Raw genomic sequence first — 522,603 nt, 5'->3', positions numbered from 1 at the left:
TCGCTCTCTCTCTCTCTCTCTTTGCCCTCCCCAATCACCTTTGCATGTACCACAACTCCTACATCTGCCAATACACCTCTGCCTAGCTCTGTAAATGACAGGCCATGCCATACCTGCTAACAAACCCTAGCTTACCTCTGTGATGTACAGCCAGTGCATACCTTCAAACAATTCCTGGCTCACCTTTTTTGCACAACCAACTCATACCTCATACTGGCTTATGGACCCCAGCTCACAGTACCACTATCACAGAACTGCTAATACTTTAAATGGGCAGAAACATTCACTATCACCAGCCCGGTACCTACAAAGCAGGCCCGCCTCGGCTCTGTGATGCACCAACAGCCTTACTCCGACAAACAAACCGAGCTACTTCTGTGAAATACACTAGCCCCTTGCCCACCAACCACCTTGGGGCTGTCACATGATGTGATTTTCTCAGCAGCCCACAGCTAAGAGTTTATTTTATGTGCATGTAGGGAGTAAAGTGTATTAATTTAACCAAAATAGTTCTTTGAGTTAGTGCTTTGTTGTCAGATAGTACAGCTCAAAAACAGTGAGCAAGGTTTGCCTCTTTCTACTTCTGAGTTGTGCTGTCTGAACATAAAGCACTCACTCTGACAAATATGCAGTAATATTAATACACTCATAAAGCAAGTGCTTGGCTCTGCCTTGCCCCAGAAAAGTCCAATATGAAATGGCACCAGGTCACTTCTGTGAGATGGACCAGTTGTATACTTGCCAACAAACCCCCAACTGAACTATGCAATACATTTTTCGTCATACCTATCAACAAACTTCAGGTCACCTCTCTGAATTGGCCAGCTCCAGATCCAGAAAAAGTTGTACATTCACCTATGGATTCAATGGACTGCTTGACTTTACATACCAAAATGCAAATAATATATTGTTGTTAAAATTTTATTTAAACTTATGGCCTGATTTAGAACTCGGCGGGTGGTTTACTCTGTCACAACGGTGAAGGATATCCCGTCCTCCGAAACCTAAATCCCATTCTATCCCATGGGATTTAGATTTCTGCAGACAGGATATCCGTCACTATTTTGACAGATTAAACCGTCCGTTGAGTTCTAAATCTGGCAATAGGTTTTATATAAGTGAATTATAAAGAGTTGTCCTTCATACTATAATACATGGGTACTCACAAATATTTCCCTAGTGGCTAAAAAGTATGGTCTCTGGAGTTAATGAGGGCTGCACTCATAACAGAAGGGTGGTGGATGTTCAGTACACGTAGGGGAAGTAAGTCATGTACATGGTGTGGACAGTGAGTTGTGGAGGTTTTATGAGGGTTTCACTCTATAATGCCCTCTAAATGAGGCCCCGAAACTCTAGAACACTCATAGATTTAAGAATACAGTGTTATGTTATATCTGAATCACTCTACCACACCCTGGTTTAAGTATTGTTCGCTTGCTAGTGTTACCTTAGATGAGTCAAGTGTACACAGGAAGTAACTTTAATATTTAACTGGAATAGAACAGAATCACAGGCCTCACAATTTCCTTATGCATTTAGTGTCTTATCTGTAAATATTAGGAGTGCTTAGAAACAGCCTCTCGTAACTTATCACCCCATTGCTGCAGTTCACTAGGGGACACATGCAAAGGTCAGGGGGTAACGGGTTGCAAGAAGACTCCGGGTGGTAATTTGAGCATCCCTGGTATAATATAACATTGCCATAAAGTTGGTGTTACACATACCTTTGTTATGTCCCATCAACCCATACCTGACAAAATACTGGTGGTTGCACCTGTAATATAGACCGGTCCCATTCCTGACACCACTCTCCAGCTCTGATGTATGGTACAACCCCATGCCTGCCAGCAGTCCTCGTCTCAGCTCTTCGGTGTGCCAACAGCTTAACACCTGCCATCAAACCAAGCTGACCTCTGTGACATATCACCTTCTATTCCCGGTCAGTTTCCAGCTCTCTGCTGTAATAAACCCCCGCCGCATACCTGCCAGCAGACACCTCTTTTATGTACTGCCAGCCTCTGCCCTGTGACCAAATCCCAGCTCACCTCTGTGATGATCAATCACCACAAATCTGCTAACAAACTCTTGCTCATCTCTGTGATATTCCACCACCCCATACCTGCTAGCAGACTTCAGCTCAGGTCTTTTTTATGTATTGCCACCTAAGGCCTGTCTACAAACCTGGCTCACCTTTGTAATGTGCCATGACAACCATGACTGCTGGAAGGCTCCTGTTCACCTCTGTGTATACCCACTGACTCGTGCCTGCCAATGAACCCCAGCTCACCTCTTCTATATACCACCAGATGTATCCCTCCTGGCATGAGCCAGTTCACCTCCACAATGTACCACCAGATCTGCACCTTCTGGCAGTCCTCTTTGAGATACCACCAGAGTGATCCATGAAGACAGACCCCAGTTCACCTCTGTCGTGTACACTAGATTGAAACCTGCTGGAAGACCCCAGCGCACCTCTCTTAGATACCACCAGGCTGATCACTGCCGACTGACCCCAGTTAACCTCTGCAATGTAACACCAGACGTATCCCTGCCAACAACCCCCAGTTCACCTCTTTGATATGCTACCAGACCCGTCCCTGTTACCATGCTCCTGTACACCATTTGATGTACCGCTAACTATACGTCCCAACAAATCACAGATCACCTCTGTGATACACTACCGGCCCTATGATCTATATCTGCCATAAAACCCTGCATCACTTCTGTAATATACCACCAGACTTCACACAGCCAGCATGCTCCTGTTTGCATCGCTGATATTCCGGTAGATCTAGTCCAGCCATTAAACCCAAGTTCACCTCTATGGTATACCACCTGATCTATCCCTGCCAGCATGCTGCAGTTCACATTGCTGATGTACCATTAGATCTATCCCAGCCATTAAACCCACGTTTACCTTTATTGTATTCCACCAGATCTATCCCTGCCGGCATGCTCAGTTCACTTCTGCGATGTACCATCAGATCTAGACCTCCGTGGTATACCACCAGACCTATCCCTGCCGGTATCCTCAGTTCACTTCTGCGATGTACCTTCAGATCTAGACCTCTGTGGTATACCACCAGACCTATCCCTGCCGGTATCCTCAGTTCACTTCTGCGATGTACCATCAGATCTAGACCTCCGTGGTATACCACCAGACCTATCCCTGCCGGTATCCTCAGTTCACTTCTGCGATGTACCATCAGATCTAGACCTCTGTGGTATACCACCAGACCTATCCCTGCCGGTATCCTCTTGTTCATCTCTGTGATTTACCACCAAACCTATCCCTGCTATCAGACTCCTGCTCACTAGAACACACATAAGAAAAGCTTTATGATGCTGGACTATGAACCAGAGAAACATATGCGCTGGTCCATATACACAACATCTCAGGTGATAAAATTTAGGCAGCAGGGAAAACACATAAAGCCATTATTTGAAGATATGTTGGCTGTAGCACTAGGTCTGAAAAGGATGCTCTTTGCCCAGCTTCAGTAACACCATTAACCTTGTTTAAATATTCAGAAGGAGAAGGACATCACCGTATGAGTGCTGACTACAAAAACTGTATTTGTGGACATATTCTAAGAAAGCTGTTATCAATCAAAGTGAAGCTGTCTCTGGTCTTTCTGTCCCCTTTCTATAACAAACTATCCATATCTCATCAGTGATTTATGTTTCAAAATAAATACCCTTATTTAGGCTTAATAATGTGTATGATTTTGAAGTTCAATTATTCATGAGGGAAGCAAAGATTGGACTGATATAGGTAGAAGGTGTTTGGGGTAATGTCCTCTTACCCAGAGTCTAGTGTTGGTTTGCAAAGTCCAATAAACAACATAGAGGACAGACAGAGGGTTGGCTGGGAGGAGCAAAGGCAGAAAACAAAAGTATAGAGTAGTGGTTCTTAACCTATCAACTTCTGTAGACCTCCCCCCCTTGAATCATTACTGGAATTTGGGGACCCCTTCCCTAGTGAGTCATTACTGGAAGGAGGGGACCCTCGGTCTAAGCAATTTCAATGACTTGAGCCTCAACACATAAAAATACAAAAACAAGTATATACCTAACAAATATCAGACGCTGAAATGTTTGTTTAATTGACAAACATATTTTTTAAGTTTTCAGTTATTAATTTTAATAATATTTAAATTTGTAAAAAAGTTGCAGACCCCCTGAGTAGGCCTCACAGAACCCCTGGGATTTCCGGACCCCAGACTAAGAAGCACTGGTATATAACATAAAAGCCATAACACATAAGATAACTCTACACAGAAAAAAAGGTGTCATGAGATAAGACAAACAGAGAACAGCAGAAAAGTGCAACAGGAGAATCTAAAGTGACAGAAAACAAACTTGCAGAATCAGACACGTAAAGGAGTTTTCACTAAAACTAGAAAAAAGAGCTCTGCGGTCTAGGGAGTTCCTGCTATTAAATCTGCAGAGCTATTTTATATAAAGTGTGCCTTTCTGATACATTTTTCCTAACCACAAATGTAGAACAAATGCACTGCTAATTATCCCACATATAAAATCACTTATAACATGATCTGTGACATCACTGATCACATCACTGCAATATTTGAAATGACATCACCGACGACATGACTGTGCATGGTAGGGGTGCAAGTTATAATTACCTTAGGGCATGAGTTACAGTTACTTGACATAACCATAACTGGTGAATTTAAGTGGTTTGTGTGTTTAAAATGGTAGGTTTTAACTGGCATTTTCACCTAACTTAAGCTCTGTTTTTTTAAGTGGCTCTCTAATTTTTTTTAACATAAAGTAAGATATAATTACAATTCCTACCTACAACATCTATTTAACCTTTGTTTTTTCTGTGAAAACATATATATATTTATTCACAAAAAAACAAAGGTTAAACGTAAGTTATAGTTAGGCAAACGTTATTTACGTTTAGTATACAAACCCAACTTAAACTACACAAACATTAGAAATTGTACAGTTATAGTTATATCTTAAATTGACCATTTAAGCACCACTTTCACACTAATATAAGTAATACTTATAACTCACATTTCATCTTAGGCACCACCTTAAAATACACATCAACTGTGCACCTCTGTACACAGTCCTCTCACCTCACTCGCCACACTACGTTACCGATAACCAACCACCGTACCATGTGCAGGCAAATCATGTCATTTCACATGTCATAACTGTTGTTATTATTGCACTGATTTCACATGCTCTAACTTCCGTAATACGCAAGGTTATTGGTAGCGGATGGAGAAGGGGCGAGTTATAGTTAATATAGTGTGGCGAGTGAAGTGAGAGGCCTATGTACAGCCGAGTGGCATCCAGTGAAGGGTGCTAGAGTGGAGTGGTACAAACTGGAATAGTGTAAGCTGGAGTAGGGTACAGGGGAGCGCCACATAGTGGAGTGGCATTCAGTTGAGTGGTGTACAGTGGGCTTGCATAAGGTGAATGGTGATATACTGCAGTGTTGGAAAGTACAATTATGTATGGTGTCATAAATTGCAGTGCCATACAGTGCAGCAGTGTAGAGTGGAATAGCGCACACCTCAGTGGGGTACAGTGTAATACGGTACAGTGCAATGGCACGTACTGGAGTATCATAAAGAGTAGTGCCGTACGGTGGGGTGCATACAGTTCAGTAGTGTTTAGTGTAATAAGATTGATTTTACTAGTGGTAAGTCTTGAGACACACATTGCAATGCCATACAGCGGAGTAGCGTAGAGTCGAGTGTGGCAGAATGAAATAAGGTTAATTAAAAAAACATAGAACCTAGTAACATACACTATAGTGTCATTTAATAGAGTGGTGCAGAATGTAGTTTTTTTAACTGAAATAGCATAGAGTATATTGTGGCACACTGGAGTGGCATATACTGCATATTGGTAGAATTGAGTGGCATAGAGTGGAGTAGCATACGTTGGAATAAGTTACACTCCAGTACAATACCATAAAATGGGGCATACTGGAATAGCATTTAGTGAAATAGTGTAAAGTGGAGTTGTGCGTAGTGTAATAGCTTACAGTTGTGAGCTGTATAGTGCAGGGGCGTTGAGTAAAGTGCCAAACATGAAAGTGTAATATAATACAGTATGGACAGTATAATAGCATAGAGCAGTGGTTCCTAACCTTTGGTCTGGGGACACCTGGGGTTCTGCAAAGCCTTCTAAGAGGGTCAGCGACTGCTTAGAAAATGAAATAATATTAACAGATTAGGTCTCCAGCTTTCAGTAACGACTCAGTGGGGGGGGGGGCAGATTCGAATTATGATTCAGTGGGGTCCCCAGGTTTCAGTTATGATAAAGTGGGGGTCCTCAGACGTCAAAAGGTTGGAAACCACTGGCGTATAATGGTATACACTGGAGTGGCGAACAGTGTAGCTGGGCGGAGTACAACAGAGTAACATAAAATGGTTCAGCATACAATTTAGTGGAGTATAGTGGAGTCTCGTAAAGCGGCCCAGCATACTGTAAATAGTGTAACATGCAGTGGCATAAAGTCAACTCTTACAGACCGGAGTGGTGGAAAGTGGAGTGTGTAAATTAAATAAAAGGTATTATAAAAATATAGGAAAACATCTCAATGTTATATCTCCAAAATATAAATTATAATATATAAATGTTAATTTTGTGGCTGTTTGTATAAATAGTGTATCATGATACATGGGAAACTGGTGATGTGTTTACAAAAAGGTATCAATCAGCCATGTGCATATATAAATATATTAAAAAATCAAAAAAACATTTTTGCACACTATATTAAGAAAATATAGAGGCAGATTTACATGAAACAGGCGCAGAGGGGCGCTGTGCCAAAATTGGCAGTGCCACACTGCGTCAGTTCTGGAACGCAGTGTTGCACCCTTTTTACAAAAATATGGTACATGCCTGTGTTTCCCCTAACCCTGGAACTAAATTTAGTTGCCAACGCAGGGATCCTTGCACCATAGTGTACAGGGTCATTTATTTTTGTTTTTTTCAAAAACAAACCTCCAGTTTGGAAGTTTGTGCCTAGAAAACAAAACTGTCTGATGAGTGGTAGCCTGAAACACTGCCACCACTCACAAAACGTACAGTGCCATCAGAGGAGCTGCTATGATGGTGACTCTGCCAAAGGAGCAGAGATTGCAGCAAGGCTGGCAGAGTTCCTTAATATGGCGGGCAGTAGGTCAGCCAAGGTTCTGGAGGAAAGAAAGCATAAATCAGACCCTAATTCTCCGCGCACCTGAAATCTCCATTTGCTTAATCAGGGTGGCACTCCACTTTGAGGAAAGAGATTTTAGAGTGAGAGGTCAGCCAACTTGGTTTTTCAGTGTGTGCCTAGGGACAGAAATCATCGAAACAGAGGGCCTATCATAGCATCCTCAGTCCACGTAGTTTATTTATTTAACACCTCTATCCCAATAATTGAGAATGTTTACAAACACTGTATTAGTGGTGACTGTGAACTTGGGCATTACTGATACCTGAGTTCATAAATACTGCCTTATAAGACAACATTGGGTTCTACAGGTGCAGTGTTATTTTAAAAACAAGTGGCTAGCAGGTGAATGTTTTAAACCATTTGGGGTTGTATTTCTACCCCAGAAAATGTTAGCAACTTTTGGTTTTCAAAGTGTATAGCAGTTTTAACTCTTCCTTTTGGTACAAGTTAATAAAGGGCCCTATAATTATTTGAACTTATATCACTGAGTGGAAAGTGAGTTCTTGAGTGTGATATACTGCGTAGTGCTGTATCCAAGATTCCACCCCTACTAACTCTTACAGCAGTGCTTCTCAACCTTATGACTTCTGTGGACCCCCACTTTATCAATATTGGAATCTGGGGACCCCCGCTGAATCTTTACTAAAAGCTGGGGGCCATGGCCTAAACACTGTTGATGATTTGAGCTGCAAAATAATACTAAAAAAATACAGAAACAAGCATTCCATCAAACACATATGCAAATAACAAATTGTATTTAATTGGCAAATATAAATAAAAAATAAACATTTTAATTGTAATTGGGAAGTTGGAGCTTTTCTGAATTCAATTGAAGCTACACATCGTTCATACTATAACCTGTTTGATGCACCTGTACTGCACCTAGTAATCAATCTGAGAATACTAATTTAATTTTTAGCCTTCAATTTCAAATTCCTTGATATTAACAGTACTTTTCAAAATTTTAAATTCTACACTTATCCATTTTATTTAAATACACTTTATTAATGCGTTAATATTATTTAATTTTCTAATCAGTCAGAGACTCCCTGAGGTGGCTTTGCCGACCCCCAGGTGTCCCTCGGCCACAGGTTGGGAACCACTGTCTTAGAGTTTGTCTTCACTGCTTGAGTTCACTAGCCATGGAGAGACATTTGTCCAAAGGGAGCAAATTGCTTAGACAAATGAAGTGCAATAGCATTAGTAGCATTATGTAATAACGGTAAATGACCATAACCACTGGCTGCATCAGGGACTGAAGATAAGGCCTCCAATAAAGTCCAGATTGATGAGGAATCAGTGCACAAGTTAGTGGAATTGATATAGTTCCAGGTCAAGAAAAATGATGGTTTATGTAAGCCTGGCAGGACAGTAAGAACAGGCTACCAGGCAAGAGAGAACTTTCCTGATGGTAAAGAATTTGTGGTCTGTGGGGTGGCCACCTCCCTCCAAGTAATTGGGGGTTGGTACAAGGCCTGGCACAGCTGCAATACCTCTAGCACCAAGCTAATAACATTTGTATAAATCCCCCCCCCCCAGTGCCACATGATTTATCACCCCAATGTCAGATTTTAAATATATTTTGGAAATTCAGCTGTTTTCTTTTATCTAAATAGCAGCTTATGAGTTCTGAAAACAAATACATTTTCGTTTGCAATATACACTGTCAGTTCTGGTATACCTATGTTAATTCAACCAAGGACAAGCTTTTAATTAAGTAGACTGGGCTGCCCACAAGAGAGCTTCTTGTATGTAGCTGGAAAGCTATGAGTAGCTCACGAGCTACTCGCTGAAGAAGTCTGATAGCAACACTTTTTTAGTCGTAATTTATGAAATTTTATAGAATTTTGCAAAATTTTGAAAAAAAAATAGACTTCACACAGTTCAAAAACTTGCATTGGGTACGTCAGGTGCCTTTGCTATGCAGGCCTGGTGCAAAAGGGGTTTGTTTTGCACATCACACCTGTTTCAATGTCGAGCGACTACCACAGGTCAGGCAGTTGGAAGCAATGTGGCACTGAACAGGGGCCAGAGGAAGAGAGGAATTCAGGGGAATATTTACCAAAAAATGGAGCATCATAGATGTTTCGCCACTTTCCTTTCATCCCCCTACTGGCACCTAACAACACCATGCTAGCGGTGTATTTATGATACAGCGCACCATGGCGGGCGTCAGAATTTTTTACGCTAGTGCAGCAAAGTGCAAGGAGCAGGCATTAAAAATGACACCAAAAATGGCACATTGAATCTTGTAAATTTGACTGCGCCATTTTTGCGGGCCTCCTAGCGCCAGAACGCTACATTATGCCGGGCGCAGGTATAATGTGGTGCAAGCATGCATTGCGCCACTTTGTTAATATGGCGTGGCAAAAATGCTACCGTAACGCCACATTAACGTAAAAAAATTAAGCTAATGTGGCGCAAGGAGGCGCTAGGGGTGCCCCTCAGATTCTTAAACATGCATTTACTTCTCTTTTCTGTAAGACAAGCAGGAAAGATTCAGACACATTAAATAGATCATATTTAGCATCAGTTTGTGCCATACTTGCACACAATTAGCCACGCTCCAGCCGCATCGGTAACAATGAAACTTCGGTGCTCTTTTACACCCTTGAGCTGAAATGGGGCGCTGAAATTGGAAGAAGCTGCTGCATGAGTTCTGAAATTTATTGCTCCTTAAATTACAATCTTTTCCCAAAACGTTTTAGTTTTTCTTATTAGGCTTTGTCCAAACGAGCAGCGCACTCTGTTAGTGCACATCACCATTGGCAATAATGACGCAAACTAAAGTATGATACCAAAAATGGGGAACAACGCGAGCACAATTTTTACGCCTTTTTGTTGTTATTACTGCATTTTTTTCTGTTTCGCGTCCTGTGCTGCGTCAAAAAGTTGTTGCTAACTGCGAGGGCAAAAAATGAGTGAAATTTGTCCTGAGCCCAAAACTGAAAATAGTGAAAAACTGGATGCATGTGGCAGACCTACACGAGGCAAAGAGGCACTCGCCCGGGTAGGGCCTCCCGGAAGTTACCAGCAGTTTTTAAGAGATCAAACTAAACACTGTAGCTGCATATAAGGGTGCAGAATGGAGCACGACGTGTCTGGCCTGTATCCCGCCTCGGAATTGGTCCGCTCTGATTCCGTGCAGAGTTGTAGACCTTGATGAGAACTATTTTTAAGTTCTGTTGCACCACCTACTGGTGTATTTGAGAATTATCGGTGTTCGATACGGTGGTGTCAGGACAATAACAGCAGGCAGGCAGGCACACCAAACCTGACAAAGACAGCATTTCTGCATTTCGGCCGGAGCCCCTCCTGATGCATGGCTTGTGAGTAGAGGAATCACGTCTCCAAAGGAATAAGAGGATCTTTATACCGCAGATAACTTTTGTTTTATTTGCGATGGCTTTTCTCACCAGAGAAAAGTGCCTCCAGAAGGAAAATGAGACAGTCAACATGATAGTAATTCAATTTCGAAAACGGAGTAACAGCTCAGTAACTGTAATTATATTTGTGTTGCGCTTCATACTCCATTGTGATTCAACTCTGGGCTCTGTTTCTAAATCCTATGAATCTTTCCTTTCTCTGTTCCAAGGAGTGAGGAGACATACGTTAAAATAAATTCTGCGAATCACACTGTAGCAGACAGCCACACATTAAATCTCGTAAGCAAAATAAAGTTCAAAGGTTTTTATTCAGACTCAAAGTCAATCTTACATATAGGAGTCTTAATATCATAGTATAAATGTACAGAATCACCAAAGGAGAATCAAAACTTCCCACAATATGAAATTTAATTAGCATATAGAATATCGCCAATTCAATAGCGATAATGCAGAAAATAAGGAAAAGGTTTGATGTATTAAATTCAAATCCAATTTTTTCTGCCTAACCATTTGCTCTAAAATCCTAACTACGCTAATATCTATGAGGTTCAGAAAGAAAAGTGGTCAGCGCAACAGAACTTCTGTAGAAGTTTCCATTAAGAGAGGTATGGCGGTATAAAGGCATATAAGAATTAGTCTATAGGATGTATCTCAGTAAGGGCCACACTCAGCAAACGACAGAGAGAATCTGAATCTTACCACTAACTAAGCCACACTTAAATATTGATTCTTCTAGGGCTGATCTCACAGGCAAATACCTTTCCCAGTTCAAAAACATAATCACAAGTTGCTAATTGACATTTTTCGACTTCTGAAATCTTCAGCATTTGACCTTGGTACACCCTCGCGCTTTGGAATTTCACAAAAATGACAGCTGCCAACCCAGGATATTCCTCCCGTCCTTGATAAGTGTTCTTCCGGGCTTTTCTTATTTTCCTGCACAATGAACTCCCTATTACCTCAGTCCCAGATCCTGACACCTACAGCTTTAGGAAGACATGCAAACAACAAACTTTACATTGGAGGTTAGAACACAAGTAAAAATATGGGCCTTCACTCCAGCCAAGCTAATTAAACACAAATACACTTTTCAGGTTAAATGAATTCTGTGTCTCATATATTGAAATATAGAATGATTATAAAGAATAATGTTTCTAAAATACTATCACATAAGCACTTTCAAAATCATGATAAAATATGGTATGCATGAAACATTAAATTCATCTGTGCACTTTACTCATATTTATTGCAGTGTATCACGTTAAATGAAAGCGTCTCCACACATTATATAGGAAAATAACCACCATTCATTTTCGTATTTTAAGAGATGTAATGGCACAGACAAGTTACGCTATCTCAACTGCAAGGAGTCGAAGCACATTGTCAGGCAGGTAGCACGCTACACTGTTGAGGAATGGTGTCGTACTTGTGAGGAGGCCCAGGTGGCAGGTGTTTAGGTGTACTGTATGAGTGACTAGAGTGATTCCCATAGCTTAACTTGAGTCCCAGCACTTAACAATGCTGTAGAGCAGTAGTTGGCCCTTGAGAGAAGAGTCAAGGACTGGAGGTCTTTTGACCCTATTAAGATGGTAACCAACTAATGGGAGGAGGTGGGACAAGACATGGCTGCAAATAGGAAAGAGAAGCTCACTGAGAGATCTAGGAATGCATGGGTACGTGTTAGCCTTCGTAGCCCCAGGAGTTAGTTGACTGCTATTGTTACTCAGTAGATCCAATATGGACCTTTGTTTACTGGAAAACCTTTGATGGTTGCAGCAATTAGGGCAGCCTCCCTGTAAATCTTGTAGGGTCTGTGGAATAAAGAAAGGACAGACACTCCTCTGGATGGTCTTCGTTAGAGTCATCACTTAAACAAGCGGTTGTTCTACAGAAATTTTTATAATGCTTTCGAGCAGTCTCCTCCAACAAGGAGCTTGAGAGCTACTGCTAGTGCTCCACCTACCCACGGTTATCTCTCCTGTGTGTAAACCAGCCTAATAAATTAGAAGCTTTATCTTGGGTGACTTAATATATGTATAGCAAACTTCAGAGTGTATATTTGAGAGGAAAATGTGTATGTGCTCAGAACTCATTACTGCTGGCAATCCTGCCTGAGGTACTGAGGCGATCACTGCTAGTAATCTTGAATATTGTGAATACTAATGTAATCTTGTCTGGTGTGGTCACTATTACAACACTAATAATGCTAGTACCTCGGATGATTTTCATTGACCATAAGTAGTTCTTTCTACAGAAAATGGTAGAAAACCCCATTTTAGAGTGTTCAACCTAGAAACTAGTGAAGAATGAGAATGGGCCCTGTGGTATGGACTATGTTACTGTAATTCAAGGTGCAGCCGTTATATGGCAGATCTGTTTCCGCATTCAGGAGATGTCCTCATTGGTATTGCAAGGCTTCTTTTAGGCTGGTCGATAGTGTCTGCCTGAAATATGATTGTAGTCCAGTTTGTTCTGATCAGAGTCAGCTTGGACAGAATGATATTTCAGGACCTCTGATAAGTGTAGGAGTGGTCTACATGGCCTGTACCGATTATGGCCATGCATGGTAATGACCAATTGTGGCTACTGCTGTGAGTTTGTGAAGTAGTTTTGGGCAAAATAGTTATTTTCTTTCCTCAAATATTGGTTCTGCATCTTTATTTCAGTAAAAGCCAGGGCGTTACGTCCTCTTTAACTTCTGATGGTCTTACAAACTGTGGGCCTTTCTCTTGAAAGACTTTGTGGATGAGTTAAAGTGCAGTAAAGGCTGAACATCTTGCTATCTGTTATCAGTGTATCACATAAAGCACTGGAGTCATGAGCTCTCTGTAATCAGCCCTCCATATCATGAGAGTGAGAATGGCCCCTACTTTCCAAGGGTACCACAGGCAAGGGGGGATGAGGGATACATGCTGCTGTCTCTGCATTTTGTAGAATGACTTCTTTGTGTCTTCATTAACAAGCGGGATCAGGAATAATGAGTACATGGTCATGCTGAGATTTCTTACTTCTCTTGATGTTGCTGGTAAAGTCTCTAAGGTAGTCTGAAAGAATTTCAAGTTTGAAATATCTTGCTGCAAAAATATTTTAGAATACTGAAGATAAGTTAAGTATATATTGTTAAGTCCAGATCCATTAATATGCATCTTCATTATACATAAATATATGTTTTACAGAGTGGTGGTAGCAACTTTGTAGTTATATTTAGGGTTACCAGAAATAGGATTTCCTTGGATTTTTGACCATTAAAATCTTTGCACCCGTTTGACTTATCTCCAAGAAACTTTGCAAACCTATTCTTCCTTCTACATTGGTGGATGATGTAAAGTTTCATGGTGTCTGATCAAGAGGGTTGTCCCAAAACAGGTTTTGACACCAATACATTATCCATAGACCTTTTGTTTTGGACGTAGCGCAAAACCGGCTGAACAGATTTCAAGGTAATTAACCCGGAATATACATTACAGTATGTAGATGGTCCAAGCTGGGATTTTAAGTGAAATGATTTAGTGGTTATTAAGTTATAAGGCACAAAAACGTAATGATATATGTTGTCATGGTTGCACCTCTGTACTACCGCAGTACATGGTGATGACAAGTCATTATCTGATTGAATAATTACTGCGTTTCAAAAATTCAAGAAAGACGTGTTGCTTTAAGGTTTCTTTGTCTGTGTTCTGGCGTAGGCACTTAAATATACATAAGTATTAGGTTTTATGTATTCCCTACCTATTACCACTGAATGTAAGTGGCAATAGATAAGGAAAAAGATTTGTAGGTTTCTATATACTTAATATAATTTCACAGAGTGCCACTGTACTACCTAGGTAGTATTGCAGTAATTAAAAAAATAATTAAAAAAAGTAAAACAATTGAAAAAAATATGTAATATATTATATTTGACAAATATAGCTTACTACAGTGTGTTTACAATTTTTTACATATTTAGTTATGTCCAAAAAAGTCTATGCAGTACCACGTAAATACTGAAAAAAATGCTGCACAAATACTGCACAGCAAAAAAAGGAAAAAAGGGCACATTTACAAATAAAACAATACTTACTAGGTACTACTGCAGTACTCTGTAAACTTATTTAAAAATATGTAAAAAAATATTAATAACATTCTCTAACTACTACCACTTTAAAAAACTGGTAAGAGGTAGGGAAGAACAATAAAACCTACTACTAACCTATATGTACGGCTTTAATAGAGAACACAGACAAAGTGTAGTAAATACAATATGGCTGCCTTTTAATTTTGTTAAAACAATTATATACTGGCTTGTCATCGCCATGTACTTTGGTATCTCGCGAAGTTACTGTAGTATACCGTGGCAGAAAATATAACTAAGGACTAGCTCTATTATTGTATTGTGGGACCCTTGTGTCACACATGGTGTCAAATGGGCAACACAATATGTAAGTCAGATTTACAAAGCAACTCCACTGTACACCACTACATTGTACACCACTCCAATGTGTGCCACTCCATTATACGCTAATTAACTGTACACTATTCCACTCTACCCCACTGTACACCACTCCACTCTATGATATTCCACTTTATGCCACTCCACAGTACCTCACTGTTCACCATTCCAATGGATGTCCTCCACTATGTGCTGATTCACTTTACACTACTCCAGTGTATGGCACTCCACTCTACACCACTTTTTTTCTAATCCATTGGACACTACTTCTCTGTATGCCACTCCACTGTATGCTATTCCACTCTTACCCAGTCCTCTGTATGCCACTCCACTGCACGCTACTCCGCCATATGCTTTTAAAGACTATACCACTCCACTGCATGCCACTCCACTCTATGCCACTCCACTCTATGCTATTAGACACAATGCAACTCCACTCTATGCCACTCCACTGCACACAACTCCTATGTATGTTACTCTAATATATGCTATCCCACTCTTTGCCATTCCATTCTACGCCACTCTACTATACACTATTTTATTGTACTGCACACCACTGTATGACACTCCACTGTATAATATTACGCTCTATCCCAGCCCACTGTAAGTAACTCTAATCTACACCACTCAAGTGCACACCACTCCACTGTATGATATTACACTCTACCCCAGTCCACTGTAGTGTACACCGCTCCACTGTACGCCACTTCACTGCACTCTACTCCACTATACGCTATTCCACTCTGTGCCATTCCACTCAACACCACTCCACTATACACTATTTGATTGTATGCCACTCAACTGTACGACACACCAATGTATGCTAGTCCACTGTATGCCACTCCACTGTACACCACTCCAGTGTAAGACCCTCCAGTCTACATCCCTCAATCTATACCACTCCACTGTACACCACTCCACTGTATGCTACTCCACTCTAGGCTATTCATCTATATTCCTCTCTAATTTACAACACTCCACTGTATACTATTCCACTGTATGCCATTTCACTGTACACAAATTTTTTCTAAGCTACTCCAGTGTATGGCACTCCACTCTACACCACTTTGTTCAATGGTATTCCATTGGCCACCACTCCACTGTATTGCACTACACCTCACTCCACAGTACGCCACTCCATTGTATACTACTCAACTGTACGCCACTTCACTGCACTCTACTCCACTATACACTATTCCACTCTATTCCACTTCACAGTACACCACTCTAGGCTATGCTACTCTACTGTATACCACTCAAATCTACAGAGCTCCACTGTGTGATCTTTCACTGTATGGCACTACACTGTATGCTACTGCACTTTATGCCACTCCAGTCTACGTGACTTCATTGGATGCCACTCAACTGTATGGTACTCCACTGTATGTTATTACACATTCCCCCCTCCACTGTACGACACTTGTCTACATCATTTAACAGTGCGCTACTCCACTACACGTTATTGCAGTCTATAACACTCCATTCATGCCACTCCACTCTATGCCACTCCAGACTACGCTATTATGCAGTATGCACCTCCACTCTTCGCCACTCAACTCTACGCTATTATACTGCATGCAACATCATTCTATACCATTACATTCTACACCACTCCACAAGCCAGATGTACAAAGGCATTTTCCATTTATTAACAGACCGAATCACAATTTCAGCCCATTAAGAAATGCAAAACAGCCTTTTCTTTTGTACAAAGGACCCTTAGGGAATCGCAAGATGCGATTTCTATCCTCCCAAGACCAATCTCAGCCCCTGGGACACCATCCCCGGGGCCCGGCCTAAATATATATTTTTTTATTTAGGAGAGAAGTGCCACGCGCCCCTCTCCCAAGGCAGATCTCGTCCACAAGGACCCCATCCCCTGGGACCTGGCCTAATTCCTTTTTTTATTTTGGGGGTATAGAGGAGGCCGTGTGGCCCCCGTCACCAGGGCCAATCTCGCCCCTAGGGACCCCATTCCCTGGGCCCTGGTCATATGACCTGGGTGCCCCCCAGGGCACTCAGTCACAATGTTGGGGATCGTGGGGTGAGCCTGAAGGCTTCCACAGTCCCAGCTGGCTCCCCACCTCCTGTAGAGGCCAGCATTGTGCACCCCCGCATAGAATTAGATTCAAGCCCCCAGGAGGTGGTGTTCCCGGGGCTGAGGCCCCTGCATTACTTTTGTTTTTAGCCCCCGGGAGATGGCAGTCCCCGGGGCTGGTGGGATGGGTGGACCCCCCCTTTCTAATCATGATACCCCCAGGGAGTGGTGGTCCCTGGGGCTCCAGGGCGCAGGGTGGCCCCTTTGCATTATATTAGCAATGCCCCCGGAACTTGGCCCGCCCAGGGGCTTCAGAATTACAAAGTGCTTTGTATTTTTTGGGGGGTTATTTTTCACCAGATCCGTAGATCCGCTGAGACTTCTGGCGTAAATGCTTTTTAGCCCTGAAGCGTCCCTTTGAAACTCCAGCTACAGTGGTAAAGGGTCAGGATGTCCGGACCCTGGCCCCTTATATATATATTTTTTTTTGTGGTAATCTGCTGAAGTCGAGTTCCAACATGAATGCCAAAACTTCCTTTTTCAAGTGTTAGCAGCCAATCAGATCTCAGCACAAGATCAGCTGTTTGTTTTCACTAGGCGGGAGTTGTGACAGCTTGCCAAGCAACTAACTCCGCTCCCAACAAGTGGGAGCTGTCAAACTGCTCCCTCTTGCTGGAAGTGGACTTTTCATCTCTTTCCCTACCCGCTGTAATGCAGACAGGAAAACAGATGAAAGATTGCTCCTGCGTGTGGGGAGCTACGTGTTTAGCAGTTCCCTATGTGCGGGAGCAATGCCGTCAGTATAAGCACGTTTCTCGCTGATTTTGAAGGAACATTCTTGATGCAGATGAATATGACCACATTGCTACCAAACAAAGAAGCACTTACTTCTGTAAAGTACAAATCACCTTAACTTCTTGCGCATGGTCAAAGCAAAGTGTGTTTTCTCTGCAGTTGCACCTTGAAAAGTTATATGTAATCCTCAATGGAGGTGTTTGCATCCTTGCTCTTTAGAGCGCAATATGTTATGTATTGATATTACAAGCATGTAAAATGGCATAGAAGCCCTGCCTGTTTGGCCTAGCCCCATATATTTTAGTGGTATGCAACGTCTTCCTGCCCTTTTCCCAGGGTGATGGACAGCTTACTAAAAAGCTCCCCGAGCACGTTTCTCACCAATTTTGGAAAAGCGTCCTTGATGCAGAGGAATATGATCACATCTCCACCAAACAAAGAAGCACTTACTTCTGTAATGTACGAATAATTCAAACTCAGCCCAGGGAGGGGGGGGCGTGCACCCAGTTTAAAATGTGTATCTGGCCCCCAGAAGGTGGTGGTCCCTGGGCTGGTTATAGGGGCGAGGCCCTGTGGCCAAAGGCTGTGCATTGCACAGGTTTGGGTGGTTATAGGGTGTAGGTTTCAGGGCCTGGCTTTCAGCCAGGCCCTTCGGCTAATTCCTGCAGCACATGGCCAAAGGCAGCACGTGGCAGGAGGTTGAGTGCTTATATGGGGTAGGCTGCAGGTCAGGCCCTGTGGCCAACCCCTGCTGTGCACGTCCAAAGGACATGTGTGAGGCAGGGTTTGATGCTAATAGGAGGTTAGCCGCACGGTTTTATTTGGTTGCATTTACGTAAAGTATTTAAAATGACTTAATGTTAAAAAAATCATAGAAATTCACTGAGAAAAAGTTCCACGGATGGTATAGTTAGGAAATGGAATTAAAAAACATAGACATTCACTTAAAAAACCAAAGGTTACAGGTACATTATAGTTAACTGTTAGAAATGGGGTCTCTGGTTGGCAGTCAGTTTGCACTCTGTCCAAGGGACCCTCCCTTTAGACAGGGTAATGGAGAAACACACCTAGGGTAATCTCTGCTCACTCCATTGGTAGCTTGACACAAGCAGTCAGGCTTATCTCAAAGGCAATGTGTAAAGTATTTGTACAAACACACATCCTAACACAGTGAAAACACCACAAAAGTACTCAACACGTGTTTAGAAAAATAGCCAATATCATTCTGAGTAAAACAAGACCAAAATAAAAAAAATCCAACATACAAAAGCAAAGTTAGTCTTTTTTTTTTATAACCAATTTTATTTCTTTTGAGAATAAGATAAGATAGTGAGCACATAGCAGTTCAATCAGTTGAAACAGATCAATACAGTTGACGACAACTCCCCTTTTTCCCACAAAAACAAGATCATTCCACTCAGAGGGGCAACCGATGATAAGCCCGCCATTTCCCCCAGATTTTCTCATATTTCCGAGGGCAACCACCTGCTTCATATATCGGCTTTTCTAGTTGAGAGCACCAGTCAACCCCAGCTTGCCATTTAGACACCAATGGTGCCACATGGCTTCTCCATATTTGTGCAATGTCTCTTTTGCCCATCAGGCATGCAACCCCCAACAAAGGTTTGATCAGCTCTTGGCCCCCCAAGTCCTACAGAAGCCCCAGCAACCCCACCTTAACAGTCAGCTCGATCGGCCACCCAAGAACCTCAAAATTCTCCTGCTTCACTGCCTCCCAAAAGGGACGACCCCGACATTCCCAGGCTATGTGCAGGCTGTGCGCCTCCAGATTACCACATCTCAGACAGCCAGGAGCCGTCACCAGACATATGCGTTGTAGGCGCAATGGGGACAAGTATGTCACATGGAAGTAATTGATCTGTACCATTCATAGGTGTGCAGATATGGGCAGTTCTCTAGGTGCAAGGTACGCTTCCCTCCAGTCTTCCTCACCCAACTCCCCCACCTAGGCCATCCAGCTGTCTCACAGCCTGGTGGGGCCATGAGAGGCATTAGTAAGCAACAAACAGTAAATTTTGGTAAAGGCTCCCTTCCCCAGGTGGCCCATAAGAAGTTTCGCCTTAAGAAGGCTATGATCTGGAAGGGACAGGCCAGACGGCAGGTGGGCCCGCAGTGTGTGGGGCAGTTGGAGGAAGCAAAAGAACTGGGTATTAGCCAGGGCATAGTGGTCCTTAAACTGCTGGAAAGATATCAGATGGTCACCATCATAGATGTCCCCCAGGTAGGTAATCCCAATGTCGTCCCAGTGCCTAAAGCCCCCAGTTGGGACACCTGTCACAACCACGTGCCCTGCCATAGGGGCATCAGCTTAGTAAGGCACTGGTCCCACCCCGTTAGTCGTAGGGGCGTCCTCCAGCATCTCACCATCACCAACGTGCAATCAGGAGTGGCCTGCGGAATGGGACCTCCGTACAGCAAGTGTAATAGGCCATTTAATCCCAGGTGGTAGAGCTCCAGGCGATAAGCCAGGTCATCACAACCACCAGTGAACCATTCATTGATCGGTACTAATTGGGTAGCCAGATAATATATGTAGATGTCTGGTATCCCTAGTCCACCTTCATAAGGAGACTTCCTTGCAGAGCAAAAAGCCACTCTATGTCACCCTCGCGTCCATATAAAGGGGGTGAGTTTGGAGGTGGGAGACGGGAACCAGGTACGAGGCACTGAACATGGGAAGCTTGTCAGGACATACAGATAGTGAGAGAGATAGATCATCTTGAAGAGGGCATTACGGCCTAATGGGTTCAGCGGCAGGCGACGCCAGTGGGCCAGGTCCCAACAAAGTTATGAATGTTTTAACATTAAACATGAATATAGCGCGTAGAAACACAAATGCTGTAATTTGGTGTTTTCACAGCGTCGTGACGGAGTCGTTCCCAACAATGTGACATCAATGGCGCAGGTCACGGAGTCACACAGACCCCCAGGTACAGAACCTTGTGAAAGTGAGGAAACAAGCCAGTGCACCGAGTCGGAGAGTGAGGCATCGCCTGTCCTGGTGCTGCGGGGCAGAGGAGCGGTGGCATCGGTGTAAGGCATCAGATCCTTGATGAGGTGGCGTCCGTGCGAAGCGTCAGTTCCTTACACTTCCGGCAGGGTCAATGCCCGGCGGGTCAAGACATGGTGGGGCAACCTCACGGGTTTGCAGTCACGCCACAGGGCTGCAGGTGCCACGGCAGAGTCGGGTGTCATGAACATCGGTGGCACTGCACTCCCGACTCACAAAGTCACGGGTTGTTAGCGGCTGCTGCGGCGTCAGGCCTGTGATGTCGATTGGGGTCGTCACACTCCAGCGGGGACCACACCTTCTGTTGCATGAGGCGTCAAAAGGTCAGGCAGCGGCGTCGATCCAGGCATCATCCAAAGTGAGAGCACTTGTTTTTTCTTGGTTTTTACCCAGATTTCACTCCCAAGGGCCCAGAAACTGGAATAAGCACCACCTGGCAAGTTAGAGTCCACAGGAGGTCAGTCCAGAGGCTGGTGGTTGCAGTCCCTGAGACTTCTTAACAGGTGTCAAGCTCAGTTCAAGCCCTTGGAGAAACTTGACAAGCAGGATACCCAGCAAAGTTCAGTCTTTGCCCTCTCTAGGGCAGAAGCAGCAACTGCAGACCAACCCAGCAAAACAAACACAGCAAAGGGGCAGTATTCCTCCTCCAGCTCTTCAGCTCTTCTCTATAGCAGAGCTTCCTCTTGATCCAGAATTGTTTTAAAAGTCTGGGGTTTTGGGTGCACTACTTATACCCCCTTTCTGTCTTTGAAGTAGGCAAACTTCAAAGGAAAGTCTCTGTTGTTGACAAGATCCTGCCTTGCCCAGGCCTGGCTCCAGACACACTCCAGGGGGTTGGAGGCTGCATTGTGTGAGGACAGGCACAGCCCTTTCAGGTGCAGGTGTCGGCTCCTCCCTCCCACTCTAGCCCAGGAAGACCCATCAGGATATGCAGAACACACTTCAGCTCCCTTTGCGTCATTGTCTAGATGGAATTCACAAGCAGCCCAACTGCCAGTCTGACCCAGATGTGCATTCCACAGACAGGCAGAAGCACAGAGTGGTTAAGCAAGAAAATGTCCACTTTCTAAAAGTGGTGTTTTACCAAAAGATGTATTTTTAAATTGTGAGTTAAGAGATCCCAAACTCCATATCTCTATCTTCTCCCAATGTGAAACTGCACTTAAAAGATATTTAAAGGTAATCCCTGTGTTAGCCTATGGGAGAGATAGGCCTTGCAATACTGAAAACTGAATTTGGCATTATATCATTATCAGGGCATGAAGAACACAACAGTACATGTTTTAAATAAACTGCACCCTACCCATGGGGCTACTGAGTGCCTACCTTATGGATGACTTACATGTAGTATAAGGGAAGATTTGGGCCTGGCAAATGGGTACACTGGCCAGGTCGAATTGGCAGTGCAAAAATGCTCACACAGACACTGCAGTGGCAGGTCTGAGACATGTTTACAGGGCTACTCGTGTGGGTGGCACAATCAGTGCTGCAGGCCCGGTAGTAGCATTTGATTTACAGGCCCTGGGCAACTCTAGTGCACTCTACTAGGGACTTACTAGTGAATCAAATATGCCAATCAGGGATAACCAATCATAATCACAATTTACACAGGCAGCACTTGCACTTTAGCACTGATCAGCTGTGGTAAAGTGCCCAGAGTACCAAAAACCAGCAAAAACTAAGTCCAGCACACAGTCAAAAATACAGGAAGCAGAGGCAAAAAGACCAATAGTCGTCAAATTCCTGACTGTAAAACGGACGTCCATTATCGGTGCAGAGCTCACTCAACAGCTCGCGCCTTGCGTCGGGCAGGTTCCTTGATGTGGGTAGAGGCCTCCGCACCAGTGGCAGACCTTGGAATCAGTTGTGGAGTTAGGACGAGCTTTCTTTTTGTCTGCACCAGTTCCAGTTGTTGCCACTGAGTCAAATGATTCAGCTTTCACTGGTCTTTATAAAGCTGCCTCCATGTGTGCAGTACGTGCTTTGCAAAGTGCTTTAGATTGGCCCAACATGGGTGTGTTGGCCATGGTCATTCCCGAAACTTGGAGAATGCTCTCCCTTAGTTTAGCAGAAGAGCAACCCTCAATAAATTGGGCTCTTATCTCGACTTCCACCTCTAGCAGCAAGCACGCTCTGGCCAAATCTTTTAGACAAGCATAAGAAGACTCCACTGATTCTTCAGATTGGTGCATGGCCTGTCATAGGAGGAACTGCTGGTAGTCAGGATTTGGGAGCGGCTCGAAATGAGTTGTTAATGTTTGTTTCAGGGTAGTGTATGTTGAAGAGTGGTCCAGCTTCCACCACTGACATCGCAATTTTGTGGATGGCATCAGTGTCCAATGCCACTGTGACAAAAAAAGTTTCCAACGATCAACCAACTCCTTCTACTGAGCCACCTGCGAGGATGGAGGTCCATCTCACAAAAAAGCCTCAAGGGAAGGGACAGATACCAGGGGGCCCTCCACCTGTTTCGCACCTGTGTTAGAGTTCAGTCAAATGATCCACAGCCCAGCAGTGAGTGCAACTTTCCTTCATTACAGATGTCTGTCAGGATGAAGTGGGCACATAGGCAGCAAAGGCATGTGCAGGCCACAGGTCACACAGAGACACCCCACAGGGGCAAATTATACATGGGCCAAGACACAAAGTCCAAACAAATGTCTGACCCAATGCAAGAGTCCACCCAGGGGAAAAAGTATCCCACCTCAGTTGGAGTTTAGGAAGCAAAGACACACTTTCTCCTTGTTGGTTTGCATGGATTGTGGACCGATGGGCAGTGTCCTTGTGCAGCTGCAAATGGGTGAGGCATATATTTCCCACGGGGCCCAGAGCGTCGTTATGACATTAGGAGGACACCAGCATTGAGGTGAGGCAGGAGGCAACAAGGCTGCGACCATGCCAGGAGCGATGGGAAGCACTCTGTAGCAGTGGTCCTAAAGACGTCACACAGGTAAGCCTTTTGGTGGCCGGCGGGAATCGGAAGCGGCTAGATAAAGAGTCCCGCTGCAGCAGGCTGCCAACAGAAGCAACACAGGTGAGACTGTAGCAGTAAAGAGCAGGAAGCCGCAAGCGGAAGAGTGAAGGGGAGGCCACGGTCAGCAGTGCTCCCCCCTCGTCTCCAATTGTTGCGTGTCAAGGCCTGTATGGGGATCAGTTAGTGAGCAGGCCTCAATTATTAGTGCCCCCGCCACCAGCTGTAATAGAAGAGTCTCAGGCACTTTGCTGCATTACACTGACCACGAGGGCCGAACTATGGGCCTCTATTAATTACATCCTGGCACATATGGGCCGCAATCATATGTTGCAAACATGAGAATTTTTCCCAACAAAAAACCCTCCCTCATTTCACATGTTGGGATCATCCATATCCCAACATAACAACCACAACCACTTCCACAAACCTTAGTAATGCTTAAGTCCGAGTCTCATATTTTCAGAAACACTTTTCATTCTTATTTCCAACAAGCTCCTTGCTGTTAATCATGTAACTGCTGCTGCCAGCAAGCACGGCAAAGCCAATAGGTTAGGATTGTTTTGGATGCATGCCAGTTACTGTGTGATTTATATGGATGTAATAAATACAAAACTAACACGGGATGCACAGGGTTCTAATTTACATGTTTAAATCATACTCTTAATTGTGCACCCAACGCCTCCTGGAAAAGATCCCTAGTTAAGCTTCTTAACCCGCGCTCCTTTTAGAGATCCCCAACTGCGTGTTTTTCATGCCACTAAAAGTCACGGTCGAGATGAAAAAAAGAAACGAATGCGCTTAATTACAGTTATAGTGGCAGTGTGAGGGCCTCTGCTCCTTTCCAAGATGGCCGCCAGGAGCGACACTGGGCGGGGCTAAGTGACTGACAGGCCGGGATCGAAGCAGGACCTGTAGGTGCTTCCGGGACTATCCGCTGCGGGAGTTACTTGCCGCCGATCTGTGGGACGATGCCGGAGCCGCCCGCGGACGCGCCGCCGCTGCTCCGCTCCATAGACAGCCGGCATCCGGTGCAGGTCACTTTTTGCAACCGCTCACCGCGTCTGGTCGTGCCCGTCTGGATTAATTTCAACGGAGGGCGGACGGACTACAGGGTGATCCCTGCCGGGAGGGGACTGCGCATGGACACCTACCTGCGTGAGTCCGGAGGGAAGAGAGGGGTGCAGGGATCTCAGACTGCAGGGATCTCAGCTTGTAGCACAACAGTCGCGGGTTGGTTCTTCAGTTTCGGTGTTGTTTACATTCTGGGACTTACTGCTTAGAGTTTCAGTGGTAAAGCAACACTGTAGATATTAAGCGTGCAGATAAAACGCTCAATAATTATACCACCCAAGGGGTAACGCCTACATGCACTGGATAATTATTAATCTAAACATTTTATTTAGAGTTTTTATGGATATCTTTACACTTTTTTTTAAAGAACGAAAGGATCGATTGATGTTATTCGACTACCAGATCAACACTCAGATCCTAAAAATAAATTGTCTGCCAACTAAGCATTAATAAGTCAAGTCAGGTTTTAGTGCTATGACATGAAAGGAAATAGGAAAAATAATTCTCTCTACTTGACTGAGAAGAATAGTTGTTAAGTGTAACATTAAACTGCTTCACGCTGGCAATTGAAGTCATTGCCATACAAGTCTGGAGCAAAACATGCAGCGACACCACGGATAATATCAATAATAGCAACATAGGCGTTGAATTCATCTTGCTCTGACGTCAACACATCTGCAACGTGCAATGTCCATCAGGTTAACATTTTATCTCCCGTGGGCCTTTGACTATAGGATTATTTGCCTTGGAAGGGAAGAATGTGTGTTGGAATGGGAATGTTCTAAGGATGATGTATAGTCGTGTTCGCCTGCACTCAGTTCACTGCATGTATGTGGTATCCTGGCTTTTGATTTATTTTGGCTCTAATCGAGCGTGTGCACAGCCTGTCCATCGACATGAGTAAGGTCTTGGACTTGTTCTGTGACATGGAGGGTCACTAAGTACATCTCCATTGACTGACAATGAACTGCTGTCCCTATCATAGGTTTTATATGTAGGAGAAGTGATGGCAGTTTGCCATGTTTTGTAAATCCATAGTTGTGACCACACCTTACTATTTTTATATCACTGGAATGGAAGCCTGTTGACCCATTTGTATAACGTTCTACTTCTATTTGCTTTCCCAGTTCCTAATGCTGACATCCTGCGTATATTTGTGTGTGTACCCTGTGTGGGATATGCATAGTATTTGTAAGTGAGCCTTAGTAATGGAGACCTGCAGGATCCGTTTTGGCTACCCAAGGCCTAGCCTTTGCATAAGCTGGTGGTGAGGCTATTTTCCCAGACAGTGGAAGAGTATTGCTGATGTTCATGGAGGGAGTTTACCCAGGCATTGAAGTCAGAAGAGTGACGTTAGGGCTCCTTTTAGAAATCAGATTTGACGTTTTGCTTGGCAAGGTGCTGCTGATTAGTCTTCCTGAATCCTATTGGATGGTCTGGGTGGAGTGTAGATTCTATTTTGCAAGGTGAAGGAAACTTTTAGGCGAGGCCTGTCCTTTTGCCTTTCCTTAATTAACTCTTTCTTTTCTGTGATGACATCCGAGCTACAGAAACTTCACACCTTTTTGCTCTTCTGGTGTGGGTGGTCCTGGCGGAGATTATCCTGCTGCAAGAAGCATCACTGTGCACAAAGGCTGCGTGTGGCGAGCATCCTGAACAAGACATTTGAAAGGAGAACCACCTCATACGGGTTCTGAAGCTACAGGCTTTCAATTTCCAAATCCTACATGGCCAGGGGATGGCTCAGAGGACAGCTTTGCAACCAGGGCTTGTGTCTGCCTGACCGTTGGCTTTTTACAGGTGAGGGGGATATCTCCATGGAAGTGCTGTGTACCTGTCCTGAAGAGCATGGACACCTACCTTCCTGCTTAGAGAGGAAAGGAGCATGTCAACCCCGCAGGAGAAGTGTCTGTCCCAAAAGAACAAAGTGCAGTCGCTCTATGTTGGTTCCTGGTAGGAACTGCGACGATCGTAACCGCGATTGCTGAGGCCCAGTCAAAGCTATGATTGTGTGTCATAAGTAATAGGCTTGTGCTTGACTGCGTCTGCCTAATGTAACTGGCCTATGTGTGACTGCTTCTGCCTAGTGTAACTGGCCTGTGCGTGGCCACATCTGCCTGTAAGCAAATGGCCTATCTGTGGCCGCATCTGCCCAAAAATAACTGGTCTGTACATAGCTGCATTTGCCAAAAAGATACAGGCCTGTGTGTGGCTGCATCTGTAAAGAATAACTGGTCTGTACATGGTGGCAACCGTCAGCCCATGCTCAGCTACATCAACCTGCGTCGTGAACAGCCAGAAGATGCTGAACCCATGACTGTCGCTGAGGCCCCAGACTGCTGCAAAATCCATAGGAGGACCGATTGGGACCGTGATGACCCAGGAATGCCAACTCTGCAAGTTGCGGACGCACTGCTAGAGTGCAAGCCCAGCGGACACAGCAAGGTCAATGAGTGAAGCTGGCATGCCACCTCTCTAGAAGAAAGGTGCAAGCTTGTGAGACAGAGAGCTGGGTAGCTGCATCGATTCATTGAGGACTCATCCAACACGTGTGGTAAGATCGAAAAGGCTGACACTGTGCAGTAAAGACTGAGAGCAATAACTTCAGGTGTGATATATGTACATGAGCCATAAACATGCTAATATTTCAGTCATCAACAAATGCTGACCACCTAGACTCGAAGGAAACTAAGCCTGGATAAAAGAACAGGGTTGGGAGAGATAGCAGAGGTACAGCACTGCCTGTTGGAGCACAAGGGCTCTCCATCTCATTTTGACTTAATATGTAATGTTTGGTTTTAGAATACATTAAAATACTTCTACTTTTTTTTAAAAATAGCACTTGGGTGGACTTTTATTTATTGTGTTGTGTGATAGTTGAGTTGTGAGCTTGAGCAGAGGACCCGGTGGCATAGCTACCATTGAGAGTCAAGTGCTGAGGGGTTTGCATTTGACTTAGTTTGCAGATCCATGGTATGAAGGGCTCCAAGACAACTAAGGCAAAAACCTCATCCCCCAGTTTTGAGGCCCACTAACCCCTGCCTGGTCCACGGACCCACAAATGGGGTTTGACAATGCAAGTTAGGGGGAAGGGGGGCCAAGGACAATGCTTAGTCGGCATCTTTTCCTCTCAATGTTATTGGCTCTGACATTTACCTTTTCCCAGAGCCACTGATGACCCAGTCCACAGTTAGACTCTTGTTGGTCCCCAAACTGGGGACGGGACTACTGGAACCCAGCTGTGGTTGTTGAGGTAATTTGCCACTGGTGTCTGTCTCTAATGGCTTTACAGACTAAGCCAAGAACACTCTTTACACATTTGACTCACGTTAGACATGGCAAGCCATCAGAGGCTGCTGCTCATGGAGGTACTGTTTCGGACAATAGCTCAGAACTCAACAGAAAAATAATGTATTGTCCAGCCCAGTGCATATCTTTGATTTAAAAGAAGGTACTTTCATCATGCAGCATAACAACATAGTAATACAGAGCACAATTATGCAAATCTGAGATGGCTGTAATCCCGTTTGGGATCTTCCATGAGACACTACATCCTTTGTTTCTGTTCTCCTGCTGACTGAGTTTCCATGCATCTATAATCCCTCTCATATAATGCGGGACAAGGCACTAACTAGGCCCTTAAGGCCATTCGTCCAACAGTTCAGTTCGAGTTCATCTCGTGGAGATAACTCAGTTTTTATCTCGCTCTTTAGACTTCTGTCTGCGGCTCAGTATCTCATTTGGTCATCGTTCTCAATCCCTGCGGTTACCGTGTGCTGTGTTTGCAGTGCAGATAGCACCAGGTGGTGCAGCAGTCCTGTTCTTGTGGCAGTGCTTGAGCTGTTAGGGCAACAGTGTATCTTAGAACTTGGTGTTCTCATTGCTGTATTTCTTGGTTCAGCTCTTGTCTTTGGCACTTGTGGCTTCTTTAGGCTGGGTGCAGACGAGAAACAGGTGCACCCACTGAGCCCATCTGAATGTTTGGAGTTCTATGGCAGTTGCGGTCTCCAGACCAGTTATGCCTTCCACCTCAGTGCTGGCTGAGCTTTATGACTACAGTGACAGCATCATAAGTCTCTCTACCCTAGAGCAAGTCTCTCCACCAGGGTGGATTGCTAATCTTACACGATTCTTGATATTTGCAGAAGTCTTGTTACAGGTCATGACTGAAACCATTCAGGGAGTCAGCAACCACAGCCTGGAGATAGCCCTCCTGGCAGCCACCGATGACATCCGATCACTCCTAGACCACGGCCACACCTCAGTGCTCATACTCCTCAACCTCTCAGCAGCCTTCGACACGGTCTCCCACAGCACTCTACGCACCAGACTCCACAACATAGGAATCCACGAAAGAGCCCTGGAATGGATCCACTCCTTCCTCTCCGTGAGAACTCAGAAGGTCAGACTCCCACCCTACACATCCAGACCCACAGGAGTCAACTACAGAGTCCCCCAAGGATCCTCACTGAGTTCCACACTGTTTAATGTATATGTGGCCCCTCTTGCAGCCATCGTCCGAAGCCACGGAATGAACATCGTTTCACTCGCCAATGACACACAACTCATCATTTCCCTCACCGAAGACCCGGACACGGCCAAAAGGAACTTCCACTCAGGAATGGAAGCCACTGTCATCTGGATGAGTGAAAGCTGCCTCAAGCTCAACTCCATCAAGACTGAGCCCATCATATTCGTAACGCTACCTCAGCTTGGGACGACTCCTGGTGGCCCACATCCCTCAGTTCCCCCCCACCCCCCCCGCACCCACTGAGCATGCCCGCAACCTAGGCATCATCCTCAACTCCCCCTACCCATGACCTGCCAGATAAACTCAGTCGCCGCCTCCTGCTGGCACACACTCTTCATACTTTGTAAAATCTTCAGATGTATCCTAGCAGACTGCCGCAGGACAGTCACCCACGCCTTAGTCACAAGCAAACTCGACTACGGCAACTTCCTATACACCAGCACCTTGACTAGAAACATAAAAAACTAAAACTCATCCAGAAAGCTGGCGCTGCCGCCAGACTCATCCTGGACCTCCCACACTGAGACCATACCTCCCAACACCTGAGGACCTGCCACTGGCTCCCTGTCGAGACACAAATCACCTTCAAGCTACTCACCCACCCATACAAGGCCATACACAATGCAGCCTACATGAACCACCAAGTTTCCTCCACACCCCCGCCAGATCCCTTCGCTCCGCCCATCTGGCCCTGGCCTTCATCCCTTGTATTCGCAAAACACCCCCGGAAGACAGTCCTTCACCTACATAGCAGCAAAGAGCTGGACCAACCTCCCCCTGCACCTCAGACAAAACCCATCGCTCACCATATTCAAGAAGAACCTCAAGATGTGGCTCTTCGGAAGAGGCAAACCCTTGCCTCCCCCACCCCTGCACCCCCTGAACACCCACCCACAGCGCCTTGAGTAGCCACGCTTTACAAAAACTGATTTATTGATTGATTGACTTCCACACATGTGACCCCCTCACTCCATCAGCAGAGTGTAGACATCAGGTGATATCTCCTTGCTTCTCAGAGAGTGGCTGCCGGTCAGACACCAGGCCCTAGTCACACAACAGTCCTTTGAGTACCCTGTGGAGCACTACCATCCTTGGTCATACAAAATTTGGAACTGGAACAGTTGGGTGACCTTTTTCTAACAAAGACCCTGTCTTCATCTTCCCTCAGTTCAAGGTCTCTGTCTCCTACCCTCCAGCATCAGGAATACGTTCAATAGACTTCCACTGTCTTGGCCATGTTGCCATCCAGGGGACATCCAAAATTGATCCACTTGGGCCCAGCACTCCGACCACACATTGTCCTACTACCATACATGTGCTACACACACTAGACACAGTATGTCAGTGCTAGTGTCTGGGTTCACTCAACAGCATAACTTACTTAAGAGGAGTCATCAAAGTGCCCTCTCGCTTACATAGTGAAAAAGGGTATAGTTGCGTTGATCGGTAGCTACCACCACTGCTTTGTGATTCACCCAGGTCATAACCAGTACCCCTACATCTGATACAGGGCCACACTCGGTGCGTCTCCTCTCGATTATAGACCTGGTTCGGTACCTCGTTCCACCAGGGACAAGGACAGGGCTAGGCCTCTGCACACATGCTATATCAGTGTGATGGTAGGTCCAAAAATAGTCAGTATACCACCAGTAAACCAGTATACTTTAACAAGCAGTCAGGCACTCTGGGCAGGTGTAACTGCCCATACACCACGCAGGCGACATTCTTGTTCCAACACTTTAACTCTGCAATATTGACTCTATAGATCAGTGGTTCCCAACCTTTTGACTTCTGCGGACCCCCCACCTTATCATTACTGGAACCTAGGGAACCCCGCTGAATCATTATTGGAATCCAGGGACCCCCCACTGAGTCATTACTTGGAGATGAGGACCTAATCTGTTAATATTATTGAATTTTCTAAGCAGTCGCGGACCCCCTGAGGAGGCTTTGCAGACCCCACAGTGGTCCCTGGACCACAGGTTGGGAACCACTGCTACAGACTGTCAGAGTTTCCTAGCTCTTTAGTCAACATCCACTCTAAGGTAAGTTCGTTTTTATGTTCCCTCGAGCCTCCTGTGGATTGTGATGATTTTCAGGCAACATTTGTTACTAATTTTCTTATCTTTCAGTGAGGGTTCATACTTTTTGCATTCTAGAGTATTGCAGACACACAGAGTTGAAATTGGATTAGCGTTCAAAGTAGACTCACAGTTGTTAGTCCTGTATTGATTTTTGCTGCAGGAGGATGGAGGGCCTGCATTCTCACTGGATTTTAAGCTGTCCTCATGTTCTGAGCGAGAGACCCTGACCTCGGATTTGGGACTTGAAGATACGAGTTGTCTAAAGATGATTTTGAAGAGCTGCCCACAACACTTACCATCCACTCCTTAGCTGCTCCTGTTCGTGCCAGTATAGATTTGTTTCCTACTAAACAGGGCTCTTTATTGCAAGGATTTAAGGACAAGAGAAGAACTGATGGGCACGGGTGCAGGAGAGCTAAGCTTAGCTAATACTGGCTCCAGGCAAAACACCTTGGGGGCTGAGTTCCTTGACAAATGCACAGATAGACTCATTTATGAGTCAGTGTGGCTACTTCAATGTAATTTTGTATGTCTTGGGCTGGTTATGATTTTTTTTTTTTTTCTTTAAAAAAAACCTTTAAAAATGTAAACATATGTATAGCTATATAAACACATATGTATAGAGGGCCTTTCAGTCTTCCCGTATTCATCCTCTGGTCGGTTGTGGTGTCATTCACATTTTGCTTTGGCCTTTTGCATACATTATAGGGCAGCGAGTCCATCCACTTCAGCCATTGAGTCTATTCACTATAAGTTGACAGTATTTTGCCCTTTTACCTGTGTCGCCTTGCCAAAAGGGGCAGCAGTAAGAGGCAAATGAGTCCGCTTTGGTATAGTTTTTACATTCATCCTGATGCTCGAGCTGATGAATGAGATGGTGAACATTGTACAACCACTCTTTTCAGACTCAAATGTCATTCAGAGAAAAAATCTAGGTAAAAGCCCTAGGCCAAACCCAACTCAAAAATGGCAGGTTTTGAACACGGGGAAAAGACGGCAGTTCTATGTGTATGGTGCAGAGAAGAGAGCCTTAGGCAGGGTCACTGGTATTATCTGTCAGGGGAGGACAAAATTATGTGGGAGGGTTGATTAAGGGATGCGTCGAGAAAAGCCAAATTATGTAGCCTTAAGCAGCACATTTTGTGTAGTATTACTTCATTATTTTATCATATTAACCTGGGTTACCACTGTCTGGGAAATGATTTCGCCTCATTAATTCCAGTTTAACACCTGTATTTAGCAATAACCAACAGAAAGTGGAACAGTCAACCTTTGCAAAGGGCATTCCACTGCTTGGCAACATGTGTTGCTGCGTTTGGAGTAACTTTTGATCAGTTTGAACTAAAAACAAAACTACATAATTCCTGTTGTGGTCCTGGCATTAGGTGATAGTACAGGCTTCCCTGTCATCCTGAGTGATGGGAGAAAGGAACTGAACAAACAATAACAGCATGTCTTCCTGGAACATTTTTTTCATCCTTGCAACCCTGTGCCTAAGAACAGTTCCCCCTCACAACGTCAGACTTTGTCATCACATTGAGTCCCCTGCCAAGCACATTCATTGAGCCCATCCAATCACAAATGGCCAACCTCCGCCTTCATCAATTCCTATGAAATCACTGCTCCCTCACTGATATCCTCTATCGCATGAATATACTTTGTAGGTGCTTTGCCCAGTAAGCTGATACGAATCTATTTCTAATGGTAATATGAGTACAGGATTCATTCTCTTTAAAAAAATCTGCTACTTTCATGAGCCCTCCAAAAGAAAGTGGAGCTTAGGATGAACACTATAGCTAAGGTCAACTAACATTACACGCTTGTCTGAGAGTACAGAATTCTCACACTTCGACACAGAGCACCCGACCGTATAAAATATATTTCTAGTGTAAATTTGTTTTCAGATGCTAATTTTGCCTGGGTAGGAAGTTGTCTACAGCCTTGAGTAGGCAGCCAAATTACTTCGAAGTAAGGTATCAACTTATCTACATGTCTCAGTTCAAACTGTTTATTGAAGGTGTTTGTGCTTCTGTCATTTCAGGGCATCTTTGGCTCTTCAGAGATGCAAACACAGAAGATGGTCTGCTTGCTAATAAGAAAGAGTGGTTTTTGCTGTTTCAGGCTGAGGGGCAGCAGCAGCCGATTCGCGTAGACATCACTCTTCCTGGTAAGTAGTGCCCTCCATAGGACTACCTTTGAGTTTGCAGTGCTCTTGCCCTTATTAAGCACATATTTAGTACTTCTGAGTTCCTGCAATTAGACTTCATAACTTGTAACAACCTTCAGCATTCATATGTCATTCTTCTCCTTCCCATTCTGGCCAGAACCTCGTCTAGCACAGTAGCTCTGGCACTGTGCAGGTTTTATGTTATAATGTCGATGGTAGTCTTATTAGCCAGTAAACTAAGGGTAGGCATTGTAGCCAACATTGCTTTAAATTACTTGCAACAACCAAAATCCAGTGTTGCATAATTGTGGTTTAAAAAACAAGAAAGTGATTTTCACAATATGTGGTACAGACATTTTCTTGCTAAGGAGTCAATCAGTTTCTCACAAAAATATAATTCTTCCCTCTTCTAGTGACTTTGATATCGGCCATGTAGGAGCTCTTGAAGACTTCCAGAACATGCACAGAAAAAGGTGCCTGACTAGACAGGCTTAGTATATGTTCTAAGTTAGGGTTCTCATTTTGTTTTGTTCTGTTGAGCGCACAAAGTTATGAAAGAGAGGGATAAACCTTTTTTTGGAGGATCTTTGCTGAAAGAGAAGATTGGGCGGAATAGCACTCTTGTGGAGGTACGTTTTAATCCATATGAAAGGTAGATAAAAATACTTAGTACTGTTGGTGTATGCAGTGGCACTCAACATTGGAACTGTTTGTGCTCAAAACTCAGAAATCTCTCAAATTTTAAGCTATGTGTATTTGTAAAGTGCACTATCACTTGCGAGGGTATCCAGGTGCTGAAAATCTGATAACGTGAAAGAAAAAGTTAGACAAGCCTCTTCACTGAGGCGTTGACACCCCTTCAGGAAAACCATTGGAGTCCAGTTCACCTCCTTTGATTAAGGACAAGTTTCATTGAGGGCTGTCGGACCTTTGTTTGGGGCAAAAGTAGAACTTAGAGCAAGGGAGTGATCACTGTTTTTATAAAGAAATCTTCACTCACCTGGTAAGGGGTTGGCTGCAGCAAAAACTCTCCACAGTAGTTCAGCACTTTGTTTTTTTATCACAAGTCAGTAACCCTAAATAAGCAGCTAAATAAAAATGTTAATGGTGCAGGACAGAAAAAGGTCCAGTGTTGAATATGGATTAATTTCCTATTATTATTATTTTTTTAAGTATAATCACCTAGTATGTAAACGCTTTTGCATTCTTTATATGTTCATTTAATTTATGTTGATATCCTAAACATCTGGTATTGATCCAGTTCTCCTGACCCTACGTTGGTCATCCCTGAACTGATAATATTGACTGAGCTGTTGACTGTTCCATCACTCAGTTTTTGTACCGGTAAAAAGTGTATTGCCTTTCGTGAGAGTTGCAGTTGAAACTTTGTAGCGTTAATTGTGGATCACTTTTTGAGGAATTTGGTTGTTCTCAATACTCCACTAAGTGTTGAGGACAGTATTGTTGATTTTCTCTGAAATTTTTATATTCTCTCTCAATTCAGTGGAAGCAATCTCTTGATTTCGTGTTCACTTTCTTCTTGCATTTCTTGCAATACATATTTAAATAAAAAATAAAAGACCATACGTTATTGTCAACATTTTGGTGCAGATGAACTCTGAGCACACAAAACATCTAAAGAAAAATCTTCAGTAAGAAGCATTTATGTTTGTAAATGTGGTTTGTCTGTTTTTCTTATGTATAACCTTCCAAGATAGGTGCATTGAGTGGGTGCAGTTTTTAGTCTTTGAGATGAGACCAGTGCAGGTGTTGTCTAAGTGCAATATTGAACAGGTCAGTTTTGGTGTGTCAGTAATAGACACTAGGGTTGGTTTGCAAACTGTGCTTTTCATTGGCAGTCACTCAGCTTGACAGCAACAAAACTGTACATTGGTTTCCTCCTTTTCGGGGCGAGAGCACAATCGCTTAGACCTGTTGTTACTATTGTGCGCTTTTAACCACGCCAATCTCACACCCATCACTTTCAATCATTCCTTGGCTTGCCTTGATGTCATTGGTAAATGCTTTACATTTGTCCCGCCTTGAGGCTATTTATTTCTTGCCTTGTGGACTGCCCCTGTTACATGGATTATTGCACGATTGACAATATACTTCAGCGTGGGCTAAATTTATTTTCTTTTGTCTTTCCCCTTCATTCTGCATGGCGGCCATGGCACTCAGCTTGAACAGCGTGAACTCAATCAGTGGTATTAGAGCGCTGGTCACATTGTTCAGAGTTACCTAATCCGGGTAATTTATTGTGGCTCTCCCCTTATAACACTTGAACTTGATAAATGCTTTACACAAAACAGAAATCCTCAAAGCGAAAGCGGCTCTCCCGGCACAGCGGGAGAGCCGATACTACAATATTCACTGCACTCGGGAAACTCGCCCCATAATGCTTTCAGGGCTTTACTTTCATAAAACATTTTTGCTCATAACTAAGCCGGTGGTGGTCCTAGCACAGCGGGGCCACCACCAAAACATTTAGCACAACGTGTCTGGGCTTCCACGCTAGGTTAGTGGGGACCCCAAAATAATAACACTTCCCACCATTCGGTGTGTTTTTAAGCACTGTCATGGCTGGAACTTTTGTCTTATAGCTAGGAATAGCTTATGTTTTAAGGGCCTTTTTTTGTATATCATTGCTATGGGCCTGCTACCCCTGAAAACATGTAATGCACTACGCCCTGTAAGGGGTAAATACATGGTTACCCTGCATTATTTATTGCCATTTTATTTTTGTGTGGTAATGCTCTCTAGGGGCTAACTATGTAGTTACATGGCAATGTTTCTTACAAATACTATTTTCATTGTGCTGTCGTCTAGGGGCTGTTCTAAGCAGTACTTGTCATATCAACATACTAAAATATTTGTGGCACGGAAACTTGCCCCATAATGCTTTGCAGGGCATTTTCTTTACAAAGAAAATATTGCTCATAGCTCAGCCTGTTGTGGTCCAAGGACAATGGGACCACCTTCAAAACGCCCCTTCTGTCTACATAAACTAATAACCCCTCCCACTATTCAGTGTCTTTTCAGCTTTCTCATGGCTAGAACTTTTGTTTTACAGCTGGGAGAAGTTTTGTTTTAAAGGCCTTGTTTGTAATATCATTGCAGTAGGCCTGCTAGCCCTAAAACACCCTCTAAGGGCTAAGTATATTTGTACACTGCATTTTGGCCTGTTTCTTTTTCACTGGGCTATGCCCTCCAGGGGCTAACAATATGGTTACATGATCATGTTTGTTACAAATTATATTTCTGTTATGGTGCCCTCTACGGGCTGTGTTGAGCATTACAGTCTAATGCCAAAAGTTGATTTCTGATCAAGGTTTATATGATAATTGTATGTTTTTAACATCTCTCCTTATTACGATTATGACAATGATTCAGGCCAACTTAACATCGTTATTACACTATGACTGTTTGAACACCCTTGATATGTTTGGGTGAGCCTTCTAGTTTATTTCTCCTCTGTGGCTGTCTTGTGTCTTTTTGGGAGCCAGCAAGCAAACTCTGATGGTGGGGTGGTGAAAGTGGTGGTCTATTGGAATTAGCATGGCAGATTTAAATATGAATGCTAAATGGCAACATTTTCATTTTTTGCTGCAGATAGGAGGTCAATGGAAATGCTTTAGTTATATGGAATTATATGTCAGGAAAAGATGAAACTATGAGGCAGGGGTGGCCAATATATGTGGCAAGAAAAGTCCAGTTCTGAATTTACATTGCCAATAGCTCTAACTCAAGCACATGCAAGATCTATTCCATTGCAAATGCCTGTTTGTTACAGTTTGTGAGTGAGCATGGCTCACACTTCCCAATATCATTTTATTTCACTTTGTTTCTGCAGGAAAGAGAGGAAAGATGTGTCAGTCACCCCTAAACTGCAGCCCATCACCTGATCTCTTTCCCCTATCATCTTATAATACACTTGACTGCAATAAAGACAATTAAGGCATGTCTCTCTTGCTCTGCTCCAGCTGGGACTGAGCCTTCACCTGCTCTTAAGCTTAAGTGAACTGATAGACTGTGGTTATGTTCCTCATAGGCTGCATTGCTTCACCGCCCTGTTTACTTAGTAGTAGGTTATTGCACATTGTTATAACACGTATGAATAACAACTGTGTTTTGCAACAGCAGCAAGGTGATTGATGGGATGCATGAATTAATCTTAGCCACTGACAGTCGCTCGTGCCGCATCCCAATCCTTCGTTTTTCGCCCACCATGCCACCTCAGTTTGGACCCGACCATATGCAAATCAGCCTTGACCCTGTTCCAGTCATAAAAGTCCAGCCCGAACAGCCAGACCAGGTCCTCCCTTGAATATGAAACAAGCAACCTATAGGACGTTTCCGCTTGCATCTCGCCTCCCTTGCCTTAAAGAAGTTGATTTGACTTCAGCCCAGCTAAAGACAGTAGAATGTCACTGAGAAAACCCAGGGAGGGTAGCAGCCTTCTATTTCTTGGTGGTGGTACAGCTAGCCAGTAAGAAAGCCAGGTCTAAAAATCTATTCACAACTTTACCGGAATTGGGGCGTTTGTAAAGTCCTGCACACAACAATCCAGACTATAGAGTGCTTGGCGGTCTGTAGCGGCCTTCAGCAGTGCACTGATGTCCCTCCAGAAGGTGGCTACAAACCGCCATTCCCAAAACGTATGCTTGATATCCGCATCAAAGGATGAACCCTGGGGACATTAAGTACATGCAGGTGCATAAATTCTGCTCCACTTTGCCAGTGTTTCGTTGGCACACTGTAGAATGTTATGTAGTATATATTGACATTTAGAATTCCTAGAAATCTTACAGGGATGAGATAATAATTTATCCCAATTTTTATGATTAAATGTACAACCTATGCAAGTTTTCTATTTTACTCGCACTTTAGCTGGTGGATCTTCAAGCTGTATGGGAACAGACCTGAAAAGCCAATATATTAACCCACCCAGAGCCTGCACTATACAGTTTCCGAGCTAGTGGATGTGTGGATGGTTCAGTGTTGCTTACACCCCAAATGGAGGTGTTAATATGTGCTGCTTGTGTAGTACAAATTGTCATAGTGGACAACTTCCCAGGTTTTAGTTGCAGTAAGAGAGACGCTGTTTCTAGAACATCAAATGCTGGGCTGTCCGTTTATGGGTCTGGTTTTTGGCCCCTCTCCTTAACATCCACAAGACATCTTTGCATTGTGTGCTGTATCACCATGGCACCATAGTCCTCCTTGCTCATACTCCATCAAAACTATCCACTGTGTTGCTGCTTCTGAATGGTTGGAGTACTGAAATGCTCCAGCTCAACAGACACTCCTGTGATTACAGTTTCGGCAGTCATGGGAAAGGTGCAATCACTGCTGTCAAGCTTAAGTGTATGGTCGGCTTGTCCTGTTTCTTGTTGCTCTCCTTATGCCACTGAGAGCCTCCGCAAGTGACCATAGACAAGGAGGATTCTCCTCTATCTGCCTTGAAACCCACTGCATGAGCTATAATGAAAACATGCTTACTTTAGTTAATTTGTAAATCATTCTGGCTTCCAGATGTCTGCCTTAGTGTCATAAAGAAGGGAAGTGCAGATCAGGCAGCGCATAAATGTAAACCATTGATAGGCTTCATGACTGACGAACAAGGTGGAACAAATAGGTCTTCATGTTCCACTTAACCTTTACCTCAGTGTATAGATGCAGCGTTCGAAAGATTCAGGGGAAATCATGAGGATCTGCTGCCAAAACAAATGAATTTGGCGGGCAGATGGCCAGTGGGTTTTGGTGGCCAACGTAAGCTTTCTGGTCAGTTAGTAGAACAAGAGGACTCTGATGAGGTAGCAAGGCACTGGCATGAAGGTACTTTCTATGTGCTATGCAGGTTGTATGGTGTTTTAGCTGGGTGTCCTGTGCAGTGGCCATTGGTTAAACCAGACATCTATGAATACTAGTACCAGTGTGAGCCTGTGGAACATCTGTAGGCTTAGGAAGGTACCTGGTAGGAGCCTAAAATAGTACAAGGCACACCTAGTTGTAGCATTCACAAAGAAATGGATAGCATCAAGTATTTAAGTATGAACTGCTGCATCTCACTTTTCTTATCATGCATAATGTACAACACAACTCCCCAGATACTTAGTTGTTTCTTCAAGTTTAACTACCCTTCTACCCTATGACACCATGCAGTACAGATCAGTCAATTATTGCCTGTTGCTTGTCAGCATACAGTATTGGCAAGAGGTGTGCTGCTATGTCAAGTAACCTATAAGGCTATGGTTGTAGATCCCGTAACCAATGTTTGTGCATCCTGTCACCTGTTGCTCATAGCAGACCTTATTTTCTTTGTGCTACAGGTGTCCCTGATAAAACCACCATCCCTACAGATCCCTGTAAGATGATCAAAAATATACCTGGGTCTTTCCATTCCAATAGAAGGTATTTTTCTGGCCCCGTGTCTTAGGATGACAATATGCGTAGGTGGAGCAATTTACCTAAATACAATCTGCATTACTGTTTTTGCAGTAAAATAACTAACAGCTGTGTGTTTTTTCAGTGTACACTCTGAAGGAAAGGTGCCTGCAAGTCGTGCGAAGACTTGTCAAACCTGAAGACTACAGCAGGTTGGAGATTGCCCGGTCATTGTGTGTGGACCTGGCGGACCATCCAAGTGTTATGAAAGACCTCAAACGCCTTGCTCGAGATTACAGGAACGAGATTACAGAAGAAAATCCCTCTTGATGATGGCGATCATTTGATCCCTAGCATCAGTGCTGCCATGTTATTTTCTACTGATATCTGGGAGAGTCATTATTCTAAAACAACTCTTTGATCTGAGAAATCGGGAGGAAGGAGGCATGCGCGGAACTGTGGGGACAACCAAGGAGAAAAGACTTTATATTCATAGATGAATCAAAAACTGATGACCTTTTCTATAGATACTCTTTAAAACATTTATGAGTGCAATGCATTTCTACAAATCTATTTTCATCATACACTTACAATGTGTGTTTACTTTTTTTGGGTCTACAATGAATTATATCACAGCGGTTGCACTACACCAGGAACTGTTGTAGCTGCATCAGAGGGTAACTTTCTATCTACAGTATAGTACACATTCCCATGACACGGTGGTATGAAATAAAGCTATTTTTAAAATGTTTTAATTGAGAGAGATTAATAGGACGTCATGCATGGTCTGCTCTGGAAATCATAGCACTGTGTTTAAGAATAAAGGGCTTACTGTATAGATGCATTTTGAGTTTGCAAAAGGTCCGATTTACAAAATTGGGCCATGTGTGATCACAAAAAGGCCTTTTAGTATGTACCTAGTCCAAATAGTGATCAAGTAGCACATTACCGATTCAGAGTGGAATGTATCAGTGTTTAGTGACTGAAATCCGTTTGCAAAACATGAATACTGTACTGAATACACAAAAATAGTGGTGGGACTCCTTCCCCTTTTGGAATGGTGGCATTTTTTAAGAGTAGGCGGTAGTCCCATGGACCGCTGCCTAGACTTAAAAATGCTTGTTAAACTTTTTTTTTTTTTTTTTTTAACCTGAATCCCGTTTTCCTTTAAGGAAAATGGGCTGTATAAAAAAATATCTTGTTTTATTTAAAAGAAACCACAAACATGGTGGTCTGCTGACCTCCGCAGTACACCACACTGTGATGGTGCGAATCATAGTGGGTTGCAATTTGCGACCAACCTCGTTAATATTCATGAGATAGTTCGAATTGCTACACACTACAGTTTGGTATTTTGCGACCTGACCTATTGCAACATAGGTCAATTTGCAATAATGCACTTGTCTCAAAAATGCTGGTTGCAAATAGTGACTTTTATTTTGCGACCAGTGCTTTCAAAATCTGGCCTAAAGTACCCTTATTGCTATATACGTGAAGAGCATGAATTTGGCAACTTTGGATTACAGCATGAGTCAAGAGCCTTCCGTTTGACTTGCAGTATACTTATTATGCAGATTCTGGAATATTTCATAGGTCTGTATGTGAGCTTGCAGTATTTTTTTATTCAAAGATACACTAGTTGGTGAATGTGTTTATTTACAATTGTCTTGACCTGTGAAAAGAAGCATTTCCAGTTCCAGAAAAAATTTAGAACTACATTTGGATTTGGTGTCTGTTCAACTTGTTCGATATCAAATGACACTCCTTTCTGCTTAAAAATTGACAATTTTGCTTGTTTTTTTGTAGTAGATTTTTAAGCACGTTGAAGTTTTCAAAAACTTGCCCAAAATCCTCCAGGGTGGTCCCTGATCGTCACTTTATCACCCATAGCCCTAAGGATATATCATATGACCACAAAAGTATATGCGCCTTCTGTTTGTGGTTGAACCCACGGGTATTTTTTTGATATGACTCTTGAGAGAGTCTCGTGTCGGAGTAGGAAAAAGTTAAGCTTGACCTAAGAAAGAAAGTAAATGAGAAGACGATAATTTAAAGCGAGATCAACACTTATCACAAAGAATTGTACTAGAACAAAAGACAAACATGCAGAGCCCGTAAATTGATACAATATACTGCAACCTTTGTCTCTTTTACAATTTGAGAACTCAAAACTATATTTCTAGTTTTTTTAAGCTGTGTGCCAGAAACTTTAAAATGCACTAGGTGGAAGATGCTGTGGGAATCCTTTGTAGGCCACTAGTAAGGATTTAATATTTTCAGTGTATGCATTTTCCTGATCCTACAAATGTTTGAGCTTATTGTCTGCCAAATGCTTTGCTGAATATTCCACGCCGAGCGTCTGTTTTAAAGAGGGAGGAGAGCTTGCGACTACGCTTTTGAGAATCAGTTGTTTCTGCCTTTAAGAGTTGGCATTCTGAACGATCACTGGCGTTTTCTAATGATCACTTGCTGTGTTAGTTATCATCTTACTGTCCTTCATTTGTTGGCCTTCAGTTCGCTCAGTGCTTTGATGTCAGAGCAGTAAATAACTGTGGTTCCATACCTGTTTTAGCGCTTTGCATCCCACTGAAGTTATACGTAGTAATATATGCTTGGTTTTTTGACGAGGTTTGTCAAGGTGGTAAAACCTTTTAATGCTGTATTTTCTATGTTTATGTATGTCTCAACTAAGAATTGAGGGCTGTATTGTTTTGTATACATTTGGGACATTTACTTGTAACCTCAATGACTTATACAGTTGCTTGTAGCAGATGACTGATTGTGGCTTGATGGCGTGCCACGTTTTCAATGAATTTCCCATTCTTTCCGCAGCAACTTACCATCATGCTTATTGTGATGTTTTGTTGAAGATATTAACACATTTTTGTCTTCATGAAATGTTTACTTTTGATGGTGGTGCATTGATTTGTAGAAATATGCCTACTAAGCCTCTGGCTTTAAAGCCAGGAAAGACTGATTTCCTTCAGGGATACCCCTCTGGAGACCTCCTTTTAAGACTGACTGTGTTTTCCCCCCAAACTGAAGAATGTGGCACAAGTCAGCATCTAGGACACTGGTGAGCAGACGACGCCTGGTGTTGCAGAATGGTCAATATTTATAGGCAGCAGAGGGGATTCTCTAAGATTCCAGACTTCTTCATATACCCGGTGTACCATGAGATGTTGGTAGGCGTGTGTTCCCAAATCCCGAAAGGGATGCGTAGTGATTCTAAACAATTAATTTGTCTTATGCTGATTGAAAAGTGCTTTAAGAAGACTTTGCCTCCTGGAGGACAAGTGAATTCCCTGAGTCTGTAGCTTGTGGCACAAGCTACTATGGCCATGCTTGGGATATCTGCCACTTTGTGTTGAAACGAACAGAATACAGCCAAATCGGCTGTGCCCCCCCCCCCCCCCCCCCCGAGGCAAATTATCGGTAGCAGCGAAGCCATGCACTTGTGACTCCTGTTAATGCCTGATGCCACATATGTTGACTTAAGCATTAATTGTGAAAAATATGAGGATTCTATTAACAAAAGTCCTTACCGCCATGATGATGTAGGTACAATGGAATTCAGGAACAAAATGGCTCTCAAATTCTTGTTGGACATGAGTCCTACATCATATGCACACTATAAGACCAAACCCAACAGAAAGCTATCATGTGGAAATGTTTCCTACGACATCAAGCATTGGCAAAGCTAGCAGGTCTCGCCTATGTGGGAGCTATTGGCTTTGCCAGTGTCTTTTATTTATGTTGTAAAGCAGCATGGTTGAAATTTATTTTAATGAAAAGAAGCGCTGTGACGTGGGAAACAAAAGAAACGCTATGACAGCTGTTTCATAATGCCTTTTTTTTTTTTAACCCCTTAAGGTGGGGGCAGGACGGGGAGAGAAGCGACGTAAACACTAGAGGAGTGGGGGAAGAAGCAACACAGGCAAGAGGGGTGTGGAGGATGGGACAACTGCACTAGCTTGAAAGAAAAATAGTACCGAGCAACAGAAGAACCCTAATAAAGATGAAGCAATCAGTGCTTAGCCCATGCTCCAGATGGAAGAAGAGGAAGTGAAGCCATAAAATGCTGTCCAAATAGGAGACAGCAAATGAGAATGACAGGGAGGCCCTCGAATGGTAAGCAAAGAGCGGGTTTCAAGCCCCATCTAGTAAACAATATCTCTCGCATGTGAAAGCGCATGCAATGTCACAGGTGAGACCTCAGCAGGCTTAGGGCATCTACGCATCTAAGTTATAAAGGTAAAGCTAAAAGGAAAGGGTAAAGCCAGAGACCATGTAAAGTCAGCGTGGTAATGCACATGTGTAAATGTGCAGGATGGTGGCCGTTAACAATAGCTGCCAAATAATACCAAGTCATGTGACCATCTTCAGCATTTATTGCCTTTAACTGAATCTACTTTGGGGCTTGGAGGAGCAAATGGACAGGACAACATATATGCTAATAAACGGGGCACCTGAGTAAATTAAATTCGCTTTTGACACAAAAAGTGGCACTACAAGTCCCATAATGCAAAGTGCTATTAACTGAAAACACAAGATGTCACAGCTTAGGGGTAGTAATGTCGTTCCTAATCCTAGGTGTGCATGTTATCTGAAGCTCTAATTGCAGGGCCTGAAAGGGCTGACTTGAGAGAACCAATTGTCAGGCAGCACTGGTGTGAACTCATAAGAGTGACTTTCAGGGTTGAAGCCACCAGCTGTGGATCTATAATCGCAGCAAGAAAAGCAAAACTACAGGTCCCAGCATGCATAGCACTGTTTCCGTCTGTTTTAATGAACGTGTGGCCTAATTTCATCCTTCACCCTGTTTCGTACCAAAGACAGTCTTGTTCGGCCCACGTTCTAAAATTCACACATGTTGTCATTACACAAACACAACCCTAAATCTGGTAGTAAAAAAAAAAAAAAACTCCAGGCATAGTGAGACAAAGTTGTTTCATAATTACTGCATGTCTTTCAACAGACATTACAAAACACACTTCAAAGGGTGGTTTTATGCCACATTCTTCTTTTGGTCTATTCTGTACCATCAGAGGGCGCCGCCACCCCTTCCCCCGTCATCCTCTGTACTGCCAGAGCCACAGGGATTCGGGGTGCACATCTGAATTGTTTTATTTTTTTATTCTCTTTGAGGAATTTACTTCTCTAAAGGCTTGGCAGGCCATTGTTGTACCCTAAGCGCACTTGTTTTCTACACTAGTCAAAACTTCTAGGTTCTAATTTTCTGTTGCTAAGTACTATTTTTCTCTCACCACTGTGAATGTTGAAAAGAGGAGTGTACCCCAGAATGGGTTCACATGCAAGGGAAATAAGCAACTGAGGTCTGCAACAGGAGGACAAACCGCAGAGGATTTTGGAAAAGACATACCATGTTAAACAGCAGTACGTATTGGCTAGCAGGAGCGCTTTAAATGTAGTAAGCACTACTTTGGGATCTTTGTAGCCTGAAAAAAGTAAGTAAAAACGTAATTGATTGATTAATTAAAATCATTTCAATATAGAAATACAGCAAAATAGAGAAAGAGGAACTTTACCCTTGTCCTGGCTGAGAACCGGAAATCATAAGGGGGGGTTTCCTGACTAACAAAGGGCTTTCTCTAAGGCCTTATCGACTCCCTGTAGATATTTTACCATTCGGGAGACCGCATGAGGGTCCTCGGAGTTTAAGCATGCTGTTATTGCTTGCCTGCAGGCGTGCACACCTGCCTGGATCCAAAATGTCCAGAGCCAGCAGTGCCGGAGATTTATGGTTGAACTTCATATGTAGAAAACATGGGTTGCGTCTTCTTTTGAGTGGCTGCATAGCCTAAAGGGGATTTCTCCCACTACCCTTAATCAAAGTGCTGCATGAGCATTGATGGGGAGAACTCCAAGGCTGTATTTGAGAAAGGTACCCTTGGTCCTGCAGTTTAAGGCTACGTCCAAGTAGGTTTGTGGTTTTAGCTGTGTGTAGCTATTGAGGATCATCCATGCATGGTTCTCCAGAGAAGCCTTGTCCTCTATTGATGAGATTAGTCATGACATTTTGCCATTTGTCTTTCTAAGCAACTCAAGGGTGGGCATTGCGGACCATAGCGGGGCCAGCCCGAGCAGGTCAATCGAGCCTTTGAGATATTTTCCAGCTGCTGAGTAGGGTTTATTGATTTCCAGCCAGACGCTGTAGTTTAAGGTGTTCTGTTGTTACTGACTGGAATCTGTAGCACATGATGACAAATGCTGCGCTTATGGCTATCGTTTGTGTGGTGAGACCAAATTCAAGCCTAATCTGGGCTGCTGAGGTGTGTCTTGGTAGATGGTATGTTTCCCTGTAGATTTTATTTTACGTCATTGTCCAGAGTGGTTGAAGCCCTCCCTAAAAGGGCTTCACTTCCATTTGCCAAGGTAGGGACTATCTTTGCCCAAGCTGTTTCCAGACTGATGCTACAAGAATGACCATTCAGGTTCCTAAAGAGAACCCTGAACCCTGCAGCCAGGGCAAGACTTTTTCTCGTCATTTCATCCCTGCGTGGTATAAAGTTGCCTTTGTTGTCAAATGTGAGGCCCAGGTATTTGTAGTTGGTGACTTCTTCAATCTCTGTGGTGTCTAGGAACCAGCTGATTTTTTTAACCATTTGTTCTTCTGCAGCAGTTCATGATTTTAGTTTTCTTTGTGTTAATCGCCAGGCCGTTCCTTAGCGAGTAGTCATGAATGGCATTCAGTAAGCGTTGCATTGGTGCTTGGTGTGACTGATCATGGGTGTACAGCAAATTTGACTGTGAAATGGTCACAAGTGTAGGAGGCTGGCCCTCTATGTAGCGTGCACAGCAAGGCACACTGTGCAAGGGGTCCAAGCAACCACACGTTGGTTTACAGAGGTAAAAACTAGACCACCTAATCCTCAAATTTTTACGGTAGCTTGGTCAAGCAGTTAGGCTAATTTTAGAGAAGTGCAAACCATTTGTTGTACTCACAGTATCAACAAATGAGACAACACACACAAAAGAATAACTCGAGGCCAATTTACAAAAATACTTCTGATTTTGATAAAAATTGTAAGACCAAGATCATCAAAATCGGGTAAATACTTTATAAGTTATGAATTTTATGAAGTTTTAATTAAAATAGTCTTTTGTGCTTAATTTCGCACCAAAGAAATCAATGAAGAAAATACTTTGAAAATGCATATAAAATCAGCTAATGCGTTTGCCAATGTCTCCTTTTTCAGGTATGTCGAGGTAGTCGGTGGGCATTATGGACCAGCTGCAGATGTTTTGGTAGCTCCCGGTAACAGCAGGAGCAGCTGCAGAAAGTCGTTGGAGCCAGTGCCAGCCCACTTGGAGTGTTGAGATCGCAAGGGGTGAGGGAGCCTTAGGGCACAGCTGGATCTTCACACAGGGCAGCCGGGTGCAGAGCCAAACTGTGATCCAGGAGCTGTGCGCAAAGGTGCCCTTGGAAGCAGGAGGTAGGTCTCTTTGAGGGTTGCTTGGAGGTCAGCAGGGACACACTGGTGGGAAGTCTGGGTGGTTCCTGAAGTCCCTCGGCCAGGGTATCCTCATGGTCCTTTTTCAGTTGGGAATGGACTGTCCTTCTGGGTGTCCGACGTGAGTTGACCAATACCTAGGGCTATTGCTCGGTCTGGCCACTGGAGGGCGCAGTGCTACCAAACTTGGCACACTGGCAGGGTTTGTCCTCAAGGTCCGACTGGTGAAGTTTGGTCTGGGTGCGGCATCCAGTTCCTTGGTCAGCAGCCGGTCAGTGAAGTGGCCATCACTGGATCTTGTGTTCCTTGTGGTTGTAGAGTGATGCCTTCACTCTGGAGGGAGATGTTTTGCGATTTTTGAAGAGTAGAGGTCCTCTAGGGGTTTGTAGAGTCTGTCCAACATCCGAGCAACCCCTCAGCAGCAATTGTTGAGTCCTGGGTGCAGCAGGCAGGCTATGGCACCTTTTCTTGGTGCAGCAGGACTTCAGTTCTTGAGCCATGGTCTTCTTTGTTGCTGGTCTTCTTTTGTCCTCGGAATCTGATTTATTGTTTTAGGGATGCCCACTAAATACTGTATTTAGTGGGCGTTTTAGGGAGTACCTAGTAGTGACCAATGGGTCAACTACCTTAGGGGGGCTACACCCACTAAGTGACCATTTCCTGTGGGCAGACGTCACGTCCCTGCACCTGTTTTGCTATTTTACTTCCGTGCAAGATGGAGGAAAATGAAATGGAGGGGTCACCCTGCATGCATCACCTTGGGGGTGGTGCAGTCCAGGGATGACCACTCCTCCTGTCCTTTGACTGGTTCCCACTGTTGCTCCCACCAAACGTGGGGGTTTGCAACAAGGGCGGCCATCTGCTGCTAGCAGCAGGCCTCTGGGTCGCATTTCAAGGGCGGTATGCCTTTTGAAGCTCACTAGCTGGGCAGTGCACATTCCTGAGGGAAGAATATTGGCACCTGCACCCAGGAAAGGCCTTGTTCTGAGCCCAGGGAGCCAAATCTCTCACCCCACGGGCTCAGAACCTTGTCTGGTGGTGGCAGGCTGGTTGTGACCGGCCAGCCACCATGCCACGGTAGTTAACCTTTGCAGGGGGCACCTCTAAAGTCATCTCTGGGTACATTTTATAATGAATCCAATACTGGTACCCGTTTGGATTTATCATTCTGAGTTGTTTGATGCCAAACAACCCAGCGTTCAGGGTAGCCACCATCTAGCTGTGAAACTTGTACTGACCATTATCCACCTCATGCATTCAAAATGGCTGCCCTGTTCACTTACTAAGTCCCAGGTTTGGCAAGAACACGGTAGTAACATATTGCTCATGCACCTATGCCCACACCACATGCAGTATAGTGCACCCTGCCTTAGGACTGGAAGGCCTGCCAGAGGGGTGACTTAGCTATAGTGCATGCAGTGTGTAGTGGACAGGTCACACAAGGTGTGTGACATGTCGAATTTGTTTACTAGGATTGCCTCAGAATACTCAGCCTTCAATGGCAGTGCTGGTGCTTCTGGATGCATGTTCCTAGAGGGGGTCACAATCTGAGGAGACCCTCAGGGGCCTATCTTTAGTACCCTATGCCCTGGGTACTATATCCTATTTACTAGGGACTTATGGCGGCTGCTAAAGGTGTTGCCAATTGTGCCAGTGCAGTTTTAGGGAAAGAGATTTGGCCCAAGGACCTGTTTAGCAGGGGCCCTGGGCACCAACAACTTTGAGACTACATCAAATACCAGGCAGAAAGTGGGGGCTAACCATAACAAAAGAGGCCTCTTAACACACCAAGCTTCGGAGCATGAGAAATTACCGCAGCCAAGGATGAAGAAAGGTCTGCAAGGAATAGATGTAAGAACATCGGGGCTAGAGCGCACCCATTCTGTAGCCCTCGACATGTTGGAATGGCCCTGGAGAGGATGGCCTCGTTGGCCAGCTTTATTCTTACCCAAGTGTCCATATATACATTTTCAATTGCTTTTAACAGCATTGGCGGTGCGTCCAAGTACTTTAGCTTGTTCCATAACCGTTTTCCAAGGACGCTGTCAAAAGCCGCTTTGCAGTTTATAAAACAGAGGTACAATGGTTGTTTGGTTGATTTTGAGGTTTCAAGTAACAAGGACAGTGCCATGATGTTTATGGCGTCCCAGTTTTTTTTGTGAAGCCCGTCTGATTAATTGACATGATTGATCTGGTATCAGCTCAATTGAGTAGCTGTTACAGTAGGATGCCAGCATAGTACTTTGCCTCGTTATCGATTAAGGCGATCAATGTATAATTTTCAGGTTTTTACTTAACGCCACCATTAAAGATTGGTGAAATGATAAACCCTTTCCAAGAAGCTGGAATTGAGATGCTTAGCGGAGTACTGGTGAATAAAGGGGCCAGATACCATGCCCATTTTGGCTTGGGAAATTCCATTCGGTCACCTGTGAGTCTACCTTTATTGATCTGCCTTTTTACCGTTTTCTCTTTTAGGATTCGTTTCTCCTGTAAAATGTTGGGCAGTGGATCAGAGTGCCATTGCGCATCTCTCGAGCCCACACCTGCGTTGCCTTGTATATCAGCTACCTTTGTGGGATTGCTGTTAAAGTGAGCAGTAACAGACAATACAAACCAGACTCTTCAAAGGGTGATTTTATGGCACATTCTTCTTTTGGTCTTTTTCCATACCATCAGAGGGCACAGTAACCCCCTTCCCTAAACTCCCCCAACACCCCACCTCTCACCCTCCCTACTGCCAGTGCCACTAGGATTTGGGGTGCACATCTGAATTTTTTCTTTAGGTTGAGCATAGCAGCGCACAAGCCCTGCTTTTCCAACGTGTTGGTATATATCTGGGCTTTTAACCACGCCCACCTCACGCCCATCACTACCACTCCTTCGTGGGCTTGCCCTTCAAAAATCCTTTGATGTCATTGGTAAATGGCTTACATTTGTCCCTCCTTGGGGCAGTTTTGTTACCGCCTTGGCCATAGCCCCTGTTACACAGCTAATTTCACTTTAGCTGATACGTTTGACTGCGAGCAAACTTTTTTCCCCCCTTTTGTGTCTCTTCACGCTGATGCTCATGGCGGCTGTCGGCTCGCTTATGTGAAACTATGTTACTTTTAATTTTCAATATATGTGGCAAGAAAAGTCCGCTTAGGAGTTTACAACACTAATAACTACTCGAGCAAATGCGAGACCCGTTGCATTGTAAATGCTTGTTTTTTTTTTACTTTCGTTGAGGAATGTACTCATCACCAGAGGTTTGACAGGCCATTTTTGTAACCTGAGCGCACTTGTTTTCTACAATAGTCAAAACTTCACTGGAGAAATACTAACAGCACCGTTGTTACCAACTCCTCCTCCTCCTCTCACCACTGTGAATGTTGAAAGAAGGAGTCTGTCCCAGAATGGGTTCACGTGTAAGGGTATAAGCATCAACACTGAGGCCTGCAACAGGCCAACCGCAAAGCATTTTGAAGAAGATATGCCACGTTAAACACTAGTAAGTATTAGGAGCGCTTTAAATATGTTAAGGCACTATGTTTGGATCTTTGTGTCCTGAAAAAAGGAATTGTTTTTTGGGAGGGTGTGGGCAGTGTAGGAACCTGATTGTTTTGGCACAAATTGAACCCTGTGTACTGGAAAGAGAGGGCGGCTCACTACATATCACTAGGGCACTGTTGCCCGTACTTGCTTTTATTTAACAACAGGATTCTGGGATTTGTAGTCCAGGTTGAGATCAACTGACCTGCCTAAAAACAATGGTTTCTGAAAGGAAAGTGGCGTCCTGGTGACAGTCCCTTGGAAAGGGTGAGAGCTGGTTAATGCAGCATATATGGCTCCAGAAGACGGCGGGTGGGGGTGTACTTTCCACAGCAGGAAGTGGGGTTAGTGGTCAACAGTTAGTTTAGTTTAACAAATTTATAAAGCGCATGGCTACCCGAAGGCCTCCCAGCGCCTGAAAAGGAAGTGATAACTGAGACGCAGGAAACAAAAAAAGAACTATGTTGAATATGAGAAAGTTAAGTCAAATAAAGGAGGGTCTTTAATTTTTTTCGGAACGGTAGTTCCAAGGGTTCTTACCGAAGTTTCAGCGGTAGGGAATTCCAAAGGCTAGCTGCCTTAACTGAGAAGGAGTTACCTCCCATGACGATCTCTTGATCCGTGATATATGAACTAGCTGGGTGGTTGAAGATCTCAGGGTTCTTATAGGAATATAAGGTGAGATGCCTTGTCTAAGAAAGTAGGGACCTCTTGTTATGCAGAGCTTTATGTATCATGCATAGGGCCTTAAAGCGAATCCGCTGTTTTATTGGTAGCCAATGAAGGGAGGCTAAAGCTGATTTGGCTGATTGATGTCTGGGTATATATGCATAAGAAGTCTTGCGGCCACATTTTGTACAACCTGAAGTTTCTTTACTACATAATCAGGAGAGCTGAGAAAAAGGGAGTTGCCATAATCCAGACAAGAGAGTATCATGGCCTGGATAAGAATTCTTCTGGCCAGAGGGGGGTAAAAGGTTAAAGATTTTCCTTAAAGTTCTAAGGAGGCCAAAACAGGATGAAGAAATCTTTTTAGATTGCTGCTCCACTGTGAGGCGACAATCTAGCCAGAAGCCTAAGCTCTTTATGTGATCCGTGGGGGGTGGAAGGTTACTGAAAACCTCTTGGTATAGTGCCGAAAGGTTAGAAGGAGCACCATTGCCTACAATCATTACTTCTGACTTTCCGTCATTGAGTTTCAATTTGGACATATTCATCCATTTGGCAATCTCAGCCAGGCAGAGAGAGAGATTCGTCAAGGAAGAATCCTTGGCATTGGAAAGAGATACTACTAATTGAGTATCATCAGTTCATAAGTGGGCCAATGAGAGGGGTTCCTCTTACCGAAGAGAACGCCAGCCTCTTCTCCAGGGACTTGTGGATTATCTGGGCAAAGCCAATGGTAAGCAATCGGTGGAATGCATTCCAAGGTCAGCCTTCTCAAGAACCCAATATGTCTTTAGCAACCAGCAGCTGGATTGCCTCTTTTTGCAGCCACTGAAGTGTAACTGTTGAGTGTGTCAGAACATGGTTTCTCTTCCTAAGTGCATGGAGGACAAAATTGATTGGCTCAATAAACGTACCAGACAAACAAGGTGCCCTGTGGTTGTAGCCCTTTCCGGTTGTTTACATTTTGTTATGTGTAGCTCAGATTTCATATGGTCAACAGGATATAGCCAGCAAAGCTTTACATTTGTGAAGAGCAAGTGAATACCCACCCAGCTGTGACTTAGTGAAGACTACACACACAACAGATCACTTTGTAGACAAATTTGCAGTTGCTAGCATGTCAAATTGCTCATAAATATATTGTGCCAAAAAGACACATTTTAACTTGTGTAAAAAGTATCGGCTCTATTGAAAGAAGACCGCAATTGCAATGCAGCAGTGATGTGCCTGTTTTGTTCACAACTTTGCTTGTTTCTTTTTACCAAAACATGAGGGTGTAGTCATTTCAAATCGTGTCTGTGTTTTGGGACTATGAGGGTTCAAAAAGCTCTACACCCTCCTCAGGATAAGTGCTACTAGCAGCTCTTAGCAGGCAAAAGACTCTAAGAAGAGAGATTTAGAATTATGACTTGGTACTGTAGTCAAAAACAATTATTTTTATGAAAGTCTTTCTTTCTGTAGGATTGTCTTGTGATGTGATTTGAGCTTAAAGACGTAGGGGGCTCAGTAGGTTTATGCTTAGGCATTAAACACCAGATCTGCTGCCTTTCATTGAGACCAAAAACGGGTGTAGCTTTGTCAGTAAGTCTGGGGGGGTGTAAGCTTCAGATTTCCAACAATCACACTGGCATCTCTTGTTAAAATACATTATGAGAAGCAGGTCATGAGGGGGGCATAAGAGGCGTTGGAAAGAGAGTGCGGATTGTTAGAGATACTTAAAATAAATATTTTTCAAACTAACCCAAGTTTTCAGGCAGAGATGAGAGTGACTGTGTGTGTGTGGGGGGGGGGGGTTTGACAGTGTGGGCATGTACAAATCAAGAGTGAAATCCGGCAGACACCTCACCTTACCCATCTGAAAGCACCTGTACCCAGCTATTTACTACAGAATACATTTTTTAGAGGAGGTGTAAAACCCCAAACACCCGCCCTGAAGCTATGCCCTGGAAAAAAACTCTAAACCTCATCTATCTGAAATTTCGAGTGTATCTCTAAAGTTTCCTAAATTGTATATTTTGTCAGCAAGAGTTTTTCGTTGATAGTCGTGAATACCAAAAAGTCCCACCCATGTAAAGGATCTCAGAGGGCTTTAACCAAAAGATATGGCTTTTGTAATAACACACATTTTTGTATAAATATGAAAATCTACCTTTGTATAGGCTACATCAACTGAATTATGTTGTTTTTCTGCATTGAATCAGATATCAATTTTCTTGAGTTGAAAATGTAATTGAACCTTTAAGACAAGGAGGCAGTCATTGTCAGTCAAAATGTGCTCGAGTGCACCATTAAACCACAGTACAGCCTTGGTATTTGAATAAAGGATGTGTAAAGCCCACTGATGAATGATTTCCTAGAAAAGGAGCTCATGCCTCCTATGGCACAGGGACAAACCTATAGTGCCAGGCCACCAAACAAAGCTCCAGACACAGTTATGTGTTGGAGTTGTCAAACCAGTTTTTCATTAGGTGACTGTAGCCTTGCATAGACCAATCACTGCACCTAGTCGAACTAATGGGCACCAAGAGGTAAGCACCTTTTATTCTCTGAAAAAACTTCGAAGCTCCACAGGAATGCCCACATCAACTTCTGTCAAGCAGAAGGAAGGTGACCTTCACGACTCGATTAGGAAGAATGAGCTCCAATATTCCATAAGTTCCTCCCAAAAAAATATATAAACTTTAAAATCTGACATAATATGCTCCTTTGCGGCCTTAGAACACTGCTTCCCCAAACTTTCAGAACCATGACGGACTTTGTAGTACAACAAACGTTCGTCACCCACCGACCTTTAACGGACACGAGGCAGGCATTTGTTTTAATGTAACTAAAGCATTGTGAGACAGTGCACTGTCATTTACAGACAGCACATTTTCCTTTGAAATGGTCACTATATTTGCAGAGACATACAGTTTTACTGATAAAACTGTATTGCACACAAATTATGTGTGAAAAATGAATTCCAGTGAATATTTATTATTTTTGCATCATTAAGTGTTTTGACTTGTTCTGATCCTATTGAAATCTTTGTTTCCATCGCACTTCAGCATTACAAAAAGTTTCATTTTTGCTTTTCTAACTGCTGAATGTATATAGTCCACTTTCAGGTATTTACATTTTGTTGTGTGTTACGAAAACAATTACACCCTACGAACTTTCCTTTCACACTTAATGTACTCTAGCAAGAGTGTCACATAATTCACTTTATTTTTCCTTCTCTGAATGTGATGTGAGAGGACCTTTGTAAACACCAGTCCTCATGTTAAAAAGAATAAGCAGCAGAAGACTTAGGCTGACATTTGACCTCTGTCTTTGAAGCACAGCATATGTGACAAGATAAATAAAACATGTATGGGTATCTGTATTTATTGCTTGTACTTTTGCAAATCACTAAAATGGGCTATGGGTAAGAAATCATGAAACTCGCTACCTGAATCCGCCCTCGCACAGATAGCTCAATAAAGACATGCATCACATTGGGTATCACTGGCAGTCAGGCACAGACACAAAAAATGATAGTCTTCTGAATGCTAGATAGGGATTACACTTAAGCCGAATCTGTAATGAGAATGAAGAGAGCTAAGTACAGGCAATTAATAACCAATCACAAGGTCAACAATCATAGACAATCGCTCGAAAGAAGATGTTGCTCTCAATAATATATCCTGGGTCTTGTGAAAAAACAAGATTCACTTCCTCATGTTTTAAAAATGCTTTTTTAATTTGTTTTTTTTTCCCCAAACATAATTAAAAAAACCTAACTAGTTGACATTTGGGCAGGAGTGCCATACAGGTATATAGTTTATTTAAGACAACACTCGCATATGTCTTTAACCCCTTCACTGCGGACGCCCACACTACCTCCCTGGTGCGGGTCACGACCAGTGGCCGACACCAGGGAGGGGGTTATTTATTTATTTTTTAGGTCCCAGGGAGACACGGAAGCTTCCGTGTCTCCCCTCCCACCCCCCACCCACCCCTTTGTGACGTAACAAAGTTGATTTCCCCATCGGAGCAGGAAGCAGCCTTGCGGCCGCTTCCTGCTCCAATGGGGAAAACGGCCTTCCCAATGTTCGGGAAGGCCTCGTAAGAAAGGGGAGAGTCTCCCCTTTCTTACGAGGCCTTCCTGAAAGTGTTTCCTGACCCCCGATCACAGCTGTGATGGCCGCCGCCCCCACCCCCCCGGCAACATTTTTTTCAAAATAAATAAATAAAAATAAATGGACAGGGGGTCACCCATGGGGGCAATATTTTTTTAGTTGTAGGGTTTCCCTGGGGGCCATTTTGGCCCCCAAGAAAACCATACAACAACTAAAATATATATATATATCTTTGTAGATATATCTATGTACATGGATAGATCTATAGATATATATATAGATATATGTGTATATATATATATATATATATATAGATCTAGATCTATCTATAGATATATCTATGTAGATAGATATATATATATATATACAGAGATAGATCTATATATATATATCACTTTTGTCAATATGTGTGTGGTTTCCCTGGGGGCCCCCAGGAAAACCAGACCCACATATAAAAGTGATATATATATTTGCCGCCAGTTGTCTTGCAGTTGCAGCTTGCGTCTTCAAAGCAATGCACATACTTCAACTGACGCTTTTCAACTGTAGCTTTTAGGCAGCAATAAAAAAGTCAAGTAAGTATTGTGACTATGTTTCTGCTACAAAAGGGTCAGACTTGTCTAGTGGCAGTTTTAGTGCCATAAAGAAGCGCAGAAGGTTTATATGCCTACTGCAAAGGGCAAATCTGTATTTTATGTAAATAGCTGAGTACATTAGTAAAGTCAGCCATTACCTGCGCTATATACAAATGAAATGTATGTGCGGGGTGGAGGGCGGCTATGGAGAGATGAAGGGCACTTTTGCTGGGTGGTAATGAGGGAATCCGAGGAGGAGGGAGTGGGAGCACCAATAATGATTGTTGGACTGGGCGCAGGAGGTGCCAAAGACTGTGACGAATGGTATGTGACAAGGTGTTTTTTGAGTGTCTTGAAAGAACGTGCTGATTGAGGGAAGAAGCACAGGTAAGGTGGCCTCTACTGTTGCACGTATCTCACACACACCATCGATTTTGTGACTGTCTACGTAGGCTAGTGTTTTAGAGCAACAGTTTAGCCAATAGCAGAGATGGCATCTTGATGGTGTCGCGTGGGCTCTCATTATTCTAAATGAGACTATTGGATTTCTAGGTAGCAGGATCTATAACGGTGTGGGGGACTGAGTCCGACCCACGTGTAAAGAACTCTGTCACCCTAAATCCGGTTTTTGCTCCGGCTAACTAGCAGTGCCTCATTTCTCCCATGTGGAAGGAATGATTTGGCAGCCGAGCGCATGACATCTTTGGAACTTCTCAGGGAAGTCGTGGTTACTCAGATCCAAACCAACTCTCTTATTTCCAATATGATCTCATATACAAATGACAAAGACAGTATAAGTTTTATATAATGTTTTAATAAAACGACTGTATTTTAGATATTAAGGCGTGAGCCGCAATAACCAGAACGATACAACACAGTAGGATTGAAATAGTCACCAGGAGAGTAAAACATAAAAACAAAGCTATCATATTGTCTAACAGTTTCTACTCTCCCTCTGCTTGTTCTATTTAGAGCACAGCATGTTAAGCTTCTAGCTTGCCTATTAGAATCACTGTGGAGACATCAGCCCTCATACTTGAGCAAAGACCTGTGATCTTGGTTCAGCATCTGCAACGAGGCAGACAGCGTCTAGTTGTGGTTCCCTGGTCGGAATCTCCCTCTTGCGTGTATTGGGACAAGGAAGTGATTTTATAACTAACATGTCATTGTGATCACAAAATGTCCCTACACAGGAATGCCAAGTCTAAACTCTTACCACGTCTATCAGCAATGTACCAGACTGTATCCTTGACTGAAGCACAGAGTAAATATGTTATGGAGAACTCCAGTGCTGAAGTAGGCAAAACAGTGTGATATGAATAAAAAAACAACACCGTAGAACTGGCTATTTGAAAAATAACAGTACGAAGCCTAATAAAAAGCATGTAGAGCAAAGTGCACAGAGGCTCCAAGCTGTCAGCAAAGGAATAAAATATATTCCCGGCAAAGTGCACAAAGGCCTAAAGCCTGAAGCTAAAGCGGAATGAATACGTAAAACTAACCACACTACACCCTCCCCTTGTCGGTAGCAAGTGGTTCCAATAATATAAAAGGATGCCCCAAATATAAACAATACCTAAAACAATTATTTCGACAAAGAGAGAAGACAACAAAGTCATAAATTTAGGTAACACGTGACCATAAAGCCAAATTCAATATAGTGTAAATTTCGTAAAAATCCAATCGTCAGATAGAAGCAATAGAACGCAGGAGTTCCTCCACTTCGATATATGTCAATATCGGAAGATCCACGCCACAAAGCACCATGGAGCAGGTGTGATCCAAAGCCCCAAAACCATACAGGGCGGCACCCCGTGCAGGGCCTATGAAAGAGACAATACCATCTTCCTCCTGGAAGGGAATCTCATAAACTGCCTCACGAAGCAAGCGCATCCGTAGTGCACAAGTCTGGGATTGAGCCCTAATCGGGAACATCAACAGAGCAGTATCGACCATTGGAGGGCGCTGCAATGAGAGACAGAGAGCCAGTGCATGTTCAAACGAGCACCAAAGGCACCGAAACACGGGTTGCACACAATCCAAAACCGGTCTGAATGACAGAGACCAGTCACACTCCAGATGTCCCAGGACTGTCGCTCCAAAATGCTGCATCATGCGTTCACGACACAGCTGTGCTGACGGGAGCAGCAATACACGATCTCGTTGTGACGGGACAGCCATTGCGAAAAAATAGCAACAACAGCAAGACTCCAGCCAATAAAGCCAAAGTAATCGGGAAACCCCCAAAAATGCTTCCGAAAATAGAATGTATAGCCGAAGGTATCAAACCGAATATGGAAGAGAAGGTGTGAGCGAAACCAACACCAACGACTTTGAAAAAATGTGCAATACCAGCAGTGCTGGATGCATTAAATATACGTCCCACAAGTTCACCGAAGTGATTCGGAAAGTTAGTATTCAAAAGGGACTGTATCTCCGCCGATGACCTTGCCACCTGAAGTGCGTAGGTCTCGCTAGCAGATGTAAGGGCCACATGCTTTTGAAACAATAAAGCTTTTAGCCGACTCAATTTGTCAAAATCAACCTTGGAAGTAGCAATATGAGGCCAGATGTCCGCTACCTCCCTAATTTGAGTGGGGGGAAACAACACATTCCCGCAGCACGTAACGGCCTTGTTGACAACGACGATGTAAACTATTCCGGCACGCATGCCACAGCAGCGTTCGCTGTTAAGGACAATGTAACTGCCGTTAGAAAGCACCTGGAAAGTGTTTTTAATAACCGGGACTGGAACTCCCTTCAGATAACAAGCTAAGTTAGCAATGGAAGCGTTACACGCCCCGTGCAAGGACAGCTGTTTACAAACCATTAAATGGCTGACAGAAGCTTTGCATTCGCTGCCGCTAAGAAAAACCTCCTTCAAACCATTAACACATCTGTACTGAAAGGGAAGGTCCCACACCTCGTGTATGTAACTGTCTCCCAATAGTTCATATCTTCCCACCGGAATGTGTTTCAAACACGAAGTAAATTGCAAAGTAGAGATAGGCAAATTAATAACCCCATGAATCAACCATTCAGCTGACGGAATCTCAGCTACCGTGAAAGGCAGTTTCTCTAATTTCTCAATATTTAACATAACATATGTCGCTTCCTTTTTAGCCATCAGTTGTTGTTGACGAGTCAAATTAAAAGAGATAAAGATCTCTCTGGCACGAACGTGCTGCCATGGAACGCGACCCGCCTTCAAGGTCTGAAGAGTCCAACCCAGCTGCATGATGGACCGCGTCTGACTCTGCCCATGATATAAAGAAGACATGTCCGATTTAATAATGTCAATGGCAGAGGAAACAATGCTGTCAATCGTGTAAACACGGTCAGAAAGGGTATGCATGACATTATCAACAACAGACAAAGTCTGCATCAGATTTTCTTGATCAACCTGCCTCAACCGGGCTGCAGCCTCCTGTTGTGAAAGCTTCCAAATCTCATTATAAACCTCGTATAAGAACCTTTTCTTTCGTGGTACTTTGGGACCTGACAAAAAATCTTGTAAATCAGTATCATTAGACAGTAACGTGAGATGTGACTTAACTGCATCCAGCGTGGATGACTTCAACCATTGCTGACAAAGCTTCCCCACACTGTATGTAGTTATAATATCAGCATGTTCTGGTGAAACGTAACGAGGGTCTGCCCTACTAGTCGTGAACCCCCCTGAAGAGGTGACAAAACGTTGATGACACATATTAGTGTCCACAGGCCATAATAACCACCCGCCTGGATGTAACGATGAAGTGTTAAGCGTACCATTCTGGACCCAATGTGTAAAGTCACTAAAAGTAGCATTCACATAGTGCTGCCAATTTGTTAATTTAGAAGGGACAGGTATACTAGGCAAAGTCAACTCCCTAATTGTCGCTAAGCCCAAACAGCTAGTCTGTTGTACTGTGTCATTGAGGAAAATCATCTGCACAGGGATAATGCATGCTCTAAATAGCGTGTCCCTGCCTTGCATGTGCCAATTTTTCGAACCCCAAACACTTTTCAAGTCAACAGTTTTAAACCAGTATTCATATCCCTCGACCGAAAGTTTAGATACAAACAAATTGGAATACAGTAATTTAATATTGGTCAATAACATTTGCTTATTAGAATACGGTGCAACTTTAAAATAGTAGGACTTAGCATTTCGTTGATCATGCCCAGAAAAATATGCAAATTTATCATAATACGTTTTCGAACTCCCTTGTGGAGGAGTCGAGCAATGTTCCCATTGCACATAATTAAACATGGGCTTAGGGCTACTAGCTTTATGAATAAAGTGGTGTCCATAATAGTTGTAACAAAACATGTCACCATGATTATCTCTAAACTGGTAAGCATCTTCATCGTCATAGACAGTATAATATTGCAAATCCGTTAGCATAGAATCTACTGTCTTCACATCCCAATCATCAGAAACAATGCCAGGTATAACAATATCATTCATTGATAACTTGAGGACATACGGTATTTGAATCAATTCAGTGGGACCATATATATCAAACATTACTTTTTCCCACACAATTCCATCCGGAACTGGTAAAGCAGAAATGTTTACTGTGGACAAGTCTCTTCGAACCATATGAGACGAAAAATGCGGTTTTAACACAGTCTCCACGTGTTCAATGTCAGATCGATCAGGAAGAAAATGACCATGTATGATCAGAAAAAAAGTAACCACAAATCCCAACCATAATAAAATAGTCATCACGGCCAAAAACAGCCAAAAATAGTTCCAAGGAAACACAAAATATGTGCGTTTAAGCCAACCCAGCAGCTGTCGTGGACCGTGGACAGAAGACATCGAGGACGAGGAGCCGGACCCATCATTATCAGCGTCGTTGAAGCAGCCAGAAGCAGTTCTAGCAAAAGGTGCAACTGTGAACGAAGAAGCAGATGGAGGCTCTCGCCGTGGCACGCTATAAACCACATGTTCAGAAACGTCAGTAGAACGTACAGCAATTTGATCACAAGATTCCATATTAATCGCCGTCGGTGGAACAATCGCAAGATCATCATCCACCCTCCCCAAGCTCAGAGAGGAAACAGTGTCGGTGAAAATCACCTACAGCGGGACTTCCTCCCCAGTAGTGAGAGGGATTCCGGAACTACTGGGTGTCCCTCTTGGTCTGCTGTGCAGAATCGGCCACATGTTGTAACTTGACATTATCAATGGAAACAAATCGATTTCCTTTGGCCCCTCGCAGCGGCGGTAAAATCACAGTTCTCGTGCCGCTCACCCCAAACACAGGGACAGGTTCTCGATAAGAAGGACCAAATTCTTTTTTAACTGCGACCTTTTCACGCACTAGATCCCCAATCCTGGGTATCCAACCAGTAGGTGTTACTGGCTCATCCTTAATTCCTGAGGAGGCAGCACTGGCAGAAGAGTTATCTTCACGGAATTGTTGTAAATCCTGTAAAACAGTGACACGATCATTTATGTCAAAGGTCGTATCAGCCGCCTCCACACCAGGACCATCTAGATCAGGAACATACATTCGTGTTCCAAACAGGCACTCATATGAAGTACGACCCCCCCAGTGACCTTCTAGGCAAGTTATTAAGTGCTCTCTGTACTCCATATAGGTGGGCTAGCCAACCACGACCCGTACCTATAACTCTGGCCGTTAAGGACTGCTTTAAATCACGATTTAAACGCTCCACGACAGAATTTCCCTCGGGATGAAATGGAGACGAGAATTGGAGTTGGACCCCCAACGAAGCCATGGTGTCCCTGAATGCCTTAGAGGCAAAAGCAGGGCCCTGGTCCGAATGAAAAGCCGCAACTGCAAATATATCGACAAAGATGCGCAAATCTTTAATAACAGTTCGAGCGTCAGCCGAGCGTTGTGGCCATACCCATACAAATCTGGAGCACGAATCTACAGCAACCAATATATATTTGTATGCACTATCTGGTGTCAGCGGACCACAATGATCCAAGTACACACACTGTAATGGTTTATTTGAAATCAGAAGGGGCGTCTGCTGCGGGCGTCTAGCCAACGATGCTTTAATTTGTTGACAAACGTCACAACAAAGGACATATTGCTTTGTCTCTTTATAGAGACCAGGCCACCAGTAACAAGCCTGTAAAAGTGAAATCGTGGCAGCCACCCCAACATGTGCAGAAGCCACCCTCTCATGTGCTGCAGAAATCAATCGAGGTCTCTCAATTTTATTGGGAATTTCACGTACACCAATGCCTGGAATTGTAACAGTAGCATTCAGCGCACCATTCAAGCAGTAACTATATTTTGAAGGAAATCCTTTAGGAAAGGGCGTGCCAGCAGCCGTAGCCTTTATGGCAGCCGAAATTTCTGTGTCTGGTTTGGAACTCGAACGAGTCACTGCGGCCACAGTGGCAACAGCCACTGCCGATTTCGCGGCTTCATCAGCCAAAGTATTCCCAGCAACGTGTATTCCAATGCGCTGGTGTCCAAGTGTATGCACAACATGGACTTTAGGAAGCGTTTCCTTCAGATTCGCAACCTTACCCCACAACATTTTATGTTTAATGGTGTTGCCTTTAGAATCTCTGAACCCATTCATCTTCCAATAGTGTAGATATTCGTTGAAAGACTGCACACAGTAGTAGGAGTCACAGACCAGCAAGGTTAAAAGCGCCGGATCCGCGTGCTCCAACGCTAACAATAGAGCTTTGAGCTCAGCCAGCTGTGCCGTGCAATCTCCCAAGGTTTTAGTATAAGTATGTCGGGGGCAGAACACTTCCCCCTCCATAGTGCCGCTCACCACCGCACATGCAGCAGAATACTGTTGTTTAGTTCCAACCGCTGGTTGCGCAGAGCCATCAGTATACATGACCACTTGATATTGGTCAATAGGCAACGTACCAGCAGGAACAGGGTATTCCATTTCATATTGAAGAAATTCTCGAGTCTGCAGTTTAGGGTCAAATACATAATCTACATCAGTGGCTGTCAAAGACGTAGCCCATTGTATCCATCGCGGGTGTAAAGCTTTCGAATTAGGAACACTTGCTTTTGTAACAGCCTCTAAGGCCGGAATCGGGGAAATGACAACGATGCGTTGACCCTGGGCCAGCGGTCTTTCTTTAATAACAGCCATCTGTACTGCAGTGAGAATTTTCTCAGTTTGTGCAAAACGTTGCTCTGCAGCAGAATACAAGTGAGACTTGTATGCAATCGGGACTGTCTCCCCTTCATTAAAGGTGACATAAGTAAACCCAACAGCCCCAGGTATCACCCTGATGACTAAATGTGTCTTATTGTCCCGTGTGTGTAAGTGTTTAACTGCTAAGAGATCACTCTGTAACTCTCGCAGTATGTGTGTGTGTTCTTGATAAGATAGAGGTATTTCTAAATAAGCGTAAGCCCTGTATTGTCCAGGGACATTCGCAACACTGTATTCGTGAAAAGTATTTGTTCCCCCATCCACTGCTGGAAATCCGACCCAATAATAAAATAGTTCCGTTCTATAGGCTGCATGGGCGTCCACCACAAAAGTGACTGGACCCCCCTGGACTGTCAGTCCATGTGTCAACAGATGTCCCGTGAGCGGGTGACGCATATAAATTGCTATATTCACTACATTAGGATTCGCCATTGTATAAAAAACGGCTTCAGGTCAGAGAAGGCACACCAATATCAGGGTTTTTCCTTTTCAAAGTTCAAGCTTGAACAACCAACCACTAAGCAACAGGAAGCACCTATGCCGTGGCGGCGGAAACCCTCAGCCCCACGGACGTCTCCGTAAACGGAACCGAGGAGTCAAAATATATATGAGACCAAGAGTCAGTCGGACCTAATCATTAGAGCCAGACCAAACGTTGGCGGCGCCATGTCGCGGGGGCTCTCATTATTCTAAATGAGACTACTGGATTTCTAGGTAGCAGGATCTATAACGGTGTGGGGGACTGAGTCCGACCCACGTGTAAAGAACTCTGTCACCCTAAATCCGTTTTTTGCTCCGGCTAACTAGCAGTGCCTCATTTCTCCCATGTGGAAGGAATGATTTGGCAGCCGAGCGCATGAAATCTTTGGAACTTCTCAGGGAAGTCGTGGTTACTCAGATCCAAACCAACTCTCTTATTTCCAATATGATCTCATATACAAATGACAAAGACAGTAGAAGTTTTATATAATGTTTTAATAAAACGACTGTATTTTAGATATTAAGGCGTGAGCCGCAATAACCAGAACGATACAACACAGTACGATTGAAATAGTCACCAGGAGAGTAAAACATAAAAACAAAGCTATCTTATTGTCTAACAGTTTCTACTCTCCCTCTGCTTGTTCTATTTAGAGCACAGCATGTTAAGCTTCTAGCTTGCCTATTAGAATCACTGTGGAGACATCAGCCCTCATACCTGAGCAAAGACCTGTGATCTTGGTTCAGCATCTGCAACGAGGCAGTCAGCGTCTAGTTGTGGTTCCCTGGTTGGAATCTCCCTCTTGCGTGTATTGGGACAAGGAAGTGATTTTATAACTAACATGTCATTGTGATCACAAAATGTCCCTACGCAGGAATGCCAAGTCTAAACTCTTACCACGTCTATCAGCAATGTACCAGACTGTATCCTTGACTGAAGCACAGAGTAAATATGTTATGGAGAACTCCAGTGCTGAAGTAGGCAAAACAGTGTGATATGAATAAAAAAACAACACCGTAGAACTGGCTATTTGAAAAATAACAGTACGAAGCCTAATAAAAAGCATGTAGAGCAAAGTGCACAGAGGCTCCAAGCTGTCAGCAAAGGAATAAAATATATTCAGGGCAAAGTGCACAAAGGCCTAAAGCCTGAAGCTAAAGCGCAATGAATACGTAAAACTAACCACACTACAATGGATGACTGCTGCCGGCACTCGGGTTATAGAGGACAGCTCTTACATAGGATCAGAGACTGAGACATCAGATACTGAGACAGCATCTGATGGATAGGACAATGGCGCAGACTCTGGGAGTGATTTTTCAGTCGGAGGAGTCCCATTCGATAACTCCTCTTCCAGTACATTATGAGGGAGGTGATGAGGACAGTCCTGTCCATTCGCAAGCAGTTTGTGCAACGGGGTAATAGTGGGTTAGCCCAACCCAGAGAGCAGGTGAATGCGGCGGCAAGCAGAGAGAGAGAGAGTGCTCTCTTGGGAGCTCCCCAATTTAGTTCAGCCCCAAATTCCGCCACCCAAATCGTATTGTGGAGACATCAAAATAATCTATGGCAAAACAAACTGGTTTTGTAAGGCAGGCACTTGTGTTTTTGGTCCTGGGTTCGGCGGCCATATAGAGAAACACACTAAACCCAAACATTTCTGGAAACTAGACATTCAGGGGAGTCCACAGAGGTGTGACTTGTGTGGATTCCCCAGAGTTTTCTTACCCAGAATACCCTGCAAAGCTGAAATGTTGAATAAAAACTAAATTTTTCTCGCATTTCTGTCACACAAACTACAGGAATATGCTGGGATCCACAAAATTCCTACCACCCAGTGACTCCTCACCTGTCCTGATAAAAACACTACCCACTTGAGTGCCTACTCCTAGTGCCTGCGTGAGGAATGGATCACCCCAGGGTCAACAGCTGCCTCATGTAAGGACCAACATTGACCGTTGTGTGATCTATTCCTGTCGCGGGCACCAGGCCTACCCACACAAGTGAGGTACCGTTTTTATCGGGAGACTTGGGGGAATGCTGGGTGGAAGGAAATTTGTGGCTCTTCTCAGATTCCAGAACTTTCTGTCACCGAAATGAGAGGAAAAAGTGTTTTTTTGGCCAAATTTTGATGTTTGCAAAGGATTCTGGGTAACAGAACCTGGTCAGAGCCCCACAAGTCACCCCATCTTGTATTCCCCTGGGTTTCTAGTTTTCAAAAATGTGCTGGTTTGCCAGGTTTCCCCAGGTGCCGGCTGAGCTAGAGGCCAAAATCCACAGGTAGGCACTGTTTTCTATGAAACAATGTGATGTGTCCACGTTGTGTTTTGGGGCATTTCCTGTCGCGGGCACCAGGCGTACCCACACAAGTGAGGTACCGTTTTTATCGGGAGACTTGGGGGAATGCTGGGTGGAAGGAAATTTGTGGCTCCTCTCAGATTCCAGAACTTTCTGTCACCGAAATGTGAGGAAAACGTGTTATTTTAGCCACATTTTGAGGTTTGCAAAGGATTCTGGGTAACAGAACCTGGTCAGAGCCCCACAAGTCACCCCATCTTAGATTCCCCTAGGTCTCTAGTTTTAAAAAATGCACAGGTTTGATAGGTTTCCCTAGGTGCCGGTTAAGCTAGAGGCCAAAATCTACAGGTAGGCACTTTGCAAAAAACAGCTGCTTTCTGTCAAAAAAATGGGATGTGTCCACGTTGTGTTTTGGGTCATTTCCTGTTGCGGCGCTAGGCCTACCCACACAAGTGAGGTATTATTTTTATCGGGAGACTTGGAGGAACATAGAATAGCAAAACAACTGTTATTGCCCCTTATCTTTCTCTACATTTTTTCCTTCCAAATATAAGAGAGTGTGTAAAAAAGACGTCTATTTGAGAAATGCCCTGCAATTCACATGCTAGTATGGGCACCCCGGAATTCAGAGATGTGCAAATAACCACTGCTCCTCAAAACCTTATCTTGAGCCCATTTTGGAAATGCAAAGGTTTTCTTGATACCTATTTTTCACTATTCATATTTCAGCAAATGAATTGCTGTATACCCAGTATAGAATGAAAACCAACTGCAGGGTGCAGCTCATTTATTTACTCTGGGTACCTAGGGTTCTTGATGAACCTACAAGCCCTTTATATCCCTGCAACCAGAAGAGTCCAGCAGACATAACGGTATATTGCTTTAAAAAATCTGACATCGCAGGAAAAAGTTACAGAGTAAAACATAAAGAAAAATGGCTGTTGTTTTCAGCTCAATTTCAATATTTTTTTTATTTCAGCTGTTATTTTCTGTAGGAAAACCTTGTAGGATCTACACAAATGACCCCTTGCTGAATTTAGAATTTTGTCTAGTTTTCAGAAATGTTTAGCTTTCCGGGATCCAGCATTGGTTTCACACCCATTCCTGTCACTAACTGGAAGGAGGCTGAAAGCACCAAAAATAGAAAAAATGGGGTATGTCCCAGTAAAATGCCAAATTTGTGTTGAAAAATGTGGTTTTCTGATTCAAGTCTGCCCGTTCCTGAAAGGTGGGAAGATGGTGATTTCAGCACCAGAAACCCTTTGTTGATGGCATTTTCAGGGAAAAAAAACACAAGCCTTCTTTGCCAGCCCTTTTTTCCCATTTGTTTGGAAAAAAATAAATTTTCACTGTATTTTGGCTAATTTCTTGGTCTCCTCCAGGGGAAACCACAAACTCTGGGTACCATTAAAATCCCTAGGAAGTTGGAAAAAAAGGACGCAAATTTGGCGTGGATAGCTTATGTGGACAAAAAGTTATGAAGGCCTAAGCGCGAACTTCCCCAAATAGCCAAAAAAGGGCTCAGCACTGGAGGGGGAAAAGGCCCAGCAGCTAAGAGGTTAACAGGTGGCGTACAACAATCAGAGCCTAGTTTCCCTTCCACATTGCCTACCACATATAGAAACTGCCCTGTCCAGAGACAGCTCACGATTCAGATGCACTTCCTCAAATTTGAGAACAGAAAACTCCTACTAAGAGACATCTAGCTTCCGGATCGATGGCTTTACACGTCTTAAGGAAGAGAGTAAGATTTGCATATTGCAGGGGGAAATCCCAGAGCTGACAGCAACGGCTGCTGAATACTTGTGAGGGCAGTAGAGGCACACAAACACTTACACAAACTTTGCAACGTTTGTAAACCCATACGTCAGAACAATAACACATTATTGCATTGCACATAGCTAGTACTTCTTTGTGCAAGCTGCAAAACCCTGGAAGGACACGAGCCACTGACAAGCACCTGCAATTCAGGAGGATGGTAAAGACATGGCTTTTTCATTAGGCAAGGCCTCAAGTAATTGTCAGACAGACCTAATGCTATACTAAAGAGAGAAAACGATAATGCTTCCTTTATACAGTAATGATCTGATGGTGTCAATAATTGCTTTTTGAATTTCCACGTTACACAACTTAAAGCAGGCATTCCCTCCGTGAACTTGACGAAACTACTCCCACCATCCACCGACCCCACAAGTACCCCACACACACTTAGGGGCATATTTATACTCCGTTTGCGCCGAATTTGCGTCAAAAATCTTGACGCACATTCAGCGCAAACGTTGCCCCATATTTAAACCCTGACGCCCGAGCCGGCGCACAAGGGAAATGGCGCTATCTGCGTCAGTTTCTGGAAGCGGCACCCCGCCCTGCGTTAATGACATGCAGGGTAGGCGTTCCCGTCCAAAAACAGACGCACACAGCGGTGCGTCGTATTTATGCTTCCGTGCAAAACTGTCTCCCGCGCGGCAGGCGGCGCAAAAAAATGACGCAAAGCACGAATATCGTGAAATTTTAACGCCTGGGTCAGGGCAGGCGTTAAAATGGGGCAAACACACCTGTACTTAATCAGAACACACAGAACAAACAACAGAGCAGCAGAGCAGCAACAGGGAGACATGGAGGTGCTTTTCCTTCAGCGTGCACGTAGACGCAGAGCCCTGCAGCAACAACAGCAGCCACAACAACAACAGCAGGGACCCCAAAGACAGCGCAGAAGGCAGGAGAGGATATTCCGCCCAAGAACAACCCTGCATGGCCTCAGGGAACGAGACATCATCCAGAGGTACCGGTTGAACTGGCAGGCCATTCAGCAGCTGCTGACAAATATTGAACAGCAGTTGGCCCCCACTTTAGTGACTCCCCGCACTATCCCAACCGAAACAAAGCTGCTTGCCGTACTTCACCTGCTGGCAAGTGGCTCGTTTCAGACAACTGGTGCCCTGGTTGGTGGAATATCACAACCATCTTTCTCCGCATTCCTGCCTAAAGTCCTGGATGCCATCATTCGCCTGACACCCCGCCACATCTGCTTCCCTAACACACTGCAGATGCAGCAGGAAACTAAACAGGGGTTCTACGCCATCAGTGGCTTCCCGCACGTCCTTGGTGCAATCGACTGCACACACGTACGCCTTGTGCCACCTGCTGCGAGTGAACACCTCTACCGCAACAGGAAGCACACACATTCAATCAACGTGCAGGCCATAGTCGATCACCAAGGACTGATCAGCAACATTGTGGCTAAATATCCTGGGAGTGTACATGACGCTTTCATCTTCCGTCACTCCACCATCAACCAACACTTCCAGGATGGACGGTATGGCAATGGACTACTTGCTGGTAAGGACAAAAAACAAAGTCATATACACACTGCTCAGAAACCCTCTAGGATAAACAACACATACACCACAATAGCAACACTTAGCCAGGAACACACTGAGGTACTCACATCACTAGCCATGTATCACAAGTCACCATTGAACCTCTCACACTTTGGAATTCACTCTACAGTTTAGTGTGAACACATTAATGACTGTGGTTGCCTAAATGTCACCTTGCAAATTGGAAGTCTCACAATAACCTGTACACTAATACAATGCATAAGTTTAAAGGTATGGGATGGCCTGGGTATGTTCATATGAACGTTTCTAATACACTTTCATGTTTCAACTCTACATGGAACTATCATCACACCCCCAGTGAGGACACACGGACACCTGTATCACAAGTCACAATGCAAGGGAGGGCACACTGTACTGGAGAAACCAATACATCCTGCTGACAAACAGTTAGCCAACAAACACTTGCTCAGCCAAGGAAAAAAAATCTATGCAAAAGTTTTCACCAACAACCATAGGTTGTCACATTAGTACACAAAATAGTCACAGACAACACAACTACTGCCATCAAAGATACGTACAACAGTGCCTCCTACATCAAATTGATACCATTCTGTGTTTCTCTTTCAGCTGATCAGGGGTATGGCATCCAGCCTTGGATAATGACACCATATGGGAACTCAAATACTGCTGCTGAGCGGGCATACAATGACGCCCACAAGAGGACACGCAGCATTGTGGAGCGGACCTTTGGGATCCTAAAGTCAAGGTTCCGCTGCCTTGACATAACTGGCGGTGCTCTACTCTATTCCCCAGACATGGTCTGTAAGATCATACTCACTTGTGCCATATTACACAATATTTGTGTTAAAAGGAATATTCCCCTTCTTAACCTGGACCCAGACATGCCTGAGGATGACGAAGAGGAGGATGCTGGCCTGCAACAGGAGGGGGAACAACCTAACACGGCAGCAGGAGTGCGTAGGCACCAACAGCTCGTCAATAATTTTTTTTCTTAATTTAATATAATAACTTGTATTACACACTTGTAAATAAACACAGATAACCAACACCACATCATGCCTTTGCCTATGCATTTCTGACCACCTTTAGTTTGAAATTGCTGAAGAAGAATGTCGTCTCATTGAGCAAGAATGCTATAACAGTCATCACACCAAAAATTAACATCACAAATGTATGCACAGAGGGTAGGATGTGACATGATACATTACCATACACAGAGCCCAACAGGAGTACAAATGTGGCAATTACACATGCCGGATCCAAACACCTGAAACAGTCTCTCATCCAGGCCAAAATTGGAGATCATTTGTAAGTCACATCACACGTGTTCAGAGACAGGGTGGGACCATCCATGTGTACGTGACCATGTCATCAATGGCTTCTCTCAAGTGTGTGATATGAGCAATACACAATTGGAACAACATCAGCTGCCACTAACTCAGGAGGAGACCTTGAAGTCACAGTGACAACATACACCCAGACAGGTGATAGTGGATCCACATTCCAACACACATGTACACATATGTCATACAATCAACCTAATATTTGAAAGTAGACCATCACAGTTGTGTCCCAGTTTGAACCTAGCAGGAAGAATGTAACATGCCACTTGTAGGAGGCTGGACTGGCTTGTAGTGAGTACCAAGGGGTACTTGCACCTTGCACCAGGCCCAGTTATCCCTTATTAGTGTATAGGGTGTCTAGCAGCTTAGGCTGATAGATAATGGTAGCTTAGCAGAGCAGCTTAGGCTGAACTAGGAGACGTGTGAAGCTACTACAGTACCACTTAGTGTCATATGCACAATATCATAAGAAAACACAATACACAGTTATACTAAAAATAAAGGTACTTTATTTTTATGACAATATGCCAAAGTATCTCAGAGTGTACCCTCAGTGAGAGGATAGGAAATATACACAAGATATATATACACAATACCCGAAATATGCAGTATAGTCTTAGAAAACAGTGCAAACAATGTATAGTTACAATAGGATGCAATGGGGAAACATAGGGATAGGGGCAACACAAACCATATACTCCAAAAGTGGAATGCGAACCACGAATGGACCCCAAACCTATGTGACCTTGTAGAGGGTCGCTGGGACTATTAGAAAATAGTGAGGGTTAGAAAAATAGCCCACCCCAAGACCCTGAAAAGTGAGTGCAAAGTAAACTAAAGTTCCCCAAAGGACAAAGAAGTCGTGATAGAGGAATAAGGCAGGAAAGACACAAACCAACAATGCAACAACGATGGATTTCCAATCTGGGGTACCTGTGGAACAAGGGGACCAAGTCCAATAGTCACAAGCAAGTCGGAGATGGGCAGATGCCCAGGAAATGGCAGCTGCGGGTGCAAAGAAGCTTCTACTGGACAGAAGAAGCTGCGGTTTCTGCAGGAACGCAAAGGGTTAGAGACTTCCCCTTTGGAGGACGGATCCCTCTCGCCTTGTAGAGTCGTGCAGAAGTGTTTTCCCGCCGAAAGAACGCCAACAAGCCTTGCTAGCTGCAAATCGTGCGGTTAGCGTTTTTGGACGCTGCTGTGGCCCAGGAGGGACCAGGAGGTCGCAAATTGGACCAGGAGGTAGAGGGGACGTCGAGCAAGACAAGGAACCCTCTTAGCAGCAGGTAGCACCCGGAGAAGTGCCAGAAACAGGCACTAAGAGGATGCGTGAAACGGTGCTCACCCAAAGTCGCACAAAGGAGTCCCACGTCGCCGGAGACCAACTTAGAAAGTTGTGCAATACAGGTTAGAGTGCCGTGGACCCAGGCTTGGCTGTGCACAAAGGATTTCCGCCGGAAGTGCACAGAGGCCGGAGTAGCTGCAAAAGTCGTGGTTCCCAGCAATGCAGTCTAGCGAGGTGAGGCAAGGACTTACCTCCACCAAACCTGGACTGAAGAGTCACTGGACTGTGGGAGTCACTTGGACAGAGTTGCTGGATTCGAGGGACCTCGCTCGTCGTGCTGAGAGGAGACCCAAGGGACCGGTAATGCAGCTTTTTGGTGCCTGCGGTTGCAGGAGGACGATTCCGTCGACCCACGGGAGATTTCTTCGGAGCTTCTAGTGCAGAGAGGAGGCAGACTACCCCCACAGCATGCACCACCAGGAAAACAGTCGAGAAGGCGGCAGGATCAGCGTTACAGAGTTGCAGTAGTCGTCTTTGCTACTATGTTGCATTTTTGCTGGCTTCCTGCGCGGTCAGCAGTCGATTCCTTGGCAGAAGGTGAAGAGAGAGATGCAGAGGAACTCGGATGAGCTCTTGCATTCGTTATCTAAAGAATCCCAAGAGACAGAGACCCTAAATAGCCAGAAAAGAGGGTTTGGCTACCTAGGAGAGAGGATAGGCTACCAACACCTGAAGGAGTCTATCACGAGGAGTCTCTGACGTCACCTGGTGGCACTGGCCACTCAGAGCAGTCCAGTGTGCCAGCAGCACCTCTGTTTCCAAGATGGCAGAGGTCTGGAGCACACTGGAGGAGCTCTGGGCACCTCCCAGGGGAGGTACAGGTCAGGGGAGTGGTCACTCCCCTTTCCTTTGTCCAGTTTTGCGCCAGAGCAGGGCTAAGGGGTCCCTGAACCGGTGTAGACTGGCTTATGCAGAAATGGGCACCAAATGTGCCCATGAAAGCATTTCCAGAGGCTAGGGGAGGCTACTCCTCCCCTGCCTTCACACCATTTTCCAAAGGGAGAGGGTGTAACACCCTCTCTCAGAGGAAGTCCTTTGTTCTGCCATCCTGGGCCAGGCCTGGCTGGACCCCAGGAGGGCAGATGCCTGTCTGAGGGGTTGGCAGCAGCAGCAGCTGCAGTGAAACCCCGGGAAAGGCAGTTTGGCAGTACCAGGGTCTGTGCTACAGACCACTGGGATCATGGGATTGTGCCAACTATGCCAGGATGGTATAGAGGGGGCAATTCCATGATCATAGACATATTACATGGCCATATTCGGAGTTACCATTGTGAAGCTACATATAGGTAGTGACCTATATGTAGTGCACGCGTGTAATGATGTCCCCGCACTCACAAAGTCCGGGGAATTGGCCCTGAACAATGTGGGGGCACCTTGGCTAGTGCCAGGGTGCCCACACACTAAGTAACTTAGCACACAACCTTTACCAGGTAACGGTTAGACATATAGGTGACTTATAAGTCACTTAAGTGCAGTGTAAAATGGCTGTGAAATAACGTGGACGTTATTTCACTCAGGCTGCAGTGTAAGAATTGTCAGAGCTCCCTATGGGTGGCAAAAGAAATGCTGCAGCCCATAGGGATCTCCTGGAACCCCAATACCCTGGGTACCTCAGTACCATATACTATGGAATTATAAGGGTGTTCCAGTAAGCCAATGTAAATTGGTAAAATTAGTCACTAGCCTGTTATTGACACTTTGAAAGAAATGAGAGAGCATAACCACTGAGGTTCTGATTAGCAGAGCCTCAGTGAGACAGTTAGGCATCACACAGGGAACACATACCTATAGGTAACAAACTTATGAGCACTGTGGTCCTGACTAGCAGGGTCCCAGTGACACATAACAAACATACAGAAAACATAGGGTTTTCACTATGAGCACTGGGCCCTGGCAAGCAGGATACCAGTGAGACAGTGAAAACACCCTGACATACACTCACAAACAGGCCCAAAGTGGGGTAACAAGGCTAGAAAGAGGCTACTTTCTCACACCACAAAACCAGTTTATGCAGAAAGGGACACAGACAACAACAAAATTATTCTCATTATCACATCGGGAACGCTGAGAGTCTTGCAAACATAGTCATTGGAAAATGGTATGCAAGTTTGCTCCAATTCATCATTCCAGCAAACGTCAAATGGGCTAATGAGATGAATGAATGGTCAACAGTCATTCATACCATATGGCCTTACTGTAGCCTGCTGCTGCAGGTTTGCCATGATATAATCAATATACTCCATGGATACAGTAGCTATTCTGGATGGTCAAATCCTAGGGTGCTGGGGGCGTAAGTCCACCTCTACGGCCCCGAAAACATACAAGAATCTTGTACTTGTGAACTAAACATATGCATAAGGCACATGTGTGGGCTACATGTCGAAAGTCCAACACAAATCTGAAACACAAAATCATAATGGGACATGGTTACCCCCATAAAAACTGTAAGTGACTATTGCACTCCCTGTTAGGACTACAGATAAAAGCATCACCATCATAATTGTGGACACATTTTGGAGAAGGAATACATCGTGGTATCCCATCCATCATTTCAAAATAGCCATCAGCAATTACCCCAAATATGTTGACAAATATGGTCAATACATTAGTTCACGTATCCAAAACATGACAGTGTGAATGCCTTCTATACATACAACAACGGACATGTGTCATATACAAACACAAATGTGTATCACATAGCATCGTTTGACCATGACAAATCACCTTTCCAAAGTTTAAAACATGAAGACATAAGGATACATTTTCTCCAAATTCTACGCATACAGCATGGGCGTCATAATTTGTTCACGTACATGAGTGCACAGAATGCAGAGTCAAATAGAAATGTATCCAAAAGTGTCACATATTTAGCCATCAAAGTATAATTTACATCATAATTTTTTTTGACTCAGCATCATGTGCACTACTGTACGTGGAAAAAAATGACGCCCATGATGTATGCGTGGTAAAATTGATGCCACATGGACAATATGTTGGTCATCTCATGTACATTCAAAATTATTAATATTCATATCATATTTTTTGACTCAGCATCATGTGCACTACTGTACGTGGAAAAAAATGACGCCCATGATGTATGCGTGGTAAAATTGACGCTACATGGACAATATGTTGGTCATCTCATGTACATTAAAAATTATTAATATTCATATCATATTTTTTGACTCAGCATCATGTGCACTACTGTACGTGGAAAAAAATGACGCCCATGATGTATGCTTGGTAAAATTGACGCTACATGGACAATATGTTGGTCATCTCATGTACATTAAAAATTATTAATATTCATATCATATTTTTTGACTCAGCATCATGTGCACTACTGTACGTGGAAAAAAATGACGCCCATGATGTATGCGTGGTAAAATTGACGCTACATAGACAATATGTTGGTCATCTCATGTACATTAAAAATTATTAATATTCATATCATAATTTTTGACTCGGCATCATGTGCAATGTAATGCGTAAAAAAAAAGACGCACAATTGTGTATGCGTGAAAATATGACGCAAAACGGGAAAATAAAAACGGCGGCCATTTTATGCAGGAAGTGATGTAATAGGATATCCTGTTTACAAAATCTGTGCTGGGAGTTAACTTTCACTTTCACTTTGTAGTCTCAGATTTATCTAGACTGTGTGGTTGTGTGAAGGTGTTGTCCTGTGTTTTACTGCTTTAGTGTCCTGTGTCCCTTGTATTTTGTTTTTTTGTCAATCTATTCTTGTTGTATAACATTGTCTCAGTCTGTTTAGTCTTGTTTTGTCTATTCCTGTGATTGTTTGTATTGTCTGTGGGAGTCTGTTGTGGGTAGCATAGTTTGGGGGGTTAGTTGGGCTATTTTTCTCCTTTTTCATTTTCTTTCACACCTCTACCTTTCCCCATTTCCCACTTTTACTTTCTTATTTCATTTGTCCATTTTTCTAGCTGTCAATATGTCAGGTAGGCCTCGCCTGTCAAGAATGGGTGAAGATGAATTGGGGGGGTTCATATGGCTAGTTAGCCATTTCCTCCCACTGATGCTGGAGGCTGGGGGCCGTGTGATACAGGGGTATCACACTGAGGCTAGGAAAATCCGGTGGGAGAAGGTGCGCCATCACCTGGTCCGGGTCTACGGGAGCATGCGAAATGTCCATCAATTGAAGCACCGCTGGGCAGATCTGATCGCCAGGGAACAGGACCTGCTGGACCACCTGGGACTCAGGATTGGTGGCCATGTTGGTGAGTACAAATCATTTACATGGGAATAATTGAAATCTGTGTGGGAACATGTGATGATTGTTAGCCAATCTGCTAAATAAGTAGCTGACTGTGTGTAATGCTAGGGAAACCTAGGCCCATGTTTATACACATATATCCCCATTTTTGCAACACATTTTCACCCAATAACAGCAGCAAATTGCAACATCTATCTGTATTTTGCTAATTAGCCCCCTCTCTGCATCACAAAATGATGCAAATGATGCGCTACAAAGGTATCCATATGTGCCCTAATGTGTATTTGTTGCAGAATGTGTAGGAAGACCAATGCTACCAGTCCGATGGCTCATTTTTGCAACACATACCAGATGGCTATAGCTGTATGTAATGTAGTGTTGCATTTGTGTCAGACAAGCAACACGTGAACGGCTCTATTTGTACTCTAGTGGTCATAATGGCCAGTGAGTAAGTCATGTAGAAACAACATACCTACATATGTAGACGCCATTGCTAGACAGAAAATTATAAACACATGATGATGCTATACATGTGTGTTGCCTTCACGTCACATGAAGTTAGTTATGTTGTCCACACATATGTCACATGTGTGTGTGGTTGCTGTGTGTTGAACATGTCCACCTAGCCTGTTTGATTGTGAGTGGTCATGCAGTCCTCATGGAACCAGTTTTGGAATGTCTCTCTGGGATGCACATGCTGAGATGTATGGATAACATTATTGTTGGGGCATACTAATGGAGGGTTAACTTGGAGGACACATGACTGTCCTAGCCACTGCATGTGTGTAGTAGGGTGTGTCACTGTAGCAGGAGACTCATCCAATGATAATGTTGAATACAGAGTCATCCATGCAGTATGAGCATGTGGGAAAGTCTATCATCACCATGTCATATTCACACAGTGTCATTGTAACTGAAATTATTTGTCAGTTCACCCAGTCTGAGTATATTCTTCCTTTCATGCTTTACAGGTGGACCAGCCCCGTACACCGTGGGAGAGGTGGCACATTTTGACGACCCCGATACCTACAGTGAGTGTCGCCTGAGTGCTATTTTCATTGTTTGGTAATGAAGCATGATGGATTACTGTGTGTTCAAGAGAATTCATGATTTGATGGGCTCGCCTTTCATTGGCATTGTTGTTTTAGTGTGATATCAAATAGGACTTATGTTTCTGTAAAGCAATACCTAGCCATCTCTCAGATTGAGGGGCTGTAGGTCATTCCAGTTGTGCGGCAATGGGGAATGGGATGACTCATTTGGAATACACTGGTCAATGTTAGACTTGGTCAGGGACTTGCCATGAACTGAGTCTGCATATCAGACTGACAGTCTCCCAGATAGCTTAGGCACATGGCTCTGATGACAAGTGCTTCTTCCTAGTTGAGGATGTACTGTGTACACTGTAGGTCGGATATTCTGGGGGCATGTACTTCCACAAGGTGAACTAGAAGTGTGTGTGACTTGAGTGCAATGGCCTAGGTGTTCTGTTGAATCATGAGAATGGGTGTTCTACCTCCTCTGTGTGTGTTGTAAAACATGCCTCACTGATAGTATGTCATGTTGGCCTAAGTCATATCATTTTGACATGTGTAGACCTGGGATGTGACAATGTTTGGCTGACTACAACGTGTTGCTAGCCCTTCATAGGTGTTGTGTGTGAAGGCACATACTCGTTGAACTTTCTATACACTCCTGGGTGTGCATTGAACATGGGATTGTTGGTTGTTCTTCCCACACCACCCACAAAGACTGGGATGTTACTGTGAGACAGGGTACCTAGGACTGTAGCAACCATTATGTTACACATACTTGACACCTTTTGTGACTTGAGTTAGTACCTAGGGCCAGATGTAGCGTGTGTACACATTGCAAATGGCATAAATTTCTGTTTGTGAGTTGCAAACGTCTGTTTCCTATTCCGAAATGTATTTGGTGGTCATGAACATATTAGCTAAATGCTTTTCAAAATGCAAAATATAAAGGGGTTTTCCAGACCTACTTGCAACTCACAGTGGTAGGCAATCCCATTTGCAACCGAGTACGTGATTGCAAAGTGAGTCGCAGTTATCATCCACTTGAAGTGGATGGTAACCCACTTGCTAACTGGAAGGGGTCCCCATTGTAACCCTTCACCTTTGTGAGTGGACCGAAATAATCCTGTACAAAACAGCCAGTGGTCTAAGGGACCACTAATTACCGTGAAATTTTCCAAGATTGAAGTTGTTGTGATTTTTTACTCATTGCAGCTCATTTTCCTTTCAGGTAAACGGCCTACACTTGGGGATAAATAACCTGCTTTATTTAAAAGCAGTCACGTCCATGGAGGTCGGCTGTTCCCAGCAGGCCTCCATCCCCGTGAGTGCCCATAGTCGCTAAGGTGGCTCAACTTGGAACCCACATCATTGATGTTCATGAGGTGGGTCTTAACGACCCCATAGCAACTCGCAGATGGTGTCAGAGACACCGTTCTGCATTGCAAATTGCTAGTTGCATTTTCCAAATTCCGACATCTGGCCCCTAGTGTGGACATTTGAATCTGGCCCATGGGTTCAATCTTAGCACACAACTAATTCCAAATGCCATTGAGTGAGGAGTGTGATTGTTATCACATAGAATGACATATGTAGTGAAGTCAGTATGCAGAAGAGGTGCTGCCATGATGTCAAATGCCTTAGGTATGATTTGGATGAGTAGTTTAGGGTGATGCCATCCATCATGTAGAGACATGGATGTGCTAGGTGTGATATGCCCTTATGTATGCATGTTTCACATGTACTTCCTCTGAGCCTTTCCGTGAACTATGTTGTGACAATTGCTGCAACCAGTACATTTCTAGTAATGGACAAATGACCCATTGTGGTATTCCACCCAATGCAAATCCAAAGCTAAATATTGGCCTCTTCTCTTCACAGCTGCAAACCTGAGTGCTGCAGATCGCAACCATTTTGAGCGCCGTGCGATGAGATAGAGGCACATCCTGCAGGTGCAGTGTGAGTATCGGAGGATGGCCCGCAAGTACCATTCAGATCGGGCCTCCGGGGCGTGGTGGGCAACACCACAGGCTCCCCCTACAGTGCCACCAACAACCACCGACACCACATCCACCAGGTCTGCCCAAGTGGACCCAGCAACGGACCAAGCATCTTCCTCCAGACCTGGACCCAGCCGTGTGGTGGTAGCAGGACTGTCCCGTGGCCACACAACTCCTGCCACAACATCCACCTCCGCCGGCCCGCAAGCCAGCACAGACCCTCCTGTCGACCCAGCTGCCTTCCTGGCATTGTCCCGAAAATTGGACAAGTTGGTTAAAAAGGTGGACAACCTGAGGGAGGACATGACTTATGTGAAAAAGAAGGTCCACTCCATCAGGCGCACACTACGGAGGGCAAATCTGTAGTACTTTTGCCCTCCTGAACTTTTACCCCTCCCCTCTCACCTCTTTCCTATTTTATACTGTTAGTTGGGTTTTGGGGGTTAGTTATAGGATAAGTATAGGTAATTAGCTTAGTTAGTGTTAGGGAAGAGGGTGGGGGGTCCTTATTCTTTCTATCTTATATTTTTGTGTGGGTGGGTGGGTGGGGGGCAATGTTGGGATTCCTGTTTAAAAAAAAAAAAAAAATATTAAAAAAATATTACCAAAAAAATATATGTTTGTTTAGGATAGTATAGTATGTGTGTAGGTTAGTAAGTGTTGTCCTGCATGTGTCTTGTCTCATAATGGTGGGTGGGGGGTTGATGTTTAGATCGTTTTGTTACATGTGTAGAGTAAGTTTAGCTTAGGTTAGTTAGGGACAGTTGTGGGTTAGTAGTAGTCAGGTTAGATTAGTGTAGGTTTACCTTTCCCTTAGTTGCCTCTTTTATTACTTCTTTGAAATAAAAATGTTGTTAACCCTTTACATGATGCGTTAGGTGCTACATAATCATGGCCTTGACATCAGTGTAGAAGAATGTTTTAGTATGACATTTGTGTCCTATGCTCGCTATCCCCAGGATATTGAGGTTTAACATGCCAGCTACCCGTGTGCTAACTTGGTAAGTATCCACCATGTGGGAGACCCACCATTGGTAGTGTGCATTGATCATCAAGGTTTTGGGTTGGCATGTATCCTACTTCACAAAGAGTGCTTCCAGACTTGTTATTGTGGGTAAATAGATAGGTCGGACAGCAGTGTGAAGTTCAGGGAGATCTTTGTAGATGAGGAATTGTTCACACTCTTGTCTTGTTGCTGTCATTGCTGACCTACATCATGTGTGTACTTATTCAGCATGACTTTCCTTCATGGAAGTATACTCCGTAAGGGTGATTGATGCAGTGTAATTTGTTAATGATTCCTTACATTTTACAGCATTATTTCTTATTTAAGTATTGCATGGTGCTTACATTTCTCAGCCACCATTGGTTGTCTAGAATAGCTATAGATGGTGCATCATTCTGTCCAACACAGCATGATTGTGTGTGCTTAGTCCCTTCATCAGTTATTTTCCTCAGTATAGTAAGGCTATGATGCATTCCTGGCCACTGCACAGATGTTTCTGTATACATGAAATCAGGACAGTAGTATAGAGAATCGACATGGTTGCCACACAGCCAATTTGGAGTTATGTACTGCACAGTTGGAGTGTGAAATAACACAGAGACACAATAGGTGTGCAAGTGATATTTATTTATAGGTGCTGTAGTGCAAAATGTCCATTCACAATGTTAGCTGAGTCCGTGCAGGTGCATTCTTACATGGTGATCCTACAGACGGGGTGTGGATGATGCTCCTGACATGCTGGGGTGATGTCACAGACAGTGCAGAGGAACAGGAATTGCCAAATAGTAGGAGAGAGATATTCACTGGCAATGGGGACAAGTCATACAGTGGATTGCCAAACAGTCATTGAGTGTAGTTGTAGTGAGACTGGCATTTGTCAAAACGTAGGACGTTGGTCAGAGTAGGCCATGGTGCAGGGACTAGGGCTTCCGGGTACTCTTGCGTGTGAATGTTATCTGTTCCATGTCTTCTTCTTCTGATGTGTGTGTTGCCTGGTGTGTCCTTGTTGTTGTTGGTTGTGAAGGGGCAACACACACCTCAGTGTTAGAAGACATGGAGGCAGACATCCCGGGGGCTGCTCCCTGTTGAGTTATGAAGGGCAGTACTGCAGCAAGGAGGGCCTGCTGGTTTTTCAGAATGGCAGCCACATCACGATGGTAGGCAGCCAGGTCGGCCCTGAGGGGTTCTATGTTGCATTCGTGCACACGTTGACTGGGTTGCAGTTGGAGTTGTTGTGCCAACTGGATGACAGCTGTGCAGATTTCCTTCTGTGTTTTTAAAAGTTCCTCCAAGAGCGATGTTCGGGCTTGCATTGCAGCTGCCTGATCAGCAGTTGACAACATGCACGAACGCACCCCCTCAAGGCTGGCTGCCATAGTTTGCATCCCCACCCGCACCTCCTTGGCCAGCTCCCGCTGGACCCCAACGACTGTTCTTTCAAAGCTGGTGCCAGTGTCGTCAGAGTCCTCAGCTGCGTTGGAGCTGGCAGGTCTTACAATTGGGGTGGCGGGTGGTTCTCCGGTGGTGGCTGCTTCTTCTGTGCTCCTCCTTGTGACTGAAGGTGGGGTTTGGAGGCTTTCAAGGACCATTTGAATGGTCTCTTGTGTGAGGTTTATGGGCTCGTCATCCATGTCATCAGGGAACTCCTGGACAGGCATATCGGCAGGAGATCCGTGTTCCTCTGCAATGAAACAGGGTACAATTAGTGTGTCTGTGTTGTGACCATTTTGCACTAAGATACAAGCCTTGGTATGCCTTAACTTTGTGCTCTGTGTTTGTCTTGGTATCTGCTGTCCGTCATAGGGCATTGTTGTAGGCCTATGGCCCACCTGTGTGTCACATGTATGATATGGAGCTATCAGACATGTCTGCCAGATCGCCTCTAGGTGTTGCTTTGTAATTATTTAGGAATAGGTGTCTTTTGGTCCTACTCCTCCCTCGGTGTTTAACTATTGTTATGGAGGGACATTTTGTTGGGTGGGCTCTCATTATCCTACATGTGATTACTGGCTTTCTAGGCAGCAGGATAGCTAATGGTGTGGGGGACTAAGTCTGACCCACTTGTAAATAACTCTGTCACCCTGATATTTAATTTTGCTCAGACTAACTAGCAGTGCCTCTGGTCTCCCACATCAAAGGAATGTTTAGACATCCGAGCGCATGACATCTTTGGAACTTCTCAGGCAAGTCGTGGTCACTCAGATCCTACACTATTATGTCTTTTCCGGTATGTTACCATACACAAATGACAAAGACAGTATTTGTTTAATATGAGGTTTCATTGTACAACTGACTTGTAGAAATTTAGGTGTGAGCCACAATAACCCAAACAATACACACTGTTAGAATTGAAATAGTCCGCAGGAGAGTAATACATCAGTACACAGCTATCATGGTGCCTAACAGTTTCTACTCTCCCTCTGCTTGTTCTATGTATAGCACAGCATGTTAATTTTGGAGCTTGCCTGTCTGAATCACAGGGGAGACATCATCCCTCATATCAGAGGAATGGGCTGTGATCTGGTTGTGCATCAGCAGCAAGGCAGGCAGCATCTAGTTGTGTTTCTCTGTTTGGAAACTCCCACTTGCATATCTTGGGACAAGGAAGTGATTTTATAAGTCATATGTCATCGTGATGACAAAGTTTCCCTACGCGGGAATGCCAAACCTTAACCCCTACCACATCTATCAGCAACATACCAGACTGTATCCTTGACTGGGGCACAGAGTGAATATGTTCTGGCAAACTCCAGTGCAGAAGTAGGCAAAACAGTGTGATTTGACTAATTGACAACACCTTAGGACTGGCTATTTGCTAAATTAACTGATAGGAAGGGCAATGAGAATCATTTAGTGCAAAGTGCTCTGAGGCTCTTAGATGTGAGCAAATGAGTATAAGTACATTCAGGGTGAGATGCACAAAGGCCTCCAGCCTGAGGCTAATGCGCAAAGTATACGTTACACTTGCCACAATACACTTTGACTGACTGTGGGTGTTGTGACTGCCCTGCCAGCACACTTGCCTCTCAGGCCCTGCCCCATACACCTTTTATTCACATTGCATGAACTGTACATGTTACGTGGCTTTACCTATGCATGTCAATGTTAGGATGTGGTATGGATGTAAACATTGTTGATGTTTGCAGATGATGTTGGGTCATGTGTGTCTTACTGGATTGGCCTGTTTATCGTATGAATGTCCTATTTGTTTGTCAGACTTTGCAGGTGTGTTTCAGTGACCAGTTGCCTGTGTCCCCTCCTCAATGTTGTGGTCTGAGCAGTATGACATTAGTGATGTAGCCTTGTTAGCCAGGCACGCGAGGGACCGTGACGTATGCAGCATGTGTGTGTTGTTAGTGCTGTGTGGCTCCTATTGCTGTTTACTTAGGCTTATGTATGTGTCAGGTATGGACATTCGGCATTTGAGTGTACTAGTGCCTTTGTCTTATTTCTCTGAATAGTTGCGGATGTCATCCTCACCCCCTAATTTAGGTATGTATGTTCCATGGGGAGGTTTCTGCCATTTGGTACTATAGCTGCACAGAGATGAGAGGTGTTATTGTCAACTGTTGTGGCAGTTACATTGCAGTTGTTGTTGTTTTTGATACTGCATTACTGATAGGGACCTAGTTGATGTAGGATAGATTTTGCAATACAAGTGCCTGGCTGTGGATTTGAGGTAGTGGCCTTCCCACCTGTCGCTGCTTTACCTTGGCTCTATTGTTGTCATTACAGGATGTCCCCATGGGACTGTTGTTGTTGCTGTATTTTGTCGTGCCCCAGCTTCGGTCTGTGCTGAGCATGCCCCCCTGCCGTGCCCCTTTACCCATGCCACTTCATATATGTGCTGACTTACATGCATTGTGTAGTAGGTATCCCCCCCCTGCTTACAGTCCCCATTATTGCATTTGAATTCCCCATGCGACTTACCCTGCATGTGCGTTGTGTCGTGGTAGTCTGCGCTGTCCAGTCCTTGAATCCCTGTGACGATCTCCTCCGGGATGACGGCTGCGACCATCTCCTCCATGTGGTCCAGGGCCTCCTGTTGTGCTGGACTCCCCCCTCCAGTCTGCATTGCTGCCTTCCTGTTCCTGGCCATTTTCTCTTTTGTCCTACGTTTGCAGTCATGCCAGCGTTTCTTACACTCAGTGACTGCGGCGTTCTTCAGCCACACTGTTAACCTTGTCCACTATTTGTTTCCATATGGCCTCTCTCCTACTGAGTGGCAATTTAGAGGAGATGAAAAGTTGGTGCTGGTGTTCCGTCACCTCTTTCACCAGGATTTCCTGCTCCTCTTCACTGAAGCGACACTTTCTTTTTTTTTTTTAAATGTCCTGGTTCCTGTATGGATCCTCCTGGCTGGTTCCTGGTCTGCTCTCATCCTCCTGGGGTCTGTTGTGGCATCTGGGATCCATTTTGGGTCTCCTCTGCTGACAGGGCAGTTTTCGCGCAAAAATTTAACGCAATTGCGTGAAGAAAAGCAGCGCTTTCCGGATTGCGCTGTCGTAAATCGACCCACATTGATGTGCGTCGCCTTTACGTTGGTTTCCTTTACGACAGACCGACGCTGTGTGCGTCACGAAATAATGACTCCCACCTGTTGGTTGCGCCGCCGTACGTCAAAGTATAAATTTGACGCCCGCACGGCGCTTCAAAATGGCGTTAGACGGCGCAAATTTTTTTGACGCAAAACTGCGTTGCCGCAGTTTTGCGTCAAAAAGTATAAATATGGCCCTTAGTGATCAATATGGGCAGACTACATCATACGTTCCCCCCCATCCCAATGACCAATAATGTCTAGCCCTCCTTAACATATACTTCTCATTGTCCAACAGGGCCAGGGCTCGATGTCTATTTGGGCAGGTCCAGCCTCTATTATCATCGTTGTTCATGTCCGTCAGAACAGGATGCCACATTCTGTTAAACTTATGGACCACCTCTTTCAGACTATATACTATCTTTTCGAGGATAAACAATTGCCAGAGGCTCTGGAGCATAGATCTACAGTTGGAGTCTGCACGCTTCCCCAGTGACCCAAGATGGTTTGTTCAACCTCAAGTAGTAAGTGCACGACCTGTTTCCCACTCATTCAATGTAGTGAGTACGTTTTGGCTGGTGGGAACACTAAAATTATTGATTCCAGGTTTCAGTCTACATCTCATCCTTCAATTCGGGATATACTTTTTAGCACGTTCTGCCAGAATTTTCTAAGTCTCGGGCATGTCTATAGCATATGTGTAACGGTTCTGATCTCCAGCGGGTCATATCCTATCTATTGTTGCGTATAGCCGTGAGGGGGTGTTCAACTGCCATGATGGATGCTATAGTGTTTCTGTTACTTCAGAATTATTGTTACTCGTGTGTGAGGCCTTGTGTGGCCGTATCACATGTGAACTCCAAAGCACTAGATACCACTTGTATGACCTCGTGAGTATCGGCCATGCCTTCTTTAGAATATACAACGGGATAATGTGGGAAAAGCTTGCATTATGGCGTATGACAATTGGCTACAAGGAATGCATTTTGTAACAACTGCTCGACAAAGTGCATGGTTGATTGCAAATGGCACTGCGCATGTTTGATAAGTGACATGTCAAACTGCAATTTCTTATGCATGGCGAATTTTATAAAGTTAGGAACAGCCAACGTAGTGTGCTACCGATTCGCAACTCGCTTCAGCGCTCGTCTACCATATCCTAATGCGGGCTATTACATATCTTTACAGTCAATTGTTTCCCCCAAAATACGCAGGCTCAACACTAGGTGGTGCTCGTGTTATCTTGGAAAACCGAAGTGCTAATGCGGATGAATTCATTGTTTTCTAAAGGACCCAGTTCACTTACAAAAATATAGGCGATGTCCTGCTCTCCCTGAACGTACTTTTATAATTTTTTTGAAAATTCATAAAGTAGGTTTAATACTACACATTGAAAGCCAAGTCAGGCGCAGAGTCCCAAGCATAGGTATTAATTACTTCTGAACATGGCATGTGAAGTTTTAAAGGCTGACTGTTCCCACTGTGGGAAGCAATTTCTATCCAGCAGGGGTGTCAGTGTTTCCTGTACTGATACAGATTCGCCCTCCTCACACGCTACGAGCCCCTTATTACCACCGCGACAGAAACTGTCCGACTCCCCCAGCCAATACAGGGAAGTGGAACTTTGCAGACTTCCTCTCGCACTGCCCTGGGAGGATGTGACCCTGCAGAGAATTTTTTTAACAGATATCGGAGATAAAAATCAACTTAAACATCGCTTGGTCTAGGACAGTGTTTCCCAACCTTTTGACTTATGTGGACCCCCACTTTATCATTACTGGAGCCCGGGGACCCCCCACTGAATCTTTATTGGAATGCAGGGATCCCACCAGAGTCATTACTGAAAGCTGGGGACCTAATCTGTTAATATTATCTAATTTTCTAAGCAGCCGCGGACCCCCTGAGGAGGCTTTGCGGACTCCCAGGGGTCCCCAGACCACAGGTTGGTAACCACTGCTCTAGGACAAAATTGTTTTCCTTAGTATCTGGCCTCCCATTGAGACATTCGAAACGGACAACTCTAGAGTTTTTGACTTCTGTCCGCCAAGACTGAAAAGATAAGATGCCAGTAGTCTCTATGTTCAAGACTCGAGTCTTCGGATACTCGCCCCTCCTCAAGCAGAGAGTGGAGGAAGATTTCTAAAAGTTGTGGACAGGCCTTAAGACACGCTTCCCTCACTTACCATAGGGCCAGGCTGCATCTTTCCGGTCCATAATGCCTTCGTTACCATACCGTCCAAGTTCGTATGGGTCCACATGAACACTTGCAAGCCTTTAATTTGATAGGCCTGGTTTAGAGTTTGGCGGATGGGTTAATCCATCACAAACGTGATGGATATCCTGTCTGCCGTATTACAATCTCATTACATCCTATGGGAATCGTAGTACAGAGGACAAATTCTAAATCAGGCACTACGTCTAAGACTGGTCTTTATTTCTTGGACTCCTATCATTAAAGCTTCTCCACCTTATCACCTGGAACATGAACCTCCCAGTCTGGGACTCTTGCAAGTGGCAGAACCAAACTAGCAAGCAGAAGCAGTTCTGCAAACTTGGACAACACCAGCCACATGCTATGCCTATCCAGAACACATAGCAAGCAGGCACGCCCAACTGAAGTTTGAGCACAGCTGCCAAGTTTCCCAGTTCCACGCATGACGAATTAGGCCAGTCCTGTTTTTTTCTTAGAATTCTTTAACCTGTAGATTAATTTAACTCGCTAGTAGTATATAGTTTTATTTCACCTAAAACCAAGGACATATCACAGAACAACAAATACATAATCATGCAATATAAAACGGTTAAACCATCAATACCATTTCAGTGAATCCCTAATGTATATCTATTATATTAAAATAATTAATCATCAGGTGTAAAGTGCAAACAGCCTTTTGGCACAGTCCTTATCCATCACCACTTGTCTTCCCAAGACAACAATGAAGGTTAGGGATCCACCCTGCAGGCCCTCAGGTGCCTCTCCCAGGTCAAATTACAGGCAAATCATTTATCACCCATGCACAGATCACCACAATAGGCAGGTTAGTCAGCTACTTGCAATAGTTTATAAAGCACAACAACGAAGGTTAGGGATCCACCCTGCAGACCCTCAGGTGCATCTCCCAGGTCAAAATACATGCAAGTAATTTATCACCCATGCACAGATCACCACAATAGGCAGGTTAGTCACCTACTTGCAAAAAAGTGGCTATTTAACTCACTATAAAACCAAGACTATAAGTCCCAGAATTCGAAAAAAAAGGACTGGACTAACTAGTCACACATGGACCTTGCCAACTGCTTGAAGTGAGCTGATATAAAGAGGGAGTGGGGCTGGTAGACACATCTACAGTTTTAAAGTGTATTTTTCCAAATGTATTTCTTAAAACACCCTTTATATTTGGAGTAGTTATAAAGTACAGTTCATGTAAAATATAATACTTGGGGTGGCTCAACAAGAGGATACATAAGCCGACTGCATGATGGACTGCTCTGCTTTCAAGGAGACTCTATCGACTACGGTGAACATTCCTTATAGTAAGGAATATAATGGCTCGGTGGCTGACTTTTGCACTTCTGCCTGGCATGATTGGTCAAAGTAAAAGCCAATTCAATCATATTCAATGTTATTCTCTGCTCATTATTGTATTTCAGGCTGATTCTGCAACCAGATTATCTTTTTTGGAACGGCTGTGTAGTTTCTCACCTGTAAACATCTGAAATAAAGCCGTATATTAGCAAATTTCTAAGTGGTGCTCTTTGTTACTATTCATTTGAATGGTTGCATTTTCTAATTATAACCTTTTCTTGGAATTAAAGTTTTAAATAGGAAATAGCACCAACAAAAGCACAAAGAACCAATGATAGTCAATGGTCGGGGTAGAGCAGGACCTAGGCGCAATTTGAGACTGACCACTAAGAAGCACAGGTTAGATACACAATCCAGGTTTGTCCTGGTCAAAAGGATTATTTTCTGGCTTTGGGCCTGATTATGACCTTGGCGGAGGGGATTACTCCATCCCAAATGTGACGGATATCCCGTCCGTCATCTTACAAGTTTCATTAAATCCTATGGAACTTGTAAGACGGCAGGCGGGATATCTGTCACATTTCAGACAGATTAATCCCCTCCGTCAAGGTCGTTATCAGTCCCTTAGCCTTTTAAGTACCAAACCAACCACAGAAGCACACTAGGCGTCAGTGGAGGCATTTAGGGGCATATTTATACTCCGTTTGCGCCGAATTTGCGTCGTTTTTTTCGATGCAAATTCGACGCAAAACTAACTCCATATTTATACTTTGGCGTTAGACGCGTCTAGCGCCAAAGTATGAGGAATGAGCGTCATTTTTTTGCGTGAACGCCTTCCTTGCGTTAATGAGATGCAAGGTAGGCGTTCCCGTCTAAAAAAATTACTGCGACGCAAATGCGTCGTATTTATACTCCCGGGCAAAAATCACGCCCGGGAGTGGGCGGGGCAAAAAACCCCGCATTTGCGCCTCTTTTTAACGCCTGGGTCAGGGCAGGCGTTAAGGGACCTGTGGGCTCAAAATGAGCCCACAGCTGCCCTCCCATGCCCCCAGGGACCCCCCCTGCCACCCTTGCCCACCCCAGGAGGACACCCAAGGATGGAGGGACCCATCCCAGGGAAGAAAAGGTAAGTTCAGGTAAGTATAATTGTATTTTTTTTTAAAAAAAAATTTGGCATGGGGGGCCTGATTTGTGCCCCCCTACATGCCACAATGCCCAATGACCATGCCCAGGGGACATAAGTCCCCTGGGCATGGCCATTGGGCAAGGGGGCATGACTCCTGTCTTTACTAAGACAGGAGTCATGTAAATGGCGTCTGGGCGTCGTTAAAAATGGCGCAAATCGGGTGGAGGCGATTTTTTTGCCTCTACCTGACTTGCCCCATTTTAAGACGCCCTAACGCCATTTTCCCCAACGCCGGCGCTGCCTGGTGTACGTGGTTTTTTTCCACGCACACCAGGCAGCGCCGGTCTGCTAGCGCCGGCTAACGCCATTCAATAAATACGGCGCCCGGATGGCGCTTCAGAATGGCGTTAGCCGGCGCTAATTGTTTTGGCTCAAAACTGCGATAGCGCAGTTTTGCGTCAAAAAGTATAAATATGGCCCTTAGAGACTCACAGGAGGATGTCAGGCAGAGGCCAACATCTGGGACCAATCCAGGACCAGTTGACACTGGTCAGCTGGGTACTTCCAGGAAAAGGCCTTGAGCAGCTTGTTGTCTCCCTATAGCCACACAGGATGACAGCCAACCGGCCCTTGGAGTCTACGTCTTTGCCCTGGGTACAAGAGGGAGCATGTCCATTCCTTCAGGGCTACTCTCAGGTCACAGACAGCAGGTCTCACCCTCTTCTGATCTTCCACAGGTTCAGAAAGTGTTCTGAATGGGTGCCTGGAGGTATTAGTACTTAATATCGCTTCCCAGTGCTTCTGTATGAGCCAGTCTTCATTCATTTTTGCTGATAGTCACTATAAGGATATTAACATTGAATTTCTACATATCATACTTTGAAATACCATGCACCCTAACTGGGCTACAAGGCTTCCAAAGGGCTGACTTTCTAAGTTTTAAAAGGAAGGTTTTTATCACTCAAAGATGGTGATTTTAAAAGGTCTTCCTGCAGGCTTCAGCAGTCAGGCTACACAAAGTAGACCTGAAGCCATGTTTGCACTGCCATAGCAGTCTATTGCACAATAGGTGCTGCAGTCCACAAGTGGCATTTTAACTTCCAGGACCTGAGTGCATTTTCTACACCATATACTGGGAACATACTGGCAAGTTAAAAGTTACAATTGGGAATACGCCAATTTAATCACATTTGAAAGGGGGCACAAGCACTTAACTAATGAGTAGTAAGGGTAAACAGCACAGAGTTCAATAACAAGCACAAATTGATGGTTCAGCAAAAGGCAATAACTCCAGGGTGACCGTGCAGAAAAGGAGCATTTCCAAAAGAGACACTTACAAAAACCGACTGTCTACTACCTACAAGAGACGTTGGTACGAAAGTGCAACACAGAGCTGCCCACCATGGGAAAAGAGCCAAGCAAGATAAATGTGCATGCGATTCCAAGTGACACTTGTTTACCTTCTCACTACTTACCCTAAAGTAATTCTTGGGCTTTCCTGGCCTATTCTGGACACCCTGGCTGAATTGTGCCTGAGATGCAGTTAATTATCAAAGGATGCAGTGGGGCGCTGGCATGGTGCCCGTTTACACAATAAGCTAAAAATGGCTTCTAGGGTCTGAGAGGTCTGTTGACTAGTAAAAAAAGGGCTGCACTCAAAATTGTTCCTTGAACTTAAAAGCTCACATATTTAAACATACGAAATAAGAGGTTTCTTGTGGCATTGGAGGGAAGACCTGGCTTGGGGCAATTTCCAGGGAGTGCCCTTGCAGATAGCTGAGCTGAAAGGAGTTAATACAACAATGCCTTTGATGGGACTATGGTTTCCTCTCTTGCAGGTGGATCTACAGATAACCCTACTAAGGATCTATATGGGAAAGGGGGTGTCTGTGACCTCCTAGTGTGGCTGTGATTGGAAGGAGGAGGGTGAAGAGTGATATGCTTTGGCACCAGATGTGTAGTTCTGATGTCCACCCATCATCCTGGCATGGTAATAAAGACCTGGGGCTCACGTAGCACCTCCCAGACTGCCTTGAATTACCCTACACCTAGAAGCAAGACACAAAGGCCAAGGGTGAGATATTTTCTCCCTCGGTCACATGCTCATTGTAAAGGAGATGTCCTACACGGGGTATCTCCAGGGTGCTCCACCTGACTGAACTGCATTGTCTAGGATAAATTTGCGAGGTTTGCTCTTGGGTGGGTGGGTCATTCTGCTATTGTTTACCTCCGATTGCCGTGGGTTACTGCCTGGTCACGTATAGAGTTAATGGATTGGATTCTTATAGTCTCAAGGGAAAGTGCCTTCCACAAAACTTAAGGTGAACACAGGTTGTGGATGGTATTTACATAACATTTGGCATTTTCCCAAACAAGACCATGAGTTAAAGTATTAAATTACAGGTTTGTTTGGCACAGAGGCAGAGACTGTCTCTGTATTGCACAGGCAGTTCTGGAGGTTCTACATTAATGCAGATAAAGGACCCCCAAAATGGTTATTTCAGATCCGAGATTCCAGCAGCTGTTATTGAGCCGGATCCAGACCGGCCCCAAGAAAATATGCTGATTTTTTTTCCTGGTACCACTTGGACGCATTCAGCAGTGTCACCACTTGATATTCTTTGCAGCCGCTGGATGACAGAGGCCACTTACTTAAGTTTCTATCTCAGCCCAACACAAATCCTTCACTTAAAGAAAGGATTTGCATCACTTTAGTCAATAGCATAACGAAACTTGAGGGGGGGCACCCCTACAAAGCATATGGATTGGGGCCCCACGCTCCGAACCCAGTCAGGGGCTCCTAGTCTAGAGGCCCACCACCCTTGCACAGAGCAGGAGGGCCCCACCTGCACCATTGGGGCTGTGTAGACTATTGTTACACCACTGACTAAAGTCTCTCGCTCAGTGAGAGCTAGATGGTGCCAACCACCTTGATGCCAAAAAACAAAGACAACCAGCCTTTTACTTCACAGCTTCTCATGAGTTAAACTACAATCTGGAGACATTTATTTTTGTATCCAAAAACCTTACATATAGGAATTATGCATGCACTGCAAGGACGTCAGATACACCCAAATTCAGGTTAGCAACTTGTGACTTCCATGGAGGCCCACTGGAAATATGCACAGAGGAGGGCCAAATTATGTAGCAGAGTTGACTAAATTATGCAACATTTTTACGCAGGTTAACTCTGTCCGGGCAAAGCTTTCACCTCATTAGTACCAGTCTAACATCCAAACACAGAAATAAGCAAGAGAAAGCCGATCAGCCTACCTTTTCCAAGGCCTTCCACTGTGTGGCAACACATGTTACTCTGCACCAGTGAGGCATTACGTGGGTGGAGCTAGGTGTTCCCAGGCACCCACCTATATATTTTGGCACTTTTCCAGATTTATCATTAGTGGTAGACCTGGGAATGCGTCTCCAGGAGGGGAGTACTGAGAAAAAATATGTTGGGTTTTCCTTGGTTTTCCCCTTTCTACACGTGCCTCATTTTGCACCACGCACAGAAAGAAAATGCCTTTCAGGATTGTTTTTGTGCAGGAAGGTTTTCCTGCATCAAAACAATCCTGAATGGAACACAGGCACCCTTGCTCCATCGCATGGGTGCCAGTGTCGGCGCTAGGCAGCTAACTGTGTGCCAGTGCAGAGGACAGGAATGTGCCATATCTTGTTAGATATATTCAACTCCTGCCCCCCTTTCACGCAGCACAGCAAGATATGTCTTGCTGCATTGTGCAGTGTGAAAGGTTCATAAATGTGGCCCAAGGAGTTTTTTTAAAATCTACAGATTATGCAAATGATGGATTATAAAGCAAATGCAGCATGGCAAATCCGTAATTTTACAGAAAAAGTCACAGCAGCTCTGCCCACAAGTCACTTCATGGATTTTTCAACAGAAGTAGTGTGCTATGTACATAAAACACAAATTTGTGACAGGCATGTTCCACAATGCACCTGCTGCAAGCACATCAACCCTCTACTGTATTTATAATGAGTCACAGTTGTAAACAGTCAGCATACAGGTCTCTCCAGCAAATCAATTGACCACCAGAGCTATGTTTCCTGCTATCATATCACAGCTTATAACAGTGCTCAGGAAGAACTCATCACCTCTCCTTGTTAAGAAGGTTCATATAATTGTTTTTAATTAGACCTTTCTACATCCTTCTCACTTTATTGTTTGGGTCTCCAGCTTCCAGATACAGGGATACTGGCAATGCACATCAATTGTACGAAAGCTATCCTCACCTTCATCTTGTGCCATGGCACAACCAGGAGCATCCACACTTGATCACACTTTGTAGTTAATCATGTGAGTGAAACTTTTAGAGTGACCATCAAAAGACATCTGCTTCAGCATCCGCAGAATCTCCTTTTTGGTGTTTGCATTACTTACACCATACACACCATCAAGTTGCTTTGATCATGATGTTACTGCTGTCTTTTGAGCCTCTCGATAAACCACTTGATATTTCCCTGAGTATGTGTGCAGTCATTGCTTTACGGTTCCAGGCTCTGAACTGATAAGCTGGTCCTGCTAAAGTGGTGGTGTTGTGGTAACATTTCTGGGGCTAGATTGTTCACCGGATTGTAGTGCTTATCAAAAGTACCTAATACAGCAATTCAGGTACACATAATATTGTTTCTTTCTAATGTTTTGAATCCTAAGATTGCATGCATTCTGGGAAAAGCCTCTTCTGTATTCCTATGAAAATGTATCTTCACTTAAAACTTCCAATTGATGTCTTAGCTTTTTAAATTCAAATTAACCTTTCCGTAATAGACATGCTCTGCACGCATTCTCTCTTGAACAGCCACTCTAAGTTGCATGCATGTTCGTCCTAATCCATAAAATGGTTAGAGCGGCAGACCCTGAAGCAGAGATCTGGCTCAAGACCAGGGTTCAAGTCCCGCTTCGGCAGGTCTTGGGCTCAATTCCCCTTGACCAGATAATTCTCGCCTCGGTGCCTAATCTAATTCATGGGTCCCACTCTGCAACTCTGGGCAATAGCTTGCTTAATCTCCACAACGGCCCCAACAGCGCTTGGATGCCTGGCTTCACCCTGGGGGTGCTCAGGAGTGGGCGCCTCACAGGGAAAAAGCCAGGAGGGGTTCCATAGCGGTATGAGTACAGCGCCTTGAGACCCTAACGGGTGAGTAGTGCGCTATACAAGTGCTAATTTACATTTTACATTTTATTTGTGAAAATTGCCCACACCTCATTTCACAACTCACAACTTCTTTAAAAGTCATTCCAATACAATCTAACTATACCTAATCAACAATACCTACTATCCTATAGCTCATCTATTAATACATTAATACCACGAATCATATGCAATGAATTCACATACCTCCTCTCACTAAAGATAACACCTAACGCTGATTAATTTAATGTACCACATGGAAACTGTAGTAAAAGCATGGGATGCCTTCCTAAAGAGAACAAGACTAATCCAAATATCTAACAATAACCATTGTACCTTGAGTGCCAGAGTGTCATGCTGCCTGACATAAAGCAATTCAGTGCCTTGTCATGGGTAGTAAGTACTATATAAATGCAATAACACAATACAATATAAAAGACTCCTGGCCCATAGTCATATTAATACCATAACATGCAGTGGTTGGGCAATCAACTATAGTTCATACAGACTGGTTAGCACTTCCCTTATACTGCTTGACACCCTCATGCTTATATAGGATGAAACTACTACAGGTTATGTCCATTACCCAGTACTGTAGCAAACCACAGAAATAAACTAACAATCACTAACTGAACAGGCGTGGGATAACGGAAGAGATCTGCCACATGCAGCTAGCCAACGGAGGACTTTAATTTACTCCACCACTGCAGATCTCAACAAGCTATATACTATTATGGTTTCCTGACATCTCACAATGACAGTCAGATACGGGATGATATTAACAAAGTCCATCCCAAAGGCCTCTCCTCCATGTCTCCCTTCGACCGATGCCTGCTCAGGACTAAAGCATTTAAGCACAACATCTCAGAATGAACAACACAGTGCTGTAACCAGCTAAGCAGACTACTATCATAAAAAAATACAATAAAAAGGCCTGTAGAGCTTCTTAAAGCTGCCAGCGTAGTGAGACCCATCAACTCTCACACCTCTTCATCCACCACACTGCTGTGCACTGTCCCATAACACGGTAACCGCGCATAGGTGGTCACCGTGCGCAACACGGAAACACTTCCCACACAGCACCAAACACAAAGACAACACGCTTCCAACCACACGCCCTACACAGTGTAACGTGCTACCCATGTAGTAAAGCGCCTTAGCACCCCACATAGGGTAGTAAGCGCTATATAAATGCTGCAAGACAATACAGTAATTCAATCAGTCACAGCTTCCAGGAGTATTATTACGCTAGAGCAATCACCACACAGAATATTGGCTGTCCTGTAAAAGCAATGAATACACAGCAGACACGACTTGAGCTACGGAATGAAAAACGCATTAAAACGAATACACTGTCATTTGTAGCGCAATTCCTCAAATCAGTTTGCATAGAGCATTTTCTTTATAACTACTAATTCCCAATCTAAATTTCAGGTGCAACACAGCGCTTAGTAATGAATGCTCAACTCACTGAGCTATCCTCCTTGTATCATGTCACTTCGCAGACTACAAGCAATTGAGTTAATAAATCGTACAGGTAAACTCAAACTCTTGTGCTTGTATCGGTTATTTTGATCAGACTTCTATTAAATCATAATAGCACAGATATAACAGGGTTATCAGTTTTTTTACTTGAAAAAAGCTATTCTAGCTAGCGATTTGTCGTTTTTAGAAATCAATATCTTATTGAAGCAAAATACTCTATTTTGGTTCCAGCTGCTTTGTGCGGGAAGTTTCATTCTGCAAAGGCGCTGCAATGTTGTTGGGGGAACAAAGGTCAGCTTTGAAACAAGGTTTTCGTTTTGTAGTTTAAGAGTGAGGGGAGTGTCACTTTTTTGAGTTGTTTACAATATTGCTTAGTTTTCATGGGCTGCAAGACAAGGTCGTGGATGGTTTATGGTTCGTCTGTTGGTAAATCATTATAGGCGATGTAACTGATACGATGCCTCTTTAGCTCTCAACAAACACACAGACTCACTCCAGCCGCCTTCCGGAAGTAAATCAAACACCACTCAAACCGAAGGTCATCGGTGATCCTCGGATTTTAACTAGTGACAGCAGACATGCGCGATTGGTTATTTTTATCAGCGGTACAGACAATCAATAATACAATGTAAATTGAGGTGACAGTGGTATACAAACATATTAAGATTGTGTAACCTTTTTTTAGTGTCCCTTTTCCGAAAAAGTTTTCATAACTACACAAACTACAGGCCGTCATTGTAATAGATTCCCTAAATAAAAATTATCCAAGAATCTCCGTAACATCTTGTAAGTTAGGTGGATTTCTGCAACTCGTTTTTGTAAATAGTAAATATCTAATAATTCCAATCAGTGTTTCCTTAATCATTTCACAAAACAGCTCTTGGTGTTGACATGCCTCAACTATCCCAATCATTGGAAGAGCAGTAATTGACACAGGCATTGTGAGGGTACATTTCTGAATTTTAGTTTTTCAGTTTAATTTTTCTTTTCAGCTTTATATAGCGCAAACTTGACCCTAAGTTACTGGAGTGCTTTACGCAAGCAGCAGTCATTTACACATTCACACATTCATGCATTTTTTTTTTTTTTAATGGTTTTCAGGGACGGGGAGAGTAACTGATTTGCCCAGAATCACACGATGTTGAGCCAACGCCAAGCCTCGAACCTGGTTCACCAGTTCCAAACTCACCCATATTTGCGCGGGATTCCATGATATGTGCACTGGGAGCTACATATAAATCAAACAGTCTTGTAATGCTACAGCTAGTATCTTACAATGGACGTTATGGTATTGCCCATTATAATATAATTATAATTTAAACAGTCCTCATTAACACAAGATCCCACCCATCTGCACCACTTGTCCTTCCATCATGGAAAATGACCTACAATAACTTTAAGAAAGACATCAACTTTATAGACATCTGTAAAGACATGCTTCAGTTTGCAGTCAAACTATTGCAGCCATGTTGGGAAGAGCTAAGGCCGTTCTATAGAAGATTACGCAGCCTTGCTGAGAAGTGTTGCTCTTCATGAAAGGTATAGCGCTCTGCTAATGCTGTCCCATAAAAAAACGTACATCCTCTGTGGATACTGTTAATAAAATGTATGGTAGTCCTGGCCATAAGAGTTTATGCTCTTCATAAAAGGTAGAGCAGCCCTCCAGGGAAATGTTAGTTCTGTTCATAAAAGGCAGAGCAGACTTGCTGAGAAAAGGTAATCCCATTCCATAAAAAATTACAATCACTGCTGATAATGACCATAAAATGTATAGTAGCCCTGGTGATAAGAGTATGCGCTGTTAATGAATGGTACAGCCGCCATGATGAGTGTAAGAACGTACCCTCTTTTTGGCATGGTTACCCCACTTTTTGCCTGCTGTCAGTGTGTTTTGACTGTGTTCACTGGGATCCTGCTAACCAGCACCCCAGTGACTTTGCTCTCTCCCTCTAAATTTGGTTGTTCCTGACTTTGTACACCACACAATTGGTGTTCTGGTGCCCCCATGTATGTCCCTAGTATATGGTACCTAGGTACCCAGGGCATTGGGGCACCAGGGATTCCCCATGGGCTGCAGCAGTTATTATGCCAACCATGGGAGCCCATGCAAAATGTGTCTCGGGCCTGCTATTGCAGCCTGCTTGAAAATGTGCATGCACCCTTTCACTACAGGTTACTGCACCAGTCACTGTAAGTCACCCGTATGGCAGGCCCTTCTAGCCCAGAGGGCAGGATGCTATTACCTGTGTGCGAGGGCACCCCTGCATGAGCAGAGCTGCCCCTACAAACTCCATCTCCATTTTCCTGGACTTTGTGAGTGCGGGGACACCATTTTATGCCTGTACTGGTCATAGGTCACCACCTATGTCAGGCTACATAATGGTAACTCCGAACCTGGGCATGTTTGGTATCAAACATGTCAGAATCATACCCCAATACTGTTGCCAGTATTGGTTGTATGATTCCATGCACTCTGGGGGCTCCTTAGAGGACCGCAAGCTTTGCTCCTACCAGTTTGTAGGGTTTTCCCGGGCAGCCCACACTGCTGCTATCCTACAATCAGGTTTCTACCCTCCTGCTGCTTGACCAGCTCAAGCCTAGGAAGGCAGAACAAAGGATTTCCTTTGGGAGTGGGAGGCAACACCCTCTCCCTTTGGAAATAGGTGTCACGTAGGTTTGGGAGGGGTAGCCTCCCCACACAACAGGTATGCTTTGAATGGCACATTTGGTGCCCTCCTTGCATAAACCTGTTACGACTCAGTCGTCCCATTTCCAGGGGGCGCTGTAAGGGGACTGTCAGAAGCCTGGGAATCACCTTGAACACCTATCTAGAGTCCCTTGCTGACTCCTGTTTGTTTCTCTTTTCTCCATGGTACACTTGTGTAGGACTACATTTGCTTCTTGGGACTGCAAATCCCATAATGCACAGGTTGGTAGTCAGGAAAACCCTGATTCTGTTTCCAATTGTTTTCAATGGGAGAAGTCCAGTTGCTCCTTTTCACTGGATCCTCTCCTCCAGGACTTGCAAGTGACCGAAACCACACACACCTGAAACCTCTCCTGTGCAGCCCAGCTTGGAACTGCTTATAAGCAGCCATTTCCTCAAGCTCGCCGTCGTGCATCGGACTTCAATTCCTTTGTGTTACAGACCCCTTGTCGGATGGTGTTCCAGTTTTGTTCCTGTTCTGTTCCAGCCTAATCCTGTTTCCTGTTTCTCTGCCCTGCTCCTGATTGTTCCAGCCAGAGTCTGCTCCCTACTTCTTAGCCTTGTACCTGTTTGTTTCTTCCAAAGCCTGCTCCCTGTTTCTCTGCCCTGCTCCTGTCTTGTTTCAGCCTGAACCTTCTCTCTGTTTCCCAGTCCTGTTTACTGCTCATTTCCTACTCCCTGTATTCCAGTCCTGTCCTTGCCTGTTCCAGCCAGAGCCTGTTCTCAGTTTCCCAGTCCTGTCTCTGTCTGTCCCAGCCAGAAGTTTGCACCCTGTTTTCAAGTCCTAGACCCGCCTTTGCTTCAGCCTGAGCCTGTTCCTAGTTCTTGCCACTGCCTCTTTGTTTGTTCCCTTCTGTTTCTGTTTCTTCTTGGTTCTTTGTGTCTGGTAAGTGTTCTATCAGTCTTCACCAGTGTATACGTGTCCTCCTGTGTACTGGGGTTGGCTCCTGGTTTCCAGGAGGCAATTCCAGCCCCCATCCTTGTCCAGTGTTATACGTTGTATTTCGTGCCTAACAGTGACAGTGTGCTATTGCTGTTTTCTCAGGAATCGCCACTGTGTTTCGAGCTGGACCCACAAGAGCGTGTCCTGTGTATGTAAGTACTATCCTTGTTTGTGCTCTAGGGTCCAGAGACAGAATCACTTCTGCTGCCTCCTTTCTATGGGGCTGGCAGGGTGACTATCTGTAAGAGCAAACTGCACAGAGGCGTTGAGATTCCCTGTCACTGTGGGAGGTTCTGCGCCTTACTCTGTGTACAACCCCAGCGTGTTTGTCCACTGGTAATCCGTTTCCTGTTTGTTCACACAAGGGTTGCTCTGCTTTTACTTTCCTGTTTCCTGTGCCTATCCATAGTTGTCCTTTCCGTGTATGCCTTTAGCTGCTCCTCTGCCCCAGTGTACTACCTCTTTAGGATATTCAGTGACCTCAAGGGGTGTCCCAACCAAAGTCCTGATCAGACCCGCCCGAAACCGTGACAAAACCAGTTTGCACCAGTCCAGGGACCCCCAGTTCCTGCTCTGGCGCGAAACTGGACAATGGAAAGGGGAGTGACCACTCACCTGTCCATCACCACCCCAGGGATGGTGTCCAGAGTTCCTGCAGGTGGCCACTTGATTCAGTCATCTTGAATCCAAGGTGGGCAGAGGCCCCCGGGAGCATATGAGTGGCTAGGTCAGGCAGGTGACGACACAGCCCCCTCCTGATAGGTGGTCACCCTGCTAGTGGGCCAAGCCCCCTTCCTGGGCTATTTAGTGTCTCCCTCTTGGGTGGGTCCTCAGATTCGAGATGCAAGATTCCAGCAGGACTCCTCAGAATCGTTTAACTTAATTTTCTGGCCACCGGGACTGCAACTGGACCCTCCAGGAACCGACAATCTGCAACTCCAGTGATAACTCCACTTTGCAACATTGTTTCTCTGGCTCCTTCCAGCAACTGCAGCATTTCCCTCGCTGTGCATCCTCTGAGGGTGACAAGTCTTCAGCCTTCACAAGAAGCAAGAAGGAATCTCCCTTAGATGGAAGCAGTCACTCCCATGCATCCACAGGCACCAACTGCAATGACGACCAGCTGCATGAATACTGCATCACAGGTGGTGTTCTGGAGTGGTCCTCTCTACCAGCTACCCAACTTGGGAGACGGTAAGCCATTGCCTCTCCTTGCAGGACAGTGCCCCTGTGCATAGTGACTCTTGCAACTACCAAGGCTTGTTGGCTCTTCTTCCAAGGGATCTTCAGGCTCTGTGTAGCCCTGGCCTCCAGCACTCTTCCCTGGAAAGCACAGTCTCCTGCCTGCTGCTCCAGCGACGTGGGACTTCTCTCCAAGTGTGCTGAGTGGGCCTCACTGCAACTCCTGTGCCTGCTGCCTGTGAGTTGCCTGTGGGGGCTGCATCCTTGACTCCTGGCTCTCCTTACTGCTGAGGGTTGCCAGGGACTCCCCTCCTTGGGTTGAGTCCTCCCGGACCTTCCTGGTCCCCAGCAGCTCTGCAACTCTTCTTCTGCAACTCTTGCCTTTGCCAAGGCTTGTTGATGGTTTTTCCACACCACTGACTGACTGCAACAATTCTTCCAACATGGGAAATCGACTGCATCATTCCTGGAACTCTTCTCCCGCTTCTGTGCTGCATAGCTGAATCCTGGTCTTCACCGTCGACCTGGTCCTGCATCTCCAGAAGGGTGGGTAGTGGCTTCTGCCCCAACCAGACACTCCAACTGGAACTGGACTTGGTCCCCTTCATTTGCAAGTCATCTTCTGTCAGGATCCATCTTCTGTTCCCTCTAGTCTTGCTTGGGTTTTGCACAGTCCTTTTACAAACTTTACCTGGAGGTTTGGGGAAAACCAGGTACTTACCTCTTCTCTCCTGGTCGCTGGGGGCACTCTGGTACTTACCTTTTGGGGCTCCTAGCTCTTCCAGCTCCCCTCTACAAATTCCACTTCCATGGGTGAGGGACTGGCTTTTGCATTCCACTTACTTAGTATATGGTCTGGCCTCCCCAGGGTCTTCAGTATTTTCTGTTATTTCACTATTTTCTATTGCTTTTTATGCCAATTCCTGACTTCTAATGTAAATATAATAGTGTGGTTACTCACCTGTTAGTGGAGTATTGCCTATACAGTATTTTAGTATTTGTGTTACTTTAATAAAGTACCTTTTATTTTTGTAACAATGTGTGGTTCTTTCATGTGTGTAAGTGCTGTGTGACTGTAGTGGTTTTGCATAAGCTTTGCATGTCTCCTAGATAAGTATTGTCTGCTCATCCACAGCTACCTCTAGAGAGCCCTGGCTTTCTAGGCACTGACTAAATCTCACTAATAGGGGATACCTGGACCTGGTATAAGGTGATAACACCATAGGTGCTCACCACACACCAGGCCAGCTTCCTACAATGAGAAGAATTGCTGCTGTTCACATAAGGTATAGCAGTCCTGCTGAGAAATGCCTTTCCCAGTCTTTTGGGTACCTGGGTCAATGTGATGTCCCTGGGGAACTCCAACCCAGACAATGGATGGTAGCCATCACTAAGATACAAGACCAAGGTATTGCGACTTGTGTTTCACTATCTTTGATCTTTTCCAGACCTCACTCCCTTCAAGGCCCATAAAGAGGTAAACAGCATTGTCTGGGAAAGACATACTTCTTGTCACTGTTAAGTTAAGTGCAGCACCACTTTTCTTGCGCCCCTTAGCGCCCCCCTAACACCACCATGCATGCGCCCTATTTAAAATACGGCGCACCATGGCAGTAGTCAGGGGTACTAGTGTCATACTTTTTTTACGCTAGTCCGGAGCTTTGCAGGATTAGCATCAAAATGTTTTACGCTAATCCTGCAAAGCACCCAGAGGTCCATTGAAGACAATGGGGGCCTCCCTTTAACGCCTGCTCTTAGCAGGCGTTAAAAATCCAGGAAAAAATGACGCAAAGAAATCCTTTAGATTTCTTTGCGTCATTTTTTCAGCCTCCTCCCCCCCAGCGCTGGAACACCCCCTTGCATACATTATGCCTGGCGCAGGCATAATGTGGCGCAAGGGGTTACAAAGTGACACGATGCATGCATAGAGCCACTTTGTAAATATGACGCAGCGTTTGTGGCCTTCCAGTGCCACATTAGCGTAAAAAAATGATGCTAATGTGGCGTTGGAATGGCGCTAGGCCCTCTTAAAACTGGGCCAAAGTTTAGTAGTATTCCCAGTAGCCACTACAAGGCATTTTCAGAATTTGAAAATAAAATCATGTTCTAAACATAAAAGGCTCAATTAAATAGAGCTTTTTGGCAAAGTTTTACTTTATGTACACATCTTTGGCTCCGTGTTGGTGTCTCAGGCTGATAGGTGTCTCTCCTCTCCTGCCACTTCCCCTTCACCTCTGCCGAGGAGTTTGTGATGTTATTGACATTGAGTGAGACTTCCATGTAGCAGGTCCTTGTTTGCTCTTACTTGGGCCAGATTTTGAGGAAGTATATCTATGGGGCCCAGGTATCACTGTTGACATAGTCGGTCTTGTTCTGCTTTCGAGTTCTGCCTGTGTTACCCTTTTATGACCTTTAGCAAATGATCATTGATCTTGTATTTGGTCATTAATTCTCAGTGTGTATTGTTTTTACAAGTGAGCAATCATTACGCTTCTTGTAGTTCCTCATTAATAGTTTGAGGCACTTCATGTTTATGATGTGTGTGGCATGGGGTCACGGGCGCTATATTTCATCATTAGTTGCTTGTGCTTTTCATTTTGTTGGGTTTCCCCTGGGTTGTAGTGTGTTTTCTTTCAATAGCAGACTTTAGTATTGTTTCCTGTTCCTTTGAGTTGGATGTGGCTTTCCTTTTCTTGTACAGTGAGAAAATTCTCTTCCACTACCGAGAGGTTTATTGTTCTAGTTTCTAAAACTGGTGTGGCTCTCAAGTGGAAGCATTTGTTTTCAGTAATCTCTAGGTATCACCTAAATGTTGTAACCCAGTGGTTCCCAACCTTTTGACTCCTGAGGACCCCCAATGAATCATTACTGGAAGCCAGGGACCCCAGCAATTTGTACGATTTAATTTTCAAACATTAAAACAGTAATTCGCAAAAAATATAACAAGTACACACCAAACAAATACTCAAATTACTAAAGATAAAATTATTTTATATTGAAAAAATGTGCAAAAATTTTAACATTTTATTGGGAAGATTGGCCCTGTATCTCGGCAACTACCTTTTCAATGTTTGGTTTTATTTAGGAAAAGTGAATCCTCAGGTCAGATTCTACATTTCGGAGCGATTTCTGTTTTAGTTTTTTAGGTATGCAAGATCTGAGAAAGCTTTTTCACATAAATAAGTGTAGGGGAAAGGAATAAACCATAAGGGCCTCTCACCTCTCCCTAACCTCTGCCACATGTACTTCATGTGTTTTATAGCACCCCTCTTACCACTGTAGGGTGTCAGGGCACTTTACAGGGGACTACAAGGTGTAGGATTCACATGTCATCCACACTGGTAGGCATTTTCTAAGAGTGCTTTGTCCGGAGAAACACAAACTTAGGATTCAGAACACAGCACAGTGATTAGTGATGAGGTTAGCAATAAGAATGTATTTTTACACAAGCAAAATATTTTTAGCAGCATAAGGAAAATGAAAGACTATGAAAAAAACATTCTAATTTGTGCCATGCGGTTTGCATGCAGCTCTTTAATGGCAGTTCACAGCTCACTGTGCTAAATTACCATTATGAACTGCACACTAACAAAAGAATCTATGTGACAAAAGCAGTAACCCACTGTGCCATGCACATAAAATACTGTTCTTCGCATGATACACGTTCCTTGCAGCAGGCATATTAACCATCTGTGCTACCTTTGAGTCAAAACTGACACTGCACGAAACTCACATCTCTCTCCAGCAGGTACATTAATCACTTAAGTTAGCTTGACGCTTTTATTTTCGTAGTACAAGGAGCTTTGCAGTGTGTTTAAAACTGCTCAACAAAGGAAGTAATAAAATGAAAACACGCACGGAAGTGTTTGTCAGAGGCCCCAGCTGGAGAAGTGCATTTCTCCAAGCCCAGGCCTGGGGACCCCCTGGGAATGTATCACGGACCCCCGGGGGTCCGCGGATCACAGGTTGGGAATCACTGTTGTAGCCTATTTTTGTATGTTGAGTAAAATTGGGTGTCGACTTATTTCTGCTGACCAGGCGTTGTGGGAGTGTTCCAATGGGATTTCAATGCTTGCGGAATACAAGCTGGATCTCATGTGAGGTGGATCAGTGGCCTAACATGCCTACCACAGAGATCTGTGTCTACCCAGGTTCCAATCCTAGTGCGATAACTCCCTTCTGGCAACGAGCTGACAGTGTGAGCTTTGTCTCATAAAATTCTTATGGTTAAAAAGAAGAGACCTAAACAATTCACACACAAGATCATCTCTGATTCTGACCACCCTACACTCCAAGACTACCTTACATGCAGGACGCCTTCTCTTTTGTTACCGTATGGTTGCTTAGCTGTGTTCTTGGCTTCACTCTGACCACCCTATTTTCAAAGCCTACCTTACAATCAGGGTGCCCTCCTATATGATGCATAAAGGTTCCTTAGCTGTGTTCTAGGTTCCACTCTGATCATCACCCTATGCTCCAAGCCCACCTTACAGTCACAGTCCACCTCTCTATGTTACCTAATGGTTCCTTAGCTCTGTTCTAGGCTGCATCAGCACTCTGTCAGTAAATCATCCTGGTCTGGCCTCTTGCTGGTCCTCTGGCCTCTGACTGGTGAGGAGTTGAAATATTCGTGGTAGGTTGAATGTGAGGCAGTGAAGGCTGCTTTTGGGGAACCTGGGGGAAACACACTACTGTTCATCTCCCACCTCTTCTGCCCATCACCTAAACACAAAGCAAAGATGTAATGATAACCATCACAACTCTTGACTCTTCCCTATATCTTTCTGCTTACGGCCCAGCAAGCGAAACTGCAACACAACAACCTAGTCTACAGACAATGTTGTCTCTCACCTTCCCGCACTCTGCTTTATTACTGTCCCCAAGTCTTGGATAAACGCAAATGACACAGCAATGGAAGCAGCCTTTCATGCCAAAGTCCCTAGAGGAGCAGGCCTCTTTCTCTCAACAAACTGACTGAAAATCACACCCACCTTTATTTTAGCCTTTGATCCATCATCCCTCGAGAACCACTTACTATCATTGAGCCATTACGTGCCCAAATTGTAGCCGTCTGCTGCTACCTCGAAACAGTGGCTCCTGCTTTGCGAACCTTGTAGATGAGTCAGAATTCTTAACAGCCTATAGTCCACTTAATATTCCTAGCACCCTCAGACCTTGGCAGCCACCACCAACACCAGATCCTAATCAACATAATTCTCTCTGACCACTTGCTAGAAAATCCTAATAACGTCCCAACACTCACAAGGCAAACCACTGGATTTCAATCTGTGGTCCAAGAGTCACTCATTCCCATCACACCATCAGTCCATCTCACTCTGACTATATCATCAAAAACGTCTACCACCACCCACGCCAGCCCTTCAACTCAAGACCCAAATAACCAAGCCGAAACACTCTCCACCAGCCCTGCAGTCTTCCTAAATGAAACTCACACCCCTACACTCATACAAATCCCAAGTATTTTTAACAAGACCACACTATCCTAAAAACAACCCTTGACATACACTATGCCTTGTTAACTTCAGCCCTATTGCCACTAGTCCAGAGCTTGGATTATTCACTGTACCTGAGCATTAAAAATTCTCAATGCATGCAATCCTTTGTAAATGGAAGAGAAACATTACAGCTCAATATGAATCCAATAAAACAAGACCTGAAGACTAGAGTATCACCTCAGTTTGTTGCAAACTCCATCCATTTTGAAGGAGTAACCTCAATCCACTTCATTGTCCTGCCCACACCAATAATACTTTTCTCTTCCCAAGTCTCACTCATTCTTTTATCTCCACTGAATATTTTACTTCTTACGACTCGTCCAAGATCACAAATATTACAACCAAACAAACATTAGAACTAACTTGCCAAAACTACTCTTAAGCCCACCATTCTCCTTCAATATTTTTCCTAGTCCTACCAGATATTTCTGTCAAGCCCTCTAAGTGTGCTTCCATTTCAAAGGCATTTTTTTATTTGTCTCGAACTTTTAACCCTGTTCAAGGATGCCAACAAAAATAGGCAATCTACTTAATCAGTCAAATTTCAGAATGCCATGTTCCGTGAAGATTTGTCCACGGGGCAAAGCACAATATCACAGACTGTGACTGTAATAAAACATAAGGACAGTAACTTAATCGGAGTCAGCACACCTCCACACCTCAGACACACCCTCAGAAACACACTCAGGGGCACACTTAAGAACCAGAGCATGTCGCTGTAGCTCACTCATAACTCATAGCCTTCTCAATATGTTTTTCTCATACTGATGCAAATACGTCAGCGAACTCAGAGTTCTCCTCCGACCTCAAACCACTGATAAAAATCCTACCAAGTGTACTCAAAAGCTTATTACTGACTATTTCAGCTGCATGTAGCACTTTTTAGGTCGCGCGTGCAAGCGCTTGGAAGTGTTGGAAGATTTGTGGGCTTTTAACCATGCTTATCTCACTCCCATCACTTTCAGTCATTCCTGGGCTTGCCTTTCAAAAATCACTTGATGTCATTGGTAAACGCTTTACGTTTGTCCCGCCTTGAGGCTGTTTTTGTCACTCCTTGGAGACTGCCCCGTTACATGGATTATTGCACGTTTGCCAATATACTTTGGCGCAGGCAAACTACTTTTTCTTTTGTCCCTCCCCTTTGTGCTGCATGGCAGCCATGGCATTCACAGCAATTTGTCCCATAATGCTTGACAGGGCATTACTTTTACAAAACATTTTTGCTCATAATTCAGCCTAAGACAATGGGACCACCACCAATACATTCAGTTTGGCACACTCTTTCTGTTTAGGTCATCTCTGGGTCCCCACACTAGGTTAGAGGAGACCCCAAAATAATAACCCCTCCCACCATTCAATGCATTTTTAAGCACTCTCATGGTTAGAACTCTTGTTTTACAGCTAGGTATAGCTTGTGGTTTAAGGGCCTTGTTTGTAATGTGATTGCTATAGGCCTGCCAACTCTCAAAATGTGTAATGCACTATGCCCTGGTATATATATATATGGTTACACTGCATTATTTATAGTCATTTGTTGTGTGGGTATGCTCTCTAGGGAATAACTATATAGTTACATGACCATGTTTCTTACAAATGCTATTTTTCATTGTGGTATCCTCTAGGGGCTGTTCTAAGCATTACAGTCATATCAACATACTAAAATATTTGTGGAACGGAAACGTGCCCCAAATGCTTTGCAAGTCATTACTTTTACAAAACATGTTTGCTCATAACTCAGCCTGTGGTGGCCCTAGGACAATGGGACCACCTTTAAAACCGCTCTCTCCACGTCAACTCTTTCTGTCTAGGTCATCTCTGGGTCCCCAAACTAGATTAGTGGGGACCCCAAAATAATAACCCCTCCCACCATTCAGTGTCTTTTAAGCTTTCTCATGGCTACAACTTTTGTTTTACAGCCTGGCGAAGTTTTGTTTTAAAAGCCTTGTTTGGAATGTCATTGCAGTAGTCCTGCTACTCCTAAAAACGTTCTCTAGGGGCTAAGTATATAGCTGCACCGCATTACTTTCTTCTGTGTTTTTTTTCATGGATTTGTGTCCTCTAGGGGCTAACAATATGGTTCCATGACCATGTTTCTTACAAATGATATTTTTCTTATGGCGCCCTCTAGGGCTGTTTTGAGCATCACAGTCTAATGTCAAAATTTTATTTCTGATAAAGATTTATATGATAATTGTATATGTTTTTATAATCTCTCCTTATTTCAATTAAGGCCACGATTCAGGCCAATTTAGCATCCTTATTACACCATGACTGTTTGAACACTCTTGATATGTTTGGGTGACCCTTCTAGTTTATTTCTCCTCTGTGGCTGTCTTGGGTCTGTTTTTGGGGGAATTGTGTTAGCCAGCCAGAAACTCTGAGGGTGGGGTAGTGAAAGTGGAATTCTATCTGTATTAGCATGGCAGATTTAAATTAGGATGCTAAATGGCAACATTTTCATTTTTTGCTGCAGATAGAGAAAGAAGTTAAATGAAAGTGCTTTAGTTATATGCAGAGGCACTGTAATTATATGGCAGAAAAAGACGAAATTATGAGGCAGGGTTGACCAATTTATGTGGCAAGAAAAGTGCAGTTATGAATTTACAACGCCAATAGCTCTAACCCAAGCAAATGCGAGACCTATTGCATTGCAAATGCTTATTAATGTTTAGTTATGCAGAAACAACCATCCAGTACAAATGTCTAATATTTATTTGGGTTTTGTGCAGCATTTTGCTCTTTTAAGCACTTCGCATTTTAAAAGATTTTTTAAGGGTTTCAATTTTAACTTTTGGGGTTCCCGCCGTGCACTTTGACTTAGAAAAAAGAATCTTCTTTTGTCAGTAGGGTCATGTTTTTTGTTTATAACAGGTAGTCTTCTATCTACGCCGTTGCTTGTGGTGATTTTCACTCAAAATCTGTGATGGTTTTTATTAACTAACCAACAAAAATATATCAATATCATAGCTCACTCAGGCCCATATTTATACTTTTTTAGCACTGCATTTGCATCATTGTTTTACGCAAAAACAGCGCAAACTTGCGAAATACAATTGTATTTTGTAAGTTGGCGCCGTTTTTGCATCAAAAAGTGGCGCAAATGCGGCGCTAAAGAAGTATAAATATATGCCTCAGTGTCATTCAAGTGGAGGCAAAGGCACTATGGTGGTGTGCCAAGGATATGTTGGCACACCACCACTGTCCTAGACATACTGGCAGACTCAGGGACAGAATATGCACACTGTCACAGACTGGTTCAGACCAATGGATGTAAAGGCAATATGACACAGTCAGGATCACATTGTCATTGCGTGCGTGTTTTGCGGGGGTGTGTGTGGGGCCTAGGGCGGTGGGCCACCAGGAGTCGTCCCATGTGGTTTTGTTGGGGCCGAAGATGATGATCTCGGTTTTGTTGGAGTTAAGCTTGAGGAGGTTAGTAGTCATCCAGTTGGCGGTGTCGAGGAGAGCAACGTGTAGGTTGGTTTTGGCGGTGGTGGGGTTGCTGGTGAGGGAGAGGATGAGTTGGGTGTCATCTGCGTAGGAGAGGATAGTGATTCCGTGTGCTCGGGGGATGTTTTCTAGGGGGATCATGTAGATGCTGAAGAATGTGGGGCTGAGGGAGGACCCTTGGGGCACTCTGCAGATAATCTTGGTAGTGGTGGAGTGGAAGGTGGAAGGCGGACTCTCTGGGTCTGGTCGGTGAGGAAGGAGTTGAGCCAGTCTAAGGCTTTGTGGTGAATTCCTACATTGTGGAGGCCTGTGCTGAGTGTGTGGTGGCAGACGGTGTCAAAGGCTGCGGAGAGTGAGTAAAGTTGAAGTTCAAAGGGCTTGTGATGTCACTTCCGCTACCCCTGGCATTTTGGTGAATTGACTTTCATGGGAGTTCCCCCTTGATCCCTATCAGAAGAGGCCTGGCTAGTGTTAACGGGGAGAAATCCTAGCTAAACTCTTAGTCACCTAGGACTGAAAAGTGTCTTTCACACACACTAGGTCGATGAACCAAATCTTTTTTAAGAAAATGTAATTGGAAATACGTCATAAACATTACATATAACAGATGATAATCAATTCAACCACAATAACCATACCAGTTTATTAAGAAGTTAATAATTTATTTCCCTATATTAACAACGCTAAAGTCATGCAAATAATTCTCAAACACAAATGATACATATGGAGAAACAATAAAGGCTGATTTGAACGCTGTATATATCTGAGTTTAATCAACGCAAAAAGACAAATTATCTCAATGGTTATAACACAAAACCATAGCAATAGAATGTGAGCAAGAGAAATTGAATACATCTGAATAAAGATAAGACAAAGAAATATCAAAACAAATCATGAGCATGTGAGTAACGCCTCACTAACCACTAATTAGCTTTGACATGTTGGGCTTCATAGAAACGTTTTAGAAACACAAATTTAGAAAACATCTAGCTAAGGTGCTATCAACCATAAGCAGCAGTAAATAAGCAGATTGCAGCTGGTAGCTGAAAAACAAAGGACAAATAACAATTCATGATTATACATTACCAAAATACTATAGCAATCAGCAACAACGTCTACTTTGTCAGTGGGACAGCAACATCAGGCACCAACATCACAATAGGAACAGGAATAAGGACATGGGTAATGGTTTCGAATTTTGGAATATAAGATACACTAAAGCATCTAAGATTAAGTTCTTCATAAACAATAGAATCTCTAGGTCTCACGATACACGAGAATACCAAAAAAGAATGACCCACAAACAATGGTGACTGAACATAAAATTAAACTTGTTAAGTGAAAATGATTGGATAAAGCATGAGATGAGAAAGCTATGACCAATCAGAACATTAACTGATATCAAAATTATACAATTTACTCCAAGCTCTTCTATTTGCTGTTATTCCAGTGACAAAATCTAAACTAATACATTTTATATTCTAGACTTCCTCTTCTTCCGCCTCATCTGTGGATCCTTTGTTTCCACTCCACCGAAATACGAAGTCATAGGAAGAACGATTACAAAATATGTTACTTCACCATTTCCTTACCCTGGAGGAAAAACATACATGTTAAAAACATCTTCAAACAATGAAGTCAATCAACCTACAGGAAACACATTAGAAACATTTTATACAGTTTGCATTATAAAATGACCTTGCATCTGCTTCTACTTCAGTCCTGGGAAGGCCACTAAATGCACCTTTATTTCTACCATTTATTTTAGTTAAGGAACACACTCTCTTGTAAAGACAGAATAATTTCACCAGCTTAAGTTAGCATGGACAAAATATAGGCATTACATAAGATGGTAGCCATTCAATTAGTCACATTTTCGTAAACATAATATTATTATCTAATTAATTCACACATTAATCTGGAAGTATAATTGCATAAAGACTCAACATTTTATCAGTAAAATCTCTGCTTTCACAATCCCTCCTCTGATGACTATATATGTCATCACACAAACACTCAAAATACATTTATTTATTTCATTTCAAAATTTACAATCTTGATTCTTTCACCCTTTTGTAAATTTTATTTCTCCTTGAATTTCTCCATAAAATCTTTCCATTTGAACATCTACCCTCTGATTCTTTTCAAATCTTCTTCTTTTAATTATTCGAAATATTTTATATATTCCCCAAATTCCAATTAGGCAAAACACAACAAATCCATTTGACTAATTTTAATATGATACCTTCTCCCAAGTTGCCAAGCCAATTTCCCACTGAAGCAATTCCTTTGCCAGCTTTTTCCCAGACAGTAGTTTCAGTTAATTCTTTTAGTTGTCTTATAAGTTTTGTTAAATTGTTAATCAAACCTCTAACTAACTTAGTATTGTCCAGTGTGTATGAACAACAGTGACGTGGACCAAGTCATTTGTAAACTCTGCCCTCTTTTGCTAAAGAATGTCTAACGCAAGGTGGTTCTGAAGAGCCATAGCTCTTGTAGCAACCATTTCAGTATCTAGGAGGAGAATAGCTCCTGAATAATCCATTAACATGTTTTCCACAACCGTAGACAAATTCTGTATTTTTATTGAATCCAGAACAACTCCCACTGCAGGAATTATTGCTCCAAATATGACTCCCACAATGCCAGAAACTGATTCTCACTTGTGTCTCATTTGAATTTCAGTAAATTTGGGAAACTTACTTAAGTCTTCCAGCTGGTACATTTTCGTAAAGACTATTCCCAAATAACATGTGCCATACCATCCTCTAGGAAGACGATAATAAGCAATCTTTCCGCAAATATAGTACACACCAGGCACTGGAGGAGCCGGACCATTCAGCATAAAATTCTGTTTTACTCTGAAAGAAAAACATATGTCTACATTCACTCGTACCTACATATATTCTATCAAAGTAGCTTTGCGGCCTATATATACAAAGCTTCCCTACATGTTGTACATCTAATGCTAACTTCCCTTGTTTAGTGATGTCAGTGTAAGCATGATCAATCCCAGGTCTACGGTGAACTATTCCCTTATCTATCTTAGCTTTGATTGCTCTTCTCCTGTCTTCTGTGTTATCTAAAAACCTATTTTCTACCGGTGAAAGTAAACAGGTGAGATTGTTCCTGTGAGCAAAGGCTGTCCCAAAGGTTAATGTAGGTTCAAAGAAACCCTTTACTAAAACTATATCATTTTCCTTAGCTATTCTATCTAAATATCTATTTGTAGGCACATAGGAAAACACTACATCATAATTTGAAAATAAATATTGAATACATTCCTGGTCATAGAATTGTGTTAGTAAAAGACTGCAACTTATAGCATAAGTAAGCGGTAAACTATGATAAGCAATTCCCTCCTCAACAGAGGCTGGAATCTGTGTACAGACATAATAATATTTTGCATCCATTACATCAACATACTCAAGCAATAAGCAAGAGAAGACATTAGAAGAAAGTTCTTTCTCTTCGTGTAAGTATTTATCATCTATTTTAAACCTATCTGTTGCTGAAAAAGTAGTAGTTGACTCTAAAGGACTAATAGTTGTGAGTGTTTCTACAGTACGGTTGGCTCCATTTGTCTCAAACACAATCAATAACAAACATACAATTACAAAAACAATTGCCAAACCAATACTTATACATTTACAACGGTTGGTCGCTAAAGTTTCCCATGGTCTGTACAGAACCAAAAAAGTATAAGTAAACAAAATATGGCTATGCAGCAAAAATCAAAGTGAAACAAAAACAAAAGACAAAAATTTCAAAAAATTTCAACTTTAATCTTCAATCTTGAATCCCTCCTAATTATTAGTTTTTTTTAAAAAATTCATTCACACCATCAGGATTCTCCTTTGACAATATTCTGCAAAAAATTATCAAATCAGTTCAGCAGCTTGTCAAGTCAGGTTATCAAAGCCTCTTTAGGTACGATTTTATCAATGTCTTTCCATTTAATTTATCAAAAACTCAGCATCAGTTTTTCCCTTTTCTCTTCACGTACTAAAATATAAACTCGGAATGTCTCTATAAAAACAAAAATTCAAAAACTCTTCTTGCCAGTCATTGGTAGTTACATATGCCCATTCTGGACCAGAATATTTCCGATTTGCAACTCTTTCTTCTCACTTTTTGACTACTTCCAGCTTCTTCCTCACTGAGATCTTCTCCTCCATTCAACTCGTTTTCTTCCTGAATTGGTGGAACCACGTTTATCTTCCCTGCTTCTGAGCTCTTCTCTTGCCAGTGGTCACCTTTCAATGGCCTTCTTGTTAACACTCTTTTCAGAATTGAACTCAAACTCTTCTCCTTTGACGTTCCCGCAACTGGTTCAGGAGGAGTCAAACCCTTTTGGCTTGGATCTGTCTCAACTCCTTTTCCATTGGGGTCAGTCACTTGTTCATTCTGGTTCATCAGACCACCTGCTTCTGAGAACACCCTCCTCTGAGCAGTGTTTCTCTCGACCGGTATTCTCTTTTGTTCTCCTTGGACCGGTTCTTTTATCACTCCATTCATGGATGATTCACCCTCCTCTTCCAGGATATTCTCCACTTCATCTGATACATGAGTAGGTAAATCAATTGGAACGCTTCCAGGTACAACTTCCAGCTCTTCTCTTTCTCTTTCTTGTCCTGGAATACGTTTAGCTGCAGGTAATCTCAACAGCTCTTCTTCTTGCTTTGTTGGATTGTTCACCTTCCGAGTGTGGCTTGCATGCATCCAGTTCGCAAGTCCTCCACACTTCACAGCTGTTGTCGTTATTAATAACACCTGATAGGATCCTTTCCACCTTGGCTCCAAGCACGACTTCCTCACATGCTTACGAATGACAACCCAGTCACCAGCTTTTAGGTTGTGTCCTTGGCCTTGAGATTGTTGAAGTGTGGTTTCTTCCACCTGATGAGAAAAAGATCAAACCACATCAGCTATGCCTTTGCAATAGTCTAACACCATGGCATCTGTAATATTTATAAGAGCATTCGCAGGTAATGCTGGTAGTCTCATAGCTCTACCCATGAGGATTTCTGGGGGCGACAATCCTGGTTTCTTGTCAGGAGTACTTCTCATTGACATTAGAACCAACGGCAAAGCATCTGACCATTTCAAGTTTAGGGATGCAAACATCTTTGCCAGTCTGGACTTAAGAGTTCCATTCATCTGCTCTATGAGTACTGAAGTGTCTGGACGATAATTACAATGGAGTTTCTGCTCAATGGCTAAAGCTGAACATAGCAAAATGTATCACTTCATTGTTGAAGTAGCTTCCTCTATCTGATTCCAAAGAGACCGGGAAACCAAAACGTGGAATTTGCTCTCTAAGCAGTAATTCAGCTACAGTGAGACTATGGGGGTCATTACAACCCTGGCAGACAGTGTTAAAGCTGCGGTAATACCGCAAACAGGCCGGCGGAAAAAAAAAGGGAATTATGACCGTGGCGGAAACTGCCAACATAGACAGCCACTTTAACACTCCGACCGCCACGGCAGTACAGACAAGCAGCGCGGCGGTCACCGCCAACAGACCGGCGGAAGACAAAGTACCGCCCACAGTATTACAACCCACCAATCCGCCACCTTTTCAGGGGCGGATTCACCGTGGATAAAAACACGGCGGAAACAGCTTTTGCAATGGGAAAACGCTCACCTTAACACACTCCATGAGGAAGGAGTGCACCATGGACAAACACCAGCAACGGCGGCGCCGAAGACAGCGGTGAGTACTGCACCTACGACATAGGGGAGGGGGGAGGCAAAAGTCAGGGACACACACACGCAATACCCCCACCCTCAACCCGACCCTAGCACACTACAACACACACACCAATGCATTTCCAAACATCACAGTAACAACCCCCAACCCCCCGGAAGAATGCAAAGATAAAACCAAATTACTTGAACCATTGTAATGTATCCAAATACAGTAAGCTCATATATACAGAAATATATACACATTCCAAATATATACATCACGATTAGTAGTGCAGGTATGCACATTTCAATGTCCGTGGACCACTGGGCCCACAATGCATGGGCGAGGTCCACACTAGATACCTGTCCACAAACAGAGAGAACACTGCAGGGGCATCAGATAGAAATACAACAGGCACCTCAGGGGGAAGGAAAGTGGGGCACCTCAGCCGGATGAGTGTACCACGCCAGATCCACGACGGGGCTCCATGCCCATTGATGTATCCTGGGGAGTGCAAAGCCACAGTCTCTCAAGTCTCTACAGTGGGTGGCTTGCCCACTGTACCACCCTGGGGAGTGCAAAGCCACAGTTTCTCAAGTCTCTACAGTGGGTGGTTTGCCCACTGTACCATCCTGGGGAGTGCAAAGCCACAGTCACTCAAGTCTCTACAGTGGGTGGTTTGCCCACTGTACCATCCTGGGGAGTGCAAAGCCACAGTCTCTCAAGTGGATAACAGTCTCCACAGGTTCTGGAGAGGGACTGGTGCCCAGAGTGCTTCATCCTGTGAAGGATTCAGGTAGTGGATGTAGTTCTCCACTGGTTCTGGAGGGGGACTGGTGCCCAGAGTGCTTCATCCTGTGAAGGATTCAGGTAGTGGATGCAGTTCTCCACTGGTTCTGGTGCCCAGAGTGCATCACACTCCCGTGAAGGTCCCAGTTCTGTCACTGTCCCAGCTGCACATGGTCTAACGATGCTTGAGTTGGCGGTCTTTGCCCTGTTCAGCGGTGCTTAGCCATGGCGGTCATTGCCCTGTTCAGCGGTGCTTGACTTTGCAGTTTCTGACCTGTTCAGCGGTGTGGCGGGGTCTTTTTTCCCGAGTCGAGGGGATATTGGAAGAAGGTGACAGACGCGGCACTTAAGGGTGTAGTATGTTTATTTTCTTGCTCGTTTGGGATTATAGCACTAACTTTTCCGCCAAACTGTTATATTCCAAGTCCAAAACTAATATAAAATCCCTTTTCTTTTCAGGGTTCCTTGGTGTTCCCGGGACGGCCTGGTCCGGTTCGGAGGGAGAGGTCTTGTTCACCCGGTACTCATGGCCCAGGATTTCCCAAAAACAAAGAAGGAGAAAGGAACAGGTAAGTGGGGAAAATTATTTATACACGGTTAATTGGGGTTAGTAAGGAGTGGGAGGGGAAGGGGGGTTCTGTGGAGGTGGAGGAATGTGGGGTTACTTTTTCTCTTGTGACTTCCTTTCGTTGTGCCCTTTCTGTGACCCCCTTACACTTTTGATCACTGGTCTGGGTACGGAGGGTGTGGTTATTCTTTATTTAACGGTGTTCCTGTTCAAATGGGCTCCCCTTCTTTACACGACCTCAGCCCTCCCTTCTTAGCCCCCTTAAACCCAGCCAACCACCCAGAACCCCAGCCCCAGCCCCGGTACGCTCGTACCTGACTTGGCCACGCCCCTCCAGGGACGTGGCCGGCTTGTAGGGGATCTCCCGACTTCGCCTCGGCAGGGGCGGGAGGCGCCCAAGGGTTTTCGCTCTCCGTCCGTTGTTCCTCGTCCACGGCGGGGTTTCCTTTCTCTCTTGGCGGTCCGTGGCGTTCGTCTCTCCGGCTCTCCTTGACGTCGGCGTCTCTTTCTGGGTCGCGCAGCACTTTTTCTTCGTCGGCCGTCCTTCTTGTTCTTGTCTGACGGATGACGTTGGACGTCATCACGTCAGGAATCCCTCGGGTGCCCCCGGGGTATCCGCCGGCGGTCGTTCGCTCCGACGGGGAACCGGCGTCCGGAGGCGCCCGGTTACACATCCCCTCACATGAATGGGGCTGATCGAGCCCCACCAGATCCGGAAACCGGGACAAATAGTCAGCCTGACCCATAAGGTCACCAGGGAGGTGGCAAACCTGGAAGGAGAAAGGTTGGAGTTCTATGAACCATCTCAATATACGATTGTTGGTATTCTTGTATCTTGAGAGCCACGTAAGGGGTGCATGGTCCGTATACAGTAGGAAAGGTCTGCCCAAAAGATAGTATTGGAGACTTTCGATAGCCCACTTAATGGCAAGACATTCCCGCTCTATAATGGGGTATCTTTGCTCCCTGGGAAATAGCTTACGGCTAATAAAGACGACGGGATGGTTCACTCCGTCTTCATCCTTTTGAAAAAGAACGGCCCCTACCCCCACATCGGAGGCATCCGTTTGGAGATGAAAGGGTTTGTCAAACTCAGGACATTTCAATATCGGTTGAGTGGTGAGACACCTTTGCAAGGTATGATAACTATGAAGTTGAGTCGGGTGTAGTTGTGGGATGTTGTTGGGCTGTCCTTTTCTTAAAAGATTGGTTAGGGGGGCAGCCAAACTGGAATAGTGGGGAATGAACCTTCGATAGTACCCCACTAGACCTAAAAAGGAACGAATTCCCTTCTTCGTGGTGGGAGCATTGGTGTGTAGGATGGCTTCGATTTTATTCTTTTGGGGTCGAAGTATACCGTTGCTAATGTGATAACCCAGGTAGGAGATCTCACTAAAAGCCAGTCGGCTCTTGGCGGGGTTGGCTGTCAGTCCAGCCTTCCCTAAAGCCGAGAAGATGTGGTCTATGTGGGCCACATGGTCTTCCCAGGTCTCACTGAAAATAAAGATGTCATCCGGATAGGCCGCCGCGTATCTGGTATGAGGTCGTAATATGGTGTCCATGAGACGTTGGAAGGTGGCGGGGGCGCCATGTAACCCGAAAGGGAGAACCTTAAAGTGATACAATCCGGAGGGAGTAGCGAAAGCCGTCTTTTCCTTGTCTTCGGGACCCAACGGGATCTGCCAATATCCCTTGGTCAAGTCAAGGGTAGACATGTATTTCGCTTTCCCCAATCTTTCTAAGAGCTCATCTATCCTTGGAAGGGGATAGGTGTCAAATTGTGATATGGAATTGACCTGTCTAAAGTCAATACAGAAATGTATAGACCCATCAGGTTTGGGCACCAATACCACGGGCGAACACCAGGGGCTGTGGGAAGGTTCTATGATGTCTAGATCTAACATCTTCTCGATTTCGTTTTCTACGAGGGTTTTCCTAGCTTCAGGGATACGATAAGGTTTTAGTCGCACGGTCTTCCCAGGTGGTGTGAGGATTTGATGATGTACCAATCGTGTCCTACCGGGTATCGAGGAGAACACCCGAACGTGTTTATCGAAGAGATTCTTCAACTGTCTATTTTGTTGAATCGAGATCTCTGTATTAATGAGAGGAACCTCCCTCTCGCCAGGGGGATCAGTGGGGCACCACCCTATCTCTAGTTCCTTAACGGTATTAATTAGGCAGCCGTGCCTTGGGTCGTTCGGAGGTTCTTCCCATCTTTTTAATAAGTTAACATGGAAGATCTGTGACCTAGGGGGAGTATCGTTAAGCTGAATTTTATAAGTTACGGGAGTTACTAGTCCTGTTACGGTGTAGGGTCCCTGCCACTTGGCCAACAATTTGTTATCGGAACTGGGAAGAAGAACTAGCACTTTATCTCCTAGGGAAAAGGACCTCAATTGGGTATTTCGATCATAATTCCTTTTCTGCTTGTCTTGGGCCCTCTCCATGTGTTCCCTTACGCTTTCCCATACTGTATGCAGGTGGGTTTTTAACTCACGTGCGTATTTTAGAATGTTTTTTTCCCCGTCTTCTTCTTCCCACATCTCAGCGGCCATATCTAGTAGGGTCCGTGGTTGTCGCCCAAACAACAGTTCAAACGGACTATGGCCCGTAGAGGCTTGTTCGTGTGTCCTGATTGCGTATAATACTAAGGGGAGTTTCCTATCCCAGTCCTTACCTGTCTCCGAGATAGCTTTCTTTAGTAGTGTTTTGAGGGTACGGTTGTATCTCTCCACTAAACCATCGGTTTGTGGATGATAGACCGACGTCCGTAACTGTTTAATCCCCAATAGCTGACATATTTGTGTCATCAGGTTGGACATAAATTGGGTCCCTTGGTCCGTTAGGATTTCTCGAGGAAACCCAATTCGGGAAAAGAACCCTATCATGGCGTGTGCAACACTCTTGGTGTTAATACTAGAGAGGGGAATAGCCTCAGGGTATCTTGTGGCGTAATCCACTAATACCAATATATAACGATAGCCTCTCGACGAGGGCAGAAGAGGGCCAACGAGGTCCATCCCTATTCTGGAGAAGGGGACATCAATGATGGGGAGGGGTTGTAAAGGGGCTTTTCTCCGTGAGCCTGGGTCAATCAATTGGCATTTTGGACATTGTTGACAGAACTTCCTAATCTGGGAAAATACCCCTGGCCAGTAAAATTTCCTCAACAAATACTCCTCGGTTTTCTCCCTCCCATAGTGTCCACCCCCTGGCTGGCTGTGTGCTAAGTGTAGAACTTGTTGTCTATAAGGTTCTGGAACTATCAACTGTTTCTTTTCGTCTTGGTCTTTGTATGTGACTCGGTATAATAGGTCCTTAACTACGGTGAACGAGGGACCCTTATCCTGGGGTTTCCGTGGCCGTGCACTTTTCCATGCATGAATTAAACTGGGGTCTTCTCTTTGAGAAGTCCGGAAGCTGGGAAGAGCAGTGAGGGCGAGGACCTTTGTAATTACCCGGGGCGTGCTGGAGAGGTCTTGAGTATAGGCTTTCTTAATTATTCTTTTCTCCTTCCGGGAGAGTTTAGGTCGTACCCTCGGAGGTGATAGAGGCATATTGGAGAAAGGAGCGTCTTTCCACCAGTTGTTAGTTTCTTCGAGCTGTCTGAGGCTGTCTAGGAGTTGTGGGAATTCCGAAAAGTCAGTTCCTATAATAGCTTCTTCAACCAGTTGCTCTACTAAACCCACTCTTATGGGTATTTCTTTTCCTCCCCAGGTGAGGGTTGTCCAGATTAGGGGATATTCTCTGGTTTCTCCATGGATACAACAGATTGATACCGTGAGTCCCGAAGTGTAGTAATGTGCGTCGAACAACCCGGCCCTGACCACAGATTGGCTACATCCTGAATCGATGAGGGCCACTGTGCTTTTCCCATTGATAATCAGTCTCTTTTTATAAGGGGTGTCTCTTCTCCCTGTATAAAAGACTCTTCCCCTAGTGACCCCTATTTCCATGGGTTCCGGTTTTTCTGTTTTCAGGGGGCAACCTCGAGCTATGTGACCCCATTCCCCGCAACTGAAACACTGAGGTTGTTGTATATAGGGCCTATCCAGTCCCCGGGTTTTCCCTATGTCCTCATTGATTCTTCGTCCCCCTGTCGAGGATGTTCCCGAACCCAGACGCAGGGGACTAGGTGTTGACCGAGGGGGGGTTACTTTGAACTCAAGGGAGCGATGAAAGGCGCAGGCCAACTCGATGGTAGCATTGGTATCTGGGTTTGGATTTTGTTTGATCCAGTTGCGTGTAGACGGAGGCAGCGTGTCCAGGTATTGCTCTAAGAGCACGATCTCAATAATGTCTTCCCGATTTGTCCCTATGGGACCCAACCATTTGAGACCCAGATCTTTGATCCTAAAATATAGGGCCCGGGGATTTTCATTGGGCCCCCACTTAGCTTTTCTAAACCGGACGCGATAATGTTCAGAATCAAAACCCACCCGTTCTAAGATGCTCTTTTTAATATCCTTATAGGGGGTTATTCCACCGGGGTTTACCGCTTGATAGGCGGCTTGGAGAGTCCCCGTCAATAAGGGGGCGATATATTGGCCCCATCGCTCCTGAGGCCAAGTAGCGGAAGTAGCAACTCGTTCAAAATTGGTGAAAAAGGCATCGGGGTCTTCACCTTCTTGATATCGTTGTAAGACCGAACTGGGCACATTCGGGTGTACGCGGGTAGCAGCGATGGTATCTGTGAGATTCTTAATGGCGGTTTCATGAACCAACTGGTTGTTGGCCATTATGGTGGCCTGACTCTTAAGGGCATTTTGTAGTGCCTCTCTTTCCAATTTGGCCTCTTTTTGTTGCTCTTCCCACACTAATTGCAGGTGTCTTTGTCCGGAGGCCAACTGTTGCATCATATCGGATATGGTACACTTCTCCTCCATGGTTGGGAAGTCTCTGTCGCCTATTCCAATATCCCACTTCTGACACCACTGTGGCGGGGTCTTTTTTCCCGAGTCGAGGGGATATTGGAAGAAGGTGACAGACGCGGCACTTAAGGGTGTAGTATGTTTATTTTCTTGCTCGTTTGGGATTATAGCACTAACTTTTCCGCCAAACTGTTATATTCCAAGTCCAAAACTAATATAAAATCCCTTTTCTTTTCAGGGTTCCTTGGTGTTCCCGGGACGGCCTGGTCCGGTTCGGAGGGAGAGGTCTTGTTCACCCGGTACTCATGGCCCAGGATTTCCCAAAAACAAAGAAGGAGAAAGGAACAGGTAAGTGGGGAAAATTATTTATACACGGTTAATTGGGGTTAGTAAGGAGTGGGAGGGGAAGGGGGGGTTCTGTGGAGGTGGAGGAATGTGGGGTTACTTTTTCTCTTGTGACTTCCTTTCGTTGTGCCCTTTCTGTGACCCCCTTACACTTTTGATCACTGGTCTGGGTACGGAGGGTGTGGTTATTCTTTATTTAACGGTGTTCCTGTTCAAATGGGCTCCCCTTCTTTACACAACCTCAGCCCTCCCTTCTTAGCCCCCTTAAACCCAGCCAACCACCCAGAACCCCAGCCCCAGCCCCGGTACGCTCGTACCTGACTTGGCCACGCCCCTCCAGGGACGTGGCCGGCTTGTAGGGGATCTCCCGACTTCGCCTCGGCAGGGGCGGGAGGCGCCCAAGGGTTTTCGCTCTCCGTCCGTTGTTCCTCGTCCACGGCGGGGTTTCCTTTCTCTCTTGGCGGTCCGTGGCGTTCGTCTCTCCGGCTCTCCTTGACGTCGGCGTCTCTTTCTGGGTCGCGCGGCACTTTTTCTTCGTCGGCCGTCCTTCTTGTTCTTGTCTGACGGATGACGTTGGACGTCATCACGTCAGGAATCCCTCGTGTGCCCCCGGGGTATCCGCCGGCGGTCGTTCGCTCCGACGGGGAACCGGCGTCCGGAGGCGCCCGGTTACAAGCGGTGCTTGCCATGGCGGTCTTTTCCCTTTTCAGCGGTGCTTAGCCATGGCGGTCCTTGCCCTGTTCAGCGGTGCTTAGCCATGGTGGTCTTTGCCCTGTTCAGCGGTGCTTGTCTTTGCAGTTTCTGACCTGTTCAGCGGTGCTTTGCCATGGCGGTCTTTGCCCTGTTCAGCGGTGCTTGACATTGCAGTTTCTGACCTGTTCAGCGGTGCTTGCCATGGCGGACTTTGCCCTGTTCAGCGGTGCTTAGCCATGGCGGTCTTTGCCCTGTTCAGCGGTGCTTGACTTTGCAGTTTCTGACCTGTTCAGCGGCGCTTGCCATGGCGGACTTTGCCCTGTTCAGCGGTGCTTTGGCGTGGTGGTCTTTGCCCTGTTCAGCGGTGCTTAGCAATGGCCGTCTTTGCCCTGTTCGGCGGTGCTTGACTTTGCTGTCTCTGACCTGTGCAGCGGTGTGTGGCATGACGGTCCCTCAGTGCCCAGCGGGGCTGTGGCTGCTGGGGCCCTCCAGGGCACTGACGCTGGTGGTGGTTCCCGGACCAGTGACGATAGTGCTGCCCTCCTGGGCACTGACTCTGGCAGTGGTCTCCGGACCAGTGACGATTGTGCTGCCCTCCTGGGCACTGATTCTGGCGGTGGTCTCCGGACCAGTGACGATTGTGCTGCCCTCCTGGGCACTGACTCTGGTGGTGGTCTCCGGACCAGTGACGATAGGGCTGCCCTCCTGGGCACTGACTCTGTCGGTGGTCTCCGGACCAGTGACGATAGTGCTGCCCTCCTGGGCACTGACTCTGGCGGTGGTCTCTGGACCAGTGGCGATGGGGCTGGCGGTGGCATCCTGGCCAGCAGGGAGGATGGCGGCCTTCTCCGCCGTGCTGCTCTTACCAGACTTTGGAGACTTCTTCTGCCCCTTCACCACCTTGGGAGGAGTCACAGCTGACTCGGCACTCCCCCCGGGACCCTTGTGAGCTGCTTTGCCGGCAGGAGTCTTCACCCTCTCCCTTCGGGCACTGTCCAACTTCTGGTGCTTTACAGGGGGTGGACTGGCAGTGCTTTGGCTCCGTGTCACACTGGCTGGCCTGGTGCCCGGTGCACTCCATATACCTCTAACACGCACCACTGGAACCGGACTTTTTTTGGCTGAGGTGCTAGTACGGGACCTATGAATTGGAGGGGGGGTGGTGGGAAAGAGGTCAAGGTTGCTCAGGAAAAGTTTCTGACGAACACTGGGACGGGTAGCTGGAGGGGGTCTGGGAGTGGAGGAAGAGGAGGTGGTTGTAGGAGGTGTAACTTTAGATGATTTGGGTGCAGGTGCATGTTCTGGAAGCTGTTGTGAGGTGGATGGATGTTGGGTGTGTGGGTGCCTGCGTTTGTGTACTTTGGGAGGGGGCGTCACAGACACACTGGGAGAGGACACAGGGGACGTGTAAATGGTAGTGGGGGTGGTGAGTGCAGGTGAGCGGGGTGTGGTGCTGGGTGTTCTGGTGCGAGTCCTAGTGGCTGTAGATGTAGTGCATGCAGGTGAGAGTGTAGACGACACTGGGAGGGAGGAGGGAGACGACGAGGACGGGGACACAGTGGAGGCAGTGGATGTTGCTGTGTCTGTATGTGGGTGATGCTTGTGTGAGTGCCTGTGGGATGTGTGGTGCCTATGTTTGCCAGAGCCACATTTGTGTGTTGAGGTGTGTGCATGCTGGTCTGATGGTGTGCTTGGGATAGGCTGGGGTACAGGGGATTGGGTCTGGGTGGAGGAAGTTGGAGGGGGGAGGCTAGACACAGGGACAATGGCTGCCATCAGTGCTGAGGCCAGAGATTGCAGGGTTCGATGAAGGGCAGCCTGACCAGAATGAATGCCCTGCAGGAATGCATTACTGTGTTGCAACTCCCTTTCTACACCCTGGATGGCATTCACAATGGTAGACTGCCCAACAGTGAGTGACCTGAGGAGGTCAGTGGCATCCTCACTGAGGGCAGCAGGGGTGACAGGGGCAGGGGCTGAGGTGCCTGGGGCGAAGGTGATGCCCACCCTACTGAGTGAGCGGGCACGGAGCGAAGGCGAAGGGGCTGCTGGGAGGGCGGTGCTGGTAGGGGGGGTGGCGGCTGTACCTGTAGAAGTGGGGGGCACAGATGGTGCCACCACCACAAGGGAGCTCCCATCGGAGGACGAGTCCGTGTCGCTGTTTGCTGATCCTCCATCCCACTGGTGTATTCCGAGTCCATGGTATGGCCCTCCATGGCAATGTGGGATGCAGCTCCCTCGTGCTCCGGTGCAACTGTACCTCCGCCTGATGATGCTGATGCCCAAAAGAACAGGGAGAGCACAAAAAGAGGTGGGGAAACAGAAGAAAGACAGGTTGAGTGCATGGCTTACCGCTACTGTTGGCGGACAATACAGACACAGCAGCCCCCTGCACTACGCCGTGCTCTTGGCCTCTACAGATGCAGTTCCTGGGATATGGCCTACATGGCTATGAGTGTCATCTGTCCACATAGATGACACGGGCATGTATACCTGTACTTGGCACTCTACAGAGGTGGAGTGGAGTGGAGTGGCACATGGCCTGCATTCTGGAGGGGCTTAGCCTACGGAACTTGCCCTGGCCTAGGGAAACCCACAGCCCTCCTTCCCCACCCAGACCCCTCCACTGTGCGCAAAGTCATCAGAATTATAGTGTACTCACCTCCTTGTGTCTGCTGTGATGCCCTCAAGCGCCCATCCAACTCAGGGTAGGCCACCGCCAGGATCCGGAACATCAGGGGGGTCATGGTGCGAAGGGCACCCCTCCCACGTTGGGAGGCCATCCCCAGCTGAGCCTCCGCCGTCTTCTTGCTCCAGCAGCGAATGTCCTCCCATCTTTTACGGCAGTGGGTGCTCCGTCTCTGGTGGACCCCCAGGGTCCGGACTTCCTTGGCGATGGCACACCAAATATCCTTCTTCTGGTGGGCGCTGACCTACATGACATGTACAGGGGAAGAAGAGAAGTCATTAGCAACAGCACCGTCGAAGTGAGTGGCCCACATCCCTGCCCTTGCCATGTGGCGCATGCATTCACACTCCTTCATGCTCCCATAACTCTACCCCCTTCCTACTTACATCCAGTCCTCTCCACCCAGGCATAGGCCATACAACTTGCACCCTATGTACTCACCTGTTGGTCTGGAGGACCGTAGAGTAGCGTGTACTGGTGGAGGACCCTGTCCACGAGCTTCTCCAACTCCTGTACAGTGAAGGCAGGGGCCCTTTCCCCAGACGCACATGCCATTGTCTCTTCCAGACCGAGGTCACAGCAGCACTTACAGTGTAGGTCCTCTCCTGTCGAAGATCAGGTATCGAGTGATTGAACAGATAGAAAATGGCGGTCACATCCGCGGTGGTGCGTATCATCACCGCCGGCGCACTTCGTCATTGACTCCTGGGACCCATAGGGTCCAATGTTAACCAATGCAGCATTGCGCCGCGGTCTTCGACCGCCTACCGCGACGGTGTACAACGCCAGCGCAGTTACCTCACATCCAATTGTCCTACTTTAGAGGTCAGGCAGCCGCCATTTCAGGGGCCCACATGGCTTCATTTACAACTGGTCACACATACCTAGGCCTGGACTCAACACACTTACAGACAACTTTTTGGATTATGTTTCGTGAACTGTGGGTACATACCTCTGAGTTGCTTGACTCTGTGGTCGCTGTTGTCCTTCCTAGGCACCGTCAGCTGGGACATGTGAGAAGATGGCGGAATCCTCCGGTGTACAGACCGCTGGTGGACCTGTTGACAATGGAGGAGCGACATTTAATCATCACCTACAGGTTTGACCGTGCCACAATCCAGAAACTGTATACCGAGTTGGAGCCAGATCTGATATCACCAATCCGCCATCCCACAGGAATCCCCCCTCAAGTGCAGGTGCTGTCAGTACTCCATTTCCTTGCAAGTGGGTCATTTCAAACAACAGTGGCCATGGCATCAGGGATGTCCCAGCCTATGTTTTCCAACGTGTTGTCCAGAGTGTTGTCTGCCCTTCTGAAACACGTGAGGAGCTACATCGTTTTCCCTCAGGTGGAGGATTTGGCTACAGTTAAAGGTGACTTCTATGCCCTGGGACATATCCCTAACATCATAGGTGCCATTGATGGGACCCATGTGGCTTTGGTCCCCCCCCACAGGAGTGAACAGGTGTACAGGAACCGGAAGAGTTATCATTCAATGAATGTACAGATGGTATGTTTGGCAGACCAGTACATCTCCCAGGTAAATGCTATGTTCCCTGGCTCAGTGCATGACGCCTACATCCTGCGGAATAGCAGCATCCCGTATGTGATGGGTCAACTCCAGAGGCACCGTGTGTGGCTATTAGGGGACTCTGGTTAACCTGTCATGGCTATTGACCCCAGTGAGGAATCCCAGGACCAGGGCAGAGGAACGCTACAATGAGGCCCAGGGGCGGACTAGGAGGGTGATCAAACGCATCTTCGGCCTCCTGAAGGCCAGGTTCAGGTGCCTCCATATGACAGGTGGTTCCCTATTCTACTCACCAAAGAAGGTGTGCCAGATCATCATCGCCTGCTCTATGCTTCACAATCTTGCTTTGCGACGGCAGGTGCCTTTTCTGCAGGAGGATGGTCCAGATGACGGTGTTGTGCCATCTGTGGAGCCTGTGGACAGTGATGAGGAGGAAGCAGAGGAAGAAGACATTGATAACAGGGACTCTGTCATACAGCAATATTTCCAGTGACACACAGGTGAGAACAAATATTTTTACTATTACATTTACTTTCACACTTCTACCTCTATCCTGTCTGTCAATTTGAAGCAGTATATGCTAACTGAGTGGTACATTTCCATTACAGTTTCACAGGTGTGGTTACCAACATGTGTCATCTGCTTGCATCCTTCATGGGCTTGTGATGTGGGACATAGGTATGTTGACATTACATTTTCGAACGGATTTTGTCATTGTCATAGATAATACACATTTTCATAATCACAGACTGACTCCAGATTGTTTTGTGGTTCAAGGGTGTTTATTGAAGTGCTAATTATTGGAGGTGGTGGCAAAATAGTGATGGGTGATGGTGGAGGAATGTCCATGGCAGAGTCCAGTCTATTAGTCTCACAGGTGCACTGCCCATATGGGCATAGGAAGTGGAGCTGGAACAGTTCCAATCTGGACAGGGTCACAAAGTGGGACAGTGGGATGACAATCAGGGTGGTCTTATTTCCTGGGGGGGGTCTTGCCATCTTGCTCTGTCCTGTTCCTGGATCTCAGGGACCGCTTGCGGGGTGGTTCTCCATCTGCAGGGGGTGGGGTGCTGGTGTGGTGGTCCTGTGGCGGGGCGTCCTGTCCACTAGCGCCGGCAGAGGTGGCGGGCAGTTCATCGTCCAGGCTAGTGTCAGGGGCCCCTTGGAGTGCCACAGTGTCCCTCATGGTCTTCTGTATATCCTTCAGCACCCCTACTATGGTGCCCAGGAAGGAGCTGATGGTTCTGAGCTCCTCCCTGAACCCCAAATACAGTTCGTCCTGCATGCGCTGGGTCTCCTGAAACTTGGCCAGGACCGTCGCCATCGTTTCCTGGGAGTGGTGGTATGCTCCCATGATGGAGGAGAGGGCCTCGTGGATAGTGGGTTCCCTAGGCTTGTCCGCCCCCTGTCGCACAACAGCCCTCCTAGTTCCCCTGTGTTCCTGGCCCTCCGTCCCCTGGACCGTGTGCCCACTGCCACTGCCCCCAGGTCCCTGTTGTTGTTGGGGTGGTGGGTTATCCAGGGTTCCCTGTAGTGGTGGACACACAGCTGGTTGACGTGTCCTTGGAACAGAGGTATGGGCCCGCTGGGTGGGTGCTGTGTTGGTGTTACCAGAGGGTGGAAGGTCAATGTTGGGCTGTGCCTGTGCGAGGGGAACCGACTGTCCCGAGGCCCACGATGGTCCGGGCTGGTCATCTTGATCCAGTTGGCCAGAGCTGCTGTCATCACTGTTGGCCTCTTCTGTGGGTGGGGTAGAGATATCTGGACCTTCCTGTCTGGTGACGTTAGGTAGTGGTCCTGCAGGGGTATAAAAGCATGATTATTGCATCTGTGTGTGTCATGGTGTGCAATGGGTGGGTGAGCGTGTACCCCAGTGCTAGCTTTCCTGTGTGGGGGCTTGTGTGATGATGGTTAGGGGTTGTTATGGGTATGTGCAGTGGGCATGCTTTAGTGATGGGTGTCCATGCTTTGTTGTGTCATGCAGGGCTTGGTGTTGGGATGGGTGGTTTGTGTTATTAGTACATTAGTGAGGAGTTTGAGTGATAGGGGAGGGGGTGAGGGTGGGGTTGTGTGATAGCATGCCTGTAGGGTGGGGGATATGATAGTTAAGATTTGACTTACCAGTGTCCATTCCTCTACCGACTCCTCCGAGGCCCTCTGGATGCATAATGGTCAAGACCTGCTCCTCCCATGTTGTTAGTTGTGGGGGAGGAGGTGGGGGTCCGCCGCCAGTCCGCTGAATCGCAACGCACCTTCCCCCATAGGTCGTTCCACCTCTTCCTGATGTCGTCCCAATTTCTTGGGTGCTGTCCCACTGCGTTGACCCTGTCGACGATTCTTCGCCATAGCTCCATCTTCCTAGCTATATAGGTGTGCTGCACCTGTGAGCCAAATAGCTGTGGCTCTACCTGTACGATTTCCTCCACCATAACCCTGAGCTCCTCCTCCGAAAACCTGGGGTGTCTTTGGCGTGCCATGGGGTGGTGTAGGTGATGTGTGGGGTGGTGTATGTGGTGATGAGTGTGGTGATGTGTAGTGGTGTGTGGTGTTTTATGCGTGGATGTTGTTTGAGTGATGGTGTTGTGTGCCTCTGTGTGGTGGGGTTGTCTATTGCTGTGCTCTCTCTGTCGCCTTCGTCTCTATTTTTGGGTCGTAGGGGTTTGTGGGTGATGTGGGTGTGTGTTTTATATTGTGTTGGGTGTGTGGGAGTGGTGTTTGTATGTGTATCAGGTGTGTGTATTTAGAATTGTCCAATGTGGCGGTGTTTTGGAGATGTGTGTTTATTTTGAGCGCGGCGGTGTGTACCGCCAATGGAATACCGTGGTTGAAAGGCCGCCACGTGGATTCGTGGGTCGTAATAGCATGGGCGTGTTTCTGTTGGCGTGACGGTGGAGGATTTGTTTTCGCCAGTTTATCACTGACCTTTGGTGTGGCGGAGTTGTGTGGGTGTCTGAATTTCGGCGGATTCCGAGATGTGGGTCATAATAGCTGTGGCGGAATTCCGCAGCCGCAGCGGTGTATTGGCGGTCTTCTGCACGGCGGTAAGCGGCTTTTACCGCCGATGTTGTAATGACTCCCTACAAGTTCTCCTTGTAGGGTAAGCCTCAATCCAGTGACTGAAAATGCACACACTCACCATACTTCAAACTAGCACATGCAGGCATCTCAATGAAATCCATTTGCATTCTGCTAAATGAACGTCCTGTAATGCCAATGTGTCCCATATTAACCACTGTTCCTTTGCCAACATTCATCTGCTGGCAGATGATGCATCTATGACAAACTGCTTTGGCAACTTGCCTACATTTCGGATTAAAGCAATGCTGCTTAAAACTTCGAACCATTGCATCTCTCCCTATGTGTGCTTGACCATGATAGTATCTAGCCATTTGAGTCAGTAGGCTGTTTGGTAAAACTACCTTCCCCTCTGCTGTCACCCAGACATCGTCTTCCCTCTGGACACATTTAAGTTTGATCCAATCTCTGCACTCTTCTTTAGAAACATTGTCTTGTAGAGCCGTCAGCTCTTCCAAAGTATCAATAATTTGCATCGAAATAATTCGTATACACTTCATCATTATCAGGTAACAATTCCCAATTCCCTTTTAAAGATATACCATTCAGGGAAAAGAATTTTGCAACCTGATCTGCATATGTATTTCCCAACGACATAATCCTGTGACCCCTGATGTGCACTGCATTTCACCACAGCAATTTTCTCTGGCTTTTGAACAGCTTGTAACAACTCATGAATTTTCTCACCATTCATTACTTGTGAACCAGAAGAGTTTAGGAAACCTCTCTATGATCATATCTGGCCAAAGTCATGAACAATGCCGAATCCATATTGAATATCTGTGTAGATCGTCACTTTCATCTGACTCAAAATTTGCCATGCTCTAGTAAGAGCCACCAATTCTGCTACTTATGCAGAAAACACCCCTCTAAGCCATGAAGCTTCCTGTATGCCAGTGATAGTACATACTGCATATCCTGCTCTCAAAGTGCTCACAATATCTCTTAAGCAGGAACCATCAACAAAGATAATTTGATCATTGTCTTCCAGGCAGGTGTCTCTAATATCTGCTCTGGGTTTTGTGCATAACTCTGTAATTTCCAAAAAATCATGTTCAGTATCATCCAATTAATCTGAACCAACATACTCAACCGGAAGTAAAGTTGCTGGGTTAAGCACTGTACATCTCTTGATCATCACATTAGGAGACCCTAGGATTGCAGTCTCATATCTGGCCAGCACTGGTCAGATACTGTGTCTTTGATCGAGTCACCAGAATTTCTATTGAATGGGGAATCATCACAGTAAGAGTGTATCCCATAACAATATTCTCACTTTGGGCAATACTCTGCTCTACTGCTGCAACGGACTGCAAGCATCCTGGTAAAGCTGCTGCGACTGGATCCAAAGTAGCTGAAAAATATGCTACTGGACGATTGACACTACCATGTGTCTGAGTCAAAACAGACAAAGAACATGCATCACGTTCATGACAAAACATCAGAAAACTCTTGCTGTAATCAGGCACACCTAAAGCTGGAGCTTGACACAAACTCTCTTTCAGATCAGTGAACGCTTTCATACACTCTGCATCCATTATTATTGGATCAGAAACATCTTTATGAGTCAGTCTCTGTAAAGGCCTTGAAATAACTGAGAAATTTTGAATCCACTGGCAACAATAACCAACCATTCTCAAAAACATCCTCACATTTTTTTTGTACATAGTACTTTCATCTGCAAACCTGTTGCAACTCTCTCTCTCGAAATTCTCCTAGTTCCTTTCTCAATCAGATGACCCAAATATTTCACCTCTCTCTGACAATACTGCAACTTAGTAAGGGACATTTTATTACCATTGTCTCCCAGGAAATTCAACAATGCAATTGTATCATATTTACATCCTTTTTTTGTCTTTGATGCAATTATCAAATCATCTATGTATTCCACCAATGTTGATTGGTAAGGCAGCACCAATGACTCTAGAATCTTTTTCAAGATCTGGTTGAAAATAGATGGTGACTCTGAAAACCCCTGTGGAATTCTATGCCAACAGTAGACTTTGCCCAAGAATTTAAAACAAAAGAGATATCTACTGTCCTCATGAAGAGGCACTGGGAAAAATGCTTAACACAGATCTAACACAGTAAACCACTCAGCATCACATGGGATCTGAAACATAATCACAGCTGGATTTGGCACAATGGACAACACTTAATCACAATGTCATTTATTTTCCCAAGATCCTGTACAAGACGAATTTTCCCACATGGTTTTCTCAAACCCATTATTGCATGGGCTACTCAAAACCTCTCTCAAGATTTCTTTCTCCGCAAACTGTTTTATTAAAGGTCCTACACTCTTGATTGCCTCAATTGTCATTGGATATTGTGGAGACTGAAAGAAAACCACATTTGTCTTCACTGCTATCCTGACTGGTTCTACTCCTTTGATCAACCCAATATCCTTTCCTGAAAGATCCCAAACTGTAGACTTAACATTCTTCTGCAAATCAACTGGAAGATCCTTAATTTCAAAAACTGGAAATAAGTAAATCAAAGGTGCTTCTTCAACCTCTGGCTCATCAAAACTAATCAAGGGAAATTCCTCAGACACCAACTCATTGTTGACAGTAAGTGTTGAGTCTTCATCACTGTTTGTCTGAATCTCAATTCCCTCATATGTACAAGTAATTGAACATCTCGTTTTACACAGCAGATCTCTACCCAGGAGTGACTCTAGACTTGAGTCACAAACCACAAACTTATGCAAACCCTTAAAATTACCAAATTTAACAATAACTGGTTCTGTAATGGGATTTGTCAAATGTTTGCTAGCAACTCCCACAATCTGAACTGTCCTCCCTGGCAGGGGTAAATCTGGAACCTCTACAGATCTCACTGTTGAGCACGTAGCTCAGTATCCACCAGGAAAGAAACTTCGTGACCATTCACACACTCCTCCTCATCTGAACTATCCGTCAGCCATACATCGTTTATTTCATTCTCACTATGTAAAGGAAATTGGTTTACTATTTTGTCACTCTGGTTTGATTTCTGATTAGTGACCACCTGAGAAAGCATCACCTGTTGCTGATCCATAGGACTCTGCGGCACTTGTAATTGTATAGTTATTTGTATTTGTTGTGCAGGCACGATCTGCACTTGTGGCTGTAACTGCTGTACCTGGGGCATTTGTACTTTTTGTACCTGCGGTTGTATATTTTGCACATGCTGCATTGGCTGTAAGGGTTGGAAACCCTGCATCAGATTAACATCATTCTGGAAATTTTGAATTTGACCTCTCATTCTTGGTCCTCTCATGCTCTGAAAAGTACTGATACCGTTTGTCTGTTGAACAATACCCCCTTGTGTCAGCATTGGGCACTTCCGTTTCCAATGTACAATTGCCCCGCAAACATGACAAGGTAAAAAAAAAGTTCCCTGCTGCTCTCCTTGCATCATCACAGAATTCAAATCCAAACTTCGATTAACAATTAGACGTGTCATTCCACCACGTCCTCTACCTCTGCCTTGATTCTCAAACATACCATTTCCCTGCAGCTGCTGTTGAAAATTTCCTTGAATCCCTGTCTGTGCAGCTTTAATCTGCATCACCATTGCTTTTTCTTTCAACTTCCTATGCTTCAATTCAATCTCATCATTACAGTATTTCGCATACTGTAACACCTCATCAATCGGTTTTGCTTGCCAACAAATGAAATAACTCTTAACTGGCCAACTTCCGGTCTCAATCCTTCAACAAACCTGAACACAAAATGAATCATGTCTTTCGGCTCAATTGTTTCTGTACCACTGTAATGTTTAAACGCTTTTAACAACCTTTCATAGTACGCATTCTGCCCCTTCCTGAGCTGTTCTATCTATGCATTGCAAATCAATGTTTTTCAGTGACATTCTCATCTTCAGGAGCTCAATGACCTTATAGTAATATTTCATTTCTTCAGGAGATGGTGCACCTGTTTTCTAATCTCTCTACGGTTCACTTGTAGGCCAATTTACACTCCTTTTAAACTCAGTCCACAAATCTGCTGCAACAACAATCTCAAAGAGTGTATTCAAGTCCTCCCACAGGCATTTCGCAGGTTTCACAAACCTACCTGTCTGCTGATACCATTCCACTGGTTTCTCTCTCAACCTGGGGAAATCATTTATAAAACTCAAAATATCACTCCTGCTCCAAGGTACATGTACAACACTCCCTCCTGGAGTTTCTCTCATCGGCTACATTTTCACTGGTTCTCTTGTTTGCGTTATATCTACAAGAGGAGAATCTGCATCTTTCTTCGGCTTTTCTCTTTTCTTGACCCATCTGTCTTCCCATTTTTCCAATGCTCTCCAAATTTTTACTCTCTCAAGTATTTGTCTAAGGTGTGTTTTCATCCCTGCAGACCTCATGTGCTCGAAATCTTCAGTATCAAAATTTAATCTATAACTTCTCTTGAGGTTCTTCTTTTTTTTGTAAGATGTATTTCATATTTGTCAGCTAATTACTGTAATTGCTGATGTACTTCAGCTGCTCCCTCTGTAATTAATCTACACAAGTAACTCAACTGGGCTTCATTGCATGATTCAAGTCTATTTACTCCCATTGGTCCTCCAAGAAGTTCACCTGTTTCCATTGATAATGTTGTTTTATTTATAACTTCATCTCCCTTATTTTGATTCTCTGGGACTTTTGAAACACTCAAATCTTCTAACCATTTTGTTATTTCCTCTGCAGTCAGACTCTTCAATGAAACATTATCAGGCTGGACACTCGGTACTTGCTTCTACATTGAACTCACACATTGGGGAGCCAATAATCTCCTCTCCTGGCCACTGCATGATCCAAATATTTCAGAATTTCTAACAGGAGACAGATCTATTAAAGACCTTGACTTGTTTAGGGTCTGTCCGTAGATGACATCAACCCAATGTTTCCATTCTGATTTTAAACTCCTTGATTTTCTACACCCCTGTTGCCCGAGACATATAAAAGTATAGGTGGACCAAATGTAATTGGCACTAAAATCGCACCTGGACTTCTGGTTTCTACATTCTGAGGCTGCATTATTCCCATACTATGCGTCTGTGGTAACAATATCGGAGTAGGTTCTTTCTAAATCAATCTCAGCTCTTGTGGATTCTGACTCGAAGATAACACTAAATTAGTAGTTGTCTTCACAATCGGAACATCTGGATAAATCTCAGGAACATTAAACTCTGGTAGCTGTCTATTGACTGTCGACTGATTAAAGATTATCTCCATCAGTATTTGCCCAAAAGGACTAGTCTGTCCTGAGCTCTGTCCTAGTGAACTCTGGTTCATGTTAGGATTAGCCTGTACAGAACTCTCAGTTGCTTTATGATCACTCTAAACTGAACTCTGTGATACTACAGCTGGTATTGGTGCAGTAGGACTTATACCTTTAGTACCAGACCCTTCTTGAGCCACATATGATGGTGGATGATTTCTCAAAATCTGTGTAATAAATTCATCATCGTCTGATTCATCATCATTGAACAAAACCCTTCTAGGCTCTTTGGTATCTGCTCTTTCACTGCAGAAGAACTCTTTTTAGTTTTCTTTGAAACCGTCTTTGTCTCATTTTCATTGTTTTTTTTTGCCATTGCTTGAAACACTTTGTAAAGTATCAAGTCTCCACTGTCTCTGCTCACTGTCCCATCTAGCCTCCGTTAGTGACTTCTCGGCCCTTATCATTCTTCTCTCAAATTTCAAAGACTGTTCCTGTCTAGCTACTAGCTCCCAGATTTCTAAAGCTTCAAACTGAGCTGATGTCGTTAGAGGTCTCAGACCATACATCTTCTGTCTCAAATTTTCCAAAATACTCAAATTAAATGTACCATTTTCAGGAAAAGCTAAACAACCTTCCTTTTTCGTGATCCTAATCCAGTGTTTTAACCAAAGACATGCTCCGGTACCGTTCTCCTCAATTACAATATATGCCAGAGTACCTTCTGGCTGACAAATTTCTCATTCCCTTGCCGGAGTATACTCATCTCCTCTAAGAACACTTTTTAAAGCTTTGAAAAACATAATTTTCCACAAAACCTATTAAAAAAAACAATAATCAGGAAGTGACTACAATCCCACAATCCTCTCCGACGCCCTTGTTGTCCAATCGCACTACACGATTGTCCACCAATCCATGCGCGATCCTTCTCACGAACCAACCTATCCCAGCGTGGCACAAAACAGATATCACACTCACACACAGCAGCTGACACTCAAAACACTCAAACTAAATGCAAAAATTAATCGCAAGCACTTCTTCAAAAAACCAAAAGAAAACAAATTTACCTATTTACTAAAGGTAAGGGTAACACAATAGCTTCAGGAACCTCCCAAATTTCACTGTCGGCTTTCACTCTTGAAGCTATTCTTTTTCACAGTTCCTCAGATTTGCAAGCAAAATTTGACCTGCAAATTTCACCCTCAACTGATCAACAGAGACAGTCCTGGTGCACATAGAACTCGCCAAATCTCAGTCGAACATTTCAAACACTCAATTTAACTTGCAAACTCGACTTGCCAACCATGCCCGATTGGTCTTCTAAATAGACAAATTACAACATAAACCAAGTGTCTCACTACACTTTTCAATATACTTTGGAGTCTTAGACCTCTTTCATCAGGTCCGTCTTATCAACAACACATGGACAATTTTCTGAGCACCAAGCGCCACACACATGTGAAGTTCGCCGACTTCCCTACTCACATACTTCAGAGTAAGCCAACTCTCTTTTTAACACTATTTTCTTCTCTGGAGTACGCCAACTCCCATAATAACTCATAAACAACTCAATCAACTGCAAATTAGCTAAAGCTGTGCAAGCGCATATTCCACTCACTCAATCTGACAACAGAACGCTAAAAACATTCCCTACCAACCCAGGGAACCTCCAAGGACTGGGGAAAGTCACTTTAGGCATCTAGTAACTCAGTTTATCAAATTTGAACAACATCTTCAAAAATTAATAATCAGAACACACAAATTAACTGTCATAATTTATGACGCAAGCAATGACATCATCAAAAAGATATGTAACCGAACTCTGCTACCAAAACTGTTAATGTGAGAAATCCTAGCTATATTCTTAGTCACCTAGAACTGAATAATGGATTTCACACACACTAGGTCGATGAACCGAACCAAATCTGTTTTGAGAAAATGTCATTCAAAATACGTCATAAACATCACATATAACAGATGATAATTGATTCAACCACAATAACCATACCAGTTTATTAAGAAGTTAATAATTTATTTTCCTATAATAACAATGCTAAAGTCAAAAAAATAATGGTCAAACACAAATTAAACATATAGAGAAGCAATTAAGTTTGATTTGAACACTGTATATATCTGAGTGTAATCAACGCAAAAAGATAAATTATCTCAATGGTTATAACAAAGCAATAGAATCTGAGCAAGAGAAATTGAATACATCTGAATAAAGATAAGAGAAAGAAATATCAAAACAAATCATGAGCATGTGAGTAACGCCTCACTAACCACTAATTACCTTTGACATGTTGGGCTTCATGTAAAAGTTTTAGAAACACAAATTTAGAAAACATCTAGCTAATGCACTATCAAATATAAGCAGCAGTAAATAGGTAAATTGCAGCTGGCACCTGAAAAACAAAGGACAAATAACAATTCACAACTATACATTACCAAAATACTATAGTAATCAGCAACAAAGTCTACTTCGTCAGTGGGGCAGCAACATCAGAAACCAACATCAGGATAGGAACAGGAATAAGGACAGGGGTAATGGTATAGAATTTGGACTATAAGATACACTAAACCATCTAAGCATAAGTTCTTCATAAACAATAGAATCTCTAGGTCTCAGGATACACGAGAATCCCAAAGAAGAATGATCCACAAACAATGGTGATTGAACATTAAATTAAACATGTTAAATGAAAATGATTGGCTAAAGCATGAGGTGAGAAAGTTATGACCAATCAGAACTTTAACTGATATCAAAATTATACATTTAGTTTACTCGAAGCTCTTCTATTTGCTGTTATTCCATTGACAAAATCTAAACTAATACATTTTATATTCTAGACTTCCTCTTCTTCGCCTCATCTGTGGATTCTTTGTTTCCACTCCACCGAAAAACGAAGTCACAGGAAGAACGACTACAAAATATGTTACTTCGCCATTTCTTTACCCTCGAGGAAAGACATACAAGTTAGAAACACATCTTCAAACAAAGAAGTCAGTCAAGCTACGTAAAACATTAGAAACATTTTATACAGTTTGCATTATACAATGACCTTGCATCTGCTTCTACTTCAGTCCAGCAGAGGCCACTAAATACACATTTATTTCTACCATTTATTTCAGTTAAGAACCACACTCTCTTGTAAAGACAGAATAATTTCATGAGCTTAAGGTAGCATGGACAAAATATAGGCCTTACATAATATGATGGCCATTCAATTAGTCACATTTACGTAAACATCATATTATTATCTAATTAATTCACACATTAATCTGTAAGTATGATTACATAATCAGTAAAATCTCTGCTCCCATACTAGCTACAATTCAGGACAAATACTACTTCCCAACAACTTTCAAAGATCATGTCACTGCCCTAATGTAGGTGGTGTTTAGAATGGACATTTGTCTAATAGTAACTATACAGTCATTGCACATTCGCAATGCAAATTATTGTGATATCTTTAGGTTTAAGGTCATGTGACACCACTTCCTGTGCGATATTCAGGGTCAATGGTCATATAATGTTACTTCTGGTGGTTTTCATTAAGGTCATAGTATGTGTGATGTCAGAACCCCTACCTCTGGCATTTTGGTGAATGGACATCTATGCATGTGGTCAGAGTTTGGATCTCAATTAATAACAAATAGGATTACAGTGAAGCATCAAGTGGAAAAGAATTATTGGCAGACAAGAAAGGACAAGAACACTTGCTTTAAAACATTACCTACAGTCACACATCACTTACACACATGAAAGATCCACACAGTGTTACAAAAATAAAGGTACTTTATTATGGTAACACAAATTCTGATATACTGAATAGGCAATACTCCACTAGGAGGTGAGTAAACACACTATTGTGTACACATTAGAAGTCAGTGATTAGCATAGGAAGCAATAGCAAATAGTAAAAACAATAGAAAATAGTGAAAGCTCTAGGGGGAGATCAATCCATATACTAAGTAAGTGAAATGTGAAAGGCAGTCTCCCTCCCAAGGAAGTGCAATCAGTGGAAGGGAGCTGGAGGAACTAGGAACCCCAAAAGGTAAGTACCAGGGTGCCCCCCAGCGACCAGGAGAGAAGAGGTAAGTATCTGGTTCTTCCCCAAATCCACAGGAGAACTTTGGAAAAGGACTGTGCAAGACCCAGGCAAGACTGGAAGAAACTAAAGGTGCATCCCCACAGAAGAGGACCTGCAAAAGAAGGGGACCAAGTCCAGTTCGAGTTGGAGTGTCTGGCTGTGGCAGGAGCCACTACCCAACCTTCTGTGGATTCAGGACCAGGTCGATACGATGGTGGATGAGGAAAGTCAGCAGTGCAGCACAGGAGCAGAAGAGGAGTTCCAGAAGTGATGCAAATGATGTCCCATGTGGGCGATTGTGATGCAGTAAGTTTAGTGGTGCTGAAAACCCACCATCAAGCCTTGCCAAATCAAGAGTCAGATAAGAAGGTTTTGCACGGCTGAAGAGGACCAGCAAGCCCTAGGGTACTCGACCCAAGGAAGGGAGTCTGAGATGACCCTCAGCAGCTGGGAGAGTTACAAGAAGAGGAGGCAGTCCCCCACAGGTGGTCCACAGGCAGCAGGCATAGGAGTTGCAGTGAGGTCCACTCAGCACACCTGAAGAGGAATCCCACGTCGCTGGAGCAGCAGGCAGGAGACTGTGCTTTGCAGGGAAGAGTGCTGAAGGCCGGGGCTACACGGAGCCTGAAGACCCCTTGGAGGAGGAACAAAAAAGCCCTGGTAACTAGAGTTGCGGTGCATAGGGGTACTATCCTGCAAGGAGAGACAAGGGTTTACCATCTCCAAATTTGGATAGCTGGTAGGAAGGACCAAGGAGACCACTCCATACCACCACCTGTGATGCAGGATCCACGCAGTTCTAGGGGAGAGAGGATCCACGCAGCTGGTCATCATTGCAGTTGGTACCTGCAGATGTAGGGGAGTGACTCCTTGACTCCAAGGGAGATTCCTTCTTACTTCTTGTGCAGGCTGAAGACTTGTCGCCCTCAGAGGATGCACAGCCAGGGAAATGTTGCAGTTGCTGGAAGGAGCCGGAGAAACAATGTTGCAGTGCTGAGTCATCGCTGGAGTTGCAGATTGTCGGTTTCTGGAGGGTCTAATTGCACTCCCGGTGGCCAGAAGATGAAGTAAATGATGCAGAAGAAACCTGCTGGAATCTTGCATGTCGAATCTGAGGACCCACCCACGAGGGAGACCCTAAATAGCCCAGGAAGGGGGATTGGTCACCTAGCAGGGTGACCACCTATCAGGAGGGGGATGTGACATCACCTGCCTGACGTGGCCACTCAGATGTTCCCAGGGGCCTCTGTCCACCTGGGATTCAAGATGGCAGAACCTAGTGGTCTCATGGAGGAGCTCTGGCCACCACCCCTGGGGTGGTGATGGGCAGGAGAGTGATCACTCCCCTTTTTATTGTCCAGTTTCATGCCAGAGCAGTGACCAGGGGTCCCTGGACTGGTGCAAACCAGTTCATGCAAGAAGGGCACCAAATGTGCCCAACAAAGCATACCGGTGGCTTAGGGAGGCTACCCCTCCCAAGCCATGTAACACCTATTTTCAAGGGAGAGGGTTTTACCTCCCTCTAGCACAGGAAATCCTTTGTTCTGCCTTCCCCTGCCTGAGCTGTTCAAGCAGCAGGAGGGCAGAAACCTGTGTGAGGGGTGGCAGCAGCGCAGGCTGCCCTTAAAACCCCAGAAGACTAGTGAGAGCAATGCTGGGGGGGGTCCACTAAGGAGCCCCCCAGAGTGCATGGAATCATGCAACCAATACTGGCAACAGTATCGGAGTATGATTGCTACATGTTTGATACCAAACATGCCCAGGTTCAGAGTTACTATTTTGTAGTTGGACAGTGACCTGTGTCCAGTACACAGGTAAAATGGCTTCCCCACACTTACGAAGTCCAGTGAAATGGAGCTGGAGTTCACAGGGGCACCTCTGCTCATGCAGGGGTGCCCTCACACACAGGTATCTGCACTTAGCCCTCTGTGCTAGGAGGCCCTATCATAGGGGTGACTTACAGTGACCTGTGGTGAAAGGGTGCATGCACCTTTTCATGCAGGCTACAATGGCAGGCATGCACACACATTTTGCATGGGTGCACAATACATGTTGTAGCCCATTGGGAATCCCTGGTGCCCCAATGCCCTGGTTACCTAAGTACCATATACTATACTCTTATATTGGGCCACCAGTATGCCAATTGTGGGGAGTGCTAAGTCCCAAGCAACCAAATTTAGAGGGAGAGAGCACAGTCACTGGGGTCCTGGTTAGCAGGATCCCAGTGAACACAAGGACCCCAGTGAACACAGTCAAAACACACTGACCGCAGGCAAAAAGTGGGGGTAACCATGCCAAAAAGAGAGTACTTTCCTACAGAGGACAACCACTTCAAACATTTTGCTTAAGGGGGCTCAAAGCAAAATAGTTTGAAGATCTCTGCCATATACCCACAGCCTATACAAAAAGGTGATAGGCAGACTGTGTGACTTAATCTCCGCCACTAGTAATTACCTGGGACGCCCTGCACGCCATCCTTTTTCCCATTGCGCCGCTCCAGAGACAAGCATCTGTGTATTACGTTTCGTCCTGCTTGAAGATAGGAGCCATCTAAGTAACTGCCAGGCCATGTTCCCTAAAAACAGGGAAACAAACAACCGCAAAGTGGTTTCAAATTATTGGGCATTCTGAGGTGCAACTCTATTCCTAAATCACAGCGATCACGCGACCCACACCCGCTCATAACCGCTGCACTGAGGAAAATAAAAAAGTTATAAGTAGAAGGCTTGAATCAATCTCAGTTACTAGTAAATGTAAATAGTTTATTGTGTTATGACTTAAAATCTTTACAATATGGTGCAAATTAATGAATAAAAAAGAGTTACAAAGCCACCAATTGTAAAAAAAAGACTACATCTACAAGCTGGTTTGCTAACTTACTCTCGGTAGTAGGACTCAATATTCTGTTCGTAAGGTTAGACTGCCAAACCTTATAGGTTTCTGCAGCTGCAGACTCCGTTGTCGTCCCTTGGACTAACAAATGATCATTGTCGCTGCCAGCCTTCGTTGTTATGCAGCTACTTGCATGTGTGACATCTGTAGCCAATTCTGGCTTTCGAGTCAACAGCACTTTGCAAGGTGAGATGTTTGCAGAGTTAAAATGTTAAAAGCTATACTACACTTTCCAGAAAGCAAAATCTGAGTGCATAGAACGGCCACCGCTAGCTGGAACACCACGCACTCCATGATGCCACTTGACTGCAATGAGGACTGGAAATAATCAAGAGATTGGTGACTGAGAAAAGATCCCAGTCACAGAGCTAAATTTGTAACCCTTTGGATATACAATAATCACACGGGCGAATAGTGAAACGTACGCGATATGTGGAAGCGCGTAAGATCTGCTGTTTAATGCTAACATTAAACAAATCTGCAACGGAGAGAGGATTAAAGAGAGCGCAGTTTGAGATAGCAGTGCTTGCTGCCATGAAACAGGTGCTAACTTACCAGTGGGGAAGCCGGAGACGGAAACCCTAAAACCATCTTCATGAGGCCAGAGCAATCCAAGGCTGGAGAGACAACAATGGAACTCAACATGCAAAGCTCGTGACCCTGAGATCAGCAACTCAGACTTAGGCAAAGCGAAAGAGGCCTTCATTTATTGGACAAACTATAGAACAAATACTTCAAAAACAGAACTCAGATCTTTGCTCACTTTGGTTATATTGCACTGATACCACGCAGTGCAGACACAGGAGCGAGTGAAAACACGAGCACTCGTGTAGAGTGCTCAGTAACAAAGAAAAAAGTAGCTCCTACAACAGGAGCAGTGGATGGACACAAGTACTTGGTCTATGTTCTGGGGAGGGCTAAACACAAGAAGAGGCATGATGCATGCATGCCACGGACAAATGGGGACAAAGGATATGAGAGCGAAGATGGAGCGAGCAAATGCTAAGCCAATGGCGGGCTTAAAACTACAGATTGGACATAATACAACTCTTTAAGTAGCCAAGACCTAAAAGGAAACAATCATCAACAAAGCATCAAAAGCAAACACATAGTGCACAAAAAAAGAGTAAACACATCATCATGCACAAACATTTCAAATTAATTAATTGTATAGTTCACAAATAGATATGAACACCTAAGAAACACTGTTGTATTTACAGAAATATACAACAATAATGGCAGAATAAAGAGGAAAGACATTGATAATTAGAGAAAAAGAAAATTATCTTAATTTTAAAAAGAAAATAGAACATTAAGCACAAGCTATAGGACAAGAGTTGAAGTAAAAAACAAGAACCGACAATCCATGATGTCATCAGTGATTTCAGTGGTGATAAGTAATGTTATTAAAGATGTCAGTTGTGATGGCAGCAATGATGCCATGTGGGACGTCTTATGCAGCACAAGGAGGTGGCGAGAGTTATGGTTCAAGAATTGATGTCAATGGTGGTGTCATAAGTGATGTCATACAAAATGCCTCTGCACGCCTGATCCTCTACGTACCCCGCCACAGCCACATCACTCCCCGCCTGAGACCTACACTGACTTCCCTTCAACAAAAGGATAACCTTCAAGCTCCTCACCCATGCACACAAGGCACTCCACAACACCGGTCCAGCCTACCTCAACAGACTCACCTTCTACACCCCATACCGCCAGCTCCGCTCAGCTGACCTCGCCCTCGCCTCCGTCCCTCGCATCCGAAGAGCGACCACCGGAGGCAGATCCCTCTCCCACCTCGCCGCCAAGACCTGGAACACCCTTCCATTGCTCCAACGACAGACCAAAGACCTGCTGACATTTAGGAGACTTCTCAAAACTTGGCTGTTCAAGCAGTAGCAGCACCCTACCCCCTAAGCGCCTTGAGATTCTCATGGGTGTGTAGCGCGCTCTACAAGTGTACCAGTGCTTAATTTGTGCTTGTTGTTTGCGGTGCGGAGCACTGGCACTTATGTTTGCGGGCGGCGCTTATTTGTCTGCCTCATGCATTTACTGCGAGCAAAAGACACAAATGGGAAAGACGGAGGAAGAAAATACCGAAAAAGCGTCACAAGGGGAGAAAGCTTTCTGCTTTAAGTGACAGAGAGTGCCTTTAAATGGATTGAAGAGGCCCGAGGTGGCTTCAGAATTACTCTGCCTCAGTATTTACTGTTCGCACATTTAATTGCAGCAGCCGCGTTTTTAAGAGGAGGGCTTTGAGCACCGGCACCTTTTTATTTACAAATTAAGCACTGAAGTGTACTGATTGATGGATCAACGCACAATCACTTATAATGTCATCAATACCATCATGTGTGGTCAAACGCAGCACATATGGGAGTCGTGAGTTTACACTAAGAACCTAACTAAACATTTTTAGATTGTTTTGTGTTTGAGCCAGAACCGTAACAGAGGGTGTAATTGTGTTTTTTTCCATGGACTAATGCATATAGATGAATGTAGTTGGGAGTAACAGCTTTGAAAGTGTAACCAATCTATGGCTTGGAACCCTGCACTGGTGTCACAAGTCTAACCACTTCACTTCTTACCAAACTTTAACATGTACCTTGTTTTTCTTTGAAGAGTGCCCATGGCTGCCAAACTAATGCACTTTCTTACAAAAGCTATATTTCTGTCCTTGTTTGTCCCAGTTACTGATACTAAATAATGACATTCAGTTATTATAGCCTCTTTCTAACTATGCTGCTGTGAGCAGTGATTTGTTCATTGTGGAAGGTGTTTAATTCTTAACTCAGAGTATGAAGACTATCTTGTCGACCTTAGCTTGTGTTAGTTGTGCAAATTATGACAGTTTGCTCCCAAAAGTTCAGGATAATCAAAGTTAGATGTTTTGTTTTGGTTTAGGTTCTGGGTCACTCAATTGGTTCTTTTGAATTTCCCTAGGTCAGTTGTAACGAGTCATATGTTATAAGGCCTGTTTTATATTTAAGATACATTACCGTCCTAATGGTTAGCATCTTATTCAAAGAAGTATTTATTTACTCAATATTTATTCTATAAGTTACATATTATCAGACATTATGCTGGCATACTATGATCAAATCCATTGAACATAATAAACTGTACTACCATAAACAATGAAAAGGTATTATGGATATATGACTGAAAAATAACCAAAATGTAAATCATGAAAACAATCTTAGCTGACAAACTTCAGTACTGCTGCCTACGTACTTGACAGAACTATAAAAGAAACGTACTTTTAACCTAAGCCAAATTCATATTTTTAAGAAACCTGGTACCAAATGTGCAACATTCAAATCATTATATTGTTGTGAGATGCAGCTTAATTTGTCATGGAAGGCGGGACCATATCTTCACCTTCATCTGTTAACATTTTGTCTAACACATTATGAGCAGCCTGAATGAGCTAAAGGCATCTTGGGAGAATAACCTAACCAGAGAATTAAATGAAGGGGAGTAGGACAAAACTTTTAAATATATATACATACACACGGCCACTAGAAATCCCAGACTTTAATATACCCAATTTAACTATCTTTATAGAACTTATACAGCACCCAAAAGAATCAATAGAATAATTAGATGTACACAATGTCCTGCCTTAGTTGTAATTATCCTGACCTCTTCCACATTTAATGGCAATACACTGAAATACACCAATTCTGGAAGGAGGTTACGGAACATTTAGAGGGAGCACTGTACTCAGAAGGGATTATACTTTCCCAAGAGTTGTTTATTAGGTCGTTTTCTCCGCCTGAGGAGGAAAAAAGCTGGTAACGGATTGTGTGACTTGCCATTATTTTTTATTAGTGAAGAGAGCTCTAACAATGAAGTGGAGATCAATGTAGTCACACCCAGTAGTAGATGGAACAAGCATTGGCTTAGCCAATAGGTGTCACCTTTGGGGCCTTATAAGTATTTAGCCATGCAGCACATTAAACCTTTATCAGAAATAAACTGTAATGGTCAGAACATCCACTAGAGAGCACCACAATAAAAATAGCATTTGGAAGAAACATGGTCATATAACCATATAGTCAGCCCCTAAGGGGAATAACCACACAAAAAGAAAAAGGGAGAGAGCATTGCAGTATAGCCATGTATTCAGCCCCTAGAGGGCACAGTGCATTACACATTTTCAGGCCTGCTACAATATTATTACAAACAAGGCCCTTACAACACAAACTACTGTCAGCTGTAAAGCTAAAGTTCCAGCCATGAGAGAGCTTAAAAACACACTGAATGGTGGGAGAGGATGATAATTTGGGCCCCCCAACCTAGTGTGGTGACCCAGAAGATGAGCCGGACAGAAAGAGCACATCGTGCTGGACATTTTAGTGGTGGGCCCATCATCCTAGGACCACCACAGGCTGAGTTAGGCCAAAAATGTGTTGTAAAAGGAATGTCCCGCAAAGCATTATGGGGCAAGTTTCACAAGTGCAGTGAATATTGTAGCATGGCTCTCCGCTGTGGGGGAGAGCTGTGTTGAGGGTTTCCCCTGTGTTTCTTTCTATTTAAAAGGTGCCAGTTTGTATATTTTTAACTGCTAAACTTGGGAAGAATTTAGGAATGGGGCTGCAAATTTACCCGGTGCTCATATAAAGCATATTAACCTTTCACTTGTGCTCCAAACCACCAAGCAAGCTGTATTTCTTGGTGCACATGATATATAACACCCAAAGACTGGGCCAGTCCTCTGTGCTTTGCATGCAGTCCTTGGTGGAACCTGAAAGATAGTGCTACGGCCTTCCCACTTAGCGCATTCCACGAGAGGTGCCCCCGGCATGCCCGGTAGCCTCCCAAGGGTTGTTTGCTACCAGCCCAGCCTGTGAGGGTTTTAAGCGCCTGCTAGCAGGACGACTCCTCCCCCACTCCAGCTACCCATCAGGGGGCCGTTCAATGGAAGACTGCTCTCCTATTCATGAGACCACTCGCCAGTGGGTGCGGCTTAAAGAGGTCTGGTGGCTTTGGAACGAGACTGACTGATATAAATCCCAGCTTCACCAGATCAGTGGTGTGTAATCACAGGCAAATCTGTTTGTCCATCCACAGGTGAACAAGTTCCTGTACATAGAAGCACACAAATATGTAGCGTTTTGTTATGAAAACATGATCGCTCTGTTGAGTTTCAATGCGCCTGGAAACAAACCGCTTTGTGGTGTTGATATTTTCAAGTCTGTGGGCTAAGTTACTGTGAAATTCGACATCTGTAAAAAGCGTTTTTTAGCAACAACCTGTCTAAAAACTTAGAGCACGAACAGTACGATATAATTAGTCATGAGCAAAAAATTATATTCCCAACACCTACTTTTTGAATTGTCTGAACTGTGTGCTCTTGCCCAGCTATCTGGTTTTATTAACTTTTCCGTTCGTACATTTTTTCTATGATGCCTTCAACATTTTTGTTTTTTCATGTACTTTGTTCGGGTGTTCAGGAGCCCTGAAGCTGCCTTCAGCAAAACGCAGTGCTTTATAGACATTATTACAGGCAACTAGTTAAAGGTTTTATCGGGACATACATACGTGACACTCTTGTTGGTGTAAAAGGTCATTTATTTAGAACAGGATTTAAACACAACATTAATTCAAACATTTAACTGTATATCTTTTAAAGCAGACTTTAACTTTTACAACTCCCTTGCCTTCATTTTCTCCTCAAATATCTCCCTTCAATTTTTCTGCCCAATATGCTCCCCTATTCTGCCCATGCCTTCCCTGCCTGTAGCCTACCCCTCCCCGCTCTGATCCTTCACCTCCTTGTTTTTCCCCCTGGAAGGGTGGACAAGCCCGCACCTGGCTCTCCACCCTCCCCCATCTCCTGCTACCTCTCTCAACTCACCTGTCCTAAATGACTGTTAACCACCCCTACCTGCCCCTACTGCCCTGCCTAACTAAACCCCTCCTCCCCCTGCCTTCCTAAGCTGGGTGGGTGGGAGGTCACTTCAAAAGAACCAACCCTCCCTCACTTAAGTCGGCGCAAAGAAGGGCCGACCCCACCCTCCACCCCCCTTATAAACCCTATCCTAATCCCCGCCTTGCGCGCCACTTCCCCCATCCCGAATCCACCCGCGGAGAGACTAGACTGCGTCTCTCTCTCCGCGGGTCCCTTCAGAAATCAAAGTGTGAGAGACGAGTGTCAGTTGAGAGAGGCGGATCTCCGAGCAGACTTTGTAACAAATACTCTTAAACCATGTGCTGCTGTTTGGTTTAGCGCCAACATTTTGCCTTTCAGACAATTCAGAGCGCTTATAGATTCCAGAGGAGAGCAGAGCGTACTCCCTTGTTTGCCAGCAGGATATACATGAATTTAATTTTAGTCTATTGATTGTTATCAGTTATTGGCATTCTGCATAGCACCAACACGTTGCCCTCAAGGCATTTCAGTGCGCTTTAATAGCCTGCAGCGATTGACGAGAAGCTAGGTACACTGCCTGTATTGTTTTCGAACTAGACACATGTATTTATTTTGAATGCATTTCTTGGTATTTTGTGTAGCGCCATGTAGCGTCCATGCGCTTTAGAGACAGCAGGGCTCACGCTGTCCTTAAAGGAAAAGAGACGGGTTTGTTTATTTTGTGTTCTTTTGTGTTTAGTGTAGCTCCTTTACACCACTTAGGGACACTGGAGTGGGGATAGAGCAGGGCGCATCCTATCATTTGCATACAAGAAATGTACATTTTATTTTGCTTTACATTGCAGCATGGATGGTCTTTCCGGATTTGCATAGCGCCTGCATTTTGCCTTTATGACAACAAAGTGCGTGCCACTTTCCAGAAGTCATATTTGTGAATAGTGCATTGTTTTTTAGCCGGACACACATTTATGATTTATCAGTTCTTTGCATATTGACAATATGTCACATTTCAGACATCTTAGAGCACCTCACGATCCTTCAGCGAGTACCGGAAGAGCTGGATTGTTTTCCAGATGGACACAGGTTTTATTATCAGTTCTTTGCACAGCGCGCTTAGAAGCCCGGCTGTGAAGGAGAAGGGAGGGGTGCGGCTGTGGAGGGTGGTGGAACACACGGAGTAGGAGAGGGGGACGCTTCGCCTACATGGGGTCTACCCTGGAGAGCTTCCCTAAATACACACACATTTACCGGTGCCACGTTGTAAGTTCTTACATGCTCCCATGGAGGGGCCCGCGGACAGAGAGACTCGGTCTAGTCTCTCCGCGGGTACGTTCGGGACGGAGGAAGTGGCGCGGAGGCGCCCCATTGGAGGACAGGTAAGTGGGGGAGGGTTTAGCTAGGGGTTTATAAGGGGGGTGGAGGGTGGGGTCGGCCTCTTCTCCGCGCCGACTAGGTAGTTTAGGGAGCGTTTTTTATTGAGGAGAGGGCGCTTTCTGGGCCTGGAGGTAAGGAGCTCAGGCAGGCTGGGCCTTGTTAGGCAAGGGGGGCGGGGGAGCAGTTTACCTTCGGCAAGCCGGCATCCCTTATCGGGAGCCGGGGGCTGCACGCACTCACCAGCGGGGGGCTGCATTTTTGAAATATTACGTCGGCGAGGAAGTTCAGCGCGCGGCGCCACACAGTTCAAGTGCCCCGAGCTCAACACCGGCTCGGGCGCGCCACACCCCCGCGGGGGGACTCGGGGAGCGCTAAAACGGTGGGGGGGGGGCCTTGGGCACCATATAATTGTATAAAAAAATTAAAAAAAGGTTTTTAGGTCCGTGGGCCCAAAAAAAAAGAAATATAATAAGCAGGAGGCTAGGCCAAGGGGCAGGCAAGAAGGGGTTTCCCATTAAAGGGAGCCCCAACAGGCCACTCCCGGCCGGAGAAGTAGGCCATTGTTTCCCTGGTTCTTTGTTAGGACACGTTAGGGGGGGCACACAAAAAAATAATAATAATAATAATAAATAAATATAAAAAAATAAATTAAAAAAAACTGAGAGCATGGCAGCTAGCCATGACGCAGATGCAGTGAGGGCCGCGCTCCGCGTGTTAGGCGGGGCAGGCCGGGCGGACCTACTCAGACCAGGAGTACTAGAGCAGGCCTGGGTGGGGATGTCACGCCCAACTAGGGCTGCATCTGGGCGGGTCGCAGCGGCAATCGCGGCATGTGAGTCTCAGACGGGGACAGGGATGAAGGGTAGGGCACTCAGACGCAGCAGGAGTTTCCCAGTGCACATAGCCCGCTGATGTTTAGCGGGGAAGCACAAGGCGCACAGGACGCGGGACCGGGAGCGGCAGGTGCAGACAGCGCAACACCAGGGGCCGACCCCGCAAGCACGGTGGTACATCCGTCCGGGCGGGAGGGCCTACATTGCAAGATGGGGCGAGCGAGCGGTCTCTACCCGGGCCCAGCGGGGAAGTTGCCACCCTGGATTTGTCATACCACGGGGAGAGGGACAAGGCCCCGGGGGTTGGGGGGCGCCGGTAAAGAAAAAAGGCAAGTACGCGGGCAAACCCAGAGGGGGGTCGGGGAGAGCTAAGGCTGCGCTCCGCCAGGCCAGGGGTGGGAAAACCAAGGTGGTGCACGAATCAGGGCTTTTGGAGGCGCAGACCCCACACGCGCAAGGGAATTGGGACCAGGCAGAGACCTGGGACTTGGAGGCCAGAATACGGGAACAGCGCAGGGTGGTCCTGGAGACGGAGGCCAGGTGGGCACAGTTGTGTAAGGACAGGGAGGAGGCGAACGCTCGCAGCGAAGTGACAAAAAGGGCCAGAGAGGCCAGGGAGAGCATAGGAGCGCAGCAGCAGGGTCCGGGAAGCGGAACCTGGGTATGGGTCCCACAGACAGGAGGGGATCAGAGACAAGAGGCTGGTGCGGCCGAAGGGTTAGTAGGCGCGGGGAAACCCGGTGACGCACACGGTCACGGGGGTAGAAATAAGCCAATGCCAACGGCGGAGGTCGGCAAGAGACGGGCTACGCCAACTGGGCGCAACACGGCCCAAACGCGTTGGTACGAAGCATTGGAGGGGTCTGCGGCGGCCTTCTCCACCCCTGGGGAGCACGGGTACCGTCCCCATGGTGTGCGTCATACGGGTACGGATGCGGTTGAGATTACATCAACCAAGGCAAGAAGTGTTGCCCAACACAGGGGCTAATGGGAAGGAGAGGATGAGTTGGAGCTGGACTATGAGGAGGAAGGGGATGAATGGGAAGATGGTGAAATTTGTGATGTGGAGGTGACCGCTGTCAAAAAAGGGGGGGGTCGAGGGCGCAAGAGCGGCGCAACCTCTTCTTCGTTTTCTGTATTACAGGACATGATTTCAACGGAAGGGCCCACAGGGGGACGGCAAGCCATGCCGCGTGGTAGAAGCCTGAAGAGAGTGCCAAGGAGCTTGGGTGATAATGTTGGAGGTAAGAGATGGTGGTCAGTATGGGGCGAATGGGGAGAGGGTCTCTATCACAATGGATAACTGGACGTCGGCTTTTTTGATATTTGCTAGTATATACTGCGAGAAATACCCGGACAGGGCCATTGCATTGTTTAAATACATGGACATCATTAGAAAGGCACAAATGCAATTCGGGGGGTCCGCATGGCTCAGTTTTGACGAGGAATTCAGGGCTCGGGTGAGTGTTAACCCGGAGAAACCTTGGGGGGACGTAGATCCAGAGCTATGGATGCAATGGATGGCATCGGCGCAGGCAGCGGCGTCCACTCATACAGCGAGTGGACTGCCAGTGATATATAAGCCCTTTCAGGCCCGGCCCGCCCTGAGAGGGGCGGGCGCTGCCACAAAAAACACGGTGGCAACTTCGGGGGCCTGCTGGAACTTTAATAAAGGCTTTTGTTCCAGAGCACAATGCAAGTTTAAACATGATTGCTCCAAGTGCGGGGGCCGTCACCCTGTCATTCAATGTTTCTTGCTGTCCAGCCCAGCAGAACAGTGGAGAGCTTCAAGAGGGAGGGGAGTGCATGGCGCTCCTGCACCAAAGGGGTCCTACACCAGTTAGACTGGAATTTCTGTTGCCTTGGTTGCGCATTTACCCGGATATGGACAAAACGCGTTTACTGGAATGGGGCTTTCGAGAAGGTTTTAGAATAGGTTACCAAGGTCCCCGGGAAAGGAGATGGGCTGACAATTTGCGGTCAGCCAAAGAAAGGCCTCAGATAGTGCGCGACAAATTAGCAAAGGAGGTGGGCCTAGGCAAAATAGCAGGCCCTTTTCCTGAGTGGCCAAGCAATTCTCTGATGATATCCCCTTTGGGAGTGGTACCTAAAAAGGCGCAGGGAGAGTTTCGTTTGATTCACCACTTGTCATGGCCCGAAGGTGCGTCAGTTAATGATTTCATTGCCCAGGAATGACTCCAAGGTAATTTACGCGTCGGTCGAGGATGCGATTAAGTTAGTCCTAAGGTGCGGGAGGATGGCGGAAATGGCTAAACGCGATATTCAATCAGCTTTTAGATTGCTTCCCATTCATCCAGCAGATTTTGACCTTTTGGGCATGCAGCTGGACGGTAAAATTTACGTGGACAGGTTTCTGCCCATGGGCTGCGCGATAATAGGCGCGCTTTTCGAGACTTTCAGCACTTTCTTGCAGTGGGTTTTTGTGAGATCTAGCGGACATAAGTGGGTGACTCATTACCTGGATGACTGCTTATTTGTAGGAACAGCTGCATCCGGGGAGTGTGGGCGGGCTCTGGACACTTTCAGAGGCTAGCGCAACAGGCAGGAATACCTCTGGCCCCGCAGAAAACAGAAGGGCCAATGCCGATCTTGACCTTTTTGGGTATCGAGCTGGATGCACGAGAATTGGTCGCCAGATTGCCAGCGGCGAAGGTGGGGGAGATACTGGATTTCTTAGCAGTAGTGCGCACTTTGCGAAAAATGGATCTGCGGACGGCGCAAAAGCTTTTAGGTTTCCTCAATTTCGCGTGTAGGGTAGTAAGGGGAGGCTGGACTTTCTGTAGGCGGCTGGGTCTGTCCATGTCAGGTGCAGTACTTCCTCACCATAGGATACGAGTTTCCTTGACATTAAGAGAGGACATTAGAATATGGGAGATCTTTTTGAAAAATTTCAATGGGGTACCGATGTCTTTTGGTGAGTCGGACACTGTGTGGCAGCTCCAAATTTTTTGGGATGCGGCGGGAGCGTCGGGTTTTGGCTTATACTGGGATGGGAGGTGGTGTGCGGTAACATGGCCTGCATCTTGGTTGCAGCAGGGGAGAAGCATCGCATTTCTGGAGTTTTTTCCCCTATTAGTGGCGCTGGCAGTATGGGGACGGGAGTTAGCCAACAGGACATTGATCTTTCAAGTAGACAACATGGCGGTGGGAGAGTTGGTCAACAGACAGAGAGCAAGGGACCTCAGAGTTTTGCGCTTGTTGCGGCAGTTCATGCTGTTATGTTTATCTTTTAATGTTATTTTTAAAGTTGCACATATACCGGGGGTTCACAACGAGATTGCAGACTCCCTATCTCATTCACAGTGGCGGCGTTTTCGCGAATTGGCACCTGGAGCGGAACAGAACAAGACTGTGGTCCCAGCAGACATTTGGGAATGGGGGGCATGATGATCACAGGGCTGGTGGAGATGTCATTAGCGGTATCCACGCGGCGAAATTACAGACTTGCATGGTTGGAGCTTCAATCTTTTGAGCTGTTTGGGGGCAACTTTTGGGCGTAGGGCCTGCGAACGATTGAAGCACGGACCAGACGTTTCGTGCTTTTTCTGATCAGAGAGGGTTTATCTCCAGCTACAATTGGGGGAAAATTGGCAGGCGTTTCTTTCTACGGGAAACTCTTTTTCGGTTATGGCCCAGCAAACAATGATTTATTGGGTAAAATGTCGAAGGGCTGGAGCAGGGTCAGGGCCAGTGGAGATAAACCAGCAAGAGAACCCATTACGTTTGACATACTGTTGGAGATTGTGCAGGTGTTACCGGTTTGTTGTACAGATGAGCACGAGGTGTGTTTATTCTGTTTGTGTATGCTGTGGATGTTCTTTGGAGCTTTTCGAGTGTATGAGCTGTTGGGGGTGGGGAAATAAATGGGAGTGAGGAGGAAGGAGGTGTGTATGCATAGGGACAGGTTGGGGATATGGCTCAGAAGGTCAAAGACGGATCAGCTGGGCAAGGGCAAGTGGATATGGCTGGAAAAAGGGGGTGTGGAAGTGGCTTGCCCGGTAGCAGAATGGATCAGTTTTAAGGCCAGGTGGCGGGGGCAGGTGAATCAGGGGTCTTTATGCATGCATCAGGGAGAAAGCTGACTAGTTATCAGCTGTTACAAGTTATGAGAATGGCGCTTGGACGGATAGGTCGGCGTGCAGGAGATTATGGTACACATTCATTCAGGATTGGCGCAGCGACCGCGGCAGCCCATTTGAGATGGGACTGGGCTAAGATCAAGTCCATAGGGAGATGGAAATCTAGGTGCTGCGAGCGGTATGTCAGGCCTTGAGGAGAACAGACCAGGTGGGGGGGGGGGTGTTAGCTCACCAATACAGCTTTTACAGTGTTTTTCTTTGCAGGATGTGTGGCTGGGCCGCAGAAAGACAAGATGACGACATGGTTGGTCGGCCATTCGATCGTTCATTGGTCGGCGAAATTTGCAGAGAAGCAAATTTACGGCAGATCATTGGGACTGCCCAGCAGACACCATGAAGTGCGTTGGTGGGGCAAGAGTGGTATGAGGTGTGGGAGCCTGCTCCCATTTATCACGGGTAACTTGCCGCAGTGGGGATGTCCAGACCTTTTATTGATTCATCTTGGGGAAAATGATTTAGTGAAGCTATCGGGGCTCACTTTGATACAACTTATGCAGCGAGATTTGGAACTTTTGAAACAGAAACTATGCGGGGCATGCCTGGTATGGACGGAATTCGTGCCAAGAAGGGCATGGAGAGGGGCACTCAATCAAGGAGCCATTGCGCGGGCTCGGGAAAAAGTTGAACAGAGCCATGAGAGTTTTCTGCTGGGCCCAAGGAATTAAGTTTTTAAGGCACGGGACATAAAAGAGCAGGAGAAGGCTTTGTTTCGAGATGACGGGGTCCATTTATCGCAGATAGGAAATGCGTACTATCTAACAGAGTTAAGGTTGATGTTAGAAAGTGTATGGGGAGTGAATTTGTGGTTTAAAAAAAACAAAAAAAAAAGGGGAAGGGGAAGAAGAAAATTAGACAGGGGCATATACAGAAGCGGAAAAAGGTTTGTTTTTCCTTGGGGTGGGGCAGCTAAACGCCTCATGGGTTTCGCTTGATGGCAGGAGATGGGGGAGGGTGGAGAGCCAGATGCGGGCTTGTCCACCCTTCCAGGGGGAAAAACAAGGAGGTGAAGGATCAGAGGCGGGGGTAGGCTACAAGCAAGGAAGGCATGGGAGGAATAGGGGAGCGTATACGGTAGGAGAATTGAAGGGAGCTATTTGAGGAGAGAATGAAGGCAAAGGAATTTGTAAAAGTTAAGGTCTGGTTTAAAAGGACGATATGCAGTTAAATGTTAAATGATGTTTGTGTTTAAAACCTGTCCTAAAATAAATGACCTTTTACACCAAAAAGAGTGTCACGTATGTATGTCCCGATGCCCACCGAGTGCCAGGGCGCTCTCTGCCAGGTGCACACCGCAAAGAAACAGTGAGATGCCAGAGGAAGAAATACCATACCGCCACGAGCGTGAAGCGGAAAGGCAAAAGAAAAAAGTAGTGCACCGACACTAAGTTATATAGCCGATCGTACAATAATCCACGTTACAGTGTCAGTCTCCAAGGTGGTAACAAAACAACCTCTAGGCGGTACAAACCTAAAGCATTTCACTAACATATCAAAGGAATTTTGAAAGGCAAGCCAAGGAACAAATGAAGGTGATGGGCGTGGTAAAAGCCCACTGAAGTAGATTAAAGCATTGTCGAGAGACAGCATATCCGCGCTGCCTAGGCTCGACCTAAAGGATGCGTAGAAGTGGGCCAAAAGTAATAGCGTTGCTCGCCCCATGGAAGAGAAATTGGGAGTGCACAGGCATCAGACAGCACATCTTTGTCGGATTACGTTTTAGTGGCTTTTTGAAACGTTCCAAGTGTGAAGGGCGTGTACAAGGCCAGGGTATTAGTCCAAAAAGGCCAGTGAACCATTCCTGATGATGATAGAATATTATTTTGCAATCAGAAATGAATACTTTAGGTTATGGACCATATGAGAACCTCGCCAGTGTGTAGAATCCCAAATCATAACTCTTGCAACCTCAATTTACAGACAAGCCAGTCTGAATGTGAAAGCAGACTGATTAGAATATAAAATGTGTGAAACATACTTAAAATCTGTTTGTACTATGGTCATATATTCTTCTGAAGTGCCATGCTAGCAACCACATATATAGTTATGAATGTATCAAAAATAAATCAAAAGTTGATGTTGCCTTCTATTTGCTTGACGTTTCCTGTGACATTGAAAGCCTTGCAAACTTTTCAAGGCCTTAGCAGGCCGGAAGCCATAGTGCTTAGTGTTGTATTTTACACATTTTCTCCGAGTGTAGACTGGTTCTCAAATCAGGCAGGGAAGCTGGATTTTGAGAGACTAATAGATCTAGTATTTTATAATATCATCTTTACCTTCAAGGCCATTCTGCACTTTAAGGAGGTCAAAATTCTGACACCAGGACATTAGATAGGTTTTCGCTGAAAGTAGCAAAGTTTGGCAGGGGATCATACTGCACTGACCTGCCTTAAGAGACATTGTATATATACAAGGTTAATTTTACATGAATTTTAGCTCTTAGCTCCAACTAACCGTTTTCTAGTTAGAGCCCTGGTCAGTTGAAATGACAATTGTCTTTGCTCTTTTCCTTTCTGCTTGTTATTTTGCATGAAACTCTCATTGGACTTTGGGCCTCCGGACGTGTTGCTGTACTTTCAACAGATGGAACATAGGCCATACCAGATTAATGGTTTACGTTTGGGTTAATATGGACACAAGAGCAAAACTCGTGATGGGACCATTTACACTTTCGTATTTTCTCACTGCGGGCCTGGTTCCATAATGTTACTATGCGGGTAAACACATGCTAAGTGTTTCCCCTCTCTTGGCAATATTGTAACGTAAAACTACTAAATAGATTGAAAAAAGTGGGCATCGTCTTTACCAGTGGAAGGTGTTGGAGAATCTTCAGTGGCAGATCCAAGACCTTAGGTCCCCTGGGCTGGCGGCATGTCACCCTTTTCCAAAGTTGTAGCTCAGTTCGCAGAACATTCCAAGTGGAAAGTGTGGTGCAATAAGGGACAACTAGCTGTAGCAGGTAAAGGACACAGTAAGATTATAAAAAATCATGCCTCCTGACGGTGAGGTATTTCACACTCCTCCCATCAGCTGGCAGTTTTAAATTAAAAGTGTGTAGGGTCTTTTCAAATGGGTGGTGTAAGCACATCTTCTGTGCTGATTCCTAGTCCATAAGTCGCCCAGTTTCCCAGGGCACCTTAGCAGTGCTTAATTTGTAAATAAAAATGTGTTGGTGCCCAAAGCTCTCCTCTGAAACATGCAGCTGCTGCAATGTGCAAACACAGAACATCGAGGCAGCGTAATTCTAAAGCCATCTCAGGCCTCTTTAATCCATTTACAGCCACTCCCTGCCCCTTCAGCTCACTCTTGCAGCTCTCTGCTTTCTCCCTTTGTGACGCTTTTTCGTTTTTCTCTTCCTCTGCCTTTCCCATATGTCTCTTTTGCTCGCAGTAAATGCCTGATGTAGAAAACTAAGGGGGTCATTCTAACCCTGGCAGTCGACGACCGCCAGGGCTAAAATGACGGGAGCACCGCCAACAGGCTGGCGGTGCTCCAATGGGCATTCTGACCGCGGCGGTACAGCCGCGGTCAGAAACGGGAAACCGGCGGTGTCCCGCCGGTTTCCCGCTGCCCTGGGGAATCCTCCATGGCGGCGCTGCAGGCAGCGCCGCCATGGGGATTCCGACCCCCTTACCGCCAGCCTGGTTCTGGCGGTTTTGACCGCCAGAACCTGGCTGGCGGTAACGGGTGTCGTGGGGCCCCCTAACAGGGCCCCACTAAGATTTTCGGTGTCTGCATAGCAGACACTGAAAATCGCGACGGGTGCAACTGCACCCGTCGCACCCTTCCCACTCCGCCGGCTCCATTCGGAGCCGGCATCCTCGTGGGAAGGGGTTTCCCGCTGGGCGGGCGGGCGGCCTTCTGGCGGTCGCTCGCCCGCCCAGCGGGAAACTCAAAATAACCGCGGCGGTCTTATGACCGCGCAGCGGTATTCTGGCGGTTCCCGTTTGGCTGGCGGCACCCGCCGCCAGCCAAACTTGGAATCACCCCCTAAGTGTCGGCCCTCCAAAATAAGTACTGGTGCCCCGCACCGGAAACCACCGGATCAAATTAAGCACAGCATCTTAGCATTAAACCCACAGCTGAGCTCAGCACCAACATCACATCAAGTTCAAAGTGTAGTGTGGCATAAGGGACAACAAGCTGAGGTGGGTAAGATCATAAAAAGATAAAATACAAGGGGTTAGGGATTTTTCTTTTATATTTATTTATTTATTTCCATTGTTCTTTCCATTTTCTTAAGATATTTCCTTCTGTATTTCCATCCGTCTTGTCTTCTTTCTTTCCACGCTTCTAGCCTTTGTTAATTTTCTATTTTGCTTTAGTTTTCCTACCTTCTTTAGTATCCATTCCCCTTTTTGTCTTTCTACTCTTCTTTTTCTGTAATTCTTTTGTTTCGATCCCTTACTCTACTTCGTTTATTTCATTGCTCTTATGGTCCCCGATATATACTTTGTTCTGTCTTTTTCTGATTCTGTCTTTATGGATCTTCTTCTCTTTCTCCACACATTTTCTTAATTTTCCCTTCTGTTTTCTTTCCAATTTTAATGAGTTATCCTACTTGGTCAGTGTGTGTGTCTTCTTTAAAAGTTCCCCTGCCCCTTGAGCCTGTCACGCTATCAGGTATTAATTTTAGAGCTTGTGTCAGAAATTGTCCCAGACAAGGATGCCATAGCAAGATTAACTAAATTACTGAATTTAATAATCTGACTTTCAAATCATTTTGACTAGAGGCCCTTTGAAAGGTGGGGCCCCTACAAAAATGCCCACTTTACCCATGCCCTGGCTCTGAGCAGCAGTGAGTCAGCACTGAAAAGGCAGTATATGTTTGGGCATGTTAGGGTCCCATAAACCCCACCTTACCCAAAAAGCCTTTTTCTACTTTCTAAGGCTCTTCATACTGGCACACTGTGTTGCATTCATTCACAATTGTTTTCTGTTGTTTATGTAACTAGGTTGTTCTTACACCTCTGTGTGACATGAGATCAGAAGGGGCGAAGCAATATTCATGTAGTCGGTTAGTTACAAGATGCCTGGGTTATGTTATGTTTAAAGAATTTAAAACATGGTTTACTATAATAATGTTCCCACATCATGCAGTTTCCATGATTTCCTATGCTGAAAATAGCTATATAAACCCTTGAATTTGAAGGAGAGCCAGATCTTTTGAGTATCTGCTGGGAAAGCTACATAATTTTCTATTGATTTATCACATATTTGATACTTAGGCCCATATTTATACTTTTTTTGCGCCGCATTTGCACCTTTTTATGGCGCAAAAGCGGCGCAAAGTTAGAAAATACAATTCTATTTTGTAAGTTTGCACCACTTTTGCATAAAAAAATGACGCAAATGCCACACACAAAAAGTATAAATTTGGGCCTTAGTCTATTTTCCTGGTTTTGCTTATTATTTCATTATTCCCATTACGGATAGCCTTCTTGGCAAATGACTCCTCTGTATTAAAATTAGGTAACTGCTGCATTTCTATTTTTCTTAATTTCTGTATTGCACTTTAAAATTGTAATAAACCTTCATGGTTTTCTCTGAACTTCTGAATTCAAACTCCCTTTTCGAGTGAGTCCTTTATTGGCTTTAAATTTAAATTTTTGTTTGAATCTTGTCTCTCAGGGCACATTAGGCTTTAAAGTTAACACCGCCCCCCGCGTACTGGGTGTGCCCCTGCCATGCAGATTATCTGAGAGATTGCGCGCCCACACAACTTTCGCTTAGTCCTGCATCTACTTTTTTGCCACTTCATATCTCCTGCCTCGGCCACATTTCCTCAACTGCTCCTCAACTTACACCCCTCTGGAAATGATTACTTCTTTTCCCCCGTTCATATCACTTCCAAATCACCCTTTTCACCTCCTTGCTGTGCTTGTCTCCTGCCTCCTGCAATCCACAAGACCATCAGAGTGACAGGGAAACAGCACAAACTGCACATCTGATGAGTCAGCGCTCCATGCGTGGCGGGCAGACAGGCAGTTTCTCTTTTTGAAGCGCTGATGCATTGCATCCTGTTAGAGAGGTACGGCCCAAAATAACAGCACAGAGAAGAACACAGCACATCAGCAGTTTAAACCAAATGGCAAGCTCTGTGTCAGAATAGCAATTGACCAAATAGGATTTGTGGCCCAGCCAATGATCTTGCACCTCACAAGCATAGTCCCTGGCTGTATTAAAGGCCCGGTGCTGTCAAGCACCCTATGAGCGAGACTCTGAGCCTGTCATGCTGTGGGAGGTGGAGCCGGAAGTCTCAAAGTAGAGCAAAGGCATTGTGAGTTGGATGCATCACAACTGACCATCACAAGAGAAGTATAAATACAAATCATTCTAAAATGGGGGCGGTGCTGCGGCGGGGACGTGTGTGTATATGTGTGTATACACCAGTGGCGTAGCGTGTGGGGTGCAGGGGGGGCCGGCCGCACCGGGCGCAACATCTTGGAAGAGACTAAATCCACGGGTTAGGGGGCGCAAATTACTTGCCTTGCCCCGGGTTAGGGGGTGCAAATTACTTGCCTTGCCCCGGGTGCTGACAACCCACGCTACGCCACTGGTATACACACACATTTGGGTCCAAGGGCTCAATGGTGTCAAGCTTCAACTTAGTGCTAGAAAAAGTGTTGGGCATGTAATAATGGTGGTCATTTTTGGGACTTACCAGTATCAATTGAGTGTGCATGCCCGCCCAAGCTAAAACACTGGCCCTGCAATGATAGTGGTAATTTTTGACACATTTCAGCACCCATGGCATACAAAATCACAACCTAGGCATAATGCTTATCGTTGCATAATGCTGGCAATACTTGTCATGGGGAAATATCACTTACAACGCGGTAAATGCAACAACATGCATTTACCACAATTTCTTTACAACGCCGATGCGTTTACCACGCATGCCTTTACAAAGAATTTCGTTGTAAAGATATGAATAGTAAAGGTGTATGCATGGTAAAGGTTTTAAAGGTAAGTACCAGTAGGTATTAAGTGGGTTGAGTGATATATATATATACATATATATATATAGTGTTTAGGGTGGGTAACGGTTATTTGTTGTAAATGCATTGTTAAGCTTTAGGGTGGGTATGGGATTTGGGGTGGTGAAGGCATTTTTAGGATTTAGGGTGGGTATGGCTTTTTGGGTGGTAAGGGCATTTTTAGGTTTTAGGGTGGGTATGGGATTTGGGGTGGTAAGGGGTGTTTAGGTTTTAGGGTGGGTATGGGATTTGGGGTGGTGAAGGCATTTTTAGGATTTAGGGTGGGTATGGCTTTTTGGGTGGTAAGGGCATTTTTAGGTTTTAGTGTGGGTATGTGTTTTGGGGTGGTAAGCACAGTTTTATGGTTTTAGGATGGGTATGGGTTTTGGGGGGTAAGGGTATTTTTAGGTTTTAGGGTGGGTATGGTTTTTGGGGTGGTAAGGGTATTTTTAGGTTTTAGGGTGGGTATGGGTTTGGGGTGGTAAGGGCATTTTTAGGTTTTAGGGTGGTTATGGTTTTGGGGTGGTAAGGGGTGTTTAGGTTTTAGGGTAGGTATGGGATTTGGGGTAGTAAGGGCATTTTTAGGTTTTAGTGTGGGTATGTGTTTTGGGGTGGTAAGCACATTTTTATGGTTTTAGGATGGGTATGGGTTTTGGGTGGTAAGGGCATTTTTAGGTTTTAGGGTGTATATGGGTTTTGGGGGTAAGGGTTTTTTTAGGTTTTAGGGTGGGTATGGTTTTTGGGGTGGTAAGGGTATTTTTAGGTTTTAGGGTGGGTATGGGTTTGGGGTGGTAAGGGCATTTTTAGGTTTTAGGGTGGTTATGGTTTTGGGGTGGTAAGGGGTGTTTAGGTTTTAGGGTGGGTATGGGCTTTGGGGTGGTAAGGTAATTTTTAGGGTAGGTAGGGTTTTTGGGTGGAAAGGTGTGTTTGTGTGTGTATATATATATATATATTTATATATAAAATGTATGTTATACTTACCTCTACTTTTTACCATGCATATGCCTGTACCAATTATGCCTTTACTATGAAATGTTTGTGGTAAAGACATGCGTGGTAAAAGCTTATGCGTGGTAAAAACATTTTGTGGTAAGTGCATGCGTGGTAATGACCTTGCATTGTACTTACCATATTGTAAAGGCATGTATTGTAACTGCATGCATTGTTCCATCATACATCCGACTTCATGTTGTGGATATATAAGACACAAAAGCCTCCAAACTTAGTACAATGATGGCTCTGGCATAATGGTTGTGATTCTTGGCTAACCTATGGGCATCTAGGGTCAGATGTACAAACATCTGGAATACCGATTTCCTAATTGGGATTCTCTCTGAATCGCAATGAGGAATTTGGTATTCCTAATGTAAGAAACTTTTGAGTTTCATTAGCGATTCTTAGTGGGGTGCAAATAGACTTGCCTCATGCATATTAATGAGGTAGGTTGCAACATATTAGGAATCTAAGCCATCACAGGGATGGTGGCCTTCTGAGGTCAGCAAACTACAATGTCTGTGATTGCTTTTTAATAAAGCAATCTTTTTCTTTTTAATGCAGACTATTTTCCTCATAGGAAAACAGGATGTGTTTAAAAAGAAAGAAAAAAAAGGACCACTGCCTACTCTTAAAAAATATTATTACTAACATTCTCAAAGAGGTCCCTTAGCGACCACTTACCCTTTGAAAATAAATGGGTTACCACCACTTTTAAACTGGTGATAAAGTACTACAGTTCTGCGACCGGAATTTGATTCCAAAACAGTAATAAATACGTGATTCTGAACACACCCTAAACATGTGCCTTCCAAACATTAAACCAAATGCAAAATGCGATTCAGTAACAAATTACGGAATCACATTTTGCATTTTGTACATTAGAAAAAGCATTTTTCTGGTTGCAAACTGGTTTGCGACGGGAAAAATGCTTTGTACATCTGGCCCCTAGTGCTTCATGATGCTCATTCTTGGTCAGTGGCGGGCGGCAGCTTTAGGAGGGAGGGGGGCGGGCGGGAAACACACACACTCATGCTTTCACACACACACGCACACACATCCATTAACAACACTCATAACATTCAAACATCCACGCACGCACCAAACATTCATTTTAAAAGATCACTCACACACTCATTCTTTCACACACACACGCATGCACGCATGCAAATCCATTAACAACACTCATAACATTCAAACATGCACGCACGCACCAAACATTCATTTTAAAAGACCACTCACACACTCATTCTTTCACACGCACGCGCGCACATCCATTAACAACACTCATAACATTCAAACATGCGCGCACCAAACATTCATTTTAAAAGATCACACACACACATGCACACACACTTACCTTCAGCCTCGGAGGTCCCAGGAGGGTTGGGACTGCTGCCTTCCCTCATTGGCTGAGGGAAGGCAGCAGTCCCAGCCTTGTCACAGAGTGGGATGGGGGTCAGTGAGACTGCTGACCCCACCCCACTCTGTAACGAAGTGTCACTGATTGACACTCGCCCTGGGTGCTTCAGGGCTTAAACCTGAAGCACCCAGGTCAAAGTCAATGGGTGATGCTTTCCTCGTCCTTGAGGCACCTCCTATAGGAGCTGTGACCTCCTCAGCCCAGCAAAGTTCAGCTCAGGCAGCCAGGAGTCTGCGCATGTCTGCTCCTGGCTGCCTGACCTGAACATGAAGAGTGTCTGTCAGGCTGACCTTTGTTCAGCCTGACAGACACTCTTTATGAGGGGCAAAAGGTGGGAGGGCATGGCCCCTCCGCCCTAAAGGACTGGCCGTGCCTGTTCTTGGTATGATGCTGGACCTGCCGTTATGATTGTAATTCTTGCCATATGATGGCACCCAGATTTAGCATAATGCTGACTAGCATAATAGTGGCAATTTGTAGTACATTGTGGGCGTCATAGACTTGATGGCACTCGCTCATTGTACAATGCTTCACTTAGCATAATGGTGGCAATTCCTGGTACACTGTTGGCATGGGTGACAAGAGATGGTGATGTAGAGGCATGCACATCAGTGGTGGCTGGTGACTGAAAGCAGTGGTGGGGCACAAATACAAGACGGAATTGCACCTTGCAAGTGAGCCTCACTACCCACGTACTTCCATTCACCTACTCACCCACTGCCTTTGGTCACCTACCCATTTACTCATCCACATTGTCATCCACTGCCATTCACACAACTCTTATACACAGACACCCACATTTTCTCAGCCACTCAGTCAAGCCCTGCAAACACTTATTCAAACAAACACATATTGCCTCACCCATCCAGTATCCAGTAGTTTCAGTGATAAACGCTACACGTTTATTTGAGCTGCAGATTACACGTTTAATATGACATATCACGTCATTAGTCTGCAGAAGAAATAAAACAAGCATAACTAGCCATGATAAATTACTGGAACCATTACTGCCTTTGAGAGAGGAAATCACCTACAGAGGCAGTGAAGGGAAGGGAGAGGAGAGCTGAGAGAACAGATTTTTTTCTTATTGTCTGTAAAAAAAGATAGAGCTCCAACTTACTTGTGTGCAGGGTTGTCTTTGGCATATTCATGACTTGAGGTCTTCAGGTCACACCTGTCTCCCAGAGAGCCCTGGATGGAGTTATTTACTGTATTTATTCAATTTCTCTGCCACAGACTGCTTGTAATGCAGGAAAGGGGATTTTCTTTGCACAATGCCTCATTCTTTTAATAAAATGTGACCTCTGGTACGTAGACCCTTCTGATCACACCCCACCATTTGAGAATATAGGAAAGGATGGATATGAGTGGCATGAAGTTTTCAGAAACCCGAGCTGAACAAAAAACGCTCCAGGCTGTTTACTATCAGGGCTTCTGGTGGAGGAGGAGATAAGCCAGGGACGTACTGCGTTCTGAGAAAACGTAAGGGCTTTGCGTGGGCAAGCCCTGTCAGTCCTACTGTGCAGCTTTCAGCCACATACTCATGAAGGCGCAGTGGGGCTTTTGAAAGTGCACAACTTTCACTCGGAAAATGTTGTGCAGAAAATGTTTTACTTTCATCATGTAATTAAGTATATGCTTCACTAGAGAGGCCAAAAAAGGCTAGGGACGCAGCCCCTTAGCCCTTGAACACCAGCCGCCCCTGATGCACAACACCATCTATACATGTGTTCAGTAGCAAATTTGAAGAAAATGACAACCTGGTGGTTAATGGACAAGCACGTATTTGCTCCATAATAAGATTTATTCTGAGGACCTTCGCAGATCACCAGCCGCCACTCTATGTCAAGAGAGGGGACAGTGAGGGGGGCTTGCACTGCTGCTGCCACGTTGTACCTGAAATGTGGGAGTTAGTTAAGCTTGGTTCAACCGTTTAGTATACAAAAGCCAAAACAACTGGCTTTGTCCATGCATACTCCTCTGACAGACAGTAATATTCAGCAGCCATCTTTGTTATGGACAGAACTGCAGTCATTCTAATGTTTGTTGTGGCGCCTATTTTTGTGTCCTTTCCATATGATACATTTTACTGTATTTAACTTCACCAGAAGCCCCCCTAGTTTGTTTGCATGGGCATGAAGAGGGGTGAGCAATGGAGGGAGGGAGCTGGTTTCTTATGTTAATTTTTTTCTTTCTTATGATCTACATCAGTGGTTCCCAACCTTTTGACTTCTGTGGACCCCCACTTTTTCAATACTGGAACCCCGGGGAACCCCACTGAATCATTATTGGAATCTGGGGACTGAGTCATTACTGAAAGCTGGGGACCTATTTTGTTAGTAATATTTAATCTTCTCTGCAGTCACGACCCCCCTAAGGAAGCTTTGAGGATTCCTAGGGGTCCTCGGACCACAGATTGGGAACCACTGATCTACATGATAGGGTACACTAGCCTCCGGGTTGCACCCGATCCATTAGTATATTTATTTTGTTACCCACTTTTTTCTATTTTACTGTTTGAAAACTCAATAACAGAATTGATCCACAAAAAAAGCAACAGCAAATCCAATCTCTTTCAGGCTGAAACCTGTTGGCTATGCCAATGTTTGTTAAAGTTAGGGACAAATAACAGTCGAAAGGAGAGCTGTGCATAAAGACCTTCATGGCTTTAGAGAAGGAATTTTTCTGTTAAGAAGGAAGGCCCTTTCCTTGCTACGCCTGACATGAGTTACAAAGAACTATAAATGTTATTGTTTCTCCTAATGGAAGTCAGTACAATGCATGTGTTGCTGGTAAGTAACCGAGTTCTACCAATCGTGAACTGGAGTCCCTGTAATCTTTGGCTCAGGTGTGCTGAGGCACCCAGGTTTGCACTACTTTTGGAGCCCATCCGTGATGAGACACCTGCTAGCACCGCTTGTGCTCTGTGAGGGAAAGTCAGAGGCATGGAAATCCTCCTAATAATTTTGAGGTGGATAAAACTGGAATTAACCTCTTTGAAAGCCTGTGGTACTCATGTCAGTTGGTGTGCCCAACTGTGACCATCTTTTCGACTTTCTGCACAGGAATGGGATCAGGGCCCAGTTGGGTCAGCCAGATGAACACCTCTGAAAGGCCTTCAATCTTCATCCCCCACCACTATGGCTGTGTGACGTCTTTAGATAACAAAGACTCGCCTGCTGGTCAGTCACTGGTAGGCACATCATTTTAGTCTTGAATGCTTCTACAAACGATGCATTTCATCAGCGTAGGTGTATAACTGGATCCCAAAAGGGCACATTTGTCAAGTAGTATGGTATAAATACAAAAGAAAAGGGTCAATAATCCTGACCCCTTGAAAATTCGACACATCAAGTTTTGGAATGTTGATAATAATGACTGGAGGTAGACGATATGGGTTCTTTTTGTCATAGAAAGCCAACAAAGTCCAAGCCTCGCTATTAATGCAGAGAACCAAAAGTCTCCTCATGAGGATATTATTGTCAATGGTGTGCAGAGCAGCCGGTGAGCCCATATTGAGCAATGCACCAACACCACCACCTTATATCTCTATTTGTAAATTTGTATGTACCCACAACGGTTTGTTAACCTGCATGCAAATACAAAATCCCCTTTATTACATGCTTTTACTCCAAACTGTAATCTGACACTATGCACAGTCTTCCTGGTGCAATATAGAGCTTCTTTGTTGGAATGCCTTTGTTCATCACAATAAATAAATAATACCGGTGTTGTCTCTGACTATTCTTCAGGCACAGTGAAAGGAAACTGGTGTACACCCGTCAGCAAACAAGCCGTAACACCTTATTCCATAAGTTTGTCTGGAAAGGGCAAACTAGAGATTGGCCTAAAGTTGACCAAATGTTTGGATCTGCTTGAGGTATTTTCAGAAAGATCAAAAACAGGTTTCTTTGGACGAGTAGGGACTACAGTGTAGCCAGTGGGGAACATGGCATTTACTGGATAGCTAAAGCAACATTTTAGTTGTCCTTAATGGGGTGAAAATGACCTAGTGGAAATGAACAAATATATAGCTGTGCCAAGTGCCACGCAAAATGGGTTGGTCTAACGCATTTTACTGCTGGTATCTGCATCACTGCAGAACAAGTCTATGCCACTAATACTGACTGAGGCCGTCCAAGTCAAGAACAAGTCACTGCACACGTTTTGCTGTTACAGAAGCTTTGCTGCAAGCAGTAAGTGCACTTCTGGGCCCAGGTTGAGAATAAGTAGTTGCTATGGATCCAGGTCTCAGACTCGACCTGGGCCCACCTGCTTGTCTTTAAAACCTGGGACTGTATATTGTTACATAGTAACACAGTTGAGGAGGAGGCTGCTTTATGGGCCATCATCTCCAGCTCTTACGGGTCAGGTGGCATCCATCCATGGTTGATATTGCTGCAGCTTTTGGTTGAGGTGCAGTGGCAGAGCTCAATTGCGGTGCTCTGGTCTGTAACATGTGGGCCTGGCTGGCTTTGTCGCTGATTGCACCCTGTGCAATAGTCTTTTCTTGGGCCCCCCATGATCTTCTTCTCCACAAATCCCCTGACTACCACCCTCCAGCAGTGGTCCTCATCTCTCTATAGCCCCTCTGTGACAAACATTTCACTCACACTCAGTTCTGTGACCTGCATGATACTCGCTCTTTGCAGCAGGCACTTTAACCCTCTGTGCTACTATGATGAGCTAAAACTGCCACTAGACAAAATTCCGATATCTCACCAACAGGAACATTAAACACCAGAGTTATCTTGACATTTTTATTGCTGCCTGAAAACTGCTGGGTTCAGTTCACTTGCTTTTAAACCCAGAAGTTATTTGAAACACAGCGCCTGCACCAAAATTACCTCCAGGTCGACTGAACCAGTCGCACAGCGTTAAGGCCGGCATTGCATGTGGGGTGCTGCAGGAACGGGAGCGTTGTTTTGAACTTCATGGGGTTATCAGTCCGTGAATAGAAGAAGTGCTTTAGTTCTTACTAAGGTGCATTGTGCGCATTCAAAGTTGAGCATTAAGGTAGTGAAAGTTTCTCACAGTGGCTGTAGGAAGTTCAGAATTGTGTTTTGACCACAAACTCATCCAAGTATTGGCCTCTGTACCTAGCACACAGCACGATGACATACCTTTCCCTAAAGATAATCCAGATCAGCAATGTAGTGCCTGTCAATCTCCCGGTGAAAATACCGGTATGCTGGTTTAAAGACCTTATGTACTCCTTAGGGAGCTGGTCTGGGACGGGGGTTGCCAGAGGACGTCCCTGTCCACTCTCCGCCGCCCTGCTTTGGAGGCCAGACTAGGGGTGCCAGACTTTGAATTACACTACTTGGTGGCTCAACTTCAGTGGATCGCAAAGTGGTTAGTGGGCAGGAATCTCTCCGAGATGGACCCGATGGTCAGAGAGACCGGCAGGGGCTTACTACTGGCTAAACTACCCACCCCGACCCCCCCAGCCTAGTAGCAGCTCTAGAAGGCGCATGAAGATGCTCTTATGGACTTATGGAGCTATGGATCGCAGCATCCCTCCCATGCCAACCAACGCCCTCCCATCATAACATGCTATACATGCCCTTGACACGACTAGACCCACAGGTGCTTTGTTCAGAGTTTAGTTAGTGCACAATGGTTTTATGGTAACCAAGATGATTGGCACACACTTCTCCATCCACAGATATTTTCGTGCATGTACACTGGGTAAGCAGCCCAGAACAACTCTGGTAATGCTACTTAGCTAATGTGGGCCCATCATCACCGCCGACAATACAATAAAATGGGAACTACTATCAGAATGTAGAATGGATATAAACCTGCCTAGAAAGATCTGTACACTGTGTTATATTTTTAAATGCCAATAAATAAAGTTAAAAAAGCGAACCAGCGCCTGTATACATTTCACATTATATTTCATATTGCCTAAGAACATATACATTTTTCAGATGTATTTCTGTGTTTTTAATGCAAGCTGAACATCCTGTTTAGTGCATGCTGTTGACCTGAGACATCTCCAGATGCCTCCGTGAGTTCAAGTTGTGGTTGACTGATCATGCTGGTACACCACTGTTAACTGTGCGGCAGAGGCTGAAGCCAGTGCAGGTTTCTGACCCTGCCTGCCAATGAATCAATCCGCAGCCCCTCTGCAGAGTGCACAGACCAATTGTCACATTGGTGCCACTTGTAATTAGCATTTTATGTGAGGGGTTGTTGAAGAGGTATGCAGTTGTAAAAATACTGACAGCACAAAACTAATAAAAAGATAAGGCTCCATTTACAGGTGAGTAGAGTGTTGTATGTGTGTGTGTGTGTGTGTGTGTGTGAGACAGCTTTGTAAAAATGTGACACAAGCACATAGTGCAGGCACAATACAGTGAAAAGAGCAGTGAGGATGTGTGCAGTAATGGAGATTGATATTTCAGAAAAATGTGAGGGGAAAAGGGGTAAATATCTAACAGAGTGGGGAATTGCAGTGGAAAGTAATGTTGAGAGAACAGTAGATATTGAGACACTCCAAATACCAAAACCCTTTCCTTTTGACCGACCTAGAATTGTTCAAAACACAGACTAACATTTTCATAATTGAAACATTTTTCAATTCTTATTATTAACAAAATCGTTGCTGCTACTCATTGATCTGATTTTGCGTATAAGCACTGGCAACGCCAATAGGTCGGTTTTGTTTTAGGCGTATGTGTATTGCTGTGTGACATGTCTGGATACATTAAGTGAAAACTCTGAGAGTGGTATTCAACCACGGATTGTTGCTTTGATCTACTCGCGAGAAAGTGTCACTCGCAGTGTCACATATTTGACAGCAGAATGTCATTTATGGGCAGACTGAAACCATAGAAATGTCATACATAAGCAATCTGTAAACTTGGTAGCTATGATTGTAGGGCTGTGGTGAAGTGAGTTGTAGAGAGAACATTTCCTCTCTGACCTCTGCACCATGATCACTCCGGGCTCTGATAGTTTGACGCTGAATGTTTGAATTTGTGATTCTAGGACACAGAGAGCCAAAGCAGCAGTGCTTCTGCCACACCTGGTAGAAATGGATGCAATATTTTAGTTTCAAGTAGATGGCCAAGAGCAGTCCTGCCCCTCTGCCATCACTGACATTCTAAAATGGCAGCTTGAGTCGCAGCCATAAGGAATTGATGGCTCAAGCCTGGTATCTAGAAACCTTTGCCAGATCAGGTGTGGACGAATTCTATCATCCTTCATTATTGGAGGGCCTAATAGTCCCCCGGACCAATGCCCAAAGGATAGAGGTTTGACAGTTGATGTTGGTGAAGTACGCACAATTTTGGTGTTTCAAACCAGGGGCGCCGGGAGGGTCTGCAGTAAAATCCACATCTACTGCCCTATTGAACAACTTTCAGCTTTGCCTGGAGGGCAATGAAGGAGAAGCCAGTAATGACACAGCTTGAGTTGATATAGAGTTTGGCAAAAAAAAAAGGTTCATTATCTATTACATCTTTATTCAAAGATGTATTTGCAAGGCTTAATATCTTTTAAGGGTAGTGAACTTTAGGCAGATTGGTATACGTGAGTCAGGGAAAAGTTGTAATTTACTGGCTTTGGTTTCAGACCCACATCCAGCTGAAGAGGACCACCAGGCTATCATCAGTAAGAAAATAAAAAATTCCAAGGAGAGCGAAGGCACTGTGGTGGTAACATTATAAGACACCTGGACACCTAACCTCGCACCTGCTTGTGGTTTCCAGTTCCTCCTTGTTCCAGACTGATCCAGTGACACCATAGCTGCCTGGGTTCTCCCGCTGGGGTTTTCCTGACTGGATTTTCCTACTCATCGTTCTTCCCGTTAACAGATGCCCCACCCACCCCAGGACCTTAATGCAGGCAGCAGCATGACCACACAATGGACGCATGGCAAGGCAAACATGTCTGTGCCTGGACCGTGCCCAGCTCCACGACCCCTAGTCCTCCCTCCCCCCCCAAAGATACACCATCACCGAGCTCTACACCCTCTAACCCAGTTGCTGCAACAAACACTGGCCCCATGCTGACCCACGCTCCACGTTAGGACCTTTCACCTGCACCCACTGCGACTTCACCTGCCACAGCACACAACCAGCCCACCGAACAGACCCACCCCAAAAACACCACAGACACCACCGGAACAAAAACACCAACTTGAATGTGCCCTTCTCAACACATGCTCACCATGCAAGCATTCCACCGAATTATGGGACCTCACTGCCACCCTCACAACCTACATTGCCTTCCTCACCAAGACCTGGCTCCACCCCACATTCGCCCCAGACATTGCCACAGCGATCCCCAACAGATATAAAATCACTCACCAGAACTGCACCAACAAGCCAGGAGAAGGAACAGCCATCATCTACAAAGAAACCCTACATTGCACCACCACCACCGAAAACATCACCACCTACATGTAACATCTCAACTTCATGCTCTACACGGATGCCAAAACAGCATCAGAGGCACCCTAGCATACCGTACCCCGGGCCTACCCTCCAGCTTCTGCAACACCATCGCTGACTTTATTGCTCCCCTAGCCTTAGACTCCAAGGACTACATCTTCCTCTGTGACTTAAATTTTCACATCAACAACACTAACGACAATAGCACTGCACACCTTCTCGACAGTATGAGCAGCCTTGGACTGACTCAGATCCAACACATACCACAGGACACAAGCTGGGCCCCATTTTCACCTTCAGCAACTACGTCAAATACAGCCATGTCACAGAACTCACATGGATGATCACTCCATCGTCAATTTCTGCATCTCCAGCCCCCACACCTCCACCCTTAAGATGACTAGCGCCTCCCACCAGATGTGGAACAAAATCTCTGAGACAAGCTAGGCGGATGCCCTCAATACCTTCAACCCCGCTACTGCCTCCAGCCTCGAACAGGGAGTGAAAAACATCAACGCCTGGATCACCGATTTCGCCAGCAGCATCATCTCCATCAAGAGCAACCTCCAGACAAAAATCCTCCAAAAAGGCCAGCTGGTACACCCAAGAACTCAGAAGAGCGAAACGAGACAGCCAATAGTTGAAGAGGAGATGGTGCTCCAGCAAGGACACCTCTGACAAAGCAGCCTTCAAGACCTCCCTCAAACAACCTCTATCACCGTCTGCTGAAGGCAACAAAGAAGACAGCCCTTGCTGCACGCATCAAAACCTGTGCCAATGAAACCAAGGACATTTTCAACATCGTTAAGGATTTCTCCAATCCGGCTGCCAATGAAAACAACACCATACCCTCACAGAAGCTGTATAACAACCTCGCCCACTAATTCCATGACAAGTTCACAACCATATACTGAAGTTTTGAACCCAAACTAATACCTAAAGACTTCCTCAACAGATATGCCACCACTGTAACCGACACGAACCACAAACTGACCACTTGGAACATCCTCTCCACCCAAGACATCACCTCCACTATAAAATCCATCCACTCGGGAGCTCCCACAGGCCCATGCCCGCACCACATCGTCAACTTTGGAAACCAGAGGATCGGCCAGGAACTCACCACCCTGCTCAACTCCTCTTTCACCACTGCAACATTTCCAGACACCTGGAAACACACCAGTCAGACCACTACTCAAAAAACCCTCTGCCGACCCCAGTGAAGCCATAAGCTACCAGCCAATCTCCCTGCTCCCATTCCCAGTGAAGGTACTGAAAAAGAACATCAACAAGCATGCCATGACATACCTGGAGCAGAACCAGCTACTCAACGCCTCCCAATCTGGCTTCCACAGCAATCACGGCACCAAAATTGCCCTGATTGCAGCCACCGATGACATTCGAAAACAGCATCTTTGATCCTCCTCAAATCTCGGCAGCCTTTGACACCATATTCCACCACATGCTGATTAAAAGATGACACTACATCGCATCCAAGTGGGTGCACTCAGATGGATCACCTCTTTCCTCACCAGAAGAACCCAGAGGATCCATCTCCCACCTTTCACATCCGAACACAAGGAGATCACCTGAAGTGTCTCCCAGAACTCAACCCTCAGCCCCATGCTCTTCAAAGCATATGTGACCCCGCTGGCAAACATCATCAGATCCCACAGCCTCAACATAATTTCCTATGCAGACAACACCCAACTCATCCTCTTATTCACCGACAATCCCTTCATCACCAGAACCAGCTTCCGCAGATGCATGACAAGCATCGGTGACTAGATGAAGATCAACTGCCTGCAGCTGAACACAGACAAGATGGAAGTACTGATCTTTGGCAACAGCAGCAACACATGGAACAACTCTTGGTGGCCATCAGACCTAGGACCCACACACACACTCCTGAATCATCACTGACAACACACTCACCATGAAATCACGGATCAACGCCATCTCCTCCACCTGCTTCCTCACTTTGTGCATGCTCTGAAAGTTCTCTCGGCCTTCCCCAACAAACTCACATCACACCCCACCTCAGACAACTCCATTGGCTCCCTTACAGAAGAGATACCAATACAAGCTGCTGATCCACGCATACAAGGCGCTACACAACCAAGGGCCAGCGTACATTAACCACCGCCTGAACTTCCACCATCCACTGAAAAGACTACACCCTGCCTCCCTTGCACTTGCCCATATTCCCCGCATCTACCGAAGCAGAAGTGGAGTACGCCTTTTCTGGAACAGCATTGACACACACCTCCAGACCATCACCTCACTTCCAGAATTCTGAATGGCCCTCAAGACCTGGGTGTTCCAATAAGCCTCCAGGATCTGCAAGCGCCTGGACACCCTATCGGGTGATTAGCAGCAGTTTATAAACCCTGATTGATTGATTGACAAGACGAAGTACCCCAACAGTTGGTACTGCGAGTTGCATCTGAGAGAAGAGATACTGTATATATAGGTCAAGGGGTCCTGTGTACCTTATGTTTGCTCTGTAACATGGGACAAAACTAGGGTAATGCTTGGCAGGACTAAGTACTTTGTTAATCAGCATATTTCACCTCGACCAAGTAAAAGGTTGCTATATGTGGTAGGACCTCTGTGTTTTCCAGATGTAGCCTCAATATATATAGAATATCTTCGGATCTGGGGGCCTTCTGCTGATGTAGCCTGATGGTCCATATACGGTGTGTAAATGCCTCACTGACATGTTTATATTCTTTCATCCTGTCAAAGGCCCAATGACTGTATTCAATCTGTTACTAAAAGTACCATTGAAGTTCACATCATACATTGATCTGAGTGTGGTTCCTAAGATTAATGGCAACCTTTTTGAATCTGTGTTTCTTAAAGGGTGTCCCCAATTTCCATTTGATGCAGACCATTTTTTCCTTCTGTTCTGAAAGTCATTAAATATCCCAGAAAAATAGTATTGTTGATTCCTTCCTTGAAATCTAATAAATTGATAATTCATCAAATATGTTTTTTTTGGGTTAAAAAACATAAAAAAATAAAACATTCCAAACACATCAAATGTGGTTTATAAGATTCCATGGGAGAATTTACAAATCATGTGTAAAGCCACAACTGTCGTTCATTCCATTTAGAATAACATCAGGATTACATTATGGTACATTTCTTATGAATTCCACTTTTGAATCATAATACTTAGGTATAAAAAATTGAATACGCTTGGTTCCTCGCTATATTCACCTCATAATTTGATTTTTAAAACCATTGCTTCAAAGTACCATGTGAAACAATATACTTAAGTACAACATTAGCTTTCCATGTCCACAATAAAACAGATAGCGATCAACTTCGTTAAGTGAACTTTATCAGGAAAACATCAACAAATGCACCCAATTCATGATGCATCTAAGAAAGGAATGGTTTCTTACCTGTAACTCCAGTTCTCTTGTAGGGGTATTTCCATGATAGTCATAAGCACTGAATAGTTCAGCGCGCCTGCGGGGACCCCGGAGCACTGATGTGAAGTATATTCTTAAGTGCAAATACCAGCCCTTTGAAAAAGGTCTGTCAAAACCCACTTAAGAATAACACTGTGCAGCCTATGTGAACAGCTACACAGGCCAAATTGTTGAAAGAAAACAGCTGTAGTGTAAATTCACGTTCAAATACCTATTTATTCTAGAAATGTAATAAAAAATACATTCTCCTACTTTATTTACACCTCTCATGAGAATAAAACAATGCAGGACAGTGTAGCCCATAGGCTGACATTATACAGAATGTAAATAGAGCTGTGCCTTTAAGAAAGTAAAGTCTTCCTGTATCCCATCATGCACCTCAAAAGGCAGTTGCCTCAGTTCTTTTTGAAGGCTTGTAACCTGACATGAAGGAACAAAACATTTGTTGCAGTACCAACATCGATACTATTATGTCAACCTTTCTTATGTCAACTCCACCGGGGAGGAGGGAGGGTTGCTTATGACTATCATGGAAATACCCCTACGAGAGAACTGGAGTTACAGGTAAGAAACCATTCCTTCTCTCGTAGGGGATTTCCATGTATAGTCATAAGCACTGAATAGACTAGCAAGCCCATCCCCATAACCGCGGTGGAGTAGACAGAATAATACTGACCAAAAAACATGAGTCATGCAAATAAATTCTTAAGCAAGGCCCGTCCAACCTGCGCATCTGCCCTAGCGTCTGTATCAAGGCAGTAATGCTGTGTAAAGGTATGGACCGATTTCCAAGTGGCTGCCTTGCATATCTCTGCCAAAGGGATATTTCTCATTAAGGCCGCAGTAGCTGCCTTCCCTCTAGTAGAATGGGCTTTTGGCCTGCCACCAAGAGATTTGTTTGCTAACTGATAACATAACAGTGTACATGAAACAATCCACCTGGATAATGGTTGCTTAGACGTGCCCAACCCTGTTCTAACTGGGCCATAGTTAACAAAGAGCTGCTGCGATTTACGTAAGCATTTTGTCCTGTCCAAGTAAAACTTCAAAACCATCTTTACATCCAGAGAATGCAGAGTTCTCTCGACAGGGGTAGTTGGATTTTGAAAGAAAGTTGGTAATGAAATGGTTTGGTTCACATGAAAGTCGGAAACGACTTTTGGTAAAAATTTTGGATGAGTCCTCATCACTACCTTCGCAGAATGAAAGACCGTGTAGGGTTCTTGGGCGCAGAGGGCCTGGATTTCGCTGACCCTACGCGCTGATGTGATTGCAACCAGAAAGGCAGTTTTCCTCGTGAGATGTTGAAGTGATGCTTTATGTATTGGCTCGAACGGAGGTAGCATCAGACGTGATAGGACAACATTCAGTTCCCATGGAGGAGATGGTCTCCTAATGGGAGGAAAGACCTTTTTTAAACCCTCCAGGAAGTCCTTGATAATTGGGATCCTAAAAAAGGAGGTCTGAGAGGGACTCTTTCTATATGCTGTTAGAGCCGCCAAGTGCACTTTTATTGATGACAATTGTAAACCCGATTTTGCCAAACTTAGCAAGTATGGCAGGATAGTTTCCTCTCCACAGGATACCGGATCAACGTTGTTATCCAAACACCACACACAGAATCTTTTCCACTTGCATGCATAAGCCGATCGTGTGGAAGGGCGCTTTGCTTCTCTTAGGATTTCCATACAGTCCTGAGGAAGGTTCAAATGTCCATATTGCACTAGCTCAGGAGCCATGCTGCCAAACTCAACGATGAGAGGTTGGGATGAGATATTTGCCCTCTGAACTTCGTGAGCAGGTCCGGACGATGAGGCAGTCTGATGTGTGGCTTGAGTGACCGGTGAAGAAGGTCCGGAAACCCCCATAGGCGTGGCCATTCTGGAGCAATTAGAATTATTTTGGACTGGGCATTGGATAGCTTCTGGAGGACTGCTGGTATCAGGGGAAGCGGTGGAAAGGCATAAAGAAATGCTCCTGACCAGCTTATCCACAGGGCATTCCCCAGTGTCCCTGGATGGTAATATCTGGAGGCAAAGCTTTGGCATTTTTTGTTTTCTGGGGTTGCGAATCGGTCTATAGAGGGGGTACCCCACAGTGCGAAAATGGAACGAGCAACGTCGTCGTGTAATACCCATTCGTGGTTCTCGTCCATTACGCGGCTGAGAGCATCCGCTTGAACATTCTGGCTGCCCGGCAGGTGAGTTGCCACTAGCAACAGGTTCCTGGCTAGAAGCCAATGCCAGATTGTCTGAGCCTCTCTGGATAATATCCTGGACCTGGTGCCTCCTTGTTTGTTTATGTAATACATGGTGGCCACGTTGTCCGTCTGGAGGAGGAGAATTTCAGTTTTCAGAGAAGGTAGGAAGGCCTTGAGCGCAAGATGGACTGCGCGAAACTCCAGCAGGTTGATATGATAGAGACCCTCTCTCTGTGACCACTTGCCTTGGACTCGAAGATGATCCATGTGCGCTCCCCATCCGAGCAATGATGCGTCCATTACGATGGTTTGAGCTGGAGGCTGCTGCTGGAAAGGTATCCCCACCAAGAGATTGTTGGGTGAACACCACCACTTGAGGGACTGTAAGGCGTGGGGAGAAAGAAGGACTCTGCTCTCCCAATCGTCTATCAATTGACACCACTGATCCTCCAGGCATTCCTGTAAGGGTCTCATATGGAGGCGAGCATTGGGAACGAGGTGGATACAAGACGCCATCGAGCCCAGTAGAGAGGCTATTACTCTTGCAGTGGTCTGTGGAGTTCTCTCTAGTTGTTTGCACTTTTGGAGAATCGATAATCGTCGTTCCTCTGAAGGAAACACCTTTCCTTGATTGGTATCTATAATGGCCCCTAAGTAATGCAGCCTCTGAACAGGCGCTGCTGTGGACTTCAGAAGATTGACTTGAAGACCGAGATTCTGTAGCAGCTGTTGCGCCCATTTGAAATGTTGTTGTGCCTCCAGATAGTTGGAGGCCTTTATGAGCCAATCGTCTAGATAGGGGTAGACAAATATTCAATGCTTCCTCAGATGGGCGGCTACCACCGCCATGCATTTGGAAAAAGTTCTCGGCTCTGATTTGAGGCCGAAGGGTAGAACCGCAAATTGGTAATGACTTTTGCCGACGGTGAACCTTAGGAATTTTCGATGTTTCTTGCTCACCGGAATGTGAAAATAAGCGTTGCAAAGGTCTATCGCGCAGAGCCAATCGCCCTGACGAAGATGTGGGTAAATTTGGTGCAAGGATAGCATCCTGAATTTCTCTTTGCGAATCCACTTGTTTGCTATCCTTAGGTCTAGAATGGGACAAAACTCTTGTTTGTCTTTCTTTGGCACTAGAAAGTACCTCGAATAAATCCCTTTCCCGCGTTGATTGATCGGGACGGGTTCTATAGCTCTTTTTTGTAATAGAATAGTGACTTCTAACTGAAGAGCCTCGAGGTGGTGGCTGACTGGTTTGGGTGGAACAGATGGAGGAGGACTGGTGAATCTGAGAGCGTAACCATTTCGCACAATATTCAATACCCAGGCGTCTGATGTGATGCGTAGCCACTCGTCCAGATGATTTGAGATACTTCCCCCTACCGGAGTGGATAACGGAGGGGGGGGAAGCGAAGATTCAGGGCTTAGACGCGGGAGCCTGGCGAGTTGCCGGAGCTTGCGGTGTGGAACGACCCCTTGTCGACTTTCGCTGTGTCGAGAAGGCCCTTTGATGTTGCTGTTGCTGCTGGGGACATGAGGACATCCAGTGTGTTGTCTGATATCTGTGGGTGAAAAGCCTTCGCTGGTAGGGACGGAATACTTTTCGCTGTTCTTTTGGGCGTTCGATGCCTACCGCTTTTAAAGTGTCTAGCTCAGACTTCATTCTTGACATCTCGTCATCGGCATGAGAGCCGAACAAAGTGGAGTCTGAGAATGGTAAATTCTGAATTCTCTGCTGTGCCTCTGGTTTGAGAGATGTCAATCGCAACCATGCGTGTCGTCTTAACGCTACTCCATGAGCGTAGTTATGTGCCGAAAGCACAGAAGAATCAGCAGCGGCGCTTATTACCTGGTTGGAAACCATGGCTCCCTCACCCACAACCTCCAAGAAATCTTCCCTTTTGTCCTTGGGTAGGTGCTCCGCAAACTGCAGCATAGAGTCCCAAAGGGCCCGATCATATCTTCCTAATAAAGCAGTGGCACTGGCTGCTTTCATTGTGATGGCTGCGGTAGAGCATACTTTTCGACCTGCAGAATCGATGTTTTTGCTCTCTTTGTCTGGAGGTGAGGAGGAAGACGGTGATGTAGAGTGTAGATTCTTTGCCGCCACTATAACCACCGAGTCCGGCACCGGGTCCTACCTTAGAAATAGAGGATCTTGCTCCGGTGGGCAATACTTTTTAATAAGTCTGGAAGGAGCAGATTTCGTTGTGGCCGGTGTCAGAAAAATATCCATTGCCGGTTCAATAAGACCCGGGACCAGAGGGAGTAAAGGTCTTGAAGATGTCCTCTGGTGTAAAGTCTCGAAAATCACTGAGGTCGATGGGGTGGGTACCGCCAGCAGGATATTTAGTTTGGTCGCCCCGCACACTAGGACCTCTTGGAATGTATTCACGTCATCTATGGGGGACACTCTCGGGGACGGTGAGTCCGATAGGGTTGGAGAGTAGTCCCGTGTAGACGAAGAAGAATGCCTATGACGCAAATGTGGAGATCTCTGAAGTGACTCATGACGATGGTGCCGAGAAGAAGACGAACGTCTAGAGCAGAGGTCTTCAAACTTTTTGATGCCGGGACCCCCTCTTAAAAACTTTTAGGTGTAAGGACCCCCTTCTGATAAAAATTTCTAGAAGCAGGGGCACCTCATCATCAACAATAATAAACGTCCCCATTTCCCACAGCAAATAATTTTTACTGTGAGGAAATAATATTAAACAGTGTTTAGCAAACCAAAGGTCAGTGAGTGTGGGGGTGTGGTCAAGGGTGTGGCTAAAAACAAAGGTACTCATTTATGAGGATTTGGCATAGGAGAGTGCCACAAGTCTTCTTGCTACACTGCCCCACGCCAATGCAAAAGGGCAGGAATGCACCGTATTTATGAAATACAGTGCATTCCTGTCCTTTCCCCTGCGCTGGAGCAGAATTGTTGCCTAGCGCCAATATAGGCAGGATTGTATTTGTACAGGAAGGGGCACCTTCCGGCGCAAAAACAATCCAGAGAGGCATTGTACCTCTTTCTATATGTGCGGCAGACAGCAACACACATGGAAAGAGGAAAAAACAATGAGAAATGAAAACATTTCTCCTCATTATGCCTCTCTGGGGAGGCGTAAGGTTTTGGCACTGCTCCAGTTTACGTGATTTTGTAAATCTGGGGCAGCGTCAAAATCCATGCGTGTTGCATGGGAACACCCACCACTACTCCCATGGAACGCCTCCTCGACGCAAAGTAAGGCAATGCAGCAGTTTGCGCTGCTTTGCCTTTCTCCATATCTACAACGCCATTCAAAGCCACTCAGGTAGGCTTTGCGTCACCTCATAGGTATGATTGAGAGGCCTGTGCCGCTGGAGCATCAAAAAAGGTGATGCTCCAGCAGCGCAAGCCTCTCATAAATAAACTCAAAATATTCTCTACGTTTTTTTTAGGTCTTTCACTGTCAGATAGCTACATATAAAATAACAGCCAGCTTAAATGAAAAATAAATAAAATAAAGTTGTTACTTATTGGTAAATGCACTGTAGTGCATTATGAAACCTCTATTAGTTAATGCACTGCAGAGGTCTGCGTGTAACCAGAGAGCGACAGAATGAAATCTTGGTTAGTGCAGTTGAGAATAGTGACTTGTGTATTTTTAGTGCCATGAGGTCACAGACAGTGACAGAAAGCACTGTGAATATGTGAGGCATTATTTTATACTTGCATTACACACAGTATAACATAGGCCACTACAAAACGGTTTAAGACAAAACTGTGGTTCCAAAATGTAGATTTAAGTAATACCAGAGCATATGCAATACCTTTTTTTTTTTAATAATAGCTGTCCCTTCAACACCTCCAGGTGAAGTAAGCACTGTGGAAATACAATTACAATTAAAAGCAGGCACTTCACAGCCCAGTTGTTAACTCTTTGCACTACCCTCAAAAAGAATAAAGATTTTTTGTCCCAAAGCTTTGAGTGATTCCATCATTTAAAGCTGCTCCAAAGCACCCTTTACATTTGCAGATGAGCTCATAGAGCACATTTGCATTTCATTCAGGAAGCAGACCCCTGGGAAGGCCTCAGCTGTCTGTGCGGCTTTCACAGCAAAGGAGATTCAAAGTTCAGCTGAGGCATTTCCAGGACTCCACGCCCCCCCTGGGGGTCCCGACCCCCAGATTGAAGACCTCTGGTCTAGAGGAATGTCTGGAATGTCTTATGGATTCCGCTGGAGTCCTCGGAACAGACTCTGAAGGAGGAGCCGGAAGAGGAGCCGTAGGTGTTACTGGTGTCTGCGGCAACGGCGGCTGTTGAGGAGAGAGCTGCGGCGAAGCTGGAAGTAGGATGAGTGAGGCCGAGGATTCTGAAGTGGTATAAACCCTTCTAGGTCTCTTTGACTGCCGCCTCGACGTCGACACACTCCTCGAGGTCGAAGTACGGTGACGGCGGGTGCCTCCTGACGTCGATTCCCCTCGTCGCTGAGATCCTCTCGACGACGACCTTCCTCGCCGTCGATGCGATGACGGCGACCGTCTCCAACGGCGAGCACTCTCTCTCGACGCCGATCGTCCTCGCCGCGTGGACGGCGAACCGGACCCAGATCTTCTCGACGTCGACCGTCCTCGTCACGTCGACGGTGACCCAGACCCAGATCTTCTCGACGGCGAACGTCTGCGCCGTCTCGACGGTGAAACGGCTGCCGACGTCGAACGATGTTTCTTTCTCACCGGTGAACCGGTCCTCGATGGCGAGCATGTTGGCGCTGTTCCTGGCCTCGAGATCGATGCCCTCGACGTCGTCGGAGACCTATGCCGTTTCTGAGCAGGTCTGGCAGAAGTTGCAGAGGAAACAAAGTGAGCCCTGGTAGAAGACTGACCTTCTCCTCGCTCTGTGGCAGATTGGCCACTTCTTCTCCTGTCCTCTCTTGCCTGGAGTCGAATTTTCTCCCTATCACGAAGAGTCCTTCTGGAGAAAGTTCTACAGATGTCACAGGAATCAGGTTTGTGGCTGGATGGAAGGCAAATTATACAGACCCGATGTGGATCTGTTTTAGCCTTTTTTCTGCCACAAGAAGGACATTTGTCAAAAAGTGAAGGCATTTCTAAATAGAAAAACCTTAAATTTCTGTCAGAATTTGACAGAAAAGATTAGCAAATGTTCACTCAATACTAAGAACGTCGAGTGAAATTGAAATTCAAAAGATTTTGATTGAATTTCTGTCAAAAAAACGCTTTGTGAGGTAGAGCTCAATGCTTCAGGGTCCTGTCAGAAGGAGCCGGAAAAAAGAAATGAGGCAACTGCCTTTTGCTGTGCATGATGGGATACAGGAAGACTTTACTTTCTTAAAGGCACAGCTCTATTTACATTCTGTATAATGGCAGCCTATGGGCTACACTGTCCTGCATTGTTTTATTCTCATGAGAGGTGTAAATAAAGTAGGAGAATGTATTTTTTATTACATTTCTAGAATAAATAGGTATTTGAACGTGAATTTACACTACCGCTGTTTTCTTTCAACAATTTGGCCTGTGTAGCTGTTCACATAGGCTGCACAGTGTTATTCTTAAGTGGGTTTTGACAGACCTTTTTCAAAGGGCTGGTATTTGCACTTAAGAATATACTTCACATCAGTGCTCCGGGGTCCCCGCAGGCGCGCGGAACTATTCAGTGCTTATGACTATACATGGAAATCCCCTACGAGAGAATATAACTTGTAACATATAGAGTAACATTACTACATTACTATGATTGTTTCTCTTCCACAAGGTCCATTATTTCAGTCAACTATCTTCCGTCTAGAGACCCTTCTGACTCTTCATTGTTTTACTACATGTTCCCCAACAATGTTTCAGATACTGCCAGAATAACTATAAAACAAGAGGGGTAGGTGCTATTTTCAGGCACCTCACAGCCTCTCTATAATACACTATTCCTGCAGACCTAAAACTGATACTAGTCAGTTTCTACACTAAACCAAATAGGCAGGCCAAAATAAGAAAAAGTGAAGGGTAGTTATGGTCTCAGTATTGCAAAAATAATTTGAATCCTCATTGATATACCTGTCTTTAAATGTACGAGTAGTATTAGTGATTGGTAAAATTTCCTAACGGAATTTCAGGAAAAGCTATTTTTTCATGTATGAGTTATTGAACAAAAGTTAGACTGCCCAATTTGTTTCAGTAAGAGCTATTGTGTAATCAACAAACTTGCTCAAGGGTTCACAGCACCTGGCCCATAAACCACCAAAGATATTGGTCTTTAAGGACAGAGATCATATTAATGTTTAGAGGAGAGCGATCTAACCAAAGACCTCGCATACCAATATTGGACAACTTTGTTCTCAAAATAATAAGTCTATGGTGGGGAAAGGCTTCCTGGATTTTCTAAATAGGTTTTATGAGCTGTGGAATTTCAAAGTCTCACCTAACAGGCCAAGGATTTAACACCTTTTTTATATAAAAAAAAAGAGTCATGTCCTAGGTCCATATCAATAAGGGGAAAGGTTTGTCTCACATTACTATAAGACAAACCAACCTTTTCTTCATGACGGATCAGTGTACAAGACTGTGAGAACATAGCTACTGACTTATTTTTTAATACCGAAGTAAATGGTATTAAGTTTGTTCTCGCTTGAGTTCTATAACTCTTGAGATGGTAAGGGATTTATTGTAGTAGAGTTTATTCAGAGCATAGCTGATTGTAGATGGCCCAGGATTATTTACGTGAAGGAACAGCCATACTGATTCTATTGGCTAAAAAGAGAAACTTTTGGCCACCTTAAACAGCTGTGGTTGAACCCAAACTATTTTTAGGGGATTTTAGTTAATCTCCATTCCATTCCAGCTTTTGTTTCACATTTTTGTATTCTCGACCACTGAGAACTTGAAACAGTTTTTTGTTTTGAAACTGCATTTATGATGTGTAGGAAGCTAGCCTGGTGTGTAGTGAACACCTATGGTGTTGGTACCTTATACAAGGTTCAGGCAACCCCTATTAGTGAATGTAGGCAGTGTCTATGAAGCCAGGGTTCTCCAGCGGTAGCTGTGGATGAGCAGCACGGATGTATCTAAGAGACATGCAAAGCTTATGCAGTACCACAATAGTCATACAGTAACTTATCACACATGAAAGGAACCACACACTGTTACAAAAATCAAGGTACTTTATTGTAGTAACCCCACACTAGATTACTTATAGGCAGTACCCCAACTGGAGGTAAGTACACACTACATATATATATATATATATACACACAGTAGTAATTAGGAATTAGCACAAGAAACAACAAGCACTGGTAGGAATTAGTAAAAAATAGTTAGGGACCCCAAGAGGTGAGTGACTGAGTGACCTCCAGCGACCAGGACAACAGAGCTAAGTACCTGGTCTTCCCCAGGACTAACAAGAGGACTTGGAAAATGGATTGTGCAAAAACAGGACCAGATCAGAGGAAACCAAAGGTGGATTCTGGAAGAAGTGGACCTGCAGAAGAAGGGGACAGTGTCCAGTCCATGATGGAGTGTCCAGTTGGGGCATGAGCCACTACCCACCCTCCTGTGGATGGAGATCCGGGTCAATGGAGGAAGAATAAAACCAGCTGTGGAGCCCAGTAGCTAAAGAGAAGTCCTTGGAGCAGTGCAGACGATGTCCCACGTCGGCCGTCAGGTCACAGATGGTAAGTGGTTTAGGAGAACCACCAACAAGCCTTGGCAAATGCAAGAAGATGCAAAAGAAGAGTTGCAAGGCAGAAGAGGACCTGCAAGGTCCAGGGGACTTTACCCTTAGAGGGGAGTCCAGGCTGACCTTCAGCAGTCGGGAGAGCCAACAGAGCATTCACAGCCCCCACAGGCAACCCACTGGCAGCAGGCACAGTAAGTTGCAGTGAGGCTGTGTCAGCACACCTGGATAGGAGTCCCACATTGGTGGAGCAGCAGAGAGGAGACTGTCCTTGACAGGATGAAGTGCTGGAGGCTGGGACTACTCAGAGCCTGAAGATCCCTTGGAGCAGGAGTCAACAAGCCTTGGCTGCGGCAAGAGTTGCGGTGCACAGGGGTGCTGTCCTGCAAGGAGAGTCAAGAGCTCACCATCTCCCAAATTGGACAACGGGTAGAAAGGACCAACGGGACCACTTCAGACCACCACCTGTGATGCAGGATCCATGTGGTTCCAGAGAAGAGCAGATCCACGCAGCCAGTCGTCGTTGCTGTAGGTGCCTGCAGATGCAGGGGAGTGATTCCTTCACTCCAAGGGAGATTCCTTCTGGTTAGCTAGTGTAGCTGAAGTCTTGCCAACCCCAGAGGATGCACAGCCGGGGAAATGTTGCAGTTGCTGGAAGGAGCCGGAGAAACAATTTTTCAAGGCGAGGTCGTCTCGTGAGTTGCAGTCTTGTCAGTTCCTGAAGTGTCCAGTTGCGGTTCCTTTGTCCAGTTTCACATCAGAGCAGGCACCGGGGGTCCCTGGACTAGTGCAAACTGGTTTATGCAAGTAAGGTACCAAATGTGCCCTTCAAAGCAAACCTGTGGATTGGGGAGGCTACCCTTTCCAAGCCTTGAAACACCTAGTTCCAAGGGAGAGGGTTTTGTCTTCCTCTCCCACAGGAAATCCTTTGTTCTGCCTTCCTCTGCTTGAGCTGGTCAAGCAGCAGGAGGGCAGAAACCTGTCTGAGGGGTGGCAGCAGTGAGGACCGTCCTGAAAACCCTAGAAGACTGGTAGGGGCAATACTGTGGGATCGTCTAAGGAGCCCCCAGAGTGCATGGAATCATGCAACCAATACTGACAACAGTATTGGGGTATGATTCCAACGTTTGATACCAAACATGCCCAGGTTCAGAGTTACCATTATGTAGCTGGACACAGGTAGTCCAGTACACGGGTAAAATGTCTTCCTGGCACATATAAAGTCCAGTGCAAGGGACCTACACCCTGCCCTTTGGGCTTGAAGGCCCTACCATAGGGGTGACTTACAACGACCTGGTATAGTGACCTGTGGTGAAAGGGTGCATGCATCTTTTCACGCAGGCTGCAATGGCAGGCCTGCAGACACATTTTGCATGGAATCCCATGGGTGGCATAATACATGCTGCAGCCCATGGGAGACCCCTGGTGTCCAAGTGCCCAGGGTACCTAAGCACCATGTACTGGGGACTTCCAAGGGGACACCAATATGCCGATTGTGGAGTGCAGAAAAGTACTAGGCAACCAAATTTGGAGGGAGAGAGCACAATCACTGGGGTCCTGGTTAGTAGTATCCCAGTGAAAACAGTCTAAGCACACTCATAGCAGGCAAAAAGTGGAGGTAACCATGCCAAAAAAGAGGGTGCGTTCCTACACAATGTACTTGTTCATTATACCAAGATGTATAGTTCTTCTTGTCTGCACAAGCCAAAGCTTTGTTTTCACCTTGGCACTCCTAAGCAAGATTGTCAGGCCTCTGATGCATCTCTTTTCCTCAAGGTTCTTTCAACCGTTTTCTCATAGGAACCACAAGCACCTTCCTTAGCTCGTGTTATCTGTAGTTTTGTTATAAACCATGTGACTTCTCCACCTGTGAGAAGAAAATGCATAAAAAGTAATGGCATTTCTAGAAATGTTAGCATTTTATGCTGAGTAACTTATCATATTATTTTCACAATTACTAAATCCTTTTATGTTAACAAACATGTTCCAAGCTTACAGTAGGCTTACAGCGTGATTTTATATAACAGTACCGTTTTAAATTGTTCCATCAACTGTTTGCGACCCAAACACAAAAGTTGCATCTCCTAAAAGACAGGTAAATGTATCAACTACACAAAAGCCACGCATATGTTATCACACGCTGATGATGGCTAAATTTCAACAAATTGGTCATCTTTTGGATGACTTGAGTTATGTTGTGATGTATCTATTTCTACCTGGTTGATCCTGCCAGTAGCATGTGCTTGTCTCAGAGACTGAGCTATGCACGTTTAAGAACACAAGGCCGGTACAGTGAAACTGCAAATGGCTCATTAAATCAGTTGTGGTTCCTTTGATCGCTTCATCTGTTACTTGGATAACTGTGGTAATTCTAGAGCTAATACATTTCAATGAGCACTGACCACCAGGGATGCAGGCATTTATCAGATCAATATCAATCCAGACTCACCCGGCCGCTTTGGTGACTCTAGGTAAGTATGGGACGACTGCATGTCCCTGTGACGGCGACAATACATTCGGATCTCTGCCCTTTCATCTTTCGATGGTACTTTCTGTGTCTACTATGGTGACCACGGTTAAGAGGGAATTAGGGTTCGATTCTAGAGAGGGAGCTTGAGAAACGGCTACCACATCCTAGGAAGGCAGCGGGGGTGCAAATTACCCACTCCCGACTCAGGGAGGGAGTAACAAAACATAGCAACACAGGAATCTTTCGGAGGTATCAGATATCCACTTGACGTGGTCAGGGGTGGCTGGAAGTGAAATCAACTCCCGTGAAACAGGATCTTCAAGATCCAAAACCAAGGAAGAAGGAGGTATTATGCTGGTATGGACATTTGGTGGTGGCCGCAGAAGAAAACATTAGATCCCGGCTTCTGCTCTGGGAAGAATACTTGCCAAACGCTGAGCTGCAAGTTATGACAAGTCTTTATAAGCATGCTTCACACTGTAGTTAAATCTGACGCCTTAAGAAGAAATCATCTTTTTACTTTACACAGAGCTTACTGGACCCCAGCAAAATTGGCTGAGATGAGAGAAGCTGGGTATAGCAAGTGTTAGCGGTGCAGAGCTCAAGATGCGGATGATTTCCATATGTTTGTTAACTGCCACATGTTGGAATGTTTCTGCAGAAATGTGGTTAAGATGATCTCTGACATTCTGGGCTTCACAGTGGCGGTAAGACTCCCTCTTATTATGTTTGGTTTAATTCATCATACTCAAGTTTTAGGGCCCCTACAAAACTTTAAGGCATGTTGATTTTTTCCTTGATCCTCCTGGATAGGAGAGAGATATGCAAAGTATGGTGTCAACCCTCTTCCCCAACGTAGCGGGATTGGTGGAACTCAGTGAGATACTTTAGAGAACTGAATGACAAGTTAAATTGGAATTGGAGTAATGCAGATTCTGGGTCATTTTGGAACCTGTTGTAAGGCCATGACGTCCGATGATTATACCTCTTGATCAGATGTTATTCATTCAAGGAGATGGGCAATTCCTTGTTTTGGAACACTGAATGATAATGGCCTGATGTAAGCATGAGGGGTAGATGGATCAGGAGGGTGCTTATGTTTATGTTTGAGGTGATAAGAGGACAAAAAAAACTATGGGGGTCATTCCAACCTTGGCGTTAAAAGGCGCATACCGCTGTCAGAAGACCGCCAACATACCGCCGCGGCCGCGGTAAACCGCCACGGTCATTCTGACCCACAACACGCAAACCGCCAAAATACAGACATCCACAAAAGTCCGCCACACCAAAGGCCAGCGAGAAACTGGCGATGACCAAACCTCCACCGTCACGCCAACAGAAATACGCCCACACTATCACGACACACTAATCCACGCGGCGGTCTTTCAACCATGGTATTCTATTGGCGGTACACACTGCCGCGCTCAAAATACACACACACTTACAAAACACAGCCACATTGGACAATTCAAAATACACACACCTGATACACATACACACACCACTCCCACACACCCAATTAAATATAAAATACACCCCCACATCACCAACAAACCTCCACTCCTAGAGAAGCGGTACCACGCACAGAGAAATAGATATCCGAGCACCCAGACGCGCATATTACCATCACCCAGCAATATTACCAGGCACTTCACACAACACACCAATACACATCACCACACAATCCACCCCACACATCACCCACACCACCCCATGGCACCGCAAAGACACCCCAGGTTTTCTGAGGATGAACTCAGGGTCATGGTGGAGGAAATCGTACGGGTAGAGCCACAGCTCTTCGGAACACAGGTGCAGCACACCTCCATTGCCAGGAAGATGGAGCTATGGAGCAGAATAGTCGACAGGGTCAACGCTGTGGGACAGCACCCAAGAAATAGGGATGACATCAGGAAGCGGTGGAACGACCTACGGGGGAAGGTGCGTTCAATGGTATCCAGGCACAACATCGCGGTTCAGCGGACTGGCGGCGGACCACCACCTCCTCCCTCAGAATTTACAACATGGGAGGAGCAGGTCTTGGCGATCCTGCATCCTGAGGGCCTCGCAGGAGTATCTGAAGGAATGGACTCTGGTAAGTCTCATCTTCACTACTTCATCCTCCCCACCCCACCAGCATGCCAACTCATACCCCCACCCTCACCCCCATCACACCTACTCCTTGCAAATGTCTCACCATCACAACCCACCCATCCCAACCCCAAGCCCTGCATGCGACCACAAAGCATGGACACCCATCACCAAAGCATGCCCACTGCACATCCCCACCCCAACCCCCCAACCACCGTCACAAAATCCCCCACACAGGAATGCAAGCACTGGGGTACACGGGCACCCACCCATTGCACACTATGGCACACACAGATGCAATAACCATCCTTTTATACCCCTGCAGGACCCGAACGCCACGTTACCGCGCAGAAGGGTCCACAAATGTCCACTCCACCCCCAGAAGAGACCCACAGTGATGACAGCACCTCTGTCGACCTGGATCTAGATGACCAGCCCGGCCCATCGGGGACCTCGGGACAGTCGGTTCCCCTCAGACAGCCACAGGCCACAGCAGACCTTCCCCCCTCTGGGAACACCAGCACAGCACCCACCCAGCGGGCCCATCCCTCTGTCCCCAGGACTCGTCAATCAGCGGTGTGTCCACCACTACAGGGCACCCAGGTTAACCCACCACCCCAACAACAACAGGGACCTGGGGGCAGTGGTAGTGGGCACATGGTCCAGGGGACAGAGGCCCAGGGAAACAGGGGAACTGGGAGGGCTGCTGTGCGACGGGGGGAGAGGCCCAGGGAACCCACTCTCCACGAGGCCCTCTCCTCCATCATGGGAGCCTACCATCATTCCCAGGAGACGATGGCGACGGTACTGGCCAGGTTTCAGGAGATCCAGCTCCTGCAGGAGGAACAGTATTTGGGGTTCAGGGAGGAACTACGAACCATCAGTTCTGCCCTGGGCACCATTGTAGGGGCTCTGAATCTGGTAGTCACCACATTGCAGGACACTGTGGCACCACAAAGGGCCCCTGACACTAGCATGGACCAAGAACTGCCTACCACCTCTGCCGGCGCTAGTGGACAGGAGGCCCAGCCACAGGACCAACAGGTCACCAGCACCCCACCCCCTGCAGAAGGAGAACCACCCCGCAAGCGGTCCCTGAGATCCAGGAAGAAGACAGAGTAAGATGCCAAGACCCCCGCCAGGAAAGGATACCTCCCTGATTGTCATCCCACTGTCCCACATTGTCACCCTGTCCATCCTTAAACTGCCCCTGCTCCACTTTCCACAGGCATTTGGACAATGCACCTGTGATACCAATAGTCTGGACTCTGCCATGGACAATCCTCCACCATCACCCCTCATCGATTTGCAACCACCCACCAATATAGAGCACTGTAATAAACACAGTTATTGCACAAAACAATCAGGAGTCTGGCTGTGATTTTGAACAAATGTATTAGACATTACCGTGCCAAAATGCTTATTTACATTGTGATGCCAACATACCAATGTCACACAGCTGTAGTCCATGGGGAAACAAAGCAGATGTCACACAGTGGGGCCCACATCTCTGAAATCGGAAGGGAAAGTCACAACTCAGTTACCATACACTGGAGGAAAAGGACAGACAGTAGAGAGGTAGTAGTGTTTAAGTATATGTAATATGCCGGTGTGTATTCTTACCTGTGTGTCATTGGAAATACTGCTGTATTACTGTGTTCCTGTTGTCTATGTCGTCTTCTTCGGCTTCCTCGTCTTCACTCTCCACAGGCTCCAAAGCTGCTACAACAGCACCATCTGGACTATCCTCCTGCAGAAAAGGCACCTGTAGTCGCAAAGCCAGGTTGTGAAGCATACAGCAGGCCACGATAATCTGGCACGCCTTCTTTGGTGAGTAGAATAGGGATCCACTGGTCATATGGAGGCAGTGGAACCTGGCGTTCAGGAGGCCGAAGGTCCGCTCGATCACCCTCCTAGTTCGCCCATGGGCCTCATTGTACCGTTCCTCTGCCCTTGTCCTGGCATTCCTCACTGGGGTCAGTAGCCATGACAGGTTGGGGTAACCAGAGTCACCAATTAGCCACACACGTTGCCTCTGGAGTTGACCCATCACGTAAGGGATGCTGCTATACCGCATGATGTACGCGTCATGCACTGAGCCAGGGAACTTGGCATTAACATGGGAGATGCACTGGTCTGCCAAACACACCATCTGCACATTCATGGAATGATAACTCTTCCTGTTTCTGTACACCTGTTCACTCCTGTGGGGGGGAACCAAAGCCACATGGGTCCCATCAATGGCACCTATGATGTTGGGGATATGTCCAAGGGCATAGAAATCACCCTTCACTGTAGGCAAATCCCCCACCTCAGGGAAAACGATGTCGCTGCGCATGTGTTTCAGCAGGGCAGACAACACTCTGGACAACACCTTGGAAAACATAGGCTGGGACATCCCTGATGATATGGCCACTGTTGTTTGAAATGACCCACTTGCAAGGAAATGGAGCACTGACAGCACCTGCACTAGAGGGGGGATCCCTGTGGGTTGGCGGATTGGTGACATCAGGTCTGGCTCCAGCTGGGCACACAGTTCATGAATAGTGGCTCGGTCAAGCCTATATGTCAGTATGACATGTCTTTCCTCCATTGTCGACAGGTCCACCAGCGGTCTGTACACCGGAGGATTCCTCCATCTCCTCGCATGTCCCAGCGGACGGTGCCTATGAAGGACAACAGCGAGCACAGAGTCAATCAACCCACAGGTACGTAACCACAGCTTGCACATAACACGATTCGCAATCCATTGAATGGTTTGTATGAGTGTTGATGCAAGGCCTAGGTATGTGTGACGCAGTAAAAAGTAAGCCATGTGGGCCCCTGAAATGGCGGCTGCCTGACCTGTGAAGTGCGACAATGGGATGTGAGGTAAATGCACTGGCGTGGCACACCGTGGCGGTCGAAGACCGTGGCGCAAAGCAGCATTGGTTAACATTGAACCCTATGGGTCTCAGGAGCCAATGATGATGTGCGCCGGCGGTTGCGGTACGCACCGCCGCGGTACGCACCGCCGCGGGCGTGACCGCCATTTTCTATCTGCTTAATCACTCGATACCTGATCTTCGACAGGAGAGGACCTACACTGCAAGTGCTGCTGTGACCTCGGTCTGGAAGAGACAATGGCTCATGCGACTGGGGAAAGGGCCCCTGCCTTCACTGCTCAGGAGTTGGATAAACTTGTGGATGGGGTCCTCCCCCAGTACGCGCTACTGTACGGTCCTCCAGACAATCAGGTAAATACACTGGGAGCATGCTTTATGGGCTATGCCTGTGTTGAGTGGGGTGGATGAAAGATGGTGGGGAGGGGAGCGATTGAGGCATGCATCAAACGACGGTGAGAGCATGTGCCACATGGCAAGGGTAGGGATGGAGGGCCACTCACATTGAGCATGCAGAAGGTGATGACTATTCTTCTCCCCCTGTACATTTCACATAGGTCAGCGCCCACCAGAAGATCGATATTTGGCGTGCCATCGCCAAGGACGTCCGGACCCTGGGGGTCCACCACAGACGGGGCACCCACTGCCGGAAGAGATGGGAGGACATCCGCCGCTGGAGCAGGAAGACGGCGGAGGCTCAGCTGGGGATGGCCTCCCAATGTGGGAGGGGTGCCAGTCGGACTTTGACCCCCCGATCTCCCGGATCCTGGCGGTGGCCTACCCCGATTTGGATGGGCGCGTGAGGACATCACAGCAGGCACAAGGGGGTGAGTACACTCTCATTCTGCTGACTTTGCGCGCAGTGGAGGTGTCTGGGTGGGGGAGGTGGGCTGTGGGTATCCCTAGGCCAGGGCGATTTCTGTAGGCTAGGCCCCTCCGTAAGGCATGGCTCTGTGCCCCCGCCCCCCACCTCTGTAGGGTGCCAAGTACAGCTATTCATGGCCCTGTGTCATCTATGTGTGCAGATGTCGTCCATAGGCTTGTAGGCCATGTCCCACGGATTGAGTAGTCGACCCCAAGTGCCCGACGTAGTGCAGGGGGCTTCTGTGTCTGTCCTGTCCTCCAACGGTGTCACCAATGCATGCACTCAACATGTCTTTATTTCCCCCCCCCCACCTTTTTTGTGGTCTTCCTGTTCATGTGTGCATTAGCATCATCAGGCGGAGGAGAAGTGGCATCGGAGCAAGAGGGAGCTGCATCCCACATGGCCATGGAGGGCCATGCAACGGACTCCGAATTCACCAGTGGGATAGAGGACGAGGGGAGCTCCACAGCGGGGACTCGGGCAGACATCAGTGACACCGACTCGTCCTCTGAAGGGAGCTCCCTTGTGGTGGCGGCAACATCTGTGCCCCCCGCAACAACAGGTACAGCTGCCACCCACCGCACCAGCACCGCCCTCCCAGCAGCCCCTCAGTGTTTGCCCCGTGCCCGCTCACCCAGGAAGGTGGGCATCTCCTTCGCCCCAGGCACCTCAGGCCCTGCCCCAGTCACCCCTGCTGCCCTCAGTGAGGAGGTCATTGACCTCCTGAGGATGCTCACTGTTGGGCAGTCTACCATTTTGAATGCCATCCAGGGTGTAGAAAGGGAGGTGCACCAGAGTAATGCATACCTGGAGTGCATTAATTCTGGTCAGGCTGCCCTTCAGCGATCGTTCCAGACTCTGGCCTCAGAGCCATGGCAGCCATTGTCCCTGTCTCTAGCCTCCCCCCTCCAACTTCCTCCACCCATACCCTATCACCTGTACCTCTGCCTATCCCAGACACACCATCAGACCAGCCTGCACACACCTCAACACCCAAGGGAAGCTCAGCCAGACATAAGCACCACACATCACACAGGCATTCACACAAGCAACATCCACATACAGACATACCAACACCCACTGCCTCCACTGTGTCCCCCTCCTCCTCGTCTCCCTCCTCCCTCCCTGTCATGTCTCCACTCACACCTGCATGCACAACATCTTCAGCCACTACGTCCCTCAGCAGCACACACACCAGAACCCCCGCACACGTGCAGTCACCACCCCCACTGCCATGTACACATCCCCTGTGTCCTCTCCCAGTGTGTCTGTGACCCCCTCTTCCAAGATACACAAACGCAGGCAGCCACCCACCCAACAGCCATCCACCTCACGACAGCCTCCAGCCCAAGCACCTGCACCCAAAGACACCAGACTTACAACTCCTACAACCACAACCTCTTCCTCCACTCCCATACCCACTACACCTACCCGTCCCACTGCTCCTAAAAAGCTTTTCCTGTCCAAACTCAACCTCTTTCCACCAACTCCCCCACCCCGTCCATGTCATAGGACTACAGTCAGCACCTCAGCTACGACAAAACCGGCCCCTGTCATCACAGTCTGCTATGGACTGTGGAGTGCCCCACCCTCCAGGGCAGCCAGTTCGGTAAAAAGCCAAGGCACGGGCAGCCCACCCCTGGAGAAACATCCCAAGATAGGCAGTGGCCGGCGCGAGAGGGTGAAAACACCAGGGACAAAAACCCCTACCATGGCTCCGGCAGGAAGTGTGGAGACAGCTGGCACACCGCCCAAGGTGGGGAAGGGCCACAGGCAATCAGGGAAGGCTGGGAAGGGCAGCACGCCTGACAACACCGCCATCAGCCCAGCTGGCCAGGAGGGCCCCGCCAGCCCCATCCCAGGTGGGCAGGAGGCCACCAACAGGCCCGGCACAGCTGCCCAGGAGGGCCTCGCCAGCCACAGGACAGATGGGCAGGAGGGCCCCGCCAGCCACAGGACAGGTGGCAAATGACCTCCCCGCCATGGCCGGAACCGCTGAACTGGGCCCTTTATCTCAAGAACCGCTGCACTGGGCACCGCCATCTCAAGCACCGCTGAACTGGGCCCTTCATCTCGAGCACCGCTGCACTGGGCCCTTCATCTCAAGCACTGCTGCACTGGGCACCGCCGTCTCAAGCACCGCTGAACTGGGCCCTTCATCTCAAGCACCGCTGCACTGGGCACCGCCGTCTCAAGCACCGCTGGCCCATGGGCAGCAGGGGCTGGCCCGCATCTGTGTCGGGCAGGGCTGCACGAGGCACTCTGGGCACCAGGCCCCCTCCAGAACCAGTGGAGACTGTTATCCACTTGTGAGACTGTGGCTTTGCACTCCCCAGGATGTAACAGTGGGCAGCCCACCCACTGTCTGGACTTGTGAGACTGTGGCTTTGCACTCCCCAGGATGTAACAGTGGGCAGCCCACCCACTGTCTGGACTTGTGAGACTGTGGCTTTGCACTCCCCAGGATTGAACAGTGGCCATGGAGGCCCATCGTGGCGTTGTGCACTCATCTGGATGAGGTGCCCCCCCCCTTCCCTTCCCACTGAGGTGCCTGTAGTTTTGCTATCTGATGCCCCTGCAGTGTTCTCTCCGTTGGAGTCAGGTATCCTGTGTGGGCTTTGCCCATGTGATTTTGGCCCAGTGGTCCACGAACAATGCCTGCTACAATGCTCGGACTTGTACATTTATGTATATAAGAGTTTTTGATGTGTATATATATTTTTTTGGCAGTAATACAATATATTCCAATGTTTGGAATCATTTCCTTTTGTATTTGCATTCTTCCAGGGGGTTTGGGGTGGTGTCACTCTCATGTGTTGCTATGCATTGATGTGTGTGTTGTAGTGGGTGAGGGTGAGGGTGGGTGTGTCGCGTATGTGTGTACCTGTAATATTTTCCCCTCCCCCCTCCCCTGTGTCGTAGGTGCAGTACTCACCGTTGTCTTCTGCGCCGGCGTTCGTGCTCCTGGTAGAGGAGCAGGAAGACTATCGCTGGGAGTATGTGGAGTTCGGGTTCCATGCTGTCCTGATTCCTCGTGGGGTGTATGGAGGTGAGCGTTTTCCCTTCGAAATGGCTGTTTCCGACGTGTTTTTATCGGCGGGGCTACCGCCCCGGAAAAGGTGGCGGATTGGTAGGTTGTGATACAGTGGGCGGTACATTGTCGGGAAAAAAAATGGAATTCCGACCCTGGCGGAAACCGCCAACAGCGACCGCCACATCAACACACCGCCCGCCACGGTGGTACAAACAAACAGCGCAGCGGTCACCACCAACAAACAGGCGGGAGACAATGTACCGCCCACTGTATCACAACCTACCAATCCGCCACCTTTTCCGGGGCGGTAAACCCGCCGATAAAAACACGGCTGAAACAGCCATTTCGAAGGGGAAACGCTCACCTCCATACACCCCACGAGGAATCAGGACAGCATGGAACCCGAACTCCACATACTCCCAGCGATAGTGTTCCTGCTCCTCTACCAGGAGCACGAACACCGGCGCAGAAGACAACGGTGAGTACTGCACCTACGACACAGGGGAGGGGGAAATATTACGGGTACACACATACGCGACACACCCACCCTCACCCTCACCCACTACAACACACACATCAATGCATAGCAACACATCAGAGTGACACCCCCCAACCCCCCCAGAAGAATGAAAATACAAAAGGAAATGATTCTAAACATTGGAATATATTGTATTACTGCCAAAAAAATATATATACACATCAAAAACTCTTATTTACATAAATGTAGAAGTCCGAGCATTGTAGCAGGCATTGTTCGTGGACCACTTGGCCCAAATCACATAGGCAAAGCCCACACAGGATACCTGACTCCAACGGAGAGAACACTGCAGGGGCATCAGACAGCAAAACTACAGGCACCTCAGGGGGAAGGGAAGGGGGGGCACCTCAGCCAGATGAGTGCACGACACCAGATCCACGAGGGGCATCCATGGCCACTGTTCAATCCTGGGGAGTGCAAAGCCACAGTCTCACAAGTCCAGACAGTGGGTGGGCTGCCCACTGCACAATCCTGGGGAGTGCAAAGCCACAGTCTCACAAGTCCAGACAGTGGGTGGGCTGCCCACTGTTACATCCTGGGGAGTGCAAAGCCACAGTCTCACAAGTCCAGACAGTGGGTGGGTGGGCTGCCCACTGTTACATCCTGGGGAGTGCAAAGCCACAGTCTCACAAGTCCAGACAGTGGGTGGGCTGCCCACTGTTACATCCTGGGGAGTGCAAAGCCACAGTCTCACAAGTGGATAACAGTCTCCACTGGTTCTGGAGGGGGCCTGGTGCCCAGAGTGCCTCGTGCAGCCCTGACTGACACAGATGCGGGCCAGCCCCTGCCGCTCATGGGCCAGCGGTACTTGAGATGAAGGGCCCAGTGCAGCGGTGCTTGAGACGGCGGTGCCCAGTTCAGCGGTGCTTGAGATGAAGGGCCCAGTGCAGCGGTGCTTGAGACGGCGGTGCCCAGTTCAGCGGTACTTGAGATGAAGGGCCCAGTGCAGCGGTGCTTGAGACGGCGGTGCCCAGTTCAGCGGTACTTGAGATGAAGGGCCCAGTGCAGCGGTGCTTGAGACGGCGGTGCCCAGTTCAGCGGACCTTGAGATGAAGGGCCCAGTGCAGCGGTGCTTGAGACGGCGGTGCCCAGTTCAGCGGTACTTGAGATGAAGGGCCCAGTGCAGCGGTGCTTGAGACGGCGGTGACCAGTGCAGCGGTGCTTGAGACGGTAGTGCCCAGTTCAGCGGACCTTGAGATGAAGGGCCCAGTGCAGCGGTGCTTGAGACGGCGGTGCCCAGTTCAGCGGTGCTTGAGATGAAGGGCCCAGTGCAGCGGTGCTTGAGACGGCGGTGCCCAGTTCAGAGGTGCTTGAGATGAAGGGCCCAGTGCAGCGGTGCTTGAGACGGCGGTGCCCAGTTCAGCAGTACTTGAGATGAAGGGCCCAGTGCAGCAGTGCTTGAGACGGCGGTGCCCAGTTCAGCGGACCTTGAGATGAAGGGCCCAGTGCAGCTGTGCTTGAGACGGCGGTGCCCAGTTCAGCGGTACTTGAGATGAAGGGCCCAGTGCAGCGGTGCCTGAGACGGCGGTGCCCAGTTCAGCGGTACTTGAGATGAAGGGCCCAGTGCAGCGGTGCTTGAGACGGCGGTGCGCAGTTCAGCGGTACTTGAGATGAAGGGCCCAGTGCAGTGGTGCTTGAGACGGCGGTGCCCAGTTCAGCGGACCTTGAGATGAAGGGCCCAGTGCAGCGGTGCTTGAGATGAAGGGCCCAGTGCAGCGGTGCTTGAGATGAAGGGCCCAGTGCAGCGGTGCTTGAGATGAAGGGCCCAGTTCAGCGGTACTTGAGACGGCGGTGCCCAGTGCAGCGGTGCTTAAGATAAAGTTCAGCGGATCCGGCCATGGCGGGGAGGTCATTTGCCACCTGTCCTGTGGCTGGCGGGGCCCTCCTGCCCATCTGTCCTGTGGCTGGCGGGGCCCCCCTGGGCAGCTGTGCCGGGCCTGTTGGTGGCCTCCTGCCCACGTGGGATGGGGCTGGCGGGGCCCTCCTGGCAAGCTGGGCTGATGGCGGTGTTGTCGGGCGTGCTGCCCTCCCCAGCCTTCCCTGATCGCCTGTGGCCCTTCCCCACCTTAGGCGGTGTGCCAGCTGTCTCAACACTTCCTGCCGGAGCCATGGTAGGGGTTTTAGCCCCTGGTGTTTTCACCCTCTCGCGCAGGCCACTGCCTATCTTGGGATGTTTCTCCGGGGGTGGGCTGCCCGTGCCTTGGCTTCGTACCAAACTGGCTGCGTACCAAACTGGCTGCCCTGGAGGGTGGGGCACTCCACAGTCCATGGCAGACTGTGATGACAGGGGCCGGTTTTGTTGTGGCTGAGGTGCTGACTGTAGTCCTATGACATGGACGGGGTGGGGGAGTTGGTGGAAAGAGGTTGAGTTTTGACAGGAAAAGCTTTTTAGGAGCAGTGGGACGGGTAGGTGTAGTGGGCATGGGAGTGGAGGAGGAGGTTGTGGTTGTAGGAGTTGTAAGTCTGGTGACTTTGAGTGCAGGTGCTTGGGCTGGAGGCTGTCGTGAGGTGGATGGCTGTTGGGTGGGTGGCTGCCTGCGTTTGTGTATCTTGGAAGAGGGGGTCACAGACACACTGGGAGAGGACACAGGGGACGTGTAAATGGCAGTGGGGGTGGTGACTGCACGTGTGCGGGGGGTTCTGGTGTGTGTGCTGCTGAGGGACGTAGTGGCTGAAGATGTTGTGCATGCAGGTGTGAGTGGAGACGTGACAGGGAGGGAGGAGGGAGACGAGGAGGAGGGGGACACAGTGGAGGCAGTGGGTGTTGGTATGTCTGTATGTGGATGTTGCTTGTGTGAATGCCTGTGTGATGTGTGGTGCTTATGTCTGGCTGAGCTTCCCTTGGGTGTTGAGGTGTGTGCAGGCTGGTCTGATGGTGTGTCTGGGATAGGCAGAGGTACAGGTGATAGGGTATGGGTGGAGGAAGTTGGAGGGGGGAGGCTAGAGACAGGGGCAATGGCTGCCATCAGTGCTGAGGCCAGAGTCTGGAACGATCGCTGAAGGGCAGCCTGACCAGAATGAATGCCCTCCAGGTATGCATTACTCTGGTGCACCTCCCTTTCTACACCCTGGATGGCATTCAAAATGGTAGACTGCCCAACAGTGAGCGTCCTCAGGAGGTCAATGACCTCCTCACTGAGGGCAGCAGGGGTGACTGGGACAGGGCCTGAGGTGCCTGGGGCGAAGGAGACGCCCACCTTCCTGGGTGAGCGGGCACAGGGCAAACGCTAAGGGGCTGCTGGGAGGGCGGTGCTGGTGCGGTGGGTGGCGGCTGTACCTGTTGTTGCGGGGGGCACAGATGTTGCCGCCACCACAAGGGAGCTCCCTTCAGAGGACGAGTCGGTGTCACTGATGTCTGCCCGAGTCCCCGCTGTGGAGCTCCCCTCGCCCTCTGTCCCACTGGTGAATTTGGAGTCTGTTGCATGGCCCTCCATGGCCATGTGGGATGCATCTCCCCCGTGCTCCGATGCCACTTCTCCTCCGCCTGATGATGCTAATGCACACATGAACATGAAGACCACAAAAAAGGTGGGGAGGGGGGAAATAAAGACATGTTGAGTGCATGCATTGGCGACACCGTTGGCGGACAGGACAGACACAGAAGCCCCCTGCACTACGCCGCGCACTTGGGGTCGACTACTCAATCCGTGGGACATGGCCTACAAGCCTATGGACGACATCTGCACACATAGATGACACAGGGCCATGAATAGCTGTACTTGGCACCCTACAGAGGTGGGGGGTGGGAGCACAGGGCCATGCCTTACGGAGGGGCCTAGCCTACATAAATCGCCCTGGCCTAGGGATACCCACAGCCCTCCTCCCCCACCCAGACACCTCCACTGCGCGCAAAGTCAGCAGAATGAGAGTGTACTCACCCCCTTGTGTCTGCTGTGATGTCCTCACGCGCCCATCCAAATCGGGGTAGGCCACCGCCAGGATCCGGGACATCAGGGGGGTCAAAGTCCGACTGGCACCCCTCCCACGTTGGGAGGCCATCCCCAACTGAGCCTCCGCCGTCTTCCTGCTCCAGCGGCGGATGTCCTCCCATCTCTTCCGGCAGTGGGTGCCCCGTCTGTGGTGGACCCCCAGGGTCCGGACGTCCTTGGCGATGGCACGCCAAATATCGATCTTCTGGTGGGCGCTGACCTATGTGAAATGTACAGGGGGAGAAGAATAGTCATCACCTTCTGCATGCTCAATGTGAGGGGCCCCCCATCCCTACCCTTGCCATGTGGCACATGCTCTCACTGTCGTTTGAGGCATGCCTCAATCGCTCCCCTCCTCACCATCTTTCATTCACCCTACTCAACACAGGCATAGCCCATAAAGCATGCTCCCAGTGTATTTACCTGTTTGTCTGGAGGACCGTAGAGTAGCGCGTACTGGGGGAGGACCCCATCCACAAGTTTCTCCAACTCCTGATCAGTGAAGGCAGGGGCCCTTTCCCCAGTCGCATGAGCCATTGTCTCTTCCAGACCGAGGTCACAGCAGCACTTGCAGTGTAGGTCCTCTCCTGTCGAAGATCAGGTATCGAGTGATTAAGCAGATAGAAAATGGCGGTCACGCCCGCGGCGGTGCGTACCGCCGGCGCACATCGTCATTGGCTCCTGAGACCCATAGGGTTCAATGTTAACCAATGCTGCTTTGCGCCGCGGTCTTCGACCGCCACGGTGTGCCACGCCAGCGCATTTACCTCACATCCCATTGTCGCACTTCACAGGTCAGGCAGCTGCCATTTCAGGGGCCCACATGGCTTACTTTTTACTGCGTCACACATACCTAGGCCTTGCATCAACACTCATACAAACCATTCAATGGATTGAGAATCGTGTTATGTGCAAGCTGTGGTTACGTACCTGTGGGTTGATTGACTCTGTGGTCGCTGTTGTCCTTCATAGGCACCGTCCACTGGGACATGCGAGGAGATGGAGGAATCCTCCGGTGTACAGACCGCTGGTGGACCTGTCGACAATGGAGGAAAGACATGTCATACTGACATACAGGCTTGACCGAGCCACTATTCATGAACTGTGTGCCCAGCTGGAGCCAGACCTGATGTCACCAATCCGCCAACCCACAGGGATCCCCCCTCTAGTGCAGGTGCTGTCAGTGCTCCATTTCCTTGCAAGTGGGTCATTTCAAACAACAGTGGCCATATCATCAGGGATGTCCCAGCCTATGTTTTCCAAGGTGTTGTCCAGAGTGTTGTCTGCCCTGCTGAAACACATGCGCAGCTACATCGTTTTCCCTGAGGTGGGGGATTTGCCTACAGTGAAGGGTGATTTCTATGCCCTTGGACATATCCCCAACATCATAGGTGCCATTGATGGGACCCATGTGGCTTTGGTTCCCCCCCACAGGAGTGAACAGGTGTACAGAAACAGGAAGAGTTATCATTCCATGAATGTGCAGATGGTGTGTTTGGCAGACCAGTACATCTCCCATGTTAATGCCAAGTTGCCTGGCTCAGTGCATGACGCGTACATCATGCGGAATAGCAGCATCCCTTACGTGATGGGTCAACTCCAGAGGCAACGTGTGTGGCTAATTGGTGACTCTGGTTACCCCAACCTGTCATGGCTACTGACCCCAGTGAGGAATCCCAGGACAAAGGCAGAGGAACAGTACAATGAGGTCCATGGGCGAACTAGGAGGGTGATTGAGTGGACCTTCGGCTTCCTGAAGGCCAGGTTCCGCTGCCTCCATATGACAGGTGGATCCCTATTCTACTCACCAAAGAAGGTGTGCCAGATCATCGTGGCCTGCTGTATGCTTCACAACCTGGCTTTGTGACGACAGGTGCCTTTTCTGCAGGAGGATGGTCCAGATGGTGGTGTTGTAGCAGCTCTGGAGCCTGTGGAGAGTGAAGACGAGGAAGCCGAAGAAGACGACATAGACAACAGGAACACAGTAATACAGCAGTATTTCCAATGACACACAGGTAAGAATACACACCAGCATATTACATATACTTAAACACTACTACCTCTCTACTGTCTGTCCTTTTCCCCCAGTGTATGGTATCTGAGTTGTGACTTTCCCTTCCGATTTCAGAGATGTGGGCCCCACTGCGTGACATCTGCTTTGTTTCCCCATGGACTACAGCTGCGTGACATTGGTATGTTGGCATCACAATGTAAATAAGCATTTTGGCACGGTAATGTCTAATACATTTGTTCAAAATCACAGCCAGACTCCTGATTGTTTTGTGCAATAACTGTGTTTATTACAGTGCTCTATATTGGTGGGTGGTTGCAAATCGGTGAGGGGTGATGGTGGAGGATTGTCCATGGCAGAGTCCAGACTATTTGTATCACAGGTGCATTGTCCAAATGCCTGTGGAAAGTGGAGCAGGGGCAGTTTAAGGATGGACAGGGTGACAATGTTGGACAGTGGGATGACAATCAGGGAGGTATCCTTTCCTGGCGGGGGTCTTGGCTTCTTACTCTGTCTTCTTCCTGAATCTCAGGGACTGCTTGCGGGGTGGTTCTCCTTCTGCAGGGGGTGGGGTGCTGGTGGCCTGTTGGTCCTGTGGTGGGGCCTCCTGTCCACTAGCGCCGGCATAGGTGGTAGGCAGTTCTTGGTCCATGCTAGTGTCAGGGGCCCTTTGTGGTGCCACAGTGTCCCGCAATGTGGTGACTACCAGATTCAGAGCCCCTACAATGGTGCCCAGGGCGGAACTGATGGTTCGTAGTTCCTCCCTGAACCCCAAATATTGTTCCTCCTGCAGGAGCTGGATCTCCTGAAACCTGGCCAGTACCGTCGCCATCGTCTCCTGGGAATGATGGTAGGCTCCCATGATGGAGGAGAGGGCCTCGTGGAGAGTGGGTTCCTGGGCCTGTCCCCCCCCTGTCGCACAGCAGCCCTCCCAGTTCCCCTGTTTCCCTGGGCCTCTGTCCCCTGGACCGTGTGCCCACTACCACTGCCCCCAGGTCCCTGTTGTTGTTGGGGTGGTGGGTTAACCTGGGTGCCTTGTAGTGGTGGACACACCGCTGATTGACGTGTCCTGGGGACAGAGGGATGGGCCCGCTGGGTGGGTGCTGTGCTGGTGTTCCCAGAGGGGGGAAGGTCTGCTGTGGCCTGTGGCTGTCTGAGGGGAACCGACTGTCCCGAGGTCCCCGATGGGCCGGGCTGGTCATCTAGATCCAGGTCGACAAAGGTGCTGTCATCACTGTGGGCCTCTTCTGGGGGTGGAGTGGACATTTGTGGACCCTCCTGCGCGGTGACGTGGCGTTCGGGTCCTGCAGGGGTATAAAAGGATGGTTATTGCATCTGTGTGTGCCATAGTGTGCAATGGGTGGGTGCCCGTGTACCCCAGTGCTTGCATTCCTGTGTGGGGGCTTTTGTGATGGTGGTTTTGTGGGGGGGATGGGGATGTGCAGTGGGCATGCTTTGGTGATGGGTGTCCATGCTTTGTGGTCGCATGCAGGGCTTGGGGTTGGGATGGGTGGGTTGTGATGGTGAGACATTTGCAAGGAGTAGGTGTGATGGGGGTGAGGGTGAGGGTGGGGGTATGAGTTGGCATGCGGGTGGGGTGGGGGGGATGAAGTAGTGAAGATGAGACTTACCAGAGTCCATTCCTCCAGATACTCCTGCGAGGCCCTCAGGATGCAGGATCGCCAAGACCTGCTCCTCCCATGTTGTCAATTCTGGGGGAGGAGGTGGTGGTCCGCCGCCAGTCCGCTGAACCGCGATGTTGTGCCTCGATACCATTGAACGCACCTTCCCCCGTAGGTCGTTCCACCACTTCCTGATGTCATCCCTATTTCTTGGGTGCTGTCCCACAGCGTTGACCCTGTCGACTATTCTGCTCCATAGCTCCATCTTCCTGGCAATGGAGGTGTGCTGCACCTGTGTTCCGAAGAGCTGTGGCTCTACCCGTACGATTTCCTCCACCATGACCCTGAGTTCATCCTCAGAAAACCTGGGGTGTCTTTGCGGTGCCATGGGGTGGTGTGGGTGATGTGTGGGGTGGATTGTGTGGTGTTAAGTGTGGTGATGTGTATTGGTGTTGTGTGAAGTGCGTGGTAATATTGCTGGGTGATGGTAATATGCGCGTCTGGGTGCTCGGATATCTATCTCTCTGTGCGTGGTACCGATTCTCTAGGAGTGGAGGTTTGTGGGTGATGTGGGTGTGTGTTTTATATTTAATTGGGTGTGTGGGAGTGGTGTGTGTATGTGTATCAGGTGTGTGTATTTTGAATTGTCCAATGTGGCTGTGTTTTGTAAGTGTGTGTGTATTTTGAGCGCGGCGGTGAATAGAATACCGCGGTTGAAAGACCGCAGCGTGGATTCGTGTGTCGTGATAGTGTGGGCGTAATTCTGTTGGCGTGACGGTCGAGGTTTGGTCATCGCCAGTTTCTCGCTGGCCTTTGGTGTGGCGGACTTTTGTGGATGTCTGTATTTTGGCGGTTTGCGTGTTGTGGGTCAGAATGACCGTGGCGGTTTACTGCGGCCGCGGCGGTATGTTGGCGGTCTTCTGACAGAGGTATGCGCCTTTTAACGCCAAGGTTGGAATGACCCTCTTTATGTTGCCAGCCTTGGTGTATGCTCTGAAAGGTCCACCCAGAAGCAGCATTAGTTTACATTGCTTTTGATTCAGCTGTATATCGTTAGTGGGGGTTTATTTCTGACCTCTAATGCACGGAGGTTATACTGAACTTTGTCCCCGGTCCCATGCATATGAACCTTTCTGTTCTCAACTGTCCGGCTTCCACTGATGTCTAGTCAGTTGTCCCGAGCTCTTGAACCTCCCCTACACTGAGCCTGATCCTATACAGAGAATCCTGACTGGTTTACCTCCCAATCTGTAGGTGTATTGAAAAGGGACAACGATTGGCATAGCCAAAAGGTCTGTGTTTTATATGCTAATATATGTAGTTCCAGGCATGCACCGATACTGCTTAGCACATTCAAGCTAGACCTATTGAATTTGCAAATAGTGCGGGAAAAAGTAGCAATAAATGGACTGTTTAATGCAGAGAACACACACATAGGGGGAAATGGGATGATTCAGTGTTCTTTTAGATGTGGAACAGTCCCTCGTGCATTCTAATAGCAGCACTCCCTAAAAGGCGGAATGATACACCAAACAGCCAATAGCATGAGGTAAGAGCTTAATGCTACTCTAGAGACGAGACTGAAAGAAATGACAACAAGTCACATGCAACTATACTTTCAAGCCAGCCTTAAAGAGTACGCGGAAATATTCAGTTCACTGCAATAGAATCAACTGATGTTTTTCACAGACCGTGCAACAGCAGAGTGCTTGTTTCAGAAAACGTCAAAGTTATGAGACAGACCAGGGCCTTAAGTGACATCCTTGCTCTTGTGCCAGTGAACGCTTTCAGGCAGCATTTCATCACCACTAGAACATGTGACGCTAGATGTTTAGTCATTTCAGGAAAGAAACGTGCCGGCAAGATCCGTGTAAAAGTTATCAACAAAAAAACTGTGGTGAGTAACAGCAATGGGGAATCCCCTTCCACTGCGACAAGCAGGAAACGCTCTCACTGGCCCCTGTCGGCTCACAAAGCACATCTAGATCGACGTCTCCTTTCCAGGAATCACATCCTTTTACCCGACGCCGCAGGAGAGGTGCCAGTGGTGGTGAACTTTCTGCCCGAGTACGTCAGCGATATGCTGACTCCGTATTTTTTTCACTTTCTACGTCATCATCAGCGCATCGTACAATCAAAATACCCCAGGCTTTTGGAAATCAGTTTCACAAAAGAGGTGTTCGATTTGAAAACAACCACTGGCAAAGCCAACAGGTCGCACCTTTTGGAACTACCGATTTTGTGAAAGAAAAGCATTTTTGCCATTGCCAGAACGGAAAAAGGGGCAAATATATCGAAGACGTGTGCTTGCGTCATCACGCATGTGCACACCTAGGATAAGACGTGGGTGTAATTTTTCCCTTTCATTACCAATGCAAGATGGATCCTAAATAAGAAGTTGCAAAAATATTCACTAACGCAAAAGTGCTTTTGGAAGGCGAGGGGCATGCAGCAATTTGCAATTTGCAATCCACAATTAAATAAAAAAGCCATTGGGTGTGAGGAGTAGAAACAGAGAAGAGGGCGAGCAGGTGAGGGTAAGAAACGGAGTAGGAGGGCAACAAACAGCACACAAGGGAGAAAGTAACACATAGGATGGGGGAAAAGCACGTGGGGAAAAGCAGAGGCAGGGCAGTCTGGTCGATGGAAAAGCATATGAGGATAGAGCATCATGGCGAGCAGGGGAGTTTGGTAGGGGAGAAGTACGTGATAGTGAGCAACACATGAAGAGAGCAACAGGGATCACTGTGCGGGTATTTGGTAATGGGTCAGGCCCAGAAGGATGAGAGCTGAAGAATACAAGCTTTCTCATGGAGTTCTTCACCAAAAGAAAAAAGTTGTTCTAAAAAATTCAGCAGTGGAAGGATAAAGGTCAGCCAATCAAAAGGATGGTGGCAAGATTATGCTTCAGGGGGAAGATAAACACATGGTTAAGGCAATCCATTGAATAAGAAGAAAGCAAATCAGAGTGACAGTAAAGCCAACCAATGGAGAGCAATAGGCTGGCTGTAAACCTACTATAAGTCTTCGGTATGCCAACAAATGTCTTTCCAGCCACACAGCTTGGTAGATGAGACCTAAAAGTACCACAGTAGTTCAATACGAGCTTGTAAGTAACATGTTCAAGTCACAGCATAACACTGAAGCCTTTTTATCCTGACAGTGTTGGAGTGACTACCGCTGAACAAGTTAGTTACCCTCTGCAATGCGGTTTCTGGTGGACACTCTAACTGCAGATTCCTCATCTTCAGACTATCCATAGGCACCAGACTGGACATAAACATGTAACAGCATTGCTCCCAAGCATGGTATGGGGTACTTTGCGGCACCAAATTGACTTTGTCTGCCTCAGAAGTGATGATGGACCCTCAGATAAGCGACATCCTTTCTTGACTGTGTTCACACCCTCGGACACAGAGCCCAATCATACTCCGAGGTATCAGTGTTTTAGATCAAAAAAAGAGAGCATGCCACAGAACAAGGAAGAGGTAGGATGGAGAGAAATCTGCAGTTAGATGGTGTATCCACCAGAAAAAACATTACCAAAGATAAATAGCTGGTTCTTCTGATGGTTACTTCTAACTGCAGAACTTCACCTTTATAATAGATACCAAAGCTGTACCTCCCAAGATGGTGCATGTGTGAAATGGCTATTATAAAAAAATCCTGCAGAAACAAATGGGCAATTGCGCTTATCGTTAGACCTGGTTGTTAAAGCATTCGTGTTTTGTGAACATGTGTTCGGATGTCCATCTCGCCACTTGCATATGCCAGTGCAGTCTTGGCCCTGGTGGAATAGGCCATCAATCCCTCCTCAAGTTGTTTCATGGCCAGGGTGTAGCAAATCTTGATGAAGAGGTATATCCACTTTGACAAAGTCCTTTTCTGCACTGCCTAGCTTTTCTTTCCCCCCACAGAACCACACTAATCATCAACTGCATCTTTATGTGATCAATATAACCGTTTAAAGCCCTTCTGGGTTCCAGCAATGGAGTTTCTGCTTCTCGTTAGAGGGGTTAGGCAGAGCAAAGAATATTGGGAGAGTGATGGATTGCCCAATGTGAAAAGCAACCTTGACTAGCAAAAAGGCCACCATGGTCCTCAGCACTACTTTCTCTGTGGGGAAAAGTGGATTAATGTGGCAGCAGCGAGAGAGCTTGGAGATCACTCACCCGATGAACCAAAGTTATTGCGACTAGAACCACAGTCTTCAGATGGAGAAGTAGTAGTAGACAGCTGTAAAATTCAAATAGTGTGCATATGAAGAAAGTGAGGATCAAATTAAGATCACACTGTGGCATTACAAAGTGTTTAGGAGAAAACAAGGAAGTCAAACCTTTTAGAAACCTCGTTGGAACAAATGATTTGAACAAGTATGGGTGGTCAGGTAGATTTAAAAAAGGCTGAAGGGCTGACAATTAACCTTTAACAGTTCCAACTGCAAGCCCTTGCTGGGCCAGAGATAAATAACAAGACATCCAACAGTTTGGCCTGTAGCAGTCAGTATTGCAGGTGCCATACCAGGCTAACATCTTGTGCCAAAACTTGTCCCAGCGCCTAGCATAGATAGACTGTGTAGATGGACGCCTGGCAGCAATGATCTCATCCACAAATTCAGAAGGAAGATCAAAGGCAGTAAACTGTTGCCCCTCAATCTCCACATAAGGAGGTGCAGATTTCGCAGGTTCAAGTGCAAGCTGGGAGGTTTTTCAAAGCAGTAACCTGCATACAACATGCATTTAAATGCATTTTTATTTACCTCCGCTACCAGAGAGGGACATATTCCAGCTCACTGTACTTCATTATTTATTACACTAATAGTAAACAATATATTGTTATTCACTATTAGTGGGTTGAAAGAATTGACAATAGACAAGGAGGTGGGAGCCCCAATTGATGTCCATAAGGATGGGCTGCCCCCAAGTTTGCTACCTTTGAGGCCAGGGGTTGTAAATGCAGTGCCAGGTTACATAAGGAGCAAGCCGGGCGTCGCAGCTGCGACCCCTGAATTACTTCCATGGGCCCTTTGTGTACTCCCCAATGTATCCCCCAATGTACCAATGTTCCCTTTTTATAATAGTATAAGACTGACAAGATCTTTTCATGTAGAGCACAAAATGGAGCCCGGCAAAAGAGGCTTAGCTATCAGAAGTACAGGAAATGCATGGCATCAGCCCCAGGAATGAGAGGGCCTATTGCACACGAATTAAAAGCTGTTTTTTTTCTATCGAACTAAGGGGCATATTTATTCTTGTTTTGCGCCCAATTTGCATCAATGTTTTACGCAAATTCAGTGCAAAACTAACTCCGTATTTATACTTTGGTGCTAGACCCATCTAGCGCCAAAATTATGGAGTTAAAGTCATTTTTTGGACGTGGAAACCTACCATGTGTTGATGAGATGCAGGTAGGCGTTCCCATGCAAAAACTGACTCTATGGCCTTAGCGCCATATTTATCCCCCATGCTAAAATCACGCACAGGGTAGGGGAGCAGGGGGTCAATTTTTTTTTTTTTTCTGGGTATATACACTCGGGTGTCATGGCTCACATATTGCTCCTTGCCTTTACTATTTTATTATGAGTTTCTCTCTGCTTGAACTACCATGTAACAGCATGCCAATTTTGGATTTTGCCCTTTTAACTAGTATCTCTAGAAGTGGCTTCATGTTTAATCATAATTTTAAGCTCCTTTTTTTCTATAGATTTTTTGAATTTCTCATCAATTGTCACACATAAAATAAGTTTGGCACTAAAGTCACATGGGTTTGGAATTTTAGATCTCCTTTATTAAGGAGTATTTTACAATTCTGACTATAATTATGGTCATAACTTGAATTTTTACAGCCCTGATGAATCTCTGAGAGTAAATCCTCTCACAGGACGAAACACGTGTTGGCTGTTGCTGTAAAGGACACTGCATTTCAAGAATAAATTGACAATTATTTCTCATATTATCCTGGTCGGACTTATGCTTAATGATTGTGAACAAGACACCAAAACAAGGACACAAGGACAACTGAGTTTGTGATTCACGAGTGCCTTGACATTTGTTTTTTGCTAAATTGTTTCTTCACAGAAACCTAGGAGGTGCGGGCGATCCTCCTGTCAGGAGCACCGTGTGTATATATTTATGTTTCCCACTACCTTATCGTGATTGACTGTGAGCGCTGATTCCTATAACTATCCTCCTTTGCGTTGTCCTTTCTTAAGGTCTCTAAGCAACATTTCGTGCCCTGGAGAGTAAAAAATGTAAGGGGTGTGTGAAAAATGTTTTTCCCCCACTTTAGCTCTCATAGGGAAATTTGTGCACTCCTACAGCCAACTGAATTGATTTACACTAAACTTGGCATATAGAACTTTAAACTGAAAGAGTGCTTTTGTTGGTTTGTTGTGAATTCATAGGCTTTTAGGTATTAGCATTTGGAAAAGGTGCGGATGGACTTGAAACTGTTAACACTTTTGCATATCTTGCTAGTTGAAAAGCCATTTGTTGATTTGCCCATAATTTTGGTACTGTTTGATAAATATGCAAGGAATTGGGCAGACGCTTGGTATGTTGAGATTGTTCTTGGTATATTCAAATTCATGCAGATCCATCAAGGGGGAACCCAGGTTAAAATAAAAGGTGAGGCAAAAAAGTGTTTATTTGATTATACTTTTGGTACACTTTATTTAACTCACGCCACCAGCCATGTTTTGCTTTTCATAGAAATCCTTTTTTAGGTCGAGTGCGCAAGTGCTTTGACCTGTTGTAGGTATTGTGGGTTTTTAACCACGCCCATGTCACGTCCATCATTTTCACTCGTGCATGGGCTTGCCTTTCAAAAATCACTTGATGTCATTGGTGAATGCTTAACATTTGTCCCGCCTTGAGGCTGTTTTTGTCATGCCTTGCAGACTGCTGCTGTTACATGGATTATTGCATGATTGCCGAAATACTTCAACGTGGGCGAACTACTTCCTTTGTTCCTCCCCTTTGTGCTGCATGGCGGCCATGCCACTCACATCGCAAACAGGCACAATAGCATGAACTCAATCAGCAGAATTGAAATGCTGGTCACATTGATCACAATTACCTAATCAGAGTAATTTGTTGCAGCGCTCCCCTTCAAACACTTGAAATTTGTGAGTGCTTTACATAAAACAGAAATCCTCAAAGCTAAAGCGTCTCTCCCGGCACAGCGGGAGAGCCAATACTACAATATTCACTACATTCTGGAAAACTCGACCCATAATGCTTTTGCAAGGCATCACTTGTACCAAACATTTTTACTCATAACCCTGTGGTAGCCCTAGGACAATGGGACCACAACCAAAACATTCATGGCAACATGTTCTTTCTGTTTACATCATCTGTGGGTCTCCACATTAGGTAAGTGGGGACCCTAAAATAATAACCCTTCCCACCATCAGTGTCTCTTTAAGCTTTCTCGGCTGGAACTTTTGTGGGGATATCTTGTGTTTTAAGGGTCTTGTTTGTAATATCATTGTTATAGGCCTGTTATCCCTGAATTTCTATAATGCACTATGCATTTCAGGGGTAAATAAATGATTACACCACATTGTTTATTGCTTTTTTCTTTTTGTGTGGTTATGCCTTCTAGGAACTAACTATATAGTTACAGGACAATGCTGTTTTCATTGTGGTGTTCTCTACCAGCTGTTCTAAGCATTACAGTCATATCAAATATTAAAATATTAATGGCATGGAAACTTGTCCCATAAAGCATTGCAGGACATTACTTTTACAAAACATTTTTGCTCATAACTCAGCCTGTGGTGGTACTGGGACAATGGGATCACCTCCAAAACATTGACCACAATGTGCTCTGTCTACATAATCTCTGGGTCCCCACACTATGTTAGTGGGGACTCCAAAATAATAACCCTTTCCACCATTCATTATCTTTTAAAGCTTTCTCATGGCTTGAACTTTTGTTTTACAGCTGGGAGAAGTTATATTTCACAAGCCTTGTTTGTAATACCATTGCAACAGTCCTGCTAGCCTTGAAAATGTGTAATGTACTATTTGCCTTATGGGCTAAATATATGGTTGCATTGCATTATTTTCTCCCATTCTGTTTTAAATGTAGTTATGCTCTCCAAGGGCTGACTGTATAGTTACATGACCATGTTTTTTTCAAATGCTATTTTTATTGTGGTGTTCTCTAGGGTCTTTTTTGAGCATTACAGTCACCATACTATAATATTCGCAGCACAAAAACTGGCCCCATAATGGTTTGCAGAGCGTTACTTATACAAAACGTTGCTGCTCATAACTCAGCCGGTGGTGGAACTAGGGCAATAGAACCAACTTCAAAACACTCTGTCTACATCATCTCTGGGTCCCCACACTGGGTTAGTGGGGACCCCAAAATAATAACTCCTCCCACCATTCAGTGTATTTTAAGCTTTCTCATGGATACAACTTTTGTTTTACAGCTGGGAGAAGTTTTTTTTAAAGGCCTTGTTTGTAATATCATTGCAGTAGGCCTGCTAGACCTAAAAATGCCCTCTAGGGGCTAAGTATATGGTTACACTGCATTACTTTCTCCTGTTTTTTTCATGGGGCTATCCCCTCTAGTGGCTAACAATATGGTTACATGACCATCTTTCTTACAAATTATATTTTTGCAATGGTGCCCTCTGGAGGCTGTTTTGAGCATTACAGTCCAATGCCAAAGGTTTATTTCGGAAAAATGTATATGATAATTGTATATATATCACTCCTTATTACAATTATGACCATAATTCAGGCCAATTTAACATCCTTATTACACTATGACTGTTTGAACACTCTTGATATCTTTGGGTGACCCTTTTAGTTTATTTCTCCTCTGTAGCTGTTTTGTGTCTTTTTGGGGGGAATCGTATTAACCAGCAGCAACTCTGATGGTGGGGTGGTGAAAGTGGTGAAATTCTAATGGAATTAGCATGGCAGATTTAAAAAAGGATGCTAAATGCAGCAACATTTTCATTTGTTGCTGCAGATAGAGGAAGAAGGTAAATGGAAGTGCTTTTGTTATATGCAGGGCCACTGGAATTATATGGCAGGAAAAGACGAAATTATGAGGCAAGGTTGACCAATTTATGTGGCAAGAAAAGTCCAGTTATGAATTTACAATGCCAATAGCTCTAACACAAGCAAATGTGAGACCTATTGCATTGCAAATGCTTGTTTAGTACATGCCATCAGCTGGGGATGTAACGAGCATGGTTGGATTGTGACCTACTGTGTGTACTGTAGACCATAACTGGTGAATTTCATGGCTTTTCGGTTTTGAGTTCCAGAACCACAACTGACCTTCAACTGTTTTTTTTGTTGTTGCAATGAACATATAGAAATATGTATATATGTCCAGGAGTTCCCCTTCATTCTACAATGTTAACTAAAGAAAAGATAAATATGATTCATCTGAAATAAATAAGGAACTGATATCTTAATTAGGCTAACAAATTAATTTTTCTGTATGCGCTCATGGAGAATTTCACTTCTTCAGGTAGTTCCCAAATAAGGCTTCAAAAGAAACAAGTACAATTAGCGTGTAGTTGTGGTTCGGCCACATTTCCCATTGAAAAAACAATTTTGTTTTCCCTACAACTTTGGATGCTGTTGACTGGATCTGCACCCACTTTGGCACTTTCTTACTGTTGGCAGCAAAAGCACAGCATACCAGATCTCATGGAAAAAGTTAAGGGGGTAAAAAGAGATGTGTTTCCCATTTTGCTCCCCAAAAACATTTTGCTCACACATACATGCTGAAGGAAGTAGCCCACATCGTGGCATGAAAATAGAACTTTACTCTGAAAGTATTCCTTTGTTGGTTTGGTGTGCATCCATTCTGTAGTTTTATGTGTTTGAAAAAGGTACCAGGAAAGCTTCAAAGGGTTAACACTTTTCTACATCTTGACGTTTAAAATCAGGATTTCCAAAATAATTATTTCTGTGGATTACACCTGATTTAGTGCAAAAGTACGGGTTTTGCACTGTAGAAAAAGCAATTTCCACGCCAAAGGAATGGGGAGCAGTATGACAGATGCCCCCACGGAAGTATTGGGGGGAGGCACTCAGAGGCATGAAAAATAGGGACAGAAAAATAGAAAACAATATGTTGGCTACAGTAAATTCACGAATTTCATGAAAATTGTGATTACACAACTGCCATTTTCTATCTTTAAAAAAAGCACAAAAAGTAAAAAAAAAATCTTTATGTTTGATACAAAAAAAAGAGGCTATGGTTGAGAGAAGACCTTGGCAGGATTCACAGGTAGGTGCAGCTAGTCCACTGCAGGCCATGCACATTGCTAAATGAATACATTGCAAGTTAATGAAATCCATCATAAAAAAACATAGCAATTCACTGAAAAAATGCACCTAAAGTTAAGTTATGGTTCTAGGAATGAAATCCAAGAAAACGCTTGAAAATTGCCATGTATGGTACACCATGCACACCTTTGACTACTGTAAGCTGCCAACCACCACTGCGCACAGCCTACAGCCTGCACAATAGCATCATTATAAAATAAATAGTAATTGTACAACTCTGGTGTGTGGGCATCCTATTTAGGTCGCGCACGCAAGCGCCCTGATGTGTTGTAATCTATCTGTGGGCTTTTAACCACGGCCACCGCACTCCCATCACTATCACTCGTTCATGGGCTTGCCTTTCAAAAATCCTTTGTTATCATTGGAAATAGCTTTACGTTTGTCCCTCCTACGGGCAGTTTTGTTACCGCCTTGGCCGTCGACCCTGATACACGAATAATTGCACGTTTACCAATACGTTTGACTGCGAGCGAACTTCTTTTTCCGTTTGCGTCTCTCCTTCGCGCTCAGGGTGGCTGTGGCGCTTTGAATTGGCTTGCTTATGTCAACTGTTTTACTTTTAATTTTCAATTTATGTGGCAAGAAAAGTCCGGTTAGGAATTTACAACGCTAATAGCTCTAACTGGAGCAAACGCGAGACCCATTGCATTGCAAATGCTTGTTTGAGGTTTTGTGACTCCAACGTAGTTACAACACCCCCGTCGGTCAGGGGCACAGCAGTGGCTAGCAACAGAAGTTTTTAAGAGAAAATTAAACATTACTACTGTCCGCGCTGTGGAAGGGGTAAGGTCTTCAGAGTGTCTCAATCACTCCAATTCTCCTCTTCACACCATTTTCATCTGCAATCTTTTTATTTGACATTTAGCTCTTTTTCGTCAGATATCTTTCTGAAACACTTTCATGTAGTGTCCTGACTGGTGTTATGCAAGGAGCCCCTCTGCTGTGCAGTATTCTGAGTTACATTGAGCTAGCATGAGCAGGAGTTTGAGGTTATGTGGCCTAGACTGCAGGCTTAGGATGGAAGCACGTTGCAGGTTTATGGATGGGCACATGCACTGCAGCCAGTGGCCTTTCAATGGCATCAGAGGAGGCAAAGGCTGCATAGGCCTTTCAGTCCAGCGAACATTCCCCCAGTTCATGGAGCCCTTGGAGGCCAGTTTTGAGTGCCCATGGCCATTCCTGGTGTCTGTCTCACTTTCATCAATTCCACAAAGCTAACTGCATCAGACCTGAGGGGGGGTGAGGGGAGAGAGAGAAGAGAGAGAGATAGAGACAGAGAGAGAGAGAGAGAGAGAGAGAGAGAGAGAGAGAGAGAGAGAGAGAGAGAGAGAGAGAGAGAGAGAGAGAGAGAGAGAGAGAGAGAGAGAGAGAGAGAGAGAGAAGAGAGAGAGAGAGAAAGAGGAAGAGAGAGAGCGAAAGACAGAGAATGGATGTAAGAAAAGAGAAATTGTGAGAGGAAACAAAGGAAGCAGGGCTGGTTTGAGCATTTTTTACAGCACTGCTTTGGTTCCCCAGTCGAGTCCTGGAGAAGGCCAATACGGTCCTTATCAGACCTGCTGCTTATGTTTCCAAGTGTGACTGGAGAAAGTGTTTGGGGGACTAGTACTCCTCCTCTGTGGTGTCCATTCTGATATCCTGTTTTATGCTCCTCTGCTTTGCAAAGCCTTTGAGTTACATAGAACAGGTAGCAGGGGTAGCATACGAGATGAGTCCTGGGATGGCGACAGGTTTCACGTTTGTGGGTAGGCTTTTGCAGGAACCTGAAGCTCCTTGTTGCTCATACCTACTGTTTCCAGGACTTGCTTCTGCATCTATGAGCAGATAAAAAGTGAATGCAGTACGCCTAAGCAGTACAACAAACTGCTCTGAAGTTCCCTGCATGCCCATTGTAGGACGCTGGCTCTGTATATACTATATCTAAATGAGATATAGTGTGCACAGAGCCCAGTGGTTCCTCAGAGGCTTAACTGAGGCTAAAGTAGATAATACTAATGCTCCCTTTTGTGGTAATGTGGTCGAGCAGTTAGGCTTATCAGAGGGTACTGCAAAGCATTTCTTGTACACATACAAGCAATAGAAGAGGCACACACTCAATGACTTAAATCCAGACCAATGGTTTTTATAAAGCAAAAATATATTTTCTTAATTTCTTTCTAGAATCACAAGATTCAAGTTGCAGGTAAGTACTTCAATTGATTCGTACTTCACACATATATCAACAGTACTTTGTTTGAAATCTATGTTATACAGTTTTGGAAATATTGGCAATTATCTGTTGTAAACGTTTACACTGCAGTTTTCAGAAACAGTTCCTGTGGGGAAGAAAAGTTAATATGATTTACAGGTAACTTGACTTACCAGTCTCTGGGGGTTAGGAAGTCCACAGGTAGGGGTTCAAGTTAACCCCAAACACCCACCACCAGCAATACGGGGCCGACGGGTGCAGAGGTCAAAGATGAGCCAAATTTAACATAGGCTCCTATGGAGACTGGGGCACTTGGAATCAGGCCTGCCTGCAGGTAAGTACCTGTGACTTCAGGAGACAGACCTGGGGGGTTTAGAGGAGCACTGGGGGTGGGGGGCCACATATAGGCACCACACATACACCCTCAGCGGCACTGGGGCGGCCGGGTGCAGGGTGCAAACAAGGTGTTGGGAATCCAATGCTGGTCTATGAGGGGACCCTGGGGGTCACTCAGAGGCTGCTAGCGAGGTCCAGGGGATCGACTTGGACAAACCACAGGCTGGACAGGGAGGAGGGCTGCCTGCTGAACGTAGCTGCACCAGATGTCGGGTTCTCCAAGGCCTGGGGGCTGCAGGTGCAGTGGTCTTTTAGGCGTTGGATATCTTTGTCCAGAGCTTTTGCAGTCGGGGGTCCTTGGGATTCCCTCTGCAGGCGTCATCATGGAGGGGTGGAGATGTCAACCCAGGGTGGGCATTTGCTCACAATCGTCTGGGGGCTCTCTCTAGCTGGTTGGGCAACCTGGCCACCGGCAAAAGGCGTTGGGTGCAGAGTGATCAGGAATCATGGATCCAGGAAGGCTCTTGAGTCCCTTGGTGTAGTTTCTTTGTGGACAGGGCCACTGTCCACGGGAGTTCTTGGTCCTTTGGGGATCAGGGCAGTCCTCTGGAGCTTGGCAGTGGTCGTTGGTCCTGCTGGATGCATTGCTTTTTTTGTTGCAGGTTCTTTGAAGCAGGAGACAGGCCAGTAGGGCTGGGAGCCAAGTCAGTTTGCGTCTTCCTTCTTCTCTGCTGGGGGTTCAGCTTAGAAGTCCCTCTTCTTTCTTGTTAGGCCGCCAGGATTCTGGTGAGCTGGGTTCAGGAAGGCCCTTACATCCTGGATTATGGGGCGTTTCAGGGGTCAGAGGGCAGAAGCCAATGGCTACTGTCCCTGAGGGTGGCTATACCCTTATTGTGTCCACTCCCTTTGGGGAGGGGGACACAAACCTAACCCTAATGGTCCCTATCCTCCAAACCAAGATGGAGGATTCTGCAGGGAGGGGGTCACCTCAGCTCTGGACACCTTAGGGGTGGTCCTAGCTGGGGTGGTCACTCCTCCCTGTTTTCCCTACTTTTGCCAACGGACTTGCCACCAAAAGTGGGGCTTTGTCCAGTGGGCGGGCAACTCCACTAGCTGGGGCACTGTAACCCAAGGCTTGAACCTTTGAGGCTCACTGCCAGGTGTTACAGTTCCTCCAGGGGGAAGTGTGAAGCACCTGCAGCCAGGACAGGCTTTGTTTCTGGCCACAGAGTGCACAAAGGCTCTCACCCCATGTGGTCAGGAACTCGTCTGGAAGTGGCAGGCTGGCACAGACTGGTCAGTACTGCACTAGCAGTTTGGCTAACATACAGGGGGCATCTCTAAGATGCCCTCTGGGTGCATTTTTCAATAAATCCCACACTGGCATCAGTTTGGGGTTTATTGTGCTGAGACATTTGAAACCAAACATCCCAGTATTCAGTGAAGCCATTATGGAGCTGTGGCGCTCGTAATGACAAACTCCCAGACCATATCCTCAATATGGCTACATTGCACTTACAATGTCTAAGAATGGACTTAGACACTGTAGGGGCATATTGCTTGTGCAGCTATGCCCTCGCCTGTGGTATAGTGCACCCTACCTTAGGGCTGCTAGAGGGGTGACTTACCTATGCCACAGGCAGAGGTTTGTGGGCATGTCACCCTGAGAGGGGTGCCATGTCACTTTACCTTTTGCTCCCCACCAGCACACACAAGCTGCAAAGACAGTGTGCATGTGCTTGGTGAGGGGTCCCCCAGTGTGTCATAATATATACTGCAGCCCTTGGGAACCTTCCCTGGCCACAGGGCCCTTGGTACCTTGGGTACTTTTTACAAGGGACTTAACTTTGTGCCATGGGTGTGCCCATTTTGAAAACAACGGTACAGATTTTCTGAAAAAACACTGGTGCTGGGGCCTGGTTAGCAGGATTTCACCACACTTTCAATCAGAGTTGGTATCGAAATCAGGCAAAAAGTGTGTGTGTGTGTGGGGTGGGGGGTAACCATGCCAACAGTGAGACTTTCCTCCACCCATTCAATCAAAGACAGTTCTTGCAACTTTGCCGAACAGGGACAGCTCAATTCTGACTGGCTGCCAATCAGAAACATATAACCACAGAGACCAATCAGAGTGGTTGAAGTTTGCCAGACATCGCCCATTTGCTATTGCAAGTTGGATTTTATCAGGACAAGCTATAGTTAAGGTCTACTGGATCATTTTGGCCATAGTGCTCGAGCTAGCAAAGAAAACCTGTCCTCTTCATTACAGAAGTGAATAAGCAGTAAGATGACTTTAAAATTTGTTTTCATTTTGTTACATTTGCTGTGCCTTCAGAGACAGAGGTCGAATGGCAGCGTATGCCTTCTTACAAATTGCTGCTTATTTTGTCTTAGAAATTTGTGTTTACTTTTCTTTCTATGACTGCATAGTTAGAGGAGCTTGTAAAGTGAACTATCTGACAATCGTGAAAGGAAAGGCTCTTAGGTTTTTTTCTAATACACAGTATTTAAATAGCTTGCAAATGAACAGTACAAACATTTCAAAATATATCAACAACCAGGAAAGCACATTTTTAGTAATTCAGAATTGCGATGGAAACAAAGATTGCAATGGGGTCACAATAAATCAGAACAGTTTACTTGGTGATGTACGAATTATCAATATTTGCAGAAAGCTTATTCATGCCTCCGCCTCCGAAGAAAAATCTGTTAGTGGACTAAGATGCCAGTCATGAGTCATGTACCCTATAGGTGGGCTAGATTCATATTACATATGGAGCATAAGTTTAAGTGATCTATACAGCAGACATGCTGAACTCACATATTTGAAGGTGCACTCATAGGTGAAAATAAAGAAAAAAGCAGCTCAGTGAAATAAAATATTTGCCCAGGAACATCTGTTTATGGGTCAAGAGCATTACAGTTAGGTGGAGTAAATTGTTCAAGTCACTATGCCTGGTAACATTTTTATTATTCTTGAGGCCTGAAAAAGCCTGGCATTCCACTATGTTCAGTTCCACTACAGACGGTGGCCCTTACAGTAAGATCCTTTCCATATACACCCAGATGTGTCCTCTATCCCTATCTCTTACACAGACACGCTCACCCTGGTGGAGAACTATACAGAGGGCAGCCCTGTGCCCACTTACACCTCTGGTTCCATGGGTGTACCCTTGGATTCTGGGTCCCCTGCTTCTAGGCCACATTTTCTGTCAGTACAATGCAATATTGCTTTGTTGGCATGAATAAATCACAAGTGGTGCCAAAAAGCCTTCACATTTCAGATACCACTCATATATTATCAGTTAAAAAAAGAAAAAGAAACAAAGAAAGTGCTTTTTCCATCTGCGTCACTTGCCTATTGTGTTAGGCAGCGCTTAATTTTTGCCAGTGATTGCAGGTGGCAGGCACAAACACTCATTTTTGGGGAATAATATTTATTTTTCATCATCAAACTTTGACTCAGAGCAAGAGACAAGCATTGGCAAATTCAATAGGTCTTGCCTACCCAAGATCAACTGGCTTTGTCAAAAAAAAAATGTTTGTTTCTTTAGCCGTGCTGTACAGCAGCGCTATGGTGAAGTAAATCCTGGCCGTGTTGCAGGTTTTTTTTCTACTTTCAACCATGCTGTACAATCCTGCTGTACAACACGGCTAATAAACCATTGACAAAGCCAAATAGCTCTTGAGTATGCTTTGTCAATTTTATTTGTGTGGCGGGACGGGAGTGGCAAGCAATGCAGGATGTACGAATGGGGGCAAACAGTGATGTGGAACAGGATAAAAGGGGGGCAATCAACAAAGCGGCAGGGCATTGGAATTTAAATAACATTTAAAAATGAGGTTAGAAAAAAATTACGTTCAGAAAAAAGCGCTATGAACTTGCCAATGCTGCTGTACAACATGGCTAAAAACACACTGACAAAGTCAATAGATCTCGCACAGAGGAGACCTAATGGTTTTGCCAGTGGTTGCTGTCTTGTGTCACCCTCCAGTTCCTAGTTCTCACTCATGGTGATGGTGTTAACAACCAATGAGTCGGGCTGAATGGAAGGGCTGTGAACAGGATGCAGTGCAGCCGGATTGCTCTTGATGTTTTCTCAGATTCTACCTTTTGTTTAGGATTCAGTTGGACTGAGATTTTCTGAAGTTTCTCGGACCCTAAGAGCTCTTGTGCACACTCTAGTTTGTTGACCTTCCCAATCAAAATACCATTAGAGTTCTGTCAAGGCTTAGACTTCAGTCAGTTAATTTGCTTGCAGTTCACTTTTAGGTATGACTTTAGCCAAGCCCTTTCAATTCCACTAAAATATGTATAATATACCTACATATGGGGGCTTTCAGTCACCTCTCTTCTTCTATTGGTGTATTGCTGTGTCATTCACATATTGATTCTGCACACCACAACATATAGAATGGGGCTGTGTACTGCATTTTGCTCTTGGCTCTCTCACAAGGAGCACATCCACACATACGTTAGTTCCCTTCCGTGCCAGTTGCTTTATAGGTACTATAGTGTTGGATTTGTGTTTACAGCCTGATGTGATAGCAGGACACTTCTGATGCCACCTTTGTCAGATCCCATCTTCAGCCACTGCTGTTGTAAAAAAAATTAGGAGTGTTTTTGATTTCTGACTGCTGCTATTCCACAACATACCTTATTGTATCCATTTGAAACTAATAAATTATGCTCTTGCTACTTTGTTCTTTCTCGCTTTTCTTTCCTTCTTTTTCCCAGTTTCTTCAGTTCCTCCTTTTTCTTTCCTTGTTTCTTTTTCATTCTCATGCCTTCATGTTCTTTCTTTTGCCTTAATTAATTATTTCTTTCTCGCTTTCCTCCTTTCATTCTTTCATTTATTTTTTTCCTTCTTTCTTTCTTTTCCTGCTTTCTGTCTACGTCTTTCCTCCTTTCTTTCCTTCTTTGTATTCCTTTTCTGCCTTCTTTTCTCTATTTCCTCCTTTTTCATTCTCTTTCCTTTTTTCCTTTCTTTCCTATTTCCTTATTTCTCCTATCTCTTTTCACTTTCTTTTACTTTTTCCGTTCTCTCACTTGCCTTTTTTCTTTCACTTCCCGTTTTTTATTTCTTATTGCCATTATTTTTCAAAGGACTGCACCAATGCCAGACTGATTGAGTTTTTAAGCAGTTCCCTTCTGTGCCAGGAGTCCTATGGTAATGTGTGTGCTTTTTCGACCAAAAAACATTTTTCCTCTGTTTATCATTAAACACAGCTGCATGGTTTAAGAAAAAAATGCATTTATGTACATATGGCATGCCTACTTCTGTACACTGCAAAGACGTACTCTAATGAACATGCTTCGCATTCCACTAAAATGGTGTTTGTGGCTACCCTATGCAATGTTTGTTCCATATTCCTCTTTCCATAAGCTTGCGGTTCACAGCCGGGGCAATGAAAAGTGAGCACGCTGAATAGCATGGCTGTGCATGGGTATCTGCGGGGGAGGGGAGTTCGGGGGTTTACGTACAGCCTGGTGTGGAGGCTCACAGTGCAGTGTAACACTACCGCCACTCTAATGTTTTGCTGACTCCACTAGTATGGATGGATGACGTTAAAATTATGAACCTGAAACAATTTCTGCGGACGCCTATGTGGCTGTATGGGGCTTAATGCACTCCAGGCCTCTTTAATCCACTGCCAGGCACTCCTTCCGCCTTTAGCTCACTCATACAAGTCCTTGCTTTCTCCCTTTGTGCCGCTTTTCGATCTTTATCTTTATCTTTCTTTCCCGTTCATGTGTATTTTCCTTCTTTTGTTCTGGGGAAATGTCCAAGCAGGAAAAATAAGTTCTGGGGCTCAAAAATATGTGCAGAGGGCCCCCACTGGCAACCACTGGCTCAAATTAAGCACTGGAAGGAGGAGGACAGGGCAAGCAAAGAGCTGTGGGAGTGGGCTAAGAACATGGGAGAAGCAAGAAAATGCGGGTGGTGAGTGGAAGGGAGGTAGCAACAACTCCAACGTTAGAAGGGGCAGGACAAGCATCAACAATGACAGCAAGCAATGGCAAAAAATAAAGTACAGACAAAAGCCTGAGCAATGGAAGGACACACAACAGTAAAACAAGGAAGCAGTAAGTGGGTCAAGCTTCAGAGGAGGGGCAAACACAGGAAGAGGAAGTGAAGCTGGCACCCTCTGACCAAAGAGAAGCAAGCAAATGAGAGTGACGATGAAACCAAATAATGGTAAGCAATAGTGGGTTCTAAGTACCCGGTAAGCTAACAAAATGTCTTGCAACTGACAGTCCGTGCGCTGCATCAGACGAGACCTAAAAAGGAAAGATAGGAAGAAAGGAGCAGGAGGAAAAGATAGGAAAACACTGACATAACGAGAATGCTAAGATGAAAAAGACGCTGTGAGAATGAGATTAAAAGAGAGGCGGTGGAAGAAAGAAGTTGAGAAAAATCAAGACTTGGCCGGCTGCAGAGACAGTGGTCTTTAAGTCCCTGCACGTTTATTTATTTTTTTTACAAAACCTGCCAACGGTCTTATATTTGCCGCAGTCCCCTTAAGGGAAAGACAAGGCGCGATGACTACAGACAGTAAACGCTGTTATGACAATCATGTTTATTTATGTGCCTAGCTTCTTGTCCCTGGAGAGCAGGTGGGAACCGAAGGGCATTTGTAGCACCTGGCCCTGAAAGCCCAGGATACCCCTAAATAGTTTACTTTTAATCTAGAATTTCTAACCATTGCTCCTCGTTTAATCTAAAAAAAAGGTTTAATTTCATTTTCAGAAGTTGCAATATTATTTCCTTCTTACTTTGTATATTGTAAAGTGGCTAAAAACTTATATTTTCATATTGCACTATGTGACGATTCTCTTTGCTTAGAATGCCTCGGTCTCCCTCTACTTCCAGCCTTTTACCACTTAGCCTGCCCGCATGTGTGTTTTTTGCTTATCAACTTCTCTTTTAAGGTTTCATCGTGCATTGTACATTGCTTTGTTCTGTTTTTCGTCAATGGGTTATATACAGTTGCTCACGGCAGACCCACTGCGTCCTGCATACATTAAACACTATCACCTGTCCTGGATAGCGCTGAACTCCAAAGCGCTTTAAAGTTCGGCTGCTTCGGAGTTCTCGTGTCGTCAGCCGCCGGGGCGGAGCCTGAGAGGGAAGCTGGGCCGAGGGGAGTTCACTTTTTTGGGAGACATACACAGGACGGGAAACAGGGTGGAGTGGCGAACAGGACGTCTAAGACACAGGTTACAACGCAGAACCGAGGGAGACAAGGTAACAGGCAGGTGCCGGAAGGAGACAGAGACTGTAAACCGACAAAGTGTGGGGCAGGACAGGGGGAACTAGCAGACCGCAAAGCAAAGTTTAGCAGGCAGGGATTGGGGAAGACGGAGAAGCGAGCTGAAGACCGCTGGTTGCCGTGTGCATCACACGGCTCGGCCCCGAGCACCCGGGGAGTGAGACCAGAGCCGAGGAGCACCCACCAGGGCGGAGGGAGGCGCTGTGCCCGGAGAAGAGAGGATGGCAGCGCCTGCCGCGGGGGTCCCGAGACCCACACCCCAGCTGCTACTGGACCTCCCTGCCTGGGTGCTGGAACAGTTCTGCCGGATAATGGACTGTCTGTCGGACAACAGCTGGATGCTCTTTGGTAAGACCCCCATCCTGTGTCCCCTCTACCTGGTTAGCCACATCTCCCTACACGTTACCACCCACTACGCCTCTTAAATCCCCTCCGCCCCGTCTCTTACTAACTTTGTGCATCACGGTAACTAGGACTTTAATGTTTTCTAGGTCCATGTCTGAGTAGCTTATCCAGGCTTTGGGTTCTATGCATTCTGGGACTTGTAGTCCTGGCCATCCCATTACACTTAAAGGAAATACCTGCACTGACAGGATGCACTAAGCATGCATGGGAAACACCAAAACCCACAATTTATAGGCTCCTAATGCCATGCGAATGCAAACCCTGGCAGTAGTGCTGGGACAATGTTTAGAATGGGGATGCTTTCATCAATGTTACCTCACTGAAGTCACAGGGACTGTGAATAATCCAAGCTTTACACAAAGAACAAGTATAGCAAATGAGCAACGCCCATTCAGCAGTAGAGTGGTAAGGGTGTGGTATGTAGCCGAAGGTGCACTTTGGAGGATAAAGTAGCAAATAGACTACCAAAACATCTTGCAATAGCACACTGTCATTTACGGGCAGCACGTTTTCAATAAACACTAATCCCGATGTTAAAAGAATAAGCATCACTTTGCCAAAAGACGTGCTCTGACATTTGACCTTTGTCTTAGAACACACAACAAATGTGACAAGATAAAGGCAAAATGTAAAGCCATCTGTATTCTTCATTCACCTTCTGAACTCCAGCATGGTTATTTGATGCTCGAGCCACCCCGCTTACTTCCAGCGTGTATAAGCCAGTGCTTTATTTGTATATAAAAATAATATTAATAAATACATAACTTCCAGGACCCTTGTCAAGGGGCCACTGCAGCTTGCATCACCTATTACCCCTTCTAGCTCTGCCAGTGCCAGTATCAACACAACTACTAACCATCACACTCCTGTAAGTGTGACAATTCAGATTATTCCATGTACCCAAAGCTATAAGAATGTCTTGTGCAGCAGTTATTAGTTATTTTTAATGCAAGTTGAACTGTTGTGCTCATCTCTGAATTAGTAAAACAGTGGCACCATATGGCAGGCTGTCATGAATGCCGGTGTTGACAATTAAGTGCCAGTGCTGAGTGTGTGTGTGTTATATATATATATATCTCTACCCTATGCAAAAAGCATCAGTGTGCTGTGCCAGGTGGAAGGCAGGACAAATAGCGGGTCTCTAAAAGAGAAAGTGGACTGTCATTGTATCGTGATGTTTATTAAGAAGGGATGTCTTCAGGCCCTTCCTAAATTGAAACATGATTAGGGCAGACCCGATGGATTTGGAAATGTCGTTCCAGATTCTTGTGTACATGGATGGAAAAGGCTTGTTGCTTTGATTGTTCTTCTTTGCCTGCCATATGATGGTGTCCTGACTGCAGGTGTGCCAAGAGCCATCTCAGATGGTGAGTTTGTCAGCTAGCAAGGCAGGTAAGCAGGTCATAATGTAGATTGTTCAACTATGTTTGAAGATTGTGTTGACTGACAGCGGCAACCAGTTGAGTTCCATCAGAGTGGGGTGATGTAGTGATATTTTTTCAGGCCCTTTATGAGGAGTGCTGCAATTATGTATGTATGCTAACCTTAAGGAGGTCATTGTGGATTCCTGGAAGCTGTGGAGCATAGTATTTCCACTATCCAGATGTGACTTTGCAAGGGCGTGGACAGTAGGTTTTTGGAAGAAACTATTTAACTTCATTAGCAGCATGAGTTGGTAGAAGGCCATCCTGATTTTCTTGATGTGTTCCTTGAGGGTCAGGTCTGTGTCCTGGGTGAGTCAGAGTGACTCGTCACTGGGTGAGAGAATGGGGTTCACGCCTGCTTATGTTCATGCCTTTGAGACATGTTTGGACTAGATGTTTCTTGATTTGCTTGGGGAATAGCAAGTATACTGTCTTGGTGCATTACGTTTCAACTTGGTGCTGGACATCCAGGCCTGGATGAAATGTAGACAGTGTTTGATGTGTTTAGATGTCTGGAGCAGAGGAAACTTTGAAATACAGTGGTGTGTCATCAGTGTATTTGTGAATTTTCATATTGTTATCTGTGATTAGAGCCCTAAATGGCTCCACATAGAGGTTGAAGGTGATTGAGGACATTATAGAACACTTAGGAACTCTGTACAATAAATTGATCGTTATTTAGACCTGCAGGTGCCCATGTAAATGAACTTGTGTTGCTTTGATAGCTATGAAGAGAACCAGTAAAGGACGTTTCCAGTGAATACCTTTCAAAGCTTCAGAGAGTGGATGAAGGTGTGTGGCCAATAATAATGAAAGTAGCTAGGAGGTCGAATACTTTCAGGAGGCAGTCCTGTCCATGCAGTAGCATGATGTGATAGTCATGCAGAGGACGGCTGGTGGTGATGTGAACCTGAAGTTGTGCATTTACTGCATTTTTTAATGATCTTGGCAATGAAGGATAGATTAGTAAAGGGCTGGTAGTTTGTGAGGTAATCAGGGTCTAGCTTGAGAGCTCCAGGGAAGTGTTTTGCTTTCACTAATGACCAAGCTGACAAAAATCTCTGGAATGCACTTCTCAGTTCAAAGAAGACATTTATTATTATTTCACCATGAGGTTCCTAAAAAGGAGATTAGTAGGTCGAAAGCACACGTTTAAAAATAGTCACAGCAATGAAAGAAGAATATATCAAAATGATTCTCAACTGCAATGTACACAACAAATATATGTGATTATATTATAGCATTATTTCAAAGAAAGAATAAAGTAAAAATTCATCACCGTAAGGCCTGCCAAGCTCTTAATCTTTCTCATGCCAGCAAGAAGATGACCCTGTTCAACTGCGAGAAAGAGATATCCACCCTCACAGGACAAATGTCAGGCATTTGACGTCCAATCCTGACCGAGCTCTGGGAAATTCCGTCGCTACTGAGCAGGGCCACCTTTTTATATCTTAAAGAACCGAAAGAGTGTCATAGGAGACACAGTATTGGTGATGTTGGAGCTTCTGCTTTTTTAATTGCAGAATGGTGACCGCATTGCACTTGTTTGTGGTGTGTGGGATAGGAGGGTTTGTCAGGGGGTTAATGCAGTGCTTGATTATTTTGGAGAATGTTCTGCTTCTCAAACTGGCTGGGGAATGGGTAGTCGTGGTGGTATATTCATCACACCTCCTTAATGGACCAGTTATAGGGTCCTGTATAGGTAGTGGTGTTTACTTGGTATCCACTACTCTACTACCGCTGGGTGTGTGCCTGACAATAAACCTGAGTCTGTAATATAATAAAGAAATACAAAAAGATCCTGAAGCACTCTTATAGTAGTCCACAGTATAAAATCCACAAAGTAGGATATGTATAAAAATCAATGCAATGGTATTTATTACAAGCAAAGTTCATAGTAGACTAAGTATTAGAATTACCTAAATTCTATCGTTTGTCATCAATGTATGAGTTCATCACGATGCATTTCGATGTAGTAGTGCTTCAGAAGAACATATAAATCTCCAAGAACATAGATATTGAGGGCGCAGTATAATTATATCGTCCCCACATACCTTACAAAATGACAAAGGACAGAATTTGGGCACTTATTAGTGGCAACAAAATATTATTTGCCTTGAAAAAGTCACTGTTGTAATGACAGACCTGTCAGCTGTTTTGATTTTGAAGTACATGAATCATTGGATCTGCTATGAACTTTGCTTTGAATGAATACCATTGGATTGATTTGTCTACATATCCGACTTTGTGGATTTTATATTGTGGCCTACTATAAGAGTGTTCTGCTTCTGTTGGCAGCTTCTTTACAGTGTTGGTTTATTACTAGGCCTTGGCTGCTATGATGAGAAAACTGCTCATCACATGGAGGGACTTCAGTAACATGAAGTTCCTGAGACTAGGGAATCTCCTAGACTGGGAGAGGGCGTCATTGAGGGTGTAACCTCTCACACAGGAATGGTAGTTGAAATCATAACCCCAGGATCGAGCCCATAAAATTGTGTAGTTTTACAGTTTGCTGTGTTATTAAATCACTTCCTTTTTTACTAAGAAAAGCAATGGGATGAAGATAACATTATTGTGTTTTGTTCATGGATTGTTGAGTACTGAGCTCTTGCCACTCCAGTCTTCCTTCCTGAGAAGCTTTTGACTGCTCACCTTCACTACCCTGGAAGTCAAGTATGGAAAGGATGTATTTAGCCCAAACCACAGTGGAATTGTAGAACAGACCCCAGGACACCAGTGGCAAACAACCTTAACCAATATGGTTGGCACCCAGTAGACATTCTGTACCCTGTGGCTCTGAACAAGGTACAATAGGCTGGAATTTGAAGGGAGGGGGTCAATGACGGACCGTAGGGCAATATCTGTAAATATCAGGATAGGATGACAATGTGAGTTCTTGCTATCGGGATACATGCACATGTAACTAATCACTGTAGTCTGGGAAGTTGCAGCCTTAATTTGCTTCAGGTGAACTATTAGACCAATTAAAATTTCTGGAAACTGGGCCAAAAGTCACTAGGACCTACACCCACAAGGTTTGTACACTACTCTGATCCACCTGAGGGTTTTTGGAATGGGTCACTGGTCTTCAAATGTGTAAATGTTCCCGCTTTTGATATTTCATACCTAGATACAGTGCCTGGAGGATACATCATGTTGCTGTCTGAGGAAACACCCCACTATATGTGGACACCTTCTACCACCACAGCAGTGATCCGCTGTATTGTTATTGGGGCTTCCAGTGTTTTTTTACATGTCCGCCTGTACTTAGCCATGTTTACATTTTGGTCAGTGAAAAAAAAACTGATATTGCAACTAGTATATTTCCGCATTTCACTGATAGATACACTCACTCTTTGATGCCTGTTAAGGCTATAATGTGCAAAGTATTTACTCGTGTATAATAAAACAATGTACTCGCGTGTAAACCATAGCATAATAGTACTAGTGAGCATACAGATCTGCAACTAAGGTGCAGTAGGTAGTCATCTTCCTTTTTTAACCTTCTAAGTTGTCAATATGCTCAGCTATTGGACTGCCATCACGACTGACAACATGGAGAAGAAAGAAGATCACATTTCTCAATTTTTCCATTTTATAGAGATGACACAGGCTACTTTCTCCTGTGTGAAATAATTAAGAATAGGAAATGTGAGTCCTAATTGGAAAACCTTCATTTTCATTTTGAAAAAATACTGATAGCTGATGTCCCATGACCATTAACTGCTGATGTGGAGAAATCCCAGAATTACTAATCAGTAATCATTACTCCAATTCTCTCTTTCACATCGCAGCCTTTACATTTTCAAATATGTCCACCCCCAGGCTCCAAGGTGCCTGACAGTATTTCTAAGAGGCCTGGTTTGACAATTTCCTAAGAGTCACTCGCGTGCTTGGCCTTGTCCATAATGTAGGGCGCCACCCAACCAACAATCTGTAGCAACATTATAGCTTCTCTTGAAGAGAGGCGGAGGTATATCTAGTCAGGAGTGAGTGATGCTAAACACTGATTTAGAATGAAGTCTAGGTCCTTGGATTATTTGCCAATCCCCATTCTTTGCCTCCCTCCTATTGTTTCTAGATCATGCCTTCTCTGGCACACCTAGACTCAATCCTTTGTGCCAAACTAAAAAGGCAATGCTTCAAAGGAAAACCAAGAAATTTAATTGACTGTACACACATATGAAAACGAAGAAAATGTATGAAATGTGAAGTGGCGGGATGAGAACTGAATACCAAACATCATTGTGTTTCACTCACGCACTTCTAAGCAGACACAGTTATTGTACAAGGAGTCACCCATCAAAATAAGCAAGCTAGCAAGATATAACAAGAGCCCAGCCAGATCTCGAAGAGCCAAAGCACAAGACGAGAAGGTGAACTATTGAGCTTGCATATCGTGCAACACATTTCATGAAAAATATGATAAACCCTCTTCAGAATTCAAATACTTTTTTATTCTTTAACACTTCTGTTTCAGTTTAATGAGCCAAATTACAACATTGGAATTTCGAGGGCCACTGAGTACAATGAAGTGGCTCAGGGCTGATAATGGCTGAAATAAGTCTTCTGCTCCAACATTACAATGCTTGACTTTCCGTTTCTCCCGTTTTAACTTAGAACATTCTAACCTCAGTGGACCTGCGGCTCTGGCCTTTAACTCGGGTTCAGGACATAGTAAATTAATTTTCCTAAGATTGCACAATTTCGTCAAATTGACAAGCCGGGATTTCAAGCCAGATTTTCTACATCATCCAAATCAGCCAACATGATGGGCATCTTCTCCTCTCTGTGGCTAAACCCCAAATAACAATGCTTTGTGTCAAGCTACTTTTCAGCACTGATATATGTGCTAAACAAATAAGGAGCAAATTTAGTGCAGTGTTCATTAGCGCCATCTTGCAAAATAAAGGTATCCTATGTTAATTTAGTCAGACACTACAAAAGTTGTCTTTCCAGAAAAGGATTAACATTTGGAAACAAACAATGCAATACCACAAAAGAGAAACACTAAAGCAATCTAGCAGACTGCATGGATTAAACATGCATCTGATATTTTCTCCACAGTACCAAGTTATGTTTAATCAAGGCAGGACACACAATTTCATGTTAACAGAGCTTGCGTCCTGGCCATAATCTGAGGACGTCGTATTGAAGTATACAAAATCGTGATGGGTAGAATCCTTAAATTAATATCTTCCACTGATAATTTCTCGAGCTGCATCCTAGTCCATCAGTCTATTGATATTTGCATGCCACGCCACCTCAGTTTGGACTCAGTCATATACACATCAGTCCTCACCCTGCTCCAGTATATACAGCACAGCAAGAACTGCCAGGCCTTGTCCTCCCTGGACTGGAACACAAGCCACCCAAGACCGGATTGTGCCTCCTCAGACAGATGTAGCTTGGTTCCAGAAGCACAGTGAGCACAGGACCAACATCTTGGCATACCCATCACACTTAGGGAGTCATACTAAAGTATCCAAAAAAGTGATGGGTGTAATGCTTGAATGAATCTCAGAAACTGGTAATTACTCAGGGTTGCATCCTAATCCATCTTTATTTTGCACGCCATACCACCTCAATTTGAGCCCAGCCATTTGGCAATCAATCTTGACCTTGTTCTATTTAGAACAGTCTAGCCCGAACTGCCATGGGAGGTCCTTCCTGAGCTGGAGCACAAGCAACCTAAGACCAGCTTCTCTCTGATTGGGGCTTTTTAGTAGGGTGTTGCTTGTTGGGTCTTGCCTGAGAGAGCACCCCACTGCTTGGCTCCATCTTCACTCTTGTTTCATTGCATCTCTTTGGTTGGCGCAATCTGGTTTCACTTCTTCTTTGTGTGTTTGACCCTCCCTTGGAGCATGGCCCAAGTACTTGTGTCTTTCCATCACTCGCACCTTCGGAGCTACTATTTCCTTTTATTTGAAGCACCCCCTAAGAGAGCATGTCTTTGCAGGCAGTCAGGCTTTCTCCCTATTGTGCTTCTACTCCCATCCTGCTTTGTGTTTTGCTTGTGCCTTTCCACCCTTCCATCCCTGTCCACGTTGTCGCTTGTCTGCTCCCACCCTCCTGTCCCTCACCATGTTTTTGCTTGACCCTACCTGTCCTGCTCCTTGTTGTTGAATGTCCTCTCCAAACCTCACATCCTGCTGTGTTGTTGTTTGACCTCTCCCATCCTGTCCCACATTGTTGTGTATCCTATCCCAAGTTCTTGAAATAGGATACACAACAATGACCTGACTTGACATGACCAGCGTGGCCGCATCATAGCCCGTTTATTGTTTTTAAACTTTCAGCTATGCTTCACAGCAGCCGCACTGCTTTGCCACAAGGCTAAAAACATGGACAAAGCCAATAACTTGCATGAACGACACCTATTGGCTTTGCCAATTATTGTGTTTTTCAGGGAGTGGCATATCACTCCAAAGGAGGCAGTCAAATAGATTATTACAACAAAAATGCTATGAAAATCCCCTAGAGTGTGCTCTCTGGTTGCAAGCCTTCAAAGCGCAAAGTGCAGCTCCCCTGCAAACAGACATAATTACATGTTCTGCATTTTAAATTCAAGTTTCAGAGGAAAAGGTTCACGTTTTCGGGTGTTCCCACATACCATAATTTCCAATTGTAGTTTCATTCTCACTTTTTTTCCCTCCAAAAACGGCATCAGGTAGTGAAAGGGAAATGCCTGGTATTTTGATCTTCGCTATAGTATGGCTCTTCAGTACCATGGATTAAGGGCTGTGCCTAGGGCCTTAAGTGAGTCATGTCCCTCAGAGTCTCAGACCTCCCTCCGAGAGCTGAGGCCAGCTAGTAATTAACAAGCATTTGCAATGCAATGGGTCTCGCGTTTGCTCGAGTAAGAGCTATTTGCCTTGTAAATTCCTAACTGGACATTTCTTGCCACATAAATTGAAAATAAAAAAGTAAGACAGAAGTTTACTTGCAGTCAAACGTATTATCGACAATAATGCAATTATCTATGTAACAGGATTGATGTGATGCAAATCGCTCGACTACTGCCCAGCGAGTTCGCGCTACATAGGAAATAAATAGAAAAAAGTAGTCCAGAAACCATACGGAAAACACTGAGTCTTGTATGTTTTCAGTAGTTGGCCAGTGCGCTCGAGGAGGGCTAAACACCGGAAAAGGCATGATGTATGCATGCCTTACACTAATGAAAGCAAGCGAATTTTAAAAGGCAAGCCCACAAACCAACCAAACTCATTGGCGTGCGGTGGGCATGGTTGCAAGCCCATAGAGAGATTACGCCAGGGACAGAGCGCTTTGTGCTCGACCCTAAAAACAGACTTTGAAGCAAGCACCTACCTATCAGGCCCTATATTCATATCTGTACCTTTACTACAAATAACATTGGTCAGATTTGTGATCAATTAGAGTAAAAAAATACTTTTAAGGTAATCTATATCAGTTACTTTTTATAGTTCACGTTTTAACTAATCTTGTACCAAAATACTGGACGGATGGCATATTATAGGGCTCGCAGAAATGTAATTTATTTGTTTAAGCCACGCCTCTGATTACATAGGCCATGTCCTCCTCAATTTTAGCATCCCTCTTAAAGCCCGAGCTGGGCCTCAGCCAGACATTCAGTTTGAGTACTGGTTGGAGGGATGCTCCATCTATACTGGTTTATCCAACATCTGTCGTTGATCTGCCCCGGATAGTCCTAGCCAGTGACAACTCTGCCCCCTCATAACCAGCTGTGCCAGTTTCTGAAAGGGGCCATCCACTGAAGATTAAAAAAGATACCCACCCTGCATCATTAACAATCAACCACAATAGGCGTTCTAGAACTTTCCCTTATTTCATGATGTTTCCTTGGGATTTGACATCTAAGGTGACATCATTCACCAGATGTGCCCTTTAAATCATGGCGAGGAAAAGGAAGACTTACAGCCTGCTCTGAAAACGGTACCATGATACCGTAGGAACACCTACGCAGGGAGTTTGCAATGTGGCTTCCCCTTGACCGTATTCCCCGCCTCCCTCCACCAGCCAGCACAACTCCACACATTATTCTTAAGCATCTCCTAAAGCTCCAGCTGCAATAAAATAGTATTTCTTGCTATTCGTTGGGCTTTGATCAAAATCCGCACTAAAATAAAAGAAATGCAGACACCGAGGCTGTAATGCCGATGATTCTAGTTCTGTCGTGCTCATTTTGAGCGGCCTTGGTGTGTACAGTCACTCGACTGCAATGTTTGTGCGGTGTCGTAAGGGTTACTCCACACGGAGTGAAATCACAGCATCAAAGGAGCGCACAGGCATAAGCGGCCCAACAAATCAGTGTTGCCTGGAGTCTGATGAGTGATGCACCCAGTCACGTGACTGGAGGGAAGCGTGCAGGGCGAAGAAACAGGAAATAACAAACCGAGCTTGGTCTGTATTGGGTAATCGTCGGATTCCGTTTGTGCTTTAAGATGTGGTAAACTTTAAATTATACTTCCAGCACCCATACATGCAAACACACTGGATTTAGACGGGGGCACCCGATTTTTTTTAAATCCAAAAGTGCCTTGTCTTAGCTGTCTCCCACCTAACATCCCCGCTGTTTCTATAAAAGTCAGTGAGGGAAAATCTCCCGATTTCACACGTTGTTGTTTTAAATGTTGTCATGTATGCCACCGGTGCTTTAGATTGAACTAACCAAGTGCAGGTACTCGCTATTTAAAGTATTCTGGTTGCTCCTGAGAAGTGAAGTTAAACTCCCATTAAATGTATTGCACTAGTGTTGAGGAGTGCAGGTACTCGTCCTTTCAAATGATAAAAGTGCAGGTACTAAGTACCGGGCAATACCTGCACATTTAAAGCACCGCTGAACACGATGGCCCTCATTACGATTGTGGTGGTTACGCACCCCCAACCACACGCATACATCCAGACACCCCCACTCGCTCACACACAAACTGACATGTACCCCAACTCATCAACACACGATAAACGCACCCCCACTCATCAACACACCTACATACACGCACCCCCACTCATCAACACACCTACATACACGCTCCCCCACTCAACAACACACTCCCTGACATACACCCCCACTCGCTCGCACACATACAAACACCCTTACTCGCATGCATCAAATACACACACCTACTTATTCGCACCTGACACCCCTTACCCTCCCCTCACCTTCCATTCAGACACACACACGCTCCACGCATACATACACACACAGACACCCCCATTCCACCTTCCGAATACAAACACACATGCACACACCGCACACATGCACACAACAGCCCTCCATCCCCCCCTTTCGGATGGTCCACCTACCGGTCTTGGTGAGGTGATCATCCGGGAGGGGATTGGTTTTAGCATTTTCCACCACCAGCACTGCACCGCCGTTCAGGAAACCGCTGCGCTGTATTACATATTGTAATATGGCGGGCGGAGTCCTTTTGGCGTGGCGGTGGAAGACGCCTCTCTTCCACCGTCAGCCAGGCTGACTGTGTCAGATTTCCACCCATAAACAGGCGGAAATCCAACTGAAGTCATAATATGGTGGTCTTCGGACTGCCAGTAATGGCGGTCTTCTGGCGCCCGTGACTTTGGCGGTCTGTTGAAAAGACCGCCGAAGTCGTAGTGAGGGCCTCTATGTGTATTTAGGGTTGCCTACTAACCAGTACTCCACCAGCCTGGTCGGTATAAAGCCAAGAAGGATAAAGTAAGGAAAATCGTAAAAATCTCTTTGAACTCTAAACTGAAAACAAAGAATCCAAGATGACCAAGCGCCAGAAGAACTTGGTTGCTGTCTAAACTATTCCTAAATAATTATTAAAACAAATGGCGACGAAACTGCTGTGTTAAGAAAGAATGCAGGGGGCTTTACACAAACTATTGTTCCAATGGCGGATCCTGGCTTTTCTAGAACCTCAACTCACATATAAATGGCTAGTATTTTTCTCTAAGAAACGTGTCAGTTCTGTATTTTAAACCCACCAAGTATGCATGTTTACCACGGACAAAACTACAGGTGTACGAATTTGCCAAGATCTTTTTACATCGTGGTAACTTTTTTTTAAATCACGATCATCTTCCTGCAGTTCAACGTTTTTTTTTTTTTTTAAACAAAAAGGGCTGCAGAACCTTGCAAAGAAGTAGTTTTTAACTGTATTGTAATATCTATGTACTGCTACATATCCCGTCAAGTGACACTGAAGAGCATTTTCGGACGGGTGGCATGCTATGCTTGTTGGAATCCTATGTGGGAAGTGTTTGGCATTGTCCAAGAATGAGCGGAGAGATGCTCCTCTGTTGCCTTGAGGCACAGAGCCTAGCAGTGTGTTGGAAGAGGAAGTGTGAGAAATACTCACGTAAAACAGAATTGGAATTAGCAGCTCGTGATTGCAATTTACTTTGCAGGTCCCATGTTATCTTTCATGGTTTCTGTTATGCTAGAGGCAGAAGGAGGCAGGGATTTACTTGGGTGACTTGCGTTATAGGTAGCAGTTTGGGGGTGGCTGAGCAGAGGGGCTTTAAACATATAGATAGCACACAGCACCAACCTATCCAGTGGAGAGGCGGGGTGCTGTATGTGCGTGCATGTCTGTTTAGACCCAACAAAAGGGCGGTAATCAGAAAGGTCTCAGCTAGAAATGGCACCTAGAAAAACATATTTAACAGGATCATTATGTCAGTTTAAAAGATTGTGTGGATATATTCTTGCATAAAATATTTGAGGAGGTATTTTTACAAGCAGGTGCGTTTTTTGTGATGAAGAAAAATGTTGAATCTTTGGAGAACAGCAAAGTTTGTCAGCTTTGTTCACACACCACTGGGCAGAACTTTTCTTTATGAAGTCAGGCAAAGAATATAGATCAACTCTTCGGTATCGCATATGAGCTGTGATCATACTGTGTGCTTTGAATCTCTCCTTTAAACAAAAGACCGAGGAGTCCTAAGAGCTATAGTACTTTGCAGAACCCTTTCACTCCAGATGTGCATTCAACTAAAATTCACACAACAATAAGCCCAATATAACATTAAATGAATGCACCCTCTTTTGTCTCCTACTAAAGTAATGATTTTTGGGTAATATAATAATTAAACATGATTTTACCTCCAGAAGTGAGCCTCTTTTACTTAATTGGTACATATGTTGAATATATACCTGTAAACAAGGGGGAATAAGCGAAAGTGACTTGTGGTTTTGTGTGCAGATTTGTTATTGTAGGTGAACGGGCGAATGCAAGAATGAGTCAATGGGTGGATGGATAAGTTGCCTGCATGATGAGTTATTGCATGACTAAACTCCCTAATAAATTATGAGGCACTTTCATGTATAAGCCACGCAATTAAAGATATACCCGAGAACACACCAATGGGCAACAACAGTAATGCAATGCAGTAGGTCTCACATTCGCTTGAGCTAGCGCTATTGCATTGTAAATTCATAACTAGACTTTTCTTGCCACATAAATTGGTCAACTCTACCTCATAATGTTGTCATTTCCTAGTATATAATTCTAGTGGCCTGCATATAACTAAAGCACTTCAATTTACCTTCTTCCTTTATTTGCAGCAAGAAAAGAAAATGTTGCCATTTAGCATCCTAATATAAATTTGCCATGCTAATTCCATTAGAATACTACTTTCACCACCCCGCCATTAGAGTTGCTGGCTGGCTAACACAATTCCCCCCAAAAACACACAAGACAACCACAGAGGAGAAATAAACTAGAAGGGTCACCTAAACATATCAAGGGTGCACAAACAGTCATAGTATAATAAGGATGTTGAGTTGGACTGGATTATGGTCATAATTGTTGTAAGGAAAAATTATTAAAACATATACACTTATCATATAAAACTTTATCAGAAATAAACTTTTTAGATTAGACTGTAATGCTCAAAACATCCCTTAGAGGGCACCATAACAAAAATATAATTTGTAAGAAACATGGTCATGTAACCGTATTGTTAGCCACTAGACGGCAAAACCCCATGAAAAAAAAAAAACAGGCGAAAGTAATTCAGTGTAACCATATACTTAGCTCCCAGGGGACTTTTTTAGGCCTAGCAGGCTTACTTTCAATGATATTACAAACAAGGCCTTTAAAACAAACCTTCTCCCAGCTGTAAAAAAAAAAAAAAAAAAAAAATGTTCTAGCCATGAGAAAGCCTAAAAGACATTGAATGGTGGGAGGGGTTATTAATTTGGGGTCCCCACTAACGTAATTTGGGAACCCAGAGATGACGTAGACAGAGCGTTTGGAAGGTGCTCCCATTGTCCTACGACCACCACAGGCTGAGTTATGAACAAAAATGTTTTGTAAATATACTGCCCTTCAAAGCATTATGTGGCGAGTTTTTGTGCCGCAAATATTATAGTATGTTGACTGCAATGCTCAGAACAGCCATTAGAGGACACCACAATAAAAATAGCATTTGGAAGAAACTTAGTCATGTAACCATACAGTCAGCCCTTAGAAAGCATAACCACATGAAAAAAGAATGGGAGAAAGTAATGCAGTGTAACCATATATTTTTACCCCCCTAGAGGACATACTGCAGTACACATTTTCAAGGCTAGCACGTCTATTGCAACTATATTACAAACGAAGCCCATTTAACATAATTTCTCTCATCTGTAAAACAAAAGTTCCAGCCATGAGAGAGCTTAAAAAGATAATGGTAGAATGGGGTTATTATTTAGGCGACTCAACTAACCTAGTGTGTTTTAAAGGTGGTCCCATTTTCCTAGGACCACCACAGGCTGAGTTATGAGGAAACATGTTTTGTAAAAGTAATGTGCTGCAAAGCATTATGTGGCAAGTTTCTGTGCCACTAATATTTTAGTATGTTGAAATGACTGTAATGTTTAGAACAGCCCCTAGAGGACACCACAATGAAAATAGCATTTATAAGAAACATGGTCATGTAACTATATAGTTAGCCCCTAGAGGGCATGGCCACACAAAAAATGGTATTAAATAATGCAGTGTAACGATATATTTAGCCCCTAGAGCACATTACACGATTTAGGGGTAGCAGGCCTATAGCAATGATATTACAAACTAGGCCCTTAAAACACAAGCTAGTCCCAGCCGTAAAACAAAAGTTCCCGCCATGAGAACACTAAAAAAGACACTGAATAGTGGGAGGGGTTATTATTTAGGGGTCCCTACCAACCTGGGGGGGGGGGCACCAAAAGATGATGTAGACAGAAAAGAGCATGTTGTGCTGAATGTTTTGTAGGTGGTCCCATTGTCCTAGGACCACCACAGACTGAGTTATGAGCAAAAATGTTTTGTGAAAGTAATGTCCTGCAAAGCATTATGGGCCGAGTATCCGGAGTGCAGTGGATATTGTAGTATCGTTCTCCCGCTATGCTGGGAGAGCCACTTTCGCTTTGAGGATTTATATTTTACGTAAAGCACTTACAAATTTCAAGCGTTTTGAGGGGAGAGCCACAAGAAATGACTCTGATTAGGTAACTATGAACAGTGTGACTGACGCTCCAATATCACAGATCGTGTTCACACTATTGTGCCTGTTAGTGCTGCATGGCAGCCATTGCGCTCACAGTGCAAGGGAAAAGACCAAAGAAAAAAATTGTTTGCCCACTCTGCAGTATATCGGCAATCGTCCAATAATCCATGTAACAGGGGCAGTCTGCAAGGAGTGACAAAAGCAGCCTCAAAGCGGGACAAATGTAAAGCATTTACCAATGACATCAAGGGATGTTTGAAAGGCAAGCCTATTTCTGGACCAGATCTGGAATCCGGCCAACCCTGTGAAATAAGTTTAATTAGTCCTGCTATCATTTTCCAACACATGGACATAATTCAGCAGCGCCTGCATTCGGTGCAATAACTTGCAGTTGGTGAAGGGGATATGTTTTTTTTGGCGGGGAGGTGAGGGGTGGGGTTGGGGTTCACTTCCAGCAAAGGCCAAAAGAAAGGCCTGAATTAATGGGGCATCAGCCTTTTTAATTTTTTATTTTGTTCAAGTATCACCAGGATGCGAGCCATCTGAAGCCTAACACCTAGATGGCAATGTAATGGAAGAAAACAAAGGCACATAGCTTATCACTTCACAAGTACTTTAGAGGAACTGACTCGAAGGAAGGTTGTTGATTTTGTTCAGCCATAGTATGTAACAAATGTGCATGCACTGTAAGAATACAAGATTTATCTGTGTGTATGAGTAATTACACAAATAATGATTTAAATGGCACTTATTTATATTTTTAAAATTCTATTACAGCGCTGGTCACTCCAGTGCAGAGTGCCAGAGTGCTTTATATCACACACAGAGACACAGGATAAAAACATTCTGCTGATTTACTGAGAGGAGAACTCAAATATTTGCACTGCATTATGGGATTACTAGTGTAGAGAAGGTTACCACTGGAATGCATGTGCAAAAAAAGTGGCTCATGGCATGCATCACAGTGCCTATGTGATGCAGCCATTTTCTAAGGCCGATTTTATCACTGTCCTAGGGCCATCTCCCTCTTGATTAATGTGGGGGATTCATGCCTTGGGCTGCAGAAACGCAATACACACGTTTGTTAGCGCCTAGAGATGTCCAGGTGGACAAGAACTTTATAAATCGTTGATAACATAATAGACCCGCATGAACAAACCTATTTTTTATATTCCTCATAGCTTGAACACTTAATAGTTTTCTAAAGGTTTTCAGTTAGAATTTAGAGTTCTTTTATAATTCAAAAGGGCATGCCTATTTTATATTTGTATTCTGCTTTTTATCTTGGCCCTTAGGCGCCAGTTAAATCACTAGCATAGTTTGATAGAACAGCTCTTATTTCTATCTTTTTAATAATCTAGCTTAAAAATCACACTCAAATACATTTCACTTCAGTAGGAACATTCAATGTAAACATCCACTTTTTTTTTTACAACATCCTTAACAACAACAATCCCTAAAACTCCACCTATTCTACAACTTACCCCTCATATACAAACACAGAGTACCTTTAACTGCTAACAACTCCCTCCATCAACCATGTAACTTTTCCAAACGAAAACAATCACACAACCTATCACCAACAATTCACTAACCAAAACCCAAATAACCTACAAACACAATGTTACGTGCCAGAAAGAAACTAAACATCAAGGAAAGGCGCGAAAGTATGATCATAAGGTTCCTTGGCCATATCTTCCCATCACAACCCCTCACACGCAACACAAATCACCAGACAATGCAGAAGTTACAACAGCGTGACCACCACAAAAAGACCACACACAACTTATCAAGACCAGATTTCTCTAAGCAAACAACCTGTCTTCCACCTCCAACTGCCACAACCACAGTTCACCCCCAAACCAGCAACATCAAAATACCCTATCCCCCTCTGCCTCCACCATTATTAAAGGACATGAAGAAGAAAGAAACGCAATAACTAAAAAGGCTACTCTTCAATGCAAGATCTATGAACACAAATTGCATCTTTGCTCTACTTTCAGAAACAACACCAGACGTCAACTTCATTACAGTAACATGACTCAGCAAAGATTGACATGCCATGAAGCCACCACTCCTGCTTTTCATATCATTAAAAATCATATTGGTTAATTTGGAGGAGGCCTAACTGTCATCCATAGAAAAACACTACAAATAACAAGCATTGAAAAACTCTCTGGGGACGGCTGTGAATCTTGATGATAATACATGTGAATCTTGATGATAATACATCACCCAACCATTACCTATTCCTTCCTCTTAATACACAGACCACCATGTAGCAATGGCAACTTTAAAATATCGTACTTGATACATTACACAACATCCACCTGGATTACCCAAACCTATACAATTTAGGAAACTTCAACATATGGTTTGACTATAACAACAACCACAGCTATGACAATCAACCTTGAAGCCCTCAAACTACAACAATAGTTTTTGGCCAAACTCACTGTGCAAGACACACTTTAGAAGTTGTATTTGTGCCTCTAGGACACGCCACAGTTTGAGACAACTCCCCTGTAAGCTGGAGTGACCACAACATCAAGATCCACACAACTATTAATAAAAGTACTTCAAAGACAACATAAAGCACCAACAACAAACACTTGTACAGACAATGGAAAACACGTGACATCCAGCAGCTTAACACCCACCTTGGGGGAAAAAAAAAACAACAAACATGTTGCCGAAAGACATACACACCTTCTACAACTGACTCTCCACCCCTGTGGATAAACAGATACCTACAAAAACCACATCCATCGTTAACCATAAAAATAACGCAGCATGGATTAGTTACAGCATCAAAAGAATGAAAACACAATTCAACATACATCAACTCAAATGGAGAAAATCGGGAGATGAAACAGACAAAAGCAAGGTATGGAACCATAACAGAGCCAATAAAAGAGCCATCAGAACCACAAAAAGACACAACTACTCCACACACACACACAACTGAAGCAGACTATGTTAGTGGACAACCTGCAACATGGCTTCATCTCAGGATGAGATACCACAGCATATATCAATACTGCTGTCTCTGTCCTTGATGTAGTAGAAACAATGGGTGAGTCTGCAGGGTTGATCTGACTTAATTCCAAAAAGGCTTTTGACTGGGTGGCCTGGGGCTTTCTCTGGGAGATTTTGTTTAAAACGGGCCTGGGACCAAAGTTTATTGGGGAGGTTAAGACTCTTTACACCTTGTTATCTGCCAGAATTGTAATCATGGGGTAAATATCGGAGAGCATTGCGCTCCACCAGGGTACCTGACAGGGCATGCCTCCTGTCACTGCTGCTGTTTGCACTATATTTGAAGCCCTATATTCAGAGATCCAATTCTCAGAAACTATACCTCCTTTGCATCTAAATCAGTTTACCACCACCGTCATCTCCTGCTCAGGCTTTAACTGGTATTGAGGCTGCGGTGGCTGAGTTCGGCACAGCATCCGGTTATGAACTGAATATTACCAAAGCTCAAATTGTAACCAGCTCTGCTGTGGTCCAGTACGACCCTCATAATGTAAAGGAAGCCATCTACCTGGGGGTGTGCGTTTACAAATTCACAGAGTGTGTGATTGGGTGTAATTATGTGTGGTTATACTATGAATCACTGACATTATTTCGGAAATGGGACAAAGTTTGGCTAGGCCTGATTGACCGCTGCAATCTTTTTAAAATGACTCCTCTTCTACTGTTTTTATAATTTTTTTGGTCCATAAGTTACATCTTCCTAAAAAGTACTTTAAAATGGTGGAGATCAGTTGGCAGGGATTCATTTGGGGGCATACGAAACCGTGTTTTGCTATATGTGATATGGACAGTGTGACTCTTCCTTCCCTATAGTTGTACTTTATCTCTTCTTTTGGACTTCCTCTCTGGGTTGTCATTGGGAGGACTGAAAAGCTGCTGTCCTATCTATTTCCAGAATACTGGGTTTTCGGTAACGTACTACTGCAGGCGACAGGTTTGTTTGTTACTTCAGACGCACAAGGTTTAGGACACTGTAGGTGTTTCACCAAGTGCGGGATGCAATTAAAAAATACCGGAATCTCTGCCTTTAATATGTTCACCTCCCTTGAGCGCAATCCCAATTTACCTGCAGTATTGCAAGACGGGAATCCACATTTTTGGCACCAGATCAACATTAAGCAACTTGGTCAGCTGTTTACTAACCGTGTGCTTCGTCGCTTTGAGTAAATTCACAGTGAGCATGGGGCAAGTCGACAGGGCTGTTTAATATGGTTTTAATGTGCCCCAATCCATTTCTAGAGCATTTTAATGCCTGCCTACAGAACGGGCAATTGGCGCTTTGTACAATGCTTTTCTCCCTTTTGGTCCCAGCTCACAGCATTTACAACAGCTGGCAGATAAGTGGACCAATAATTTAGGCTCGCTGGTGACCGAATGGAATATCCATCTTGGCGTTCAACTGGCCCAAGGCATCCTCACTGTATCTCGGCTGAAGGCCCATTTTTTTTAAAGACACTGTCTGATATCTATTATACCCCCCACAGATTGTTCTAAATGGGCCTTCGGCCATGCTCTGACTGCTTCAGGTGTTTAATGCCAGGGGCTGATGCTACTCACATTTTTACCACATGCCCCTCTCTGAGGCCATGCTGGATTTGGGTTTCTATAGACTAAACAGTTTCCTACAAGGTAACACTGTTTACGATCCAAGGCTAATTGTGCTGGGCCACTCGACCTTTATTCGCTATTATCTGGTGACGATCTATTTCTGTGCAATCATCGTGGCCAGACTGGGTATTGCTAGGGCATGGTTGCAGCTCAAAGCACCTGATGCCAGGGCTTGCTGGCATGCGTTTATTTTTTTCCTGTGGGCACAAACTCACAATTATTCACTCTAGCCCGAAGAGACATAAATTGGGGACATTGTGAATCCCAGTTGGAGAAGGCTTTGCTCTTGGTATGGCCGACTGCCTCTCCGGGATACTAAATAATTCAGCAACTGTATGAATTTTGCAGGTTTTGTCTGCATGACATTGCATTTTACTATTATTTATCCAAGGCCTGGGGATATATTTAAATGTGTTCTTCTGTGTTAACCGTATTCTGTCCGTTTCATGCTTTTCCAATTAAAAAAAAATGAAGCAGACTGCCCTTCCAAAGAACTCCATGAAATTCAGACAGAATTTCACAATCTAGAGTGCCTAAACAAAGAAACACCATGATCACAAGACTTGTGTTTCGGAATCACCTGTGACGTGATCTAAAAAATTACTAAGATTGAAAATTACTTGAAGGAGAACACCACCACAGAAAGACACACCAATAACCACCAATCAAGCCATACCTTCAATACCCTGTGACAAAAAGATTTTCTAAACATTATCATTACAGCCAAGCCACCAGAATCGTTATGGGACCTAGCATTGCCTACCCATTTTCACACCACTTCTTTACACGCCACACTGTGACGTTCCTCAGGGGTCCATCATATCCCCTATATTATTCAACATCTAACTAACCCCCTTACAAAATCTGATTAAACCGCCTTTTACAACTATGCATTTGAAACCCATGTCATTTTTAAAATGGATAGCCTCAAAGATATCTACAAGTCAAAACTGGATGACTGCCTTCGTGCCATAAATACATGGATGATGAATAACCATCTAAAGCTCAATACTGCAAAGATAGAGATCATGGCATTTGGACAACGGCAAAACTACCCACCTACTCCCATGTGGCCTAAGGAACTTGATGTCCCTTTGACAACATTGAGAAGTAAGACACCTCGAAGCAACCCTGGATTTAAGCTTATTCTTGATACCTCATGCTAACAATAGCAGATAGAGTGCCTTCTACATAATGAAAACATGATGTTGCTTCTTCCCATACCTGGCCAACATTATACTGCCTTTGGGATATCATGAGTGTCCTATGCGGATGACACCCAGTTGGTGTTCTCCCTTATCCTAGACGGCCAACTTGCTGCACCCTTTCTCAAGCCTTGCCTCGAGAGGGTAGCCAGCTGGATAGACAAGTCCTATCTCAAGCTCAATGGAAACAAAAATAAGCTTATAATATTGGGGAACAATGTAAACCCTTATAAGCTCCTTGGCTGGTCTGACTGTCTAGGTCTCCCACCCCACCTTCACCCCACCCCAAAATGGCAGTCAAACGTTTGGGTGCATGGTTTGACTCATCCCTGTCTATGGAGACCCAACCAACTAAACTTTCAGCCTGCTGCTTCAGAATTCTTAGAATGCTGCAGAACATTCTGCACCTGATTCCCTCCCCCCCCCCCTCCTTCTAGGAGGCTAGTAGTCCAGGCGTTGATTCTTTCCCACCTGGACTACAGAAACTCCCTTAACTTGAGAGCACATAAAGCCGCAATTGATAAGCTTCAGGTGGTGCAGAACGCGGCGGCAAGGACCCTTTTAAATATTCCCAGATATCTTTTGGCACGCCAGGCCCTGGTCAACCTGCATTGGTTCCCGGTCGCACAGAGGATTCATTTCAAGGCACTGTGCATTTCACACAGAGCTCTTCGAGATCAAGGCCTCTCCATTTCCTGACAGCTGATTGCTCTGTACAAACCTGGCAGAGCTCTCAGATCATCCAATACCCTACGAGCAATAGTCCAGCCTGTGGAGAGGGCTACAAAGGGAGGAAGACCCTTTAGGTACAATGCAGCCAAACTTTGGTAAACTCTGCCTCTTCCCTGCGGACCACTGACAATGGAACGATCTTTAGAAAACAGCTCAAACCCAATCTATTTGTGAACTAACACCATGGAACTGCGCATCCAGTTTGTGTTGCCCAGTGAGCACTGGGATGCCTTTGGATCGCCATGCGCTTAACAAATGTGCCTAACATAACCCATGAATTTCGAACCACTCACCCAGAAAACTGCTTTTGTTATGCAGGTACACAATAAAGGGCTGATCTGTGATTCGTGGTGACATTATATAGTTATGTACTTCCATATATAACTCTTGTGGCCCACAATAATACTAAAACCATAATATGTAGTGGTCAGCAACACATTCCAAAGTATACCTATTAAATTCCCATATTACTAATCTGCTATGAGACTTGTACATCTCCAGCACTGTACAGCCCAAAAAACTAATCATCAACAAATGAACAGGCACAGAATAGCTGAAGAGACCTGTAAAATTACTTGATCATTTTGGAGGACTTTCATATAGTACATTCACTGCAAGTCCCAAACATCTGTACAATCTGACCGCTTCTTTACATTTCACATAGACAAAATACAGGTTAATAATAAACATAATCATCCCTACAGATCTCTCCACTTCTTTCTCCTGCCAACCATGCCAGCTCAGGACCATAACTATACACAGAATCTCACACTGGGCAACCCAGTGCAGTTACCATCTAGAAACTATATTATAGGAAATACTATAAAGGAACCGACAGAGCTGTTCAAAGCTAACCACATACTGAAAACTATAAAACTGTGTCTCTGTCTCTTACACTTTATCATCCAACACACTGCTGTGCGCTGCCCCCCATAGCCCGATAACTGCATCTCGGTGGTCACACGCAACTTTGAAAACACTTCCCACATATGATCAAAACAAAATAACATCCTTTCATCTACACACCCAACATGATGTTGCATACTACTCCATGTAGGTAAGCGTTTCAGCTCCCCACACGGGTGGTAAGCGCTATATAAATGCTGCAATATAATACAATACAATAAATCATACATGTTTAAATAAATGCACAGGAAATGGTACATAAGATAATGACTGTTATATGATGTGAGAATCACAAATTGCTCATACTTGTAGACATTATAATCCCCTCAAACGGACTGGGAACACAAAGTTCTCAGCAGCAGGTGTCTTAACCCTGTAAGATATTTTGAGATGCAACCTCTTGGTGACTAAGTAAGCTAAAGCAAACTTACTGTCACATTTGTCCTTGTTGCCAATTTCTGTAAAGACGTTTTTCAATAATTGTGTAAGCTGACTGACAAACTCCACCCCTCATGACGCCACCTCTGTTTTTCTGCCACACCTTGACCCCCAGTTTATGGTTTCCCAGAGTGACTTTTTACCAATTCCAGCACTGCTTCATGGACTGAATTTTTTTTTTACAAATAAAACACTGATGTAGAACACAGGTTGAGGATGCCGCCAGGAGTAGAGTCATGACTACAGGGCATGTTGTTACTGTTCTGCAGCACAAAGGGGAGAAACCATCATGGCTTCTGCCACGGTGGTGAAAGGGACTATTTATTCAATGCTGAAACACACCACAGAACCTTCTCCTTCTTGCTTGGCTCATGGAGTCCCCAGTGATTCCTCATCCATAGGATTGTCGGGGATTCTATGTATCTGGGGAGGAAGGACACTATAGCCCCTGGCCCCTTGGCCCGCAGGCGTAACCACAACTTCATTGGTATACTTCCACCCCGCAAGGCGATGTCAAAATTGGGCAGTGAATATCAATACTCGGTTCCTATGTGGAGGTTTTGGCAGACCACTGACAGTGTCTAAGACAACGATACTACCATCTGGTTGATGGTAGACCAGCCGCAACCATCTCCCTCGCCAAGGTCGTTGGAGATTGTATAAAGGAAAAGTATTTGCCTGTGCAGGTCAGAGATGTCAATCAAGGCTAGTGCATGGAGCTTTGTAATTTTGTTTAAAACCGAAAACTGTCAATTTCAAATGTTTATAATCTATTATCTCTTTCAACCAATATTGCTACACAACACAAATTAATAAAAAATACTAATTTTAATTTTTGATTAAGTGGACTGGTGTATTAAAAAGTTTGTCCACTCTGTGTTCTGGGATATGTGTTGATACAAAAGAACCTTAGTTTTTTTTTTAATTTGTTACTTACTTTTCATATCCCACTTAAAAAAACAACTTCATATGTAGTCCTCCACACATGATGCGAACTCATTTATTTTCTACTTATTGCATACAAATTTTTCAATTAGATCACCTTGTGCACTGATGTTTTTATTTCAGTAGTGAAGGGCTTGGGTAGGGATGTGAAGAAAAAGAAAGGCAGTGTAAGCCTATTCAGGAAACGATTTACATGATTTTAAATACCAAGAGAAAATGCTAGAAATCGGACCACTCTGTTCATATGGCTAAGTTGAAGCGATATCGCGAGCATGTTTCGCGTTTTTGTCACACAACTGTGTTTTATATGGGCTTAGTCTGTATTGTTGGTGTAACCCATATTCTGCCCAAACCTGTAAGGGGGCTGTAACTTGAGTGGTAGCCACTAGTTTGTGACCCTGTAATGCTCTTTCTGGATTTGTTGTCTATAGTCTGAAATTGTACAACTTGTTGTTTTTTGTATTTCTTTGTAGGACAGTATGGAACAATGGAAGGAAGGGCAATTTTGGAGTGTAGAAAGAGAATAGGAAAAATGATAGGCAATATGAAACTGCGTTATCTGAGCTCCCTGTAGCTCTTTTTAAATTCATTTTTAGGAATATTGTGCTTAATAATGCACCATTTTGCCACCATGTTCTTAAACGTGTACTGGGCCATTGCAGAGTCTATAATCTCTCCCAGAAGAGAGGGATTTTACACACTCCACCACAATGTTGTGATTTCCTTCCCAGATTTTTTACGCTTCACTTTTTCCCATAAGATTTCTGGTCATCTGTTCGGGAAACCCAACAATTGAAAATTTCAAATGGAACAATAGGATTCCCTGTTGTGTCATCTATTGGTGAGCCTCTGAACACGTCCCCTTCCCACCAACCGTTTTAGAGGCTTCTGAACACCCTAGTTTTGAGTGTGTTATAGGAGTGTCAGGGTTCCATAGGAACAAGGAGAAGGCTTCTTTAATCTGGGAGAATAGAACCCACACACGGGACATTAGCCGAGCTGCACTGTAGAAACTGGGCAGAACTGTGAGAGCTTTCATGACATTGTTGCTAAAGAATGGTGAACATGCAAAGAAAACATATTGTTTTGATTGGGGATCCAAAAAGTCTTGCATCAGAGCAGCGTTAACAGTTATTGACACATGAGATAGAGCCAGCCAGACACATGGGCTGAGCTTGTTGTGCCCAGACATATCACCACGGTTCTTGGGAGTAGCTCACATGACGGCCAGTTATTGAAGGCTGATTTTTTTATGTACCCGTGTACAGAATCCTGTGAGGCACTGTGCGGACAAGCCGCTGTGTGGTTCAAAAGCTGGTAAGCTCTGTTAACATGGAGGTGACCCTGGCATCACACCCGGCCCGATTCTCCCCCCCTCCCCGATTCTCCCCCCCCCACCCACTCTCTTATTCAACATGGTACTGTGGTGACTCGCTGCAGCATATTATTTGAAGACGTGCTGCGCTTGACAGTGCATATTTCCTGAGTTAGCGGCTCGGGACACTAGTTCTCCAAGTGGAAATTGACCCATTGAGAGCTCCATTTGCTGTCTGCTTGATGTGGTAATGATGTGAGCTCGGAAAGTTGAAGGGTGTACTGATGTTGGTCCAGACTTGGGCTAGGAGTCCTTTTCATGCCTTCCTGAGATATTTTTCGACATACAAGGCCACCCTTGGCCTAGATCTTTCATAACCCGAGAGTAGGGAATAGGGCAAGGTATTGGTTTTCCAGATTAGTGTTGGAAAACAGTGATTCTACTTTCATTCAATCTTTTCCAAAGTCCCCGGCCGGGGAATCTACTGCCTTGTTGTTGCCTTAATGTGCAGAAGCTCCTGAATGCATACTCCATGGGTATCATTCATTCTCTATAACTGTACTTTAATTCATTAAATAATTATGTATATTGGGTGGTGAGATGTGCAGGGGAGAAAACATGTTCGCCCTGATGGTGTGAGGAAACAAATTGTGAACTGTGAATGAGGGTCAATAAAGAATGCTCTTAATCAAGGCCCAGGTCAGGGAGCAGTGCTCATGACCTAAAATGGACCACATGGTAGAGAATATTGTGAGAGATAATGTTGTTGGTGCCTAAGGATTACAAGACCAAGTTGTCACTGTTGGAAATGGCCTTTTTGCAGGGTTATCCCCAAACCTTTTGTCTTCTTCTTCCTATTTTGTTCTGATCTGTTTTTGCTGCTTAATTGTCTCTACGCACTTTACTGCTGCTGATCAGTGCTAAAGTGCAAGTGCTCCCTATGTAAATTGTATTGGTGATTGGATTATCCATGATTGGTATAGTTGATTTATTAGTAAGTCCCTAGTAAAGTGCACTAGTGTGCCCAGGGCCTGTAAATCAAATGCTGCTAGTGGGCCTGCAGCACTGGTTGTGCCAGCCACAGGAGTAGCCCTGTGAACATGTCTCAGACCTGCCACTGCCACTGTGTGTGCAGTTTTAAACTGCCAATTCGACCTGGCAGGTGTACCCACTTGCCAGGCCTAAACCTTCCCTTTTACTACATGTAAGGCATCCCTTAGGTAGGCCCTAGGTAGCCCCAAGGGCAGAGTGCAGTGTATGTTAAAGGTGAGACATGTACTTACATGTCCTAACAGTGAAATACTGCCAGATTTGTTTTTTGCTGCTGCAAGGCCTATATCTTGCATGGGTTAACATGGGGGCTGCTTTAATTATCCTTAACGTGTAATTTCCCTTTGAGAGCAGATAGAGATGTGAAGTTTGGGGTCTCTGAACTCACAATTTAAAAATACATCTTTTGGTAAAGTTGGTTTTTAAATTGTTTGTTTGAAAATGCCACTTATAGAAAGTGGGCATTTTCTTGCTTAAGCCATTCTGTGCTTCTGCCTGCTTGTGTATTCCACAACTGGGTCAGACTGACAGTTGGGCTGTTGTGAATTCCCTCTAGACAGTGGCACAAAGGGAGCTGAGGTGTAGCCTCCATATCCTGATGGGCCATCTGGGCTAGAGTGGAGGGAGTAGTGGTCACTTACACCTGAAAGAGCTGTGTCTGCTCTCACACAGTGCAGTCTTCGACCCCCTGGAGTGTGTCTGGGGCCAGGCCTGGACAAGGCAGGATCTTGTGAGTAAAGGAGACTTTCATTTTAAGTTTGCCCACTTCAAAGGCAGAAAGGGGTATGAGTAGTGGACCCAAAACCCCAGACTTAAGATCACTTCTGGAACCAAGAGGAACCTCTGCCAAGGAGAAGAGCTAGAGGAGGAGTACTGCCCCTTTTGCTGTGTGTGCTTTGCTGGGTTGGCCTGCAGTTGCTGCTTCTGCCTTAAAAGAGAGCAAAGGGTGAACTTTGCTGTGTATCCTGCTTGGAGTACAGCTTGCCTCCTGTTGGAAGTCTCAGAAAAACCACTGTGATGCCACCAACGACGCCGCTGGCCTGCACCGTGACCTGCTGACGCGCACGGAACCGCCCCGCTTCACATCGCAACTCTGGTCTCACTGACGCCGCCTTCTGACGCTGCCACCGGGCCGCTGCTTGCATCGTGACCTGTGAGCCGCACACTCCAGCATCGCCTTGCTCACACGGGAGCCTGGGCATCCCCGACGACGATGCTCCTGCTGACACCGGTGCACCATCCTATCCCACGCCCCGGTCCACCAACTCCAGCACCACTGATTACTCCAGTGTCGTCACCAGGCATCCCTGTCTGCACCACGATCCATGGATGCCGCATGGAGCCTGTCGCACACCGCCGACTTGGACCTACTGACGAAAGCGCTTCAGCAACGACGACCGCTGCCTGCACCGTGACCTGGTGACACCGCATGCCGCACCACCCTGCTCCACACAGCAACCCTGGTCTCACCAACACCGCTGGATGCTGTCACCAAGCCGTTGCCTGCACTGTGACCTGTAGGCACCCCACCTCGCATGGTCCTGCTTCGCACCACAGCCCGATGCCATCCACGCCAGTGCTCCTGACTTCATCAGCCCAGAGTTCAATCCACAACACGTGTGACTTCAAGGGCACGATGACCCCCGCACCGACCTCCAGAACTGACCCCAGCAACGTCGCTCTCCAGATCTCATCGCGAAGATCACAATGCCCTACAATTCCAAGGTACTGTTTGCGGGTCTTCCCGACACTGTAGCTGGCCTGCGATGCCGTGGGTGGCCTTAACGGTTGGATTTGTTGTTCACGATGCCGTGACGGAGATATCGACTTAAAAAAACTGTATTTTTAAGTTAAGTCTTGCAAAATTCATATCTTGATTACTGTATGTTGGATTTTTCTCGTTTAGGTCTTGTTTTATATAGATAACTATTGGCTATTTTTCTAAAACCGGTGTGGTGTCCTTTTGTAGTCTTTTCACTTATTACTGTACGTTATGTGCAAATGCTTTACTCATTGCTTCTGCGATCAGCCTGACTGCTTGTGCCAAGCTACCAAGGGGGTGAGCAGGGGTTATCTGAGCAGGTACCTCCCTTATCCTGACTAGGGTAAGAGTCCCTACTTGGACAGGGAGCAAACCGACTGCCAACTAGAGACCCTATTTCTAACCGTCACACTGATTACTGTATTTGAAGAATTTGCTACAGGAACCAGAGAGATTTGTGACTTTACAGGTGGACAACACTACTCAGCCGCTCCAAGTTTCCCAGATCCATGTGTGATGTGACACTCCTGTCCAGGTTTTTTTTCTTTGAATTATAGGGATTGTAGTCTTGCGTAGTCCACTATAAAAGAGGACTACAAGTCTCAGGATTCAAAGGAAAAAACATGGACTAGACCAGCACACCACCCATGGACCTGGGCAACTTGGCAGCTCTGACTGCTCAGTGGGTTACCATGAAGTGTGAGTGCTTAGTCACTACAAGCTCTGTGTTGGAGTTCCTGAAGCACTACTTGCAGGTTACAGTTTAGGTCCGCAGATATGCATGCGTTCCTAGAATGTTTGACTGTTACTCATCACGTGCCCTATATTCTCCTTCAGTTAACAAGATGGTGAAAGGTTATGTGCAGAGTGTCTTCTAGCAAAGGGACCGATTAAACGGTGTGTTATATGTGACTTTGTGGGCTCCAAAATTTAATCCTAATTATGCAACAGGAATTTCGGCCTTTCCTGATGGGGCCAAAGGTAGATTATGTGGCTGACGTGTTGTGAGAAAAGCAAGTGTGTACAAAGGGATTTGATTTTGAGAACGTGGTGTTATCTCAGAGAAAGAATGAAAGATGATTAACATCAGTCATAAAGTAAAATAGGTTATCTGGTGTGTAGGAGATATGGCGTATGTGAATGATACCCAGGTTGGTGCACAGGGGGAGGTTTGGGACATTTTCATATTGTTGAGGTCAGAAGGAAAGTGCTTGTGGTTGACTCTGTAGATGCCTCGTGTATGACGAGGCTTGTACAATCGGATGCTAAAGAGTATCAGATGAAAAAAGCGGAAATCACAGACGCAAGACTTTTAGGTTCTTCGATGGAGGGCAATACAGCCAAGCCCTCCATGGACTGCCTTGAGTCCTTTTGTAAATTTTAGTGACTGGATGATCTTGCTTGCCTTTTGACCCTAGGGAGGCGTATTTTGCTTCACTACTATTTAGGATGAGATTTCGTGGTACTGTCCTATAATAAGCAAGCATTGGCAAAACCAGTAAGTCTGGCTTTTGGAAGCATTGCTTATTATTTTATTTTTTGACCTGCAATATGCAAAAGAAGATTACCGCCGGCCGCTCAGAGAGTCGCTGTTGGTGCAGCTTCCAGGACAATAGGATATCTATGTTCTGGCGGCCTACCTGTAAACCACTTGGTGCCCTGGCAAAGTACATGGCTTGCACTGGGGAGAAAGCTGAGAGTTTGAATGAAAATAGTACCTGGACATTTTAATACCCTTTTTTGGAACTTCCGCAGATCAGTTGAGAATTTTAAGACTCTTATGCTCAGAATTACAATTTATGAAAAGTCGTTTCTGTAAGTTCGAATTCTATGTAGGTATTCCCATTAACAAAGTACTGCTGCATTATTCCGGGTCACCTTTGCTTGAATTAGTACAGAATCAAAACAGAAATGCGCGCAACAAGCAAATTCCATTTCAACTCTATTAAGGGCTGCAGATTCGCATTACAGGATGTGCTATTTTAACAAAGCCTCGGGAAACCTTGCACTACTAAATGCAACTGAACTCAAAATGAGGCGGATTTTCAACAATTGCAAAGAATAAATTCACCAAGGGCCAGATGTAGGAAACGTTTAGCGAGTCGCAAACGGCAAAAATTGCCGTTTGCGACTCGCTAAACGCGTTTCCCAATGCAGAAATGCATATTGCGAGTCGGTACCGACTCGCAATATGCATTTCAGACTCGCAAATAGGAAGGGGTGTTCCCTTCCTATTTGCGAGTCTGAGTGGTATGCAATACCATCCACTTCAAGTGGATGGTAACCCACTCGCAAATTGGAAGGGGTCCCCATGGGACCCCTTCCACTTTGTGAATGGACCCAAAAATATTTTTTCAGGGCAGGGAGTGGTCCAAGGGACCACTCCCTGCCCTGAAAAAATACCGAAACTAAAGGTTTCGTTTTTTTTTTTTAAGTGCAGCTCGTTTTCCTTTAAGGAAAACGGGCTACACTTAAAAAAAAAAAAAAAAAAACTGCTTTATTTAAAGCAGTCACGAACATGGAGGTCTGCTGACGACAGCAGGCCTCCATGTTTGCGAGTGCCTATACTCGCTATGGGGCCGCAATTTGCGACCCACCTCATGAATATTGATGAGGTGGGTCATTGCGACCCCATAGCGAGTCGCAGTCGGTGTCTGAGACACCATACTGCATTGTAAATTGCGACTTGCAATTTGCGAGTCGGATGGACTCGCAAATTGCAAGTCGCAATTTGCAATATTGCTACATCTGGCCCCAAATAACTTTATTAGTATTCTGGACTCTAAAATAGTAATTTCAGCTCAAACACACCCACATTAGCGAAGTCCTAATGCGACAGGATTTAACCTTGCCTGACATATTTTGTTATCTGTTAATCTAGAACCACCAAACATTACTCGCTTAAAGCAAGATGTGATGCTGAATTATATTTCTGATCTCTCCCCTCTCTATTCCTCCGAGAAGAGAAACTACCGTTACTGGGTCGTCAACCAGTGAAATGCAGACTGCAGAACTGCTCTTGCCTTATGGTGCATCGTGAGTTTAACATTACATATAACGGAGGAAACAGTGGGCGATGAGATCATGTGTCAACCATTCACGCACAAATCCTTAAATCATGGTTACCATGCAATGTCAAAAGGAAAGCTTCGTACAAGCGACATTAGCGAAATCTAACAAGTGATCTTTACCTACTCAAACCTAACCTAATTAGCAATTACATCTACGGTTCCATTAATATCTGTGGCAACGGGCAAGTAGTAATGGAAAACCAGAATGCCACTTGGAAGAGACTAATGGATTAGAAGGGATGAATAAAAGCCACCATATGTGAAATTACCATTTTCATCATGAGCGGCTTGCAGGGCGTGGAAGAGGGGGGGTGGCATGCAGGGGGAGGAATAAACATTCAAATAAATAAAAAATGTGAAAAACCACTTACCTCGCTCCTCGCCGTGCTGCACCTCTCCTCAGTCTTGCTGCAGGCACAGCAGGCTCCCAGCCTGCCTTGCGGCCAATCCAGCATCATGATTGGCTGTGAGACTGTGCAGGCTCTGTCCAGCCCGGCAACTGTGTTGCCGAGCTGGAGAGAACACACTGCGCATGTATGTTCGGCCTGCTCGTCACCCCGTGGCCCCGCCCCTTTGAAAGAAAAGGATAATAAACAAAGGTTTGGGGGGGGGGGGCCAACGTACCTCCGCCCTAATGGAGGAGCAGATATGCAACGGCTGGAGTTAGTAGTTTAACCTGTCCTACTTTTTGGCAAGTATGTTTAGCTTGATTTGTAAATATTTACAATTTTATTAGGTTGAAATGCAGGTAGGTAGATACCTTTTGCATGTTTTTATTACTGTAGTCTGCATTTCGAGATTTATCTTTCTACTTTTTTGTTTTTCTGAAGTTTGCATTTTGACATGGAGCTGTATGCTAGCTGTGGCCATATTGCACTTGTCAATGAGTGTTTCCTCTTTTGAATATGTGGTGCTGTTGCGTGACCTAATATGGCAAAGGAGGAAAAGAGGCAAAAATATTTCTCTTTTCAACTGAAAAAGGGGAAAGTCGTTGGATGAAAAGGTTAATGGGAAAAAAATGTAAAAAAGCATAGACCAGCAACTCACCACGCAGCCCTGACACTGAAGTGCACATCTTTTCAGGTGGCCATGCACATACGCGGATGCCTAGTGGCATTGTTCACAATGCTTGACAGGCTACAGATGAAATGGGTGACCCACGTCCCTATGCTGGATTGCAGCAGAGCCTTCAACTGAACAATGGCTTAAGAGCCCTCAACAGAAACTCTCACATGAGTACTTATGTAGTTTTATTAAACATGTTTTTGGAAAACATGAGGCAGGGAGACCACTGATTTCTAACAAGACTGTGACCCTGCTAGCAGGAAATCACATTGTCACACGGCAGGAATCTATAAGGCCCAAGTCATTAGGCCATGCTCAGATTCCCTCTTCTCAGATCAAGTGGCTTGGGTTCTGCGGAAACATCTTCATGCTCAGGTGGTCCGGACTATTGTAAACTACTTTACTTAGAAATTCCTGAGACCTCATTGAAAGCTCTGCAGTGAATTCACAACTTCGCAGTTAGAGTTGTATCAGGTGGTTGAAGAATGAACCTGTACCTCAAACTAGAATCAATCCACAATGGATTCCTCTTGGGCAAAGGGTCGCGTTTAAATCTTTGTGCTTGATGTACAGGATTTTTTATGGCACAGTGAAATCCCCACCTGTCTCTTGGCTCCAGCGCTTTCCTCCTCTCTGAAGCCTGGACTCCAAATCCCAATAGCTATTTGCATTATCTATTGTGAAGAAGACAAAGGTGCCTTGTCCTAGCTGGGACCTCAAGTTTGGAGTAATCTCCCTGTGGGATTAGATTGGCTCGTACACGTCTTTGAGAAAGGTGTTAATTACATTTTTATTTGCATTGTCCAGCAGATTTTAGGATCATTGCTGCTAATAGTCTATTCATCTTTAGTGTCAAGATACATATGTTTTGCTTTTAGCAAATTCCACCACCCACAGGACCCAACAAGTATTTCTCGGATTGTCCTGTGGTGAGTCACTTGGTCCTTGCTAGGGTCCGATGTATTACATGTACGACCTGCTCCTTTCACTAACCTCGTCTGTTCACCTGCTATAGGCTAGTATTGAAAACTTTATTTATTATTTAGCATTTTTAAGTAAACCAACATATTGCACAGCTCTCAAAAAGACATAACACTCCAATCATGTAAATGGGAAGACCCACAGGTATAAAAGATTGTGATAAAATGGACCACAGGTAGCCAGTTAGTTAATGACTTATACATCATAGAACATTGAATATAGAAGTTGCCTTCTGGCAATCAGCGAGGATGATTGTAGGCTTAGGGGCAACAGGATCGGACGAGTTCACAGGAGCTTAATTGCCATGCGGCCATCTTGGTCGCTGGTGTGGCTATGCCTCCAGCTATAGGAAGAGTAGATTTAAGTCCAGGTTAAAGATAGCCCACAGGAAGCCTTGGATTCGCACTGGACAAAGTGGCCACCTGAATGGAGGATTCTGAGTTGCTGGTGAGTGTATCTAAGAAGCTTGCCCATGTAATGCAACTGATCAGGACTGGCATTTTCTATCCGGAAACATCTGGCGCTTCATGTCCATTCTTGTACATTCGTTACTGAGAATTATGGGGACGCGATTTTGTATAGAAGCAGGTTATGGTAGTGCCATATGTGCAGAGCTTTTCTTGTTTCTTCCGAGGCTACCGCAAGTAATTCAGAAGGCTGCACTCCAGGAACTGAGATACCCCTCTTGTCAAGCAACTGAAGCTCTTTCTACACAAGTTGCATTGGTGACTGGTGTTTTTCTCTGGATAGTTGCACTTCATTCAACACACTCGAATAGTACAAAGGGAAAATAGCTGCAACCTCGTATAATCTGAATCTATGTATCTGATTATTATTCTAAGAGGGTTACACAGTTCCTTCGGAGGGTGTGAAGTTTCAAGTGCAGTGCACAAGTTCAGACATGCATTTTATCCATCGTGCTGTTTCCCACTTTTTTGGTCTTGCTACAATACCTGTTTTTCACTTGGCTTAACCCTCTGAAATGTTAACACCATGCCATCATGAATGCCTATAGGATTTACTGTAAAGCATGCTTGTTTTATATTGCTTGGGAGTGGCTTACTAATACAAAATGAAGAATGACAGCTGTGATGACGTTCTGTGGAAAGCCCCTGCTCAATAATGAGGCAGGCCTCTTCAGGTGGTGACACTAGAAAATACATCGCAGACCACACTTGTGAGTCACGAATACTAGGACAAAAGGATATTGTCATGTCTTTGTATGTGCTGCTATGCAAAGTGAGGGCACTTCAAGAGGATCACTTAGGATGCAACATAGCTACACTCCTCAAGGCAACTCTTCCTTTGTTGTACATCACCTACCTGACATTGTGATTGAGTGGCGTGTTATTTAGTTATTGTGGAAGTCCTTCCATCTGAACTCAATTACTAGTACAGGGTGTGTCCCTATCTGGACTAAAAAGTGCCGTTTTGTGCCTGTCCTGCACAGTGTATAATTTATTATGTGTCTATTATGTCTTGTTTGTTTAGACTGAGCTATGTGGCATAGCCTGTGTGCTTGTAGAACACATAATTAGATTAAGGTTACCAAGTATTTTCCATTTACCTTTTTATGTCAATTTGTATGGCGCATCTTATCACCGATGACGGTACCCAGACACTGGAGCACAAATTCTACTAAAACCCCTAAAACTTAAACTAGTAAATATCTTGGTGCACACCTGTAGTGAAATATGTGTTTTTGACCACTGACTTTGTGTGCCACCACTTTGCACCTGGATTAGCTGTCTAGTGTTCAACAATTGCAGACTACATTTTTGTATTCAGTTTAGCTGCCTATTGACATTATTATAGCGTTAGACACTGTCATATTAAATGTGCCTGTGTTTTTCCACATTGTAAACTGGGCTTATTTTCGTGTTCTTTCTCATAAGATAAGAATGTACTCCGATGGCAGGGAACAGATTTGTTCTGATTTAGCATCTTGGGACTGTGGCCAAATCTCAATGAGTTATTTTCAAAGCAGATCTAAACTAGCCAGCATGTTTTGAATTGCTAAATTAGTTTTTTTTCTCCAGAAAACCCTTCTCTGATTCTTTTTTTTTTTTTTTTTTTTAAATCTGTTTATTAAACTTAACTTGCAAACAGCAGTACATTTCTCTTGGATTGGTAAGAGAATGAACAGTTTCTCTTTGCATATATAATTACACATATTTGTAATTTCAATGCAATAGGGTTACATTTTAGTGTACTGACACACAACTTAACTTGGTACGATTTATAACAATAGGCATATCTTTAGGTTTACTTAAATATATTGTGTGGTGTTTTAAGTAAAAATGGCAACTTTCGGTTATGGAGGTACAAAAGATGTTTGTGCTTTACTTGCGTGTTATGCGAGTAGTGGTAAAGCGTGGACATCACTGACCAGTTGGTAGCAGTCACTACCGATTTCCATGTTCACCCCTGGGTGGAACTGCGTTTTTTGCCTACCTTTCTATTTTGGTTTAACGCGGAAGAGTCAGCAAATGTATTATAACAAGTATGATGTGGCCCTTATCATGATTGCTAGGTGTTCAATCGGGGGGCTTTTTGTTTGTGCCTCGCGGTTCAAAGGGGATACATATCATCCCTAGACTCTATTTTTACCACAAAGTGGTCCCAGTGTTCAGTCCCTTCTTGTGACTGGCCTCTGTGTTGCAGCTGTCTGAGTGTGTGGGCTTCTGCTAATGTGGAGCTGTGTAGATCTGTAAGCCAAGCAGAGTAGGGTGGGGCGTTAAGGGCCTTCCAGTGTGTGGCGATCAAGCGCTTGTAGGTTACAAACGCAAGGTCTATGAACCTGTGAGTATGTTTTTCATTCTTGTTCCTGTGGTGTATACCCAGCAAACAGGATTCAGGTGTAGGTGCGAGCGTTTAGTCTAGTATGTCTGTCTCGGTAATGCAGCACCAGCCGTTGCTTATTGTGTGGCAGTCCCACACCATATGGTAGAAATTAGCGGCAGGGGTAGCGCATCTAGGGCATTCTGGTTTAGTATTTGGGTATATTTTATTAATACGGGCCGGGGACAGGTATGCTTGGTGGATGTAGTTAAATTGTGTGTATCTCGGACGCATGTTGCGGGATACAGATTTAATCGTGATGAGGGCAGCCTCCCAGGATTTCTGGGTGATTGGCGTGGGAAGAACGGCATCCCAGCGGCTTTTGACCTGTGTCAGAGCGGGACAGGTATGTGCTAGGAGTATTTTATATAGTTTAGTGACGATGCCCTTTGTATTTCCTATAGTGAGTAATGAGGTAAGTAAAGGGGATTCGACAGGCTCGGTGAGGTTGCACCTCCATAGGTTTTGTAAAAGTATTCTAATGGCGTTGCATGTTAAGAAGGCCCCGGGTTGCATGATACCTGCAGACACATGTTCTGCAAAAGTGTTTGCCTTAGAACTCGAGAACAGATCGCCCGTGTTCAATGTTTTAGTTACTCGTATATCATGGTGAAAGGAGAGAGCTTGGACACCTGGTACCTGAGCCATTGGTATTAATGGTGAGTAAGGGGGGATTGGGGTTCTCCCCTGGACATATCTCCGCCAACAGTATCTGGCTGTGTCCAAGAGAGGTGTTTTATTAGGGGGGTCCGGACATAAGAGATGTCAGTATTGTTTGTAGTGTCGTTTAGGCTGTTAACGCTATGCCCTCTGGTGTGAGCGGTTCATTAAACCACGTGGTTACCCATTGAAGCTGGGCTGCCGCGTAGTACAATTCAAGATTTGGCATGCCGAGCCCGCCCTCTTCTTGTGGGTATTGTGTAATAGCTAGCACTACCCTGCGTCTGTCCCTGCCCCATAGCAGATCAGTTAGAAGGGAATGCAGTTTTCGAAAAAACGAGCGTGGCAGAGACAGCGGGAACGCTGTGAAGTAGTATAAAAATCTCAGTAATATTAACATTTTGGCTATGGCCATGCGGCCCATGGGTGATAATGGAAGTGAGCTCCAAAATGTCATGGACCCGCGAGTGGAGCGCAGCAGCCTGTCTAAGTTGCCCTCACGTAGGTCCGTCATGGAGTGGTATACCTGAACCCCTAAATATTTAAAAGTCTGAAATGCCCATTTCTCTGATTCTTTAAGATATAAAAAGATGGCCCTGCTCAGTAGCAGTGAAATTTCTGAGACCTCGGTCAGGATTAGACGTCAAATGCCTGACACCTGTCCTGTGAGGGTGGAGATCTTTCTTGCAGTTGAACGGGGTTATCTTCTTGCTGGCATGAGAAAGATGAAGCATCTGACCGGCCCTACGTGATGAATTTTTACTTCATTATTTGCTTTGCATTATCATAACTATATACATTTGCTGTGTACATTGCAGTTGAGAATTGTTTTTGGATATATTTTCCTTTCATTGCTGTGACTATTTTTAAACGTGTGCTTTTAACATGCTAACCTCCTTTTTAGGAACCTCATGGTGAAATAATAATAAATGTCTTCTTTGAACTGAGAGGTGCATTCCAGAGATTTTTGTCAGCTCGGTCATTAGTGAAAGCAAAGCAACACCTTGAGGGGCAGAGGTCCTAGTTGAACTTGAGGGGGTGACAACATTCTTGAGAACAAAGTAGGCCAGGCAGAGCTTCTAGTTGAACAGCCAGGTCTTAAGTTTCTTGTAGAACTTTAGAAGTGGAGTGGCAGTCCTGATGTTTTGAGGAAGTCTGTTCCAGTTCTTGGCAGCGATGGAGGAGAATGTGCGCCCTCCTGCCTTGCTTCTGCAGATGCAAGGAACTTGTGTGAGGGAGAGAGAGGTGGAGCGTAGCTCTCCAGAAGGATGGTAGAGTTTAAGTCAGCTGTTAAGTTATGCTCGACTTGAGTCCTGTGTGTGTTGATGCCTAGCTGTGTGTCCTGCTGCACATTGCCTATGTGTGTGGCTGTAACAAAGTTATTATTTTATTTTCACTTGCTTCTTTCTCAGCTTAATAGTTTCTTAGCCTAATGTGTCACTGAGCCACATAATCAAGATGAATGAATGAAGAAACTAACCTTTTATCATTAATGAAGGAGACAGACGATTCCTACTAATTACCCATATTGCCCCAAGGGCCTGCTGTGACATGTGAGAAATTCTATGAATAGTGTTAGTTGCTCCCTGTGGTTATGAGACCAATTGTTGGGGCCAGGGCTCAGCACCATTGACATAGGTTAAGCTCTTCCTGGAAACCTTGCTTTCAAGAGGAAGTGGTTCTATGCATGTCCTTTGCTTTCCTATCTGTCAGTAAGACATATTGATTCCTGATTGCTGTTCAGTATTAGCTATGAAAGCCATCGAGACAGCTGAAACATTTTAGCACCACTGCTTGTCTGTTGCACACTGGAAAGATGTTGATAGCAAGTTTAGGGTGCAGGAGTGATAGTGTAATAAAAGCATCATTTGTGCTCTGAATCAAGACGGAAGAGAAAGCAAAATGTGTGGAGAGGGACCTTTTTTGGGGGGGTAGAGTTGGAAGCACGCTTTGTCAGCAGGAGGCACAGAGTATTCAAGAAATTCCTACTTTCCTGGTCTTTGGGGTTCGTAATCCTAATTTAGACACAGTTTGTAATGTGATCAAATGGTAGTCAGTGGAAGGGTAAGGGTGACGGACAGAAGTAGGATCAAACATCTAGTCAGCAAACTGTTCCTTAAAATAATAATAATGAAAATAATTTGTATATACTTATTTTATCTCCTGACGCGCCTACCCTTTTCACTCTTGTTCCCCTGACCTCTACAATGTCTCCCAACCACCCCAATCTTTAATACGCAAGCAGAAAAAAATGCACATTGGGGCGAATGATTCTTACTGTATAACGAACGATACTTGGGTTGGAAAGAAAGTACAATATAACTGGTTGCTAGAAAGGTCGATGAAAGCAGCACTGGCAATAGAAAGATTACAGTATAACTTGTGATATATTTACTTTTGCTGAACTGAATAAAATAGGTTTACAAAAACATCTTTTATTGGTTAAATTAAACAATTTTTAAAAATAAGCACAGCAATAAATAACAGCAACAATTAAAAAACATAAATATAGGGTCCCTATTGATTTTTGTGTACATACAGTTCACGGTTCATTCCGCATGAAATGCTCAGAGCGTATAAATCAAATTAATCTTTTATGCTCGAGACACAAATATTGCCTTCTCTTAATGCTTATTTGAATCGAGTCAATAACCCTTCAAATAAATTCGTAAGTTTGAAATATTTGTACCTTAGATCCCCAAGATGCTTAGACAGGAGGGTGATTTGCCAATGTCTTGATGGTCTGTCAAAAAATGTACCTAATGTCCCATTGAGTTGAGCATGTTCTCTAGTTAAATGAGCAGTAACAGATTCTTACCAATATTATGCTCTAAATCTTTGTTAAATGTTCCTCTTATAGCTTTCCCATTCATCCTCCAAACACTAGAGTGATAAGGATTTAGGAGCTGATTTATAGGTCAGTGGTTGGGATATACCATTCAACATATCACAAATGCATTAGATTGTATGGCACTTGTAAAAAGGCGGACAGGATTTTCATCAAGTTTGTGATGGAGTAACCTGTTCGCAGAGCTCTAAACCATGCCCTAAACCTTACAGGCACACCGAGTACAGCTTTACCTCCCTTCCATCATGGAGTTCCAGGAGCCTCGCTAGTCTGCTAAAGGGAGTTGCATGAAACATAGCCTAATACATTTGTGATGTGTGACTTTTTAGACTGTTGTACGCTGGAAAAGTGAGACTCTGGAATAAGGTCCAAATACGAGTTGGAGTTGTTGGGAAGAACTAAAGACAACAAAACTACTGAAGTCCACCTCTGTCATGAAGGAATTCTCTTTGACTTATTTGCAGCCACTTTTCTAGCTTTAGAAGGGCTACGGTAAAATCTATTGTTGTAACCACACTATCTTGGTGTAGCTAGGTCAACCTGAGCTTTTTCACTGGCTGTGTCACAAAATTCCACTCAGAAAGAGCGAAGGATACCAATATTTTTTGTGCTGCTATAGGGCCTTTCATGAGACAGGTGGCTGTTTTTGTGGCTCTGTTCAATAAGACTTTTTTGGCATACCGAACCTACAGGTTGAAGCGACCAGAGGAAAAGCAGGTTACCTCAAGAAGTATCAAAATGGCTTCTTTAACAAGCTCTGGAACTAGATGCCATAAGACAAACGAGCCAGATGGACGAGGAGGAACATTAGAGGCTTTCAGGGGTAAGATGTATTTTCCCTCATTAGCCATGGTGAGCTAAAATTGCCAAGTTCTTTAATCTAGGCCTCCTAGGGAAGCATTTAGGAGAGCACAGCAGCTAGGTACATGAATGAGAACGTTTGTAAAATGCACTACTACAATGAGTTGTAGCTAGGAACTCATTTTAGGAGCAAGTAGCAAATATAAATTACTGTATTTTAGAGTAAAGTTATCTCAGACGGTAAGACAAAAAAAGAAGATAGGAGGTGTAAAAATAGACATTTTTAAAAAAACGTACCTCTTCCCGTCGGCGCCTCCTGCTGCCTCACTCCTCTTCGACTGGTGTCCCAGCATTCCCTGGGACACTAGCACAGGCTCCCTAGCAATCCGGGTGCTGCTTTCATGCTAATGCTATCATGAAAGCAGCGTCAGGATTGGTCTGAGCAGCTTGGACTGCTACATAGACACTGCACTGGGGTCTGTGCAGTTTCTCCAGCCCAGTTGCTCAACACACCCGGGTTGGAGAAACCTAAGTGCGCATAAGAGGGACGGCCATCACACATGCACACTTGATGCACTCTCGCCTCCTCCCACCTCCGCCCAGCCTACCCCGACCTTCACATGCTGAGCCAGCAGCTGAAAGATAAAATGATGAAGAAATATGGTTTTATCTTTCAGCTCCTGGCTCAGCCAGGGGAGAGACGCTCCTTTGCCATTGCGAAGGGGCCACCCCTGATGAAGCAGTTGTCCTTGGTAAAGAAATTTGGGGGGGAAAGTAGGTGGCCCAAAGGAAAAGGGAAGGTCCCTTAAGGCTTAAAGAACAGTGTGCTGGCCTAAACATAACACAACACTATCCTGTGTTTAGACCCTAAGAAAGGTTTCTTTAGTTCAGACGAGGAATGAGGGAGAGCTAGGACTATGGAAAGGGCAACAAAAATAATAAGTAAAAGTTCCAACTTGAATAAAAAGTTAAAGAGAAAGCAGCTGATTGCAGGAGCAACAACAAAGGGAGTTGTTGTTATGTGCTCACCCAATGTCTCTTATTCAAAAATCTTCAGTATTGTAATACCACTGTGTTCCTTGTTACTATGTTGGCTGGTGTTGGGAGTGACAATTACAGGAAATTCCTATAATGCGAGCCTCAAAAGGCCTCAGATCCTGGTATAAAACTGCCATTCAGAGTCGTGTCTGCCAAAATCTTTACCAACCACTTTACAGAACAATGTTTATTTATGTTTTGGGTTGATAAGGTTTACATTGTAATATGCATTCCTGCCTTATGTATGCAAGTCTGAGTAAGAAACTTGTTATGGTTCCACTAGTCCATTTCCCATAATAACAACCTTCCTTCATTATGCATTTCTTCGGGTTCAGCTTCTCATACCAGTCCAGCGCTGGGACTTGTATTAGATTTCACAGTACTGGACTGGTCATCCTTCTGCTTCCCCCTTATTGTTTGAGTCTATCAAGAATGTGCAGACCTATGAAGCATAGAGATTGGGTAGCCTTACTCCCCCAATAATAGAGGAGTGGAAATGTGGTATGATTGGTGTATGACGGCAGAGAAACAGTATGTACCAGCGGAGGCTGTCCACAATATGGGGAGCATGGGTGAATTACAGTGGACTCAAATAAGTGGAAAACTATGGGATCAGATTTGCTACATCAAAATATAATTGAATGTTTATTCGTGCATAATAATGAATGAAGAGTATTTTGCCCTAAGTGTCCTATTACTAATAAGTTAATATGTTTAGCTGGAGATGGTAAGATGTATCCTCATGTTCACAGCTATTAATGGTCAATCACAATTACTAATCGAAGGACTTGTACTTGTTCTATAGTTCTTACTGACTGGCTGTTAAGTAAATGTTATTTTTGTTAGGGGAGATTTGAAGCACAATTCAATAATTCACAATTCAATAAAAGGTCTAAAAAAAAAAAAGAGGAACCTCGTCAGACCCCACTGTTTTGCTTGTGGCTAAGCAACTCGTGATCCAATTAAAATCGCTGATAGCTGCAGGCCTGCTGTTGATCACAAGCTTTACCTGTTCTTTTTTTTTTTCTTTAAACACTTTTATTTTATTAGCATTTTCAAAAGAAATGATATTCCATACAATATGAACAGTAGCAAACATCTTGTGGGAGTACACAATCATCAGTTTGAGATGGAGGTCATGTTACATGCATTTTCATCTTATTTAATTAGCTTGAGTAAGGCCTCCCCTCCCATCACAACGAAATGTTTAGGTTAGCGGAAGATTTTATTTTAGATTGAATTCAGGAGGATTGCTGAAGGTTTATGACAGGCGCAATGGCTGCAGTGCCTAATACAACAGTTTTGAAGAGTCTATTCAGTGTCCTATAAAACGTATTTTGGAACTTAAAGGTGGCAGTCTGTGGATTTGATGTATGTAAATGAGTGGGAAGAGAAAACGTTTTCTCAATCACTATACTCTTGGACAATACAAAAGATAAAACAGCATGGCATCATCCATTAGGATAGTATCCCTGAATGTTATGGGATACAAGTCTCCATGATGTAGCTTCAACTAGTACTAGAATGTTTGTACACCCTAATGTTGTTTTTTTCCCCAAGTGTTGAGCTCCAGGTTGTGAGTTGGAATCTGCTGGCGCCATTCGAGGATCACCACAGGGCTGTTATTTCATCTGGCTTCTTCATGAGACATTTTGACCACAATGTGCTTCATGGATGGAAGAGCAACTGGCGATTTTTTCCAAGATTAAATACCTAGTTAAGATGAAAATTGTGTCAGGTGTTTGACTGGAGTTGGAGAATGGGTAAAGACAAGATCGCAGTCATGTTGCCCGGTACCAGAGAGGTGGTTGGTGTACAGAAGCTAAAGCTGGCGATGAGGTGTGTAGTGGCATGATGCTTATCTCTGATAACTGTATACTCGGCTTGAATGGAAACAGGAGAGAAGTGGTTAGGATCCGACAACGAGGAAGGAACACCAGTGATTATTGGGTGGTTCCCTACTAGGTACAAGAAGTAGTAGTCACTACCCCCAGGCGTATGGAGGATGAACTGTGTTCGGGGACTGTCAAAGGGTGCGATGTTATCTTTGTTGGTTGAGTGATTATGGGTGTAGTTGATAGTCTTATGTATGCTTGATAAGTACCTACATTTTTGCTACAGAGGTGTGGAGACCTTAACCTGTTAGCTGTTTGAAAACAATATCCAAGAGTAAAGTGGATTAACATTTGTATTGCAAATCACAAGAGATAATCGACAATCCTCTTCTATTCTGTGCACTGCACTCCTTGTAGATAAGTTCTAACCTCTGATAGTTTATGTAAAACACAAAGAGGGCACACACCAATTAGACACTACTTGAATTATTTGGTTGTTTGCCAATGGCCTCCCATCTAAGGCTACTCATGTTTATGATGATTTAGGTGCTTATAAGGGATCCTGTCCTTTGCAAGAACATCCAGAGAATACCTCACGGGAGACAAAATGTGAAATAGCTAAACCAGTTTTTAGACTCGAGGTTATGACTTGAATGCAGACTAATGAATCACAGAAGAGATTACTAGAATAGGCGTAGCATGGTAATGCCATTAGAATAGAAAGAGTATATGATTCAGACGGGGAGTTGCTCAGGGCAGAAGATAGGTAGCAATCTGACTTGTACATCTGCAGCAAAGGAATTGCATGTCATCAAGAAGGAATTGAAACAGGCCATTGAAGTTGCTCTTACAGATCTGCAGACACTCTAGCAAGCCATACTCAAATGGTATACCTGCATTAAGGCTCTGATACCGTCACTGACCACTTTCTGGAGTTTTCGAGGAAGACTTAGTCTGAATCATATACTGGGGTCAAAATGTTGACATTTCCTAGCCTTGATCATCCATTCACTGTTGCAGTATCCAAGATCCTGAACTGATATGTGTCCGGATACCAGGTAATATTTGTCCTTGTGATCAATGTTAACTGTTTATAATTATTTGTGCATTCAGCGGTTTCCATAACCATTTCACTTGCACTGTGTCTGTACTAGTCTGGCAAAGTATGGTTGGAGATAATTTAGGAGTTTTTAATTGTTTGGCTTATAAAGGTGGATGGGATGATACAATAATTGTTTCTGGATTTATAATGTGTTATTTTAACTTTTATATCTTTCACAGTTTTTCATTGCACTTTAGGAACACACCAGTACACAGTTTATAAAATATCAAATTACTACTAAAGGAGGGTGTAAGAAGAGGTGACCTGCTGGTTAGTTTGCTGCCCACCTTTAGTAGTTTGACTTGTGCCTCGTCAACAGCTGTCATATTGGAGGAGGCCGTTGACAGTCTAGTTGTATAATATCGCAATCCTCATGGCACTATATGGAGCAGTTGTCTCCAAACTTTTTAATGCCGGGACCCCCAGTTGAAAAATAAAAATCATTGCCCCCACAGAATTTTTCACAATTATTTTATAAAGATGGCAATGTTTAAATATGTCTAGACCTATTTAAACATTGCAGTTAAGTACTGTTACCTTTATAAAAATGCAAAACATGCTTCTGCTTAAAACAAAGGCCTGTTATCTGTGTAATGCTTCTTTTGGTGACAGTCTGGTGCCCCGCTGGGATCACTTAAGGCCCCCTTGGTGGGGCCCGCCCCCCAGTTTGAAGACCTCTGATATAGAGGCAGGAGCTGTGTATCTGCCCCAAAGGCAAGCCAATCTGCTCCCATCACCATCCTAGAAGTGCTGACACGCTGCCCGTTTCACATCCAAAATCTGATATCCATGTGAAGGATTGGTAAAATTAAAGAACATAAAGGAACTGTCAAATGAAAGGAGTGAATATTGTAAATATCAGAACAGCAAAACCCCTCTCATACAATGATGTAAGGTAATGCTTTTAAACTGTTGATCACTCAACAAACATAAAGGTGAAACTGCCTTTCTCCTTGACACTGAAAATTTTATATTTTAGGTCCTACTGAAACGTGTCTAAAAAACTAATCCGGCCCAGATTAATATAAACCAATTCTGGCTGGATATAATATAACTAGAATAGCGCAACCAGTATGGACGGTGGTGTAGCTGTGATCTATATGGCATCTCTGCCAGTCAAACAAACGGAACTAATGATGTTGGCACTAGCAGAAACACTTCTCTCTATAACAAATATTGCTCAAAATATCCCATGGACCTGTTTACTACTATACCGCTCTTCAGGATATTTTGTGGATTTTACTTCAGCTCTAGCTGATTAAATCACATCTAACTCTCTTAAATCAAACAAGTTATGTGTACTGGGAGAGTTTAATATAAGATGGAATGTCAAAAGTAGCCACAAGACATTAAACTGACACCACTATTGGCCTTAAATGTGGTGCTGTAAGTGACATCTCCCACATGTCACACTATTGATCTTATTACTATAAATTAAACAATATCTGTTGAATCATATGTAAAAATAGTCTGGGCAGATCATTATGGAAGTCCGTTTAATATAAAAATACCCAACCAGAAAAGGGGATGCTTGAAAGAAATGCTAAGAACGGCTCGATCAAAGTAAAAAAAGAATGGCAAGTCCTGTTTTAAATGAAGTCCTCAAAAGAACCCTGAAACATTCATAACACTTACAAAGAAAGTTGTTCAACTAATTTGGCGAGGAAGGCACTAGGTGATATTGCAGCAGTAACCACTAAAAAAATCCTGAGAAGTCCTCCATCCGCCCCCTGGTATTCCTGTGAGGTGATGGTGAAAAGTCTTCGCAAACAATTTGAAAGGGCCTGGAGAGCAACAGGATCAGAGAACAGCAAATCTGCTTATCATAGGAATTTAAAGTGTATTAGAAGCTAGGCAAATGAACAAAACAAACCTACTTCGCTAGAAAAATCTAGACTGCGGAGAATTCAGATAGGGAGTGTTTAATTTTATGCGTTTTCTTATTTTTTTGCACATACCGAGCTCCCAGCTCAGACATTTTATGATTCCCTTCCTTTACTTTTTAAAGAAATGACAGATTAAAATTAGCTCCAATTTTAAATTAAGTAAGGATTAAGGATATGAAAGCACACACAATTGAATTTGGCTTCAGTGCTGACAGATTTTGATTTATTACAATATGAGGTAGTTCATACATTCATGCTGACACTCAGATCTGACTCACCACTGGATTTATGCCTGGCTTCGCCGCCATTAGAGCGCTACAATGTCTGCTTGTAAACCAAGGAGTGCTTTTAAAAACAGCCTTTGTGATTCACCGACCTCATCAGGTTTGATGTACCTCATGACTTCAAACCAGTCCAGTGACTATTTCGAAGAAGCCAAAGCGATATGCTCCAAGGAAGATGCTAAGGTCGGAAGAAGCCCCATTTCTAACTATTTCCTATTTTAATCTGACAAGGAAGGGGGCAGAACTTTCTCTCTTCCGGCTCCCAAGCTGTGGAATAACCACCCTGTTACTCTCGGGGCAGAAAAAAAATCTCTGAAACTTTCAAAACTGCTGAAAACATGTCTGTTCCAGCAGACATCACTTATTTTCAGTTATAGAAGCGCCAGGACGCCCTTGCAGGGTACTCAAGTTTTGCACTTTAGAAATACTTCAGAATCATTATTAGCATTATGCTTGTTGCCCCAATACACTTTATATGAAACGTATATTTGACCAAGGCATGCCTGTCCTACGTTTTCACCTGTTCTTCTCTCTTGTGCACAATAATGGTGTCTGCAACCATCTTATATTTTATTGAATCTGAGTTCAGAGGTGGTGTCCCCATTCTGTAATCGGAATTTAGTAGCATCTGCCCACATCTATGTTGAAGTAATCATACCCACAAAGAAAAGGTATAGCAGCAACTTAATCCCTGACAATGGCACACTTGGAATGTCTCCGCTGTGATCTCTTCTATGGCTGCCTGTAACTCCTCCCCGTTCTCCATGGTCCTCTCTGTGCTCTTTAATTTTCCATCTCTTCTGACAAATAGTTTTCTTTTCTTACACCATTGTTGTGTATATAGGACTTTATTACTACCAATCTACCTTTTTTGTTTTGGGAAAAGCCCTTGCACTAGTTCATTCAGTCACCGTTTCAGGCGATGCCCTACTTAAGTCATGAGTGCATTCTCCTTGTTGGTTCATCTCTGTTGATTGAATAAATTACATCAACTGTCTGTAGCACTTTTTTAGGTCAAGCATAGCAGCACGCAAGCGCTGCTTTTCTGACGTGTTGGTATGTATCTGGGCTTTTAACAACACCCACCCTTCACTACCATTAGTTCGTGGGCTCACCCTTCAAAAATCATTTGTCATCATTGGTAAATGGTTTATGTTTGTCCCTCCTTGGGCAGCTTTGTTACCGCATTGGCCATCGACCCTTATACATGGATAATTGCACTTTCGCCGATAAGTTTGACTGCGAGCAAACTTCTTTTTCCTTTTGTGTGTCTCTTCACGCTGATGCTTGTGGTGGCCATGGCGCTTTGAACCGGCTCGCTTATGTGAAACTGTTTTACTTTTAATTTTCAGTTTGTGGCAAGAAAAGTCCCATTAGGAGTTTACAACGCTAATAGCTCTAACTCGAGCAAATGCGAGACCCATTGCATATGCTTGTCTTTTATGCATCTTCCCGTGAACTATTTGTTCGGTGACCCTCTTCATAACTGCTGCTCCCTAAATCTGCCATCCTCGGCAGCCTCTCCCCCCTTTGATTTTGGCTGAAGCTTGCCCCTTCGCTAATAATGTTCCCCGTTCTTTCCTAAAATCATACTTGCCCAAAATACACGTTTGATGCGAGCTGCGTTGGAGATCATAATTCGTATGTTTCCTTTGTGTATGTGGTTAGTGAATTCACTTCTCTTATCTTCTTGCAGTTGTGGTCATATCCTTTCTGCTTTGGTGGAAAGTGCAAGTGGTTGCCCATCACGCTGCGCGTGCGTGTGTGTGTGTGTGTGTGTGTGTGTGTGTGTGTGTGTGTGTGCGCGCGCGCGCAAACGAACGTGCAGATCTCTAAACATTGTCTGTGCTCTTCTTTGTTTAGAGCGTTGCTGTCTTCTTCCTTCACTTTTCTCTACACTACCCGTGCCTTTTGAGCAGGGCCTTCCAGTGAGCAACTCGACATTTTTAGTTCTCTTGGGGCATACTTTGAATGGTAGATATTATCTTTGGATTGGTGATTGAATGGGCTGCAGTCGATGAGCCCAGTAGTGGAATATGTGTGGTGTTTTCTGGCAAAAACCACTTGATGGCTGGAAATAAACAAATAAGGCTCACGGCTTCATACCGCAGCAGCTATTGGCTACACATTTCAATGCAATGTTTGTGCTATGTTTTTTAAAATGTACTGCATGCTTTAAAAGTTTAAAAGAAACAATGTAGCGGTGTGTGTTGCTACAGCAAGAACGTTCCAAGTTATTTTGTGAAAGGAGAGTGATTTAATCAGCAAGTAACTAATAGAATAAAAAAATGTCTAAAACAAAAGTTTGGATATGGTTTTTGCATTCTGTGTGAAAGCGTACGTATTTAGCATTTTAGATTGGTGAACCATTATTTTGTTTTTATTTTTTTAGCATCCCATGTGATTTCTGATCAGATGGAGCTGAGGAGAATAAAATCCATGGAGAAGACAGGGGTCAGCATCACAAGGGAGCTGATGTGGTGGTGGGGTCAGAGGTCAACGACCGTGGTGGAGCTGCTTGTCCTGCTCCAGAAGTTAGAGCTTTATAGAGCCCGAGATGTGATTCTGAACTGTGAGTATGCAAGTGTGTTGGTTTTCATCAAGCTAAACCAATTACTATATAGAACATTCTGGTTTTATGAATTATAAGAATGAGAAGGATCCCAAAATAGTTCAAGTAGGGGAATTACACCGAAAACTAAAATAATTTCTGGTCTGCTTTGTCCACTCAAAATGATGCCTAATTTCCATATTAACTAGGTTAAGCCACATGTGGTCAAAGGGTGGAAAATTGGCCATACAGAAGACACATCTTGTTTGTCCTGTGATTTATTACTACTTTATGTACGATAAGTCTAATTAAGGCCCGGGTTTCTCAACTTTTGAGCCATAAAAGTTAACCGGCTGTGTGTAGATCAATGTCACCACTATCACTAGTCTGCTGCTCTTGTTAGTAATGTACTCCTTAAATGTAAACACTAGAGACTTATTAACAAGCATGACTGACCTGGGTAAATGAGTTGTGTGTGAGCATTAAAAGCGATATGAATGCCACTAGAATGCAAATGTAGGATTAGTTGATAGTGATAAGTGGGTCTCTTGGAGCGGGGTGATTACAATCATATGCATGTCAGGTAGACCAATACCTGTCTAGCTCTGCGGTAGCTATTTAACTCTCTTGCGTTCCTGCTAATACACCAAACCATTGGGCCTATGAGATATAACCATGTTCACGATGGTAAAAAGCGTTGCTATAGCTAGAAAGAACATCCAGTCTGAAAATAAGTAAGAAACATTCCCTTCATGTCACTGCAACGATTAAATGAATTAACATAACATTTCCAAAACCCATGTCCCCGCTCCCACCATTCGCACCAATCCCAAATGTCAGTGAACACCCAGATACAAATAGACAAAAGAAAAAACCCTTTACAGCAGTGGTTCCCAACCTTTTGACTTCTGTGGACCCCCACTTTCTCAGTACTGGAACCTCGGGACCCCCACTTTCTCAGTACTGGAACCTGGGGACCCCCACTGAATCATTATTGGAATCTGGGGACCCTCTAATGAGTTATTACTGAAAGCTGGGGACCTAATCTGTTAATATTATTACATTTTCTAAGCAGTCACGGACCCCCTGAGGAGGCTTTGCAGACCCCAGGGGCCACCGCACCACAGGTTGGGAACCACAGCTCTACAGCATCAAATATCAATGCCAAATGTGCTATCCCTGCATGGTGGACGCCATGGAGCACCCCCTGACCCTGGCTGGTGTACCCATAACGGTACTAAAGAAATATAAGTTCCTTAGCCTTTCGGCAGGCCGCCATGTGAGTGTGAATAGAAACAATAAAACAAAATGCAAATTGGCACATGTGAATATACAAGGCAACAGGGTATATGAAGGAAAGGATCAACACAGCGGTATACAGAGGCCCCAAACATGGGACACACTGTGGACAGGGGAGTGCATGGGAATAGTTACAGGTGAATACAGGTGGCATGCCAAGTTACACTAATCTGAAATAAAGGGTACAGGTAGAATCGGCACGGACACATGCTGGGCGCACAAGTGGCATTCGCATTTAGCAAATAGTCACGTCTGAATAAAACAAAAAGGGTGGGGGGAGGTGGAAGCAGTCCAGATCCTGCATAAAGTGATTGCGAGGAGCATAAGGCCATTTTCACAGAAGGTACCCCCGCGTGGCAACATCTTGTTTCCCATTGTTTCTCATGCAGAACCATTCCTGAATCGGGAGGACTTCCAAGAGCAAGGTGTACTGATCTGAAATAACTCTTTTTGTCCCTATATGATTTCCGTCCTTTTTTAATAAAAAAAAAAAAAATATATATATATATATATATATATATATATATATATATATATATATATATATACTATGGCAGCCTCCAGTTTTAAGTGTCTGCAATACCCAGTGCCTGATTTGGCCTTTATGCAATATTTTGTATATTGCTCTCTCCCACCAGAATTCTCTCTTACGCTGTCAAAGGAGTTTAGGGCAGTGCCTTGGACGAGGTCAGAAATCATTCTGCATCCTCCTTTGTTGCAAAGGTCAAACGGGCCAAGGGTCGGGGATTGGTGTAAATGGGGAGGGGGCAGTATTTCAGTACATACCATTTTTACAGAATCTATGACACCAGAAAACAAAGAGCTCCTTAAAACGTCAAAAAAAAATGTCAAATTGTAAACATTGAAAAGAGACACAATATATCTTAACACTTTTTCCTTTTATATTCCATCTGTATTCAAAGCTTCCAAGAGGCCCATGTTTTGTTTGACAATTTCCACTGGTTCTGGCTCTTTAACCAACACAAATGGTCATTGTGCAACATGTAGTTGTGATGCGATTGCTACAAATGTTGGGTTACAAATCTCAGTATGCTGAGCAAGAACAAACCTGAGTGACGAGGAAACGCATATCAGGGTACTTCACTAGGGCAGGAGCCTCCTGTAACACATCGCCATGTGCTCATTTCAAAGTACAGGGCCTCGCAGCTCTAACCCCCTGAATGGTACATCAGCCAGTGTTACTCCCCTAGGCCCAATACCAAGAGTCCGTCTCAAAACGCATCACCATATGCACCTGGAGCGTCACCTTGTGCACTGCTGATGCACAGTAGGTTTGTTTAATTGTATGTCTGTTTAGGCCTGCAGGTTTGCTAATCTGTACGCCTTGGTGCTGGTACATCTGTTTGGCTTTGTAAAAAGAGGTCCCTGTAGATGTACTGGTCTGAATGAGTGCTCTATGTCTCCATATGTTTTGTTGAACGCATCTATTTGCATGCGGTATACAAAGCCAAATCTACTGATGGCGTCAAAGCTTATTTTCAGTGTGCAGCCACAACTCCCTTTTGAAGGAAAACACAGACAATAAATAGTACTTATAATTGATAGAACGTTAAACACGGTGGCATTGGATGCATGACATTTTGGAACAACCACTGGTTGAATGTTTAACCAACCTTCTAGCTGCCCAAGCCAGGACCTTAAACGTACTGCAATATAGATTCATTCATCAGTTGCATTAAAAATATAAAATAACTATTCTACACAAAGAGAATTTGCAGCAGACAAAGAAAACATTTTTTTTCAAACACGAGCAAAAGCTTAGTCTCAAGAGTGTGTGAATGTAAGGTTTTCAAGAAACACCAGACCTCGAGCACTAATGTTTCACTCTTGCTGCAGCACAACAAGCTACTACATGTACCTGCTAGTACACATGCATTTTGTGTATGTGGGAGAAGCCTAGTAATTACTTCGCATCTGCTTTGCAATAATAAAAAAAAAAAGATTACCCAACAGTAAGACATGACCCTGCGACTGAGAGGAATAAAGGTGCACAGAGCCGTCAATCCAGTTCAACAGTATATAGATCTTCACTTGAGAATGGACGTTTTTGGGGTGCTTGGATTCCTGTACAGCACGTTACTAGCTGCTTGTAAAACTGTTACACTTGAAGTTATGCAAAGTAGATAAACTAGGAGTGGGAATATGAGTAAAGGTACCCAAAGCTCTCTTTATAAAAGAGATGGCTCAGTGAGTGGGACATTCGCCGGTGGAGCATGAAATGATCTCTAGGTCACGACTTCCCAACAAGACCTTCCATCTTCTGATGTGGGTAAGTGTAGTCCCATATAAACTGAGCAATAATAACCCCTCTTACTCATAGCCTTCAAAAACTGCAGAACGGTAAGAAGTTGTATATAAAGAACAAGTTGTTTATCCACGGTTTCCCCTATTTTCAGAAGGACGGGAACTTGCCATTTATCCTTGGAGTGTGACCTTTGCCCCTAATTCTCTATCCCCTCGTTTTTGGGGAAAGGTAAGTGTAGGAAAGTGCCACTGTTGGCATAGTTACCTCTACCCCCACTTTTTGCCTGATATTGATGACAACTCTGATTGAAAGTCTGCTGGGATCCTTCTAACCAGGCCCCAGCACCAGTGTTCTTTCCCAAAATCTTTACCTTTGTTTCCACAGTTGGCACACCAATGGCACACAGTTAAGTCCCTTGTAAAAGGTGCACCTGGTACCAAGGGCCCTGTGGCCAGGGAAGGTCGCCAAGGGCTGCAGCATGTATTATGTCACCCTGGGGGACCCCTCTTGAAGCACACGGTCTTTGCAGCTTGTGTGTGCTGGTGGGTAGAAAAAGGCATAGTCGACATGGCACCCATCTCTGTGGTCAGAAACAAAGCCTGTCCTCGGTGGAGGTGTGTCACATCTCATCCCTGCAGTAACTGTAACACCTGGTGGTGAGCCTCAAAGGCTCAAGCCTCTTGTTAAAGTGCCCCAGGACACCCCAGCTGATGGGTTGCCCGCCCCCCAGACAAAGCCCCACTTTTGGCAGCAAGTCCAGTGGGAACATTAGGGAAAACGGGGAGCAGTGACCACTCCAACTAGGACCAGCCCTAAGGTGTCCAGAGCCGAGGTGACCCCCTCCCTGCAGAATCCTCCATCTTGGTTTGGAGGACAGGGACCAGTAGGGTTAGGTTTGTGTCCCCCTTCCCTAAGGGAGTGGACACCAGAAGGGTGTTGCCACCCTCAGGGACAGTAGCCATTGGCTACTGCCCTCTGACCCCTGAAACGCCCCTAAATCCAGGATTTAAGGGCATCCCTGAACCCAGCGCACCAGATTCCTGTCTACCTGACAAGAAAGGAGGACTGCTAAGCTGAACCCCCAGCATAGAAGAAGGAAGACACAAACTGACTCGGCCAAAGCCCTAACGGCCCGTCTCCTGCTTCAAAGAACCTGCAACAAGAAGGCGACACATCCAGCGGGACTTGCAACCTCTGCCAAGCTCCAGAGTACTGCCCTGCATCACAAAGGACCAAGAACTCCCGAAGACAGTGGCCCTGTGTAGGAGGCTGGCCTGGTTTGTAGTGAGTACCAAGGGGTACTTACACTCTGCACCAGGTCCAGGTATCCCTCATTAGTGTAGAAGAGGTGTCTAGCAGCTTTGGCTGATAGAAAAGGGTAGCCTAGCAGAGCAGCTTAGGCTGAACTAGGAGAAATGCAAAGCTCCCACTATACCACTGGTGTCATATGCACAATATCATAAGAAAACACAATACACAGATATACTAAAAATAAAGGTACTTTATTTTTATGACAATAGGCCAAAAGTATCTCAGTGAGTACCCACAGAATGAGGATAACAAATATACACAAGATATATGTACACAATACCAAAAATATGCAGTAATAGCAAAAGGAAGTAATGCAAGCAATGTACAGTCACAATAGATTGCAATGAGAGCACATAGGTATAGGGGCAACACAAACCATATACTCCAAAAGTGGAATGCGAACCACGAATGGACCCCAAACCTATGTGAGCTTGTAGAGGGTCGCTGGGACTGTAAGAAAACAGTGAGGGTTAAAAAAATAGCCCACCCTAAGACCCTGAAAAGTAGGTGTAAAGTGCACCTAAGTTCCCCAGAGAGCACAAAAGTCGTGATAGGGGAATTCTGCAAGGAAGACCAACACCAGCAATGCAACAACAATGGATTTCCGGACAAGAGTACCTGTGGAACAAGGGGACCAAGTACAAGAGTCCCTATCAAGTCGGGAGTGGGCAGATGCCTAGGAAATGCCAGCTGTGGATGCAAAGAAGCTGCCAACAGATGGTAGAAGCTGTGGATTCTGCAAGAACGAAGAAGACTAGGAACTTCCCCTTTGGAGGATGGATGTCCCATGTCATGAAGAAGCTTGCAGAGGTGTTCCCACGCAGAAAGACTGCAAACAAGCCTTGCTAGCTGCAAGGGTCGCTGTTAGGGTTTTTGGATGCTGCTGTGGCCCAGGAGGGACCAGGATGTCGCCAATTGCGTGAGGCGACAGAGGGGGCGCCCAGCAAGACAAGGAGCCCTCTCAGAAGCAAGCAGCACCCACAGAAGTGCCAGAACAGGCACTACGAAGAAGAGTGAACCGGAGCTCACCCGAAGTCACAAAAGAAGGTCCCACGACGCCGGAGGACAACTCAGGAGGTCGTGCACTGCAGGTTAGAGTGTCGGGGACCCAGGCTTGGCTGTGCACAAAGGAAATCCTGGAAGAGTGCACTGGAGCCGGAGCAGCTGCAAATCACGTGGTACCCATCAATGCAGTCTAGCGTGGAGAGGCAAGGACTTACCTCCACCAAACTTGGACTGAAGAGTCACTGGACTGTGGGAGTGACTTGGACAGAGTTGCTGAGTTCCAAGGACCACGCTCGTCGTGCTGAGAGGGGACCCAGAGGACCGGTGATGCAGTCTTTTGGTGCCTGTGGTTGCAGGGGGACGATTCCGTCGACCCACGGGAGATTTCTTCGGAGCTTCTAGTGCAGAGAGGAGGCAGACTACCCCCACAGCATGCACCACCAGGAAAACAGTCGAGATTGCGGCCGGATCAGCGATACAGCAAGGCGCTACTTTGTTGCGGTTTTGCAGGCGTCCAAAGCAGTCAGCGGTCGATTCCTTGGTAGAAGGTGAAGAGAGAGATGCAGAGGAACTCTGATGAGCTCTTGCATTCATTATCTAAAGAATTCCCCAAAGCAGAGACCCTAAATAGCCAGAAAAGGAGGTTTGGCTACCTAGGAAGGAGGATAGGCTAGCAACACAGGTAAGAGCCTATCAGAAGGAGTCTCTGACGTCACCTGCTGGCACTGGCCACTCAGAGCAGTCCAGTGTGCCAGCAGCACCTCTGTTTCCAAGATGGCAGAGGTCTGGAGCACACTGGAGGAGCTCTGGGCACCTCCCCTGGGAGGTGCAGGTCAGGGGAGTGGTCACTCCCCTTTCCTTTGTCCAGTTTCGCGCCAGAGCAGGGCTGGGGGATCCCTGAACTGGTGTAGACTGGCTTATGCAGAGATGGGCACCATCTGTGCCCATCAAAGCATTTCCAGAGGCTGGGGGAGGCTACTCCTCCCCAGCCCTGACACCTTTTTCCAAAGGGAGAGGGTGTAACACCCTCTCTCTGAGGAAGTCTTTTGTTCTGCCTTCCTGGGCCAAGCCTGGCTGGACCCCAGGAGGGCAGAAACCTGTCTGAGGGGTTGGCAGCAGCAGCTGCAGTGAAACCCCGGGAAAGGCAGTTTGGCAGTACCCGGGTCTGTGCTAGAGACTCGGGGGATCATGGAATTGTCTCCCCAATGCCAGAATGGGGGCGACAATTCCATGATCTTAGACATGTTACATGGCCATGTTCGGAGTTACCATTGTGACGCTATACATAGGTAGTGACCTATGTATAGTGCACGCGTGTAATGGTGTCCCCGCACTCACAAAGTCCGGGGAATTTGCCCTGAACAATGTGGGGGCACCTTGGCTAGTGCCAGGGTGCCCACACACTAAGTAACTTAGCACCCAACCTTTACCAGGTAAAGGTTAGACATATAGGTGACTTATAAGTTACTTAAGTGCAGTGGTAAATGGCTGTGAAATAATGTGGACGTTATTTCACTCAGGCTGCAGTGGCAGGCCTGTGTAAGAATTGTCAGAGCTCCCTATGGGTGGCAAAAGAAATGCTGCAGCCCATAGGGATCTCCTGGAACCCCAATACCCTGGGTACCTCAGTACCATATACTAGGGAATTATAAGGGTGTTCCAGTATGCCAATGTGAATTGGTGAAATTGGTCACTAGCCTGTTAGTGACAATTTGTAAAGAGAGAGCATAACCACTGAGGTTCAGGTTAGCAGAGCCTCAGTGAGACAGTTAGGCATCACACAGGGAACACATACATATAGGTCACAAACTTATGAGCACTGGGGTCCTGGCTAGCAGGGTCCCAGTGACACATAAACATACTGAAAACATAGGGTTTTCACTATGAGCACTGGGCCCTGTCTGGCAGGATCCCAGTGAGACAGTGAAAACACCCTGACATACACTCACAAACAGGCCAAAAGTGGGGGTAACAAGGCTAGAAAGAGGCTACTTTCTCACACCCTGTCCACAAAGGAGCTACACCAAGGGACTCCAGAGCCTCCCTGGGTCCGTGAGTCCTGACCACCCTGCACCCGACGCCTTTAGCCGTTGACCAGGTTGCCCAACCAGCAAGAGAGTCCCCAGGCGATTGTGAGCAAGTGCCCTCCCTGGGTTGACCTCTCCACCCCTCCACGACGACGCCTGCAGAGGGAATCCCGAGGAACCCCCTGACTGTGAAAGCTCCAGACGAAGATATCCGATGCCTAAAACACCACTGCACCCACATTCCCCCAGGCCTTGGAGAACCCAACCTCTGGTGCAGCTACGTGAAGCAGGCAGCCCTCCTCCCTGTCCAGCCTGTGCCAAGTCTCCCTGGTCCCCACCTTCAGTAGCTGAGTGACACCCGGGTCCCCTCATAAACATTAGAACCCTGACGCCTTGTTTGCACCCTGCACCCAGCCGCCCCAGTGCCACTGAGGGTGTGTGTTGGTTCCTACTTGTGCCCCCCCCAGTGCACCTCTAAACCCCCAGGACTGTCCTACGAAGCCGCGGGTACTTACCTGCAGGCAGGCCTGATTCCGAGTGCCCCCAGTCTCCATAGGAGCCCATGTTAAATTTGCCTCAACTTTAGCCCCTGCACCCTGCAGGCCCCGTGTTGCTGGTCGTGGGTGTTTGGGGTTAACTTGAACCCTAACCTGTGGACTTCCTAACCCCTTGGAGACTGGAACTGTAAACCAAGTACTCACCTGTAAATCGTACTAACTTTTCTTCCCCCAGGAACTGTTTCTGAAAATTGCAGTGTCAACTTTTAAAACTGATAAGTTATACAGTTTTTGAAATATTGGCAATTATCAATTTCAAACAAAGTACTGTTGATGTGTGAAATATGAATCTATTGAAGTACTTATCTGCAACTTGAATCTTGTGGTTCTAGAAATAAATTAAGAAAATATATTTTTGCTATATAAAAACCATTGGTCTGGAATTAAATCATTGAGTGTGTGCTTCTTCTATAGCTTGTGTGTGTGTGTACAACAGATGCTTTGCACTACCCTCTGATAAGCCTAACTGCTTGACGACACTACCACAAAACATAGCATTAGTATTATCTGCTTTAGCCTCTGGGCAGCCCCTGGACTCCGTACACCCATCTCCTTTTGATATAGTATATACAGAACCAGCTTCCTACAGTAATTCTCCCTTACTCTCAGAAAGTGGCACCTGATCGCCTTTTCCTCAGAGAAAAGTAGATACTTATTTATCTGGATTGATAGATCTTAGCACATTAAAGTCACCCCATTTCCACACGTGGCACCCTTTTCATCACCCAAATGGAGATCATGTCTCAGACTCTTCTAAAGAGACCAGTTTGACCTAGCGATCGTATTCCTTTAGGCGGAAGCACTAGTCAAAGAGAAAGAGCAGCAGCATCGAAGCACAACAGCTTCTAAGCACCAGAGTCCCTAGAATATCACATGGAAGCCACATACTTCTTCAAAACACCGTTCCTTACCCCGTGAGCTCTCTCTTTCCAAGAGGCTTAGAACTGTGGGTGCACAATCTCTCTTTCATTGTGAAGCCCCCTCTAACCCATCGCTGTATCCTCCTCAGCACTTGATTATTTTCAACTCCTCCCATCTTCTCTAACACTTACCTGTCTGTAAGGATTAGTTACTTACCTGTAAATCCTAGTTCTCTTCCAGGGGTATCCTCATCAAAGTCATAAACATTGAATATTCCCGCCCTTGTGCGGGGACCCCGGAGCATATATATATAAAATACATACATATTATCATGTGTAAAACAGCAATGCAGGCTATAATCATAAATAGGCTAAAATGCTTTATTTCTATGCAAGTTTTTTTTTTTTTTTTTATATTATAAAATCACAATAGATCATAAATATCTACCTAAGCCCCAAAAACTGGACTTAGGGAAGTAAACAGCAGTAAATATCAGAGAAAAATAGAAAAAAACCACATTGAAAAACAATGAAGCATTCTTAGCCAATAGGCTGCATGCAGGTTAACACAGGAGAACCATAAAAACTTTGGCACCGTGCCTTTAAGACCCTGAGCACCTCCAGTATCCCACCATGCCTCAGGGGTGAAGGGAAGGTGACAGTTGGTTCACAGTTAGGTCAGTACTTTTTTACGGTGACAATCTGTGTAACTGATCAGAAAGATAATCTGTCCTGCACTTCTAGGAGACTTAAGTCCGGGGAGGAGGGTGGGTTGTTTATGACTTTGATGAGGATACCCCTGGAAGAGAACTAGGATTTACAGGTAAGTAACTAATCCTTCTCTTCCAGGGGATCCTCATCAATAGTCATAAACATTGAATAGATTAGCAAGCCCATCCCTAAACTCTGCGGACTGTCCGAAAGAAGTGCAGGAAAGAATACATATTCATGCAAATAGATTTCTAAGAGAGGCCTGCCCCACCTGGGCATCCGCTCTTGCATCCGAGTCTAAACAGTAATGCTTAGTAAAGGTATGCACAGACTTCCATGTAGCAGCCTTACAAATCTCGGAAATTGGTACATTGTTAAGGAGGGCAGCAGTAGCCGCTTTTCCCCTTGTGGAATGCGCTTTTGGCCTAGCCAGTAATTGCTTATTAGCCAGTTGGTAAGTGTTAACAATACAAGACACAATCCATCTTGATATCGTTCGTTTAGACGCTGCCTCTCCTGTTCTTAAATGACCATAATTCAGAAACAAATGGTTAGAATGTCTAATCGGTTTTGTTTTGTCCAAATAGAATTTCAGCACTCTTTTTAAGTCTAAAGAATGCAATGCTTTCTCAGCCGGAGTCTCCGGATTGGGAAAGAAAGTCGGTAAAGATATAGTCTGATTGATATGGAATTCTGACACCACCTTCGGAAGGAAAGATGGGTGAGTTCGCAGAACCACTCTATTATCGTGAAAAACCGTGTACGGTTCTCTGCAAGACAGAGCCTGAATTTCGCTGACCCTCCTCGCTGAAGTAATGGCCACCAAAAAAGCCGTCTTCCACGTAAGGTGCTGTAAAGAGGCCTTGTGGATAGGTTCAAAAGGAGGGCCCATAAGTTTTGACAGGACTACATTCAGTTCCCATGGAGGAGAAGGTCTCCGAATGGGAGGAAAAACCTTTTTCAAGCCTTCTAAAAAATCCTTGACTACAGGTATCGTAAAGAAGGATTCCTGAGAAGGCGACTTACGATACGCTGTAATTGCAGACAAATGAACCTTAATAGAAGATACCTGCAGACCAGACTTCGCCAGATGAAGTAAATAGGATAGTATGACGTCCTCCTGAGCTCGTATGGGATTTATACCTTGTTGAGAGCACCAGATGTAAAATCTCTTCCACTTAAAAGCGTAAGAACGCCGCGTGGAAGGTCGTTTTGACTCTTTCAAGATGCTCATGCACTCCTGTGAGAGCCCTAGGTGCCCATACTGTAGGAATTCAGGAGCCATGCTGTCAAGCTCAGAGAGGGAAGGTTGGGATGTAGGATTCTGCCTTCCATTCTGCTCAGGAGATCCGGTCTGCACAGCAACCTCCTGTGAGGTCTTTCCGATAAGTTGAGTAGGTCCGTGTACCAGAATTGGCGGGGCCATTGTGGCGCTATCAGAATCATTCTGGTTCTGGAGTTGTAAAATTTGTTGATTACTGCCGGTATGAGGGGAATCGGTGGAAAGGCGTAGAGAAATGTCCCTGACCAGTTGATCAACAGGGCATTCCCTTGAGATCCCGGACGGCAGAACCTGGATGCGAAGTCTGGGCATTTCTTGTTTGTTTCGTCTGCAAAGAGATCCAACTGAGGTCGACCCCATTGACCGAAGATGTCCTCGACGACTTCGTCGTGTAGCACCCAGTCGTGCGCGTCTTCCAGATGTCTGCTCAGGAAATCTGCCTCTACGTTTTGCTGACCTGGCAGGTGTACCGCTGTGATAGACATTCCCCTGGCCAGGAGCCAATGCCATATCGTTTGGGATTCTCGAGACAGAGGTAGTGATCTTGTTCCCCCCCCTGTTTGTTCAGGCAATACATTGTGGTTGTATTGTCTGTCTGAATTAGGATAGATTTCCCCTGAACCAATGGAGAGAAAGATTTGAGAGCCAGATGGACTGCTCTGAGTTCCAGTAGATTTATGTGATAGTTCTTTTCCTTGTCGGACCACAGACCCTGAGCTTGGAAGGAACCCAGATGAGCACCCCAACCCTGAAGAGACGCATCCGTTACCAGAGTGTCGACTGGAATTGTCTGGTGAAACGGAGAACCTATCGACAGGTGAGGTCTGTGCATCCACCATTGTAGTGATTGAAAAGCCACTGCTGGTAGTCGAACTCTGTCCTCCCAGTGACCAGTCTTTTGGCTCCAATTGTTCTCTAATGCCTCCTGAAGGGGCCTCATGCGTAGCCTGGCATTCGGGACAATGAAGATGCATGAAGCCATGGAGCCCAGAAGCGATGTCACCTGACGAGCTGTAGGTGCATCGGCTGTTAATAGATGTTGACACTTCCTGTGGATTGATAAAAGTCGTTCCTCCGAAGGATACACTCTTTGGAGCTCTGTGTTTAGTATCGCTCCCAGGTAGTGGAGGTTTTGTGTTGGAATCAAGGTTGACTTGTCGTGGTTGATTTGAAGACCTAGAGACTCGAAAGTTCTTAGAACGATATCTCGATGTTTTCTCGCCTGATCCGGAGATGAGGCCTTCACTAGCCAGTCGTCCAGGTAGGGGTAGACGAATATTTTTTGTCTTCGAAGGTGTGCCGCTACCACTGCTACACATTTTGAAAAGACTCGGGGTGCAGACTTCAGGCCGAATGGAAGGACTCTGAATTGGTAGTGCTGTGACGCTATCTGGAAACGTAAAAATTTCCGATGTTTGGTTGCTATTGGGATGTGAAAATATGCATCCTGTAGGTCGATGGAGCACATCCAGTCTCCCTGATGCAGTTGCGGGACAATCTGGTGAAGGACTAGCATCCTGAACTTTTGTTTTCTTATGTACTTGTTCAGGAGCCGTAAGTCCAGAATTGGTCTGAAGAGGCCCTGTTGACCTTTTTTCGCCACCAGAAAGTAACGGGAGTACACCCCTTTTCCTTTTTGTGCCGGAGGAACCTTTTCTACAGCTTTCTTTTGTAGGAGTGCGAGAACTTCCTTGCGTAGCAGGCTGAGATGAGAAGGAAAACACCTTGCTGGCGGCAAGTGTGGAGGAGGTTTTTTGAAAAGGAGAGAATAGCCATGTTCGACAATATTGAGCACCCATCTGTCTTTTGTGATTGAGTGCCACTCGCGAAGATGATGCGTAACACTTCCCCCCACCGGAGTGGTGCACAGTGCTGAGGGAAGCAATGCCTCATTGCTTTGATGGTGTCTTTGCTGTAGACTGTTGAGGTCTACTTGACCCTCTGTCTCTTGTGGGTCTACGTGCCTGAAACAGGGGACGTCCCTGTCGTTGTTGTGGCCTTTGAGACCAGTGAGGGGTTTGAACCCTCTGCTGGAATGGTCGTCTGTCATACGGCCTGTACCTCCGCCTGAAGTCTTTTTTACGTTCCAGGCCCACTGCCCTCATCGTGTCGACCTCCGTTTTCATTCGGGCCATCTCTTCATCCGCGTGGGTACCGAACAATGAACTCCCGCTGAATGGGAGGTTCAAAATGCGCTGCTGTGCTTCCTGTTTCAGACCCGTGAGCCGTAGCCAGGAAGACCTCCTAGCGCAGATTCCGTGCGCATACCCATGCGCAGCCAAATCCGCCCCGTCCGCCGCCGCGCTGATGACCTGGTTAGATACTAGGCCCCCTTCCTGCAAGATTTCCTGGAAGTCCTGTCTATCTTCCCTGGGCAACTTTTCTGTAAATCTGTGGAGTGAGTCCCACAGAGAGCGGTCATATCTGCCCAGAAGTGCTGAGGCGCTGGAGACCTTCATAGCAGATGCCGCCGTACCGCACATCTTTCTCCCCAGAGAGTCTAGGTGTCTGCTCTCCTTATCCGGGGGAACTGTGGAAGATGATGCCACAGAGTGTGTTTTTCTGGCTGCGGCTAAGATCACAGAGTCCGGTGGCGGATCCTTCCGCAGGAATAAAGGATCTTGTTCCGGAGCTTTGTATTTCTTTTGAATCCTAGCCGGGGCAGACTTGAGAGTGGCTGGAGACAGAAAAGTGTCCATAGTCGGTTGCAGCAAACCCGGTACTAGTGGCAGCAGTTTTCTCGAGACTGATCTGTGTTGTAGGGTCTCAAAGATAACTGAGGATGAGGTGGCCGGCTCCGGTACCTCAATATTTAGCTTCTGCGCTCCCCTTAGAAGAACCTCATTAAAAGTGGTGATATCATCCACCGGGGAAATCCTAGCAGGTGGAGAATCTGTGAGTGTGGGGGAGTAGCGCCCAACAGACGATCCTGAAGAAGACCAAGAAGGTGATCTTCTGCGTGGTGTTCGTGACCTGGTTCTCCTTCGGGAACGGGACCTGCTCCGAGAGGCTGTAGCAGAGTGTGCAGGTCTTGTGGTCGGCTGACGAGAAGCAGAACGAGCCCGTCCTGCTCTAGCTGTAGGCGATGGCGTTCTCGGTAATGAGGCAGTAGGAGAATACATCCTAGAGTATTGTGAATCCGGGGATGCTGTGATGGGAGAAACATGCCCCGATGCTCTGGAATGGGATGATGCACTCCTTATAGAGACCACCGGTGAGGGAGCTTTGTCCGCTGGCTCTACTGCCTGTGACACAGCTGAAGGTTGTGTCGACGTCGATTGTATCCTCGACGTCGAAGGTTGCGATGGCTGGTCTGTTCTCGACGTCGAAGGTCTTGACGTCGGAGGTCTTGCCGTCGAGTGTCTTGACGCCGATCGCCTATCGCGGGACCTGGACCTACTCGCCGTCGTGTGTCTCGACGTTGAGTGGCGAGTGGTCGACGGCGGATGTTCATGCCGTCGAGGTGTTTTTGGTGTCGTGTCCATCGACGCCAAGGGGTGAGACGTTCTCAACGGCGAACGGGAGCGCCGGAGATGACTCGACGCCGAACGGCGGCCTGCCGTCGACGGAGATGTACCCCTGTGTCCATGCTTCGACGTTTTGTCCCTCGACGTCGGTCTGGTCGCCGTCGACGGCGATCTATGCCGGTGAGACGGTGGTGCCGATGACGTCGATGGAGAACAAACAGGTACAATCCTACCTGTCGACGTCGATCGGGCCATTCCTTTTGCTGTAGGTCTGGGAAGTGAAGAGGATGTTGACTTTTTCCTCTCCTGAAGCCCATGTAGCCTGATCTTCTCTCTGTCTTTGAGAGTCCTCCTTGACATGTTCTTACAATACTTGCAGGTGTCAGGACAGTGACTCTGTGGCAGGCAGACAATACACAGAGAGTGTGGGTCTGACTGGGCTTTCTTCTTCCCACAAGAAGGACATTTTACAAAAAGAGATGGCATTTTCTGTCAAAAAAGACTTCCAAACTCAGACAAAAGATGTTATCTGTCGAGTAAATAGGAAAAACACTATTTTTAAGGATTTTTCTGAAGAAAAACTCAGAAAAACTGAGAGCTCAATGCTCCAGGATCCTCTCAGAAGAAGCCGGAAAAAAGAACTGACCTAACTGTGAACCAACTGTCACCTTCCCTTCACCCCTGAGGCATGGTGGGATACTGGAGGTGCTCAGGGTCTTAAAGGCACGGTGCCAAAGTTTTTATGGTTCTCCTGTGTTAACCTGCATGCAGCCTATTGGCTAAGAATGCTTCATTGTTTTTCAATGTGGTTTTTTTCTATTTTTCTCTGATATTTACTGCTGTTTACTTCCCTAAGTCCAGTTTTTGGGGCTTAGGTAGATATTTATGATCTATTGTGATTTTATAATATAAAAAAAAAAAAAAAAAAAAAAAAAAAACTTGCATAGAAATAAAGCATTTTAGCCTATTTATGATTATAGCCTGCATTGCTGTTTTACACATGATAATATGTATGTATTTTATATATATATGCTCCGGGGTCCCCGCACAAGGGCGGGAATATTCAATGTTTATGACTATTGATGAGGATCCCCTGGAAGAGAACCACCAGTTCCCTGAACTGTAACAGCTGCTAGGCCTGTTCCTGGGTCAGATCTAGCTCATCGGCTAACCAGAGCAACACTGCAACATTTCTGGATTATAAAACCTAAATTTAGGAGTTAGCAAGCTGTTTATGATGGACCATTTAGTTTTAGTTTGATTACATTCCCATTGGTTTTACACGCAATATCTCAGTAAGAGATCTTCAAATCGTGAGACGTACCAGACACATCTGCTAATACCCCATAGCCTTATCCTCTTGAGAGATGGTTTCACTAGATCGGCTTGTTTCCATTCAATGCAGCTGTTGCAAGAGCAGGCAATAAGAATAACCCTGATATTCTTGAGACAAAGTTAGTAGGAAGGCATTAAAGGCCCTGTTGTTAGCAGATAAAAGTAGTCTTACAACACCAAGTACAAAATATGCATGTCAGTGATGAAAAGGAGTGGGCACAGCCCCTTAGGCCATTCTTTCAAGTTCTTGATGGACTAAGTACAGCTCTCCAGGCCATTCTGTTCTGGGTAGGAACACCCTCCCCAAAACCAAGGCCCTTTTGTCCTCTGTCTGGAAGCAATACATGGAAGGCATCAGTGGTGTTGGACCTGTATAAAACAAAGTAGGAGTTGGGCCTGTCAACAAACACAGGAAAAAGAATGCTTGTACAGATAAAAGTTCAGTTACTTCATGTATGGTTCCAACACCTAAGCAGTCACATCCAACCGAATTGTGCAAATAATTTTACTTAAACAATATAATTGTTTCACAGTTTTTCTGGACACATCCCACAACAATTTAAACACAAAGAGTTTTGACATCTAGCAACATTATATGCGAAGTTCGTGAACCCAGTGCCCAAGTGAAAAGTGGTGCAAGTTAAATAATGAGACACCATGCATGTGTATGATACATGAGCATGCTATTTTCCTGGGGTGCAGGGCAAAGTAGCGAAACAGCCCCTGTCCTGAGGAGCCCTCGGAATCACACACTGTTAAACGTCAACCCCCACAAGGCCAAGAAAGTTTCATTCAAATTAGGGGATAATCTGGTTAAAAGCATAAACATCCACATCTTTTTGCCCTTGACTATGCTTAATGAAAAATGAGTGGGACTTACTAATTGGATTCTTTCAGAGCACTCATTTCCTTTTTTTGTTTTTATAAAAAAAAGATAGGACTGATGATTAAAGACTGATTAGTTCCCCATTAAAGAATTGTTTACAGCATTTCATTTTCAGATACCCTGGTGTGAGTTTCTCATTTTACACCGTGGTTGGGGGTCACAATTATATGTATATAATCACAATCTGTCACACACATTGATGTATGTTTGAGTATTTTAATTGTTCAAGTTGTTCAGAACTTCCAATATTTTTATGTTTCTAGTCACAGTATCATCATACTGTGCCACACATATTGATGTACGCTTGAATATTTCAATTGTCAAAGTTGTGCAGAATGTTTAGTCCATTTTGTGATTAACATACACAACAGATGTAGTATTTGTACCTATCGACTGATAGTTCAAAGAAGATAAAAAGTCCTGCAAAGTAAGAGACCATGTGATTTAAAAAGCTTTGGTTATGCTCATACCGTAGACTGAGGAACTGTAAATGCTGAAATAATTTAATATACAGAGCAGGAAGACAATAGTTTGTATAGCAATCGTTCTATGGCCTAACCTTTCCTCCCGCTACCTAAAGAGCCACCCCCATTTTCTGCATAACATTATAAAAGTGTCACTTTCCAGAATTAACTTAAAATTCTACTTTGCCATTCAAAAGGATTTTAAATTACAATTCAAATGAGAGGAAGAAGTATGTCTTTATCTGCTTAAGTTTATGGGAGAGTTAGCCTTGTTACAGTGAAAAACGACTTTCTGAACTTTAAAACTTAAGTACACATGCCCTACTTTTTGAATACCATGCACCCTGACCAAGGGCATTTAGGGCTTACCTTGGGTGTGACTTTAAAGGAAGGTTTAGGCCTGGCAAAAAGTTTATTTTGCCTGATCCAAATGGCGATTTAAAACTGCAAACTCAAGCTTCAAAGGCAGGTCTGGAGACATGCTTTACAAGTCTATTTTAGTGCGTGGCACAATGAGTGCTATAGCTGTCTACCAGTATTTAATTTACAGGCCCTGAACCATATGCTAGGGGCCTCTAAGTAAATTAATGGACCAAATTGGGTGTATACCAGTTTTTTCATGTTTGGAAGGGAGAGCACCAGAACTTTACCACTGATTAGCAGGAGTAAATTGCACAGCCAACAAAAACAGTTTCAGGAAATAAGTCAAAATATCTGGGGTGATCCTGCAGAAAAGGACTAGGTCCAACAACAAGCTTGTAGCTAAGCTGCATCAATATCAAAGCATGGGCTAATCCTAATCCCTTAGTGTAGAGCCAAAAGCAGCTGTCGTCGATTACCTATTGAGCCACTGCGATCAGATTGTTCTGTGGCTACTACCCTAATCTGCATTAAGGTCAAATAACTCACAAAGGACATGAAGTTTGAAAAAGAATACCAGGAAAATATCTGTCCATTTTGTCCTGCTTCAGCGGTCCGTCCCATCCTTCTGCAAAATAGGCTGTGAGATGTCCGCTTAGGCACTAGATTACTGGAAAACTAGGTCCAGGTATGCAGAATTTAACCAGACTTATCAGTCCCGAAGCCCAGGACCGTCCAGAATCTACTGCTTGCTTTAGCAAGTAGTATGCTTGCTACAGTTTTTTTTTTTCAGCCGACATGCCACCAACTTGCTACTTTGGAATTATATTAATGCGAAATGTGGTGAAAGGATGAAAAAACCTGTCAAAGCCAGTATTTTTCTTATTTGAATTAATCATAAAGCATTTAATACAAGTATGTTAAGTGATGATAACACAGTAGTGTCTAACTACACCTGCACTAAACCAATCAAAGCTGGGTTTTTAATGATAATCATGAATACAGGTGGATCTGCACTGGGTGCTCACAAGATCTCAACATATAAAGAAATGGCTGGTACGTTCTATGAACAAGCTAGCAGCTCTTTGGAAAGCCTGCAGCGTTTTATGCTAAGTTGTAATTTGCCCATCATCTGGTTTAGCAGTATGCCAAAAAGGCTCAATGAGTCCTTTCAGCTTGGTTCTTACGTCGATTTTATGCAGTAATTGTTTTACACCAGAAAAACACATAATTTCGTTTTTTAACACTGTAATTGTTTTTTCAGGGTTCAAAGGAACTTGCTTTGAGGCTCTTCCTGACCAAGGGTTACCTGATGAGCCCAAAAACGTCAAAGTGTTAGACAATGCAGCAATGATTAATCACAGTCCAGAGGAGAATGCCCTTGGCATCGTCATCTCCCCAGACTCTACCGACCCAGGTATATTTTTGGTGTGGTATTAAATGCTAAGCTGTTGGACAATCCACCCAATTCTGTTGTGTAGCAGATTATTCCCTTTGAAATCACGGGTTTTGTGATGTGAATGCTTTGATTAATCCTTCATGAGGCTTTATTACTAATACCCTAAATGTGTGGAAGGTGAATTTGTAGCGGCAGAGATTTAAAAGATACAAAGTGTCCTTTGTAAAGAGCCATGTCGTCTTTGTGTTTCCAGATTATTGAAGGCTAAATACATTGGGGCAGGTTCACAATTCTGACCTGTTTGCCCATGCTCTCATGTGGAGATTTAAAAGAAATCTATAGAAATGAAAAAAAGACAAAAAAACAAAGAAAAGATTATTGTGGCAAAATACATGTGCCCTAGCACCATCCTAGAAACATCTAACTTTAGTTCTGAATTTATGATGATGGTGAGAGTGGCTCCCTTACCCCAGTGGAAGACTCCATACTGTCTTTTCCATGATAAAACATACTGCAGAGTTCGTGATGGGTTCCTGGCAGCATCTCTTTTTAAGTTATTAGTTCCTTGTTTGATAAATTACGTGTTTGGATGTGTTAGCAGTAACTCTTTTTAAGGTATTAGTTTCCTAGCTCTGGTGTGTGTGTTGGTAGTAGCTCTTTTTAGGCTTTTAGTTTTGTGTGTGTACACAGTGGCAGTAGTACTTTTTAGGTTATTAGTTTTGTGTGTGTGTGTTTGCTGTAGTTCTTTTCAGGTTAGTTGTGTGTGTGTGTGTTTGTGTTGATAGTAGCTCTTTTTAGGTTATTCGTTTTGTTTGTATGTGTGTTTGCAGTAGCTCTTTTCAGGTTATTAGTTTTGTGTGTGTTGGCAGTAGCTTTTTTTAGGCTATTAATTTCCTGTATGATAAATGACTTGTGTGTGATCTCTTACAGTTGACCAAGACGGTTCATGCATCTGTTAATGTCAGGATGTGTGCTTGTTGTCAATCAACTTTCACATGCTCAGAAAACTACCCTGAAGTTAGTAAAAGCCTCTGACATTGTGAAGACTCCCAATGACAATCTGACCCCAATCACTAACTACCATGCGTTGCACCTGGAGACCTTATGCAGTGAAAGTATTAATTGTAGTTCCTTTTAATAGTCTAGTTATGACTATCATGGACAAAATAGTCACTGAAATGTGAAGCTTTGCTAGTTCACAGCAGTTTTTCTGTACTCACATTCTGAGCCAAACAGGTATACCATGCTATAGCCTTAGAGCCCACTGTAGTGGGCTATACCGTCTATTAAAATCTCGCTCCATTTTTAAAGGCCCGAGCCAAAGGCAAGAGTCTTTAACAAGGGACCGGGCCTTTCATTTTTGGTAAGGCCTGATACGTCGGGCTCTAATGCTATTAGAACAATCCGCCCCTGAAGGTCAGAATGTTCTCATTCCTAAAACTAAGGCCTCACGGAGCCAGGGGAGGTTAAAATCACCTCTGGCTCCTTGAGATGACAATATTGGAATGCTGGAGCCCCGGCTGGCAATTAGAAGCCCGGAGCATTCCATTTTTTTCAATGGAGTTCCCAACATTCCAGTGTTCTAGTACAGTTATGGTTTATGTCCTCTCCAGTAGAATATTCCAGGTTGCATAACCTTCCACTGCAGCAGTTGTCCCCCAAATAACATGAGAGGTGGAAAGAAAGAAAGATAACATTTCCATTTGGCCCTTTCGTACAAAGTGAGCTGTACATTTTCCAGCACAGCTTTCTTGAGTTGAAATAACGAAGATCAATGTAATGGGTGCTTCATAATCATGGAGGCCAATCAAACAGGATGCAGGTTAGATTCCCTGTGCTTTGTAGCAGCGGCTACGTTTTTGTTAGAGTGAGGTATAGCAAGGCTCTATAATGAAAAATTAATGCAATTTGAAAGGTAACCTTAAAGATGATTTCTGTCCTGTCCGTTTTAAAAGTGTAGTTGTAAGGCACCTTGAATTTAGAAGTGAAAATGTAAAATAATATGCCATCTGCCCAACTATGACAGAAGGGTGGAAAAAGGCTTCTTCGAATCAAAAATGCAAACATGTGGGACATCAGAAAAAGAGAATGCCCACATATAATTACATTGTAACAATAGTAGTAGAAGGGGACTACTCCCCAACTCTCTACTGCTCTAAAAAATAAATGAGTAATAAGACATTGGTCACTCACATTCTCTCTCTCTCACTCTCTCGCTCTTTCCCCTTGGGTGAGGAAGTCAACTACAAGAGGGAACCACTGATCTACCCTGCATAAACCACCTTGGACACCAAAACTCCCAATGTTATCGGGTGACTTTTTTGCATCTTAGGAATGTGTAATAACTCAGTAAAAACAATTGTAATGATGTTTTTCTACACAAACTGCATCAAGTTTACCTGGCTAAAATCTCGCAGTCAGACATCCACAGTGTACAGTATTACTGTACCAGTTATAAACCCAGTTGCGCTCAAATCAGTTTCCAGAGGTAATCGCAACGAGGGCATAAGATTTTGTGCAAAGCCACAGTAAAGACAAGTAGAGAGTAGTATCTGCTAAAATAGGTGTGGAAATGTGCCTGCTGCTTGTTTTTTTTTTTTTTTTGCCGCTTTTTTTCAAATGTCTGCTTACACCAAGAAGAGGTTGCAGAAGAAACCCGAGAGGCCCTTCTCAAAATATGCCTGGTGACATTAAAGTACTACTGCTCCTGGCTTTCAAGAGAGATCATTCCTTGCAATTTTCTTCTTTTTCCTTTTGTATGTTTCTATATATTTAAGCAATGCCATTTATGTTTCAGAAAGAATACCAGCACTGTGCCTCCCTAATCCTCCCTCACCTCCCGAGTCTCTAATGCGATCCCTACAGTCAAACTGTGATGCAGACCTAGTGCCTCCTCAGCTAGCGGTAAGTAGGCATTTCCTGAATGCAATACTCCCTTATGACATAGGAATGATTTATGTATGTGCTGTCCTCAAACTGAGTTCTGGAGTATGGATAGTGGGTATTTGTAAATATAATCACATGCCAATTTATTTGTTAAGCAGTTTTGTAAACCACTGGTGTACAAATTTTGGATTCTTCAGAGTGCTGATAGAAAGAAAATGTCCATCTGAGCGGTTCGTTAGGATCATTGGAATCCAATCATTTTCGATGTGAAACACATTGAAATATCCTTAAGTGGTGAGTCCTGTGGGAAAGGCAAATTCTAAAAGTTCAGTTTTCAGGAGTTTCCTAAATTTCATGAAGTTGAGGTCAGATTCCAGATTTCAGGCTTGGTATGACATTCCGTAGCCTTGAGCTGTGGAACCCCAATGATGTTTCAGCCTCCTGAAGAATCGCTGATTAAGTGGATGGACAAGAGGTGAAGATTTCTGGTTGACAATTAATTTTCTGCAGGTACTCGGGGGTGGCTTTGCCTGCCTTGTTAGGCTTTGTGGTTGTTGCATACAACCTGCAATATAATCCTAGCATTCTCTAGGAGCCAGTTCAGGGTTTTAGGGTGTGTTTGATATGGTCCTGCATGAGGGGGCGAAGGTGAATTCTGGATTCTTAGCGAGGACAGAGTAAGTGATGATGTCATTTTCTAGGTAAGCCAGAACATGGCCTCTAGTTTTCTCAACAAAACTGTTAATGTAGCAGCTGCAAAGCATAGAAGAGAACTGTGAAAACCTAGGGCACATCAAGTGCTAATTTATGGTAGTGGTTACAGATCGTGAACACCAGCACTCATTTATAGGGTCCAGGACTTATTTTACATTATCGGAGTCTGACCCAGAGGAAGAAAAAGAAAGGTATAAAAAGGAGAAAACAGGATGATTGTAACTAAGGATGAAAGTGAAATTGCAAGACTTAGAAACAGGAAATGTAGGGTGGTTGAAGAAAGAGGTGCATTAAAAACTAGACAGTCTTGGTACTTGGCAACCCCGACATTGGTCAGCACCGACCAAGTGGGTCCAGCTGCAAAAAAACTTTGGCTAGTTGTACTTTTTATGATTTATTTATGTGTTTTTTTTTTTTTTTTTTTTCAAATAAAGCCACGTGCAAGTTAGAATACACTGGTCATTCCCAGTCACTGCTGCAACGGAAGGGATTAAAAAGTTGTGTGCAAGTTTCTTTAATGCAATTGGTCAGAGAGGGCCACTCTAGGTAGTTTTTTATTATTCATTTAGTTATTAAATTTGTCAGTAAACAATAATAGATTGCAGTTCAACTATAATGTGTAGATACTGAACTCACACAGCAGCATTGACGCAAGTGTATACAGTAAAATGATAATACTCTATACAAATAATCCATTCAAGGACTGAAACTTGATCTGTTGAAGAATCTTAAGAAAACTGTTGGTCTGCTACTGCAGCCAGCAAGGAAGTTGGTGGTTCAGAGCACAGTGTTTAGTCGAGTCAGTTACTGCAATGCACTGTTGTTAGGTATTCACAACTACTTAATGAAAAGACTGGAAAGGATACAAAAAATGGCAGCAAAACTGGCATTAAATTAGTCTAGATTTGACTCCGCCTCTGGTGCTTTAAGAGAGCTTCAGTGGCTTCCAATGAAGGAGAGAATAATTTTTAAAGCAATGTGTATTATTTTTAGAAGACAAAGTTAGGCAGTACAGACCACAGAGACCGCTATGATCTGCAGCAGCAAACTTGATCCATGTACCCAGGTTTAAAAGGCTAAGATATGGTGGCAGATCTTTTCAGGTGAGAGCTGCACAGTGGTGGGGTAAGTTACCACCGTTTCTTAGGAAGGAAGAAACTCTGTTTAGTTTTAGGAGAAAGTTGAAGACCTGGCTCTTTCCTAAGTAGGAAGGATCTCTTGGGTTTCAGTGTGATACACGTGAGCCGGTGCCTAGTGGCCGATACTGCAAATGCTCATTTTAACTGGTGTTTATTACTGGTATTTTTAAAAGCCAAGATACCTATTTAGGTGAACGCTGAGCTTTATAAATATGTGACGATAATAATGATGATAATCTCAGGATTCTTGTCTTGTTTCATTGTAATCCGTCTCAGTCACCTGAAAGTACTGACTAGTACAAACAACTACACCAAAACTACATTCATAAGGTAGGAACCAGCTGGATCACAGCAGATGGGCAGTAAACTGATATTAAGTGAGAATTCTCATGGAAAGGGAACCCAATCGGCAAAACGACCCAACCAGGGCCTCGTCTTCCCCTGCCACCTGACTCCGAGAAGACCATATCCAGAATTGGGGCTGTTGATGAATCAAGCAACATACTGAATTTGGGCAAGATGAGGGGCATCAGGGTACGGATTAAGAGAAGAGTAAGTGTAGGCCCTCATCTAGGGATCATGAGTGAACAGGCATCGCAAGTCAAAAAGACCCCCTCACCTCCTTGAACACATCCAATTGATCATTCAGTTTGTAAATCACATTCATGTGGGACACCATGTCAGCCATCACAAATGCTCGTTTTTCAGCTGTTGGTAGAGTGGTGGATATACTGTGTCTCAGGATACAGATTGTGGTCACTGTCAGGGAGGAGCCACTGTTGTTGATGAGAGGAGATGCCATCCATGTTGTCACATGCAGGAATGCCAGGTCTAGGGATAGCTGTAGCTGCAAGTCAGTAGCATTTTGAAGACTGTCTCAAACTGCCTCCCAGTAGGGCTGCTTATTGGGCATCCCCATAGTAAGTGTATCATATCTCCTCTGACATGTGCACATCTCCTGCAGCAGGGAGAGGTGGCTAGCTCCACCCTACTTCAAAGGGTGACCAATGCCAGTTGAGGATGATATCAAATAACTGAATTTCAATCTTGCGTGATTACAATGTTTGTCATGGAAAAGGAGGAAGTCCTCCCAGTCTATTCTTCTAGAGTCTCAGAGATGGTTTCCATTGCTTGTACAGGAAGCTCGAGTTGGGTTTCGAGTAAGAGGGATCTACAAGAGTGACATAAAGGTCTGTGATGAGCTTCTTATACATCCCCCGTTTGGACAAAAAGCAATGCTGCGTGGATTTGTTGAGGGCCCGAGGATTGCCACTGAGCTCCCGTAGAAGTATGGATAACAGTTGCCTATAGCTAAGTAATTATGCCCGCTCAACATGGAATTCTTGTTGAAGTTCAGCAAAGGTAACAAATTGCCTGTTGGATATTAGGTGGTTTAGAGTCCTTGTGCATTTCCAGGACTAAAAAGGGCCAGGCGAGTGATGTTCCTTATCACGTAATTGCTGTATCATTCCAAAGGAAGGCCAAGGAGTGGATGTATCCCTTCTGTTTCAAGATTTTATGGCCTGACTTCCAAATCTTTAGTGCACCTTGAAATATAGGCTTGGTGCGAGCGGAAGTCGTTATGGTCTTTTGGTACAATACTAATGTTATGTTGTCAGATTTTCCTGAACGTTCTTCTCTAGGGTTAGCTAGTCGGGTTTTTAAAAGTGGGTTGAAAGTAGTAAGCGAGCTAGGAAAGGTGGATTGCCTCACTGACCCAGCTCAAGGCACTGGAGAGTCTTCCAGAGGTAGTGCTACTGTATACCCTGGCCGCAGTGTCTCGAAGCTTCCCCTTGGCAAATATAGCATTGGATCTCTCAGTCCATATGACGTAGTTTTGATAATGATTTGCTAAGCAATGTATACATTTCAACAGAAAGACGCAAACCATTCAACAGTTTACAGTACCTCAAATGAGGTGGTAATTGATTCTCTAAGGGAACAATGCCCCCCCCACCCCAAAAAAAGCGATAGAAAACTTTTCATATTCATTTTTCAATTAAGTCAACACCGGTTCCTTTAAGGAACAAGAATTGCTCAAAACAAAACGAAACAAGAACAAAATAAAAATTTTGCAGGACACTTAGAAGGTTGAGCTGTTTCGCTTTAAGGAAGCCCTCTAATGCAATATACCTGCCACAAGGGGTCCAGGTGGGTTTTTGTGACTGTCAGGGAAATGACTGTTCATAGGGCAGTGGATTGCAGTCACTGGAAGAACACCGTGCTGTAGTGTAGCCAATCGCACGGGTTGTAAATTGCAGCTTACCACATTAATATTCATGTTCTGTGACACCCCTGTTCCTGTGCAAGAATATGTGTGCAATGTGTAACCACTATTAGCAACAATGGTATAGTTTATATTTGTCCCCCTATTCTGTTCCACAAGAAGTTGTTGTCTTTGAGAGTCGTCCAGGGTTTAAATTAATACCAAACACGCTTCAAAATGTCAGGAAAGATCCAACTTCTCTTGATTAATTAAACAGTAGAGGCTGAGGTATAGGGGCTAGCACTGCATAAAAATATGATACTAATGATTGCATTATTATGTGTTCATTACCAGGGGCGGCTCCTCCATTACGGCGGAGGAGCGTCACCCCCCCCCCCCCCTAGCAGCAGAAGCTGCAACGCTTTCACCACGAACGAATAATAAACCAGGTTTATTATTCCTTCGTGGTGAAAGGGGCGGGGCATAGGGGATGACAGCCTTTGAGGGGAGTGCACAGAGCACTCCCCTCAGAGCGCATGTGTTTGGCTGGCCGTCTCGGACCGGCCAAACACACATGCGCTGTAGGCTCTCTCCAGCCCAGCAACACATTTGCTGGGCTGGAGAGGGCCTGCATAGGCTCCCAGTCTGACTGGGAGTGCCCAGCCAGGGTGTTCCCAGCCAATCCTGACGTTGCTCAGAGCAGCGTCAGACTTGGCGCAGGCCGCCCCCATCCCCCTCCTCATTAACGGTGTGAGCCGCGACTGTTCATTACATACAACAGGGCAACCCACTAATCCCTCAAGAGACTGGGTACATGTCTATGAATAACAAGGCCTCCTGAAGAAATAATTTCAACAACAAAAATCACAAAGTGGATAGGTAAATACACTACCCAGCCCAAATATTTCACTGTGGCGTGTCTTCATATAATTACATTTATAATTGAAATAAACAGTGATTTAGGCAGATTTAAATAAGGCCTACTTCAAGTGCACAATAAGAATATCTTTAGGGTCTGTAGACAGCACCTGGTAAAGGGTCACAGGAATATTTTTAAGTTACAGTGGTGACAACGTGGACACCACTCAAATAAAACACACTTATTTTAACAAAGTCCTTTATTTTAGTAGATGATTTATAAGTGCATTCATTGGAGAACGCAGTAGTCAGTGTGTTAATGTTTTTGTCTTCAGGCGTCTAAGCAGTACTTGTGACCATTCTCTGAACAAAGTGTCGGATATATTTTATTTTAGAGACCTCTTTACTGAAGCTTCATGTAAAGGCAACACTCTTGGAGAACAGTGGTTGAATAATAACTGTAGTGTACATAATTGTGCATCCTAATCTCATGGACCATGTTCCATATTGGTTGCATAAAGGTCTCTTAATACCATAAGCCTCCGTGCTAACTTAGCACAACGTTAGCCAGGAGGTAGCTGGTTAAGTCGGCGTCAGGCAGGCCTATACAGTTAGTATTTACCCACGGTTGACACATTGACCACTACATTCCCAAACGTGAGATTCCTATCTTGCACTTTAAGAAGGGCTTGCTTAAATCTTTGCCTAAGTCATTGTGTATTTCAATTATAGGTGTAATTAAGCAAAGACAAGCCACACAAAGTTTGCGTTGGATAGTGTATTTAACTATCCACTAACTTTGTGATGTTTTTTTGTTGTTAAAATGATTCCTTCAGGAGGCCTTGTTTTTATATGTTCATGATAACTGCCAGTGCTTGTCAGCCCTCCAGCCATCAATGACAAGAGCGTTGAATACTACAGTAACGTCAAGGGAAGTGGGCAGGGCTGAACTACGGTTTGACCACAGACACAAGGCAGTTTGTAGGTAGATGTTATGGCAAACCAAAGTAAAATTTTGAACTATTATGACTGTTTAAGCACGTTGTATTGATATTGTGCTGTAAAATACATTTGCAGCACTCATACAGTGGGTTAGTTTTGCTTGGTACACCACAAAGGTAACTAAATATTTCAAGAGCATCCTTTTAGAGTCTGTCCTTTAACAAACGTATGTGTAAATATCGCTGTAAAATACACTATTTCTTTCAGTGGGGACCTTCCAAAATCCACTCATTCTGTTAAAGGGATAATATTACGCCCCATCACTCTAAAAGATCATTAAGAAACTATTGAATTAGTGTTCACATCCAAGACACTGCATTCATTTTGGGCAAGTTGCATGTCAAAGTAAACTATTAAATTATAAATGAGGGGCATGGATTAATTGTGACATTGTTTCTTGATCATGTGTGGAACTCTACGTAAGGGGTGGGGAGTCCTTTTCTACCTTATGAGAAGAACATACTCAACTGACAGAAGTAAGATCCTTAGCGACTTTGAATTCTTTACATTGGCTACCCTTACCCAAGACAGTGATGCTCAAGTCTCTTTGTATTGTACACAGAGCTATCTATCAGGTTGGGCATTTGTTTTTACAGCACACATTTCAATGCTGCCTCTCTAAGAGAACTCTGCAAATAGCCAATGCTTACATTTCGTAGGTTTAAAAAGGTATGAACAGATGGTTGTGCTTTTTCGGGACAAGTTGCTCAACTCTAGAACCGTCTTTCCCCTTCTTTTTTGCTCTATTAGGGAACCGCTGGCCTTCATGAAAGTCCTAAAACCATGGCTATACTCCCTGACTCTTCATTCAGGAGTCTACTTTCCCTGCTCCCTGTGTAATTAGTGCCAGCGCTGCACTTTATACATTTGATTAATAATAATTAGAATTTATAACTTGAAGGCATCATGCAAGATCCACTCTGGAATAACATAGGCTTAGGATACAGAAAGTGGTATTTACTACATTTTATTGATGCTAACCTTGGTTAGTAAAAGACCATGAATGCTATACAAGAATATTATAATGGAGTCCCACCTTTCATATGTTAGACTCTGAATGTCACCTGTTTGTGAAGCACAAGTCACTTTTGAAAGATCCTTCAGGTACAGGGAAGTCCAAAGCAGTGGAGTATTGTAAATATAATCTTCAGTGCAGTCGAGTTGTACCTTATTTGGAGGGGGAACGGGGGGGATAGGTTCTCTTTGAAGATTACAGTCTTCAATTTTTTAATAAATAAATCCAGATTGGGTAGATCTCGGCTTCTGGCTATTCCATAGCTGCCTATATGGGTTGGTGTTAAATCTGGCCTATCTAAGCAGGCTTGCTTTACTGGACCTTCTTTTGTGTCTAGGTGTAGAGTTAGTTATTACATTCAGAAGGCTTTTTTTTGGCCATGGCCTGTCCTTGATTTGAAGATGTGTATAGGCTTTGAAAGCAGAGTGATATGAGCTTATTTAGTTTATGATAAGGTCTCGCTACTTGGTTTTGCGTTATCCATATTTTGGGATTTTTTTGTCTTTGGCACTTACATAGGAGGGTTGCAGTAATAGCCTCGACAAAATCATGTTCCTGACCTATTCAATGCAGTGTGGTAGCTTAAGCAGTGGAAGCATCTTTCCAAGCAACAGAAAGTAGAACTTGTACTTTGTAATCACTGGTGTGAATAGTTGTTCAAAAGAATGTTTTGCATCAAGCTATATTCTGGAGCTTTTTGCTGCTTGTCTTGGGCCTTGTAGCTCCACTTTGCTCTGGCTAATGGAATGGAAGACTGTCACATACGGCATCTTTGATGATTGCAGTTTTTGTACCCTATAGACTGAGGTAGCACTTCTTCATCCACCTGTTTCAGATAGGAAGTGATGTTGTCCTATTGCTCTTTTTGGCTGCCCAGGTGGATTTGGAGTTAGATATCAACCTCATACACTTGGAACTGAGATGCAGAGAAATGGCCTTCCCACAAAGTTGAAAATGTTCCCACATTTCAAGGTGAAAGTGGCATACAATTTTCTACCAAGCAATTTCACTCTACATGAACGTCTGAAACATGGAAACTACTATTAAAAGTGCATAACATTTTCTAACCTGTGACCATGATTTCTGTTCTTAACTCCTCTCACAGAACAGTGTCTGCAGCCCTCAACAAGAAACTAATCCTGTGCTCCCAGGTTGCCACCTGCTGTGGACCAAGGAGGAGGTGAAAAGTGCAACAAACCGCTTCAGTGAAGAGAATAAAATCAGTAGTGGTAGATTTGCAGACGTCTACAGTGGTCAAGAAGGGCAGCAAGACTACGTCATTAAAAAATTGAAGGAGGCAAGCTCTGCATAATTTCCTGTACTGTGTAATCCATTAACGATACATGTCTTTAATGCATCAATTATGTCAGAAGAGTTTCTTACTAAATTGGCCAAACGGCATTGAAAATGACTACTTTCTTGTGTAATGGCAAGGTTGGGCGGAAAAGATGTGCAAAGTCTACTTATGATGGTATTCAAAATGAGTTTCACAATTATTTTTGGATTTTTTTGTACTGTTTACGTTTTCTGTCTGTTGTTGAAGAATGTGGACAACACAAATACTTACTGTGCACTGTAGGTCAATGCATTACTCATCAGTGGTTGGCTGTCTTGTCAATCTCATTTGCTTCATTCTTGTTTAATGGCTTCCTTCCTATTTTTGTATTTATCCTTAACAGGGGACATATTTACTTTACATCTTATTTATTAGATGACCTGTATCTTTTCACTGCTTACATTCTGAGAACTAAATGTTTACTTCTCCACACCCTACCCACTCTCCTTGTTGTTCCCCTCACCCCATATCGTCTGTTGATTTGCTCACCCCTCTCAAGTTTTCTGCCTTTTTCTATTTCTTTTTGTATTTCTCCCCTACCCACTCAGTTGCTTTCCCTCCTGCTCCCGCCACTCTCTCTACCGCTCACCCAGCTTCATGGTTGCTCCTGATACATTTCTTTTAATTCTTTTTTTTGTGTGTGTGGGGTTGGGGTTGGGGAAGTGTGTCTGCCTGCTGCAATTTACTGTTAGGCTTCGCCTTTCTACAAAAACTGCTTTGCTTACTTTTTATTATTTCGTTTTTTTAATTTACTGTTCAAAGATGAGCATCCATCTTTGAACAGTAAAGAAAAAAAAATGGCCTCCACGTTATGGAAATGCAAGAGAAGGCATGCACACGCATTCTTCGTGACGCTGTGGCTGCTGTAGAATGACATGTAATAAGGCATTCAAGACTCATGCATGGTCATCCTTTGTGGTTTAATTAATTGGTTCTAGCCATTTTTTGTTTTTGCTGAATGGCATCAGCAAAAAAGAATTGGAAATAGATTTGCACTGGCAAAGCCAAAAGACAAGAACTATTGGCTTTGCCAGTACTAGTTTTCCTAGGTGTCTGTTGCATTTATGAAACAGTAATAATAATTACTTCTAAGGGTGGTACGCCTGGAGAGAGAGACTGCATGGTCTTGTAAAGCTGGGGCTTAGGAAAGACGCATGGACAGAAGATGACAAAAGCTCTTTGACTCTCTTGAACTGACAACCTGGTTTTCAGCTCATTTCCTACACTGACCACCTTATTTTCTGGTAAGCTCTATGTGACCATCACAGTCCTTATAACAAAAATGAAAAACTGTTGTGATGTTGCAGACACATAGTTAATATTGTATACACCCGTGGTTACAGAGTATTAGAACGTTATGAGGTAAATGGAATGTAAAATGATTTGTACTTGGGGCACTGACTGTGGCAGCAGCCCTTGTTAGTTGCTTTCTGCCGTACTGGGGTTTTCTTCTTGTGGATTTAATTATTCAAATTAATCAGTAGAGTTACATCCTTACTACAAAAGGGGCGACGAGGGTGGGATCAGAACCCACGCGTGCAAAGCACAATGGATGATTCAGAAAAAAGGAATAGTTTCTTACCTGTAACTCCAGTTCTCTCATAGGGGAATCTTTGTTGAAGTCATAAGCATTTCAATTGTTCTGCCCACGTGTGGTATCCCAGAGCACTTCTTTACATAGTCTGTTCTTAAGTGTAGATGTTTGCCTTGCTTCAGGAAGGCCTGCAGAGATACTTACAAAATAAGATAATATACAGCTTAGGCAAACAGGCTACAGTTGTGTAATTCTTTAGATTATACTTCGAAAAAAGGGTCGAAACTCCCCTATAAATGTATAATTTGAGGTAAATGTTTACACCAGACCCCAAATCTCCTTCACAACCCTTTTTGTGGCAAAGTAAGAGATGAAGAATAGAAAGGCAGTGTAGCCCTATAGGCTGCTATTATGTTAGTGGAAAATAGTGACTGTGCCTTTAAGGCTGAGACCACCAGTATCCCCATCGTGCTCCGTAGGTGGCAGTTGCCTCTGTTCTTTTTGACAATAATCAGCAGTGATCAGTAATTCCAATACTATTCTCTGTTCCGTCTACTGGGAAGGAGGGAGGGTTGCTTATAACGTCAGCTGAGATTCCCGTACAAGAGAACTGGAGTTACAGGTAAGAAACTAATCTTTCTCTTATAGGGGATTTCCGTTGATAGTCATAAGCATTTGAATAGAATAGCAAGCCCATCCCCAATAAAGGTGGCGCAAAGTATAGAGGAAAGATCAGACTAGGCAAATAAATTCCTGAGGGAAGCTTGTCCTACTTGAGCATCTGCCCTAGCATCGAAGTCCAAACAGTAGTGTTTGGTGAATGTGTGAACAGATCTCCATGTACCTGCCTTAAAAATTTCAGCAGTAGGGACATTCTTCATCAAAGCAGTTTTAGCCGCTTTGCCTCTTGTAGAATGGGCCTTATGTTTTGCTGATAAATGTTTGTTAGCCTTTTAGTATCAGAAAAGTGTTCAAGATACTATCCAGCCTATGATGGGCTGTTTGGAAGTGGGAAAACTTGTATGGACAGGACCATAGATAACAAAAAGCTGGTCTGATCTGCGCAGGTCACGTGTCTTATCTAGGTAAAACCTCAAGAACCTTCTTACATCCAGGGAGTGAAGTGTTCTCTCTACTGGAGTAGAAGGATTCTGAAAAAAAGTGGGTAAAGAAATAGTTTGATTGACGTGAAAATCCAAAATGACTTTGGTAAGAAATTTTGAATGAGTTCTGAGAACTACCTTAGAATGGAAAACTGTAGAGGGTTCATGAGCACACAAGGCCTGGATTTCGCTAATTCTAAGAGCTGATGAAATAGCAATGAGGAAAGCTGCTTTCCAAGATAGATGCTGCAGAGATGCCTTATGGATAGATTCAAAAGGTTCTTGCATTGGTGAAAGGCCTACATTAAGTTCCCGGTGAGGGGAAGGGCATCTGATGGGAGGGAAAACCTTTTTTAACCCCACAGGAAATCTTTAATTACTGGGATCTTGAAAAAAGAGGTTTGTGAAGGACATTTACGGGAGACAGTAAGAGTCGCCAAATACACTTTTATGGATGAAAACTGTAAGCCATATTTTGGCAGACAGAGGAGATACGGAAGGATGGCTTCCTCCTGGCAAGATGTAGGATCTATGGTCAAGATGTATAAAAAAAAAACGATTTGCATTTCTTAAATAGCAAATTTTAAGAAATGCAAAATGGTATGTATGAATTTTGTGATTCGGTAATAGCGATTTATTAAAATTTGCAAATGCTATTACTGAATCGCAAATAGAGAATGCAACCCCATTCAACCCGTTGGGCCAGTTAGGAATTAGCAAATTAGGAAATGCAAATCCCAGGGTGCTGGGGACCTAAGCCCCCCTCTGATGCACCCCCAATTTTTTTTTACAGACATGTTTTAGGGGCATGTGTGCGCTACATGTCAATTTTAAAAATGCATTTGTAATGCATTTTTAAAATTTGCACATGCTTACCACCAAATTGGATTTGGTGGTAATTGCATTTCCTAAATGCCCAATTCACATTTTGGAAATGCTTGATACATGTGCTTTGGAAATCGCAAATAGGAATTCTCTATTTGCGATTTCCTATTTGAAGAATCACAATTTGCAATTCTCTAAATGGGGTCACAGTTTTAAAGAATCGCTATTTTAGCGATTCCTTCAAATTGCACAGAGAATGCCTTTCATACATTGTGAAAGGCATTTTTGCATTCGCAAACCCGACACATTTTGCGATTCGCACCGTTTGCAAATGGAAAAACGCTTGATACATGTGGCCCTATGTTCTTGAAAGATCACAAAATTCAGAACCTCTTTCACTTGAAGGCATAGGCTGTACAGCTTGATGGCCGTTTAGCTTCAAGAATATTCATACAGTCCTGTAGCAGATTTAAGTGTCCACATTGCACTAGCTCAGGAGCAATGCTGCCAAATTAAAAGAGGAGAGATTGGGGTGGACCATCTGTCCTCCTAATTTTGTCAGCAGGTCCAAACTGCATGGCAGTTTGAGATGTGGATGCTGCGACCGGTGAAGGAGGTCCGTGAACCACCAGTGACGTGGCTACTCCGGGGCTACCAGGATGAGTCTGGCTCTTGAGCGGGACAGCTTGAGGAGGACTTCCGGGATCAAAGGGAATGGAGGAAAGGCGTAGAGAAACTTGCCTGACCAGTCGATCCATAGGGCATTGTTAGATCTGGCAGCTTTTGGCGTGTCTCCCCTGTCTTTTGCCTTCTCATCTCCTGTTTTTATGGTATACTGGACTTTGTTTTTGCTGGTTTATTGTCTCTGCGCACTTTACCACTTCTAACCAGTGCTAAATTGCAAGTGCTTGTACTGTTGATTGGTTTATCCATGACTGGCATATATGATTTAATGGTAAGCTCCTAGTAAAGTGCAGTAGAGGTGCCCAGGCCATGTAAATAAAATGCTGCTAGTGGGCCCACAGCACTGATTGTGCTACCCACATGAGTAGCCCTGTGAACATGTCTCAGACCTGCCACTGCAATGTCTGTGTGTGCAGTTTTAAACTGCCAATTCGACCTGGCAAGTCTGCCCACTTGTGAGGTCCAAACCTTCCCTTTTTTGTACATATAAGGCACCCATAAGGTAGGCACTAGTAAGCCCCAGGGGCAGGGTGAAGTGTATGTTAAAGGTGGGACAAGTACTGATGTGTTTTACATGTCCTAATGTTGTGTAGCCTTTTTAGTTATAGCTCCATACACATTATTTTAGCACACTAGGCCTTCCTCTGTGCACTTTAACCTAGATATATTTTATTCAGCTTTGTTTATTATTTTAACATAGCCACATTTGCAGTCTTGTTTTATTTTTTCTATCTAGCTGTTCTTTGCCTAGGTCAGCACTGCGTTCTTAAACAAGACATTTCTTTCCCTCTGTGCTTTTCTCTAGGCTGCAGTAAGATAGGTTGCCGGAAAATGTGGTAATGCTTTATTCCAGTGTCCATAGAAACATACAGAACCATACACTGGGACATTTTCTCAGAACACCAGCTGTTTTATGATAAAAACACTTCTCTGTCCATAAACATTAGAGCAGTGATCTCCAAACTTTTTAATGCTGCGCCCCCCAGTTGAAATATAAAAATCATTGGGCCCCACCTCAGAATTTTTCACAACGTTTTTATAAAGATGGCAATGTTTAAATATGTCAGACGTATTTAAACATTGCAGTTAACTACGGTTACCTTTTTAAAAGTGCAATAACATGTTTCTGCTTTAAAAAACACACTTATCTGTGCAATACTTCTTTTGGCCGGAACCTCGTGCCCCCCCCAGGATCACTTGAGGCCCCCCTAGGGGGGCACACCCACCAGTTTGAAGACCTCTGTGTTAGAGAGAGATTCCAGGCAGAAGACCGCAACTGTATGCTGAACGCTTCGCTACAGCTGCTTATGTAGACTACATGCCTTTTGCTCAGGTATGAGGCATGATATCTTCCCAGGAGAACCTGAAGGGCAGAACTAAGAACTACAGCTTAACATGCTGTGCTCTAACATGGCCTAGGTAGAAATAATTTTAACGATTCTAGTGACAATATGGTAGCATTAGTTTTAATCTTTACTCTCCTCGTCACTATTTTAATCCTGTATTGCTTTATTGTCCTGGTTATTGCAGTACATGCTTTATTTTCTGAGATGCAGTTGCTTCATTAAAACCTTATTGAAACATATACTGCCTTTGATTGTCCTTGTATATGTGAGACTAATGTAAATGAGAGAAACGGATGTGATCTGAGGGACCACAATTTCCATAACGAGTCAATTGAGTCATGCACTCGGCAGCCCAATCATCCCTGCTCTTGGCTAGAGATGAGGCACTGCTGGTTAGCCAGAATAAAACTTGGAGTTAGGCTGATAGGTGTCACATGTAGTGGGTTCAGACTCAGTAACCCACAATGCAAGTGATTCCGACGCCTAAATCCAGTAGTCTCATTAGAATAATGAGAGCCTACGTGACACTAACAGTGAAGTACTGCCAAATTCGTTTTTTCACTGTTGCAAGGCCTTTCTCTCTCATAGGTTAACATGGGGGCTGCCTTTGAATATCATTAAAGTGCAGTTTCCCTTTGAGAGCAGATAGAAATCTGGAGTTTGCGGTCTGTGAAATCACAATTTGAAAATACATCTGTTGGTAAAGTTGGTTTTTAGATTGTGAGTTTGAAAATGCCACTGTGGGCATTTTCTTGCTTAACCATTCTGTGCCTCTGCCTGCTTGTGTATTCCACGTCTGGGTCAGACTGACAGTTGGGCTGTTTGTGAATCTCCACTAGACAGTGACACAAAGGATACTGGAGTGTAGCCTGCATATCCTGATGGACTGTGGGCTAGAGTGGAGGGAGGAGTGGTCGCTTACACCTGAAAGGGCTGTACCTGCCCTCACACAATGCAGTCTCTGACCCCTGGTGTGTGTCTGGGGCCAGGCCTGGGCAAGGTAGGATCTTGTCAACAACAGAGACTTTCTTTTGAAGTTTGCCTACTTCAAAGGCAGAAAGGGGAATAAGTAGTGTACCCAAAACCCTAGACTGGTAGAATCTTTCTGGATCAAGAGGAACCTCTGCCAAGGAGGAGTACTAACTCTTTGCTCTCATTTAAGGCAACTGCAGGCCAACCCAGCAAAGCACACACAGCAAAGGGTGAACTTTGCTGTGTATCTTGCTTGAGAGAGTTCTCCAGGGGCTTGGAGTAGAGCTTGCCTCCTGTTGGAAGTATCAGGAATACCAAAGACTTCAGTTTCATCTGTTGGCAGCACTGGGAACTGTGTGTTCTGTTCAAGAAGAAAAACAACTGCTATGACGCCACTGGCCTGCACTGCGACCAGCTGACACTGCACAGAAACGTACCACCCCGCTTCACACTGCTACCCTGGTCTCACCGATGCAGACACCGGGCCGCTGTGTGCACCGTGACCCCTGCACTCTGGCACCACCTTGCTCACACCCCAGCCTGGGCATCCCCAACGCTGCAGCTACTGCTGACACTGGCGCCGATGCCTGCACCATGGCCTGTGGACACCGCTTGTGAGGCACACGAAGCACTATCCCGCCAGCACCATAGACTCCAGTGTCGTCACCGGGCGTCCCTGTAGGCGTGACCTGTAGACGACACTCAGAGCCCGTCCCGCACCGCATGGCCAACTTGGGCCTACCGCCGACCGCGCCTTAGCAATGAGGATGACACTGCCTGCACTGTGACCTGGTGACACTGCATGTTGCACCGGCCCGCTTTACACCGCAGCCCTGGTTTCACTGACTCCGCTGGACGCTGTCACCAAGCCGCTGCGTGCATTGTGACCTGTGGGCCCCGAATGTCGCATTGTCCCACTTCACACTGCAGCCCCGACGCCATCCACACCAGCGCTCCTGACTTCATCAGCCTGAGTTCGACTCTCAGCGCTTGTGACTCAAGGGCCCAATGACCCCGCACCAACCTCTGGAACCGATACTACAACGCCAGCGACACTGCTCTCCGGACATCATCGCGAAGATCACGATGTCCTGCATTTCCAAGGTACTGTTTGCGGGTTTTCCCGACACCGTAGCTGGCCTGCGATGCGGCGGCCGTCCTGAACTGTTGTTCACGACGCCGTGATAGCCCCAGACAGAGCTTTTGACTTCAAGGAACTGTCTTTCTAAGTAATTCTTGCTAAATTCGTTTCTTATTTATTGTATGTTGGATTTTTATTGTTCTATATAGATAAATATTTGCTATTTTTTCTAAAACTGGTGTAGTGTCCTTTTGTAGTGTCTTCACTGTGTTACTGTGTGTTATGTGAAAATGCTTTACAAACTGCTTCTGAGTTAAGCCTGACTGCTCGTGCCGAGCTACCAAGGGGGGTGAGCAGGGGTTATCTGAGAGGGTATCTCCCTTATCCCGACTAGAGTGAGGATCCCTACTTGGACAGGGTGCAAACTGACTGCCAACTAGAGACCCTATTTCTAACAGGAATTCCCCAGAGTCCCTGGTTGGAAGTCCTGGCATTTTTTGTTTTCTGCAGTGTCGAACAAGTCGATGTGTGGTGAACCCCATAGACTGAAAATGTCTTTGATGACTTTGTCGTGGAGGACCCATTTGTGTTTTTCTTCCAAGGTCCTGCACATTTTGCACACCTGGGAGAGGTGTCGCCATAATCCGCAGGTTTCTGGCTATGAGCCATTTCGAAATTGTTTGGGCTTCGTGGGACAAAGGTCTGGACCTTGTCCCTCCCTGCTTGTTGAGGTAGTACATGGTGGTTGTGTTGTCCATCTGAACAAGCAGGGATTGGGTCCTGAAGGATGGGTAAAACACTTTGACTGCCAGATGGACTGTCCTGAGGTCGAGGAGGTTGATATGATATGATATGTAATTTCCCTCGGAGACCATTTGCCTTGTATTTGGAAATGATACATATGGGCGAGTAGCTATGGTTTGGGTTGTGGTTGTTGGTGGAAAGGTACTCCTTGAAGAAGATTGGTTCCAGAGCACCACCAGGTCAGAGACTGTTTCACGTGTGGTGAGCGAAAGATCTTGTCCTCCCAGCTTCCTGTTGCTTGATCCCACTGATCCTCAAGACATTCGTCCCTGAATGGGACACGTGTGAAGGCATGCATTCAGAGTGAGGAAGGTACATGTGGAGAGGAAACTGATCTCACTGTGGGATAGGAGTCTCTCATTAGAGTGTGACATTTCTGACGGATCAATGGAAGTTTCTCCTCTGGAGACACTTTTGTCTCTATGGTGGGGAAATGGATCCTAACTACTGCACTGGTTTATAGATGTATTTGCTGTGATTGATGTATAGACCCAACTGCTGAAGCACTTTGCAAGTCCAGTTGAAGCTGGGTTTCTTGTGAGGTCGAAGCTTTGATCAGCCAATCGTCTAGTTGGGAAAAAACAAAAACTCACTGCCTCCTGAGATGTGCAGCCACTACCTCCATGCACTTGGAGAAGATTCTGGGTGATGATTTGAGGCCAAACTGCAGAACTTGGTAATGATAGTGGTCCTGCCCTACTACAAACCTCTGGAACTGGTGGTGTTTGTTTGCAATGGGTATTTGGAAATATGCGTCCTGAAGGTCGATAAAACAGAGCCAATTCCCCATGACGCAGTTGAAGGGTAAATCTGATGTAATGCCAACATTCAAAACTTTTCCTTTTGAATCTATTTTTTGGCTGTTTTTAAGTCCAGAATGGGTCTGTACTTATTCATGTTTTTTTTTTCTTCACTGGAAAATATCTGGAATAGATTCCTGTTCCCCAATGTTTGTGGGGAACGACCTCCACTGCATTATTCTGAAGCAAGATATTGACTTCCTTCCGAAGCATGGGCAAATGATGTTTGGACAGTATGGTCAGGGGAGGACGTTTGAATCTGAGAGAATATCCATTCTGAACAATATTGAGCACCCAGGAATCTTTTGTGATTTTTTTTGCCACTCTGTCTGATAGGGCAAGATGCTTCTCCCTACCAGAGTGGGTAACAGAAGAGGAGGAATGTGAAGGTTCATTGTTTTTTTCCCTGCTGTTGTTTTTCCACCTTGGGTGGGTTGCTGCGAAGGTTGCCCTCTAGAATGTCTTTGCTGGTGTTGTTGCTGGAAAGGTCGCCACTGTTGCGTCTGCTGGCATCCTCCGTACTAATGAGGGCTTTGACCTGTCTGAGGGTAAAAACGGCAATGGTAAAGCCTTTGTTTTTTCCTTTTAAGGCCGACCGCCCTTAGCGTTTCCATATCCGTCTTCATGCGAGCCATTTCGTCGTCCATGTGGCTGCCAAAGAGGGTGGGAGATCCTGAAAATGGAAGGTTTAGGATCCGTTGTTGTGAATCAGACTTTAAAGAGGTGCGTCAGAGCCAAGAGTGACGTCTCAAGGCAATACCATGACAGTATTCCTGCTGCAGCACCAATTATTTGGTTGGACACCATGAGCCCTTTGTTTACTATTTTCTGAAAGTTTTGTCTCCTATCGCTAGGGAGGTCATCTGTAAATTGCTGGATAGAGTCCCAGAGCACTCTATCGCATCTACCCATGAGGGCGGTGGCACTGGAACCCTTCATGATTGTCGCAGCTGTATTACACACCTTGCGCCCTAAGGAATCCAGTTTTCTGCTCTCCTTATCAGGAGGTACAGAAGAAGCAGGAGCTGTGGCGTGAAACTTCTTTGCAGGCAGGATGACTAGCAAATCAGGAGGTGGATCTACTCTTAGGAACAGTGAATCTTGTTCTGGAGGCCTATATTTTTTTGGAGCCTTGAATGAGCTGCTTTGGTGGTTGCTTGAGTGAGGAAAAACTCCATGCCAAATTCTGGTAGTTCTGGTACTAGTGGAAGCAGCGGTCTTGACTCCGATCTTTGATGGAGCATCTCTTAGATGACAGATGTTGTAGGTGTAGGAACTAACATCTGTATATTTAACTTAGCTGCTCCCCTTACCAACACCTCCTGGAAGGTGGATATGTTGTCCACTGGTAAGATGCGAGGTTGGAGTGAATCAGTCAAAGTCTGTGAGTATCTTCTTGTTGAAGATGTTGTATGTCGTCAGTGATGTCTAGAGGTTGTCCTTGTTCGAGAACGATGACCATGACGTCGGGATCACCTGGAAGAAGATGAGCGCCTGGAACGATGTCTATGGTAGACACTTGTCAAACAGGGAAGACATGATAAAAGTAAAAAAAAAAAAGTCTCAAACTCCTGTCAGAAAAATAGTGTCAGGATGAAAGAGACTGATTAAAAAAATGTTGAATGAACCAATTTAAATGAGACTTCACAAGTGAATTTTGAGGGGAAAAAAAGCCTAAAAGGCCGAGTTCAGTGCTCCAGGATTCTGTCACCAGGTACGGGAAAAAAATACTAAGGCAACTGCCACCTGCTGAGCATGATGGGATACTGGTGGTCTCTGCAGCCTTAAAGGCACAGTCATTATTTTCCACTCACATAATAGCAGCCTATGGGGCTACACTGCCTTTCTATTCTTCATCACCTACTTTGCCAGAAAAAGGGTTTGTGAAGGAGATTTGAGGTCTGGTGTAAACATTTACCTCAAATTATACATTTATAAGGGTGTTTTTAACCCTTTTTTCTAAGTATAATCTGAAGAATTACACCACTGTAGCCTGTTTGCCTAGGCTGCATATTATGTTATTTCTGAAGTGTCTCTGCAGGCCTTCCTGAAGCAAGGCGAACATCTACACTTAAGAAGAGACTATGTAAAGAAGTGCTCCGGGATACCGCATGTGGGCAAAACTCTTCAAATGCTTATGACTATCAATGGAGATCCCCTACGAGAGAACTTTAATAACGTTTAACCTCCCCTATGTCTAATTAAGAGCTCAGAAATGTGGTGGGAGAGAATTGGCCTGGACATTACGGGACCTATCTATGAGAATGAGGTACCCAGGTATGTTTTTGTGATTGTGGAACACTTTGCTAAATGACCAGAAATCAATATTGTTTCTAGCGCAGATTCTCAAGCAATAGTGAACTCCCTGGTCAAATATTTCTTGGGGGAAGGTCTACTCAAAATTATCTTAGCAGATAATTGGCCCCAATTCAATTTGGATATATTTATGGCCTATTTAAAAAGGAATGGCATTGTATGCAGTACTACTTTGTTATTTCACCCTGCAGGTAATGGTGCTGTTGGAACACTTCAACAGGACACTAAAAAACACAATACAATTGGCATGCAAAGCAAAGTTGCCTTGGAGGAGGGAAGTATGGAGAACTGTATGGGCTTACAGGAATACAGCGTGTGTATCTCTGGGTTACAGTCTATCTAAACCTATGAGAGGTAGAATCCTATTAAGGAAGGACACTGTAGGTTGGATGTATGAGGATAGAAAAAGTGAATGGACGCTGGAATTAATTAAGAAGAATTTTACTACAGCATAAAACGTTCTTAAAAGTTTTAGGATTGTACATACAATTGCAAACATGTTAACATACAGTTTGGAGATTTGGTGAGAGTTAAGATGCTTGGTGTTAAAAAGAAAACTAATGTGAAATGTTACCATCCTTTAAACGTAGTGAAGGTCTTATGTAATTCTGTATTGCTGAGTGATGGGAGAGTGTGGCATCTTAGTCGTATTTCCACATATAAAGGGAAAGGTGTTGCAAGATTGAATGGTCCCACTTCAGGATCAGGAAGTAAATATTTGGATAGGTTGCTGGGCTATGTAATAAAAGAGAAGTTAAGTTCTAGTGAAGATTATTATGTGAGTGGAAGTGCAAGGACCCAAGGGGTTCAAGAGGAACAGGGGGTTGTTCCTCCTAATCCAGAGATAAAGTATCCTCATCTAATGATGGTACAACTGATAGGCTTGGAAGGAAGATCGTCAAACCAACAAAGTTTAAAGATTATGTGTGTAATGTAGAATTCTAACATTTAATATTTTATAGCATGGTTCTATGTATTTGTTTTCTAATGGTTTTGTTTTTTTGTTGTTCTTTATTATTTCCTAAGTGGGGATGTGTTGTATTGTTGCACACATATACCTAATGTTGTCTTAGTTAACCCCTGTAGTTTCCGAATTTTGGAAAGTTAGGAGGTAAATGGAATGTACAAGGATATGTACTTGGGGAACTGACTGAGGTAGCATGCCTTGCTTGTTGCTTCCTGCCATGCCAGTCTATTCTTGTGGAATAAATCATTTATATTCATCACTGGAGTATCATCTGCTGGTAACCCAGTCTGAAATCTTTGGGTGGTTATAAGTGTATTGTTAACAGATGTGGGCACTATTGTACAGTGATAAAATGTGTATTTTCATATGACTTTCCTTAGGCAGAACTAGCTCTCATTATAGACAAAGTTGGGGACTCTGTTCTGAGGGGTAGGTCTATCTGTGGGGCAATAATAGCTATTTCAAACATTTTAACTTGTAGTTTCTAAACCATGCATTTTGTATGAAGTATTCCCTTGCTGTCATTAGTATTCTCTTTTAATTTGTTGAATAGTTATAACGTACGATTTCAAATAGTTAAAACATGCTTTGTTTCACTTTCAACATGATCCACTTTCAGGGGTGTCACAGTGGCGAAACATTGAAATGTTTCCTCTCTTCTCTACATGCTACGGGCAGGAAAATTAGATACTGAAGTCTAGCAAGCCTTATCTATTATTGTTCATGAAATGTGATTCAAAATTAGATTTATATATCACCTACTACCCCTGATGAGACACTGCAGCTCTTTATGCCAGACAGCACGCTGTTCCAAAACCCAAGGTAAGTAGTTAGTCTAATGTTCTTAGTTATTGGAATTAGTCTTGTGCACTCAAGCAAACCATTTAATGCACTCATTCCAGTTTATTTGTAGTAGATTAAAATGGAAAGGAGTTTGGTATGATCAAGAGTGGGAAATTGAGGTACTAACTTCAAGCAGATCTTTGGTGAGGTTAATCAATTAGCTAGAGGAAATTTAGTATTTTTAGGTTGCAAGGGGATGATATTCAAAAAGGATTGGTTGTAGTCACTGAAATGAGTGTTACACTTCTTAATGGGTTTCTTTAGTAAGGTTCTTTACAGCTGTAAATTCCCAATTATATGGAGTTTGGCTGAGTTACGATGTTAACAAAGCTACTAAAACACAGGTTGTAGTGCTGTGGTCTCTTAATACTTTACAGTTCTCTTTGTTATTGATTTCTGTTTCCCAGGAATGCTGAAGTTAGCCTCCATTTTAGTATAAAAGATGTTCGACAGGCAAGTTGGTGGTATATTTTGACTTCTGATTCTTATTAGGTTGACTCCACATTTGTTTCAGAGTTTTGCTCTGAGGTCAACAATTAACCCTGTGCATTTTGCTTCATATTTTACGAATCATGAAAGTTATGGACATAATTTAAACTGCAGTTGGGGAGAAGACTCAGCTATAGTATACCAATTTTCATCCTTGCCGGTGGCACATAGGGAAAAGGCTGACATTTTAAGTTGACTATGTGCTTGTTTTCACTTTTCCCTGAGAAGTCAACAAAGAACACTATATATTATACTGCATTGGATAATTTAGGTATCTGAAACGTCTGTTTCGCAAGTCATCCCCATCTCTTTGGATCCTTAAGCATGGTGCTGCTTTACAGTTTCCGATGAGCAATGCAAGTAGCTAGTGCTACTTGTTTTTTATATTTTACTATTCCTAAATCACATTCCTCACTTTCCCTCAAGTTCCACGTAAATATAGCTTACGTTTTATAGATCGTTTTTTCTTTGTGATTCAGCAACGTAATTCAGTTCTGTTTTTTTAAGTTTGGTAGAATACAATATAACCGAAATCTTTACATGAGAAATTACTGCACCTGCCTATTTCCAGTTCTTGTCAAAGAATAGGGTAGGAGGAAACAGATTAACATCATAGGAAACAAAATGAATCCGCTTTTTCAGATGACTTAGCCAAAAAGGTTGTAGGGCAGCGGTTCTTAACATTTTGATTTATGTGGTCCCCCACTAAATCATTACTGGAATCCAGGTCTCCCTTCCCACGCCCATTGAGTCATTACTGTAAGCCGGAGATCACTGGCCTAAGCAAATTAATGTATTCATTTTAATATTAAGTTTTGCAAAACAACTGCAGACCCCTTAAGGAGGCCTTGCGGACCTCCCAGGGGTCACCTACAACCAATGTTGTAGGGGAACAGATCTTTGCATCCAGTAGTTCAGACACCTCAGGATACCTGCAGAAAAATATAAGTATTCTCCAAATACATTCAAATATTTTGCAGAAAGCGTATGATACATTTATACCTTTGGCCTCACACTCCTTTCATTTGACCTAAAGCTATGTGGGATGGGTTTGGCAAAAGAACAGAAATAAACACAATTTTCTGCAGACAGTGAGCATTTTCTTTTAGTGGCATTATTTGCAAAATAATGCATTTTAAATGAAAAATGCCATTTGGAATGTAAGTGTTTCCACACTTCACCAGACCAAAGTTTATTGTTATGTGCGACGTGACTATCAGTCAAGGAAACAGGATATACATTTCCAGCTTCCCTGCTGGTACATCATGTAGGCGCTAAATGTAGCCTGATGCATTCATTCATTTGGTTGAGGAATACCATTTTAAGAACCTTTGTGGCTGCTAAATTGACAGCTGCTTTCACTATTTATTATGAAGACTGCTGGGGATTTTTTTTTCGATCTGACTATACTAACAGGGTAGGCACTTCTTTTTAAAATCTATTTCAATTGCATATTTTTTCAGTGCACTTCACAACACCAAGGTTTATTGCTGTTTCGTGAGACAACCAACATGAGGGGGAAAAGGACTGCAATTCGCAGCTGTAATGCTGGTAAACCACAACCACATTACTCTAAGTGTCCCAGGCCTCACAAGACTCCTTTAGACAAGATGTGCTTGTGCAACGCCTGTTCCTTGGACTAAATGTATTTGATAAGGGAAGAATTAACATTACACATTGACCATACTTCCAGATGTTCAGCATCTGCCCTACACAGTTCAGTCCAGTCATATCCAACAGAAAGTCTACTGTGTCTTCTGAAGATTAATAGATTTGTTGCAGATTTTATGATATGCCGGTCACAGTGTCTGCCTCTGATCATGGGGACCATGGCTGGATGGTGTAGTGCCCTTGGGTTAAAGGCATGGCACCTAAAAATAGGAGAGTGAAAACCGAAGTTCACAACGTTGATTCTGGTAACAAAATTTCTATCATCCTCCATTGCCCAAACGTCTTATGCAGTGCCTGCTTCTGAGCTTCAACAGTTTCAGCCAACCACCTTTTATTATCTTCAAGCTACCAATTTCCCATTGTATACCACCCACCCAGCTCAGTTGATGCTTGTAAGCAACAAAACCTACTTAAAACATCATACTATAATGTCTTTGGCAGCTTACGTGCCACAGACGTGTGTGAAGAACGTCAGTATGGGCACCAAACTGATATGTCTCTAATCCCTGAGGATTTAGTTCTGCCACTAGTAGCAAGCTATAACTCAGACTTTCACCACAACTCCTCTTTTTGATTGTCACTAGCCTCTGCAGTATTTGCTTCAATGCTATCTGATTGATCACTGATGCTCCCTCCTACTGATAGTTGATTGGCTGGTACTGGTTCTGAATCATCAGCAATGGTAGACAGAGTGTAACACTGATCAGACAGTGGCCGGTGGCCATCTATTCTTTTATGACCCCCTAGATTACCAGACATCATGAACACATCCACCCACTTCAGAATCAATGACATTACCATGGCTCATTAGCTGACTGGCCACTTGCTTCTACGCTTAAGTAAAGGCTACACTATTCACATAGTCTGTTAATGTTGTGGGGATGATGGAGCACCAGGTTCTGACTGTCATTCCAGCTGCACTAAGTCCACATGTGCAGACCATGTCCAACTTGACCACAGTGGGAGCATAATTGGACCCCACTCACTGGGTACTCGGTTCACAGAGGGAACCTAGTATATGAGACCATCCAATGTCATAAATCCACTGCAAGTCATTTCAGCGAGAAGAGTCTAGAGCCTTTCCTTTGTCATCCGTGTTAAAGATGCTCTTAGGTGCAGGCTGTCTGTTTCACATCTGAACCACTGAATGCACAAGACCTGCAACAACAGATAATTAAATAGGAAACTAGCCTTGGCACTGTGATTTTTAGAAGCTTTATCTGCAAAATAAAAGGCATGCATGCACCTTTCTCATCATTCAACTAATTTCAGTATATCCCTATCTTAGTAGGGAGATGGATCTAGTAAGTATTCTAGCTGGTGTGGTCCTCAGAAGCTGTTCTGAAATGTCTGATTAAACCATCTGAAAGGATGTAAACCTTTAATGTGCCTTACTGCTTCCAGATATTGAGCCATGTTTTTTTGCTGTAGGAAAACCATGTTACATAACATGTCTGTTTGTAAAGCGCACGTTCTCCCCTTGGGGTGTTTTTCTGCTGAACAGTGTTTTTGTTAACCAACAAAACAGTGCTCCGTTCTAAATACACATTTTAATGAGATAAGCAAACAATCGTTCACGTTTGACATGATTTATTTCTATGTCCGACATCTAGAACCACCCTCTAACAACCGCATACAACGTGATCGGTGTACAGACTGCACAGGATTTTTCTTCTGCAGGGTTGATACTTCTTAACATTTACAATTCCTGAAATATGAGGAGGACCTGCTAAAGGACTGGACAACTGCACCGCTTGCTTTAATACAGTAGACTCCCTGGTGTTTCTTATAACATTCAAATTACTTGCCTTGTGTACCACCTCCCCAAAGCACATCGAATGGCACATAGCTGTTCTAAAAATGTAAATCAATGAATACATGTCATCTAAGTGGTAGCTAAACTAATCTTGTATTTTGATAAATTCTGTATAGCCAAGTAAAAAAAAAAATGCTATGCTCAAACTTATTATTATTTGTTTTTTAATAGGACTCTCAAATCTCCCGCCAGAGATGTATGCAAATGTTTTTCCATGCAGAAGTTCAGATTTGTTCACGGTACGTTCCTATGTAGAGATATCTGAAGTAGTGTTTGTTCTCATCTGATGTCACCACTTTGTTGTGTAAAAACGCCTATAAACATGCTATGCAAACATTATGGCACATGCTGGGAACTGAAAATTACAATGAAAAGACTGATCTGAGACTTAAAAAAATGGCAGTGTTTTTTATGAAAACATGCCCTCACGTGGCTACAGTCCAAATTCTTCATTATGGGCATCTTCATTCAGTTCGTAAACACTTAGTATCTCCACCCGTTAGCGAGACATCTGATAAATTTATCTCAAAGTAAAAGACCTCCGTCACAACTGAATATCTTGCATATACTAACATTGTTTACCCCATGGATATAACAAAACTTGTTATTTTATTGAAAAATTATAGAAAGTTACACTTACAAACATTTCAGTACAAATTTCACAAACGTGCAAATGTCACAATTATTTTATCTGGAATACGTACAATGTATCTGAGAACACATCACTACATTCCGGGGCTGTATCATGTAGAGTACAATATACTTATAAAACACGTTTTTAATTTCTCCTCAAGAAAGGAAAATACAGGAAAGGAGCCAAGATAAGCAGTGGCCTCATCAGAGATACGTTTTGATACTCTCACCCTAGGGCTACCCAGGATTAAACACAGTGATAATTGGTTCTCATTACTTTTCAAGGGCCAGAAGGAGAAAAGATCTCCCTCACTAACTCATTATCTACTCCTCTAACGCTGCTGGGTAGGAAGGGGGACTTCATGGAATTACCCAAAGCGGGTGGCCTTTTATTCCTCATCATAGTTTCATCATTATATTCAGAAACACTGAATAGAAAAACAAGCTTATAACCAGCTAAAAGCCGTGAGTAAGCCAGGAGAAAACCAACTACATTGAGATGGCAAACAATGCAAACCTTCAATTTAACCTGAACCCACGAGCAGCAAGACTAACTTCCGAGTCTGCTCTGCCATAGATGAGAATCAAGAAACTAAAGTACAATAGAAGAAACAGAAGACTATCCTCTCTGCAGTCACTCATAACATGTGCTGTAATGACAGACCTCCTCAGACAAATCAGCAATATCTATTTTATTTCTTGTAGGGATAGCCCTTGTCTATGAGTATGCTCTTGATTTGGTCAAATTGCATGGACAGCACAGTAGAAACTAAAACAATTGATTGGGTTTTGTAGCATCATTAGCCATAAGAAAAACATCAAGGACTTAATCTGACCATGAGTGTGTGAAGAAACCTTTCTCTTGGAGATGTAAATAGATGTGATACATGGCACAGTATGTATGAAAAATTTGAGAGGCGTTGCAAGAGGGAGGGAGGAAGGATACAGACAAAGATCCTGCAGGCTCACACACACATTTGGATTACTAAAACAAAAGAACATAAAATGGTGTGTTGCAAAAGAAGAAACTAATTAATGAAGATGTCATTGTACAACCAAAATATTCCTGTTGAATGAAGAAAAACAAATTGTCTTCCTTCCTGAAGAGAGCTAGAGGCATCCTGTATTTTTGTATGTACTTTGAGACTGTGCTTTGTTTTGAACTGCAACTACTGCTACAAAACGCTAGTTGAGAAAAAAGTGAAGATAATTCTAGCCAGGTAAAACTAGCAAGACGCTATGCCCTTCAGGTATATTCTAGGATCAACCATCTCATTCAGCCACCCTCGGCAGAAAATATATTCCTTTCCTTTCACTCACAGGAGATTTTGTCAAAGGTGTCATACTATTCTAGAAAAAGAGAACTGGTTTTAGGATGTCATCCTCGAAATGTGCAGTACAGTTACTTGAAATTCTGTAGAAAATGCAGTGAGGCAACAATATGCAATTAGTTGTATCCTCTGTTGGTTGCACGATTTGGAATGCATAGTACTCTCTCAAATAGGAGAAACCCTGCATGAATGAAAACTTTTAGCCATCAGGCAAGTACAAAGAATGCTCTCAAAGATTTACTTTAGAATCCTGAAAAATAAGTATCATCGTGCTGTATTCTTTGCGTGGACAATATTTTTCAGTATTCATCTCATAAAATACAATTTCTCCACGCATACAATTTTGCTGATGTTTGATCTGAACTTTGCAGAAAAGAATCTGCTCTGCGCCCAACTCCTTGGATCACCAGTGGTGACACTCCGTTCTACATACAGCCTGCAGACAAGCCATGGACCTCAACCATCACACCTTGTTCTTATAACAGATTATTAATTTCCACCAGGTTATACATAGAATGGTTAGGTGCTTGGATGCCGTTGTGGAAAGAGGCCCAGGGACTGGGAGGCATGGAGGCAGAAGCAAGATCCTCAAAATGCATAGTTTACAGTAATCTGCAAGGCAATCCTGGAGTTTGTGAATTACCTGAAGTAGGGCTGTCTGCCATTTTAGTGAAGTTCAACAACCTTTTGTTTGGCGATTCTGGGAGTAGTTAAGTGGGTGCTAATGTAAAGTCAGGCCTCTGCTAGAATATTGTAATCCTCATACCTTTTCTGCTATAGCTAAATCTGCAGAGTAAAAGCCAAACCCTTCTTAGATGTAACCACGGTATTTGCCTGAACTAGTTGGTTAACACCTGCGACAGAACATTTAAAAAAACATTTAAAAGAAAAAAATTACATTTTCCTAGTAGCGAATTAGGGTAGGGCGCAGCCTCAAAATCAAAACCAAAAGTTGCAAAAACCGAGACTTTTTGTACAAACTAAAAAATGGCAAATGGTGAGGATAATTTATATCTTGAGGATATCTGTGTCCTAAAATGTAAGCATGAAGCACTAACTTCAAGGTCAAAGAAGTTTAAACATGGAAGTTACCAAACCACAATGCTAAAGCTTCGTCTTTCATTAGAGTTCATGCCTAGAGATGCCTGCAGTGTGTACAAAAATCGCAATGCCAACCCAACCATAATCGCCAAAGTTTCCTATTCTGCTCTAACTATATAATGTCACTTTCCTGAGCCTAAAAAAGAATGTTAAGTCTCTTCAAGAAGGAGTGCAAAAGGAAAAAAAGATTTCTAGTCGGAAGTCCATCAATGTTCCCCGTTATCAGATCATCTTCACTGCATGGAGTATGAAGAAGATGTAAAATCATCTTTAAAATGTCAAAGGGGCAACTTTTAGAAGAGTCGTACACAACACCCCAACATGAAACTATAACTTACCCAATGAACGAGTAAAAGTGGCTACCAAAGCCTAGCTTCAAGTAATGGCGATGTTTCCTGCTAAGCTCTAGCAGCATGTGCAGGTCCTTGTAGTGCTGGTAATGTAGCTAGTGAGAAACGGTTCATTAGAGTGATGCTTTTCTCATGGTCCAGCAGGGCTAATGCTACATGTGCATTAGCTAAGAGGAGCTAATCTTTGTCCCAGATAGCATCATCAAGGGAGGGTGGGGGGATTCTGATGATGATGCGACTGCCATTCAAACTTGAAATCTGTGCTTTGTGGACATCCCGAGTGGAAACCAAAACCTTTTGGTTGACCTTTGGACCCAAGATCCTCAGTACACGGGTCTGTGTTTGAACTGCTTAAACCACATACAATTGAATGTTAGGAGTTCTATTAAGACTGAGGCTCTCTGTGTTGAGATCTCTCAAAGGCAAGCGTCTAGAACTGAAGAGCTGTTGTTCAGGCACACCTGGGGCTTCGAATATTTAATGACTGGGGTAGAATGCACAGAGATGGTGGCAATATGCCTACGGACCCTATGATATCGTGGGTAAGGTAGCAAGGATAGTAGACACAGAATTTAAATATTACTGAAAATCCCATGATAAGCATTACACACATACACTTCCCCAGAACTCCCAACCAGTATGCACTGTCACACCCCTGAAATTTCAAAACAGAGCCTTCATTCATTTTGAGCCCAGATATTTACTGGAAGTGATGAACTGTAAGAACGCCACGGTCTTATGTGGCCTATAGGGATCATGCACGTTTATTTCACTTACATGTTTCCACATCTGAAAAAGGTTTTACTATTGGAATGACAACACAAGAACTGCAGGTGTTTGGTGCAACAAGGTCTTAAACGTGAGGTAGATGAGGAGAAATTATACCGGTATACATCATACATCCATTCACGTGCCTGGCTTCCTGGTTCACAATAAGCTGTCTATCAAGGTTTCCACTTCTGATTTGTGTCTGAATAGGTTCTCGCCCTTGTGTGCTCACATTCTTCAAGTTATTTTTTACTAAACTGTTTCGTTTTGTTTCCAGATGCTGCCATGAGAATATTCTGAAGCTACAGGGCTGGTGTTTAGATGATGGATTCCTGTGTCTCATTTACCAGCATATGTTAAATGGCTCCTTGGACAAAGTGCTGGACCCTCGTGTAAGGAATGGGTTATGCTAAGTTACATTAGATTACAGTAAAAGATTCACACTACATGCGGAGTTATCTATAGGCCCTCTGGGACCAGTGTAGAAACAACACACCAGAGCGTAGATAGAGATGAAAATAATTGTAGTGAGCAGATGTCACAGCTATGTAAATACGCCAAAAGATTAATTTTATGAAACCAAGGCCTTGGCCAAAGGTCCCAAGCTCCTATGCAGCTGCACAACTGTGAAGAGCAGCCTTCTCTGTTAATGCAAAGTGGAGTTAGAATATTCAAAGAGGTGCTACTTTTGACAGTTTTTATTGCGCATCAAAATGTCAACATAACGACTGAGTCGCAAGCCAGAAGGCTGGAGACTTTGCTTGCTTATTTATTACCAGGGTAAGTATTACTGAGTTGCAGTCATATATTCACATGCAAAGTACTGCGAACGTCTGTTCAGGGTACTCATGAACTAGTCAAAGTTAAAGCTGGTCAAGCCAGGCCAATGTCACATTGCTGACAGTAGGTGCAGGTATCGAAGAAGCATGCAGCAGTTCATTGGGACAATTACCTGCTCTCTCAAAGGCATCTCTGTAAAGCCCTACGTTGTCTTGCACTTAAGAGACCAAGGCTGCACTGCAGGCACACTGAGAAAGCAAATGCGCGGATGGACCTCTAATGTTCTTAGAGGCCTCTACTCTTGCTATTGTGCGCAGTGAAACACAAAAAAGCAGCCACATAATTTTTCATGATACAGCTTGAAAGTACCTCTTTGTGCAGAACCTATTTGGCAGATGCCGGATGTATTAACTGGGGGAAGACGAAGAACTGGCATTCATTTTTTTAATGCATTTCAATGTAATTGTGTTGTTAAATCTTGATCACAAGTCCCTGATCAGTAGTTTTAAAAGTTGAGCGTTTTCGGTGTTGTATAGTCTTCATGGCATGAACCACACATTTTTGGCATTGTTCCAAAAATAAAAACTGGACGAACCACTAACTTTGGGTTCTTGAATGTTATAATTGAGGCTTTGAGGATCGCTCAATCTGATCGCTTGGCCAGAAAGGTCCTTATCGAGAAATTAGCTCTCGAATTATTGGCACTGATTAGTAGTTAGTAACGAGCCCTGCGTTGTGACAGGATCTAAGTGACCAGCAGTAATCACGAAGTGATCAGCTGTTATCACAGTGACAAAATAGGAGGATTCTGTAGTAATTGCATTGGTACAGTATGATTGTACAACACTAAACACAGCGTCAGAATCAGAGAGATCAAAAGGAATGAGCGTCAGTCACGTTAAATACATCTAACCCTTAAGTTTCTGAGTCACTGGCCCATAGTAATCTAGTGAGAGAATCTGTGATATCATCTGAGCGGCTAGTAATTATAGTCACTGTGGCATAATTTGAAAGGTCAGCAATAATTACAGTGACAAGCCTGTAGAGTATGCTAGCAAAAAAAAAAAAAAACACTGCAGAGGAAACACAACTCAGATGACCGATGTGTCTGAGCTCTTCTTGGTACATAGCACAGACTTGCTTACCGGCCCAAACCCAGACTCAGGCTGCAGAAGATGCAGTTCACCAGATGGTGATATGGTACAATTCTTATGGTTCTGTCCCTACCCAGACACCTATTGGGGGAGATTTGAAAAACTAGAACTGAGCCACAAGGTTGCAGTTTTGGAAATGGCCCTTTTTGCAGGGTTATCCACAAACTTTGTGCCTTCTTCCTCCTTTTTCTGATCTGTTTTTTTGTCTCTGTGCATTTTACCACTTCTGATCAGTGCTAAAGTGCAAGTGCTCCCTATGTAAATTGTATTGGTAATTGGTTCCTCCATGATTGGCATGGTTGATTTACTAGTAAGTCCCTGGTAAAGTGCACCAGAGGTGACCAGGGCCTGTAAATCAAATGCTACCAATGGGCCTGCAGCACTGGTTGTGCCACCCACATGAGTATCCTGTGAACATGTCTCAGACCTGCCAATGCAGTGTCTGTGTGTGCAGGTTTAACCTGCCAAATCGACCTGGCAAGGGTACCCACTTGCCAGGCCCAAACCTTCCCTTTTACTATATATAATGCACCCTGAGTTAGGCCCTACGTAGCCCCAAGGGCAGGGTGCAGTGTATGTTAAAGGGGGGACATGTACTGATGTGTTTTACATGTCCCAACAGTGAAGTACTGCCAAATTCATTTTTCACTGTTGCAAGGCCTACCTTTCTCATAGGTTAACATGGGGGCTGCCTTTAATTATCCTTAAAGTGCAGTTTCCCTTTGAGAGAAGAGATGTGGAATTTGGGGTCTCTAAAATCACAATTCTAAAATACAGCTTTTGATAAAGTTGTTTTTTAAATTGTTTTGTTTGAAAATGCCACTTTTAGAAAGTGGGTGATTTCTTGCTTAAACCATTCTGTGCCTCTGCCTGCTTGTATATTCCACGTCTGGGTCAGACTGACGGTTGGGCTGTTGTGAATTACCTCTAGACAGTGACACAAAAGGAGCTGGGGTGTAGCCTGCATATCCTGATAGGCTATCTGAGCTAGAGTGTAGGGAGGAGTGGCCACTTACATCTAAAAGGGCTGTGCCTGCCCTCACACAATGCAGTCTCCGCCCCCCTGGAGCGTGTATGGGGCCAGGCCTGGGCATGGCAGGATCTTGTGAGCAACAGAGAATTTCCTTTGAAGTATGCCTACTTCAAAGGCAGAAAGTGGTATAAGTAGTGGACCCAAACCCCCAGACCTTTAGAATATTTCTGGATCAAGAGGAACCTTTGCTGGGTTGGCCTGCAAGTGCTACTTCTGCCTTAAAAGAGAGAGAGCTAAGGGTGAACTTTGCTGTGTACCCTGCTTGAGAGAGTTCTCCAAGGGCTTGGATTAGAGCTTGTCTCCTGTTGGAAGTCTCAGGGACACCGAAGACTTCAGTTTCATCTGCCTACAGCACTGGGAACTGTTTTGTGCTGTTCAAGAAGAAGAACCACCACCACCACCACCACGCCGCTAGCCTGCACTGTTACCTGCCAATGCTGCGCGGAGTTGCGCCGCCCTGCTCACACCGCAACCCTGGACTCACTGACGCAGGCATCTGACGCCATCACTGAACAACTGCTTGCACCGTGACCTGTGGGCCCTGCACTCCGGCATCGGCTTGCTCACACCGCAGCCTGGGCATCTCCGAGGATGACTCTCCTGCTGACACCAGTGCCGTTGCCTGCACCGTGGCCTGTGGACACCGCTCGTGAGGTACACAAAGCACTGTCCACCCACGCTAGCACCATTGACTCTAGTGTCGTCACCAGGCATCCCTGTCTGCACCGCGACCTGTGGACGCCGCACGGAGCCCTTCCTGTGCCACACTGCCAATGTGGGCCTGACGATGACGCTGCCTGCACAGTGACCTGGGTACACTGCACGTCACACTGCCCTGCTTCACACACCAGGCTTGGTCTCACCAACGCTGTTGGACGCCGTCACTGAACCGCTGCCTGCACCGTATGTCACATTGTCCCGCTTCGCACCACAGCCCAATGCCATCCATGCCAGCGCTCCTGACGTCATCGGCCCGGAGTTCAAACTGCAACACGTGTGACTTCAAGGGCCTGAAGGCCCCACACAGATCTCTGGAACAGACACCGCAACACCAGCGATACCGCTCTCCTGATCTCATCGCGAGGATCACAACGCCCTGCATTTCCAAGGTACTGATTGCAGGTCTTCCCGACACAGTAGCTGGCCCACGATGCCACGGCCGGCCTGAACTGTTAGACTTTTTGTTTACGATGCTGTGACAGCCCCAGAAGGACGACTTCAAGGAACTGTATTTTTAAGTTAATTCTTGAAAAGTCATATCTTTAGTATTGTATGTTGGATTCTTCTCGTTTTGGTCTTGTTTTAAATAGATAAATATTGCCTATTTTTCTAAAACTGGTGTGGTGTCCTTTTGTAATGTTTTCACTGTATTACTATGTATTATGTGCAAATACTTTACACATTGCTTCTGAGATAAGCCTGACTGCTCGTGCCAAGCTAGCAAGAGGGTGAGCAGGGGTTATCTGAGCAGGTATCTCCCTTATCCTGACCAGAGTGAGGGTCCCTAGTTAGACGGAGTAAACCGACTGCCGCCTAAAGACCCCATTTCTAACATGCAGTAATTGGCACAGCATGTTAGCATCAGAAACATGACTTCTCACTCACAAATATGGATAGCCATTTCCCTAGCTGGAGAAAAGTGGTGTATCATTCAATAATGGAGATCAACAGATTCCCTCAAAACACAGGACACGTCTGAGCAAACTATTGCGTATGACCTTTTCTTAAAGGCTTATTTACAGACTTCAAGAATTTGTTTACTTTTTATCATATTCAGAGTCAATTTCTCAGAGATTGTTGCACCAAGGGAATTTGTTGTGGGCTGTTGCCCCCCTTCCTGATCTGATAATCCCCACGGACCACCATACTCTTAGGGATAGTATTTATCACTTAAACCGTGGTCTTATCTGTTCTTGGTCCCTGACCGGTTGGTAGTTGTTACAATCGAACTTTTAATAGTTCTCTTAACATTCTTGTTTACAAGATATTCATTTTAGAACTTTTTGGACATTGCAGTCACTCTCTTTTTCCCACCCCTTCCTTGGACATAATCCCTGACAAATTGACTTTTCCGCCACATGAACCGCCTAGTCCGCTCATGTTTTACTGACACGAGCCTCATGTAGCAACTTGTTCATGCTGTAGATATGTAAACATAACTTTATTAATACAGCTTCCACAGCATTGACCCGGGCCCAATTCCATTTCAATGAGCAGGCACCTCTTTTAAGTCATGGCATTCTATCACATCATAATATTCCTTGACACATTATAGCTTAAATATTCCACTCCATCTTACAGCACTACTGATATTCTGACACACCTCCTTCTTCAAGAACATTTAAATAATCATGGATGATAGAAACAAAATAAAATTGAGTATGCAACATCTGAAATACTACATTCTCGGTAAAGTATTATTTAAATTGTCTTTTGCAACACTGACACAAATTTAGATTTCTTTAAGATGTTTCATATATTTTAAACCTATCAGGCACTTTTCTTCTATAAGATCTTTTCCTTGCACTATCATTAGGCAACTCAAGAATTTGTACTTTTTAGTTAAGAGGTCATATTGTTTTTTCTGACTAAGCACATGATCATGGTTATTATCCTTCACACTCCTTTCCGTGTCTAATGCCACTCATGATACATTCCACCAACATCCACCTGATACCGTTACTTCATTTCCCAATACTTCACATACTTTCGCAGGATTTCGAATTTAGACATTTACTCACTAAAATGGGATGTTTTTAGTCTTGCACAACCATCAAAACTTAATGTGCATAATCTTCCATTTTTGTTGTCATTGATGACCCGCTGCATACCAATCTCTTTAGACCTCTCTTTTGCCTTCACCCAAGAACAAATGGCACTTGCTTAGCTTGCAAACAATTTGACTACCCACAGTGGACATAAGTCAGATAAAATCTTCCTTCCTCTAATCAACTCATAAGGAGTAATGCAGTATGATCAAACCAAATATTCTATTGCTTTCCAATCATCTGATTTACTTCTATAAGAAGCTTAAATGCATGCCGATAAAATGCATTCCACTAATACTGTATTAAATCTTTCTACTTTTCCATTGCTTCGAGGGTGATACAATGGAGTTTTAGCAAGTTTTATTCCACATTTGCTCACAAACTAACTCAACCACCTCATAGGATCTAAATTGTACCCATTATCTGTGATAACTTCTTCTGGGTTTGCGTTCTTTTTTAAATTTGTTTGACCACATCTCTAAAGAACTTGATAACTTTTTTTTTCATTGACAACTCTAATTTCCACCCACCCAGATAAATTATCTATTAAACAATGAAGTATCTGATGTGAATATTACATGATGACCTTGTAGATAATATAATACTTGCTAAAGAGTTTGCAGTGTGTGAATTGGTGACCTGCACCAACTGAAATCAAGAAAACAGAACAAAATATGTACACACACACACATATTTATTACACATTTTGTTTGCCTGCATATCACAGAAGAAAATTTGTCACTTAACTGTATATGTAGTTCTCCATGATTGGAATCTTTCATAGATTCACATGATTGAATCATTCCCCGTCGTCGAGATATGAGCCCCCGTTACAATTACACAAGTAGTGTTGAAATCTATTAACACAAGGGCCCTAGGCCTCTTCAATTTAATAGTCTATCATAGTCATTTTAAGAAAAAGGACCAAACTTGAGCATCAACCAATCAGACAACACTACCCTCTAGAATCCTCCTGAGAGAAGCTCCAGCACCTCCAATTTTCCAAGCACAAGTGCATTAAGGATAGGAAGATATATATATGTATATGTATGTATATATATATGTGAAAGTGAGCTTCTCCGGCAAGGCGGATGGGTCGCATGTGAATCTATGAAAGATTCCAATACTGGAGAACTACAGTTACAGGTAAGTAACTAATTTTCTTACTCCAGTATTGGAACTTTCATAGATTCACATGCTTGAATCAGAGTAGTGAGCAGTACTTATGCACATTGGAACATTGTAGCCATGTATGTCACAAAACACCTGCGTGTATATATAACTATATACCCCTGCAAACAGCGCTGCTGAGGAAGAAACTGCCCGCGTAGAGTGAGTACGGACCGATGAATGCAGTGGTTTGCCTGCTGCTTGATGAGATCCATCTGGCTATACTCTGCTTGGAGAGCCGTTGACCTCGTCTGGGTGCACTGTAAGCTACGAACAATTGATTGGAGCGGCAAAAGGACTTAGTTCTGTCCAGGTAGAATTTAACACATCTCTTAATGTCTATGGAATGTAATGCTCTTTCCGCAGGAATAGATGGATGTGGAAAAAAGGTTTTAAAAACTAAAGGCTAGTTTATGTGAAAATCCGAAGGGACCTTTGGGATGAAATGCGCGTTCGTGCGTAGCAGTAGTTTGTCTTGTTTGATCTGCAAGAACGGCTCCAGTATGGAGAGGGCCTGTATCTCACTGACCTATCTGGCTGATGTGTGGAGCAACCTTCCAAGAAAGGAATTTCAGAGAAGCTTGATGGATTGGTTCAAACGGATTCTTCATTAACTGTGCTAGAACAATATTCAGGTTCCACGAGGGAGGAGGAGATCTGAATGGAGGAAAGACCCTGAAAAGTCCTTTTAAAATCCGTTTGATTAATCTAGAGGAATACAGCAAAGGTGAAGAGTCTGGACACCTGTATGAGGCTATTGGCGCCAGATGCACCTTTATGGAGTGATGCGCCAGACCTGATTGGGCTAAATGCAATAAATAAGGTAATATTTGTTCCGGTGGTGAGAACCGTGCATCAATTTGCCCCTGGTGACACCAGAAACAAAATCTTTTCCATTTGCAAGAGTGAGCCTTATTAGTGCTATCTGCTCTAGCTCTGGACAAAATGCCCCTACATTCCTGTGGGATATTCAGATGTGCAAAACTCCCTGTGCTCAGGAGCCATGCTGACAATCACATTGACTGAGGATCTGGGTGTGATATTTGCCTTTTGTTAATTTTTAGTAAGTGCAGAGACGGTTTCATCGGAATTTGAGGCTTCATTGATAGAAGAAGCAGCTCTGCAAGCCAGTGTTGGCGAGGCCAGTATGGAGCTATCAATATCCGGGTGCACGGCTCTGCCTTCATCTTCGTGAGGACTCTTGGGATCAATGGAATTGGAGGAAAGGCGTAAGCAAAGATGCCTGATCAAGCTATGGAAAACGCATTCCCCCAAAATCCCTTTTGGTGATGCCAGCTTGCGAAGTACTGGCATTTTGTGTTCCACTTACTGGCGAACAGGTCGATTGTTGGTGTTCCCCACTGGGAAAAGATGTAATTCACTGCGGACTGGTCCAGCTCCCATTCGTGGTAGCTCGATCTTTGTCTGCTGAGCGAGTCCGCTATCTTGTTCTCTATCCCCGGCAGATGCACTGTTGTGAGTCTGATGCCTTGCTGCGAGGCCCAATGCCAAATACTTTGGGTTTCCCTGAAGAGGGTGAGAGATCTCGTGCCTCCTTGTTTGTTGAGTTAATGCGTCGTAGTGGTGTTGTTTGTTATTATTACTATGTCTGATCCCGCTATCTTCGGAAGAAAAGCCTGCATAGCGAGATAAACTGCTCTGAGCTCTAGCAGGTTAATGTGCATCGCCCTCATCTCTAGTGGCCACTTGCCACTTACTTGAAAATCTTGCAAAACGGCTCCCCAGCCCTCTAGAGAGGCGTCTGTAGTGATAGTCCACGGAGCTGGATGATTTAGAAAGGAAAGGCCGACAGACAGATGATGCTTTTGAGACCACCATGTCAGAGCTTTGACAATTGCTGGGGTTATGCTTATCCGATCTTCAAAGCTTCCCGAAATCTGGAGCCATTGAAGGTTGAGTTGCTTCTGTAGCGGTCGCATTTTTAGTCTGCAGAGAGGAACCAGAGGTATGCATGATGACATCATGCCCAACAAGGATTTGAAAAGGGGAACTGAAACGCAGTTTCTTCCCTTTATTGACTTTGCTAGAGTCAGTAACTTCTGTTGTCTCTCTACTGTGGGACACGCCATGGTGGATTGAGTGTCCAGGTTTGCCCCTGAAAAGGTGATACTGCGTGATGGTAGAGGTTTGGACTTCTCCCAGTTGATGGTGCGGCCTAAACTGTTGAGTAAGGAAATGCACCTTCTTGTTGATCTGCGCGCTCCTGCGTAGGTGTTTGCTTTTATCAGCCAATCGTCGAGATATGGGAATATCTGGTGTTTTCTTCTCCTGAGGAAAGCGGCGATTGGCGCTAGTCATTTGGTAAATATCCTGGGAGCCGACTTTAGGCCAAAAGGGAGGACACGAAATTGAAAATGGCTTCCAGCTACCATGAATCTCGGGTACGGTCTGTGGGTTGGGTGGATGGGAATGTGGAAATATGCGTCTTTTAGGTCTAGTGTAGACATGAAATCTCCTTGGTATAGTCGCAGGAGGACATCCTGTAGGCTTATCATGCAGAACAACTGTTTTTTTAAGTAGCCATTTAATTCTCTTAGGTCGAGGATCGGCCTCCAGTCCTTCCACATCTTGCGAATGAGAAAGAACCTGAAATAAAACCCCCTTCCTCACTGTGACAGAGGTACTTTCTCTATAGCTCCTTTGAGGAGCATCTTTGCTGATCACCCTCTTGAGCTGTTCTGGATAACTTGATGGAGTCCTTCGAGGAGGATTGGAGGGAGGTAGTTGGATAAACTCCAGAGTGTGGCCCTGTTTCACTAATTGGAGGACTCACTCGTCTGATGTGATGACTTGCCATTGCTTGAGAAACAGGGATATCTTTCCACCTAAAACCAGACGAGGAGGGTTGGATGTAGCTGGAGCCTTGGATGTATCAGGCTCTATGAGCTGAGTCCTTAGCGGGGCGAGTTGAGCATCCCCTAGTGCCAGATCTACCATAAGCTGCTTGTGGTGGTTGTCTTTGTGGGTAGTATTGACGGAACTGCTGAGAGGAGGAAGGATAGGTTGAGTATCTATATTGCTGATAGCCTCCTCTATATGAAAGCAGTCCACGTCCTCTAGCTCGAAAGGAAGGCTTCCGAAACTGGAGAGTCCCTAACGATCTTGCTGTATCTCTGTCAGATTTGATAGATTATCAGTATGTTTACCAAATAATGCTTGGCTATCGAAAGGTAGGTCTAAAATCTTATTCTGTACCTCAGGCCGGAATGATGTAGCCTTTAGCCAGCCTTGTCTCCTAAATACAGCCGCACCTGCGAGCTGACGAAATGCAGTTGTGGCTATGTCCATTGCACAGTCTGAGTTCCGCTGACGTGCGCTGACCTTCCTGCAACGTCTTCCTTGCCTCTGATCTTCCATCCTTGGGCAACTGGTCAATATGAGGGCGATGTCTGCCCATAGCTCTGTGTCATACATGGCTAACAACGCTAGCGAGTTAGCAGCTCTTATCACTAGGCTAGCTATCGACGAGAACCTCTTTCCAATATTGTCTAGCCGTCTACCCTCTTTGTCTGGAGGTGCAGAAATCAGAGCAGACGGATTCTTGGACTTCCTATGTGCCGTCTGAGCCACCACCGAGTCAGGATGAGGATGACCAATTAGTCATGCTGGGGCATCCTCTGGTGCCTTGTATTTTTTGTCTAGTCGGGGCAGCACTGCTGTGACAGTAGCGGGGTTGTGCATCACTTTTAACCCTTCTTCCCATAAGTAGCTGACCAGTGGAATAGAGCGCACAGATTTCTGGATCGGCTCTTTAAAATCATATAGGAAGCAATCTGTTTGCTTGGACGGCATTAGCAAAGCGAAACGTTTAGCTGCTCTCTCCAGAAGATTATGAAATCCCCCAATGTCGTCTGGAGGGGAATCCACCTTTGACTGGGAAGGAGAAGGAGGAGCAGGAATAATGTATTCATCCCCCTCCGAACAAGTGTCAAAGAGCTCTCCTTCTTCCTGATCACCTTCCGAAATGTCAGTGTCCTGAGGTAAAGTCCTATCCGGCGTGGCCACATTTGTTAGTGGCAAAGAGGTCGGTCTCTGACGTGGAGTGGTGACCCCGGAGACGGGCGACTGAGGAGGTTGCTCCCCTTAAGGAGAAAAACGCGTACTGTAATCAGCCAGCATCGCTCAGAGGTCAGATAGCAACAATGTTGGAATGTATGCCCCTTCCTGATATTGTTTATCTCCTCCATAGTAATGAGGGTCATAAGCTTCATCAAATTTGTCTTTGTCCTGATACTTGACTTTCAATTGAGAGGGGCTGTGGGCTGTTCCAAATGGACCCTCGTTGTCTGAATCTTCATCCCCCTCTAACAAGTGAACCGGTATATGAGGGGTCACCTTACTAGGTGAGGTGTGCTTTGGGGTAAGTCTTTCTTGTTTTTTATGTTGTTTTTCCGTCATCGACGGCGCAGATATAGTCTTCGAATGCATGGAGATCTTGATCATCGAAAGCCTTACCGAAGAGTCTACCGTCGACGATGGTAAAGCAGATACCGTTGTTACCGCCGTCGACGATGATAAGGTGTAGATCTTCGATGACGTCTTCGTTACAGCTGTTGACGGTGCTACATTGGAAGTCATCTTCGGTGGAAAAGCACTCACCTACGGTCTCGTCGACGATGCAGAAGTAGATGAGGGCCTTTTGAAAGGCACAGATGGTGGTACAGAGGATGACTTATTATGACTTTCAGAACTCTTGGCATGACCTCTCTCCCCTTTTCTGGAAGATTTAAGAGGTGAAGTATAGGGCTATTGGAAGACCCTGAGGCAGTCTTTTTGTGGGCTTTTCTTGATTGTTGGGAAGGAGTTCTTTTTTCTGATCTCGTCCTTTTTGATGACTTTTTGGATGTTGAAGAGTCATCACTATCAGAATCAGAGACTGGATTATCTCTGTACTTAAGTTTCTGCAGCCAAATCAATAATCTGCCTTCTCTATACTTAAGATTCTTAGAGGAAAAAATATGACAAACCTTACAGTCCTTGGCTGAGTGGTCTGGATAGAGGCAGTATATGCAATCCTGATGAGGATCTTCAGAATGTAGTCTTTTCTTACCACAAGTTTTGCAATTTCTGAATAAACCCTTCTTCTCCTTGTCAGACATGTTGTAGGTGTTAACCCCAATCAGTCAAAACAAGTTTAGCAAAAAAAAAATAGCTTCAAGCTAATCCAAAGGTGTGAAGAAAGAGTCAGAGCTCTGAGAAGACTCCCTAGCACGCTGTGCGGTAGAAAATCTGAGGTGCTGAAGCTTCTCTCAGGAGGATTCTAGAGGGTGGTGGTGTCTGATTGGTGGATGCTCAAGTTTGGTCCTTTTTCTTAAAATGACTATGATTGACTATTAAATTGAAGAGGCCTAGGGCCCTTGTGTTCATATATTTCAACACTACTTGTGTAATTGTACCGGGGGGCTCCCATCTCGACAACAGGGAATGATTCAAGCATGTGAATCTATGAAAGTTCAAATACTGGAGTCAATGCACAAATTGCACATAAAACCACAGTATTTCTTACACATTTTTCTCAGTTCAGGCTTGCTCCCTAGAAATTCCTGGATCAATAGTTCAGCAAGCGATTAACATACCTGGAGCATAGACATGGGTGTGGACTTGTTAGTCTAATTTGGAGGTGAACAGTTTGCTCAGTCACTTGGAGCAGTAGATAATGGGCTGTGCTTATTGCCAAATATATGGTAACTTGCTCCCGCGGTATAATATAGCTTTATTAATACAGCAGGGACACCATTTTACTGAGTAGGCACCTTGCTCACATTATGACATACTATCAAATCATAACGTTCCATGACACATCATGGTTTCACCATTCCACTACATGTCATGGTACTACTGATATTCCCACAAATTGTTTCCTTTTGCTGTGATTTTCTTGAACCCTGTGTTCTATGTGTTATGACTGATATTCTGGTATCATATACTATTGTTACTTATTCCAAAATAATTATTTAAAAATAACTGATCGCAGTCACTAAATCTGAGTCAGTAAGCAGAACAAGCACACAGAAGCAGAACAAGAACACAAGCACATTTCAGCTGAACTTAGTTACTTCAGAATTGTGAAGCCCTCTCGGCTACTAGAACAAAATGATAGATTTCTTTGTTCTGTGCTTTGGATTATGTAAGTCAGAAAAGTCATGAATGGAATTTGCTGCATAGAAGGAAGAATGAGAAGCGCGGAAACACAATCAAATGGCACCCTTCTCTTAGAGGATAGCTGTATAATCGTCCTGCAAGTAACTCTTTATTTTAAAATGAAATTGAGTGAACTTGGCTATTGTTATACACACTAACGACAAATTGAGACTTTTTCTTTGTAATAGAAATTAAACCACAGGGCTGTACATTTTGTACTAGAGCGACAGCCCAGATCCAATTTCAATGCCAGTGTTAACTTCTGCTCTCATCTCTCTACAGCATGGAAAAGAGTATCTGACCTGGGATAAACGAGTGGGCATCTCCTTGGGACTCCTGCGAGCCGTTAGTCACTTGCACAATGTTGGAATTCTTCATGGAAATATTAAGAGGTAAGTAGACCTAATGTGCTGTGTTCAGTGGGAGCTTTGCCAGCATGTCCACGTGCTGGCAGGCCTCATTCTTAAAGATGAGAAAGTGCAGTGCATCTCACACTAGAATCCTCTTAAAACTTGCTGCATATGTGCATTTCCCATGGATAAACTTCAATGAAATTGAGTTTTTGTTTTTGTCTAAAGAGGTAGCAGCTAAGGCAGCTGTTTCAGAGCAATGATCTGGAAAATTGTTAAAAAGCAAGTGGTTAGAGAACCTCATCCCAATAAAATGGTTGAGTTTCTAAAGCCAACTGATCACAGACAACAGATCTATATTCCGATTTGTGGCTCTGCTCATAGAGGCCATATTTTGGCACATTTAATTGTGTGCATCACCTCACCATACTGTGTTTTTAAAAAAAAAACTAAAAAAAAAAACTAAAATCAACACATGTGGAATATTTAATAACATGTAATTTTTCTTTAAAAGCTGTGTAAGCATGTATTTCAAGTGAACTGTGCACACCCCAAAAAAAAAGTTCAAACTGTATCCCGCAGTCCAAGGATAGTCACAGTCCCGCTTTGCAGAAGATTTTATAGAGCTATGCTCTACTTAAAGCAGCTTTTGATTTCTTGCAAAACACACATTACGACTGTAAATCGTTGGTTTAGAATTAAAAGGGCCATCTGGTAAATTATGTCACAGTATGTCTCAAAGCCAAAGCTAACATCAGATAAGCAATCTTCTGGAGCTCCTACTGTTAGTAGTTGTTAGAAACACATAACCGGGCTGGGCAAGGAGAAGTATTATTTTACTCTACTTTAAATAGCCTATTCCTTGCCATGCTCACTTCTACATGCACTGCTGCTTCTCATACTGACATGCAGTGGTGCATGGTGACGTTTGAAAGTGGTGGGACTTAAAACCTGCCCCAGATTACAGCGAGCAAGACCATCTTCTACTAGGAGAGTTTGGGAGTGAGGGGGTTTTCACTCACCAGAGAAAATTTTGGAAACAAAAATGGAGCCATAAGATGCATATCAAAGCACAATGTTGACATAAAACTGTGAAAAGCTGTAGTCTGACAGAGCACTCTTTTAAAAATCTAGTATTTTCATGGTGCAACAATCCAATGAAACCAGATGCTTCGGAAGAGTTGACCCTATTATTTCGTCTAAGTGTGCATGGGGCTGGCCTATATATGTAAATAGTTACCAAGTTAGCATTTGGCTATAGGTGCCCTCTTACGCCAGTTATGTACAACATATCAGTGTCTTTAGCTATTGATGTCATCCATATAGCTTGGTTGTCCCATATGTCGAAAGTTACCTTTAGTGCAATGGTTCCCAACCTGCTGTCCACGGACCCTTGGGGGTCTGTCAAACCTCCTCAGGGGGTCTGCGACTGCTTAGAAAATGTATAAATATGAATAGATTAGGTCCCCAGCTTTCTGTAATTACTTCCAATAATGATTCAGTGGGGGTCCTGGGTTCCAGTAATGACAAAGTGGGGGTCCACAGAAGTCAAACGGTTGTGAACCACTGCTTTAGTATGTTGGGGCCAGCATTTTTTCTTGGTTTCTCACCCCCCCAAAAAAAAACAATAGGCCACAATTGTCCCGCCTCATGCAAGAATTACTTTCAGTATTCACGTGCCTACATTTTGCCACAGGCGTCTCCTATCCTAAGAATTCAGGAATTACCTCTAGTGTGCCAGTATTTTGCCAGGGGTACGACATAAACAAAAAATTACCATAAAAAATGCCAGCATTTTGCTATGGGTGGCTGTTATGCCATGAATTACCTGTGGTGTGTCAGCCTCTCCTGCCACTGGCAAAGCGCGACATGGGGTTGGGCACCCAATCTCTTTTTTAGGGCGCAGCCTATATACAAAAGACATCTTAGGGAGTTTCAGAAAGTTGACCTGGGAATGCATGCTGCCCATAGCTTGCCATTGGCTTTACGGTTTGTAACTCCCATTTTCTTGCTTTCCATTTGCTGACTTAGGCTCTCCAGGTTCACTTTGTCTCTCCCATGCCCAAACCTTATTCACAAGTATCCTTCCTAGAGCTCCCTTTCTATAAACCGGCCTGTAAATCTGGTTCTTATCTCATCACATTTGTTGTGCATTCAAAGATGGCGGTCAAATGTCAAGCTGTTTCTTGAGGGAGCCTGGTGTTTACTTTGTTTTCGGCTGACATCAAAGTGAGAGCTTTTATAGGAAAGAGGAATGCAGATTGCTCTCCCCGTGAAGCAGGGGTGTAACAAGCATCGTAGGACCGGTTTCAGGGTATCACCCTTCATCAGCCAGGCTAGCTTGAATCCAGTGGCATAGTGGGTTCCTTGCTTGCTGTGCCGCTGGATTAAAACTAGTCTGGCTGATGAAGGGTGATACACTGAATTTGGTCCCAGGAAGCTTGAATCCTGTCCAGGGAGGACCTGGCTGGGCTGGACTGCTTCTATATGGGGCAGGGTCAAGACTGATTTGCATTTGGCTGGGTCTGAACTGGGGTGACATGGCAAGCAAAACAACAATGTATTAAACCCAGATCTGTGACTGGGGGTGAGTGTTTGAAAAGTTTCAACACTTGATCCATCACTTTATTTTGTGATGTTGCTATGTGCGCCCCAAGTGGCAAGAGTATGCCCAGACGTGGGTCCCTTGCTTGCTGCGCCTCCGGATTCAAGCTAGCCTGGCTGATGAAGGGTTATACCATGAAACCGGTCCCAGGATGCTTAAATCCTGTCCAGGGAGGACCTGGCTAGGTGGTTCGGGCTGGACTGCTCCCAAATGGAGCAAGGTCAAGCCTGATTTGCATATGGCTGGTCTGAACTAGGGTGACATTGCAAGCAACATAATGATGGATTAAACCCAGATCGGTGACTGGGGGTGAGTGGTTGAAAAGTTTCAACACTCCGTCCATCATTTTATTTTGTGATGGTGCAACGAACAGAAGGTTACAGTGTTTTCAGCTGATTATTGCCCTTTTGCTTTTTTGTACATTTGTCAATCAATCAATCATTGGATTTATAAAGCGCTCTACATACCCGTGAGGGTTTCAAAGCGCTGGAGGGGGTGTAGGGGGGGGAAATACTGTTACTGATCGAAGAGCCAAGTCTCGAGGAGTCTTCTGAAGGTGAGTAGGTCTCGGGTCTGTCGTAGGTTGGTGGGGAGGGAGTTCCAAATTTTGGCGGCGAGGTATGACCAGGATCTGCCGCCGGAGGTCTTTCTTCAAATGCGGGGAACGAGGGCGAGGTTAGTGGAGCGGAGTTGACGGGTGGGGGTGTTGAAGCTGAGTCTGTTGTTCAGGTAGGCTGGTCCGGTGTCGTGGAGCGCTGTGTGAGCGTGGGTAAGAAGCTTGAAAGTGGTCCTCTTGTCCACGGGGAGCCAGTGGAGGTTTCTCAGGTGGTGGGAGATGTGGCTGTGGCGGGGTATGTTGAGGATCAGCCGGGCGGAGGCGTTTTTTATGCGCTGGAGGCGTAGTAGGTTTTTTGCTGGGATGCCTGTGTAGAGTGTGTTGCCGTAGTCCAGTCTGCTGCTGACGAGGGCCTGTGTCACCGTTCTTCTGGTTTCTGTCGGGATCCACTTGTAGATTCTGCGGAGCATGCGGAGTGTGTTGTAGCAGGAGGAGCAAACTGCGTTGATCTGTTTAGACAAGGTGAGGGAGGAGTCGAGGATGAAGCCCAGATTGCAAGCGTAGTCAGTTGGTGTCGGTGGGGTTCCTAGTGCGGTAGGCCACCAGGAGTCGTCCCAGGCGGAGGGGGTGGGTCCAAGGATGAGGACCTCCGTCTTGTCCAAGTTCAGTTTCAGACGGCTGCTTCTCATCCATTCGGCGATGGATGTCATTCCCTCGTGGAGGTTGGTTTTGGCGGTGCGCTGGTCTTTGGTGAGTGAAAGGATGAGCTGGGTGTCGTAGGCGTAGGTGAGAATGTTCAGGTTGCGTTGTCGGGCCACTTGTGTGAGGGGGGCCATATATATGTTGAACAGCGTCGGGCTGAGGGATGAACCTTGGGGGATGCCGCAGATGATGTCGGTGGCTTCGGAGAGGAAGGGGGGAGGCAGACTCTCTGGGTTCTGCCGGAGAGGAATGAGATGATCCAGTCAAGGGCTTTCCCTTGAATTCAGATTTCTTGGAGGTGTGATTTCAGGGTGCGGTGGCAGACTGTGTCGAAGGCGGCAGATAGGTCCAGGAGGATGAGGGCTGATGTTTAGCCATTGTCCATTTGGCGTCTGATGTAGTCTGTGGCGGCGAGAAGGGCGGTCTCAGTGCTGTGGTTTCGCCTGAAGCCGGACTGGGAGGGGTCCAGGATGTCGTCGTCTTCGAGGTGGCTGGTTAGTTGTGTGTTGATGATTTTTTCAATCACCTTCGCTGGGAAAGGGAGTAGTGAGATGGGTCGGAAGTTCTTGAGGTCGTTGGGGTCTGCTTTGGGCTTCTTGAGGAGGGCGCGGATTTCTGCGTGTTTCCATCTTTCCGGGAATGTTGCTGTTTCGAAGGAGATGTTAATGACCGTCCGTAGTTTGGGGGTGGGAGGGCGATGGTGGAGCTGGCTTTGTTGTATACGTGGTGGGGGCAGGGGTCTGATGGAGATCCTGAGTGGATGGAGTTCATGATCTTGCGTGTCTCTGTGTCGTTCAAGTTGGTCCATGACGTCAGGTGGTTTGTGCAGGTGGGGTGTTTGGGGTGGGGTCTGGTGTGGGGGTGGGGTTGAAGCTGCCGTGGAAGTCGTGATCTTCCGGTGGAAAAAGGTGGACAGTGCGTTGCAGAGTTCTTGGGATGGAGGGATGTCGTTGGCGCTGGGGTTGGAGAGTTCTTTTACAATGCTGAAGAGCTCTTTGCTGTCGTGTGCGTTGTTGTCCAGGCGGTCTTTGAAATGGGATCGTTTGGCTCGTCTGAGTTGGTGGTGCTTGCGGGTGGTGTCTTTGTGGGCTGTGAGGCTGTCGGTGTGTGTTTGAGGAGCTATTCCTTTTTTAGCTTCCGGCAGTCGAGTTTGGAGTTTAGGAGCTTGTCGGTGAACCTGGTGGCTTTTTTTCTGGTTTGGTTGTCGGTGGGTTTCTTGAGTGGCGTGAGGGTGTTGGCGCAATCGTTGATCCACAGAGTGAGGTTGTGTGCGGCGGTGTCTGGGTCGGCGGGGTCGGGGGGAGGGTTCTGGGAGAGGGAGTTTGTAAGCTGGTCTTCTATAACTTTGCTCCAGCATCGGCGGGGTGGTTGTTGGGTGCGATGGTGCTCGGTATGTTTCTTGTAAGTGAAATGGATGCAGTGGTGGTCGGTCCAGTGGAGTACGGTGGTATGGTTGAAGGTGACGTGGGCGCTTGAGGAGAAGATGGGGTCAAGCATGTGGCCAGCAATGTGGGTTGGTGTGTCGACGAGTTGTCTGAGGCCGTGGTTGGTGAGGTTGTCGATCAGAGTGGTGGAGTTGGTGTCGTCGTTGTTCTCCAGGTGGAAATCTAGGTCCCCGAGGAGGATGTAATCCGTTGAGGTGAGTGCGTGGGTGCTGGTGATGTCGGCGAGGGATTCGCTGAAAGGTGCTCGTGGTCTGGGGGGGTCTGTAGATGAGCGTTCCTCTGAGAGTGGTGTTGGGGTTGGTGTGGATGTGGAAATGTAGGTGTTCGGCGGTCTTGAGGGAGTCGTCGGTGTTGGCGTCGATCTTGAGGGTGGATTTGTGGGCGATGGCTATTCCTCCTCCAATTCCGTTGGTGCGGTCCCTACGGATGATCTTGTAGCCGTCCGGGATGGCTATTGCGATGTCGGGCGCCGAGGAGTCATTCCACCAGGTTTCGGTCAGGAAGGCTACGTCTGGGGCGGTGGAGTTGAGCAGGTCCCAGAGCTCGATGCCGTGCTTGCGTGCGGAACGGGTATTGAGGAGTATGCAGTGGAGGTGGTTAGTTCCGGTCTTTGTTGGTTTTGTTGTTCTGTCGCAGGTGAATCTGCAGGTGCGGCATGAGAAGGGTCCGTTGGTGTTCCTTGGTGAGGACTGGAAGCATGCTGTGATGCGACCGGGATTGAGGGCGTTGAGTTGGTCGGCCGTGTAGCGGCGTCTGGAGGAGCAGAGGTCTCGCGGACCAGGGGGTGTGGCGCTGGGCACGGTCAAGGCGCAGACGGGCTTGCCTCTGGCACGCCAGAGGACCACCATTACGAGGCGAGGGAGGAACAGCTGAGAAGCGGGAGGGAGCGGCGAATAGGGGTGTGAGGGGGGCGGGCCGCAGGGAGGCAGCGGCGGGGAGAACAGCTCAGAGGGAGCCGGCAAGGGGAGCACACAAGGGGCAAAAAGCGGCAGAAAAACCTGAAAAAAATGCACAGAAGGAAACTGAGGAATGAACGACACAGTAATTCAAGGCACAGAAAACGAGTCACAATAACATGAACGGCACAATAATTCAAGGCTCAGAAAACGAGTCACAATAACTTAAAACGGCACAAAGCACAAGTCTAGTGAAGCTTACCAGAGCCCACTAGACACCAGGGATGAGGTGCAGGTGGATGAGGGACTCAAACACGTGATCGGCAGCGTGTGCGGGGTCAAGGACAAGGGAACAGCTTGGTGGTGCTGCGGACGTGGGGGAGCGATCTCCTGACCAAAATCAGGTCAGAGGTTTGTAAATGTTTTACTATGATACAAGACCTTTTCTATTTGTGAGTAAGTATCCCATTGACATTTTATGATAAGAAAGGTATTGCATAAACATGCTCAACTTTGTCTTTGGTGGGAATTGATTGGCTATTTTAGGCTATTTTTAGAGAGGCCTTCTTAAACTTCGGTGGCAGAGGCTTATTAATTGTTTTTGAAAACAGTTTGTTTATCTCCACATTATGCATAAGAATTGGTGGCATTACTACCTTTTGTTAGAGTCTGGGTATTTCTCTCCCATAAAGCCGGGGCACACGTTGTGTTAGTTAGTGCTTACGGGGTATTAGCAGGTCCCTTTCTAGTGGTAATGTTTGGAGTTTTAGGTGAACTGCAATGTTATCTTAATTTGTGTTCCATCAAAACATGATTTATTTTAACCAGAAGTTTAGAGCTTTTCTGATTTTTAAATGCCTGGATCTGGCTGTAATTTGATCTTGTCTTTTTCAGTAGCTTGTCATACACAACAAATTAAAAACCTTTTATTAATTATGCTCTGCGCCTTTTGAAACCTTTGTGAATGAATTCCTCAGGATCACAGAACTTCAACATTCTTAAACACTGAAGTGTATGTAACTTAAAAAACACACATGAAGCGGACCATAACTCATAATTGAGACAAAAAGCAAAATCACCAAGCCCTTCTGAAAATGGTGATGAATGCTCGGAGATGTGAGTGATCATATCACGCACATTCTGTGCTAAAATATTCATCCACTTCCAGCAGAGAAAAGCACAAACTCTATCAGCGCATGCATTGCACAAATCTTTTTTAGGTTTCACCTGCTTGCGCGCTGGGCTTGGGAAATTTTTTGTGAATTAAAAAAAATCTTAGAGGGGGCTTAGAACCTGTTACCACTGGCTTAGTCCAATGTCGCTCTAATTTATATGCTTCCGATTGGCCAGCACGTCCTCTGCTTTCACTTTCTGCTCCATGCTGCTTAGGCATCCTGCCGTTCCTGCTATTTTGTGGAGCCTGGACCAAGTACTCCCTCCGGTCACTACAGTCTTTCCACTGGCTACTTCACTGTGAGGCACTCTTTTTTTTTTTTTTACTTTTGCAGAAGCATTGAAAATGTATGTGTCTGAAGTCCCTCTGTTTCAGCCCTGACCTCCTCTAGTCTGGTGCTTGCTGAAGTGTGAGGTGCTCGGCGGCATTTCTTCTTATTATTATTTTAAATCAGTATAAACAGCCGTTGGTCATACCTTCCTTTTTATTGCTTTCGAATGATACTCATTCTTACTAGAGTCTCGTTTATTTTTATTTTGTCGTCTTTCGGTTCAAAAAGCTGAGGTTTCTGGCAGTTTCCTTGCCACAAAAAACAGTGCTGATTTGAAGAGATTGTTCTCTGTTCACTCTGAACTCTTCATAGGCAGTTTTAGATTTCGCACAGAGGCGAGAGATTAGAGAAATCCCACAAGGTGCAGTTTCGGAAGCCAGATTTAACTTTCGGATTCCAATGATCGCCGACCTGCCCCGCCCCTTGGGCATCCGTGTCTCTTTAACACATACAAATGGTGCACATTAAGAGGTTGGGGAGAATATACGTTGCACTCATTTTTACATTGCATAATCACACGAGCCATGTATTGATATGTACAACCCCGCTAGTCATATATTTTTTTACATACATAGTACATATCTAGGGGTTGGGGATTATATTTTTGTGATCTCAATTCGCAACCACACAGACATATTAGGGAGATCAACCTATATTAATGTGCACTCCTAGAAACCTAGGTATCTCATCAGAACACATACTATGTGTACGCTTTTGTTTCAAGTCAGTCTTTCATTTTTTACTTCACTGGCTCTCATGTTTTAAGTTACACTATTTGATACATGTTCACGAAGCACACTTTAGCGCTGGGTGACTGCTATCTTTGCAAAGCACAGTGCATTCGTTTCACGCCCTGTTCCATCAGGTCCCTTTAAAGTGGTGGAAGCTGCGGATTGGTTTTGGCGTCGGGACACCCCGTCACTATTTTTACTTTCGGGGACATGCACTATGAATATTTTCGCAGGTAGGCGTCATGCGTGATACATCACATAGTAAGCGTTGCTAGTTTGGTGGCAAGTTGCTAATGTCGGCACACGGCTGAGCAGACCTCCCAGAGTTTGTTTTCAACACAGGAGTATAAAAGGCACATAAACCTTTGGATTGACGCAAGTTACTACTTCCATCGTGTGAAGTAATTGAGTAATTCTGCATTAGACACCCAGTTTTCACAGCAGTTTGACTAGTGGTCACATGTTTTTTTGACTTTTGTTTTTTTCGCTTGTATATTTCAGTTTTAAACACCTACGGGTGGTGCATGTTGGTCGTCGGGTTCCCCGAGCCTTACTTGAGCGGTGTCTCACGCATAAGCTTGTCAGACAATCAAACTCACGAGAGCATGCACCGCATGTATTTTGCACAGTCAGATGCCCGCTCGGACGAAAGGTAGAGCTAGATCCTAGTCACTTCTTGTTGACACGCGGTTGTACAAGGTTTGCGGTGCGCAGTGTCTTTTACTGAGTGAGTCAGTACCTATACGGCTATATTGTTTGTTCCATAGATACCTCTGATGAAGGGTCATGGTCCTGAAATGCATTGGGAACTGACAAAGGTATTGTTTATTATTGGAGTTACCAATTAATGAACGCCGCTGGATGTATTCTGTTTTTTTAACATATTAACATTTTGACTACAAAAGTGATGTGGAATGCAAAAATCTTGCACTACTGGACATAGCAATTTAATTCAATTAATGACAAAAAAATGATTATCAAACTTTGTGAATGAATAGTTCGTAACGTACAGCAAAAAGCACTCAGGTTTGGAAGTAGTGTGACCCGGCAAGGGTGCTCCCTAGTACCAGCACTCGAGTTGATGTTTAACTCACGGTCCCACATTTTTTGATTGACTTTGCCTTTGAAGCCTTCCTGAAGGTTAGAGGGTGCAAACCATGCGAGACATTCAAAATGACTCACTTGATATTCTGCTCAGTTATGTGATCGCCCTTCTGCGGGGTTTCTGCATGTTTAGATCCTCTGCAAGGCCCCCCCTACCAGCAGGCCCTGGAGCACAATAGGCGTTGTGGTAGACCAGCGTTTCCCAACCTTTGGTCCGCCGACCCCCAGGGGTCCGTGACACATTCCCAGGGGGTCCACAGGCCTGGACCGTCATGAAGGCACTTCCCAGCTGGGCCCTCTGCAGAAAAATGTGCGTGCTTTTTTATCTGTTTTTTTTATTTGTGCTACAACTTTAAAAGCACTGCAAAGTTCAGTGTAAGCTTTCGGGACAAAAATAGGAGTCAACTCTGGTGATTAATGTACCTGCTGGAGAGATGGGAGTTTGTCTATTGGCAGATTTGACTCATTGGAGGTAGAGCAGATGGTTAATATGCCAGATGCAAAGAACATGTATCATGCAATGAACCACATTTTATGTGCATAGCACAGTGGGTTACCACTTTTGTCACAGAGATTCTTTTGATATTGTGCAATTCATAAGTCACAATCATAATCTAGCACAGTGAGTTATGAACTACCAACAAAGAACTACATGGAACACATTAGAAAATTATATATTTTTCCAATTCTTTCATTACTGAAAAAAAAAAAAAAAAAAGTTTGCCTGCATAGGAGTATGCTATTATTAAAGTCAAGGCTAGCCACTGTGTTATGTTCTGAATCCTGAATTTGTGTTTCTCCAGACCAAGCACTCTTAGAAAATGCCTAACAGTATGGATGAGGTGAATCCTACACCTTGTAGTCCCCTGTAAAGTGCTTTGCCACCCTGCACTGGTATGAGAGGTGCTACAAATCAAATTAAATACATGTGACAGAGAGGCTATGGAGAGATGAGAGGCCTTTATGGTTTTACTTCCTTTGCCCACCACACATTAAATAAAAAAGTTTATGTATCAAAAAAATAAAAACAAAAATCGCTTGGGAAATGTAGAATGTGGCTTGAGGATTCAGCTTTGCTAATAAAACCAAACATTGAAAAGTTAGTCCCCAAGATGCAGCACCAACTCTCCCATTAAAGTTTTCCAATTTTTCCAATTTTTTCCAATATAAAATAATTATATGTTTACTAATTTGAGTATTTGTTTGGCATGTACTTGTTAGTGTATTTTTTGGCGAATTACTGTTTTAATGTTTGAAATTTAAATCGTACAAATTTCTTGGGGGTCCCCGGCTTCCAGTAGTGATTCAGTTGGGGTCCTCAGGAGTCAAAAGGATGGGAAACACTGATGTAACACAGTACCGCTGATGGGATTTTGTGCTGTGAGCGCCATGACAGCCACGAAGCGCAGACAAAAGAAAAAAGTATTTTGCCTACGGTGAACTATATCAGCAATCATGCAATTACCCCTGTAACGGGGCCGGTGTCCAAGGCGGTAACCAAACCACCCCAAGGTGAGAGAAATGTAAAGCATTTACCAATGACATCAAGTGATTTTTGAAAGGCAAGCCCACGAATGAATGAAAGTGATGGGCCTGAGGTGGGTGTGGTTAAAAGCCGACTATACTTACAACAGGTCAAAGCGCGCTCAACCTAAAAATAAGAAGGTAGGAGCATCATGGCTCATTCCAAGCTTCTCCACTCGCAAGTCATGGCGCCTCCTCACACTCAGCTAAGGTAATAAATAGCATAGCTGTAGGTCTGCATCTTATATGTATATATTTTACACCTGATTTTCCTCAGTGCAAGATCTTGCTTATACTATGCAATATTTCTTCTAATGAGGCTTCTCCAACCAGTAGCTTATGGGCTACTGGTAGCTCGCCAGCTACTTTTAAGTAGCTCTCCTGTGTGCAGCACATCTTACTAAATAGGAAGGTCTTGAGTGGTTAAATTAATATATGTACACCAAACTTGAAAAGCATGTATTAGAGATAAAAAATGTTTGTATTTACATAATGAATTGGTACCAGGGGTACTGCAGGTACGGCTGTTATGTACTATCAATGTAGAGGCAATAGAAATGGATATATAATTTTTAGGGTCGAACTTGAGTCGCATGCGATTGCGCATGCGTTTCGCTTGCAAGACGCTTTAGGAGTCAAAAAAGGACTCTGAGCCTGTTCACGTCAGTTGTCTTTCATTGGTTCATGGGCTTGGCTGTTAAAATCTGCTTGCTTTCATTAGTGGAAGGCACGCATACGTCATGCCTTTTCCGGTGGTTAGCCCTCCTCGAGCGCAGCGACCAAGTAGTAAAACATGCCAGGCTCGCTGTCTCCCGTCCGGTTTGTGGACTACTTTTAATCTTTTGTTTGCAGCACAATCTCGCTTCGCAGAAGTCGAGTGCTTTGCATAAGATCGACTATGTTACATAGTTAATTGCACTTTTGGCGATCGGTTCCATTACGAGTGAACTGTAGCTGTTTTTTTATTTCAACGTGGAAAGAAAAATCGGGTTGTTTTCTGTGTTCGGCCAGCGAGAGGTGAGCACTTCCCACTTAGCGTGGCACCCGATTCACGTCTGCCACGCTTCAATGTAGAGGCGCATTTAACATGGGGGCTCTCTCAGGAACCATGTAATATCTCTGAGCACCCCTAACGTCTAGTGAGCAAGGAGCCACTGTATTGGAGCACTTGCATTTACGTCATCTGTGGGACACAGGCTTGAAAAACAGCGGGGCTCATGCAGCCTTTCATTCTTATTAGGTCAGTAGCAATCATGTACGCCTGTCGCAGTTAACACTTTGGCCATCTTGAAATATAAAATTCTCACTGCATATGTAGGTGCTACCTCCCAGCTGGCCATGGCTCGCGCGCACTGTGTGCTGAATGGAGCTGTGTCTGCAATGAGAGACGTGTTCCTTTTTATTGCTTCCTGTAGCGCTTTAGGCAACATTTCACTCCTTCAAAGGAGTACATTCTGTGCAAACAGCGAGTGGCCCTGACCAGAACACGTTAAGCAATGTCTGATGTGGGCAGAGTGTATTCTTCACAATGCTCCTTACCCCATGCCTGCCTGTCCTGAAGCAGGTCCCCCGGTTTGTGCATCCGTTCGGTTTCCCAGGGTTGATAACAGGGGTTGAAGGAGTTGAGTGCCTGAACAAGAAATTTACACATAGTTCTTCTGTAAGAGGTGGTGAACACTGTTATTTTAACATTTTATGTAAAACCATACCGTATTTGCCTCACACATCGCTCTGTACACGCATCTATTTCTGAATACTGTCTGGCATGTTTTATGTCGTAATCTAAGGGCAAATTTATTTTTGAAATGTACAGTTTTTTTTTTAACTTTCTAATGAGACATGAGTTCTTTTTTTAATTTCTAATGAGTCATTCGGTTTTTTTTTTTTGTAACTTTCTAATGAGACATGAGAAAGGTTGTTACCTTTCCAAGAGAAAACTATCTCCTATTCCAACTGGTTCTAAGAGTCTACAAAGTCCTGGATACTTAATAGGTCTGCAAACAAAATAGTCTTCATTCATTTCTAATATTACTTTCCTGTTGTTTATTTTAATTATTAGGCATGGATCATTAACGCAGGTCTAGAACACATTTAAAACTGCTTTCTGTTTGTGTGCTGTTTAAAGTATGTACAGATATGGGCTAAACATACCAGCTTTAGTTGATTTTGCTTATTTTTGTACCTGTTAAGACATCCAAATACCAGTAGAAAACTGATCTGGTGGCAAATCTAGATATGAGGTATTCTTGCTGCGAGTTTCTCGTATTTGACACACTAGTGAATCGACAACCACAATAAAAGGTGCATTAAAAAGGGGGCTTTCTCAGGAGCCATGTAATACCTCTGAGCACCTCTAACTTCTTGTGAGTAAGGAGCCTTTGAATATCCAGTGTATTGGAGTGCTTGCATTCACGTCATTTGTGGGACACAGGCTTGAAAACCAGCGGGGTTCACGCAGCCTTTCATTCTTATTAGGTCGGTAAAATGAATACCAATGAGTTTTGTAACACGAACGCCTGCTAAGTAGAGAGCTACAAAAGGACAACATCTTTCCATGCCATTTCTAACTGTATATCCCGTGTTCTTCATTTTTTTTTCTCCAATTTAGCAGAAACCAGAATTCTTGGTTTCACAGTCAATACTAGGAATAAAAAATGTATATACAACTTGAGGACACGATTGTTGACCAAGTGCTTAGGTTTAGGGGTGGCTCATCCTAATGGGGAAGAAAAGAAGTACATGTCTATCTGACTAAAAAGGCTCCAGTAACATCCGGATTTGTTTATTATCCAGGCAGCGTGATCGCGCTGGGGTTTACATAGCGCAGTCACGCTCGTTTTTTTTTTCGTTTTCAATTTCAGCACGATTGCGCTGCATTTTACATAGTGCTATCGTGCTGCGTTTTTTTTTCTTTTAAATTGTGTGGCAAGAAAAGTCCAGTTAAGAGTTTACAACGTTAATAGCTGTAACTCGAGCAAATGTGAGACCCGTTGCATTGAAAATCCTTGTTACATAAGTGTTGGCAACACTGTCTGTAGAAGCTCACTGAATGGTAGTTTTGTATGGGGTGGCCACTAATGTAATCCTGTCTGATATGCTGTGTGTTAAAATAGTATAAGTTACTTGAGGTGCTATTCACTGAACATAAATAGCTGTTATTACGGAAAAGGCCAGGGATACCTTTTCTAATTGTTCTATGCAATATAATCACAAAATCCATTAATATCCGCATTACTCGTCCAAGCCCCCACTGAACCAAAGTACTTCGTTTGGTTGGGTTCAAGATTTTAAAATGTATGTCTGTGGAACCTTATATCCTATATCACTAGACATGTTGCACTATGATGATTTGATTAACTTTGTCCACAGCATGTTTATAACGCAACCTTCAAACTACCTTTTTCAGAACTATTTTAGTGTTGCAAAAATTGTGTTTACCAATTAAAAAAAACAAAGAAAAAAGACAGTGCTACATTCCCCCAGCTCTAGCTAGTGTATCCCATTCACCATTTCTACCACTTATAGCCTTTGCTTCTAAGGCTCCCTCTCTAAATCGTACTCTCGACCAGTATACAATTCTCAAGTACATCAGACATTAGTACATCATTGAGTGCCCGATGGTAGGACTTAAATCCATCATATTTCTTAAAGTGCATTTTAAGTTACTGATTAACAGTAATGCTGTATAAAGCTGTCAAAGATCTCCCTGTATTCCAAATTGCTTCAGATATCTGAACGTGTTAGAGGCTAAAACTGTGTTCCAGAACATCAATAAAATGCACTATAATAGTCTTTCAAAACGAGGGGTCCCAAATGTTGTTCCTTAAGGACCATAGCTTTGCAGATTTTCATGATAACAACGGAAGAGGGAATGATTTCCGCTGAAAATAATGGACATTTTTCCATGTGGTACAGATGTAAATCTGGACTTGGTGGTAGCACCTGAACCTGTGATGCTCACAGAAATAATAAAAAAAACAGATTGTGTGCTGTGGTTGGCATCTGTCACGTGTCAAATACGTCCTCTTCCGCAACATCTCTGCCGGCCTTTGTGTCCTCTCTAGCTAGCTACGTGTTATTGCCTGTTGGCATGGATGATATATAGAGCTTTTTTGGCTTGGCAGTTTGGAGGCCTCATTTTTAGTCTTCTATTACCCCACAGTTGTTGCATTCTTCCTTTCCTCGGAAGGGAAGTGATAATTTAAATGGGCGCACACAGGGGAAGGGACATTTAACAAGGTCTTGGCACATTTAAAATTGGTACTGAATTGTTTTACAATACATGTGAGATTTGACTTGTTGACAAGTATGACGCTAAAATTGTTTGCTGGGCCCATAGCTGAAAGACTTTCTGGCTAGCAAATTAAAGTAATGTTCATTATGGATTTTTGTACCCTTTCAAAGCTGCTTTTTAATCTATATTTTATTTTTTCAACTACAGTTCCAATGTCTTGCTGGATGAAAACTTCATACCAAAACTTGGACATTCAGGTCTGCGCTTTCATCACAAGGCAGACTTCACTCGAGTGACAACAAAGATGCTCAGTGCATGCCAAGCATACCTTCCAGAGGAGTACATCCGAAGCGGACAGCTAACAGCAGGAGTTGACATATTCAGCTGTGGGATAGTATGTACTTGGTTCACCATTTACTGCATAGATGGCTTTATCAACGTTGTTTTTTATAGTTCAAGGTTTCATGAGATTGCTAACTTCAGGCTGTTTTACGTTTTCATTTCTACTCTAGGACTTTCAGGTAATTGTTAAACTAGCCTATACTTTACTTGCTGCTGTGTGCCGTGAGGAGGGAGGCATTGATCTCCAGTTTGAATGATTCTGTTTTTGAGAGTGTGGCATGTACTCTGATGACGTGGCAGCAATATTGTTAAGGGTGGTTTACGAGAAAGTTGACAGTAGTTTCTCTATGAAACTGGCTCAGTGTGTGCTGAAGAAGAATTGGATGGCGAATTAATTACCTATCACTCCCATGACATGTGTACAGAGCGTTAATCTTCAGGTTCTCTTGCCAGATAGATAGCCTGATATACCTTTGGTGTGGCTGGAGTTTTCGATCAGTTAGTGTATTTCTGGTGTTTGAGGTTATTTGCTACCAGGTGGTCCAACAAAGTGAAAGGGAGTTGGCCTATCGATTGTAATCTCCAAGCAGCACACCTTCACTTTTTTGTTGTGAATGTGAAGACGACATCAATAAATGGAGCGAGAAACAAGAGGTGGATGGTTCTGTGGGTATTGCTGACATTGTAGAATGAATAGTTTTGTGAAAAGTTTGGTTTCCTTTAAGCTAAGGTTAAGATATGTTTCATAAATGACAGTAATACCACTTCCACGTTTGTTAAGCCTGTGCTCAGTTTAGATAGAACAGTTCCCTGGCAGAGAAAGCCAAGGCAGTGTTGCACTCCATGGTGAGCTTGCCCAGACTGGCCTTTTAACTCATCTGTCATTCTACAGTTGCTGGAGCCACTATAAATCCAGTTTTTGAAGACCTGGGCTATCACCGTGCCTTCAAAAAGACTCGCCACCACCCCATGGGAGACAGGCACAACAGGGTATAAGGAGAGAGAGCAAGAAGAAAGGTAGGCAGGTGCGTGAATGGTTTGAACATTTTTGCCAGGGCTGCTTTTGGTTCCCATACCTACCCTGAAGGTGCGCTCTGTTCCAATAATGAAGATAGTTGATTGTGTGCCTTCTTTGACTTCAGACATAGTGTTTAGAAGGCTGCGTTAAATGCTACATGCCTGTGTTAGAGTTGCAATTCTGTTTTAAAGGATTTTATGATTTGTTGTGGTAGGCAGCTGTGGTTCTTTTGCAACTGATTATTTTTGAGTCTGGCATTAGCCAACACCCTTTAATTTCACTAAAATTATATGTATAATAAACTTACTTATGGGGATTTTCAGTCAACAGTCTTCTTTCATTTGTCTATTATTGCATCATTCACAGTCTCTTTGAGCCCGCATGTTGCTTACCATTTGTTGGCTTGTGTGGCATTCATCTTTATAGCTTTGTAATTTGTCACTGCAGGCCTAGCATCATTTCTGTTCCTGTCTGTGGAGCAGGAATCAAGCACTGACTGATTCAACTTAATCAGTGCCCATTCGCTGCTCCCGATGTGATGGAGGTATTTCTTTACAACTTCAAGGGCCCTGCAAACAAAAGATGTGTGACTGGCAAAAACGTACCCAGCACGATAAACAAAATTGCAAAGTTTCATTTTCTATAGTTACCTCTTCTTTTTTTTTTTTTTGCCAAGCCTTCTTCTTTTCTCATTTTGCACTTGTTTTGTTTTTGTTTGTGGGCACCCCAGTCCTCCTAACCCACTGCACTCAAATCTGACCCCACCATAATCTAACCAGCTCCAATCCAAAACAATCTGCCCCACACCAATCCAAAACAATCTGCCCAACTCCAATTTGCTCCATTCCAATCTAAAACATTGCTGCCCCATACCAATCGAAAACAATGTGCCCCACTCTAAAACAATTGTCCCACTCCAGTCGAAAACAATCTGCCCCACTCCAATCCAACACAATCTGCCCCACTCCAATTTATTCCACTCCAATCCACTCCAGGCTGCTGCAGTCCAATCCAAAACATTTGCCCCATTCCAGCCGGCCCCACTCCAATCCAAAACAATCTGCCCCGCTCCAGTCTGCCCCACTGCAATCAAAAACAATCCACACCACTCCAATCTGCCAAAGTCTAGTCCAAAACAACCCACTAGGGTCCAAAGCAATCTGCTCCGCTCCAATCCGCCCTGCTCTAATCAAATCCACAATATGCCCGCTCCAGTCTGCTCCATTTTGATCCAAAACAGTCTGCCCAACCCAGTCCACCACACCCCCAATCCAGTCCAACTCGCACCTATCCGATACGCCCACCCCACCCCACCCCACCCCAACCCACTCCAATGCATCCCACTCCAGCCCATCCCACTCCAATCCAATTCACATTATCCCACCCCACTCCAATCAAATCCACAACAATCCAGTTCAGCATAATCCACCCCACTCCAATCCACCTCACCCCACTCCATTCCGCCTCACCCCACTCCATTCCGCCTCACTTCAATCCAGTTCAATTCACTGCAACCCAATCAATTCCAATCCACCCCGCCCCACTGCAATCCACAGCACTCCAACCCAATCCAACTCACCTCACTCTAGTCCAATCCACCCACCCCAAACCTATCCACCTCACTCCAATCCTTCCACCCCACTCCAATCCACCTCACCCCATTTCAATACGCCCCACTCCAATCCATTCCAGTCCACTCAATCCACCCCATTCTACTCCAATCCAATCCAATCCACTCTACTCCAATCCAATTCAGCCGACTAACTCAATCCACTCCATCCTACTCCACTCTGACACACTGCCACTGAACTTTACTCCCCTCTACTAAACTCTGCAACACTGTACTCCAACAGATCCACTCTACGACACTACTTCCCCACTCCACACCACTCTCTTTTAGCTCTGCTGACCAGAAGCCACATTGGTGTACAACATGGCAAAAACTCATTTCCAAGCCAATAATTATTGGATTTGCCAATGCTTGTTCTTTCGCTCTCCAAAGCATATAGAATGGGGCAATGGATCAGCCCACTTTAACCATTGGCTAACTTCTCTGTGCAGTGATGGCACTCTACCCTTTCACAAGCAACACATTCTCACGCAAAGTAGTTCCCTTCAGTGCATGGCACTGATATGGTAATGGGTGCTTTTTAACACCAAAAGAATATTTTGTATTTAGCTACTATTTTCTGAGACTGATGAGGCCCAGCGGATCCACCAACAATAAAGGTTTGCAAAGCCCATGAGAAAACAAAACAGGCATGTTAGAAATTGAGTTTCTGGTTGGCTAGGGTATGCACCTCAGCCAGGCAGAACCTACCCACTCTAGTCAGGGCAAGGGAGTTACACGTCCAAGATAACCCCTGCTCACCCCCTTGGTAGCTTGGCACGAGCATCAGGCCTATCCCAGAGGCAATGTGTAAAGCGTTTGCACAACACACACAACACACGTGACGCAAAATGTACACCACAAAGTAAACACAACACTGAGCTATGTAAAAATAATCTGTATTGCACAAAACATAATTAGACCAACATTACACGTAAGTAATACCCTGCTACCTTAGCAGTTGTCAGAATGTTACACAAGTTACTAATACTCTGCGAGAATAGGCAGTTGTCACATTAGAACACGTAAGTACTCAGGATTCTGCAACATAAGCAGTAGTCAGGAATTACAGTAAAAGATATATGCACTTGTCATGAACAATTCCTAAATACCCATAAAAGGAACATTAGAGAATATCTCACAAGTCATATAAATACATATCTGCTTGTCATGATCATAAAAGAAACATTAGCATATATGTAAAAACATCAAACACAGGTAGGTAATGTATGAACCAAAGACCTTTGGATTGCAACTATTATTGGTCCCTTAAAAAGTACCTGGTTGGATGAAGAGGCACTTCCAGTGCTTAGAAGGCGAACAATGGGCCCCCGGCGCTCCTATGCGCAAAACGGGGGCCTCGGATTTCCTTGGGAGGAGAAGAGGGCAGCACGCACCTCCTCAATCCTGTTAACGGGCCCCTCTGGGGACCAGGATTACTGGGGGCCTCCCTAGGCCTCCACCAGCCCTCACGAGGGGGCCCCCCGAGTCAGGGAAAACCTTTGAGGAAGGAGGGGGGTGCCACGCACCCCCTCCGATTTGAAAACTGGCCCCTCCAAGGACCCGTGAACTCCTGGGGTCTCCCTGGGCCTCCGTCAGCCCTTACACGGGGAGAAACCCCTACCAGCAATGCCACTGGCCCATGAGGGGGCCAACCAGGGAGCCGGCGGTCCCGGTGAGCCTCCGGTGAAGCTTCCGCCTGGCCCGCAATTACAGGAGAGTCCTACGGGACTCCCACTGGCGAGGGAGAGGCGTCCTACTCTCCCTCGGAGTTCCAATGACGTCCTGGCCCACGGCAGGGCCTGCCGGTGCCCCGGGGATGCTCCACGGAGCGGTCCTCGCCCAGGGGGCGCCGATAGGAGCACGCTTGCTCCAGATGAAACGACACCGGTAAGCGCGCTGCACTCGCGCTTTACCAAAATAACTTCCCCGGGCTGCAGCGGTGATTCGGGGATCAGAAATAAAGCGCTTTTCAAAGCGCTAGAGCAAATCTTAGGCCCGGGCTGCGGCGGTGATCTTCTGCAGCAATTTTTTAAGAGCGAGCGCTTTTCCAGAGCGCTACGACAAAACTGTAGAGATCGTGGCAGGGGTCACAGCACCCTGCCCCTGGGAACAACACAACAAGAAGAAGAACAGAGCTGGTGGGCCCAGCTACAGGCCAGCACAAGGGGTGCAGATGGGGGCAGTTCCTCCTAGTGACCAGGCAGGTCACAGGTCCGCACAGCAGCAGCAGTCCAAGGTGGTTTCCTGGTGAGTGCATTCATCAGCGTTCTGTGTCCAGTTTCAAGTTCCAAGAATGTTCAAATTGTGGGGAAAATTCCCCTGTACTTATACTGGGTTTACAGTGTGTCTTACAATGGTAGGGAGAGGAGGTTCCAGCCAGTTACAACTGGTTCTGGGAGTGCCCCCCTCTCTCCTTTCAGCACAGGCTCCAAACATCAGTGGGGGGGTTAACGACCCTATTGTGTGAGGCCAAGGCACAGTCTTTACAAATGCAGGTGTGCCCCGCCTCTCCCTTCTCTCAGCCCAGGAAACTTTACAATATGTAGATGCACCTCTGTGACACCTCCACCCTCCCTGTGTTCAGGCTGTCTGAGAAGTATGCACAAAGCCCCAACTGTCAGTCTGCCCAGACGGGGATTGGAGGCAAGCTGCAAAACACCCAAGTCATAAGCACAGATAAATGCGTACTTTCTAGAAGCAGCATTTCTCACCACTATCACAACCATACCAAACATGCCTATGCTACCCCTCATAAATCAGACAATACCCCTTACACATAAGGCAGGGCATTTCCAATGCAATCCTATGAGGAGGCAGCACTCACAGCATTGAGACACCAAGTTAGGCTGTTTTTCACTACCAGGACAGGCCACGCAACATGGCACATGTCCTGCCTTCTACATACATGGCACCCTGCCCAAAGGGCTAGCTAGGGCGTACCTTAGGGGTGACTTACATGTAATAAAAGGGGAGTTCTGGGCCTGGCAAGTAGATTTAGATGCCCGGTCCCTGTGGCAGGAAACTGCGCACCCAGGCTCTGCGCTAGCAGGCCTTAGATAGGTTTGACAGGCTACTTCAGTGGGTGGCGCAAGCAGCGCTGCAGGCCCACTAGTAGCATTTAATTTACAGGCCCTGGGTATAGGGATACCACTTTACAAGGGACTTATAGGTAAATTAAATATGCCAATCCGGTATAATCCAATCATACCAAATTTGTAAGGGAGAGCACATGCACTTTAGCACTCCTTAGTAGTGAAAAAGTGCTCAGAGTCAAAATGTCAGCCAACCAAGGTCAGAAAAATAAGGAGGCAAAAAGCAAAAAGTCTGGGGAATGACCCTGTAAAAGGGCCAGGTCCAACAAGGCATTTTCAAAGTTAAAAAGCTTATATACAGAAAGTGTTTTACCAGGAATAATTTAATGTAATGAGTCAACAGATGGGTCAGTCCAAAACACATATGAAAATCATGTCAAAATGACAGACAAGTAATCAGCATAAATGATAATACATTGTATTTGGCAATTCAGTGTAAGGATATAGTCTGATCAATATAGAACTTGCAAAAGTAGGTGCTCCAGGTAACGGTGCAGCGCAAGTGCTATCCAGTGAGACATCCAATTTAAAAACAAAGTGGAAAGAATTAAATATTTACAGTGCACAAGTGTGATACCCATAGGTTACATGAGCACATCGATAACAAACCCAAAAATATGGGCATTTGAATTTGAAAGTCCTTCAATTATTAAAGATATGGGTAGACCTATGAAATGTCAACGTTTATACGCCCTCACAAAGAATCCCCAGGGTCTTCATCTGGACATAAAAATGGTAGCAACCTACAGAAAAGAATATACTGTCAGTCCTGTCCAGTTGGCGGAAGTGCTAGGTAGAAATACAAGGAAGACCATTATGCCTTACCTAACTAATCTGGATCAGAATGTCACAAAAATCATATGTCAACTTCAAAAAGAAATAAAAAGGGGAAGAACCCATACAGTACATAAAAAAAATAAAAAATGCGAGGCATAATAAACAAAGTGTCTCTCACAAGGAGTGAGAAAAAATGCCAGGCTAATTAGAAACGGCTCAAATCCGTGCTGTAAAGCAAAACCACGTGGCATGCTACTGTATCACACACAGTCTGAAAGTGGAAGAAGTGCATCATACTAGGCTCCAAAATGCACATGCTGTACTATATAATAACATGGAGAACACTGCCCCAAATGAAGAGTCAGTCTGACTGTATCATGCAATCTGCACAATGTGAAAACAGAAACCCCACGGCTCCAACTAGAGAATGGGTCAACATATCACAAATCGGCATCTAATACATGTGCGGTGACTGAATGGAAAATGTTGCTTACCCAGTAAGCATCTGTTTGTGGTATGCAGTGCTGTAGATTCACATGCTGTACATACTCCTGACATCTAGTGTCTGGGTCCGAAGTGGTGCCAGTTGTTTTTCTTTGAAGAAGTTTTCTGAGCCACAGGATCGAGTGATTCCTCCTCTTTGTGATAGTGCGCATGGGCTTCGACTACTTTGTTAGATTGTTTTCCTGCAGGCAGTTGAGAAAATGAGTGTAAGAGCGGTATAGAGAAAGAGATGTCCCTCCATAACAGTGGTGGCTAGTCCGTGGAATTTTCAGTTGAATGGAAAGGTGTTTGCAGCACAGCTTGACCTACATTGGCTTGCTGACTTGCTAGTACATCCATGCACTAGTGTGTGGTGTAGACCATGTAGCAGACTTAAAATGTCAGCAATAGTGGCACCTTTTTTCCTAGTAGAATAGGCTCTAGGAGTAACAGGTAAAAGTATTTTTGCTTTAGCATAACACATCTGTATACATTTAACTATCCATTTAGCTATGGTGGTTTTGGGTATTGGACTGCCTTTATAAGGTAGTGAAAAGTCTACAAAAAGCTGTTTAGTTTTCCTTAACGCTTTGGTTCTGTCAATGTAAAACATGAGTGCTCTTTCAACATGTAGAGTGTGGAGCGCTCTTTCTGAAGCAGCGTGAGGATGCAGGAAGAAGGATTGGTTTAAATGGAATTGTGAAACCACTTTAGGAAGCAACTTTGGGTTTGTGCGAAGGACCACCTTGTCTATGAATCTGGAAGAAAATGTCCTCCAAGGTTAGTGCCAGGAGCTCACTGACACCTCAGTAATGTGATGGGAACTAAGAAAGCTACCTTCCAAGAAAGGTATTGCATGAATGAAGTGTCTCCAAAGGAGGGCCCATGAGCCTGGTAAGCACATTATTGGGGTTCTAGGTTGGTGCAGGAGGCACCTTGGTGGAATGATCCTTTTATGGTCTTCCACGAAAGTTTTAATGACTGGGTTCTGAACAAGAAAGTATGTTGTGTGTTCTGTAGATATACAGCTATAGCTGCAATATGTAGGCAAACAGAAGTATAAGCTGGATTTGCTTATTGTAAATGGAGCAGATAACAAATGATCTCTTGAACAGTAGCTTTTACGGGGTCAATATGTTTGAGTTGACAGTACCAAACAAAACATTTCCATTTTGCAGTACAGCATGCTCTAGCTGTGGGTCTATGGGCCTCCCTGAGAATGTCCATAGACTCTGCAGGCAATCCTAATTAACCAAACTCTATGACCTCGGAAGCCCTGTGACAAGGCTGGGTGACTTTGGGTCTGGATGTCTGATTTGTCCTTGATTTCGAGATAGAAGGTCCGGTCTGTTGGGAAGCTTCTCGTGGGGACTACTGACAGGTCATGAAGTGTGGTGAACCACATTTGATGCACCCAAGTGAGAGCTACTAGGATCATGGTGAGAGTTGTTTGCCTGATCCTCTGAACCAGAAATTGAATGAGTGGGAGAGGCGGAAAAGCGTAAGCAAATATCTCGGACCATTTCATCCATAGAGCATTGCCCTTGGATAGAGAGTGTCGATACCTGGAGGCGAAGCTTGGACATTTTGTGTTTTCTGCTGTAGCGAAAAGGTCTGCCTGAGGAGTTAACTTTGCAAATTATGGTTGAAGGACTTGTTGGTGGAGTTCCCGTTCGTTGACTTGTTGCTGCATCCTGCTGAGCAAGTCCTTGTCTGTCCCTGGGATATACCCTGCCACCAGGTGGATGTGGTGGTGAAGAGCCTGCTTCCATATTGTCTGAGAGAGTTATGTTATGTTATATAATTTGTAGAGCGCATGGCTACCATAAGGCTTCCCAGCGCTAGAGTTGTGACAATTGGATGACCGTAGCCACACACTCCCCTCCACCTCCCAATCCGTTGCCCCCCCTTGCATAGACAATAAATGACTGTCATTTTATCTGTGCAGACTAAGACAACCTTGTGAGATAGGTGATGAAGAAATTCTTTCAGGACTAAAAACACTGCCTAAAGCTTGGGGCAACTGATATGTAGGGTTTGGTGACTGAGATCCCTGAGGCTCTCTCCTGTGAGGTCTTGGGGGTGAGCACCCCAACCCGTCAGTTTACACCTGTGGTCACAGTGACTTGAGGCACATGATCCAGAATAGGCTGCCCTTGCAAGTGGTTGGTGGTGTTCACCATTGTGGAGAACGGTCAGTGTGGCGGTCTAACAACACTAGATCTTCTAGGTGACCCTGTGACTGAGACCACTGACAAGACAGGCACTGCTGTAGAGGACGCATGTGTAGTCTGGGAACAATGGCAATGCATGACGCCATCATCCCTAACAGTCTCATAATGGTCCTGACTCTGTACATATGATTCTCCTGAAATTGAGGGAGAAGAGACTGAAAAACTCTTAACACAAGCTGGGTTGGGATATGCTAACCCTAACTCTGCATTGAGAATGGCTGCACCTGAAGAGGTTGAAGGTGGGACTTGGAGAAGTTCAGACTAAAACCCAGGATGTGAAGGCGATCCACTGTCAACTGGATGTGATACTGGCACTGTTGTAAGATACTGCCTTTGATGAGCCAGTCGTCCAGATAAGGAAAAGCGTGGACGTTCTGCCTTCTGAGGTGGGCGGCCACCACTGCTAAACACTTTGTGAAGACCCTGGTAGCAGTAGTGATCCTGAAAGGCAGAACTTTGAACTGGTAATGTTTGCCTGCAACCACGAATCGTAACTATTTTCGGTGTGCAGGGTGGATGGAAATATGAAAGTGGGCGTCCTTTAGATCTAGAGCTGTCAAAGTCACCTTGCTGTAGAAGTGGAACAAATCTTGAAGAGTTACCATGCAAAAGTGCTCTTGCAGGATGTATTGGTTTAGGGGTCTGAGGTCGAGAACAGGCCTGAGAGAACTGTTTAGGGAGTCTACTTCTGAGCCTTGGTGTTGCAATGGAACAGGCTCTATGGCCCCTTTGGTAAGAAGGGATGGGACCTCTTGTTTGAGAAGTGAGGCATTCCTGACGCAGTGCAGGTGCGAGGGGGAATTTTGGGAGGAGTGGTGATGAGCTCCAGACAATACCCAGGATGAATAATGGAGAGGACCCACTGGTCCGTGGTGACGTTGAGCAAGTGCGAAAAAATTAGCAGCTTTCCCCCGACAGGTGTGGGATGAGCAGGGGTAAGATGGAGGTAGTCACTGCTTTGCAGTGGAGGAAGAGCCTCGGGCGGCAGTGCTCTTACCTTGTCCCTTAGTATTCTCATCTCTAAAGGAACCCCTGTAGAAACCTGTAAAATAGGAAGCTTGGGGCTGTCTGGCGTGTGATGTAGATGCCTCAGAGGATGTTGGTTTGAAAGAACCTTTAAAACCTGGGCGACTAAAAGTGCCCCTCTGTATTGGAGGGCACCCAGGGCATTTGCTGTGTATGTATCTGTTTTGAGCTTTTCAAGGGTAGTGTCCGCTTGAGGTCAAAAAAGGTGCTCCTTGTCGAAGGGCATATTAAGGACGGCTTGCTGTTTCTCTGGTTGGAAACCAGATCACCGAAGCCAAGCGTGCCTTCTGAGGACACTAGTATTAATGTTGGGTGCAGCTGTGTCTGCAGGATCCAGGAAACAACAAATTGAGTTGTTGGAAATTGTTTGCCCCTCAAACTATATTTTGCCCTCTCTTCTGGTGCTCCTCTGGTAGAAATTGGAGGAGCTCCTCCATTTTATTCCAGTGAGCTTGGTCATATCTGTCCAATATTGCTTGCAAGTTGGTGATATGTCAATGATGAGCTCCTTGCACAGCAACCCTTTTGCTCACAGTATAAATTTTCTTACTCTCTTCTCTGGTGGAAGGGAGTCCCCAGTGGCCTGACTATTGGCACATTTCTGCCCTGTGGTGGTAGTATGTGAATCTGGAGGGCCCAGAGATCTAATATATATTGGGTCAGAGGGAGCTGGTTTGTATTTTTTGTCAACTCTTGGGGTGATGACTCTAGAGCAGACAGGTTTCTTAATTTCATCAGCATGACGAAGCATTCCAGGGAGCATTGAGAGGAACTGAATATCCTTGTGTGCAGATGTTAGTGTATCAAACTGGAAGTCCTGCTCAATAGCGTCCTTGTGTAACTCTACATTTTGGAATGCAGTTGTTACTGCCACTGCTTGTTGGTAGGAAGTAGTGTCCTCTGGTGATAAGGGGCATGCAGGGTAGAGGTCAGGGTCGTTAGAAGGGATGGGTTCAGGATCATAAGTGTCCCAAGGATCTGGATTATATTGAGGCCCACCCAAATCTTCCCCAGGAAGTGCACTCTCCCTGAGTATGTGAAGCAGGAGAATGAGGAGCAGAAGGAGGAGGTAGTGGAGAAGGCTTATGAGGTAGGCTGGTGGCCTTGTTCTTCCTCTTCTGAGGTGGAGTGTCCAAAGCTTCTTGAAAGGATAGCTTCCTCTTCAAAAGTACAGGAGGTGAAGTGATGATGCGTCCTGTACCCGCCTGAATTTGGTGGCGGTGCTGACAAGCGTCCATTGTCTCCAACGTAGACTCCAGAGGAGATGGTGTAGCAGAAGGCTGACTGGAGTTTCTGTGGTCAGAAGATTTTGGCTCCGTGTGTTTCGTCACCAAAGGTTTCGGTCAGTGTGATGTTCGGCTCAGAGCGAAACGGAAAGAACCTCTCAGAACATGTCGGTCTAAACAGCTGATCCCCATGAAGCAAGGTAAACAAGAAGAAATACCAGAAATAATGACAGTCACTAAACCCAACAATGCGTGGCTGCACCAATATGAATGGTAGGGAACACCTGATAGTTTCTTGGTTAAATTTGAACTCCCAAAATTTTTCAGGGGGTTAGGATTGAGGAATTTGCTTTTAACCAAGAGATATAAGGCGAGGGAGAGAGCGCCACAGGGTTATGCACCATTCCATGTTCAACCCCCTGAAGAGCTCTACTCCACCAGAAATAGTGACATATGAGAGAATAGCTAGCAGAGATTTAGCTAATGTTCACAACACCAGGCACAATGTCCTTGCAGAGGAAAGTAAAGAATTTAGAACTCTTACCCTTAACCAAGAAATTATGATCAAGCCCATGGGGGTGGAATACTCATACAGGACAGGGAATCCTACTATGCAGAGATACTGAAACAGCTTTCTGTTGAAGAGCACTACACCAAACTTAGGAATAACTCCACAGCTGAAATCGGATCTTAAATCAAAGATGTTACTGATGCAGGATGTGACGCTGGGTTTCTTTCCATATCTGAACATTCACTTCTTATCACTCCCCACCCTTGTCTGTGATGTACACCTTACCCAAGATACACAATAACCTTGCTGGAACACCGGAAAGCCCTATTGTTTTGGGGCGTGGTTCTCTTTTGGAACCACTCTGTCAATTTGTGGACTTTTTCATCAAACCTTTTGCACCACTCATCTGATCTTTCTTTAGGGATAGCATGGACTTTATTAAACAAAATGAGGGGATGGCATTCAGTGAGTGTACTCAGATTTCGGTGACTATGGATATTCAATCCTTGTATACTAACTTTCCCCAGCATGAGGCCCTAAAAGGAGTTGGGAATGTTCTGGAGACTAGAGAAATGAACCATCTTATTCCCTTCTTGTTCATTGTCCGATTGACTGCGATTGTCCTCAACAAAAACATTCTTATTTTTTAGACATTTTCCATTATCAGAAAAAGGGGTTTTCAAAGAGAGCAAGATCTACTCTGGACTTGGGGAACCTGTACATGAATGACTATGAGAAAACATATTTGTTCAGTGTCAGCAATCCTTTATAGTTTAGCATTAGTTTCCGGCGCCAATACATACATAATGTTTTTCTGATTTGGGATGGCAGTATTACTGATCTTCATGTCTTTGTATGGTGGTTAAATTCTTGTTCGTCTGACATCAGATTCACCATGGAGTGTAGTAACACCGAGATTACATTTATGGATATCACGATTAAGACAAATAGGGTTTTCTGTATACTTCCCTATACAGAAAACCTACTGATGTACAATAGCCATTATTCGACGGGACTTTGAGGCAATCTTCTCTACAGGCAGTTTTTGAGAGTACATAGAAATTGTACTAAAAAGGAAGATTCCTTTATGGAATCTGATCTCTTGATCACTACTCTGACAGAAAGGGGATATCCTACCAGACTACTTAAGAGAGACAGAAAGACAGCTTGTTACGCACACAATGAACATTGCTTGACATCTAGCAGAACACAGTGTGGATCATGCTGACATATCCCTCCAACGGTAATGCTGTAAGGAACATTATTTACAAACACTGGCATTTGGGCACAGACATTATCGAACAAAGGGATTTTCAATTATGCTATTTTAAAAGAGGCCCCAACTTGAGGGCTAAATTGGTGACGGCAGCGTTACCTGCTCCCGAAACCCCCACTATACAATCACAATGGGGCCTGCCTCCCATCAAGGGCCACGTCAAAGACGGACAATGTCCCACTTGAACATTCTGTAACGAGACCAACGTTTTTGTTCATGGTAATATGATATGCCAATTGAGCCGTTTCTCCAATTGTAATTTACAAAATGTCATTTATGTGCTATGGTGCCCCTGATTTAAGATTTACATTGGTCACACTGCACAAAGTTAAGGCTAGCATCCTACAACACTGTAAGACCAGGGGCGCACCTTTGGTAGACTACAACATGGCACTTGTCCACACAGCGGATGAGATTAGGTAGCAGGTCATTGAGGTCTTGAGACAAGATCCACGAGGTGGGAACCAGAATAAAAAACTGTTAGAACTTGAATGCCATTGGATTTAAACAGTAGGCCTATGGTGGATAGACTCAAGACGCAGGATGAATGGGGACATTTTGTCACAACTGCTAGATGAGTGACGGCTGGGTGGTCACCCTGTGTCATTCTGCACATGTGTGGATTTTATTCCCTTCTTGTTCACTTCTCGAGTATTGGTATCTGTCATTGATTCACAATCTTGAATCATCCCCATCGTTGAAGTGGGAGTCCGACGGTAAATTAACTGAGCAGTATACAACATTAGCATAGACCCTAAAGGCAAGGAGCAATCTGTTTAATAACATTTCAATGTCCTTTTATTAAAAAAGGACCAAGGTTGACGTCGGACCAATCAGGCATTTGCGCCTTCTAGAACACTTCCAAGAGAGGCTGTTTCCCTCAGATTTTCGAGCACAAGTGGGAATTGTTATGCCTGGATATAAGGGGAGGAGGGTCGGCCGCATGTGAATCTATGAAAGATACAATACTGGAGAACTGAAGTTACAGGTAAGTAACTTGTTTTCTTCTCCAGTATTTGATCTTTCATAGAGTCACATGCTTGAATCGGATTAGGAAGCAGTAAGTGGAATATTCATGCAAGGTGTAATAGCGGATGGTGTGCTTCCGTCAACAATATATCACTCATGTCTAATATAGTCGTATAACAATAATAACAACATTAAACAACCAATGGAAAACCATTTCAATGTTTAGATCGAAAAAGATAAACAATAGAGTCATCTTATTGAAAGAGATTGCGCAGCACTGCTTGACCAACTGCCGGATCAGTGTGTTGAGCAGATTCTAGGCAGTAATGCTGCATGAATGAGCGCACACTTTTTCACATTGCTAACCCACATATTCTGTCCAACAGCACACCAGCAAAGAGAGCTGCAGATGTACAGATTACCCTGGTTGAGTGTGCTCTGACCTTGTTCAACAAAGGTCGACCAGCTTTGCAGTTACAGTACTGTATTGCGTTTGACATCCATCTGGCAACTGTCAGATACCAATAACTGGGTAGTTTTCCAGAGAGTTTTTGTACGGTGCAAATAGAATGTGAGGCACCTCTGTGGATCTAAGGTATGCAAGGGTCTCTCTGCTGGAGAGCTTAGGTTCGCAAAGAAAGTTCTTAGAACTATAGGTTCATTAATATGGACGTCACTAAGTACCTTGGGAATTAATTTCAGGTTTGTTCTAAGTATGAAGGCTCCTGTGTTGTGAAGGTCTAGATTTCAGCAACACAAAAGGGTGATGGTATGGAAACTTTTCAAACACTCATCCCCATTCACAGATCTGGGTTTAATCCATCGTTCTTTTGATCACCATGCTACCCCAGTTTGGACTCAGCCATATGCAAATCAGTCTTGACCCTGTTCCCCATGGGAACAATCCAGCCCGAACTGCCAGGTCCTCCCTGGACCGGAAACAAGCATCCTGAGACCGGTTTCAGGGTATCACGCCTCATCAGCCAGGCTAGCTTGAATCCAGTGGCACAGTGAGCAAGGGACCTACACCTGGGCATAACCTTCCCACTTAAGGCAACTTTAGCAACACAAAAGGATAATGGACGGAGTGTTGAAACCTTTCAAACACTCACCCCCAGTCACAGATCTGGGTTTAATCCATTGTTCTTTTGCTCACTATGCCACCCCAGTTTGGAACCAGCCGTATGTAAATCAGTCTTGACCCTATTCCCCATGGGAACAATCCAGCCCGAACTGCTAGGTCCGTATTTCACTCACTCTTCTGAGGCTTGTAAGAGCTAAAAGCAAGGAGACTTTCCAGGTGAGAAATTTGAGATCCGCTTTATAAAAGGGCTCAAATGGTGGTTTCAATAATTGAACTAAGACTGTATTTAGATGCCACTCTGATGGTGGAGTCCCCGCTGGGGGGAAAAACTCTAAAGAGGCCTTTAAGAAATTGCTTACCGATTCTGCTGGAACATAATAAAGTGGAGCTATGAGAATGGATATATCTGGAGTTTGCGACCAGATGAACATTTATTGAGGAATGAGCTAGAGAATGAAGGTAAGGCAAAAGTTGTTCTGGTGATATCTGAAGAGGATGTAAGCCAGACTTTTGGCACCAGATGCAGAGCCTTTTTCATTTTAATCTACATGTTTTCAAGGTTGAATCTGCTCGCGCCTTGGACAGAATCTCTGAACACTTCTGCGAGATGTTCAGCCCCTTGAATTCATTGTACTGAGAAGCCATGCACACAAGTGGAGAGATGTTGGGTCCGAATTATGTACTTGGCCTTTGTTCATCGACAACAGGTGAGGCTCTGGCTTGAGGTGGATACGGTTTACCTCTGGTAATATCAGAAGCCCTGTAAACCAGTGCTGCCTGGGCCACCTGGGAGCTATACGTATGATCCAACTCCTCTCTGATTTGATCTTTCTGTGAACTCTTGGGATTACAGGAATCGGGGAACAAGCGTAGGCTAAGATCCCAGACCATCTTATCAAAACTGCATTCCCCCATGGTCCTGGATGGGGTTGCCAGGTTGCAAAGTATTGGTATTTGTTTTTTCTGAGGTATCACAAATAAGTCCAGTGTTGGTTTGCCACACCGAGAGAATATGCAGTCCAGAGTGGTCTGATCTAGCTCCCATTCATGATAGGTTGATGTCATTCTGCTGAGACTGTCCGACAAAGTGCTGCTGAGCCCAGGAACATGCTCTACTCTGTGAGTGATGTCGTGCTTCATTGTCCAATTCTAAATCTTCTGCGCTTCGGATGATAGGGGTAGCGATCAGGTACCTACCTGCTTGTTTATGTGAAACATGTTTGTTGTGTTGTCTGTGCTCAAGAGGACAGAAGTGTTCTTTATTCTTGGAAGAAAAGCTCGGAGACTGAGGTAAAGTCAAAGTTCCAGGTGGTTGATCTGAAGGGCTTTCGGACCTGCAGTCCACTTTCCTTGGACTTGAAGTTCTTGCAGATGTCCTCCTCATTCGTCCAGGGATGCATCTATGGTGGTAACGTATTTTGGGGGCTGAGGAAGGAATGAGAGCCCTTTGGCTAGAATATCCACCACTGTCCAGCAAGCTACTGATGATATAATTTGGGTGTAACCTTGATTAAATCATCCAACAATCCTTATTCCTGTAGCCACCGGATGCCCTGTTCTTCAGCCGAGCTAAAGGTAGGAGATCTAAAAGGATCACTCACAATAGCAATTTGTAAATGCATACTAACATGCACTTTCTTGCTTGTAATTTTAGTGCCAGACACCGTAGTCTCTTGTTGCCTGTCCTTTGACAGGTATGATTTATCTTGTAGGGTATCTAGAATTGCTCCTAGAAATAGGATTCGTGTTGCTGGAACAGTGGAGGGTTTTTGCTGGTTGATTGTCAGACCCAGGTGTTTGAAGACCTCTAGGCAGGCCGAGGTGGCCTCTGTTGCCTGCGCTGCCCCCTTGAGCAACCAGTCGTCGAGCTACGGAAATATCTGGTGTCCTGGGGTTCTCAAAGTGGCAGCTACTGGGGCTAGGCATTTCGTGAATATATGCAGTGCCGATTTAAGGCACTAGAGAACTTTGAATTGGTATTGAGAGTTGGCTACTGTGAATCTGAGGAATTTGCTGTGTTTGGGGTGGATAGGGATATGAAAGTACGCATCTTGCAGATCCAAGGTGGTCATATAATCGTTGTGGTTCAAGAGTTTGAGAAAATTAGAAAGAGTGATCATAGTGAAAGATTGTTTCTTTAGGAAATTGTTCAGCTTCCCTAAATCTAATATTGGTCTCCATTCCCCGTATTTCTTCTTGATTAGGAAAAAAACGGGAACATAAACTTTTCCCCTTCTGTGATGCAGGAACTCTTTCTATTGCTCTTTTCTCTAGCATGATGCGTGCTTCTTGACATAATAAGTGAAGATGAGGTGGCAGTGTTAGCAGTTGCTTGATGAATTCCAGTGTATGCCTGTGGGCAACCAGGTCTAGAACCCACTTGTCTGACGTTATGCTTCACCAATGGTGATGGTTGGAGATATTTTCACCCAGGTTCAATTTAGGAGAGGTGGGAGCTGACACTCGATACAGGTAACTTTGGTTTGTTGGAGCCCTTTCCGTGAGAGATTTGATTTAATCTAGGACCTTGCTTGTGATAAGCAGCCGGAGGTGGTTGTATGTCTTCTGCTGGAAATGAGGTCTGTAGTGCTGGTAAGGTTGTTGGAACCCTTGATAACTACCTCTGTAGAAGGAGATGCCTCTTCTTCCTGCTGCTTTGAAATGAGTTTTCCTTAATTGCAAGGTTCCTATTGACCGGGCTGTTTCCATGTCCGCTTTTATTGTTTGTAGAGCTACATTGATGTGTTTTCCAAACAGCGCTTGCCCGTCGAAGACCATGTCAAGTATCTTTGTTTGGACTTCTGGTTTAAAAGATGTACTTTTCAACCACCCTTGCCTTCGTAAGACAGCAGCCCCTGCTAGCTGTCGGAATCCAGTTGACGCTATATTCATAGCACAATCTATGACTTCAGAGGGTGTTCTCTCTCCTTTTTGCAACCATTTTCTTGGTTCTAGTCTTTTTTTTTCATTCAGAATGAGATCTATAAAGTCTCCAATATCCAACCATATTTGCCGATCATTATGAGCAAGAATAGCTAGAGCGTTAACTGCTCTTACAGTAACTGCAGACATTGTGGTGAACCTTTTTCCCATGTTATTGAGACGTCTGCTTTCGGGTGACCCACTAAACAGGCTGATGCATCACCTGAGGCCTTATATTTCCTCTCTATTCTTAACAATACCGGGGGTACTGTAGCCAGACTGTGCATGATTTTTATACCTCCTTGCCATATGTAATCATTTATGAGTATCGATCTTACTGATTTTCTTTGAGGCTCCTTAAAATCATACAGAAAGCAGTCCATTTGTTTCACTGACATAGGGAGATGAAATCTGTCTGCAGCTCTTTCCATTATTGAATGAAATCCCCCAATATCCTCTGGCGGACAGTATATTGGGTAGTGTGGTGATGGTATGGGTAAATAAGTATTCATCCCACCCATTGTGAGACCAAGTGTCCTGAATTTCTCCTTCTTCCTGATCATCACTATATGAAGAAGGATATTCTCTAAGAGGTGGAGTGATGTTAGACACTGGTGAGATTCACTGCGTAATAGGTGGAGGAAGATGTTCAGGAGTTGATGCAGATACTTGATCTGGCACTGTCTGGCGAGGTACATCAGGGTATCTGGTTTGATAATCCTTTACCGTCTTTTTAAAATCTTGCAGCAAAGTTAGAGGCACTTGTACTACCTCTTGATATTCTTGAGGTTGTGTGTGTGACCTATATTGCTGAGGCGTGGAGGGTCTACAAGAATAAGTAGGATCCTGATAGTAGGCACTATAATATTGCTCATCAGCTTCGTCGTCCTCTCCTAAATCTTGACATTTCACATTGAGTTGCGACTGACTATATTCTGTTCTGAATGGGCCGTAGTCATCAGAATCCTCTGTCTAGAAGGTGACTAGGAGGATGAGGAGAAACCTTGCTGGGAGAGGAATGTTCTGGTCTAATAGTCGTTTTTGTTATTTTGATCACCTTTGACAATGCTGTCAAAGTTGGTTTTAAAATTGTCAGTGGAGGCAATGTCTTCATTGGGGCTCATCGTGGAGGATGTCGTCGGTGCCATCGACAATGGAGTTGTCAACAGTACGACCGTCTACTGGGAAATCGTCAACTGTAGGGCCACCAATGGTGGTGTTGACGTAGATTTTTTTCTTGAAGGGAGTCACTGTTATTAATGCTTGTGATGTCACTGGGGCCGCAGTCGATATCCTCGTCGGGATAGGCACCAATACAAACATCAACTGTGTTGTCATTATTGTTGACGATGCCATAGTAGATGTCATCTTGCTTGTTGACGTCGCCAGAGTCCAGGTCGACATGAATTTTAACTATGGCTTTGTAGTTGATGGTTCTGAGGCTGGTTTTGAAGAGGCAAAAGTTTTTCTAGATGGAGTAGAAGGATGGGATCTACTCTGACTAGCCTCATGTCTTTGCCATGCTTTTTAGAAGTGCCCTTAGTATTCTCGTGTGGAGACTTTTTAAAGGCTTTTCTAGCAGTCTCAGGTTGTTCCTCAGAAAATATTTTTCTCTTTGATGTTTTCTTGTGAGGGACTATAGAGTCGGAGTCCTCATCTGAGGAGAGAGATATAGATGGCTGAGATCTTTGAAGCCATAGTAATAGTCTGCTCTCACGGTTTCAGATGAAAACTTGCAGCAACTTTTACAGTCCTTAACTTTATGATGAGGATGAATGCAGTATATACAATCTTCATGAGGAACATCAAGCCTCGTTTTTCCGGAAGTAGAGCAGGATCGAAAGGATCCTTTTCTAGGGGTATCAGCCATATCTGAAGAAAACTGGGCAGAGCCCAGGTAGACTCCCTTTCACACGACATGCGGTTGAAACTCTGAGAGAAACAGCTTCTCTTGGGAGTGCTCTAGATGGTGTTGACGCCTGATTGGTCAGAAGTCAACCTTTGTCCTTTTTAAATAAAAAGACACTGATATGTTACTAAACAGAGTGCTCATTGCCTTTAGGGCCTATGCTAATGGTGTATACTGCTAAGTTAATGTACCGTGGGACTCCCACTTCAACGGGGATGATTCAAGCATGTGAATCTATGAACAACCCAATAATGAAGAATAAAGCTGACTGGCTGCATCTTCATAAGATAGTGACTGTGACAGTGAACAGCAACAAACCACTGGGCAGCCGCGAAACCCTACTAAGAGGGTCTGTGACTGTTTAAAATTAAATAACAGAGGCTCAATAAAGTAAATACATAAAAATCAAAATGTTCAATTAGAAATATTAAAATGCTCTGTAATGTGAAGGATTTTGTAAACATTAAGTTAGTATCCTTACCATGATTTTGAAAGCACTGTCTATACATTAAACCAGATCTAGCAAGGAGAGATGGTGGCCTCAACTGAAGCACTGGTGTGCATGGACAGAATGAGCATGAATTAAGCACAAGCAGACTAAATAATGTACTAGAGTTCAGGTATCGCTTATAGGAATAAAGCTACATTTTGAAAATCTCTAGGCTTCCCCTTAAAATTTCAATTTTTATATATTTTTGGCTTGTGAATTAAATACATGTTTTGTGTATTGTTTTGAAGTTCAAATCGTATAAATTGCATAGGCTGGCGTTTTGCTTTTCACTAATGACCGAGCTGAACTACTCATGCACTGACAAAAAATCTCTGGAATGCACTTCTTAGTCCAAAGAAGAAATTTATTATTTCACTGTGCAAGGTTCCTAAAAGGAGATTAGCATGTTGACAGCACACATTTAAAAATAGTCACAACAATGAAATGAAAACATACACGAATGATTCTCCACTGCAATATACACAACTATATGTATCTATATTATAATGCAAAGTAGGGCCTGTCAGGTGCTTCATCTTTCTTCTGCCAGCAAGCTGATTACCCCATTCGACTGCGAGAAAGAGAGATCTCCGTCCTCACGGGAAATCTATATCAGGCATCCAACGTCTGAATCCTGATTGAGGTCTCTGAATCTCCTACTGCTGATCTGGGTCTCTTTTATATCTTAAAAAACCAAAGAAGGACCTTTCTGGAAAAATCCCTCAAGTTGCGCAAGGAGTATTCAAACACGCTGGCTAGTTTAGGTATGCTTTGAAAATAACACGTTGGGATTTAGCCACAATCCCAAGATGTCAAGTCAAAGCAAGGCCGTTCCCTCCCTTCTGAGTACATTCTTATCAGCCAAAACCCTTGGTGGGAATTGATTCAAAAACAAGACAGAATGCACAGTTTACAATGTGGAACATTACGGGCAGCGTTTAACATGGCAGTGTCTAATGCTACGATGGAGTCAATAGGCAGAATGAAGCTAAGGCTGAACTGAATACAAAATGGAGTCTGTAACTGGTGAACACTGGACAGCTAAGCCAGGTGCAAAGTGGCGCAACATGAAGTCAGTGGTCAAAACACACATTTCACTACAGCTGGGGTCCCCCAGCTTCCAATAGTGATCCAGTGAGCATCCCCGGAAGTCAAAAGGTTAAGAACCACTGGCCTAAACATTGATTTCATGAGAGTACATCAATGGAGAGTTAGCGACAGGCTTTAATACAGTGTACTTTGATACGGTATTCGGTGCACTTTAAGCAAGGCGTTCCGCTGCTATTTATGTAGGTGTCTTTAACCCTATTGAAAAATATTTGTAAAATGCTTTGTATGGAAGGTGGCGATATGAACATGTTGGTTCCTAGTGATCGCCAGTTAGCTCCAGTCTTTTAGGGTAAACTGTTATACTAAAAACAGTGAATGGAATGCTTGAGAAACCAGGGCACAGCCCCACGTTCCTACAGACCTTGTGGTCGTCTAATTTTGCGAACGCAGTTTGGGCAATCATTTGAAATATAGCTTGTGAAGGCAAACTAAACACTCACATTATAGTTATGGATATGGCACACAAAAGTGGTAAACAGTACAACAACATGTTGCTTTGACAAGAATTTGTGTTAAAAAACAGTGTGTAAGGTGAGTTATTCCCTTATAACCCCACACCAAACAAAGGCATAAGTATGCAGCCATGGTTTCTTTTTGTGCTTCAATTAAGCAGCGAGACATAGTCAAGCGTTCTAAATAGTGATTTACTTCAGTTCGTCAAATCACTCGCTTCTTCAGGACGAAGTGTGTCTTTACAGATTTTGAAATGAAAGCCAGCTCACTGTGGCCCTTAACTTCTTTTTGACTGGTCTGTTTTTCAGGTGCTGGCAGAACTGCTGACTGACAGGAAAGCAATGGAGGAAGGAAAAAGTTCAGTGTATCTGGTAGGAGATTTCAATTCACAAGCTCTCTTACGTCCTGTAACTTATGTCTGTGTTTTAAAGGCATCCGTATCCATACCTAGTACCTTTCCTTTGTAGGTATCTGCTGTGTGTGTCGCTCTATCCTTTCAGGCCTGCATTTGTGTCCAGTAACCATTGTGCTCTGCAAACACTTGCTCAGCAGAGGCCATTGCTGAGAAGTGGGATCAAGATCCTTGGTTCTGCAACCAAATTCAGGACCTCCAACATATTTTCTAATCCCCTGCTTTTCTTTGTCCAGCTTTGTGAAATAATGCCCGAGACCAACAGCCATACGTTTAATGACCGCAAACAAGACACTATTCCAAACCTAATCACTAGATAGCAAGATAATGCACAGCTGGTAAAAGTGGAACAGTGTCAAGCAGCAAAAGTCTTGTTACAAGAAAGGAACATTTCCATCTATGTTAGGGGCACACAGGAATTAGCTTGATTTACCCTGTTCAGTAAGGAAAATGTCACTTACCCAGTGTACATCTGTTCGTGGCATTAGTCGCTGCAGATTCACATGTTGTGCATAGTCCGCCGTCTGGTGTTGGGTCGGAGTGTTACAAGTTGTTTTTCTTCGAAGAAGTCTTTTCGAGTCACGAGACCGAGGGACTCCTCCTCCTTTGTTCCATTGCGCATGGGCGTCGACTCCATGTTAGATTGTTTTCCCCGCAGAGGGTGAGGTAGGAGTTGTGTATGGTAGTAATAGTGCCCATGCAATGGAATGAATAAGTATGTACCAAATAAGGTTTAAGTAATATATTTACAAATGTACAAATGTTGAAGATAACTTCCAAACGGCTACAGGCTTCCGGCGAGGCGGGTGTGCACATGTGAATCTGCAGCGACTAACTTCCACGAACAGATGTACACTGGGTAAGTGACCTTTTCCGTTCGGTGGCATGTGTAGCTGCAGATACACATGTTGTGCATAGACTAGTAAGCAGTTATCTCCCCAAAAGCGGTGGCTCAGCCTGTAGGAGCGGAAGTAGTCTGAAATAAAGTTCTTAGTACGGCTTGACCTACTGTGGCTTGTTGTGCGGATAGCACGTCTACACAGTAGTGCTTAGTAAATGTGTGAGGCGTAGACCATGTGGCTGCCTTACATATCTTTTTCATAGGAATGTTTCCTAGGAAGGCCATGGTAGCGCCTTTCTTTCTGGTTGAATGTGCCCTTGGTGTAATGGGCAGCTCTCTCTTTGCTTTGAGGTAGCAGGTTTGGATGCACTTAACTATCCATCTGGCTATACCCTGTTTTGATATTGGGTTTCCTGTATGAGGTTTTTGAAATGCAATAAACAGTTGTTTTGTTTTCCTAATTTCTTTTGTTCTGTCAATGTAGTACATTAGTGCTCTTTTGATGTCTAATGTATGTAGTGCCCTTACAGCTACTGAGTCTGGCTGTGGGAAGAACACTGGTAGTTCTACCGTTTGATTTAAGTGGAACGGTGAAATAACTTTTGGTAAAAAGTTTGGATTGGTTCTTAGGACCACCTTATTTTTGTGTATTTGAATAAAAGGTTCTTGTATAGTAAACGCCTGAATTTCACTTACTCTTCTTAGAGATGTGATGGCAATGAGAAATGCAACCTTCCACGTTAAGAATTGCATTTCGCAAGAGTGCATGGGTTCAAAAGGTGGGCCCATGAGTCTTGTTAAGACGATGTTGAGGTTCCATGAAGGAACAGGTGGTGTTCTTGGTGGTATAATTCTTTTCAGGCCTTCCATAAACGCTTTAATGACAGGTATCCTAAATAGTGAAGTTGAATGGGTAATTTGCAGGTATGCAGATATTGCTGCGAGGTGTATCTTTATGGAAGAGAAGGCTAGATTTGATTTTTGTAAATGTAGCAAGTATCCCACTATATCCTTTGGAGATGCATGTAATGGTTTAACTTGATTATTATGGCAGTAGCAAACAAATCTTTTCCATTTGCTTGCATAGCAGTGTCTAGTGGATGGTCTTCTAGCTTGTTTTATGACTTCCATACATTCTTGGGTGAGGTTTAAATGTCCGAATTCTAGGATCTCAGGAGCCAGATTGCTAGATTCAGCGATGCTGGGTTTGGATGCCTGCTCTGTTGTTTGTGTTGTGTTAACAGATCTGGTCTGTTGGGCAACCTGACATGGGGTACTACTGACAGGTCTAGTAGTGTTGTGTACCAAGGTTGTCTTGCCCATGTTGGTGCTATTAGTATGAGTTTGAGTTTGTTTTGACTCAATTTGTTTACTACATATGGAAGGAGAGGGGGGAAAAGCGTACGCAAATATCCCTGACCAGTTCATTCATAGAGCATTTCCTTGAGACTGCCTGTGTGGGTACCTGGATGCGAAGTTTTGGCATTTTGCGTTCTCCTTTGTTGCAAATAGGTCTATTTGAGGTGTCCCCCAAATTTTGAAGTAAGTGTTTAGAATTTGGGGGTGAATCTCCCATTCGTGGACCTGTTGGTGATCTCGAGAGAGATTGTCTGCTAGTTGATTTTGGATCCCTGGAATAAATTGTGCTATTAGGCGAATGTGGTTGTGAATTGCCCATTGCCATATCTTTTGTGCCAGGAGGCACAGCTGTGTCGAGTGTGTTCCCCCCTGTTTGTTTAGATAATACATTGTTGTCATGTTGTCTGTTTTGACAAGAATGTATTTGTGGGTTATGATGGGTTGAAATGCTTTCAACGCTAGGAATACTGCTAACAATTCGAGATGATTTATATGCAGCTTTGTTTGATGTACGTCCCATTGTCCTTGGATGCTGTGTTGATTGAGGTGTGCTCCCCACCCTGTCATGGAAGCATCTGTTGTTATCACGTATTGTGGCACTGGGTCTTGGAAAGGCCGCCCTTTTTTTAAATTTATACTGTTCCACCATAGAAGCGAGATGTATGTTTGGCGGTCTATCAACACCAGATCTAGAAGGTGACCCTGTGCATGTGACCACTGTGATGCTAGGCACTGTTATAAGGGCCTCATGTGCAGTCTTGCGTTTGGGACAATGGCTATGCATGAGGACATCATGCCTAGGAGTTTTAATACCGTCTTTGCCTGTATCTTTTGTGTTGGATACATGGCTTGTATAACCTTGTGAACATTTTGAACCCTTTGTGGACTTGGAGTGGCTATTCCCTTTGTTGTGTTGATTGTCGCTCCTAAGTATTGCTGTGTTTTGCACGGCAGAATGTGAGATTTTGTATAGTTGATGGAGAAACCGAGTTTGTAGAGGGTTTGTATGACATAATCTGTGTGGTGTGAACACTTTGTGAGGGAGTTGGTCTTGATTAGCCAATCGTCTAGGTACGGGAATACGTGTATATGCTGCCTTCTGATGTGTGCAGCTACTACTGCTAGGCATTTTGTAAATACTCTTGGTGCGGTTGTGATACCGAACGGCAACACTTTGAATTGGTAATGTATTCCTTTGAATATGAACCTTAGGTATTTCCTGTGCGAGTGATGTATCAGTATGTGGAAATACGCGTCCTTTCGATCTAAGGTTGTCATGTAGTCTTGTTGCTTTAGCAGTGGTAACACGTCTTGTAGCGTGACCATGTGAAAGTGGTCTGATTTGATGTAGGTGTTTAGTGTTCTGAGATCTAGGATTGGTCTCCGTGTTTTGTCCTTTTTTGGTATTAGAAAGTACAGTGAGTAAACTCCCGTTTTTTTTGTGTACACGGTACCAATTCTATTGCGTCCTTTTGCAGTAATGCTTGAACTTCTAGTTCTAGAAGGTCTAGATGTTGTTTTGACATATTCTGTGTTTTTGGTGGGACATCTGGAGGGAGTTGGAGAAATTCTATGCAATAACCATGTCGGATAATTGCTAAGACGAAATGGTTTCTTACCTGTAACTCCAGTTCTCTCGTAGGGGTATTTCCATGATAGTCATAAGCACTGAATAGTTCCGCGCGCCTGCGGGGACCCCGGAGCACTGTTGTGTAGTATATTCTTAAGTGCAATCATCAGCTCCTTGACAAAAAGGTCTGTGAAAAACACTTAAGAATAACAATGTGCAGCCTATGTGAACAGCTACACAGGCCAAATTGTTAGAAGAAAAAAACAGTTGTAGTGTAAATTTCACGTTTAAACCTCTATTTATTCTATAAATACATAAATAAATACATTCTCATATTTTATTTACACCTCTCATGAGAATAAAACAATGTAGGGCAGTGTAGCCCATAGGCTGCCATTATACAGAATGAAAATAGAGCTGTGCCTTTAAGAAAGTAAAGTCTTCCTGTTTCCCATCATGCACAGCAAAAGGCAGTTGCCTCAGTTCTTTTTTGGAGGCTATTAACCTGACATGAAGAAAAAACAAAACATTTGTTGGAGTACCAACCTCCATAATATTCATGTTCTATGTCAACTCCACCGGGGAGGAGGGAGGGTTGCTTATGACTATCATGGAAATACCCCTACGAGAGAACTGGAGTTACAGGTAAGAAACCATTTCTTCTCTCGTAGGGGATTTCCATGTATAGTCATAAGCACTGAATAGAGTAGCAAGCCCATCCCCATAACCGCGGTGGAGTAGATATAAGAATACTGAGAAAAACATGAATAATGAAACAAATTCTTGAGCAAAGCCTGCCCAACCTGAGCATCTGCCCTAGCGTCTGTATCAAGGCAGTAATGCTTAGTAAAGGTATGGACCGACCTCCAAGTGGCAGCCTTGCATATTTCTGCCAAAGGGACATTTCTCATCAAGGCTACAGTAGCTGCTTTCCCTCTGGTAGAGTGGGCTTTTGGCCTACCACCAAGGGATTTGTTTGCTAACTGATAACATAACATTATACATGAAACAATCCACCTGGATAAAGATTGTTTAGATGTACCCAAACCTGTTCTGATTGGGCCATAGTTAATAAAAAGCTGTTGTGATTTTCGTAAGCTTTTTGTCCTGTCCAAGTAAAATTTCAATACTCTCTTTACATCCAGAGAGTGCAGAGTTCTCTCAGCAGGAGTAGCTGGATTCTGAAAGAAAGTCGGTAATGAAATTGTTTGGTTCACATGGAAGTCGGAGACTACCTTAGGTAAAAATTTTGGATGAGTTCTCATTACCACTTTTGCAGAATGAAAAACCGTGTAGGGTTCCTGAGCGCAAAGGGCCTGGATTTCGCTGACCCTACGCGCTGAAGTGATTGCCACCAGAAAAGCAGCTTTCCATGTGAGATGTTGCAGCGATGCCTTATGTATTGGCTCGAATGGCGGCAGCATCAGACGTGATAAGACAACGTTCAGTTCCCATGGAGGAGAAGGCTTTCTAATGGGGGGAAAAAACCTTCTTTAAACCTTCTAGGAAATCCTTAATAATCGGAATCCGAAAAAAGGAAGTTTGTGAAGGACTCTTTCTGTATGCTGTGACAGCCGCCAAGTGAACTTTTATTGACGACAGTTGTAAGCCCGATTTTGCCAAACTTAACAAGTATGGCAGGATAGATTGTTCTCCACAGGAAACCGGGTCAATGTTGTTGTGTAAACACCAAATGCAGAATCTCTTCCACTTGCTTGCATAGGCTGATCGTGTGGAAGGGCGCTTTGCTTCCTTCAGAATTTCCATACAATCCTGAGGTAGGTTCAAGTGTCCATATTGCACTAGCTCAGGAGCCATGCTGCCAAACTCAACGATGAGGGGTTGGGATGAGATATCTGCCCTCTGAACTTCGTGAGAAGGTCCGGACGATATGGTAGCCTGATGTGTGGTTTGAGTGACCGGTGAAGAAGGTCTGGGAACCACCACTGGCGTGGCCACTCCGGAGCAATTAGGATCATTTTGGTCTGAACATTGGACAGCTTCTGGAGGACCGCCGGAATCAGGGGAAGCGGTGGAAAGGCGTAAAGAAATGCTCCTGACCAGCTTATCCACAGGGCATTCCCCAGTGTCCCTGGATGGTAATATCTGGAGGCGAAGTTTTGGCATTTTTTGTTTTCTGGGGTTGCGAATAGGTCTGTAGAGGGGGTACCCCAGAGTGCGAAAATGGAATGAACGACGTCGTCGTGTAGTACCCATTCGTGGTTCTCGTCCATTACCCGACTGAGGGCATCCGCTTGAACATTCTGGATGCCGGGCAGGTGAGTTGCCACTAGTGACAGGTTCCTGGCTAGAAGCCAATGCCAGATTGTCTGAGCCTCTCTGGATAAAATTCTGGACCTGGTGCCTCCTTGTTTGTTCACGTAGTACATAGTGGCCACGTTGTCTGTCTGGAGAAGGAGAGTTTCCGTTCTCAGAGAGGGAAGGAAGGCTTTGAGCGCAAGGAGGACTGCGCGAAGTTCCAGCAGGTTGATGTGATAGAGACTCTCTCTCTGTGACCACTCGCCTTGGACTCGAAGATGTTCCATGTGCGCCCCCCATCCGATCAGTGACGCATCTGTTACGATGGTTTGAGATGGGGGCCGTTGTTGGAACGGAATCCCCACCAAGAGATTGCTGGGTAAACACCACCACTTGAGGGATTGTAGGGTGTGAGGAGAAAGAAGGACTTTGTTCTCCCAATCGTCCCTCAGTTGACACCACTGATCCTCCAGGTTTTCCTGCAATGGTCTCATATGGAGGCGAGCATTGGGAACCAGATGGATACAAGACGCCATCGAGCCCAGTAGAGAAGCTATTATTCTTGCAGTGGCTTGAGGTCTTTCCTGCAGTTGTTTGCACTTCTGGAGAATCGATAACCGTCGTTCCCCCGAAGGAAACACCTTTCCTAGCCTGGTATCTACAATGGCCCCTAAGTAATGCAACCTCTGAACAGGTGTTGCTGTAGATTTCAGGAGATTGACTTGAAGACCAAGTTTTTGCAGCAGTTGTAGAGTCCATTCGAAATGTTGCTGTGTCTCGAGACAACTGGAGGCCTTTATGAGCCAATCGTCTAGATAGGGGTAGACGAATATTCGCTGTTTCCTCAAGTGGGCGGCTACTACCGCCATGCATTTGGAAAAAGTTCTTGGCGCTGATTTTAGGCCGAAAGGTAGAACTGCAAATTGGTAATGGCGTTTTCCGACAGTGAACCTTAGGAATTTTCGATGTTTCTTGGTTACTGGGATGTGAAAGTAAGCGTCGCAAAGATCTATCGCACATAGCCAGTCGCCCTGACGTAGATGTGGATAAATTTGGTGTAAGGCTAACATCCTGAATTTTTCTTTGCGAATCCATTTGTTTGCTGTCCTCAGATCTAAGATGGGACGAAACTCTTGTTTGTCTTTTTTCGGTACAAGGAAATATCTCGAATAAATCCCCTTCCCTTGCTGGCTGATGGGAACGGGTTCTATGGCTCTTTTTTGCAATAGGATATTGACCTCTAACTGTAGAGCTTCGAGATGGCGGTTGGCTGTTTTGGGTGGAACAGATGGTGGAGGACTGGTGAATCTGAGAGCGTAACCATGTCTCACAATATTCAATACCCAGGCGTCTGTTGTGATGCGTAGCCACTCGTCCAGATGATTTGAGATACTTCCCCCTACCGGAGTGGATAACGGAGGAGGGGGAAGCAAAGATTCAGGGCTTAGACGTGGGAGCCTGTCGAGTTGCCTGAGTTTGAGGTGTTGAACGACCCCTTGTCGACCTTCGCTGAGTAGAGAAACCCCTTTGATACTGCTGTTGTTGCTGTTGCTGGGGGCGCGAAGACATCCAGTGTGGCGACTGATACCGGTGGGTGAAAAGTCGTCGTTGATATGGCCGGAAAACCTTTCTTTGTTCTTTCGGTCTTTCCATCCCTACCGCTTTCAAGGTATCTAGTTCAGCTTTCATTCTAGCCATCTCGTCATCGGCATGAGAACCGAACAAGGTGGAGCCCGAGAAAGGCAGGTTTTGTATTCTCTGCTGCGCTTCAGGTTTGAGTGATGTAAGTCTCAACCATGCATGCCTTCTGAGCGCTATCCCGTGTGCATAATTGTGTGCGGATAGCACCGAAGAGTCAGCTGCAGCACTTATAATTTGGTTAGACACCATGGATCCCTCACCCACGACCTCCAGGAAATCTTCCCTTTTATCCTTAGGAAGATGTTCCGCAAACTGTATTAAAGAGTCCCAGAGGGCACGATCGTACCGCCCTAATAACGCAGTAGCGCTGGCTGCCTTCATCGTGACGGCTGCAGTAGAGCATACTTTTCGTCCTGCAGCATCTATCTTTCTGCTCTCTTTATCTGGAGGTGAAGAAGAAGATGGTGAGGTTGAATGCAGTTTCTTTGCCGCTACTATGACCACCGAATCAGGAACTGGGTCCGACCTCAAGAATAGAGGATCTTGTTCTGGTGGACGATATTTTTTAATAAGTCTGGAAGGAGCAGACTTTGTTGCGGCCGGTGCAAGGAAAATATCCATTGCTGGTTCAAGGAGACCTGGAACCAGTGGAAGCAAAGGTCTGGAAGATGTCCTGTGATGCAAGGTCTCGAAGATCACTGACGTCGATGGGGCAGGTACCGCCAGCGGGATGTTCAGCTTGGTTGCCCCTCGTACTAAGACCTCCTGGAACGTATTCACATCATCTATGGGGGACACTCTCGGGGACGGTGAGTCCGATAGGGTTGGAGAGTAGTCCCGTGTAGACGAAGAAGAACGCCTGTGATGTGAATGCTGAGATCTCTGTGGGTCATGACGGTGTCGAGAGGAAGAAGAGCGTCTAGAGGAATGTCCCGAACGTCTTACAGACCGCGTTGGAGTCCTCAAAACAGACTCTACAGGCGGAGCCGGAAGAGGCGCCGTAGGTGTTACCGGCGTCTGTGGCAATGGTGATTGTCGAGGAGAGAGTTGTGGAGACGCTGGAAGGAGGATGATTGAAGCCGAGGATTCTGAGGTTGTATAAACCCTCCTAGGTCTTTTTGATTGTCTCGACGTCGACACACTCCTCGACGTCGAAGTACGGTGACGGCGAGTGTCCTTCGCCGTCGATTCTTCTCGCCGTTGAGAATCTCTCGACGACGACCCTCGACGTCGCCGTGATGACGGTGAACGTCTACGACGTCGAGCACCCTTCGACGTTGATCGATCTCGCCGTTTCGACGGCGAACCGGATTCAGATCTCCTCGACGTGGAACGTCCTCGCCGTGTCGACGGTGACCCAGATCTCGACGGCGAAAGTCCACGCCGTCTCGACGGCGAAATCGTCGTCGACGGCGAGCGATGTCTCTTTCTCGCCGGCGAACCACTCCTCGACGGCGAGCATGTTGGCGCCGTTCCTTGCCTCGACGTCGACGCCCTCGACGTCGTCGGAGACCTGTGCCGTTTTTGAGCCGGTCTGGTCGGAGTTATAGAGGAACCAGTGTGAGCCCTGGTAGAAGACTGACCTTCTCCTCGCTCTGTGGTAGAATGACCACTTTTCCTCCTGTCCTCTTTCGCCTGGAGTCGGATCTTCTCCCTGTCACGAAGGGTCCTTCTGGAGAAGGTTTTGCAGATGTCACACGACTCCGGTTTGTGGCTGGATGGAAGGCAAATTATGCAGACCCGATGTGGATCTGTTTTGGCCTTTTTTCTGCCACAAGAAGGACATTTGTCAAACAGTGAAGGCATTTCTGAAGTAGAAAAACCTCAAAATTCTGTCAGAATCTAACAGAAAAAAGCAGAAAATTATCACTCAATGTTAAAAACGTCGAGTGAAAATGAAATTCAAAAGATTTTAAATGAATTTCTGTCACAAAAGGATTTTGTGAGGTAGAGCTCAATGCTTCAGGGTCCTGTCAGAAAGGAGCCGGAAAAAAGAACTGAGGCAACTGCCTTTTGCTGTGCATGATGGGAAACAGGAAGACTTTACTTTCTTAAAGGCACAGCTCTATTTTCATTCTGTATAATGGCAGCCTATGGGCTACACTGCCCTACATTGTTTTATTCTCATGAGAGGTGTAAATAAAATATGAGAATGTATTTATTTATGTATTTATAGAATAAATAGAGGTTTAAACGTGAAATTTACACTACAACTGTTTTTTTCTTCTAACAATTTGGCCTGTGTAGCTGTTCACATAGGCTGCACATTGTTATTCTTAAGTGTTTTTCACAGACCTTTTTGTCAAGGAGCTGATGATTGCACTTAAGAATATACTACACAACAGTGCTCCGGGGTCCCCGCAGGCGCGCGGAACTATTCAGTGCTTATGACTATACATGGAAATCCCCTACGAGAGAACCAAGTTTCTGTTGTTATCTCCTCCCAAGATTTGTAAAACTGACTTAGTCTTCCCCCCACTGGTGTTGTGTGAAGGGGTTGAGTGACTTGTGAGTCACTGTTTGGTTGGAGGGGTTTTTGGACTTTGAAATTTTCCCCGGTTTCTAGGGAATTGTCCTCCTCTGTACTGGCCCCAAAAGCCTCCCCTTTGGTACTGTCCCTGGTATGTAGACGGTGTTGATTGTGAGGTGCTGGCTTGTGTGGCTTGACCCCGAAACCCCCCTCTGAAGGTTGTTTTGCGGAAGGTGCCGAAAGTGCCTCTGCCCTGCGGGGAATAGAGTGCGCCCATGGCCTTGGCTGTGTCCATGTCCTTTTTCAATTTCTCAATTGCCGTGTCGACTTCGGGTCCAAACAATTGTTGTTCATTGAACGGCATATTGAGCACCGCTTGCTGTATTTCCGGTTTAAAGCCAGATGTGCGCAACCATGCGTGCCTTCTTATGGTTACTGCGGTATTTATTGTTCTTGCCGCTGTGTCCGCTGCGTCCATAGAGGAGCGTATTTGGTTATTGGAGATGTTTTGTCCCTCCTCAACCACTTGTTTTGCCCGTTTTTGAAATTCTTTGGGTAGATGCTCGATGAGATGCTGCATCTCGTCCCAATGGGCTCTATCATATCGCGCTAGGAGCGCCTGAGAGTTGGCAATGCGCCACTGGTTTGCAGCTTGTACTTCGACCCTTTTCCCAGCTGCGTCGAACTTGCGGCTCTCTTTATCCGGAGGTGGTGCCTCGCCTGATGTGTGCGAGTTGGCTCTCTTGCGAGCTGCCCCTACCACAACTGAATCTGGTGGCAGCTGTGAGGTGATAAAAGTAGGGTCCGTGGGCGGTGCTTTATATTTTTTCTCCACCCTTGCAGTTATCGCTCTACTCTTGACAGGTTCTTTGAAGATCTGCTTTGCGTGCCTTAGCATTCCTGGAAGCATAGGTAGGCTTTGGTAGGAGCTATGGGTGGAGGAGAGGGTTTTGAAAAGGAAGTCATCCTCGATAGGTTCTGCGTGTAACGACACGTTATGGAATTCTGCTGCCCTAGCTACCACCTGTGCATACGCTGTGCTGTCCTCAGGTGGTGAGGGCTTGGTAGGGTACGACTCAGGACTATTGTCTGATTCTAGGGCGTCGTATAGGTCCCAAGCGTCCTGGTCGTCTTGGCTCATGGTGGTATGTGCCGGTGAATGTGACGGAGTCTGTGCCGGTGATGTGTGTTACAGGTGGAGGAGAGGGTGGCGGAGTTACCTTCTTCACCATTTTTTGTGGTGTTTGTTCTTCGGTTTGGAACTCGAGTCTCCTTTTTCTCCTGATTGGGGAAAGAGTGCTGATCTTCCCTGTCCCACTTTGTATGAAGATCCGCTTTTGTGTGTGGTCTACATCAGTGGTCTGTAACTCTTTTTCAAATCTGTGTTTGCGCATTTGAGAGGACAGTGATTGTTCCTCTGTATATGAGCTGGCAGTTGGTTCGGTTGCTGGTCGTTTTGGCACCGAAATTGTGTCTCTGCTTGTTTTCGGCTCTGAGGAGAATTTTTTCTTTTTCGGCGTCGAGCTTTCTCGGCGCCGCTGTCTCTGCGTCGAGCAGCTTCGGTTCCGCTGTCTCGGCGTCAATCTTTTTCGGCAGCACTTTCTCGGTCCCGAGATTGCTGCGTGCCTGTGTCTCGACCCGAGTCGGACGATCTCGGCACCAGTTCGGCCTTTTTCGGTGCCGATGGACGGTCACCTACTTTATGGGTTGAGCCATGGCCTGTTGGCAGTGGCGTCCCCTGGGCCTTGTCTGTTTCCTTGTGTGGTGCTTGCTTCGACGTCTTACTCACGGTTTCTTCGACGTCGAATTCCTCTGAGTCCGATTCATGGATGGAGAAGGCTTCCTCTTCTTCTCCTTGTCCCTCGAACTCTCTGTGTCCTGTCGGCGTGGACTCCATCTGCAATCTTCTGGCTCGCCGGTCACGGAGCGTTTTTCGGGACCGAAACGCACGACAGGCCTCACACGTTTCTTCCTTGTGCTCGGGCGACAGGCACAAGTTACAGACCAAATGTTGGTCTGTATATGGATATTTATTGTGGCATTTAGGACAGAATCGGAACAGGGTCCGTTGCATCAGTGTCGATGTTACACGCGGTCGGGCCGACCAGGCCCCGACGGGGGATCGAAATTACCCCGAAGGGCAACCGGAGCTCTTCATGATTCGGTGTCGATTCTATTCTAACCCGATACCGAACGAAACAATACCGACGTAGTTTTCCGAAGTTATGACTATCTTTCCATCCCGAAACCCGGAGCGAAAAGGAACACGTCCGAACCCGATGGCGGAAAAAAAACAATCTAACATGGAGTCGACGCCCATGCGCAATGGAACAAAGGAGGAGGAGTCCCTCGGTCTCATGACTCGAAAAGACTTCTTCGAAGAAAAACAACTTGTAACACTCCGACCCAACACCAGACGGCGGACTATGCACAACATGTGTATCTGCAGCTACACATGCCACCGAACAGGAGGTTTCTTGATGCCATGTGAACATAGGCAAATTCTTCTCTTGTTGATAAGTGGAAGCGTACATGCCTGTAGACTAAAGCTAATGATTTGCAACCTTAGAATCTTCTTGGAGAGGGTGAGATGAGGAGATATGTATATACACATGTTGTGGCCGTTTACTAGTATAGACATAATTGAAAGAATCGTTAGCCTTGCAAAGAAAGATAACCAATATTATCTCGCTATTTAATCTCAGGGTACTTCTTCTAGGCGACTCCGGAGAAAACACTATTTACCCATATATAACACCAGCAGGAAAACTGCTGGCACACTTTCTTCTAGCACCAAGAATTTCAATCACTCGCATGTGGAAAACCCTTGACCTTCCCCAAAAAGCAATCTGGTGACTGGAATGTGTATGTCATGGAAAGGCTCACAGCATTAATAGCCCATACAATGAACAAATTTGAGAAAACATAGTTAACTTTTTGAACATTTGTAAAACCAAACGGAAGCGGGGGCTCTGAAATAACGCCCACAACACTGGCCACATCATGGCTGGACGGACCCCCATCCACAGCAGATAATAACATAAGAGTGACCTCCCCACAATGAATGGTAACCTGAAGAGTTGCAAGTGAGGGGAGGGAAGTCGTTAAAAACTAGAGAATACACGGTCTTCTAATGACAATTAAAGTAAAGAACAGATAATATTACTTTAACATCGAAATATAAACAAATGTAATGGTGATCCTGTAAGTGCATGTGAATGAATAGTCGATACTGGATTTACTGTAACCTGTTACAAAAAACTCAGTTGTTTAAAAAAAAAAAAAAAAAAAAAAGCAGGAGTTTAACAGCAAGTTTAGAAGTGTACATGCAACGCTTCATTAAGGGGTCATGAGTTTTGCAGGAGATTGTGGCAAGGGTTAAAGAGAAGAAATGGCTACCAGTAGGAAGCTGGACTGATATAGTTTTCCTGGAATTATATCAACCATTATTACTTCTGTGAAAACAGACAGTGTGTAGCAAGGGTGTCAAGACCCCTGGTTGAAGCAAGGAAAATTGGTATGACTAGATACCAAAATACAGGCTGCATTTTGGTGCAAAAGACCCCTCACGCCATCCGTAATGGGTGCCACTGTACCTGCTACACTATTAATAGCTACGTTCTTGAAAACAATTTTCAAATTAGGTATAACTTTGAAGGGCTTTTGGTCTCTGTTATGAATTCTAAGAAAAGTAGCATAAGTAAATCCATCAGCTTTGAATGAATCTTCAAGTACGATTATGAAAAGAGGGTGTACTTGAATTGCAAAAATGTAAAGTATCAGAAATGTAAAACTAAGATCAACTATTACTATTATTCTAAGAAGGAAAATAAGTTGTCAATGTGCAGATGCGGAGCCTCTAAGCATACAGACTTACAAACACTATTCATGCATGGTAAGGACCACAGGGCGACAACAGGGATATTCTGCTGTATAAAGGAAACAAGAGGGACTGAGACTTTCAAAACAAGAGGGAGGCCGACTTAGGCTGAAAACTGACAGTGGACCACCTTAGTGTCTTCCCTACAAACGCCTTGGCAAGGGTTAGGATAATTCAAATCTACATCTTAGTGTACACTGGCTGCCCATCAACTAAAGAATCATTTCCAAAATCCTTGTCCACGCTCACAAAGCCCTCCACGACACCGGACCGGCCTACCTCAACGAACAAATCAACTTTCACAAACCAACTCGACAGCTCTGCTCCGCTGACCTCGCTACAGTCCCCCGCATTCCAACGCACCACCTCTTGCGGCAGATCCTTCTCCCACCTCACCGCCAAAACCTGGAACCCCCCCCCAGTGCGCTTAAGAAATTTGTTTGATTGATTGATTGACAGACAGCATACTTAATGCCTAAACGTTTATACAAAATATATGTAACAGCAGCCACCTCCAAGACATTTAGGCACAGATGCAGATCTCTTCCACATGTTTTGGGAATGCCAGGTAGTTAGTAACTAACTAAGGGAAGGAGGTCAATGATTTGGTCTTGGAGATTTTGGGCATGATCTGATCTGCATAGCATGATCTGATCTGCATGGCATGATCTGACTTGCAAATACGATAACAGATCAACTTGAATGAAACACTGTGTTAAACGTGACCGCAAAATCATTTTCCCTACTGCAACCTTGGGGGCATTGAGGCACACGAACATACATACACAAGTCTCCCTGGAAAGGGGTGTTTGGAACCAAACTTTTGCTAGAAACATATAACTCAGAGCTTCTGTCTAAATGTACAATACTTACTCACATTAGAAACCCACTTTTGTTGCACAAATGGATACACCGCACTAGTATCAGTTTAAATTTGTATCCAATTTTGATGCTTTATCCGTAGGATAGGTCTGCCATACGAACCCTTTAAACACACATAGATAAAACTTGAAAGAGGGGTAGCATTCTAAGGCAATTAAAATCCATAACCCAACTGTTCACACATTCAATTGAACAGCGTTCCCAATGTCCATGGTGCTGAGTTGGTGTACTGCAGTGTAAAATTCAAAGTATATTGATATTTGGAAAATTAAGATATATTTTGGAGATGTTCAGTTATGATGCTGAGGATAGTATAACTTGTGTGTGATTTCTAGGTTCACTCAACATGGGTGGAAATGTATTTTGAGTGTAATTAGACTTCTGGGGCTTAGGTGATTTGGATGTTTTTAACTAAGTATTGTTACATATGTTCTTTGCAGCCCTGATGAAGTCCCGTGTGGAGACGAAACACACTGGCCAGGCTCAAACTATCTTTTCCAATGATGATTGAAGAATAAAAATGAACTATATCTTTTTATAAGCCACGTTTGTGTATATTCTTTGGATTTTACACTGCATACACCAACTCAGCACCATGGACATTGGGAACTTTACTCAATTGGATGTTTGAAAATGTGCATTATGGACTCCAATTACCTTAGAGTGCCTCCCTTAATTTTGGGTTTTAAAAACAACCCACATGCAGATGAGGCAGGTTTAGGGGACTAGTCAGAAACGTGAGAAAATACATAACTATGTTCCCATCCCGAAAATGACTCTGTGGAAATTGTGTGGAGCTCGATGGCCCGTGTAGGTTACTAGACATTTTATGTTAAATGTGCTTGGAGTAATTAATAGGGAAATACTCAGTAATATTTGTACCAACTGAATGTACACAGCTTTGTTTAAAAAACAGTAAACAGATTTTTAAAAATAAATACAGCTGAAAATACATTGCCCAAGTTCCCATTATGCACCAATCACCCCCTGCATGCATAACTGTAGTTCGCTCTGAGACCATTTCGAAGCTTGACCTCAACAATGCCTCTAGTCTGGTCTACAAGTACAGCATGCCAATTTACTTCCAAAGGCTCTAAAAGACAGCTAAATGGTCGGATTGCTGGCCTTAATTAGTTTAAGCCCGTTACAACAGACTTTTTCGGAAGGCTACAAAGGCACTTCATGTCGGTCCCAGTCATAAATGATCCCACCTATCTTTAGCACAAACTGTAGCACCTGCACTCATATTAGTCATAGACAATCTACAACTCGCAACCTGCTCAAGTTCCCCACCTCTAGCTTTTGTGAGCTTTCCCATAGGTTTCACACCCGTTTCCACCACCAACTTCAACTACGGAGAAACCACAAAAATAACAAAACAAATGAATAGCACTTAAAAAAATGCAAAAGCTGTGCTAAAAATGTATATTTTCTTCACACCTCTGCATGTTAGATAAAACTGTCTTGCACAGCAGCGTTTTCTCCAATTTGCCCAAAAATAGAAAAAAATAATTTTACCTATTTTTTGGCTATTATCTAGTTGGTGGAAATTGCCTAACCATGACTAAATTTAGAATTTTCAGCATGTGCGGAAAAAGGATAAAAAGTTGACCTGGACACCTTTTGTGGAAAAAGAGGTGTGACGACGGGTGAGGAGACAACAAACAAAGGAAGGTGGCTGGAGGAGAAGGATAAGTTACTTACCTGTAAATCCTAGTTCTCTTCCAGGGGTATCCTCATCAAAGTCATAAACATTGAATATTCCCGCCCTTGTGCGGGGACCCCGGAGCATATATATATAAAATACATACATATTATCATGTGTAAAACAGCAATGCAGGCTATAATCATAAATAGGCTAAAATGCTTTATTTCTATGCAAGTTTTTTTTTTTTTTTCATATTATAAAATCACAATAGATCATAAATATCTACCTAAGCCCCAAAAACTGGACTTAGGGAAGTAAACAGCAGTAAATAGCAGAGAAAAATAGAAAAAAACACATTGAAAAACAATGAAGCATTCTTAGCCAATAGGCTGCATGCAGGTTAACACAGGAGAACCATAAAAACTTCGGCACCGTGCCTTTAAGACCCTGAGCACCTCCAGTATCCCACCATGCCTCAGGGGTGAAGGGAAGGTGACAGTTGGTTCACAGTTAGGTCAGTACTTTTTTACGGTGACAATCTGTGTAACTGATCAGAAAGATAATCTGTCCTGCACTTCTAGGAGACTTGAGTCCGGGGAGGAGGGTGGGTTGTTTATGACTTTGATGAGGATACCCCTGGAAGAGAACTAGGATTTACAGGTAAGTAACTTATCCTTCTCTTCCAGGGGATCCTCATCAATAGTCCTAAACATTGAATAGATTAGCAAGCCCATCCCTAAACTCTGCGGACTGTCTGAAAGAAGTGCAGGAAAGAATACATATTCATGCAAATAGATTTCTAAGAGAGGCCTGCCCCACCTGGGCATCCGCTCTTGCATCCGAGTCTAAACAGTAATGCTTAGTAAAGGTATGCACAGACTTCCATGTAGCAGCCTTACAAATCTCGGAAATTGGTACATTGTTAAGGAGGGCAGCAGTAGCCGCTTTTCCCCTTGTGGAATGCGCTTTTGGCCTAGCCAGTAATTGTTTATTAGCCAGCTGGTAAGTGTTAACAATACAAGACACAATCCATCTTGATATCGTTCGTTTAGACGCTGCCTCTCCTGTTCTTAAATGACCATAATTCAGAAACAAATGGTTAGAATGTCTAATCGGTTTTGTTTTGTCCAAATAGAATTTCAGCACTCTTTTCAAGTCTAAAGAATGTAATGCTTTCTCCGCTGGAGTCTCCGGATTGGGAAAGAAAGTCGGTAAAGATATAGTCTGATTGATATGGAATTCTGACACCACCTTCGGAAGGAAAGATGGGTGAGTTCGCAGATCCACTCTATTATCGTGAAAAACCGTGTACGGTTCTCTGCAAGACAGAGCCTGAATTTCGCTGACCCTCCTCGCTGAAGTAATGGCCACCAAAAAAGCCGTCTTCCACGTAAGGTGCTGTAAAGAGGCCTTGTGGATAGGTTCAAAGGGAGGGCCCATAAGTTTTGACAGGACTACATTCAGTTCCCATGGAGGAGAAGGTCTCCGAATGGGAGGAAAAACCTTTTTCAAGCCTTCCAAGAAATCCTTGACTACAGGTATCGTAAAGAAGGATTCCTGAGAAGGCGACTTACGATAAGCTGTAATTGCAGACAAATGTACCTTAATAGATGATACCTGCAGACCAGACTTCGCCAGATGAAGCAAATAGGACAGTATGACATCCTCCTGAGCTCGTATGGGATTTATACCTTGTTGAGAGCACCAGATGTAAAATCTCTTCCACTTAAAAGCGTAAGAACGCCGCGTGGAAGGTCGTTTTGACACTTTCAAGATGTTCATGCACTCCTGTGAGAGCCCTAGGTGCCCATACTGCAGGAATTCAGGAGCCATGCTGTCAAGCTCAGAGAGGGAAGGTTGGGATGTAGGATTCTGCCTTCCATTCTGCTCAGGAGATCCGGTCTGCACGGCAACCTCCTGTGAGGTTTTTCCGATAAGTTGAGTAGATCCGTGTACCAGAATTGGCGGGGCCATTGTGGCGCTATCAGAATCATTCTGGTTCTGGAGTTGTAAAGTTTGTTGATTTACTGCCGGTATGAGGAGAATCAGTGGAAAGGCGTAGAGAAATATCCCTGACCAGTTGATCAACAGGGCATTCCCTTGAGCTCCCGGACGGCAGAACCTGGATGCGAAGTCTGGGCATTTCTTGTTTACTTCATCTGCAAAGAGATCCAACTGGGGTCGACCCCATTGACCGAAGATGTCCTCGACGACTTCGTCGTGTAGGACCCAGTCGTGCGCGTCTTCTAGATGTCTGCTCAGGAAATCTGCCTCTACGTTTTGCTGACCTGGCAGGTGTACCGCTGTGATAGACATTCCCCTGGCCAGGAGCCAATGCCATATCGTTTGGGACTCTCGAGATAGAGGTAGTGATCTTGTTCCCCCCTGTTTGTTCAGATAATACATTGTGGTTGTATTGTCTGTCTGAATTAGGAGAGATTTCCCCTGAACCAATGGAGAGAAAGATTTGAGAGCCAGATGGACCGCTCTGAGCTCCAGTAGATTTATGTGATAGTTCTTTTCCTTGTCGGACCACAGACCCTGAGCTTGGAAGGAACCCAGATGAGCACCCCAACCCTGAAGAGACGCATCCGTTACCAGAGTGTCGGCTGGAATTGTCTGGTGAAACGGAGAACCTATCGACAGGTGAGGTCTGTGCATCCACCATTGTAGTGATTGAAAAGCTGCTGCTGGTAGTCATACTCTGCGACCAGTCTTTTGGCTCCAGTTGTTCTCTAATGCCTCCTGAAGGGGCCTCATGTGTAGCCTGGCGTTCGGGACAATGAAGATGCATGAAGCCATGGAGCCCAGAAGCGATGTCACCTGACGAGCAGTAGGTGCATCGGCTTTTAATAGTTGTTGACACTTCCTGTGGATCGATAAAAGTCGTTCCTCCGAAGGATACACTCTTTGGAGCTCTGTGTTTAGTATAGCTCCCAGATAGTGGAGGTTTTGTGTTGGAATCAAGGTTGACTTGTTGTGGTTGATTTGAAGACCTAGAGACTCGAAAGTTCTTAGTACAATGTCTCGATGTTTTCTCGCCTGATCCGGAGAGGAAGCCTTCAATAACCAGTCGTCCAGGTAGGGGTAGACGAATATTTTTTGTCTTCGAAGATGTGCCGCTACCACTGCTACACATTTTGAAAAGACTCGGGGTGCAGACTTCAGGCCGAATGGTAGGACTCTGAATTGGTAGTGCTGTGACGCTATTTGGAAACGTAAGAATTTCCGATGTTTGGATGCTATTGGGATGTGAAAATATGCATCCTGTAGGTCGATGGAGCACATCCAGTCTCCCTGATGCAGTTGCGGAACAATCTGGTGAAGGGCTAGCATCCTGAACTTCTGTTTTCTTATGTACTTGTTCAGGAGCCGTAAGTCCAGAATTGGCCTGAAGATGCCCTGTTGACCCTTTTTCGCCACCAGAAAGTAACAGGAGTACACCCCTTTTCCTCTTTGTGCCGGTGGAACCTTTTCTACAGCTTTCTTTTGTAGGAGTGCAAGAACTTCCTTGCGTAGCAGGCTGAGATGAGAAGGAAAACATCTTGCTTGTGGCAAGTGTGGAGGAGGTTTTTTTAAAAGGAGAGAATAGCCATGTTCGACAATATTGAGCACCCATTTGTCTTTTGTGATGGAGTGCCACTCGTGAAGATGATGCGTAATACTTCCCCCCACCGGAGTGGTGCACAGTGCTGAGGGAAGCAATGCTTCATTGCTTTGTTGGTGTCTTTGCTGTAGACTGTTGAGGTCTACTTGCCCCTCGGTCTCTTGTGGGTCTATGCGCCTGAAACAGGGGATGTCCCTGTCGTTGCTGTGGCCTCTGAGACCAGTGAGGGGTTTGAACCCTCTGCTGGAATGGGCGTCTGTCGTACGGCCTGTACCTCCGCCTGAAGTCTTTCTTACGTTCCAGGCCCACTGCCCTCATAGTGTCCACCTCTGTTTTCATTCGGGCCATCTCTTCATCCGCGTGGGTACCGAACAACGAATTCCCGCTGAATGGGAGGTTTAAAATACGTTGTTGTGCTTCCTGTTTCAGACCAGTGAGCCGTAGCCAGGAAGACCTCCTAGCGCAGATTCCGTGCGCATACCCATGCGCAGCCAAATCCGCCCCGTCCACCGCCGCGCTGATGACCTGGTTAGATACTAGGCCCCCTTCCTGCAAGATTTCCTGGAAGTCCTGTCTATCTTCCCTGGGCAACTTCTCTGTAAATCTGTGGAGTGAGTCCCACAGAGAGCGGTCATATCTGCCCAGAAGTGCTGAGGCGCTGGAGACCTTCATAGCAGATGCCGCCGTACCGCACATCTTTCTCCCCAGGGAGTCTAGGTGTCTGCTCTCCTTATCCGGGGGGACTGTGGAAGATGATGCCACAGAGTGTGTTTTTCTGGCTGCGGCTAAGATAACAGAGTCCGGTGGCGGATCCTTCCGCAGGAATAAAGGATCTTGCTCCGGAGCTTTGTACTTCTTTTGAATCCTAGCCGGGGCAGACTTGAGAGTGGCTGGAGTCAGAAAGGTGTCCATAGTAGGTTGCAGCAAACCCGGTACTAGTGGCAGCAGTTTTCTCGAGACTGATCTGTGTTGTAGAGTCTCAAAGATAACTGAGGATGAGGTGGCCGGCTCCGGTACCTCAATATTTAGTTTCTGCGCTCCCCTTAAAAGAACCTCATTAAAAGTGGTGATATCATCCACCGGTGAGATCCTAGCAGGTGGAGAATCTGTCAGTGTGGGGGAGTAGCGCCCAACAGACGATCCTGAAGAAGACCAAGAGGGTGATCTTCTGTGTGGTGTTCGCGACCTGGTTCTCCTTCGGGAACGAGACCTGCTACGAGAAGCTGTAGCAGAGTGTGCAGGTCTTGTGGTCGGCTGACGAGGAGCAGAACGAGCCCGTCCTGCTCTAGCTGTAGGCGATGGCGTTCTAGGTAATGAGGCAGTAGGAGAATACATCCTAGAGTATTGGGAATCCGGGGATGCTGCCGGTCTATTCAGGCTCTCTAACCATCTAGGTGATAGAGTGATGGGAGAAACATGCCCCGATGAGCCCGCTCTGGAATGGGATGATGCACTCCGTATAGAGACCACCGGTGAGGGAGCTTTATCCGCTGGCTCTACTGCCTGTGACACAGCTGAAGGTTGTGTCGACGTCGATTGCATCCTCGACGTCGAAAGGTGCGATGGCTGGGCTGTTCTCGACGTCGAAGGTCTTGATGTCGAAAGCCTTGACGTTGAATGTCTCGACACCTAGCGTCGATCGCGGGATCTTGACCTACTCGCCGTTGTGTGTCTCGACGTTGAGTGGCGAGTGGTCGACGGCGGATGTTCATGCCGTCGTGGTGATTTTGACGTCTTGTCCTTCGACGCCAAGGGGCGAGACGTTCTCGACGGCGAACGGGGAGCGCCGGAGATGGCTCGACGCCGAACGGCGGCCTGCCGTCGACGGAGATGTACCCCTGTGCTGTCCATGCTTCGACGCTTTGTCCCTCGACGTCGGTCTGGTCACCGTCGACGGCGATCTATGCCGGTGAGACGGTGGCAACGATGACGTCGATGGAGAACAAACAGGCACAATCCTACCTGTCGACGTCGATCTGGCCATTCCTTCTGTTGGAGGCCTGGGAAGTGAAGAGGATGTTGACTTTTTCCTCTCCTGAAGCCCATGAAGCCTGATTTTCTCTCTGTCTTTGAGAGTCCTCCTTGACATCTTCTTACAATACTTGCAGGTGTCAGGACAGTGACTCTGTGGCAGGCAGACAATACACAGAGAGTGTGGGTCTGACTGGGCTTTCTTCTTCCCACAAGAAGGACATTTTACAAAAAGAGATGGCATTTTCTGTCAGAAAAGACTGCCAAACTCAGACAAAAGATGTTATCTGTCGAGTAAACAGGAAAAACACTATTTTTAGGGATTTTTCTGAAGAAAAACTCAGAAAAACAGAGCTCAATGCTCCAGGATCCTCTCAGAAGAAGCCGGAAAAAAGAACTGACCTAACTGTGAACCAACTGTCACCTTCCCTTCACCCCTGAGGCATGGTGGGATACTGGAGGTGCTCAGGGTCTTAAAGGCACGGTGCCAAAGTTTTTATGGTTCTCCTGTGTTAACCTGCATGCAGCCTATTGGCTAAGAATGCTTCATTGTTTTTCAATGTGGTTTTTTTCTATTTTTCTCTGCTATTTACTGCTGTTTACTTCCCTAAGTCCAGTTTTTGGGGCTTAGGTAGATATTTATGATCTATTGTGATTTTATAATATGAAAAAAAAAAAAAAAAAAAACTTGCATAGAAATAAAGCATTTTAGCCTATTTATGATTATAGCCTGCATTGCTGTTTTACACATGATAATATGTATGTATTTTATATATATATGCTCCGGGGTCCCCGCACAAGGGCGGGAATATTCAATGTTTATGACTATTGATGAGGATCCCCTGGAAGAGAAGAATCAGGGACAATTTGAACAAACAGACTGGCACAAAGTGTGGGAGGGGGAAGAACAACATTAACAAAAGAAGCAACATGGACCGATTTTAAAAAACAAACAAAAAAAAAAAGTCATATGGATTGCTTTAACAAAAAAGTAGCTGCAAAAACGGGAGCAGTGGAAGGGCACACGTACTTTGTCCATTCTCCAGGGAAGGCTAGACTAACGAAGAGGCCATGGCTCACGCATGCCATGACCAATGGAAACAAAGCAAATGAGAGCGACGCTGAAGCTAACCATTGGTAAGCTATGGGCGGGCTGTAAGCCCACTGTATGTAAACAAAATGCTTTGCACATGCGCTGTCCAAACGAGACCTGAAGATGAGAGGCAAGAAACGAAGCAATAGAGGGGTATGGGCTATATAGTGCCTGTGAATATGGGTGTTTTGGATGTACACAATAATATATTCTACAAAAGCAGTAGCATTTTCCTCTTACGGTCTGTGCATCGCTGCTGTGTTTCGAAGAGTAAAAGAGTTCAAATGCCCTGTTCACGTAATGGTAAGCCTCGAAAGTAGACATTCAAAACAGAGTGTACATAAAAGTATATGAAAATGTAGTAAAACTGAAAAGACTTGTGTGGAGAAAATAAAGGTAAAAAGTAAGCCATGCATCCAATAAGTCATGCAGGTGAGGAGTTAAAAAAAAAAAAAAAAAAAAAAAAAAAGGATAGGATGGCAGTGTTGGAGACCTAAGGTCAGTTTGGATATGTCACACGGACATCCTTTGTGCGCTCGAGGTAGCATCTGCTTTTTAGAAACCAACTAAATGTTTTTTTTTTTTTTAAACGGATTGATTTTCAAGCATGCCACGCAAGTCAAAATCACACTTATGGGGCCGGTCCTCATTATGCCTCTCGCTCCATGTATAACATTAACACCCTCAAAAGTTTCTGCTCCAGTTATGAGATGTGTAAGCCCCAACCCTCGTAAACGTTTACTGTGAGACGTGACTGTGCACAGGCCACTGTCAAGCAATCAGCTGTCTCATCAGGCCACATTGTTATGCCACTATTGTAGATGTAGGGCCATAGAGGAACAGCAAGGAGGGTACAAACTTTCTGTGGCAGGCCAATCCCAGAGCGCTATGACTGAAAGAGTGAATTGCCTCTTTAATACAATGGCCAATCACCAGGCAGCATGCTGCTTCTACTTATGGCACTATACTGCAGTGCTTTGCAAATGTATCACCAGGGATTTCGCACAGTAAGGTAAGCCAGACTGGGAGCTCAAAGTAAATGTTTTCATGCCATCTCCTCAATGTATCGAGTTACCATACCAAGAGTTCCCGAAGCTCTGCCGCAGGTTTTAGTGGGGTTATTTCCACTGAGAAAATTAGAGAGAAACTGAGAAGAATGGGGTATTTTACAGCACAGATTTTCATACAAATTGCCTAAACAACCATACATGTTACAGACAGTTCAGAAAACGAATAAGCTATTTCAGTAACTGAAAGTAAGCCACAATATACAGAACTATTTCCCAACACCAGGTAGCCATGCATTTGCTAATATGAACTTTTTCCACCAAGTACGAACACTGGATGTAAATAAGGCAAATACATGCCACAAAAGATATAGCGCCTATCAGAAACACTTTGCACTTCTTTTAGAAACAGGGCTGTCAAAATATACTTAAATACCTACCTGCATTGTTCATAACTATTTCATTATTGAGCAATCTACAGTTCTTCCTTTGTTTTTCATCATTAATTAATTTGCAGAGCTTTCATAATTCACTAGTCTGACGTGCAGCAGACAGACACTACTTTCAACTACTACAATATGTGCACAACTTTCACATTGCGCCAGCGGCAGCTTAATTACTCGGGTGCAAATACCTACCTCAGATTGCACGAAACAAGCAACCCATGCGAAAAAGCCTTATTTTCTTCAGGTTAGTTTGAGTGATTCAGACTGAGAACGATATTTTTGAAGAAACTGGCACAAATTCTGAACATAATGCATTTTTCATATTTATTTGTGTATTTATTTATTTCATACTCCTTGCCTAACGTGTTACAGGTCCGGAGGGGAGACTCAAGACATATTCCAGTTCTTTTTAGTTCTGCCAAGCAAAGCCTGTTTAAAATGAAACATCCATGCTAGGTGACATTTTCAATAACAATACACTTCCATAAGACCATCATTCTCTTGTTATCTTGCTTTGCCCGAATAGCTAAGAAAGGTTAAAACCTCCCAGAAAATGAACCAATGAAACATCCAATTAGGGGAAAGAGAAAAGACAACATCCAGTCTTCTAATCCAACCTTGGCTCTGCCCCCTCTAGTGACTGGTACATCCTGGTGGTGGTGGACGCTACACTCTAGTTCCTTTAACAGGAGGCGATCAACGCAGAACGCAGAAGGGGAGCCCAAGGAAGTCCCTCACTATTGTAGAGCTGGTTTCCAAGGACTTCCATGGCACCCAACAAAATTAAACAGGACTGCTGTAGTCTGCCAATGTTTCAGTCTAATAATATGTGATTTCCCTTTGCTTGTAGCGTGGTTATCTGTAACAATTCCATATTTAGATGTTTCAATTTACTGAGTGCAGAGTGAAGTAAATCGAGGCTTGTGAGCGTGTGCTCCTTTTTACAATTTTGAACATTTTAAAAATGCTTTAGCATGTAAGAGCTCTAAACCATCTTCACTTTCAGCATATTCTCATCTCCCGCGAATCAAATGTTCAATTTACCACCACTTTCGGACACTCTTGTGAATCACTCCCTCACAGGAGACTCTTCACCATCAATGTCAGCCACTACCTCTGCTCACATCCTTCAAGCACTCTCGAATTCCTCCATCTCCAAGTATAAAATCTCCACACTCTTTAGATGCTATCTTCCTTCCCTTACTGACTTCACCCCCACCTACCGCCCTTTAATGCACTTTTTCCTTTTACCGTCTTCCTAATATATGCTCCTTTATCAATCTAACAGATGCACCAACTACACTTAAACACATAAGATGCAGGGACACTTAGCTGGAGATGCCCTTTACTATGGAATCACATCCTACTTCACAGAAGTAGTAGGAGATTCTCTTTACTTGGGATTGCTTCCTACTACACAGTCATTAGCTATCAGAATACATCTCACCCACAGTTAATAGTGGCATGCTTCATCATAAGTGCCTTCCCCTCAATCAGGTAGATAAAAAACACCCGAATGAGCTCACCACTAGAGATTTTCTTCTGCATAAATGCAGGAATCCAGTCGTGTTAGAAATGACCCAGTATACCATAAAGAAAACTCCATTTATTCAGAGAGCACCGAGGTCATGGATGAAAAACAATACTAGAGGATGTGTACTGGGAACTCAATGGCCCGTAAATCTAATCTATACTCTTATTTGCCTTCGATTCAGCCAATCTCAATCAGCCCAACTGGGTCTCCTGCTTTGTTCAGGTCTTATAAAGGTCCCTAACTTTTAACTCTGGAAGACATGCACTTAAATGTAGAGGTATAAGGCACTCATAACCTAATGTAATTTGTAAAACCTGCAAAGCTGATTCAAAAATCAATATTTTATTAGATTATCATCTGTCCTTGTAACTTTGTTGCACATCCCAAAGTGATCACTGCAAAACAGCGCACACAGGGTTGTTTCCAAGTAGTACACTGCACACAGTTTGTACAGTATGTGGAACATATATGTAAATGTACACACAGTTGCATGGGTGAAAATACATGCATACCAGGAGTTTTCCATGGGCGCTTCTTCTTACCCTACTAGTTTTTCTCCCATTACAGCTGCATACGTTACTTTCCTGTATTCAAACTCTTGAGAAACACAGAGTAGGTAAATAATGATGCAATTCAGATATACATCCTTTCAGGTATATAAGATGGCTAGTGTAATAAAGTTCTCTATTTCATTGGTTATTAGACACATGAAATTTACAAACCTGCAGAGATAAAGGCATGAAATGTCAAAAAATCACTAAACGAGCACCTTTGCTCTTCAACATCGTACAAACATAATATCAAGTGTCTAGTTGGACGAGTCTCACAGCGTATCATTTGTACTGTTACACATTGGCCACATAGTGGACAGTGTCATGCATAGCTCTACCTGCTACCCTACACCCACTCACTCTTTAAGATCCGGTGCAGACCATGTGCCTATCCTGGTGTGAGAGGGACAATCCTAGGTAAGGGTGGTTCCCCTCCACTTACTTCGTCAATGGTACAGGGCCAGTTTCCCTATTTGAGGAGGCGACTGCTTATGCCTCCTGTCCTGCTAGGGCAGATACAGCACTGTTTTCCAGCATGTCCTCACCAGAAGGGTGTCACAGCTGTTCATCAGCGTAAGAGCATTTAGCATAAAATTATCTTGTTAAATATATTTTTTCTATTTTTTTTTTTTTCTCCTTTATCTTTTTTCGCTCTTTCTTCTCAATTTGCAGGTTGCAATTTATATTTCCTGATTTATTGTATTCAATTCATGTAACCAGGCCAACATTGTATTGTCCCGATGATGATCCCATATGTTGAGGGGATTGAAAATTTGTCAACTAAGTCAATCTGACCCTTGAGAATTTAGAAAATTATTCTTTTGTGTGGCTTTCTTTTTAATAATAAATGTGACTTTCTTGATTCTATGCAATTCTTGATGACACAATTTGTTTCTTTGCCTGTTTTGTTTATGCAATACCTGCTATGGTGTGCCACGTAGGTTCGATACCCTAAAAAGAACCAATTTTAATGTGTTCATATAAATAAATCGCTACTTGTTTTTGACTTTCCCTGTGCTTGATTTTTGTGCATTTGGGGTATTAGTGTATATGTAAGCTTTGGTACCTGTGTTCCTTATAGCATTACTGCTAGTGCACGGCATGTGACGTAACACGAACGCCTCAATGTCTGCAGAGAATCAGGGGATTCATTGATGTTTACAGTCTCAATATTTAAGAACCAAGATTGGGGATTTCTTGATTCCATGTATTTGTATAGTGGTTTGGAAATCATGTTTTATGGGAACTTAATGTACTTCCCACAATAATTTCCTTGCGTGAGAGGTTGTGTGAAGCATGTTGGGAATCATTTTGTCACCTAGTGTGAGGTTTGCCGTGCCACTCCTGTTTGTCAGCTTACGTACCCGAGTCTGTTACTTTTGAGGCAGGAAAAGCCACTGTAGGTCTTAATTTTGATTTGAAGGAAGAGGGTTTTCTGTCACCTTTTTTTGTAGGTAACGGAGAGGATTTTTTGATGGCTGTTCAAATTCACAGTGATCCGTTTCGGCCCACATTAGGCAAAGCGTGTGCCTTGCCAAGCAGCATTGCTTGAGGTTACTAAACTCTGCATTACAGACTCAGTTCCTATTTCCATGGGGTCACTCTGGTACAGCACAGTTGGTCAAGGTGGGCACCATGACAACACCAGAGGGCTAAATGCAGCCTGTGTTGGCCCCCTACAAATTCAGTTGTTTTCCAAGTTCATTCTTCTAATATAACACATTAGATGAATGAAATTAGAAATAATACAGCAGTCTAATCAAAACATTCAATTGCTGTTTGATTTGACCTTTAAATATTATCACAGACCAGCTGCCACAACTCCCAGTGGGCTAAAAGGTGACCTACAGCCTCCCCTGGAATTGCCCTGCTGGTGTTACAATTTATCCAGCCTTCCAGTAACAGTGCTTCTACATATTTACAAATGCACATAAGAGAAACAGCAGTCTTAATGATAAAAGCTCTTACAGATGAGGACGCTGAATGCCTGGCGTTTGAAGTGAGTGGGGGGGGGGGGAGGAAGCAAAGAGTCATGGTAGCCAAACAAACACCATTGGGCGACCAGCACCCAGGGTCACAAATAAAGTACTGTCTCCAGATCCCCTGTACTTTATGAATTTTATGGTTTCAACAATTTAGCATCATAGGGAGGCTCAGAAATAAACGTTCTTTGGAACTTGTGCACAACTTCTATGCCCTGAATGAATTCAAATGTGAAAATAGGGCATCTATGGAATCTTTTTCTAAAGCATGTGATCTCAAACAGCCCCGCTCTCACCATCTTGCGAAGCTCCCCATATGTAAGGAATACTGAACCAAAACGAGATATGCATTAGAAACAATCTTTTTCGTTTAAATGTAAACAATCTTATTTAATGAGGCCAATGTAACTATAGAAGAAATAAAGAATATGGTTCTACTGCTCTGGAAGAAGTTACATTTTGAATTGTATACTAATAAGTATTGTTTCCATTCACAGACAATGAGAAAAGCATGTACACATGGCCTATTAATAAACATTTTGAGTATTTTTCTTTTTTTTTTCCCTTTAGATATTTGATCAACAGAGAGAAACACCCACTAACCTAAGTCTAGTCTCTTATTATAACATAGAGGGGCAACCCTTATGGCTTTTAAATGGACTTAACTCACTAGGGTCTGTTGTGGCATACTTTATCATGGAGCCTTCTCCCATATACTTAATATACCTGGGCGGGCTCATTCTTGATTGTCTTTTCTTGAGACACAGATTTTCAGTTAAACGTACCTAGTAGAACCCTAATGAGTTAATTTATGGGTTACTAGTAAGGTTGAAACCAGGTGAGGTGATGATGCTGTTTCTGGAAATTACCTTCAGCATCCATAGGTCAACCTGTTTCAGCCAGTACAACGTGTCTCTACAGGTAGGTTGGCTTTCTTCAGGACCAGTTGTTTAAATTCTTCTTCATTCCTCAATGGATTATTAGTTGTTTGTGACAACTGTTCTTTGTAAGGAACTGCCTATTTTTGTATGGTCACACCTCAAAGGTTTGGACTGACGCTGCTGGTGTTTCGACTGTGAGAGTGCATTGAGACCTGGTAACCAAACCTTAGTGCCAGTGCCTAGACTTCAAAATTGTATGTTTGATTGGCTTATACTCAGTTGGCATAAACTAACTTACTTGAAAGCTCAGAGCTTCATCCAATTCCAAGGGAAGATGGTACATGGGAAAGAAGTTTGACCATACAAAGGCTGAGGTGTGCTTTGATTGTAATCAACCAGGGCATAAGGGTGGTGATGCAGTGTGCACCAAAAAGGCACCCAATCATGACCAGTCAAGGATATGCTAGTGTAGGGATGGGCACTGCCCCAAGAGATCTGAAAGGAAACACAAATGCCACCTTTGTGTCCAGGGGTGGGGAGAACATTGAACCTTTGGCCAACTGGCCTTTTAGTATGGAGAGGATTGGGCAGTGGTCCAAAATCAATAAGGTGGAGGTGAAGTATATAAGAGATGCAGATGTCAGTGTAATAATGGTAATGGCCAAACTGGTTTCTCCAGACCAGATCCTTCCAGAGGAGGTGCACCAAATTATCAATGCTGAAAATTTCAAAAAGTCTCATCCTGTGGCTGTAGTAGTCTGAGTGGGGAGGAGTTACCAGCCCAAAGAAGACAGCTGCGTCCCCTGCCACCATAGTAGAGTGTCTGCTGGGCAATGACCTGGAAACTTGTGCCTGGGCAGAAGTGGAAAGTAGGAGCCATGCAGCAATGATAGGTCTTCCTGAATGGTGGTGTTACCACAAGAGAACAGAAGGCCCTGAGATAACGTCTAACAATACTGGAGCCTGAACTAATGTACAAAGTCCCTAGAGCAAAAAGAAGGAGCGGGAAGGCTGGCCGCTCACTTTCCAAGGGTTCACAGGACCAGAAGAAGCCTAACCCTCAGGCAGAGGGTCTAGTGCCTGACAGAGAGCCTGCTTCCCCAGGTAACCTGCCAGGTCTGGAAGAACTTCTGGGAGAAGGGGGTCCTTCCAAAGAGGACCTGAGTAAAGGACAAAGGATTGCCCAACTCTTGAGGACCTGTGATAGCTGTCATTCACGAACTAGGGGTTACCACTGGTGGCCATAAGCTATACTGGCAGGAGGGCCTCCTGTACAGTGAGGCAAAGGACCCCAAACCAGGGGCAACTAGAAGATTGGTGGTCCCCCTAGCAGTACAAGGACTTCCTTCTTTACCCGGCCCATGACCCCTCCTTAGCTGAGCATCTGAAGCAAACCAAGACCTGTGACAAGCTGGTTATCCTTTTCAACTGGCCCCAGATGGCTGAGATGGAAGAATTGTTGCTCCTATGTCATCTGGCAAGGCAGGGGGCAAGCCAAATGCTTCCCTGATACCGTTTCCTGTGATGGGGACTCAGTTTGTGAGGGCTGCAATTGGCATTCTTGGTCACCTACTCCCCTCCCCCACCACTCCCTTCAATTCCTCCGAAACAGCCTCAGAGAACAGGTTTATCTTGGTGGAAGGGGACCAAGCCACCAGATACCCTGAGGCTATTCCTCTTAAGACAGCCACCGCTGCTGCAGTAGCTAGAGCCCTCCTTGGAATCATCACCAGGGTTGGGTTTAGTAAGGAGGTCATCTCAGATAGAGGCATGAAATTCATATTTGTGTATCTGAAAGCAGTTTGGGATGAGTTTGGTGTAGCTAGTAAGTTCACCACTCCTTACAATCCCCAAGGAAATGGCCATGTTGAAAGACTCAACAAGACCTCAGAAGGAATGATTATAGGTTTGGCTGAAAACGCAGGAGATGGGATGTTCTCCTATGAATGTTGTTCGCCTACAAGGAGGAGTCTTCAGTTTCTTTGAGCTACTCTTTGGACACCCTGTGAGAGGTCCATTAAGCTTGTTAAGAGAGGGTTGTGAGAGAACTTTAAAGGAGCCCACGCAAGACATAGTGGACTATGTGCTAGGCCTGTACTCAAGAAAAGCAGAGTACATGAAGAAGGCAAATAAGAATTGAGGCCAGCCAGGAGCTTGTGAAGCACTGGAATGACCAAAAGTTGGTATTGGTGGAATTTCTGCCAGGACAGCTGGTGTGGGTCTTGGAGCCTGTAGCTCCCAGAGCATTGCAACACAAATGGACTGGGTCATACTCAATCCTGGAGAAGAAGGGAGAAATCCCCTACATGGTGGACTCTGGGCCCCTATATGGTGGACTCTGGTACCCCCAGGAACCTCCACAGGGTCATTCATGCCAAGAGGCTCAAGCTACACTATGAAATGGCAGACATCACCATGCTGATGGTGACAGATGAGGGAACGGAAGTGCAGAGTGAGCCTCTCTCTGAGCTGTTATCCTCTAGTGCCCTAGATGGTATTGTGGAAGGATTATTCTCTCCTCTGCCCTCACAGACCAGTAACAAAGGGACTGCTATCAGTTGCTAAGGCAGTTTGCTAAGCTGTTTTTACTGACCCGAGGTCAGACAACAAGGTGTACCCATGATGTGGAGACGGATGACAGCTTGCCTGTCAAGAGTAAGATATACAGGTTGTCAGACCAGGTCAAGTCTAGCATTAAGGCTGTGGTTGTCAAGATGCTAGAAATAGGTCTTTTATAGCTCTCTAGTAGTGCATGGGCCAGCTGTTAGCAACTGGGTCTCTAGTTGGCAGAGGTATGCACCCTGTCCAATTAGGGACAACAATCCTAGTCACGGTAAGTCACTGCACAACCTAAATTATCCTGTGCTCACCCTCCGGTAGCTTGAAAAGAGTAGGCAGGCTTAACTTAGAAGGCAATGTGTAAAGTACTGGTGAAATATCTCATACAGTAACAGTGAGAACACAATAAAATGTACTCCACACCAGTTTAGGAAAATAGATAATATTTATCTGAATAAAATATGACCAAAGCAAAAACAAATCCAATATGCACAAGCCACGATATTGCTTTTTAAAGATTTAAATGAGTCTCCATTCCTAAGAATCAGTGGTTGCATCCTTTTAACACACAGTACCTGGGATGCGTAACAAGTAACAACGCAGAGGAGGAAAGTGAAGTGAAGTGAAGCGATGCGTTGACTTTTCTGGCGCGGCAAGGGCAATATGTTGTTTCTTTCCACACTGGAAGGCGTTGGTTTCCAGGAGCACAGCCTTGGTGCCGCACTGCGATGCGTAGATATTTTGATGCCCAGGGACGATGCGTGGAAAACCCAGAATGCGTTGAGCAGAGGCAACAGGTGCTGCGTCAATCCAGCCGGCGATGCAGTGATTTTTCATCTGTGGAGCAGGTGCTGCGCCGATTCGGCAGGCATTGCTTCGATTTTCTGACACGCTGGATTTTCTTCTCGTTGGTGAAATCTTTGATAGCACTGAGACCGCAGAGCAGGAGGCAGGCTCAAACCAAGCCCTTGGAGAGCACTTGAGGAGGAAGGCAGAGTTCTTCCAGCAGAGTCGGGGGTCAGCAGGCAGCAGAGACACAAGAAGGCCAGCAGTCCTTCCAGCAAAGCAGTCCAGATGAGTCCTTCGAGCAGCCAGGCAGTCCCTCTGACAGAGTGTAGTTGTAGATCCAGAAGTGTCTGATTTGGTGGGTTCACAGACCCAGTGCATATATATACCTAACAGTGCATTTGAAGTGGAGGAAACTTCAAAGAGTGGCTTTGAAGTGCACAAGTTCCCCTTTCAATCCAGCCCTGTCTGCCAGGAGCCCTGTGTTGAGTTATCAGTCCTTTGAAGTGTAAGAGAGAGCATCTCCACCCTTCCTGCCCAGGGAAACACATCTGAATGCAGATGCAGCTGATTTTTCTGTGTTTCTGGCTGTCTGGGCGGAATGAACAAGGGGAGCTGTGAACCAGCACAGACCACACATGGATTGGAGACCGGATGGAAGCCGCAGATGGCAGTAAGTGCAGGGAAATGCCTACTTTTTAAAAGTGGTATTTCTGAAATAGTAATGTAGAATCCAGCTTCACCAGTAAGTAATATTTCTTACTACCATTCCAACCATACAAAATATGATCCTCTCAGATCAGAAATTACCGCTTTAAAGCATGTAACTGAATCTCTAATGATGGCCTATGAGAGGAGCAGGCGTCACTGTGGTGAAAAACGACTTTGGGAGTTTTTTACTACCAGGAAAAGTAAAACATTTAAGTACATGTCCTGCCTTTTACCAACATAGCACCCTGTCCTGTGGGTCACCTAGGGCCTACCTTAGGGGTGACATATGGAGGAAAAGAGGAATTTAAGGCTTGGCAAGTAGTTTTAAATGCCAAGTCAAAGTGGTAGTGAAACTGCACACAGGCCTAGCAATGGCAGACCTCAGACATGGTTAAGGGGCTACTTATGTGGGTGGCACAATCAGTGCTGCAGGCCCACTAGTAACATTTAATTTACAAGCCCTGGGCACATCTAACACACTTTACGAGAGACTTACAGGTAAATTAAATATGCAAATTGGTTATGAGCCAATGTTGTCATGTTTTTAGGGAGAGAGCACAAGCACTTTAGCACTGGTCAGCAGTGGTACTAAAAGCAGCAAAAAGATCATCATAAAAATGGAGGGAGGCAGGCAGGTATAAAGTTGGAAGAAGACCACCCTAAGGCTGTCAGGTCTAACATCAGCCAAGCCCATTCCAAATGGGAAAGCCAGAGATGAGGTTCTGTGTGGACTACAGAGGCCTAAATGCAGTCACAGAGACTGATGCCCATCCCCTACCAATCCTTAGTAGGTTGAAGGCAGAAAAATATCGGAGAACCTTGGACCCGTCTTCAAGTTACTGGTAAATAGCCTTGGCCACTGGATCCAAGGAGGACTGTTTTTCCACACCAGAAGGCCAATTTCAGTTCAAACCTGTGACCTTCCAGAGGTTGGTGAATCGAGTACGGTAAAGTTTGCAAAAGATTCAGTGCAGCTTAGCTTGATGATATAGCTGTATTTAGTTCTACAGAGGAGGATCACCTGCAGGAAGCAGGCCTGTCTATTAAGTGCCAGATAGGGCAAGGATCTGTTGAGTATGTGGGTCACCAATCTCTCCAGTCTAAGATCCAAGCAATTCTGGCCTGGGAAGCTCCTAAGACTCAGATCAAGGCCAGAACCTTTCTTGGCCTGACTGTGTACTACAAGAGATTTGTGAAGGTTTATGATATCATGGTGGAACCACTAACTGAACTTTCTTCTGTGAAGTAACTCAGAAACGTTATGTGTACTGAGCAGTGTCAAACAGCTTTTGACATCCTCAAGGATGCTCTGTGCTCAGCACCTATCCTGAAGGATGCTGACTTTAGTAAGGAATTAAATGTCCAGACAGCTACTTCCTAAAATGGGATTGAGGAAGTGTTGGCACAAAACATGGGTGAATAGTTTGGGTCAGGATCATCCAATTGCCTTCATCGGTAGGCAACTCATCCACAAACAGCAGTGTTGGAGTGCCATTGAGAGGAAAGCTTTTGCTGAAGATGGTGAGACCCTACCTACTTGGGACCCACTGCAGAGTTTAAATCCACCCCAGACCTTTCAGGTGGCTGATGCAATTGAGGTGGACAATTTCCCTACCGGGAATGAACTTTATAGTCAAACGCAGACCTGGGATTTATGGGGTATGGACTTCACAGTGGAGCACAGACCTGGGACTCACCATGCCAATGCAGGCCTTTCCAGGTTCTTGAGTTCGCTTTCTTTAGGACCATATGCGTTAGTCCCTCTTCATACTACAATAGGTGATAGTTATTTCAGACAATTGTTCTTTGTAAGAAAATTCCTCTTTTTGTATGTTTACCCTCAAAGTTTTGGACTGAAGCGGCTGGTTTTCTAAAATCCGAGTGCACCGAGGCCTGTTAACCAGACCTCGGTGCTCTGACCTTAAAATGTGTATGTTTGATTGGCTTATACCCAATTGACATGCTACCTTACTCAACAACCCCTAGTATATAATACCCAAGGCCTGTAAGTTAGAGGCTCACAACCAGGAACCCTGGGTGTGACAAAGGTAAAAGGTGGCTCCCTGTCTGCCACTGCAGACTGGAAGGACAGTTTTAAACTGGTAACTCAAGTTTGCCATTTAAAACATTGGCAAAGTCCAATCATCCTTTTCCAATATATGTCACCCCAGAGATTGGCCTACTGAGCCGTATGGCAGGGTGCTGTATATGAGAAAGTGGAATATATACTTTTATATGTTCCAACAGTAAAAACCTACAATTGTTGTTTCTACTGTGGGGAAGGCAAGGAGCCCCACTGGCGAGTGCAAAGTTAGAAGCTGACACCTCAGCCTTGCTAACTTCTTACTAGGACTACTACAGTTGGTACATTAAGCCCTACCTGATGCTCAGATGCCAATTATTGTAACAAGTTGCAGTGTGCAACTTTTACAAAGTTGACACTTTGTTGCTTTAAGTCCCCTGTGTCCGTTCACAGTTGCACAAGCTTGCCCAAGACAGCATCCTGCCCTCCTGGGGAGATGCGCAAATGACTCCAATGAAAGGACACAATAAGAGCCTTGCTTGGGGGAGAGGTGTTAGCTCTCCCTGGTAGGAAACCATACAGGTGTTGGTCCAAAGGGCGAGCTTTAAAGGAAAAGCTAACTTTGAACGGCAAATGAGAAACCATTGCTGCTGTATTGTTTAGGCAGACATACCAGCACTGGGGACAGAGAGAGGGAAAACTAGTTCTAAAACCTGTTTTCCAGGGGTGTGTAGCCTACTTGGTTGCCACAACTCTGGGTTGGGCTAGGTAGTTTTGCACACCAAGAGTGGTTCTGCCATCCTGAGTACGCACAAAATAGCGCAGTCTAGGATAGCCAGATGCCACACTTCACAGAGAGTTGTCATCAGGAGGCGTGAAACATAGTAGCCCAGAGGCTAGGGACCACGACTTCTCTGAGCGCACCCAAAAGACCAATCTTAGCCTGGACAAAAGAACCAAAGAAAGGCTGCCCCGCTGCAACAAGGAGCAGGTGAAGACAGGCTGCTCTGACACAGACTGCACCTGCTGTAGTTGGTCTCTAGCAAAGGAGAAGGGGCTGTGTCTGCTGTGTCCTGCTCATGGAGGATTCAGCTCCCGAGCCCAACGAAAGCAAGAGACTCTAAAGACCAGAAGGTTGACCTGTTGGCAGCACAGAGCACAATCACCGCTTTGCACTGCTCTGCAGTCCAAAGGACTGAGACCTGATGATTGAACGTTGCCCTGAGCCTTATAGACCCGGGAGAGCTGGCGGAGTGCAGCTAAGTTGCTCAGAAGGCAAGTTGCAGCCAAAAGAGGAGAACAGCTATACTGAGCGAATGGATTTCTACCAAGCTCAAGGGGACCTTGAGGGATGTTAAACCTGGGCCCAGGATGGCCTCACCGAGCCTGTGGACTGAGGAGAAGCCCCAGGAACACCCGTACTGACTGCACAGCATCTCTAGCATCCTGCATTCCTTGGATCAGGACCACAATGTCAAGAAGTATTTTGAAGCTGGAACTGAACTGAAGACTGCTTTTCTGAACAAGATAACATTCTGTGAAACTTGCTTATCCTCCTGACTAGCTCCCTGCTGGAGTTGGTTGCCTAAAAAAAAAAAAAAAAATTTTTTTTAAAAAAAGCATATTGATACTTACAAAAACTTTCCTTGAAAAAGTTCAAGTATTCTTTGAATTTGCCAATGCTTGTTTGCATTTTAGTGAAAAGTGCTGAATTAGTATACCTCATAAATTCTGTATCTATGGAACCCTCCATTGGATCTGTTATTTTAGTTTATATCTAGTCTATTTTAATAAACTGGTGTCTGATTTCTTGAGGGTCCTGTGCACCACAACTTCAATTTTGGTGCTGTTTAAATGCTTTACACTTGTTCCTTTCTGTACGCCTGACTGCTCACACCCACAGCTTCTCTGGGTTGAGCTAAGGTTTAACAAACAAAACCTACTGTTCCTAAAGGGGTTGGTAAGTAATACACAGTGAGGTCTCACAATCACATAATAATACACCCCATTTCCCCACATTCTCTTATATAAAGGTATTAACAGATCATTCATCTAAACATTTTCATGCACGCCACACATAAAATCCCAGTTAGGCATCTGTAAGTTTAAGAGAGACATTGTTATTCAACTCAACAGCTAAACCCTTCTAGCATGCAGTGAAAACTGCATACAAATCTCAACTGTTATCGGCAACAACTGAGTGAAGAAAGAAGAATCTGTGTCAGTGATTAAAAAACATAAATTTCTTAACATTTTCTAGAAGACGCTTTGTTGAAGCTCTTGTGGTGTATTAGTGGAGAGCTCATGTGGCATAGCTCTTGTTCACGCAATCACCTACCACCTAAGTGACCTGTGTACCTTTCTCTTGGAATCATTACCTCGGCTGCATTCGAAAATAGGAGGAAAGTGTTTTTGGTGGATACTCTAAGTGCTGATTCCTCATCTGTAGAATTATCCCAGCTGTTAGATTTGATCCAGAAACTTCAAAGCTCTCATGTCACCGGTAGGGGAGGCTGGTTTTGTCTCCATGCCAAAAGTCGCCAGGATCCTAATGTTTCAACCCTTGACCTGGTACTTACTGAAAGCAGCTCAGAGGTTTCTAGGGCTTTTGCATCCTGCTTGTAGACCACACCAGGTGGCACATGCAGGCTCTACAGTGAGAACTGACATCTCAGCGAGTTCAGCACCAAGGAAAACCATCATAGCCCGAATGTCCTGGGCTTGTTGAGGTGGGGGAATGGCTCAGAAAAGCACAGTATCCAGGATGGCCCCTATAATGGGGATACACTGTAAAGGAGTCAGGGGTGACTTCTGCAAGTTGACGGAAAAGCCCAAAGATGTCAACTGTCATCTGTAGGTAACATACGAATGAACAAAACCAACATTCAGGAGCTAGTTGTTGAGGTATAGGAAGACTAGTTTTCCCAACCTCCACAGATAGGCTGCAATTATCACCGGTATGAACATCTGTGGTGCAATGGTAAGGTCACAGGAGAGAACCTGAAACTGCCTGTGGGCTGAGGACAGGAATGTGAAAGTATGCGTTCTGCAAGTCCAGCACTACCCTCCAGTCTCCTAGATCCAGGGCATTAAGGATTTGGGCCAGGGTTCATCTCTTCAACTTGCCCCTCAGGAGGAAGATGTTCAGAGGGCAATGGTCTACATCCTTCTTCAGTACCAGAAAATAACAGGATTATTAACCAGCCCTGATCTCTGAACAGCCTCTCTATTGCTCACTTGGCCAAGAAAGCTTGAACGTCCCCATGGAGTATTGATCCTCCGGGAGGCTTGTAGTGTGGGTGGGATGTCTGGGACTAGGACAGAAAGGGTAAGGAGTATCCTTATTCTAAGAGATGAACCACCCATTGGTCTGACATGATGTTCCAGCAACTGGGGAGTTAAAAAGTGACTATCCCCTACCAGGACATTGTGTGCTGCCAAGGACAAGTTAAGATGGTTTTGCAGCAGCTGCAGGGGTTGAAGTAGTACTTTACCCTCGTGGCAAAGCACTGTCGCCTTCTGGCTGTTGAGGCACATTCTGGTACTGCTTCTGCTTGTAGCAACTATTGGAAGTTTCAAAAGGGGCGCTAATGTTGGGGGGTGGGGAGGACTGTAAAGTAGGCTGAGTTAAGCCTTGAGACTAGTCAGTCCCATTACCATCTTTTCAAAGCCTAGTTAGCCTTGTTTCCAAACAGCCTAAAACTGTTAACAGGCATGCCCGTTAAGGACTGCTAGGTAGCAGACGAAAAGCCTGTAGAGAAAATCTTTCCCTGGCGCTGCAACACCACACTGTCCCGACTGCCTTACCCACACAGTTGGTTCTTGTCCAGACTAAATTTAATTGTGTACTTCTGTGCATTTCCCTAATTTAAGATGAGATGTTGCCAGGTTTGTCTTATTTTGCTGGAGACAGCCACCAAGATGTCTGCCACCCTGTCCCACATGTACGTTCCCAGGAGGCATTAACAGACTTAAGGGAGAGAACACCATTTTGGTAAATGTTTCCATTTGTTTTAAATCCCTGTTGGATGGTGTGTTGGGGTACAAATTGAGGTTTTGGCTTCTAGAGGATGTCTAGAGCACCATACTTTCAGGGTTGGAATGTCTTAGGAGAAAGTCTAGGTTCCCCTGGAGCAGGTCTGTGCCATCTGGTTACCACCATATTAACTGGTACACAAGATCCTAGCTTTGTCCAACTGCCTACCAGAATATCAGTCTTCATAAAAGGGCAAAAGTGGTTCTTGATTTGTCTGTGCCGGAGTAAGAACTTCTGTCTAGACATTTGTTTTGACCTCAGCAGTAAGTAGGGGGAGATCTAGGACCTGAACTGCTCTCCTACTGACTACTGCAAAGCAGGCAGAATTCTTCTATCACCATTGCTGTATTGGGCGGATAAGACACCAACATCTGAGATGTATCTAGGACACAGGAGGCTGTCAAAGATACTGTCATGATCTAAGGATTGCTTGTCCTGATAATCATCCTCATTGTCTCCATATCTGAAGTGTGTGGCAACTGCATTTGGCGCTGAAAAGGCATATTTTCTATTGGCTGGGAGGAAGGGCATGAGTATCTGACTCAAAAAGCAATATTAAGTATGTTTCTGCTGTCGATCCTCAGGACCGTGGCATCAAACGTGGCACCGAAGGCAGCATCAGTTGTGGAGTTGTGGAGTTGAGGAGGAAGCTGGTAATGGCACAGAAGTTGTGGCAGCTGGACCAGAGGTTGAGGAGGACAGTTGTCATCAAGGAAGAATCCCCCCTTGGATTGATGGGGCCAAAAGCAGCTTCAGAGGGATCCAGTGTGGCACCAAAGATGTGGTCCAAGACCACCTTAAGCTGCTGGAGCTATGGAGGAGTTGCTGTGATCACTTGTGATCCATTAAGTATAGACAGCTCAGTTCATCCACCCTGGCATTCAAAGAGCATGGTAGTTGGTTCACGACCAGGAAGGTCCCTTGATGGTACAGCCATTTCTAGATGTGCAGAGCCTCCTGACACAGGATTTGTGACCTGCTGTTTGTTGCAGTACCATGTGGCAGTGGTGTAGTCAGTGAGCACCTGTACCAGCATCCCATGGTCTGCTGCTGTCCCAATCACAGTCATTCTTCAGCGCCAAAAAGTAGCAGGTGTAAGAACCACATCCTACTTCTAACACTGGCTCCCTCTCTACAGCCTCTTTGGTCAAAACAGCTTGCACATCAGTCAGGGAGAGGGGAGGCATATCCCCTGCAAACGAACTGCAGGACACACCTATTTGATGTTATAGATTGTCAGCCCCAGACGAATCGTTGTATTCTGCCTACCACTGAGTGGCTGTGCCCCCATAGGGGCATGCTAAAGGGGTTTAGCAGGTTGGGCTGCAGGAAAGGGGGTGGGGAGGAATTATGTACTGAACTGGGGGGCCTGTTGACTTTGGCGGCAGTGGGCACCATCACCTCGACCGCAGTACTGCTGGGTTTCTTGCTGGGACTGAATATGCTGGTGGTATGGGTCAGTTTGGCCAAATACATGAAAGGAGAAGTAATGTTGGTATGGTGAGCAAAGCAGGGCAAATAAGCCCAACGAATGTGCAGAGGCTCTGCTCTCTTTAAATCACTCTAAAGCAGAATCAGCCTTGCTCCCAAATAGGTGAGCCCCATTGAAGGGTATGTCCATAAGGGAGAACTGGGCATTACCAGATAACCTGTCTGATCGCAACCATGCATAGCACTGAATGGAGGCACTCGTGTGAATGTCTCGGCCTTTGGAAATGACAGAGTCCAAGCCACAATGAATTGTGAACTTGACCACATTATAACAGTCTTGAAATGCCTGGGCAAGGGCAGGACGGAGATCTTCAGGGACACCAGAGAGGACTTGAGCCACTGAGTCCTAAAGGGCTATATTGACACTGGGCCATTAGTTTAACAGCCTAATCTATGTCCTAGAAAAAAAAAGTAACAAACTTGAACTATGACCAATCAGGTGCTAGCAGGCTCTGGAACGCTCCCAAGAGAGGCCGATTCCCTCAGATTTTCAAGCACAAGTGGGAGTGATATCCCTAGTTATAAGGTGACCCTCTCGGGCAGGAGAGTGGGTCGCATGAGAATCTATGAAAGATGCCAATACTGGATAAAAGCAGTTACAGGTAACTCATATTTTCTTATACAGTATTAGATCTTTCATAGATCCACATGCTTGAATCAGGATAGCAAGCAGTATTGTAAGTAACTTAAGTACCCTTAGAGGATGGTGGGTAAAACAAAAATACACTTTATAGTAGATTATAATGAATATATATATATATATATATACACACACACGCATACAAACATATCTATATTGATAGGCATTTGAAATCTTAAGCTTTCATATCTAAGCTTTTAAATAAACATTAATAGATCAAAAGGTAAAATACAGTTGAATGGAAAAAAAAAATGAATTTATTATGAATAAAAAACACCTCTATACAGAGGCTCGCCTTATTGAAATAGATGACGTAAAACCGCCTGTCCTATGGCTGCATCGTTCTTCTGCATCGATTCCTGGCAATTATGCTGCATAAACATGTGGGTACTCTTTCACACGCAGCACAACATATTTTCTCTAGTGGAACGCCAGCAAAAGGAACAGCTGAGGTAGCCATTTCCCTTGTTGAGTGTGCTTTTGATTTTGTTGAGAGTGGCTTGTCAGCTTTCTATGGCAAAACTGTATGGTGGCAGAAATCCATTGTCAATGGTAGCTTAGTGACAGCCGTACTTTTCTGAGAGTTATGAAGAGACCTTTCTGCTGGAGATTCTGGATTTTGACAGAAAGTGTAAAGTATAATAGGGTGAAACTGCAATGGAATATTCAGGATGAACCCTGGGCTTGTTCTGATAAGTACATACTTGTCAGTGAAACGTAAAAAAAGGTTCCTGAATTGTAAAAGATTGGATCTCACTGACTGTTCTAGTGGATGTGAGAGCCAGCAATATGGTGACTTTCCACATGAGGAATTTCAGATATGCCTTGTGAATGGGCTTGAATGGAGGCTTCATGAGCTGTGAAAGAAACACATTGAGATGCCATTCTGGTGGAGGAGCCCATACTGGGGGAAAACTCTGAACAATCCCTTCATGAATTGTTTGATTATCCTCGTGGAACATAGAGGAAGAATGAGTAAAATGTCTATCTTGAAATTGCGGCTAGTTGAACTTTCACAGACGTGTATGAAGCCTGATCTGGCTAGTGGAAGTAGGTACAGTATCATCTGCTCTGGTGCTGATTCTAAGGGATGCAGGTTAGATTGCTTACACCACAAATGGAACCTTTTTCATTTCAATCTTTACATCTTGTTTGTTGATTCTGCTCTTGCCAGAATGTCCCTCAGTCCAGAGAGAGAGATTAAGAAAAGATCATGCCCAGGAGAGACTTGAAAATTCATACTGAAACAGACATACATTTGGAGATCTGTAGAGCTAGGTTTGACAATCTTTGTTGCCTGTCTTGAGAAAGATATCCCTTGTTTCTGATTGTATCTATGCTGGCCCCCAGAAACATTATAGTCTGACTTGGAATGGTGGAGGATTTTGAATAGTTTACTGTGAGGCCTAGCCTGAGAAGCAGTGAGAGGTAAGCTTTGGTAGCTTTGGCAACTTGCTGCGCTGTCGAGGCTTTGAGCAGCCAGTCATCTAGGTAGGGGAATACCTGATGACCTTTCTTGCGAAGTGTGGATGCAACTGAGACAAGGAATTTTGTAAAGATTCAAGGAGCAGACTTGAAAGCTAAAGGAAAGGACCTTGAATTGGAAGTGGGGACCGGCTATGGTGAAACGGAGATACCTACGATGCGTGGGATGTATGGGAACGTGGAAGTATGCATCTTGCAAATCTAGGGATGTCATGTAATCTCCGCTGTTAAAAAGATGGAGGATGTCAGATAGAGTAATCCTACAGAAGGATTAATTCGTTTCCTGAGGTCTAGGATGGGTTCCATTCTTCGGTCTTCTTTTATTTCAAAGAAAAAAATTGGAGTAAAATCCCATGCTTTTTTTGATGCAAAGGAACCTTTTTTTATTGCACGCTTGGTCAGCATTATCAGAGCATCTTTCCTCAGTAAGTGAAGTCGAGGTGGGTGCATTCCTTTCGGAGGATTGTTTGGTGGCTTCTGCACAAACTCCAGGGTATATCCGTAATTTACTAAGTCCATAATCCATCTGTCCAATGCTCTCTCCTTCCACTGGAAGAGATAGTTGGAGATATTCGCACCTACGAGGCGGATGTAGCCAGTACTTAGTCAAAATCATTGCTTGTGGGTTGTATCACAGCCTCAGGGACGTTGCTTCCAGCATGCGCCCAGTTTGTTGAAGGCTGCTGAAGGTGGTTTGCTAAAGGCTTGATGGTAGGAAGGCCCATATTGAGAGTGACATTGATAATGCTGTCATTGGTATCAACCTCTGTAAGTAGAGAAACATCTTGCCCCCGAAAGGGAAGCTTTGTAAACTGGAGAGTGCCAAGGGACCTAGTGGTGTCAGTGTCCCTCTTTATAGCCTACAAGGCATCATCAGTAGGCTTCCTGAACAAAGTTTCGCCATCATAAGCCATTTCCAGGATCTTAGATTGTACCTCCGGTCTAAATGAGGTAACCTTGAGCCATCCCTGGCATCTGAAGACTGCTGCTCCAACCAACTGACGGAAGCCTGTGAAGGCACTGTTGAGAGTACAGTCTATGATCTCTGAGGAAGTATGTGCACCTTCTTGTAAAATTTTCTTAGCATTAGCCTTCCTGTCTTCGGGAATGACATCCATCAGACTGCTGATATCTGACAACATTTGGCAGTTATAATGCCCCAGGATGGCCAACAAGTTGGCTGCTCACACAGTGATGGCAGACTTAAGAGAGAATCTCTTTCCTATGTTGTCCATGCATCTGCCTGTTTTGTCTGATGGCGCAGAGATGGGAGCTGAAGGGGTTTTTGAGGGCCTCTGCGCTGCCTGTGAGGTGACGGAGTCAGACTTGGAATGACCAGCAAGACAAGCAGGCAAATCTGTGGCTTTGTATTTCTTATCTAGGTGAGGTGGAACTGGTGGTACTGTAGCCATATTTTTCATGATTTTCATTCTCTCATCCCAGATATAGTCTATGATGGGAATAGCTCTTCCAGACTTTATGGCCTAGTGTATTGCTTTCACAAACTAAGAGGACCTATTGCCAAAAGAATTCAGCACTCTTAGTCTGAATAATGAATTTATTAAGGCACTTCCCAAATATCAAATAAAGACCATACAATTATATGAGAATATGCATATAACTGAAGTGCAATAGAACATGTGTATATACAAAGATAGGGAAAATGTTACTTACCCAGTAGACATCTGTTCGTGGCATGTAGTTCTGTAGATTCACATGCTTTGCCTAAGTCAGCCATCTAGTGTTGGGCTAGGAGTGTTACAAGTTGTTTTTCTTCTAAGAAGGTTTTCGAGTCACGAGATTCAATGACTCCTCCTCTCGGTGATACTGCACATGGGCATCGAGTCCTTTGTTAGATTGTTTTCCCACAGGCAGGTGGAGTGAAGAGTGTGTGCATGGATTTGTAGATAGATAGTAAAGCAATGAGATGTCCATGCAATGAATATACATATTCACAATATATTGTACTGCAACGGCTACAGGCGCCTGAGGAGGGCGCATGTGAAGCTACAGCACTAGATGCCACAAACATATGTTCACTGGGTAAGTAACATTTTCTGATCAATGGCACGTGCAGTTGTAGATACACATGCTTTGCAAAGACTGTAAAGCAGTCCCTCCAAAGTAAGGGGTGGTCAGCCTGTGGGAGGAGCTTGCAATAATTTCCTAAGTACTGCCTGTCCGACATTTGCGTGTTGGCGAGCTAACACACCTACACAGTAGTGTTTTGTAAATGTGTGTGGTGTAGACCATGTAGCAGCTTTACATATACCTGCTATTGGTATGATCCCTAAGAATGCCATTGTAGGAGGCTGGACTGGCTTGTAGTGAGTACCAAGGGGTACTTGCACTTTGCACCAGGCCCAGTTATCCCTTATTAGTGTATAGGGTGTCTAGCAGCTTAGGCTGATAGATAATGGTAGCTTAGCAGAGCAGCTTAGGCTGAACTAGGAGACGTGTGAAGCTACTACAGTACCACTTAGTGTCATATGCACAATATCATAAGAAAACACAATACACAGTTATACTAAAAATAAAGGTACTTTATTTTTATGACAATATGCCAAAGTATCTTAGAGTGTACCCTCAGTGAGAGGATAGGAAATATACACAAGATATATATACACAATAGCAAAAATATGCAGTATAGTCTTAGAAAACAGTGCAAACAATGTATAGTTACAATAGGATGCAATGGGGAAACATAGGGATAGGGGCAACACAAACCATATACTCCAAAAGTGGAATGCGAACCACGAATGGACCCCAAACCTATGTGACCTTGTAGAGGGTCGCTGGGACTATTAGAAAATAGTGAGAGTTAGAAAAATAACCCTCCCCAAGACCCTGAAAAGTGAGTGCAAAGTGCACTAAAGTTCCCCTAAGGACAAAGAAGTCGTGTTAGAGGAATAATGCAGGAAAGACACAAACCAGCAATGCAACAACTGTGGATTTCCAATCTAGGGTACCTGTGGAACAAGGGGACCAAGTCCAAAAGTCACAAGCAAGTCGGAGATTTGGCAGATGCCCAGGAAATGCCAGCTGCGGGTGCAAAGAAGCTTCTACTGGACAGAAGAAGCTGAGGTTTCTGCAGGAACGAAAAGGGCTAGAGACTTCCCCTTTGGTGGACGGATCCCTCTCGCCTTGGAGAGTCGTGCAGAAGTGTTTTCCCGCCGGAAGGACGCCAACAAGCCTTGCTAGTCGCAAATCGTGCGTTTGGCGTTTTTGGACGCTGCTGGGGCCCAGGAGGGACCAGGAGGTCGCAAATTGGACCTGAAGAGAGAGGGGATGTCGAGCAAGACAAAGAGCCCTCACTGAAGCAGGTAGCACCCGGAGAAGTGCCAGAAACAGGCACTACGAGGATGCGTGAAACGGTGCTCGCCGAAGTTGCACAAAGGAGTCCCACGTCGCCGGAGACCAACTTAGAAAGTCGTGCAATGCAGGTTAGAGTGCCGTGGACCCAGGCTTGGCTGTGCATAAAGGATTTCCGCCGGAAGTGCACAGGGGCCGGAGTAGCTGCAAAGTCGCGGTTCCCAGCAATGCAGCCCAGCGAGGTGAGGCAAGGACTTACCTCCACCAAACTTGGGCTGAAGAGTCACTGGACTGTGGGGGTCACTTGGACAGAGTCGCTGGATTCGAGGGACCTCGCTCGTCGTGCTGAGAGGAGACCCAAGGGACCGGTGATGCAGCTTTTTGGTGCCTGCGGTTGCAGGGGGAAGATTCCGTCGACCCACAGGAGATTTCTTCGGAGCTTCTGGTGCAGAGAGGAGGCAGGCTACCCCCACAGCATGCACAAGCAGGAAAACAGTCGAGAAGGCGGCAGGATCAGCGTTACAGAGTTGCAGTAGTCGTCTTTGTTACTATGTTGCAGGTTTGCAGGCTTCCAGCGCGGTCAGCAGTCGTTTCCTTATCAGAAGGTGAAGAGAGAGATGCAGAGGAACTCGGATGAGCTCTTGCATTCGTTATCTAAAGTTTCCCCAGAGACAGAGACCCTAAATAGCCAGAAAAGAGGGTTTGGCTACCTAGGAGAGAGGATAGGCTACTAACACCTGAAGGAGCCTATCAGCAGGAGTCTCTGACGTTACCTGGTGGCACTGGCCACTCAGAGCAGTCCAGTGTGCCAGCAGCACCTCTGTTTCCAAGATGGCAGAGGTCTGGAGCACACTGGAGGAGCTCTGGACACCTCCTAGGGGAGGTGCAGGTCAGGGGAGTGGTCACTCCCCTTTCCTTTGTCCAGTTTCGCGCCAGAGCAGGGGCTAAGGGGTCCCTGAACCGGTGTAGACTGGCTTATGCAGAATTGGGCACATCTGTGCCCAACAAAGCATTTCCAGAGGCTGGGGGAGGCTACTCCTCCCCTGCCTTCACACCATTTTCCAAAGGGAGAGGGTGTCACACCCTCTCTCAGAGGAAGTTCTTTGTTCTGCCATCCTGGGCCAGGCCTGGCTGGACCCCAGGAGGGCAGCTGCCTGTCTGAGGGGTTGGCAGCAGCAGCAGCTGCAGTGAAACCCCAGGAAGGGCAGTTTGGCAGGACCAGGGTCTGTGCTACAGACCACTGGGATCATGGGATTGTGCCAACTATGCCAGGATGGCATAGAGGGGGCAATTCCATGATCATAGACATGTTACATGGCCATATTCGGAGTTACCATTGTGAAGCTACATATAGGTAGTGACCTATATGTAGTGCACGTGTGTAATGGTGTCCCCGCACTCACAAAGTTCAGGGAATTGGCTCTGAACAATGTGGGGGCACCTTGGCTAGTGCCAGGGTGCCCTCACACTAAGTAACTTTGCACCTAACCTTTACCAGGTAAAGGTTAGACATATAGGTGACTTATAAGTTACTTAAGTGCAGTGTAAAATGGCTGTGAAATAACGTGGACGTTATTTCACTCAGGCTGCAGTGGCAGGCCTGTGTAAGAATTGTCAGAGCTCCCTATGGGTGGCAAAAGAAATGCTGCAGCCCATAGGGATCTCCTGGAACCCCAATACCCTGGGTACCTCAGTATCATATACTAGGGAATTATAAGGGTGTTCCAGTAAGCCAATGTGAATTGGTAAAAATGGTCACTAGCCTGTCAGTGACAATTTGAAAGTAATGAGAGAGCATAACCACTGAGGTTCTGGTTAGCAGAGCCTCAGTGAGACAGTTAGGCACCACACAGGGAACATATACATGCACACCTATGAGCACTGGGGCTCTGTGTGACAGGGTCCCAGTGACACATACATATAGGCCACAAACCTATGAGCACTGGGGTCCTGACCAGCAGGATCCCAGTGACACATAACAAACATACTGAAAACATAGTGTTTTCACTATGAGCACTGAGGCCTGGCTATCAGGATCCCAGTGAGACAGTGAAAACAGTGACAAACACCCTGACATACACTCGCAAACAGGCCAAAAGTGGGGGTAACAAGGCTAGAAAGAGGCTACCTTCTCACAGCCATTGAAGCTCCTTTTTTCCCAGTGGAATGTGCTTTAGAAGCTACAGGTAGCTGTCTTTTAGCCTTAAGATAGCAAGTTTAAATACACTTCACTGTCCATCTGGCTAATCCATTTTTTGGAATAGGATTACCTTTGTGAGGTTCTGAAAATGCTACAAAAAGTCGTTTCGATTTTCTAAAATCTTTTATTCTGTCTATGTAGTACATCAGAGCTCTTTTAACATAAAGGGTGTGTAGAGCTCTTTCAGCAACTGAATCTGGCTGTGGAAAGAAGACTGGCAATTCCACTGACTGGTTGATATGAAAAGGTGAAACTACCTTCTGTAGGAATTTTGCATTTGTTCTAAGAACTAATTCGTTTTTATGGACTTGAAAGAAAGGTCCTTATAAAGTGAACGCTTGAAACCCACTAACTCTTCTTAAATAAGTTATTGCTACTAAGAATCCATGAGAAAACCTGTAGAGTTCAAGAATGCATGGGTTCAACTTGTGGGGCCCATAAGTCTTGAGAGTACAATGTTAAGATTACATGCAGCTGGAGGAACGCTAGGTGGAATGACTCTCTTAAGGCCCTCCATAAAAGCTTTTATAACAGGAATTCTAAATATGGAAATATGTTGTCTATGTTGAAGGTAAGCAGCTATTGCTGCTAAATGAAGCCTAATAGAGTACGCCAAATTTGCTTTTTTTAAGTAACAGTAACCTGTACTGCAGCCTCAAGTGGGTCAATATTGTTGGGTTGACAATAATACACAAAACATTTCCATTTAGCAGCATAATATTGTCTAGTTGTGGGTTTATGTGCTTCCTTTAAAATATTAATACATTCATATGGAAGTTGTAGGAACCAAACTCTATGATATCGGGAGCAAGATTTAGTGAGCTGGGATTTGGGTGTCTGATTTGGCCTCTCCTTGGAGTCAACAGATCTGGTCTGTTTGGCAGGTTGTGATAGGGTACCACAGAACGATCCAATAGTGTTGTGAACCAATGTCGACATGCCCACGTGGGAGCTATGAGAATCATAGTGAGTGAGATTTATTTCATCTTTATTATCAGAAATGGAATGAGTGGGAGAGGCGGAAAAACCTAAGCAGATATCCTTGACCAGTTCATCCATAGAGCATTGCCCTTGGATTGGGGGGTGTGGGTACCTGGATGTAAAGCTTTGGCATTTTGAGTTTTCTTTTGTGATGAAAAGGTCTATATCTGGGGTTCCCTACATTTGAAAGTATTTTTGAATTACTTGTGGGTGAATTTCCCATTTGTGGACTTGTTGCTGAGTCCCGATTAACAGGTCTGCTAATTGATTGCCCATCCCTGGGAGATATTCTGCCATAAATTTAATGTGATTGTTAATCACCCACTTCCAAATTGTCTGGGCTAAAAGGGACAATTGAGATGAGTGTCCCCCCCCCCTGTTTTTGCAGATAATACAGTGTTGTCATATTATCTGTACCTATTAACACTACCTTGTGTGCAATTTGCCTCACAAAAGCTTTTAGTGCTAGGAATACTGCTAGTAATTCCAAGTAATTTATATGATAAGTCTGTTGGTTGCAGGCCATTCCCCTTGGATGGTGAGGTTGTTGAGATGAGCTCCACAACCTATCTGAGATGCATCTGTTGTGATAGTGGTCTGAGGCACAGTCCTGAAAGGGCCGCCCTTTTGACAGGTTGGTGTGATTCCATCATTGCAAAGAGTGGGGAGTCTAGTGGCCCAACAACACTAGATCCTGAAGTTGACCCTGTGACAGACCACTTTTGGGAAAGGCACTGCTGTAGTGGCCGCATGTGCAGTCTTGCATTTGGAACTATGGCTATACATAAAGCCATCATTCCTAATAGTTTCATCACTAACTTTACTGTATAAGTGTGATTGTGTTGTTGTTGAAATCTTAATTTGTGAAATGCTTTGAATCCTTACTTGGTTTGGATATGCTAACCCTGATTGAGTATTCAGAATTGCTCCCAGATATGGCTGTATTTGTGATGGTTGCAGGTCGGATTTGAGGTAATTGACTGTGAATCCCAAACTGTGTAGGAGATCTATGGTATACTGAGTGTGTTGTTGACAAACTTGGATTGTACTTGCTTTTATAAGCCAGTCCAGATATGGAAGACATGTATGTGTTGTTTTCTCAGGAATGCTGCCCCTACAGTTAAACATTTGGTAAACACCCTTGGTGCTTTTGCTACTCCAAATAGTAGCACTTTGAATTGGTAGTGCTTTCCTGCAATGACAAGCCTTAGGTATTTTGCGATGTGCTGGATGTATGGAAATGTGGAAATAGGCATCCTTGATGTCTAATGCTGTCATATAATCCCCTCCTTGTAGTAGGGGAATTACATCTTGTAGAGTGACAATATAAAAGTGTTCTGAAAGGAGTACAGGTTGAGAGGCCTGAGATCTAAATTTGGTCTTAATGTGCCATCTTTCTTTGGTATCAGAAAGCATAGTGAATATGCTCCTGATCCCTGTTGGGATATAGGTACTAACTCTATAGCTTCTTTGAGAAGTAGTGATTGTACCTCCTCTTGTAGTAGAGTGAGATGGTCCTGAGAGAGTCTGTGTTAACGAGGAGGAATGTTTGGTGGAGTGGAAATGAGTTCCAGACAGTAACCATGTTGGATAATGGACAGAACCCACTGGTCTAGTGATGTTGTGGATAGAAATTTACCAGTCTTCCTCCCACAGGAGATGCGTGCGCTGTGGGAATGGTGAGTCACTGTTTGGTTGGAGTAGAGGAACCTCTAGAAGTGGATGGCTTGCCTCTTCTTCTATTGTTGGATCCTCTATAGGAACATATGAATGATCCTCTTGTGTAGAACTGTGAGGTCTGTCTTTGCTGGGAAGCTGATGTTATTGTGGCTGATGGTTTGAAGTCACCTCTAAATTGCAGCCTACAAAAATTTCCTCTGGTAGGTGTGGTGTATAATGCACCCATCGCTTTAGCCGTCTCTGAATTTACTCTATAGTTATGTCAACTTCTGGGCCGAACAGATGTTCCTTGTCAAAGGGCATATGTAAGACAGTTTGTTGTATCTCAGGTTTGAACCATGAACATCTTAACCAAGCACGTCTTCTGATTACTACACTGGTGTTGACTCATCTGACTGCGGTATCAGCCGCACCTGTAGCACATCTAATAGCGTTATTCGATATTGCTTGCCATTCTGTGACTATTTCTTGTCCCCGTTTCTGTTGCTCTGGTTGAGGATACTGCAACAGTTCTTCCACCTTGTCCCAGTGGGCCCTATCATATCTAGCTAAGAGAGCTTGTGAGTTAGCTATCCTTCAGTGATTTGCAGCTTCTGAGGCTAACTTTTTACCTGCTGCATCTAGCTTTTTGCTCTCCTGATCTGGAGGAGGCGCATCTCCTGTTGACTGAATGTTGTCCCTTTTTCTTGCTGCACTAACCACTATTGAATCAGGTGGTAAGTGAGTCCTGATAAAAACTGGGACTGAGGGTGCCGATTTATATTTCTTATCCACTCTAGGAGTGATAATTCTGGCCTTCACAGGTTCTTTGAAAATGTCAGATGAATGTCTGAGCATTCCTGGGAGCATTGGGAGACATTGATATTCCTTGTGTGTAGACGTTAATGTGTTAAAAAGGAAATCCTCTTCTATATGCTTGGTATGCATCTGCACATTATGATAAGCAGCTGCTCTGGTTATGACTGTTATACCCAGTAGTATCTTCTGGTGGAGAAGGTCTAGCAGGATACAAGTCTGGATCATTTAAAAGAATGGGATCAGGATCATATAGATCCCAAGGATCCGTATCCTGCTGAACGTCACCAAGATTATCCCTGTGTGGTGATGCTGAGGATGTCTGTGGTGAAAACTGCATCTCATATGTGGGTGGTGGTGTGGAAGGAAGAACAGGAGAATGTGGTGGTGAAGGGTGGTTTTGTTTTATAGCAATCTCTCTCTCGTTGTCTTTTGAAACCTTCTTTGGTGGAGTTCCAGCATCTAAGGTCTCCTGAAAAAAAATATTTCCTCTTAATAGTCACTGGTGGAGAAGCAATTATTCTTCCTGTGTCTTTTTGGATACGCAATTTTCGCTGTTTCGTGTCCATGACTTCTAAAATGGGTTCTATATCTGATGATTCTTGTGTAGAAGTAGTAGGTTTACTACTTACGGCTTTCGGATCCGAATGTTTAGACCCTGAGTATTTAGCTCAAACCGAAAGTGTCAGCTCTGAAATTGGCAACAGTTTTTCCGCTCCGAAAATGATGTTTCCGTTTTTCGACTCAGTATTGAGGCAGCAGCAGCAGGCTGTTTTGTGGATACCGAATGCACTTTGGTCTTTGCTCTCAGTGCCAAACCCCAAAGGTTGGTTGTTAGACCTGACATGCCTTAGGGTGGTTACCCCTAACTTTTTGCCTGCCTCCCTCCACTTTTTGGACCCTGTTTTGCTGGCTTTTAGACTCTAGCACTGGTTAGCAGTGGTAAAGTGCGCAAAGTGCATATGCTCTCTCCCTTTTTAAACATGGTAACTTTGGATTATACCTGATTGGGCTATTTAATTTACTTATAAGTCCCTAGTAATGTGCACTATATGTGCCTAGGGCCTGTAGATTAAATGCTACTAGTGGACCTGCAGCACTGGTTGTGCCACCCACTTAAGTAGCCCCCTTAACCTTTTCTCAGGCTTGCCATTGCAAGGCCTGTGTGTGCAGTTTCACTGCCACTTCGACTTGGCATTTAAAAGTACTTGCCAAGCCTAGAACTCCCCTTTTTCTACATATAAGTCACCCCTAATGTGTGCCCTAGGTAACCCCTAGAGCAGGGTGCTGTGTAGGTAAAAGGCAGGACATGTACCTGTGTAGTTATATGTCCTGATAGTGTAAAACTCCTAAATTCGTTTTTACACTACTGTGAGGCCTGCTCCCTTCATAGGCTAACATTGGGGCTGCCCTCATACATTGTTGAAGTGGCAGCTGCTGATCTGAAAGGAGCAGGAAGGTCATATTTAGTATGGCCAGAATGGTAATACAAAATCCTGCTGACTGGTGAAGTCGGATTTAATATTACTATTCTAGAAATGCCACTTTTAGAAAGTGAGCATTTCTTTGCACTTAAATCTTTCTGTGCCTTACAATCCACGTCTGGCTGGGCTTGGTTGACAGCTCCTTGTGCATTCACTCAGACACACCCCAAACACAGGGTACTCAGCCTCACTTGCATACATCTGCATTTTGAATGGGTCTTCCTGGGCTGGGAGGGTGGAGGGCCTGCTCTCACACAAAGGACTGCCACACCCCCTACTGGGACCCTGGCAGACAGGATTGAACTGAAAGGGGACCTGGTGCACTTCTTAGCCACTCTTTGAAGTCTTCCCCCACTTCAAAGGCACATTTGGGTATAAAACAGGGCCTCTGCCCTACCTCATCAGACACTTGCTGGAGAAGAAACCTGAACCAGAAACTACATCCTGACAAGAAGAACTGCCTGGCTGCTCAAAGGACTCACCTGTCTGCTTTCTACAAAGGACTGCTGCCTTGCTGTTGGCCTGCTGCCTTGCTGAACTCTTGCCTGGCTGTGAAAGTGCTCTCCAAGGGCTTGGATAGAGCTTGCCTCCTGTTCCCTGAAGTCTAAGGACCAAAAAGACTTCTCTTTTTCACTTGGACGCTCCGTGCGCCGAAATGTTCGACGCACAGCTTGTTCCGTGGCGAGAAAAACGCCGCACACCGACGCTGATCGACGAGACGCCTTTGGGACGACCGGAACTTCGACAAACGGCCTCGCAAGGACAACGCCGCACGACCTCCAGAGGGGAAATTGACGCGACGCCTGCCGTGAGAGCGAAACTTTGACGCGCAGCCCAGCAGAACGACGCGCAGCCGGAAAACAAGCAGGAGAATCCACGCACAGACCTGGGACATCTGGTAATCCCCGCGATCCACAGAAAGACTGTCCGCGCGCCGGAAAACGACGCACGACTTCCCCGCGTGAAAAATAACGACGCAAGTCCGTGTGTGCTGGGGAGAAATCGACGCACACACCATTTTTCCACGTATCTCTTCTTCTGTGGCCCTCTGAGGAGATTTTCCACTCCAAACCAGGTACTTTGCGCTTGAAAGAGACTTTGTTTGCTTTTTAAAGACTTAAGACACTATATATCACTTTTCAGTGATATCTCTACAAATTCACTTTGCAACTTTATTCGTTTTGACCTACAAATATCCTGATAAATATTATATATTTTTCTAAACACTGTGTGGTGTATTTTTGTGGTGCTATTGTATGATTTATTGCACAAATACTTTACACATTGCCTTCTAAGTTAAGCCTGACTGCTCATGCCAAGCTACCAGAGGGTGGGCGCAGGCTAATTTTGGATTGTGTGTGACTTACCCTAACTAGAGTGAGGGTTCTTGCTTGGACAGAGGGTAACCTGACTGCCAACCAAAAACCCCATTTCTAACATTGGTCATCTGGACTTATTCAAATCCGACCATGGCCCAAAGGCAGTCTGTTTTAATGTCTTTGGGTGATGTGGAGGGGCAGGTGTACTCACGATCTGCGCCGGAGGTATGGAATTGCAGTTAGCATCTGAATCTTGTTTGGTGTCCGAGTCTCTGATGGAAAATGCCATACTCTGTTCTACTTCCTCCTGCGCGTGTTCCTCAAAGAAAATATCAGGTGTGTCTTCTGTGGACTTGGACGTCATTTCCAGACGACGAGCTCTTCAGTCCTGAAGTGTCTTCTAAGACTGAAATGATCTGCAGGCATCGCAAGTCTCTTCTTGATGATCAGGAGATAAACAGAGATTACACACAGAATGCTGGTCAGTGTATGGGAATTTAGCGTGACACAGAGGACAGAATCGAAATGGAGTTAGTTCCATGACCCCGACATTGAAGTAGGCCGTAAAAAGGTGAAAATCGACCCGACAGTCTAAATCGGATTGACTATAGATAGAAACGAGATCAAAACTGTGCCCACTGACTTAGAGAATGGTAGAATAAGCTCAGAATTACTGAACTGAGATCCACAGGAGGGAAAGGAAATGCATCCAAACCAGACGTGGGAGAGAAAACAATCTTAACAAAGGACTTGATGCCCATGAGAGAAGAAGTCACTAGATCTCATGACTTGAAAACCTTCTTTGAAGAAAAACAACTTGTAACACTCCGAGCCCAACACTACATGGCGGACATAAGCAAAGCATGTGTATCTAAAGATGCACATGCCATGGAACATACATATATCAAGATTAAAAAGAAATGTGCAATGCAGCAACGGAGCATGTATGAATGAGCTAAATAATCAAGATTTAAAATACTTCACCGACTGAGTCAAAGACATCCTCCTTGCCAGCGCGACTGGATAAGCCCTCAAATCAGTCAGACAGGAGACCCGATCGGGATCACAAGTAAATCTTGGGCAACACATCCATACCACAAGCAAGCTCCTGTCTGAGTGCCACGTCCCCCAGTATTTTATACCTTGAAACACTTCAAGAAGAGAGTTCTAGAATCCCCTCCCCTCTGTTATGAAACTAAACGCTGGCTGTACTTTGTCTGTGTAGAAAACAGGCATAGAAGCTGGCCAGACTCCCATGTTTGTTCTGAGACAGATTCGTACATCCCTCTGGTAAAAACAGTCTCAGACTTGTGAACTCTTATCGAGTCCGCATGCCACATAGTATGTTCCAGCACTGTCCGACTTTGCTCTGGTGAAGAGAAAAACTACTTCTGTGAGGAAAAACACCTGCGCTGCTCTGCAAGTGTCGTAAGACACAAAATGGAGTCACTCCCACAAGATGGAATGGATAGTCAGACGAAGGTCAAATCTACATAGCATCACACTCCACCCTTTGACCAGCGACTCTCATAACATACTGGTTTAAAATCAACTTTCTTAGGTTGAAATATGAATATTATATTAGGCATGCATTGTACACAGCAACATAGCATTATTATGACACAGATTACCATAATTATCCCAACTAATATAGAATGAAGCGGACCAAAACCAGGTAACTAGCCAAATAACCAGTCCCAACACCCTTTACCTACATTTTTTTTTTACCTCCTTTACTAGTTCATGCATAGCTCCAATGTGAGATTGGATGGATTTAGAATGGTCCCACAGGTGAAAACAACACATTCCGTCCAATTCTGAGCATCCATGATCATGTTTTAAAAGCAAATAATCAATTGCAGCTCTATTTTGTAAATTGTCTTTTCTGGTTTCCCCACATATCTGGTACTAGTTCTGCCAAAGCAACAGATGTGTGATTAATATTTTTTACCATTAAATATGCTCTTTTATTAATAACTCTAGTGTTACAGACAGCTAATCCTGGGACCCCTACGATAGAAAGACCTAAAGCTTACATATTCTGCTCTGAATAATAACTGAATTTCAGAGTCACAGTCTTCACTTAATTGAACTGTTTCCCTTGTTTTTCGAGTATGTAATGCTGATTGTAATGGAACCATCGTAAGCCCCACCCTCGTGAAAGCACACGGCCCTCCTGTTATATTTGCTGGTATATAGGTATAAGTGACATTACCACAAGAAAATAACCATCCAACAGCTAACTTAGCGTGCTTAATATGACTAGCAGCAGATACTAAATTTTTGCAGAACATACTATTATTTACTTTTTTACACATATTGTCATTTCTTTTCTGACATAAGGTTTGTCGTTCCCACAAGGTTTCTTGAGTGTTGCATTTGGGCACATTTGCTGATGTTTTTGGCATCACAAGTTAAATTATAACTGCGGTGACATTGTAAGTTATCGCCAGTTAGATTATTCCACCTATCCTCAGTGGTTTCTTGACAAAACCTACAGTATTCAGACAAGGACAGATGAGGCCGTACGCCACTTTTTCGACTGCCCCATCTGCATTTGTAGAATTAAATACTTATAGTAAAACACTAGCAAGAGTCGGTTTGGCAGCTAGGCAAGTGGAAATGGCATCCGTAGTTCTTTTCATATTCTTCATGCAGAAGTCCGACCTGTTAAGAATAGGTTGCACTAAGTAGATTACACATTTTCAGGTTGATGCTGCAGAGGTATCGATCAGTGCTGTCAGTCGATCACTTTAGCGGTTGGGGCCCTCAGTCCCTCTCGATCCCATCTGGAGGCGACCAAACACACTCCAAGCAGCGCACTCCGGACACAGACACCTATTAGTATGATCTGTAAAGGAGACAAAGTGTGATTGCTCTCACAAGTAAATTTATCAGCTGGCAGATGCTTCCACTTTTCTTGTCCTGGCTTCATGACTAACAGAATATTGTCTTTTCCTCTAGCTATGATTTCTGCTGGTTCACAGGGACGTTTCAGGCATTCAAGCCACACCTTGGTACCGGGGTTCTTATCATTGGAGCCAAAGCCTCCCTCCCTGTGCACAGTAAGCAGGGCTGGGGCAGTCCCCTTTTTTAACCATTCCTCCATATACTGGAATAATCACAATTTGAAAAATTCTGTCTCCGGTTTGTATTATCAAATCAGTGTCCCCAATGTTCAACAATATCACTTTGAGCTCTCCTTGATAGTCTGCATCGATCACTCCCCCCCAAGACCTGAATACCCTTGAGTGCCAGCCCAAATCGAGGAGCAACCTATCCAAAATGCTCCAGGGGATTTGTATCCCGACTCCTGTTTCAATGAGTACCATTTCTCTTGGTTTCAGTCTGTACATGTTCAAAGCATGTAAATCAAGACCTGCAGCCTCTGGTGTTGTACAGAGTTAAAGCTCCTGTCTTCATCTCTCAATACGTAATAGTATTGGTTGCCACATGGGGCTGTATTTACTACGCTGGGGTAAACATTCGCATAAAAGGGGTCTCAGCATCTGTCAAAGGTCTATTGTTCAGTATTTGTAATGCTTCATTTAAGTGATCTCTCCAATTTGTCAACAATCCATCTGAAAATTTTCTCAATTTAGACTTCAACAATCCATTCATTCTCTCAATTAATCCTGCAGCTTGTGTGTAATCTGGAACATGACAAATCCACTCTATATTGTGCTGCGTACAGTAGTCTTGTACCAGCTTAGCTTTAAAATGGGATCCGTTATCACTTTGGAACTCAGTACAACATCAACAAGTCTAGTGTCTTGATTGTATTAAACTGGGTAGCACGTTTAAATGGATACATTATCTAATAGCCAGAATAAGTATCTACCACGGTACATGCAAAATGACATCCTCGACTACTTGGCATTGGCCCGATGTAATCAGTCTGTCATATCTGCCCTGGCAACTTTCCTCTCCCCAGCTGAGCCCCGACAGTCTGCGGGACAGATCTCTGTTGTGTGTGTTGACAAATAGGGCATTGGATAATCACAGCTTTTATCAAGTCTAGGGGAATGTGCATCCCTCTAATCTCTGCCCACCTGTTAGTGGCCTTCTCTCCCCGATGTCTACATATTTGGTGAGCCTATTTAGCCATCCCCACCAAGTCAGAATACTGTGTCGCCACTTCTGCTTCTGAGATTTTGGCCTTTTCGTCTGCAAGGGAATTAAACCATTGTTCTAATGAGTCATTGGGATAGTGAGCGTCTACATGATATACAGTGACTACTTAGCTCTAGCATTTCCCAAATTTCCTGCCACAATTCTTTGCCCCACACCTCTTTAGAATGTATATGCCAGTTTTGTGCATGCCACATGGGGGAGCCAAGTAGCTAGCCTATTGGCAGTAGACCATGAATCAGTGAAAATGTGACAATTCCCAGGTAATTCCTGTTTTAATGCCTGATATGCAGCATACAATTACACATATTGACTACTCTTCCCTTCTCCAGAAGTGGAGAACAGCTTTTTTGTTATAGGATTGTATGACACTGCCTTCCAATCTCTCTTGGCCCTTACATACTTTTCTGAATCATTGGTAAACCACATGTGCTTCCTATCATCAGGGGACAATGACTGGAATGGCTCACTCCACTTCTCTGGTAATTCTTTTACCTCTTGTGCCTCCTGCAACACCTCTACATTCTTCACGGGCCTGTGCCACCTTTCCTGCTGGTCCCACCTGGGCACTATCCTGTATGTACCATTTCCACATAATGACACTTGCTTCTTGTGCAGGCCCTATTCTGTGAGTTTTGGGTGAATTCATCTCCTACTGCATTATCGGGATCTCTGGCCTCAGAATCACATTATGCCTTATTGTTATCTGCTCAGTATCCACCAGAGCCCAATAACACACTAGTAACGGTTTTTCAAATGGAATATACTCTCTCCAGCATCTGGCAACCTTTAAGTCCAGAAACCTAGGGGCACCCTCTTCCTTCCTTGTTTTTGCCACATACTCCAGTTTGCGTATTGCCCCTGAACTGTCACATATACCTCAGTGTCTCCCTCCTGTACTGGCCACAAGTCTAAAGCATGCTGTACGGCCTCCTTTGCCAAGTCAAAAGCACAATGCTGCTCTCCCCATTCAAACTCATGTTTCTTCCGAGTCACTTTGTACAAAGGGGCCATAATCCGACTCAAGTGAGGGATATGCTGCCTGCAGAAACCTAACAATCCAGTGAACTGCTGGGTTTCCTGCTTATTACCAGGTGTAGCAAATTCCAGTATCTTTTGTCTCACCTGTGGCAACACCTCCCTATGTCCCTGATTCCCTTGAATTCCTAAGAATTTCACACTTTGGGAGGGTCCTTGTACTTTTTCGGGATTCATCTTCCACCCCTTACTTTGCAAATTTTCCACAATTCTATCCATCTGAGTCTGCACCTGTTATTGTGTTTCTCTCTGCACTATCACGTCATCAATGTAATAAGAAAGCTGGACCCCTGGAATGACAGGTACTTCATCCAGGTTTTCTGCCACCAGCCGGTGACAGATAGTGGGGCTATGTACATAGCCCATAGGAAGTTTTAACATTTTTAATTGTCTCCCATTCCACAAGAACGAGAGTTGCTCTTGATTCTCAGGGGCCAATGGCATAGTAAAGAAAGAACTGGCAATATCAATTGTTGCATACCAGGTCCCTTTATGTCTCTGTATCTGTTCAATCAAAGTAATGGTGTCTGGGACAGCGGCAGTGAAAGGGGTTGTATGTTTATTCAATTCTCAACAATCAACTGTCATTCTCCAGCTACCATCTGGTTTGCACACTGGCCACACAGGGTTATTCCTGGGGCCACCACCCTTGCTTCTACCAAATCCCATATGGTTTTACTGATCTCCTCCTGGAATCCGGTACGGCTTCAAATGAACCACACTGGTGGCTGGGGGAACCTTTACTGGAGGTATTTTTAAATGACCCATTTTCTCTGTCACGGCTGAGATGTATCTGTTTGACCCGAATTGATAGCACCCATCTTCCAGATTCAAGGTCCTCCCCTTCAGAATTTCAATCACAAGGATGTATTCAAAGAGGGGCACTATAATGACAGTGTACTCCCTATTTGGTGTTCTCCCTATTTTCATTTGGACCTTGGTTTGCATGGCGAGGGTTTCTTTTCCACCTAACCTTGTAATGGCGTAAGGCTATCCGTTGAACTTTTTCAGATTTCCATATATCAAAGAGGCCTTTGCTCCTGTATCCACCAGGCCCCAGACCTTTTGGACATTCCAGTTTTTCCAAAGAATTTCTACATCAACATGGGGTCTATTATCTTTATGACCCCATCCTTGTACCAGAGCTTGGCCTACTTCTTAATCTGATTTCAACCTTTCACCAAGGTCAAATCCTCAGTTAACCAATCCGTGTTGAAGTCTTCCTCTTCCTTCACCTGTGGGGGGAGGGGGTGGCTATGTCTCTCGCCCTCCTTTTCTTCATCCTTCACCTCAGACTTGCCCCGACTCATCTGCTTATTATCCTGCATGTTCACTTTCTTGCTCACCTCTTTCCTTTCCAGCCTTTGCTTTCAATACATCTCCTACAGTCTTTTGGTATCTATTCCATCTACCTGTACTTTCTTCACACCGTCCTTCAACAATGCCATGAATACATCTCTCCTAGATTTCCTGTGGTCGGTACTGCCCTCAGACCGGGAGGCTCTTTCAGGTTTTAGCAACTCTCTCAACTCATGAACTGCTCCAAGTACATCTTTCAGCCAGTGCCCTGTTTAATTAGCAGAGCCATTATCACCTGCGTATAAGCTGGGGTAGATAAACAAATTATTTTGTTTCGCACTGATACAGTCATTGGTGCCTCCATAAAATTATGATACTTTTCATACCTTCTTCCTTAATTCTTTGCATAGCATTTCTCAAGGTATACCATGGTTTATCATTTGGTGGCCATTCTGACTCTGTACGGTATTTTTGATTACAACCCTCAACCGCTAATTGTAACAGACTAGTTTGATTATCATCCTGATAACCCCGAAATTCTGCCTGTACAGTGGGATCAATGCTAAGTGTGCAAAATTTTGGTACATCTCCGACATCTAACATCACTCCAGAGCTCCTGCATCAAATAATAGCACCATCCACATAAGCAACGTTTCCCCAGGTCTCAGACGAAACCTGTCCATATCACTAATCTCTTACTGAGAATAATTTTCCAGAGAGTGCATCGCAACTCCTCCTTGTAATATCCATAAGAATATGGGCTGTAGACAGATGACCTTTTGGTCCTCTAACCCACCCTGGCCACTATTTTCCCCAGAATCAGAAAACTGACACGTCGCCAAAAGAATTCAGCACTCTTATGCTGAATAAAAAATTTAAGGCACTTCCGAAATATCAAATAAAGACAGGGGTGTGGAATTTATTAAAATATCTACTTGTCCAGGGGACAGGTTGCTTCTCAAATCTACTTGTCCTGTAAAAAGATCTACTTGTCTCTTTGGTGCCATGTAGAATGGCGCCAAATTATGGCAGCAATCTCATTATGTAAGAGCTCTGATAATAGCCTCTCTGATTATGCCAGGGCTACTACCACAGTAGGGCTTGAATACTTGCAGTTTCAATCCCTACTGTAGCAATTTCCTTATTTTGCCACCTTTCTGCAGATCTGCATACTGGGGCTGGAGGAAGCTGTAAGCAATAGTTCCAGGGCTGGAATGCCTTTGAGTCTGCAAACCTACTAACCTGCATGTTTTAAAGATTTTCACCAGCTTCTCTCTAATATTTTCCCATAATAAGAAAGGTTGGACATTTACTCCTGACAATGGCAGAATTAGAACTTCTTCCAGGGTTGGGAAGAAAGTGGCTGGAGGGAAAATGAACTTGCAAATGCTCAATAGATTTTCACATGAGCAAATCTACACATGCGTATTTACCCATGCTAAAATTCACAAATATTTTATAGGGGTACGACATATACCATGGGTGCACTTTTGTGACTTTCTTTAAGAATTTGGGGCCACATGTAGGTAGGTTCAGATTTGCGACCTGCAAATTGCGAGTCACAAATCCGAATGTAGGATGGTGTCCCTGACACCATCTGTGATTCGCAAGGGCTTCGCAAATGCCCACATCATGAATAATCATGAGGTGGGTCGCAATTTGCGACCCCCTTGTGAATGGCAGCCCTCACAGGGAAGGTAGCCTGCTGGAGACAGTAGACCACCATGTCTGTGACTGCTTTTCAATAAAGCAGTTTTTTTGTAATGCAGCCCGTTTTCTTTAAAGGAAAACGAGATGCATTACAAAAACGAAAAATGAAACGTTTTCGTTTCATTTTTTCAGAGCAGGCAGTGGTCCGCAGGACCACTGCCTGCTCTGAATTTTTTTTTACAGTCACATTCACAATGGGAAAGGGGTCCCATGGGGACCCCTTCCATTTTGCGAAAGTGTTAACACCCATTTGAAATGGGTGCAAACTGCGATTGGTTTGCGCCCGCGTTCGCAAAACAATCCTACATTGCACTGCGAGTCGCAATTAGGAAGGGAACACCCCTTCCTAATTGCGAGTCGCAAACCTGTTTTGCGATTCGGTAACCAGGTTACCGAATCGCAAAACTGGGTTAGTGCATCGCAATGTGCTTTTTGCACGTCGCAAACAGCGAAAGTCGCTGTTTGCGACATGCAAAAAGCTACCTACATGTTGGTCTTGGTCCATAATTAGGTCTGGTGTTAACAAAGACATTTTGTTTTTATTAAACTTCTATTTCTCTCTCTTTCGGCTGGCTTTACTGTGAGTGATCGCATTCTGCTCTTCCACAAGGAGCATAATGGCACACAAAGTAGTTTTGTTCAGTGTCAGGAACTACAGTGGCAATCAGTGACGTAACAAAACTGGAGGGTACCCCTTTGCAAAGAACATGGAGGAGCCCCCTCTCCAGACTCTCTCAGGGCAGGTGCTGTGCTGAAGGGGCCCCCACGAGGGCGGCTGCAGGGCCTTTGTTATCCCACTGGTGGCAATGTGTGCTTTTAGAGTTCAAAAACGTTTTGGGGGTGTTTTGCCAGTGTTTGTTACAATGTTGAGGGCCTGGTAGCTCCCACAACAATAAAGTGTCACAAAAGCCATGTCAAAACAAGACACACCTTGATGAAACTAAAAGACTTATAAAAATATGTCAGATCAGTTGGCTTTGTCAGTGTTTGTTTATTTTCATGCTTCCCATAATCGTGTTGAAAATGGTTACACTGATTTTCCATTAGAAATATTTTTGGGAAATACTAGCATGCATCAAAACATTTGACTAAATGACACTTCATTTGCATCTAATCAGAGAGCATTCTGCGAGCATTATACTTAGCCTCATAGCCTAAACTTTTCAAACATGTGTATACACGTTTTTTTTTTTTGTACTGGAACCAACGTCAGTAGTGAAGTGTGACCTTAAAACATTTATTTACAGCACTCACCCTAATAATGAAGGCTTTCAAATAATGAACCATAAATACAAGTTCGAACAGCCTTATCTTTTGGAAACACATTACCTCAACTGCAGAGTTCCACTCTCTGTAAACAGGCAGCCAAAGGGTTTGTGCTGCAGAGGGTTGGGCTGGGCCTACTTGTCCCAAGGACAAAGTAAACATAAAAACTTGTTGCCCTTGACCCCAAACAAGATGTCCCGGGCGTTGGGCGAAAGGAATTCCACATCCCTGAAAGACCATATAATTATATGAGAATAAGCATTTAACTCAAGTGCAAGAGAACATGTTTATATACAAGATAAATGCGTATATCAAGTGGTTACGACTTAAAAAGAAATGTGCAATGCATCAACATAGCATGTACATATGAGCTGAATAATCAAGATTTAAAATACTTCACCAATTGCGTTAAAGTCATTGTTAGACTTTTCATCCTTGGCGTGTTCTCCCATAACTTTTTGCATCTGTTTCCCAGGTTGTTGATGTGTGCTGGACTCTGATTTTGCTGTTATTGTTACTCTGGGCACTTTACCACTGCTAAAGTGCAAGTGCTCCTATACAAAATGTGAATGTAATTGGTTCATCCATGACTGGCATATTTGATTTACAAGTAAGTCCCCAGTACAGTGCACTAGAGGTACCCAGGGCTTGTAAATCAAATGCTACTAGTGGGCCTGCAGCACTGGTTGTGCCACCCACATTAGTAGCTCTGTAAACATGGCTCAGACCTGCCACTACAGTGATTGTGTGCAGTTTTAAACTGTAAATTCGACTTGGCAAGTGTACCCACTTGCCAGGCCTAAACCTTCCCTTTTCTTAAATGTCCTGACCGTGAAATACTGCTAAATGTGTTTTTCGCTGTTGCAAAGTCTGTCCCTCTCGTAGATTAACATGGAGGCTGCCTTTAAATATGATTAAAGTGTAAATTCCCTTTGGGAGGGGATAGACGTGTGGAGTTTGGGGTCTCTGAGCTCACAATTTTAAAATACATCTTTTAGTAAAGTTGATTTTAAGATTGTGTGTTTGAAAATGCCACTTTTAGAAGTTGAGCATTGTCTTGCTTAAACCATTTATGTGACTCTAACTGTTTGTGGATTCCCTGTCTGGGTCAGTTTGACAGTTAGGCTGGTTCCACCTCTCACTAGACAGTGACACAAAGGGAGCTGGGGTGTAGTCTGCATTTCCTTATGAGCCATCTGTGCTAGAGGGGAGGAAGAGAGTGGTCACTCACACCTGAAAGGGCTGTGCCTGCCCTCACACAATGAAGTCTCCAACCCCCTGGTGTGTGTCTGGGGCCTGGCCTGAGAAAGGCAGGATTTCAAAATCAAGAGAGACTTTCCTTTGAAGTAGGCCTACTTCAAAGGGCAAAATGGGTATGAGAAGGGCACCCAAACCAGAGACTTTAGAACACTTCTGGAAACCAAGAGGAACCTCTGCCTGGAGAAGAGCTGAAGAGCTGAGGAAGAGGAGCTGCCCTGCCTGCGACTGTGCTTTGTGGAGCTATCCTGCAGATGCTGCTACAAAGACTGGACTTTGTGTTGCCTTCCTTCTTGTGAAGGCCTCCAAGGGCTTGATTTAGAGCTTGCCTCCTGTTGTTTGAAGTCTCAGGGACAGCAATGACTTCTCTCTGCTAGCACCTGGAGTCTCTGGAGAGACTCCTACTCTGCCAAGTGGTGCCCATCCAGTTCCTGGGGCCCTGAAAAAAGAAGCTGGCAGCCCCGTGCGTGAGAAATCCACGCACCAACCGCTGTGCGGGAAAAAGCTTGACGCGACTCCAATCTGCGGGTGAAAAATTGACGCACCGCCGGCTTCACGGCTGAAAATCGACGCTCTCCTGCAATGCGACCGGAAGTTCGACACCCGCGGCTGGAGAAACGACGCACTGGCGAGATCGCAACCTGCGCTTCGTGGTTTTCAGATCATCGTGCGGCTGAATTTCTGATGCAACCATCGCTGGGTGTGCAAAAACGACGCAAGCCTGCCCGGACCCGAGAGTGCTGACCGGATAAACGCATCACTCCCCTGCAGAGAGAAGAAACGTTGTACGCCGACCCGAAGGAGAAATTACGCAAGGTCTCGATTGTCAGTGATATCGACGCATCGCAATCCCTTTTTGACGCACACTCGCCCGTGCGGGGTTATTTTTTACTCACCCAGGTACATTTTCATGCTAACAGCGTTAGCATTGTGTTTAAAACTACATCAAGACTCTTTATGCTTTTTAATTGATAACTTGACTTGTGTATTGTGGATTTTTGTTGTTTTGGTCTTGTTTAGATAAATATTTTCTATTATTCTAAACCTGGGTTGTCATTTTGTAGTGTTTTCATTAAGTTACTGTGTGTGTTGGTACAAATACTTTACACCTAGCACTCTGAAGTTAAGCCTACTGCTCGTGCCAAGCTACCAAGGGGTGAGCGGGGGATAGCTGAGGGTGATTCTCTTTTACCCTGACTAGAGTGAGGGTCCTTGCTTGGACAGGGGTAACCTGACTGCTAACCAAAGACCCCATTTCTAACAATGATCCTCTTACCAGTGCAACTGGAGGAGCCCTCAGATCAGTCGGGCAGGAAACCCGATCAGCATCACAAGTAGATCCTGGGCAACGTGTCCGTTCCACAGGTGAACTCCTTTCTGTGCACCAAGTCTCACCATCTTTTATACCTTAAAGCACCTCAAGAACAGAACCCCCTCCCCTCTGTTAAGAAACTAAATGCTGGCTGTACTTCCTCTGTGTTGAAAACACCCATAGAAGCTGGCCAGACTCCCATGTTTGTTCTTAGACAGATTTGTATATTCCTCTGGTAAAAACAGTCTCAGACTTGTGAACTCTTATGGAGTCCACATCCCACATAGTATGTTCCAGCACTGTCCAACTTTGCTCTGGTGAAGACAAAAACAATGCTTGTGAGGAAAAACACATGTGCTGCCCTGCAGCTGCCGCAGTACACAAAAAGGAGTTATTCCAACAAGATGGACTCAATGGTCAAATCTACATAGCATCACACCTGGCCCTTAAACTCGTGAAGAAAGCAGTCACATTGCTTCACTGAAGCTGGCAGATGGAAACTGACTGCAGCCCCGGTGCCAACAGATTATGAAAGACCCGATGTCTGGGAAGGCGGCGGGGGAGAAGGATGTGTAAAGGATGAGGAGGTAGAGGAGATGGGGTAGGGAGAAGGTAGTCATCCCATGGCTGTTGAGGATCAGAGATCTTACCTTCTGTCGCTTCTTAAGATGAGGGATCCTCTCTTGGGGGTGCTCCAATGGTTGAGGCAGTTGTTATCCTGGGCAATACTGGAGGAGGGATGTTCCTTGGTTTAACAGGAGAAGCAGGTAGGGTGCACATAGTTGCTCCTTTGGAGGTTCAGGAAATCTTTCTGTAATCCTTCAACATGGCCTGTAGATACTGAACCAAAGAGTAGGCATCTCCATAACATCTTGCCTAGGATGAGGAGGTGGGATGATATTGACAGAGTTCATAATGGTGTCTAGGAGGCAATATGGTTGGTAAGCTTATTGCTCAGGTCCTCCTGGTACTTGATGTGAAGCTACGAAGGACTGTGTGAGTCACCAAATGGTCCTTCATCTTCCGACACCTCCCAGTCCAATAAATGACTGGATAGCAATGTTGAAACCTTGCTAGGAGAGGTGACTTCAGGTCTTGAAGCAGTCTTGGTGATTTTGGTAATGGTAATCTTCGTCGAGGGTCCAATTGAAGTCATAGTTGACGTGAATTAAAAGTGAAAGTGAATTGAAGTGTTGAATTTAGAAATTCCCTTGTCAATGGTAATGTTCGTCGTTGGTGCTGTCTGTGGTACCGTCCTTGTCAGTGCTGTCATTGGTGGTGTTGCTGTCCTTGTCAGTGTTGCCATTGACGGTGCAGTTGCTGTTGACGGTGTCTTCATTGCCGATATCTTCATTGATGCTGGTGAGGTCGAAGTCAAGTCTACAGTTGACGGTGACTTAGAAGAAATCACCTTGGTCGACGGAATGGGAGCATTAATGGCTGCCGTGGTCAGTTCTCATCGACGATGGCCTTGTGGAAGAGACAGCAGCATTGGTCGCCGTCGACACTAATGTCAACAGATTTCGTAGACTGTTTCTTGAGAGAAGGTTTTGTTCTGGACTTTGACAGTTCTGAGGGTGGAGATCGTTGGTGCTCCCCTTTTTTTATCAGATGGGCTATAGGTTTGAGAAGACGCCGTACCTGTGGTGGTTAGTTTGAGTTTCTCCTTTTCAGGCAGATCTTTGTGGTGCACCCTCAAAGCCTTTCTACTTTCCTCAGAAGCCTCAGCTGGTAAGAGGATCTTGACCTTTTGTGCGGTCTTGTAGATGTATTGCTGCCCTCCTCAGAAGTGCTTGAGTTTGGGGATTTAGACTTCTGTAGCCACAGAATCAACCTCCCTTCTCTGTCTCTCAAGGTTTTTTATGAAAAAGTATGACAAATTTTGCACTCTTTTACCTGGTGTTTAGGGTAGAGGCAATAGAGTCTCTGTGTGGGTCGCCCACAAGTAGCCTTTTCTTCCCACAGGACTTGCAGGATTTAAAGAGGACTTCTTAATAAGACTCCGACATATTTGATGCAGAAAAACTGGGTCATAGGAAAAAACTGAGCAGAGCTCAGGGAGACTCCCTTCCCACAATGTGCGGTAGAAAATCTGAGGGAACCAGACTCTCTTGGGAGTGTTTTAGAGGGTGGTAGCACCTGGTTGATCATAGTTTAAGTTTGCTCCTTTTTTTTTTTTTTTTTTTTAAAGGACATAAATTGGCTGTTAAACTAATGACCTAGTGCCATTATAGTATATGATAGTTTTACATACTGCTTTATAAAGGTACAGAGGAACTCCCACTACGACGGGGATGATTCAAGTATGTGAATCTTTGAAATATCTAATAATGGATAAAGGCCTGTTTCAGGGAGGTATCAAGGCCACTAGATTTCTGCAAATCGTCATAGCAACTGTCTCCTTGATAGGGCTGACCCACCTCAGCACTCATCATTCTTGTCGGAGTCTATTCTGAAAAGTGAGTGTAGGGTCTGTAGTCTCGCTGGTGGCGACGGCAGCCTCTTATCTGTCGTTGGGCATGGCTTTGGTCAAGATCAGACCAGCACTGACCCCAAGTTGGAAAGTACTAAGGGCATCTACTTATCCGGCATCAATTGATTCAGCACCAGCATCAAAGTCCTAGGAGCCAGCATGGCCTGTGTTGCCAGAGGCGTGATCTAGTCCAGACCCGGAGGGTCCAACTGTTACCAAGGGGAAGCCCACTGGCAGTAGTGCACATGTAAGGCCTCTCTGCTCCTGGGGGCCTGAACTGTGCAAACTCTGATTTCTTATAGAGTGGCAGATGGCCTGGAAGCTCCAATTGTGCCAGAATCTGTTGCGGCTGTGAAGTTGAGATACACCAGGAACAAAATCGAGAGCTATGGTGCCATTTATGCACCTGGTCAGGAAAATGTGGAGAAGAGGACGAGCTTGGCTTCAATTTCTTGTGCTTCTTTTTGGACTCACAGGATGATTTGGAGAGTGATGAATATTGGCTTCTGGAGCTGCTTTGGCAACTCCTAGAGGGGGAACGATACCAAACCGTGGACTTGGACCACAACTTAGTTCAGTCACATTGAGGAGACTTGTGCTTAACTATGCATAGAAAGTTTCACCTCGATATTCCAGATGGCCATCGGGTTCATCACTGCAAGTCTTGGAGTCGTGACGACCTCAGACGCCACAGGCACACCTGATGTGGATCTGTCACAAACATATGCTTGTGCCAGTTCTCACGGGGCTTAAAACCTATCATTTGTGGTAGTGATATCCCATGCACACTAAGAAAATTTGTTACAAAATATGAGGTATCTGTTAGAGGCAAGAGAGAGGAAGCTCCGGTTCCACGTCTGGAGGTGTGGAAAGAAAATAAATGACACCAGTGTGCCCGAATGGTGTCTATACAGGCTCCGAAAGTCATTTTTCGGAGCATAACAGATAGATGGACTGAGATTACTGGTGCTGGCAGGCTGAGTGGTCAAAAAAAAACAGTGAATAGTGGGGTGAATTGTGTAGTAAGGTGAATAGTGAGTGGGTGTTGTGTGGAGTAGGTGAAGTGTGTAATAGGATGGGACGAGTTAGTGGTGGAGTAAGTGGAATTTCGTTGTAAATGCACTCGTTTGAGCAGTGGAGTGATGGCATAAGCTATGTAAGGCGTGGAATGAGTGGTGGAGTAGCTTGTAGTTTGAGCCAGTGTAGTGTAACGGGGTAGGTAGAGTGACTCGTTAAGTGAGTGATGTTCATGGGGTGAGTGGAGATAGTTAATTCTGGAATTAGCCAAGAAAGCGGTGTAATAGCAGAGCGATGGAGTGAACCACCGGGTGGTTTGTCATGTTTTATGTTACATATTCTATTTCATGTACTGAGCTCTGCCCCTTCTGTAATCCGCAGGATATACAGTTCTTTATGCAGATTTCCGGTCATTATATAATTTGGTTTTGTGTCACATTGAGCCACTGCGTTTGTTTGAGACCCTAGGAAGCTTTAAAGAGTTGTTTACAGAATATGCATGTGGTATATAAATCCCTAAATATTTCTCCACAAGATATGTTTTTATTTTTTAACTAAATGTAATTTTCTTTCCATCATATTTATGTAAGATTACCTTTCAGAATTAGTGGAGGGGTGAGACACATACTGAGAATGCATTTTAACATCAAACATTCCCCAAGCAGTAAACTTGTTGCAACTTATCCGGTTTCGTGTGCGTCGGCTGCGCAACTCGGTGTGATCTGCCCGTCCACCTGACTGACAATATTATCTTTTTCTCACCAGAAAGACCTCATGTTGGACGAAATCCAGAGGGTGAAAGAGAGACTGCGGTCAGAAAGGAAGTTCGTCGAGGAGGGTGACAGAGACCGGCTTCCTGCAAAGGAAATAGTTGCAAAATACCTTCGGAGAAGAGCTGGGCATTTGCCGGAAGAAGCAGCTGTTATCTATGCCACCGCCATCTGCCAGTGCCTGAGGAAAAAGAAGTCCGTCTTGTCAGAGGTGAACTTGCCATTTGTGGAGTTTGTTTTCTGTCTCATGTACCCCGCTGACTGAATTGTCCTTTGCAGTTTACAAAAAACAATGTTGCTCGGCGGATTGCCAGGGTTTTCTGGTACAAGTAGAAATTGTCTGACATGTTGGAAAATGAGATTAATCATTTTCCAGAAAGTTGGGAATACTGCACGAGCTTTCTCACTAAACACGCTCAGTGGGTGATGTCCTATAAAGGAGTTGGGTCACGTGCGCAGCACAGAGATAAATATACATCATTGGTTTGTGAAAGCCAAACATAAGTACAGCCAGCGATCTGTTATTGATGCAATGTTCAGTACATCATGAGAACAATAGGGCAAACACAGATATAACCGATACTTCAAAACGTTTAAACGTTCCGAGTAAGGCAAACTAGCATGCCCGCCCCAAACCCAGGAAACGTGTTAGACGAAGATGGTGCATTAGCAGAATCTTCATTGTCTTTAACTTCTAGTTTTCCATGTTTATACCAGAATATACTAAATTAACAAAATATTTCAGCCTGGCAAGCGGTGGAGTGGGTTGGAAAGACACCAGGAGACAAGGAAGGATAAAGAAAGTGATTACTCCTCCCATAAGGCTAGGTCCTTTCCCGAAGGTGGACGCCCAGCAGGGCAAAGAGTTGGCCATACCAAACCTTAAGCAACAAAGATTGGGACATCCTGAAATGGCGCATGCCTTGCTGTCTCGTGGAGCCAACTCATCCCCTTAACCTCCATAATCAAATGAGTGCCCCTACAGTTGTTTGCATGTACATACTTAGCACGCTCAATAATACTTTAGATCGAGACAGAACATCTGTAAACATTTTCAGTACACATCTTGTTTGCAACTAAATACAATGAGTTAAACTGCTGTTGATGAATCATCCACAAGCAAGTCTCAAAGGAGATAAATTTAGATCAAGAGGCCAGACATTTAATTGAATATAACCAGTTCCTTCATCTCCTCACAGACATCACATTTACCTGTAAATACCGAAATGAGGTACGGTAACAGAAAGAAACTATAACCCACTCCCCAACAACTTCGTCAACAGAGATTGTCATAACTAAGAAACTGGGTGTGTTTTTTTGTCTTATCCGTCCTTTGGATAAGGGAGTATTTAAATGTACCAAAAGATTCTTATGTGCAGTGATATTGTACGTCCTTGCACAGAATAAGCCGTTCTGCACTGGTGTTTATATTGAATGTCCATTTTACAGGCCTGCGAGCAATTGAGCAACCAGCTTAGACTAACAGGTAAATATAGACATTACTCACAAGTAAAAGCAGTGAAACCAGAGAATTGATCCGAGGTGGATAAACATTGTAAAAGTGATTAAGTATTGCAGACACTCCAACTTTCCAGAACCTACAGATCTTTGAGCCTATTCCAAGGGCCCAACATACTTCTCAAATCATGTTCTCTCATTAACGGATTACTTTGCAGTGAAATTTGCTATGTGTACAGCATCAGAATAAGCCTTGACTCTCTCAAATGTGTACAAAAGAATACTTTTTGTAGCTCATAACTGTGTTGGTTAGTTTAACCAAAGCCCATCAAATTAAGATTCAAGTTAATTTAAAAAACGAAAGTTTTTATTTTTAACATGACTCAGTTCAGCAATAATTGAGTTAACGAGCCATGACAAAGATGCCAAAATATGCTCACAGTACAAGATACATTTATAACCACATTTATAAGTTAAAGTTTTGAAATTATGAATATTTTAAGATGTCATTTAAAGAGACATCGCCATACTTGACAATTCTGTCTAACAACAGTAAGAGAAACATTCATGGAGTATGTAGGAAGCTGGCCTAGGGTGTGGTGAGCACCTATGGTGTCATCTCCTTATACCAGGCCCAGGTATCCCCTATGAGTGAGGTGTAGACAGTGTATAGGAAGACAGGGCTCTCTAGAGGTAGCTGTGGATGAGCAGCCAATACTTAGCTAGGAGACATGTAAAGCTTATGCAATACCACTATAGTCACACAGCACTTACACACACATGAAAGAAGCACACAGTGTTACAAAAATGGTAACACAAACACTAAAATACTGTATAGGCAATACTGTACTAGCTGGTGAGTAACCACACTATTATTTACACATTAGAAGTCAGGAACTGGCATAGAAAACAATAGAACACAGTGAAATAACAGAAAATAATGAAGCCTGAAGATCCCCTGGAAGGAGAGCCAACAAGCCTTGTTAGCTGCAAGTGTTGTGGTGCACAGGGGTACTGTCCTGCAAAGATAGGCAAGGACTTATCGTCTCTCAAGTTGGACAGCTGGTAGAGAAGACCAAGGGGACCATTCCAGGCCACCACCTGTGTTGCAGGATCCACGCAGTTTTGCAGGAGAGGATCCATGCAGCCGATCGTCGTTGTAGTTGATGCCTGCAGATGTAGGGGAGGGACTCCTTCACTCCAAGGGAGATTCCTTCTTGATTTTTGTGCAGGCTGAAGGCTCGTCGCCCTCAGAGGATGCACAGCCAGGGAAATGTTGCAGTTGCTTGAAGGAGCAGGAGAAACAATGTTGCAAAGCGGAGTCGTCACTGGAGTTGCAGATTGTCGGTTCCTGGAAGGTCCAGTTGCAGCCCCAGTGGCCAAAAGAGGAAGTAAACTATGCAGAGGAGTCCTGCTGGAATCTTGCATGTTGAATCTGAGGACCCTCCCTGGAGGGAGACCCTAAATAGCCCAGGAAGTGGAATTAGTCACCCAGTAGGGTGACCACCTATCAGGAGGGGGATGTGACGTCACCTGCCTGACCTGGCCACTCAAATGCTCCCAAGGGCCTCTTCCCACCTTGGATTCAAGATGGCAGAATCAAGTGGCCACCTGGAGGAGCTCTGGGCACCACACATGGGATGGTGATGGACAGGAGAGTGGTCACTCTCTTTTCCATTGTCCAGTTTCATGCCAGAGCAGCGACCAGGGGTCCCTGGACTGGTGCAAACCAGTTTATGCAAGGAGGGTGCCAAATGCGTTCTTCAAAGCATACCTGTGGCTTGGGGAGGCTACTCCTCCTAAGCCATGCAACCCCTATTTCCAAAGGGAGAGGGTGTTACCTCCCACTCCCAAAGGGAATCATTTGTTCTGCCTTCCTGGGCTTGAGCTAGTCAAGCAGCAGGCAGGCAGAATCCTGTCTGTAGGATGGCAGCAGCGCGGGCTGCCTGAGAAAACCCTGCAAACTGGTAGGAGCAAAGCTGGAGGTCCTCTAAGGAGCCCTCAGAGTGTATGGAATCATATACCCCAGTACTGTTGCCAGTATTGGTTGTAAGTCTGACATGTTTGATACCAAACATGCCCAGGTTCAGAGTTACCATTATGTAGCTTGACACAGGTAGTGACCTATGTCCAGTACATGGGTACTATGGCTTCCCTGCACTTACGAAGTCCAGGAAAATGGAGCTGGAGCTCCAAGAGACACATCTGCTGATGCAGGGGTGCCCTCACACTCTGGGCTAGGAGGGCCTGCCATAGGGGTGACTTTAAAGTGACCTGTAGTGAAAGGGTGCATGCACCTATTCATGCAGGCTGCAATGGCAGGCCTGCAGACACATTTGGCATGGGCTCCCATGGGTGGCATAATACATGCTGCAGCCCTTGGGGAACCCCTGGTGCCCCAATGCCCTAGGTACCACATACAAGGGACTTACGTGGGGGCACCTGTATGCCAATTGTGGGGTGCACAGTCACTGAGGTTGTGGTTAGCAGGATCCTAGTGAACACAGTCAAAACACACTGGCAGCAGGCAAAAAGTGGAGATAACCATGCCAAAAGAGGGTACTTTCCTACAGAGTAAACATCACCTTTAGCTAACATCGCTCTTGCAGCAGAACTAAATCACCATAAGATCTGGCATCCTTTGGAGGTCAGATATGTGTTAATTCAGTAATTATGGTATTGCAGCGGACAGAGGACAATCAGTGTCCTCCAGTGTATGGTCAAGCATAGATTTTAAGAGGATACTACGCTTTAGCCACCAGTCCTCTGATGTACGGTAACCTGTGAGAGTGCAGATCCAGTGTTTTGGCAATACCTATTTGACTTGCATGATGTTGGTTAGTCATTGCAGATCATGCAAGATGGGGTGTATGTACATGCTAGGAAAACAGCTCTCTGCACCAGAGCAACACCTGGAGCTTTCTCATCAAGGAGGTAGCCCTGCATACAGGGTATTCCCCAGACACAACCAAACACAGGCAGAGTACAGTACAAATTTCCAAGTTTCTTACAGTAAATGCAGACACCAACATTGTGTGCTGGGATCACGCTACTAATTAGTGTCTGGTTCTACTACCTCTAGCCCAATCTCAAGAGACTACATGAATCTACAATCATAGCCTCCACCTTGTCTGAATAGAGTACCAGCCAGTTTCTGTCCATCAAGATGGCCACTTTAGCCAGTGAGTCACAATAGTGAACACTGCGTTATGGCAGCTTGAAAGCAGGCATAGATATGAATGTCATAAAGGAACTGCAGGCCTGAAGCCTCAAACACCAAAAGTGTTGTTACTCGCCAGTGATGCATGTGAATCCCTGGCAACTTACTTTGCCTTGTCCTGCAGGAGTAAGATGATCAGATGCAGGTGTTTTACCATGTTGAGCTTAAGGCTACTAATTGTTCAATTAAATTTATACCATGGTTGCAAATCAGTCCTAAGGCTTCGTGACATGCAAACATAAGGATCAACAGCATGAGAGTGCAATAATAAACAGAGGGTGAAAACAACTATAATAAAGTGGACGGAGAAACCTTTAGAATCTCATTTTGGAAGAAACCAGTGCTATGGTTTAAAGTACTCTACTTAATATTCATACTTTCTAAAGAAAATAAATAAAAATACATTGTCACAGATTGCTCTTCGGACACCCCAGCCACTTCCACAAATCCATGAGACACGTCTTCCAGCTAGATATGTCTTAGGAGGATTAGTAATATCAGCTGCCGTTTTCTGTTGTCACTATGATGTTATCCAAGCAAGCATGCTATCCTCTTGCCATAGGGGATATGATAACCACATTAAATTCGGTTTGGAAAACTGTTTTTTAGGTCCTGTAGAAGCTGTGCTGAAGCAATCTTCTGAATTTCGAAAACTCTAGCAGAACATCTAGTTTGGCTACCCATGAATCGCAAAACACTCTCTCTATTTGTTGGCCAGTGAGGAAAAATCCAACCCTATGTTACCAATACGCATAGTTAAGAAATTGCCAATTTAGATCTGCCAATGGGTATGAAAAGATGCATAATCATTAGTATTGCACTTTATTTTGGTTCAAAATGTTCCTTATGATTGTTAGGCTTCTTTACATTTTTAAGATGATGGGGCGAGCTCCCCTTTTTCACTATGTTTCCTCAATACTTCCTGACCCTGTACTACCCTTTTATTTCTTCCTTCTAAGTCTCTACTTTCTCCACCAATTTCTGTTATCATAATTTACTTCTTTCTGGAGGATGTCCCTAGCGCCACCCATTTCCCAGCTCGCCTCCTCCTAACCCCATCCCTAACTGTACACCTTCTGTTCTATAAACCAATTTTAGAATGGCAAGAAAAGCATCTGCGATTGCTTGAAGTATAAAGTGTTAGTAGTACAACTAAAGTTAAAAACAATTGATTTGTAGTTCATCTTGATGCTCATCACTTTGGGTAAGCAACCACACCCTTGCTTTCCAAATTAGGGACAGAGTCCATAAATACATAATGGACAAATTGCCTGCACTCCAAAGAAAACAATATCACAGTAATGTATGACTGTTTTATTACTTCAGATGGCATATTTCCAGCCAGTCAATATGTGTTTGCCACAGTAAGTATAAACCTTTGACTTCATTAGGACTGTCATGGTATGTAGGTATCTAAAGTATTGGTAGCTGTTATAATGTATCCCCTAAACATGTTCCTGATGTAAAATGGCATTTGCATTAGAGATTAGGAATAGGATACCATTCCCCAGATTTTAAATTATTAAATGATGGTAATAAATAAACAGAAGGAATAATCATATGCCACTGCAATATTGTTTTCTTGATAGGGCCGGCGATATGTTAATTACTTCCTAATCTGTATTTGTTTAATTTTATTGTTTTTCTTCTCCTGCTTTATGCTCTTTCTTCGTATCTTTTCCCACTGTTTGACATATCATTGGTCAGGAGCTGTGATCTTACGGTAACTTCTGAGATATGATTGGTCAAAGGCGGTGAGCAGATCCCACTCTAGTGGTACCGTCTGAGTTGTCAGTGCTGTGAGCACGTTTTGTGTGTGCCCCTGTCCTCTACACGTATGAGCCTCGCTGCTCCCATTGTTAGGGCCCCTCTTGCTCTGGGCGCTGCACTACCCCTGCTCTGGCCCCCGTTCACCCAGCAGGGACCTTCACCTTCTATGATTTATCATACTGTGCCCTTTCCCATTTTACCTCAGACCTACTGCCTTCCTGCCTGTGCTCTCACACCGCTGCATTGGTGTCTCGGGAAGGGACTCAACTTCCTCCTGTAAAAATGACAGAGCTGCTAGAGGCTTCCCCATGTAGCGGCCGGAAATCATCATACTGAGGAACCAAGCGGTCAAGCAGCTGTGGGAGCCAGGGGAAGTCCAAGGTCCCCCGCACTAAGGGCAGGAAGGTCAGGCTCTCACTCCCTCCCCGGAGTTCCCCCTTCGTGTGTGAGCAACCTGGTGCTGTTAAGCTTAGGTAAGAAGTCACTCCAGCGGGCATTGTAGGGCACTGGGAGGAAAGGGCCTGGGCGTCACATGATAGTGAAGTGGCACAGGTGCAGTGAGGTCCAGAGTGATTCTAGGAGGGCTGGGTGAGTTTTGCAAGAGTAACATTTGAGATTATCAGCTTTGCAAGTCGCATTAGCAGTGGTTGGTCTTTGTCTTTGGTCATGGGCAAATCTTATATAATCAACTCCTTGGTATTCCATCTGTCAGCGCAAATTAGATGGAATACTTCATTATTATATATTAAGATAAAAACACTTGGAACACAGGACTTCATGGGTAGTTTATTGAAGCACTGGGTTAGTGAGGAAGGCAATCATTCTTCAAACTGAAATTGGTTACAAGAGTGGGATCCATTTTTATCTCAGGCAGTGCAGTACTTAACATCAAAGCACCTCAAGTATCAAAACACAAGGTTCATGCTGATAACAGGTTGGTCATCAAAAGACAATGTAGGAGACATTTGAGCTGACTTTTAGCCGAACGACCCTCTTTCTCTTGAGACCAGCAAATAAAAGGGATATAAGAAGAAAAATACAAGAAACCTCTTGAGCACTACAAAATTAAGCATGGGCAGAGGTACATCTCACAAGCAAGGGCTCTTATCCCCCAGCAAATGACCACTTTGTTCTGTTTGGCAAATGGGCAACGTTTATCAGGCATACGTATGATAATAAATCACTGGCCATCTATCGACGTCTGGCACTTTAAAGCGCGGAACTGGGTATTACACCATCAGGATTGGTAAACTTGATACAAAAAGGCTTTACCATGAAAAGCAGCTTTTATTACATGTACAGACGTCTTGCAGAAGTAATAAAAGGTGATCCTAATTCTTGGGCAGAACTTTTAAGCAGAATGTTTAATCTTGCAATAATGACAAATTCTATCATTCTGGAAAAGTGCTTTAGTCCATCCTATTAATAAAAAAAAGACCGAAGCATAATCTAAAAAAAAATATGACCTCATTGCCCTCTTGGATTCAAAGGTAAAACGTTTGCAAACCTGTTACTATCTCATCAATAAGACTGGGTCTTATACAACAAACTAATTCCTATCAACTAGACAGGATTTAGATCGAATTGATCTATAAGTGACACTGTTGCAGTCTTAAAATCGTTGGTGAATAAGATGTTCAAATAGTTTTTATCATTGTATGCAGGTTTCATCGCTTACAGACTTTTGATTAGGTGAATCGAATCAAATTATGGGGCAAATTAACAAAACTGGGGCATCAACCAAATATGACTGCATTTCTCGATGGCACTACATCACAACACATGGCCGGAAGTAAAGCTTGCCGGGGAAGTTTTATCACCCAGACTGCCAATAGCTTAAAACAAGGGTCCATTTTGGCACGCCTGTTATTTTCACTATATATTTCTGATTTATCCCTGCTACTGGATGACCCAAACGGCCTTGCTCTAAAATTAGGCATTAAGCATATCAGCTATCTGGGTTATGCTGATATTGTTCTTTTTTCCATTAACGCCTACAGTGCTCCAGTCACAGTTGGTGTTGCGAGTTCAATACACTGAATAATTTACAGGTCAACTGTGATGAGACCAAGGTTATGTGTTTTGGGAGTAACAGACGTTCTGCAAGACTGACGCTCGGTAATAAACACCCTGGAAGTAGCCGCCCCTTATAACTATTTAGGCGTAATAATAGACAAAAACTTTACCTGGAGAGACCACCTAATCAATACACGTATGAAGGCACAATTAATTACTTGTTCACTGAAGAAACATTTTCAAAGATCTGATGGTCAGGCCATTTATTTTCCATCTGTTACCGAGCTCCACAGTAAATTATCTCCAACTCTGTTGCACACCTGTTTTTTTAAATACAAATTTGTTGCTGTGCTGCATAAACCTTATGTTAATAAATTTAAGGGTTTACTTGGACTTCACTCTCCAAATACTCACTGTAAAACTTGGTTTGAGCTTACTTTGACTTCAATACTATTGAGGCATGTGGGACTGGTTTTAAATTATGTGTGTGACTGTATCAATGCCAGTGAAGATTCACTGAAATACTTCATATATAATAAGCTACAGGTATCAGGCGACTCTTCTCCAAGCCTGAACATTGCAAGGTGATCAATAAGGTTAAAAGTTACAACAATCTACCTAGCTACAGGAGCTTTCAAGAATGCCACGGTTGACTGGGAAAGACATCATACAGAAATGTTTGAAGGCCAACTCACGGAAGACCCATTTGACTCGTCTAAATTCATAAGTTTTCCATTCTTAACTTGGATACCTATTCTGATACATCTCAAAGTTATCTATTGGCAACACCAAATCCAGTGCACAGTGCATTTGAGTCTCCGATTTTTGTACATACCAATAGCTCAATTTAAAGGTTGTTGAAATAAAAAGTGTAATTCACTAAGACTGCGCCAACTTTGTGGCTTTAAAGACTAATCTTTGGCATATATAATGTGTTGGAAATGTCCCTTTCTGAAGAGTTTCCCCTGTTTTGTTGCTTCTGATCTCCTGTGCTGTACTTCGTTTTTGCTGGCTTTAGAACTCTGGACACTTTACCACTGCTTTTTTTTTTTTTTAATCTGTTTATTGATCATAATAATAGAGATGGACAGAGCAGTTGCTCACAGAGGCGAGCGAGTTAAGTACGCATACAGAGACTCATACATTATAATAAACATGGAAATATACTGAGAAACTATAACAATTAACTATGCCACTTAATATCAATTGGTGATGTATTGTGTGTGGGGCGGGGAGGGGATGCCTACGTCTGGTTCAAGGGATGTAGTAATATGCTTACGGGGTGCACATTAGTTACCAGTTGCGAACACCTAGATATGTTGGGTGAGGTTGCCAAGAGGGGGTCAGCTTTAGCCATGACGTGGCCGGCCCAGTTGCGAGCAGGAAACATCTTAATCAGTGTCCACTGTGCGTGGGATCCTCAGCGATCTGGTGGTGTGTGTTGGGTGAAACGTACAGGCTACCCCAGCAGGGCATGTGCGACCCAAGGTTAGGAAGGGACTATGTGCCTGTCCAATACAATCCGATACATGTAGGACTCATGGTGGGTGTATGTCATTCTTAGCTTCAATACTTACAATAAAGGCGTCCCATATTTCAGAGCCTCCCTGAGCTAACCCTCTATACTGTAATTGGTGTAGTGTTTGAGCCTCCGCGTGAGAACATTGAAGCGGGTCGCGCAGCCAACTAGCATATTCCGGAGCGTGTGGAGCCAGCTTGGTTGCTGTCAAGCGCTTAAACACTATGAAGGCCAACTCGATAAATCTGTGTACCTGTTTGTCCCCTTTGGCGCGGCGGTGCAGTCCCAACAGGCAGGACTCTGGGTCTATATTCAGAGTATGATCAGTGATATCGGCTACAGTGTCAGTGACACGTTGCCAGGCTATAGCTAACAGAAGACATTTCCACACAATGTGGTAGAAAATGCTGATGGCTGCACGCATCTGGGTCACATTGGGTCCAACCCAGGGTATATCCATTTTATGCGGGAAGGGGGCAAATAGGAGTGATGCACATAGTTAAATTGGGTGTAGCCGAGTCTGGTGTTGCGAGAGACATTCATGACAGCAGACAGTGCTGCTGTCCAGGCATTCTGAGACAGGGGGGGAATGGAGTACCTCATCCCATCGGGATTTTGTGCGTGTTAGTTCTGGGCAGACCCCATCTAATAGTGTAGAGTATAGTCTTGATATTACACCCTGTGTACTTCCGTCTGATAGGATCAGTGTGAGTAGATGAGATATCAGCGGTTCAGCTCCACCTGTTCCCACGTGACACCCAGCAAGTGCTTAATTGCCCAATATGATAGGAAGGCACCGGCATGTATCCCTGTGTTCTCCATAAGCTCATCAAAGGACCTCAGGGTGGAGCCCAAATAGAACTCCCCTGTGTTTACCAGGCCCACCCCGCGCCATGGGGACATGTTGTGGTGCTCTATCAGAGCTTTGGCACTAGGTAGTTGTGTCAGAGGGATCAAAGGAGAATATGGTATCAGGGAGCCTCTGCCATACATGTATTGCAGCCAGCTGGATTTGGCGACATCCAGTAAAATGGAACCGCATGAGGTATGGCATGACCCGTCCAGCAGCCAAGTTAGCTCCGGGAGCGGCGCTAGTGTTTTCATTATCACTGTACGTTCCGCTGAGGGGGTCTCACCGAGCCATGAGGCCGGCCACTGCAACTGGGCGGCCGCATAATACAGTTTGAGATTAGGCATGCCCAGTCCTCCCTCCTTCTGTGGATATTGTGTTGTGGACACTGCGACTCGGTCTGTCCCTACCCCATAGCAAGTCATTCATTATGGACTGCAGAGACTTGAAGAATGAGCAAGGCAGGACAATCGTGAGTGCTGTGAAGTAATATAGGAATCTCGGGAGGATGAGCATTTTTGCAATGGCCACTCTGCCCATAGGTGACAAAGGAAGAGCCACCCAGAAGGGTAATGAGCCGCGGACTGAGCGAAGAACCCTGTCTATATTGCCTTCTCTTAAATCATCTACGGAATGGTATACCTGTATACCCAAATACTTAAAGGTGGAGCGGCACCACAGTAGGTGATAATTTGGTAGGACCGAGTGGGGCTCCAATGGTACAGGGGGAAAATACAAGATTTGGACCAGTTGACCCGCAGGCCCGCGATGATGGCAAAGGTGTCGAGTATCTTCATCACCCCTGCCATGGAATTAGCGTGGTCACGCAAGTATATCGGGGCTACATCTGTGTACAGAGATATAATGTGGTGTGTGTTGAATTCCGGGATGCCCCAGAGGTGCGCCTGCATGCGCAGCCTGACAGCCACTGGCTCCATGGCTATTGCAAAAAGTAGGGGAGACAGTTGACAGCCTTGTCTGGTGCCCCTACCTATTGGGAAGGATTCAGAAATGACGTGCCCCGTTTTGACGCATGCTGTGGGATTAGCATATGTCATAATCCATTTAATGTATCCTGTGGCAAATCCCATCGCGCCTAGCGTTCAAATAAGGAAGTCCCAGCTCAGCGTATCAAGTGCCTTTTCGATATCTAGCGACAGGGCCACCGCGTGAGGGGAAGACTAGGGTTGTTGTTATGTATTGTACGAAGTAGTCTCCTAATGTTTAGGAAGGTGTTTCTGCCTGGTATGAACCCTGATTGATCAGGTGTGGTAAAAAGGGAAGGAGTCTGTTGGCTAAAATGTTTCCCACCACCTTACAGTCTGAATTAAGCAAGGAGAGAGGGTGATATGATTGAACGTCAAGAGGATCCCGGCCAGGTTTTGGGAGCACCACTATGAGAGCCTCACACATCGAGTCTGGCAATTTCACCTGGTCGTAAGCTTCATTGAACACCCGAAGCAAGGGTTGTAAAAGGTGATTTGCCTGAAATGCAAAGTACTCCGCTGGTAGGCCATCCGCCCAGGTGCCTTGTTACGGGCCATCTGTGACAACGCTAGGCGCATTTCCTCCATACAGATTGGACCATCTAGCGCGTCCGCCTGCACATGGCAAGTGCACCCACTTGTCAGGCCCACCTTACCTTTTAGTACATGTAAGTCACCCCTAAGGTAGGCCCAAGGCAGCCCCATGGGCAGGGTGCAGTATATTTGAAAAGTTGGGACATGTACTGGTGTGTTTTACATGTCCTGATAGTGAAATACTGCTAAATTTGGGTTTCATATTGCAAGGCCTATCTTGCCTATAGGTTAACATGGGGATTGCCTTAAAATATCTTTCAACTGTAATTTCCCATTGGGAGCAGATACAGATATGGAGTTTGGGGTCTCTGAACTCACAATTTAAAAATACATCTTTTGGGAAAGTTGGTTTTTAAACTCCAAGTTTAAAAATAGACTTTTAGAAAGTGGGCATTTTTTCATACTTAACCATTCTATACCTCCGACTGTCTGAGGACCACACGTCTGGGTCAGGATGACAGTTGGGATGTTTGTGAATTCACTCTAGACAGTCACACAAAGGGAGCTGAGGTGTGCCCTGCATGTCCTGATGTGTCTTCCTGGGCTAGAATGGTGGGAGGAGCTGACACTTGCCCTAAATAGGGCTCACACAAAGCAGTCTTTAACCCCCTGGAGTGTTTCTGAGGGAAAGGCAGGGTCTTGTGCATACAAAGACTTCTCTTTGAAGTTCACTCACTTAAAAGACAGAAATGGGTATGAGTATTGGACTCCTGACACCACAGAGTTAGAATTCTTCTGGACTGAGGACATTCCGCCAGAAAGAAAAACTAGATGCTGCAGGAGGGCCGGCCACTCTGCCTGTTGCTCTGCTGTGCTGGTCTGCTGCTTCTGTCCCGGGAGTGAAAGGACTGGACTTTGCTTTCTACATCCTGCTTTCCAAGGTTCTCCAAGGGCTTGGACTGAGCTCTGCTCCTATTAGAAGCCTCAAGGACATCAAAGACTTCATCTGCCAGCACTCGGGCTCTCTTGCTGAGAGTCCTGACTCGCCAAGTGGTGCAAATTCCAGTTTCTGGGCCCTCTGGAGTGAGTTCTGATGTAACCAAGAAGAAACCCGGTATACAGACTCCAGAGCGACTTCAGAACCAGCACAGCTGTCCGACTCCAAGCCGCTGCCTGCACCAGAGCTGTGGTCCCCGCTGAGTGCAGCGACCTTGACTGACTGCCCAGGCTGGATGCCGCTACAGCGCCTCCGAAGTCCTGCTACATCGTGAGTCCTGAGTGCTGTGACCATGACGTCTGGGACACTCGACTCCACCGCAGCACCTGTGGCCTGATCACGACAAAGCAAAGTCGACGCCTCGCGTCTTGACCTGCTAGATTCATCAACCCCACCAGATCGTAAGGAACCAACACATTGCCACAGACACTGCATCACCTCCTCAGTAACTGTAAGGAACCAACGCCTCATCTCCCCTTCCTAGTAGTAAGAAGCTTACGCCGCACCGGCTCCAGCGACGCCTCACATCCCCGACGTCTTTGTTACCTTGTTTTTCAAAGGTACTGTACCCGGGGTCAGTGAGACTCTGTGTCCGGCCTGCACTCCCTCGTGAGTGGGGTCGGACTATTAAGAATGACTGTCAAGATGTTGTGATAGAAACACAATAGCTCCAATTGGGGCTAAGTGCTTTATTGAGATTTAATCTTTAAAAGTTTGTATCTTTGCTTGTGTATGTTGGATTGTTGCAATTTGGTCTCGTTTAACTCAGATAAATATTGGCTACTTTACTAAACTGGTGTGGAGTACTTTTGTGGTGTTTTGCTGTGTTACTGTGTATGTGTACAAATACTTGACACTTTGCCTCTGAGATAAGCCTGACTGCTTGTGCCATCCTACAAATGGGGTGAGCAGGGGTTATATTTGCTGTATGGCTCTCTTACCCTGACTAGAGTAAGGGTGCATACTTGGACAGGATGCACCCATTTCCGACTAGAGACCCCATTTCTAACAATAGGCCAGTGTCTAATGCTTTGGTCTTAGTAAAAAATGTCTTAGATTTGACTTCTTCAAAGCGAACTGGAGAACAATGCAAGAAGTAATTAAATACTGCTTCACCACAAAATACTGTCAATTGATTAGGAAGCTAGTAAAGGTTTTGGATTTCGACTATCTTGGCTACTGCATCAAACTTATTAACTGTGTCATCGTAGTAGCTTAGAAATCACAGTAGTGGGTTTTGAATCTATGAATGTATTAATTTATTTGTATTTTTTATACTTGTAATTGATATATAATTATATCTACACAATAAATATTTAATCCACAGTGGTTAAGGAGAATGACCATACTTATGATGCTCAAGGGGCAGCTGTGTAGTTTTAGATAGAATTCTTTAATGGCAGCTAAAACACATCCCATGGGGGACCCTGCCGGACAGAACACCCTTCAACTTTCAGGAAGGAGTTGAGATGATTAACTTTTTTTTGGAAAGTTTATTGAAGATTCATGAAACAGCACCAAAGTTACAAATGTTTTCATTGATTGCTAATATATTGCCAACAGAATCTTTGGCCTTTGCCATAGTTGACTTCAAGCCTTCATCTACTTCCAAACATGCCTCTGTAGCTCACATCAGGTGCACTGGTGTCCAGTGTTGTCTGAGGACATTATGGAATCTGATTGCATTAACACTAGGATGCTTCAATTAAACATCAATCCGGTAATGGTGGTCCTAAAAATCATTTGAGGCTCTTTCTAAAGGCTGTGGGCTTGTTTTGTCGAATAGCGCTTCCTGAGTGGCCAATCAAATGACAGCTTTTGTTTATTTTTTACCTATAAGATACCACAGTACTCCAGTAGTATTCTTAGAGCCAATGAGGGGACACCACCAAATTCCTGCGCGTTTTACTTTCTGTTCAGAGTACCCCAGGACTCACAACTTTTTTCATTTATTTATTTTTAATACAAAGTTGGGTTTGCTATGAAAGGGTTCATTTTATTTAAAATATGAAGAACCCAGAGGTTTCCTCTCAGATAAGCAAAATGTTTTATTTTTATTTCTGTGTGTTGTTAGGGGTTGCCGTACCTAGAAATGGTACTGCAATATCTGCACCTTGCAATAAAGATGTTTCTGACTGGTTTTGATCACTGTTTTTATCATTCTGGAAGTAGTTCCTGCATTACAAACTTATTTACAGATCTGGAATTGAGAGAGATCACATCTAGCACACTCTGTATTTGTTCTCAGAACTCTATTTTTTGATGGGATTAGCCTTACTCAGAATGTATTATGGCATCAGGAGAACAAGGCGATTATTTTTAAAACCAATCTAGGACACAGGAAAGTATTCCCCAGGTTTAGTCGGATCTGGCAGACCCCAGTATTCCTGGAGGGCCACTTGTTTAGATATACCTATTTCTTAACCCCTTCATGATCACTCTAAGCACCTCTTTAAATGTAAATGTCTCAGTCTGAAAGGATTTCCACCAAATCACGAAAACCATGCAGAGTAAAATTATAACTTCCAGCAACATGTGGAATAATTCAATTAATTAATTAATTCATTCATTCATTTTTTCTGTACCTGTGACTGAACTTTCTTGTGAGAATGAACATGTGAAATCAATGTGTTGGTATTCCATCCCCCTATTTTCTTGGCCCTTGTTTGACACATCACCTCAAAACTTTCCAGAAAGGAACAGAGGTGGAAGAACTTTTAATTTTTTGTAAATGTTTTGTGTGGAGTTTTCCAGACACTGCCAAAGTTATTAGCAAACCAAATAAGGCTCTTCTTACGGAAACTATGTTCCAACTATAAATATACTGTGGAGTACCAGGGAGGAGAGAGGGCTGCATGAATATATGAAAGATACCAACACTGGAGTAACAGGCAACTCATTTTGTTGACAGTATTTTTCATATATATTCAGATGCTTGAATCAGAAATGTAAGGAGTACATAACCCTTAGAATAATACAGGAAGCAGGCTCACTTTTACTGAAATAGGTTATGGAGGACTGCCTGTCCCACTGCCATGTTGGTTGCTGTGCTCACATTCAGGACATAGTGGTTTGTGAAAGTATGTCTACTCTTCCATTTAGCTGTATGGTAGAGGTCTTGTAAAGGCACACCAAAGTAGAGTGCAGCAGTCGGTGCTTTTCTCATGGTGGTATTCACACTTATTCTGCCATGGAGTGGAAGCTTCACTTTGCTCTGCTAGAAAGTGATGCTGGTTTACAGCCTACATGCTATCTCCTGCTTTGACAGTGGCTCTCTGGCTGACGGAAGAACTCAAACTGTTGGTCAGACAAACAGGTCTCTTAGCTTGTCCAAGTAAAATAAATGCACCTGTGTACATCTAGCCAGCGCAATAATTTTTAGCGGCTGTGAGATTTAAAAAAAATGAACACAGAATGACAGGTTCATTTGTTTGAAAATCAGTGGGGACTTTAGTAGGGATGAAGTTAGGAATGGTCCTTAACAGTACCGTCTCATGCTAATCGGTGAAAGCATTCTTTCAGAGTAAATGCTTGCTTCCCTCCTACCCAATGTAAATGCCAGAATGGCTCTCTTCCAGGAAATAAACTTAAGATGCCCTTTGTGGATTGGCTCGAAGGGAGGCAGCATAATCTCAACACTGAGTTGTGCTCCGAAGGCACTGGAGGGTGACGTATAAAGGAAATGCTCTGAAAATACTCTACATAAACGTTTTTTGATTCTATACAAAGATAGAGCGGATGAAGTGTCCTTAATTCTTCTAAAAAAAATATATATATATATATATATATAGTGGCCATATGGACTCGTAGTGATGAATACTTAAGATCATTCTTGGCTATGATTGTATTTGGTGGGGCTGCACAGACACTGGGTATAATCGTATGCTTTTGTACCACCCACCGGAAGGCTTCTATTTGACATTCTATGTCTTCTTAGTTGCTGGTGCCTCTGCCTGTACCAGATGCTCCTGCATTACATCAGCAGATCAAAAAGACTGAACTCTAAGTGGTCAGGTGCTATTCTGTCAGGCTCAGTGACTTGAGGTTGTGATGTAATATCTCTCACGTGTTTGGCGAGGTGTGGTATCACCGAAAGTGTGGATAGTCTCAGGAGTTTGCTGTACCAGTACTGGCGTTACCATGCAGTGGCAATGAGAATCGAGGTGCAGTGCTCTGCTTTCACTTCTAAACACACTGCCCCCTGTTTCTCACTGCCAAAACCCGCTGCAGTGGCACGGGCATTTCTTCTTGTTCATGGTGGCGAACAAGTCCTGCCTGGGGCTGCTTCGCTTGGGGAAGATGTAGTCCATTATAACAGAGATCCTACTTGGGAACCACCTGAGAATGCTTAACTGTGTATACCCACCTGGTCATTTTGGCAGTCTGGTATGTGCTGGATGGCAATGTCAAAATGGTGGGAGATGTCCCACTCCCACAGCAGCTACACATCTTCTGGCTTTTAGATTTAAAACAGACTTTTTTCTGTCCTGACGAGGAATGCTTTACCTGCCAGTCTCTGGAGGAACGACTGTAGGCCACGTGTAATGGCACAAAGCTCCAAGACCGTGATGTGAAGCTCCTTTTCTGCATCTGACCAGAGCCCCTTGGTTGAGTTTCTGTGTGTGTGAGCTACCGGCCTACATTTGATGCATGTTATCTGTGGCTAGCTTTACTCTGTCTGGTGGTGGATAAAACAGAAGGCATGTGCTGAGATTTTATGAGGAATGTTTTGGGCCTTGGATTGTGTTGTCCCACAAACTGCCCGTTAGACCTCATGTCCTTGGGGTGAGATTCCAACCGCCCCCAAACCTTCTGCGTTCATCCCTCCTGTTCTGCTGAATTATTTTATGGACTCTGGGCACTTAACAACTGCTAACCAGTGCTAAAGTGCCTATGCTCTCCTTCAAACATTGTAAAATTGGCCTGCACCTAATTGGCACATTCCCTTCCATTGTAACTCTGTATTAAATTGTACTACATGTAAACCGGGCCTATAAATTAAATGACTTCTAGTGGGCCGGCAGCAGTCGTCGTACTACCCATTAAAGTAGCACTTTACATGTCTCAGGCCTGCTGCTGCGCCCTGTATTGCAGTTCTAAACTACAAATATCACCTGGCAAATAAACCTTTAGCCAAACCTAAACCTTCCTTTTTAAAAACTTCTGAGTCATACCTAAAATAGGCCCTAAAGGCTTATAGGGCAGGGTGAATTGTATTTAAAATATAGGACCTGTGTACCTACATTCTACATGTCCTGGCAGTGAATAACTCAGTCAGTTTCCACTATTGTAATCTTGTCTCTCCCGTTGACCAACACTTGGCTACCTTATTACAACTAATATGTGATAACTTTGGATTGGGAGCAGATAGAAATATGTGTTTACCAATAAAGAGGGTTTTAAATAATAATTAGAGTGTAAAGTTACAATTCTGAAAATGCTACTTTTAGAAAGTTGGCATTTTCTGCAGTGTCTTGGGTTACATGGTGTGAATGGCTCTGTTGTTTGGGTCTGGGTATTACTTCCAGACAGTGACACAAAGGGGCCTTAGATGTGGAGAGGATGGGCCATCCTGGAAGTATGACAGGAAAGGAGCTGCACACATCCCCACTTAAACTCCAACAGCTTTGCATCCATATCTATCTCTCTCAAACCCCCCTCCCCCCAAAAAACACCTGCTCTGTCTTTTGTCACCCTCTCAGACAGTTTGAAGCCTTGACAGGGAAGTGGAAGAACCTTGCAGGATCAGATGTGGAGGTAGGACGGGGATTTCCCCCACACAAATATTAGGCCTCCAGAGCCACTTATAAGAGTACTCCTGGACCTGTGGGAAATACAGAAGGACTGCCTTGCTCTCTGAGAAGGAAGACTAGACCCGTTTGGTTTCATCCCAGGGAAACTAGAGTGACTCAAAGGGTCAGTTGGCTGACCCCCTTTTTGAGCTGCATGTTCACAACCTTCAGAGGCCTTCCGATAACTGTACTGCTGTAACTGGAGCTGACTGAGCCCTACTGGCCTCTGATGTAGTGAGTCCCTGATCTGCAACAGGTGCCTCCCAGGTCCAAGACCCTTAGCTGACATTAGAACTCCTCCTTGCCCACCTGAAGGATCCATGAAATCAGATGCTGAGTGACTCTTAGCCCCGCAAAGCCTTGCTGCTTCATATGAACCGAAAGATCGACGCAAAGCCTTATCACATGGCAGAAAGCTTCATTGTAACCAAGGCCAACCAATTGCAGAACCCTGCAAAGCCTTGTTGCACAGCTGAAAGTTTCATCTGGACCGACAGAGCGCTGCCTCTAAAAACAATGTCATGCAGTCCTTGCACTAAGGTCATAAGGTACAACTCCAAGTGGGCCCAAGTCAGCTGGTGCCCAGCCTGCACTCCACTGGGAACAGCCTGAAAGTGTCACTTTATCCCAGACCAGCGCTACTAAATAACCCCAGTTGTGCTAATTTTACCTCAAGCTTTAAAATTCAACATCTCTGGTTCTACTAATTGCATTTTTGCTGTTCTTATGTTTTTTTTATTTCCATCTCTCCAAATGTCTTTGGGATTTTTATTGTATAGTGTTTTCATACCATTACTGTTTGTGTGCCGAATAAACACACATTGTCTCCATGTTAAGCCTGACTCTTTTTGTGCAAAGCTCCCAGAGGATTCAGCTCAGGTTAATTTAGTGACTTTTGTCCTTCACCCTAGCAAGGATTGTGGTTCTTGCCTGAGTGGGCAAGACCCTTCAATCATTAATCCCATTTCTTAAACTGTCCATTGTCTGTAATTGATTGTCCAGTTCTTGAATGGGTCTGGTCTAAAACCCACAAAAATGTATGAGGCATGTGAACAATGATAAAAGGGCCAGCAGTTGCGGCGTTTTAGTGCTCTATTCAGGGAGGGAAACAATTTTCCAAATCGCTTGGGTCGTATTGCTCCCAAGAATTGAGGCTTTCTGACTGGTTCCATAGAGGACTCCGACGTTCTCAGTTTCAGCCAGTGAAGGAAGCCGTCGAAGCTTATTCTACCCTTGATGAGTCAGTCGTCCAAGTATGAGTAGACTTTCTGGCCGTATCGTCTAAGGATTGCAGCATCTGGCGTCAGCCATATGGTGAAAATTCATGGAATGGATACAAGGCTGAATGGAAGTGGCTTGAAATGATAGTACTGTCCTGCCACTGAAAAGCAGGGTTAGTTCTTGTATTTCTGGTGTATGGGGATGTGGAACTGCGCATCCTGAAGAACCAGGAAGGTTGGGTAATCACCTTCTTTAGCATCAGGACTTCTTCTTAGATTGTGAACATGTGAAAATATTGTATCCAGTATCCCGTTCAGCTCAATAAGTCCAAGTCCGTTGTCTTGTTTTCTTTTTGATCAGAAAGAATCTGGAATACAATCCCTGTTTTGTCTGGGATCACGGGTCCGTCTCTACGCTTCCTTGAGGATGTGGAGAAGTCCCCTTTGTAGTTCTGTCAAACTGATGATGATGATATAGGATGTTTCCTCCTGGTTGGGCAGACAGGTGGTTTGTGTACAAACTCCTTTGTATGGCCGAAGTGTAATATGTTGTTCAGACTATTTGTCTGATGTTATGGTCTTTCATGCAGGACAAAAAATGAAACTGTCCCAACTACCTGCTGTGATGCAGATGGTGTTGCGGGGGCAGGTATGAAGAGTCTAGAGCTCTTTTGGGTGTCCTGAAAGTGCAAGTGAGTTGTGCTCCTCTTCCTCCTGGATGATATACCAGAGCCTCGCTGTTGGATATATACCCCTTGTGGTATCCAGATTGTCATGGAGGAGAATATAGGCAGCAGTGTCTTCCACAGTGATTGACACCTCCCCTGTATGCCTGGCATCAGTTATGGTGTAACTGCATAACACCAAGCGATTTCACTTTTTTTTTTAGTGTTTGTTTTCATGTTTTGTAGGGAATCATCCATGTCTTTCCCAAATAGGATGTGTCACAATTGTATATCCAGAATCTTTGCTTAATCAAACAAATATTCAGTTGATTTCTAGTACCCTGCTTGCCACCCGTGATGGTATCAAGGCACTGGCAGGGTCCCAACAATGTAGCTGAAGAGGCAAGTCTTGAGTGTTTTGCGGGAGCCTGGTAGAGTGGCAGAGGTCCGGAGGTGCAGCGGGAGATTGTTCCAGCCCCGCACTGGCGGGAGCGTTGTGTGGAAGTGAGCACGAGGAAGGCAGATCGAAGGTGTCTGGGCAGTGGTTAATTATAGGGTGGTCCGGAGTTTTGCAGGGCCTTAAAATTTGTGGGTGAGAAGCTTGAACTGACAATATTTCTGTATTAGGAGCCAGTGGAGCTCTCCGAGCTGTGGGGTGATATGTGATCATTAAGGATGATCGAGAATGAGTCTGGTTGTGGCATTCTGCATGGTCTGGATTCTTTGGAGGAGGTAGGTTGGGATTCCTGCAGAGAGTGTGTTACCACAGTCCAGTTGGTTGGCGATCAGAGACTGGGGGATGGTGGGTCTGACGCTTTGACCAAACCACTTAAAGATCTTGTGTAGCATGTGCAGGATGAAGAATTAGGAGGATGATACAGTGCTGACCTGAGATGTCATGGAGAGGTCGCTGTCCAGGATGATTCTGAGGTTTCTGGCATGGTCAGTCAGAGTTGGTGTGGGGCCAAGTTCTGTAAGCCACCAGGAAGCGGCCTGGAGGAGATTTTGTTGCTGAAGATCAGTACTTTGGTTTTGTCCGTGTTGAGCTTTGTCAAAAGCAGATGTCCTTTATCCAATTTGCGACGCTTGTCATGCATTGGTGAAAATTAGTCCTGATTGTGGTGGAGTCTCTTGAGAGGGAGAGAATGTGTTTGTAGCATGGTTGTTGAACTCATGGGATCTGAGAATGCTGGCCAGTGATCTCATGTAGGTGTTGAACAGGGTGTGGCTGAGGGTTGAGCTTTGAGGGATGAACTCTTTGGGTCTGGAGGAGAAAGGTGGAAGGCAAAGCCGTTCAGTTGTGTCAGGTAGGTAGGAGCTGATCTATCTAAGGGTGTCCCTTGGACACTAATATAATGCAGTCTGGCAATAAGAATGTGGTGGGAGATGGTTGCAGTGAAGAGGTCTAGGAGAATTAGTGCCAATATCTTCCCCTGGTTGAGGGCCTGGATGTTGTCAGTGGCTGGGATTGAGACTGTTTGGGTGCTGTGTTTGCTGCAAAAGCCGGATTGGGAGTTGTCCAGGAGTTGGCTTTGTTCCAGGTGGCATGTAGATGGCGGGTTGATACCCTTTGTAATGAAATTAGCTGGGAAAGGTATCAGGGAGATGGGTCTGATGTAGGTTTATTTCAGCAGGGCGTTGCCTTCTGCATGCTTTGTCTTCCACAGGTGGTCAGGGAGGCATTGATTATGGTGGCGAGTTCTTGGCTGATCTGGTTTATTCCAAGGTTCAAAATGTGGTGGGGGCCTGGGCCGGTAACCCCTGCCCCAACACTCCTCACCCTGTGGGAGTTCACCTTCTACTTTCAAATTTGAATACTCTGAATTTGATGAATCTTTGTCCCCTTGCTCATAGGTGCTGCTGGTACCAGTGGGTGTGTGACAACTCTGGAAGGTATCTCTGGTAGCACATGAGATGAAGGGTGAATAGGTATGCTTGAAGCAGAGGGCAAAGCAGGTGTAAGTTGCCCAACATGCTTTTGGGAAAGCAATTTTTCAAATGTATCCATCAACTGCTAAAAGGTTTTCAAAAATGCAACAGAACTGCATGACCTCTGGTTCTTTATACTTATAACTAAATCTTTAAGACTAAGGTGGACTGTCCAATACGAATGTCTGTAACTCATACTCCTAGTCCTGGTGGAGTTCCTCTTTTTCTTAGTCTTTTTCCTCCGATCAAGGGAAGTAACGCACAACCAGCTGTGTAGCATTATATAGCGTCTCTAAGGCAATGTCAAGGTAACCGAGATCTGCCTCCAGCTCAGACTCCAGAATCTGGTGGAGTAGACATGCCGAAAAGATGAGATCTCAATGGAGATGTTGTTGACAAGGTCAATGGCTGTGGCTTCTTCGACATCAAGAAAGACTGAGATGTTACCACTGTGGACGGCAGTTAGGTCAAGGCATCACAATAGCTGGATTTTGCACTTTTATGCACAGGTTGATGGTTGCCTTTCCTGGAGTGTTTTCCTGAGGAAAATACATTCCTGTGCTAAGGTGGCTGTGGGTGGTTTAGGTTGCAAGTCCAGCCGTGGAAACTCCACATTTCCCATTTTGTGCTGCCTTAATGGAAGTGACTGGTGCAACACAGTTGACAGAATCTTTGCTATAGGGGGATTTGCCCCCTTCCAAGAAGGGCATTTTGTTTCCTCCAACAAATATATTGCCAACTTAATATCCCTATCCTTCAGAGTCTAGGAAGGAAAGGTTTACAAATGCCACTGTGTGAAATCTTGTGTACTGTTTAAAGGCAATATCTACACATCTTATATGGGTCATCCGTACAGATCTTTTTCTGTGCACAGACAGACCAGTAATGATGCCAGCTGGTGACAGAATAAAGGTCTCCCTGGCCCACAAAATGAAGCTTTTCCAGAGAAAAAGAAAAAAAAAAAACATGAACACCTTTACAGCACTCTGAACGCAGAGGATAAGGTTGGGGCAATTCTAAGGTATACTAGAAAGCATCAGCATGTGGTCACTGAGAGGTTAGAGCAGAACTCTTCTTGGGACTTGAAGTTTGAGTTGTTGTAAATAAGCTGGCCGTGCTATTAAACAAACACTTTTGATGAGGACTCTGGCCATTTTAACACTATTTACTGCTATTTAATGTTAATGGGATTTCTCTGCCTGATGAAGGGAATGGATTCAAACTTGTAAATGAATATACAAATGATTCAATGCTTGGTAAATCATTGGTTACTGTGAATGATCACCTGGTTATGGTTTATTGACAGAGCTTGATTTATGGGTTATCAGTGAGAACCTGATCACATATGGAATGGCTCCGCATTGGTTTTTGAGATCTGACTGCTCTGTAGCTATCAGTCACACTGACTGTACACCTAGCTGCCCTTTAGTAATATTTTAGAAGACATTGCTCAGTGAGAGTGATCACAGATGTCACTATGCCTTTTAGCATGAGTGTTACACAGTCCCAATGCCTGACTGAGCCCTGAACTTTCTTTAGTGTGTTTTTGCTAAGTTTTGTATGTTATTTATCAACAGATATATGCACTGATGGAAAAAGTGGATCTGGAAAGGCGACATCCCCATCGGCCTAAAATGGACAATTTTCCTGCACTGCGGAATAACTTTGTTTCCGCCAATTATCCAGAAGAAACTGATGAGGATTCTATGTTAAGCGATGGAAGTGTTTATGGTGGACCTGCTCCAAAGACCAGTGGTATGCCTTCTTCACTATTCCAACAGCATGAGAAAGCTTGCACACAGGTGTCAAGGACACCTTGTGAATCTGATGAGTCTGACTTTTTCAGCAACTTTCCAACATCCAGATCTAGAACTGGAGATGAAGTGGCATTGCCAGACATTAGCACGTTCCCCAAATCTCATGAAGAGTTGGAAGCAACTGGAGTCCATGGCATGGAAAGGTGTAGAGAAGTTAAGGAAGGCCAGAAAGATTCCTGCTTTCTGCCATCTGCATCATTCGAGCCGGAAGTAGGTCAGTCTCAGTCAAGTAAATCCCATTTGGAAGAAAAAGGTTCTTTAAAACCAGGTATGTATACTGTCCCCACAAAGCATCCTATATAATTCAAGACACACACACCAAAAAAGACTGCAAATAAAAAGGCACACATATGTGTAGAGTCATATTTTATTTGTATTGTCGTTGAAACCTAAGAGGGAGAACTGCCATCCATATTCAAGCTTGGGCTTACCAACAAGACCAGAACAGCTGTTGCAGCCAAGTAACGAATGACTCCAAACCTTGGCCTTTGTAAGGCAGTCTGATTTCATACAAGCAGTAAGAGTGGTGACTGGTGTTAATTAATGGGTCTGCAGGGAAGCTGCCCTCAAAGATGGGGGTCTGATGGTTAGGAGTATGACTGGCACAGTCCTTTGGGAATGTTTGTGACAGCCCCTTGAAGGCTTTTGATGGAGGGGAAATTGCTTGTGGGTTCTGCAGTTTGTGCATCTTTAGAGAACCCCAGGTGTTTAACTGCCTGTTTGAGGCCTAAGCCTTTCCCCAATAGGGGTGGGGGAGGAGCGTGTGCAGAGGATGAGGGGTAAATGTATGCTGCACTGCGAGCTTCAGCAATTGCCAACACTACAGATAGAATCCAATGTAAACATGCATGCATTACATCTACAAATTCCTCACTCCGGAAAAAGGATAATGTTCCTCAGTCTTGTCCACAGTCATTTTCCCTCCTCGCTCATGCCATAGTGATCACTTGGTTGGGGGGGGGGGGGGGGGGCAATATATATGGAAAATGTCACTTACACAGTGTACATCTGTTCACGGCATGTAGTGCTGCAGATTCACATGCAATGCATAGCTCTTCCGACATCTAGTGTTGGGTTCGGAATGTTACAAGTTGTCTTTCTTCTAAAAAGTATTTTCGGAGTCACAGGCTCAAGTGACTCCTTCTCTCGGTTACAGTGCACATGGGCATCGACTCCATTGTTAGATTGTTTTCCCGCAAAGGGAGAAGGAAGGAGTGACAGAATAAGAATATAAAGATATGTCCATGCAAGTGTAAATGTTTCTACATATATACAAATGATAAACTTAAACAATTACAGCCTTCTGGGGAGGAGGGAGGGTGCATCTGAATCTGCAGCACTACATGCCACAAACAGATGTGCACTAGGTAAGTGACATTTTCCGTTCGATGGCATGTGTAGCTGCAGATACATATGCTATGCATAGACTACAAAGCAGTTAGTCCTCCCAAAACATAACGGTGGCTAGAGTTTAAGTGGTTTGAAATAGTGTTCTTAAGACAGCTTGGCCTACAGTGGCCTGTTGCTGTGAGGAAAACAACAACAAAATAGTGTTTAGTATAGGTATGAGGAGTAGACTACGTGCAACTTTGCATATATCAGCCATTGGTATGTTTCCTAAAAATGCCATTAACACACCTTTCTCTCTTGTAGAATGTGCTCTAGGAGTGGTCAAAAGTTGTCTTTTTGCCTTAATGTAGCAAGTCTGTATGCATCTAACAATTCATCTTGCTAAGCCTTGTTCAGATATAGGATTGCCTGTATGTGGTTGTTGAAAAGCAAAGAAAAGTTGTTTTGTTTTCCTAAAGTGTTTAGTTCTATCTATATAGTACATAAGATCTCTTGAGATCTAGAGTATGAAGAGCTCTTTCTGCAACTCAGTCTGGCTGTGGAAAGAAGACTGGCAATTCCACTATTTGGTTGATGTGAAAAGAAGATACTACTTTTGGTAGAAATGTTTGATTTGTCTTATTTTATGTTTGTTTACTCTGAAAAAAGGTTCCTCAATAGTGAAGGCTTGTATTTCACTAACTTCTTAATGAAGAAAATTAGTTACTTACCTGTAACTGCAGTTCTCCAGTATTGGTATCTTTCATAGATATATATATACCTATATATCCATAGACATCCGAATAGAAGAGCAATAAAAGCTGTGTGGCAGAAATTCCTGACACAATTTGTTTTGTTATTATTATGAAGTCTACAACAAGTTAACGCAGTATAACAAAGTGAACAATCCGAAGCACAAAATTAGAGTAAAACACACCGTAGCTACTAATGAGACTACGAACGAATAACGAACATACCTCGAGTGTGGTGATGGGATGTGTAAGAGGCTCACCTTAACAAAATAGATGCCTCAGCACTGCCTGTCCCACTGCTGTATCGACGTTGTTAGTTTCCTCGAGACAGTAATGCCTCGTAAATGTGTACTGGCTGGACCATGTTGCTGCTCTACAGATGCTATGTAGTGGTACACCTGCAAAGAGTGCAGCTGAAGTGGCTACCGATCTTGTAGAGTGGGCTCTCACCTTGGTGTGGAGCGGTTTTCCTGCTTTTGAATGGCAGAATTGAATTGCCAGGCCAATCCATCTTGCTATAGTCTGTTTGGACACCGCATGTCCCTTTCTTGTGCCGCCAAATGCTACAAATAATTGATCAGATTGGCGGATGGCTTGAGTTTTCTGTAGATAAAACTTTAAACATCTTTTAATATCAAGAGAATGTAACGTCTTCTCTGCTATTGTTTGCGGATTTGGAAAGAAAGTCTTTAAGATGACTGGTTCATTCAAGTGAAACGTTGAAGGAACTTTCGGGATGAACTTAGGATTTGTACGCAGGATGACACCTGAGTTTGTGAATTGGAGGAAAGGCTGTTTGACAGTGAAAGCCTGAATGTCGCTGACTCTTTTTGCTGAAGTAAGAGCTAGCAGTAACGCTGTTTTCCATGAAATTAATTTTAGATCAGCCTTGTGGATCGGCTCAAAAGGAGCTTTCATGAGCTGCATCAAGACAACATTTAGGGACCATAATGGTGGAGGCTTCCTAACTGGCGGGAAGGCCCGAAAAAGGCCCTTCATGAATAGTTTGACAATTCTTGTAGAACACAATGAGACTGTCTGGAGATCTGCGGTATCTGGAGATTGCAGCCAGATGTACCCGAATGGAAGAATATGCAAGTCCTGATTTTGCCAGGAGGAGGAGATATGGAAGTATCTGTTCCGGAGTAGAGGACAAAGGATGTATATCTTCTGCTGCACACCATATACAAAAACACTTCCATTTCAGTTTATAGGTTTTGTTGGTGGTGTCAGCGCTAGCTTTTGCCAAGATGTCTCTACACTTCTGGGAAATGTTGAGATTCAAGTATTCATTGTATTCAGGAGCCAAGCCGACAAATGAAGAGACGACGGATCCGGGTGTCTGATTTGTCCCTGGTGCATTGTTAAGAGTCAGACTCCGTCTGAGTCGTAGATGTGGTCGTTCGGAGAGCATGAGGAGCTCTGTATACCAGACTTGTCTGGGCCATCTGAGAGCTATGAGGAGAAGGCGACACCCCTCCACCTTCAGTTTGTTGATGACTCTCGGAATGAGTGGGATCGGAGGAAAAGCGTAGGCATAAACTCCAGACCATCTCATCAAAAACGCATTCCCCCCACGAATCTTTTTGGGGAAGCCAACTTGCGTAGAACTGGCATTTCTTGTTCTCAAGAGTGGCAAATAGGTCTAGGTTCGGTTTGCCCCATAATAGAAAAAGACTGTTGAGAGTTTTTTGGTCTAGTTCCCACTCGTGATAAGGAATCACTGTCCTGCTCAGGGTGTCTGCTAGAACATTGGTTTGTCCTGGCACATGCTCCGCTTTGAGTGAAATATTGTGCTTGATGGCCCATGTCCAAATTTGCTGTGCTAGCTGCGAGAGTTGTAGGGATCTCGTGCCTCCTTGCTTGTTTAGATAAAACATGCTGGTTGTGTTGTCTGTCCTGATTAAGACGCTTGAATTTTGTATTTTTGGCAAGAAAGCTTTTAGAGCCAAGTGTATTGCCTTGAGTTCTAGATAATTGATGTGGAGCTGAGTGTCTTTCACATTCCAGATTCCGCTGTTTTGCAGGTCCTGGCAGTGTGCCCCCCATCCTTCGAGAGAGGCATCCGTTGTTACTATGTAACTTGGTGTTTGAAGAAGAAATGAGAGTCCGTTTGACAAATTGGTTAGAGTCGCCCACCACCTCATGGTGTTCTTCATTAGAGGCGTTATGCGGATCTGGTCTTCGAAAGAACCGTTGACCTGGGTCCATTGTATGTCTAATTGCTCTTGCAGGGGTCGCATATGGAGCCTGCAATCTGGGACTAGCGGAATGCATGATGATATCATCCCGAGCAATGACTTGTAGATGCGGACTGAAACAAACCTTTTTCTGGAGAGGCTGTCTGCCAAGGAGGTTAATTTTAGTTTCCTCTCGTGAGATGGGTACGCTTTGTTGCGGACTGTGTCTAGAATTGCTCCCAAGAAACTTAATACCTGTTTGGGGTGGAGGTGAGATTTCTGGTAGTTGATTACAAACCCCAGGCTGTGTAACAATTGAAGGCAATAGGAGATATGACTTGTCACTTGCGATTTTGAGGGTGCCTTTATAACCTGGATACCTGACTGACGGAAATGTGCTGCTACCGGAGCCAACATTTTTGTGAAGATTCTGGGGGCTGATTTGAGACCGAATGGGAGAACCCGGAATTGGAGGTGCATACTTCCCACTCTGAACCTTTAGGAATATGTGATGGTTGCGATATATGGGGATATGAAAATAAGCATCCTGGAGGTCTAGGGATGCCATCCGATCCCCGGTATTTAACAGACGCAGTACATCCTGCAGTGTTACCATCCTGAACGACTGTTTCTTTAGAAACTTGTTTAGTGCTCTCAAGTCGAGGATGGGATGCCAGTCTCCTGAGGGTTTCTTTACAAGGAAAAAACTGGAGTAGAATCCTCTGTTCTTTTGAGATAAAGGGACTGGTTCTACTGCTCCTTTTCTCAACATTACTCTTACTTCCCTGAGGAGTTGGTTCAACCTCGGAGGCGGTGGGCCCGATGGAGGAACAATTGGTGGTGTTTGTGTGAATTCCAGAGTATGACCTCTGGCCACTACATCGAGTACCCATCTGTCCGATGTTATAGTCTTCCACATGGGGAAATAGGAAGTGATGCGACCTCCGACCCTCGATGTTGGTTGGTGGGGAAGCGCTGAGATGATCGTCGGGTCATTGCTTTCTGCCTGTATCTCTTCCTCGGCAGCTCCTCTTCCTCTAGCTGGATGTTTGTAAGTTGCGGCCGGTGGTAATCTATAATGCTGCTGTTGCTGATGGTACTGATGTTGTGATCCTGTGGAGGAAGACTCATATTGTGATCTGTATTGTTGGTATCCACCTCGAAAGGAGTAATTACCTCTACCCCTTGCTCCACGAAAGGGTTGTTTTTATATTGCAGGGTACCAAGGGATTTTGCCGTATCGGTATCCGTCTTGATAGCCTGCAACATGTCGTCGACATGTTTACCAAACAGACTCTCTCCATCGAAAGGCATGTCAAGAACACGACTCTGGACTTCTGGTCTGAATGAAGTAGCTTTAAGCCATCCTTGTCTGCGCAGGACTGCTGCGCCAGCTAATTGTCTAAAGCCAGTGAGAGAAATGTCTATTGCGCTGTCTATAATCTCCGCGGAGACCCTTTCTCCCTCCTGCAAGACCTTTTTTGCTTCCACCTTGACGTCTTCTGGCAGTAAATCTAAAAAGGCAGACATGTCCGCCCACATCTGGCGATCGTACCTTCCCAGGATGGCGAGGGAGTTAGCCGCCTTAACTGTGACTGCAGCAACAGAGGAGAATTTTTTGCTGATATTGTCTAATCTCCTTCCTTCCTTGTCTGGGGGAGACGCAATAGGTGTGGAGGGGTTTTTGGAACGCCGCTGAGCCGCCTGTGATATAACAGAGTCAGGTTTCGGCTGTGAGACTAGACAGGCCGGAGAATCATCTGGGGCCTTGTACTTCTTCTCTAGTCTTGGCATTTGAGAAGGCACTGTTGCCGGGTTTTTCATTGCCTTCAAACCCTCCTGCCATAAGAAATCTACAATGGGTATGGCTCTTACAGATCTCTTTGATGGTTCTTTAAAGTCGTACAAAAAACATTTGGTTTCATGAGAAACAATTGCAAGTCCAAAACGTTTTGCCACCCTCTCTATTAAATTATGGAAACCTCCTATGTCCTCTGGAGGAGAATCTACTGGACCTGCTGGCGGTGGAGATGGTGTGGGAACGAGATAATCATCCCATTCACTAGCCGCCGAATCTCTTAACTCACCCTCTTCCCTTTCGTCATCTGATGAGGGGCAAGCTTCCTGAGTTTGGCTAGTTATCGGTATACTAGCCTGTGGTGTTTCCGAAAAATTAGAAGTGCGAGTCTGACGAGGTGTCTGGTAGCTCTCAGGTCTAGGTGGCGTGGACGGAGTTGATGGTGGAAACCTTTTATAGTAGTCCTTCAACATATACTGTAGATCTGCTACCAGCGTGCTAGGCATAGCGAGGGGCAATGGTTGTTCTGCCTGTGGATAAGATGTTGAGGCGTAACTAGGCTGGTAATGTTGATCCTCCTCTTCATCAAACTCTTGGCATTTGACATTGAGTTGGGACGGGCTACTAGCTGCCCCAAACATTCCATTGTTTTGAGAGTATGCATCATCGTCCTCATCCTCAAAAAGATGTTGTGGTGGATATGGCAACACTTTACTTGGCGAGGTATGCATTGGCAGAATATTGGATGCCTTGTCACCCATATCAATAAGTGAAAGGGGTAAGAATCTGGTAGAGTTGTCCTGATGGTATGAGGAATGGTGTGGCGAAGTATCCAGGTAGGTGGATGGCTTGTACAGTTAGTTGTGTTGAGGATATAATCGTCGACGGGCCCTTTATAGACGATGGTCGTTTCGCCGACGTATCTTCTATAGATGCCGTCGTCGGCAGTGCCTTTTTAAACCTCATTGAGAGGTGCTTCGTAGATGGGAGTGCCCTGGTAGATTGGTGAACCCAGGAGGCCTCCGCTGTCGACGATGTGGTTGCCGACGAAGCTTTCTTAAAAAATGTTGCCGTAATTATCGTCGTCGATGATAACGGCGACGACATAATCATCGGTGCGACCGGTGTTGTGAACATCGAATACTGTAGTCGCTGTTGTCATCGACGGGGTGGTCGTCGACTGTTGTTTTTTCACCGAAAAGAGTTTTTCTGGCTCTTTCTGTGGTGACAGAGACCAAGATGGCTTTTTTGAGGTGCTTTTTCGGTGCAAAGGCGTCGTAGGTTCTGAATGAACCTTTTTTGGCAAATGTTTAAATGTCTGAGTGGGAAACATCCTTTTTCACTTCAGTAGAGACTTGTTTTGTCTTTTTGGGCACCTTCCTAGGTGGTTCATCAGACCCTCTACTTCTCTCACCTGTTCTCTTATGAGGGCGAGAAGTATGTGATGACGGTTCGCTGTCATCTGAGGAAGGATGTTCCATGGCTTTTTGCTTTTGCAGCCATAAGAGAAGTCTACCCTCACGGTCTTTAAGGGTTTTTTGACTAAAGGTGCGACAGATTTTGCAGTCTCTCACCTTGTGGTCTGGATGGAGGCAGTAGATACACTTCTTGTGGGGGTCATCAACATGCAGTCTCTTCTTCCCACAATTGTCACAGTCTCTGAACAGACCCGTCTTTGTCTTTTCAGACATAGTGAAGCTTTCCTGAGAGAAAAAACAATCTTCAGTCAGAAATAAGGAAAAAACTGAGCAGAGCTCAGGGAGACTCCCTTCACACGACGTGCAGTAGAAAATCTGAGGGAATTCAGCCTCTGTTGGGAGTGTTTGGGAGGGGCTGAATCCTGATTGGTTGATACTAAAGTTTGGGTCTTTTCACAAAACAAAGTGGATAGACTGTAAAATACCCTATGAGGCCTACTGGTTTTACTTTTACTGACTTACTGCTTTATGTATTTAAGTTTAACGTGAGGCTCCCACCTCGACGACGGGGATGATTCAAGCATGTGAATCTATGAAAGATCCAATACTGGAGAAGTAATAGCTACAAGGTACGCAACCTTCCATGTTAAAAATTGAATTTGACAAGAGTGCATGGGTTCAAAAGGTGGCCCATAAGTCTAGTAAGTATGATATTTAGATTCATGAATGTGATTGTGAATTGCCCATTTCCATATTGTCTGTGCTAACAGAGACAGTCGAGATGAATGTGTCCCGTCCTGTTTTTTTAGGTAATACATGATTGTCATGTCTGATTTTATGAGAACATTCTTCTGTTTGATAAGGGGCTGAAACGCTTTTAGGGCGAGAAACACCGCCAATAACTCTAGGTGGTGTATGTGAAGTTGTTTCTGTTTGGGATCCCATCTCCCTTGAATGGTAAGATTGTTGAGATGAGCTCCCCAACCTATCATTGATCCGTCTGTTGTTATTACAGTCGGAGGTACAGGGTCTTGGAATGACTGCCCCTTCATTATATTACTAAGATTCCACTAGATCTTGGAGCAGACAGTGTGCCCGAGACCATTGTTGTAAAGGTCTCATGTTTAGTCTTGCATGTGGAACTATGGCTATGCAAGATGCCATCATCCCTAGAATTTTCATGATAAATCTTAGTGTATTGTCGATTTGGTTGGATATGTGGGATGAGATTTTGGAAAGCCTGGATCCTTTGTATATTTGGATATGCTAGAGCCTTTTTGAGTATTTAGAATAGCACCTAGGTAAGGTTGACCTTGTGCTGGTTGAAGGTGTGACTTCTGATAACTTACAGTGAACCCTAATGTTACATATTGAGTGTGTTGTTGGCATTGTGTAAAATTGCTTGATTTTATTAGCTAGTCGTCTAGATATGGATGACGTGAATGTGTTGTCTTCTTAAGTAGGCTTCTACTACTGCTAGACATTTTGTGAACACTCTTGGAGCTGTTATGCCAAATTGCAAAACTTTGAACTGGTAATGTTTTCCTGCTATGATGAACTTGAGGTATTTTCCGTGAGCTGGATGGATGGGTATATGGAAATACGCATTTTGAGGTAGTCATGTAATCTTGCTTTTGTAGTAGTGGAATGACATCCTGCAGAGTTACCATGTGAAAATGTTCTGACAAGATGTATAGATTGAGAGGTCTTAGAGTGCCATCTTTTTTTGGGAATGAGGAAGTATAGTGAGTATACACCTGTTACTTGCTGAGAATGTGGGACCAATTATATATATTTATTGTTTTAGTAGTAGGGGTTGTACTTCCTGTTGTAACAGAACATTGTGTTCTGGGGACAATTTGTGGTAATGTGGTGGAATGTTTGGAGGATTGGAGATTAACTCTAGGCAATAGCCATTGCGGATAATTGATAACACCCAATTGTCTGTTGTGATATTTTGCCAATGAGAGTGGCAATACTGTAGTCTTCCTCCCACAGGAGATGTGTGTGGTGGAGGGGTGGGAACGAAGTCACTGTTTGGATGGTGTAGTGGCTTGCTTTGAGGCTTGGAATAAGCCTATGTTTCTGAAATATTGTCCTCTGTAGGACCCTCTAAACCCCCCTCTGATCCCTGCTTTGACTGGGAGGTAGAAGGTTCAGAGGATTGTGGCTTGAATCCTCCTCTGAATTGGGGCCTGCGAAAGGAGCCTCTATATGGTGTGGTATATAATGCTCTCATTGCCTTTGCAGTATCTGAGTCTTTTCTCAGTTTCTCTGTGGTAGTATCCACCTCAGGCCCAAATAAATGTTTTTTTATCAGAAGGCATGTTAAGTACTGCCTGTTGAATTTCTGGTTTGAAACCAGAAGAGCGTAACCAAGCATGCCTTCATATTGTAATGGCCGTATGTCAGCAGCATCGAGGGCAGAACTTATTTGATTATTACTTATAGCCTCTGTCCTTACTCTACAACCTGTTGTGCTCTCTTTTGATGCTCTTTTGGGAGGGGCTGTATGAATTCTTGCATCCCAACCCTTGTGGGCTCTATTGTATCTGGCAAAAGAGTGCTTGCGAATTTGCAATTCGCCGTTGATTAGCCACCTCTGTGGCTACTCTCTTGCCAACAGCATCAAATTTCCTACTTTCATTATCAGGTGGAGGATCACCTCCTGATGATTAGCTGTTAGTTCTTTTCCTAGCCCCACTCACCACTACCGAGTCTGGAGGAACTTGATGTGTGATATAGTCTGGATCTGTAGGAGCAGGTTTATATTTTTTGTCTAGGAATAATTACTCTAGCTTTGGTGGGCTCACTAAAAATTTGGTTAGAATGTTTGACCATTCCAGGCAACATTGGGAGACACTGGTATCTAGAGTGAGTGGAAGACAGACTGTTGAATAAAAAATCTTCCATTAGGTGTTCAGAGTGAATAAGCACCCCATGGTAAGCAGCTGCTCTAGAAACTACCTGAGTGTAGGCAGTAGTGTCCTCTGGTGGAGAAGGCTTGGAGGGGTGTAGGTCAGGATCATTGTCTGGAATGGGATCAGGGTCATACAGATCCCAAGGATCCACTGTATCTCCATGCGACTACAGTGAGTGTGTTGGAGAAGGCAATGGTGGTGGACTATTGTGAGGAAAGCTGTGGAGAGTGAGGAGGAGAAGTAGGAGGGGAGGGTCTGGTTTCTCCTTTTGTTTTTTAACCTTTGCTGGTGGTTGAGCAGAGTCTAATTCCTCCTGAAAGGCCAGCTCTCTTTTAGTGTTTAAAGGAGGTGCAGTCAGAATTCTGCCAGTCTCTTTATGTATATGAATTCTAGATTGTCTTTCATCCATAATGTCCAATATTGGCTGAATCTCAGTGTCCCCATGAGCAGGATTGTAAGATTCTTGCATCGGCTTTGAGATTTAACTTTACTTGAAAGTCCTTGCTCCTCTGTGTATGAGGCTTTTTTCAGTTTCGAAGTCTATCTTTTTCGGCTGTTTCAGCTCCGAAGCAGTGTGTCGAATCTTCGACTCAGAGGAGCGAGGACGCTTACTGGAGTCTGAGGTGTAGCTTCTGACTGACTTGTTCGACTCCGAAGTAGATGGAGGAGTGGCCTTTTTTGGCACCGAACCCAAAGGTCAGTCGCCTACAGTCTTTCTTCGGGCCGACCCATGGCCTTCCGGCAGTGGTGTACCCAAGGCCTTTGGTAGTTTTTTTATGTATGGGAGTAGGGGCAGACGTACTCGCATGCTGGCCGGTCGTGATGGGTCTACTTCTTTGGATTCCTGCTTGGAATCAGTATCTTGAATGGAGACTTCTGTCTGCGCATGCTCTTCTGTGACATCGAGATTTTCTGTGCTTTTTGACGCCATTTCAATCTTCAGGCTCTACGATCTCTTAAGGTCTTCTTAGATCGAAATGATCGACAGGCCTCGCAATCTTCTTCTCGATGGTCAGGAGAAGGGCACCAATTACAAACCAGATGTTGGTCTGTATATGGGAAGTTTGTGTGGCACCGAGGGCAGAATCGAAATGGAGTCAGATCCATCAAGCTTCCACGCAATAGGCCAAGAGTCGGGTGCACGCGCCCAGAAGGGCGAAATTTAGATTCTGATGGTACTACCGGTTCGATGCTAGATGGAAACTCGATCAAAACAATACGACAATTAAATAGGTTTTCTAAGGTTTTCCGATTCAAAATCTCGGAGCGAGAGGAAACGCATCCGAACCAGACAGTGGAAAGAAAACAATCTAACAATAGAGTTGATGCCCATGCGCACTGTAACCGAGAGGAGGAGTCACTTGATCCCGTGACTCCGAAAAGACTTCTTCAAAGAAAAACAACTTCTAACACTTCGAGCCCAACACTAGATGTCGGAACAGCTATGCATAGCATGTGTATCTGCAGCTACACATGCCATGGAACACACACACACACACACATATATATATATATATATATATATATATATATATATATATATATATATATATATATATATATATATATATATATATATATATATATATATATATATATATACACACACACACATACACACACACACACACACACACACACACACACACACACACACACACCAGTCTTGAACCTCACATAAAATCACAGGACTGCAGAAATATAATGCACAATACTAACCCCCCTTCAACAGTGTTCAAGAACAGTTACCTGTGTGAACTTTCCCTTTGATACACTGGAGGTAATGAACCTAGGCCCAAGGCCTAGACCAACACAGTAACTGCCTCTGGGATTGTGTACCAGAGAAAATAATGGACCAAGGGCCATACGTATGAACACATTTTCCCACAGACACAGATGGGTAAAACCCTCTGATACAACTGGCCCCAAGTGACTTATGCAAAGTACAGTCATTGCAAAGGACAGTAGTTTTTAGGAATAATCATGAAAGATGGCCCAGTAACCCGCCAGAGCAAAAAGGGAGGCCCTTGTGACTGCTCAGCTCATCCATGCTCACAAGATGATCAGACGAGATTAGGTGTGCAACAGTCCTTCCTCTGCACAGCGCCCCTAGAGGCGCAGCCAACTTGAGGGCAGTGGGTGAGGAAAGTCCCTGTCTACAATTAGTAGGCCGCATGGGAGACCAGCTGGGTCACCAGACAATCACGGCAGCGCCCTCAGAGGCTCTGAGCATAAACTGCATGAAGCAGTAATGGACAACAAGTTGTCTGAGCAACCCTGCTTGATGGGATGGTGGCATCAGAGGGAGCTCATGGACAAGCACAGAGGTGCGGAAGGGTCAGTGCACAACGGTGTTCAAGAGTGCCGAGCATCCAAGGGACCCAAGGAGGAGCACTGAGCAAATAAACAATCAGCATAATAAGACATACGAAACATTAAATTGCCAAGACCATTAACATCCGAGCAAGTTCTTATCTGGTTGCTGAGCAACGAAGAAAGGGGAAGTGGATATTCTTGGGGATGTTCTTATGTGATGAGCAGGGCATATTATTAGTTGACTTGTTTTGGAATGGACTTGTAGGTTTTCTAGTCCTTCACACTTACGTTGTTAAGTCTGCTGGGCTGAATAAATTAAAGATGATAAGATTAATCCGAGCCTTGAGTCCTGACAGAATATAAATAAACATGAATTATATTGGGGTGCTTATACCACAGCGTGGTATTGGTTTGTTCTTACACACATGGGGTTTTAGCTTTGTAATAAACAAGGTAGGGCTGCTAGACTGAACAACCATACTACGGGAAACTGGGATAAGGATTGCAGCACCAGAAATGTCTGTTAAATATATCCATTTGAGATAAGTCTAGTTTTTAGATTTTTACATTACCTTTAAATACATCGCTCTTCACCACACACATTAGAAGGATCCATACAGATGACAAGACTTGGATTCAAGGAGCTACTACACCCTAACACTGGAAACCATCAGGAGTTATTGATCTGATGCAAAAAGTGCAATTAAGTGGAGGTGGGACATGAGAGAATAGGAAGTAGAACTTCACCGACTTGTCAAAGATGAATCCAAGTACTGGGTTTTGCTATAATCAAAGCATAAAAAGAAAAAAACTGTAAACTGGAGTAAGGAAGCAAACCTATTTATTCGCCACAGCTGATGAAAAGCACTCTAAGTAACAGTGGGAATTTGTGACACATTAGATAAAAGAGAATGATAAAGGATGTTCTGTATTTGTGGCGTGAGTAAGTGGAACATGAAGGTAAATGAACAAGTTATTTACCATCAGTAACTAATTATCTGGTAGGGACATTCTAGTTGCAGATTCCCTACCTTAGAATTTCCCCCAGGCATCAGACCGCACCGTTAGGTGGTGGTGGTCAACTCCATTGTATGTCACTGGCGTTGTGGTCACCAGATATGACATCGCGGGTCGTATACAGACGCCACCCTGACAGAAGTTTCTTTTCACAACTTTCCACACCAAAAGCGTGGAGCCATGAAGAACCATGATCCTGGTGCACCAGAATTAAGGACCTAAACAGGAAGTCCCTTTCCCTAGAAATCAGTTCGCAGAGCGGGGAGGATGGCTGGATCGGTAAGGAATCTGCAACTAGAATATGTCTCTACCAGATAAATTGTTACTGAAGGAAAATAAGCTGTTCAACTGATAGAGGCTTCTAATGGCAGATTCCTTACCTTAGAATAGATACCCAAGCAATACCAACCCCGGAGGTGCATCTGCGAACCAAGATCATACTAGGAAGTCCTGCAGGGCTGAACAGGCAAAGCACCCGTCCCTTTGGACCCGACTGTCCAGGCAGTAGTGCTTAGTGAATGTGTGCAATGAAATCCACATTACTGCCTTGCAGGTGTCCAGGACTGAAACTCCGCATGCAGTGGTTGCAGCCGTTGCTCTAGTGGAGAGAGCATGCAAACTCTCAGGGGGTAGCTACTTATCCAATGAGTAGCACATTTTAATGCAGAAAACAACCCACCAAGAGATGTTTTTCTGCACTGCCTGCATATCTTTGCACCCACATATACCACAAAGAGTTGATCATCCACCCAGAACTCTTTTATTAGACTAAGATAGAACTCCAATGCTCTTTCTGGGTCCAAGCAGTGGAGTTTCTCCTCTTCCTTAGAAGGATGCAGGGGTGAGTAAAAAGTAGGCAAGGTGATGGATTGGCCTACATGAAAGGGCGTGACCATGTTAGGTAAAAAGGAAGCCCTGGTACGAAGCACCACCTTATCAGTATGGATGGAAAAAAAGATGGCTTTGAGGAAAGATCCTGCAGCTCACTCACTCTGCAGGCAGAAGTGATGGCGACCAGGAAAGCAGTCTTTGGAGTAAGAAGCCGAAGTGGACACTTATGAAGTGGCACCAAAGGAGCGCAAATCAAGAAAGTAGGAACCAAATTCAAATCCCATAGGGGCATTATGAACAGAGAAGGAGGAAACATGTGGGTAAGACCTTTCAAAAATCTACCAACAATAGGAGATTTAAACAAAGAGGGCTGGTCAGGTAATCTCAGGAAAGCCAAGATAACAGATAAATAACCCTTGAGGGAGCCCAAAGCAGAGCCCTGCTGGGCTAGAGAAAAAACAAACAAAAGTACCTCTGAAAGAGGGTGGGGTTCAACAGACTTTTCTGTACACCATGCTACAAATTTGTTCCATCAGGCGTATAACGTTTTGAAAGAGGGACACATGGCTGCCAAGATAATGTTACAGACTTTGGGTGGAAGATCAATCTCCATGCAAGAAGTTGGAGACTGGACAGTTTCGGGTGAGGAACTGTCCTCTGCTGCTGCTGCAACAGAGGATCCTCCCCAAGGGGCAGTCTAAGTGGAAGATCTATGGCCATACTCAAGAGCTCGGGATATCAGGCTCTTTGTGCCCATTCCAGAGCCACAAGGATTACTTTGGCCCATTCGTTCTTGATCTTCTTGAGAACTATGGGCATAAGTGGTATTGGTGGAACAGCATAAAGGAGGCCGGAGTTCCACTCAAGAAGATAAGCGTCATCGAGCAAGTGCCACTCTGGAAAATCCAATGCATAGAACTGACATTGTGCATTCTCTGCAGAGGCAAACCGATCTAACAAAGGCTCTCCCCACTGCTGGAAGGGACCGTCTGCCATCACCGGATGGAGACAGCTGAGTGCGTCCGCCTTGGCGTTCAGAGATCTCCCCACATGTTGAACCACCAGGAATATGCCCTGATGTTTCAGCCATGTCCACAGGCCAGAGGCCCAGAGCCTCCTGACTGAGGGTCCTTGACTCTCAAGCCCCTCCCACCCCCGCTTGTTACAGTCCCACATTGTGGCGGCATTGTCCATGAACACCTGCATCACTTTCCCTTTGAGAGGGGGAAAGAATGCTTTCAACGCAATCCTGATCGGCCTGAGCTGCAAGAGACTGATATGGAGCCAGGACTCGGCCACAGAGCAGACAACTCCGATCTCCACCTCTCCCATGTGACTGCCCCATCGCTGGAGTGACGCATCTGTCACTACTGTCAGATCTGGTTGGGGAAGGGACAGGGATATGCCTTTGACCCAATTGCAGTTCAGAAGCTACCACTGCAGATCTTGCGCAGTTCCCCTGAGATCTGAACAATGTGGGAGAGGTTCCCCTGATGCTGCGCCCATTAGAACTTTAGGCCCCACTGCAGAGCCTGCATATGCCATCTGGCATGTGTCACCAGCAGGATGCAGGAGGCCATGAGGCCTAACAGTCTCAGAGTTATCACCAAAATCCAGGAGAGGGGCTGAAACATTGGTATCTTAGCCTGAATATCCTGGCCTCACCACTCGGTAGGATAGGCCTGAAACTGCACTGTGTCCTGAAGAGCTACGATGAAAGGGATCGTCTGAGAGGGAGTTGGGTGTGACTTCTGCACATTTATAGTGAATCCCAGTGATGCAGGAGACAGCCTGGGGCAAGCCCACCTTCAACAATCAGTCATCGAGGTAGGGGAAAACCGCAACCCCCTGACCAGCGCAGATGAGCTGCAACCACCACCATTCACTTGGTGAACACCTGTGGAGCACTGGTAAGGCCAAAGGGGAGCACGGTAAACTGAAAATGCTCATGACCTACCCTGAACCGCAAGTTAGGTCTGTGGGTATGGAAGTATGCGTCCTGCAAGTCCAACGCTCCCATTCAGTCTCCTGGGTCCAGGCCACATAGGACCTGAGCCGGAGTGAGCATCTTGAACTCCTCCTTTTTGAGGAAGAGATTGAGGGACCGGAGGTCCAGGATAGAGCGGCATCCCTTGTCCTTTTTGGGCCCCAGAACGCAGAGGGAATAACAACCATGACCTACTTTTGGCACGGGGACCCTCTCTATGGCTTCCTTGGACAACAGTGTCGTAACCTCCTCCCGGAGAAGTGCTAGGTGATCCTCTGTCATCCAATCGTAGGATGGAGGACTAATCTCAAAGGGGAGGGAGTAACCTCTTTGGACAATTTGCAAAACCCACTTGTCTGACGTGATGGACTCCCAGCGGGACAGGTGATAGTAAATCCTGCCTCCTACTGGCCCCTGATGGGGAAGAGTCAGGCTAGGATGGTTTGGAGGCTGCATCTGAAAGGGTGGTGGACTGAGCAGACCACTGGCTCCATGATCCACAAGGACATTGGATCCCCAGCCATGCAGAGGCTGGCATGCATTCGCAGCACGGTGGCTGGAGGGAAAGGGACGTAGTTGGGTGCCCCTGAGGTAGCCAGGAAAGGAGTGAAAAGCAGACTGAGGGGGAGATGGGCAGCTGCGAGGCCCAAGGACTTGCCTGTAGCCCTGGAATCCTTAAAGCACTTGAGCGCCAAGCCTGCTTTGTCTCCAAAGAGACGGTTGCCATCCATAAGTGCAGCTTGGACATCCTCTGAAAAGTCAGACGTCCTCAACCAAGCGTGGTGTCGCAAGGCCACCGATGATGTAACCGATTAACCTAGTGAGTAGGTTGCATCTAGTCCACATCGTATTGTGAACTTTGCTGTGTCTGTACCATCAGCAACTGCCTGAAAGAGAATGGTCCGGGCCTCCTCCGGGAACTGTGGCCTCACCTGCGCAACCGTGTTCCATAAAGTATGGGAGTCATGCAGTGTTCTCAAACCGCAATGTCAGACTGGAGGAAGAGAACATTTTCTTCCCGAGCAGGTCCAGTCTTTTGGATTCCCTACCCAGGGGTGCGGAAGGGAATGCACCTTGGGATCTAGAGGCCTCGACAACCAAGCTCTCAGGGGTGGGCTGTTGGGTCAGGAATAATTGGTTGTTAGGCGGAGGCCTATGGTGGCAGGTGTTTGTCCCATTAACAGAAGCCCCGGTGCTGGGTTTAGACCAAATCCCCAGCAGGACATCAGTGAGAGCCTCACTGAAGAGCAGAAGGGGTTCTGAAGTGAAAGCCCCAGGCTGAAGCACAGGAGGTTGGTCCCGACGGTCACAGAAGGCAGCACGAGGCCTCAACCTCAGATGCTCTCCTCACCACCATTCAGTACAACGTTCCCTCCTCTGCAGTCATGGTATGGAGAGAAAGCATGCAAGTATCAGGGGAAGTGTCTGGACCACTGGCTTCACCCAGGTCCTGAGTCCAGTCCATGGGGTAATCAAGATAGTGTTCTTAAGAGTTCAGTGAGCCCTCCAGACTATCACTATACCCGTCCCTGTAAGAAAAAAGGTCAGGATATGACCTAGGGAGCAAGGTCCCTGTTGATGTCTGAATTGGCGTAGAGCAACGCTGGTCCGGGTCTGTGTTGGAGTCAGCACTAAGTATGGGATCGATGCCGACCGTGGGTGTCGACATCTGCACGGTCATCGAGTAAGGTTGCATTGGCACGACTGAACCAGTGCAGATCTGGAAGCAGATCCCTGGGTGCCCTCTGGAGCCGAAGAACGAGTTACTTACCTTCGGTAACGACTTTTCTGGTGGATACATTAGCTACCTGTGGATTCCTCCCCTAATGAATACTCCCATGGCGCCAGCATTCGACGGAAATCTTCTTCCTAGTCTCTGCACGTCGACGAGGACGTCACTCTAGCCCACGCGACGCCGTCTGACGTCATACAGGCAATAAGAGGTCCTCGACGACGTGCCGACGTCAGTACCAACATTTTTTACGTGCATGAGAACAACCACCCAGTGCAATGAAAGAGCAAGGCAACATCCCATAACCTTGTAAAATACACAATATTGCAATGAATAGCTGTAAATTTAATATAACAAACAAATATATGCAAATCATGTATGTACACAAAGATATATATATATATATATATACACAGATAAATATACACAAGTATCCATATATACAACGTCTATTGCAACCTTGAAGACCAAGAGGAGCGCACTCAAGGATTACTTGGTAAGACCAGAAAGGCAACGGGGAGGCGGGTGGGACCGTGAGGAATCCACAGGTAGCTAATGTATCCACCAGAAAAGTTGTTACCGAAGGTAAGTAACTCGTTCTTCTGATGGATACAACTACCTGTGGATTCCTCACCTAATGAATAGAGTCCCAAAGCAGTACCACGCCCGGTGGCGGGTGCCTAAATGGTCAAACCAAGAAATCCTGCAGCACTGACCGTGCAAAATGGCCGTCCCTTCTGACCTCAGAGTCCAAACAGTAATGTTTCGCAAAAGTGTGAAGGGACGACCAAGTTGCGGCCTTGCAGATGTCAACCACAGGAACACCCCTGGCCAAGGCCGAAGTGGCCGACTTAGCTCTGGTGGAATGAGCTCTAATGCCCTCAGGAGGGTCCTTCTTTGCCAAAGAGTAACAGATTTTAATGCAAAGAACCACCCACCTGGAGAGTGTTCTCTTGTGGACTGCCTTTCCTCTCCTCTTGCCCACGTACCCGATGAACAGCTGATCCTCCAGCCTGAAATCCTTTGTTCTATCAATAAAGAAGCTCAACGCCCTCTTTGGGTCCAGACGGTGCAGTCTTTCTTCCTCTTTAGAAGGATGAGGCGGAGGATAGAACGTGGACAAAGTAATTGTCTGAGCCAAATGGAAGGGTGAAACAACCTTCGGGAGGAAAGCAGCCTTGGTCCTCAACACCACCTTATCCCCATAAAAAGTTGTATAAGGGGGCTTTACCGATAAGGCCTGCAACTCACTCACTCTCCTTGCAGATGTTATAGCTACCAGGAAAACTGTTTTTATAACCAAATATCTTAAGGGGCAAGAATGCATAGGCTCAAAAGGGGACCCCATAAGGAAAGTCAGGACCAAGGACAAATCCCATTGCGGCATAACGAATGGTTTTGGAGGAAATTTATTTAGAAGACCTTTCAAGAATCTGATAACAATAGGGGATTTAAATAACGATGGTTGGTCTGGAAGACAAATGAAGGCTGACAAGGCCGACAAATAACCCTTAATGGTAGCCACTGCACAACCTTTCTGCGCTAGAGATAGAGCAAAAGACAAAACGTCCGATAGATGAGCATGTAAGGGATCAATCTGCCTCTCTCCACACCACGCAACAAATTTAGACCACCTATTAGCGTAGATAGATTTAGTGGAGTGTCGCCTGGCCGCTAATATAACATCCACTACATCAGGCGGGAGAGAGAAGGAACTCAGGTTGCCCCGTTCAATCTCCAGGCATGTAGGTGCAGACTCTGGAGGTTGGGGTGTAAAACCTGCCCCAGCGACTGCGAGAGGAGGTCTGCCCTGAAAGGGAGACGGAGCGGAGGGCACATTGAGAGTTGGAGAAGGTCGGAGTACCACACACTCCTTGGCCAATCCAGAGCTATTAAGATGACTAGCGCCCGGTCTTGGCGAATCTTCCTCAATACTCGAGGAATCAAGGGTATGGGAGGAAACGCGTAAAGCAACTGGCCGCACCAGGTTATTTGAAACGCGTCCCCCAACGCTCCCTGCATCGGATACTGGAGGCTGCAGAATAACGGACAATGCACATTCTCCAGAGTGGCAAACAGATCTACCCGAGGAAACCCCCACCTTTGGAAGATCAAACGGGCTTGATCTGGATGGAGACGCCACTCGTGGTCTGCCGAGAATTGGCGACTGAGACCGTCCGCACGTACATTCAAGACCCCGGCCAGATGATTTGCTACCAAGCAAATCTGATGGTCCTTTGCCCAGGACCATAGTCGAAGAGCTTCTCTGCAGAGAAGGTACGACCCTACTCCTCCCTGTTTGTTTATGTACCACATCGTGGTAGTATTGTCCGTCAGGACCTGTACCGACGGACCACGAAGGGAAGGGAGGAAGGCCTTGAGAGCCAGACGTACAGCCCGTAACTCTAACAGATTGATATGAAACATCTGCTCCTCTGGAGACCAAAGGCCTTTGATCTCCAGATCCCCCAGATGAGCTCCCCACCCTAGAGTGGAAGCATCCGTTATGACCGTGGCCACTGGTGGCGACTGCGCGAACGGCTTTCCTTGTGAAAGATTGTTGCTCGCAATCCACCACTTCAAGTCCACAGCAGCATCTCTGGAGATCTTGACAGCACCTTCTAGATCTCCTTTGTGTTGAGACCACTGCCTTCGGAGGCACCACTGAAGAGACCTCATGTGCCAGCGAGCATGCGTGACCAACAGAATGCAGGAGGCAAACAGACCGAGCAGACGAAGGACCTTGAGGACTGGAACTACCGCTCCATTTCGAAACATTGGAACCAATTCCTGAATATCTTGAATCCGCTGAGGCGGAGGAAAGGCTCGACTCAATGTTGTATCCAGTACTGCCCCTATGAACAGGAGGCGCTGAGAGGGCTCCAGGTGAGATTTGGGCTCGTTCACCAAAAAAACCCAGGTCGAACAACAACTGAGTCGTTGACTGCAGATGATGCGACACAAGCTCCGGCGACTTTGCTTTGATCAACCAGTCGTCAGAGTAAGGGAATACTGCTATCCCTTTCCTTCTGAGCTCTGCCGCAACCACCGACATCACCTTCGTGAAGACTCGAGGTGCTGAAGTAAGACCAAACGGAAGGACCGCAAACTGATAGTGCTGCGATCCCACCATAAACCGGAGATACTTCCTGTGTGACTTGAGTATCGGGATATGAAAGTAAGCATCCTGCAAGTCGACAGACACCATCCAATCTTCCTTGTTCAACGGCAAATGCACCTGAGCTAGGGTCAGCATCTTGAACTTTTCCTGTTTGAGGAACCAATTCAAGATCCTCAGGTCCAGGATTGGTCTCAACCGACCATCCTTCTTGGGAATCAGGAAATACCTTGAGTAACAACCTCGACCCCTTTCCCGCTCTGGGACCAACTCTACCGCGCCCTTTGAAAGGAGGACTTGCACCTCCTGTTCTAGCAACAGGAGGTGTTCTTCTGAACAATAAGATGGGCGGGGCGGGATGAGGGGCGGGAACTCCCGAAAAGGAAGGGTGTAGCCTTTTCCCACAATACTGAGAACCCAAGTGTCCGTTGTAATAGTCTTCCACTTGCGGAGAAAATGCTGTAATCTTCCCCCTACAGGAGAGGAGTGAGTGGGAAATGGTGGAAGCCTAAGGCTGCTTTCCCTGCTGCACCCCTCCAGAGGACGAGGAAGAGGCAGAGTGCTGCTGAGAGGCTCCTCTGGTGCGGGCCCTCCCTCTCCCTCTGAAAGATCTATAGGGATGGGAAGAGGTAGGTTGCTGGAATCTCCCCCAAAAGGAAGAGGAGGAAGAGCCACACCCAAATCCCCGAAACCTCCTGAAAATCCTGGAAGAGGCAGAGGAAGGAGCTTGGAGTCCTAGCGATTTGGCTGTGGCCCTGCTCTCCTTAAAACGTTCCAAGGCCAAATCTGCCTTGGCGCCAAACAGCTTGTCCCCATCAAAAGGGAGATCCAATAGGGTTGACTGCACATCTGCAGAAAACCCCGAATTACGGAGCCAGGCCTGTCTCCTTGCCACCACAGTCGTGCCCATTGCTCTGGCCACCGAGTCGGTCGTGTCCAGCCCAGACTGAATAATCTGGGTCGCGGCAGCCTGGGCATCTGAAACAACATCCAAAAGACCCTGGGGAAGCGCCGTAAATGATGAGGAAATGTCATCCATAAGAGCATGAATATATCTCCCCAGGATACAAGTTGCGTTGGTGGCCTTCAACGCCAGACTGCAGGACGAAAAGATTTTCTTGGACTGCGCATCCAGTTTCTTCAAGTCTCTGTCCCCAGGCACCGTCGGGAAAGAACCAGGCGCTGATTTGGATGAACAGGAGGCCTGCACCACCAAGCTCTCCGGTGTAGGGTGCCTAGAAAGAAAGCCAGGGTCAGTTGGTGCAGCTCGATACCTCCTGGCTACGGCTCTATGAACCGCTGGGGAAGATACTGGTCTCTTCCACACCTCTAGCACCGGATCCAGCAAAGCGTCATTAAACGACAATAGAGGCTCTGCCGCAGCTGAGGCCAGATGAAGCACCTCTGTCAGAAGGTTCTGTTTTGTCTCTGCCACCGGCAAAGGCAGGTCCAGAAAACTAGCTGCCTTCCGTACCACTGCGTGAAAGGAAGCAGCCTCCTCCGTGTATTCCACTGGAGACGAAAGATCCCACTCAGGGGGAAGTGTCCAGCCCACTGGCTGTATCTAGACCATGCAGTCCATCACCCGAGTCCTCTAGTTCTCCTTCTTCCAGGACTCGTTGGTACTCCTGCTCCTCTAATAAACGGAGAGCACGTCTCCTTGAATGAAGCCTCTGTTCGATACGGGGAGTCGACAAAGCCTCCGCCGAAGATCTTCAGAAGCCACCGACGCCACATCCGGCGCCACAGGTAGCTTCGGCGCCGATGAAAGAGCACTCTGAGCGGATGGACCCACCGGAGTCACAGGATGAAATCCGGACGGCGGAATGGAATCTCCGGGACCAATCCCTCCAAAGTCACCGGAGCGGCCACCGGCGCCGACACCGGCGCCGAGCCCACGTTCCCAAAAGGGAGACCGGGCATAAAGGGTGCCGGCCGTAGAGGCGCAGGATCACCCAATGAAAAGGCCAAAGGGCCAGCCGGAGCACCCCCTGGAGCCATCTGTTGGAAGATGGTATACATCGCATTTAGGAATGCGGTACTATCGGCTCCAGGGGTGGGAAAAGCCGGATACTGGGGTGCCTGTATCGAAGGCGACCCCGACGCCGGCCTTGACGTCTGCGACGCCGGAGACAACACCAGAGGCTGCACCACTTCAATCACCGACGCCTGTCCAGGTGAAGTCGGTGACGCCGGAGAGGGCAACGGCGTCGATGGATGCGGCGTGACCGTGGGACTGACCTCCCAAGTCCTCCGGCGCCGATCCGAAGACCTGGAACGAGTCTCCTTGCTTGAATGGCGCCATGATTCTCTACGGCGCCGGGAGTCTCGATGACGCCGATGCCTTGGCGAAGAAGACTTCTTATGATGTTTTTCTTTCTTCGACTTCGCCATAAACAACTTCGCCTCACGTTCCTTGAGGGCCTTTGGATTCATGTGCTGGCATGAATCGCAAGTCGAGACGTCGTGGTCGGAGCTTAAACACCAAAGGCAGTCGGAGTGAGGATCCGTAACTGACATCTTGCCCCCACACTCACGACAAGGCTTAAAACCCGACTTTCTCTGCGACATTATTACTGCAGCGAAGGACTACGCAGCAAAAAATACACTGTAACCACGAAAGTAACAGTTGCTCCCTTGAAGATAACCGTTTCGAATGCACGGAAAAAAGGGAACTGACGTCGGCACGTCGTCGAGGACCTCTTATTGCCTGTATGACGTCAGACGGCGTCGCGTGGGCTAGAGTGACGTCGACGTGCAGAGACTAGGAAGAAGATTTCCGTTGAATGCTGGCGCCATGGGAGTATTCATTAGGTGAGGAATCCACAGGTAGTTGTATCCATCAGAAGCCACTGGTGCGGAACCCCAGGGGCCACAGCACGATCAGACTCCCCAAAGATGAGGTGGGTGACCTCATAGAACTCTGAGTTGGGCAGGGGTGGCATGCCTCTCGAAAACTCGGGGAGACATGGAGCTGACCCAGAAGGAGGCTCCAAAGACAGAGGCCTAGAGTGATGACGCTCCTTTTCCCTCATGTCATCCAACCGACGGGGTGAAGTCTAAGAACGTTTGCTCTTCTTTGACTTCTTCATGTGCTTACTCAAAGCGTTCGGAAGATCTCAAATAGGACGATGAAGAGTGTGGGCTCCGTGAGCGATCTCGGGACCATCCTCTCGACTGGGAGTGACGCGGAGATGAGAACTGGACCACAAGTAGCTTTTGGGTCTGTTCCCTCAAAGTCTTTGGGTTCATGGCCCAGTACTTAGAGCACAACTTTGGGTCATAGTTACACTCCAAAAACCAGAGACACACAAGGTGCGGATCTGTTACAGACATCATCCAGTGACAGGAGTCGCAGGGCTTGAACCTGGTTTACCTTGACGACATCTACGCACCACAGAGTCAAGAATCTTTGACCAAAAATCTAAAAGGCCAGTCAAAAGTGACTGTGGGGTACCTATTCTTAGGCTCTGCGCATAGGTTGGCACGAAAAGAAAAGACGTCAGCGCACTGGGGTGGTACCTATATATGACCTGTGACGTCCTATCAGTTGACCACAACACCAACCGCGGATGTGGAGTCGACAGACACCATTTAACGGCACACAGGGGTACTGCTCGAGGAAAAGTCTCTGGATCCAGACTGATGCGAGGGGGAAATTCTAACTTAAGGAATCTGCAGCTAGAAGTCTGTCAGATAAGAAGGCCAAGAAGTCTGCCCTAGAGTTGGGAAGCCATTTTACTAGTTCAAATGTTTGAAAACTCACCATCATATCAATTGAGGCTCCTTCGTGGAGAGGATTAAATTGTTGAAACTGAAGGCTGGTTGCCCAACCAGATCCTGTTGAGTATACATCTGCCTCACCACTGCAATGGAAAGGTATTAGCTGATGCAGTAAGGGCATCAAACTGCTATAGAAAGGGGTGGCCAGACACTAGTGATGCACAGTTGGAAGAACGCTTTTTTGAGCATTTGCCATCATCAAACAGAAGAGCAATCTCAGTTCTAAAGGAATTAAACAAATTCAACCCCCTTTTGCTGCATCTCTTGGCGATGCAAATAGCTTAATACTACATTTATTCTGTTTCTACGCACTGTCAATAACGGGTGTTATTATCCAACAAAATGGTACCCAGTTCACAGGTTTTGAAAGAATGGAAGGCTGAGTTGGTCCTCATATTCAAACTTGTTATAAGAGGTACTTTGTGCTGGATTTGCATATGATCTCCATTAACTGTAAGACTCAGACAATGGCAGAATAAAGCAGTGATTAAGGATGAACATCAAAGTGTATCTTTGAACATATCCACATACTAGACGATACAAAAATAAAGCGTGGAAAATTCCGATATGTAGTTTACATTTTGAATATCACTTTTTGCATTCCTAACACTTACCATTTAACCTACTCTCGAATAATATGTATTTCCCATCTCGTCATGTGACAGTATCAAAGACCAGGAGTCTAGTGCCCTAAATGCCCTCTAAAGCCAAGAGTAGACTGCAGGACACATGTTAAGCATCACCCTCAGCAAACACTACCTTGATAATCTTAAAAAGAGGAATTGCATTCTGTTTGTTTTTTAATTGATTTATGCCAGACGTTGCTCTGTTTTTAAAATTTCTACCTCCCTACATGAACCATTCTAACCACTACATTTTACTTTTACAGAAAATTCCAAAAAGAGTAATGCAAAGGAAAAGATGCTGCAGAAGATTGCGCTTTACCAGGAGGGGCAAATAAACAGCTCTGAGCTGCTCAGTATGGACTAATGGCATGAAAAGAGTACTTATGAAGCTTCGGTCTCGGCCTTGTGAACTGTCTTCTGTAGATCTGCTGACAGGTCCTCTGGGTGGACATGATCCTTACAAATGCAGAATGTGACTGGTAACCAAAGTTTGAGTCTACACTCAAAACTTAAAAACATTTCGAGAAAAAGAGAAGAATAACTCAGGAGGGATCCTGTGGAGAGATGGGAAGAGTGTGGTCCTGTTTCTACTGTTTTGTAGTGTAAGAAAGTCCCCTCTTTCTGGCATGGTTACCCACACTTTTTGCCTGATGTCAGTGTGCTTAGACTGTTTTCACTGAGATACTGCTAACCAGGACCCCAGTGATTGTGCCGTCTCCCCCAAATGTTGTTGCTTTGGTACTTGTTACACCCCACAATCGGCATACTGGTGTACCCCTGTATGTCCCTAGTATATAGTGACTAGGTACCCAGGGCACTGGTACACCAGGGTTCCATCATGGGCTACAGCATGAATTACGCCACCCATTAGAGCCCATTCAAACTGCTTCTGCAGGCCTGCCAGTTGCAGCGTATGTGAAAAGGTCACTACACCAGGTCACCCCTATGGTAGGCCCTTTCAGCCCAAAGGGCAGGGTGCAGAAACCCTTGCATGAGCAGATGTGCCCCTACGAACTCCAGTTCCAACTCCCTGGACGTTGTAAGTGCGGGGAAGCCATTTTACCTATGTACTGGCCACTGATCAGTACATGTGGTCCAGCTACATACTGGTAACTCTGAACCTGGGGATGTTTTGGTATCAGACATATCGGAATCATACCTCAATACTGATGCCACTATTGGTGGCATGATTCCATCCACTCTGGGGGGGGGGGGGGGGGGGGGGGTTCCCTGAAGGATCACCCAGTCCTTCTGTCAGTCTTCCAGGGTCTGCGGACAGCCCACGCGGCTGCAGCCTCTCAGGCAGGATTCTACCATCCTGCTGCTTGACCAGCTTAAGCAGGGGAAGGCAGAACAAAGGATTTCCTGTGGGAGAAGGGATGAAACCTCCTCTCCCTTGGAAATAGATGTCACTGGCCTGGAGAGGGGTACCAGACTGCTTTGAAGGGCACATTTGGTTTCCTCCTTGCATAATCCGGGTAGTCCAGGGACCCCCAGGTCCCTGCTCTGGCATGAAACTGCACAAAGGAAAGGGAGTGACCACTCTCCTGTCCATCACCACCCCAGAGGTGGTGCCCAGAGCCCCTCCAGTTGGCCACTTGATTCTGCCATCTTGAAAACAAGATGTGCAGAGGCCCCTTTGAGCATTTGACTGATCAGCTTAGGTAGTTGACATCAGTGACCCCTCTGATATGTATTCACCTCAAAGAGAGACCAAGCCTCTTTTTGTGCTGTGTAGGGACTCCCTTGTGGGTGGGTCCCAAATTCGTTGTGCAAGACTCCACCAGGACCTCTCTGCAAAGACATCTTCTGCTCCAGACCACTGGAACTTCTTCTGGACTTCACAGGAACTGAACAGGACTGCAACACCCGAGACGACCTCTCCTTGCAACACTGATTTTGTTGCTCCGGTCAGCAAACTGCAACATTTTCACGGCTGTGCATACTCTGGGGTCAGCAAGACTTCAGCTGCACCAAGGAAGCAAAAAGGAATATCCCACGGAGTGAAGGAGTCACTCACCTGCATCCGCAACAACGTCTGGCTGCTGGGATCTGCTGTCCTCTGGACCTGCGAATATTCTCCAACACGGGTGGTGGTTCTTTGGGGTCTTCTCTGCCTTCTATCCAACTTGGGAGATGGTGAGTCCTTGCCTCTTCCTCCAAGACAGAACCCCTGTGCACCATGACTGTTGCAGCAACCAAGACTTGTTGACTCCTGCTCCAGGGGCTCTTCAGGCTTCAAGTAGGCCCTGTCCCCAGCACTCTGTCTGCAAGGACAGTCTCCTCTCTGCTGCTGCAGGGATGTGGGACTTCTCTTCAGGTTTGCTGACTGGGCCTCACTGCGACGTGCAGTGCCTGCTGCCAGTGGGTTGCTTGTGGGGGCTCAGAGTGTTTCTGCTGGCTCTCCTGCAGCCTCCGGGTCAGCCCGGACTCCCCTCCAAGGGTTGAGTCCCCAGAACCTTGTTGGTCCTCTTCAGCTCTGCAAATCTCCATCAGCTCCAGTTGCATTTGCTTGTTGGTGGTCATCCTGGCGACAGACCCATCTGCAATCCAGAGACCGACGAGGGACAGCTCCTTGGTGACTTCAGGGACTCCTCTGCAGCTCCTGGGCCCCGTAGCTGGACTTAATCACAGTCAACCACAGGAGGGTGGGCATTGCCGCCTGCCCCTCCTGGACAATCCTGCCTGGACTGGAATCTCTCCTCCTTTTGCAGTTCCTCTTCATCCAGAATCCACTGTTGGGTTTTACTGGCTTAGTCTTGCTTTTGCAATATTCCATTTACGAGTCCCCTTCTTAGCCTATGGACGACCAGGTAATTTACCTCTCCTCGGCCCTGGGGATCTTCTAGATACTTACCTCTTGGGGTGCAACTCTCTCCCAGCCCTTGGCTAACTCCTCCATATCCTCTGGTGGGGGACGCATCCTCGCATTCCACTATTTTAAAACATGGCTTGGTCCCCCACCTCCCCTCCCCACCAATATGGCTCTTACTATTTCACAACACTTATCTGTGTATATTTTGTGTATCCGTGCCTCCAGAATGGAATTTACCTATAGTAATCGAGCTTGGAGTGCCTGTAATAAAGTACCTTTAATTTTGCAACACTGTGTGGTTCCTTTCATGTGTGATAAGTTACTGTGGTATTGCAAGTGCTTCACACTCCACCTGGATAAGTCTAGACTGCTCACCACAGCTACTACTAGAGAGCCCCAGCTATCTAGACACTGAAACACTATCTAATAAGGGTTGTCAGGGTTCAGTAGAAGGTGTAACACCATAGGTGTCCAGCACACACTGGGCCAGCCTCCTACATGAGGGAGCTGAGAAATTTGCAGACAAAATTTAAACTTGGTTCAAACAGCTAAAGAATAAAACTGGCAAAACAATATTCCTTTTTGAAGTGTGCAAAGGAATTAATTCCTCATGATCACAAGCAGTCACAAAATCATTATCTCTTTCTCTAAGCACAAAGTGACTCCTGACCGAATGGACTGAAATTCATGTCATTACCCTATGACAGGCTTTCACCAACTCTCAGGAATCCTTCCTATCCACCCAGAGTCTGCTGGAGTCTTCCAAACAACTTTCTAGGTTAATGTGGATTCAGAAAATGGTTTGTGATGTATTTATTAACACTAGGACGTTGGTCTGTTGTATATTACTGGAACATTGATTTGTATGTTTACAAGAAATGTGTGTTTACGGTGATGATGATGATGATGATGATGCATTACAATATTTAAGTCGAAAAAGTAATGTGCCAGCTAAGCATTCATACTTTGAGCATAAAAAATAAATAGTGCCACTCCAATCACACTGACCATATTATTTTCTATTACTGTTTGTTTGGCAATGAATGAAGGGAATCCGTGCACTTTAATCATGTCCGCAAGGATATAGGAATTGACTAAGGCTTTGTACAGATTATTGGAGGGATTAATCAGATTTTGATATGCAAGAGGAACCCATATTACGTCGGGGTAAAGGATAATGTAGGAACTATTGTCTTTAGTAAACTAATTTTCTTTTTAAATAAGGAAGAGCGGATATAAAAAAAATGTACACCCAGAATTCAACACTACACATTTCATGGCTCATTCTATAAAAAGATTACAGATTCAGACTTATGTTATGATCTCTTGGGAGGCAGAACATGTATACTGGGAGTTCGTTGTTAAGAGCGAAGTTTAGGTGGCAATTAGGGAAAAACTCAGAGTGCGTGCATACTACAACAAATGCCGCTAAAAGTTTCAGGGACACCAACTGTAATGCTTAACATTCTCCAACTACATTGAAGACCTCCTGGATAAATCTGAATCTAAAACCCAGCATCAGACCCGATCACATTTTCAATGAACTTTTGTTTATTCCTTGACCTTCTGTCACCAATATTTCGGGAGGTTGCTTGGTGCTCCTCCGAACCAACCAGTGGAAAACTTAACAAGTATTTCCAATGCAATGGGTCTCGGGTTTGCTCGAGTTAGAGCTATTAGAGTTGTAAATTCCTAACTCGACTTTTCTTGCCACATAAATTGAAAAGTAAAACAGTTGACATAAGCAAAGCAACTCAAAGCGCAACGGGTCTCGCGTTTGCTCATGTTAGAGCTGATAGCGTTGTAAACTCCTAACCCGACTTTTCACCTATCGGCAAAAGTGCATTTATGTACGTAACCCGAAAAAGTACAATTAACTATGTAAAGCGCTCGACTTCTGCCAAGCGAAATCGTGCTAGTAAATTAGAGAAAAAGTAGTCCACGAGCCAGACAGAAAACAGCGAGCCTCGCATGTTTTCTGTACTTGGTTGCTGCGCTCGAGGAGGGCTAGCCACCGGAAAAGGCATGACGTATGTATGCCTTCAACTAATGAAAGCAAGCAGATTTTACTAGGCAAGCCCACGAACCAATGAAAAACACTGACGTGACGTGTACAGGGCTCCGAGCCCTTTTCTAAACCCTAAAGTGTCTTGCTGCGATACGCATGCACGAGCGCATGCAATGCAGGCTCGACACTAAAAAGAAGTTTGCCGATACGGTTGACTAGAAGCAAACATGCAATTATCGAAATAACAGGGATTGTGGTCCAGGCGGTAACAAAACTACCTCAAGGAGGGACAAACGTAAAAGCATTTACTAATGATAAAGGATTTTTGAAAGGCAAGCCCATGAGCGAGTGATACTGATGGGCGTGCAGTGGGTGTGGTTTAAAGCCCAAAGGTAGATTACAATACGTCAGAGCGCTTGCATGCTCGACCTAAAAATGAACCTAAAAAAAGAGGCTTAGTTAGGGGGAATTCTGGGCTTAAGGTGGACTATGAATAATACAGGCTCTGCCCAGATTGTCACACGGGGGAAAAAGTTAAATAAACACTACCTGGCCCAATTATTAGATAGCAAAAAATGCCCAGCATGGGAATCTGAAAGAGTTCTGTGCTGCCAAACAAGTTTATAGTCTGCAGCTACACGACTACCTTCAGTAGAGTTCTCAACGTTCTTATGTACTACATTACCAATATAGCCAATGGGTGACAAAGCAAACCAACGTCGAGCAGTCTTCAAGTGGTTTCTGTGCAGCCCCCCCCCCCCCCCCCCCCCCAAGCCAGTAGAGGCCCCAAGGAGATACCAAACTCCCATGACTGATCTGATTTTTTTTTTTTTTTTTTTTATGAGATGGGCATCACTGGTGCCTTTTAAGGACTTGGGGGAGCCCAACCCCGGGGCTGATGAGCAAGTTACTTACCTTCGGTAACAATTTGTCTGGTAGAGACATAATCTAGTTGCAGATTCCTTACCTCACAATTTCCCTTAGGCGTCAGACTGGATCCAGAGTTTCTATTTTTCTCTCAAGGAGTACCCTTGCATGCTGTCAGGTGGCGTTGGTCGACTCTGCGTGCGTTGTTGGTGGCGTTTTTGCCAAGATGATGTTGCAGGACCTATACAGGCACCACATTGGCACACTGACAAAGGTTTATTTTTCACAGCTTTCCAGGCCAGTAGCGTGGAGCCATGAAGAACAGATACTACTGCGTCAGAACTAGAGCCCTGAAAAGTGTCCCAGTCCCTAAAAGTCAGTTCGCCAAGCGGGGAAGATGCGTGGGTCAGTAACTAGAATACGTCTCTACCAGATAATTAGTTACCAAAGGTAAGTAACTTGCTCATCTGATAGTGACTTCTAGTTGCAGATTCCTTACCTTAGAATAGATACCCAAGCAATACCATCCTCGGTGGTGGGCTGCAAACCAAAATCAAACTAAAAATTCCTGCAGGAACGAACGGCCAAAGTAACTGTCTCTGCTGACCCAACTGTGCAGGCACTAATGCTTTGTAAACATGTGCAGAGGTGCCCACGTTGCTGCTTGGCAGATGCCCAGGACAGGAACTCCGCGTGCCAATGCTGTGGTTGCAGCAGTTGCCCTGGTGGAATGGGCACACAAACCTTCAAGGGGTTGCTTCTTTGCCAAAGAATAGCACATCTTGAAGCAGAGAACAACCCATTGAGAGAGAGTCTGCTCCTGTACTGCCCGTCCTTTCTTTGCACCCACATAACCTACAAAGAGTTGATCATCCACACAGAAGTCTTTTGTACGATTGGACTCTCTTCTCTTCATGAGAAGGATGGTGGCTTTGAAGAAAGAGTTTGAAGCTCACGCACTCTGCGAGCAGAGATGATGGCAATAAGGAAAGCGGTTTTCAGTGTGAGAAGCTGCAAGGAACAATTATGTAGTGGCACAAAAGGAGCACACATAGATATGTAAGTACCAGATTCAAATCCCGCTGCGGCATTATGAACGGGGTAGGTGGGAACATGTTAGTAAATTCCTTAAGAAACCTCCCAACGCTAGGAGATTTAAACAAGGATGGTTGATCAGGCAATCTCAGAAAGGCAGAGAGGGCAGACAGGCAGCCTTTAAGGGTGCCCAAGGCAGAGCCCTGCTGGGCCTGGGCGAGGTAGAGGATGAACAACAGAACCGCAGACAGGCCGAAAGGGGATAAACAGAATTGTAGGTACACCATGCCACAAACTTGTTCCAAAAAGAGGCATACAGTGTTTGGTGGAGGGACACCTGATTGCCAAGATTACATTGCAGGCTTCAGGCAGAAGGTCGAAAGCTGTCCACTGCCGCTGCTCAATCTCCACGCAAGTAGGGGGAGACTGGACAGATTCAGGTGGAGAACCGCCCCTGCTGTTGTAACATAAGATTCTCTCACTCACTCCCCCCCACCCCTCCAAAGGGGCAGTCTGAGTTGAGGATCGATGGCCATGCTCAGAAGCTCGGGATACCAGACTCCTCTTGCCCAGTCCGGAGCCACAAGAATGACTTGGGCCTGGTCATTCTTGATCTTCTTCAAAACTCTGGGCAGAAGTGGTACTGGCGTAAGGGAGGCCTGAGTTCCCCTCCAGATGAAGAGTCACCGAGCAAGTGCCGCCTTGGAAACTTTAGTGTGCAAAACTGCTGGTATTCCGCGTTCTCTAAGGAGGGGAAGAAATAAGTTACTTACCTGTAACTGTAGTTCTCCAGTTTTGGACACTTTCATAGATTCACACGCTTGAATACTTCCCCATCGTCGAGATGGGAGTCCTCGGTGGAATATAAAACCAGGCCTGAAGATCTATGCGCACAAAACATGAAGCAGGCCTCAATACAATAACCCATCATAGTCGTTTTGTAAAATAGACTCAAACTTGAACCAATCAGATTGCCTCACCCCTCTAGAACCTCCTTTGAAGAGCAGCCTTCCCTCACATTTTCCAAGCACAAGTGCTGAAATAACCCAGCACACTGGTAAGACAGAAGGTGAGCTCCTCCAGGGAGGTGGGCAGGTGGCATGTGAATCTATGGAAGTGTCCAATACTGGAGAACTACAGTTACAGGTAAGTAACTTATTTCTTACTCCAGTATTGGAACTTTCATAGATTCACATGCTTGAATAGAGTAGCAAGCAGGAACACATTTTCTGTATCAAGAAATACTATCTATCTTCATCATTATAAAACAGTGTCATTAGACAGTTACATTCAGAGCAATAAAATGATGCTTGAACACAAATATATGAATATGCAAGAAAGGTACGTTAATAACAACCAGAAAATGTGATTAAATCAGAAGCGGATGGAGGGAAACAAACAGCTCACCTTATCTGAACAAATGTCTAAGAACTGCTTGACACACCGCGGCATCATGCAGCGTCTCAGCATCCAGGCAGTAGTGTTTCGTGAAGGCGTGCGGTGTCCTCCACGTGGGTGCACGACAAATGTCTGGAAGGGATAACCCAGATAAGAGTGCACAAGAAGTGGTCACTGGACAGGTAGAATGTGCACGAACTTTAGTGTCCAGCGGTCGGCCAGCTTTGTGGTGGCAAAAGGCTATGGCACTAGAAATCCATCTAGAGATGGTTTGTTTAGAAACAGGAAGCCCTCTCCTGAGCGCACTAAATGCCACAAACAGCTGACTGGATTTTCTTATTGAGGATGTCCGCTGCAAATAAAATTTCAGGCATCATTTGACGTCCAAAGAATGCAGTGATCTTTCTGCCCCAGTCTGGGGCTGCGGAAAGAAAGTCTTTAGGGCCACTGGCACGTTAATGGGGAAATCAGTTGGCACCTTTGGGATACATTTCGGGTTTGTCTGTAGGATGACTGTGTCGTCTGTAAATATCATGAAAGGCTCTTGAATTATAAAGGCTTGAACCTCGCTTACTCTGCGAGCAGATGTTAACGCTAATCGGAGCGCTACCTTCCAGGTAAGATACTTAATGTCCGATTTATGAATAGGTTCGAATGGCTCCTTCATCAACTGAGATAGGACTGTATTCAGTTGCCAGGATGGAGGAGGTTGTTTGGCTGAAGGAAAAGATCGGAATAAGCCCTTCATAAACTTCTTTATCAGTCGATGAGACCAGAGGGACGGTCCTTTGGATTGACGTCTATATCTGGAGATAGCAGCTGTATGGACTTTAATGGAAGCATGAGCGAGAGCAGACTGCCAGGTGGAGAAGGTACGGTAAAACGTGTTCTGGATCAGATGTAGGCAGATTAATGTTATTCGCTGTGCAACACAAACAAAACCGCCTCCATTTTAAGGTATACGTCTTATTGGTGCTATCTGCACGTGCTTTAGCCAAAACTGTTTGACAGTCCATGGGATATTTAGATGGCCGAATTCATTGAACTCAGGAGCCATGCACATAACCTGAGATGCTTGGGATCCAGATGCCTCACTTGGCCCTGGCTGATGGAGAGTAGGTCCAGAATGGGCGCTAACCTGATGGGAGGACACGAAGATAGCAACAGAGGCTCCATGTACCATGGTTAACGTGGCCAAGCTGGAGCAATTAGAATTATCTGGTGGGGCTCCGATTTGATCTTGCTCATGACCCGAGGAAGAAGTGGTATCGGAGGAAAGGCATAAGCATAAATCCCTGACCATGCTATCGAAAGGGCATTTCCCCACGACCCTGGTTGGGGGATGCCAGCTAGCATAAAAGCGGCATTTTGCTTTCTGAGACGTCGTGAAGAGGTCCAGGTTCGGTGTCCCCCACCTGCGAAAGACTGCATCCAGAGTTGCCTGGTTCAGCTCCCACTCATGCGAAGATGTGCTTAGCGAGTCTGCTGTGGTGTTGCTGGCTCCCAGAAGATGTTCCGCCCATATGTGCACTGAATTCTGAATGCACCAGGTCCAGATTAGCTGAGCTTCTGTGGAAAGTAAGTGAGACAGAGTTCCGCCCTGCTTGTTTATGTAGTGCATGGTGGTCATATTGTCCTTCTGGACCAGCATTGATGAACCTCGGATTCTCGGCAGAAAAGCTTGTAGTGCAAGGTACACAGCTCTGAGTTCGAGGAGGTTGGTGTGCAGAGTCGCATGAGAATTGGGCCATCTGCCACTGGCTTGCAAATCTTGGAGACATGCTCCCCACCCCTCCATTGAAGTATCTGTTGTGATCGTGAATGGAGGAATTTGATTCAGGAACTCTAGACCTACTGAAATGTTTGCAGGCGTTGACCACCACTGGAGGGAGTGGACTATCCTTGGTGTTATGAGAATGATGTCCCCCCCAAAGGACCCCTGCACCTGCTTCCACCGTTTGTCGAGCTCTTCCTGAAGAGGGTGCATCCGAAGACGATAGTTTGGAACTAGGCTGATACAGCAGGACATCATCCCCAGTAAAGATTTGAACCTCTGAACTGAAAGATAATTTTTTCTTCGAACTGAGTCTGCCAGGGACAAAAGCCTGAGTTGAAGTTCTTCTGCAGAAAAGGCTTTTGCAAGAATCGTTTCGAATATAGTACCCAGAAACACTATCTTTCTGGTAGGTTGAAGCTGTGACTTGTCTCTGTTGCAAGGGAGACCTTGTTTTTGGAAGAGACGCAATGTGGTTGTGAGAGTGACATAGGGCAGAGATGTTTGGAGCCTTTAGTAACCAATCGTCCAGATATGGGAATACCTGGTGCTGGAGACGTCTCAGATATGCAGCCACTGGGGCTAAGCACTTTGTGAAAATGCGAGGGGAGGATTTGAGTCCGAAGGGTAGCACTCCGAATTGAAAGTGCTGGCCAGCTACCATAAATCTCAGAAATTTCCTGTGCTTGGGGTGAATGGGAACATGGAAATACGCATCCTGAAGATTTAGGGAAGCCATGAACGGGACTTCTTTCTGATGAGGAAGAATCAAGAATGAAAACCTCTTCCTCACTGCGAAGAGGGTACCACCTCTATCGCCCCTTTTGATAACATGCCCTCTATCTCCAGGAAGAGGAGATGTTGTTGGCCTGGAAGTGAATTCTAGGAGATGGCCATGAGTTTTATCGAGAACCCATTTGTCGCTTGTGATCGGTCTCCAACGATGCAGGTGACGAGTCAAGGAGGGAGGGGTTGCCGGCCCCTGGAGGTTGTCATTGCCTAAGCGAGGCGTCCTTGGACTGTCACCCTGCTCTTCCTCTAGGAGGAGGTCTGCTGTATGCTGCCGCCGGAGGCTGCCTTTGATGATACTGGGGTCTGGATGACTGATACTGGGAGGAGTAGGCTGCGTAACGAAAAGACTGGTAGCCACCTCAAAAAGAGGAGCGGCCTCTACCCATGGCTCCCCGAAAGGGACTGCGCTTGTACTGTAGGGATCCCAATGACCTGGCAGTATCAGTATCAGTCTTGATTTCCTGGAGAGCATCGTCGACATGCTTGCCGAAGAGGTCTTGGCTATGGTATGTGAGATCCAAGATCTTGGTTTGGACGTCTGGCCTGAAATTAGTGGCTTTGAGCCATCCCCGGCGTCTTAAGACGGCTGAACTGGCCAGTAGCCTAAATCCCATGGCCGCAATGTCCAGGACGCAGTCAATTACTTATGCAGATGTTTGTTGACCCTCCATAATAATCTTTTTTTGCATCCGACTTGTTGGTATCTGAAAGATCTTCCACAGCGTGGGAGATGTCAGACCACAGCTGCCTGTCGTATCTGCCCAGTAGTGCCAAGGAATTTGCTGCACGGGCCACAATTGCCGACATAGAAGAGAACCTCTTCCCGATATTGTCCAGTCGCCTTCCATCCTTATCAAGAGGGGCCCATAAAGGCGCTGAAGGGGTCTTGGAGCGTCTCTGGGCAGCTTGGGAAACCACAGAGTTTGACTTTGGGTGACCCACTAGGCATGCCGGAGCGTCTTCTGTTGCCATATACTTCTGGTCCAGCTTTGGCAACATCGCTGGGTTTTTCATAATCTTCAGCCAGACTCCATACATGATCAGTGATCAGGATGGCCCTAACGGATTTTCTGTGCGGTTCTTTAAAATCATACAGAAAACAGTCCTGCTGCGTAGATGGCAACTGCAGCTCATACCTCAATGCCGCTTTCTCTAAGAGGTTATAAAAGAGCCAATAGCCTCTGGAGGAGATTCGACTGCTAATGGCTCCGGTGAAGGGGGTGCCGGGAGCACATACTCATCCTATTCGTCTTGGTCGGAGAGGACCTCCTCTTCATCCGCCGCCTCATCAGAAGAGGCCTGTATCTGAGGACTCTGCGAAACCTGAATAGGAACTTGCGGCGTTGTAGGAAAAGCTGGCAGAGGTGCCCGAGTAGCTGGAACAGAAGCTGCTGGTGTGGGATCTTTCCCCAGCTGAGGGTAGAAGCATTCTCTATAGTCAGTCAGCATAGCCTGGAGTTCGGACACTATACTGGAGGGGAGAGATACTGTTCCCTGTTGTGGCACTGGTTCATAGTACTGTTGGCCAGAATATGAATCGTCGTCCGAGTACTCCTGGCATTTCACGTGTAGCTGTGAAGGACTTTTAGCTACTCCAAACATTGTGTCTTGATCTGAGCCATCATCATCGTCCTCATCCAAAAACCTAGATGGCAAGAGTCTTGAAACTTTGCTCAGTGATGTAACAGAAGGTGTTAAACGAGCTTTTTAAACAGACTATGTTGTGCAGTTGACCCAAAAGTAATGTAGGTGGTCTATCTTTTTGTTGGAAGCAATCCTGGTGTTGAAGAGAAGAAACCACTTGACGCTGGAAACATTATCGCTGACGATGGTTGGACCGTCGACGAGAGAGTCTTCAATGGAGGCGTCATCTGAATCATCGTCGACGAGGGCATCATCGGCGAGAGAATCCTCAATGAGATGGGGCGCACCGTCGACGAAGATCCTGCAGCCGCTGCCATTGATGTGGAGATGGTAGCCACCACCGGCGTCACTGATGAAACGGTCATCGACGAGGGTATCGACGACGATGGCTTCGTCGACGGTGCTGAGCTGGGCTTCTTAAATTTGTGAAGCACTTTAGGAGGAGGAGTGGCCACCTCTGAAGCAGTTTTCTTAGCTTTTTTGAGGGATTCTGTACCCAGTTTCTTCTTCTGTGAGGAGCCATGACCCTTTGATGTCTTTTGCACCATTTTCCTAGGTGACTCTTGCCCTTCAGAAGTTTCTTTTAAGAGGTGTTTTAGGGGCAGAAATAGAAGAAGAGGCACTGTCCTCATCAGAGGCAGAGTGTCCAGTCTCACCTCTTTGCAGCCACAACAGAAGGCGACCCTCCCTGTCCTTCAGGGTCTTAGTAGAAAATTTTGTGCAGATTTTGCAGTCCTTAGTCTTGTGGCTGGGGTACAGGCAGTAAATACACTCCTCATGTGGATCCTCCACATATAATCTTTTTTTCAAACATGAGGCGCAGGATCTAAAAAGGCCTTTTTTTGGTGTCTGACATGGCAGCCAGTTTGAATCACCAGAGCAGATAGAAATATCCCAAAGCTGTAGAAACAGGTATTCTGACAGAAAATTTGGAGCAGCGCTCAAAGGAGACTCCTCAGCACAATGTGCAGTGGAAAATCTGAGGGAAGGCAGCTCCTCACAGGAGGTACTAGAGGGGTGAGGCAATCTGATTGGTTCAAGTTTGAGTCTGGGTCTATTTTACAAAACGACTATGATGGGTTATTGTATTGAGGCCTACTTCATGTATTTTGTGCATACATCTTCAGGCCTGGTTTTATATTCCACTGGGGACTCCCATCTCGACGACGGCGAGGAAGTATTCAAGCATGTGAATCTATCAAAGAGACCTTGTGCTACCTCCAACTAGAGATTCCATTCGTGATCGGCCATGCATCAGCGGCTGAGTTAGTCTGTTCTGGCATTCAGAGAGCCTACCAGATGTTGAACCACCAGGGATGTACCCTGCCGTATGTCCAGAGGCACAGAGCCTTTTGACAAAGGGTCCACGACCCCACTCCGCCCTGCTTGTCGCAGTACCACATGGCAGTGGTGGTGTCCGTGAACACCTGCATCACTTTCCCTTGGAGAGAGGGAAGGAATGCTTTCAATCCACACCAGATCGCCCTGAGCTCAAGGTTGATGTGGAGTCTCCATATGGCCGCCTCATCCCAGGAGTGATGCATCTGTCACTAGCATGAGATCTGTCTGGGGATGGGAGAGGATCTGCCTCTGACTCAATTGTGACTCGAAAGCCACCACTGCAGATCTTGCGCAGTTCTCTCCGAAATATGGACCAATGTTGGAGAGATTTCCCTGCTGCTGCACCCACTGGAACTTCAGGTCCCAGTTATGCCATCTGGCATGTGTCATCTGCAGGATGCAGGAGGCCATGAGGCCCAGCAGCCTCAGTCATTGTAACCAAAACCCAGGATAGAGGCTGAAACATCTGTATAGCCTGAATATCCTGGACTCGCTTTTCGGGAAGATAGGCCGAAAACTGCACTGTGTCCGAACAGCTCTGATGAAATGGAGCATCAGAGAGTGAGTTAGCTGTGACTTGCGTATGTTTATAGTGGACCCCAGGAAATGCAGGCGGTTCGCCGTACTCTGGAGGTGGGAGACGGCAGCCTGGGGCAAGCCCATCTTCAACACCCAGTCGTCAAGGTAGGGGAAGACTGAAACCTCTAGCCGGCACATATGAGCTACGCCCACCACCAGCACTTTGGTGAACACCTGAGAAGCGCTGGTAAGGCCAAAGGGGAACACAGTAAACTGAAAGTGCTTGTGACCTACCATGAACCACAGCTAACGTTTGTGGGCAGGCGGGACGGGAATATGAATGTTGGCATCCTGCAAGTCTAACGCTACCATCCAGTCTCCAGGGCAGACAGGACCAGAGCCAGAGTGAGCATTTTGAAGTTCTTTCTGAGGAAGCGATTGAGGGGCTGGAGTTCTAGGACAGGACAGAGGGGCCCCTTGTCCTTTTTAGGCACCAGAAGGTTGCAGGAATAACAACCACAACCTGCTTCTGGCACAGGGAACCCTCTCTATAGCTCCCTTGGCCAAGAGAGCTGTAACTTCCTCGTAGAGAAGTGCCAGGTGATCCTCTGTCATCCGATCGTAGGATGGTGGCATGGACGGAGGGGTAGTCTCTAGGGGGAGGGAGTAGTCCTTTCCGACTATCTGCAAAACCGATCCAACAGACTAGAAAAGTTTGGAGGCTGCAGCTGGGGCAATGGTGGACTGGGCTGACAGCTGGCTCCCTGATCCACGAGCACATGGGATCCTGCATCCATGCAGAGGCTGTGCAGTCTGCACAGCACTATGGCTGGGCACTGTACTGTAGGAAAGTGCCATCTTTCATGGGATGGTTACCCCTTATTTTCTGCCTATTGTCAGTGTGTTTGACTGTGTCCACTGGGATCCTGCTAATCAGGACCCCAGTGGTTATGCTCTCTCCCTTCTAACTTGCCAACTGTACCTTTTTCTTCCCACAATTGGCATATTGGTCCCCCCCATGTAAATCTCTAGTATATGGTACCTAAATACCCAGGGCATTGGGGTTCCAGGAGATTTCTGTGGGCTGCAGCAGTTATTCTTCCACCCATAAGGGGCTCTGCAGGCCATTGCAGACTGTGTGAAACTGATGATTCATGCACCTGTTTTCACTACAGGTTACTGCACCAGGTCACTATAAGTCACCCATATAGTAGACACCCCTCCACTAGCAGAGGTACCCCCACAAACTCCAGGCCCATATTCCTGGATTTTGTGTGTGCATGGGTGCCATTTTACATGTGTACTGGACATAGGTCACTACCTGTGTCCAACAACATAATGGTAACTCCGAACCTCAGCATGTTTGGTATCAAACATGTCAGAATCATATCCCAAGTATTGGAAGTATTGGAAGTATGATTCCATGCTCTCTGGGGGCTCCTTAGAGGACCCCCAGCATTGTTACTACCAGGTTTTTCTGGGCAGCCCAAGCTGCTGCCACCCCTCAGACAGATTTATGCTCTCCTGCTGCTTGATCTGATCAAGCCCAGGAAGGCAGAACAAAGGATTTCCTTTGGGAGAGGGAGGTAACACCCTCTCCTTTGGGAAATGGGTGTGACTGGCTTGGGAGGGGTGGAGCAACTGCGAGGCCAAGAGTTTGAGCCGTAGACCTGGGACTCCTTAAAGCACTCAAGCTCAGATTCCGCTTTGTCCCAGAAGAGACAGGTGCCATTGAAGGGCATATGTCCATGAGTGATTGTTGGACATCCCCGTCGTGTTGGTTCTCATTATAGGAATGAGGCTACTGGATCTGGGCGGTATGATCGCCTGGATTGCGGGTACTAATTACAATTCCACACCTGGTGACACCTGTCGGTCTAATCTATGTTTTCTGGCTAACTAGCAGCACCTCATCTCTGACCGAGATGATTATAGCAACCGGGCACAAGGCAAGATAAACTCCTCAGAGAATCGTGGTAAATCAGATCATATCCCTTTCTCTCAGTTACCAAAAGTCTCACTCAGGCAAAGACAACATAGGCAGAATATAGTTCAATAAGCATTTATTGAAATAACTGCATCTTAGATAAAAGCATATGTATAGCAATAACTAGGATGATAAAACATAATAAAAGCAAGCACGTGACTCGAAGTGTAAAACATAAACAGTCCTAGCATACTGTCAAAAAGGGGGTGATGGATCTATAATCCTCCTGCCTACGCTAAGTATGAGCACAGCATACTAAGCCTAATCTGCCCTTCGGGTTTCCCCCTGGGAGAACATCATCCCTCATACCTGGAGAAGAGGCCTATAGTCTAGAAAGACACCGTCCCCATATGGATCAGGGGTTCGGCTGTCTAAGCAGGTAGCTGTAGCAAAGCAATCAACATACAGTCATGGTCATCGTGGCTTTAATCTCCCTCTAACGTGTCTGGGACAAAGGGGTGTTCTTATAAAACCGCTAACATTGTAAGAAATAGCCCCCTCTCTCTGTGAATGTTAAAGACACAGCATACCACATTTGTTGGCAATCCTATTTGACTGTAGCCTTGGAAAGAGCACAGAGACTCTTCTAAGAATGCAGTGTTTTCCTAGGCGAAAGGCAATGCGATCAAAATAATAAAACAGCACAGCAGAAGTGGTTCTTGCTAGAAAAATAAAACCATGCTGACGAAAACGTATCTAGGTGAAAGCGCACAGCTACAGGCCTAGGTAGCTAAAATAACATGTATAAAATTTGGCTAAAATAGCTATACCACACCCCGAAAAGCCAGACATCCTGAACCAGGCATGGCATTGTAAGGCCACCATCAACACAACCCATCTGCCCAGTGAGTCAGTCGTGTCCAGCCCACAACATATACTGAACTTGGCTGCATCCCTCCAGTCATCAACAGCTTGGGAAGAGAATGGCCCGGGCCACGTCCAGGACCTGCGGCCTCACCTGCACGACCACATCCCTTAGGATATGGGAATAGTGGCCTAAAAGGCATGCGGTATTCACAGACCGCAATGCCAGACTGGACGAAGAAAGCATTTTCTTCCCAAGGTGATCTAGTCTCCGCTTCTCTATCCAAGGGTGTGGATAGGAATGCGCCTGATGAAGCCCAGATGACGAGGCTCTCAGGCATAAGTTGTTGGTTAAGGAATTCAGGGTTGTTAGGCTCAGGCCGATAGCAGCTGGGGAACGTCCTGCTCACAGGAGCCCCTGTGCTGGGTCTGGACCAGGTACCCAGAGGGGCATCTGTGAGGGCTTCATTAAAAGGTAAGAGGGGATTCCGAGGTGGAAGCCCCAAGGCTTAAGCACCTCAGTATGGAGGTTAGTCCACAGCTGCCTTTCTCACAACCATAGAATACAATGCCGCCTCCTTCATGGTAGTGGGAGAAAGCATGCCAGCGTCAGGAGAGTTATCCAGACTATTTGCTTCCAATTCCTGTGCCCGTTCCATTTCAGGGTCCTCCAACTAGAATTCTGAAGAATCCAGTGACCCCTTCACAGTTTCCCCATATGAATATGGGTCAAGATCCACCTGGGGGAATGTAAGCCCTGTTGAAGACGTAATCATTGCTGAGCGACGTCGGTCAGCCTCTGAGTCAGAGTCGGGTATAAGTATGGGTTTGAAATCAATCGTCGGTCCAACCGATGTTGGAAGCGTTGACGTTCTTCCGGTACTAGGGAAGGTAGTGTTGGCACGACTGGCAATGGCACAGATCCCGAGGGGACCTCAGGAGCTGGGGCTGAAGCTGTGGAACCCGACGGGGCCCACTCTGACCCCACTGGGCTTATTAGAGTTGGGCAGGGGTGGCTTGGGCTCCCAGAAACTCAAGGATGTGCAGAACTGGCCCAGAAATAGGGTCCGCAGACAGAGGCCTACAGCGCCAACACTCTTCCTGTGTCGCATCGTCCGATCGACAGGGCAAAGTCGAAGAACATTTGTTCTTCTTCGACGATCTCTTCTTGTGACCCGAATGTCCTGAGGACTTCAAATGGGACAACGAAGAGTGGTGGCTCTGCGAGTGCTCTTGTGACCTCTCGATCGAGCCCAGGAGTGAGGCGGAGTGGAGAGCTGGGCCGACCTGAGCTTTAGGGACCACTCCCTCAAAGCCTTTGTGTTCACGGCCCAGCACTCGGAGCACGAGTTAGGATCGTGGTTGCACTTCAGACACCACAAGCACACAAAGTGTGGGTCCGTCACCGACATCAAGCGGTGACAAGGGTCACACGGCTTGAAACCGGTCATACGTGACATCCTTGACGCACCAAAGTAGTCAAAAAAGCTCGACAAAAGGGTTGAAGTCAGTCAAAAAAACGTCTGAGGGTAGCTCTCTCTGGATCTTCGCATAGGCTAGTACAGGAAAAAGAGAACTGATGTCAGTGTGCCCGGGTGGCGCCCATATAGATCCTGCAACGTCATCATGGCAAACAGGATGCCACCTGCAAGCTGGCAAGGGTACTGCTCAAAGAAAAACATCCGGATCCAGTCTGACGCCTGGGGGAAATTCTAAGGTAAGAAATCTACAACTAGAAGTCTCTATCAGATATTCATTGTTATGCTGGGGCACACTCCCTCCCTGAGACATTAATGGCCCTTAGGACCCATCCTCCAGGGCCAGCTCACAGGCTATGTCCAAGGGGGTCCACACTAGGGACATAGCAGTTCTCCTGTCTGCACAGCGTGGGCAGGGAAACCGGTGTTTGCTCTTGCTTAGTGGGAGCATTTTCAAATATCCCACTAGTGGGAGCAAACATCAAATCTGCTGCCAGCTGGGAGGTGCTTCAAAAATACTCTGCCCGCTGGGAGCAGACTTGTGATCTGTTTCCCTGCCAGCAGTGTAGCAGACAGGGAAACAGAGCTAGATATTGCTCCCACAAAGTGCAGTATTATTAGCTGCTCCCTACGGGCGGCAGCAATGCTGGCTTCACCTGGAAGTGGGAGGCCAGTGGCTTTTTTTTTGGCTCCCCCTCACAGCTCCCAGACAGTAGTGCAGAACATTCACTAGACATTTAACCAACGAGGTAGCTCTTACTAATTAGTCAGTAGAAAAGACTCCCTTTGGGTATACATTTTGTCCTAAAACTAAGCAGGTGAGGATCCATTTTGTCAACAATGCTCATTGCATAGAAATTGACCTGAATGGGAAGCACTTACAAATAAACAGCAGGTGCACCAGTTGGAGCTCAGCTTCTGTAAAGGACAAAAAAACCCCTAACTTCTTGTGCCCAAGGCAAAACATGTCTGCAGTTCCATGTTGAAAAATGATCTGAAATCCTTGATGGAGGTGAATGCATCATTGATCTTTTGGGGCCTATTTTCTTCCGTAGTGACTGTGACGAGTGGGTTATTTCTCGTCTCCTAGTGCCAACAGAGTCTATGGCTACTATGAGTAAGCAAAAGCGCAAAATGACCTAAAAGCTCTGCCCATTTGACCCCGCCATGTATATGTTAGTGGTATGTATTGGTCTTCCTGCCTTTTTTCCAGGTTGATGGACAGCTTATCAAAAGGCCCCCCAAGCACGTTTCCAGCAGACTTTGATGCGCTCTTGATGCAGAGGAATACGAGCTCATCCCCACCAAACAAAGAAACACATACTTTATGTAATTTAGATGATGGAGATTCAACTCATGTTATCAACAATTTCTGTATAAAGACGATTGAGGAACAATCACACTGGAAAATGCCACAGATCTAAATATTGCTCCTCCTCATCATATTAACACTGGGGCCCGTGAGATGGGGTCGCAGGGCTGAAATGGGGGGTGGGGGTTCTTGGTGACAGTGGGGGTTGGGAGCATGTGGGCCCCCTTCCCTTTATTTACAGGAGTCCTCAGAGCTAATGAGGCTTGGGAACGGGGCTGTGCAGCCCCTCTCCCTTTTAATTTAAAAAATGATCCTGAGGGATGGAGTCTCCAGGGCAGGGCCCCATGGCCAATCCCCTACTGTGAACGGCCAAAGGCTATGTGCAGCATGGGAGGGTGTTGACTGCAGGAGAGAACTGAGTACTGTAAACAGTATTTACCCTATGGAGAGAGTTCATTCTATACCACACTGATTGCAAACAGTGAACCTCTCACAAGAAATATACTACAGAGTATTCAAAATAATTTAAGAACAGTGAATGTTTTGCAACAATTGCCAAAATATACATTTGCTAAAAAAAATACCCAAGACCTGAAGGTAGTAAAGATCATACTACCTGAATCCTTCACTCTGTGGTGAAAACAGATAGCCCTTCTTCTGAAGCAAAACAAGCATCAGTACATAGGTTAGTACTGGGTGCACACACACTATATGTTAAGTAAAAATTATCATGCTGGCACAATTCTAGTAACTCAAGGCTCCTTACAAAAGTTAGTATCAACTATGTAGAATCTTTTTCCTGTTGGAAACTTTTTCTGCAGCTCCACAACATTGGGTGGAGGCTAATGAATACAAGTCAAATGTCACTTACACACAGTTTTACTCTTGAATGCAAACATTTAAAATGTGTTCACTACCTGTACACAGCTATGGTGCATTAGGAGCACATGTGTTTTATTAAACATTCAGACCTATTAGCTGGAACCATGCTCTACAAAATTATGTAGAAAGTAATATGATAATTACCGGATACTATGTATACTGTAAAACAAACATATATGCTCACTGGGTGATGTCATCAATGATGTCCTAGAACATGTCAAGAGTGATGTCATGCGAGGTCATAAGCACTGCTTGGCAGGGGTGAAAGTTATAGTTAGCACTGCTAACTGTACCTGGTGAATTTCAGTGGAAATAATGCAGGCAAAATAGCACAATAATCCACATGTACAAATGTAACCGGTTTATCTACGAAATATTAATTGCAGGATACATTTTTGAGTTTTCGTAATGACTAAGCATTTAGTTTACAGTGCTATGATACTTAACTTTACTTGCTCTGCTCTTCTCACTTAGTCAAATCCATCGTTTTCCTCCCCTAACTCATGGGCCGAAGCAATGTTGCGATTCTGCCCTTGCTGCTCTTTTCAAATAATTATGAAATTTCTGCTTTTGCCACTTAATTCATTATCTGCAGATTCTCTCCCCCCCCCCCCCCCCAAAACACATTTGTTTTTACCTCCAACGGGTCAAAATATACTAAAAAAAAGTTGCACCATGTCTGTGTGCAGTTGAAGGCCCAACACCAAGGTTCATTGGTCATCTTCAGTTGCTTATTTCTGTATTAGGCTATTAAACTGATAATGAGGTTAATTTTTGCCCAGACAGTTCTCCTGCTCTAAAATTCTAGTGGCCCTGCTTATCCCCAAAGATGTTATCAAATTTCTTGGGATATCCCTACCTTTATATACCAAACTGTTCACTATGATACACTAGCCCATGTTATGGGGTTTATTCCTCAATCGCTGGGGTGATGGGCTGCCCCATCAATTTGTTATATATTTCTCTGTTAGTGGAACTTCCGGCTTATTATCAACTTACTCCCACTATTCCTCTATCATCGAACAAACCTTCAGTGTGTGGGTACAAGTACCCTCTCAGCCGCAGCTTTATGGACACATTTCGTTATTAGTTTCCCTCAAATTTGTACAGCTGAACCCCTGTGTAGTGCGCTCTAAAAAATATTCATTTGGACCTAGGGAAACCAGATCTTGCTGATAACTCTGTGGTGTAGGTAAATGCTTTCTCCCATCTGGATTTAGGGTGTCCAAGTCCTTTTGTCTGAGATATTGCTTCTCTTGGCCGTTCAAGCCTCTGGCAGCCTTAGTTGTCTGTGTGTTTTATAATTTGTATTCAACATTCAATTGGGTCAATGGTTCTTAGCATTTACTACTTGAACCAATCGTAAAAGTAGCTTTATTTATTCAGGAAAACCAGGCCTTGAAAAATCATAAAAATGTTACTAGACCTGCAGGTCGAGTAGCTTGACTAATCTACTCGACATAACTGTAATGTACTTGATCCAGAAACGGGTCTCAAATTGTGTGATCCTAGGCAAATATTGTATTTTTTAGTCGCCTT

At 45.0% G+C, this 522,603-nt stretch overlaps 2 protein-coding genes across 5 annotated transcripts; both read left to right on the top strand.

Moving 5' to 3' along the window:
• The first annotated feature begins 24,723 nt into the window (after positions 1 to 24,723).
• VHL (von Hippel-Lindau tumor suppressor) lies at positions 24,724 to 40,857 on the top strand. 3 transcript variants are annotated; one of them, XM_069206330.1, is made up of 4 exons: positions 24,724 to 25,096; positions 33,594 to 33,719; positions 40,052 to 40,171; positions 40,252 to 40,378. In XM_069206330.1, exons 1-3 carry the CDS (start codon positions 24,835 to 24,837, stop codon positions 40,156 to 40,158), a joined length of 495 nt encoding a protein of 164 aa, XP_069062431.1. In that variant the 5' UTR covers positions 24,724 to 24,834; the 3' UTR covers positions 40,159 to 40,171; positions 40,252 to 40,378. The 3 variants fall into 3 exon arrangements, with proteins under 3 accessions (XP_069062431.1, XP_069062429.1, XP_069062430.1); XM_069206328.1 differs by lacking the exon at positions 40,052 to 40,171 and having other exon boundaries at positions 24,747 to 25,096; positions 40,252 to 40,857; XM_069206329.1 differs by lacking the exon at positions 40,052 to 40,171 and having other exon boundaries at positions 24,759 to 25,021; positions 40,252 to 40,857.
• Positions 40,858 to 225,560: 184,703 nt separating this feature from the next.
• On the top strand, positions 225,561 to 503,512 carry IRAK2 (interleukin 1 receptor associated kinase 2). Of its 2 annotated transcripts, none has more exons than XM_069206326.1 (13): positions 225,561 to 226,035; positions 274,788 to 274,967; positions 294,041 to 294,193; positions 296,973 to 297,079; positions 305,101 to 305,292; positions 322,754 to 322,821; positions 327,043 to 327,157; positions 340,115 to 340,224; positions 355,692 to 355,878; positions 378,327 to 378,389; positions 449,823 to 450,038; positions 474,361 to 474,868; positions 500,672 to 503,512. In XM_069206326.1, exons 1-13 carry the CDS (start codon positions 225,909 to 225,911, stop codon positions 500,770 to 500,772), a joined length of 2,127 nt encoding a protein of 708 aa, XP_069062427.1. In that variant the 5' UTR covers positions 225,561 to 225,908; the 3' UTR covers positions 500,773 to 503,512. The 2 variants fall into 2 exon arrangements, with proteins under 2 accessions (XP_069062427.1, XP_069062428.1); XM_069206327.1 differs by having other exon boundaries at positions 225,562 to 226,035; positions 474,361 to 474,538; positions 500,672 to 500,917.
• Positions 503,513 to 522,603: the final 19,091 nt, after the last annotated feature.

Source organism: Pleurodeles waltl, chromosome 9 (assembly GCF_031143425.1).
Source record: "Pleurodeles waltl isolate 20211129_DDA chromosome 9, aPleWal1.hap1.20221129, whole genome shotgun sequence".
Lineage (NCBI taxonomy): Eukaryota > Metazoa > Chordata > Amphibia > Caudata > Salamandridae > Pleurodeles > Pleurodeles waltl.
This window is presented reverse-complemented; position numbering and strand designations above follow the sequence as displayed.

Excerpts from the sequence above, each read along its gene's own strand:
- VHL (XM_069206328.1), top strand. The coding sequence starts at position 24,835 with ATGCCGGAGCCGCCCGCGGACGCGCCGCCGCTGCTCCGCTCCATAGAC. Across the intron at positions 25,097-33,593 it reads TTGTAGCACAACAGTCGCGG|GGCATCTTTGGCTCTTCAGA; the intron begins GTTGGTTCTTCA and ends CTGTCATTTCAG. Across the intron at positions 33,720-40,251 it reads CGTAGACATCACTCTTCCTG|TGTACACTCTGAAGGAAAGG; the intron begins GTAAGTAGTGCC and ends GTGTTTTTTCAG.
- IRAK2 (XM_069206326.1), top strand. The coding sequence starts at position 225,909 with ATGGCAGCGCCTGCCGCGGGGGTCCCGAGACCCACACCCCAGCTGCTA. Across the intron at positions 297,080-305,100 it reads TAGTGCCTCCTCAGCTAGCG|AACAGTGTCTGCAGCCCTCA; the intron begins GTAAGTAGGCAT and ends CTCCTCTCACAG. Across the intron at positions 355,879-378,326 it reads ACATATTCAGCTGTGGGATA|GTGCTGGCAGAACTGCTGAC; the intron begins GTATGTACTTGG and ends TCTGTTTTTCAG.